Source organism: Lonchura striata, chromosome Z, assembly GCF_050655825.1.
Source record: "Lonchura striata isolate lonStrDom1 chromosome Z, ASM5065582v1, whole genome shotgun sequence".
In the NCBI taxonomy this organism is placed as follows: Eukaryota; Metazoa; Chordata; class Aves; order Passeriformes; family Estrildidae; genus Lonchura; species Lonchura striata.
The window spans coordinates 64,396,130-64,837,294 of record NC_140740.1 but is presented as its reverse complement, the minus strand read 5'-3'; the positions used below and the strand labels follow the sequence as shown (position 1 = coordinate 64,837,294).

At 38.7% G+C, this 441,165-nt stretch overlaps 6 protein-coding genes, 2 long non-coding RNA genes and 1 other non-coding gene across 31 annotated transcripts; 3 read left to right on the top strand and 6 right to left on the bottom strand.

Moving 5' to 3' along the window:
- Positions 1–8,251: 8,251 nt before the first annotated feature.
- Positions 8,252–24,805, bottom strand: HAUS6 (HAUS augmin like complex subunit 6). 2 transcript variants are annotated; one of them, XM_021535447.4, is made up of 17 exons: positions 24,657–24,805; positions 23,476–23,571; positions 22,694–22,766; positions 21,558–21,687; positions 20,860–21,007; positions 19,133–19,198; positions 18,959–19,010; positions 18,586–18,759; positions 17,808–17,989; positions 17,093–17,222; positions 16,446–16,521; positions 14,584–14,662; positions 13,240–13,315; positions 12,408–12,587; positions 11,437–11,572; positions 10,133–11,099; positions 8,252–9,080 (listed from the first exon to the last, which is right to left on the bottom strand). In XM_021535447.4, the coding sequence occupies exons 1-16, from the start codon at positions 24,791–24,793 to the stop codon at positions 10,165–10,167; spliced, it is 2,670 nt and encodes an 889-aa protein (XP_021391122.2). In that variant the 5' UTR covers positions 24,794–24,805; the 3' UTR covers positions 8,252–9,080; positions 10,133–10,164. The 2 variants fall into 2 exon arrangements, with proteins under 2 accessions (XP_021391122.2, XP_085424043.1); XM_085567917.1 differs by having other exon boundaries at positions 18,637–18,759.
- LOC116184652 (small Cajal body-specific RNA 8) lies at positions 13,383–13,513 on the bottom strand. Its single transcript, XR_004149403.1, has one exon.
- A 557-nt stretch (positions 24,806–25,362) lies between the features above and the next one.
- Positions 25,363–38,841, bottom strand: PLIN2 (perilipin 2). Of its 7 annotated transcripts, none has more exons than XM_021535450.4 (9): positions 38,766–38,841; positions 36,570–36,622; positions 36,293–36,488; positions 35,554–35,636; positions 34,780–35,065; positions 34,297–34,481; positions 33,418–33,552; positions 32,633–32,923; positions 25,363–26,319 (listed from the first exon to the last, which is right to left on the bottom strand). In XM_021535450.4, the coding sequence occupies exons 2-9, from the start codon at positions 36,597–36,599 to the stop codon at positions 26,185–26,187; spliced, it is 1,341 nt and encodes a 446-aa protein (XP_021391125.1). In that variant the 5' UTR covers positions 36,600–36,622; positions 38,766–38,841; the 3' UTR covers positions 25,363–26,184. The 7 variants fall into 7 exon arrangements, with proteins under 7 accessions (XP_021391125.1, XP_085424044.1, XP_085424045.1 ...); XM_085567918.1 differs by having other exon boundaries at positions 34,297–34,485; positions 34,784–35,065; XM_085567919.1 differs by lacking the exon at positions 38,766–38,841 and adding an exon at positions 37,359–37,498 and having other exon boundaries at positions 34,297–34,485; positions 34,784–35,065.
- A 25,573-nt stretch (positions 38,842–64,414) lies between these two features.
- DENND4C (DENN domain containing 4C) lies at positions 64,415–135,511 on the top strand. Of its 7 annotated transcripts, none has more exons than XM_021535452.3 (33): positions 64,415–64,599; positions 84,222–84,549; positions 90,290–90,542; positions 91,509–91,578; positions 92,372–92,541; positions 94,007–94,248; positions 95,056–95,122; positions 95,754–95,812; positions 97,138–97,282; positions 97,625–97,800; positions 101,380–101,480; positions 104,418–104,636; positions 105,638–105,783; positions 106,885–106,920; positions 107,151–107,281; positions 108,070–108,202; positions 108,657–108,863; positions 109,546–109,674; positions 110,377–110,521; positions 110,854–111,000; positions 113,181–113,306; positions 114,155–114,295; positions 115,589–116,730; positions 117,628–117,808; positions 119,439–119,548; positions 121,945–122,120; positions 123,135–123,317; positions 124,803–124,992; positions 125,994–126,239; positions 127,612–127,729; positions 129,389–129,536; positions 130,549–130,613; positions 131,275–135,511. In XM_021535452.3, exons 2-33 carry the CDS (start codon positions 84,239–84,241, stop codon positions 131,409–131,411), a joined length of 5,850 nt encoding a protein of 1,949 aa, XP_021391127.2. In that variant the 5' UTR covers positions 64,415–64,599; positions 84,222–84,238; the 3' UTR covers positions 131,412–135,511. The 7 variants fall into 7 exon arrangements, with proteins under 7 accessions (XP_021391127.2, XP_085424038.1, XP_085424037.1 ...); XM_085567912.1 differs by lacking the exon at positions 64,415–64,599 and adding an exon at positions 65,397–65,553; XM_085567911.1 differs by lacking the exon at positions 64,415–64,599 and adding an exon at positions 65,563–73,875.
- A 4,740-nt stretch (positions 135,512–140,251) lies between these two features.
- Positions 140,252–144,745, bottom strand: RPS6 (ribosomal protein S6). The gene is made up of 6 exons (XM_021535458.4): positions 144,708–144,745; positions 143,871–144,002; positions 142,798–143,008; positions 142,276–142,422; positions 141,163–141,320; positions 140,252–140,413 (listed from the first exon to the last, which is right to left on the bottom strand). The coding sequence occupies exons 1-6, from the start codon at positions 144,711–144,713 to the stop codon at positions 140,318–140,320; spliced, it is 750 nt and encodes a 249-aa protein (XP_021391133.1). The 5' UTR covers positions 144,714–144,745; the 3' UTR covers positions 140,252–140,317.
- A 1,001-nt stretch (positions 144,746–145,746) lies between these two features.
- Positions 145,747–173,481, top strand: ACER2 (alkaline ceramidase 2). Its single transcript, XM_085568033.1, is given in 7 exon segments — positions 145,747–145,869; positions 150,036–150,150; positions 151,000–151,156; positions 162,842–162,967; positions 165,985–166,122; positions 166,809–166,895; positions 166,897–173,481. Coding segments are annotated over 7 exon segments (825 nt in total). The 3' UTR covers positions 166,976–173,481.
- Positions 173,482–193,915: 20,434 nt separating this feature from the next.
- SLC24A2 (solute carrier family 24 member 2) lies at positions 193,916–306,415 on the bottom strand. Of its 9 annotated transcripts, none has more exons than XM_021535460.3 (11): positions 306,283–306,415; positions 303,368–304,442; positions 249,905–249,943; positions 248,786–248,894; positions 232,620–232,670; positions 225,232–225,327; positions 223,589–223,674; positions 209,992–210,123; positions 203,433–203,522; positions 202,882–203,048; positions 193,916–200,853 (listed from the first exon to the last, which is right to left on the bottom strand). In XM_021535460.3, the coding sequence occupies exons 2-11, from the start codon at positions 304,298–304,300 to the stop codon at positions 200,604–200,606; spliced, it is 1,953 nt and encodes a 650-aa protein (XP_021391135.1). In that variant the 5' UTR covers positions 304,301–304,442; positions 306,283–306,415; the 3' UTR covers positions 193,916–200,603. The 9 variants fall into 9 exon arrangements, with proteins under 9 accessions (XP_021391135.1, XP_021391136.1, XP_021391134.1 ...); XM_021535461.3 differs by lacking the exon at positions 306,283–306,415 and adding an exon at positions 306,107–306,257; XM_021535459.4 differs by lacking the exon at positions 306,283–306,415 and adding an exon at positions 306,064–306,224.
- On the top strand, positions 200,850–203,200 carry LOC146763868 (uncharacterized). The gene is made up of 2 exons (XR_014951475.1): positions 200,850–201,219; positions 201,941–203,200. It is a non-coding gene; the product is annotated as an uncharacterized LOC146763868 (long non-coding RNA).
- A 2,578-nt stretch (positions 306,416–308,993) lies between the features above and the next one.
- LOC110473163 (uncharacterized) lies at positions 308,994–328,271 on the bottom strand. Of its 2 annotated transcripts, none has more exons than XR_014951073.1 (4): positions 327,848–328,271; positions 326,070–327,383; positions 323,472–323,613; positions 308,994–321,486 (listed from the first exon to the last, which is right to left on the bottom strand). It is a non-coding gene; the product is annotated as an uncharacterized LOC110473163 (long non-coding RNA). The 2 variants fall into 2 exon arrangements; XR_004149328.3 differs by having other exon boundaries at positions 321,275–321,486; positions 326,070–326,158; positions 327,848–328,214.
- Between the last annotated feature and the right edge of the window lie 112,894 nt (positions 328,272–441,165).

The following is a 441,165-nucleotide window of genomic DNA, read 5'->3' as shown; positions in this document are numbered from 1 at the left end:
CCTGGTTTGGGACAGATTTGGGACAAAACTTCCTGAAGGTGTCTCCTCCAGAAAGCAAAATCCAGCAGCTTCTCTCCCAGCCAGTTCAGGAGAAAAATCTCCTTGGAGAAAACTGGAAAAAACTGTTTATTTAACAAGCAAAGTACTCACAAGCATGAAAAAATTAATCATATTAAACAATTAAAACTCTTTTTGCTCTGAAGAGGTAGCAAACTCAGAAAGTCCTTCTGTAATTCAGGGAGTCCTTCTGTGGGGTGCAGCTTGGCTTGCCCAGTCTCTCTCAGTCCCTCTGGGGCTCAAGCACGCATCCACAGAGCAGTTCAGGAGTCCCCTGGGTGATTGTCCTGGGATTCTGGACCAGAGAGAAGCTGAACAGTTTCAGCAAAAAGACACAGAAAGTCCTGGAAAATATTCCAGGACTTACCATACCTAATGAGGAAAACCAGCAAAAAAAGCAAAGAAAAACTCCCCTCTCTCTCTGCAAAAGCCAAGAACTCGGAGAACACTGGACTCCTTATCTCTCTCTGTGCTTTGAATACAAGCAGTGAGAAATTCCACCAGTTTCCCTCCAGCTCAGAAATCACATAAATTAAGATTGTCAGTAGCAGATCAGTCCAAACCTGCTGTTGGTATGGAGTATGGTATAATTTAATTTACACAACAAATACCAGATTTACCACAGATGAAGACTCACTTGAGAGCCACAGTTTAAAAGCATTTGTATCTTTTACTTTTCTTGGGTTTTTTGGAACTGCTACCATGTTTTGCTGCTAATAGGTCATTAAAGACAACTGCAGGCACATCACTATTTTGGATGTGGATTAGAAATCAGCATGTAGTAATAAATGGCAACAGCAGGCAACATTAGACTGTGGCATCTTGGACTCAATCTGTGATTTGTTAGTGGACAGGTGGGTCTGGGTAAGAGCAACGGACCTTAGGCTGGTTATCTCTTCTTACATGTCTGCCCATACTGAACATGTTAATGTAACTCAGCCTTCAGCACACAGGAAAATACAAAAGTTTGACAGTAAGTTTAATCAACCCATAGTTCAATGGATTACACTGGTTGGATTTGCTGTTTTACTCTGAAGAGAAAGACCTGCATGTGCTTACATTCTTTGATGGGATGGGTTTGCAATGGTGAATTTATTCTGCAATATTTGAATTGATTGAAAATATAATATTAATAAGTGTATCTAACTCTGGCATTTGGCTATATTAAACATATACTATGGCAAATATTCATTTATGGCTAGAGGGTAAACCCATCTTTGTTTCTATGGCTAACCTAGCTTGTTTTCCATTAAAAATAGCATAAAACATTTGCAAAAGCTGCTGAATTCCACATATTTTATCATTATTTATAATAGGCTTTTCACTGAAAACAATAATTCCTTCTGCACCATCCAGTATCAGTCCAGTCCTTTCTTCACTTTTGCTGTTTCTGTCACAGAAAACATGCATTCACATTTAACTGAAGTTTATTGCCAGAAAAATTAATTCTAGAAACAGAATGAAATCTTTTCTTGAGCTGAAATGCAATATGCAAGAATTCAAGCTTCTTAAAGCAACAGTTCTACATGCTCCGATTTTTCTTAATATAAATAAATGCTCTTGAAAAACTGTCAGCTGAAAGGACATCACTGAACAATGGCCAGGACTTCAGACCACTTGGAGACTAGCAGCCAGCCAGAGCCAGAAACCCACAAAAAGGCTTCACGTGCAACAGTTTGTCGTGCGGGGTTTCTTGGTGTCAGCTCTGATAAGCTATTTGGTTTCAAGTATCTAGCACAGTATCTCCACGTTTATCCAATAAGCATTAGAAATATTTGTGACTAACGTTAGCCTGCTGCCATCTTCTGGTGAAAAGTTCAGGATATTAAAAAACGGTAAATACCATTTTTCCCATTATCTTGGACTTTTATCCTACAGGAAAACAATTACTCGTGGAGTAATTACTTAGCGAGTAACAAGAAGGTCATTGATCTCACAGGAATTAAGGATCCTTTTTTCATTAATCCCCTTTAAGTGACCCTTTACCATACATGCAGTAACCTGGACTGCCAGAAGGACAAGGTGTATTCAGCATACCTTCTTAATCCACTTGCATTACAATTAGGTAAGTTTTAATTTTTTTATTCAGTAAATATTTTCAACATTTCTATTTTAAAATAACATGTAGAAAGGTATTAATTTAGGCCTCCTACTTATGCAGTAAGTTAAAATGTTACTGCCAGAGCATTAAACTGTAAGTCCTGGCTCACACCAATCCTTTTATCTTTATTCTTGGCTCACACCAATACTTTTATCTTTATTCTTGGCTCACACCAATACTTCTTTTATCTTTCTTTAAGATCAACAGCTTTGATTTGCAAGAACTGGCTGTTTATGCTCCCTGAGCACAGAAACTACATTGAAGAGTGGAAGTGTGACCACTGACTCTCAGTCTCAACCTTTGTCTTTACTGATATGACTAGCTTTCAGCAACCCCATGTCCCTGACATCAATGGAAAAGACTGGATCAAAGAAGAGGAACAGCTTAGGAAACACTTAAACAAATGGCATGCTGGGGTCCATGGAGTACCTATAAGCAATACAAGAGGATTGTAATTTTGAGGTGATTCTCTCTATCGTTAAAAGGTCGTGACAACCAGGAGAGGTTCCTTATGTCTGGGGGAGAAAGTAAACATCATTCCTGTCCTCAAGAAAGGCAAGAAAGATGTCAACCTCAGTCCTTGTAAAGATGGTTGAGTAAATAATCCTGGAAAATCAGTTCCAGACACTGGCTGTCAAGTCAGCTGGAGGAGATAATTTGACCAAACTGAAAACCTTCTACAAGACTGGGGTGGTAGACTCTTCTGTAGGATGAGGGACAGAGCAGTAGATACTGCATGTCTTGAGTTTGATACTGTCACCCACAACAACTTCATCAACAAACTGACAGAAATACAGGCCAGGTAAATGGAACATGAGGCAAAATAATGTTCTGAGCTGTTAGACTCAAAAGAGTTGTGATCAGTGGCACGAAGTCCGGTCAGAGGGCCACCACCAGCTGTGATGCCAATGACCGGAAAATGGGATAAAAGCTACTATATATATATATCCTTATAAATTACATATATAATGGGATACGTGGCACCATCAGCCAGTTTGTAAATGTTACAAAACTGGGAGAAGCAGTTGATACACACATTGTGTGTGTTGCCATCAAGAGGGATCTTAACAGGATGAATAAATGGGTCAATGGGATTCTTCACTAGATTTTAGTCTGAAAGCCTCTTGGAAAAATGACTGTTTCTACTTGTGTCACTACTGAACTCCTTAAAAAAAAAAAAAAAAAAAAAGACAGTGTGTAAATCAACTCTAAACAATTAATAATGTCCCAACACCAGGAAAATGATTCTGTCCCTGTCTCCTGGAGTACTTTGTAATAAATATGATAAACTTTCCTGCAGCTTTCTCTGACTGGTATTTCTACATGCAAACTAGTAAAATGTATACAGCTGTAATAGACAGACTGACAGAAATACATAAACTATGTGTGATTATGGATTAGGTTCATACCTTGGGATGATTGCCTACACATAAATGAATCAGAAACTAGCATTTGTGCCACAGAAAAACACCATCCAAAGTAAGATGTTATTTAGAAGTGATAAAATGCCCACAATATAGACAAAAAGGTGCACAACACTCTGCAGTTGTGCTTTTTGCCAGTTACACACAGAATTCCCCAAATGTAAACCAATGCACAATCCAGTAGACACAGCTGAACAGCTCCACATAGACTGAAGTGCAGGTATGTATCTCCAGGGAGGATGGTCCAAAAGCATTCCCATATAGAAGAGCTACCTCCAAATGGTGCCTCTGGAGTTAACCCAGCTGAACTTAAACACTGCAGGGGTTAAGACAGAGCTCTCCCTTCAGTGTTTTGCCATCACTACCAATAGAGTAGTTTCTGTCAAAGTTTTTCTAAATGATGCAACACAGAAGACTGAACCAAAACTATCAAGCCATTAATGTAATTCAGGCTTGATAAAAGACTCTCTGTCTGAAATTAATCTAAGTACTCATTGCTGATGGCACTTGCATGGAGACCACCAGAGGCTGATAGTGGCCAAACCCAAGGTTTCAGGGACAAGCCTTGGTTAACGGGAATACCCAGGTCCCTGGAAGGGCCAAACTGCAGAGGACAATGTCCCCAGTTCAGTTTCCATCATCCAAGGAAAATGATCGAGCCACCACTGCCCGCTCCCAGAGGGTAAGTGGGACTGGAGCAGGGAGGATCCCTGGCAGGTGGCTGGGATTCCCTTTTTCTCTTCTTTTCTGCATTTTAACCACCACCCACGCCCAGACTTGGGCTGTATTCTTGCATGTCCCTGGCGGGCGGGCGGATTTTTTCTTTTCTGAGGGGGAGCTAATCCCACTCCGTCTTTTGCGGGGGACCCACTTTTGATGGCTTCTTCTTCTTCTCGGAAGGCTGTCTTTTCTATCCTCTCCTCCCTATTCTGGGCTATGGGAGCAGGGAGGGTAGAAAGGACACAAATGGGACAGAATTGCAGATGGCGACACGTCAACTATGGGAGAGTTGTTAATATCTTATGAAGCCCTTCACATCCACACATTTCATCAGCTTCCAGCCGTGTCAGGCCCCTCTCCTGTAGATTTCCCCCTTGGCTTCTGTGAAGCCCCACCTCCCCTTTTCCCCACAAACTTCCCCAAACCTCCTCCCTTGGGGATGGCAGCAGCCAAGCCACCCCAAACGCCCTGCCGGACACTGTTATCCTCCCTTAGGGGCGGCATTGGCCGTGCCTCCCCGAGCGAGATGCAGTGCACCCAGCACCCCCTCCCAAGATGGCACTGGCCATGCCACTTGGAACCCATTTTCCTGCCATGACCCTTCTCTTCTGCCCAAGTTTTCCCACCAACCCCACCCCTTCCTCAAGGACCCTGCACCATCCTGCAGCGAGCCAGCCTCTATTGTTGGGAGGCGGGGTTGGATTAATCCCCCAGTCCTTTTTCTGGGTCCTCCTCTGGGGGAAAGGATTGCCAGAGGCACCTCTCATCAGACGACCTTTCTTCTTAGGAAATCACCCCCCTTTTGGGGGGACCTCCTTCAGAGGAAGATGAAGCCAGAGACTCAGACTGGGAATCCACCATTTTGTTTTCCCCCTAAAATGGCGGCACCCTGGTCCACCCCTTACCAATCCCCCTTTACAATCATGACAATCACTAATCAAGTGATTGTCTGATTCCTCTATCCCATCCCTTAAGTGTACCTTCCCCAAGGCTCCCTTTTTATTTCGATGCAAGCTTTCCTTTTCCTTACTACTTTTCATAATTTTGAAATAACTTATTTGATTGAGCTATATTTTATAGAAGGAAAGATCAAGCTCTTTAATTATTACCCATAATACTATGCCCACTTCACAATCAAACAATCAAATTGGAGAAACCACGTTGCTGCTCGCTGCTCCAGCTCTGCAAGAATCTAAACATCACAAGCGTTGCGACAGATCAAGTCAGGAATCCTGCTTCTACCCCTGATCTGGAAGAATTTGTTTATGACTATTTTGTGCATTTTATCTTAAGCTTTAAAGTGAAGATTTTTACCCCATGTGTTATAATTATGATTAGTTTATCTTTATCTGATGCCTTTCAATTTATTATCTTTTAGTAATTTGTAATGTTACTATATAATTTTTATGCTTTGTTAATTTGTTTAAACCTCAGAACTCTCCTTTTTGTAAAAAGAAATGGGGAGATGTTGAGGTGTGGTTTTTCTTTTTACTAATGTTTGTTCGGTGTCTGTTTGCCCCCCCCACCCAGTCCCTTTCCCCCCCGAGTTGCCGGTTTTCCCGGGCTCTTCCCTGACCCCCACCCCGTCCGGGTTGTCCGTCCTCCCTTTCCCTGCCCACATTCCCTAGCTACCTTGTGTTTCCACCTTAAACCCCTCCGCAGCTCTGCCCTCGTTGGTTACAGTTCCCGCACTGCCCCCTCCTGAGTTCTGGTATAAAAGCTGTGTCCGCCCGCCCCGAGGGTCTTGGGGCTCACGGAGTGAACCGCCCTCGTTACACCCGAGTCTCCTCGGTCTGCCCTCGCGCCGATAGCTGGGGCAGCAGAGCTCGCAGGGGGCACGGCCGAACCGAACCATCTCTCCCTTCCCTCCCGCCGCCCAGCACGCCGCCGCTCAGGGTAACGCGCGGAGGAGCGGACCACGCCACAACAACTCGTATTTTACTAGTCCCTATTCATCCCATCTTCCCCCAATCTGTTTTGGCTGGGGTAGAGTAGATTTTGTTCACAGTGGCTGGTATGGGGCTCAAACCACTAATTTTGTAGTTTTCACCCTTCAGACTCTCTCCTATTACCTGCAGAAATTAATTCACAGGACTGTACTTGCATTTTTTAATGCTCAGTGAATTAGTGACATTCAAACATTCCTTCAGCTTTACTTTTCAATAAAAAGACTGCTGTATGCTCAGTACAGACAGACCATACAAAGCACAGACTGCAAAGCTATGTGTTATCCTGTATGTAACTTCAGAGCAATTTATGTTTTGTCACAGCAACAATTTTATTATTTGATATGCTACTGCCAGACACCATAGCACTTGGTACAATTACAGAATGGGTCAGGCTGGAAGTGACCACAGGAGGTCATTTGGTCCAGCCTCCCTGCTGAGGCACAGCCATTTGCAGAGGACATTGCACAGGGTCATATCTAGATGGGTCTTGAGTATTTCCAGTGAGGGAGACTCCACAGCCTCTCTTTTCCAGTGCTCTGTCACTGCACCATAAAGAAGTTCCTCCTCATGTTCAGGTAGAACTAACTGAACATCAGTTTGTTGACCCTTGTGCTATTGCTCGGCACCACCAAGCAGATGCTGGATCCATCCACTGACACCCTCCCCTCAGACACAGACACTGAGCTCCCTTATCAATTGATTCTTCCTGAGACTGAACAGGCCCAACTCTCTCTGTGTATTGCTCATATTATAAATATTATAGTACTGAGAGGAAATATATTCCAGAAACTTCATCAAACCTTTGTGAGCAATGCATATACACTCTGGCAAGAAAACCTAAGTATAATCTTCCAGAGGAAAAAAAATAAATAAAAAGACCAAGGAATACAGAAGTTCATAAAGCTATCTTTTGGAGCTTATGTAGTAATAATAGGCAACTCTAAAGTGTGAATACTGGCTGCTCTGTAGTGCTGCACAAAATTATGGCATACTCCTCTGGAGAGGAAAGTAAGGTTCTGTACCTTGCATTGTATTTCAGCTAATTATAATACAGGGCACCTAACTTCAGAAGCCCAAATTACATACTTTTAGGAAGTCAAACAAAGGAATCTTGATTAGCAAGTTCATGAGACACTGAATTTCTCCAGGCTTAATGGGCAAGAACTTCTGATAGGTATCTTGAGATCTTTAACACTGTACATTAGGAATACTGTATTATCTTCAGCAAATATCTAGGTTTAAGTCACAGAAACACAGACAGAGCTGTATTTCTGGCTGCTCATAATACCCTGATTTCTCAATTTCCCCTTATTAATCAGTAAATTACTGCTGTGAGAATTTTACCTAGAATTTCAAATTCACTATGATGACTTTCCAATATAAGCCTAAAAATTACCTAACTGTCCAACACAAACCAGTGGGCAGAAGATCCACTACTTATAGTACAAAAATCATGTTGCATTTAACTACAAGAGGAAAGATTCTGCTTTTATACCTAACTCAATATGTGAGGCCAGGTCTTCACAGGAAACTCAAAATTTTTAAATGCCATTTTTTAATCCCAAACTGTCAATGCAGTAGCAACACAAAATGCAGTTTAACTTTTCTTAAGACAGGCCACAATCTTATCCACATCCTTACATGTAGCTAACCTACAGCCCATCTAGCTACCTGGGCAATGTTTGTGAAGTCACCAGTGCCAAGCTCTGGAGGGAATCCATGCATGGACAGAACACAGCCTGGCCTGGTTCCAGGCAGCCAGTAGCTAAGATGGTAACAGGATCACAGAATTTAGTTTGAAAAGACCTTTGGCTATTAAGCAGCACTTCCCTCTTATCTGCTAATGTACACAGCCATTATATACATTACAGCTTCTTCAACCACCCACATGCTTTTTCAAAGGCTGTCAAATTCTCTTTATAAGGAAGATGTCAAACAGAGGGTGGAGCGTTTTCTTAAAACCCAAGGTAACTGTTTTGGAAGAAGGGAGGAAGACAATCCAGAACATATAAACAACTTTATTTAACAATACCTCTAAACATATCAGGCTAGGAGTCAGTATTTTTACAACAGCAAGTTTACCTCTTGGAATCCTGAGGCGTACTTTCTCCTCTTACCACAGGCTCTATTACCTTTTACATCACAAAATAACGTGCATGTCAGTTGTTAATATCAAGTAGCATCACCACTACCACAAGCAATAAATTTTCTAAGACCAGTGTAAAGCATTTGTTTTGGTAGTATTGCTAAAGAAATTTGCACTCCAGTGAAGTTTAGAAAAAGGGAACAGCCTCTATCAACAGGTAGAATTGATGGCAATATAGACCAGAAGTCTCAGTAAGGGAATACAATATAATGTAGAACACCAGGAAAAATTTAAATCTGTTGGGATGGGGTATGAGACATGAATTAGGAGCAAATTAGCAGACTTCACTATTTCTCCTTTGACATTTGGTTTTTCCATTTTCTAGGGTAATACCATTTACTCAACATCTGCTGTTCAAAATATGCTTAAAAAATAAAGTACAGTTCTGTATGTAAATGATGTGCTGTATATAGAAAGCCACAGTGGGTGATATGAAACTGGCAGTGTCAGAGCAGGCAAGAGTCAGAGCTGGCAGTGTGAGAACAGGCCTCTTAAACAAGGAGACTATTCCAGTCTCCTTGCACACCAAAAAGAGTAAAACTTCCCAATCCAGACAATGCTTGGAGAAGATGCTACACACTCAAGTGAAACATAAATACACTGCTCTGGTTATGCTATTGCTTTACAAATTCCATCCTGATGAAGGTTCCTTCATGCCCAGCTTCCAACTCAACTGTTCTTGCCTGAAAGAGAAAACATACTATTTTGCACCCTGTAGTATTCAACTATTAGAGAGAAATACTGAAGTTGTTTCATATGTATTAATAAAGCATATACGAAATGGTAGGCTAAGTACTACTTTTAAGTGCTCCCATCATTTGCTAGCAACACAGCTACAGTTCAAAATGAAACCTTTCTGGCACAAAGAAATAAATTTCACTACTCCTTGAGACTAATTTATATTAAATTCCAAGTACTTCATTAAATCACATTAATCACAGAACAGTTAGCAATGGAAAGGACTTCTGGTGAGCAGGTGACACAGAAATGTGTCCAGGTGGGTTTTGAGTGTCTCCAGACAGGGAGACATTCCAGGCAGAGGGAGACTCTCCAGGCAGCGTTCCAGTGCTCTGCCGCCCTCCGTGTAAAAACGTTCTGCCTCAAGTTAGTGGAACTTCTTGTACTTTAGTTTGTAGCCATGGCTCCCTGCCTCTTTTTTGGGCACCACTGAAAACAGTTTGGCACCATCCTACTGACATCCACCTTTAAGATATTTCTATGTATTGTTGAGATCCCCTCTCAGTCTTCTCCAGACCAAACAGTCCCAGCTCCCAGAGTCTCTCCTCATGAGAGAGAAGCTCCAGACCCCTGATCATCCTCGTGGCTCTCCACTGGACCCTCTCCAGTAGCTCCTTGTCTCTCTCGTGCCGAGGAGCCCAGAACTGGACACAGCACTCCAGCTGTGGCCTCACCAGGGCTCAGTAGAGGGGGAGGATCACCTCCCTCGACCTGCTGGCCACACTCTTCCCAGGGCACCCCAGGATGACATTGGCCCTCCTGGCCACGGGGGCACTGATGGCTCACGGACAGCTTGTGATCCACCAGGAGTCCCTAACCCTAACCCCACCTAGAGGAAGCATGTTTTTATTTTTAATGTCTCATCCTCTATGAGAAACAAGCATACAAATAATTTGTTTCCCTCCACTTCCACAGCACAGATAACTCTCAGAGGTTATCCATGGGAGTGTACCCAGAATGGACAAAATCTTGATGCATAAAGAACACAAACACTTACTCTTCAATTTATGTAGTAAATCTAATGGGATTTTATGTACCATCCCTCTGTTGACAGGACACCAGCAAAGATGACAGGGAATGTTTGCTTTCATCAAGAGAGTTTGGCAATGGCATCTTGGTAAATCCTTCATCCATGGAAGGATCATCCTCATTTTCCTCTCCTTCTTCTGACATATTTAATTTAGCTCTAAAACTTTGAGATTTGTCTCCATTATGTGTTTGATGCAGCTCCTCTTCACTCTTAGATGCAGTCTTTTTTAGCACTTCATGTGAGTTGGACAGGGACTCTGTGTCTAGGTTTGATTTATTCATATCCTCATTATTTTCCAAGCCATCCACTGTATTTTCACTGTACATTGTAAAAAAAATGGAGTCTGAGTCTGGAGATATGTTGAGATCCATACTAGGAGATTCTGGAAGTGTCTCATCCAATATTCCCCTGTCAGCAGTTCCAAGACAGATGGAATTTAATGCAGATACTTTCCAGCACAGCTTCTCATCCACTAGAAAACTGTGGTCTGAAGGCAGTGTATTTGCTCTACTACCACTTTTCAAGCAAGTATCTGGAATATTCATGCTCTTCTCTACATTTTTCAAAGTCTGGCTTAGATCTTTTACAGAACTTCCACTCAAAGCAGAACAATTTTGTTCCTCTGATTCAGTTCTCTCCGTTTCTTGAATTCCAGATGTTTTTGAATCTGAAGATTCTAATGTATGACTTACACTCACCTGCTCCTGAGAGCTAGATTCTGTAGAATTTAACTGAAACTTCTGTTCTGATACAGGAGGACCCAAGTCAGATACAGGAGACACACGTTCTGAGCACATAGAGTCCACCTCCTCCTGCATACTGAGTGTAGCATTCACTGAAGATTCTTCTGTCACCACTTCAGTTGAGGACAGCTCTAGGTCTAATGAGTCCTCGGTCTGAATAGCTTTTCTCCGTGAACTTCTAACTTCAGTAACTAAATGGGACAAACCAAGGTAAAATTTTAGTACGTTCAATCAGTCTGGTTTTTTCTGTCCCCTCAGGAACATAAGAAATTCAAGAGGGAATATGTATAGCTGCTTTATGTTGTTTATGTTTCCTCAACACAAAGGGGATTCTACCTAAGAAAAAAAACTCTTAAATCAAATTCAAAGTATTCACATCTTATTAAATCTACTGTGTTGTGTTAGAATGAGCCATTAGAAAAACATGCAACATCACTGAAAGAATTACCTTTTTCTTCTTTTGTGATATGTCAATAAACTAACCACATTTTTTATCAATTAGCATTATAAAAACAGTTTCAAACTCACGCAGATTTTCTGGAGTTCGGGGTATTTCTTTCCTTGTTAAAAATGGGTTGAAACACAGTGAGCTAATGAGTACATCTAGTGCCATTCCTTTCTCTTCACCACTATAAGGTGACTCAGACATCACCAACTTTGCAATCTGTAGGATATTAGAGAACAGCAAATTCTAAAAAATCAAAATTTTAACATCTTCATTTCTATCAGTTATGGTTAAAAATAAATCTCATTCTCCAAATCATCTGGAGGATTTGGAATATCCTAACTTCCATTATTTATTAAGGTTCATAATGACCACAGTATCCTACAAACACAAAATAAAGACACGGAACTGAAATCAGATTCAATTTTCAGTTCACTCATCATCTATGAATCCACCTTTCAAATAAGAAACTGTGCTCAGATAGAATATATTTAAGACAGTAGCCAAGAACTGCGTAAGCTTGAAGACTAGAGATATACTTGTAAAAATTTTAGCAAATGAAAAATAACTATCATTTCAGTTAAAAATGCAATTTACTTTCCAAAATAAGAAGTAGCACATTTTATAGTAATCCCTGTAAAGGAATTCCTCAATCAAATATTAAATAGAATACCTGAAAGGAAAAATACTTACATTCCTGCTTAAAATTACCAAGTTTTGTTAAATATTTAACCTCTGTACCCTGTTCAACAGTTCTTTTTCTTTCTGAATATATGCACTGTACTTCAAAGACTTAAGTTTAATCATAATATGATTCTATTGAACATGCTATTCACTTCACCATGATTTTTAAGTATGATACCTGCACAAACTCCATGCTTTCAATGTGTATTTTATCAGTCCACACTAAAAGTCCATGACTGATAACTATCTAGCAGAAAAAAGTACCTTTTGATGTATGTGGATTACAAGAGACATTTTTTGTTATAATTAGTGATTTGTTCTCCAAACTTGTGATCATTTACTTAAAAACAAATGAAAATTACATCCTAACCTCTTCGGCCAGTTCATCTCTGGCTTTCTCAAGAAGGTCATCTTTTTTCACAACAGACTTTGGCTGGGTGACATTTTCATACGCATTCCCATCCACTTCTGAAGTAGGGATTTCTTCCTTTCCATTTTTTAAGTTTTTTTGAGGCACAGGTTTTTCATTTCCCACAAAAGTATTCAAGTTCTACAAAAATTATTAGTAGTTTTAAAATCAAGAAAGGTCATTAGCATAAACTACTGTGGAATTTCTGAACTGCAATGGCCCCAGTATTTGGTCAACAAAAACATTTCAGTCTTGAATTCTAACTAAAACAAAATACTTTTACAACTGTATTCAAAGTAGAACTTAAGTAGTGACTAGGATAAGTGGTATATACAACACAGATGACTCACTTGCAACAATTCTGATCACAGTACAGTGAACAGTTGTGCAATGGACAATTGAAATATCCAAGTTCTTTCCCAACACATTTTAACACTTAAATTTCATTTACAACTTAAAGAAACCAAGTCTGACCACTGCCCACATCAAAAAGACTGTTCAGCAAACAGGGAATCAGTTACATACTGTATGTTATACAGGAAGTCAGATACAAGAGCACCTACTTCCTACTGTTCTTTCCTAAAACTTAGCAAAGTCAGAGTTAGCTTTTGCATTTTTGCCAGACTAACTCAAGTGTGTAAAAATATTGCTCAAAAACAACAAAAAATCACCCCAAAAACCTCACAAAACAAAGTCCCAAAAACCACCCCCAAAACCCTTTTCCACAAAGTCTAAGTTTCAACCAATATAAAAAGGACATGTTGTAAGTTTAACTTGCTTCAAAGACATATACATTTTCAATTGACAGGTCTCCATTTTCAGATGCTTCTGACGACGACGGCACCAATGAGCTCCTCAAGGGAGAAAGACTAAAAAAAACCCACAACAATTTTAGAGACAAATTAAACTGGAATGCAAATCTTGAAGGCTGTTATATACTGTGTGCTCCGTATCTGTCCGTTACGATTTCCCTCAATTCGTCCCGGTCATCAGAAAGCAGTTTTACTATAGGGAGAACAGTGTGACAATTAGAGCAGCTTTAGCCCTAGTTGTGTATCAGCCTCCCAAAAACAGTAAATTAATAAACTCTGCTACTGATTAGCACACAGAAAAAAAAGGGATTTTTCAATACACTTGTAAACAAGTCTTCTACATTCTACTGTAAAAGATGACTGGAAAGTCTTCTACAAACCTGACAACATTCTTTTTCCTATGTAGTCTTTATCTGAACCATTTCTGGCATCCACAAGTCTGTTCCTATGTAAACTTGATATTTAACCATCACCTGGCTACCAAAAACTTCAGCTTTATCACTTCTAGTAAGTTTTGTTCCAATTGCATAGCTCTCAAAACTGCACTTGCTCTCAACTTGAGCTCTCAAGTCCTCACTTGCTAGGAAAAGCACACCATAAAATGTTTTTGATGTTACCTGTCTGTAGCCTCAGAAGCAAACAAACCTCCATGCTGCATGAACTTACTGGAAGAAAACCAGTATTTAATTGTTAACTACCCTGAGAGCCTCTGTGACTTATATGCAACTACATCTACTGATGTCTAAGAATGGAGAGCATTCCTTTGCTAACTCTCTTGGTCTCTTAGTAGGTAGCATTCAAACATTTGTAGAAGTCGTATTATGAAAGATAACATTATTCAAAAGGTCATGAAATATTCCTGGACAAAAGGAAATGACAAAAGGAAAAAAATTTTCTAGGACACCACTGTTCTGTGTCCTAGAACCCTTTGCTGGTACTCTAGGAAGAATAGCTAAAGAACAATGTGACAGTAACTCTCAAGAAAAGCAATGAAAAAAGCTTTGTAGAGAAGGTTTAGCCTGAGAAACAGAAGCTTCTGTTCTGTCCATGTCTCTTGAATCTTTGAATATAGTTAGAAAGCAAGAAAAAAACCTTGCAATTTGACAGCTACTCCTCCTACTCAGCAGCAACCAGTTGATCAATCTGTCATCAGCTGGAGTAAACAGCAGTTACTTTAGGACTATCTTGCTAAAGCAAGTAGTTGTGATGTAAGGAGTGGGCTACTGAATATTCCACTAAGACTCAAGACATGCAAAATATTCAGGTCCAGTAACTAAACTTGCAATTTTTCTAATGCTTTTTTATCAACTTCTCATTAGGCATACCATATTGAGGGTACTAATGTTGTATCGATCATGGTTTCATCACATTCCTCAAGGCATTCTTCATCATAGTCATCATGATCTAGAAAAGTAACCCAAAAGTTTAGTATTGCTTTCATTTTCTTCACTTAGGGTTCCCTTGTGACACAGCTCACTCACACTACTGCACACTACATACTGGATGGATTTTACACTTCAAGAAAAATAGATTAATACATAAGCACAGTAGTACTATCAATCCTTTTGCTCAGGCAGTACCTGTAGTAACAGATGCCCCTAGCAGGTAGCACCTCTTTCTGCTGCTCCTGAACACATGTTCAAGAAGCATGATTCTATCTACTGCCCTGCACATATCAATCAGATTTTCTACATTCCTCCAAACTACAGTCCCAGACACATCAATATTATCCTCTCCTCTCCACATACACTTCAACTGTATGGTACATCAATTCCACAAAGCACAACTCCACTCACCTTTTTCCCAACTGTGTTAATCAATAAATATTTCTGTGGATATACTCATCCCTCTTGCTGCCTCAGTCCAAGCAAGGCAAAGCTTTGTATAAGTAAATGTTACAGAAGTAAATGTTCTGAACATTATTGGAGGTACACATATCTCAAGCATGGACTGTCTAGAACAATGTACTAACTCTGGCACATCTTGGATACACAGCCAAAGTTGAACGTCAGTAGTTCTCTACTAATTCTAAATTTCAGCTTCTGCAGGGACAAATGGCATTTCCATGACTCATATTCAACTCAACAAATCAAAAATCCAAGCTCACTTCCACTAGTTAGGTGAGGTATTTTGCTTTTGGATTTGACCCTATTAACAGGCAGAACTTAAGTTTTCTTAATGGCTGTATTATCAGATAATGCATCTCAACCACAGAATGTCACAGAGATCAATTTGTCTCAAGCTTTCTGATCCTACTAGCACATATCATAGTACAGTGCTTCAATCTTTGAAATTTTTAAGGCAGACTATGTTCCAAATTCAATTCTGCAGCCTTTCATCTGCAGCTTCTAGCCTTATACCCACATACACTCAGATGGCTGGAGCAGTACTTTCATCTTTTGTCATCAAAAGAATCTTCGCACCATTTTTTTGCACCTTGAAATTCCAATACACATCTGTTATGCCATTTTTCGTAGCAGGAAGTGCAAATGACATGATCCAAGCAGTCTTCCTCCTTGCTTTGTAGCTTTTTACTTTTAACTCTGTTACTAGTGACAGTCAAGACTCAGTCAATAAGTAAAATGATGTTATGCAGTAAAATATCATCATATCATCAGCCAATTAGCATGTGCAACAACCATGCCTGATCAAAGTGAGCTGTGATTAACACTATTAACCTAATGATTGAATGCAACTAACACAAACCAAGTGAAGTTCTAACCAAATGGCAGTTACTAAGGAATAAAGTATTTCAGAGTGCATCAGGGAAAGACAGTTATGTGTGAGGCCATATTCAATTTCTTTTCCTAGATAGTCAATGGGAAAAGTTTTACCTTTCTCTATTACTGCTCCAACCCAAAGTAACCTTTACTGATATACTGAATGTACTCTCTAGAATCCATGGATAAACCTTTGTACATGGACATCTGTTTCAACATCCTTTGTGCAAGAACAACAAAATATAAACAGTTCAGCAATGGGTTTCTGCCAAGCTTCAGAGAATCTCCAAGATACTATGAAGTTGAGAAATGCAAGGCAATATTGGCAAAGAGTCATTCAGAACCAATTTCCACAGACTATCAAGGACCATCTGCAAATGCAAGAAGGGAGCCTTTTTGACTCCACATAACTTCTAACAATTGTAGTGGTGTGGAAGAAGGAAAAGAAGTTTCTCCTGTTCACTCACCTGGAAATGACTGATAAAAGACACTATCTTCCTCTTCATCGGAAGAACTAAAAGACTGACATGATGAAACAGGTTCCTTTCAAAAGGAAAATAAAAAGTTACATAAGCAGGCAGAAAAAGTCAGTTTATCAACAGCAATTAACACAGTTATTTAAAATAACTTTCCTGCAAACCAGCTGTCAGACTCAACATGAAGTTTCTCCCCTCTCTGCTGGGTAACTACATAAGGGTACACTCTGTCAGTGTGAGTGTCAAAATGGAGATTATTATTCCTTCATCAAATACATTGCTTTAAAAGGGGAAAACAGAATCAGCAAATATTCAGACTGAACATACAACATGCTTAGCTTCCACAAAGGGACAGACAGAAACAAAACAAAAACCAATCTGCTCACTCTTAAGCTAATCAATGATCTCGGCATCTCCAGTGAATACATCATTATAAGAAAGTCAAATGTATTCTCTTTAAGAAACATGTATTCTCTTTCCTCCTTAAAGCAGAATCAGATATACTGCATTACATGAGTCCCCTAACCTTACAGATAAAGCTGAAGTGTTGTAACAGAACACACCAGTTTAAAGCTACATCCTCTCTCACTTTCACCCTTTTCTCTTTCCCAGAATCAGATAAAATGAGTACTACTTACTAGATAATCTTTCCAGATTAAATTAAAAGGACACTGGCCAAGAACTGTTTTCCACTTCGATTCCCAGATTTCCTGTTTTTCGGCAATAGACTGATGCTTTGGCTCATAATGCTCTTGCTTTCTTCTTAGACTGTAACATAAAGACATGGAAAATGAAGACATCTGTTGGTAGAGATAACAATTTTACATAAAGACGGTAAGCATTACATGTTCTCCCTTATCCTGACAAACCTTTGATATATATCAATTTATTCATGCATTTCTGCATACACTAAGAACTGAAATTCACAACCAAAAAAGCTGCTTAGTAGTCTTGTTTCTTACAGCAGAATTGGAAAAACTGTACTAAAACATATACAAAATAAACACTTTAAATTTCCGTAAGCCAGTTACAGATAAACATTTTTAAAATCTCAGAATTTACTAATGCAACAAGACAAAAAAAAGCAAAAATCAGATCAGCAAGCAAATGAGATCTCCAGGAACAAACACTAAAATATTAATGAAACAAAGGCAAAAAGCTGAAACTAACTAGAGAAGAATCTCAATAAGAAGTTATATAAATAATTAAAGCAAATACTAATTTTTCCAGAGGCATAAAAAAAAGACTGAACCAACATGTTTTTGCTGTAACATTTTTCTGGAAAAAAGACTCCAGTAGACATGATCCTACCATTTAAGAAAAAGCAATTAGAGAAAATCTCCTAACAATTACCTTTCAGTTTTCAACTCCTGTAGTGCATTCTTGTAATATGTAACCATGTCCTCAATTCTGTGAAGTTCTTTTAATTCACATGGACAATGTTCATCTCTCAATGTGTTCAGGGCTTCATTTAGTAACTGAATAACTGTTAGGAAATTCAGATTTCCATCTTCATATAAATTTTCTGTAACAAACTTTAAGTAGAGCAAGCAATTAAAAAAATAATTAGTGAACAGTACCAAAATCAGAAAGTTATGTCTCCAGTAGTCAGAGCCAGGACACTGTATACATGATACTTAGATTCAGGTCCTGATAGTTTCATATTTCAAAAATACAATCTAGGTTAAAGCAATATAAGCCAAGGAAATTCCAACAATGAGGTATTCTGTTTGACCACTTCCCCAGAAGATATGGCACAAACAACACCAATGCCATAAATGAACAACACCATACACTACAGAATGGAAACAAAAGCCAATTAGTTGAAGCACCAGTTAAAACAATCAACACAACTTTAATGTCTAAACAACAAAAAAGTACTATAATCAGGCAGACTTATCAATGTATTTACTAAACTTATAAAGTTAATGCATTAGAATAACAAACACAAACCAGCACTATAATGATAGGAAATCTCTGCCCATGAATTATACATATTTCATGCATCCTTCTGCAATTATCACTAATAATCCATTAAGTACTTGTTTAATTTTTAAGGCATTTAATTACATCCCCAGTGACTAAATGAAAGCAGTTTAGCAATTCAGCAAGAAAGACAAAAACCACTTACTCCATATATGTTACTTTCAACACTGTACGTTAACAACCCTGGAACACTCACAGCAACATCAGCTCCATCTAGAACACATGGGTTAACACAGTCTTCAAGTACAGAATCCACAATTCCCTTTTCCTTTTTCAGAGATGTAAGCATTTCCACTATTAGTGTCCACATACTGTGGACCTTAATAGAAAAGGAGAAAAACACTGTGTTAAAATGTTTGTTATAATACCTATAATGACAGAGTATCAAAACAGCATGAAGACAGACGAAAGTGCTAGCATAATCATAGGTAGATAAGTGCAAATAACAGAATCTGACAGTAGGTGTTGCAGAACTGTTAAAATTCAACACACTGCCACAGCAGGAACTAAATGCTCACCTTTTGGATTCTCTCAGTTGTGTCATTTTTGTTTTGGTCATTTTGTTTCTTCCTATATGCACATGCAAAACAAAAGTTCAAGTGGACTACAGTGAAATTTCAGTTCATATTTCATAAAACTGAGCATCTAATCTATTTCATACATCCTAACTTAGGTACAAAAAAAGCACTTACGTGCGAAACTCCTCCCATACAACTGCATATTCAGACTTTGTCCGCTCTATTTCTCCAGCTAAAACCCTAGGAAAAAATTCAACAGCTAGTACAAGCTTATCATAATTGCTTAGTCACTAACCAACTGTGTCCATTCTTTCCAAATCTACATACTGAAGCAGTTGTTTGTTATACCCAACAGCAGTAAGTAAGTTACTAACTATAAGCATCTATTATCAATGTGAGCTACAGATATATTCAGCAATTCTACAGTACCCAAATCCCTCACTTTCAAAAGACTAGAGAACAGAATACTGGAGAACAAGCAGCTGGACCACACAAGATGTTTTGTTAAAGTGCTTTTTTTGAAATTTTAGCACGGTACATACTGGGTATCCCAACCTGTGAGACTTGCAACTTACATTTTGTTCAGAAGCAGATCCAGATCCTACATGCACTTTGACCTAATGGCATAATACAAGATTCTTTATTCAAGGTCTTAGCAGGCTCTTGGAGCTTTAGCTGAACTTAGGTCATCCTAGATACATCACTGCACACCTGAGAAATATTTCTGTACTTGTGCCTTAAGAGTCAGTTCCCTTTTCTATAGTCCATATGTTGCTACACTGTCTTAATCAGGTTGGTTCCTTGTTGCACCTGTTTGGTTTTTGACTTAAGATGGATCACACATGAACTTCAGCAAGGATATCTGAAAGTACCCTATCACCCATAAGCTTTCCTGCTTTCCACAAGATACCTCCTACAGTTGCCTAGGCCAGTGATATACATTCAAATTAGAAGGCCAGTGTCATCAGTTTTCCTCTGCAATCTTGGCTGCAGTGACCATCTGTAACATCTCCAAGGAAGTTGTTTCTCTCATTTACACACATTGAGTTCAAAAGAGTACCTCTCCTACTCAGCACACTTAATGATTGCATCACAAAGTCACCCTCTTAGTACTCCCGTTTCTTACATCACTAATACACCACTGAACTACTTTCCCAGTGAATACCAGGGGAAGCTGAAGTCCTCTGTAAGAATCAAGGTCAGCAGAAACCCACTACAAGGTCTCTGTGGATGCTAAATCCTCATCCAAAGGCATGAAACATGACTGGTCCTCTTGTATGGAGCATGCACATATACTACTGACACTGCTCTTTTACCTACAGTGCAACCCATTGCCCTTTTCTGACATTTACTAAACAACTCTTGACAGTGCTCCAGTCATGTAAACTATCTCACACAAATTCTATAAATTCTGCTGATACATAACTCTATGCTTGCAGAGAAAGTTCCAGCTCATGACATTTCTCGAGCTGGGAGTGTTTGTCATAAACAAGAGCTAAGAATTGAATACTTTTGGTTAAATAATTAAGGTTTAGGTAAATAAAATGTATCTCACAGTCAATAAACTAAACCAAAGGTTTCATCTTCCAAATGTTGTATTTTCAGAAGAAATCATACTGTAGATATGTAGATATACATGTAAAATTCCCTGACCACATTAATGCCCAAGCAACATATAGCATCTCCTAAATTATTCATTGCTTTAGACTATTATGCTTCACAAAAGATCTACAAGCAGTAGAACTGTTGATTAAAGAAAGTAAAGAGGGAAAATATGGGAGGAGTTCAACAGAATGAGTTCTGTGATGTAAAGCATATACAGACTTTTCAAATCCTTCTAAAAACACATACACAAGTCAGCTTTTATGAAAAGACTCACTTTCTTTTAATGCAATACTTACTGTGCCTTTCTCCAATATTCCTGAAAAACAAAGTCTTCCCTTTGAAGAATTTGCAGCAGTTTATTGTATGCAACTCTGTGTCTTGCTTTTGCTATGTATATATCCCGAGGTCTCCTCATTACAGCTTCAGCAAAAGGTATACAAGAGCCTAAATAGAAGCCAGCATTTGGATTACATTATTTGCTTTTAGTAAATGGACAACCTCCTAATCTACCTAAATCAAACGGCAAGAATCATAAATCAAGATGCTCATTTTTACTTCAACTGAAACACAGCATGCAGTGTACTGCCTCTTTTCTGTTGTATACATCTTCATTCCCTCACTCTCATTCCCTTTCTATATTCTTTAGGTTACAATAATATACCTGAAACAGACAGATCTGATCCTTCAGAATTCCTCAAGTTCCGAGAAAGAAAATAGTGTAGCCATCCAATACTTTTGGACCAAACCATTGCTTGTGTGGGTAACGGTGCAGAGCATTGCATGGGTGAACCTTGGAACAAGACCCATAAAGCAAGAGAGCAAAACCATCTGCACTGTTCTGTTAGCAGTAGCTCTATGCAAATACACAGAACCCTGTGAAAGACTGACCTGAGCATCCAACTAAGAACTTCTTAAAGCTCCTGTCATATATTAAAGACTTTACACATTTACAAACATAACATTTGAAGCATTTTTATTGTCCCATACAGCTTACCTACAGAGAGCTTTTTCATGTTCTCAGTCATTACATATCTTGCAAAACGGTAGATCACGTGAACAAGTTTAGCACCACCAGGCCAAATCAGTATGGAAGGTGTAATTTGTGGAAAACCTTTTTCCTTTTTCTGCAAGAAAAGTACAATCATTTTAAACACAAAACTAATTTGAGAAGTAAAGCATAAAAAGCAGCAATCAAAGACATGCCTGCATACCAAAATGCTGCAGATTTCCACTAGCAAGCCTGATAACAAAGCTAAATGACTTTGCCCATCACTGTTAACACCTACTGTAGTCAGGAGAAGAGTACAGAAAGCTGTTTCCAATGTTCAAAACCTTCACTCTGTTCTGTACACAAAATGGTTTCAATGCAAAGACTGAAATCACTGTTGGATAAATGTTAAAAATTGGTGCCCTCCTCATTCCTAACTGTTAACCCCTATCTTTGAAAACACATTCAAGTTTTCTTTCCTATTTTCTACTGAAGTCATGAATCAGTGCACTTTAATCATATTTAAAGATATTGCATCCTTAGTTTTCACCTTACCCACTATTACAAAAATATTGAAGTGTTAAGGAACATAAGGACAAGATTTTTAGAATAATCATTAAAACAAAGGCAACATAAGAAAGCAACATAATAACCCATGATACTTGAAGCAATCAGTTTTGCTTTGTCTTTAAAAAGCTTACCTTACATTTTAGCCCCTTTCCCATATACAAGACTAATTAAGTTTTTTTACACATGTGAATCAGCTTTCCCAATAAGAAACACCTTCCCAGGTAACTTAAGCAAACACCCCTTGAGCTGAAGGAAGTTACTCTCACCCAGGGTTAAGGGACTCTCTAGACTTCCATTTAATCAAATACTGTTACGCAAATGCAAGCCACAGCAGTTTAGGACCCAGCTGGTCCTAAAAGAGTCCTTTAGGACTCTGTCTTCTAAATTCTCCAATGCCAACATCTTTTTTTTAATGGAAGTCCAAGATAAACTATAAGAATATAAAAAGCAAAAGTGAATTCTTTGATTAAAAAATCCTTATTTAAAACTATGATATAAAACAGTTCTCTCAAAAAAAGAATAAGGTCACAGAAACCAGTAGAGCATCAACTTCCACTTTTTGTAATACTCACTGAAATTTCTCTTAGCCACAGACAGCACTGCTTCCTAAATCTAGGACTTGGTAGTTTTGTGAATCGAGAGTACCTTTTCATTTAAAAAGGAAAGGGAAGAAGGGAAAAAAAGGTCATGTCAAAATGCATTCAAATATTATTCCAAATTAACCACTGTAAAAACAAGAATAAGACACACATTTTGTATTGATGCTGAGCCAGAAAATGAGGCGCATACACCCTAGATCAAGAACAGATAAAGATTTGTCAAATGACAATGTTTTCTTTCTTTAAGTTAATAACAGATTATTTCAGAGAGAGGTTTGTCTGCAGCTCTTTCTAACTTGGGACAGGGGAAAAATAAAAAAAAAAAGGGCAAGAACCCTGACCATTTTCGTATTACTGGTCCTCCTCCTGCCATGTCTTCAAATACATAAGGTGAAACAGTTCTGTTATACAAAACAGAAACATTAAAGAACACAGGGTTCTTGCCATATTGAAGGTCCTGGAAACAATCCATAAACACCAAATGTTATTTTCTGTTTGGTCAGAAAGAATGGGACAAGTACATTATTTATCAGCTATTAAAATTTATATCAAAGTTGCCAACAGAAACAACTGATTAAGGCAAGGTTTCAGACTGATCAAAATTGACTGAGTTGTGATCAAAATGAAGCAAATTGTCTGCCTGTATGTTCTTCTTCAAGTATTCCCCAAGAAACCACTTCCCTCCCTTCTAGCGACTACATAGAACGTATTCTTAATTAGGGGCACAGCAGTAATCTCAGAAGCCAAACACTTACTTGAAAGTTTGTTTTGCACGGTGCTTATCCAGCTTACTAAACAGGAAGTAGGCAACGACAAAAATCGCTTTGCTGTTCGGTTTAGCAAACATATCCCTAATACACAAATAAACATTCACATCAGAAGCAGTTATGGTGACTAATTAACAAAGCATTTTTACTGGCTGCTAAAGACTACAAAACAGTGTTACATTACCGAATAATTAATTGAACACTATATTTCCTATGTAAAAGTTCACACTTTTCATCCTGTTTAGCACGGGTGAAATCTAGGGCTGCCACAAAAACATTGTGGCCAACAGAACAAAGGTGGTGATTCTGCCCCTCTGTTCTGTACTTGTAAGACCTCCTCCCACCTGGAGTGCTGCATTCAGCTCTGGTGCCTCCAAATTAACAAGGACATCGAACTGTTGGATCAAGTCCAGAGAAAGGGCACGAAGTTGAAAAGCAGACTGGAGCACCTCCCCTACAAAGACTGAGAGAGCTGGGGATGCTCAGGAGAAGAGATTACATGGAGACCTTATAGCAACCTTACAGTATCTGAAGGGGGCCTACGGGGAAGCTGGAGAGGGACCTTTCGTCAGGGATTGTAGTGAAAGAACAAGGAGCAATGGGTACAAGTTGAAAGAGGAAAAATTTATTTTAGGTATTTGGGAAAAAAATCTTTACTGTGACACGAGTGAGACACTGGAAAAGGCTGCCCAGAGAGGTTGCGGACGCCGCGACCTTGCAAGTGTTTAAGGCCAGGCTGGGTAAGGCCTCGAGCAACCTGGTCTGGCGCCAGATATCCTGGCCCGCGGCGGAGGGGCGGGGTCGGCTCCGTGCGATGCTTGAAGGCCCATTCGAGCCCCCCAACGGTCACGGTGCTACGAAACAATTACGGCAAGAGTGGTATCTTTCAAGGTAAGTTTTCAAAACGCGCTAGGAAGCCCCTAACCTCGCCTTCCCCACAGGACTGTGAGGGAGAGCAGGAGTTCTTACCATTCCTGGGTTTTATTTCTTCAGAAAGTCTGAGGCAATGCGGACTGCGGCGGCACTGCGGACACTCCCCGGGCGCTCTCTGTGGCATGGGCACCGGGCCCCTCGGTGGCCATGGCGAGACGCTCCCACCTCGCGCCCCCGAGAGAAACCCCGCTCGGACCCCCCGCCTCCGCTCTCCCCCGACTCTCCCTAGCACTAACCTCCCTAGTCTTACGTCCTTGTAGCGTTTCGGGTCGAAGCCCAAGGCCAGCAAATAGATCCACAGGTGCTCGCCCTCCCACTCCGGGTACGCGGCGGCTCTGGGCTTAGCGTAGCCAGACCTCCCCAACGCCGCCATCTTCCCGAGCCCGCCAAAACCTCCGCGCGAGCCCGCCCGCACCGCGCCCCTACCCTCGCGAGATCTCCCGTCCGCCACCGGCGTCCGAGGACGAGGCGAGCCGGACGCGCTGCCTCACGGGAGGTGTAGTCCCCGTGGCGGAATCCCTCCAGAGGACCCTTCGTTTTTGTCATCGGATTGCAGAATTCACGCGGGGAGGGGGAAGAAAACAAAACAAAAGCCACCAAACCAAACCAAAACCCAAGCAAACAAAAGAACCCCAAAAGCAAACGCAAACAAAACAAAAACAAACACACAAAACCCCAAAACCAAACCAAAACAAAACAAATGGAAAAAAAAAAAAAAAAAAAAAAAAAAAGCCTAACAAGAAAATCTCGCGCTGCAAGCACGCTGTGCGGTTCAAACTTTTATTCCAAGGCATGTCAGCGGCCAGCCCTGCAGGGTCACAAGGCCGGTGTGGCTCCCTCCGGTGTGGAGGAAACGCCAGCAGCTCCGGCCCCAGCCCCGCTCCCTCTCCCCAGCTCGCACAGAAGTTACTCCGAGCGAGCAAATGCAGACTCACCAGCCCGTAGCAAATAAATGATTGAGATTTTATTAAAACATTTTTTAAAAATCACTGTTGCCAGAACTCTCCTTACATTCAATTCCCAATTTTGTTCCAAATTTTCTTTTGTGCGAAGTCTTTCTCTCTTTACACTCTACCTTTTTACAGTCTCTTCCCCTTTCTTATTTAAATGCTATTCTTATACCCAAAACACTTTAATACTGAAGCATTTACTCCCTTTAGTCTCAGGCGCCACAACTGATAGCATCATGACAGCCAAAATATTTGCACACAGAAGGCATGTGGAAAGAAAGGAAGACCTTTTGTGCATAAAGCAATCTTGCCAAAGGAAAGCTCTAAGCGTCTAAGCTCTGTAGGTGCAGAGCCTAACAAAAGAACCTGAGAAAATCTGAGATAGACAAAGTGTTTTACCCCTTCCAGCAGCAAAGAGGTAGATGCAGCACTGCTTTTCACACAGACTGAAAGTGGGCAAATCCTCATCAACTCCTTTTGTTGGCAGCCCTATATGCAAAGCACTGGGGTGTTCTCATGGCTGCTACCAGCAGGAGAACAAATCATCAATAAAAATCAGATTAGTTGGATATACTGGTTAGGCTATACCTGGCTTGTAGAATTGAAGCCTAACACCCATGCTGACCAATTAATGTAGTGTGCGTTCCTTATATTGAAAAACTCAGATTTTTGATGCAGCTAACTGAAACAGTACTGATTTTTAAAAAAAGTATCCCCATAATCCCTAAACTAGGCAGGTGCATCTTTAAAAAGGAGGAATCTAAATTAAACATGGCAAAGGTACATTGTATCAAAACGACATTTTTCTGCTTCTCTATTCAGCTCTTTGCCCTGTAGTGTAAGGACCATTTGTGCGTGAAAAATCCTGTTGATCCTCTTCATCCAAATCCAAAATGTCTGGAACATCATCTGACTCTGAAGACAGGTCTGTAATAGTGAAATCTGGAACCTGTGTAGGAATGAAATTTCAATCAATTCAAAAGTAAAACTAAACAAATTTGTCCAGCACTCCTTCACTGAAGATAGGACACAAAGGTGCTCAGCACCTCTAGAAACCAGACCAAACATCCTGATTACACAGTGAAATATGCTCATGCACAAAGGAAACGGGAATGATTAAGACAAATCAAATACTACACAAGACAGAAATCAGTTGCTTAGAAGGTCTGATTTTAGAGTAGAGATAGAAAAAAGATGAATGTAGTGAACTGAGGTTAGTGAAACTGATGACAGGAAAATTATGAAAGGAGGTTTTTGAACTAATTTTGCCTTTCTTCTTTTCATTGAAGCAATGGACTATACAAAGTAATCTGCCTTGAGAAGATTGAGATGGATTGCTGTGTTACTCTGCCTACCTACCGCACCAGACCTTTTCTGATGAAACAAATACCTAGAACTGCAATCTCACTTTGGTCTCTGTTTAAACTGCATGTTTCTGTACTGTTAAGCAGCACAGGGTTTCAAGAACTGCCAGAAAGACATCAGGATACATGGATGTTACAGACTTCTAAAAATGTTGGATAAGACACTTAGAAGCTTAAGTCCCAACCCTTAAGTCCCCTTAGTAGGACTTAGATTACTTAGGCACTTCTGAAAAATGGGATAAAATTAATAAAAAAAAAGTTTTTGCCCCAAGTGAAAAACAAATCTGTAGCATGGTTTATGGTTAGTTTTAATGTTGGTGATGTGACATACTTGGAGCCAGACACAGTACCAGCAAATATCTACTACTGCATTTTGACAGGACCTTGATTCTGCATGTTCAAAGCAACAGCAGCTTGTAGGCTGCTGTAACTTAAGCTCTGCACTGACTTACTGACTTACACATTTTAATGCATTCCCTAACTGCAAAATATCTTATGACTTACTTCAATGAAAGACAGCATGCCAGAAAAATCTATGCTTTGCCTGCTATGATGACAGGTCAGAAGGGCAGACAATATATCAAATAAAGGGACTGCTGCTTCAGCTACCAGGTTGTATGCAACCAGAAGCACTGCACTGCACCAGTAATTGGGCACCAGGGATCTCTGAAATACTAATTATTAGAATAACTAAAGCAGCATGTGACTAACCAGGCACTGCTGTGCATACCATGAAATAAATGTATGTACCACTTTGGGAACTTAAACTTGATCAAAATAAGATGAGTAATTTTTGTTTCCCAAAAGATCAAAAAGCACTAGGAACGCAGGAAACACACCTTTTTACCAGCAAGAATTATCTTGCATCCTTCTGCTTATGGTGGTTTTCCTAAAATTCTCATTACCGCGCTTAGAGAAAGCAATAGGTTTCCCCATTATCATCACATTCTTGTATTTCATACTGCAGTACAAATGTAGGTATCCTAAAAAGACTAAGTAGTCTATATACAGTTTTTAGCAATGTGCCCAAATGGATAGTTTTATGTATTTTCACTGACCAGGACACAGCCATGTTTAGTAAGTGTGTCTCTGACCACTAAGAATTTTCTTAATCATACATTTAAGAGGTTTTCATTACTTACGTCCATTTTGTTCTTAGTGACAACAGAGTAATTGCTCAAACTTATGTTTCTGCTTTCTTCATCTCCTTAATGCATGCAGTAGAAGAACCTGACTCTTTTGAAGTAATAGTACAATTTCAATAGCCATGAGAGAATTTCAAATTGGAGTGTATCTCAGCATTAGTAAAATAGACTGGATGTCAACATGACTCACCTCGGTTTTGACCATCCTAAATTATATTAGACTATTATCAGTCTATTAGTATATTATTATATCAGTCTATCAGTATATTAGACTATACCAGTCTCACTAAAATAATAATAATAATCCCTTAGTGTTATGGGATTGCTTATGTAAAAGACCTTTGCTTCCACACCACTTTTCACAGTTGACTCACTGCTATCTTTCAACGTCCTATCAATTCTTGCAATAAAAGAGTAAGACCAGATATAACTCTTCTTCACGCAATTTCTCTGTATGATTCAGTAAATCATTTACAAAGATATAATACTTGCAAGATCCCTACATAGAACAGTGCAAAAAAATACTTTGGCATTTTGTTGTCTTCATATACAAATGTTGATGTCAATACTAACAACTTCAATCTGGGTTTTTTTTGCTAAGTTTTTAGAACGGAGCCACTAGCATTTTGACATAGCATTGTCATTTTGTGAGCTTTCAGAACAAGCATTTATTTTTAGTCATCAGAGACTGTATTATCCAAAATAAATAAAATTGCTATAAAATTGCAATAAATGAAAATAAAGTCATTTGACAAAATATTGTGCATAATACTTCCAGCAAGCTGCTGCATGTAAGACTCTCCGATCATGCAAATTACTAACCAAGCATGCTTAAAAATAAGTTTGGTTCTGTTCCATCTTTTTGAGGGTTTAAAAAAGTCTTTTGGTGGTAGTTACTGTTTTTTTCTTGAAATAACGAGAAATAATTAATCTGTTCTTCTCAAATCCTTTCACCTATTTTACTATCTATAAAGTATTACCCCAAGTTGAATTCTGGAAAAGATTATTGCAAAAATATTAGAAGAATAGGAGACATTTCCAAACCTTTACACCTTTCTTTAGATTGAGGCAAACTAACTGCAACTCCAGACCTTATACAAATCTTGTTGTTTGGCTTTGGGCAATGCTATAAATGTCTGCAAAACTTGCATACCATATGGAGCTATTTACAAATGCTTATACTGAAAGCTTTTCTAAAAAGCAATTATCACCAATGATAGACTAATAGCTCTCTGTTAAATCCACCTGATAACAGGAAATGTCAACTAGCATGAACAATTTTTGAGTGCTCTCTAAAAGAGAAAAAGTAATTTCCTGAATCATGAAAACCTTAAAAATGATAATACTCTTATTATCAGGTTAGTATTCTAACCTTTACCATCCCAGGTTTTGTGACACTAGAAGCCTTTGACGTTCCATTTAATCTAGTTTACCTGCCTTGTTGAAAATAGTTGAATATACTTCCTATCATTTTCAATGCATCTGGTCTTACCTTTTTTAAAAGGTTCCAAAGAAACCTCAGTTTTCTAGCCCAAGCTATATCCTCAAACATGATTTTGGACTAAGAGGAAGCAAGCCTCTGTGCAGTGTAACTGAGCTGTTTAATATATACAGTTAAAGAGAAACAGATAAGATAACAGTATCTCAGCTTTCCCTTCTTTATTTGTGAGGAAGCACCTCAGCTTCCTCACTTCAAAAACAGTAGCAGAAAGACAAGATTTTGGAAGGCATCATTCTTGCCTTCAGTGGACTTGTAATAGTCCCTTTCTTTAGCTGCACTAGCGAAAAATCCCAAATTCTGTCTGTAGAGCTGCAGTTAGACTGGAATGTGGAATACACTGTGCTAAATTACCTGCAATAAGATACCCATGCAATTACGGTTGCAAATCAGCTTAAACATTCAATGCTTTCCTTATTAGCAGAGTCTAACCATCTTAATCAGAGAACTTTATTATATTTTTAAAAAATCAGGAACATAAGAATTTGCTATTACTCAGCCATCTCTTCCACTAGGGAGTTGTTAATTCTGATGGGCAGTGGGAGGGTTGTGCATGTGTGGACAGAAACTTAAAAACATTTTGGGGGTGGGCAGCATCCAACAAAAGAAGCACTTATCACAACAGTATGACACAAGAGTTCAGCCATTAGGTAGGCATTTAACCAGGTCTTGCCCTGTTTGCAGCCACCAGTGGTAGGTCAGCTGCCATGAAGAGAAGCCACCCAACAGTGCATAGTAAGGAAGAAGTGCTTTGGAAGTCTAGGCTGGTAACAAGTTTTCTTTGCTTTCCACTTCATCTGCTTGCTGAGATTTAGTAAAGCTGGAGAGCCATGCAAGAATACAAACCAGTAACAGACGACAGAACAGACACAATGTACTGCTCCTGCACCATTTCTCAGTCCTTAAAAGACACTAAAAAGTTTGAGTATCTTATTTGATTGATCACCTCAGGATGAAGTCCTAGAGCAACTAGACTTTAAAATATACATAGAAAAATGTGAATTCCCTTCTTTAAACAGCCCACTGCTCCCACCACTAATTAGTTCCATTCAGTTCCTAAGAGTATCTACAATAGTGGATGCACTCTACAAGTATTATTGCAAGTGGAGATAAAAAGTTTATTTTTCCTGGTTCTATGCAATAGTAAAGTAAACTTAAAAATAAATTAATTCCTGACAGTGCTATGTCTCCAGAAGTCTTAACTCAGGCCCTAGCTGGAAAGGAGTTTCATCATCTCATGTTAATTTCATGTTAAGCACTGCCAGTATATAAGGTGACTATTAAAAGCTGTAAGTTACACACTCTTTACCTGCAATCCTGTTTTGCTAGTTTTGTTTAATACTGTGCTTAAAACAGTCTTCCTCACACTTACAGGACAACCCCAATCTAAATAACTAAAACTATCACATTAAAAGGCTGGACAACATGTAGTTTGCTAGTGCCTACATCAAGCCAGATGGAGGTATTTGTTCTATGTAGCAATGCGTGACTGTGTGATATGTTTTCTTTGAATTGCGTTTTTGCCTCACTATTTGGCTTCTTTGAAAGTGGTGGCTGGCATTGCTACACTAGATGATTGCAACCAGAAGCTGCATAGGGCATGCATCAGGAAAAAGGATACAACTTACCTGGACAGCCCTAACCCAAGAAAACTTATTTCTTAGTAACTACTTATTTTCAAGTAGAGGGGCTCACAGGACTTACTGAGAGTAATTCCACTGAAGTAGTTCAGTGTTAACATTCTTTTGTCACTCAGGTTCAAAAGGACAACAAAGTTAAGTTAAAACTGGTGATACAGCTGAGAAGTAAACACTGTTTATAGGGAGTCAGAAGATAAAGCAGGTAGATGACCATGTCAAGCACATACACCTACTGTGAAGGGACGAGAGAGTTCTTTTGTCCATATCCATCTCTTTTCACTATTAGAACATCCAGCAGCTGACAGTTTAGGGCATTTTTAAAAGTGACAACAGCAAGGATCAGCAAAAGCAGCAGTAAAGCTAAGACTCAATGGACTGATACATAGAAATTCAAAAGGAAGGAAATGCTGCAGCAGTATCTTATCTATTCATCAATACATACACAAACATTTTCAATGCACATCTACATCATTTGCATGTCAAACTTGCTTTCTGCTGGACCCCAGTTTGAGAGAGTCACAGAAGAGCAAGTTAGATTGTTTTGAAACAAAGGAGACAGGATTTGGCTACTAAAGCATTTATTACTAACATACAAAAATGAGTTACAAAACAATGGCTACAAAAACACACACACACACACAACACCAGGCACCTGGGTACAAACAGCATGAATCTTGCCTTTATACTGCATATTAAAAAATGTGTTAATGATAATTATTTGGTCTATCAGTGAAGAGTGTTCATGGAGCATCTAGTCGATGCTCTTAGTCATATGGTTTAGTTTTTAGGTAGTCCTGCGAGGAGCAGGAGTCAAACTTGATGATGCTTACGAGTCCATTCCAGCTTGAGATATTCTGTGATTCTGTGGTCAAGTTACTGTGTTATACAGTAATTCAATTTGTATAGTTAATGGCAACACTGTCACAGCATTTAACTCCAGCTGACTCATTCAGAAACCCCACTTTCAGCTTTGGAATTCTGCACTCAACAGAATTTTTGTCAGGAATGATGTAGCAATAGAATCTGAGATAGTCAGATGCATATTTCTCAAATGTGTGATCTGCAGCAAACATAGCATTTAAGTGTACATAGCTAGACCGTAGAGCTGTTAAATGCATTTCACAGTATGTAAGGCTTTTATATCATTCTACTAGAGATTAAGCAACAAATCAAAGGCTTTCAGCTATCGTGGCTTTCATTGTTTCATTTAGGCTAGTGGTATTAATACCACTGAAGCAGGATGAGGTGCTTGACAGACTAATAGGGCATCTTGATAACTGTCAGTTGCCCATACTTAGGCACTTGAGTCTAATTTGAATTTTTAAGAGTGGCTTAACTACACAGGACAATACAGCTCATGTGTAAGTGTCCTGGTTATAGATTCCCCTATTCCTGTATTTACAAGTTGTTCACCAAATAATGGTGAAAATGGATTTTTTTGACACTTGCACTTAGTAAGGCCACTCATTTAGTCAGTCAGCAGAGTACATGCATGCTATGCAGTTTGTTCAGTAGTGTGTTCAGGCTGTTTGTCTTTCTGGCTGGAACTTTCCTCCCCTTCACCTTTGCTTTCAGCATGCTGAATGCCAGGCAGTTGTGGGTAAAAGGGACCTACCAGCCAGTTGAGCGGTGTGTTGTTAACAAGATAATCCATCACATCATCCAGAGACTCCTTCATTTTCTTCAGCTGTCCTTTGCTAACTGCAATAAAGCTGTCTGATAATTCTTGGAAAGAAGATGCTGACCGAAAGCTCTGGTAGACATCACCTGCCATTGACCCAACACTGTAAACCTGATCCTGTACATTCTGTGGCAGCCCCTGTAGGCTTGAGACCAGTGTGAGGCAGGTGGTCTGAAGCTGCTGAGTGAGGCTCCGTGCAATAGCTAGAGTTCTTGACTCAATGTGCTAGAAAGAACAAGCACAACAGCACATTAGTGTCTTTTTATAACTGTAGCAGTTTTATGTAATTCAGGATACATAAAGAAGCAAAGTAAAGGGGAAGTAGGTGAAATAAAGCTATAGCAGACAAACCATGTTTTAAGTCTGAAGCATCAAAGATATTTCTTCAACACTCAAGTACTTTGTGACAGTAAAACAGATTCTTGTTTCAACTCTGGATAACAAGTCACAGCAGGTAAGTACACTCTAATCAATGAACAATCCTTGAAAGCTATGTATAGGACTCAGTAAGTACATCCCTAAGACTGCTGACAAATCATTATTTCTGGTCTGGATACATCACATAAATGGTTTCTAGCTAGTCTACATACAAATATCCAAACATGGTTTCATACACTAAATAGGATGAGCATTCTCAAGGTAATGGCAAATGGTTAGTTTGCGATTACCTTGATGGGATAAAATACATTTATTTCTGGTGTACATTTACATCTATTTACCTCAGCACTACGCAGATCATCACCATCATTTTGGCCTGTATTTTTCTTCCATTCTACCCAGGATTGATAAAGCTTTTCCTGAGCACCAAGAAGTTTCTTATTGGCACTATTCACGTTCTTTCTGGCATACTCGATCTGAAATACAGCCAAATAAGAGTCCAAACAGTTCCTTTAGGGTTTCTCTACCTTGACTGTTTTGTAGCCTCCTTTTAACATACTTCAGAAATTCAGTATAAAAAACTTTGGAGAGTATAAGAGTGTGTTTAGTCTCAAAGAATTGAAAACTGAAAGCAGTTTTAAGATGTTGTGTAGTGTTCCCTGCTATAGTTCCAACTATTTCCCCATACCTCACTGGCATCCTACAGGAGGAATTGAAAGTGTATAGAAGGCCATGACTCTTATGTGCAGTTTGTCATGTACATAAAGGTATTTGCTGCAAGACTACTGAAGTACCAGAAATACTCAGAGATAGAAGTAGAAAGACAGCAAGTCCCAAAAGAATTTGAAATTTGACTAATAAAAAGGATTTAAAAGACTGATGTGTTTCTAAACCTCATGACACTTTTTTCACTGAGTGAAGTATGTGTCAAAGCCAGCACTACAAAACAGGAATGAATTTAAACCTCTCACTTCTGTTTCTGCAGTGCTTGCAGTTACAGGCAATTGCTCATTAGTTCACATCTTAGCCCAATTTAGAACTCTACTGAATGGTGAAAAAAATTGCTTAATGGCAAATTCTTTGTATTTAATGTAATAATGTATTCATGGATTTAGTCAGAGAGCAATCCCAGTTTTCCTGTGACACTTTGAGCCGTTTTCTTCACTCTAAACCAAGGCCAACATATGGTTTTTATATCTCAAGTGAAAGTTTAAACTTACCAGACTAACGGTGGAGTGGAGCTGAGAGATTGTCTCCTGGCTTCTCTGTTTAGCATCTCTGACTTTGTTTAAGGCTTGTTGGTAGGCACGTGTGCGGACCTTTGAAGACAGGGATCCTAGTCTAACATAGTAGCTTGGCTTTTGGATTCCAACTTCAAAGCCTTCAACGTTTGCAGCTTCTTTCTCTAGGTATGTAGAAAGGAAGCAAACTGATCACTGGAGGAAAACTTAGGAGTTCTGAGACAATTTTATCTGCCTAGTAACAAATTATTGAGTAGTCCTTTAGCACTACGATTAGACAGAGAAATCCTTACTTTCATGCTGCTTCCTTGTGAAGATGCTGCTATTACAATCAGGAAGGCAAAAGACAATTTGCGAAACACGTGCCCCCTTCCCTGCTATGAGTAAGCAATGAATGGATGATTGCTTGCTTCTCTCCCAATATAATCATTCCAATAAAACCAAACCTTCAAGTTGTCTTACCTAGTTCTGCTTCTGTCAGTGGAAGATACTGGTCTACAAGGGCCTCTGATTTTGTGAGAGCACTGTCCACACTGCTGCTCACCATTTGCACCACACGACTTCCCAGGACAGTGTTAATGCTGCCATTGACAACTGACTTGGTCATTTCTACGCTGTCTTGCACTGCTTCTTTAGTCTTGCCCACAACTCCAGTGATCGTGTGAGCAACAGATTCCTTGGCACCAGTCACAGTGGTTGTTACAGCTTCTCTGGCTCCAACAACTACATCCTTGGCATTGGCAACAACCTGCCATAGGACATACAAGGACTTACTAAAAGTATTAACTAGTGAGAGATACATAATCCAGGAAATTATATGCTAAAGCTTGTACAAATATTGGATATCTAGCAGAAAATTTGTCCTAAAAAAATTTGTACAAGAAAAAAAAAACAATATGACTGCCACACAGTTTTTGAAGTTTTCAAAAAACTTCAGTGAATGTAATCCAGGCACTTCATGCAAGAGACAAAGACTCACATTTTAAAAGACACCCACCATGAACTGCACCTACAGAGAAATTGGTGGGCAATTTAAAATAATTAAAGAAAAAAAAAGCTTAATGGTCTCTCAAAGGCAACAAACAGGTCTACAGATAAATCTTTGACTTTCTCATTGCTTCCAAGCTCTGCTTCAGGCACAGCTTTTTGAAATGTTTCTCCCTTGGGTTTTAGTGATAACAGAAAATAAAGGTTTATGGTTCTTCTGCTTAGCATACATAAATGGAAAGAACTTACCTTGTCACTGGGTTGATTCAGTATAGGCAGTCTTTCTTCAATTTTGTCTAGACCTATACAAGCATAGTTGTTGGCAACTACAACTGAAAAAGAAATTACAAGAGTTGGTTAAAATTATTTTTCCCCTAGTAAAACAACTCAAACTGAAAATTCCTCTTTAAAAAGAACTCATGCAACACCCTTGAAGCAGTATCTTCCTCTTCTCAGTGAGTATTGAGTCAGAAAAGACAAATAAAAAGGCAGATTTACAGTGCCAGAAAAAAAAAAAAATCCTCACTTGCAGGCAAAGAAAATTCATTTGATAATTTACAAGCAACTGGCAGAAGAAGCTCAAACACCTGTCTCTGCCATTCTATGAAACCAGGCTTCTGGTTACAACAGCTTTGTGACACAGCTTCCAAATTTAACCAGTTCTTAGTGCAAGAAAGCACAACAGTAGCCTCTGAAACCGGGTGAAAGGTAAGGAAGGTGTTGAGCAAGACATTGCATAATCATCTAACATATAAAAGTCATCCATCAATTTAGTATTATGAAAGCTGGAATCTGCTTTCACTCTGGATTATCACCTTATTTTTTTAAGTCTTATCAATGTGTAATCAGTTACACAACAGGTCAGGCAACAGGTTCAGTCAGGTATGCGAAATAGCATTCAAGACCAGCATGACCATGTTAAACCATAAGTGCATCTGGATAGAAAAAGCAATTACTAAAGTTATCAACAGCTTCATCTTTGCCTTACTTTGTGGTTCCAACTTCTGAATGATAGGCATAGCACTTGTCATGGCTACTGATGTAATCGTCTTCACTCCTTTCTCCGCTATCTCACATACTGACTTCAGATAAGGATAGTTATCCTTTGTGGTGATGTAAGCTGTGGACACCATATCATAGGTGGAGCTCACCAAAGGAAGGTTGGCAACCCTCGATACAATATTCTGTTTTAAAAGAGAAAGGTGTTAGTTGACTCCTATTTTCTGACCTAGACAAAAGAAATTACGGGACTAACTCAGACATACCTGCTGTGGATCAATTGCTGCCAATGCCATTTTCTCAGGTCTTGAACCTTAGCCTGTGAAAGAAGCATATATGAGTTATAGCATCATACCTACTTTATCTAAGTACCAAACTTTGAAACCAACAACCTTCTTCTGATTCACACCATTTACTGGGATCAGGATGCTCACATTCATGCATACAGGAATTATTTCATTGTAACAATTTACAAATCCAAAACTTATTTTAGGTAATGCAAGTACAGCATATGCACGAGACAGGCTTTAACGTACAGCAGTTCACTGATGAATAACCAGGTGGTGGAGTAATTTTTTTCTAGAAGAATTAAGACAGACTTATCTGTTGAGCCAGGACAAACAAAAGCCAGCCTGCAAGTCACTGAAAATCTAGTTTAGAATATTCAAGTCAGACAAAGAACCCACCACCAATAGCTTTAATCAGATTAGATTCTAGAGAGCCCACCTAAGGCTCACTCTGTTCTGCTTGCTAAGTAGTTAGCATTCCTGTGAGAGCATCAGATTTCCATATTGCAGAAAATAAATCTCCTTTATGCTAATTCAGATTATTACACTTTCCCTACTAAAACAAATTGCAAACATTGGTCATTCAACAAATCTACAGTACTCAACATGCATTCCAACATGTATTCCCATGGAGAAAATACTAACAGATGTCTCTACAAGGACCCAATTCGAGGGGCAGGGTATTGCAGTAGTACAAAAGGACAACACTTGGAAGCACACTGTCATCCTATGTACACATGCAGGCTGAGCTAAATCTGCAAAAAGCACCTTTTCCATTAATGATTTCACATAATGCTGCAGTTCCAGAAGAATCTGCATTAATGAAGACAACAAAAAGGTAAACTAGGAGTCTGTCCTCAAAAAGATTGTGGTTTACAAGGTTTGCCAGGTTTGGTTTGCTAGGTTTGTCAAAGAGCCAACAGCAGTTTTCTGTCTCATATGTCTGACAGCAAAAGAAGGAACATGTTAATATTCCATCTGAGGCAAAATAAAACTTTTCCCCATTACATAACCGGCAACAACGACAAAGGCATCCCGTTAACATTTTGCAGGCATATTTGCACATATTAACATACTTTATGTGCCATAAAGTAATGCCGGTAATGAGATTAACCACTGTATGTGGAACACACAAGGAAGACAAGTAACAGACAATGGTTACAGCGATAACAAATAAGTTCTCATTTAATTTAACAAGATTTTAAATAGCTGCAGGAATGTGCTAGGTTTTTCACAAAGTCAGGTCACTTGAAGTACAACTGTATTTCACCATGAACTGCAAAGCATGCTACAGGAAAAGATGCTAACGGCACAGAATCTGGCCTCCAAAGGAAGAAGGGCCGTTACTTTAAGGATTATTCAATATTTGTTGTGTGTCTCATAAGATCTAACATAGGGCATGCATTTGAATTATAGTCAATAAACCAGTCAGTTAGGAAGAAGGAAGAAGGGCCGTTACTTCAAGGATTATTCAATATTTGTTGTGTGTCTCATAAGATCTAACATAGGGCATGCATTTGAATTATAGTCAAAAAAGCAGTCAGTTAGCCTGTGAAGCTATTCCTTCCTGTGAAGTGCTCGTAAAGACAAAAAAGATAACTAGAATCTTGCAATGTTTCAGAGAACCCCCTGAATAGGTTCAGCCCTAGCAAAAGTCGGATCCATTCTCTGTAGCAGACGAGTGAGACGCCTGGAATCCAAGGTCAAGCATATTTCAGAGACAGCAGGAGTTTCTGGAGAGGAAAGCACACAGGCTACATCACAAACTTCTCTCCTACTCGCCCCTCCCTATGGAAAGAAGTGCAAGAAAGCAGCGCGACGAGCCACGCACAGCAGCCGCGGCGGCTGCCCCGGCCCGCCACGGCAGCCGAAGCAGGAAAGCGCACCACTTTCCCAAGCGCCTCCGGGAGTCGCTTCCGGGATGGGGCATTCCAACGCCGCTCCCGGGGCCGGACGAGGTTTTCGGGACTCTGTGGCCCCGGGAGCGCCTCGGCCCGGGCACCGAAGCGGGCCGGGGCGCGGGGCGCGGGGGGCGAGGCCCGCGGGCGCGGCGGCAGCGCCGCACGGGGCCGCACCCGCCGCTGCGCGCCGCCATATTGCGGAGCCGGCCCGCGGGCGGGCCGCCCGGCGCTGCCGCCGAGAGCCGCGCCGGAGCACCGCGCCGGCCGTACTCACCCGGGAGGAGGAGCCGGGCCCGCCGCCGACGGGAGCACGGGCAGGGTCTCGGGCACGGGCGCCGCCGCCGCGGAGTGGGGAGCGCCGGCCTGGCCCCGCTATTTATGGGGCGTCACCGCCGCCGCGCGTCACCGCCGGCGGGGCGGGGCCGAGCGCGGTGACCGCCGCGGCCGGGCCGGCAGCGCCGGGCTGAGGGGCGCTGGTGTGCGGCCGGGCCTGCGGGAGGCCGGTTCGCTGCGGCACAGAATCTGCTGAGTTGGAAAGGACCCACAGGGGTCACCGAGTCCAGCGGCTGGCTCCAAGAGTCACACCGCGTGCCTGACAGCGCTGCCCAAACGTTTCCCGAACTCTGTCACGATGGTGCTGTGACCGCTGCCCTGGGGAGCGGGGAACTTCCCGTGTCCAGCCACCCTAGGGACAAAGAACCTTTTTATAGTATTCAACCTAAACCTCCCTGATAGCAGAGCAAAATAAGTGGAACAAACCAGAATTTTTTACTTCTTCGAAAAGATTTATTACACCTCTGCTAGCATGCGTACCAAAATTTACATATACTCTGCTCTTTTCATTACAATGTTGTCATCTGAGAGCTGTCTTTGTTTCTTTTCCCGGTCATGTGGCTTCTCAAATGTAAACCACTCAGCGTGTCCATGGCTACCACAAAATTAATTAACACCCTTTGTCATGCGTGTGTCTACTGGGAATTCTAGACCATCCCAGGGATTTAGTTACTAATAAGTAGCGCCATTATTTGTAGTACAGAAACACCCGAGACTTTCACAGCCCAGTGACATACTATGCCAGAATGCAGTAACCAGACATAGTACCAACCCCTTGGCAGTCCTTGGCAGGTTAAGAATCTAGGTTGTGGTCATGTTTTTCTTCACAACTAGGTGCCTTTCTGTATTTTATAAACTTGGAGAGGCTTTCCTGAAGTTTTGAAAATCTACAAACATGCCTCTTGAGGACATTGCCTTTCTTACACTGGCAGATGGGGAGAAGGCAGGCAGAGGAAGAGGGAGAGGATAACATTAAATCTTGGATTGACCAAATTCCTCAAATATCATAAAACAGAGAGAGCAGCAGTGTGGTCCCTGTCAAAATTGATGAAGATGAAGGCTGAAGAGCAACAAGAAAAGCAGTAGTAACAGATAACACAAAAGCATGACACACCAGCCTTTACTAAAAGACTAAGGCAATAATAGTATACCCTACCCTTCTCTTCCATGAGGCAAGGGCAGATATTTTAAGTCACATAATGTATCTAAGAAGTTTCATTATTTCAATACGTAATTCGCAGTACCTCAGCACATTCATCCATCCAAGTCCATTTAATTAACATTTTGGAAAATAAGTTCACCTATGTATCCTTAACTGCAGAAAAAAGAATTTAAGATATGAGCTAATTGATCTCAGTAAACCTCTCCTTTGTTGTGTCTCTTTTAAACTCATTATAATGATGCAGAATACCTCAGGTTTCAGCCTCCTATCTCTGTAACACAGCTCTGGCAATGGTAGCAGCAATAGATAACATGGGTCCTTCAGTTTTTCTTACCATGTTATTACAGCCAAGTGGAGGAGCTCTGGAACATCAACCTTGGGGTCCAGCAGTGCTCAGGGAAGCTAGAGAGGAGAGCCTCCCTGCTGTGGCATCACTGGGGCAGGAGCTAGCAGCCCTGGGAAGCTGAAATGGCAAGATGTGGGATGCTCTAGAGAAGGTAGGGCAGGGACAGTAAGCCCTATCCATGCCATCCATGCCCTGATCAACAGTTCCAGCAGGGGAGAGGTACTTCCACTGGTCTTGAGACCATGTTATCAGCTTCTCCCTAGCAAGGTGACAGAAAGGCCAAAGGGGAGAGCAGTGCTAAGTCTGAAGGGACCTGAGTAGCGTGCTAATATTCCTTTAGGAACATGTTAATAGTCTAATATGCTTATGTAGGGCTGACTGACAGCTAGAGTGCCAGTGTATTAACAAAACATGATACAGGGATCTTCACTTGACCTCAAGCTGGTGAATGGAGGGAAATCTTGGGAATTTAAAAAATTACTAAGAGTCCTTTCAACAGATTAAAGCTACTTTTATTTAAAAGTAGTTGTGCTTGTACATTGAGATAGCTAGCCATAGCCTCTTCTCAGTCTTTAGAATGATTGTTCAAACAGTGAAGTGGTGTCATACTCCTAGCCATGTAACGAGAAATTATTCAAAAACTAGTTTGGCCTGCAGAGAGCAGAGAAGGGTGGCCCTTTGGGTTTATCAACAAATTATGTCTGCTCACAGCCTTAGGAAGCTAGCAGGCTTTGAAGGACTGCTGCCAGACACAGTTTTTCAGGCTCTCAGTAGGAAGCTTGAACCACAAGAAAACTGACATTCCTTCTTTGCCTCAAGTTCTTGCCAGTAGCACCAACACTGAAGTATTCCCAGCAGTCAGGAATGCTGTAGGGACACAAAGGAAATGAAGGTGTTTATAGCTGTGAAGGATGGATGGTTCTGGGTCCATAACATAAATCATCAACTCAATTCATTACACCTATTCATCTGACCTCACAAATGTCTAATATTCAAAGAACATTTTTCTTTTACGTGTTTAGAGATGTCATGTGAGATTCAAGTGATTCTACTGAACTGGAAACCAACTTACTTGCATTGGACACCCTGAGACTGTTAGTTGTGAAATAACACAATTGTCGGAGACTATTTTCTCTCAGCTTTCTCATTGTTCCCCTTTCTTTCCAGTCTCACAGTAATTTGCTTCTAGTCTTTGTAATTCTGTCTTACACCATTCTGTTTTGGAACTTGCAACTAACTTCTTATTCACTCAAACTGTTTATTTGCCTTATTCCTTGGGTTTGGGATTAAGCCTTTTGTATGTTTCTATATGAAAAGCCTTCCCCTTGTATTGATTAATCATGACAACAGTTTTCCTGCCGTGACTCACTTAGTTTTCATGTCTCTAGAAGAGGATATCTAATTTGTGAGACCTGATTCTCCTTTTGTAAGTCCACACTAATTGCACATACAAAGAATAGCATCCTTATTCTGCTCTGCCCAGAAGTAAAGCACTGCACATTTTTTTTTCTGAATAACACAACCTACAGGTTTTCTCTATAACAAATTCATTTTTTCTAGAATGCATTTATCTTTCAGTGTGTCTTATGTTTTTTTAGCTGTCCATTACCTCTTTCCTCTTCAGCTGTAACAGAGTTACCCTGACATCTGACTCAAAATAAGTTAATTGGGTCAAACTTAGTTCTCCTCTGAATACTTGAAGAAAGGCAAAAGCAAGCAACAGTATGACCAATTACAGGCAGACAGGCACTATAAACCCACCCCACAGATGTTATGTGTTTAATTATGACAGAAGAAGGAGGAACGGGAGTAACTTGTGCTGGCTTGATAAGGACAGGGAGACGTTATACATATTTACATATTGTACAGGATTTTTTTTTTTTTTTTTTTTTTTTTTTTTTTTTTTTGTCTACAGTTCATCTATCACACTGCCAGATATCATCTAGGTTGCTAGGCAGCAACCTGTTGTTATGGTGTCATGCTCCACTTCAGAAAGATAACAGCAAGTCTTCATGTCTCACGTGACATGTAACTCCCATCAGCCCATATGTACCCGTTTACATAGTTAAACACACTTTACATACTAAAACACCCTTTACATAGTAAAACACACTAGATGAGACCATGACAGGGGTTATCAATAAAGCAGTCTATTTTAAAAAACAAATTACATCATAATAACTTACAATGAGAAAGAAAAATGTCCTTGTTTGGCAATTATCTAGGTACCATCAGTTAAACAATACATCAAGTATTGTATTTATGCCAACAAGATCCTGTAACTGTTTAACTGTATTTAATTAACAGTGAGGAGATGTAGCTATGGGTAATGATTTTATGAGTAGATACAAAATGCACAGGACAAAAATATCCAGGTCTGTTCTAGAACTAAGTAACAGTTCTAGGACTATTAATATAATTAATAAATCATTAAAATGTAACTATTAAACATAGCTATTAAAACTATAATGGCTCTAATATAAGACCTTCTCACCACAAAACCTGAGATACTTCATGTTTTTCTCCATCTAAACCATGTTCTTTTTTAATGTTTTATCAACGAGCCACTTATTAGCAACTAATAATTTCTTTTTATCTGATCTGAGAGTTTTCTTTTTTAAGTTCTAAAAGATCTAGTTCCTTACTAGATGTGTATTTATTCTTATATACTACATAAGAATCTAAGGTGAATGCACTACAAAACATCCAAGCTTTCTCTACTTACATTTCTTTTGACTTGATACAAAAACAGGAAAGTGGGCCAGACAGTTGCTGGAAACCATCAAGTTACTGACTTCCTGGGTTCTATTCTGATTTAGCTGCAAAAGATCCTGTGGCAAAAGCCTTTGGAGACAGAATTAAGTCTCAGGTTTGGCAGTGTGGAAGACATTCTTCTTTTGCTACCCAAAGAGGCTTCCAAGGAAGCCTTGCTGTTACTCTACCATGTTTGTGGAGGATACTCATGATACTCTAAGTTTTCCACAGGCTGCTCACCATAGTGTTTTTTTTATCTTGAACAAGGCCAAATGTCTTTCTCTTAGAAGCATTTTAGAATCCCTGGGTAGCACTGGAATTTATTCTCTTGACAAGATACTTGCTTTGAATATGTGCTACTGATACTGTGCTACTCATGCATGGAAATGTTCGCATGCCCTGGTTAAGGCCCACCTGGCTGTTTTGTCACAATCAATAAAAATGATGCATCATTTTTGCAGTACAGAGTTCATCAACCTGCTAAATCAAACACTATCTTATACTATTAAATCAGGCTACTAGGTGCTTGCTTTATTGTATTGTGCAATGTGTGTACACAAGATTATGTATTCTAGTCAGTGATTCAGGGGAATGAAAAGCAGCAGATCAAGGTTCAAAATCCAGTAGTAACAATGAGGGTCTCCTCAAGATTCCGCACTTGCTAAACACATGCTATTCATTTCAAATTCACCAGCTCCAGTAAGAAGCAGAGTTTAAGTATCCCATTTTATTAACAGGGGTACATGGCTTCCTGCTAGACTAGAGTGTAATGCTGTGAAAATGGAGCTCATCAGTGTTGACCTACCCTAAGTTACAGAATTTATAACTACTTACTTTGTTTCTCCATATAATCTCAAAAAATTCTTCACAGGGTTGCTGCTTACTTCTGTTTAATTGCTTATTTCTAAATGCTATTCTTGTAGTCAGAAACAGAGCCCCTCACCCTCAGTGCTCAAAACCAGAAGTAAAGTGAACTTAATAAACCAGAAATGTGAATGTAACTGGTTTCAGATTCATAGCCTACTATGCTTCATAATCTAGTAGTGTTGTCTTTCAAACTGGCAAGCCCAGGCTGGTAACTAACATAGCTTTGAAAAAGGGCAAATTTTCCTCAGCTCTAACAGCAGTTTCCAAATATTCAATACCTCTAAAAGGCATACCCAACTCAGATATTCAAAATCAGGTTGCCTTAGAAGCTGGATTCTAACTCTCTTGTTGCTTCAATTTTCCCAAGTGTAAAATTAAAATGATGAGTTCACGTTATTATTAACAAATAAATATGAAATGCACTCAACGACCGCCAATCTTTGGGAGAGTTTTGATCTGTAGTCCTATATCTTTGTAACTAGATGATCTTTAAGGTCCCCTCTAACCCAAACTATCCTATGATTCTGTGATTTTATACTCTGGATCTAATTAGAACTCTTACAGTTTTTCTTACAACTGTAGGGGAAAAAGTTTTCTTAATCTGAGTAAGAAAGTATTCTTCATCTAACTAACTAACCAAAAGTCCTAATGAAGGAAAAATGTAGATTTCATGTCAGTGAAATAGTGTAAGAAGTGTGATAGTTAGACTGTAAATTTGTGTGAAAATTGTACCTTCATTGACTGTTCAATCAGTAGGCAAATCTAAGAATACTTCTTTTCTTTTTAAGAGCATATGGAAAGCTCTTTCCCAATCTCTTTGTCTTTGTTTTGCTATATGAGGTTACTTCTTCCTTAGATTTATAGGCAATGGACTTTGTGAGAGTGTTTCTTAATTTAGTCCTGGCAAGATAAATCTAGCTAAACTTGCCTTGACAGGTTCAAAACAGATAAGGAGCAACTTGCATGTGGACGTGGGATGATGTTTCTCAATGTTCTGTTATCTGAAGTTCAAGGAAAGCTAGTAAAACAGGTAGATGCCGAAGGTTGTTCTTTGCCAGCTTCTGTTTCCTCTTAAAAAAACAGAAGAGCATACATCAAGTCCACAAAGGTCCAAACCTGCAACAGAAACTGAAATGGAGTCCAGAAGGAGAAAGAAAACACTTAGGATAAAAAAATAGTATCTGCATAAATGTAGTTGAATTTCTGAAAGTGATAGAAATTCAGCATTTATACTATTTTGTTACGTATATTCTGAGGGTTAAAAAATCTGCTCCTCTTTTCCATGTGTCCACCAGGGCAGGATTCTGTCACTTGTGAACCTTCAGAATTTGGATAGGTCAGCAATTACTCATCTTAAAGTATCCACTTGTATCAAGTTCACAGATCATTAATGGATAATAATGCCTCATTTATTATGGAGAGGAGCAATTATACTTGTTTGAGGGTATAATAACAATATTCTGAAATATGTACAAGGTTCACTGAAGAGGAACTGAAAGGCATTTTAATAAACTAAACTACTAAGTTCTTATTTCTCTGATGCCCTGGCAGGTTAAATGCAGAGACAAAATGGTACAAAGAAATAGAGAAGAAATTGCTACTTTAACATTTCCCACAAGTCTCCTGTTCTGTAGATAGAGATGTCAACATCTTCTCAGATCTGCCAAAGGAGAGAATTGTGTAATGCTCCCCAACCTGTGTCCATCAAATTACATCTGCTTATTTCAGATAGTTTAAATAACATTGTTAACTCATCTCACATTGCCTCACATGGGTTAATGAATGAATAATTTACACAAGAAGATCAACCTCTAGATCTGAAACCCTTGTAACTTAGGGGAGAATAACAATCTGTTCCATCAGCATTAGTGAAACAGAAAGCTGTATCTCCCCTGTACAATACTGTAACCATGCAGTAAAATCATCCCAGAAGAGAACTTTGAAGAACTACGTACTCACCAAAGTATAATTTGATACATTAATAGTCTCCCAGATTTTAATTTTGAAACAGCTGGAATGAGGGCTTGGCCAGCACCCTGATACTTTCTTTGTAAAGCCCTGTTCTGTAACCAAATGAACAATAGGTACTGAGCCTACAAAAAACTCTTCAGTAAGACAGTGAAACTGTGATCACAGAAGATCCCAGGACTAAAAGCCAGCTTGGATTATGTGTGCAGAACAAGGTCATTTTCTGGAACTTCATCTTCCATTCTAACAAGGGAACGTATAAAGAACAAAGAAGGGTAGAACACAAAAGGGAATAATGTAATGGAATGATCAAGACCATCAGGCTCTTTTGTGGAACATATTAATGGCAGGTGAAACTGAAAATGGACTATTTTGGTGGATTTTTAAAAATATATATTTTCTTAGATAATCCTGGATATTCCTGGAAGGCATATGTACCTTTGGTACATATGTACCTTTGTGTCAATTACAAACTGTTGTATTTCCTCTCTTTGAGCAACAGTTTTCTACAACCAGACTGAAATTTGGTTCCTAATTTTCTGGGTCTGGAGAGGCACCTGACTGTTAGGTATGTTCACAAGCACAGTTTTCTCCCAGGATACCTATCATTATGCCTGCTTCAAATATAAAAATAAATGTAAAATTTTTACACAGTCATTAGTATAATATGTACACTACTTACTGTGGCAAATAGATTAAAATGCAGAAGACTGGAGAGGAGGATTGTGAATTGCTCAAATGACTTTACAGCTGGGAATGACTCTGGATAGCATATGTGAAGAGCAGGCCAGTGATCCGCTAGCATGGACTGAATTTAAGAGTGCCTGCATGTCCATTTGTATACCTCTGCCCAGGTGTTGCTTTGGGGATACACCAGTTCACAAAGTAACAGAAATTCATTCACTTTTTGTGTTCAAGCCACAAGTTTGTGGTTGTTCCCTCTGCCTGCCTGTGTCAACTGACACACTAATGTATGCCAATGTAAGTACTATAAGTGCATCCCTCCTCACAAGCTGACCAGGTTGTGAGTTCAAGAAAGTCTGAGGTCACCATGCAGCACAGGCTGGCTACTCCATAAAGGAGGAGAGCTGGGAGCTGAAGGACACCCCAGAAATTTGCCAAGAGCCCAGGACATTTGGCAAGGTCAAGGTCATGAGACAGGGCTAGGGGAAGCCAGGAATACAAGCCAGCAATTCAGAATTAGGACCAGGCACTGTAAGGATAATAAATGATCACCAGACAGGACCATGGTGATGAAGAAGGTCCAAGGTCGGGATGGGACATCATCCTGTGCTCTAGGGTCTGGACCCAGATTAGAAGGCTAAAGGTCAGGCATAGACAGGATTCTGATGTAGTAGCGCCTGTAGCTCAGGTAGGATCCAATCACTTAGGTCAGTTCCCACAAGAAGGTAAGGACTTTCTGCAGTGCTGTCTGCAATGGAGGTCTCTTGGAGGGATCTTTCCAAGCTTATTAGAGAGAAGGGATAGTCCTCAATGATATTAAATTAGCCCTAAGGTAGCCAAACCCTCAGGAAGAGGGATGGTATCAGGGCCCTTCAAAAAAGTGCATTTCATAGCTCCAGTAACCAACAGTCACTGAGAGGAGAAAAAAAACTAACTCAAGGGCTGAGAGTTCTTCTTATTTCTGTAAAGCCAACTTCTTCCTCCTTCCAGATCTCTTTAGTTTTTACTTCTTCTACCAGGAAAGAAATTTAAGGTTTCTATATTTAAGTTTAAAAGCAGAAGGATGATACAAAGAGAAAACAAAAATTAATTCTCTAAGTTACTACATGCCTGCTAAAAAAGGTAAGAGTTTGTCTCTTCCTTCAAGAGATTAGGACAATAGATTTATAAGTTCACCCCAGCTGCTTAGTAAGTAAATAATGTAAAGGCTGTGACTGCTCTTTCAAACAAGAATGATGACAGATAGCCACTAACAATTATTTCATTAAAGTTCTGCTAGCATCACATAAGAATGAGCAACTAGAGACCTCTCCAAGTGATTTTTCACTCAAATCCCAGGAAGCAGGCAGTGAATCTAAAGGCATGCAAAGAGCCATTTGAATAGCCGTGCCGTTCCTACTCCAGTAGTGGGAGAGTTCCAGGGTAACTACTCTCTGAAAACCTTTTTTCTGAACACCTGCAGACATCTCCCTGTAAGGGAGGCGTCTCTAATACCTTAAGCAAGTGGAACCTACTTCAATCTTTACTTACAAAACTGTTGGGGAAGATGAAACAAGAAAGCCTTATAAATATGATTGCCTGGCAAATGATTTAGAAAATACAGAGATTGAGATGGTAACAAGTTTTGAGATACCAAACCTTAGTTACTGAACAACTAGAAAACAATAGTACAGCCAAGGTGAAGACAATCCCCACTTCTGGTTGAACAATGCCCCTACCTACAGGTAGGTGCAAAAGTCAAATGGACTGTTCTATCTCAACCCCCAAAATGTATGGTTCATCCCACACCTGTAACCCTTCCCTGAAGCATCAGGTGTCTGTGACCCCATTGGCCTAAGTCTTGTTCCAGCCCACCTTGGAGCCCCCTGATAAGGAGTTCCTGAGGAGCTCTCTTGGAACTTCCACTCTCTTGGAACTCCCCCTCTCCTGGAACACCCTCTCCCTCTTGGGATCCTCTCTTATCTCCCTCTACCCCTTGTCTCTTCCTTCCCCCACTCTCTAGGACCTGCCATGTGTCATGTCTGGTGACTCCAAGCAGGGCCTTTCACCCTCTCTAATAACCCATATATTCTAAGAGCAGCCTTCAGAGATCTCTCGTCTCCATCCATCCAAACTGTCCTGAAGTCCAGTGTCCTTGCACAAAACTATCTCTAGTCTTTTTACTGAAGCCTACCAAAAACCTGTGTTTCTTTAACTTTTCTTACTTTGTCACAATCAGGTTTTATTTGCATTAAGCAGGTATTCTTTTGGTTTAGTCAGCATTTCTGTTCTAGCTAGACTGCCTTTAAAAAAATGCCAAAACAAACTATACCATGTGGAGTTTAAACTTATTCCTTTATAATCAAAACTTCAGTGTCTTTTTCCTTTGCTTTCCTCAGAACAATTCAGCTAATTGTGAAGTCTTCCTCTCATATGGAACCACTGTTTCTTAAAGTGAACAATTGTGAGTCAGTGAGTCAGCAGACAACAAGCTTCCTAAGTGAAGTCAGCGGTCCATACTTCCCCTCTATTCTGTAATGCAGTAGGATGTGTCAGACAAAGATCGCCAGACTGCTGTATGCATGTACCAGAATTGCTAAATACATCTTCTTTGACCTTTCCTCTAGTTTCTCTTTCTTTTCTTTTTGTACGCTCACAGTCTTTTGCATTAAGGACAATGCCCCTGATTTCAAAAGTAAGGAAAAACAACAGATTCACAAATTAGGGTATCTTTTCCCTGATTTTTTTTTTTTTCTTGCTTATCCCTCTGGTCAGTAACTACATTTACACAAATAGTAAGGACAGAACTAGTCAGGTAGCAGAAATCCATTAATTTATTCCTCTAAATAATTAATGTCAGTGCTTCACTTTTTGCTAAATCCCTTTAGCATGGCTTTTTTATAAAGCTCTCATTCTGATAAAGCTGCAAACTTATGGAGCATCTGTCAGAAAACAGACATCATGGCTTCCTTTACAGACATGTAATGTTCCTTATAGCAGCTGAAACTAAGAAAAAGAAAGAAAGAAAGAAAAAAAAAAACCCACACACAAAGAAAAAAAAAAAACACCAGAAAAACCCCCAGCTCTGTGCCATTGCTTCATAAGAACTTTGAAATTTTGGAACCACTAACAATGACATGTGAAAATGTAATTCCAAACAAAGAATTATAACTTTCCAAAACCTCATGATCTTCTCAAATATATTATGCACTATTTAAAGCACAAAACATGCTGCTCCTTGTGGAAATTATGCTAATAACACTAAATAATAATGATATTCAAAATACCAATAATTAATATAGTGTATAAAAACTTAATTAGAAGGAAAAGGGTTTTTAAAAATTGTTATTATCAAACAAGCATTTCATTTCTGACAGTCCTAATTCTTAGACTTAAATACATCAGAAACTAGTTAATGTCACTAAACTTTGGATTAGAATGCAAGTGATCTGTCAAACATCCCTTAATGAGCAGAATGAGCAGACAGAGGTTCCAACAGGCACTGAATAAATCTCTCAGGGTTTGGAGGCCACTCTTCTATATCAGTCCTTTTCTGGACAAAAAAAAGTCCCTATTTTCTTAGGTTATTGGCAGATAATGGTTCATTTGGATCTGAATCAGAATACAAAAACAATCATGCTGTAAAATAGCTGGTATTTGTAAGCTCAGCATCGGTATAAACTATGAGAGTACATGCAACTTAATAGCTTTGATGCACTCTGTTCCCTCAGGTACCTCAATACAAGCCTCACAGTCTTGTAATTGCTTTCGTTGAATTGTTAGCCTTCAGTAACACATAATCATATTATATAATAATATTATAATTATATGCAGGTGCTTTTATTTGAAGAGCTCTGGAAGTCAGGGGTTTCAGCCTCAGATCTGACTCCAACATGGTTTCGAGCTGAGCATATTTTATATTCTATTGTTACATAACTACATATTAATTATTAAATGTATATTGTTTTATTGTATACATTGATTTCATCCAAGCATGGATTTCTCGTGACAACCCCCAAACCTCTGAACATAATTCTCATGATTCTTATTATGATAAAACAATAATTATATCTAATTACTAAGCATGCATTACATCTAACAATCATATCATTTTTCATATAATAATCACACAGGTACAGTGCAGTTTCACATGATCTAGCAAAGACAAGGTCTAACATTTTTCCAGGGCCTACCCGTAAAATTTTCCCAGGTCCTACCAAGCTCAACTCCCCAAATTCCCATGATTTTAGAAACCTTTTACTACCAGATTAACTTCACTTTCATACTCACTTCCTCATTCCTTTTTCAAAGACAACTCTTATGAACTTACTCAAATTGCTCAGGTTTGTTGCCTTCTAGACAAACTCTAGCGTATCTGCATTTGAATAAAAAACGGGTGAGTGTGACCTATGGACAGTTAAGGTCACTAAGTATGCAATTCTTAAGCCTGCTAACCTTCCTCCTTCTTAGCAGCTACATCTTTATCAGCTTTTCAGCATTTTTCTGTTGATACTCTTAACCCAGTACTGATCTTCCAGGCTTTTCTCACAAAGCTTCAAAGTACGTACACAATTCAATATGAATAAATTTCTTTTCTTGCTTTTAGATGGAGACTCGTAGAACCATTAAGGTTGGAAAAGACCTCCAAGATCATTGAGTCCAACCTTGACCAAACTAAACCACTGCACTAAGCATCATTCCAGTAATTTCTTGAACCCTTACAGGGATGGTGACTCCACCACCTCTCTGGGCAGCTCATTGCAATGCCTGATAACCCTTTCAGGTAGAAATTCTTTCTCATGTCTAACCTGAACCTCCTCTGGTTCAATTTAAGGCCATTTCCCCTCGTCCTGTCACTAGCTGCCCTAGGGGAAGGGGCCAATTCCCACCTTGTTACAACTTCCTTTCAGATAGTCACAGTGATAACATCTCCCTCACTAGCCTCTTTTTCTCCAGGTTTAAGAACCCCAGTTTCTGTAGCTCCTCCCCATAAAATCTGTGCTCCAGACACTTTACTGGCCTCATTGCCTCTGGACATGCTCCAGCCCCTCAATGTCTGTCCCACAGTGAGTGACAGGTCCAAACTGAGCACAGGATTTGAGATGCAGCCCCAGCAGTGCCAAGCACAGAAAGACAATCCCTGCCCTGGTCCTGCTGGCTACACTATTGCTAATTCAGGCCAGTTGACCTTTTTGTCCACTTGGGCACAGCTGGCTCATGTTCAGCTGTTGTCATTAGCACTGCCAGGTCCTTTCCCACCAGGAAGCTTTCCAGGCAAACTGACCCCTACAGCTTGTGCTGTCACATGGGATTGTTGTGCCCCAAGGGAAAGACCTAGCACCTGGTCTTGTTTAACCTCATTCAGTTGGCCTCTTAATTCTGCTTACTGTTGTAACTTCATTTGAATTTCCTCCACTAGTCATTATTTAATGTACCTGTAAGTACCACGGATAGCCAAATTGTTTAGGTAGCGGATCTATAACAAGCCAAGGCTGTTCATAAGTAAGTAATTTTAGTTTTATACATATATTTGCTAAATTCATAGTTGGATGTGAGCAATGGTTTCATTTTTTGATAAAAATATTTTTGGTATCTTCTTATGGACAAACACTCAGCTAACATATTCTTTAATAAATTCCACATTATTTATGAAAGTATTATCTCCTGCTAAATAGTTAAAAAAAAATAGATTTTGGTGTTAGATGGCATTCCATGTCTATTTAAAATAAATAGGAACTTAGTGTAAATGTTGGCCATGAATTTTGTCTCACTAAGTTACTGGTGATCTTTTCTCTTTCTCAAACCCTTGAGATGAATTTGCCAATCATAAGATCAGGAATAAATACTCTGAGGAATATAGTTTTAAAGCAGACTCTATGTTTTGGTAACTTTCATCACTATAACTTCATGTAATTTAAAATTTAACTCTATTACTGGATGCAAACAAATATTCTGAAGACCAGAAAAGCAAGTATTTACAAAATCCTTGGGAACACCAAGCTCTTCTAATTCTTTAGCAAGTTGGATAATGCATGGACAGAAAAATTCTATCACAGTTTTGAGTATTAGAAAGCATGTTGGTCACCTGGGGGACCATTCCTCCATCTGAGTTCCCTGAGAATTGAATGAAGAAAGTTTTTGTCATACACACTGATTATATATTAATTGGTTATCCTCACTTACTTGACTTTATTTGACATAATCATACCTCTTATCAGAAGTTTTCAACTGATTCTTTGGGCTCTGTCTTCAATGTCCAGTGTCCTTTCTATGTGGCTGTTCCTTGTCCTCTGCTTCTGGGTAAGTGCAATATTGTTGTTCTGTACAACTTATACTTTGCCAGCCTTGTAGAGCTGAGCTGGCATCCTGCTTGTGTTTTGCATGACTTCTGTTTGCCTAGGTTTTATTTATTTATTTATTATCCTTTACTTATTTCTCCAAAGTTGTGCTGTGGTGTTTTACTGTCCTTGGTAAGATCAAATGTTCTGTTCTACTGTTTTTCTCTAGAGACTGTTACATCTGCTCATACGTTATCACAGAGGCATTACCACCACTGTTGATGGGACTGGCCATGGCCAGTGGCAGGTTCCTCTCAGGGCCATCTGTCATTGGCTCTGTCAGACACTGAGGAAGCTTCTAGGAGCTTATCAGAGAAGCCACCCCTGCTACCAAAACCTTGCCAGACAAGCCCAGTACGGATATACAACATAAAACCTGTCACTTACATGAGTCTGATCAAAGTTTCATATGAAAGCAGGAGATCTGGTGTGTAATTCCACACACAACGTATAAACCAGATATACAAGAGTGAAACAATCATTCTAGAAGAAATTATTCAGAAGTAAGCATACCATACTGCATAAGACATATAAGAAACCCATAACCATAGTAACATGACAAAAGTGCTGGCCAGTTCCACACAAAAATAAAAATTGAAGTGAAAACTTAATTCCTGTTATACAGATCTGCTGCATAGTAAGATTAACATAAATATGAATTTTTAAAAATTATGTCATTATCTGGGTAACTATTAATTTTCATCTAAGAAACACTGTTATTCTTACTAAATACTAAAGGATGGCCAGCCCTAGACACATGGTTACTGTGAAAACCCAGTCTTAGAGGTCAAGCAACATCAGTAAAATCCCTCCTGACTTTTCAAGACTCCTCAAACATACTAGATTTTAGTGAAACAAGAGGTAGGAAGAGACTCATAGATTACAAGAGCCTTCAATGAACTGAGACAATTAACCAGGACAGTTTCACTCAGGAGAATCTGTCTCCAAAACAGTGACAACCATTAAAGCCTGCAATTATCTTCTCAGTGAAAACAGTATTAAGCCCTGCTACAGCCAGTGATGGGTTATGATTTCTGTCCCTTAAATACCACAGAAATACCACTTTATTTCCTAAAATAAATGTTTTCTCCTCCATAAAACCACTTACAAGATTTGCTTCTGCCTTGCAAGTATCATCTAGCCAATTTAACAGTATTCTATGCAGTCTACATGCTATTGAAAATGAAAACCACAAATTGAACAATATAAAAGAATACTGGCTTCTGCATTTTGTATCAGATTTGGAAAGAAACATGTCACAGCAGAAATTAGACTATTAACCACAATTTTTAAAATCTTCTTCTGAATACTACATAATTTTAAAAATTACAAAATCTTTAGAACCTTATACATAGTGTGAATGACAGTATGAAGGAACATATCTCAGTGAAATATAAACAAAATAGAATGCAAACAGCAGCTTTGTCTATTTATAATAATCACAAACTAATTTACAGATTTTCAGAAGGAGTAGCTATAATTTGGAATACTTTTCCCTCTCTTCCTACAAAAATCACACTGTCATTAAAATTTGTAGAATCTCTTGTGCTGCCTTCCCTCATTATAAAGAAGAATAAATCCTATAAACCACAAGTTGTCACCTTCCTCCCTCTGGTCAGGACAGCTGCATGCCCTGTGAATTACAAAAAAATATTAAGACATTTGCACTCCAGTTTTAACTGTATCTGTGTGTAGCAGCACTCTGTCTAAAGAAAGTCTATGCAACACCAGCAGGACACAACTTATTTGAATTATGTTTAAGTACCAGGACCTCCCAGATCATAAATTGTAGCTGGTATTAATAATTTTAAAAACTGACATCAGAAAGACAGGTAATTATGTATTTAGAGTCCATGTGATAAACAGGCTTATTTCACCTGGTATTTTAGTGCAGCAATCCAGACATATAAGGAATATGTAAGACACAACCTAGTAAAGTGCTTAAACATTTGTTTAGCTTAAAAGTTTGACAACATCATAATTAGGGAAGCCTTCATTATGACGATTTTATTGCTGAGCTTTTGAAAATTTTCAGCTTTTGAAGGAATACCAAGACCAGTGTCTGAAATTTCCTGAAAGGAGATTATACAATACTGCCACTCTCTGTCAGGGAAAACTAAAACAAAACAAAACCAAATAGACATAGGGACAATTTGATGGAAAGAAATCAAATAACTTTCCCGTATAAGATATTTTTAGCTCCACCTAATGGTCAGAAAGGAAAAGGTTTTCTGTACGCTACACAACCCCTGTTTGGAGAAACAACTGAATAGGGTGCATCCAAGTAATAAACATAATTATATCAAAATAACACTATAAGTAGAACTTACAGCAGCAATAACTAAGAAATACCAGCAATTTTACCTCATGCATTCAACAGCTAATGGATTTTTGCTACCCTTGGAACTAGATCAATGGCATCATGGTAGTTTCCAAAGAACTGAGAACACTCTGATTGTTGCTGCATTTGTACATTAAATAATGGGAAAGGTACTTTATGAGTAAAGACTGACAGCACTTGAATGAACTACCTGAAATTACACTGATGAAGATCATATGTCATTTTCTTTTTGCTGAAGCTTTGTTCCATACTGTACCAATAACTCATGTAACATGTATTCTCCAGATAAAACCAAAGCCCTTCACACATGCTCAAAGAGCTATGTGCTAAATCATTAGGTACTGGCAGGTATGGTCTTTTTTTTCACTAGGTATGAACCTGCAGCACAGCCCATCAGATCAATTCAGTGACATCCTGCAGATCAGGTTGGTGGGGGTTTTTTAATGTAGATACTGTATTTACTACAGTGGATATAATTAAAAACACCTTTCTTCCACACTTTGAGAAAAACAATGTGAAAGTACCTTAGGCTGGAAAGGAAGGATTCTTATAGCAAGTAATCCTTTTTGAATAATCCTATGAACAATGCAATACGTATTAAGAGACAAAAATTTCTCCCAAAGCACTATAAATTACTAAGGAAGGTTTCAAATAAAGGTTTCTCTTTTTCAAAAAAAATAATTCTGGTTTCAGGCTTATAATATACAAATCATGCATACTTTTACTAAGACATACACAGATTACCTCCAATAGTACACCTTTTAGTCCTATGGTATGTTCTTCTGGTTCTAGATAATGTCAGCAAGTATGGGCAGATTTGGTCTTTACTAAAAATTTTCTATGGAAGACTGGATACAGCTGAAATGGAAATTCCAAGTAATTTGTGTAAAAATAGCAATAAAAACCCCAAACAACAACAGAGATGAGAGGAAAACCAGCATTAAATATACAAGAGGAATTAGCAGACCCTAAAAAGTAGATTAACATGTCCTAACAGAATTACATTTAATAGACCAAATTCTTAGTTTGCTCAGCATTAAGGAGAAATCTTGCTGTACCTAAATAAGCTACTTCAAATAAATTTTTATTATATTTTAAAAGAAAAATATGTTATTAATTATTTTGTCGTTGTTGTTTTATCAATTTTTTTATTTTATTATAACATTGTTTTTAGAAATGGCTATTCTGCAAAATGTCATAATAGAAATACATGAAACTGTGGAATACATAATACTGACTTCATGTTAAGACACTTGTGTTCCAGTGATCCAGATTCTAATCACAGTCAAGCTCCTTCATTTTTTTAAAATATGTTACACATCCCTTTATTTCTACAGTTTTGCAAATAGGAAAGCCCGGTTTCTTTGGAAATGTATGTATTTTAGTGTATGCAGTTTAAGACTTTATGCTACAGTATGCAGCTATTCTGAAATTCACTAATATTAATATTAGTGTCCATGTACTAAATTGTTTATATATGCTTGCAAGGTAAAACACCAGAGGAACAGCTTCTGCTGCTATACAACAGTATCTAGTTATGAGCCTTTAAAGCTCTATATAAAGTATTTATCACTCTATTGTTTTAAATATAGTCAAAATAACAAAAATCATAGCCTAATTGGCCATGCTCTCAGTTACATCCAGTTGTGCTTGGGCAACATGTTAGCAAGGCTGTCTACTCTATCAGGCAACTGTTTTGGAGCTAATTCATATAAGTGTTTTTCACCCAGTTCTAACTAAGTTTCTTCTTGCTGTTACTCTTTCTGTTTGTAAAATAACTTCTGCTTTCAGACAATTTGAGGAAAATCTTGTTTTTATGTGCTTGGATTATCTCCAATTGAAACAAAATTTTCACAGGGTTTGCAATGTTCCACTATGGAATAGTAAAATGAAGTCTGAAAGCATTGTTCTAGCAGAGAAATATTTTTCTGTTTGAGTACTAGGTTTTTTTAGTTAATCAGTAGTAATATAAAAAAGTTTCATTAGTCAGTAGTAACATAAAAAGTTAACACTTTTGATGTGTTTTTATCCTGATATTGCAAAATGTTTATGTTAAATGTTTATGTTAAATGTAAATATTATTTATATAATATTTTAATTAGCATTGAGAGACTAAGTAATTCATAAAATATAGTTAAAAATCCTGGGGAAAGAAGTGGAAATACAGGGCCTGTGTGATATGTTCTGGCTACTATATTTTCCTGTTGCCTGAAAAGATATAAATGAACAGCATGCATCTGGAACATATCTGCATATTTTGCCATCAAATAGCACTGATTTGATCATACATCTAGGCTTTCTCTTTGTTATGTGATACGTTACAAATTTAGGAAACAAGTGGAGAACAAAGATTCAGGAAAAAAATGTACAAGGAGCAATTACTCTTCTGAAAAGAGTGAAGAGAAATACATGGAGCAAAGAGAATACAAACTTCTAAGGTCATGGGTGCAACCACCATCTATGGCACGCTGCAGAGAAGTCTGTTTATTTACTTTGTGATGAAAGGCTGAGTCACTCCTGAGCCAATGGGTACCGTAGCACAGGGAGATATCCAACCTAATTTTTCACTCATCTGATGCCAGAAATATGTTACAAGGTCATTCTCTCCAGCTTTCTCATGCTAGAGATAGAAAACTTGAACAGAGAGACCTCTGAGAATGCTGAAGTCTTTTATGTTCAAGTGACAACACCATTAGCTCAGGAATGAAAAGGGCTAGGCAGTATTCATGTAGCTAACTGTTTACCTGCAGGGTCCTGCAAGAGAATCACTTCTTTACTCTGGGATGCTCCAGTAGGATCAAATATTATATTTCTGTATACAAACGAGCCTCTGTACATAGTCTATTGTCCTATCTCAATTCCCATTCTTTTCCCTGTAAAGCACCTAATAAATGAAAAAGGAACTGTGAAAGGGAAAAAAACAAAACCAAAAGTACACACCCATTTGTTGTGTTTACATATGGTCTGGAAATGGGACCCAACTCCATTAGTCACACTGAGTGATTGTTTTTCCCCTTGAGATAGGGTCTCAGATAAATGCTTCCAGGATTAAAATCTTAAGAGTGGACTTAGCTTTTAAGTTCACTTACACCAAATGTAAATAGGGTCTTTTAATAGAAACCCTAACTGTCTGGATAAGGCAACTCTACCTGCTGCCCCACACATCAAACAGTACTCACCTGCTTCCACTGTGACTAGAACTACTGTGAGTCTCCAACCACTTTTCAAAGGTGTTTTCTGAAGAACTCTTTAGTAGACTGAGTGGCTTAGGAAGGGGGTGCTCTTACTAACAACCTTGCTAGGGTGCTCTCTTGTTAGGAAAACAAAGCCTTTGTTTTGATGTCTTTGTGGTATATGTGGAGCCACAAGAAAGCTAAACCTGTGCTTTTTGGCCTCCTCAATTGGCTTGAAGTTTTTGTGGAATCACAGCCTGTGGTTAACTCTCAGGAAGAAACACTCTCATGTATTCCCAAGTGAGTTAACTGATGCCATGTAGCTCCCAGACACCTGGGCTCTTTGCCAAAGACCCTCACAACAGTAGTCCCCAGCCTACATCCCTACTCTCTTTCCAGAGAGCATTTTGCTCTCCCCCAGTGTAAGAACTGTTGCTTCTTTAATTCTTTAACTAAAATAGCAATAGAATGATAATGTTTATGTTTACTTGCCTCCATCTCCTTTTCTCTTGTGTCCTGTTTCGCTTTTGTTCATCTTTGCAGGATCATGCCCATTTCCAGCAGTATCTCTGAGATTCAACAAGGAACAAGGAACATCCTATTAATATTGACAAGGTCTAACTTCTATCTTTCTGTTAAGTGTGGATAAAATGACAAATTAATTTGCTATGCATTCCCAGTCAGTGTTCAGAGGACCAGTTAAAGACCAATTGGGTGGACCTATTTTATAAAATAAATAAGCTAAACATTGGATATAATAATAGATGTTGAAGCCTAGAAAATTTATTATTGTTCATATTGCCTTCTTTAGACTACACATAAATAAACAATGCTGCCCCAAAAAGCATCTAGAAATTAAATATCTACCTTTCACATTTGAATTTCATATAAGACATCATAGGACGTCTTGGGTTGGAAGGGACCTTAAAGATCATCTATTTCCAAACACCCTGCAACAACCTCCACTAGAATAGGTTGGTCAGAGCTCCATCCAGCCTGTCCATAAACACTCCTAGGGATGGGGCATCCACAATTTCTCTGGAAAACCTGTGCCAAGTCTCTCACAGTAAAGAATTTCTTCCTAATATCTAATCTAAATCTGCTCTCAGTTTTAAGTTTCTCCCCCTTGTCCTGTCACTAGATACTCTTGTAAACAATCTCTTTCCATCTTTCTTCTAAGTTCCTTTCAGGTACAGGAAGGCCATAATTAGGTCACGCTAAAGTTTTCTCTTCTCCAGGCTGAGCAATCCAAATTCTTTCAGCCTGTTCTCTTAGGAGAGGTGCTTCATGACTCATCTGAACTCTCTCCAACATGTCCATGTCCTTCCTGTGCTGGCTGCAGCCCTGCAGGTGGGGTCTCAGCAGAGCAGAGCAGAGGGGCAGAATCCCCTCCCTGGCCCTGCTGCCCACGCTGCTTTGAATGCAGCCCCGGACGCTTTTGGATTTCTGGGCTGTGAGTGCCCATGGCTGGGTCATGTCCAGCCTCTCATCCACCTGCTCATCTGTTCATCTTCAAGTCTGTATTTATAACAGGGATTTCCCCAACCCAGGCGCAATTTGCATGACATTATATTCCAGACATTATTTTGTGTCTTCTCTCTAAATTAAAAGATCCTATTTAGTTTTTGTGAAGGTACGTATTTATTTCCATCATGTCAACCCAGATTTTTCTATAAACTGAGCAAGTTTTTGCTCAAGAAGAAGAGTTTTATCATTTCCAAGAAGTGAATTTTCTTGGAAAATGAATAAAAAATGGTTATGGTTATGTTACTAAAACCAGCCATTAAGACCTAAGGAAGTACCTACAGTTAAGAAGTCAGGTTAGGTAAGTGAGGGACAAAGTAAGTCAGCATAAACTGACCTGAACTTTAAAACAGCATTTATGTTCAGAGAAGTTCCTATTAGGACAGGATCAATTATCTCAGCAATTACAGGCGGATCAAAAATTACACAAAACACAAATCTGAGTGTACTATAAAAATTACTGTCTTTTCTGCCTTTTTGCTCACATGGGTTGATCAGTCAGGCTCAACATGGAACAGCATAGAGAATCTTCTGTGAGTATAGAGAAGTGACTGTTGTATGACAGCTAACCCAGGAACCTGCTAAAAAAATACAGAGCCAGATCTAACAGCAAAAAGCAGACAGAAGTGAGTCCTAGCAAAAACAGGCATTGCAGCAAGATTGTGCTTTCAGAACCCCCCGTTTTCTACATGCAGCCAAAACCAAGAGGTATCTTGGTCAGTAAATTTTAGCAGAAAAAACACTTTTTTCCCAACTACTGAGGACTTATGTAAGATATAATACTTGAGGGAATCATAAACATTTGTAAACAATTCTAAGACCTCTTTCCTTCTAAGCTGGACACAGAGAGACTCCAACCAAAAACTTTTACAACTAAAGGGAATGTGATATTTTTTCAGAAAAATATACTGAGAAAGCCTTTGGAAGATAAATATCTCAAAAAATCCTGCCACATTTCATGCAGAAAAGATCAAGATAACCAGATTTTTAAAAGTGATTAATTCCAAAGTAGTCTCAAATTTAGGCCAGTATTTTAAGTAGCATACATTATTAATTTAAAAATAATTAATATAAAGAAAGGTATCCTTACCCTCCCCTGCTGGTATTCATGAAGACCTTTCAGCAAGAACTGCCTAACTTAGGTTTTGATCTCATTACAGTGACAACTAGCAAAAATTTATAATTTATAATACCGGATTGAAACCCTGACACTTTCAGACAATATGATGGTTTTTAAACAGACAGGTTTGCTGAAATACAGTTGCCAATTACAGGATACATGTTTTAAGCTGAAGCTATATATGACAATGATTTTATGTTTATCCCATCTCTATATGTCACTGATTAAATGACTAAAGCCAAAGAGAGCTTGTGAATCTTCAACTGCCACCCATACCATATAGTCTGAGCAAATAAATTGTGAAACCATAACCAGCTACACAAAAAGACGAAACACTCGCATTCAGTGTTTTCTGTCTTACATGGAGTTGCAGAACACAGCTATAGCTGTTCAAAAGTAAAGTGATCAGATCTTCCATGTATTACAGTGATAGCATTACCTCACACAGTCTTTAACAGATTGCAATCAGCAGAACTCCCTGGGGCAGTAGACAACCATCCCTTTATTCTTTTTCACTACCCCCTTTACAGACCCAACTCCTACTCCATCTGTCAGTTCCAAAAGCCAGAGAAGATGAAGTGGTCTCTGATGTAATTTCCATAATTCATAAGAGTGGAGGCAACCACAAGATTAAGGAATTAAATCTTCCAGCAGTTATGAAGAAATTTTCAATTGTTCTGTCAGAAATCTGAAAAGGCAAGGCATTTTTATTTCCAAGCACTCAAAATAAACAAATTATTTGCTTCAATGAGTTTGAATGATCAGGCCTACCTGGAGTATAAATTTGGCAATTGGTGATTAATCACAGTCAAGGCAATTTTTGAAAACTATCCAAAATTACATTGAACAGAGGGAGATTTTTTGCTACTCAGATATAAATTAAACAGAATAAATAACATAAAATTATTAAAATATTGGTTTTCAGGGTCAGTAACAAGCTGCCTGACACATGCATGATTTAGAGGATTATTTTAAAAAAACACTGATCATCTGCTTTGGTTAAAAGACAAAAAGGGCAGAAGGGATCCAGAAATTCATGGTATTCCAGGAAAAGAACCACAACCCAGTACTTCTTTAGATGCACGGATGAGAACTAACCTCCCTTGGGTGAAATAGGATCAGGACGGCATAAATTAACTGCCTTTCTCTTTGCCTCATTCTTTCCTTTGGGTAGGTGGAATTTAAGGATGGCACGAATAATACCATGACTAAGTGCTACCAAAAGGATATTCATCTCAATTTTTATGGCAGATCTACTACACAGTGACTTTTTAGGATACTTTTTGCAATCAAGAATTCAGGAAAAAAAAAATGAACACATTAAAACACCCCTTCAGCTTCCTAATCAGTGATTGAATAAAACCAGAATAGTGGAACACCTGATGGATGTCAGAGTTGCTGAGAGGTGGTAGAAATCTGCAGCCAGAAAGGAAGACACCTTAGGGTAGAACCAAATAGAGTCCTATAGTATAGTTTCTCTTGGAAGGGACCTACAACAATCATTTAGTCCAACTGCCTGACCACTCCCAGGCTGACTAAAAGCTTAAGTCCTTTTTTGATGCCAACATCCTAAACCCTCTCAAAGAGTGACAGGGCATTGACCACTTCTTTAAGACGTGTTTGACCACCCTCTTTGTAAAGAAAGTTTCCAGTGACCAGTCTAAACCTTCCCTAGTGCTGCCTTGAGTCATTCCCATACATCCTGTTGCTGGGTCCCAGGGAGAAAAAAACAGCACCTCCCTCCCCACATCCCCTCCTCAGGCAGCTGTTCAAGGCAATAAAGTCACCCCTCAGCCTCCTCTCCTCCAAACTAGACAAACCCAGAGTCCTCAGCTGCTCCTCATAGGACATTCCTTCCAGCCCTTTCAACAGCTTTTTTCCTCTCCTCTGGACCATTCCAGGACCTTCCCACCCTTCTCAGACAGCAAGGCCCAGCACTATGCACAGCAGGGCGAGGCTGCAGCAGGGCTGAATCCAGCAGGATGATCCCAATCCCAGCTGGTGATGCTGTGTCTGATGCACTCTGGGATGGGGTTTGCCCTCCTGGGTGCCCGGACACACACTGCTGGTTCAGCCTGAGCTGCTGCCGACCAGCACCCCTAGATCCCTTTTGCAGGGCTGCTCTACACACACGCCTCTCCCAGTCTGTACTTGCGTCCAGTCTTCCTCCAGCCCAGGTGCTGAATCTGGTATTTGTTCTTGTTAGACATCATGACACTGATTATTTTCCAATGCTCTGATATATCCAGATTGCTCTGCATCCAAAGAGTCCCCCAAGACAGTCAATAGTAGCCCCCAATTTAGTATCATCAGCAAATATACTAAATGCACTTTCAACTCCTGCCTCCTGATCACAGATAAAAACGTCAAACAGGACTAGCCCTAGAATTGAACCCTGAGGAACACCACTTATGAGTTGCTGTCAGCCAGATGTAGCCATGTTGACTGCCACACTTTGAGCTCTGCCCTTCAGCCAATTCTTCACTCACTGCACTGTGAACCTGCTCCTCTCACTGCTGGACAACTTGTCCAGAAGGATGCTTCAAATACAAAAAGCCTCATTAAAATACAGAAAAACTGCGTCTACCATCTTCATTCAAGGTAAGCTTCTCTTACCCTGTCTATACCACTACACTTTTTTTATCTCTCAGAAAATGTGACGAATATTATTTGGTTAAATGAGTCACCTATGAAGTGCATAGCTTCATCAGGGTAGGTAGCTGAAATGATCATGGCCAAACAAGGATAAGCGGAGGTCATTTGGTCTGTTCAGCCTGGAGGAGGCTGAGGACAGTCCTCATCATAGTCCATCGGTTCCTCATGAAAGGAAGTGGACGGGCAGGTGCTGATCTCCTCTCTGGTGAACAGTGACAGGACCTGAGGGAATTATAAGATACTGCATCAAAGGATATTTAGATTGGATATTAGGAAAAGGTTCCTCCCCCCCAGAGTAGCTGGACACTGGTACAGGCTCCCCAAGCCTGTACCGAGCCTGACAGAGTTCAAGAAGCATTTGGACAATGCTCGCAGTTTGATTCTTGGGGGTGCCCTGTATAGGACTAAGAACTGAACCACGATGATCCTTGTGGGTCTCTTCCAAGTCCGAATGTTCAGTGATTCGCCAAGTTTCCTTTCTCACTACTTTTTTCCTGGTACAGCCCAGCAGCTCACCGAAGCCGGGGCGGGGACAGGAGCCGCAGCCCGGCTGCCCGCCTGAGGGGCCGGGCCCGGTCCCCGGGCGCCGCAGGTGCCGCGCCGCGGGCTGCGGCCGCTCCCGCCGGCGCCCCCTGGCCGCCGCAGCGCCGCTCCCGGCCCCGCCGCCACCGCCTCCTTTCGGGGCGGGCCCTGGGCCGCCTGTAGGCGTCGGAGGGGGAGAAAGTAACATGGTGGCCGCTTCCTCCCCAAACGGGAGCGGTGACGGGTGCGGCGGCTCCTGAGGCAGCGGCGAGCGCAGGGCGAGGCGGCGGGGCGGGGGCAGCGCGGCCGGCGGCGCGCTCGAGGTGCCGGCGCCGGCGGCAGGTGAGCGGCCGAGGGAGGCAGGCAGGGAGGGAGGCAGGGAGGCAGGGAGGGAGGGAGGCAGGCAGGCAGGCAGGGAGGGAGGGAGGGAGGGAGGGAGGCAGGCAGGCAGGGAGGGAGGGAGGGAGGCAGGCAGGGAGGGAGGGAGGCAGGGAGGGAGGCAGGCAGGCAGGCAGGCAGGGAGGGAGGCAGGCAGGCAGGGAGGGAGGCAGGCAGGGAGGGAGGCAGGCAGGGAGGGAGGCAGGCAGGGAGGGAGGGAGGGAGGCAGGCAGGGAGGGAGGCAGGCAGGGAGGGAGGGAGGCAGGCAGGGAGGGAGGCAGGGAGGCAGGCAGGCAGGGAGGCAGGCAGGCAGGGAGGGAGGCAGGCAGGGAGGCAGGCAGGGAGGGAGGGAGGCAGGCAGGGAGGCAGGCAGGCAGGGAGGGAGGGAGGCAGGCAGGGAGGCAGGCAGGGAGGGAGGCAGGGAGGCAAGCAGGGAGGGAGGCAGGCAGGGAGGGAGGCAGACAGGGAGGCAGGGAGGAGGCAGGCAGGGAGGAGGCGGCCTGACAGGCGGGAGCGGGGGAGGCGGACCGAGCCGCCGGCTCCGGCGCCCGCTCCCGCCTCGGGGCGCGGCGCTCGGCGGGGAGCCCCTCTCCTACCCCCGGCTACACGGCTCCTTCCTTCCCCTCTAATGTGTCCGGAGGAAACTCCCCTCCTCGCCGGACAGGCGGGGAAGTTTGGTGTGTTCCCTCTTGCCTACTCGGTCCCTGGGAAGGGCTCCTGCCCTGACCTGCCCCGGCAGAGCTTCTGCGCCGGGGCTCGTTCTTAACCCGCTCTGCGCGGCCGGGAGGGCGGAGGCACTTTCTGGACTTTTTCACTGTAGTTATTACCATGATAATTGTTACTTTCCCTGCTCCCTCGGGCGTGGCCGCCCCACGGGAGCGCGGGGCTCTCCAGCGGCGCAGGTGGCAGGTGCTGCAGGTGAGTCCCGGGGCAGCTCCCTCCCGTATTTCTCCATTTTCTTCTCCCTTTCCATGCCCCGGCTCCTCCCCTAAACTCGGCGTCAGCGAGTTTAACCCTTGCGGAGGTCTGTGCCGAACTGGAGGTCGTCACCGGCTGTAGGAAGGCTGTTAGGATAACAGGGATCGTCCTGAGTCACACTGGTGTTTTGGAAGTTGGTCGTATGAGTGAGAAACTTAAAGTACTGAAGATGTGAGAACAAGGAAAAGCTAAATCCATAACTTTTCATCAATCTGTAATTTCATCTGAGGGTACCTCGTGCGTTTTTGCTGCGCAGCCAGATAGCCTATGGAGTGGAAAGATCTGGTGATATGCTGGGGCTTTCATGTGTCAAATAGTGAAAAAATATTCACAGATGCTTCAAATATGATGTAAGCTGATTAACTGTGCTGTTAATGCCAAACACAGTCCTCAAAAGTGTTGGTTCTGCAGTCTCAGAAGGGATGCAAAAACTGAACAACATTACTTTAATTCTAAGCAATGTCAATTCTGTACCAATCTTTTTAATGTTTTTAAGATCAAACACTTTGCAGACACGGACTGTTGTGCTGCTGTCAAACAGTACCTGTGGCTAACCTTTTTTACCTGCATGAGGGCAAGACAAATGACAAACAGGCTATTCCATTTGACTTTTTTCTTTTTTTTTTTTCCTCTAATTTACGTTAGTGCAACTTCTCAAATATTTTCTTGGCTTTAAACTTAATAGTAGTTTAAAGTTTAAGTAAATTTGAGCCTGCACATGGGCATATTTATACAGAAAGGAATTATTTGCTGTTAATTCTGTTGGCTTCATGTGGACCAAACCAATGTTAAAAGTTTTTGCATCACTCTTTTTAAGGTGGTATGTTAGGAATTAGGGCAGTAAATATTTTGTTCCTGTGGAAAAATAATGGTGGAATGCAAACTACTTCATATCTGTTTGGAATGTGAAAGAATTTTTATTTTGTTTTGAAAAGCAGTCATGACCAGGCTTAAGTGATTAAGTTGACTACTAACCAGCCATACTAGCATATATATTTCAAATCCTTTGCACAAAGGACACCAACTGAAAACCATAACTGTTAGATAGTTTGTGAATGTTCACATTATAAATGTGACAGTAAGTGGTTTTTAAGATTTTTAAAACATATTTCAAGAATTGGCTGAATACTCTGCTTTTTACTATTCCAGTGGATATGAAATGCTGATAGTGCATGTCTGTCTTGAGCAGTGCAACAAAGTTTATTAGTAACCAGAAATATAAATATAGCTTGCCTACATGAGTTCTGACTTCTGTATTAAAACAGTTACTAGCAGTTACAACTTGACACTGATTACTGCTTAAATATCAATGTTTGAATCTTTAAAAAAAAAAAGAAATCTTACAAGTTAAGATGGGTATTTTCATAAATACGTATAGATAAGTATAATGTTACATTTAGCTGTTTATTATTCAGTTAAGATTGGTCCGTTCATAGCCCAGAGTAAAGTAATGACATCTTTTTAGATCATGTCTTACATATTTGTTTTCTTGTTTGAAAACTGTGTGTATAATTTCTTTCTGATCAACTTTATATAGTTTTCATTAAAAACCAATTTGAGCAAAATTGGAATATTGAATGTTGGTATGTATAGTATTCCTCTGACTCAACATATATTTAGCTCTCATTTGGAGTGATGCATATTCTTGAAATACAGTTCTAGAAGTGGTATCTTTTTAAGCTTAGTTCTTCTTTAGGTCTGCATTTCACCAGTGTAGAATTGATTTTGGAATTCAACCTTGATATTAAGGTTGTTCAGGTGTTAATTTTGATGTTCAGGTGTTTAGATGTTCAGGTGTTTAGATGTTCAGGTGTTAATTTTGACATGCCATCTAGTTTTGCTTAAAAATACAGGAGAAAAGTCTCAGTAGAATTTGGTAAAAAAGATGTATTGAAAAAGTTGTAAGAAGAAGAAAAGGTAGTATTTTGACTGTTACATCTTATTGTTAAGCTTTCAGATGAATTTCAACAGCACCTGTAGGTATAGAGCAGTGTGTATAAAGGCTAGCATGTGTGGTGGCCTTCTTACTGGTTTCATGGCCTTCTTACTGAAATAACAACAAAAAGTGCCTGTAACCTCTAAATCAGGTATATTTGTTGAAGGGTAGCTTGCACTGTCAAAGGCTATCTTCTTCCTCTGCACGCTAGTCATCCCAAGGCAAGGATTGCCTACATTTAGCATGCTGCTTTCTTGGGTGATATTCAAAATGCTCTAGATCTTGGCAGAGGTAACCTGTAAAATAGTTCTTGGGGGTCATAGTTTCCCATGTGACTTGCCTGATAGTTGTCCATACTGCTTATTCAGATCTGTAAAATTAAAATGTTTGCTGCAATTGCATCATGAGACCCATTTTCCTCTTGTAGTGCTTTAAACAGTAAACTAATGTTTTAGGGTTTTTTATCTGCTTTGGAATTCCTGGTTTGCTACAAAAATAACCCCTCTGTTAAAGTTGTTGCCCATGGTCGTACAGAAACATGATGCTACTTCTTTCCCATCTGATAAAGAGGTGGTGTTGTTGGAAATGCTACACCCCTGTAATGATAGTGAGAGTGTTTAATTTTGCAATTTTGTGTAAATAAATGTTTACAGTTCTCTGTTCTTAGAAGCAAAGTGACTTAGTTCAGGGCAGTTTCTGGGGTGTAATGTAGTTTCTGGTGTAGTGTTACTGTTTCATGTTCAGTTAATTCTTGTGCATCTGTCACAAAATGTAAGCTAGACTTACTTATTCTAAAGTTTCAGGAGTACAAGTTCACTGTGCTCTGCATTCCAAGCTCTGTTTGAGCAGAAAGTTTTGTCTTGGTTAGTATCTCACTTTATCTCTTTCCATCTGCTTACAGACTTTTTAAGGGTATGAATGTAGTCCTGGTGTTAAACTATTGATGTTTACAGTTTGCTTTGGCAGACAGGAAACTTGAAAATAGTTTTTGGAATTACTAAGATTATGATAATGGTTTTGTTTAATCATGCAACTATTTTCTATGTTTTCCTCTTTTTTTTAACAGCATCTCAGAGTTGTTGCCCAAAACAACAGTAAAAGTGTACCCACAGTTTCATGCTGAATGTTGGCTTGCTTGTCATTAAACATTCCATTTGCTTTGTTTCAGTTAAATGCAGTGGGCCAGTTTTGCCTTACTCTGCTTTCATCTTTGCATTTAGTGACACTTCAGTTCCTTTCCTTTATTCTCAAAAAGTCTGTAAAGAGACTTGATGCTTTTCAAGCAAAAACCAAGAGCCTGTGTTTCTCTGCCTAAAAGATATTAAAAATAGTGTAAATCAAGGATTGATGTGCAAATTAAGTTATTCACTACTAGCAGCAAAAGCTGAGTTTACAATTAAAAGTGTCCAAAGGCGTAGAAGCTTTCATAATTTTGAAATGAAAGTATTCTCCAGTTGTGAACAAAGGGCAGGTATACCACAAAATCTAACCATTTTTTACCAAAGAGGCAAAACCCCCAATGTTCTTGATTTTTCTCTGAACCAGCTCATTTCAGTGATAGCTTTTGTCTTTATAATTAATTTCAGCCTTTGATCAGTAATTCATAAGCTGAAGTCTCTCTCCTGATGCATTCTTCAGTGCTGCTCTTCCCTTTTGCACATCTTTGTAATGTAGAGGAGTTGACTGCTGAAAGCAAGACATTGTTTTTCTTCCCTGTTGAGCAACCCAGTGCTGCTGTTTCTGGTGTCACATAACATGGCTCCAGCCCTCGTGTCTATTCTCTAGGGAAGAAGCTATACTCTCAACCAGATAAGAAACCTGACATAGATAGAAGTCTTGTGATTAAAATATCCTTCTGCTGTGTTTACATAATGTGTATATTTTTCTGCTTCAGGAAGGGATAAAAGCATGGTTGAAGTTGGGAGAAAGAGAACGCAACTAGAGAGCAGCTACCTATAAGCAGCATATGAAGAAAAAGAAGTTCAAGGACTTAATGTTTCAGGAAATTCAAGAATTCAAGGCACCTGTAGTTGTGCTGAAGCTTCTGCAGGATATCCATCTTGGTCTAAGAGAAGGTTATAGAAAGGAAATATAAAGTAAAATCCCGAGTCACAGCAGTAGGTTATTCATTTAGTTACTCTAATCATCAAAAGGGACTATTGCAAAATATGGAAACCAGTGTGGCCAGTTCTTAACAGCTGATCAGTCAGCCATCCTTGGAAATAGCAGCAGCAGCTTGCCTACACTACAGAGTCATTTGTACTTGTGCTTTCACAGCTGGGCATGAAATTTCATAATAATATTTTAAGTAATTAATGATCCTAGTGATAAATGTAAAATTCTGGGTATCTAGTTGGAAGTGGCAGAAGATTGTTTTATTTGCAGGTAATGTGAGCTTAACTATGCTGAGGTGTATTTTTTCACAGCATAGTTAATACCTTTTGCAAGTTTCCTTGTAACAAAACCTAAAAAATAAGTTGTATCTTTGCCAGAGGAAATGCTTTCAAGGAGATGCATAACTTGAGAAATATTTAATGTATGTAAAACATGTGTCCTGTGCCTCTTAGGGTGCTAAAGTTGCCAAAGATGTGACTGAAGAGCAATATTGGCAGAAGTTGATCTTAGTCTAGCAAGACTCAAGTTTCAAGGCTTTCTTCTTCCCCTGTTATCCACCACCTTCTTTTTAGGGGGTAATTCAAAATGAAAGTCTAACTTTAGGTGCCCTCAATTACCAGCTGCAGCTCTTCTTCAGTTCCTGCAGAAAGACTATGGGAAGGCTGACCCTATGAAGTTTAGTTTTCTGAACAGGTGCTACATACATTCAAGAGTAGAATTTGGATTTAGCAGGAGAAGGAGGAGTACAAGTGCGTTTATTATAAGGTTTCAAAGTAATGAAACCACTGTGATGTGGCTTGCTAATGCTTGGAGCAGTTTGCCTCTTAATAGGTCACATCCAGGTTTGTTTTCAGTTCTGAATATTCAAATGTCAGCAGATAAAATTTTGTAACTGCATAAATGCGTTACTATTTTCTCAAAGTTTTGCTGAAAACAGAAAAAGCAAGTGTATATGTCTCCTGCACAATGTTTAATATTATTACTTTTTATTTATGACTTGCAGTTTGAATCATCAGTGAGAGACTTGAATTTTTTCTGGCCTTAAATTTTTGCTTAAGCTTGGGGATACAGCCTTCCCTTCTTTTCACTTTTTGTTATGTCTTAGTAGTAAATAAGTAAGTAGTAATTCTCCCTGTACAAGACTGTTGTTTTTTTTTGTGAATAAAGTATAGACATATCACTAAAGTTTTCCAATACTAATCAACAATGTATGCAGACCTGGAGCTGTACTGGTATAAGGAACTCTCAAGCCATAAGTAGAACAGATTTTGCAAACCAAAAATTTGTTTTGCTAGTGGTGGTGTACTTCCACAGGGGCTTATATCGTGTGTGACCCTGAAGACCAGAATTCTTTTTTGTGGACTTCTGGCTATGCTGGTACAATTCTAGGAATAAACCAGATGTACCTAACACACAATAAAGGAAGAAGTATGTAGTTCAGGATTGGATAGATGAAATAGCAAGTTCACCTTTGAAAAAAGGCATGGTACACAAACTTTTTTAAAAGAAACCCATGCTTTCTTAAAAGGCATTTCAAACTCTGATACATATACTTTGCTGCATTTTTGCTTTGAACTTTGTAGAAATCTACTCGTAAGATAATTATATGTAAATGCCTGAAGTTCTTTTGGAATATGATGACTCATTCACTGTGAATGTGTAGTGGCTAATGTGACATTTCAGTTTATTTTAAAGAAAGCAGAACAATTCCTGTTCAAACACGTTTACAGATTTTTTTTTTTTTCTTTTATGAATCCAGATACACAGTGTATGTACATCTCAAGACCTCTTCTTCTTAGGCTTTTTGATCCAGCTGATTCTGCTACAAAGAAAAGATCTTATTTACTCAGTCACTCGTCTAATCTTGAATTGTTTTTCTAGTTATATTAGTAACTGGATGAGTCACAGATCTGAGGAGGGAAACTTCTTTGATCCTCAAGTGTCTAATTGTCTGTTGTTCCTTTTTAAAGTTCTCTCCATTAACTAGCATGCTTTCTGATTTGAATGTCTGAGTTGAACTACTTTGCATTTGAGTTGTCCAGGTTGTGAAGCTTAAAAGTAATGTCACTCCATTTATAGTCTTACTCCCCTTGTCTATGTGGGGCATTGATACCGCCCTAGACCTGGCAGAGGTTAAAAAAAAGAGTGTAAAAGATTAAAGCTATCATAGAGGAAGGGGTTATGTTGTCTCTTTTGAGCAGGGACTAAAATGATGGTAGGCCATCTCTAAGGTAAATCCTGTGACTCCAGAACTGTCATCCCCGCTGTCCCTTTCAAGAGCCAGCAGTATGGTAAAGTGTACAGTGGAGCAGTATCACTGCAGGAAAATGAGGACATTCTGCTGATGAATATTTGGGAGCACATTGTGAGGGCTGGGATAGGTGTCTGGTGGTTTTTGTTAGTTGTTTTTTTGTTTGGGTTTTGGTTTGGTGGTTTTATTGTTCTGGGGCTTGGGGTTTTTTTGGTTCGTTTGTTTTTATTGCAAAGGAGGAAATTGTGAATTCCACTCCACCCTGTGCAGATAAATCAGTGTAGGATGTCTCAATTTTTTTGTGTGTGCCACAGCAAATAAGCATTGGGACTATGCTGTTCTGTAAGTTATTGGGGCCAAATCTTGGGATTTAAATAAAATTTGGATAAGTCTGAGATCGGTTCTCTAAGTAAATAAAATTTATTAATTCCTAAGTGGTTAAATTGGAAATAGAAATGTTGACAATTGCAAATTGTATTCATGATAGTCATAGCCTGCTTTAGGAAAACAGGGGTTTTTATTTTAAACATATTGCTAAATCAGTTACTAAATCCAGAAATATTGTGTGTCAAAACAGTAAAAACCCACAAAACCATAAAAACAAGCATGAAGAATATTTTAAATACAAATACAAGGACATGTGTTAAATTATGACAGAAATTAATGGTATGCTCTTGACAATGAGAAAATCAAGTTCCCTGTAACTATTTTGTCTGGGAGCTCCACAGTATGTTGAGTAATGCAGTATAGGTATTTTGAGTATCATATGATGATATTAAGAGAAGGCTCAAAATAGGTTGTCAGGTAATGTCAGACTTCACATTTATCATGCCTGGTGTGTGTTAGGACTTCGTGGCAGAGAATCTCAAGCTTGTTACCCTTGATAGCTTTTTTTGATGTTTGAGGAAAATATTTATAGACACATATGTCTGTATGAGTAGTACACTGCTGCAGCTTAAGACCGAAAGTGTGAATATTCAAACTGCTGTCAAGTGTGTGGTTTGGACTTAATTTTAAGGCATCTTGGCAAATGAGAGTTTCTTAATGAGGAGTTGGCAAGACGATTAAAAGACAGACTTCTGAAGTGTTAATAAGCTCCCACCAAGCTTGAAAAGCAGCTGAGGAAGAATGAAAATGCTGAAGCCGAGTGGTTTGAAGCTGGTTATTGTAGGCCAACCAGAAATGGGAGTAATTTCATCTTAATAGGCACAAGAAGAGTACCCCACAAAGGGTGGGGATAGGCTGTGGGGCTCAATGTATTGGTGATGCAGCCTGTGTTTGGTGTGGTGAAGCTGTCAATGAAGACCCTACAGAGAAGAAAGATTCCTTCCTGCAGTGGTGTGTTTTTTTCCCTAATGGTAAAAACAAGGAAAATTTTGTTCTTCAAAACCAGAGAGTGTTTTTTTCACTCTGGTTTTATAGAGCCCTTAGATGATGATTTCAAGTGACATATGGTTGATTGTATTGTAGGTGGTTAGCAGAAATCTAGACAAACCATGATTCTGTGGAGATTCTGGCAAAGTAATTTCAATATTAATATTTAACTATTTCAATGCTTTGTAGAGAGAGCAATAAAAAAGAGAGTATCTCTGGCTCTTACAGCTTACTTGGAGTAACTTCTCAGGTGAATTTGGAGCAACATTCTTTCTTCTCTTCTTTGTCCTCTGAAAACCAAATCCTAGTTGCTAGTCACCTCAACTAAAAAAAAGGCACCAAAATAAGTACAAAAAGCAATCTTGGAGATTTGGCTCCAAGAAGAAATTCAACCACTGGAATTTTGTCTCTTGACTTTTTCTTTGCTGTTTTGTTTTTGTTTCAGGATACTATATTTGGCTTTTTTCCAAAGGAGTTTCCAATTACAGAAAGAGTTCTCTAACAAAGAATGTTTCCAGGGCAGCAGATGTTTAACTCATTACATAATACTGAGCATGGCTAACCTTTAAAGCTTTCCACTGGGGCAGTAAGTGCATTTTATAAAGTACTTTTCTAGCTCTGAGAATGCTGTTGTTATTGTTGTTGAATTTTCTCTTTTGAGCTTTCCAGTCTTTGGAGTAGTTGCCATCTTCTGTTATGTGAAAGAACAATTTGGGTACAACACTGATGAAACAAGATTAAACTGGTTTATTAAATGAGTGTATCTGGACTGCTTGCTGATTATCATGCTTTCTGTCTCATATCTTTTCCATTTTTGTTTTCTGTCCTTGGCAGTAGAACTTAGTTTGCTATTACCAAACTTGCCTTCACTGGTTCCAGCTGCTTCTCAAGACTGTCTAGGTCAGTTCAGAATTTGAGTTTTGGCCTTGCATGTCTATAAGTGCTCAAATTTTTATACCATTGGACAATTTGAAATTACCATTCAATTGGAAAAATTAAACTGTTGAATATTAATATGACAGAAGTAGACTGGATGGTCTGGAATAGGTTGGGTATTCTTAAATTTAGGGGATTTTTTTGTTTGGTTTCATTTTCTTGGTTTGTTTTGGTTTTGTGGTAGTGGGTTTTTTGGGGTTTGTTTTTTTTTTTGTTTGTTTGCTTTTTTGTTGTTTTTTTTTTTATTTGGTTTTTGGTTGGTTTTTTTTCTCAGATTTTTTCTGAGGTGCAAATTTTCAGACCTCTGAGTGTCCTCAGATAGTGTCCATTAATTTAGTGACCTTTTCAGCCATTTTTAATTAATTAGTAGTTATTCAAGTTGCTGTCACAAAACTTTGCTTCCAAAAGTTTTGTTATGTTTGATACAGGCATTTATATCATCACATCATTGCCCCACTATTTTGTAGCAGTGGTAACTGGTTTTGCTGGCAATCAGGAAAAAATCAGACTAAAACTCTGTTCTACTTCTTTAGACAAAACCTTAAATTGTTGGTAGATTGGTTTTCTAAATAATTTTAATTTATTAAATGTAAACCTGAAAATTTGTGGCTAGTTTACTCACTTCCTTTGATAATCTTTGCATACAGAACAAAAAATCAAATGCAAAGAAATTTGAAGGTAATGGGGAACAATAATATATTTTGTTTAAGGCCAAAGTGCTCTCCACTTTTTCTAAAACATGTCTGAAAAGCTTTAAGACTTCTTAGTAACAAAATTGATGCATAAGTGGCAAACTGTATATGGTTGAGAAAACTAGATATTTATTGCTATGTCATTAGCACTTCTTACAATACTGGATTTATAGAGTCAGTTTATTTCATCTCCTTCTCTTCTTCCTGTGATCTACACTTTTTCATCATCTCCAAGCAAATTGGAAAAGAAGTCTACAATGAAGGAGCACAGGCACCTGTTTGCCATTATAAGAATGGTATATTTTTTAGTGGCTCTCATGAAAATGTTAGTAACAACCAAAAAGAGACACCAAATACCTGTCCAAGTTTTTAAAAACAATTGTTTTCTTCGGTCATTGTAGGAGTAACAGGTAAAGTGTGAAAAACATCTCTGTGTTTCTCACCTGTGGTGTTCTAGGCTTTGATGTTTGGGTTCTAACTATGGTAATTTGATGTTAAGATTTATTTATTTAATCAATTTATGTCATACAGGTTTTTTCAGTATTAACGGTATTAAATATGTTTGACATACCAAAAGCTTAATGCAGAAGTGATTTGGTTCTCAAACATTCACAGTCTGCAGAACTCTGCTGCTCTGAGAACTGTTTTCTATTCAGGTGGAGGGAAAAAAAAATCTCTGTGTCATCAGATTTTTTCTAGGCTTTGTGGCTTTGCTTCCGTGGGAGTTGCTTACCTGAGGTGATTTGCTATGATGCTTCCTACTGTAGTGGCCTGATCAGTTTGGAATGCTTTGGAAAACTTTACCATCAAGCCTAGTTATATGCATTTTATACCTGGTCTTTGTGTTCATATGCAGTCAGAAAACAATCTGCAAACAGCAACTGCAGAGTCAACATTTCTTTTTCTTTGCATATGTTCAAATTTGCAACAATTTAGCTAACTGATGCAAAAAACTACTCTAGATTATTTTCAGTGCCAGACCTTGATACAGGTTATTTGCTGGATGAAGTTAAATTATCTCAACCCTAAATCATCCTATAGGAATGCTTCATTAAAATGTAATTGACCAGCTTTTTATCTTTCACCTTGTCCTTAAAGTTTATTTTTCCAGTGTTAGAGGCTTCTGTAAGATAATCACCATGTAGGTTGTAATATATTTCAGTTGTGTAATTCCAATATTCTCCAATGTTTACTTGAAAACTGCTGGGAAGGTATGGCCCTGTATTTGCAAATTTGTGTGTTCAGACCAAAAATGCCAGTGACATCCAGCCATTCCTGTTCCACAGCTGGTTGTGTTAAAGACAGGTAGAAGGTGGGCAGTGCATAATTCTGAAGTTATTTTTGTGATTCTGGTTTTTCTAATACTCATGTAATTTAGTCAAGTGACTGTAACTGTTATTTTTTCATAATAATCTGATACGCAATCCAAAAAAGAAAGTATTTTAAAACATTTCTCATAATTTTTTTCTCTTGCTATTGACTGGCTGGCTAATAATCTGTGGACTACCTTTTGTTTTCTATTTTAATCCTGTTCAGTGCTAATGGTATGCTGGAAGTAATAATGTTGCCTTACCTCGTCTTTTGTTAAGGTGTGTATATGTGTGTATATATACGGATGCACTTTCTGTTCTTACACATTGTGAAACATGCTTCAGAGAATTTGATGTGTCCCTGTGACTTCCGTGTGTGCTGCAAGTGCTATTTTGAGTCCTTGCTCACTAATTCCTCCTGAACTCACTTAACTTTGTGGGATAGTCTAGTTTATAATGTTCCATTCTGTTATAATATTATGTTATCTGTAATGTGCATGCAAGGGCTGATTTCTGCTGTGAAAATGAAACGCATAAACTGGAATTGCACACTTGTCTGACTAGAAATGGGTTTGCTTAGAAGTGAGTGTGATATGGACAGGCACAGTGATGTGAGCAGTAGCAGTGAAGAGTATGCTGGAGCGGACAAGCAACTGGAGTGCTTGTTAAGGGGTAATAGTGGGGAGTGTTTGCACTTGCTGTGTTCTTTTAAGCCTGTGTGGGTACATGAGTATATTAGAATCATAATATTTTGTGTCTAGGAAAAAAACACACCAAACAAAACAGTGTATAAAGTTTTGATTGCCAAGTATAGTCTATAGTTGCATTCCTTACTGCTTTTCAGAGTGAACTCAACTATTTGCTTCCTGATCCTGAAAACTAGTTAAACAGAAACCAAAACTGTGGCAACTAGAATAAGAACAACCATGCACATTTATTGAATACAGTTAACATTGACAACCACCTTCATGTGTTCTGTCTGTTGCAGTGGAATACAACCAAGAAAAGTGGGAAAAGAAAAAGCCAAAGGAACGACTATCGTTGATATATTTCACTAATGTGAAGTTTTAAAAAACCAAATTCATGGTATTAGTGGTAACCACTATATCCAGTAATACAGCCCTTTAGCATTTGTATTTAGATTTGATTTTTATGAGCAGTCCTAGACACAAAACTTTTTAGTGTCTAAATTCTCACTGCTGATCAAACTTGCTATCTTCAGGCCTTCAGGTTCTACTTTATCTTGCCCTAGGTGATTAAACATAATTGTTCTGATGTAGGATCACCTGCTTTTTGACCATCTGTTTCTTGCCACCGGCTTTGTTACTCTGTTGCCTTTACCACTGTTGTGAAATGCTACATGGAGATTTTTTAAGAAGGCCTGTAGATCACAGAATAAGGGGCAACAATTTTAAAGAAGAGTTTAGATTGCACGTAGGATGCAATGAGGCTGGTGGCGTGCAGCTTGCCCAGAGAATCAGGGTATGCAGACTATGGATGCCTCATCCCTGGAGGTGTTCAAGGCCATGCTGGATGAGGCTGTGAGCAGCCTGGCCTAATGGAAGGTGCTCCTTTGCATGGCAAGGGAGGTTGGAACTGGATGATGCATCAAGTCACTCTGCTCCCAAACCAAATCATTTTGTGATTCTGGTACTTCAAATGTGTGCATAAGAAAAGAGTGACAAGCTGAAGGCTTAATGCGGCTCAGCTGTATCTCTTTGCTGGGTATGACAGTGGTTAACTTCTTCAAGCATGTATTTAAAGGCAATTATAAATCTTGTTTAATTTGTTTTCTCCTTTCAGGTTGAATGGAAAGCTGATACTGTTTATCTCAATAAGTATCTCTTTCTTGTTTCTTAATGTCCCTGTCCAAGGTGTATGTGCATACTATGTAATAATTTTTATGTGTTTTAAGGCACACTTCCAAATTCACTGATTAAAATAAATTCTGCACTGGTTGTTTTGTTATAAAATAAGTATTTAGCTGGCATCAATGAAGATTCTTTTATACAAAGGGAAAACGCACTGTTCTTCCCATTTCTTCACAAATAGTGCTATTTAATCTCAGTACAAGATAAACAATGGTCTGTGTGAATAAAAAATGAGATATCTCCCTTCTTTAGCACTCCAGGGAAAGTTTCTGTATTTTCAGAATCTGTACACCCTTTTTGTCTTCTGATTAATTAATTGGAAATAATACTTACTTGGGCACATACCTGTATTTCTGTATTGAGGAGTGAGATGCCCGTGGTAGTCATTGTGTTCTCTACAAAGTTTAGCCTAGGGCAGTGGTTGAGAAACACAGTGATGCTTCACTCTTACTTAGATGGTAGCCAATACATTTTCCAAGTCTTGCAGATGACCTCCTAATGCACTTCTATCTAGTAATGTCTTTCTCTCTTAAATTAGTGTAGTAAATTCAGTGTTTTCAGTGACCTTTAGGTCAGTTCATTTTAAAAGTAAATGTCAGATAAGACTACACATGCATTTTTTAAACTTCTTTCCTACCAACAGCCAAGTATAATTCACTTACTAAGTTAAAGAATTGTACAGAAGTCCTGAGTTAATTTTAACATCTACCTTGCTTAAAATTCTAACTGTAGAGGCTGTTGACAAAATAGATGTTTCAACTCCAGTGAATAAAAAATACCAAATTTATTCTTCAGTCGGGAATAAAACTTCCACACAGCAATAAGGCTTCCACACAGCAAGTACTTTGTAACTAGTAGTTTCCACACACCTAGTATTTTGTGGGTGATGTCAGTTTGTGAAAGAAGATGCAAGTTTAATAAATTGCAATGCCATGTGTTAGCCATTAATCACTTACAGACATTACTACCTTTTCAGGTAGTAGAGTGCTTACTGAAGTGGAATTACATGACTTTAAAGACCAACTTGATTTTTCTGAGATTTTTCTATGATAGTTGGCCTGAGCTTTGTGCTGGGTTTTCTTGAGAACACATAAGGTTAGGACTCCAGTCAGAAGTGAAATGAAAAAATACCCCTTCATATCCACACGTACTCTAGATATAAGTTTATTTTGTTGGTTTTGTGCATTGAGCATTTGCAACACTTCTTTCCAGGAGCTGAAAGGAATAAGCAGTACTCAAAGATTTGTCTGAACATAAGCTTTAAAACCAGATATTTCTGAATCCAGGTCTTATTTAATCTGGGGTGAGAATATACATAGAGTTTTCTAAGAATGCCACCTTTATGTTAGTTGAAGGTGTTATTGTTTCTATGCAAATTATCAGATTGGTGTAACAAACCCTTTCCCTTGATGGCTTCTGTATGCTGTTTTGCAAAGCTTATGCTTCCTTTTCTTCAGGACACATGTCAAAAACTGTGTTTAACTGTACCATTTTTTTGTAGACTTATGCTGACTTTCTAGCCTAATTTTGGAGGATAATTCGACACTAAATACATTTTTGGAATTTAACTGAAGCTTTAGAGACTAGAAAAGAACCGAAGCAAATTCTAATGTAGTAATTTTTTTCAAAAATCATAAAAATTATTTTTATATAAATGGAATCCTTTTCACTAAGGCAATTTCCCTGTGAAACCTCTCCCTAAGAAAGGTCAGTGACCTTTGTAAAGATAATAGCTACTTAACTATATTTTTGCTAGAACTTTATGAAGATTTATAAAATTGCATTTGATTGTGAGAAAGACAATGTTCTTAAAGCAGCCAACCTTAAGTGAACTGTGGGAGAGAACACTTTGTCATGTTTCTGGCATTTAGCACTGAAAATATGTTATTTTGTTTAGTGCTGTATATTTTTGCTAGGCAAATCTTGTCTTAGGCTAGATGTACTAAGTGCCTTAAAGTGTGCTCTGTGCTGACTGGTTTTGTTTTCCTTCTACAAAAGTAATTACTGCCCATGGGAATTCCTTTTAGAAGAACAGGTGGGGAGTAGTGGGTTAAAAGTGCATCTTTTATTCTGAATACATTTTCCTTTTTTTTCCCCTTCCTTTATTTAAAAAATATTTTTGTTCCTAAACTGCTCACAGCAAACTTTCCTTATGTGGACTATGAATGAATTGGAAAACAAACTTCACTTAAAATAGCTTTTAATAACCTGTGTTGGTCCATATGGACGTTGGAGTTTGCAATTCCTTGAACACTAGTGCTCATATTCTTAAAATGCAGTTTCCAATTTTTCTTTTTGGTTTATTTAGCTTAAAATAAGGTATCTGTGTAGACTTCAAAAACAAGATATTTCATGGGACTTGTATGTTGAGTTTTTCCAATACATCCTGAATTGTCATTAACCAACCTGAAGACAGCAGTTTTTAATTTTAGAATTGTTTTTGTATTTAGGTTTTTTCCTGCAAGGAAACACACTATCCTATATCCTAATATTTTCTAAATGTTGAGGCTTTCTCATAGACTTGTGATATACAGAGCTGTGCTCATAGATGGATGGAGGACACTAGCTTTTGAAGTTCTTCTTGGGAGAAGTTGCTTTGATAAAATTTAGAATAGATGGGCTCTTAGAAGAATGTTTGTTCCCCTGTCTATTAAGAGGAGCAGTGTTCATACTTATTCTTGTGTGAATCATCACAAAAATAATGGAAAATATTAGTGGACTCCCCACAAATCCTATGGGATTTTTTTTCCTGCAGTTCAGAAGGCAGAGTATTCTTGAACTTGATTAATTCTGTTGTTTCTATTTGTATTGGTGGCTGTCTGCTAATTCTTTGTCTATTTATGTTTCTAGAACTGTTGCATGAGTGAAGATCACTATGGCTTAATTCAGAGCTATTACTTTCAGGTCTCTTTTGAGTGATCCTGTTTCTTTAAGTCTTTTTGAAACTGGAGAAAAGCCCCTTGAAAAGCTGACTTGTAGTGCTTATTTGAAACCTTACTTATCCTTGTGGAAGAGGAACTGTTCTGAGAGACTCAGAACATTTTCAAAAACTCAATAAATGTTGTGCTGACATACAAAGCTTTTTTGCCAAGAATCTCAGCTGAATTGTCTGGTGACTCTAACTTTTGCCTGCCACATATTACACAGAGTTTCTGTGAGGTAAAGCATAGACATGGCTAAGAGAAAAATGTAATGTACACAAGGAGATACAAGTGTGTGTTCCTTAGAAACTAATTTCTACAGTTTTATTGATCCCCACTGATGAAAATTTAGCAATGGATTCTCTTAATTTGCATTCTAACTTTCCAAATCTTAGTATTTACTTTTTCAGGTGCTTTTAGGTTTTCCTCCCTCTGTTTTCCCTGGAAAACTGAGTTCTCCCTTTAAAGCATATTTGATGATAACATTAGTGAAATTCCAGGAACTTGAGCTGTGATAAAATTATAAACTCTGATGAGGTTTTTGATATATGCTGTTATTGTTACTGTTTGGTTTTTTCCTGCTCTGTGTGTAAAAGTAAATATAGACCATGATTTTAATGTTACATTGAGAGAACATGATACTGAGCTGTGCGAACGTGACCCAGTTAATAAAAGGCTGGAACATTTAAAAAAGGTTTTGGGTAAAAAAAACCCCAAACTGATAGGATGCCAACCATTTTGCTGATTTTAATCAGCTTTTTCCAGTAATTTGATTTCAATTAAAATGGTATTTTACCGATTGCAAGATATTCTAGCTCAAGACTTTCTTTTAAAAGGGGCAGAGAGTGGATGGTTTATTTATTTATTTATTTATTTATTTTTATTATTCTGCAAACAATTTCAGGCATCTCAGAGACAAACTGAAACATTTTAGACTTCACAGTTTTATGATTAATCCAGTGTAAGTAAGTCAGTGCTGCTGCCGAAAGAGTCATACTGTTACTGCTTTTGTGCTGACACAGGCAGTTGCTGGAGAGCTGTTCTGGTTGAACACTAAGTCTCTGCCAGGTTAGCATTCAGTCAGAGCAATTTCTTGTTCCAGTTTATTATGCGGGTGCACAAACTATACTTCTGTACAGAAGTGAGGTGGAAACGAGCAGTGGCAGTGTGAGAAGGGACCTTTTAACTGAAGACCAGTATATAGAGATGAAGTTCAGCCCACTCCCCCTGCATTTCTTGCTGACTTGCTTAGCTGTAAGGCACTTCATTGCGGATTTCATGCTTTTTGTGACAGCAAAAGTAAACTGAGGCAAGTGTTGTATCTAAAGGTGATAGGAACTTCACAGGTATCTATGGCTCTGGGGTAATTTCCTTGTTCTTCAGGAGATGTAGGCACTTGAAGAACAAGGAAATGATGACCTGACAAATTGAATAAACCTTTTATTGTTCCTTTTGATATGACATCCATATGTTTTAGACATAAATACAGTCACGTAAATAACTTTCCCTTTGCCTTCTCCTTTGCAAGGCAGTCAGACTCTGTCTCTGTATGGATTGCCCTACAAAGCTGTTGGCCAAAGTGTTCAGAGAACATTGTAGTGACAGTGTGAAAAATATTATGGAAAAATATTTTAAAGGATGCAGGTACATCTCCTTTCAAGCTTGAAGGGATTTGAAAAGTTGTTATTTCAGTGTAAGGAAAAAAAACTGTAGTCAGAATATAGAGAGATAACAAATTTACATGTAGTTATTTCCCTTCCTCTCCCTGTTTTCATCTCATACTACAATAGCAGCTTGCAATATAGTGTTGGGCACAAGTTGCATAATCTTATGCTAAAAATTCTTAGTAAATATGCAGGATAGATAACTGATTTTTGCCTCATGAGTATTTTAGTACACTTATTATCAAAACTCTTAGAAGTCTTGTGTGCTGTGAAGATTGAAAATAACTTTTGAATATAATGTTAGTAAGAAAGAGCAGGATAAGAACAGGAGCACAAATAAGATTGCAGGTAACAAGACTATATTGCGTTCACCACACCACCTTTCTTTCAGCAGAGGCCAATGTTTCTGCAGTTGTCAGACTTGAGCATTCTGAACAGAAGAAACTTCCCAGTATTGGTATACTAATTATTTTCGTGGTAATACCCATGGACCACTGCTCCTTAGTAGGTAGGACCTTGGTAGCAGTCTTGTTTTCAGAGATGGGAATCAGACTTCCATTACTCATTTTTTATATGGGATTCCCAGAAATCAGGTGATGGAAACAAGGAGATCTAGAAGAATGTCATACTTCGCTTCCTGAAGAGGTATAACAGTATTCAGGCTCATTGTTTGACTGCTACTGTTTTTAAATATGTCTTACTCATCTTGTGAAAATAAAAGATTTAATGAGATTTGGGTACTTGAAATTGTACTTGAGGTAGTTGAGCATAGGCTGTCAGCTAGGTTTGTTCTTAATAGAAACTTACATTTCACTGCTTTAACATCATATGCCTAGTGAACATCAGTGGTGTTGAGAGAACAGCTCTTTCCAGATCTGGAATGTGCAGCTGAGCATTGATGTGTACTGCCTGATCAGCTGATGAAATGTGGGTTTGGTTGTGTGATTTTTGTAAATGACTTCCAGATGTTACAGTTGCCAGTTGAGTGTCTCAAGACTGCACTGTTAGGTCTATGTTATAAAACAAAATGGATTAATTTTTCAGTAGATAAAGTGGTGAGCCTGTACTTGCAATTGTTCTCTCTCTGTCAAAAAAAAAAAGAGAGTGATTTTGGGGTTGTAGTGCTCATAAGCAATGGCAGAAAAAAATTGGTACTTTTAGACTGGGATACCTACATCAACATATAGCCTGTGAAGAGCTTGGACAATCTAATAGATAACACAAAGGGATTTTCTGTGTAGCTGCTGTGTTAAGAGCTTTGAGTTACCCTATATCTCACTTAAACTTCCTTGTGCTAAAACATTACTGTTGTGGTGCTAGAACTGAAATCTGATTAGCCACAATATTTTTCTGTATCTTTTTTTGCAGCAAAAGTCAGTTTGTTTGGCAGTTTCTGTAGAATTTTCATGAACTCTGTATATAACTCTATTTTTCTGTTTTCACAATTTTTTTTCAGAAGTTCTAAATCCTCATAGTTGTTGAGAGAAGGGTTTGAGTTTAAAAGCAGAGTGTTTGATTTCTCTCTTTCTTTTACCCAGGAAATATTGACGTAACCATGATAGAAGACAAAGGTCCACGAGTGGCTGACTATTTTGTGGTGGCAGGGCTCACTGATACAGACACAGCAACACTCCTGGACCAAGAAATCAGCCGACATGAAACAAAGTCAACTGGTCCCAAGGCTCCAATTACTGACATTGCTGTGATAATTAAATCTGCTGGTGAAACTGTCCCAGAAGGTTATACCTGTGTTGAGGCCACCCCTACAGCCCTCCAAGCCAACTTAAACTATGGAAGTCTAAAGAGTCCTGAACTTTTTCTTTGCTACAAGAGAGGCCGGGACAAACCACCTCTTACTGACATCGGGTGAGATTTCTATTGCAGTTTAGTTCCTCCTTCAATGATAAAATCTTACTCTTCGTAGATGATGGTGAAAAGAGATGTGAGAATACTCCTTTAAAAAGTCCTGTATGAATCTGTATTGCTTACTGTTTGTTTCTGTGTCAAATACATCAAACAATGTGTCAGTCTTATAGTGAACTTGTCTTTTTAAAATTAATGATAATGCTTTAGTTTTAAAGATGGAGGATAGAGAGATGAAGTTGATAAAATATGAGAAATTAAGTTCTCTGCTGCAGTTTTATGAAAGATGATTGAAAAACACAGAATTAATTTATAATAGTCCAAGTCTAGAAACATTAACATGCTTAATCTGAAAATTATTAGTTCAGAAGTCAAAAATCATCACTTTGGAATTCACTTTAATGCTTATGGTGAAAGATACAACTTAAATATATATGAGGACATTGTAGAACTACTGGGAATATAATGAGAAAGAAAATAGAGCCTGGTTGTGGGACGCTGTTACAATTATGGCAAAATAAAGAATGCATACTTTTATCTCCACTTAGTAAATAAATAGTAGGGAATAAAAATCATGCATCTATATATATGCCATAATACTTTTAGTTATTTTCATTTATAAGCTTAATTGCTTTGGCTTGAAGCCTACATACCCTGGTTTTGACCTACAATTTGTATGCTTACTGACAAAGTGTCCAGGGAGGAGACTGATAGTGAAATCTGAATAATGAAAGAAGCTTCATGGTGAGACAGTTCACTCCTAAGGATTATATTTCAAGTTGTATAATTAAGCTGGTACATTCTAACTTGTGTTCATCTTGATCATCTAACCTGCGTTCCAATAGGTGATTTCTAACATAATCTTTTCCCATGTGTATGACTGGCACTGCAAGAAGGGACACTACAGTGTGAACTTACATTTTGACTGCTCTTTTTAAACTTCATTAAGTTCTTACAGAAGGAAGAATTTCTACAGGGATTGTTTCCTCAAAGGAAGTAATGAAAAATCAGTCTGCAGCATGTGTCTTTAAGGAAGCAGCTTGGCTAGCATAAGTGTACGTGATGTCTCCCATGACCTTAGGAGTTTGAATGCTTGGGGAGATTTTGTAAACAAAGTAGGCAAGTAGTTGGCTAAGATGATGGCATTTGGCAAATAGTATTTAATCTGTATTTTGTTGTAGACAGATCTAGTTAGGGTGTCACACCTAACACATCATGGCAGTCTTTTCTCTCTGAGCAACGGTGCATATTCTCCCCCTGCTGTTCCTCCTGCTTTGCATCTATATGCAAGAGATGGGTAGAGCAATCTTTTTTTCTTTTTTTTTTTCCTTTTCTTCTGTGAATTCCATTATGTTCAGATAAAAGCAGAGTTCAGGCAAGAGGTGCATGTACAATCTGAAGGATAATTTATGCTGTTTTGTATTATTTTATTAAAGAACCAGTGTGAAGTAATATTTTACCTTTGAACCAGTCTGACACTCTGAGTGAACTCAGTATGTACAAGGAGTATACATCCTTTGAAAGGGTAAAATGTGTACTCTTACATTAATGTATGTATAAAATTAAGTTATATCATAGTTGAAGCATTCAAGTGATTCTTGATGTATGTTTTTGTCTGTGTATTTCTTTCAGTGTTATTTTTAGGGAAAGTAGTGAAACAAATGCATTTTGGTGAGAAGGGAGATAGGGATATGCTCTACTGTTTGTCTGCCACTGTCCTTGTGTTTGGTATTTCTGTGCCCTCCATCCTCATTCCTTTCTATTTGTCCACTGCTTGTTGAATCAAAGTGTCTATAAGTTGCTAGAGCGAATTCCTGCTGCAATTACTTACTTGCACACAGTTAGGCCGTGTGCCATTCCTTTGGTTGTTACATTTCCCAGAATTAATCAGATTAATTAATTGAAAAAATAAAGGTTCATTCCTAAGATAAAAGATCTCTAAGATCCACTTCCTAAATGTAGCTATAAAATTTAGTATCTTAAGCCTGTGTGTCTGTGAAATAATTCAGTTGTTGTCATTCTGTTGTTTTCTTCACCAGTTTTTTTGCTGATGTTCCTGAAACAGACAAGAACTGAGATTTGAGATCTGTTTTGGTTTAGGTAGAATGAGACTTGCAAACAAAAGCTCACTTATTTGTTTTACATTCCAGTTAGGAATCTGTTAGTGCTCCAGCATATGTTTCTTACATGGAAGAAAAACCAGACAGAAAAATGTTTTTTTTAAGTACAAGTGGTTTTGCAATTCATAACACTTAGCACAGAAAAGAAAGAATATCAGACTTCCTGTCCGAAGCAGAGGTTCTTGTAATACCAAGTAATGCTAAAGTTAGGTAACTTGCATTAGGTAAGTAAAGGAATTCTGATTTTTAAATTTTTAAAGTGGTATGGGAGGCTTTGATTTGCTTAGGGTTTCTGTGCTAAGGGTTAGCTTAGGATTTCTGTGTGATTGTATATGCCTGATTTCTAAAAATGTCTGCAGGCATATAAATTGAACAAATTGGTGATGATGATCCTCTCCATCAGAGATATATTTCAAAAAAGAAAATGAACCCAAATTGCAAGAAGTGTAATAGACACTGGAGAATGTTCTTAGCAGCCAGCATCTTCAATTGCTCCTTAATCCCACCACTGTGACAACTGCAGCTGGATGTTTAGAACAGTGTTGAGTAATAGTGATGGAACTAGTAACTTATTTGTTCAGACAAATAATACTAGAGATGGCAGTAGAAATGTTTTTAAATAATAAAAGTATGTTAGTCTTTTCCCTTTTATTGATCCACCACTTTTTGACCTTACAATATTTATGTAAGTTCCTTTATTATTCAATACTTGAAAAATAAGAGAGGAAGAGAAGTTATGAAGGTGTGTTTTGCCTAAGAACTGCGAGAGACAGGATTATGTTTGGACTTGGAGAAGGAGGAGTCAAACTGGACAGCAGTCTTAGACAAATGCAATTCACAAAAGTCTGACTATTTTGAAATGGTTTTCTAGAAGCAAAGTTTTTTTATGGTTTATGGTTTTTAGCTCAACAGCCACAAGGTTTTATTTCTCCTTTCTAAACTCTGTTACCTGATGCACTGAAGTACACTTTTAATCAGTAAAACTGATGAGAGAATTTCCAGGTACAATGCAAACAGTCTAACAATGAGATGATAAGATTCTTTTCGTCCTTCTTGCAAAGGACCTAACATCTAGAGGAAACTGGTTTACATTTTGCTTGAAGTGAAACTGTATTGAAATGGATAGAATAATGTAGCAAATAATGTGTACTTAGGATTGAGACCAAACTATAAATGTAAAAAGGCAGGAAACAAGTCTAACAGTGATCAGTAATAATTAATTAATGACAGACCTGTCGGGGAGGATACTGTATACACAGGGTGTCATGTGCACTATTTCATGCATCACTTCTGCGTGTTTTCTCTGAATCATTAAAACCATTGTTTCATTTGAGTGATTCGTGGGTGGTGGCTTTCTTCTGTTTGCTTGAGATATATATCATACTGTAAGTTGAGAACTATGCATGAGGTTAGGAAATGGTGTGGGTTTAATAATACTTCTCTAGTGTACATGTAGAGGTGTGTGTTGTTTCATTTTTTTTTCTTTTGGTGAGAGGTGACCCCACTGATAAAATCTTGAACACTTAAAGTATTTTTTGTAGAATACTTGAAAACAAATTAAATTGGATTGCTAGAACAGTCTGATTAATGCTGTACTCCTTCTCATGAGCTGACAGCTGACATGTTTCTGGAATAAATTTATAATTTTTATTTTATTTAAAATACACGAAACTGAAGTGAAACTGAACTGAAAGTTTTATTGGAGACTGCTCTGTTAGTATTTTTTCTGATGATGTAAGACAGTGATGTGAAGAATTCATGTAAACTCCTTATGCACAGTGGATGTGGCCTGAGAGCTGCTGCCAATATAGTTTTTTGTTTGAGGTTCTTTAACTTTATGGAGGAGTTAATCCAATAAAAAGAGCAAAATAAATGTTCTTCTGGAATGTTACTTAGTTTACAATCAGTTCAGGTGCATGTACTTTTTCTATAAATATCTTAAACCAGTAGGTAGTATATTAACACTAATGCGACTTGGAAATGCTGGTAGTGGGCTGGATCTGAGAGTGCACATTGTTTAAAATGTATGAAGTCTGATGGTCAGAGTCTTTACAACTGAAACCATTGTTGAATATTGTTGTCCTTCATGAACTACTTGAAGAAATTGGCAGCCTGGAAGCTACATCAATATAATCTAAACTCTGTGATTTCTTTGCTTTTTTTAAGTATTCTAGGACTGTAATTTATGTCTGTCATCAATGCTATGACAAGATGTGTTTTTTCTGTTAAATCATAATAAACAGTAATATTTACATATTCCATTTTAATGATGGAAATAGTCTTGAGGTTATTTTTGAAGTTTAATACTATTTTTTTTAAGTTCTGAGGATAGTTGGGTATGAAAAAAGATTCTTATTTTAGCTTAGACACAACTTTTTGAAGTTGTCAAATATGTACTTAGTACTAGTCTGTCAAACATTTAACCAGATGTATTTGGGGACAGTAAATATGTATTGCCTGGTTATTTCTTATTTTAATGTTCTGTGGGGCTATGAGTGAGAAGCTGGAGACCGCAAAGAAAAAAGGTTTAATGTGTTACCTTTATCCTAAGTCTTGTTATGATAAAAAAATGATTTGAAGTTGACAACTACCCTGTACATACTGCAGAGAACCAAGCAAATGGAGCCATTGCTTTTTTGGGTGTGGAATGGGAGAGAAGGCTTGCCCTGTAATAGCATCTGTGCATTAAAAATGTTCAAATGTGTGTTTTTACTTCTGCATTTTTTCTCACAGTGGCTTTGTAATAGCTTTATAAATATTATAGCTTATTTAGCTACTGTGAAGCTGTTAAGGATCTTTCATTTTTTACTAAAAATATTGTTATCTAAGTTAGTGATCTTGCAAAAAGAAAAAAAGTCATGCACCACAAGAATGTTGCTGTACAGCCATGTATAAGATATACAAGATATATAAGATATATTCTGCTTTCTAGGTGTACAGTCAATTGCACTTACTATTTCTTCCTTTACTGTGGAACAAAGTATTAGTTTGTCTTCCTGCCTCATTGTCTTAAGCTTTGTTATTCAAACTGTGAATGTTAGTTATTAATGGCCTTGGACTGTTTTTTTCTGTAGAAATTCATCTGGGAAGCATACTTCTGTCCTCTGTTGTGCTTTTCCAAAAATATTTATTTAAAAAAAAAAAAAAAGACAACCCCCCCCCCCCCCAAAACAAAACAAAACAAAAAAAAAAACAACAAAAAAACCCCCCAAAAACAACAACAAAAAAGTTTTAAAAGACTTAAAAAGACTTAGCAGTAATTTTAGTGATTAAGTTATCCACTGTGATGTGTGCAAGAAATTTAAACTGGAATTTGTATTTATTTTTCATTGATAGTACAGCATTCCAACTAGTTCTATAACTAAATCCTTTTCAATGCACCTTGATTTTATTTTTCTGCAAATGTGGTTTGTCCCCACAGAAAGTTCATTATGGTTTTAAATATTTCTGTGCAGTTTCTTTAACCTCAGGTGCTGCATGATGAAAGAGAATGTATAAGATTAATGTTAAAATGTTGCAGTTATGACATAGGTTGCTAATAGATGGGCCGTTTCTCCAAATTCACTCAAGTAACTTCGTATCTATTTGAGTACACATGATAGTGTTTCTGTTCCTGTTCGCAGAGTTCTCTACGAGGGGAAGGAACGCATAATTTCGGGCTGTGAGGTGATTCAAGCTACTCCGTATGGTCGCTGCGCTAATGTTAACAACAGCTCGGCTTCTTCACAGCGCATCTTCATCACCTACCGAAGGGCGCCTGCAGTGCGACCCCAGAATTCACTGGCAGTGACAGATATCTGTGTTATTGTTACCAGCAAAGGGGAAACCCCTCCTCACACATTCTGTAAAGTAGATAAGAATTTAAATTGTGGTATGGTGAGTATCTGTAAGCTTATTTTTTTTTCTTTTTTAGCCCAACACGTATATTTGAAGGAGGATCTCCTTAAACTCTTCTTAGCACTATTGTAATTGTCTTCTATCACTACATCAGAATTCTTTCATTCTTTATACCATGTGTGAGATGTCAGTTTTATAGGTTTTGTTGCTTTGATTTCCTGTTATGTTGGAAATTACTGTTTCATACTGATTACTTGCTACTTCAGTTTGCATGTTCATGTCTAGGTGCTATTTAGGGGTAGTGCAATGAAGTTTTAAATTTATTTTTTTTTAATTATCTCTCCCACACCCTTTAGGGATGCTGACACTTGGGATGAAGCAGAAGTGCTTTTTTCTTAATTATTCATAATGCCTGTGTTACTAAGGCATTGTAAGGATGATAACTGCTGCTTAGAGTTTCTCAGTGTGCTTGCTTTATTGGTTCTCTTTTATTTAGTCTGTTTTGCGTTTAGTTTACTTGCAGTGGAATATGTGAGTTTTTTTGAATAGTAGAGTATATGTAGCTGAACTGCAAAAACACTATGTCAATAACCAGTTTATAAAAGTACAATAAAAGCTTCAAATTGAGTTATGATGATTAGAACTTGACTTCCGGTAATGAGGTCCCCATAAGAGTCTACTTTTAGAAAGGAAGGAAACTTGAAGCTGGAAATTAATCTGCTCACTTTTGCCTGTTCTTTCATTGAAATGGGTCAGAGAGTAGTGTAGTTGTGTGTGTGGTGTGGTTTGGTTATTTTCTGTAAATCCTGTAATCTGTAAAAATGAGAGAAGGGTGAATTCTCATTTTTGTTATTTACATGCACTCAGCAGCCAGCTAGTAATTTTATTCTGTAATATTTTTTGTTAAAATACCAGATTTGTTTTAAAGGGAGTATATTTAAATGCTTAATTTCTGTTGCTTGTTGTCAGTTTTGCTGATTCTGAGATGAAACTTGTGTCTTTCAGTGGGGTTCCAGTGTATACCTTTGTTACAAGAAGTCTGTGCCAGCTTCTAACTCTTTAGCATATAAAGCTGGTAAGTAATTTTAGAAGCTGTCTTAACACATTAACAAAAGAATTCAAATGCCTTGTTAAAGTGAAATATTAATTTAAAAAATTTAAGTGTTGTCTGTCAGAATATTGGTCCTGGAGGATGCCAGTTGAAATCAGCTTCTATAATGCCTTCTTTGTTCACCTTATTTTTTCCTAGGGACAAAAAAGGCATTTTTCTGTATTATTTTAGTTCTTATCATGACAGGCTTGCTAACTGAGGAGCTTTAGCAAACTTATCTTTGCAAACATTACACATGTAAGAAAGGACTTCATATTTTTCTGTGTTGGTGATAATGGAGAAAGAGTTATTAAAATCCTGTTCAGGTTTACTTGTATTTCATTCTATGCATAAACATCTTCTGTTTAATTTGAAAGTTTAATGTGTTTCTTCCCTTCAATTCTGTCACTATTTTCTTTGTTCTTATTTCAAGAGAGTGAAAAATACTCTGAACAATAAATGATAAGTCTGACTTTTAAAAATTTTTATTGCATTGCTACAGATTATTTTTTGCTTCTGAAGAAGCCAAAAAAAAAACTTTGAGACGTGTTTCTGCTGAGCAGTAAGCACACCAAATTCCTTTGAAAGGAATAAATTACCAAATAGAAGTTGAAAGGATAGATAACGAAGTTGTGTACCACAGAACAAGCAAGATGAGCAGCAGTAGTAAACCCATGGTTGTTATATGTGTTGCTATATTTTGTGGAAGATATATTGTTTGAAATATTTAGGGCCTACAGAGCAAATGTACTTACTTTTCTTTTATTCTGTTTTTGAGGCTTACTTTTTAGATATCCTCAAGAGAACTATGAATCATTTCCACTGTCAGACTCTGTACCTCTCTTCTGCCTTCCTATGGGAGCTACTATTGAGTGCTGGGACCCTCAAACCAAATATCCACTACCCGTGTTCTCAACGTTTGTACTCACCTGCTCTTCAGCAGAAAAGGTATGGCTCCACACAGTGTTTTTGCTTCTATTTCAGATGGCTGTTATGGATCTAGGTAGGGATTGTTTCTTCTGTGTTTGAGAAATACACTAATACTTCCCTTATAAAATTATATTTCTTAAGCTTTCATGTAAGATGAAACTGAACCAAAACAGGAAGCAGCTGGAAGAGTATGTGCTGTTTACTCCTATGTAGGATGAACCATACACTTAACAAAACCAAAGCTCACAGCACAAGGATTTCCCCTTTCTTTCCCATGTAATGGGAGTGGAAGTATACTCTATATATTAAAGAGAACTTAATACATGTGTTAGTGATGTAGCAAATTGTTACAATTTTCACGTGGTTACCTTAAAGGACACTTATATGTGACTTTATGTAACAGGGTGTGTGACTTTCTGTAATAGGGCTCTGTAGCTATCTCTGCACGTGAATTGAAAACTGGTTACCAGAAGGCAAGGAGAAGAAAAGGGTGTACTGAGAGTAGGGTGTGAAAGATTCTGATTTGCATGAAGGGATATATTCAGAACATCTCAATTCTAACATTCAGGTTTGTCTGCTGAATCGGCAAAAGGCCATCAGCACACAAAGGCACCAAAAATGTGTGGTATGACTTAGGTTACAGGTGGGAAGGTAGTAGAGGGACACCTGATGAAGCAAGGGGGCCTTTCCTTGGGGTTGGTCTCCAGCTGTTGTTTCAGCTTGCCAACTGGTGTGTGTGTGTGTGTGTGTGTGAACTGTATGAGCGAGTAAGTGATTGTAATGTGTGATTGGCTCTCTGTATCAATGTGTGATTAGCTCTTTAGTAAACAGCCATTTGGCTCTGTTGGTGATAACAGCTCAACCTCCACTCTGTCTCACTCCCCTAACAGAAAAATTTACATACTTCTTCATTTCCAAATGAAGAAAAACCCACATTGCTTCAAAATATTAATATCTCTTTTGAGAAGAGGAATGCGGTAGCTGCTACAGTTTTTCTTTCCTTATTAATTTTTGCTAAGCTTACCAGATAAATTCAGTTATGAAACACACACAAATAGGGAAGGAATATTAGAAAATATCTTTTTAATTTGATAAAATGAAGGAAGTCAAAACTAAAACAGTTTTGGGAATTTACTGAACAGAAACATTTCATGAGGGTTTGGATTTGAGATTTTGGGAATGTTTTTGACCTAGATGATTAATAGATAAGATTTTGTCACAAAATGAAGGTTTGGTTCCTTCCCTTTGAATTGAATATGAATATTTTGTTGAGGAAGGTGCAATGAAAATGAGGAAGACAATTCAAGGGTTTTTGTTTATAGGGTTGCTTTGTGCATGTTACATAAATAAAGTAATTTCATAAGGTACCAGCAAAAGCACTATACTGTTTGCAAACTCCAAAGACTTAAAGATGCATCAAAAGTTGTAGCCCATATTCTTGTTAAAAACTGGGCTTCCTTAGCTGTTTTTCTTCATCTTGTAGGTTTATGGTGCTGCTATCCAGTTTTATGAGCCTTATCCCCGGGAGCTGCTAACAGAAAAACAACAATCACAGCTGGGTCTTCTGACAACTGTAGAGAGAAAAGTGATTACTTCCAAGTCCATCAATTCAAACAAATGCATCTGTCTTCTCTCCCACTGGCCTTTCTTTGAAGCATTTAGAAAATTTCTGATGTTCATCTACAAACTCTCTGTCTCTGGACCTCATCCTCTTCCCATTGAAAAGTATGTAAAACATTTTCATGTTGCTGTGGGAATGTAGTTATAACCTCAAGAAATCATGTGATTTGTGCATGTCAAGGTTGCTTAGTTGCTATAGTTGATCTACCATTTTGTGCTGTTTAGCTTATGTTGTACTGGTAGAAATTATTGCTTCTTCTGTTTAATAGTACTGGCTTTTGCAATGCCAGCAAAGCTAACTGAATTTTAGTCTGGGTCTTTTTTAGAATATGTCAAGCCTGTTTACCTTTCTTTTAGCTACATCAAACACAGAACAGGCTGTGCTGTGATACATGCTACATTTCCAGTCCTGTGTTTTTAGCTTAATAAATATAAGCTCAGGAATGCTGTACATTAGCAGTGCAGCTAACTCATGTCTATGAATATGTGTGCAAACTCTGCAGAGGATGCTTGCTGTGGTCCTGAAGGTTTGCTGGAAAATGATGTTGACTTCAAACTGTTAAGAAATCTGGCAAAATACTTCCTCTTAGCAGAAACTCTTTAGAAACTGGAGAACAGGGTTAGGCTGCCTGCCTGGGATTTGAAGTGGCTTGCCTAAATGCCTGTATGTTCTTATCTTTTGCTTACATATCTGAAGTCGCCAGTATTAATTTTCAGGCATGCAATTGAGTGAATGAAACTTCTTCATTTTGGCTTGCATAAATAGGCTCTTAGACTTATCAAAACAGTAAAGAAATCATAATGGTCTTTCTAAAAAATGCTACCATATTAATTCTAAAATGTGCTTAACATTGCTTTCAGCACTTCATTACACACTGGTGCTGTTTTTCTAATATCTTGTCTTCTTTGCAGGCACATATCTCATTTTATGCACAATATACCTTTCCCTTCACCACAAAGGCCAAGGATTCTTGTGCAGGTAAGAAAAATTTTCATTCATTTTAAACTATAGCAACAGCAAATCCTCTCTTGCCTTTGGTGTCTTCCTTTATTTTTTTACTTGGGTTTGAATACACACTTCCTGGAAGGGAGAGGGGAAGAGGTGGATGGGCTGGCCTTCTCTCTCATTGATACAATCCTGGGACAACTCAGCAAAGGAAATAAATTATTTCATACTTCAGGTAGTGTGGATGGCAGAAGTGTCCTATTTGCACTTTTGAAATATCTGCCATTTATTATGCTTTCATTTTATAGGCACCATTTGTATTACCTCAGTGGTAGGGTTGTTTTCTGTCTTCCCCTCACTTGTCCACCCACTGCTGTGGGGCAGAGGTTAGTTCCCTAGGGCACTGTCTCTTGTGCTTCTCTGTTTAATCACCTAGCAGCAGTTACATGCTGAGCACTGAGTCATGGGCTATTTCCTGTAATTCTTGGAAGTGTTTTGGTGACTAATATGAGCTCTGTTCACTTAGTGAACTCAAGTCCCAAAGTCACTGTGTCTGAATGCCAGGCAGTTTATGAGACTATGGATATATATTTATATTGGAATGTTATACTGTATTAACTTTGGGGTTGTTCTTGTCAATCACATATTACTTTATGTGTTTCAGCTTTCTGCCCATGATGCATTAATATTGTCACAGCCAGTTTCTACACCATTGCCATTAAGGTATCATTATTAATGCTTTAGATGTATGCTACTTGAAAAAAATCAGAGGCCAGCAGGAGTCAGTCATAGAAGAAGGTCAAGTATTAGTGCAATATCATGAGGTATTATAAACAGGAAGTTCAATTTGCATTTATAATGTTACACAGTCTTGTCTTGACATACATGTGCCCCTTGTGGAAGTATAATATAACTGATTATCCTGTAATAAAGATGGATCACCAGATTATTGCAGGAACTCTAAAGCAATCATAAGACATTTGTGAGGAGAAAAAAAAATACCCATATTTAAAGATCTTGTGCTTTCAGAACCAGTGTAGTAAGCAAAATTTAATGGCATAGAGACTGCTGTCTTGCTTTTTCCTCCTTTTGGATCCAAGAGAGACAATAACATCAAGCAGTTAGGTGAAATCCATGAATACACAAGTCTGCAAACATTTCAGGAATTCAAAGGTATACCTCCAAATTAGTATTTGTGCTTGAAGGTTGATGCAGTCTCTGTGAATACTTCCTGCATCTTCTGGGTTAGACCTCCCTATGATTGTGACTTGTGGTTTTATTTCAACATTTCTGTTCACCCTTAGTTTCAAGTTAAACACCAAAATCATCTCCTTTTTTAGTCTCTTCACCCAAAACATTATCCTATAATATTCTTTATGCAGAATCCCATCTTTAATCACATTTGTTACACAAGCATTTGGGTGAAAAATTTCAGCCAGGCACTAAATTGTAAAACTACATGTAAGAACTTTTTTAAGGACAGATTTTGCACCCTTGTTCTTGTAGATGTCATTACAATTCCTAAATGCATGCAGTCCCAACAAATTGAATGGAGGCTAAACAACAGAAACTGATGGACAGCATGTTGCCATCAGAATTGTGCATTAAGCTCACACATGAATTTGATGCTGTGATTCTAAGGTCAAATGGATACTCTAGTTCATGATTCTTGTGTGAGGTAACTCATCATATGAAACTGCTGGTGTTATTTTTGTTTGAATTAGCAATTAGGTTTGCTTTACTGTTATGAAGACAAGATACCAGTGCATTTCTGAGAGAGAGTGCCGTAAACAAAACAATTTTAGCAGTAGCATGGCTTAGTGTATGTTTCTTTATCAATAAAATTCAAAATTAGGTTTCTTTGGGGTAGTACAAGACTTAAAATTACATGATACCTATTAGTTAGATAGGTAGGTATTTGATGTATATTAGCACCATTCAAGTAGTTGATCCCAAAGAATGACAGTTGTCAGAAGTTTGATGGTAGTGATTTTTTTTTAAACCCTATAACATTTTTCTTTTCTTCTCCTTTCACATCCACTCATTAGTGGAGCAAACTTTAGCACTCTGCTCATGAATCTTGGACCAGAAAACTGTGCCACTCTGTTACTGTTTGTATTATTAGAGGGCAAGATCCTCCTCCATTCCCTTAGACCTGCTGTGTTGACAGGAGTTGCTGAAGCTGTAGTAGCTGTAAGTACAAAGTGTTCTGTACGGCAGTGAGAGAAATTGATTTAAGCGTCACAGTTGTAACAAGGCTTTAAGTTAAAATTCCTGATGTACTAAATGGTCATTTTCCCCAGCAAGAGCATTTAATTCAATTGCCCTATCTAGTAACTCTTAGAAAGATCATTATTTTTGCATAGCTGAGAGTTAAACTGTATTAAAGTGACAAACTTGGGGACTTTTTTCTGATAGTGTTACAAAGCTTTTAGTAATTTCATTTCAATGTGTTACATGTAACTTCTTATTTTTTCTTGTACAGCATCTGTTGTCTTGTTTTAATGCATTTATTTAATTTAATTTTTCCTTCAGATGATATTTCCATTTCAGTGGCAATGTCCATATATCCCCCTCTGTCCTTTGTCTCTGGCCACCGTACTCAGTGCACCTCTTCCATTTATTGTTGGAGTTGATTCACGATACTTTGATCTGTATGATCCACCACAGGATATTGTGTGCATTGACTTAGACACAAACATGGTCTACATGTAAGTTCTATGGAGATTTTACATTTTTCTGTAGATGAAGAGATTGCTGAAATGCTCTGAAGACAAAATTGTTAAAAACTGTTTGATCCAATGTGGTTTGTTTCTTACTTCCCCTTTTTCCCCCCTCATTTCTAAAGCTTTAAAGGAAATTAAAACTTAGTAGTCAAGAATCAACACTTTACACTTCCTATAAAAATGTGGTGCAGATCTTGATATAAATGTAGTAAAATGGTAAGTAACTAGGGAAAAGATTGTCCCCCTGTACTGGGCGCTGGTAAGGCGATATCTCAAATTCAATGTTTGGTTCTGGGCAAGAAAGACACTGAGGTGCTGGAGCATGTCCAGAGAAGATGGTGAAGGTTGGACACACAGGTGTTGTGAGGAGCAGCTGAGGGAGCTGGGGGTGTGTAGTGTGTAGAAAATGACCCTGAGGAAGACCTTATCACTCCCTACAACTGCCTGAAAGAAGGAAGCTGTAGCCAGGTGGAGGTTGGTCTCTTCTCCCAGGTAACAAGCAGCAAGATGAAAGGAAATGGCCTCAAGTTGCACCAGAGGAACTTTAGATTAGATAGTAGGAAAATTTTCTTCACTCATGGTCAGGTATTGGAATTGACTGCTCAGAGAAGTGGCTGAATCACCATCCCTAGAGGGTATTTAAAAGCTGTGTAGATGCAGTGCTCGTTTTAGTGGTGGACATGGTTTTGTGATGTAAGTGGTTGGACTTGATCATCTTAAAGTATCCTACATGAACAAGAATGCTTCAGGGTCTTTCATAATAACTCTTGACACTGTCTTGCACTTGGGCTACTTTGTGTTAATAAAGAAATTTTTCTGGAGTTACAAGGACTTTTTTTTTTTTTTTGTGAGACCAATCAAGCAAAATTTGGTGCCTTTGCTACATTAATTCTAAAATATTTAAATTAATTATTGTGTTGTTATATAGTACTTTTCTTAAATTGAACTGTTCCTTGAACAGTTTCTTTGTATCTTCTCAAGGAGAGGCTAATTCAGAATAATTATTCTGGGTTTCTATAATGTGAGCAGAAATAACAGAAATGAAAAATCAGGTTTTTCACTATTTAGGGACTACTTTTCATTTTCAGCTAGAACATCAATAGAAAGATGGATCTGAGCTAGTTCAAGATGAGGCTGATCACCACTAAATCAAATGCACATCTTTCCTCTGTGAAAATTTAGTTTCACTTACCATGTCATTTTTTAACTCTTCACTTTTGTTTTTACTCACTTGAGTTAGAGTTAGTAATTTGACCTGTGGATCAATTATATGCTTAGTTGATTTTTACTGCCTCAGAAGGACCCTTCCTCTACTGATGCCAATGTTTCCTTTACATTACTGATATGCTAGTAGCATCACAGGAAATGGTAAACAATGAAAGAAATTTTGTTTGTTTTCTGTCTGGATTTTTTTTCTCCTTCCCCTAACTCTTCACAAAAAACACTTCAAAAATCATTTTCATCAGTTTATAAAAAAGTATTATACCACCAAGAGAATAATTGTAGGTGTTGTGAAAGAAGAATGGATTGAGAAAGTCATGATAGATAAGTTAATCATTTGAAGATACTTGCAGGGAAAAAATACCTCAGTATTTTTGTTTGTAAGTAGAATGGAAGTGGCGGATTGTGTTACAGAAAAATAGAGATAAACCCAGGAGATTTTGCAGGGCAGGGAGATAAGGATTTCAAGATGTTTTAGGACTGTTAGAAAGACCAAGTACCAACATTACTTGGATTGGTTGTTGAAGTAAAAATCTGCTAGTGACTGACGTCTTGGCAGGCTGTCAGCTTTCCTACCCTTTCTTTTACAGTCTTATAAGCACATTTCTCTTTCAATAGTGAATTGATCTCATCTGGTTTTGCTGCCCATTTTGCATTTATCATATCTATGCAACATATTTGACTTCCAGAGAAGTTCAGCATTTGTAACTTTTGACTTTGGTAAATGTGAGATAATGGTATCTGCGTTATAAAGCATTTTTAACCTGGCAAAGAGTATATGTTTCAGTTTTGGAGGTGTGTAGGTAAACCCAAATCTCCATAAAGCACTTTGTGTTGAAGATAATATAGAATTATAAAAATAGTCTATTATTAATGAATAAAGATTTTTTCCATTTAATTTTATCCACCTTGGTTTCTGCCCCTTTTTAATCCTACGTCAATGCAGTAGTGCTGGATTTATTTTATATATATAAATTATATTTATTATTTGCTTGCTTGTTTAGGTGTAAAAGCATTTAACAGCATTGTTGCTGACTTGGAAAGACTGCTTAATAGGAAAATCCATTTCTAGAGCAAGTATGCTGCTTTCCTAAGCTATAACAAAAATACTAAATACCTTTTATTAAAAATAAATAATAAATAAAATACATAAAATAAAATAATTTTTAAAAATTAATAAATGTAGCTTTTATTAATTCAGCATCTTCCTTATTACTTGTTAATTTTTTTAAACTCTCTCTGTGATACTTAATGAGCTTTCAATGTTAGCTAGCCTTTTTAGGGCAAATATTTGAGAGTTTGTTTTATTTTCAAAGCAGGACATTTTCCTGTCACTTTTGGAATGGTACTACTTATATTGTATATAGGCATGCCATTATTGTGGGGAAGGAATGGGTAAAGGCATCCATAAATATGGAATTTTTCTTTACATCCATGAACTTTGGCTTCCTTCCTAAGATATTTCTGTGTTCATGCCAATAAAGCAAATAATGGAACAAGTATTTCACAGATGCAAAGTGCAAAAACAAATAGTGCCAGTATCAGCTTGGGTTGACAATAACTGATTAGGTTTCATGGCAAAGAGGTTTGTTATAGTCTCTGTAAGAGCAATTCTCTTCCATCTTCTGCCTTCCAGAAAGAGGCATAGGAGTTCTTGGGATTTATTCCCTTCTCTTTATTTATATCCATCTGCTAAAGAAGGTCTATTGTATCTGGTGTTGTCCTTAAAGAAGATGAGCATCCCTTTAGGCAGCTTACCCCACTGCTTAATCAACCACATAATTTTCCAACTATGAACTGAATTCCCAATCTTTCTAGTACCTGTTATACTGTGAAGATGGGACTGGGTTGCCATAGACATATAGCAAAGTACCGTATGACCATCAAGTTCTCAGACTGATCTGGCCTCTTCCATTAGCATATTGTACTCAGAACTACTTTTATTTGTAGGAGCAGTGGTATGGCAGGTTTATGCTAGAATAGACTTCGTACAATAATCATATACAGAAGAGTGTGCTTAAATCATATTGGCAAGGCTGATAAAAAAATCTGAAAGAGAAATAGTCTATAAAGTCTACATTAAATCTGAAGACAGATCTTCTTGCAGAGTGGGGGAAATGCTACTCATTACTCACTTTATACTGTTGTGTATCTGAATAAATGAAATTCTGAGCTATGTCATTCCCATTTTTTAAATTTTTGACAAATAGGTACAGTGACAGGATTTCAAAATAATTTGAAGGTACTGTCTTCTGTAAATGAAGCAACTTAAGGCTGTTGACATTATTCTTTTTTATACTGTCTCTATTTTACATGTCCTTTTTTGTCTCTCCTGTGTTTTAGATCAGATGATAAGAAGAGCACCAGCTGGAAGCAGTTTCCTAAAAAGCCATGTAAAAGTCTTCTCAGCACCTTAAAGAAACTGCACCCACAGCTCGCAGCAGGTGAAACAGATAAAATAAGAAGTTTTAATTAGTATATAACTGTAATGATTTCCTCCTATCACATGTAGTGTGATTGTTTGTAGACTTTTTAAATGTAAATTTGTAGAATTTAATCTGGTTTTTATCCTTTACTCATGGTCATGTTCAGCCTCTCATCCAACAGTTCCCCCAAGTCCTTGACAGAGATCTGTTCATCCCCCAGCCTGTGTTGATACTGGGGGTCTCCCCACCTCAGAGTGCAGCACCTTGCACTTGGTCTTGTTAAGTCTCATGAGATTTCCATGGGCCCAGTTCCTGAATTTATCCAAGTCCCTCTGGATGGTATCCCATTCCTCAGGTGTGTCAACAGCATCACTAAGCTTGGTGTCATCTTCAAACTTGCTGAGGGTGCACTCAATCCCTTTATCTGTGTTATTGATGAAGATATTAAATAACACAGACCCCAGTACAGACCCGAGGGATGCCACTTGTCACTGATATCCATCAGGGCTCTAAACCATTCACCACTACCCTCTGGATGGGACTAACCAATTTCTTATCCCCTCGAGCAGTCCCTCTCTCAAATCCATCTGTCTCCAGTTTGGAGAGAAGATGTTGTGGGGGTGTGTGTCAAAGGCTTTACACAGTTCTGGAGATCTGTAGCCCTTCCCTCTGATGTAGTCACTCCATCACAGAAGGTCACTGGGTTGGTCAGGCAGGACTTGCTTTTAGTGAAGCTGTTCCATGATCTTGCCAGGCATAGAGGGGAGGCTGATGGGTTGGTAGTTCCCAGGGTCCAGTACTAGCAAATATCTTAGATAATAACTTTTCTACCACAATAATGGAGTAGCTAATTTTTGACAAACTGTTTTGTCAGAAGGAAAATAAAAACTGGCTGTATTCAGCCTAATATCTTTGACAGATAGGAGCAGAATTCTAACTCCCCTAACAGTTTTCAGGTATTGTTTGTTTCTAACTGAAAACAGCTTCTTTCAGGTAAGATGATTCAGGGTATGTAAGGTTATATTATTTTAGGGAAGGAAACTGTGATGACTTCATAAGTGTAGCTAAGATACAGAAAATTCATAAGTGAGAAAAGTAAAAAATGGTATTAAGAGGTGGTCCTGCCTTAGTTTTCTATGATTTTTTTTTAAGTAGCCTTTATTTCATCTTTTAGAAAATTTTGACTTTTACTTTTATCAACAGGGTATATAATTAATTAGAAACTACTTCCTAATTCTATCTTGAGCACAGCCAGTGATCACTCTTAAATAATTTTTCTATTTTGGCAATATTATAATAGCTATGTTGTAATATTTATTTATATTTATGTAGAGGTGTGGAACTATCATTTTCAGCAATTCAGTTGGAGTTTTAAGAATGCAAGAATAAACTCTAAATTAGTCACTTACTTGTTTCTACCATTTGGTGCACTAAAATGTTAGGATTGGTGTTAGAAAAGTAGTTTTAGATGTGTATTCTTCAGAACAGGGAAAACATAATGTAACAAACTAGTGGTTTAGGTCACTTAAAGAATCAGTGGCAAGGCTAACAGCAAAAGCAGGTTTCGTATGAATTTGTAAAAGCACAACAAAGTTCAATAGCAACATTCATTCTAACACTGATGAAGAACAAAAGGAAAATCAGACTATAATCAAAGTAGAATGATTTTAACAAAGTCTGGGAATGCTAAGGGGCAAGAGTATAAAGAGCTAGGGGAGACCCTTCTGTAGATTCAAGAGTTTCAGAGAGGACCCACTTGCTTTCTAAATTTTTAATGGAGCCTAGGTGCAACTGAATCCAAACTCAGCCTTAGACCACGGGGCCAAGTCCAAACTAAGCTCCAGGTTTGTCTAAAGGATTTAGCAGCACGCAGTCGTTGACTGATAAAACATTTACAAAGTGATTTAATAAGATTTACTGCAAGCACCACAGTAACTTCCTACAGATCTGAGATAGAACTATTCATGCTATACTTGCCACTGGGTGTTTAAATCCATTGACACATACATGCACACAGACCCAAAGAATTGTATGCAAAGGTCTAGGTACATGTTTAAAATTCACTTTGAGTTCTGTGAGATACTCCCAAACCTTGACAACGCTCAAGGGATGACAGGTTGAGCTGTGAGGATTGGGTGGTACCCAGTACTGGGGGGATAGCCCAGACCTTGTCAGCAGGTTTCAGCAATGATCTGAGTATAGCATGACAAACTAGAGAGCTGATGGGCCCCGAGAGGTCCCACTGAAAATGAGGCACTGGGGGAGTCACAGCTGCCTCGGAGAGCTCAGAGGGCCTGGCTTAGGACTAATCTTCATAGTGTCACAAAACTATTATCTTCAGTTATCTATCAGTCTTCATCCTGTGGACTGAAAACTACTGGAATTTTCCTCAAAAGTCTAGTTATTATAATAATATCAGTTATTTTTATAATAATACAGTTATTTAATTATTGTAATAATGCAGTTATTTTTAATGATTCAGTCAGATAGTGTTCCAAGCCTACCCTTAGGCAAGAACTGTTCTTTAGGCAGCAGCAGTTCCTGAGAACAGCCAATGTTTCTGATAAGCTTGAAAGGGACCTTAACTGCTCAGGACAAGACCTAGAGAGAATGCCTGAGGAGACTGGAGATTGTATAGTAACCCAAAAGGAGTTTGGTTGGGGCAGGGAGTGTAAAAAATTACCACACATGGTTGCTTTGTGTTTGTGTTGTTTTATTTCTTAAAGACTATATTTTGTTGAGTATGAAGTAACATTAACTGAGCTGACATCCTTGTTTTGTGTCACAGACTGCTGCCTCAATTAGAAAAATACACTTTTGAGGTAACCTTTTATGCCAACCAATTCAGTTGGAAAATAATTTCTAGTGCTTATCACTTATGAACATGGGCAAATAGAAAAATTTTTGAATGCACTGAATTTTTATTAAAGGCTTGTATGTGTTGCTCATTGCTAGTTCACAGGAAAACTCAAGAAGGCTGTGCAGTGGAAATGACTCCTATAGAGGCAGATTTCTCCTGGCAGAAGAAGATGATAGAACTTGAGATGGAGATCCAGGAAGCTTTTCTCCGTTTCATGGCATCTATTTTGAAGGGTTACAGAACATTCCTCAAGCCAATCACACAGGCACCTTCAAATAAAGCAACTGCTGCCGATTCATTGTTTGATCATCAAGGTGAGGGTGTGGCAAACAAGCTGCTGATAGCATTGGCAGTGTTGCAACTTCAGAGCTGAAGAGCTTCCTAACTTTAAAAGGTCAAAGTTCTCTTTGGTTTTACAGCTCTTGGCTGTATTTAAAATTGCAGTTATCTTAAGTCAAGCTATTCAAAGTTAGTTGGAACACAGATACATACACATAGAACTGCAGATTTGCACTAGCTCCAGTATTAGAAAAAGGGTTTTTTTAGTAGCATGATGCCCTCTCATCATGGCATATTCTGCAAGGGCATCTCTTGGGAATTAAAAAATATTTCTCAGTTTGTATGTTGCAAAAATTCTAAAAACCCAGTAATGAGGAATGAAGTAATGGCCTTGATATAAATGGAAAAATAGTAGAGAATGGGGCAGAAATCAGAAATATGGCAAGCAAGAAACAATAGTCACCAAATGTTACTTCCCTCATCACTGTTAACTATTCTGACCTGTTCGTGAGTTGGATGCTACATAAAATGTCACAGGGGTTTTGTCTGTGGTGGTGTTTTGGGTTTTGTTTCTTCTTTTGGAGTTGTTGATTTTTTTTTAAATTAGTCGAGAAGATATTTGAGAAGAGATTTTTAGGTAATCATTTGTAGAGTTTTCAATTTTATCAATTCCATCACCTTTTAGAATAACGTAATTTTAATTTTAGTATGGTTTTAGCTATTGGATGCTTTTGTACAAGGTTATCTTTTTCTTGCACAATGACTCAACAGAGTGACAAGGGATTAGGTGGGTGTGATTGGTTGCCAAGGATGTAAAAAAAAATAACTATTAAAAATGCTGTTATTTTAATCGTCCAAATGCAAGTATATTTAAGTAGTTGTTATTGATAAAGCAAGTACTTTATGTATTAGCATCTTAAGTAATTTATATTGATTATGTGATTTCTGTGATTTCTGTTTATTAACACACTTCTTGTGATAATTTCTTATGGAACTTTTAACTGGTATTTAGTTGTGTGTTCCCTTTTATAACCAGGATTTTTAAAAAGCAGAGACCGGGCCTATACAAAGTTCTACACGCATCTCACCAAAACTCAGATATTCAGCCGCTTTATTGAAGAGTGCAGCTTTGTGAGTGACAAGGATACTGGCTTGGCATTTTTTGATGACTGCATAGAAAAGGTGAAAAATATGCTACTAAATAATATTCTTCTGTTCACTTTGTGTTACTGTCCCGTCCTTTAGTTGGGAAGGTGCATAATTTCTGCAGGAAGTATTCAAAAGGATTGGAATTCTTGGTGGTTATTGCTGAGTCATTTTCCTTTCTTCATTTTCTTGCATGGTCATAATTTCTGCATTATTGGAGGAAATTTTAATTGAAGGCCTGTAGGATTTCAATATATAAGATAATGTGAGATTTATCAGTAGCTGACACTTAACAAAATACCATCCATGTCTTCCCATTAAATGTTCATTTCTTCCCTCTAATGTAGAATTGCTACCAGTGGTCATCTGCCATGACCAAAAACATTGTTGTAGTTTTTTCCACAATTTCAACTTTAAACATGCCTAGTGTTTCAGATGTGGTTTATGTAGCTTAGTTCCCATTTCATGACATGCATGTTTTAGGAGAAAGATTACACCTTTTTCTTTTCTTTTTTCTTTTTTTTTTAATATAGTCACATCAGTATGATTCTGGTCTAGATAGGTCATGGAGTTTATAGCATCATCTTTAAAATTCCAAGTTCACAATATTAAAGTTAGGAGCTAAAGAATTATATTTGCTTTTTAAGGCATATATATGTGATTTATTCTGGGAGAACCTTTATTTTAAAAAAAAGTTTCTATAGACTGTGAGTCTTTGATTCAGTATTGATCCTAATCAGATTAATTTGTGAATGGACAAAAATTTGCCTTCATTTTTTTCTGCTAAATGTGGGGTATGCAGCTAGAGAATACTTTGTTAATAGATTGTTATTACTGCAGGTTTTCATACAGGAAAAGCTGCAGAACAGGAGTTTCTCTCAACTAAACAAATTGAAAGCACTTACCCTTTGATAGATTAAGGATTTTCTATTTAGTAGATAATGTCAGCAGAGAGAAAGCATGCTGATTACTGAATTCTTCACTGAAGTATTTGAAAAAGAGCTTAATCGCTTCTACAGTAATATGGAAAATTGACAGTTCTTTAATATTTCAGCAAGTGGCACAGCTTTAATATAAATATTTAGGGTTTTGATTTTGAGTTGAGAAGAAACTCTTAATTTTTTTTTCTTTTCCCAGCTCTTTCCAGATAAAGGAACAGAAAAAGGAGAGAAGGTACTTCTGCCTTTGAAAATGTTTAGGAATATCTGATCATGAAATAAAAATGGAACTACAAGAATGTGGACTTTATATTTGAGTAATTAGAACAAGTATAATTTATATACATCCAATCAAATATAGTGTATATTAAATATTTTTTTACATATTCCAACATAATTGACACTGAAAAGGACATTTTGTTACAAAGACAAACTCTGTACTTAATGTACAAACTCTGTTTTCAGGTTGATGTTGATTCTGTGGAAGATGCACGCTTGATTGAGCTTGATGAGTCACAAAAAAGTGAACATACAGTGTTCATAATGCCACCAGAGCCACCTGCTGATGATGGACAGGACCGAGTGCCAAAATACAGGTACAAGTTTCATAGGGTGAAACTAGAGTGCCTATGATGGTTAGCAGGGCAGATGTTCCATGCTGGTGCAAGACTTGCCTTAGTTCAGTATTCAGGAGAACTCTTTGAAAGATATGAACTGCCCAAATTCTGATAAGTGTCTGAACCTCTAGAAGTTAGTGTTTTGGGTGTGTATATGTGAGGGCATGTGGATTATGGTATTAATTTTTCAACAACTTCTTGCCAACTTTATAGTAATACTTTTCTGCATGTATTCAGTGTCCTGGCTCCTGTTTGAGCCATTTGTGTGTATTTTGTAGCAAGTGTAGTGCTCTTTGTTACATGTTGGGAATGATTAAGGGTGCATTATGAGTCTATCCAGTACTACTGATCTGCAGATGATGAACCAGAAGAACAAAACATGCACTCCACTTTTCAGGTTTCTTGCATTCAGTATTTTTCAGCCCTGTGCAAGAAGTGTGGAGTTTCCGACACTCTGGGTACGACTTGTTTCTTCCTGTCTCTCTTGGAGATCATGAGTGTTCTGTTTTTTGCTGTTGTCCTTTTTAATCATAATCTGAGCTCCCCTGACCTTCATGACATGGTTAGCAGTCTGGTTCTTATTTCTATAGTCTTTGGAGGTTTAATGTCCAAGCTATCTTCTTGTACTATCCTTGTGAATAGTACACAAACAGGATCTTCTCCTGTTTGTCATTTTTTCCCATATCAATTGTTTTCATGTGGCTTTCCTGCTATGACCTGCTATGTGAAAAGTTTTTATTTTCTGTTTTTTCAAATCATCTGTATAGCTATAAAAACTTCCCGCGACTAGATTTCAAGCTCTTTGACAGGCCACAGGAGCTCAAGCTTTCCTTCAGCAGACACCCAGCTGGAAGCAGCATTTCAAATAGTCCAGCACTCATGGCAAAGAGGACAAAACAGGTCAGATGAGTCTCACCGTAATCACTGTGTGATTGTTAAAAGATATGCATTTTCTTGGTAAAAGTGCCACTGCCTGTTTATACTATAAGTTAATGTTGTTAGAGTTTTGGTCTCTGTAACTATTCAGACTGAACACTTAAAAACAAAAGAAACAGAAGAGGTTAAAAAATATCATCTAAGGTTTCAGTTTATTGTCAAATGCGTTTTTAAGCTTTTGGCCATAATGTAAAATTAAATTGAAATTTATGCTTAGTGTGGGAAAAAATGATTGATCCTGATCTAGTTTTTGCTTGCGGATTATCTTAATAAGAGAATGGTAAAAGGGGATCTTCAGCTGAATGTTTGTCTATTATTATTAAATGCTTACTCTTAAGAAACCAATGTCTGAGTTAGATTTCTAGATTCAAATTGTTATGTCTTTTATCTGCTTTTGTGTTTTGTTTCACCCTTACAGGAGATAAAAACAGCTCATAAATTAGCCAAGAAGTATTATGTAAGCCCCTCCCAGTGGGCTAAATGTCTCTTCAGTCATAGTTATAGCCTATGGTTTATTTGTCTGCCAGCCTATGTCAGAGTTGCACATCCCAAGGTCAAAGCACTGCAACAGGCATATGATGTTCTGATTAAAATGAGGAAAACCGATGTGGAACCACTAGATGAGGCAAGTGGAAATCAAAAAAAAGTTACCATGACTGAAATAGAAGATAAGGTGCAAATACAGTGTGTTTTACTGATACCACCCCATTAAGCATACTTATGGCTAGACCTGTGTTTAAAGCCACCTTAAAATAATCTCAAGTCAGCTTAACTATAGCAACTGGAAATTATTTGCCTTTTTATCCTCAGCATAGTGTGTGCTGGGTCAACCATTCCAACTCAGTGTTGCTAATCCTCTTACAGATGACTTTCAGAAGAGTTCTTGAATATCCCTGGTTTTTATTGCACTTTAATTAGTTCTTTGCAGCCTTACTGGACTGAAGAGATGATGGGTTTGTGTGCAGCACACTATTCTTTCAGTAGTATCCACAGGTGCACAGCAGCAAGTTGTCCTGCTTTTCACATGGGCACCTTACCTCCTTTATTAGAAAAATAGAAAGAAGACCTGAGTGGAAAAAAAAAAAAAAATTTGGCATGGTCAACATTGTGACTGCTGGTGTTATTTTATTCATTATTTGTTTCTGTGACTTGCTCTTTAATTTTTGCTCCCTCTTCTGGCTGTAGTGTGTTATGGACTAAGTAGTTCTCACAGTTTTCCCTTTTACATGTGTAAAATCAGGAAAAAACCTCAAGATACTACAAAATTCCTGTCTTTAGTCCATTTACACATTTCTGTATCTTGTCAGGTCTGTTACAGAGTAGTAATGCAGCTCTGCGGATTGTGGGGTCAACCTGTTCAGGCTGTGAGAGTCCTTTTTGAAATGAAAAATGCTGGAATACAGCCAAATGCCATCACCTATGGTTATTACAATAAGGTAAGGGTCCAGTGTCTTTTGCAGTTGTATGGTAGTATGTTTTTAAGGTTGTTTCTTGCAGCTCTTCTCTTGGATTTGCTAGTTCTTTTAGTCAAGCAATTCTTTTGGACGTGTTTACAGAATGACTGAATCTGCACTAAATGGTTCTAAACTGTTAAATTTATATTCCCATGCTGTTTGGCTAACCAAAAATACTATTGAAATGCGGATTTGCGCAGTTTCCATTTACAAATTTTGGAACCATCTAGTGCTTCCATGTCAAATAAATCTATTCTAAGGTGTATTCTTTAAGATAGGAAGATCCAAGATGGATGAAGGCTGGAATTAGGCTAGTTGGAGTAGCCTCCCCCTCTTTCCTTGCTATCCTAATGAAACTTGATGGTAAACTATATAAAGGAAAAAGAAAAGAGATGTTAGCATGGTCTTCTGTTGCTATCAAAATATATAGATAAGAATAATTCCCACCTTGTTAATCAAAGTAATTTTGATCCATTGTCTGGTTTTACTCAACTATTTTGTATTGAGCTGTGGAATAAAAGGGAAGAGCTCATAAAAATTCAAGTATTTGTCCTACTTCACATGGTTGGCAGTAAATGCTTTTTTTTTTATTGTGGGGAGGAGGGGAAGCTTCTCACTGTACTATGTTTTTTTAATGTAACTTCCTTACTGTTTTTATTATTGCAAAAATGTCTCTTTCTGCAGGCAGTTTTAGAGTCTTCTTGGCCTAGTGGTAACCGCAGTGGCATATTCCTGTGGACAAAGGTACGAAATGTAGTTCGTGGCACAGCGCAGTTTAGGCAGTGCCTGAAGAAATCCACGCAGAACCCACGAGTGCCTGTGATACTAGGTAACAAGTTAGTTGAAATAGATTTATTTCTGGTGAACAGAAATGATATACTTTCAGAGGGATTGCAGCTGACATTGTGGCTTTTGAAAGTGGAAAAATCTGTCCTTAAATGTATAAAAATTGATATTTGCCAACTTGATGCTTGTAACAGGATTAGAATGTCATTTGCATACTGAAGAATTAATTATCATGATTTGTTTAGCCAGAATTTCATACTCTTATTTTATATGTGCAAGCAGAAGTATTTACTGTTGTCTGAACAGGTTAGATTTATTTAAAAACCTGAACAATTAAATCCTCTCTTACTAACCAGCTCTCGTTCATGTCTTTAGCTCTTCGGAGTCCCACGGGTGGAAGTGATGGGGACATGGTGAGCCATGGTAGCGTGGATAGTTCTAATGATGCTAACAGTGGGGAGCACACCCTCTTCGTCAGTGACTTAGTCAGGCTTGATTCCGTTGATAATCACTCTAGCACAGGTACTAGATTCTGCTGGGTTTACTACTAACAGTTCCCCAAAAGACTAAAACTTCTAGTCTCCTGTTGATTTCCCTATTCACAACTACTGCTTTCCCTTCTTTAACCTGTAGAGAAGTGTGGAGTTAATTTGTGCAGAAAAAGAAGTACAATATTGTTGAACATTTCTCCTTCACTGCACATCATGCTTTAATTCAGAATGTACCATAGGAGAAATAGTTATATTAAAATAAATGTTTTGCTGTGGTCTCACGTACCCTACTTTTTGTGTTAACCTTCAGAAAAGATACGAAGCCCCTGACATACGAGGCTGTTTAATTTTTGCATGTTGTCATTTATTCACAGAAGAAGTAGTCTATGTCAGTAAGATCTTTCTGTGAAAGGAAAGGAGTGATATTTAGTGAGTTGATTAGAAGGTAACACTTGAAAATGTTTTTCCTTGATAATATCTCAGGAAGTTCTAATTAGCATTCATGGAATTAGTAGGTTATGGTAAACTGTGCTTTTAAACGCCGTATTCAAATGTCTTAATAATAGTAGTTGCTAAACTTTGAAGTAAATACAGAAATTGTTAGAACCTTGTCATACGGTTTTTAGGAGACACCTTGGGGAATGGAAAGGCAAGTGATAAGCTGGAGAAAAACTCCAGGTTGAACATAGTGTGCACTCCTCCTGACAAACTGAAGTAAAAAGAGTGCACAGGAAGTTAGTAGTTCAAGATGGCAAGACAAAATGCATGGTTCTTCTTATCTGCTCTAGCACTGATCACATCCTACCTGTGTAGTTTAAACTAAACTTCCTTCCTGTGTGTACCTCAAAACTTAATGCATAAAATGATTCTTGCACACTCTTCATGTTTTTAATATCTTGAGCCCTTCTGTAAAGAGAACTTTGAGTCTGATTCCTGTGCTTCATCTGATACGTCTGCCTAGATTACTGAACTTCCCTTCTCTCTGCTCTTTGTTGCTCTGCTTTTTGCTCTTTGCTGTCTCTTGGGTGCCGCATTTGTCCTTGGCTATCACGGTGTGGGGTGCAGACTTATGGTGTGAAGCCTTGGATGCACGTGTGCATTATTTCTACCCTTGAATGTTTCTCCTGCAGGTAATTCACCCATTTATTGATGGGGTATTGGCACTTCTGTTCAAGGCAGGGATACTAACACTATTGAAAATCTGGCAGAGAGAAAATAAGCACCTAAGAATGTCAGAACTTAATTTTCTATAAAAAAGTATTTTAATATAGTAGCCAAATGTATGAATTCATGGCTGCTCAAATTTTTAATTCTTTTTAATACAGTTGTTATTTGTTGGTAAAATAAACAGCAGTGATATATATGGTAGATGAATTGTATCTGTCACCCAAGTTTTATGAAGCTTCCTAGCACCTTTCACACTCAATAACTTACTTTTATCTTTATTATTGCAGTAGGAATGCTAATTGGTACTCTGAAGTATATGAAATCCAATTTAGCGTTGCTGAGAAATGTGTCCATTTAGTATTTTTGTCTTTTTGCACATGCAACAGCACTTCAGATAAAAAAATAACAGAGGGAAGAGACTTTCTGTATTTTTTCATGTAACAGATTTTTATGATTACAGTAAACTTTCGGTTTTTTAGTGAGTTACAGCTGGCAAGTTAAACTGGTATAGCAGAGAAACAGACTTTTTAAAAAACGTTTGTAGTTTTACTTTTTTCTTCTATTTCAATTTATACTTCGGCATACAATGCAAAGATATAGCACAGTTTATAGTACAGGTTTGTTCCAGGGCTGTATTCACTGTTAGAATCTTGCTCAATTATTTCTGTGGTTGTCTAAATTTCTTTTGTTAATGCATTTGAGAATTTAGCTTACCCAGCAGTTAAATATTTCATTCTAATGTGATAGAAAAGGAATGAGAGCAGATATAGTGCAATAAAAATACTTAGTCACCATAGTGTTTCTAGGGGAATAACACATACTTAGTATAATTAGAATAGTTAATTTGGATTGGTATAGCCAAACTATCTCTGGTGTTATCATCATTGAATAGGTCTTTCCACAAATTAGACATTTTGGAGATCTTAATATCAACTTTCCTGGAGAGATAACATATGAAACAATATGATCCTGTGTTTTCTTATTGAAAACAAATTTAGGAAGGGAAAATGAACTTTAAGCATGTGTTTGTATTTCTTCCAACAGGTGGTCAGTCAGACCAGGGTTACAGCTCCAAGGATGAACTCTTGCGAGATGGTGAGCATAGACTTCCTGCAACTGAAACACAAGTAGAGAAAGATATTTCTTCTAACCTTGAAGACTTAATAGGAGGTTAAGTATGCATGTTTATGTTGGCAAAGGCTTTTGGTAATACATGTGTTTCATGCATTAGAATACCATAGATACCCAGTGTATTGAATTAATAATGTTCCACGGCTCAGAATATGATAGATTTCATATAGTTATTTTACTTCTGTGCCCAAAATTATAGCAGTGGAATGTGTATAGGTAAAAAGAGCCTTTTACTATATTAACTTAATATAGATGGAAAAAATGGACAAATGTTGTGGTACACATTAATTTACATTCCATTTCCCTCATTTGTCTGTTTGAAATCTTGACAATTTTTTAGCTGTACCTGTTGACCTAATAAAAGGCTCTACTTTTTCTTACAAACTCTTCCCAGCTATAGACAGCCTTAGGGTCATCTCCTGTCTTCTGTTCAAATTTTGCCCTTAGTTTTTCTGTATGTTGTTTTTTTTAATTATTGAATTTGTTTCATATCAGGGTTATGAGATCCTTTATGTGAGTTAGGGCTTTTAATGCTCTCATTAAACAAATTGCATGAAAATCTGTGAACTTAGAGGTTTCTTCTATGTTACCTGATCTTACTCTGCTTTGTTGAAAAAATACCACGGGGAGAAACTGGCAAATGCTATAACCCTGTGAACAGCTAAGCACTCTGAATAATGCTGGAAGCTGTAACCTTTCTGGGTATTGATTCCAGGAAATGCTTAGTACCTAGAATGACTGATCCTTTAGTTTGTTATTACATAAGGTGACTGTGGAGTTTATATTTTACGTACCAGTGCAAATAATGACGAAGTTAAATCTTAACTCCTAATATCTATGTATCTATATCTATCTATCTACTAATGTTCACATTCTCTTTCTTGCAGAGATTTCTACAGAAAAATCTTATGAAAAGCAACAGCTGAATATAGAAACTCCGAGTCCAGCTGATCCACCTTATTGGAGTAACAGTATTGTGAAAGTTCCATCAGGCATTTTTGATAGCAGTGGAAGGCACAGCAGTGATGGTGAGTCACTGGGTGAAACAGTGCTTATTAAAGTCCTGATCTTGTTGTGCTGTAGTGTTTTTCAATCTGTTTCATGTTATGAAAAGAAACAAAACTTCTGTTCAAGGTGCAGATGTCTTGCACAATGTTTGCTTTCCACCATTATCCTGTGCAGGTAACATAGAAGGAACCTCTAGATTCTAAGGTTGAAAATCACTGTTCTGTAGACTGAAATCAAGGGGTTTTTCCCTGACCTGCACTGAGAGTGTTTCAGTAGTATATTAGGAAACAAAGAGAAATAGTGTCTCCAGTCTTGATTTTGTCATCTAAACCTTGCTGATCTTGGACAAGTCTGTCTCCATTCCTGCAGCTTGTATTGCCAATCTATAATGCAGGAACCATGTGTCTTGCCTTTGTGCTGTACAAAATTTATTTACTTCTCTCAAAATTTGTGATGAGGAAGATTTTTGGATATATAAGAGCCAAATCTTGGGGATAATTTTTTTTTCTGCCTTTATGTCTGTCCTTTACTAAGGCAAGGTAGTCCAGCTTCTGTGTAGCTTGATAGCACAAAATGGTGTCTCAGGTAAGAAGTTGCTTGGAACATTTTGGCAATTATGAGAACTGTTGGCCAGCCAAGAAGCAGCATTGATGTGAGACTCAAACATCCTCCACCAGGTGGATATGGTACAAGAGGTCTTCTCTTGAGGTTCTAATATAGTAGGATTTCCATACTTATGAAGGTTTTAACTTTGCTAACACAGCTGTCTAGGTAGTACATATTCCAAATTACCCATAAGAAATAGGAATATTTATAAAATTAGTTTATGGCTTCCTAAACTTAATTAGCATTTTCTATATACACATGTGTGTCATAAATGAAATAATGCATCTGTATTGGGCAGACACACATTATAGGGGTTTTTTTTCAGAACCAGAATGAACTATGCAGTTTGATGTTTAAATCTTGAATGTAGCTGTTGGAGGGAAAAAAACCAAAATCAGCCAAAGCACCTTTTACTTAAATTGTAGTTTGCTTTAGTTCATGGATGTAGTACTTACTCTTTGAGTGTTGGCACAGGGAAAGGAGGTAGAAGCCATAAACAGCTTTGATTCCAAGGAGTAGTTGGCTTTTGATCTGCAGGATGTCTTTGCAGTGAAATAAAGTGTTCATGCTAGTGTAACTTCTTAATGGATATCTTGGGACTGTAGTACTCCCAGTCTTCTCTATGTAAGGAGATTTCACATGGTTTCAGGAAGTAAACATTTTAGGTGGCTATGGACACCATGTTATTAATGCATTTTCTTTTTTAGAAACTGTTTCTAGCCCAGTGTTCATCACTCAGGATTCAGTTGAAGATACAGTCTTTGGTAATGTTTCTCCTAAGAAAACAAGTGAAAAAAGACAGAAGAGGCAAAAACTGTTTTCAGAGAGAAGCTGCAGTTTCAGCAGTGAAAGCAGAGCTGGAATGCTGCTGAAAAAAGGCAGCTTGGACTTGCATTCTAAAGAAATAGCAATAATGATGGGAGCAGATGCCAAGATCCTAACAGCTGCTTTATCTGGGGCCAAAACTTCACCTTCTCATGTGAATAAATCCCACAGCTTTGAAAATATCACTGACCAGCAGGTTTCTAATATAAGTGGCACTTGGAGTGGTGTGACTGAGAGTGATTGGGACCTAGAACATAGGTCTTCACCAGTGCTGGAAGAGCCTGAGGTAGGACAGGAGGATCTTGAGAATGGAAGAGATGGAAACATGACCACAGTGGAAGATATGAACGAACAATCAACTGAGTCTAAAAACCAGAAACCTGAATCCAAAGATGCAACTGCTAAAAGAAATAGCTTTTATGGAGTGGTTAAGCCTATTGAAAGGGAAGATGTTGAAGTAGGCTTGGACCCTCTGTCTTTGCTAGCTACTGACAGCACTCAACCAGGTTATCCAGAACCTGGGGAAAAGCTGATATCACCAGTTGCTGCACGTAATTTGGCAGATGAAATAGAGAGCTATATGAATTTGAAGAGCCCGTTGGGTAGTAAGTTTCCCAGCATGGAACTGCACAAGCCAGATAAGGATGCAGAAGCTTCTGGTTTACTTGGTCACTCCCAAGAAAGAAGGTCAAGCCTGCCTTTGGATCCCATCCTGCCATCCTCCAAGCGTTTTGAAAATCGAAGAAGTCCTGTCTCCAGATCCAAAACATTCACTGTACGATCAAAGCAACAAACTCACCCACAAGTTCAAAAGGAGCGGTCTTCATCTTTGACAGGACTGGGTCGTTCTTCTCCACATGGCTCATTGGGAACTGTTGTAACAACTTTATCCAATCTGAAATTAGACAATATACTGTCTGGACCAAAAATAGATGTTTTGAAATCAGGCATGAAGCAGGCTGCCAATGTGGCCAGTAAGATGTGGGGAGTGGTAACATCAGCATATAGTTACTCAGATGATGAGGTAAGTGTTTTTCAGTATGAAAAATTTGGGGGCACAAAGTTAGAGGGCTAATTTCTATGTCCAGAAGATTGCTTCTCTAGGTGGTGTTTTTTATTAAGTATTGACATTTATTACTAATAAAAATTACACTTTATCTATGATGTTTTTCCTCACCATTAAAAAACCCCTCATTCTTCAGACAAAAGGAAATGAGATGGTCTCAGTGCAGTAAGTTTCAGCTTTTTGTTCTCAACAAAAATCTCCCATTTGTTTATTAATCCTTTTATTTATATGTAAAGAAACTGAACCAAGAAACCCTGATAAGTGCAAATGTCTATCACCTTAAATGATGCCATACTGCCCTGTCTTACTTTAGAAAACTAGGTTGTGAAAATAAATTACAAACCTGGGAAGTCAGGTTGGTGGGGGTCAAAGTTAAAAGTAATAAGGTACAATCTGAGATCTAGTAAATTTACATATCAGGAATTTGGAAACTAAATGTTATGGTTCTTCTGTAACTAACTGTGTTTTTCAGAGTAAAACATTTCACATACTAATGACAAGATTGAAAAAGGATATAGAGGGATGAATATTGTAACTTCCTCTTTTTTTGTGATATCTTGTTATTGTGCCTTCAAATGATGTGTATGCATAATTTTTCCTGTTTTTTCTGTAATGAACAAACTTACATCACTATAGTTTTGACACTCAGTTTGTCAGTTTTTCAATATCCTCCTGCTTTGTCCAGTATCTGCACTTTTTGGGGCTACATAGATTTGTCTTACATTCGATATATTTTTTACATCAGGATTTATCTTAATCTGCTAGTCTAATTATTTTTTATTTAGGATAAAGATAGAAGACAAATAATGGATGTGGAGGTACTCAAAAAAGCTACTTTTTCTTCTTGCATTAAAGGAAGAAAGCCATCGACCAGACTATAACTTCCCTGTGGGCTTTGAAGATAGTAGTTTAGGAGATAATTTGTCATCAAGAACTGGAGTCCCAGGCCTGCTTACAAATGAGCTTGCACAAAGCACTACTAGTCTTGGTAGTAGCAGCAGTGGTGGAGATGTGGGAAGACAGCATTACAGTGCAGGTGAGATGATTTGGTTTAATTTTCCTCTGATAACTTGATTATTATACAACAAACAGGGAAAACTATTTCATGTGAAATCACTCAAAACAATGGAAGCTATGGTAATGTGAGATTATTTCAAGCCCTTAAGAGTATTACAAGCAAATTTTTACTTCCATTCTATACTCTTCTCTTGCAGTAGCAAGTAGTTAATGCTTCTCTCTTTGTTGAATGCATTAAAAGCTGATACAATATGCAGGAGTGTAACCATAAAAATACTTCCTGTATATGTTATAGGAAGATTTTGAACTAGTTACAGCATGAAACACCTCCTCATTCGTGTAAAGTCATAAGACCCTTGGAAGTATTAATAGTGAAATATTAATACAGAAAAGCTGAGCAGTTTGATAACTGCAAATAGTTGCATAACTAAGAGAAACAGATCATCTGAGGGAGGAAAGAAACAAACCAACCAAAACCAAATCAACAGAACAATCCTGTAGTTCCATGTGCACAAAAAACATAAAGCAATACACACTTGAAGTTATCCATCTTTACCATTGGAATAGGAAGAGTTGGATACATACTTGATTTGAACTTATGTAGGTAAATAGTTGAGGACTGGGAGCGTATTGCAGAGTTTCCTTTCCTCCTCCCTGCCAGATGTAAAACTGGATTAAATAAATATAGTAATTTTCAGTTCAGATGTAATTCAGTTAGATTTGATTCTTACTTTGAGAAAAAAATATGTGTTTCTGAGCCTGCTGTGGGGTTGGTTTAGGTCTCTTTGCAATACAGTACTTCAGTGCTGCAAATATTGTAAAGTTGTCTGCATTACAGAGAGAGAAATACCCAAAGAGGAAGAACTTATCTTGCACAGTGGAGATGAAGTGCCCCTGTATCACAAAATCTTGTAAAGATTATCTTCTAGTTCCAGTTACTTAGGAGGGTTATAAGAGCTAACTATAAAGACTGGCAGCCAACAGGGTGTGCAAAATTTGTTCATAAACATAATATTGAACTGAAAAAACAGAGGAGCCTTCTTTATGATTAGGGGATACTGATGGTGATTCTTTTAATAGAAAAACTTGGGCTTGTAAAAAATAATTCTGATAATTTTGCCTTGTTGGATTGATTCCATCCATTTCTTTCTGGAGAATGTATTCCAACTCCTTTTCCCCTTTTCCTGGACAAGGCTCATAACTATAAAATCTAGCATTGCCAAAGAAAAAGTATTTGGTTTAGTGCAGTGTTAAGCAGGGAAAATCTAAGTGCAGTAATAGCATTTTTGGTGTGATACACCTCACCTGATGCTGTCATTACATTTGCTGTTTACTTAGAGATGTATTATTCAAGAAATCATGACTAGTCAACTTTTTAGAGTTGGTCAATATACATTGAGTAATCTTACTGCTCTTTATTAGACTATTTTTCGTTTGTGTTTTTCTTTTACTAATCTGTGATCTTTTGTGTTAGAAAAATAGCCTTGAAATGTTAATCACAAGCTGTCTATATTGTGATGTCAGTAAGATATCTTTGGAGATCTTTTAGTACAATTTTCTTGCCTTGGTTGAACAGAAGTTATTATCTTTGGGAATGGATTAATTATTCTTTGCTTGAATACAAAACTCAAATTACTCTTTCTGTACAGGTGAAGTTTCATTCCCAAAAAGTATGAAAGTTCTAGATTCTGAGAAATCAGAGCACAGCTCTTCACATAATACTAGCTTATCCAGCATTTTCCAGAACTATGCAATGGAGGTAAGATTAATAAACTCATAGATGAAAGCTATAATGAGTCAATAGTACTATATGCATTAATTGCCTGTTTAGTTGCATTGTGTTTGGTTTTTCCAAAACAATTTTTTCCTTGTCACTACTGCAGAGATGCTTAATACTTGTAGCTTGGGGTGCAACAGCAGCTTTAAAAATGAAGTGTCTTAAATACGTTTATGCATCCATTATATATATAGAGAAAAAGTTGTTGAGGGTTGGGGAAGGGTCAAAACTTGAAGTGAAAGAGAAATTAGAGATGAAACAGGAGAAACATTTTTTTGTGGGGTTTTAGATTTTATTTTCCTTATGAAAATTGTGTTGTTACTAAATAATTGTGATGAGTTGACCACAGCCAGCACCAAAGCCCTCACACAGGTATTTGATTAATCCCCTTCAAATGGGGGACAGAACTGAAAAAGCAAACAAAGAAAGCCTGAGAGCTGAGATAAAGACAATACATGAATTTTGGGGGAAAGATGAAAAAGAGGGAGACACAACCAAAAGAAAATAGCAATACAGAGATCAGTCAGCACTCTGACACCTCAAGGAAGAGCTACCTTGGAAAAACACAAAGTTTTATCTCTGGACTTGATGTTACACAGTGTCATTTGGTCAGCTGAGGCCAGCTGTCCTAGCTGTGTCCTGTCACAGCCTGCTGGCTGAGTTGTGCACATAATTGAAAAGTCCATGATGATGTATAAAGCCCTGTGCAGCAATAACTAAAATATTGGAGTGTCATTAACATGGAGCTGGTTACCAGACTAAAACACAGGACTATAAAGAATACTAACAAGATAATTAACTCTATCCCAGATAAACGAAATGAAATAGTGTTTTAGTATGGTTCTTTGTTTCAGATACTACTTGTAGATAGATGATTTCAGATACACAGGCAATGGTCACTGCATTTGCCTTGCTTGCTTTTCTTTCAGCTGCAGTGGTTTTTTTTTGCTAGATCCTATATAATTTTCATTTATGCTTGGTGTTCTGGACATCTAGGCTTGTCAAGCTTCTGCACTGCATTATATAAAGGGTTTAGCATAGCAAAAAATGGCATTTTAATGAATATCTGAATTAGCTTTAAAAATTATTAGAAACTGTGTTTGATGCTGTTTTTTTGGGATTTTTCACCCATCTGACTGAAACAATGAAGTAAGAGAATAGAGTAAGGTATGTAGTCCATTCTTCAGTTAGTACAGGATTAATTTTAACATTTTTCTCCAGTTCTCTATCTAGCTTAGTGGTGAGACTTCTATTAGGTAAAGACACAACATTCTGATTTTCCACTTGTACTGGGTTTGCATGGCAAGGATTGGGTTGCAGAAGAGCTCCCAGAACTTTCCCATGCATCCGACAGAGCCAATGCCAGCCAGCTCTACACTGGACCCCGCATTTGCTGAGGCCAAGCCCATTAGTGACAGTGGCAGCAATGCTGGGATGGTGTATTTGAGAAGGGGAAGAGAATGCTGTACAACAGCAGCTGCAGGCGAGGAGTGAAAACACGTGACAGAAAATCTCTGCAAATACCCAGGTCAGTGCAGAAGGAGGGACAGGAGGTGCTTCAGGCACCTGAGCAGAGATTTTCTTGCAGCCTGTGGTGCAGACCCAGCAAGACAGCTGTGCCCCTACAGCTGTCTATGCTGTGCTAGAGCAGGTGGATGCTCAAAGGAAGCTAACCCTATAGACAGGAGCCAGTGCTCCTGGCAGGACCTTTATCCCATGGGGAGAGGAGCCCTGGCTGGAGCAGGACTTGTGACCCTGCAGGAGATCCATGCTGGAACAACTAATAAAGAATTGAAGCCCAGGGAAAGGGCTTACCCTGAAGAAGTTTGTGTAGGACTATGTCCTGTGGGAGGGACCCCATGCTGGAGTAGGGGAAGAGTGTGAGGAGAAAGGAGTGTCAGAAAAACATGGAATGAATTGACTGCAATCCCCTTTCCCCATTTCCATATGCCATTTCAGGGAAGAAGGTGGAGAAGTCAGAAATTAAAGTGAAGCCTGGGAAGAAGGGAGGAACAAGGGGAAGGTGTTTTAAAATTTGGGGTAATTTCTCACTAACCTACTTGAATTCTTAATTGTCAGAAAATTAAATTTATTTCCCCTAGTCAAGTTTTTGCCTTTTTGTCACAGTAATTGCCGAGTGATCTTCTTGTCCCTACCTTTTGGGGTAATGTTTCTTCCATGACAGAAATAAATTACCTATGTCTTCATTTCATAGGTAAGTTAGTGTGGATGAGATAATTCTTAGTATGGTGAGAAAGAAATAGTGAATTCATTTCTCCCCACTGGCCTTCTGGTACCTATTAAACTTCTATGGGTACTGAGCCTATAAAAAATAATTGTAAAAGAGCCAAAATAATAATAATACTTTGCTGTTCTAGGTCTTGATGTCAAGCTGCTCTCAGTGTAGAGCTTGTGATGCTTTGGTTTATGATGAAGAAATCATGGCTGGGTGGACAGCAGATGACTCAAACCTGAACACTACCTGCCCTTTCTGTAAAAGTACCTTCCTACCTTTGCTTAATGTTGAATTTAAAGACCTTCGTGGTTCTGCAAGGTCAGTACATTTTATAGATACTCCATTTCTGACTTTGTACCTGTGTATGGTTATATTTTTTCACAAGAGGATCTTCAATATCTTTTCCCATCCAGATGTTAGCAAGACTGTTACTTCCTACTCGATGGTCATGATTGTACTGGAGGAAATTATAAGTTGTGTAAACTATTGAGTTGCATTGTAAAACAGCAAAAACCCAAAGAACTGGTTGCCTTTTTATCACTTTTTTGTTTCTTATTTTCTTTTTAAGTGTAACTGTATGAAGGTGTAAGTCAGTTTTCAAGTTGTTTCGATGTTAAAACAAAGCCTATGGACTTTAAACTTTATAAAAGCTTATGAAGAGGTTTTTAAATCTGTCAGCAAAGAATTTTTTCCAGACCAAATTTGTCAGCAGCTTTTAGTTCCTGATGCTCCACCTTATTGTTTCTATAGTTTAAGCTACTCTGCTTACTGTTTTTAACCTCTTTTAGTTGCACTGAAAAATGGAACTTAATGTTAAGTTCCAGTTCTCACTATAGTGGTTATTGTTGTGAAACAGAGGTTCCACTAGTTCTCTAATGTAGAAATTGAACATCTGTATTAACTGTAGAGTATGTACTTTAGAGACTTAGCAAAGCAAGACACATTTGTATTGTCATGTGCTTATAATGGTGTATGATCATGTAGTCTGTAATGTCACATTATAATAACAACCATTTTCAGTGATGTGTCATCTATTAATATACTGTTCTGATTTGAAACCATGACAAACTAAGGTCACTTGTAATGATTTATGTCCAGTGTAGGATATCTTATTTTGCATATAAAATCTCTCTGTGTTAATTTACTCTGCCTGTTTAAATTGCAGAGGTAAGAGCAGGATGAAATTTATGTCCTGTTGTCAAGCTTTTTAATGTTGTATTTCCTTCTTTTGCTGCTTCTGAAAAGTAAATGTAGAAAATAATAACTTTATTATTTTATGCCTATATCTTTACCTTTGTATTTTTCTCCCTCCCATACATGTTGTAACTTCAGCTTTTTCCTGAAGCAAAGTACCTCAGGAGATAGTTTACAGAGTGGCACCCTTCCATTAACCACAGATCCTCTGGAGCAGAAACTGTTGACCAGTCCAGCCGTTGCTGACTTGATCAGTTTTTCAGATCACCTCCAGTCCAGCCACACCATAGCTGAAGAAAACAGCTCTGCAGCTGAGCAGGGGTAGGTAAAACAGGATTGTTAGAAATGCATCAGTACTTCCACACTTACACAGGTAAGGTTGGCTTTTATACCAAATATGGTGAAGTACAATTGTAACTTGAAGATCATCTCTTTCCTTTTTCACCTTTTGCATGTTTTAAGCATGCTTTTATCATTTTGAAGTCAATTCATTCCACCAAGTGAATAGGTTCTAGAGATACATGTATAGAAATGAAACTTCATGTCCATTTGTTACTGATCAATAGGTAAAACCTACTCAATGTGGTTAAAACCCAATCACCATTTAAACTCACACAGAAATTCAAGCATTGCTTCTCCTTTCCTTGAATATATGATTTTACAAGAAGAACACAACACTGTGGGAAACAGTAAGTCCATTTGCTGGAACACTTTGCTTGAGAGAAAGTTGTGGGAGCACTCAAGTCTTGTATTGAGCTTGTGTTCTATAAGAAACCTATGTAAAACTGAAACTCTAAAAAACAGTATCACTTCTGAAACAGTTTGAGGAAAAAAAAGCATTAAGGGGAAGGTATCATGTTGGATGAGGGAAAAACTAAAATAATTCTGCTATGAATTGTGACCTTTTTGTGAGGATGATTAAATTTTGTTGTAATTGTTTGGAATTTTTTAAAATCATCATTCAGTTTGAAATTCTGGAGTATTCGTGCCTCAGAGTAATGAGCTAATTGCTGTGTCAGACAACTAAAACTTTAATCAATGCAATAGTAGTTACTCTTAATACACTAAACATTAAAGGTGGTACTGTGCTTATGTTAACATCTTTATTTTATGACAATATATTTTTAACAAAAGTAAAATTTAGAACCAAAAGCCACCTGTAAATAATCCTTCTCCCTCTACAGATTATCTGGAAGCAGACACTTTCTGTTTCACTTTTTTTGCTCTTCTGTACTGTAGTTTTATCCATTATAATTATAAGGAGGACAGAACAAATATTCCCAGATCTGCAAATGTCTTGATTGCATGTGTTAAATCTGACAAGCCTGACTTCACTTAAATTAGCTTGCTGGATGAGTTTGACACAATATTTTTATTATTACTTTGGCATGCAATTTTTAAATTGCTTTCTGGTATTGTTCTCTTTATGACACTTAGAACATAAAGGGAAAAGGAAGTAAAGGTGAGCACAGTCAAAAGAAGATAATCTTCATAGATTGGCAGAACTGTGGATTGCTGTTTTTTTAAGCTCTTTTAACAAGAGCAGTGATTTCTGTACAGAACTGCAGTGCTTTCAGATTCATATCTTAAGTTATACCTAGTTGCTTTTCTGAAGGGATGTTTATACTGGTTTGAGGCATGTTTTGTTCTGTGTTCCTTAAACAATGGAGCTAACTGGGAAAATACAATTTCATATTAATAGAGAAAATTGTTTTGGGATCTTCACTTGGCAGCCTTCCTCTGCTTCCTTCCTGTTGTCATAGAAATGCTGAAATATTAGCATATTTTCTTCTAAAATTCATACAGTGATTTGGCAGAAGAACAGACTACAGATCCCACCACCATGAAGATATATGCCAATAATCCACCAAAAAGGGGCGTGTCCTTGACTCGGAGCCACAGCGTGGGGGGTCCACTGCAAAACATTGATCTCTCCCAGAGACCATCTCATGGCGTTTCAACAGTTAGTCTTCCAAATAGTTTGCAGGAAGCTGTGGTAAGTCTAGAAGCTGCATATTCAATTGAGAAAAAAATATTGAAGACAATGAATTTAAAAATATTTTACTAGTAGCATTCTTGTCCATTTGCAGAATGGGAATGGCCAAGCATATTTTCACCTTTTTACTACTGAAAAAAAAAAGATCTTAGTTCAGTTTAATCTAAAATTGCTTTTCCAATATTTTGTCAAATGAACAGTTCTACTTGATTTGAAATGTTCTCTCTTAACAGAATGAAGCTAGTCTTTGTCTTTCTAAAACTGGAAGTTCGATAATAAATCAATACCAACAGCTGACTAAACACAATAGTGCAACACATTGCAAGATTGGAAGTTTGTTCCATTTCTGTGCATTTACTTACACTCATACTGTATATTCTGTTAGGCTTACCTGTGGAGTGGATGGGAGAAGGTGAGAGGCAGTATTGAGACTCTTACCTTTCTTGTGGAAAAAAAAGTGTTTCTCCTCTCTCTTGGTACTTGTTAAGGCAGCCTCTGGAAAATAACATGTGAAGCCATGATTCAGTTCCACAGCTCATATAATTACTGACATTTTCACTTTCCATTGCTGCAGGCTTTGTACTGGCTACTAGTTTAGATAGCTTAAAACTGTGCAATTAGGAACAAGTTCTAACAAATGAGCTTTCTTTTTTTTTCTTGTTCGCATAATAGAGAAAGCCTAGGTGATTGAGCTTTAAAATTAAGAAATCCCCAACAGTCAAAACTGGTGATGCTGTTGAAGTTATTGTGTGTTCAGTGGTTCCAGAGTTTCTTCCAAGCATTACAAGAAACTCTGCAATGGAGATTTCTGGGGAAAGTAATCCTGAAAAGTATTTCTGGAAGGAATATCTTCTTTGATTTAGTAAAAAAGAAACTCAAAAGCAAAAGCGAACAAAAAACTTCCCACAACAAACAAACAAACAAACAAAAATATCACCCCAAAACAAATGAAACCAGAAAACCAAAACAATTTTTTTTTTTTGTGCATATTCTGTGTTTAGGATCCTTTAATAAAACAACGGAACCCTGCCCCTGTATCTGTACCCTACCTGAGCCCTTTGGTACTGCATAAGGAACTTGAATCACTCTTGGAAAATGAGGGAGAGCAAGTAATTCATACATCCAAATTCATCAATCAACACCCCATAATCTTCTGGAACCTAGTCTGGTATTTCCAGCGGTTGGATCTGCCCAGCAATTTACCTGGACTCATTCTGACATCTGAGCACTGCAATGAGGGAGTGCAGGTAAATGGCATCCTCACGTTACGTCAGCAGGTATTACTCAGGCTTACTGAGTAAAGCTGGAGGGCTTGGTTCAAAACAACTGGGTAAATAATTCCTGAACAGCTGAATATAAGTTCTTGGGTTTTTATCATACAAGCAGATAGGTTTGTTTCCCACAAGGATTCTTGAGGGGAGATGTGTGAAAACAGTCAAACAGTCTTCAAATTCTAGTCAAGGTGGTCTGTACTGAAAAGCCAGAGAGTAAGATTCATTGAAGAATAGGAAACAAGATATGTCTGCAAAGAACTCAAAAACTCTAATATATTGCAATACACAGAGTGAGTTATACATTTGAGTTTATAATCTTTAAAGTTACTGGACAGTACTTCTTGTTCTCTATCAATAATAGGTTTTGCTGTTCAAATTCCACCAAGTTTTGTTACTACATGACTAGAACCAAAGAATCTAGAACAGATCTATCTTTTGAGTATTTTGCCTTTCTAATTTAAAGGAGTATATTGAAACCTATATCATTTTTATGTGTAGGTACAAATTGAAATAAAATATGTATTTGTACCTGATGCTTGCCAAAAATTTAGTATTTTCCTATAAATTTGTACACACGTCAACTTTAAATTCTTTCTGTCAATTTTAAAAAAACCACCCACCTAGAACTGTTAAAAAATTTATTTTTCCAAGAAATGAAAATAATGCTAATGAAATCTAAAGCATCTTGGAAAACCACAATACATTAACAGAGAAAACAGCAAGATGGGACATAATATCATGTAATTATTATTTAAATAGATGCACTAAGTGATAAGTTTTTCTTGCCTGGTGATTCTTACTGTATTAGTGATTCCAGAGGCATCACTTTTACAAATTTTATAAAATATGTTATAAAATAATTACATAAGTGTTGTTTTAATCACCATATATTTTTAATGAAAATAAATAGTTCATATTTGCATACATATGAAGATTCTTTCTGCTTTTTGGGAAGGCCAATACATAGGCATGCATACCAAAATGTTCATTGGGTCAGAAAATACTGCAATATGGTATGATTAGTAGTACAGATCAAGTGTCTGATGTTCAAAAGGTATTTCCAGATACATACTCAAAAATATTTTCTTCAGATGCCTGTAGAAAATTAAATGCTCTTCATACGTTAGGATAAACTATAAAAGACAATTAAATGCTGCAGTATTTGTGACTACTCTGGTTGTGTGCAGTTTACTTTAGAGGATAACATCTGCTCCTGTTTGTTAGATTCAAGTTAAATAAAATTTACCTTCTTTGTTCGCAAAAATAGTAGAAGGGCAGGAGTATTAAATAAAGTAACACTGTACTGGTGTTTTTAAAATGTATTCCCTTTCCTCATGTGTTTTAGCTTCCTTTGACATCTCTTGCTCAAGATAGCAAGCTAGTATACATCCATCTTCTATGGGACAATATCAACCTTCACCAAGAGCCAGGGGAGCCCCTATATATGTCTTGGAGAAATCTCAGTAAGTAAAACAAATGCTACAGAAAACAGAGGGAGAAGAGACTATGGAAAGCAACCGTTGGTTTATAGTGGCTGAAGTGTACACAGCCCATCAATTTGCAGTACTTGTTTTAGTATCTGAAGCATCTGCAATCCCTTAGGTACTTAACGCAGTCTGGGCATCAAATTAGTTGTGAAAATAAGTTTGATCTACTAATCACATGTCATACACTTACAAGATGGGAGGAATTGCTGGTTGCTCTAGACCAGCAATTAGACCAGCTCTAGACGTGGTGCTAAATAACCCTCACTTGATTTGAATGCATTAAGTTTCACTTGAGTTTCACTGCATTATCTGGTAATAGCTATGCAGGCATGTACAAGAAGGCTGTGTTAAAAAAAAGTATCTTTTACTTCTGTAAATGAATGAAACATCACCAGTCCCTTTGATAGGTACATTTGGCACCCCTCTTGACTGTCAAAAAGTAAGATCAGAGAAAGTCTTGTCTAGTATAAGAACTTAAGGATTTCCTTACTTCTGATCATCAGAAAAATTTTCTTAACCTAATCTTCTAAGCCCATGTTTTAACTTTTAAAAACTATGCTAAAAACTATGCCATATGCTAATTTTAGTTCTAAAGAATTAAAAGGCGCTTGTTGAAAAATGTCCTTAAAATAATAAGGCTGATCAGAAACTTACAGTCAAGAGCACAGAAAACGTATTTCATTTCCCTCAGATTCTACAAAGCATACTGATGTAACTACACTAGATGAAAAGCATCCCCAAATCATCTAGCCATGAATGAAGATATAAAAATATATATTGGGTAAACAAAGGAGCAAAGGGCCCGTTTTAGATGTGGAAGAAAAATAGATAGGCCATATAGCAGTGTCAGAAAATATTCTGAAAACTACATATATTCTGAAAATTACATTTGTAAAGTATCATGTATGTCAATTTGATGAAAACATCATGTCGATGTAGTGAAGATTACTAGGCTTGGTCTGCAATTCATTTATACACTGTGTACTCACTGCCGAATCTGTAAAGTTACTTCTTTGCCGGTACATGGATTTACTATTCCCTCATTAGTCACTGTCTTCCAGAAAATAATAGTTCAGTGTTATTCTGAGCATGTCATTTTAAGTAACAAATCAGGATGGTGAATGTCTTGGTCATTTTCTTTCCTGTTTAATTCAACTGTGCCTTATCTATTTCAATATATATCCCAAAGTTATCAATTAATTGTAGGTGGCTTTTAAGAAGGGCTTTGATAAGAAAAGTTACTTTGCTAAGAAAAGTGACACTTGCATTTTATTTCTTTTCCTTCGTGTAACAATGATCTTGCAGTGAACCTAATTTTTAAGTACAGCAATAAAACTGAGCTAACCAACCATCACAGGCAACATCTGATGCTGGGTACTCTTCAGTCTCGTGTATTTCTCTGTCATGTGGGACCTCTTGCACATGGATACTTGGTGTATCCTGTAACTTCTGGGTATAGTTACTTTTGAGTGAAGACTATAAGCAGACAAGGTCCTTCCATTATAACAAATTTCTCTAGCTTGAGTAGAGGTTCTCTATGTGTATCTCACTTTTAGAATACTTCTAAATACTTCTGCTTAATAAAGTGAAAAAAAAATCTTCACTGCTAATAGTCTGTACGGTGCCACTTTCCAGGTTCTTCTGAAAAGAAAGCCTCCACACTGGCAGAAGATCAGCAGGCAACTTTGTTAGAGAACATCAAACTAAGTATTCAACACAACGATGTTATGAAGCCGATCAACCTTCTCCTAGAGAAAGTTAAGCCAGATGTGAAACGACAGAGGTAAAGGCATAATCTCTTCTTGGTTTCTTCCCGCTAAAGATTAAATAAAATCAGATTGTGTATGTTTCATAGTGATAATTTCATAAAAACCTCTGGGGAAGATTCAGCTTTATTTGTGTCCACCAAAACCCATGCAAATTTTTTTACTCCTGTGTTTACAAACGGAATGCACTCTATGTTCAGATGCATAGTTCATCCACATAAAATGGATGAATGTGATTCTTTAATAAAAATGGACATTCTACAATGAGTAAGAAAAATGCAGGTACTAATTACACAGATTTTGATGTTGCTCCAGATCTAGAAAATTGATAAATACGACTGTCCTGTTACAGTGTGTGGAATACTCTCCCTAGATGTGTAAATAATTCTTGTATTTTGTAACCTGCACTGCAGTTCAGGAAAGCTTTGTAGAAAAGCACTGACTCTGAAGTAAATTACAGCAGATACAAGATGTGTTAGAAGTTTGTCATGCTAAGTCATCTTTGTTTCTGTGTTTTGTAGTTACTAAAAAGAAACAGAAACTGCTCTCCCTAGAGAAGTATCTTTATGACTTCCACAAGGGAAAAAATAGTATCTGATTATTTAATGATACCTACTTCTGATACTGACCATGACATTCTGAAACAAAAAACCAAAAGTATGGGTGATTTGAAAGAAAGCCATACCCATGCATTGTTTCATGGTCAGGCAGGAATGAATTAATAATAAATAAAAAAAAAAGTGGCAGCTAATTTAATATTTCTTGTTTTTTAGTAATTTCTATGGCAGAGGAATTTTTCATAGAAAATGTAACTATTAGGATTTTGCAATAATCTGGCTTTCTGCATCAAGTAAAAGTATTCAGGCATTAAAAAACTTTAAGCTAGTAGTCATGTAGATTGGTTATTTTTTTCACAAGCAAGGTTAACAGAACAGTTGTAGAAACTACATAAAGGAAGTCTTCAATACTGACTTTGGAAACAGGGTAGTTGATGCTTCCATTAACTCACCTTTCAAAACATTCCCCTAGGAGTTTTTACAGAGAAATTCTTTTCCTGTCTCTGGTGTCTCTTGGGAGAGAAAACATTGACATTGGTAAGTAAAAAAATACCATGAAACACATAGTCCCTGTGGATATTTTACATGAAAGCTAGTGTATAAAATCTGTTTCTAAGATTCAGTTGTGTTTTAGTGAAAATTACTGCACTGTCAGTCTTCAGGTGTTGCTTTTATGTAATTATAATTCAGATGGACCGTTAATTTTTACTTTATTTGAAACCAGTAATGAGTTACTTTAAACAAAGAATATTTGAAGAGCTTGAAGTTTTAATTCATGTCTGAAAGCTTGTTTCCAGTCTTGTCCATCTTTCTCTGACCCACATATGAGATGTATGTTATCTAAACACCTGATTTCTCACCCTGTACTGATTTCTTCTATCCTGTCTTCTATATGGTACTATGCAATCAAAGTGACTCCCTTATGGAATGTGATAGGGGAACTGCACTGGGAACAGGCAAATGGAACTGTGAAAGAATCAATGGGCATCCACTGTCATGTGTTGTGGTGCCACACCATCTTATGGGGATGCTTTTCAGATCCTCTGAGAAGGTTCGTTTTGAAAAAGAAAAATCGGCTTGTAGTTAATGAAGATAATTTTGTTACTATATAAAAATCACCAAAAGCATTTTGTAGGTATAGTAGTGTTCATTGTACAGTGTTTCTTAAATAACCTCAACTGTGCTTTTTCTATTTCAGAGGTCTTTGATAGTGAATACAGACTTGCACTTAAAAAACTACCAACAGAAATTCTTGAAAAGATGCAGAAAATAGACATTCCACCAAGCAGCAGGGTTGAGTGTTGCAGGAAATGCTTTGGAGCACCTTTAATATAGAAACAATGAAGACACACACCAAACTTCACAGAGACAAAAGCAGAGCTGAACAAACCCAAGAGCATGATGGCATACACACTTTTGAGTCTCAAAAGGTGTTAACTGAGCAATTTGTCAAACCAATTCTGTTGAACTGCAACATATATGCTTCACATTCATCTCATAGGCACATTGTAAAGTTTGTCAAAATGTTTTAAAAATTATGAGTTTGTTTCAGTGGTTGACCTGCTTTTCCCCCATATATATTCTTTAATTTCCTCAAAATTTTCCTTCACAATATCGAGTTGTTCAAAAAGCTGATGACAAAACAGCAGTCACTAGTTGGTGACTTTCTTAAGGGCCACCAATATTGGTGTATTTTAATAAAGTACTTTTCTAGTGCTCAGATTCTTCAATGCTTCTTTAAAATGACCTTTACCTAGAGAGGGGTCCTTTTATTAGTTTGTGGTATGGCTGTACGAATGTAAATGTTTGAAACCTTGGATTGGAAGCTGCAATGCAGTTGCTTTTATCAGATAGTACATTAATTTTTTTCAAATAGTACATTAAATTGCTACCCTTCTCCTGACTCTTGACCCCAATCAGTATTCTGAATTACCTTTGCTGACCTTTTCAAAATGTGTATCTACAGCTGTGAGAAAACAGAGACTTATATTGAACTTTCCTGTATTCTCTATCTGATAACTATAAGGTTCTGTAAACATACTGGCTGCTTTCTCCAAAGAAGGATAAGGTTCTACACAAAGCAGCTCGGAAATGGATGGCTTTCTAAAAATTATGTAGGAAACTCAAATGGTATTAGAATTTCAACCTAAACTGCCTGAAAAAAAAATTATGCTTTATACTATTTGCATGTGTGTTTAAGAGGTATCCTCCTCAAATTCTTTTATCACCCTCTCCCTTGGTTTTATACTAGCCTGTGGGTTAATTATTTTGCACTGATAGTCCAGATTCAATATTTCAATTAAGATGTATTTATAAATGTGGTATTCAAGGTGTATATTAGCAGAAATGAAGTGCTTATGTGTATGATCTGCAAAGATGTATCCATCTTTTGTATTGCTTCTAGTAGATAAAACACTTCCTCACCTCATGTATTAAATTGACTACAGTAGTTACAGTCTTGGCAGGGAGAGCCTGGATACTGGTCATCAGTTTAAGTGTTTCTGTTACTTGAAGAATATGATAAGATTTATTCCAGGTTTTTGCTGAAAGTTAGTGGTATGGCTTTTACGGTATGGTATGACAATGGAATAATTAATAGAGAAAAAAAGATATTTGTAGCGTGTAGAAGGCACATAGCTTAAAATATTAATTACATCTGGGTATGAATGTATTTACTTGATACTATTTTTAAAACATTTCATTCTTCAAAATGATGAGGGATGAAGATCTGTCTGGAACAATTTTTTACATGAAACAATAAAACCAATTTTTTTTTTTTTATGAGTTGAAAACAAGGGAGTTGCACTATATATGACAAAATATATTTACATCATAGACTGATGCCTTGTATTTTGTCTAAAAGTGCTGATCCTAAGTTAATATGGGGATATTACCTGGACAGATTCTCTCCTGATAGAACTGGTGTGCTTTCTCAACAAATAAAAGCAAGAAAGCACACCATCTTTTTTATTATTATTATTATTATTCTTTATTCTTTGGGTTTATGCATAGTTGCTTGCTGATATCTGACCTACATCACAATTAAAGAACAGTCCTTGATTCTTCATCTTTTCCTCTCTTCTCCAGTTACATAACTGACATGATTTCATCCTTCTCAAATTGAAGTCTATCAAAAGCATTGGTCCAAACAACTTAGTATTTCTACAAATCAAAGCCAGCAAATTTTTCTATGTAACTCTAGACATTATTTTTCAACAGACTGCTACACAAAGACCATTATTTTTGAGTATTAAATGGATAAACCATGTGATTATGTGATGCAACTTGCAAGGAATCAACTTTTAGTTACCCTTAAATTCTCTCAGCTCATTAAATGGCAAGGAAAATCTGTCTAGTGAGTGGTGTTTTAGATGACATCCAAGCAGTTTTAAAACATAGTAAATAATATTATTATGAACTAGTTGATGTGAACACATCATCTTAATTTCCAAACCACTTTCTCATCTGTTGCTGAAAATATAGATTATTAAGGGAGCAGTGTTGTAAAGACAGCAAAACAGATTGTATCACAACAGCTAGTGTTAATTGTTAAACCTTTCCCAGCTATATACACTAAACAAACAAACAAACAACAACAACAAAAAAAAACCAGCAAAAGTAAAGTCAGAGGAGAAAAGGACAGCTGCAGTATTGGACTTGCTTTGATTTGCTTTTGCATATTGGCATTTTTGTACACTACAAATGCTATTCCTGGTGTATGCACCTGGATTTTGGAGTGGTAGAAGTCCTGCATGTAGCTACTTGAAGTCTTGAATCTGCATATTGGAATTGATTCTTTAATACACAATAAAAAAGGAAGACCTTATCCTTTTTATTGGGAGTTTTTAATGCTTAGGTTTTAGAATAGCTAACTAATAAATTGATTTTAAAATGTAATCCATAGCTCAGATGAAAAGGGAGATCTCTGAAAACAATTTGTTTTCATCTCAGATGCTTTTTTTTGAGGGGGAAATCAAGAGTTTCACCAAATCTGGCCAAAAATAACCAGGGAAGAGTTTTTTGTGAGCGCATTGCAAACACTTTTATTTTTCTGAAAATTAGGCGCTAATGGCACACTTCTGCAATTTAGTTGACAGCGTGAATATGGGGATGACTTAGTAACATACAAATGCTTGTAACTTGTTTGACAACCAACTCCTAGGAATCCAAATTTATCTGAATTCATAATACATTACTGATCTGAAGAAATCTGAAGGAGGTATGAGGATAAGCTAGATTTTGGTTCTGTTTTTCTGTCAATATAAACAGAAGAAGTAGCATTTTGCTCACTTGTAAAACTCCTGCCTCCACATACTCTTTCTAGTATCTCAACAACCAGTGTTCAGATTTTTCTTTTGTGTATATTTTGTAACTCCCACATACAACCTGAGGAAAACATTTGCAGATCAGCATTATGCACACATGACATGTTTTGAAGTTAAAATGAGGGTATAGAGCAACCTGATAACAGAAGTGGATACAAGCAATGAATTTCGGGTACACCCAAGAACTTAGAAAGTTTGTATTGGAAGAACAATTATCAAAGAGAAGCTTCCTGGAATTGTTTCCATAAGGATGTGGAACTTCAGCCAGTTGTGCTAAGATACTATCTTGCACCTTTTACCCAGCTATAAATCAGTTACATAAACAGCTTGTGTGCTCACATGAGAAGAGCTGGGGATTTTTGTGGAATTAAAGCAACAAATGAGGTCTTAAATGTTTAAAATCAGGATTGTTAAGTTACAAAGCTTCTCTTTATTAATTATATTCCAGCACATCACCAATACCTGATAACTTTGAAAACCTTTTAGGCCTAGGAAACTGATGTGGCTGCAGTGCTGGTGCAGTAATTGGCACGAGCTTTTACATGTTACTAGAAGCATCTGTATGTTACTTATAATCATATCCTGTCTTCAAATTTTATGTAACTTAGGTTTAGACAATACAATTGCAATGGAAAATATTTTATTTACTATATGTGTTTCAAACTAAATCAATTTTGCAAGTAACTTTGTCTTGTTCCTGGTGGAATTTCACATTGGTTAAGCTCAAGCTACATTGCACTTGTGAATGAGTAATATTCTATTTTAACTGTGAATTAATGGCTTTTTGTATTGCTGCAGCTAAAAGAATATACCTTTAATTGAGTTTACTGCTTTCCTTGAATAACTGCAACATAGGGGATATTTTAAAAATGTATATTAAATTAGATAATAGAAATTATATTTTTTAAAACAAATTGTTATAATGTAAGGAACTGAAGAATCCACTCAGTAGTTTTCTCTTTTTAAAACTTAATTCAACAATTATTTCAATGCAGATAACTCCTATTTTATTGACAGTAAGCAGGTAATCTTATTCACATAACTGTATATTTTCAACAAATGGGTTCTTTTTTTCTTTCAACTAATAAAAATCTTAAAATGCATTCTGTATATCCACTTTTCACTGTGTATCTTTTTAAAAACAAATACCCTTTTAACTTGTAAGTGTTGAAACTGAATGATCGAATTGGATTCTAGTTCTGTAGTCTCATGTGCTGTATATTGTGATGCATACATGAGAGGATTGGATGGCGTTTTTATTTGTTCTTTCAGTCTGCATCAACCAATGGTGCAAATATAAGGGATTGTTTGCTGTTGTTTAGAAGCACATTAAACTCCTGTTAGGAGCTTAAAATAATCTATATTGTAACAAGGATGAAATTATGTAGTGTGAATAAATTATGACTCTATTAAGTGAGCTGGGAAGCTTAATGCAATAAAATTTGCACTGGTTTAGAGACTGTTTTGAACTGTTGAAAAATGGCATCCATTTACTGTGCTTTGATTAACAATTGTTTCTCTGTAATATTTTTTGTACATTTGACAAAGAAATTTGAGTTTAAAAGGGCACTCTATATCCTGAATTCTGTATAGATACTCTAGACTAAGAAACAATTTTTAATGTTGCTCCCAAAATAAAATATATATGCATCCTGGGTAAAAATGTGCCATTGTTCAGCTTTTTTCACCACTGGAATTTAAATGACTGACAGAATTTAATTTTAAGTGCAAATTCAGCCTATAGTTAGGTAAAAGACTTTTGATTGTCATTTTGCATAATTATTTCACAGTACCTCAGTGGCTTCTGAATGATGGGAAAGAGCAGAGGCAGGGGGAGATGGAAATAAAAAATGGGAGTCACTTGTGGAGATGTGGCTTCTAGAGAGTGTGGATGGCTCTGTGGCACCCTCGGCAAGCACTGGGCATCAGTAGAGGTAAGAAAGAACAGGTGAAAAACAGGCTCAGTGTGACAGAATCTGTAAAGCTCTTGTTTATAAGAAAAGCATGGCTCCTGGCTTCCTGAGGATAGCTGGTGCTCTCTGCAGTGTATTTGTGACTTTACTTGGGAGAACAATTCCCAGGAGTTGTGGTTTTTCCGTGGCTTCGTAATGCGACCACGGAGTGGTGCTTTCACCTGATGCATCCCAGCTCGTCACAACCTTGGTGGACCTCTTGACTCATAAGGTAGTTGCAGGTTACATAATTGCAGTTTTCAGGGGTATTTTTGAGGGGTTGCAGTTTCCAGGGTTTTTTTACTTCACAACTGCGTATCTTTCAAACCCCCTCATGTACAGTAGTCAGTTCATGACTCCGACAGTAAGAATAACAATATGAGACCCTAAAGACCTTTCTTGGCTGATGAGACTGATGTGCATAGCACAGATTGATATCTTGTGGAGAAGATTCATAAATAAATAATAATTAATAAACCTGTATTTCCAGACTTATTATTAGAGAGCTGAGGAACAGTTAGTCTTTTGGACTTGTGTACCTTTGAGGAATCACACTGACTTTCCTTATTTTCCTTTGACTGCTTTTGTCACTGCTGTCTTTTCAGTAATCTTTCTTGCTAAGAATGTTACTCTGTCTTTGCACTTCCTGCCTTTCATGTGGCCTATTGAGGGAGGAGACAGAGAAGAGAGAGAATGCTGTGCAGAAACATGCTTCCATTGAGGAATCCCCAAAAAAGTATGAACACAGGCTTTGAGTTTGTAGCTATAGAGATGAGGGAACTGCTACTTCCTGTGCCAGAATCTGGTAGGAAATTTGAAGGAATGTGGTGATAAAATAGTCAAAGGTAATTGCTTAAGGAAGCTCTGATTCTTCACGTGTTCAGAACCACCTTGAGTGGTAGTTCCCTAATAATAGTGATAGTTACTCCTATCTCTGTAAAGACAAACTTCTACTGTCTACAAAGAAAAGGAAGAGCCAATTTGCCAGGCTGGAGAACTGATGGGGTCCACAAGTAACCTGAAAGGCTTTGCCTCTCTGTAGGAATAATAGCATGTGCCAGAGCAGCTGAGCAGGAAAGGCCTTGTGCTACTGGTGGGCACCAACCTGACCCTGAGACAGCCCATAAAAAACGCTCAGACTTGTCCAGCCACTGCCCTGCTTCAGCAGGTGTTTGCACATTACTGCTCTTCCTGGAGGAGTCTCAGTGGCTCCATGGAGTTGGGTGGCAGACAGAAATTGCCGGGAAGAATGGGGGCTCACTTCACCTAGTTATGAGGGTAGTTCAGAGGGATGTTCCAACATTTTTGTTTAGGTTTCTTCAAGATGCATTCCTTTGGCATTCTTTCCTCATTTATTTTCTGTTTCCTGTTTGTTTTCTGTCTAAATTCAGACCTTGCTGGTTAAAAGTGATTATGTATGTCAATGTTATGTGTATTCTGTTTCCTTTGGTTTCAAAGAGAAGAAATGGCAATCTCTCAGGTTCTGACCAGGGCCCATTACTTGCCCTAAAGCTTAAGGTGCCTCTGAGTTTGCAGTCAAGCTGCAAACTTTCTGCTAAAGTCAAACCTGTCAAAACTGCTGAGACATGCAAGGAAAAGCTGCTGTTGGCAGATAGGATTGTGTTTAGTATCACAGGTTTTGAACTGCCATTAAGCTGCTTAGGGACTTCAGCACCTACTGGCCTTGTGGTTTTATTGCAGTTTCTACTGCACAGGGGTAGAGAAAACATGGTCTTTCTTCACTAGCCTCTTTCAGGTTGGGGATTTGAGTTATCCATGTCCTAAAGCCATGGTGAAAGTAGGTGAATGGGAAAATTCAGTGTGAGTTTATCAAAGGAAAATCATGCTGAGGTAAATTGGTTAATGCTACAGAAAAATAGCACATCAAGAGAGAGGAGTATTGTTTAGCCGGACCCTGGCAAAGCATTTGATGTGGTTTCACATAGCCTCCTCCTAGAAAAATATCAAATATAGACTGGATGGGAGTGATCTGTGAGATGGGCACTCACAGTTGGGCACAGTCATCCCACAGGTGATCAACATGTTTTACTGAACCTGTCCCAGGTGGGTCCCCCAGGGATCAGTACTGGGCTCCACATTGTAACATCTCCATGAGTGATCTGGACTATGAAACCAAAAGCACCCTCACCACATTTGCTGTGGCACTAAACTGATGTCAGTTGAGGGAAACACTGGGGCAAGAAGAACCACCTTTCACAGACCTGAACAGGCCAGACTAGATCTTTCATGGTCCCCTCAAGTCAGGACTGTTCTTTGAGTCTACAAGTCATGATATGTCTAATTTGCACTTGGAAAACCTAGGACTGCAGGAGGAAGCAGGAAATGATCTACTAAGGCAGCTCCAGGAAACAAGTGAGGGAGAACAGTGCAGAAAGGATTTTTTTGCTGCTGGTAATAAGGCCATGTATTTCCTGGCTCTGACAAGGCCACACATCCTCAAAACTTGATAAAAATAACCGGGACTCCACTCCAGGACTCACACAATCATACAACTGGGTATTAGCTGCACTGCTTCAGAGAAAGTCACAATCAGCCTGTACAGCAGAACAGGTCCTACAGAATAGCCTGTATCACTCTTGTTCAGAACATTCCTGTTCCTGTCCAGGACACACCTCAGTTCCCAAAGTACCTCTTAACCATCTGCAAGTACAGCTTACTAGGATTAAAAAGCTAGACAGTGTTATTTCCCTTCTGCATATTACAAAATTCTGAATTGTGAATTGAGTGTTACTCTCTTATCTACATTTTCTCCGTATTAATTTTTGCTGCTGAGAGACTAGTGTGGAGTAAAAAGGGACCTTTTTATTTAGCGAAGCTTAGGTTTAACAGGGCCTAAGGATCTTCACTGTTAAAACTGTATGCAATGAACATGTTCTCCATAAAAAAATACATTGTAAAATGGTACCACAATTATCAGCACTCTTAAACTTTTCTGATTAGTTAAGCTGTGAAAAACGGCTTAAAGCTTGGTAACTGCTATAGCCAAGTCTCTTGACCCAAAGTTCCACTGCACCTAAGTGCTTCTTGGCAAATTCTGTCCTTGTCAGAGTTGGTAACCCACTATCCTAATACAAACCTACGTTCAAGGACTGCAGGTTTGATCCTTCCACGTTCCTCACGTACAGGCAGCAGACCTTGTCTTCTTCAACACATACAGTATCTGCTTCTAGCCAGGTGAGACCCTAACTTAGAAGAGCCTTGCCACACACACAGGAATTAAAACCTTCTCAACTTACGTTGTAATGAAGCTTCATTTACTAGAAGCTTCTGTCTCAACAAAAATAGAAATGGATCCAAATTGCTATTTAAGAACTAAGACAACTTATTTAGCTGCAGACCATGTTAAAGTCCAACACATGTGTTTTTGAGTCCAATTCCCATTACCCTCATCCAGTATATACTGAATCCATTAAGGCCACTGAAGTTTCTAATTGCCAAGTCAAATTTTCAAGTCAAACCTTTAAAAGGTGCCTTCTCATCTCAGTACCAATTTCAAGAGCAGAATGCTGCAATACCTACAGACTCACGTTTGCAGTAACCCAAGAGGATCATCAAGAGGAACACCAGGGCTTGAGACACTACCACCACTAAAGCTTTGGAATAAAGAGTATGACCCGGACATTCCCAGAACTCTGGCAGGTTTGTGGCCACTTTCCTGGGGAACCAGCTCCAGTGAGCATCTGAACTGCACTTAATTCTGCCAAGAATCAGTTGAAGGTTATACTAAGTATCAAAGAGAGTGACACAGTATTTTCATAAGAGAACTGCATCAAGAGTAGGGTTTGTGGTTCTACTCTGGTGTACATGATGCAGTACTCTGAACTCCTGTTTAAAAATTTGCCAGTAACAACATGCATTACAAAGTCTCATACTGAAATTAGCCACCAAAGGAGTTTATTGGTAATCAATGTACAATATCTTTTAAGTATTGTGCACAACATCTTTACTTCTGACTTGATTCAGACTTGGATGTAGAAGCTCTCAAAGAAGAAAGCCGGCGCCTCTTGGCAATCTGCTCCTGGCGTTTCTCCTTGGCTTCCTGAAAGTCAAGAAGTATAGAGATGTTACATATCACTGAGCACTTTGAAACATCTACCAAGAAACAAACTAGGCTAAATGCAACTTGAATGAATTCTGTAAGTCAATAGCGCAGAATTTCCCTTCTACAGCTCAGAACAATACTGCAAGTATCCAAACCTGTGTCCTTGCACAGTATGCATCCAAAACTTTAGTTACGGAACTCATGTAGAGTTTTCAACACACCTAAGGTGAAGCTCTGTTTCTATCTGAAGTATTGGAATTCAGGATGCACTGTGCTAAATATTGCAACTGTACTGCTTTCAGTACTGCTTCAACAGTCAGTGCAGTTTTAGGAGCACAGGCAAACACATGCTAACAAATACCTTCTTGCCAACCTAACCTCCATCAAGATCAAATGCTCAATCTCATTTCTCCACACAATTACTCAAATGCTTCAGCATCTTGAAGTTAAACCAAAATTCATTTGAACTAAAATAGCTATGGAAAAAATATCCTTGGAGTCCATAATGGTTTATTTCCTTCAAAAAAAAAGGCTCTCAAATTAGTGGCCTTAATTTCTGTTCTCTGTGACAGTAACAGAATAAATATCCAAAAACCCCAACTGATCAGCTATCTTTATACTCATATTTGGGCACTTATATTCAAAATGAGCAGGTACAGAGCAGCAGTAGGAATACAGTCCAGTTTACCAAATCCCTTCATTCTGGAGCTATCTTCCATACAGCTGAGTTAAAATGGCAAACGTACCTTCATTCTCTTGGCCAACAGCTTTGCATACTCTGCAGCTTCCTCCTTGTTCTTCTGAGTGCGCTGCTTCTTCAGGGCGATACGCCTGCGCTTATGCTGCAGCACTCTAGGAGTCACCAGTCGTTGGATCTTGGGAGCTTTCGTTCTGGGCTTCTTGCCTAAAAATCATTACACATCAGTGGAAGTGGCAGAGTACCTGCATGAGAGGCTGCAGGCCTCATCCAGCCAACTTTAGAGTAAGTTTGATTTACCATTACATTATTTAGAATACTTCATATTACAAACTACAGAGTTCAATACCTTCACAGATTTTACAGGAACAATTATCAATGATCACCAGATGCAGCATTAACAATATACTATCTTAATGCTTGTGATTTGTTATTAGAAATATAGTGTGAATTCTAGCTTCTCAGCAGGCCTCTCTTTTAACTCCTCTCTAGACCTATATTTTTTAGTACTAAAGGAATCCACTATATAGCTTCCAGAACAAGCCATTGTTTCAGCATTAAAAAGACTTCTACATTTTTCTACTTCTACATTGTTTCAGCATTAAAAAGACTTCTAGGTTTGACACTGCTTATCCCAAAACACAAGGTTGACTGTCCACAATGGGCAAGCAAAACACACTACCACACACATCTGTAAAATAAAGCAAAAAACCCCAAAATTAAAATCTTAACACTGCAATAGAGAGGTAGTAAGGAAAGCAGTGTCCTGCCACTAAGACCTCTATTCAGACTGCCTGCTATAAACAAGGAGGGAAAAAAAATCTTAGCGTTTTCTCTCTATACTGCCTTTCCCCCCCACACCATGTAAATTTTAACAACATTCCACCTTGTATTTAATTTTCTTTCATCAGCAACTACTTCTGAGTTATTCTTAGAAACACTAGTAAAAATTACTCCAGATTCTATCAAACATCTAAGAACAAACGGTAACAAAACATGGCAGAGAGGTGAAGGAAATGAGGGAACCAAGAAACTCTACTTTTTTCCACAAATTATGACTGACAAAGCTTAAACACAGTGAGTGTCAACTTCCCAGATGCACTGTACACTGTGCAGCAGGCTTAAAAGAAACCCGCAGAGCTGTACCATTGGGAGCTCTTACCCTCCTTGTTCAGAGGCTTCCTCACAACATACTGGCGAACGTCGTCTTCCTTGGACAGGTTGAAGAGCTTGCGGATCCTGCTGGCCCTCTTGGGACCAAGACGACGGGGCACAGTTGTGTCAGTCAGCCCAGGAATGTCTTTCTCACCTTTGGGAATTTAAGTTTAAACACATCAATTACTGCACTATCGAGCACCAGGTTCAGCAGCAAAACAGTAAGTTTAAAATACATAAGAATGCAAGGTGATGCTAGGTCATCTTTGGGGTTCACCTGTCAATAGCACTACCCTAGCCACCCTTGGCTACTTTGACATGCTCAGATTGCTGGCAGCAACAGTAAGTGTTCTAGTGACCGGTTTTAGCATTACAAGAATGCAATGCTCAGAGGACTGCTAAGATGCATTCACACTCTGAAACTGGGACTGCCATTTCCATTCTACACAACTTACCAACCACAGTCAAGCAGGCTCCTTTCAGGTACCTACATCTATTTATTTATTAGCTGTTTCATTCAGACTCTTACCCTTTTTCACTATGACCAAGTTCAGGACACTCAAGTTTGCATCAACAATGCAGCCACGGACAGACTTGCGCTTTCTCTCTCCAGTTCTCCTGGGGCGATAGCAGGAATGGCCCTTGCTGAGCAGAAGGCGGACACGTCCGTGAGTCAGGACACCCTGCTTCATGGGGAAGCCTTGCTTGTCATTGCCACCGCTTATCCGCACAACATATCCCTACAAAACAGAAACACTCGAGTTACCCATTCTTTATTTCCTCAAGAAGCAGATACCACGAGAGACTGCACAGAACAAGGGAGCAGCATGTCCACGATTTAGCTTAAGTCACTGTGACTGCTAGTGCAAACAACTTTAACCAACACCTTTGGAACAGTTCTGCAATTTTACTCAAGATGTGTACAAATTACCTCCGTATACCAGAATTTACATTTAGCATGATTCACATCCATTTCAAGTTTTGTTGGAAAGTAATAGTAATAGTGCAAAATCTTTTACCATTATTGTCTACCTTTTCTGCAATTTTAAGCTTAATTAAAGCCAGTTATCTTGACAAACTGGGAATCTGCACAGAACACAGGAGTGTTTAGAGTAGTGACACACAGGAAAAAAAGGTTTGATCACTTCTGAGGATGGCAGCAGAAAAGATCACATTCCTCAAATTCAGCTGCACTGTCCATATTAACACTACTCCAAGCCCATCCACCAGGCCAAACATGTTTTTTTTTCATACATCAGCAGCAGTTTAAACAAAGTCAATTTTAAACCAGCAGTTTTATATTTCAGATTTAACTTGTTCTGCATACCAAGAGACAGCATTCAAATGAAGAGCAAAAAGCTACTGTGAAGGGGAGCAAGAAACTCTAAACACAAGGCTTTAAAAACAAACCCCCCCACTCAGAAAAAGCACCCAAAGAAGCTAGCCTAACCAGTAATTTCAGTACTTACACTGCAAGAGAACCTTCCACCCTGACCACTTACACACCATAGAAACACTAGAGCGTGACAAGTGCACACTGGAGAAATTTTGTATTTTATACTCCTAAAATACAACTCTTACACATTCTTCTGTACTGCTTACCTTCCACTCCTCACCAAGGGAATCAGCCAGCACCTCCGTGGCCATTCGTTTTTCATAAAATGTCCTGAGCTTACGCTCATCGTCTACTTCAATGAGCTTCTGGCAGCCAGTAGCCGGAAAAGAGATGTTGAGCTAACAAAGAAAGAAACAAAACCAAAAAAATTCCGGTTGAAACTTCTGATGAAGGATTTTAACGAAAAATTAGAATTTACACGATGGTTTGAGCTTGGCACTTCAAAGCTGGAATTCCCCAGGTGCTTACACAAATGCCCATCAGGAAAAGCTGTCACCACTACACTTGGTAGAGCCAAGTCAGGGAGAGCTATGTTTGGCTGCACTGGGCTGTACAACTCCTTCAGTCGCAAAAACTGATTTTATTGCAGTCAGAAATCAATCACCGAATGCGAGAAGCAGAAGCCTGTGCTCTCCTCTTCCTACAAATCCCTCACAGCGCACGGCGCACAAGTCACTGCAAGGGACCAACACCTGCTGTGGGACATCACTCACACTTCCTGGGCCCGCTGCAAAGCCTGCCCCACTGCCTCGGGCACTGCGCACACGGGACATCCCCACCGGGCCCTACAGGCGGCCGAACGCCCCTCCGAGCCAAGCGCCCGCTCCGCCAGCCCGGTGCTCCGCACCCCCGCGGCAGCAGAGCCCGACCGAGGAGATGGGGCCCGCAAGCAATCCGCTCCCATCCGGCCCGCGGCTGCGCTCCAGCCCCGCCGCCGGGCACCATCGGCCAGCAAGGACGGCTCTGCGGGCAGCGCCGCCACCATTGACGGCGGAGCAGCCCGAGCCCCCCGCCCCGAGCGCGGCCCGGCCGCGCGGCCTCACCTTCATCCTGCCCTGCCTCGGCGCCGCGGGAAAAGGCCGCGCTTCCGCCCGCACTTCTTACATACACCCAGCAACTCTCGCGAGAGCAGTGCCACGCGCGCCCCGCGTGACCGGAGCTGCCCAATGCCGAGCGAGGCTTCCAGGGCGGGGGGCGGGGCCGGGGAGAGGCCGGGGGCGGGGCCTCGTGCGCCAGGCCCCGCCCCTCCCGCGCGCCCCTGCGGGCGGGGGCGGGCCCGGGCCCGGGCCGCCAGGCACAGAGTGCGCCTTAGGAACGGCCGGGGGGACGGCACGCAGGAGCTCCGGCTGTGGGCACGGACACCTGCGGAAAGAAGCGCCATCAACACGCGACGCAGCGGCTCTCAGGGGAAGGCGCGTTGTTTACGCAGCTCCCGCCGCGACGGGCGTCCCAGTTCCCTGCTGCGCCGTGTCCATCTGCGCGGGGAGCGGGGAGCGGCGAGCGGGGAGCGGGGAGCGGGGAGCGGCGCTCCTCTCCGTCGCGCGGCTGGAACTGACGCTGACACTGCCCCCTGCCCCCTGCCCAGTTCTGACCTCCGCAGCACGAAAGGGACAAGGAGCTACTGGGGCGCCACAAGGATGATCAGGGCTCTGGAGCTTCTCTCGTGCGCAGAGAGACGCTGGGAGCTGGGACTGTTTGGTCTGGAGAAGACAATTAGAGGGGATCTAATCAATACATAGAAATATCTCAGAGGTGGGTGCCAAGGGGATGGCGCCAGACAAATTCCAGTGGTGTCCGGTAGCACAGCATAATGTCCCTAAACTAAAACACAGGAAGTTTCACCTTAACACAGAGAATTTCTTTACACTGAGGGTGGCAGAGCACTGGAACAGCTGCCTGGGGAGGTTGTGGAGTCTCCCTCTCTCGAGACACTCAAAACTCACCTGGGCATGTTCCTGTGTCACCTGCTTTACGTGACCCTGCCTTGGCAGAGAGGTTGGACTGGATCCTCTCCAGAGGTCCGTTCCACACATAACAATTCTGTCATTCTGTGAGATCCCTAAGCGTACAAGGGAGGCGGGCATGCTGCCCATGCCTGTGGAGCAGCTGGTGCTCAAAGCCGCCGGGGAGCGGGGAACTGGCGCTCTGCACCTTGGGGACAGGCTCAGGAGAGCCAGGCGGTGCGGGAGCCCGCTGCCTCCGCTCGTACTCTAGTACCCATTTACACAAACAGGTGTCAGCGCCTTGAGGAGCATGCACGGCAGTGATGGGTCAAGATTGAAAAGTACCTTGGTGTTTGGATGCAAGGTTTTTCTGGTTTCTCCCAGATGTGTTTGGCTCCAAGAAGGCAAAGCTTTCATGGAGAGTTTGCCTTTAGGTAGCAGGATGAAGTAAGGAGTGTGTTTTTGGAAGAGGAGGAGATACCTGTTTAAGAAAGCAACTGAAGTATGGAGGAGAGGGAAGAGGAATAATGTAATTGTTGCTTCCTTCCAGTTAGTCATGGTTTACCCCCGTGTCCTCTTGTAGCTTTCCAATACCACTCAGCTGCTGGAGAGAGCTTACAAGAACAGTCACAGCAGCAGAGCCAGACTGCCGTGTATGACATACCTTGGAAAGGGAGTAATGCTCCTGACATCCTGTTGATGTAAAGAATAGCAGTGACAGATCCACTAGAATAAGATCATCCACTGGGCTTTTGGGTAGTTTACCCTTCCTTGAAAATCACCTGTCCAGGAGCAAACCTGCAGGGCAGGTGTTTTCTGTTTTCTGGTCTGTAGGAGGTGGTTTGTGCACAAATGAGGAGCTGGAGTTTCTGCTTTGTCTCTTTTATACTTTAGAGTGGGCAGATTTTTTTTTTTCCCCCAAATTCCATCCTTGTCTGTGTTTCCCTTTCAAGCCATGTTTCTTTGACTGCCAACATGTAGTGGAAGAAGAAGTGTCTGGCTTCCCTGGCTGGAGTTTGTATCATGGGAGGTTCTGCACATACAGAGTAAGTAGTTCCATGGTGCACTGCCGTACATTGCTAACTTGTTTTCTTCTTGTACTTAGCTGCCAAAGTCCTAAAGATGGCAGCTGGTCTATGCAACTGAAGAATTTTGAGAGTGTGTGAGGGAAACTGTTGGGTTTTTTTGTGTGTCTGATGTCACTGTGCACGAACCAAAAAAGGGAGGAAAATGTCAGGATAAACAAGTTATTGAAGACAGCAAATGTGTTTTGTAGCCAGCTATGCAGGGGGATGGGTATCCTTCGACTGTATGTGCTGGTTGAGTCTGGGGTAGAGTGAATTTTCCTTATAGGCACTGGTATGGGGGGTTTTGTGCTGGAAACAATCTTGCTAACTCAGGCATGTTTTATTTACTCCTGAGCAGACCTTACTCAGACCTTTTCTGCTCCTCGCCTCACCCAACTACCAAGTGGGCTGGGTGTGCAGAAAGCTTCTGGAGGGGACACAGCTGGGATAGCTGATTCCAACTGACTCAGTGGATTTCCCAATCCATATGGTGTAATGATCAGCCCGTAGAGCTGGAAGAAGGAGAAGGAAGCAGTTTGAGCCTTTAGGGTGGTGGCATTTGTCTTCTCAAGTCACTGTTACATGTAATGGGACCCTGCTTCTCTGGGGATGGAGAACACCTGCCTATCCATGAGGAGTGCTGAATGAATTCCTTATTTCACTTTGTGTGAAGAGCTTATGTTTTCCCTATTGGACTGTTCTTATCTCAACCCCCACAAGTTTTCTCACATTTACCCTTCTGATTTTCTCCACCATCCTGCTCTGAAGGGAGCGAGCAAGCATCTGGACATAGTTGCTGGGTGGGATTAAATCACAACACTGTACTGAGCTGATTAGTGGTGGTATAGAAACTTGTGAAAACGCTAGAAGCTGCATTTGTGTCCAGATCAATAACTGAGGCTTCAGATAGTTGGATAGACACAGAAGAAAGTTTGCCCCAAAGCCTGCTGTGTTGTGGCAGCTGTGTACAAATCAGCTGTATGCTGAAAGGGGAGGAGAAAAAAGGCAGTGTTGAGGATAGTCATGTTTAGGCTCTCTTCAGTAATTCCAAGTCATTGTTAGGGCTTGATTTCTCTTTTAGCAACATCTGAAAATTAAAACAGTGAGTTGCAGTGAATTGATGGGATTGTGCAACTGTGTCCTCAAAAAAACAGATGCTCACAGGACAGTTATGAAGTTTTGGCCCTACTCTATAAAGTACCATATCTGGCATCTAAATTATATTCCTTCTAGGGGGAGTTTGTTCTGACTGATTCAAACTCCCTCAAAGTTCCAGGAAGTACTCTTCAGCAGACCTGAATCTGGCATCTGGGTCATTAAACTTTAGATTAAAGCCTTGCTAATCCACATTTTAAATTGCCGTGGCGGAGCTCAGAGTTGTGGTTGAGGTCTCATGCAATATTCATGTAAGCACAAAACTGGAGCAGCTTATCTGAAATGTATTTTTAAAAATTATTTATTCTGTGGGATTTAAACAGAAAAAAAAATTAAACAGAATCAAATCTGTAGGATAAATCTCCTTGTAAGTTTTGTATAAATTGATCAAACTAATTTTTTAAAGCATACACAGGTTGGACTTAGCATGATTTTTGCCTAGCTAAAGTGATTAGGGTCTCACACTTTTTCAGTACAGAGGTCACAAAACACTCCATAGCTCAAACTGAAGGAATAGGTATAAAAACAATATATTTTTTCTTTTTTTTCCTTCTGAAATGAATAATCTGTTCTAATGCAGTGTACCCTACTCCACCCCATAACAAATGCCTCCAAATGTTCAAAAAATTTTTCTCTGTGAAGAGGTACTTACAAAATAAAAGATATTACTTATTTTTTAAATAAGCAACAATACCTGAAAACAGTATTTTTTCCTGTTAACTGGGAAAGTCAATATCTAGCAATTCAATATGTTGCATTTAGTTGTGCTTGTAATTTCTATTTACTCAGGGAATTGCCAGGGTTTTATTCTTCCTTTGCCCCCTAGTGGCATGGAAATAAAAGTTTTAAAAAGTTATAAGGTAGTCTTAAGAATACTTGTACTCTCCCTATAGCATCCTTTTTTTACCACAGAAGTGTTTTAGTATACATGAATGTCATGTTTAGGTACCAGGATATGGAGGATACACACCCTCTGATGTTACTGGGAGATACTTTAGTCCAGTTTTGCTTTCTGCACAGACAAACATGGTGCAATAAGTTTTTCTGTAGTAATTGAATGCTGCAGCTGCTCTTTGGAAGATGTAATCAATAGTGATGAATACCTGAGCTTTGGTAGGACTGCAGGAAACATCTGTGTCAAGACAGTGGCCAGATGTGACTGAAGTTGCATGATCATGATCGAAGCAAGCCCATTCTCTCTGTCCTATAGGCCTATGTCCTGAATAGCTACAATATAATTAATTAGTTGAAAATTAAAACTAAAGGTCCAGAATTATATTAAGCCAAAATAATGGACTGTTACTGAAGGGGTGCTTGCCTGTTTTCCAGAACTGTAACTATCATTGCCTTTTGCAGATGCCAAAGGAAATCTTCTGTACTACTGATGTAAATTTTGCACTTACTATAATTATCAAAGTATTTGAATTGTTCATTACCAAATCATGGAGGCCAGTTATGTATTAATATAAAAAAAGCACATGCAATGTACTTTCCGAAGCCATACTTTAGTAGTTTTTAGTACTACAATTATTTCAGCTTCTGAGATGTTAACAAATCCTCCTGATGACCACTGCGAAGAGTACAAGTCATGCTCAGGCTACAGTTTGCAAGGGGTTTTTTACATTTGCAGGCAGGACCTTAGAATGGGTAGGAGTTCATGCCCAGAGGAGTGCTACTATAGCACAGAACTGCTCCCATGTTGGCTAATAACTTGTATAAATCTACATTGCTACAGCTGTGGTACATAGATCTAGTGTGTCCTTTATCACCTTGTTCCTAGGTGGAATAAGGACTTTCTAGCCAAATTTTGATAAACTGTGATTGCCTGTTCTGATTTTCTTCATTGGTCAGTTTCAGGTCACTGGTCTTCAATAGCTTGATCTTGTACACTTTCTGAATTGCCACAATCTTGAACATAGATTCTCATTAAAACTCCTTTGGGAATTGACTTGAATTGTGACTAGCCACATTTTCCATTGCAGAAAGTTTTTATGCAGTTACTAATTTAATGATGTTAAAACAAGTTGATGCTTTTGCAAAAACAGCTCAGCATAGGCAGAAATAGGGGTTATAACTTGTTGAACTGGGGCTTCACTGAATGACAAAATGTTATTATAGAAAAATGTTATAATAAAATTGTTATTATATTGTTCATTTAAGATCTGTTTATTTTCTGTCTTTGTGAGACTGTTTGGTTTTTTCCTAGATAAGCAACGTCTTGTTTTTCATTTTACCACCCATATGTACGTGCTTGTTCCATCAATAGGCAATCTGCTTCACCAGTGGAATATATTTAATATGGATTCTGTTAATTGTGGTTGGTAAATTGATTATTCTGTATTTGCCAAATCATGTGTGAAGTGAGAGAGAACCTAAGTTTTTCCTGCTTGTACTTGACTGTTTTTTAAAACAAAGCAATCCTGACATCTATGGAAGAATTTGCTTGTATTTGCTTAAAGCCAAAGCATAATTTCTGGAGGGAAAATGCCTTTTGCAAACTGAGGTTGGTGGAAAATTTGACCATAGTTCTGTTCCTTTCCAATCCTTCCTTGCATATTTTTTTTTCCTTGTGTTTGGGTTTACTCTACAGCAGTGCTGACCCTCATTGCTTAAATAAAAGCTGAAGTGCCAGTGCAACTTAGGAGAGGAATAGGGTTTATACTGAGAAGGCCCAGAGGTGTAGATGTGAGATTCTGAAGTTTGTTCATTCTTGGAGGCACTTCAAGGGGATAATCAGAGCCCTCTGGGGTAGTGTGACACTTTCCACATGTAAATCTGTATCATGGAGTAGTCATTGGATGCTGCTTTTTCTCTTTTCTTACCCATTCTTGTGCTATTGAGGAAATTCTGAAGCAATATTTGGCATTTATTTCTTAATTGGTTTTGCTTTTTATTTTCTACCTGGTATTTCTTCAGGCACATCTTTTATAGTAGGAGCTGATATTTTTAGCTGCTACTTTTGTAATCTACTTTTGTGATGTACTTCTTTTCATGATTAGGGAGAGTATGATAACTTTATTGCCCCTAAGTAAAGTTGGTGGTTTTTATGATCTTTTCTAGACCATTTCCTGTAGCTACCATTTTCTGTGAAGTTCTGAGCATGAACAGAATGTTTCAGTCTATTATGGTACTGCAGCTGTTCGTAATACTGTCTCAATTCATTCTTCCAGGAATTGGATCTGTTTATTTTCATGCTACCCTCAGTTTCTTGGGCCAGATGCTGGATGAGCTGGCTATTCTCTGGGTTCTGATGTGTGCTCTTGCCATTACAAACCCCACAATGAGGTTCCCTAGGAGATACCTGCCTAGAATTTTTCGAAATGACAGGTAATCATACAATGATACATGTACACTTTCATGTTTTCTGAAACTTCTTGTGCTAACACCTAAGCCTGCACATAATGGCATCAGATTATCAGCCCACTATCACTGCTATTTTTTCTCTACTCCATTGTCTTCCAGTTGCTTTTATCTCATTCAGCCCATTTTGTTCAAAATTCCCAAGTCAGCAGTTGCTGGTAGTGGGATTTGTGTCCTGTAACTTCAGGTGAGATATTAGATGAGATGTTCTTGTTGATTCTAGGGAGACTTTTATGATGAGTAGTTTATACAACTTAAAGCTAATGTAGAAGAAGCCATATTTCACTCTTCCTTTTGTATATCCTGAAGGGTATATACAAGTGAACCTATGGAAGTCAGCTGACTGTTCATGTGAATTTTTAAAACAGTGTTTAAGGATGGTGTTTAGGCATTAAAAGGCAAAGTATTTATTTAGAAAACTATTGTTGTAAAGGTATTTTTGTTCTTTTTCTTGCAGGTTAAAAAAAAATACAGCCAGTGTAAGCCATCTGATTGTGGTTTGCACCTCCCCCCTCCCCCCAGTAAAAACATAATGTTGTTCTTTAACGCAGTAAAGAAGTTAAGGTAATGGAGAGGCTTGAATTGCAACATCAGTGTTATTCTCTCTGGAGATTGCTAAGATTTTTGCCCTCTTACACTGTTACTCTCTGCAGGAGTTTTTTGGGTTTATTTATTTGTTTGATTGTTGGGGGTTTTGTTTGGGTGGCTGGTTTATTATTGATAATATGCCAGATTATAAGTTGCTAATGCATGGAGAGAAGTTTGGTGGCTAGACTGACCATACCTCAAAATAGTTTGCACTGGGTAGGGTGTACATATAATTACTGTATGCAGCCTATGTGCATGGACCACTCCTCTTCAACATCAAGACTGGAAGGAATACTTACAAGATAACCACGCTAAATTGGGAGTAGCTGTTAAATCCCTTGAGGGCAGAGAGGCCTCTACAAATGACAGCAAGTCACCAGTCAGGTGGACTTCAACAAGGGAAAGTGCTGGAGATGGGGCAAAATAGGAATGAGATACTGTAAGCAGGGCCATGGAAACAAACCTGGGGGTTCTGGCAAGCTGAACATGGGTCCGCAGTGCCCTGGCAGCCAGGAGGGCCAACCCTGTCCTGGGGGGCATCAGGCACAGCTCCACCAGCCAGGCAAGGGAGGGGATTGTCCTGCTCTGCTCTGAGCTGGGGCAGCCTCACCTCGAGTGCTGGGGGCTGTTTGGGCACTGCAATATAAGAAAGATACTGTGGAGTTGCGTTATTTGTATGTTTTATTATCCCTGTATTATGTATCGGGTTATTCCTTTGTACCCCCATGTACAACTTGGTTTGTCCCCAGTTTTCCCGCCTTGTCCTCCCTTCCCGCCTCTCCAGTGGCTGTCCATCGCCCTGGAAGGGGCGCAGTCTTTCCCTTTACCCCCCCCCCGGGTGCCTTGTCTATCACTCGGTGCCCCTTCCCATCCATCCAGAAGCTTCTACTCAGGGCACCGGGTGATTGGGCGAGGGCCTGGGGCTCCCCCCATATCCTTCCCCCATTGGACCACATCATATCCCCCCATCCCGGAGCCACTCCCTATCCCTATCCCCATTGGTCGTTGGATACCCCTCCCTTACAGTTTATAAGCCGGTGCAAGCACCTTGTACTTGTTCCTGTTGGCTGGCACCATTCTAGGATATTTGGCCCCGTTGGGCTACAATAAACTCGGACTTAGCCCCCAGCAGGATCCGCTCTTCATTTACCACCGCGAGGCTTGCCAGCGCTGCCCGGAACCCACAAAGGCACTCTCCAAACCCCAGCTGGGAGCGGCGGAGGGTGCCTCCATCGCCCGCCCTCGCCCCAGGACGAGAGCTAGCCGGGGCTGAGATCAGGGATCTGGGGTGGGAGCGTGGCAGCTGGCGCCCAACGTGGGGCCCTTTCCATGGCGTTGGACCCCTCGTCTGAGGATTTTTAGGGTCGCGCAGACCCGAAGACTCGTCCTCCTGGCCGTCAGCTACCCCGGAGGGAGCAGACCCACATTTTAGTGGGTGGCGCTCCCGGGGACAGGACCGGCAGCTCCGGAACGCACCGCCGGAATCGGTCCTCTCGCGGAGGAGTCCTACGATTGGATTTTCGTTTCCACCCTTCCCTCTCGGACCCCTTTGGTTTGTGAGTATAGGGGCCCCTGGGGCTTTCCCGGTCCTTTTTTGGTTGGTTCCTTTCCCCTAGGGTTTAGGGAAAGGATCCCTTTTTGGTGGGTTTCTTTTTCCCCGGGGTTCGGGGAAAAAATTCCTGGTTTTGGTGCTTCCCTTCCCGGGCAGGAAGCTTAAGGACTGCGGTAAAGCCGGAAGCGTGGTCTTTTGTTTTTCGTTCGTGTTTTCCCAATCGTAGGCGCTGCAGCACGATTTAACATCTAACAGCATGGGTGCAAGGCTGTCCATGCCGCAGAAGAGCATTTATTCCCAAGTTGTGGGTATCCTTTTAGTGGGGGGAATTAAGGTTAAAAAATCTGAAGTTAAGAAGTTTGTTCAGTGGTTGTCACAGACCTTCCCTGACATTTCGGCAGCTAAATTATACCAAGTGCCCTTTTGGGACCAGGTAGGGAAAAAGATCCTGCGGCAGTCTGATCTCTCTCTCTCCAAATTCACCCATTTGGCTCTCCAAATTCGCAATATAATTAAAAATCGCTACGAAAGTCTGCCACAGCCAGCCGCAAACAAACCGATCCCCAGTTCGGCTGTTAGTTCTAATAACCCTACTCCGCTTTCCTCTCCCTCTCTCCCGAAGTCGGGTATTATCAGACAGGCATCCCGGCATTGCCCGCAGGCAGATTCTGGCCCCTCTGAGAATATCCTTGACTCCCCGCAGGACGGTGCAGGCACTGTCTCTGCTTCTACCCGTTCCCCTTCTTCCCCGCGCTGTACAGCCCCGTCCCGTGGAAACTCTGTTCGTTTTAAATTGTTCCAGACCCCCGAAGATCCCTCATCCCCCACCCTCCATCCCCAAACCCCCCAAAATGGCTCCCCTTCTCCCCCCTTCCCCAGGACACAAGATGGAGGTGACCGCGTGGCTTTTCCCGCCACTTGTGCTCCTTCTTCCCATGATCCCTGTCCTCCCTCCTCCCAAAACCCCTTCTGGCAGACCAACCCTTTCCGGTCCCACGACTTCTCCGCCCATCTTCCTCCTCCACCCCCTGCAGACTCCTCCTTCCTTGAATTATTCAACACCCCACCCCTCAGCTCCACCCCCGGGGAGGGGAGTCCCCACCATACCACTCCCCCTGCTCCAGACCACGCCTCGTCCCCTGGTTCCCACGACCCCACTTCCAGTTCCCACGCCATCGGTTCCGGGGGGAGGGAGAGTGGGAACCCCGATCCACCCCAATCCCTGCCTGCCTTCTCGGCCGCACCTGTCACCTGTACCCCGCGGTGGGGGGGTAGGCCCCTTGCACAGTGGTCCCCCATCCCCCAGCAGACCATCAAGGAGCTCTGCAAGGCCCAGAAAGAATTCGGTAGGGAAAGCGAATATTTTAGAGGCTTATAGAAGGCAATCCTCTCCTCCAAAAAATATGTCCCCGCGGACATTCGGACTCTCCTCTCCTGTTTAATTACCCACGGAGAATTTTTAATCTGGGAATCCGAGTGGAAGCGGGAGATACAGGAGGTGTTGCCTGACCTCTGGGCCAATGCAGATAGCTCTAGGGATGAGGATGGGGCTGTAATATCGCTAGACCACTTGTGCGGGGAGGGGGATTGGAAAATGGGGACCAAGCAGGCAGAAAAAATACCTCGAGAGGCGCTGCAGGTCGGCACCAGGGTGGCAGAAAAGGCGTTTTTTAAGTTAAGACCCAGCGGTACGGCTATTAACTTCTTGTCCCTAAATCAGGAACCCCTAGAACCTTTTGTCGCGTTCGTGGACCGATTACACTACGCGATGGAGGCTCAGGTCCCGGACGAGAGGCTGCGAGAGGGGATGCTTGCCACAGTTGCGAGGCAGAACGCTAACGACGCGTGCCGGCAAGCAATCCTCAGTCTGCCCCTGGATCCTGAGCCTACCCTTCAAAGTATGCTTCAGGTCTGCGCGCGAAAGGTGACGGTTCCTGCTGGGGACACTCCATGGACTCCTAAACCACCTACTAGGAGAGTAGCCTTCGTTGAAGCCGTGACACCGCCAGCCACCCCTTCTCCAGACCGCCGCCCCACAGGAGCACCCCCGAGGAGTAACCCGCAACATCAGGCCTGCAATTTGTGTAGGCAGAAGGGATATTGGGCTTCCCAATGCCCGCTGAGGGATGAGTTTTTTAAGTTTAAGCAGCAACATCAGGGGAGGAGTGCCCCCAACCCTGGGGGAAAACAAAAAAACTGTGTCATCAGCGCAGTCCCTCCCTTCGCGAGGACATAAATATGGTGGGCTCTATAACATCAGAGGAGGGGAGGGACGACTACCTGCAACGCCCACCTGAGGACATTTCACTGGACTTGACACACCGGACTATGGCTGACAAACCAGCCTATATGAGGGAGGATGTGGATTTCATTCCCACTGCCTGGCTGGGTCGAGACCCGAACCAGCCCAAGCCGATACTTAACATCGTATCTGATTTCTCCCCATATAGGTTGGCCCTGACTGAGGCTCTGCACCTAAGGGACAGCAATTGGCATTCCATCGCCATCGACACAGAGGACCCAGGAACCTGGAGGAACCTCCACAGTAAGTACATCGTTCTTGGGGACACAAAATTCACGCCTCTCGAAGTCACTATTGCACCATCCCTAACATCTAGGAACACCGAGCAATTAGTGGTGTGGCTGCACTGCCCCCATCCTCCAGTCTTCCTTCCCAAGGGCCAAATCATCGCCCAGGCCATTCCAGCATCTGGGCCTCCGGCACACCCTGAGGATCTATGGAAGAAGTCAGCGAAGAAAAGCTACCAGGTGTGCCAGGCCCAGGTCATAGGGAAGGAAAGACCAAAGCTCTCCTGCTATATGCGGAAGGATGGGGAGTACAAACACCTAAGTGGTCTCCTGGACACAGGGGCAGACGTGACGGTCATCCCCGCACGGGATTGGCCGTCACACTGGGAGCTGCAAAATGTGGCGGGAAAAATTCAAGGTGTAGGGGGTTCTCAATTGGCAAAACAGTCAAAAAACGTCGTAAAATTTGAGGGGCCGAACGGACAATCGGCCTATTTACGCCCGTTTGTATTAGATTACACGGAACCCTTGTGGGGGAGAGACCTGATGGCCCAATGGGGGGTCACAATTGACATCCCGACCCCTCAGGTTTTTCGGGCAGCAGTCACTGAGGAGCGTCCTACCCGGAAACTTAATTGGCTTACAGACACACCAGTGTGGGTAGAGCAGTGGCTGCTCAATAAACAAAAATTAAAAGCGCTTCGAGAGCTCGTGAAGGAGCAACTCGCCAAAGGGAATATCCAGGAAACAACATCCCCCTGGAATTCTCCCGTCTTTGTCCTGAAAAAACCTGGCAAAGACGAGTGGCGCCTCCTCCACGACCTTCGTGCCATCAACAACGTAATAGAAGATATGGGTCCTCTCCAGCCAGGGATGCCGTCCCCCACGATGTTACCGGAAAATTGGGAATTGGCTGTGATTGATATCAAGAATTGTTTTTTCCAAATTCCCCTACACCTGATGACGCGCCACGGTTCGCCTTCTCAGTTCCTTCCATCAACCGAGAAGCCCCAATGGAGAGATACCACTGGAAAGTTCTTCCCCAAGGCATGAAAGTCAGCCCAACCATCTGCCAGTGGTACGTCTCTTCATTGCTGTCCCCTGTGCGTGCAGCCACCAAAGGCGTGATCATTCAGCATTACATGGATGATATCCTTATTTGTGCTCCCAACAGCGATCTACTTACACATGCGCTTGAACTGACAACCAGTGCGTTGGTTGCTGTAGGGTTCGAGCTGTGAGAAGATAAGATTCAAAGAATGCCACCTTGGAAGTACCTGGGTTTGGAGATTAACAAGCGGACCATTGTTCCGCAAAAATTGGCCATAAAAAATTCAATTAGGACTCTAGCTGACGTGCAGCAGCTGTGTGGGTCTTTAAATTGGGTGAGACCCTGGTTAGGTATTAACAACGAAGACCTAGCCCCTCTTCTAAATTTATTGAAAGCAGGGGAAGAGCCTAGTTCTCCCAGGGAACTCACTCCAGAGGCCAAAGCTGCTTTGCAGAAGGTTCAGGAGGCAATGTCTGCCAGGCAGGCCCACAGGTACGATCCGGGCCTGCCCTTCAGATTCATCATATTGGGCAGACTGCCACACCTCCACGGTATCATCTTCCAATGGGCAGACACCCTAGGAAAGGGCAAGGATCAGGACAAAAGGGACCCACTCTCCATCATAGAGTGGGTATTCCTGAGTCATTCACAAACCAAAAGGTTGACACGGCCACAAAAGCTGGTGGCAGAACTAATCCGCAAAGCGAGAACGCAAATTCGGGAGCTGGCGGGGTGTGACTTTGATCACATCCACATTCCTTTGAAATTGAAATCGGGCCAATTCACAAAGGCAATGTTGGAACACCTGCTGCAAGAAAACGAATCATTGCAGTTTGCACTGGACAGCTACACCGGAAAAATTTCTGTTTTGAGACCGGCCCACAAAATTTTCAATTCGGAAATCCAATTCACTCTGTCAACAAAACAAATTCAGAGCAAAAAACCCTTAAAGGCTCTAACAGTTTTTACGGACACGTCCGGAGGGTCCCACAAGTCAGTAGTGACTTGGAAAGATCCTCAAACTCAGCAGTGGGAGGCAGATGTTGTTGAGGTGGAAGGATCCCCTCAAGTAGCTGAGTTGGCCGCAGTCGTTAGAGCTTTTGAGCGGTTCTCTGAACCTTTCAATTTGGTCACCGATTCAGCCTATGTAGCGGGTGTAGTGTCCAGAGCACAGGATGCAATCCTGCAAGGTGTCTCCAACGATGCCCTTAACAGGTTGCTCTCAAAGCTGATAAGGCTAGTCTCCCACCGGGAGCAACCATTTTATGTGATGCATATCAGGTCACACACCGACCTACCGGGGTTCTTGGCCGAGGGCAATCGGCGTGCCGACTCCCTCGCTGCCGCCCCCGCACAGCTGGCGCCGCTCCCGGACAAGTTCCAGTAGGCCAAAATAAGCCACCAGCTTTATCATCAAAATGCGCCTGGTCTGGTCCAGCAATTCCATCTAACCCGGGACCAGGCCAAGGCCATTGTGGCCACATGCCCGTCCTGTAAGTCGCTCCCACTACCATCGGTGAGCGCAGGGGCTAATCCTAGGGGTCTGAAGTCCTGTGAGGTGTGGCAGATGGACGTTACTCATGTCCCCTCCTTCGGGAGGATGAAGTACGTCCATGTCTCCGTGGACACCTTCTCCGGAGCAGTTTTTGCCTCTGCCCACACAGGGGAGAAGGTCAAGGACGTGGAGAAACACCTGATACAAGCCTTCTCCATGCTGAGCGTCCCAAAATTGATAAAAACAGACAACGCCCCCGGGTACAAGTCCAAGGAATTCACAGGCTTCCTACAGCAATGGGGAATAGAACATAAAACTGGCATCGCCTATTCCCCGACAGGTCAAGCCGTGGTGGAGAGGACTCATCAAAGCATCAAAAGGATGCTTAAACAACAACAGTCGTCAGCTAAAAATGAGTCCCCCCAGGTTCAGTTGGCACGGGCCCTTTTTACCATCAATTTCTTAAACTGTTCCTTCGAGTGCCTCAACCCCCCCATCGCGAGGCACTTTAATTCCTACGAGCAGAGCAAGGTCAGGGAGAAGCCACCAGTTCTCATTAAAGACCCTGAGACCTGGCGGCAGGAAGGACCCTATGACTTGGTCACCTGGGGACGGGGGGTACGCTTGCGTATCCACGCCCTCAGGCCTGAGATGGGTCCCTTCCAAATTCATCAGACCATATGTCCCTAAGACCCAAAAGAGAAAACCGGACAGTCCTCAAGTTGGGTACGCCGCCCTCCGACGGCGGAAAAGGTCCCCCTCACCTGATCCCCCCTCTTCCCTCTCTGGCTCCTGGGGTTCTCTGTTCCCCTTTGAGTTAGACCTCCCCTACCTCGATTATTAACTTACATTTCAGTTATTTTCCAGACACGCACTCCACCCTGAAACCACCCAGGATGCTGTCATCTATGAGCCTCATCCTTCTGGGCATCACCATCGCCCTAAGACCCCAGCATGCGTGGATCGTTCCTCAGCCTCCAGCAAAAGTTCCAGGGCTGAGGACGTCCTCACTTCCATCGCTGCAGGATGGCTGGGGTCACTGTTTGAAGGATGAGGACTCTCTGGGTGGGTTCAATCAATTTTAAAAACAGGACTTCTACTGCTGCTGGGACACATTGTGTTTATCATAGGCTTCAGCGTGGTGAAGAGTTTAATTTTAAAAGCAATTAACTCCACCATCAGTGTCAACCACGCTGCATTGACAGCGCCTTACGAACTGGAACCATTAAATCAGGAAGGGTTCCAAGAAGAAGAACTTCCTGAAGAAGACAACATCTAGTTTCAAGATGAGCCCAGAGACTGTGCAGCCCCCGTTTAAAGACTCATTTTGCCCATTTCCCCTTTCTTTTTAAACAAAAAAAGGAGGAGATGTGGAGTTGCGTTATTTGTATGTTTTATTATCCCTGTATTATGTATCGGGTTATTCCTTTGTACCCCCATGTACAACTTGGTTTGTCCCCAGTTTTCCCGCCTTGTCCTCCCTTCCCGCCTCTCCAGTGGCTGTCCATTGCCCTGGAAGGGGCGCAGTCTTTCCCTTTACCCCCCACCGGGTGCCTTGTCTATCACTCGGTGCCCCTTCCCATCCATCCAGAAGCTTCTACTCAGGGCACCGGGTGATTGGGCGAGAACCTGGGGCTCCCCCCATATCCTTCCCCCATTGGACCACATCATATCCCCCCATCCCGGAGCCACTCCCTATCCCTATCCCCATCAGTCGTCGGTTACCCCTCCCTTACAATTTATAAGCCGGTGCAAGCACCTTGTACTTGTTCCTGTTGGCAGGCACTGTTCTAGGATATTTGGCCCCGTTGGGCTACAATAAACTCGGACTTAGCCCCCAGCAGGATCCGCTCTTCATTTACCACCGCGAGGCTTGCTAGCGCTGCCCGGAACCCACAAAGGCACTCTCCAAACCCCAGCTGGGAGCGGCGGAGGGTGCCTCCATCGCCCGCCCTCGCCCCAGGACGAGAGCTAGCCAGGGCTGAGATCAGGGATCTGGGGCGGGAGCGCGGCAAGATACTAAACTGTTAGAGAGGATCCAAAGAAGGGTAACGAGGTTGGTGAGAGGGGAAGCTGTATAAGAAGTAGCTGAGGTCACTTGGTTCATTCAGTTTGGTGAAGACAAGACTGAGATGAGACCACATTGTTGTCTTCAACATCCTAATGAGGGGAGGAGAAGGGGCAGGAGCTAGTCTCTTTTCTGTGGTGACCAGTGACAGGACCTGAGGGAATGGCCTGAAGCTGAGTCAGGGGAGGTTTAGGTGGGATATCAGGAAAAAGTTTTTCACACCAGTGGGTGGTTGGGCACTGGAACAGCTCCCTAGAGAAGTGGTCACAGCACCAGCCTGACAGTTCCAGAAGCATTTGGGCAGTGCTCTCAGGCACATGGTATGACTCTTGGGGATGGTGTTGTGCAGGGCTAGGGAAGGAATTGGAATTGGAAGTGTTGATCCTGCTGGGTGCCTTCCAACTCAGCATGTTCTATGATTCTATGTGGTTTAATGGCTTTGTTGCATTGGTGTAAATTTAGTACTTTTGCTTATTACAGTATAGTATTATTGCAGAACATCTTCAACTTCTCAAACTTTACTGGTGTCTTTGTTTATGGTGTGACTCTTAGAAGTTCAGTTCAAATGAAGAATTCAGAGTCCTAAATCTATGTGTAATTTATGTAAACTGTAAATGAGGTCCCAGATGCCGAGAGGTTACATTTTGTCAATTAGTGTCTTCTGATATTGCAGGGAAGGTTCATAGTATGGACCAGGATGTTACACTAGTGGTTTGTAAAGGAACAACACCACTTTTGGGGTTAAATACTGTTTCTGTTTAACTTTGTGTTAAAACTGTCAATACTGAGATGAAAATTCCTATCATATCCTTCCACTTCTCAGAGAATGTGTCAAAACAGTTACTTTTTAGGGAAGGTCTTGATTTCTTTATGAAGTATGCAGACACTCTGGGCAACAAACCTGTGCTAGATTGAAGGCAAACCAGCAGAAGGAATTAACTCCACACAGACATGTTGTGAGGGATTCCAAGTAAGAATTACAATTTAATAGGAAAAATTTGCAATAAAGGCACTAGTACAAAGACAGTGGCTTAAACTGACAAAATCAGAATATGACCCTGTTGGTCAGGGTGGTGGCAGCTGTCCCATTGGAGTGAGGGATGTGGTCTTGTTGAAGCAGTGATCCTGTAGAAATGTTGGTCCTTCTTTGGAGGTCCAGTGGTGATTATTGAGAGCTCTTTCCTCTGGGAGTCCAGTGGTGATATAATGGTGTCCCAAGTGCTAGATTATACAGAGGTAGAAATGTTAGTTACATCCTCCTAGACATCTCAAAATGGGACAATGTAATTCTGTGACTCATTCTGGGGAGTCCTTGATGGCCCTGCTTTAGGCTGTGTGCGCATTGGGCAGCTATTGCAAACAACTGACCATTAACAGCTCATCAGAAGGTGCCATAGGTGGTGATAAAATGCATACCTTACATTGTAACCCAAGACAAAGCCCTAACCTAGAACAGGTTTCATTAATATTTTTAAGTTTTTTGCTTTGCCTGACTAATCCTCTAGTATTATGCCTATCGTGTGCTCACAGCTGTACTGTTCACTTTCATCATCCTCATCACACTTTGAATTTGCAATGATGAAAACGTTGTTATCTATCATGACCAATTATTTATGTTATTCATTAATATTATTCATTAAGACATTCATGTCAGATCAGAACTTCCTACATAAGCAACTTGTTGCTTTCCAGCAGAAAGAAAAACTTTAAAGCAAAAGGCAAATGAAATGAGCCTAGGTGAAGCTCATGACACTTGTGGCCATGGAATGGTACCGTAAAATACACTGAGAGCCTACTTCAAACATAGAAGGCCATCCTTGGACAACAATTTTAAAAGGACAGTAGTTAAAAAGTAGTGTGGTGATCCTCTTCCTCAGCCATAGAGTGGATGTGAGTTGTCTGAAGTGCAGACCTGGAGTTTAAAAAAGTTAACATATATTTAATTTAAAAGTTGTCACACTGTCTACAAAGGGCACAATAGTGATTTCGTATTTGCTAAGAAATACCAAATCTTGGTTTTATAAAAAGTCTGGGCATTTCTCACTTACTGTTGAATTTGATTAAGGAAATGTTCCAACTTAGCATGTAAGTTTCAGTATCTTTGAAGGCTCTAAAGAGATAAAGAAAAGTTAAGCATACTGTTACATAGCTGTAGAAGTTGAGGCATCAACAATAAGAAAATATCCTAAAAATCCATGTTAAAAGCATGAACAATGATGGGACAGAACATTTTTGAAGACATACAATGCTGTGTGCAGAGGTAAACCTAGATTTTGTTACATTGTTGAAATAATGTTGAAATTTCTCAGTTTAGTAATTAAAACTTTTGAATTTAAAGACGTTTTTCTGCCTGTATAAACTCTACTCAGGAGTTGATTTAAAGCTGCTGTGGGTGTCTTGTCTGGAGTTACACCTGCCTGGTCTGCCATTAACAACATCTCACTAATGATGCTGGGAGTTCCCTGCACTGCTTTGCTCATTGCTGAGTTGAAGAGGTAAGTACAATTCTCCAGAATGCAGGCAGCGTTGCCTCTCAGATCCTTAGGACACCATGAGATGATACACTATATTTGGCTTCAGTGCACATGACAGCAAATCAGAAATGCTTCTACCACAAGCAAGAGCAAATCTAGTATATATTTTCTTGGCAGTTGAGGCATTTTTTGACAAGGATTTCTTTTCCCTAGGACTTTTTAGTAGGTCAGATATTTTCTGTGTTCTTGCAATATACCTCTTGCTGCATTTAACTCAAATTTGTTTATTTATTGTGAAATTAGGGCCCGGGTTTCACTTTATGAACAGCATTTTTACTGTATAGTGTGCATAAGGGTGAGGTGATGGCATGGTTGCAGTCTGGATGCTAGTGGGAGCAAGGCCCAAGCACATGTGGAAGATGTTCCAACTCCCAGAGTTGTACTGTGAGTCTTGCATGACTTTGTCATCTAGTATGAATAATATGATGGAGTCAGAGTGACAAAGATAAGGTTGATCACTACATTTTGGGGGATAGGTGTCAGTCACGGCTGTAAAAATAATAAAATCAGAATGCAAATAGAGAACAACCTGAGACTGATTTCCATATTTTAGAGAGTGTTCTGTTATAGTGATACCAGCAGCTGTCCAGAGATTTTTTTTTCCCATCTCTTCACCCACAGCAAAAAGGATCAGAGGAGTACTAGGATTTGACCTTGTCTTTTTTCACCTCTTCTCCACTCTCTGAGAAAGATTACACTTTCTGTTATATGTTGCATATGTCAAAACGAGTTAGAAGAAAATGTCTTCATTCTAATTGCATATGTTAGAATAGAGACTTTTCTCTTTGCTACATTACCCTGATCTGCCACTGCTATACAATGGAAGCCTCTCCAAACAATGTTTTCTAAAGGGAGGGGGAAAAGTTGCTTTTGTTTCATGCTGAAGTTTTTGATATTTTAGACCAAAACTCCTTGTTGTTATTTCTATTCTAGGCTGTGTCAATTTTTTATGGAATTTTGGAGAATCAAAACCACTGTGTTTTAAAACCAAAATTTTCTGCTTTATGTTTGTCTTTAATGAGGAAATAATATTGTCACAAAAGAGGATTAAGATCTTAGATGTGGACCTAGTAAGGTAGAGTGTATGGCTGGGAAGTATTGTGGGTAGGAGGTGATCAAAAGAGCAAAAGGTAGTCATGTCCTTGAAAGACAAAGAAATTGTACAACTTTATTGTCATTTCTGTCACAAAAAATTCCTTCCTATGTTTCTTAAAAGAAAAAGCTCTACTAGAAGATGGTATCAATGGGAAGGTGGATGTGTATCCTTTGATTGTCTTAGTCCAAGCCATTGAGATTATAATGTCATCAAATTAGTACCTATTTAGGGAGGCAACTTCCTCCATGTGCAGATAGATGCTAGAATATTGTTGCTCAGCTGACTTCTGAGCCTTGAATAGTGAATATTTACCTTAGTTTCTGGTCTGACCATTAGTATTTGATTCTTCTATTAGAAATCTCACTGTGGTGGGAGCCTTGCTTCATTATTGCTTCTTCTTTTATTCCCTTGCCTAAAAGGTTAAGCTAGTTAAAAATATTCCTTAGGATTTAAAGGGAGATATCTGTGTAAAATTCAATCAGCCAACATTGCACTGGTTTGAAGAAAAGCTGGAATGCTTTTTTGGGGGTTTCAAGACATTAGAAGACAATGCTGCTGGAAGTGTGTATGTAAGTGTCCCTTAAATATCATATGATTGGATGTCACAAGTGTTTGCAGAAATGCCAACATTTGAATAAGTATATTTTGTTAAACAGAGAACATTGTGCATTGTGTAGATGAAAGGGGAAATGGAAGTGCAAGATTTGTGGGATCCATTATCTTTCAGAATAGAGTAGGATAGGATTAGGACAGCATGACTGTGTCTTTTAGACCTGCAGCTAACAAGTCCTATTTTAGTTCTTATCAGTGTCTATGTCTGTTGAGAAATAAAAGAAAGGCTACATGTCTAGGTGGTATTTGCATTACTCTTCATTGTAGTACTGTGGCTTTGCAGTCTCCAGCTTCCTCAGCAAGCATGTCCTCACCTCATCTGGAGCAGTTACTGCAGAAACTGAAGACTCCATGATGGGTGATCTCAGAAAACCCAGGAGTATTACAGAAATCAGCAGGCTGTGCTCCTCTTGAGATCTTTCCACCTTAAAGTAATCCTTTGCAGAACACTCTACAATGTAGTCTTAAGTTTATAAAAGTAATTTGCAGTATGTGATGGTGGTACTGAGCAAACCTCTCTTTACAGTCTGTACCATTGCTATGGCTGATGTTGTACTGGGTAAGTAAGCTTTCAGTTTTCCTTTGCAGTCTTGAATTCTTTGAACCATGCAGGTTACTTGCCTTTTCCATTTGGAATTCAGGTAGTCAGGTCCTGACTAAAAGACCTTAAGTTTGAGGCCAAACCTCTTATCTTAAATGAGACGCAGTTGCATGTGTTTATCTCCTTCAGATATGTCCAGGAAACCCTAATTTTCTCAATACACACACCCTTTCCTTTGTCAGAATACACAAGTATTCCATCTCAATAGTCTAGTTTTATCCATCGGATAAACAAAATTTATTCATGTGCCCTTCTTAGGAGCCTGGATTAGTGCTGTTAGGAACAGTAGTACCTCTCACTGAGGAATATAAATGCCTTACCATTAACAGAAGTCTTTATAGAGTAACAGATATAAGCAAATCTGAATATTTGCTGCATGGCTGGTTGTTAATGAACAGCACGTGTAACTAATCACTAGTTACACCTCTTCCTAGATATAGGAATAGTTTGATGTTTGCCCACCATTGGTACACTGGTATTCAAGACAATACCCAAAACACAGGGTACTTTTTACTGATAAAAATTTTTGTGTTGTTACCTCAGCTCTGCCTTGCCTCAGAGCCAGACTGTAAGTGAAGTTAATCTGTTAAGTACATTTGTGGTGGAGTCATTTTAATGATGCATGTCTGGCATTGTTTTATAACTATTTATTTATGTTTTTCTCCTTAGGTGTGAAAACCTGCGTGTACACAAACTGTGTTTCTTTTCAGGTCTTTGGTGGATGTTAGCTCTTTTCTGATGGATCAGTGACAAAGCTTTTTGTGAGATCTGGTCCTCATTCAACTTTCCCTATTTGCACTGTGTATGGTAAATGCTGTGTATAAAGTCCAGAGTTTGATTCAAATGTGATCCATTCTCCCCACATTACCCTTCTGTGCTACTTGGTGGCTATTTCTGTTTAATTATAAACAGAATATATAAGCCCAGAACAAGTCTTGTGCTATTCAGGCTGGCAGATTTACTCCGGATTGTATTCTTAAGTCACTAGGTTCATTAATTATAACTGAATTCCTTGCCGTACTGGTCACTAAAAACATAGCTGTGACTATGAAAACTTAAAGTGCCATTGAAAATGATGGTATGAAGATCAGTGATGAATGAAGATTAGTGATTAATTAATGATGGTGAAATGGAGAAGCAGTAAAGGGCTTTGATGCCTTTCCTCTTTTACCACCCAACAAATCAGTTACTTACTTGAGGTGCCATATCTCAGCATTTCTGCACAAATCTGACAGGTGCAGAGAAGCCAAAAAAAGCCTGGAGCCTATTTAGACCAGAGATAAACTACAGTTTTGTAGTTGTCCTTTACAAATATTCTTTGCCCCCATGCAAAGGACAGACAGCAATCTTACGGGGGGCTTGTGAGAAGATGGTGAAGGACAGACTGATTTTAAAGTATGGTGGTACAGTTGATTGCTTTATTGAATTTATGTTACTGATGCTTTTTTTCTTTCCTTTTTTTCCTATCTTGGTGTGTGGGTGGCTATTCTCAGGCACATTTTGATTTGCCTTGCGGCATATCTAGGATCTGTCTGCTTTGCTTACTTTGATGCTACCTCTGAGATCCCTGAGCAGAGCCCTGTTCTGGCCTAGTGAAAGGTGGGCATTCATTGGAGTTCCCTATGTCATCTCTCTCTGTGCACACAAAAAACATCTGTGAAGATTACATGAACTTGGAAGCCATGGAATGGGGATGGATTTTCAACTTATATTCCAGCACAGACAATATTTACATAATATAAATGACTAGTGCTGTATTTTCTTTTCTTCCTAAGACAGCCATCACTTCAAGTGTCACAGAAAGAGGAGGGAAGTGTGTTCATTCCTCTCTGAAGAAGAGAGAGGAAGCAGGAACATGGGGGCATTGAACTCTAAAAGTAACAAAATGGCTTCTTTGTTTTTTGCACTGTGTTTTTGATGTAGCATTTCTCTTGATAAAAGCTCTTTTCAAATAACAGGGTCAAGGAATGGTCTTTTTGTAGAAAGTCGTCTTTGGTGCTTGATCCACTTCTTTTGTAACTTTCTTTCTGAAAGAAGACAGTCCAAGATGCCTACATGCTATCCTGTGTCCTTCTTAGCTCTGATTTTACTGCACTTACACATGGCCACAAGAGTGTGCTCGATGCCCATGCTGTTCCCAGCCTGGTATGGCACCCAGGCTGTGCATCGCTTTGGATCACAGAATATATGGTTGCTTCCCCAAGTACAACCGGAAATGAGTGTTTGCAGCTGGATTACTCTGTAAGTGCAATTAGGCAGTGTAAATGCAGAGGGAGCTGACAGAAGTCCCTAAAACTAGGTAGGAGTTTGAGGATTTTACTCTATTTCCACTGTCCTGTGAATACTTGCATGCTGCATATTTCCTTCTTTGCAGAAATGTCACAGAATCAACCCCTCTCTACCTCTTGAGACATGTTTGATGTATTTGGCATTGAAGTGCTCACAGAAGTGTGAACATTACTTTCAGTAAGATCTCAGGTCAGCATTGATTGACAGTGTGATTAAACTATAAAATCTCATAGATGCCTAGCAGCACTCTAATTTGAGAGCTGACTTTGCACCAATGCATTGCAAGTGATCTCAAAAATAGTCCAGAGCTCTGCTGGTTATACTTAGGAAAAAAGTAGTTAACTGCTTAAAAACCAAGCTAAAGACCTAGATTTCAGTGAGCAGTGAGATGTAATATCGAATCTTGCATTCTTGCAAAAGATTCTTATTTTCTGTGTTTTTTCAGTCCATTTTGTAAAGATAAGGGATGTCTAGGTCCATTTAGTTTTAACATTATTGGGGTTGAAGTTCAGGAATTGCTATAGTTCTTGCAAGCAATTAATACAAGGCCAGTTTTAAAAAATGGTGCAAAGTTAGGCATGTTTTTCAAGTATGAGCAATTGTAGCTTCTAATCTCTGCAGTTTTGGAGAAAAAAGGGTCTACTCACATTCCTCAGAACTCTAATATCAGAACTCCAAGCAGGCTAAGGCTTTGAACATAAACTTTTATTAGTAAGTGTTATTTCCTTTTTTTGTATTAGACTATGAAATATGATTTTCTCTTTGGTTTACATGTCTTATGTTGTACTTGTTTTTTATCAATGCAAAAATGTTCTCTATACTGTATCTTCTTTATGGAAGTTGCTTTTAGCAAGAACTTTTGGCTGAATTAATTTTCAAGGATTTTGAAACCTTTAAAACTTTTGTATTAAAATTTATGCATAGAGAGCAAGAAGTAAGGTGTATGCTGATACTCTTGAAGCAAATTGTTAGTGGGAGATACAATTTTTTCACGAAACCTTCAAAATAGGTGAGTAGGCTACTGTCACATGACTGCCAAATAATAAAATCAGCATAAAACCTTTCCAGTGGAATAATACCTATTTATACCACTTGCTAGTAGGTTTGAAACATCTTTTTTTTTTGACACACAGTGATAAAATTTTTGTTAGAAACCTGTTTATAAAAATGTACATACTGATGTTTGTTATTCTTTGAAACACAGCTATGTTTTTCCTTTGCTTTCCTCTCCCCTGGTTTTGTAATGCTCAGCTTCAAGCACTTCTCAGGAATTAAAAGTTCTATTGTTAGATCCTTATACAGATAGACTGCTGGCTGGAACCCAGATAAGTTTTCTGATGCCTAACATGGCCTTACTTGGAGTAAGACTTTTTGATAGTGTTTGCTAAATTATTATGTGATGGTAAGTAAGTTATTTTCAGTATTTCTTGGGAATCTAATAACGGCATACATAGTGTGCTGTTCAAAAAGACTGGAGCCTTTCTACTTAATATTTTGCTTGAAAGTAACCTCTGAATCAAAAGGTTCTACTTAATCTGCTGTCAGTTGCTGTCTTCTACTCTGCAGAGTCTGACTGCTCACAAAGAAGTAATTTTGTAATAAAAAAAAAAAATCTCAGTAGGGCATTCAGCTATTGAAGAAGTAAATAAATGCAGATAACAGGCCAAGAATCATCTCCTGTATTTTTATTATCTAGCCTTTTTACCCTTTATGGGAGATTTTGTGAACAAAAGTCACTATTTCTTGCTCAAATCTTCAATGTAGAAATGCTTGGAGTATTCCTCTGTAGCAGCAGCATACCACTTTTAGATTTAGCTATTGCACTTTACATTAAATTAGCATATATAAAACTGAAACTGTATAACTACACTTATTTAAAAAAATAAAAAACCTGCAATTTTTCAAGATCTGCAGTTTTACAGATTGCACCTACACAATAAGATTAGTACCCAAAGAAGTATATGATTGACATACAGAAGGGTTTGTGCACTGGATCATACAGATTGATAGAGTATGCACAAGGAGCTGTATTACATTGCAGTATAAAGTGATTTATATGCACCTGCAGGTTATAAAGCCCCAGATGTTTTCTTTCCCTGCTGGCAGGAAGTGGGTTAGTTCCTAGAGTTTAGGTTCAATTAGTATTTTAGTCTATTTAGTGGGATGCAATACTGTATTGAGGGTATTGTAAATATTGACATGTAATATCTATCATTCCTTTCATGTTAAATTTAAAGGTTTTTTTTGAAAGGATGGTTAGTTTTCAGTGGTAGCAAATGCCCAATTCGCAGTAATTTACAGCGCAATAAATACTCCGTAAGGAGTGACATAGGGTTGGGGGTTTCTTCCATCTCCATTTAAGTCTGTATACTAAATGTTTGTGGAAAACATGTAATACTTTGCAGTATTAAACTGTATTTGGAGTAAATATTGTTTGCTTTTTAATGTATGATGTTTGTGGAGAAGAATGCAGCTGCCAGTATAATGCATGAACTATAAGGATAATTGTTTCTTTACACAGTCATCAGCAATTCTGAATCAGTGAGAAAGAGGGAGACTGCATTAGATAGATGATCATTAATTAGTAAGATAGTGATTACTTTGTGTATCAAACTGGTTTTTGCAACTAGAACAAATATTTGAAAACTGCAAGCCTGTGAATCAGCAAAGACAAGTAGCAAGAAATGGTTAAAAATGAGTGGCCTGTATTTCCACAAATAGACAAAACTGGGTCAGAGCATGTACATCTGGGAGAACAAAGTGAGGATCTTTATCTTCATATATGTTGCCTAGGACTGTGCTTGGAACTTAAGGAAATAGAGATTGTGACTCCATAGTAGCCTGCCCTTCCCCTCCTGCTTCCCTTTTAACATGGTTCTCTCACTTCATGTAAAAGACTATTTTTGAGACATTCATGAATCCTCATAAGCAATTATAATCAAGCTAGAAATAGTTGTTGCATGAAAGCATAGCTGTAATTCAAGAATGTTACTCACTCAGAATTAATGTCTGTAGCAGTAGCAGCTAAAAATTCAAAAACAGCTGGTGGTTTGGTTCATACATTGTGTCATTCAGTCTGTGGAATTTACAGACATGGTTTCCCATGGAGATGAGAGGAGCATCATCATATCACTGGACTTCCCTGATAGTTTCAGCGCTCCATGCTTATTTTGTCCAAATCTGACAAAGGCAAGAGCCTTGGAGGTGATTTTCTACAAGCTGTGTAAAAGATGGTCAGGTAGAAAAGCCAGGCCTATAAGACAACCTATGTTAAAATAATAGAAACTTACCCAGGAAGGAAATCAAAGTTGTGCTCAGGTTCTGGATTATGTTTTCCTGTGGTTTGTACTAGCTACAGCATCTGGAGCTCCTTACACATGGAAGGAATTTCACATGCTTCTGTTCCAGAGATAGAGGAATTACTTTCTTGTGTAACTCACAAAGATCAACATTTTGCTCAAAGCTTACAAGGCAGAAACTCCCCCAAGAGGTTGGCTGACAAATGTCTTGTATTGCTATGCTCCAGGCTGTCAGTTAAGCACAGTGCAAGCTGAGAAAGACTGCAGTTTGAAGGAGGTGACTTCCATGTCACAAACTCAGGAATCATAAAAACCTGTTTGTAAACTTCCAGCATGTAGTGAGGAGGTGAGTAGGTGTTGGTTAAAAACAAGTCGTGTCTACCTAATTTAGTTTTCTTCTACAGGGTATTTTCTGTCCATGTGGCTATAGAAGAAACTGTACTGTTAGATTTTGACACATAATCATTTTAGCATGGTTTGACAGGACATTATTATAAAAGTGCTGGGAAATCTGTTTTGATAGAAGTTCTGTCTGTGGATTTGTGTAAAATTGTTTGAAAAGCTGTTCCTGAGATGTCCTAGATGATCCATTATAAAATCAGAAAAAGGTGTAGAGTGTACATAAGCAGAGTCCTTCTTGGGTCACTTTCTGTTTAATTGCTCAGCAGTGCATACATAAAAGTTACTGATAAAGTCTTGGAAGATCTGTGAATACCTGGAAAAAGAAGTCTAAAATTCAAAGGTTGGCTGAATTGTGAAAAAAAACAACAAAAAAACAAGAACAATGTCTTAAATCTATATAGTTATTTTTGACAATGCCAAATGCAGAATAACTAGAAAAGATGTTCTTAGTACAAGAACTGAAGGATTAGCATGGATCAGGAGCCAAATATAATACAATAATACATCACCTTATTAAAAAGAAAAACTCAAAACCATTCTGAAAAAAATCTTGTAAGAGAGGAAGAAATACTTTCCTTTAGAGAGTACCAATGAGGATTACCAGCAGTTGGAAAAAACAAAAGGCATGTATGGAGAAAGAACCTTAGTCTTAAAAACCAGTGTGAGATAGATATGAATATGATGCAAGTATGTAGAAGGAAGTGTGCAAAGATTTGTGGTATTTGGAGAGGGTAGGTGCAGGAAACACGGGAGTAGACTGTGGAGGGTCAGTATCTTAATGAAAATAGGTATTTCAGGAGCAATTGGAGAAGCTGTAGGTATTTGTATAGGACACGGACACTGCTGATCTTGCCTTGTGAAATGGATATGAAGTGGCTGGTTGTAGCAATGTGGGGGTTTAGATGGTGGGTGCTGCTACCTGTTTCCCAATAAGCATCTCCTGTGGAAAAACTGTTTGGGTAAGCATTCAGACAAAGAAGTCAAATCCACATACCACACTCACAAAGTAGTATGGCTCTGTCTGTATCCCCATTATTTTAAGTATTTTTATGTCAAGGTTCCTACATCAATGCCAAAGTATAGCACTTTATTGTGTTGCAAGGGTTCTGTTAAGTCAGTGTTGTGGTTTGATATTGGCCAAACATGAGGTACCTATGAAAGTCATTCACTCACCTTCTTTTACTATAGTTGAGCAGAAGAGAGGGAAAAAAGATTAATGAAAGGCTCAGAAGTTATGATAAGGATTGGAAGAAAAACTACTCTAAGAACAAAACAGGTTCAAATTTAAAGGTATAAAGTATATTTATTATTAGCAGTCAGAGAAGGATAATGAGAAGTAAAATAAGCCTTTAAAACACCTTTTTTTCCCCCAGCCCATCCCTCTTTCCTACAGACAGCACAGGGTGGTTTTGGGCAATTTGTCACTCAAGATCTTTTTCTGTTCGCTCACGGAGACAAGCCATTTCTCTGCTATGCTGTGCGGTTCCTCCCACTGGCAAACAGTCTTCTCAAAATTGTTGTGGTATGGATCGCATATCCACAGGGTGCAGTCCTCAAAGAATAGGCTGCTCTAGTTTGGAAGCAAAGGCCTTCTCTCTCTCTCTCTTTGGGTCTCCCACTAGACCACAGCTTTCTCTAATATCTACCTTCTTCAGCATGAGCACTTTTCTCATTGGCTGTGGGTGGATCTCTGCATCCCTCATGGACTTTGTGCGTTGCAAGGGGACAGGTTGTTTTACCATGCTCCTCACCACGGCTTGCAAAAGAATCTTGGCCCTGGCGCTTGAAGCACCTCCTCCTCCTCTTTCTTTTCCACTGACCTTGGTGTCAGCATGTTGTCTTCCCTCACACGTCCTCACTTCCTCCTCTGCTCTGACTAGAAGAAAAACTGCTGCTTATAGGCACCATTGTCAGCAAGTTTCACTAATTCAAAGATTCTTGCAAGATCCTTCAGTGCCAAGAAGTTGATTTTGTCTAGGTTCTGTGTCAGGGAATCACTTGTTATGCGTCTGCTGTCAGCCAGGCAACCCCACTGCCATTGCAGAGGCAGTGGTTGCTGCCATGGTGCTGGTGCTGTTTAACACCTCTCTTCATGCGGGGCGCCGGGACGGGGAAGCTGCTGCCACTGCTGCTGCTGCCCTTTCACTGCAGCGTGCTGGCTAGGGCAGCCAGGCAGGCAAGGAGAAGCCACGGGCTGCACCGAGGTGGTGGTGGCTGTGGCAGTGCATTGCCAAGCACTGCGGCAAGGATGGCTCCCAGTGGTGGTGCTTGGCCACCCCTGGAATAAAACTCCGCCTGTGCTGTTTTGATTGTCTTCTTAAATATGTCATCACAGAGGCATTACCAACCTTTCTAATTGGGCCATCGGAGATTGGCTCTGTCAGATATGGTGGAAGATTCTAACATCTTTTCACAGTGGTCTTCTCGCCACCAAAAACCAGGCTGTGCTGAACCAATACAGTCAGTTAACTGTAAAACTTGTTTTTCATGTAGCTCTTATGAAACATTCTTAGAATTAGGAAGTGATCCATTTAATAAATACTAAAAAGGAAAATATCAACAACCTAAAAAGAAAAAAATTCTAAGGGAGTTGTTTTGATTCTCATATTCTCATATTCTCATATAACCTTGGTATCAATGAGGAATGTGGAGAGTTCAAAAATATAAAAGATCTGGAAGTTTTCTCTGGATTACTTTCTCTGGGACTGGATGAAAGGTAAAACATATTTTGATCAATAAAGAATGGTGCAACATGGTCACAGCATGAACAATTCAAGTATTGAAAGACACATCATCAGCAACCACACAGGTACAAAATGAAAGCAAAAGCACTTGGATAGAAAAAATATATATTTAATGAAAAAAGATAAAAGTAATTTGAAAACTCTACATTCACTCAATATTTACGTAATTTGCTGTGGGTCTTTACTCTGTTTGTAATGTATCATTTGTGACCATTTTTTGTTGGTACTCTTTCTCCATGAAAAAGGAAGTTACAAGCCCTTGCAGATGCAAGTTTACAGTGATGAGTGAAGTGATCTTGAAAAAAACCCGTTTTCTGAGAGAAAGAAAAAAAGAGTACCTATTTGAACAATGAACCAGAGGGCAAATGTTGCAGATGATAGATAAATATGATTGTTCATAAATAATACATCGGGATGAGAACAGTCCTCCCAGCTAGCCGAGCAATGCCCCTGCCTTTGGATGGGTCCTGGGGTGAAATGGACTGTTCCATCCCACCCTCCAAAAGATGTATGGTTCACCTCACACCTCTGTACCCTCCCCTAAAACATTAGTGCATGTAACCCCATTGGCCCATACCTTATCCCAACCCACCTAGAAGCCCCCCTGATAAGAAGGCTTCGGGGGGCCACGCGCCCTCTTGGAACCTCTTCCCCCCTCTTGGAACTTCCTCCTCTCCTGGGGCTTCCCCTCTCCTAGACCCTCCTTTTGTCTCTCCCCTCCCCCACCCTCTCATCCCGCCCACGTGCTGGGAGCACGAGGCAGGACCCTCCTGCACCCCCAATAAACCTCTTTCCCCAAGAGCAAACTTCAGAGATCTCTGCCTCCATTCATCAACACTGTGCAAGGAGCATGCTATTTTCCTCAGGCAAAATCTGCATGAGGCTGGATATTGTGTTGGTATAGAAGTGATACCTCTTATTGACGTTACTGACTAGTTGGAGAAATTATTTAACAGCTAGAATGCAAAACAAATGCCTTACTCTAGACATATGTGGGGGAAAGAGGGCTGTGATGGAGGTGACTGTTCAGGGAAGATGTTCCCTGAACGCTGACAAGAGGTAACTGCTAAGTTTTCCATGAGAGATGTGGGAAGGAAACTGAATTATGTCCTTACTGGTAGGCAGGAGGGGAAAAGTCACAAGCAGACAGCTGCCTAGGGAGAGACTATGAAGGGAAAAACCTAAAACAAAATGTGGGTGTTGTAAGAGGACTGCAGAGGAGGGAAGATGACCTATTTTTTTTGTAGAAACACATGCAGCACTGCAACGTGATTCTCCTCATGAACAGATTTTGGAGTGATGCACTCCTTATAAGGAGTCTACAGAACTGTGGTCTGCTTCTCTGCTGGCTGTGCACCAAGCAAGGATTGCAGTGTACTAGGCAAACAGACAACTCAGTGTTTCAATACTGTGCTGTCATAGCTGCACGTGATATCTCCACAGAGAAATGGTGTGGTTCTGTCTCACTGACCACAGTATCTGGACCACCTTTGTCAATTGCTAAGCTGCTTTGCTAAAAGGAGAGAAGTTGATCAATATAGCAAAACCCATGTGTAAATTCTGCTGCCACGAAGTGATGGCAAAATAGGGCTAGAAATCATCTCAGGAAGTCACATAAATCAACAGCAGCTTAAAAGGCTCAGCCCTTCAAAAATGCCTCGGGAAGGTTTTTGCCTAGCCTGTTCAAAAATTCCAGTGCTGCAGTAGCTACACTTTCCCTTTGTTCCAGTCATACAGTCAGAAGGGACCAGTGGACAAGCAGAGTGCAAGACTTACTACCAGTACATTTGTGCAGTATGAGGAAGAAGGCTATCGTAGGGGAAGGTTTCCTGCTGCTCCTGCACTCACATGTCTGGCTGAGTCAGGACTTCGATGGTGCCAAAGTCCCCTGAGTAACATGCTGGCTAGTTTGCCACCTTTGTGAAGTGTAGTGAAAGGGCTGGATCAGGCTAAGGGTGAGAAGATGCTAACCTAGGCTTGCCTTCTGAATTTAGCTGTAAAAGAAACCATAAAATCAGCCAACCAAAAAATATAAACCAAAAAGGAAGAAAACAAAAAAGAACAAAACAAAACAAAAAGACAAAAAAGCCATGGCAGAAGTCACTCAATATATTAGTGATGCCTATTATGTCTTCCTGTAGAAATAGAGAGGTGTAATCACAATATGACTTTTACTAATCCACTTCCATAATCTGAGTAAATCCTGATCCTGAAAAATGGAGTACGTAATTTGGACTATCTTTGTAGTACTATTACGGTATTTGAAATAAATAAAGAGGCAGTGATGTGAAGAAAAGTTTAATTTGAAAGTTGGACTGAAGCAATCTGGTTCCAGAGCCTACATTAGTTTTATAAATGCTTGGTTACTGTAAACTCTTGGCAATTATTAGGGCCACTGGAAGAATTAAATGTTAAACCTGTAAGCAGGATTCTCTCTCTCTAGATGCCCTAACTTACGGTTTTCCTGGTAGTCATGAAGCTGCAGTGTTATGAAGAGCTGCTCAATTGATTTTTTTGTCTATGCTAAGGTGCTTTACCTTTGAAAATAAATCCTTCCTCTGGAAGCGCATAATCAGTTTTCCAATACCTTTGAAAACATATCACAGTAGGACTGCCCTGGCATATTCATATATATGTTTGTGTGAATCCTATTAAATGCTACTACAACCATATCCCATACCTGCAGAGACTTGCTGATATGCTGCTGTCCAACTCTGTTTGCAGGTGATTAGGTAAATTCCTGTTCAAGCCAGTGACACTCTCCTGTATCTTAGGCATCTGAAGGTCAGGTATAAAGTCAAGCCAATCAGGCTCTATGTAGAGTATTGTGAGTCTTTCACCAAAATCATGAAGATTGTGTCACAAACTGCGCTGTTTTACACTTAGGCAAACAAGACTTGTTTCTAGTATTAGGTTATATACTCATGCAATGTTTCCATTTCTTGTTTTAAGAGCTATATCTTTGAGCCTAAAGTCAACAGTTCATGTTGCTTCTGTGGAGCCAGACATCATAATCCATATGCAGAACTGAGGCCTACCATCAAGAAATCAATTGTGTACCACAGGGAAACCTAGTCTTAAGTGAGAGCAGTGTGTAAGGTTTCATTGTGATATAGATGGAGATAGAATAAGGGGTGAATAATGCCCCAGGTTGCAAGGCAAGACATATTCTATTTGTCATCTCTATGGCAGATGTTAAGTGGGCAGTTTTCCTTATCTCTTCCACAACCAATCCTCCTTCCAGGGAAACATCTGCTGATAATGGGCTGTTGAATGTTACTGCATGACTGATAAGAACTGTAACGTCCCATGGTGAGATGCTCTGCCCAGTGGAAGGAGCCAAGCATTCCAAACTGGATATAATCTGAGTTTTTGGGACACCAGACTCAGCCTTTTTTCCCACTGGATCTTTCTACAGGATCACTGCTCCCACAGAACCACATCTGCCACTCCAGGAGGATTGCAGCCATTCCAATTTGGACTGCTACCAACACACTGACCAAAAGAGTGTCAGGTTGTATTCTGACTTTGTCAGTGGTTTTCCTTTTGTATTATTGCATGTATTTTGTTTCTTTTCCCTTTTCCTAATAAATTGTATTGCTGACTTAGAGTCTCTCACTAGCTTTGCTTTCAAACTAGAACACCTGTCCTTCACCCATTCAGGAGAATGAATGAAGAAGCCGGAGCTTCTCTTGCTTGGGTCTCCTGGTCTCTGAACTGTAACATGACATCAATTCACGTATCTTTTCACACTGTAGTGCTGTACCCATGTCAAACTAAGGTGTCTTTATAAAGGGTCTTCTCTTGAAGACAAAAATCCTTGCACTGGGAGTGTGTCACAGGAAGCCTGTTCAGTTAAGATTGTGTGGAGCAAACTGGGTAAGTGGCTCATATCTTCACAGGCACAAAGGAGGGGGAGAGGGTTAATGGCACTGCAACACCTTGTAGAGCATGACATGAGGCAGCCACCAAAGGCAAGGCTGCATCTGTTGTCTGTCTAACAAACACTTGTTTCTTACTCTCTGAACTGTGATGGATAGCACTATGTCATACCACTGAGGGAAAGGAATAAATAACCTGGAGAGAGAAGAAGCCTAGTGTGCCAGAAAAGGGCTGCAATATGCATTGCCAATACCAGTTTTAGCTCGACTGCAGAAACAGAGAAACACTAAAAGGAATAAAATGCATAGGAAAGGAAAACAACTCGCGGTATCATAAGTGATGCTGGTGAACACTTTCATGGTGTTTTTCTTTTCCTCTCTCTCTTATTCACCACAGCAAATAAAACTGCTGTGTCCTGGGTTTCAAACTCATAGCTCTCCTAGACTGTGTTCTTAAATCTTTAATTCTTTGTGCAACCACTGCCAGTGATTGCAGCATTGAGACCTAATACAGAGAGCAGAGCTGTTAGATACCTTCTAACTTGCTGATACTGGTGGTGGTTTGTGGCTGCAGTGTTCAGCAGCATTGAAATGTCTAAATAGATAATATGCATCGGACCTGAGCATGCAAAATAAATTTTAATATAAGTCACAATATGAAGACCTTTCCACAAGCAGTGCTCTGCCTAAAATGAAAGGTGATGCATCACTTGCAAAGGGGGAGATCAGCTGCTCTCTAAGGACTATGTTATCTTAATACTGCACATTTCTGTAAATCATATGAAAGGCCAGTCCTCCACTGAACTGTGATGAATGCCTGACCTCATATATACCTTTTAACTATGAATATCAGAATTTAATTGTAAAGTGTGAGAGTTTATTCATTTTTACAAGTACTAAATTATTTTTTGATTTGATATTTTTATACCTGTGTCATGGAGTGAAATCTTTTCCCAAACCAGTGCAGGGGCTACTTGAATCTGCTTTCTAGAGGGATGCCTTTGGAAGTTTACTCCCAAATTTTCCCTAAACCAAGACAACTTAGAAAACTAGGGGTAAAGATCTGTCAGTCCTCAGACTGTAGCATGCTGTTTTATAGCTGACAATTATATGCAGTATGAATATTAATAAAGATAACTTAAAAATGCATGTCTTATCCTGGTCAACAATTGAATGCAAGTGTTAGTTTTTGCTGTAAAGCTCTATGACTTTTTCTAATAAAGCTGAGCATTTAGATAAGCAAATAATTCTTACTATTTTAATTTACCACATCTTATTTACATATTTACACTAGAGAAGAGTATAATCTGCTGTTATTACTATTTTCTTTTGGGAAGGTTAGAGGTGGTGTAAGTAATACAAGTTACTCTGTGATCTCACTGATTACTGCAGCAATCAAACCTATAGCATAGGCAGGACATTGGCAAATGTAACAGAGTGAAAGACATACCAGGAAAAATCACAGAAGTCCTTTTCCCTGGTGGCATTTGTGGCAGACAAAGTATTGCATCATAGAAAAGACTCTGTATGCAGTATTAGTGAAGTTATTTCTTGAACCTAAACAGCATTTAGGAAGTAATTGTAACTTGTAATTGTCAGCCCATTTAGTATCTCAGCTGTAATCAGAAATGGAATGGGCAGAGCTGCAGTATGAGCTGTCATTTTTTTATATCATTCAACTGGAATTTGTGGGTGATAGCATCTTGATAGTGTGAAGAAAATGCATAGAAAAGAATGCTTTGACTGTGTTAACAGCTTTGAAATCACTGACAGGTTTGCATCTGAATGACGGCTTAGGTACACCGGGATACTTCATGTCAGACTCTTTCTGCAAGAAACCAGTTCTTTGCTCCTTCATTCATAATGAAATATATGATTGACCCTTAAACTGTTCCTAGCAATAACCACAGTCAGGAAAAAATGGGTATTCTAACAGAAAAAAAAAATTGGAAATATTCTGCAGTGGTCTTATTTTTTTCTCTGTTCCAATTGCTCCTCCCTTCTCTGACCTCAAATGTTCATTTTAGGAAAAGGATGGTTCATACAATAGAAAAGTGTAAATGTAAAGCATATACTGTATGGGTAAAGCATAGGTAAATATAAGCATATATGCCATTGTTTGTGACTGTATAACCAGCCATGCTGCGAGCAGAAGGGCAGAAGCAGTGGCAGCAGCTTCTCCTTTTCGGCGCCCTGCATGAGGAGAGGCGCTGGATGGTGGCAGTACTGCGGTGTCTGACACTGCCCATGTGGTGCTGGCAGGGACCACATGGCCAACAGCAAGGGGCATGCTGAGCAATTCCCTGATATGCAGCCCAGAGGAGATCAACCTTTCAACACTGGAAAACCCTATAAGAAATTTTCAATTCAATTCAACAGAACTTGAGGATGAACAAACCTTCAGACAATTTTCTCCCGAGTCAGAGAATATAAATAGTAGAAATCTGTGAGGAGAACAACATAGTGATATGAAGTGAGGGAAAGGAGGGAGAGGAGGTGCTCCAAACTTTGGAAGTGAGAGTCTTCTGCAAACTGTGGTGAGGACTATAATACTATAAAACAAACTGTTCCCCTGTAATTCATGAAGTGCATGGTGTGATGCAGAATTCACCTTCAGCCCGTGAGTAATGGTGCTTACACTGGAGCGAGTAGATGCTGAAAAGCTCTGTTCTCTCAAACAAAGAGAGAAAATAAAGAAAGAGGACCCTTGCTTCCAAATTAGAACTGCTCACCCTTAAAACACCATGAAAAACACCATTAGTTCATCCCCATGAACTAATGACCCATGCAAAACAGCTGTGGGAGGACTGTATGCCCATGGGGGGAAATTGTGTTGCAGGTTGGGTGGGACTGCTACTTGTGAAAATTAAAACCATGCTGGAGAAACTCACAGAACTGTCTTCCATGGGAAGGACCCCACAGCACAACAGAACAACCCCTCCTTTCCTTAAATGAACTGAAGAAAGATTTGTAGAAATAACAAGCTGACTAAAAGCCCCATACTTTGTCTCTCTATGTTGTTAGTGAAAAAGAGGTAGAGATTGGGAGAAAAAAGCTGTTCTAAAGGTTTAATTTAGTTGTCATTATCCTCTTTTAATTTTATTAATAAATTTTCCCTAAACCATTTAAATTTGAACCTATTTTGCCATTCTTCCTGATTTTTACCTCAACTCAGGAGCCCTTTGGTTTTTCTTTCCCCCTCCACTGCTCAACTGTAGCAGCAGACAAGAAGTGAATAATTTATTTGTAGGTGCCTGGCTTTTGGCCAGTGTCAAACCACAATACCTTGCTTGAAGAAGGAAGGCTTTAAAAGCAAATAAAACCTCGGTGGGTAAGGATTATGATGTAAATTCATTAGGCCATTACTAACTGGATACTAAGAGGAAGACAGGTTGCAAGGATTCTCCTGTTTTCAGTCAGCATTGGTGAAAGGCCACTGGAAATGTCTTCTCAGTGTAATTCTCTGCCACTAGAGATCCATGATAAAACCATGAAAAGTGGCAGATTACCACACATTTTTGTTGAAATTTATCACTAGAGAAAGAAAATTAATATATTTTGTCCACCAAAACTTGTTAATTGAACTTTAATCAGAAGACTAGGAGTTAATCCAATAGGCAACCATTTGAGAAAGAAGACTACAAAAATGTTACCCTCCATTGTTATTAGTCTACAATTCAAATATAAAGGTCAGATGTCTTTCTGTACATTTTTTTCCAGATTTCCTCAACAGGAGAAAACAGATGTTATATTCCTTCTTGTTATAATACCTTTTTAATAACAATTGTGGAAAAACTTCCTAAAATGTAAGATGTTTCTCATCTGTTGGATATCTGAAGTTGCTTAGTACCCAGATGAAAAACCCTAACATGTTACGCAATTTAAAGTCTCTGAAAAGTGTAAGCCTTTGATGGTGTTTAAAATCTCCCCAACATATCCATCCAGGATACACCTCAGAGATATATGTAGTGTAATACACACAGAGGAATAGATAAAATATTAGAATCATCATAGAGTCATAGTATGGTTTGAATTGGAAACAACCTTAAAGATCTTCTAGTTAGAACCCTCCCCCTTCCACAAGATCAGGTTGCTCAGAGCCCCATCCAACCTGGTCTTGAACACTTTCAGGGCTGGGCCATCCACAGCTTCTCTGGATAACCCATTCCAGTGCCTCACAACCCTCACAGTAAAGAATTTCTTCCTAATATCTAATCTAAACTGACACTCCTTCAGTTTGAGGTCATTTCCCCTTGTCCTATCACCTATCACTACATGTCCTTGTGAACAGCCTCTCTTCAGCCTTCTTGTATGCCCCTTTAGGTACTAGAAGGCCACAATTAGGTCACCCTGCAGCCTTCTCTTTTCCAGGCTGAACAGCCCCAACTCTCTCAGCCTGTCTTCACGGGAGAGGTGCTCCAGCCCCATGATTATGGCTCCAGCCCCTCCTATGGCCTTGCTACTGTAGGTCCATGTCCTTTTTAAGTACGTGTCCAGCACTCCAGGTGGGCTGCCACAGAGCAAAGCAGAGGGGCAGAATCCTCTCCCTCACCCTACTGGCCACATTGCTGTAGATGCAGCCCAGGATGCAGATGTGTTTCTGTGCTGCAACTACTGTAGTATACAGTAGTGTAGTGTACAGTAGTGCCAGGTCATACTGAGCTTCTCATCCACCACCAGCCCCAAATCCTTTTCCACCCCACCTGTGTTTGTACTTGGTATCGCACTGACCCCGATGTGGAACCTTGCACTTTGCTTGGTTGAACTTCATGAAGTTCACACAGGCCCACTTCTCAGGCCTGTCAAGTTCTCTCTGGATGGGATCCCTTCCCTCCGGTGTGTTAACTGCACCACACAGCTTGGTGTCAGCAGCCTTGCTGGGAGTGCACTCAATAGCACTGTCCATGACACTGATAAAGATGTTAAACAGGTCTGCTACAAATACTGACACCTGAGGAACACCATTCATCCCTGGTCTCTACTTGGACATCAAACCATTGACTGCAACTCTAGAAAATTCCTTATCCACTGAGTAGTAGATACGTCAGATCCATGTCTTTCCAATTGAGAGAAAGGATGTAATGTTTGACTATTTACCCTTTTAAAAAGGACGTGCTTTTTCCCCCTTTTCCCCCTTTTCCATTCAGTGGGAACCTGAATGGAACCAGACTGCCATGGCGCCAGACTGCCATGACTTCTTAAATATGATGGATAGTGGCTTAGCTACTTCCTTGGCCAGTTCCATCAAGACCTGTAGATGTATCTTCCTAGGTACCATCAACTTGTGAGCCTTCATTTGTCATAAATGGTCTCAAACCTAGTTGTCTAGAGCAGACAGTTCTTCATTGTCCCAATCTCTGATCTTATCTTACACAACTGAAGCATTTGCTGGTGAAGATGGAGGCAAAAAAGCTGTTGGGTACCTTGGCCCTCTCCATGTCCTGTGTAATCAAGTCTTCTTCTGACAGATGTCAGGGTGTTGAAGTTCTCCATGAGGACCAGGGTTTGTGAATGTGATTATGTGTGTTTGTTTCTCTCTGTCTTAGAGGGCCTCATTGGCTCAGTCTTCCTGGTCAAGTGATCTGTATCAGACTTCCACTATGAAGTCATCTGTCCCTGCCTATTGCTGACCCATAAGCTCTAAGCTCTTTATCCAGCTCCTGGTGGAGCTCCATGCATTCCAGATGGTCACTAACATAGAAGGCGACTGCCTCCCTGCCTCCCCTGCCCATCTTTCCTAAAGAGCCTATTCCTTCCATTCCAACACTCCAGACATAGGAGTCATCTCACCATGTTTGTGTGATGCCAGTAAAATCATAGCCTTGCAGGTGGTACACATTTCTTGTCTCTCCTATTTATTCCCCCATGTTGTTGTCAGCATTAGCATAGAGGCATTAAAATTGGGCCCCCAATGAGTCTTACTTTCTGTCTGGAGTGGCTGGAATTCCTTAAAGCTGTCCTTCAGGTACTCTCCTGCTGACCTCTGTATCCTCTGAAGGCTCTGGGCATGCCTTGCTGGCTCGGGCTTCTACTTAACCCATTGCAATGGAGCATGACACAGAGGTTGGGCTTTTCTTGTTAAAAATTCATATAGTTCTTCCATTCAGGAGACTGACTGTATATGCAGCACTGCTAGACTGTTAGCCCTGCTGGGGAACAGTCACCCGGGATAAAAATCAGTCCTCCACCCCTTGCTACCTGCCTAAAGCTGGCACTACCACTGGACTGGTGCCTACCTTAGCCCCAGCCTGGGGCCTCTGGGTTAAAGCTTGTAGCAGGCAATATGTGTCTTCAGAGCTGCTATAAATGAATCAATAAATTTAATAATTAAGGGATTTTATTAAAACAAATAAAAGTAAAATTGGAAAAGCCACAAGCAAATCAGCACTGAGCCAGGCAATCGGTGCTGGGTGAACTAGGTCCGGACTGTGCAGCTCCATACCCATTGCACCTCAGAAGGTACTGATTTCACAGAGTCCTTTTTATACTATTTCCAGACTTAGTGGAATTCTAGTGGAGTCCTCCTGTTTCCTTTTGTGCTTTTTTGCAAATTAATGCATGTTCTTTTCTTGTGGTGCTTCTAAACAGAAGTTTTCCTGGAATACTCTGATTGCTGAAATCCTGTTAGACAGTAATCCCCTCGAATATCTTGTTCTGGTGAATATTCATCTTATTGTTCAAGGAATATCTTCTAGACAGAATAATTCTTCAGAATAACCATCTTTTGAGACAGGAATTCATCCAGTGTATATTGCTCTTTCCTGTCACTTGGTTCCATTTAAAAGGATACTGTATTTTTTAGTCCTGAGCACGAATTTATTCAAAATAATATATTACAAGAACCATACCCTCCAACACTCCATGGTTTTTCTAACACCAACACTTGTATGACTGCTGCTACAGAAAAGGCTTTAGTTCCTGTAAAAACCAGCCAGCCAGCAAGGCAGGAAAATCAAACATGGGGAGCTCTACAAGCTGAAGAAATTGAACTTAGAACAGTCCTCTGCCTTACAAATTGAAAGCCTTCATGTTGTTAATGTATTTATATGTATTTTTTAATGTATTTATAATGTCTCTGCCTCACCCTCCCATGAATTCTCTATGCATAAAAGTTCAGAAGGTCATTGACCTCTTTTTAAACAGAGGCACTTGATAGCAGCAATTTGCACTAAGGTAACTACTTCCATGTAGCTCATGGAAACAGGATTGCCTTTGGGATCTTCACCTTTCTGTCAAATCTGAGTGAAACTAGCCAATCAGTAAAATAAAAGAATATGTAGTCACTGGAAGAGGCAGGCATCCTGTCATATTTTCTAAGGAAATCATATCAGACTTTTAAAGGAAAGAGATAACTGAGATACTGGGAAATCTGTCTCTGTTGGTCTCCTTTTGTTTTGACTGCAACAGACTTCATACCTTCTGGATATTTCTTCATTACACTTTGGAAGATTGAGGTAATTGCATAAAATCAGCAATTACCATTCCACAGGATGCATTTTGTCTTTTTTTTTTTCCCTACAGCAATACAATGAATTTGAACTTCTGTACTGTCTCCCTAGCCCTTTTGTTCATGAAGAAGTACTGCACAAATTATACCCATCTGATTGTAGTTTTAATCTTTTGTTGGCACTAATGGATTTATCTTGCTTTTAGTTCTCCTTATGCAATCTCTGAAAGCAATAGTCCAGAAAGTAAGACACGAAGTCACTCTTTTAGGCTCGCTCTTCATGCCTCTACTTCATCTCCCACTGTGAAGCGCATGGTAATTTTGCTATCACTGAAGGCAAGGCCAGTCTTGTAGACACTGTTCATACTGTGAAATAAGCTGGCTTGGTTAACTCAGGCTGCACTACAAAATTAAGGGAATGCAGACTCCAGCAGGAGTAATGCAGACCAGTTTAAAGGAATAAAGAACTGTAGGCCTGACAGAAGCAAGACAGGGGACTGTGTCAGAAAGAAAACTCGTTTTTGTATTTTCTCCCAGACCTGTTTGCAACTACAAGATGATCATCATGCAGGCAGCACAGCTGTAATGTCTGTGGCTTTGATCTGAGGGCTTTAGAGTGCTCTGTCATTGAAGTCTCCTGACTGAACTTTCCCCAGCTGTCCTCCTGACAAAGGCACTGCAGGTAAAGTGAATAGATTGTTCCTTGCAGCTGCTCAAGCAGCATTTTCCCCTCCTTTCTGTGAATCTTATGATTCCCAGTATTGCCCTTGGCCCAAATAACATCCTACAGTTAGGAGAACTCACAGCAATTCTTCAGCTTCAAGGACTGAATACTGTTTAAACACAGCAGAAATACTTTTGTTCAGACAGTCATTGTCAATTACAAAAATGCACTATGTATTGCTTCAGATAGGTGTCTTAGATGGTTCTCAGTCATGCTGCTGTGGGCAGCAATCTGAAATGTGTGTTAGAGCTTGTGATATCAGATTAAAGAAAAGTCAGAAGCAGAAATGCTATCAGTCAAGTTGTCACTATAATAAGAAAATTGGCCCAGCCGAATTAAAAATTAAAAAAAAAAAATATTATAGCAATCAAATTCCATCTGAGCCAGCTACAAAGAAAAGGAAGTGCCAAGCCCGGGATCGGCACTGGGTGAGATACAGGTCTGACCACTACAGCAGAGAGTCTCCTATGCCACACCCCAAACTCTCAGCACAAATGGTTCTTATAGGGATTATTTTGCTTGAGGCTGGGATTTCAGCTATCAGCCTTTTCTTTCCATTCAAAATCCCACATATTCATAAAGTCTCTTTTTCTGTGTTGAGCTGAACAGTCCAGTGTCCAGGAAGCGATGGGTCCTCCTGATGTGTTTACAGGAATATGGTATTCAGATGTATCACCCTGGAGGGTTCCAGGGATCCCAGTCTTGGGTCTTGCCAGGATGATCATTGCTTGGGAGATCCTGGATCACCTTGAGAAGCGACCCATCTCTAGACTGGCTACATGTATTAACTTGTAAATGAGGTTTTACTGGGGACCAGTTTCCACATATGTGAGACAGCCCCCAGTGCCGACTTGTGCATTTTTTTAATAACATCAAATATTACATACATATCACTCTACCGGCGCGAATTACCTGTATTACATATAATATCACCAAAACTGTGGGGAAACAGAAACTCTCCAACAACATCTTTTTGGTGTTAGAGAATAAAGACGTTATTTTATTCTGGCCAGGATGTGCAACTGAAATCATTCCATGCTTCTTTACCAGACTTTTCACATACCTATACAGACAAAACCCAAAGAAATTCTCATACATGGATCTTAAATTACACAGTTATTAATATTGGCTATCATTCCCTTCACCTTCAATGCAACTTTGGTCCTCATTGTTTGGTTCTCTCATAATCTTTTCCCAGGCCAGATGTCTCTGACCTCTCCAGTGGGTGATGTTCATTAGTGCTCATTTCTGTCTTATGTATCTTCTGGCTACTCTCAATCCATAGATCTTGAGCTCATCAGGCCTCTCCCTGTGAACAGTCTTTTGTAGAGAAACTTAAATTCCTATTCAATTCAACTTAAACTCAACAGAACCTACTTAGCTTGACTTCTGAACTTTAGGCAAATGGGTCTGCCCAAAGTCTACTGCAGAACCCAGATAGGCTGGATTTTAAACATTGGAGGAAAATGAGATGTTCAAGCAGGGAATATGTGCTGGGTGGTTTGGGAAGGCTGTACCTTCCTAGTACCTCAGCCAATGTGGAAAGGAGTGCACAACATGTGGCTGAGAGTTGAGGATAAAAGGAAACTGAAAACTAAAGAGAGGGAAATCCCACAGGACTAAGCCCCAGTGGACGGGGACTCTCCCTTTATACAAATAAAGTTGCAGGACTCCTCTGTCTCCATTATAGACTGGCTTTTCACAGTGTGTTTTCTCACACACTTCCTTTGCATTACCTTCATTAGATTGCTGTAGTTAATGTTTTCCTGGTGTAACTGTCTTGCCTGCCTATTTTTTGACATATAGACAGTGGCACAGTGAGTTCCTGACATTACAGCTCCTCATCTTCCTCTGGCTTATGCAATGGTTAATCTCTTGTTCTGCTCTATTGAAAGTTATCTTCCAAGGATTCTCATTTTTATGTTTGTGAACATTTACTTTAAATAAAATGCTATCCTGGCATAAGGTATCTGTTCTCTGTGGACTATGATAAGAACAGATGCAGAAACCTATAGGAGATAAACATTTGGATCCCTTGCATTGACAGGCCCTTTTGACATCTTCCTGCCCTTACACGTCTCCAACTGGGATGTGATAGCACAGGATGAAAATCTAGCAGAACAATCATGTTTTTATTAGGCTGATAGCACTTCTTGGCCATAAAAATAAAATGCTGCTGGAAACCACTATACATTTTATTTTTCAGGGCAACATATGGTAAATAGCAGAGCTTCCACTGCTAAAATAGGTGGGCGACTTTGTTGGAAGTCATACAACTTTTAATATTCTTTAATGTAACTTTAGTAAAGGTTTTGTTCTCTTTTGCCCATGGGCAGGGGACTTTAAGTTTTTCTACAAAAGACTCTGTTCACAGGGAGAGGCCTGATGAGCTCAAGATCTATGGATTTGGAATAGCCAGAAGATACATAAGACAGAAATGAGCACTAATGAACATCACCCACTGGAGAGGTCAGAGACACCTGGTCTGGGAAAAGATTATGAGAGAACCAAAGAATGAGGACCAAGTTAGCATCAGAGGTGAAGGGATCAATAGCAAATAGGAGATTGAATATTAATAACTGTGTAATTTAAGATCCATGTATGAGAATTTCTTTGGGTTTTGTCTGTATAGGTATGTGAAAAGTCTGGTAAAGAAGCATGGAATGATTTCAGTTGCACATCCTGGCCAGAATAAAATAACGTCTTTATTCTCTAACACCGAAAAGATGTTGTTGGAGAGTTTCAGTTTTGGTGACAATATCTACACTTAGCATGCAAAGCCAAATTTTCAAGAACAAATTCATGCCCAGATATTGTCTCCAAATTCCACAGAAAGGCCTGTTGAAATACACTCACTTGATTTTACCTAGTTATGGTTAAACTGCTTTTTCTGGTGCCAAAGAAAGGTGTTGCCTTCTCAGACTAACTGTGCCCCAAATAAATGTGAAATTGAGGAAGAAGTACAGTTTAGGGCAATAAAATTACTTTTCCTATATGAATTTGACTTTCCTGGTTTTTATTTCTTTCAATTTAGCTGCATATGAACTGAGATTAAAACCACACAGCACTGTAGGAGAAAGAGAGAGGTTCACTGACCCTCTTTCCTTTGCAGTTCTGTGTAGCTTGACAAACTTCTCAAAGACATCAAATTTTTACTCTGCTGCTGACTCATTGGTCAGAACACAGATCAAAATCAGCAAGGCCTTCAGATGCAACCAGTCTGGACAAGTTGTTCCCTGCAGCCTGCTGGCAGGCTGCATGTTGCACAGTGGTTTTGTGTAGCTGGGAATGTTGAGCAGATGTGTGCTTTTGCCTGGAGCCCGCCTGGAGGTGCAGAGACTTTCACCATCCCTTCCCCAGGAAATGATGGGATTCACTCAATTACTTGGCATGGCAACCAGAACACATAGTGAACAGAAATAAATCTGTTGAATCTCAATCTAGAAGGAAAATACAATCCGCAGCTCTTGAGGGGGGTATGGTGGGGCTGAGGAAATTCACTCCATGTGAGTGTTAAGTCCCTGAGATGAAAGACAAAGCTCCATCCAAGCCCATCTTCTCTTTATCGTATCTTGGGCTGGTGCAGGAGCCTAGAGAAACCTAGAGATTTGTTTAGGTACCAGCCATGTATTGGAAAATGTAATAATTACTTACTGCACTCTTTATGATCTCTATCACTGCCCTTATTCTTTAACATTCAGCATTGAAATCAGCCAGGAGAGGATGGTTTTGTTGCAATGAAGGCCAGCAGGGGTTTTGACTAGAGAACAGCTGCTGTAATGCTAAATATATATTTGGAACAAGGACATGATGAGATGTACTGCCCTGTTTAATGTCCTTGTCTGGCTGTGCCTTGCTCTCTTCCTGCATTAAGGGTTTTATTCTATCTCCTTGTCAGCAGAGATAATTGCCTGCAAATGTCCGCAAGCACACCTGCTACCAGACACTTTGCTATTAAGGTAATTCCAAGAAAATGAAAGCTTCAGCAACCATGCCAGCACAAGTTATTAATCCAGATAAGCCACCTTCCAGGCACTGAGAACATGACCTGTTTGCGTTTCAGTCCACCTACCTCCCCTGACATTCTAGAATATTAATATTTCTTTGGGAGATCACTGTGCTCACCTCTTCCTGATTTTGTGGCAGACCTGGTGATTATGAGATTTTTCTTTTGCTCTTTCCCAGAAGTGTTCACTCACAAGGCATGCATGCATGCATGTTAAGGTCTGTTACTTTAGCAGCTCCAGACAAGTTGGTACAGGTGCCAAAGTACCTTCATGCCAGAAAGCTTATTTCTGTGGGGCAGGAATGGTAGAGCTCACCAGGGCAGGTGAAGCAGTAGGTGCATGGTACATGGCATCACCTTTCTGTTGGCACCCAGACTTTGCACAAACCCACTGTGAAACAACTGAGGGTGCCCTGCTTCTGCCAGTTGCTCTCTGCTCCTTCCACAGTGCCTGCTGGTGCCTGCAGAGCTGACATTGCCACTCTATGTTTAGCTCCCAAGTGATACCACCAACAACTAGAAGTGTTGTCAGCTGTGGTGCCAGCTGGGACAAACTGGTCTTGCCTGGCCTGAGACCTTCTCACTCTGAGTATCACCTGCCTCCACTTGCTGGGGCACCATTTGTGACAAGAATTCTTTTGGATGCTGAGCAATGTGATGAACAGAGAGGATAGGAATATAGAGGGAGCCAGAACAGTAAAAACAGGCCTCAGGACAGGGAAAATTTGGCTCCACTGTGCTTATACCAGCTCTTCTCAAGACAACAACCTGGCATGTTTTAAATAGGATTTTAGCAGGACAGGCAGTAGGGAAAAGCTATCCAGGAATTTTATTTTTGGAAAAATTGCATATTAACAATCATGAACCTTTAGCAATTTCTGCTTCCAGTCAATTTCTGGTAAAAGCTTAGTTGAAAAATACTCTTCTGAGTGGAAAGTAAAGTGAATTTTAGGGGATAATTTTTCAAAAGTTCATTATATAATATAACAGAAAATGGGTTTACTGATACTTTTGACTGAGGCACAAATGCTGAATCCTACAGCATGTTAGCCTGGAACAAGCTAAATTTTCCAACACTCAAACTGATTTTTCTTCAACAGTCTTGTATTTTGTGAACTTCAGTGAAACTCTTTAGAGATAGTTTTGGCCAGCAGTATATTCTAGTTCCAGAGGATCAGACTACATCTGACTATCTCTTAGTCTTGAAAATCCAGCTATCAAATTGGCAAGAGTTGGTTGCTGCTGTGAGAGGCAAATTCTGACCAGCACTATGGCATGGTATCAAGGCAGGCAGGCAGTACATGACAAGAGCAGGTCCAGATCTTCACAGGGAATTTGACAATTCTGGGAATCGTTTCCCCTTTCTCTCATACTAGTTAGTAACAAAGAATAGGAAATAAGTTGGGGTGAGGAATGGGCAGTGGGAGCATTTTTTTCACTAAACCATTCACAGAATTACTGACTTTGGTTGGAAGACATCACTGGTGGGCTCATCGAGTCCAACCTCCCTGCTTACACAGTGTCTCCTAGAGGATGTTACTCAGGGTTGTATTCTTTCATTTTACAGGAAAATTAAACTGGGCTGCAGAGAGGCAGGAGGGAAAACGATCTGTTATATGTCCTTTTAGACAAATTAAAACTGATTTTTATGTCAGTTTTTCTCAGTCTTCCCTCCTGCCCTACTCTCTGGATCACAGTGTCAAATGCAGGGTCCACTAAAATGTCGTGTTTTCCTATGTGGACAATGCCCACAAACCCTCCCACCCACCTCCTCCTCTGCCTCCTCGGCCTCAGTCAGCAAGCCCAAGCCAGGTCTTCGCTCTGACACAACCCCACTGCAGGAAGTCCTCCAACACAGCAGAGACAGCACATGCAGTTTCACATTTTTAGCAGCAGTTAGTGGAAAGTTGTAGCTGAGAGCCAGCATTGGCTCATCATTGCTGATGGACAGGCAAAAAGTGTTTGCAAGCAAAACCAAAAGGTTTGTGGGACACATTTTCATTTGAAATTTCATTCATTATAAAAGTGTTGTTCAAACATACTATTTGGAGTGTTTTAAACTTACAGGATGCTGGTAGCTCCTCTGACTATCCTTATATTTAGCTAACAAGAAATTGCTCAGAAATGGGTTTGATGCCTCAGAAGCAATACTGTAGATTTACAACTAATTGTTAGTACTTCATCATCCTGCCAAAAAACGCCCCCCTTGTCCACAAAATATATGTGTTGTTCAAACCATGATGTGAAAATTTGCATAAATTAGAGATGAAGGGATGAAAAAACATCTCTTCAGGGCTAAAATCTGTACTCTTTGCAAGTTTCTGGCACAAATATTTACTTCTCTGAGGTATGTGTTGACAGCAAAGGAATTCTTTGTTTTAAAGGGAAATTCTGAAGTCTTTCCAGGGAAGGAAAGTTTGAACTCAGTGTTAACATGCACATTGCTTTTCTCCTTGTCAATTAACACTCCAAATGTGACTACCTGTACAGGAAAAAAGTAATAGTAAATGTTTTTTTCAGCACTACAGGTAAGGCAGTGAAGTACTTGCTTGTAGACGCATAATAAGGCAACTTCCCCCAGGCAGGATTATGGTGGATATATAATATGTTTTTCTTTTCTTCCTGCTCAACCCAGTCATATAGCATCAAGGCCTGCTGTTCCACTGAAGGATTTGAAATCCTCCATTTTACAAGAGTCACTGCAGTTGAGGAGAGATCAAATGTTAGCAAGCAGTAGGGTAAGAACACCCATAGAGCAAAGCCATTAACACCTCTGTGTGTATGTTTGCATGTTCACTTCTCACATAAAGACTAAATGTCTTTTTACAAATTCTCTATCTCCAATCTAAATTTCAAAACATCCCACACATGCCTCTGTGACTTAGAGCCTACACCAGTTTTAGTTTTTGTAGGTTGTGTTTGACTTGTCGGTTTTTGTTGTTTGGCAGGCATGGATATCTCAGGGCAATCATCATTCTCAACTCCTAAGCTATCTGCAAATTTATTTTGTTTCCAATCTAAATTTTTAAGGCTCTAGTAAGGTTAAAGATGAAAGAAAAAACACTCTCCTGAGCTCACACCTTCAGCATTGGCATGATGGCTCACAAAAACCACCTTAATTCATTGTGTAGAGTGACTTCCTGGGGCTACTGTGGGAGATAGAGCAAGTAATAATGTCCATGTGCAATGTTTTGCAACTTGTGAAGATGGAAATTTTGGTTGATTGTGAGAAAATGTTAGTATTATTGACTTTATTTTACTGTAATTAATTGAATGTCATTCTTTTATTTAAATGCATCTTTCACCCAAGGACAGACTAAAAAAAAGAAAAAAAACAAAACAAAACAAAACAAAAAAACCAAAAAAAACCCAAACAACATGAAAAAAGCCCAGTTGGCAAGGACAATAGACTGGAGATTAAACAAGGTGTCAAAAAAGAAAAGAATGGCATTCAAAGTATCTTGTGATCAAATGTATCAGTAAAGAAATGTAAGGGAACTTTATCCTGAACAGAACAACAGGGCTCCAGACATGCACAGCTCCAGGCAGTTTGGATTCACATTGGGCTGTAGATGAGAAATTCTTGGCTAACAAAATTTCAAGCTCACTGAAAGACATGCAATTTCCTTACTCTGTGTATATACAGAAGGTGACACTGGGACATGGCAATAGGCAAGCAGTGCAGCTTGAACACCAGTAATGATGAGTAGCACTGCAGATCATCACTGAACCTGGAGAAGGCAGTTAAAAGACTATTTTCAGAGTAACAGCAAACCCAAGACCATTAAGACAAAAGACACTGAGCAAATTGACACACTCTTCATTCTTTTTATTAGTATTTATTGTTGTTATTGTTATTCACACTTAGACAACTCCGTTACATTAAGTGATTTATATGAAGAACTCTGTATTAATATGATAAGGTGAGAAAGTGTGCACGCCACAGTGAAATATTCTGTAGATAGTGAAGTAGGACCTTGATAGAAGGGATTATTTCCAAGAGCCTATATACAAATAAAGGTAACTTTCATACTATATACAAACTTGTATTCACAGAAAATATACTGATTCAGAGATACGAGAGTATCATCTAGTGAATAATGATCCATACACTTAAACACATGAAAAAAATTTGAATTTTTGGGGGGTTGCCTGGACTTGCAAAATAAAAAATACATGGAAATGTATTTTTACTTTTAAAGTTTGAAATTAATAAAGATGGGGGACTTCAGATTTTTTCAGGCTGAAAATGATGGATGATAAGAGAATGAAAACTACGAAGTGAAACAAACATGCTAGAAACACTTTATTACAAAAATAGCCTCAGTTATAATACTACTATTTTCACATCACAATACCATGTCCTGATCTTGCCATCTTAAGTGACAGAAATAATTTTAATTTATGTAAGTCAACTCCCCAGAATCAGGGTTGCAAAATTAAAACTGCAAGAGAGATCTTGATAATGGAAATTAACACAAAACCAAGTGAAATCCTTTGGCGTTACTTAATTTTTATGAGGGAGTAAAATAAATGATTGATTTATATTGGATAACCTGACCCTGAAAATTTTTTAAAAACTGACAGAAGCAATGCATCTCTTATAAACTTACTAAAACATAAGGAGCTTCCTTTACTGTGATCTCAGTGGGAGAAAACATCAGAGTAGCAGAATTATTTAATTGCCTCATTGGGCCTGATTCTGCAAGCGTTTTATTCCTTCTCCTGGGGTGAACAAGGGTAGCAGGATTGAGTCCCTGCTGCAAAGGTAGTGTGCAGCATTTTGTACAGCCCCACAGGAAAACTCAAGAGTATAAGTAAATTCCCCCAACTTACTCACAGCATCACTAAGGCAAAACCAGATCCTTCTTTACTGTACATTTATTTGTCAGTATTTGACATTATACCTTAAACAGAGACATGGAATTATTTTTTACTTTGAAATTAATGATCCCCTTACTTAGAAACCCCATACTAGTCTTCTGGGTTCTTTTATGGCTTCTTTTTGCATTAAGACAACTATGTGACACAAAGTAAAAATAAAAATAAAATAGTAAAGTGCACAATCTTTAAAAATGTGTACAAATTTCATTGTTTAGATTGGTTTTATGTTTAATGGGTGGAGAATTTACAATAAATCGACATGAATGTACAGTTCATTTACCAATCTTGAATTACTCTTTCTTGTCCTGGGTTGTTTCACTTATGGCTCATGTAGGAATTATATGGCCAATTCTGTGCCTGGTCTACACACACTCAAAGGGATTGCATGGCTTCTAGGCTGGGGCTGACCTGTGTCTGGCTGGCTGGAGCATGGGCTCAGCCCATGCTAATGTGGTGACATGGAGAAGACGCGGCTTGCACGCGGTCACGCAGGAGCATAGGCAGGGGAAGGACCAAACTATCTGCACCCATCCAGGCAGACAAGTCCTGGGATGCTGCACAGACACCCAGCACACACTGCAGGATGGCCCGTCTGAGCTACCCAGCTGTGAGCCATATGTGACTGCTGCATCTGATGGGTGCACTGAACTGCAGAACTTCAGTTTGGAGGTGACTCTCTCCAGTTCCAATGGAAATGGCAGATATCTCAACACCAATATTCCTGTAACTGATGGCAACAGACCCAAGAAGAATTTTAACATCAACCAAGAATGAAACCTGTGGCTTTTGGAGGACTGGAGCAGGATTCTTCTCCACACTGTTGAGTACAAACTATCCCATTTGATACTCAAATTCACTTTCTGCAAAGTATTTTTCCAGGTGCAAATTCTTCAGTTTGCAAACAATGCCTCTTTCTCAGTTAGTTGTGTCATTGTTGTTTACAAGAGGTAAAATTTTGTCCAAGAATATAAGTAAATGTAATTTATCTCTTTGTACATAGCTCCCAGGACAATTAGGTTTGTTATGTAACTTCATGAACTACACATTTATATGGGAATCTAAGATAAAAGTTTCCATCTTGTCCAGATTAATGGCTGAATTCTTCTGTATTTCATTGGGCCAGTTCTTAGAGAGGGATTATTTCCTTGTTAGAAATAAAGAAACCATCAGATACAGACTCATACTTGACTCAGAACATAAGTATTATGGACCACAAGATGCTATTTTAAGAAATTACTGCTGAAAGAATAATAATTAAAAAACATTGAATATCCCCTTTTTTGCAAAATATGTAATGAAGTAAAAGACAACCAGAGAAATAATCCCTTAAAAAACACCCAAACATTAATAATATTTCTAAGCATCTATTTTTTTCACTGTACTTGGATTAACTACATGTTTAATTTACCACTTTGTGGACCTTCATATCCACACACAACAGTACCATGAGTGACAGTGACCATAAACTACTTCAGAGTAGTATATGTGGAAATTATATGCTAGGTTCATTGCCATTACAAACAAATGACACCTAGATAAGGTTGCTTGTCGCCCACTGTGCTTTATGCTTCATGAAGTTTATGCAGTCAGCCACATCAACTGGATACATAAGCAGAAGCATACAGACACAAGAGCCTGTCTGCACTATTAGAAAGCACTAGCTTTCAGTAAAATAGTTAATTTAAAATACATAGAGCTTTGCTGAAAGACTTTTCCATGTCTATATGTAGTTCTTAAGGAGAGAATCTTCACACCACACTTTTAATCACACTTCTATAGCTTTTACCAAGTTGTGACCAGGGTGGCTTATGCAGAGGGAAAACAGAAAATAGTTGTAGAATTCTAGTGGTATTTTGCAGCTTTGGGGCCCGTTCTCATATTTAATTCCAATGAAGTTAGTGCAGAAGACCTTTTAAACTGGCTACAATCTGAACCATTATTCTGTTCAAATGCCACCAGAAATCCCTTAATAAAATTGTGTTCAACATTGATTCCATTCAGAGATGATGGTGCCACAGAGGATTAGTTAATCTGAAGTTGCATACTTATCTTAATTCTGTGTTTCTAAGCTGGTGTCCTGAAAGTGCTAAGCTAGAACAGGCCAATTTTTCCATTAATTCATTTATACTTCATAAGGATTATGCAGACAGCAGGATCAGTTGAGTAAGTGAGCACAGGCAGACAAGCAGGTGGAAGAGGCTTCAACACCAACCAGCTTGCTGTAGAATTTGGGCGGTGTGAAGGACCAAATCCCTAGTGAAGTCATGCAGAACTTTGGCTGAAGAAAATAGAACTTTGACTTCTAGGTGTGCAATGTTGAGAAGAGTTCATGATCCCACACTGAAATAATTATGAACAATGATAAACTCTTTATGCTGGAAAATTTGCTGAAATTGCAAAATAGGAATATTGCAACAAGTGTGTGTGTTTCTGGCAGCATTAAGCCTGGACAACTCACTGAGATCCAGTCACTGAGTATGAGCTGCTTTTGACTATTTTCTCAGCATTCTAGTTTAAGACTGAATTCCTTCTGTACAGGATAAGGGACTAAGCTTCTCCCTCCATACCACTCCTCTTTTTCTCTACTAGCCAGCAGAGCTGTTATCTTGTAATCAAAGAGTATATCAGCATCCAAGAATCCACAAACAGGTTACACCTGCAGTAGAAAGGTGCCTGGGCAAGTATAAACACTGCTCACAGACAGCCTTTGCAGAAAGGACCACACAACTGAAATATGTCCTATTACCTCTGGATCTGAGGTACCACTGGCACAGTTTTTCAGCCATTTGAAAAAAATGATCTGCCCAACAGCTACAAGGCAGTGGGAGCCATGAGGTGTCTTATTCTGGAGGAGGAAGAGTTGTTTTTAATACCTTCTTATATAAAGATGTGATAGAGACAAACAGACATGGGAAAGAAATGAGACACATTTTAAGACAGTATAGAAATGCTATCACAGGATGCCAGTCCTTAATGGTATACATAAAGGTCTTCTATTCCTATAAGCTGTTGATGCCAGTTACTCTCTACTCCCTACCCGCCCTCAGTGGGGCAGCAGCCTCTGCTGCTGATGCTCTGAGTGCACCAGAATGCCCTTAGAGCTCTGAAGGTCAGGTAGGAGTTTTCTTTTTTTAGTGTGGGAGTTGTTACACGAAGATGGTATGAAGTTAAAAAAAAAAAAAAAAAGAAAAAGAAAAAAGTAGTGTACTAAATAGAGACTGGACTTTGGTCTGATTCTTGTTTTGAAATGTCAGATCAGTGAATCTGGGCATTGCAGTATTTTCCAAGTGCCTGCATACATAGCCCTTCCCTTAGATCACTCCTATGTATGATTGTGCTTACTTGGGAAAGAATTGCCTGTTTTGAGCACTGTCATCAGAAACAAAAGCATTTGGTGACTCCTCTGGAATAGATTGTACTGTGGAGTCAGCTCTGTATTTTGGAGCACACGTTTTGATTGAGGTCAGAATTTGGGTTACAAATTTGCTTTAGGTTGCCGTTCTGTCAGTAGAGGGCACCACAGTTATGTATACACACCCACCTTCCACCAGAGGAACCAATGTTAGAGATGGGCAGCACTATCGTTAAGACAGGTAAGGATTCTACACCAGTAAAGGATCTTGAATACATAGACAAGTTTTTGCTCTCAGTGTGAGAAGCTCACTCTAAAAATCGCTAAGAGATGTTGCTTGCTGTATGGTTAAGATCAAATACTGCATGTAGCTAGGACTTAGGACAATACATGAGTAGCAGACATTGCAACTCCTAGTATCCTTCGTTTATTTCATTAACACCTCACTTTTTTCTTCATGATATCACATAATATTAACATTCCTAATATGAATTTTGTACTGTTTTCTCTACCATTGTTTTATGTCAAGTCCTTACTTTCTAATCATACACTGTTACATACAAACACATATAACAGGAAAATAGTAAAGGACAAAAGGGGATGAGTGAGAAACAAACAGTGCGGAGCAGAGAAAAACAGACAAGACAAAATGTGCTGAGACTTCTGTTACACAGATGTGAGAATGGCATTGCCATTGTGAGCACAAGATACATATAAAACAATGCTGAAATAGGTCACAAAAATGCACTGAAACTTCATGAACTCTTAATTGCACAAAAAACTTGAACAAACAAATGATGATTATCTGAAATAATTTCTTAACATTCATTCCAGTCCTCTAAAAAAAAAAAAACAACTCAGCCAAACTACAGAAAGTTGGTTGCTTTCTCCCTTCTTGTTTTTTTTTCTGCTCTAGGTTTGGACCTTCTCTCTCTCAGTATCTCAGAAAAAGGATGTTGCATTTTCACTCCTTCCTTTCTTTAGACATGTACACTTCCAGCAACACTGAAGAATTTTCATGTAAGTTTCCTGCAGCTCCACTGTATTTAAATTGTGTTTCTCCTAACTAGTTTCAAGATTTCTAACAGCAAATGTGAGCTTCCCAGCTTTATATAACAGCTAGAGATCTCTTCCAGCAATAACTATATGTAGCTGTGAAGGTCCTTACACTCCAAGTAATAGTGAAAGCCTATAAAGTATATATTCACTTAGCAATTAGGCTGACACTTTATAACTACTTCTATTTTCTGTATGAAATACTATGCATAAGCAAATTAGCCTTTTTATTCTGGCATGAAAAGGCAAACTCATAACAGCATCTGAAAGCCATTGGTACTGTTGATATTGCTGCATTAGAAAAAATAGTGTGTTCACATAGCTGTATGATGTCACTGCATGCTGCGTTGCTATTAGAGAAGAAAGATTATCCCCATTCTGGTCTTTGCATGAGAATGCAATGAAAATCTGCACCAGTTACAAAATGGTCAGGCATCATGGCTCCTTCAGTGCCAGAGTTTCTGGAACCTGAAGAGTTTTGCAAGATGTAAAAACACACCATTAACATCCTGCTGATTGCCTTTACGGACCTGTGATGCAGATGATCAAAACACTGATGAATTCCCTGGCTTTGTTGAAATCACATAAATCAGATAAATCCACTCCCATGAAGAGACATACAAGCCCTTCCCTGTTTGTGACTCATTGCTTGGTGTATGCTTTCCACTCAGGAGTTTCAGCAGGTTATTGGAAAAATCCTGTACCAGGGTGTGTGGGGGGTGGTGCCTCCACAAAGTTAATATTAGCATTCCTCTTGGAAGAGGAGAGCTTTAAGAACTGAGCACACTGTGTCTGTGTATACTACTACAGAGAGCACGAAGTCAGTGGGCAGGTACCGTAGGCAGAGGAGAAGCAGGACTGTCACTGTTGCGCACGTCGCGTGCCCAGCGCTGAGCGGCGAGGATGCTCTGCAGCAGAGGAACCTTCGGTGCACTCAGCCCTCCAGGAGTGACTGCACTGTCCAGCAGCAGCCATTATTCAGCTCTGAGACTGACCCTTTGTATCCCATTCTTTCTTTTACTCTTTTAAAATTGAGGAAGAGAAAATTTACAGATCCATGGGTTATTCCGGCTGCAATTTTCCACTGTGTTTTCTTTTTTTCGCTGTTTTGTTTTGACATATGTATCTTTTTAAATAAATATATATGTTTTGGTTTTTCTTTTTTCTTTTTTTTTTTTCTTCTGTCGAGAAACATCACTTTCCACTAGATGGAGACAGGACACTGGATCACTTTGTCCTCCAGAAGGACACTGACAATCAGGAACACAAAATAAAGCCCAAACATGAGGAAACCCAGGATTTTATTCATCTTCCACTTGCAGGAAGCAATGGAGAGGATGACAAAGAGCAGCATGATGAAGAGGAGGACAATTGCACAGAACAGACCATTGCTGCTGACTGTCACTGGCGCAAAGCTGTTAACCACAGCAAAGAGGAGCCATGGAAGAGGAAGGCTGTTAAGAAACAGAAAAATTAATTTAAAACATTGCAGAAGTCCAGAAGGAAGGACTAGGAAGTTTCTAGTGACAAATCAAAACACAACCAAAGGCTTCCTGCATAAAGTGAGGCAGGAAGAGGTTCAGCTCTTCTAATAATTGCATAAATGTAAATTGTAAGCTTTCTCATAGTTCTTGGGGAGAACACATGGGATTTTTTACTCCCCACTCTTCCACCAATTATACTGGTGAATTATCTTTCCCTTGGCTGTCAAATCACGTGGCATCCTGTCTGTGAAGAGGAAAACCCCTTTTGTTTGTTTTTAGATTTCACACTATCTGCAGAAGCTATTTGCACACTGTTTCCAAGAGCCTGCCTGACAGGTGAGTGGAAAGAAACATGTCCTTGCCATGAAGAGCCAGCACTCTGCAAGGCACTGCCTGCAAAATTTCACCCTTAAATATCTTTGTCCACATTTACTGTATAAACCTCTGTTAAACTGTGAACTTCAATTGAACTTGAGCTTAACTTCTATTTCTGTGTCTGCTGTCATTTTATTTCTCATCTCTCACGCCACAGAAGGAGACAATATCCCTCTGCAAGATGTCAAGCTGAAATAAATATTTAAGACACTGATTGGAGCTTAGCAGGCTTAGAAAGCATGAAGTGAGTTGTCAGAAGCTCACAAATTAAAACTTTGAATAAGCAGCTCAGGAAAGAATAATTTATTACAGCTGCAGTACTAACTACACCAGTCTACAGCTCAACTATGCCATTTCTGTTGTAAATGTAGCAGACTGGTGCTGGACAAAACCATGTCCATTGGCAGGAAGATTAAATATTTTTTAAAAAGTAAGAAAGCACTGTAACAGAGAAATAATTTTGTAATATATCCACTGTACTCCAAGCAGGAGGACATGGTTTTCATGTATTTTATTGGTTTGCTGCATATAGATATTCAAAGACTTAATGCTCCTGGATTAATAGAAAATTGGCCAAGTTTTCCTACTATGTCTAAAGTACTGTGATTAGCTAACAGATAAAGTAAAAAATATAGTTACTATACATTCTAACTTCAGAATCCTTTTTTGCACGTTTGTGCAGTTGCTTGTGTATTTTCAGCTGTGAAAACCAGGATCTCTTCTACAACCAGGCTGCCTGGAACTGCAACTATGACTAGACCTGTTCTTCTGTTTATGTGTGATAGCAAGAAATAACCAAATATGGTTGAAAGTATGGACATGATTCTCAGTACCTCCATCCTGTGTTGAAGATGGGAATGTGGGAGCAAATACAGAATTTATCTGTGTATTTCCTGCACAGTTTTAAAACACCAAGGCACAGATTACTCTGTTTCTGAACCTGATCTACCTTGGTCTCAAAAGTTCAAAAAAGAATTTGAATTACAATATTATGCCACAAATCATTACCCTAGAGATGTCATGAAGCAGTGAAGTGTAAATAAAAAACTTCTGCACAATCTCATTGTAGTTTCACATTGTCAGAGCTATAAGAATGGTCCTTTTTGTTAAAAGAGAATTGGTTTGTAATTTGGGACTTGTCAGGTTTAGAGAAAAAAATTAATCACATGCCAACAGCAGCCTAAACCAGTTACACAAGACAATGACTTTCTGTTGCTATTACAGCAAATATGTTGAATACCACAGAGGCAATGAATTGTTCCTGATCATCATTTATAAAGAAAGCTCTAGTACAAGCACAATGAGTGGTAACAGAAAGCAAACAGCAACCTCACAAGAGTACAAAAAGCTTTGAAATTCCTTTTCAGTACAATGCCCTTATACAATTTTAAAGTGCAATTCCCTTGCCTAAGCCTCTCTGTAACAAAACAAAGATTAGGCAACAAATTTATAACATTTCTTCATGCAGATATCTATAAACTTTAGAGCACTTGCCATACCTTCGCTTCATATTTGCATTACTCTCCTTTTTAAAGATTGCTGCTTGTGGGCAGTACCACAGCAATGTACTGAGAACAAAAGATTTGTTTAAAAAATACACAATTTTCTTGGTGTAGAACTTACCCCACTGTGATGTCAAATATGTTGCTTCCAACAGAACTGGATACAGCCATGTCCCCCAGACCTTTGCGTGCTACAATAACACTGGTAATAAGGTCAGGAATGGATGTGCCAGCAGCCAGAATAGTCAATCCCATGATTTCTTCAGTAATACCAATGGTCTCTCCAACCTAGAAGGGTTTAAATAAAACCATAAAAAAGTGTCCTGCAGTTTTAAACTGTCCTGGACTTTCCCACTAGCTTGGAGAATACCAGGCAAGATAGAGAAATTACTATCTTCATGGATTTCCCCATGTATCAGGAGAAAGGTAAGGCTTTCAAATAGGAGTATAAGGTATTGACTGGCAGTTGCTCAAGTCCTGTGGTCAGGCCAACCTGACCAACACCTCTCTGAACTATCCATTTAATGAGTACTGATTTACTTAATCCATGGTTACAGATCCCAAAATAAAGTAGCACTCAGAATGAGATAGATGGACTCTGATTAGAAATGATCTTTTACAGCGCAAAACATAATACAGGGCTTTTATTTTGTACCAGTGTCACCTCCTTACCTGGTGTGCCCACCAGACCATCAAGTAAGAAAAGAAGGCAATCCAGCTGATAGAGCCAAAAAATGTGATAGGAAAAAATTTTCTTGATGTCTGAAACAGAAACAAGGAGAAACAGTGAAAACCTATATTGAGGAGTGACATGCCATACTCTTAATTTCTTCTCAATATGAGAGTGGCTTCTCATTTTTTTTCTGATGGCCTGTTCTAATCAACTGTTATCATCATCATCAGATGATCAAGATACCTGTCAAGAAATGTAAGAAACAGATGCCCTGACATTGGTATATGAGTACCTATGCCTCATTCTTCCAATTGCTTCAGTTATCAAATAAGATTTCCTAAGAACTTGTATGATGAATGGGAAGTTCTTGGTTTCATTTTTATCATAATTTGTTACGATGCTGTTTGCATGTCTTTAGCTCAATAGTGGTTTGACTTCTAAATTTATTATTAATTTCATGTTTCTTCAGAATGAATGTTTTCAAATTGCTTCAACAGGTGCCCATGTCTTTCCTTCCTGCATTAGTAACTTTTTCAATAAATTTCACAGTCAGTATAAAAAAGACTGTCATATGGCAGAGCTAAAAACTTATACACCTAAAATTTATTATGGCACTTACTCTGCTAGTGAAAACTACTCACTTTCTCAATAGAAGATATGTTAAGCACATATTTTCCATGCTTCATTTAGTAGAGAAATTTAATGTTACAATGTTATAAAAAATATACAAAACATACTAGCAGAGTCCTAAAAATTTGCATGAATAACCAATAGGACTGCCTGTGGAAGTAAGTTATACCATTCTGAATGGCTCTTGCAGCTGCTTCTCAGTCCTGCAGTACTTCTCATTTGGTCCTAAATCCACTTCCATTCCAGAATTTCCCCCCCACCTTTCATTGCAGATCATGCCCCTACTGCACCAGGAGGCTCATTAAGATTGTGGATCATTCCTAGGTGTTGTGGAAGTGTATGGGATTGCAGGGCTTTCCCTCAGTATGACTTTTGGAGAGAAAATACCATTTGTTCTGATTCAGATTCTTCAAGGCATAATAAACACTTATTTTTTTAGGCAGTTTACAGAGCTGCACAGTCAGCTTTCCTTATATAACAAACTCAACAGGCATTTGTATGAAACAGCTTCACATTTAGGAACTGAGCAGCACGGAATCACAGGGTGGCTGTAGACCAAAAGATGAACAGTGTATTGGGACGGCCATTAGAGCTGGTCAAGCAGGAAATGTCACTATGTTTTGCCAGTTGAACCTGAAAACAATGAGGTTTGTAGCTCAATGAGACTGTAGACTTTGTGCAGATATAATGGGAATCAGCTTGGGACATTAACTGATACAAAAAGGTAAAGTCAGCAATGCCAACTGTGCACACTCATCCACAGCATGGGACAAATAGTAGGTCCATATCTGCTCCAGCAGCAGGTGCAGCTGCTGGCTGTGCTACAGAGCACTCACTCACTCCCTGTGTATACTTTGCATAATGCTAAATGTCCTCCTGAAAACTAAGCATGGTGACTAACATGACATACAATTTCACAACTGAATATATACAGGAACACAGGAAAAAAATGGTACAGATTTAACACTACCAGAGGGATGGAACACATCTTCTGTGAGGAAAGGCTAAGAGAATTTAGATTGTAGAGCCTGCAGAAGAGAAGACTTTGGGTGACCTAATTGCACTCTTCCAGTACCCAAAAGGTGCCTCTAAGAAAGATGGAGAGAGACTATTCACAAGAGTATGTAGTGACAGGACAAGAGGACTATAAAAGTATAAAGAAAGAAGGTTTAGATTGGACATTAGGAAGAAGTCTTTACTATGAGGATGGTGAGGCACTGGAACAGGCTGCCCAGAGAAGATGCAAAAGCCCCATCCCTGGCAGTGTTGAAGGCCAGGTTGGACTGGGCTCTGAGCAACCTGGCCTAGTGAAATGTGTCCCTGCACACGTCATGGGGGTTGGAACCAGATGATTTCTAAGATTCCCATCCAACCCAAACAATTTTATGAATCTATGATTCTAAACTCCCTCATAATATAAATAACTGTTCATCTGTTGGAGTAAAAGTGGTCCAGTAGGTGTTTTATACCTTAAATAACCACAATATGGAAACATCCTTTTCATATAAATTCCACTACTGTCACAAGCATTGTTTTTAGAACTACTCACAGTACTTTGGTTGCTCTATTTCTTTCTTGCTTCTCAACACATTACAGAGTTACTTTTCCAGAAAATATGATAATGAGCTTATGATTTTTAAAACCTACTCAGATAGAATTTTAAGTTTAAACCAAAAATTTTATATGCATTGGTGAGAGAAGACCTTAATGCAATTTGAAAGAAACATATCAATGACTGTTATAATGATCTAACATCATGGGAGCAGAATTAAGAGTGGTAGAAATAAATTAATCTAAATACCAATTTCTCTTTTAAAACTAAGAAGTTAGCACTATTTTTTCACCATTCCTGGTAGTCAACTTTTCCAACTTCCAACATTTTTCATCTTCCTTGAAAAAGCTCCAATCTTTTGGCAAGACATATGGTTAATGAGACACTGAAGCAATGAACTTGCTAGAACTGGTCACAAAATCTGTGAAGAGCACCTCACAGCAATGCAATTTGAATGATCACTGCACAATACTCAAGATTTAAGCATACACTGGCTTAAGCAAAACTAATACAACCAGAGCCATGCTGGTCAGTAATAGCTCTCTGATGGTGCAATTATATACATCAAATGGTTCTTGCAAAACAAGGAGATACTGCCTGAGTCAGACACCCACTGAATTTGGATGGCTAAGAATTACGAATCAGTAACTTTGCAGCATGTGTACTCCTCGCCTGTTTTAGCTAATCCTCTCCCACTAAAATTAACTGATAAGCAGCACTCCAAGATACTTTAATAGGCTTAACACTTAAATTACCTATTTTAAAATGGGGAACATTTAAATTCAGAAAGGGCAAAATTTAAAGCCTGTACATTTTACAGGAGATTAAATAAAAATGGACTCTATAGATGCTGATATATAATATGCATATAGATGAAAATCTGAAAAAGCCATAACCAGAATGCTGATTCTTTTTTGTATGCTGGATTTTATTCCAGACTGTAACAATAATATCCATGCTTGTTTTGTAAATAGTTTCAGCATTCTTTTGAGATTTATGTAATTTCTACTCCCTAGCTCTTTGAAAAACAGACAGCTGCCAATTCTATGTATTTTCCTAGAAGAATTAGTCAGAGACAGCAGACAGCAATACTTCTTTCAGTCTTTCTTCAGTAGTTGTTGTGGTGTTTGCTTTGTAAAGACTGAGTTCAGAGTTTATTAGCAATTGGCTCTTTTGTGGTCCTAGTAACAGATAAATGAGAGAAGCCATGGCTCATTCAGTTCATATGCTATTTTCCTTTAACAAAAGCAAAAGGATTTTGTAGTTCCACTGTAGATTGGATGGATTGATTATGTTCCTGTCTATCAGAAAGAACATTCCTGTCTATCTTAAGAACATTTTTCTTGATACATTTCTATATATTTATTTAATGACAGGGTCTGAAAAACAGGGTTATAAGTAGTAAAAAATAATCCAGGTATGAGGGCTTTTCTTCTGAGAGTTTGATCCTGGAAGGTGCTGAATAATTTGGAAGGTAACTATTTTAATTTTAGTCAGCATTATTACCAACATCTTTAATCTAAATGATTCACATATTTGTCTTGTTCATAAATGTATCTGCATTGCAAAGTTTGATCTTTCTTTCACACTTAACAGTGCTTAACTCTGATTACTCAGAATCTGCTCTTCTAACTGGATCTGTACAGGAACATGTTGTCCTTGTCCCCTTGGTAACAGTGCATCTCTGTATGGCAACAAGAGTTCATGGAAGTTGTAGCTCTTCATTTGTAATGGGAATTTGCAGAGATAGAAGGAACTCCCCTATATGGGTCCAGTGATGGCAGAACCCCAAGAGCCATCTTTCTGGCCTGTAATGGACAGGGATGGACAGTGGAGTAAGGTTATAATAAAAGAGGAGATGGTTAATATCTGCTCCTGACCTACTGGGGCACCTTGGTCACATATTTTTTCTTTCAGTCTTTTAATATCTGTTACTCCAGGAGATGGGCAGTTACATAATGTGACCTTTACAGAGCCATTGGGGAAAGAAGCCATTAGCACAGGAAAAATAGCCATTATTGTTCAAAACACCTGAGCAAAAGCTCAGGAAAAAAAATTCCCTAAGGGCACACATATACCTCTGGGATATGTCAACAACATTATTGATGTTATAGTAAGGATTTTAATATATACTGGCTTAATGTGAGCAGGTGTTATTGAGGCAATAAACACATTAAAACATCTCAGCTAGTCAATCAGCTGAAAGCTGAACTAATGCATAATCTACTTTTAGTATATAAAAATCTGCATATGTGTGCACCAGAGCATAATAAGGCAGCAGGATTTTGCCAACTTTAGAACCAGATACCTTGTCTACAAAATTATTTTTCTAGAGCTTCTGGGTTTCATGGAACTAAAAGTATCTCGGAATAGTACAAATAAATGCAGGGAAACCATCTTCTTTTTGTGTAGACAAAATATACACTAGAAAAATAACTCTAGATAGAAATAAGAACTTACTGAAAAGTGGACACCCACAGAGGATGCCAGGGGCTCCATATGGTCTTTCAAATCACTATATAGCACACAAGCATTCACTTTATATATGCATATGCTAATCTGAGCATCCTGATGCAGAATTTGGGTTTCTGACTAAAATTAACACACTTGCAAATCAAGCCCCTGATGGTAGACCTATCTAAAAAGTCTAGTTGAGTGTTATTTTAGGTTTGCTTTAACCTTTATCTCACAATTTTCATTGAAAATTGTTTTCTGATGGGCATGCGGAGTTGTGATAGCAGACATAATTTTTGTTAGGAAGGGATTAGTGGGGATGGTACACAGAAATAAGTGAGAATATTTTGAAGATACATTAATGAAGCATACTTAATGTTAGATAGTTTATGCAACCATCCAGTTAATTTTTTAACAGCAATGTTCAAAGTAAGCAGCTTGTCATACTGATACAGCCCATTACCTCTTCTGTTAATCTACATGTAATTACAAACTACCTTTTTTTTTTTTTTTCCTGTATAAACTTTCAGTGAATGGAGTTTTAAAGCTCTGTTTGTAAAACTTCCCAATCTGGAACATACATCCATGTTTATCTTTTGTGGTATGGCAGTATGCTCTAGCTGCTGGATGTCAGCATGGAGTTCTGTTGTGAATGGTACTAGTGTTAATAATCATATAGTTGCAGGCAACTTGTCAAGATACTCACTTTACAGAACTATTATTTAAAAAATTTGCCCAGTACAGAATATTGGATAAAGCTACAGGTCTACTCATATCAGCTTCAGATGTTCAAAATTCAAAATAATGCTCATAAATATTTCTTGCTCATTTTATATCAAATTCTGAAAAAAAAATCACAAGGATTGTTTTGAATGATGAAAGGAGAGCAAAAATTCAGAAATAAACAATCTTGACATTCATGTAGTATTTTCTGTGTGTTATGTAACAAAAGTGATTTCCAGAGTTTTCTGGAATCTTTATGAAAAAGAAAGCTTAAAAACTGGGAAGGGAAAAAGCGTCAGAAGGGAAAGAAGGGAAAACGTCACTTTATAGCCTTTGGAACCTTTTATCTAAAAACATGCCAGAGATCTTATTTTAGCTTCCTTCTTGCACTGAACTGCAGTTTTTCAGTGTGTGGGATGATAAGGTTTTTCACTGTGTGTGGGGAGAAAAGATGGATTCAGGGTGTTGATTTATAAACCTACATGCTATGCATGCCTCTCTTGCAGCAGTTTTAGACCCACTTTTGATCCAGAAAGGAAGAGAGATTAAAACACCACTAATTTTTTTTTTTCAGGTCTTGATGCTCTCTCTTTTACTTTCCATGAGCTTTCCCAGTCAGGTCTATTTGTATATATAAGTATAAAAGTGGTAAGCCTAGATAACATGTCAGTCTTACCTTACTGTGTTTAGAACAAAACTAGCAAGTATTTTATACATGAAAGGACTTACAGATCTCATCCTAGTATGAAAATTACAAGATTATGGATGGAATACAAAGGTCTAATAGAACATAAATCTAAGAGAAATGCATATCATTATGTTTGAACTACAGTAAAAATTTAGACAGTCTAAAATCCTTCCAGTCATACCCTATAGGGCACTGCAGATAGACAGATACTCATCACTCATGTGTTCAGTAGAGATCCAAAAATACAAATGTGAAGGCCCCAAAGAATTTTTCAGACCATTCACTTTATATCACGAAGTATAAGTTATAAAATTATAATCCTTATAGAGCTCTTACCAGCCAGTTTCTCACAAACACCCATTTGCCATTAGAAGAATTGAACACTAATGTTGTGACCTCTTTTTCAAAGAAACAATTAGAAAAACCTAATAGCTCTAGTTCTTTTTTGACATTTAACTAGAGAGCCACCCTTTTGTGCAGAACACACTGACTTACAACAACAATTACTTACAGGTTTTCTGACATCTGGCAGGGTAGCCCACAGTGGAAAAACAATGGGCAACACAAGAAGATAGGTGACCTGCTTGCGTGGGGTTTCAGGCCAGGCCAGGCTGAGAGGCTGCTCCTCCTCATCCTCTTCGCTCTGTAAGAAAAGCTCCAGTGAGCAGATTATCAAAGTGGATGAATGAAATTGGGGATTCTTTCAAAAGGAATTGAATGACAGCATTTCAGGGAGAACTATGACATCTGAAAACATTGCATTAACACTACACCTACATAACAATGTTAGCCAGGACACACCAAAAAAGACTTTGGCCTGACTACAAGGTATCCCTACAGCACAGGCTGCCTGAGGATGTCCATTTGTTGACAATATGGGTGGTGCCTTGGGATGCACAGGGTGTCTCTCACAAGTGTTCCTATGACTCTGTCTTGGCATGTGGGCTAGTCTAGTCAGGGGTTAAGACTTGTCTGGGCTGCATCAAGCCTGGCCACACAGACAAGAGACAGAGAACATGTGCAGAGATGTGCCAGTGTGTGCACACAGACACACACGCCCACATCTTTATGCGTGCATATAGAGGTATACGCATATCTAACTTCTTAAGCTTTTGCAAGTAACTTGAAACCTTACTATTAAATATCTATGCATACATATGTTGGTATATATGGTCTTCTCCACAGGAAGATAAGGTAATTCAGGCACTGTGAAGCTCTAGTGCTAAGCTGCTGGGGTAAGACTGGGCTCTGCCCATTCAAACTGTGAAAACAATAAGGACGGAGATGGCCCAACAAGGACAGCCCAGGGATGGCCCAGCTTTTCTGGGCCCCAGCACTGTTGCCAGATTGTCCACATAAGGGAAGGGCTTCTCCTTGTGTCTACTGTGTTCAGACCAGTCACAACTGCAAGTGTTCCTAACAGCTTGGTGCTAAAACTGAAGACACTCTTCTCCAATTTGTGTCACTGATTTTCACATCAGTCCCTAGTCTCCATTTATGTGCTGCCCACCTGTCATCCCTGCTATAGAGTAGGCGTATAGGAACCCCCTCCTATGACAGCAAACATTTGGCTTCCACACACTTCTATTTCCTTAGACTGCTTCTGCTAACAAAATGGAGCAAGTATAGTGGGCATGACTCAGTCCTTTGCATACAGGTATGAAAATAACTTTTAAATTGTTACCATAGGTAGGTGATGTCTCCAGAACTAAACATAAATTACAGAATCAGACAACTGAAAAAATGGCCTGAATAATACTTTTACATAGATGTGTATAAGGCAACAGCTGTTGAAACTTGGAAAGATTTCTAGAGAGCATAATGAAAGCTAAAAAAGTCTGAAAAAAGAGCACCCAGTGAAAACTGTTTGACCTAGTGAATCATATATGATGTCTTCTTCAGACAGTGTTTTTGGGTTTTATTTTTGGAAAAAAATATAATAATTAAGACATCTCCACAATATGCATATTATTCCTCCTATAGATTTATAACTGGTTTCTTTTCAGTTATTGTCCTGTATTAAGATTGCTTACATAAACCTTATGACAATGCTATATAAAGCATTCATTTAAACAGCAGTTGTTCTTTTCTAAGCAAAAGAGTTATTAATGAAATGTCACCATATGTTGATAATGTTAATAACGTTCTATTTACTGCTAATTTTGAAGAACTAGTCTTGATTATTCCACTATTGTGAATTTCTGAATTATTTAACTACCTGAACTGATCAGTACTTACAAAAGCAAACTCAACTCTTAGCTTGGGAAGAAGGTATCACCTGACATCAATGGAATGGAAAAAAATTCCTATTTACCTCTTGACACACTGACAAGTTTCAGCTACTTTTGGGTTGCGTGTTAATGTTAACAGAGGACATTTTGCTAACAGAGGATATTTTGCTAACCCCTATACTTTGTGAAACTCCCAAGTTGCACAGCTGTATGAAAACAGTAAAGTGAAGATGTCATAATGGTTATAATAATTAAAAACATTTAAAAATATATAGCCACAATTTGTAGCACTCAACACAGTACTTCAGAGGCTCTTGAGCCGCTTAAGAGGCTAGCTTTTTCCTTTAGCTTTCAGCTCTTCACTGAAATATGCTTCATTGCTGGAAATCTACTGAAGCCTGATTTTAGAGGAACTGTGCTGGAGGAGAAGTTTATGAGGGTACTTCCCAAACCCAAATCCATTCTTTTTCCATTCTGGTAGATGCTTTTGCGGTGGGAAAAATCAGCCTGAGACACAGGCTCAGCTTTGAAATATGATGACTGAGATAAAATTTGAACACAAAAGGACCAATTGAAGGGTTGCCTAGGTAACTCTTTCTGAATGGCCACTGTGTAATTTAATCAGCCAACTCAGCTGGAATAAAGCTTTCTAAGTTACTGCTGCATAAACAGCGCTGAGTAGCAAAGTACTTCCTGAATTGCCATCTTTAGAGATTAGCCATGATTAACAATTATATTTAATCACAACAAAACTTTACATTAGTCTGAGTTTGCACATGAATCTTAAAAATATCTAGACAGTAATGCGTATGTTGGTTCCTGCAATACTGTACCAGTACACACTCTAGCTCAACATGAGGCCTTGTTCTATTTCATATCTGCATCAAACACCTCTGGGTGTGCATGAGCACAGAGGCAACATGAGTGGCTGTAGCAAAGAACCATAAATAATTGCTTTTGGAGATTGCCAGATGTCTCCTGAGAAACCTTAATCTATCTGTTCCAGATCTTTTCTCCTTCCTGTTGTCTTACATCATCCCTTTCCCCAAGACAGCTATCCCCTAAATATAAGGTCAAACACAGAGTGCAGGCAAACACTTTTTCTTGCTAGTTTAACTCCAGAATACATTACAGATGTTGCAGAATGGATCATGGATCGTCTTTTCCTATTTTGTAAATTGGATTTAGCATCTGATTTTCAATGCTGGCCTTCCAAAAATCAGTGGAAGTAATGAAGTTTAAAGTATTTGTAGATCTAGCTTCCATGAATTTCAAAGCAATACTAAATTATCCAGTGATGCTGAAGAAAATAATGGGAAATCATTTCAGCAGCTCTAAAACCACACAAATGAGAGTGTCATGCTGTGGACTAAGCGGCAGTGACAGAAAATGACTCAGCACAGATTTATGGCAGAGATTCCATGCACTGTCTGTGGCTCCAGCTGCGTACATACTGAATATGCACTATCACAGTTTGTAGAAACTAATTCTGAAAATATAGTTTTATTTCAGTCTCTTCTTTTTCTATAGAAAAATCTGTACTTGCAATGTTCAGTATGATTTTATTCTGCAACACTAAGAAGAAAAGGCAATCATAACATGATATATACCCAGGAATTCAATTGCGTAAACACATTGGATGGTACCATTTTAAGATACTTTCTGGTATCTGCCTTGACCTCCACATGCTCTAACAGAAGTGAAGAATATTCTGCTCTCTTTATGATACAATGCCACTGCTGTGAAAAGATCTCAGTTTCTTTAGGGCAGCTGAAGTGCTACTACCTACCCATCTCCACTCCAAAACTCATTCCTTGCTATGACTCAGCAGCTAATTAACTTCAACAGTACTGGACTGGGTATATGGGACATCTGCATCACCTGATATGATGAACTCTGATGAGAACCCATTAGAAAGAAATTGCCACATTAAGTCAAAACAAAAGCCAGTTTACACTAGTACCTTGCAATGGTCAGACACTGGCATTCAGAGACTAAGTATTGGAATATGGCATATTTTTTCATCTTCCACAAATTCATAGAAGCATAGCAATATTTAAGCTGGAAAAGACACTTTAGATCATCAAGTCCAACCATAAGCCTAACACTTCCAGCTCCATCACTAAATCACGTCCCCAAGCACCATACCTACCCAAATTCTAAATATTTCTATGAATGGTGACTTTTATGCTTGATAATTGATCCAATTCTTGATAACCCTTCACATGAAGAAACTTTTGTAATATCTGATCTAACCGACTCTGACACATCTTGAGGTAACTTCCTCTTGTCCTGTCACTTGCTACTTGGGACAAAAGGCTGACCCCTACCTGGCTACACCCTCCTGTCAGCCAGCTGTAGAGAGCAATAAGGTCTCTGTTAAGACCTTTTCTCCAGGCTGAAACACCCACCTCCCTCAACTGCTTCCTGCAGGACTTGTGCTCCAGATCCATCACCAGCTCCATTGTCCTTCTTGGACATACTCCAGCAATTCAATGTCTTTCTCGTAGTGAGGGGCACAAAAGTGAACACAGGAATTGCGATGTGGCCTTACCAGTGCCAGGGGTATAGTGGAAAAATCACTGCCCTGGTCCTCCTGGATGCACTATACAAGCCAGAATGCCACTGGACTTCTTGGCCACCTGGGCACATAGTTGGCATGTGATTAATTGCTGTAGGCCAGCACAGAATCACAGAACCATAGAATAGTCAGGAAGAGACCTCTGGAGATCTAGACTAAATGACCCCCAGGTCCTTTCTCGTCATGAAGTTTTTCATTCCCCAGCCTGTAGCATTGTTGCATGAGGTTGTTGTGACCCAATGGCAGCCCACAGCATTTGGCCTTACTGAACCTCATACCACTGGCCTTAGCCCATGCATCCAGCCTATCTGACCCCTCTGAAAAGCCTTCCTACCTTCCAGAAGATCAACACTCCAACCCAACTAGCATCATCTGCAAAATGACAGGGTGTACTTGATCCCCTCATCCAAATTATCAATAAAGACATTAAGCAGGACTGGCCCCAGTAGAGAGTCCTGGAGAATACCACCAGTGACTGACAGCTGGATTTACCTTCATTCACCACCACTCTTTGAGCTCTGCCATCCACTACTGAGTAGTGGAGAACTGCCATCACGCAGTCCACCCATCCACACCATGGAAAACTATGTGGGAAATGGTGTCAAATGCTTTACTAAGGTCCAGGTAGACAACATCCATAGCCTGTCCCACATTTACTACATGAGTCAATTCGTCATAGAAGGAGACCAGATTGATCAAGCAAGACCTGTGTTTAACAAACCCAGGCTGGCGGGGCACGACCCCTTTGATGGGGGGGTCACACATGCTGTGTGATGGCACTCAGGGTGATCTGCTTCATGACCATCCCTGGCATCAAGGTCAGACTGACAGGCCTGTAGTTCTCTAGATCCTCCTTCGCACCCTTCCTGTAGCTGGGCATCATGTTTGCCAGCTCTGGTCAACTAGGACCTCCCTAGTTAGCCAGGACTGCTAGTAAATGATGCAAAGTGGCTTGTGAGCACTTCCTCAGTACTCTTGAGTGGATCCCATCCAGCCTCAGAGATTTGTGTGTGTTAAGTAGTACAGCAAGTCACTGACCACTTCCCCGTTGATTATGGGGGCTTCATTCTACTCCCCATCCTTGTCTTCCAGCCCAGGGATCTGATTGACCCTGACTACAGACAATCTTGCTGTTAAAGAATAAAGCAAAAAAAGGCATTCCATACCTCTGCTTTTCCCTTATTCCTTGTTGCAACGTTTCCTGTTGTATCCAAGAAAGGATGGAGATTGTCCTTAACCTTCTTTCTGTTGCTGATGTCTTTCTAGAACACCTTTCATTTCCAGTAACACCTTTCACTGTCTTTAACTGCAGAAGCCAAATTAAGTTCTAGATGGCCTTTGGCCCATCTAGTTTTGTCCCTGCACTACCTCACAATATCCTGTAGTCCTCCTGAGCTGCCTGTGCCTTCTTCCAAAGGTCAAAAACTCTCCTTTTCCTCCTGAATTCAGCCTAAGCTCTGTTCAGCCAGGCCAGTCTTCTTCCAAGACAGATTCTCTTTCAGCATATAAGTGCTTCTGCACTTTTAAGATTGTTTTCTCAAACAATGTTCAGCCTTCCTACACTTCCTTGTCCCCTTGAGACCACACCCCAAGGAACGCTATCAGCCACTCGTGTAAACAGTCTGCCCTCTGAAAGTCCCAGATAGTTCTGGCAGTTCTGCTGACCCCTTTCTTACAGCTATGAGAATAGAAAGAAGCTCTCCTTTAGTGGTCTTGTGTCTCTGACCACCACATCTCCCACTAAATCTCTGTTCACAAGCATCAGGTTCAGCTGGGCACCTTCCCTGGCTGGCTTCCTCATCCATTGCAAGAGAAGTATCAAGGCATGTTTCACACAGTTCAGAAACCTCCTGGCCGTTCCCTTTCTGCTATGTTGCATTTCCAGCAGATATCCTGAATGTTGAAGTGTCCCAGAAGAAAAAGGTCCAGCAATTGTAAGACTTCCTCCACTGCTTATAGCATATCTTTTCTTCCTCTTTGAACTGGTTGGATGGTATATCTATCTCCCACCAAGATAATGATTTTGTTGGTTTTACCCATAATTACTCAACCCTTCCTTCTATCACCATAATATCAAGCTCTAGAAAGTCAAACAATCCATAACATACAGGGTTACCACACCACCTCTCCTTCTTTGCTTATCCCTTCTAAAGAGTTTATAACCATCTATTGCATGACTCCAGTTGTGTAAGTAATCCCACCATGTTTATGTTACTGCAATTACATCATAGTTTTCCATTTGCACAATGGCTCCCAGTCCCTCCTGTTTATTGTACATGCTGCATGCATTAGTGTAGAGGCACTTTAGTTGGGCTATCAGCCCTGTCATATATTGGGTGGGCAGGAGCCTTAATTACCATGTGACTCTTCTCAGGTGCTTCTGTTGTTTCTAATGGATTGATGATGATTAGGTCTTTGAAGCTGTATATGGATCTTGACCCACCACCTCCACTGAGATGGTGAAGGTGTTATGTGAAGTAGTACTGGGACATTTCAAATGTGCTTTGGTGTACTCCACACACAGCAGAGCAGACTGAAGGACTGCAATAGCACACTGCTCCTCAAACATTGATGTGCCACTCCTAGGCTTATCTCTAGCATGCCTGGTTTCATCCCTTTCTTCTTTCAAATCTAGTTTAAGGGTCTTTCACTGAGCCTTGCTAACCCTTTGCCCCTTTGAGACAGGTGTACCCTGTCTGTCATCAGCAGGCCCAGACTTGTTTAAGCCAAGCCACAATTAAACCCCCTAAAATTCTGCTGTTGATAGTACTCTTGGAGCAAGTTATTGACCTTCTGAGTCCTTCTATTTTCTTCCAGCATCATGTCCTGCAACTGGAAGAATACAGAATTACATACTTGTGCCCCTCATCCCTTAACCAGTCATTAAAGGTGTAGCTGCATTAGATCTTCACATATAATAGTCATTACTGTGTTTCTATGAAATCCTTACTAATTCTGTTGTAATTCTTTTTACTCTTTATGCATAGGATCCTCATTTCTTCTTGCTGATGTTTGTGACTGTCTTTTTGTTACAGAGACATCCGCAGTGCTGAATATCAAATGCATACAAATGCCTAGATGAGATAATTGTGGTACCCTGGCATACATTTTATTGTTGTTATTATTATTATTAATGACAATAAGGAAATGAATCCTCTATTAGGAAAATTCCCTCTTTGCATCTTAAGAAATGAGATTAGAAGTGTTATTCTGCTTGGTGTTCTCTTTCATACATTCATAACAAATATTCTTTTAAACCAATCTACATACATTCAAAACAAATATTCTTGCTACTTCAGCTCTTCTTTTATTTAAATCATTACAAACAATTAAAAGGGTACAAAATCTATGGATGTTCCATATTTCACAGTTCTTTATGCAAGAGCATCTATCAAATGCTTATCTGTAATCCCAGGGAAGAAAGCACTTACTGGTTTGCTCAAGACCATTGTAGAAACATGAGGTGATGTGTGTTGGAAGGGACCTTAAAAATCACCTAGCTCCAGCCCCCCTGCCATGGACAGAGATATTTCCACTAGACCAGATTGCTCAAAGCCCCACCCATCCTGGCCTTGACCGCTTCCACAGCTCCAGCTGGGGCATTCACAACTTCTCTGAACAACCTATTCCAGTACCTCACCACCCTCACAGCAAACAATTTATTCTTATTATCTAATCCAAACCTATCAGATTTTCCCAGTAAAATTTTTTCAACCAGAGGAAATTATTATATGTTCACTTTATGTAAACAATGCAAGCATATGGTGACTTTTCATCCACAATTATTTTGTTTATAAAAAACAGCTTATAGCAAACTCCATCTGCCAAAGTCACAAGTAGTCCTTCTAGCAAACATCACAAAATCACTATCTCAATAGAGGCTTACAATCATATTACATTAGGAAAACCAGTTTCTTTTCTGGCACAATATGAAACAGAATTTTACACTTTTTTTCCACACATTAGGAGAAAATGGAAAACAAGTAAAAAGAACCATCTCAAACTTACCAGAAATACTGTTCACCATTTACTAATATTGTGTAACAGCTATAAATATGAACTATAAATACCATATTCTGAGGATTAATCTTAGTCCACCTAAAACGAAGAGCTAAGCTATAAATTCTCATGCTTGTACATTTCTTGTGCATTATGACTGCTGATACAATTAATCAATAAACAATTAGCATGAGAGCTCCAGAAGAAAGGAAACTTAAGACAGGAATTATGCACATTTCCATTTGCTTATGCTACAGTACCACCTTTGCTTATGCTATTGTACCACCTATAAAGAGGCAACTCCTTTGCTGCAAAGGACTGCTCAGGTCTTCTTTTGTTTTGGGGTGGGTTTTTGTTTGTTTGTTAGCTTGTTTTTGTGGGTTTTTTTGGAAATGAGTTCTGTACAATCCAAATTTTCACAATGAGTAAGTCAAGAAAAACAGACGTGATTGTGATCTCAAATGTACTCTGTCCCAGAGGTGTATAGTGATTTTCAAAATCAAGGTTTATTGTTTTCTTTAGAAGGGCACATCTCACATTAATCTATTTTACTAGAAAGGCAGAGAATATAGACAATACTCTATGAACAGCCTCAAGTCTCTGCTTTCTGCTTATCTGTAAGCCACATCACTCATTTATCTTCTCCTACATGTCATTAAAAGAAAAAAAGTGAAACAAGGTGAGAGAGTAAGCTAGTACAAGAGTACGCAATTTCTGTAGGGTGACTAAGAAAGGAACATCTTTCCTTACAAATTCTTGAATAAAATTCAAGCAGGCAATAATATTAAATCCATTAGCTTTCAGAATGCATTCTGTATATGTGGACACTCTTCTTAGGATGGCTAATTTGTGCTAATCCTTGCTTCACCATGACTGAAAAGAACTGAAAAGAGCTACCTTTAGAGTGGACCCTACAGGAAGGAGTAAGGTCAAATAGGTGTTTGGTTCAGATTCTCCTCTTGCTGCTTGTGTCCTCTTATTTCTGCACTCGAAGAAATAGGTAAAATTACAGCTCCCAAAACTTTTATGCTAGTTTTTATGCTATGTTATAGCACTCTTTAGGGAATTTGAGTAGAAATTCTCAGAATGTAACACAAAAAACTGCAGTCAATTCACCTGGAGAAATAACGGCTATGGTATCATGGAGATACTTCTAACATCTCCATCCTCATGCCATTTTTCACAGTCCTAATTTTTAAGTAAGTCAAACTGGTATACAGCAGCAAAAAATGTGGAGCAGGCAACTAGGCAGAATTGTGAAAATAAAGATCAACTCCATTTGATAGCAGTACCTTCTCTTTAAGTTACAATGAACAAACAAAATCCAGGCATTTACTTTAGTCCAAGTGTGGCAGCTGAAAAAGTATTTGGGATTTGGAAAATAACCTTTTTATGATGAATCAAACAACTACCAGGGATGCTGGAATATGTCACAGCCTTACAACAAAGGCTGCTGTAATCTTCTCTATGCTCTCTCTCTATGAAATAGTAAAGTTCAACATAGCTCAGATTAATACCCTAAGACAGAGAATGCAGTGCTACTCACATTCTCACCAAGCTAATTTGATGTGAATAGAATGAGTATTCCAGGGCAGGGGAGATATGTCCCAGTCAATGCTCTGTCCTGAAGTGGTGCTCCTGCTCTTCAGTGGGGAAGGCAAAACATGCTTTGCCAGACTGTTGCTCAGGTAAGCGGATTAAATCCAATGGAAGCAATGAAGCTTTTGCACCACTCTCCTGTGACATAAAAATTGCCTTAGATTTTCATGGAACACTTATCTCAGTCATAGTTGGCATGTAAATACTTTCCAGCAGGGTTTCCACGGAAACAGGAAAACCCGTGCGCATGTGTACATGTGTATGTATGTATGTGCGTGCATGTGTGCGTGCGTGTGTGGGTGGGAGGAAAAGGTGTTCAGATTGGAAACTGAGTATCTTCAGATTGGAAACTATTTTTAGGTAAGCCACAGGTTAAAACAGCTACCAAATGCTAGTTAAGAAGATGTCAGGGGGTGGAACTGAACTTCTCAGAAGGATCACATTCTGAAGGGCACTTTATAAAACATTTAATGAGCTAGTAATTGTCCTTTCAGTCTTCTTTTATTTTCTTGTGCATGCTTGGTACCACTCTATGAAGTGTTATATAACAGAATCTTCTCCTCTGTGTCAACCTGCTAAAGGTTAAGAGACAGACTGCTGTAAGTAGAACAAAATCCCCAAGGAAGTGCAATATCCAGGAGAAAGGAAGGCAATTTCTGACTTCAAATAAAGCAGTAATGTCTTACAGATGGTATGGTGGGAGGAGGTATTGTTCCCTCCTGCGCTGCCTAAAAAGTAGGAAAGAGACCACAGCCGTCTGTCCTTCTTAGCTGATGATCCCAGTTTTGTCAAAGAGTAGGATATCAGCTGCTACTTATAGTAAAGTGGGGCAACAAGAGTTTCACTATCAGACACAAATATTGCTGGGTACATTTTCTGGACACCCTTTTCTGAATTTCTGCAAGCAGCATTGAGAGAGTTTTTCTTGTTGCTCAAGGGCTTGAGCTAGAAAGAGAACAGTTGAATTTCCCTGGAGGACAGTGGAGTAAGAAAAATTGAGTTAAAGTCCTAGGAAAAAGGGAAAGAGAAGAGCAAGACAGTGGACTTTGGAAGAGCGAAATGAAGAAATTGAAAACAAAACAAAAAATAACCCAAATGAATTAGGTGAACTCCACATAGTCATGACACCTTTCAGGAGTCATTAACTTGACAGTGTCCTGTCTTATGTGGCATTTCAGCTCTGTGTAAGCCTTTCCTTCTTTCTTGAAAGAGAAGGAAAGGAGGAAAGAAAAATAATTTGGGAAAAAATATAAAGAGGTTCCTAAAAAGCCCCTAAAGAAACCAGGGGAGCTAAGTGGAAAACTAGATCATGGCAATTGGGAGTATTATCCTTTTAAAAAATTATTTTACAAGTATATGAAAATTAAAATACAATATGAAAGCTGTTTTTTCTCCTTTGCAGTCTTAGCCTGAGACCATCTTTTTTCACAAGGGTATTTTCCTCAACGTTGTAATTTTAAAATAATAGGGAATTTATATGTTAAATGGATTTATGTGCATATTTGGATTTTACTAGAGGAACATAGAACATTTAATGTAATTATTTTCATACAATTCTAACTCCAATATAGAGATTGATATTCTAAAACTCTTGTGTCCATGGATTTAGATCCAGACACTATAATCTACATCAGTGAAAACTAAGAAAAAACTCAGAAATATGCTTGTTTTGCAAAAGGGTAAGCATGAAGACCAGAGTGGAACTTGGCAATGGAGGAGAAAGAACAAGATGCCTGTGTAGGTCTTCTCTATCATCACGGCAAACATGCTTCACAATGACCTGCTATGTGACTAGAGCCATTTCACATCCTGCAGTTTTCAGGACAGCATTTTTTTCCCCTAAAGGCATACTTGAAGCTTTGTCAGTCCAGACTGACAGTGTCTCTAGTTTTCTCAGTTCTAAATTATTATTACCACAACAGGGAGGCACTAACAGGTTTTTTTAAGGGATTTTTCTAAGCAGCGCTTACAGATTGCAAAACCTTATCGTTCGACTATACAAATTGAAAACCAGAGAGAAGCAATTTTATATTGTCTTTCCAAATTCTCACACTACAGAAATTTCTTTTCCATTAAAGTAAGGAAAAACAATCTAAATTTCAAGCTACTTGATTGAATTCTACTTAGAAACAGAAGCAAATTGTATCAATATACAATGGAGCACACTTGGTTACAAAAAGATCAAAATTGAAGACCATTTGTAGGTCAAGTTTTGAAAAGCTAAAAAAAAGGCTTAAGAGGGCAATGACCAAGTTCCCTTCTTCCAATTTTAATATTCATCAATGGAAAGGGTCACAGAAATATTGTGAATGGCCTTCTGTTGTTGCCTGCAAATTTTGTTGTCTTCTATAAATGGAGAGTAATCTTATTAGTAACCTTATCTCAATATACAGAGCAGAAGGAAACTCAATCACCCAGTGTTAGCTTCAGAGTGATGCTAGAGTTTGGAAAGGCGATTAAGGAAGCTATGCATAAAAGCCAGGCAATACATTAAGGAGAGCCTCTGGTACACTACAGAGCTGGCAGAGACCCTGAAGTAGGGTCCTAAGTATTATGGAAGCCTATTTACTTGTTCCATGGATGAGTAAATTATTTGTATTACAACTTCTCAAAAATTTCAGTATGTACTTTTAAATTATAAAATATGTTTCAGCAATACTCAAGCAGCCTAAGAAAGCTGCCAGGTTACCACTGAAAGAAGACAAAATTGGAAAGGCCACTGGGGACGAATCCAGCATGGACCATCTCAAAATGCTGTTAGGAGACTGCTAGATTTTATTTTGACAGCAGATAAATCCTTCCATTTAGATTGATGGAGCTAAATCTGCAGACTCATTCCTCCACTAGTTACAAACTGCCCTGCTTTGCTCTATTGTGCCATTTGGATAAGGATAAATAATGTATCCCACATCTAATACATTAGAATCATTGTTCAGAATGTCCTAATACTTGCTGAAATAAACATAAAAGTTCCAAAGCCTGCATCACTGCAAATTTAAACTGTCCAAAGGGAGGTGAAAGGAATTGCACATTGTTGAGTAATGTACTCTTGCAATAATTTTCCCTTCTTCCCCTGCAGTGGCTTGAAATTGAAACCATTATCTCAAATGATAAAGCTCCTTGACCTTGTAGATTTCTGAACAAGCCAAGGAAATGTTTTATTACAATGTAAATTAAAAGCATGTGAACATTGCTGTGATATGGGATTGCTTTTTCTTCATTGTTTTCACTGAATATACTCAGTGGGAAAAAAATCTTATGAAGCAAGATAACAGAAGGCAGGATACAGAAGTTTGTGTACAGGTCCTCTTTCATAATGAATTTTGACTATTTCATGATGCACATCATGACAGGTTCTCTTAAGAGAACAGGTTTTGTGCAATGTGACAAGCAATTTCTATTAGCTATATTTATGGCTTCAAACATCTTATCTGTACAGTAAAAAAACATTTCCCAAAAGAATAGATTCTAGACTCCAACCTTACCTTACACTAAAGGGCAGGAACAGAAGGTAAGATCTTTTACATATGGCAAACTATGCACTGGGTTCAGCTGTAAATGAAAACTAAATATTATGTAGACAGTTCATACTGTCAGCTTCTTTCTATGAAGATGCTTACTCTCAGTGAAAAGCACAATCAAATACGTAATATATTTGCTAACACAAGACTAAAAAGAAGAATAAAAAAGTCTTTAACCTCTTCAACATTATGGGCGATTCCATTCTGCACTGGTCCTGAATCACTCGGTGGTGTTACTGCAACTTCCACTTTTGCACCTTTCTCTGTGGCATCATCCATAGATAAGAGAGGGAAAACAACAGATAGAACATTAAATTACAAATACATTAGTGAAATAGCTGTTATATATTAAGTCTGAGCAAACTAATGTTGAACCAACATATGTGTTAAAAGAGAAAAAAAAAATTGTCTACTACACATTTTCAATAAAAATCTTATAAGAAGTGAGCTAGCAATTTGATAAATATTTAGGTTCATTGCAATATTTAGTGCTCTTTGTTTATGTGAAATGCACTGAGCCTAATATTTTAGGTAAAAAGTGACATACAGCATTTACCCCTGACATTACAGAATGCACTATGCTGAATACAGCTGAGGGGATGCGTTCAGCGATAGAAGTTTTATAACACACTAACCCCTGCAATTACTAAAGTTACTTACAAGCTGTAATCCTGCTATCTTCCATGCAAAAATATGGGGAAAAAATAAACATATGGTGTAATAACACCTTAGAGGATGATCTTTAAATCAGAATCCTGTAGTCCTTGTGCTAAACTTTCACAGGAGTTAAAGAGATAAAGTTAGGCCTTTGGTTTCTGATGCCAAATTTATTAAAATTTATTCTTACTTTTACTATCTTGGAATACTCTAAGTGGTAACTACCTCTATAAGTATGTAGTACATAAATGTGTCAATGGCACAAAATCCCTTGGACAATACAAAATAATGGGAATGGCAATATGAAATGCCTTACTCAAGTTCAACATGCCTTATGGTATGCTCTTGTGCATAGAAGTAAATACAGCTGTCTAGTTACATTACTGCTATCCTGAGATTCTTCTAAATTAAAAATCTGAGATCACAGCCATAGCAGAGTGCCAGACTATCTGTAATTATTTCAGAATGTGTGTTGTCTCTTAACCCCGCAGTCAGCATTATAGTTTATTAACAGACCATCCCAACCAACTGCCTGATTTTGGAAACAAATACTATGTAAACATAACACAAGGTCAGAAAAAGTGTCAAGTAATAAAATAATTCAGATTTTATTGGACACATTTCATGGTACAGATTTTTCTTTAGCATAGGAATTTTGGAACTAAAATAAAAACTCTTGCCTTAATGGCAAACTCTAGTAAGTTAATTTTCCACAATTAGCATAGATGAGCCTTAATGACTCCCAGAAAGTAGTATACAGACAAATCAAATCTTAAATATGAAGGTGATATTTCTTGTGAGAAGGATGGTACCATATAAAACACATTCTACTAGAACATTTCAACAAATTAATTATATTTTCCCATATATATTGCAAGGAAGTTTTGCCTTCTGTCATTTCAACACATAACCAAAATCAGCTTTACTTTTTCTTTTCAACCTGCCTAGAAGACTTTCTATATGCCTTGACTGGCTTTCTATTCTTGCATTTAGCTTCTGTCCCATCCATAAATTTCATATTCTTTAGTGCATATAATCAGAGTATTTTTACTAAAATAGCACATGTAATGTAGGAGAAAGTAATGATTAACAATTTTCAAACAAAATAAACAGTGAAAGAGACTCTCAGGCACAGGTGATAAAATCTGCAATGCTGCACTCACCATGATTAGCAGCTCCATTCTGCCTTTCACTGTCTTCTACCTGGCACTTTTTTTTGGCAATCTTATGCAGAATTGAGGCCCTTTCTTTGAATTTTCCTAAAAGAAAACATTGTAATTATTACAATGCAGCCATTTTGAGATGCAAAATTTATTTGACATAGCTTAGTCTCTATAGATCACTGCTGATAATCCATTTCAATTCTTCCCCAAACAGCAAATATGCTATTAAACACTATCTCATGTTCCTGTATACACGGTTGGGGTTTTTTTATTTCTTTTTTATAGAATTGAAAATGTATTTTTTTTTTTTTTTGAGAACTCAGCAATGAATAGAACAAGAAATTGAAGCCAAAAGCTATTATTTTTCTTTGGAAGAAGTCAGTAAAGTTTCACCTATAAATGTGCTGGTGTAAGATTTCAGCTGAAGCAGAAGATCAATACAATGGATCAAGATATCATAAATAAACACAAACAGTTTCAGTTCTCAGTTAGTAGTACTGCAGAACAGAATTTCATATTAACAAATACATTGCATTATAGTGAGTGTTGTCAGTTTTGTCACTTTGGACTTATCTATTTGTCTTGACTTCTACTCACTTCAGTGCTTGGTAAAATTATGAAGATTATTCTGGGAGTTACTGAAAAACACCTGAAAGACAACACTATCACTTATCACAATCAGCATGTGGGGAAAGTCCTGCTTATCAAAGCATATTTCCTTTTATGATAAGGTAACACACCCTGTTGATAAACAGCAACTAATTTATGTAATATTTTTGCATTTCAGTAAATCTTCCAATACTGTCTCTCACAGGATCCTTCTGGAAAAAATGTGCAGCCCACAGCTGGATAAACACATCATGGGATGGGTGAGCAACCAGGTCACAGGACAGACACAAAGGGTTACAGTGAGTGGGGTGACATCAGACTGGGAAGCTGTCACTGGAGGGGCTCCACAGGACTCCATTCTCGGCCCTCTGCTCTTCAACATCTTCATAGATTACCTGGAGGCAGGACTGGAAGGAATACTCAGCAAGTTCCCAAAAAGGGAGGACCTGCTGACTCCCTCAAAAGACAGGGACACCCTGTAGAGAGGCCTTGACTAATCAGGGGTCTGGGCAAGCACCAGCCACATTAAGTTCAACAGGGGAAAGTGCCGGATCCTCAATCTGGGATGGGGCAACCCTGGATGTATGGGCAAAACGGGAATGAGATGCTGTAAGCAGGGCCATGGAAACAAACCTGGCAAGCTGAACATGGGTCAGCAGTGCCCTGGCAGCCAGGAGGGCCAACCCTGTCCTGGGGGGCATCAGGCACAGCTTCACCAGCCAGGCAAGGGAGGGGATTGTCCTGCTCTGCTCTGAGCTGGGGCAGCCTCACCTCGAGTGCTGGGGGCTGGTTTGGAGTGTCATGATATGAGAAAGACATTAAACTGATAGAGAGTGTCCAAAGGAGGACTATAAATATGGTGAAGGGCCTTGAGGGGAAGCTGTATGAGGAGTGGCTGAGTGGTCTGTTCTGCCTAGTGGAGACTGAGGGCAGCCCTCATTGCAGTCTACAACTTACTCGTGAGGGGAAGAGGAGGGGCAGGCACTGATCTCTTCTCTGGTGACTAGCAGGACCCAAGGGAATGGCCTGAAGCTGTGTCAGGGGGGTTTATGTTGGATATTAGGAAAAAGGTTCTTCACCCAGAGGGTGGCTGGGCAATGGAACAGCTCCCCAGGGCAGAGGTCACAGCACCAGCCTGAGAGAGTTCAAGACACATTTGGACAGTGCTGCAAAGCACATTGTGTGACTCTTGGGGCTGTTCAGTGGGGAAGCAGGAGTTGAACTTGATGATCCTTGTGGGTGCCTTCCAACTCAGCATATTCTGTGATTCTGTGATTCAGAAGGGGAAGAAGAACTCTCCAGAATTTCATATCAGATTCTTAGAGGTATGTTTTCTTCTAAACCTGCCAGGTTGGGCTTTTTTTGTCTCACATGAAGTTAACAATGCAACTCAACCTCTACACTCTCTAGGGCAACAGACTCTCCAGAGATCCCATATTTTGTCACTCTTCATTGACCACTGTGTCCAAATGATACATTAAAACAAGATAATTTCAAAGATGTCCATATTAGGTAAAATGAAACCTTTTTCTGCCTTCATAGATCTTTCTATGTAAGGACTCTTTGAACATCTTATGACAACCTATGATGTGTAGAAAGCTGATGTATCTGCCTTTACTAATTTATCCTGATTGTTATGGACTTAAAGCATTTTAAAATATTTTTAAGAAGTTTAACTGGTGGCTATTTTACAGCACATTTTCTAACTAAAAATACCATTATGATACAGGGCCTGTAGCTCTTTTAATTCTTCATCTCCCGTAAAAAATTCTATTGAAAACTGTTGGTGTCCCTGCAGCAAAACTAGCATAGGCTTAACACCAGAAGATATTTCACTGGAATGATATAAAAGACTAACAGTGGAAAGTAAAAGTAATAAGTCCTGAAGTAATTCAGTTATTTGGATAGCAACACTTGTTGCTAAGCTAAAAACTTGGAGAAATTCCAAGCATACAAGGGTAAATCATTAGTCAGGAAAGAAATCCTCTCTTTCCTTAAAACAGAAGCTTCACAGCCCTGTACCCACACTTTTTTACGTGGAGAAGCATATGACCAGTTCACAGGGACTAGCAACTATCATTTGTTGGGAAGTGGAACTAGTTTCTCAACAGAAAACTAGTTGGAAAGTAATAAAAATACTACAAATATTTAATAAGCCATACTATCCTTTCTGCAGTCCCTATCTTTTCACAAACACATCATGCTCCAAAAAAAAAATCAAAATTAGCAATTCACAATATTTTGCAAACATTATCTTTTTTGGCACACAGAGTTAAACGCCTGCAGAATAGTATTTAAGCATAGAATACAATCATAAATAACAAGGCATCTCATTATTTCACTGCAGAGGGTAAGAGGTACAGATTCTAGTTAGAAGGGAAGAAGTAACAAAGAATTAGAGAGAGTGAGAGAAAGAACAGGAATTTTTTGGGATAGCAGTTAAAAGAGAAAAAAAATTAGGAAAAATACTAATCATATCCCCAAATATTTCAGGCTGAAATGCTGAGTCATGGTGGTTCCTAACTTCTTTTGAAAGAGTAGGGGCATTTAAAACTGCTTACCCAGAAGAGTAAGTAGATAATAAAATATGCCTGATATAATTTCAGTTTCCTAAAGGATTGTGCTATCTTTCAGATTCCAAGTCATCTTCATATGTTTGAGAATTCAGGTTGCAATGCCACATATAGAAAGGCATTTTATGCAAGCCATGAAAATGATGCAGCTGACATTTCTGAAAAATATATGTGGAGCCATCCATGTCTCCACCTATTACAAGATGTCATAAGACCTTTCAATTAAAGATCCAGTTTTAGAGATTAATTAAAATTATGAAGAACCTAAGGATATTCTAGTATTTTATTTGAGACAGACTGAAACTGTGTAGGTTTTCTTAACAGAGAAGCATGACCACTATAGAACTGAAAAGAAAATGTCTTCGCAGAGATTTACACTGGTTTAGATTATTAAATGGAATGTGTCCTTCATTTTTTTCACATTTACAAAAACCTCCCAGCATCTTTTGAAAGAATTTCTGAAATTGACTTTTAACAATTTTAAGTTACACCATTTCATTCAGGAGACTGTTCCACAGTTGTAAGTCACTGTCATGGAAGTTAAAATCAACATTTGAAATGGAAAATGTATTTTGATTTATTTTTATTTCTCAGCAGATGCACGATTCAGTTTACATTGTTTTACATCATTACCTTTGATTAGATTCACTCAATGTAGGTAACAAAAGTGCAAAGAAATTATTAAAAAACATTATTAACTATCAAAAACATGAAACCAACAAAAGCAGTAGCACTTGCCTGCATGAAGACACTGAAATGTAGAAAAGACAGCAGAGCAATGCTCCCTCCCTCTCTCCCATCCTCCCTCCCTTTCTCTACCCTTTTCCTCCTTTAAACCAAACCAAAACTTGTTCACTGAAGGGAAAGCACAGAGCCACCAAGAAAAAGGACCAGCTGAGGACGTATCTAAGTCATTCCAATTTTCAGAAAGCCACTAAGGTCAATCTTAGGCACAGATCTTCTCTTATGTCTTTTTTCTTATCTTTAGGTGGAGTCACTAAATAAAGCAAGCATAGGAATCTTATGTCACCATTCTTATTTCTAGGAGGTAGGTGCCTCTGTTTCCTCTGGAACAGTCCTATGTACTATGGTTTGACTACGCAACAGAGCTTTTCACAACAGGTGGTATAATGAGAGTTCAGACGAATGACAGTGCTTGCTTCCATGGACCTAAAATAGGACAGATCGCTATAGAAAATTCTTAGTTAATCTAGGTTCACTAAACTCCAACAGATTTGGCAGCTTATTTGAGTTTGCAAAGAATGAATTGGAAGGAAGAGCTGATCAAGGCCAGATGATTACCAAGGTAGCTTAAAACGACATTGGTTTTTGTTTGAATAGATACAAACAAATCAGTATTGTATAATGTAGATATGTGTTTATCTGCATGAGTAACTCCAGCTGGCATTACCTGGCAGACATTCTCCTCCTGATAAAGGATGTATTAAAAAGACAATCCTTTATCAACAAACTCAATTGCAGTGTACAGGCTACCTGGCTCAGAAAAACATCTGATTTGATGTGAAAACAGTTATTCAGAAATTCACTAATTTAAAAAAATTAAGACTACCACTTGTCTTGTTTTCAGTCTGAGATCAAAGGAACATTACTGCATCTATGTAGCTATAGCCAAGCTTTCACGAGTCTGAACATGTCAAATCTGTGGCTGTTGAGCACTCTGAACTGTACTTACAAATTCTGCTCATGACCTGATGTGGAAGATAATTAGTGAGCTACGACCCATCTAAATCCAGAAATCCACCTTACATGCTTCCTTCTTTAAGATCAAGCAGAAGTATCAAATGAAAACACATGCAATTTAGTAATGTTGTAGACTATTGGTGGAACACAAGATTACAGCGAGGGTTTCTTCTCATCTTGTGGGTCACATTTACTCTCTCAGTTTGACCTGATAAATCTAAAATTAATTTAAAGTAACTTTCAGACCAAAGAGAATTGATCAAAACAATAGAAATCAGTTTCCAATATATGGAGCACAATGGCTCTCTGGCCATTAGGCTAAATCTGATTGTGTATTATAGCTTAACCATTAATTCTTGTCCCTGACTGTTCTGATGCAGCAGGAAGAATAAATGCACCTGAGTTTCTTCACTGGAGAACTGAAAAAATATTCTGTATCTACACTCCAGGCTTAAGGACTGGACATAAAGATGTTACAAAAATTCAATGGTTTTGTAACTGGATTTATGTATTCCTGTGACTAAGTTGCTGTGCAAAAGGTACAAAAATATCAGTCATAAAAAGAAAGTGAAAGAAATGAATGGTTAATGCAAGTAAGTGTGATAGCAGCTAAACTTCTGAAAATCCAAACACAAAGCTGAAAATATAGTATACTTTGATCAAAATACAACTTCTGAGATACACTAATCATTACTTGCCTTGTGAAAGACAAGTGAAAATGATGATGGTTCTATTTGAGAAGGCAAACTGCACCATAGACTCTTGTCAGTGTTAGTGCTTCTAAAGACAAAGAACTTCCTTCTTATTTCTGCTACTGAATTTTTCCTATTGTTATGGTATGGTCCTGAATTATTGATTCATGAGAAATGCATTCTGAGGTGACATTGAATATTAAAAGCATTAATTCTGAATAGGCACTGGAATAATATATATATATGTATGTGTTGTATTGCAACAGGTGTTTCCCTACAAGTAACTACATTTAGATGTCAATAGGGTATTTATGAATCTCAGAAGGCTACTTTTGAAGTAATAGATATTTATTTTTTATTTATAATAAAAATAAAACCCTTAACATACCCAGGTTTAAGGCTACAATGAGAAAATCCTTTTTTATCTTGATTGTAATGAAGACTGCAAAAGCTTTATGTCTGGTAGCCATAGCTGAGTGGCCCAGGTTAATGGCTCCTTACAGGCTCTTGGTGTCTATTTAAACAACACAGACACCACTATTTGCCTCTTAAAATCTACTTTCAGACACCTTTTCCAATATTGGTACCACCCTTGTGAAGCAGATGCTTAATCTGGGCAATGGAGAGCAGTGAGGCAAGACCATTCTACAAGTTCAGGCCTGCCACAGAGGAAAAGAGCATCCTCCAACGCCTGGTGCAAAGGTGCATGGAACCACCTCCCACAGCCAGCTCCAGAACTGGATGGTTATATTGGTGTATCAACAGCAGATACAGAAAGAGGGAAACAGGCATTATCACTTTCTGTCCTCCCTGAGGAATGATCATGAGTAAGTAATGCAATGAAGATTCTCTTAAAATCTTCAAGATTACTCAACACTAGAAAGCAATTGTGTTTTTAAAAAGAGAGAATTATAGTATTTGTCTTAAATTCCCACGATTAAAACCAAGTAGGAATAGGCAGCTAACTTTTCTAGAGTCCTCAAGATTTACCCCATCCCCAAACATGCTGCTAATCTCTAAACTTAACATAATGAAAACACCTATCTGGCATTATAATCAGAGGGATAGACAAGAGGCCTCAATCCTACAGACAATCAGGTCTCAGTTCAGGGATAATTCCAACTTGTAGAAATGTTGACCGCACTAGGACAAAAAGCATGTGCTGGAAATTTAGTACAGAGTTAACTGCTTTCCTGAATTAGTATGATAGAACTGCAGTGCTTTTGAATCAGCAGAAAAATTTCCTGAGATTTCACTGAGCCCTGATTCAGGCCCTAATTACTTCCTTCTTGTATTGCTAGAATGTGGGTTTCAAACTGCAAATTTTTTGCACTGCAATCAAGCATACAATTAATACTCCAGGAATAAACATGTCTAGTTTTAAAGGTTATTAATTGCTTTTCAAAAATGCAGTAAACTCAAGTTATTTATCAATTGTTCTAAGTGATTTGAAAATCCATAAATTAATTTCTCTTCTTGAATGCATTGTAAAACATGGCATCAAATAAGCACCTACAAGCTATGTTATACTGTGCCATAAAATTTGCAAGTATGGTTTTCCATATGTTCTTTGCTAAAAGCATCCCATTGTATTTTCTTACCTGAAATAGCAGAACTGAAATGTTGAAAACAAAGACTTGAAAAAAGAGTTGTAACTGATTGAGCCACCAATAAACACATGCAAAAATGAGTTATTCAAAAATGGAGAAAATGAAAATAGGACCAAGAAAAACAAAGGAAAATGAAAACACAAAAAAGGCACTCAGAGGGCTTCAAAAAAAGCTCATACAAACAATTCTAAAATATTTCTTACCTTCTTCAGTCATTGTGTCATAATATTTTAGGTTTCCATATGATCCAAGCTCTATAACATCACAGTAAAAGACACAGAGATAAGGAACCAGTAGACATTCAAGAAATGTACATGTTTTTGCATGTGCTTCATAAACTGGAACAGTGATTATGCAAAACATTTTCCAGGACAACGAAACACAGATACAGAAATGGCACTGCTTTCCCCCTCCAAAATTTCACAAGTCATTGACTTTAGCTAAAGTGTTAAACTTGCTGAAGTGAGATGTAGGAGAAGTACTGAAATACAAAATTTAGCCTTTTCAAGTTTCTTGCCAATTTAGTGCCTTTACATTTAGGAAAAGATAATAAACCTCAGAGTACCTAAACAGTGGTAGTTTTGCAAACTAAGCTCATTTCTCATTCCCCAGGTCAGACATTCAAATACTTCTGCATCCAAATTAAACAAAATAGTCTCAAAACACTTAATTTTAGGAACTGTTCATAGTAATGTCTCCCAAACACTGTTTTGATACCAGTGCTGTTGTTGACTGGCTTTAGAGGGGCTACATAATTTATCCACTCTCTTGTCACTTGTGAAAACATAAAAAAAGTTACTTGCTTCATCAGGTGATATGACACCTACATTAATTAGATCATTAAATCTATAGTATTGCATTTTTATATTCTATCAAGGCAGCAAAAAGAATGGAATGAAGAGGTCTCCAGGTCTGTAGCGCTATTACTATTTGTTTCTGTGTGATAAAATCTTGCATGAAATCACTGTTTTACTCCAGATGTGGCTTTACACTACTTTTCTTGAAGTGATTTTTCCTAAACATTTGGCATATATCTTATTGTACGAATAAATACAATAATTAAAATAAACCTACAAAACAGGACAATGAAAAATTAAGCCTAAGGACAAACTTATAAATGTTCTAGCTGAGGAATTTGTGGATAACCACTCATCACTTTTATGAAAAGTATTGCAACTGAGTTTCTGAGCATCCAATCTCTGACAGAATGTAACTATTAAAAAATGGATACTTAACAGTTTGATGATGCTTTTTTCTTTGCAAATATTCTTTTTCACATTTACAAAACAGTTTAAGCAATTAAATGCAAAAATGATATTGTTTTGGTTTTTGATGATATGTGATGATTTTTCAACAATTTTTCACAAAGGTGAATTTCAGTAGAGACATGGCTATTAGTTTTAACTGTAATATACTGTGATGATATCAAATCTGACACTTTGAAAGATGCATTTTAAAAATAAAAAAAAGGAACCTTACATCATTTTCAGAGACGGAGAATGTCTTACGCCATGCAACCAAAATATACAGGATATTATAATTGGCGTTTTTTAGTAAGTATGATTAGATTGTACTGATTTTTCATAGGCATATTATAAAGAAACTTACAAGCATTGATATATTCTTGCTAGTACAATGCAGTGCCTTACTTGCCCATAAGTAAGCCAAATAGAATAGGACATTAAGTCTCTCTCAAAGCAAAGAAAAATGTATTTTAAAAAAAGAATTTAATATATTGCTTTACAGCAAGAAAGAATGCATATACAGTTTTGTAAAAATCTTCTTAGTCTTTCAACAAAACCTTTGTAACTGCTAGTACATATAAGAAGCTATTGTCCTAGCATCCTAATTTTAGTTCTAAAGATTTTTTCCTTACTTGGAAAGAGCTCCCAAAAACTTCAATATAGATGCCCCTTTATACAGCATTTGGAACTACCCGTCTTATTTAATTAGGGTTAATATTTGCTGATTCTATGGGCAGATTCTACAAGCCTTTGCTTGTACTTATTCTCACTGATCTTTGCCTTCATGTGTCTGGGGTCTGCTTTGCTAGTTAGGCATTCACTGGAGATTGAGGACAATACTGGAACACACATGCCAGAAAGAGCCTGCCAAAAGGAGTATAAGAGTAAATAAGGAAACGGAGGCACATGGAGAGCAAAACATTGGTAGAGAGGGACTGCATAAATGAAGCTGAGAAGAACATTGCACCATAGCAACAAACTTCAGAATTAACAGAATAGCATGAGGCTTCTGACTCAGCAGATGAAACAGAAGAGATTTCAGAGGAAACCAGCAACTGTGAATCCTAAATCTCAAAACAAAAAACCAAAAAAATGGGGTGGCAGCAAGGCAGGACATTTCATACACTGGCAATCCCATTTAAAGCTATTTACTTCCCATCTGAAGTGAGAGATAAAAGAAAAATAGTAAAGAATAAAAGGGTCAATCTGACCTTACAGAAACCAAAAAAGAGGAGAAACAAGGTGATGCATGACAGTGCATGACGCTGATAATAATCATGTTCTGGGAACTTCCAGCAATTCAACACACCATGGATTATACTAGGTTAATTCCCTCAGTTAGCAAAATTATTTCCAGGAAAACTTCAATCTTGCTGGTGAGATTATGTTCTCCAAAGCTTATAGTCCTATACCCAGGGTGGAACACTTTATCCAGTCATCAACCCACTGACTGCAATGCACTTCAATGATCCCAATGATCACCAGCTGCATGTATTCACATGAATTATATTTGAGGGCTTTAAGATTACTTAGGTCAGTGCTGCTTAGCAGCATGACAGATCTGTCTCTACATAGTCTGCCTCCAATATATGGTACTTCTGCTGTAAAATTTGGACTAAATCTGCTCTTTGAGTTTGTTTTTGAGTTCTCAGTTATACCAAGATATACCCTGTTTAATATAACTTTGAGTAAACAAAATGAAGTACTTTCCAGAAAAAAAAAAATTGTATTGGAAAAATTTCACAGCTTTAGAAGTAAACTTGTTTGAAATGGAATTGAAAGGAGTACTTGAAAAATAATCCCCAAATTCAATAAATTAAAATTTGACAATTCCATTTTTGTGAACATGCTATGCAATTCCCATAGTGAGGTCACAGTATATAGACTGGATGGCAGCCAGTACCTGCATCCCTGCTGGTCACATGAAACAAAGAGGATACAGAAATGCAGCTTAACAGCTGATCCCCAACAGTTACACTGAATTAATTTGTTCCCTTCTGCATATTTTTACAACAGAAAAGAACAGAAGGTTCCTAGTATCCTGACTGACATTCCTGACGGATTACAGCAACATTTGTCTTACTATGTACTGTTCTCTATTGTGTTTGTAGGTGTCACACCACATCAAAGCAAAAAAAAAAAAAAAAAAAAAAAATACTGTTGGTTAACGGGACTATGATATTTGTGATTTCAAATTACATTCAAGACACCAAGCATAGCTCCACCAAAAGAAAAGTCCTGCCTGACAAACTGAGTGGCCTTCTGTGATGAAGTGACTACATCAGTGGATAAGGGAAGAGCTACAAATGTCATTTATCTGGACTTCTGTAAGATCCCCTCATGCTCCCTCTCACTGAATTGGAGAGATGTATCTGTGTTAGTGGAAAGAAATTGACTAGATGGTTGCCTTCAGAGGGTAGTGGTCAACTGCTCAGAGTCCTGATGGATGCTGGCAATTGAATGGTGTCCCTCTGAAATCAATCTTATTTAATATCTTCATCAACTATATTGACAGGGTAGATCAAGAACATTCTCAGAAAGTTTGAAGATAACAAGCTAAGTGATGCAGTTGCCACATAAAAAGGACAGGATCAGGATGTCCTTCAAAGGAACCTGGACAAATAGGAATGAGAATTTCATAAGGTTTAACAAGACCAAATGCAAAGTGCTGCACCTGTGTTGGAGCAGCCTCTGGTTTCAACACAGCCCTGCCCATAAGGATTTGAAGGTGCTGGTGGATGAGAGGCTGGACCATACATGGCCATAAGCACTCAGAAAGCCAAACGTGTCCGGGGCTGCATCCAGAGCAGTGTGGGCAGCAGGGCCAGGGAGGGGATTCTGCCCCTCTGCTCTGCTCTACTGAGACCCCACCTGCAGGGCTGCATCAGCTCTGGGTCCCAGCACAGGAAGGACATGGACCTGTGAGAGAGAATCCACAGAAGGGCCACCAAGATGATTAGAGAGATGGAACATCACTCCTATGAAAAGAGAACATTTGGGCTGTTCAGAATATAGAAGAAAAGGCTCTGAGAAGATCACAGAGCAGCCCATCACTTTAAGGAGAACGGCAAAAAAAAAAAAAAAAACAAAAAAAACCACCAAAAAAACGGGGACAAACTTTATAGTAGGAGTTACTGTGGTAGAAAGAAAGTAGATTCACACTAGACATAAGAAAGGTATTTCTTATATGGAGGATGTTGAAACAATGGTCCAAGTTGTTCAGAGAGATGAGGTAAATGCCCCATGCCTGGATATATTCAAAGTCAAGATGTACAGGGCTCTGTACAGAGCAACCTGACTAGTTGAACACGTCCCTGCTTGTCACAGGGACATTGTACTAGATGATCTTTAAATGTCCACAGCAACCAAACTCTTCTATTATTCTATTAAATAAGATAGCCAATAACTCAGTTTATTTTACACTCACCAAGTATAGTACATACTGTCTGTGATGAAATATTCATTTCTGTCTTATAAGTATATAACCCCAGGTTGCCATAGAAGAAAAGCAGAACCAGTATTTCTCTTCACTCTCCTGTGACTAAGATCTCAGATACAGACTGCAGCTGACCCAAGACCAGAAATGAGCCTGTCTCAGAGTTTCTAGAACTACTCATAAGTCATACAGCTATTTTGGAGACAGCAACCTGCATTACTGAAGGTATGTATCCCTTCATGGAAAAGTCAGACTCTGACTTTTACCAGAAATGTATCCCTTCATGTAAGGTCAGCTCTCAAATGAAAGAAACTCACTGCAGATTTCTTCAACAAGCATGAGACTTTCACTTTGCATAAAAAATGCGTGTGTATGAGAATTCACATCACACTCCTCCAAGATCATTAAAAGCTTCAAAGTTGATATATCTATTATCTAAATCAAAACTGGTAAAGAGAAATTACTGATGGCAACCCCATAATTTTTAGTACAATTACACAATTATAATTACTAGACACATCTGTTTTTTGACTTCTACAGTCATGAAGGTGTCAAGGCTTTTTTTATTTGCATTTTTTAAAAAGAAGACCAAAAAATGGGTCAAAGGAATAAGAGGAATTAATATGATAGCATCAAGGAACACAAGGATGTCTTTACTGTTTTTTCTGCTAGAAGTCAAGGTTTTGAGAAAATGTAATTAGATGATCAATCTCATCCAAAAACAGAAAAAGGAGGCCACTTTAAAACTTTTCTAGATAAGTTGTAGTGACTATCCAAATTAAACTGGAATCAAAGTTGGATTTAGTTTCAGCAATGATGATTAGGAACAAAGATCTCTTGATGCTAAGAACTTGTGAAAGATCAAGTGAAGATTAACATTACAGTTTCAAAATTAGTTATAACCTCTAAGAGATCCTTAAAAAACGAAAATGCCTTTTCACTTACACTATTAGAGGAAAAACACACAAAAATCCCATCAACTGAATGTTACTATGATTGTAAATTTTAGAAAGAAAGAATTATTTGAAATAATTTTTTTCAGTGAATCTCATCTTCAGACTCCTATCATTATAAACTTCCGAAACCTCTTAGCTTTCTTACTGAGTAATTATATCCCATCTGGGATAGACTGGGACTGCTGTGGGAGTATGTAGTATCATTGCAGAATGCAGAGGAGAGAAAACAAATATCCTTTTAAAAAGCAAAATACTTATTCTCCTACTATATCTGGATAATCAGATGCTATACACTACATATTCACTTGTGGGCTTTCCAGCTGCCAGTCCTTCAAAAATTGAGGTTTTTCCATTGAGCTGTTTCTATGGAAAATACAAAAAGACCCCTTTTGGATATAAGTAATGCAGTTTAAAATTGCACTGAATTTTAGAATTACATATTTTTTGCTTATACTACTAACAGTACTGCTTTATTAATGGTCCTAAACATATACAGAAAATAATATAAATTAAGTCTTTCAGGTACTTGTCAATTGGGCAGTACATTGAGAGTAACTAAATAATTTATTAATTTGTACATCTGACCTCTAGTAAAATGTGGCCATCTTTCATCTCTTTAAATAGCAAGTCTTCTATTCCTGTTCTCTCTCCTCATGTGTCCACACCCTGATTTTTTTATTTTAGGTGGTTTTGCCCTGAAAGTAATTTTATTAGAGTTGTCTGCTTTTATATAATTGGTTTATTGCAATTTTATCAAGCTGGAATGTGAATAGAAATATAACTAAATTTTTTTACAATCATATCAGCAGAGTTCTGGGCAGCTTAAGGTAGTGACAACATCCAAAATTTAGATCTACATATTACTTTGCTCTTACTGCAACATTTAAAATTAAGAGTGAAATCCACTGGTTTTAGTCCATACCATCTAACAAATCTCCTTGTGGTGATAAATGAAAATTTGTCAGGGTTTTAACTGATATGGGCTGAAGAGCAAAAGTTTTTAAGGGGACAGTCAATCACATGTACAATGGAGTAGAAAGTAAATTAAATTACTACTGCATGTCAGACACAGATTTTGATATTTTTAGGCACTTTTATTGTACTTAAATTAAAGAAAAGCATGAAATGGCTCATTCCTGAGAGCTTTGTTTCTTCTTCTGTCATAAGATAACATTTTCCATCTGCCATCAACTCTTGAAGACAAGTGCCAAGCATTCTCTGTAGTGTAGTAACACCAAAAGACAACCAATACAAAAGAATTTACTTATCCTGGATCAAACACAATTCCTGCTGACATTAAAGAAGGTATTTGTCCTCAAACCATTTCCAAATATTAATGAAAATAGGAATTTCAAGGTGTAGAAGTGAAAACCTCATTCTGTTGATAATATTGGGAGTTCAGCAACTGATTCTAGTGGGATCAGGATTTCCTTGAGTGTCTGTTGGGCTAGACATTGTAGAGTCTGAAAACCTACAACTCCAACTGAAAAAAATTTCAGCTATTTTGCCTTCCACCATATCTAAGGAGAATAACAGAAGACAGCATGCCTTTCTTTCACTAGCCAGTCACAAAATCCAACAAACCCGTGGGTGATGAAATTATGTGCAAACCATACTAAAGGAAATCTCCCACTTTTCAGCTTCAGTGGAAAGCCCCTCACAGACTCTACAATTCCCTGACCTGTACAGGTTTATACATTGCTTATGTTCTTTGTTGTTCCTGTTTTTAACAAAGAAATACTGAGTTAAGAAGAAAGTTAAAATGAAGCTAAAGCCATTAAGCATGTAAATACATAGTTAGGACAGCTGTGCCCTGTGCTGGGGTCATGCTTTTACTTAGATATTCATGTCTTCCTTGCCTTCTTGGTAGGGAATACCAAGAAGAATACACTGTCTGAAGAACAGGGCAACACTGGAAAAAATTACGGAGAAGAGAAACAAGAATTCTGCCTGCAATGTACAGCTTGAGTAGATTACAGTTAAAAAAACAAAACAGGCCACGCAGAAGTAAATTGTTGTGGAAAATGACAGAAAAACCAACACAAGGAATACATTTCAGATTCAAAACTAAATTAAAGAGACATCAGAGAATTTACTTTATTTAACATTTTCCACCTACAAAGATCAATATGGATTTTAAAGGGAAACCTATGATTCAATTTTATGTAAGTAGCAATCCTCTCAATGAAAATAACACCACTATGAGTTGTGCCTTTTCTCTGAGTTTTGGGAACCTCTGAAGATAAGCAGATCTGACACTTACTGCTACAGAGTTGGAAAGCATTAACAAAGAGCTGAATTTTCTCACTGAACTGTCCTTTCTGAGAGAAATCTGCAAGGCTTTCATTGCCCACAAAGTTATGTATAACAAAAACACAGGGAGTTTTTAATATCTGTGGATAGGATAAAAGTTGCAAGCTCACTCACCCTTATAGTCATGGAAGTGCAGCCTCTGTTACCTAGAAAAAGCAAGACCTACATCCCCAAAGTATGACAAGAATGAAATGGTTACTGTATGTACGCTAAATAGATCCACTCAGTAAAATAATTTAGACTTTGAATGTCTACTTCTTTGATTGTCACTATATATTTGTGATTGACATATAAAAAATCAGTGGAACAAAAAACTCACAATAAAATTCTCTTCACTAGTCCAAGACATCATTTTTCTCTATGCCAAAATCACACATTTTTATAGACAGCTCAGGTTCCACAGTTGTTCCAGTGACATTTATATCTTCAGTGTGTAACATGGAAGTTTGTAAATACAACTGCTATCCATTCTTGTCTATGAAGTCCTAAGTAATACTGGGGAAACAACCATATAATTTCTCTTTTTCTGACAGATATGAACCAGGCTATCTAAAATACTGTCTCTGCCTATTTAAATAGACATGCCCTTAGCTGCATGTAACCCATATGGGTTTCTACTCTACCTATGCTGTTGTTTACTCTGACATTATAGGGTTTGATGTTAGAGATACTTTTAAAATGCTCATTTAATCTACATTATCATGGAAACTCAGGTATTTAAATTAGGAACACAATTCTGGTGGTCTCTACTGTAGTTGAAATGTAGCAAAAGGTGAAAGAAGACCTTGCTGGAAAATGATGTGCCTCACTGCTTCACCTGTCTCATTTAGCTGTTTGAAAATTTACCCAGGAAAAAGCTTTCTTCTTGCAAATGACTGCGTACAGAGTCATGGCACCAAAAGCAAGAAAAGTGCCACTGCAGTGAAGGTGACCAACAGCACCTTTAGGAGGCTCCAGTAGGGAGAGCACTGCCACCAGGTAAAGGAGGTGATATTTTGTTTCTGCCAGTGCTCATGAGACATAAGTGGGTGCTGGGACTAGTCCCAGGCTCATCAGTATGGGGCAGTCGTAGACATGGAACCAGTCCAGCATTGGGCCATAGAGATTGTGAGGGGACTGGAACACCTCTCATCAGAGGAGAGGCTGAGAGCTAGGACTGTTCAGCCTCAAGGAAAGAAGGTTCAGGAAGATCTTATGCCCATATATAAGCACTTGATGGGACAGAAAGAACAAAAGGGAACAACACTTCCTTCAGAAGTGCCCACTGATAGGGGGAGAATGAATGGAGACCACCTAAAATGGTCATCCAGCAAATTCTATCCAGACACTAGGATGATGAACAAATACTGATATGTGTCTCCCAAAAAGACTGTGGAGTCTCCATTTATGAACATTTTAAAATCATGACTGGAAGCTGTCATAATCAACCTGCTGAAGCTGATCCTGCTTGAACAGGGGATTAGACTAGCTGGATTCTATAATATAAAGAGGTCCTTTTCAACCTAAATGAGAAAAATCACATCACTTTTGTGAAAGCTAGACACATAAGAAGAGTATGACTATCTGCCTGACACTACGCTACACTTTGAAGGTTAGCCTAATTGTCCTTTTCATTGGTTTCCCACCATCAGACTCAAATACCATGGGAAGGAATTAAAGAGAAAACACTGTATTATAATTAATAGCGACTAATATGTATGCAAGCCTGCAGGGAGCCTCCATCTTCTCTGGCAGAAATCCCTTGCAACATTTTCATCTGCAGCTGAGAGGACAGCAAGAACAGTCTGAGCATTGTGCTCAGATGACTGTGTTTCATTGATGGGACAGAAGAGGAACCAAGGACAAGCTGAATAAGAACAAGGGTGCAAGAAGAAGGATGTTCAGCTTCTTTGAAGGCCTATGGGCATCCTAAAGGATGCTCAAGAATGATGAAGGATTTAAAGCAGAGACAGTTAGTGACATACAAAAGTACTTTTATAAATTTTTTTGCATATTTCTTCATGTTAAATGAAATACTTTCGGGCCTAATACGTATTTCTTTCTTCTCTGGCATGGTGCTAGGAAGTGGTGAGGCCACACTTTGAGTGCTGTGTCCAGTTCTGGGCCCCTCAGTTTGGGAAGGATGCTGAGATGCTTGAGCATGACCAGAGGAAGGCAATGAGGGGCTTGGAACACAAGCCCTATAAAGAACAATTGAGAGAGCTGGGGTTGTTTAGCCTAGCGAGAAGGAGACTCAAAGGTGACCTTATCATTCTATGAGGGTTGGTCTCTTCTCCCAGGCAACCACAGACAGAATGAGAGGTCACAGTCTTAAGCTGCACCAGAAGATTAGGCTAGACTTTAGGAAAAATTTCTTCACTGAAAGAATCATTGGGCACTGGAATCCAATCCAATCCACTGCCCAGGGAGGTGGTGGAGTCACTGTCCATAGAGGTATTTAAAAAAAGGCTGGATGTGGCACTCAGTGCCATGGTTTAGTTGATGAGGAGGTCACAGGTTGGACTCTATGATCTCAAAGGTCTTTTCCAACCTAGTTCATTCTGTGATTTTCTGATTCTGTACTTCTGTGAAGTGCACTCAAGTCCTGCTGCATAACAGAGTCAAAGAATGGTTAAGGTTGAAAAAAGATTTTTGAGATCCATATTCTGAAGATGAGGAAAGTGGAAGTGCTGAGGCTACTTCAGCCATGCAGGAGCTGAGAATTACCCATGAGTTGGTGTAAGCTGAGCTGCCTGGCCTTACTTCTCTGAGGATATAGCTTCAGGTAAACAAGGTTTGCAATAGCACTAATGGCAGTGAGCACAGACATGATGGTGCATCTCACCTAGGCCATGAGAAGAGTAAGAACATGAGTTTTTTGCAAAATGAGACAAAAGCTGGGAGGTTGCTGAGTAACTGTCCAGGCAAAGGCTACCCAACCTCTGTCAAATGTCCTTTGTGTGAGCTGACAGTTTCCATGACATCTAAGAAAAGTCCCTAAGCAGCAGGAGCAAATGAAGCAGAACAGTTCGTGGTGAATGGAAAATTTGGAAAATTTTAAAGACCAGTATATAGGAGCACAACAGCATCTACCAAGCCATTATAAATAATTCACTAATTTGTCAAAAACTTCGAGTATTGTTCTTTATTTTCCTGAGAAGTATGAATGCAGGTTTTCTTTGTTTTGGCAGAAGAGTGACAGTACTGTATTTTTCTGTGTTCATTGAAGGAAGTGTCAGAATTGTAAGCTCAGCTTTATGTAACAGAAGGTTACTTCTTTCACCAATAACATGAACCATATTTATATCTTTTAAAAAAAGTACAGCTTATAAGATAAACAATTCATTTTCTGCAGACGTATGTCCTGTAGTTTTCCATTTTGGAAATAGGACTAGAGATGGGAATAGGAGAAAATTGCCAAAGAGACCTACTTCTCACTGGGGACTAAGACATGACAGAGATTTATATCACACCCATTTTCATGCAGAGGATGTCATTTGCGTATGAGTTATAGCCTTGTCACACAGAGTAAGACAGTCAGCAACTAGCTAAATTCTCACTTGTGGGAGATGTTTTGCTGGCCTGTGGCACCTTATCAGCAGGCAGAAAAGGGGTGCTATGACAATGAAAATATCTCATTCTTCCTATATCTTGATAAAGTTGGGCAAGAAAAACAATGCAGCCTCAGATTGCAGTGATGCTGTAAATCCTCACTTCAGTGCTGATATCTTCCCTGTCCAACAGAGAAAAAATGCTCCCTCCATACTTCTGAAGGAATCATCTTTACAGCAACCTACAGCTTGTAGGGAGAAGGTAGGATGACTATTCATGGCACACTTTCATAAGAAGTACTTACCATCTTATTCTTGCCCTGCTCCCACTGCAAAACAACAGCCACCTTCTATTAAAAAATTTAAAGAGATCTTTGTAAAACCTACGTTTTCATAACCCAGGAATCCCTTTCAAAAATAGGACAAAGGTATCAGTACATGGACTCAGAAGTCCATGGACTGAAGTACAGGACTCAGAAGAAAACAGTTACAGATGTTCAATGATTGTCATGATTTATGTTCAGATTGCTTGGATTTTGGATTGGGACCTGAACAACACAGCAGGTGGGATGATGCCATCCTTATTCATACAGGTAATGTTGTTATGAACAGACCAGCTGGATTGCAAGACTAGCACTTAAGCAGAAGCAAATATGGCATAGGATTTCCTGGGGATTAATGACTGGCTGAGAGTTGATGATAGCCAGAAACACAGGCAGTCATTAATCTTAATCTTCAAGAAATTATGTCTATCAAGGTCATTATTTCTGTAATAAGATAAAAGCAAACAAATACCTAATGTCATACAGATATTTATATTTTTAATGACGTCTCAGCTGAAATGTAAAGTTCATGTCTTATTAACAAACATCCTATACATTCACCTGCTAGAGTGGCTGAACTCTTATCTTCTTAGAAGCTTTATGCTGAGACCAAGATTTTGAAGGGGAGAAGCCTTCTTTGTCTAGACTGTTAAATCCACAGCATGACTGCACACCTGCCTGAATATAAAGAGTCAAATATTCATCAGCTCCCACTTATCTCAGATATTACTCATCTGTCAGAGGTGGGCTGAACACCTTGCAAGCCTACTGATTCTGGAGAGTTTGCAAGTTGGCTTTTACAAGACAGCCACAAGCCATACAAAGCCAAATTAATGTGAAAAGGGAAAAGGAAGGACAGGTTCACAAGTGTGTAATAATATACTGGGACTACTCTGTTTATCCACATCTTTGGGAAGTAAATCTTACCGTCTCATTTCGTGTTATACTACTTGCAATCAAGTGCATTTTTAATATGCCTTCAATTGCAGTAGAGGTTGGTTCTGACTTCACAAATGAATTATTCAGAAGTAAATTTGATGAGCTGGTTTTCTATAAATACACTGAATGTTAATGCAGTAATAATGGTGTGTAGGTCAAGCTGATCTTTAACAGTCACATGGCCTGTTTATACACTCTATACAGCTTTTGCTACCAAGAGGATACAGATGGGACTTCTTCTCTGTCCCCTTGCAAAATCCACACAACTCCAAATGACAGTGCAATGTGCTTTCTGATGCCCCCATTTCCTTTGCAGTTGTTCAAGGGAATGTAACAGTGAATTTTATTACTGATTTAAAGAGAAAGAAAAGCTGGATCTCTCAGCAGCAGTGCAAAAATTAGAAATGAACCTTCTAAAGGCAGTATTAAATCTAGAAGCCCTCAAGAATTAAGCACAGAGCTCACAGACTTTAGCCACGCTCTTCCAGCCACCAAAACCACTTGGCAGTAACAGCTGCAATGTTGCTGGTGTCTCACTGGGAAGTGATCAGACTAATGGACCCAGCAGTCCAGAAAGACAGCAGGCAGTGAAGAAGCCATATTCTGGAAGAAGACTGAAAGAAGGTCGGTGCTGGTGAGTGAGATCTAGTATGAGAAAGGCCAAGAAGTAAATGCTAGATAAATGCTGAGAAAGGGAATGTGAAAAGGAGGAGGAAGATGTAAGGGGCATGCACAAGTGCAGGTGCTGCCAGAGTCCCCATGTATATGTTAGATTTGATAGACAGCTTTCAAACTTTTTTTTTATTTCAGAGTGGCACTTTTTAATGCTTTCATAAACTGCTCTTTTTCTGCACATCCAACAAATTCAGCAAATAATGCAATGTTTTTGACCTATTGATCTAAGTCATCATCTGGCAGAAATACTGAGGAAATTTAAGCTGACTAAAGTAAGAATGAAATTTTTTATAACATCCTTCTGCTATTCCTTTGAGTCTGATCCATACTTGCATCAAATTATTTGGAAGCAACCCTTTATCCTCACAGACCATGCAGCAGGTCCATCATCATTCATTACATGAGTACAGCAGAGCTGATTTTCTTTGCTTACACAAAGATCTAAATTGTTGAGGTTTTTTTGGTAGAGGAAAGGACATGTATATTGGAGAGAGCCACATGGGTCAGAGAAGGCACCAGGTACTCCTTTACATTTCTGCATCTCTCCAGATAATGGGCTTATACAGCAAAGGACTGATTTCTCAGGCACTTTTAATAAATACTATTTCTTTCAATTTGTAATAATTAAATGCTATCAGTAAGTAAGTAAATAAAAATTACTTAGCTGGCATGGTAAAAGACTCTTAAAATAAAGATGATGCACTAATTTGGTTCTTCAATGTCATTATACACAGATTAAAACACAAAAAGATGAGGAGAATTTGGTCAGTAAAATTCATACAGATCCAAGTAGATAATTAATATTGTATATAGTAGGTACCCACATCCATTTTTACACACAGTTTTTAAGTGAATGTAAGACTAAAATACAATGACATCCACATGTATTAACTAGCATTACCTGACACAGTATTTATACAAAATGAAATTTTTCTTTCATGGAAGTTTGCAGAATAAGCTGAATACGGAATAATTAATACAGACATTCAAAAGCTTAAAATCTCCGAAAACAACATAAGTGTGTTCAGTGGAGATATCCAGTACTCCTGTTTGCCCTTCAAACTGCCTGCTGTGCAAAAGATCTTGAAAGCTAAGTCTGTGTATAAATGAGGTGGTGCCTCAGAAAAGGTTAACAATGCATGACAGAAACATGGATGCATTTTTCTCAGATTTTTCCTACAGTCTGTTTATAACAAGCTAAAACCAGAGTTCCAAATGGAAAAACAAGTGATTGAATGACTTGCACTTTCATGCTCTCATGAACTAAAATTTGAATTCCGTAAAGTCAGCAAAAGCTTGAAATATTGGCTTCTCTATATATACCAACTTATCTGCACATCATATATATAGCAAATATCTGCACATACATAGACTGTTTTCCAGCAGTTTTTTGTCCATTTCTTCGTGGAAGTTTTGCATTAAAATACAGAGTTTACTTTAAATGTAGGTAGATCTTTTCTGCTTTGTAAATTTAACTCAGTGTGCTAGTTTTAATGAAACATCTAGATAATGAAATGGCTACTGCCTTGCACTTACTTGAAGGCCACAATATATTTCTATTCCCAGTTTTTTTAAAGCCTACTACTTCCAGGACAAATGTAAGACTTTGGAAAGGAAAGAATCTGTAAGCAGTGAAGCACTACATGAGAAAAAACCCCAAAGAAAATGTTACTGGATTAATTTAAGTAAGATTTATGCCTTGCAAATATCTCTATCAATCCACAATCAAACAAACATTTCAATTGTATCAATCGTTTTACTGACATAATGAAAACCAGAATTGAGTTGCTTGACAAACTTAATTATAAGTAATACCTGTTTGTCAGAAGTGTTTGGCTTTTATCTCTCTCAAGATGAATTTCAGATTTCAAACCTCTTTTGTCCTTCATTGTTGTGAAGGGGGAAACCTCTGGATCACACTACACAGTGCAAGCTTACTACAGCAGAAAAGTAGACAGGTCTGAACACTGAACAAGCTATGTATGGGAAACAAGTGAAATAAGCTTGAGCAATGGAAAAATACGTGAGAGATGATCTTGTTCTCAATTTACATTAGGTTTAGATTGTGCTCCAGTTAACAATTCTAGCTTTCTTGTACTCTTCAATCTGTTATGTATGCTCATGTGACGTGCTATATATAGTTTTTGGTCACTAAGGTTTGAAAAGTCTGTCATTAGTATTTAGATCTCCTTAGAACATACCTACTCCTTCACAAGTGCTATTTCTCAAGACAACTATTACTGCAGCAAGAGAAGTTCTATAGACACACAGACATCAAATAACAAATAGCTTGAATTTTTTGGTTCTACTAGAATCTGAGAGTCAGATCAACCCACAATTACAAAGCAAAAATGGTTTTCCTGCCAGCTTCTCAGATCAAAGCAGTGGTCTTCTTGCTAATTTGTTAAAGAAACAATACATCACAGCACACTTCGGTAAAGCAAATAAACTGTTTACATACATGTAGCACAGAGGTATCTTGGCTGCATTTTGATTAATGTCAGCATTAAACAACCTGAAGTCAAAGAAACAGAATCTCATTTATTTCTACAGTGCATATGACAAATTATCCACCACTGTGACATTTTTTTAAAATAAAATCAAAACGAGGGAGGAAAACAAATAAAAATCTTTATGAAAGTACAGGATGATACAGTTTGTGTAGCTTTTATGTTGCTGCTGGAGTCAGAAGAGAAGAGAATCAGTAGTTATGCATCGACCAAGTGGCCAGTTTTAATTTCACTGTAATGAACACATTTCCTGAGTTGAAAGTCTTGGTGGGAGTATGTATTTCACACTGTAAAAGTGCAGAACTCTCTCACAAAATCCAGACACATTCAGAAAAGACTGATGAAAGCAAGAGAAATGCAAAAAACAGTTTCGTGGAGGAAAAGAAAAATAAAACATTTGTTTGTTTTTGCATCAGGAAAGCAAAAAAAAAATATAGACATACCTTCAGCAAGTGGGTCAAGTGTGTGAATCATGAGCTGGAAGATGCTGTTCCTCATTAGACTGTTGTGAAGAGATGCAGAGCTTCCTCCCCGCTGGAGACGTGGCTTGGTCTAGGGTAAAAAATATGGTGAAGAATTTAGGGTCTTTTTGTTGTTTGTGTGGAATATTAATTAATCTCACACCTCACTGCACAATGAAACATTTTAAACTATTGTCTATAGCAGGTTATGTTAAGCTACAAACTTTATCACCCATTGCCATAACTGTAGATAATTTCTCTGGAGGGCATGGATTGCCAGAACAGCCATTAGTCTCCCAGACTCAGGAAAAAAACATGGCAAAAGGAATCCTTCTTTGTGAAAACTCATAAAGTGTTAAGAAAATGAAAAGCTCATACTTGCATCAGGAAGAACTAATAATTTGTTTCTTTGCAGAACCTTTTGCTTGAATCCCTGAAGTAAGTTATAGCTTTTATTACTTCAGTACATTGCAAATATGTGTATGATCAAAACTATGGAGAAAAAGGGCAGACAGTAGTACTCTTTTTAAATGGCACTCAGTCAGAAAGATGCTCCTTGCTTTGGCTAGACCCACTAAAGTCTCATGGCAAAAAGAGATTGAAAGTGTGGTAAGGCAGTACAGACATCTACACTAATGAATCTAGTGTACAAGCATCTTTTGCATGCTTGTAATTGAATACAAAACATACCCTGAGATTCTGTTCCCCATACAAGTGTCTAGTACAATAATCAATGCACTGTATATATCTCACAGAGGAAGACTGTTTTGCGGCTGTTTCAATAAAAAGGATAGTGAGACCCAACAGACTACTGACTAGAAAGATCCTGAAATCCAACTAGAAAGAAAATAATATTTGGCAATAATACGTGGATTAATCTTTGGCGTCATACTCATATAAAGTGATAAATTATAGAAACCAATAAAGAAGATTAATTCACTGCTTTATGTTTGGAAATAAATTATGTCAACTCTATAGCAGTATAGGAAAAGAAAGAAATCCCAGCAATTTAGAAAAATGTTGATGCATGGCAAACTAATGTAAGGCTTGCCTCACCACCCTCCTGGGAAACAAATACTCAGATGCATAATTGCTGCCTACCGTCAATGTTTGGTCATCCTTGTCTCCAGCATTAGGTGACTGCATGAATGGGAAAAAGAACAAAAAGAAATGTCAGATGGAGCACACAGGGAGTGGAAAAGCAGTAGAACATCACACATGATCCTATGAGCTCTGTTGTGATAGATTTTTGAACCACTCAAGGCATCCTACTGATCAAGTAAATCAGAGTAAAACTGCAATGTGCAAGAGCTTTTTACTCTTGTCAGTTTCTTGGCCAGGAACTGGTGTCATTTGAGGCCTGGCATAGCAGCTGGGCTGTAGATTTGTATGTTCACGTCACACAAGTTACCCAGGAAGGCAAACTCCCTGTACAGGAAACAGTTTGAGAGAAGATAGAAGACTAGGGGCAACAAGAAACTCAGGACTGACCACCTGTTCCACAAAAAGCCTAAAAAGATTAACCTTCATATTTTGCAGGAAGAGACTAGGCAAGGAAATGAAAAAACATGTTTCAGATTACCACTCCCTACAAATTAACATTTAGGTCTGATTAAGAGCAACCAACATGGCACACACTGCCCTGCCATGAAAGAAAATGAGACTCTGAATGGGTCTTAAATTATTTTCTCAAAGACTCTTTAGTGCTATGCAATACACAGAAAACAAATTACATCACAACTGTTCTATGGAACAATCTCTCCCATTCAGTGAAACAGTTTTTAGACACACATCAACAATAATTTTTTGGACATGTCTTTTGGGTTAACTAACTTTGAAGGTTAAGTGGAAGGCAAGCAGCCATGAATAAACACTGATGACAGAGCAAATCCTCTATGTTCCATAATAAATACAAGAATAATGAGAACCAAACTCCTTGTCAAAAATGTACTGTTACTGCTCTAACTATTAACTCAAAGAAAAGATAATCAGTCAACAAAAACACCTTTGTTCTAATAAAGGAATTTTATGCTCTATTGAAGAAAACTATCACAAAAAGAACTTTGCAAGGAATAAAAAAGAAAAGGAAACAAAAAGAAAATACAAAATCTGTGTTCTAAAATGTCATTTTAAAAGTAGATGCATCTAAGAAAATATTGGCCTAATGTGTACATATATATGGTTATATATTATACATATTCATGTGTTTCAGATACAAACACACAAAAATTAGCAAATCCACAATTTATATATGAGTATTCCAAGGGACCTTCATGGAAAAAATCCATCTCACAGCAAAATTTGCAAGAAAGCAAAAAGGACAAGCTTGGAAAGGCTTTTATTGTCTCCAAAAAAAAGCAGTTTAGGGTTGAGTCCTAAGGATCAGTGGGTATAGTTATAGAAGTAAAGTCTGTGATAGGTGGATATATGTGCAAAAGTGGAACTTGATTAGAAGTTAAAAAAATGTATTATTTGGAACTTTGATTTTCTGAAGATAGGAAATCTATTTTAAAATTATTAATATTGAAAGATATGCAAATGTATAATTGATGAAACTGAGTACATTGTACTTTCTATCTGACAAAGGTCTGAAAACTATCACTTTTCAAAATTTCATGTTGAATGAAACACTTCTCATTTATTTGAAAAAGAATGAGATTAAGCTAAATGAATGTATAAAAAAAGCTAGTTGATAATTTGCACCACATAATTCAATTAGTAAAAGATAATTATATAAAAAAGAAAAGAATAATGAAACACATTTTCCATATGCATTAAGGAAACAGAAGTGTGAAATAATTTAATTATTTGCCAATACAAATTGGGGCATACACCATGAAATTGATTTTTAAAATTATTTTTCCACACATGATTAGCCATGCAATTGTTTCTGAGTTTAACTTGCCAGTCAAGTTATATTCTAGCAGAAATATTCAGAACAATTTCAAAAACAGGAATGTAAACAATATTTTGACAGTCTGGTCATACTAAATACTTCTATTTCCTGGATTATATCCTGGAGAAATAATTAAAAAAATCCACCTTTCAATAGTCTCTTAAACTATGGCAATGAAAAATTCAGCTGTGTTTCTGTTTACAGTATTGGATGGCCTTTGGTCTCAGCTAGGATGGAAAATTAAACTATTTTACCATTGGCAAAAAGAATCCTTCTTTGAACTTTGAGGTTTTGAACATGGTCTTTGTTATTTAACTTGGGTATCATACACTGCATGGGAAAGTATCTTAAAGTATCATTTTTCCCTTGCAGAAATATTGAGTATTTAGGCATTTTATGCCATCTGCCTTTGAGGCAACACCTAAAAACTGTTGTTGCTTTGCACTGGGAGTGAGTGCTGCATTTATGGACACACTCAACAATGCTTTTTAAAAGAAAATACACGGTTTCTGTAGAGATAGGTTTGTTCTTAAATCATGGCAACTGTTGCATATTAGTTCCATTAGGATCATAAAGAGATTAAGGTTCCATATTTTATACATTACAAATATTTCTGAAGATTTTACTAGTAAAAATTAACTTTTGCAATTAATTGTTTTAATTTCTTTGAAACCATTAATTCATTATGATTCTGCAAAGTGAAAAAAAAAGTTTTCCAGCATATCTTCTTATTCAAAATATTTGGGGAACAATCTATTATCCTGTTTTTATCAGAATTATAAAATGATTAATCATTAGACAGATCACTAATTTTTTTAGATAATTCAATGGAGTATTTGTTGGTTTTCCCATACCCCATGGCAGGACATAAGAATTTGTCCATCCTCCTGACGCCATCAATGATGATGTATTCAAGCTTGCTTCAGGTGAGCTTAAAGTCTTAAAACATTTTGTTTCAGGAAGGATACATTAAAAATGTCTACTTGCTATGGAGAAATGGTTTCTGGTATTTTTTATATGTCTCTCTTCCTCAGTGAACTATGTTCATCAGTGATTGAGCCTGAAAACTTGCCTTGTTTGGGAACATATGTTGCTGAAAACCAGGCTTCTGAGTAATTCATGCAAGAGGTGATGGCTCACTAAGTGACTGGTGAGTCTCCCAGCCCTTTCCTTTGATATAAAGGGCATCATGACTGTCAAAGGAGGAGCAGACTCTATAAAAAGCTATAGGTATTTGACATAGAGCATCCCTGTTAACAAAAGATGGCTACTAACTTAAATTATCTGTTAGAGTGTGAAGTCCACAACCAGAATCAGAAACACAACCAGACTGTCTGCAGCTTGAGCAGCTGTTGCCCTAATTGAAGCTTCCACGTTAAAGTACCCAGAAACAAGCAGTGAACTGGACTGCCCATTCTCTTCTCCTAACATGAGAAAAGCAAGTTGTCCAACAAAAGCAAGTAAAAATGTAATGGGATTTCAACACCCTTTCTGCAGTGTGGGTTCACATCTCTTTTCTGCTTGATAAATATTTTCCAAATATAATAATGAAAAGCTGTTAAAAATCAACCAATCAATCAGCTTTTCTGTGAATAATGGCATTTAATGACATTTGTCAGTTTGCAGTGTGGTGTGAATACAATATGGTGTCTCCAATTATTGTATTATATGAGCCCAGACAGAAATTTGCATAATTGCCTCAAGATGCTTTCTAGCCCAGGACTTCTGCTGCTCTCTCTTATGCCTGCTTTAATGAGTGGCATCTGGACACAGCAACTTTACAGCTGGCAGTGAGTCACCACTTGTAAGATCTCAAGTAATTTATAGAAGATAAGTTTTCTTGAAGCATTTGTCTAGGATTGTCTAATCTTATACTTAAGGTCTGTAGGGTATTTTGTTATACTGAAATGCAGAAAAATGAGATATATTTAAAAGCCAGCCACTGAAGTCAATCTAGTTAACCTAAGACAGTTTAGTTAATTTCTAAAAACCAGTATCCTAAGGAGTGCTAGTAATGCACTTGGAATAGAACTGTTCTGCATTTCTTTGAAATTATATGGTAAGTCAAGTTAAAACATAACTAAAATTCTAGCAACAAATTCAGCTAGGCAGATTTCAAAAATCAGCCCAATAAGCTTAGTGAGGGAACAAAAAAACAAAGGTAAACTTTATCTAGTTCTCTTAATACATGGATCTTTGAATTTTACCGAATTAGAATCCCTTAGAGCTTCTTTCTTTGAATACTCCAAAACAATCCAAAGTTATAACCTTTTACCTTTTTGATGGCTGGCTCAAAAGATCAAATCCTAGTGGTCTCAATATACTTATTCTAAAATTCTAGGCATCCATGGAAATAAAAGTTGACCATCACGACCTGTAGAATCTCTGGGAGGTGCTGCAGTAGGGCCAGTACAACTAAAGTGAAGGTGACACGCCTCATTACCCCACTCTCTAGATTATTTCTGTAGAAAGGTTGTAAGTAGCTGCAAAGGAATACCTCTGTATTCAAGCTATAGTAAATTGATGGCAAGGATTTTAACTTTTATGTTACTGTTTAGACATCAGTATCTGAATCCAGACTGTGAATTAACACTCCATACAGGACCCTGGATCTTTAAAATATATATAATATATATATATATTATAATATATATATATAATATATATATTATATATATATAATATATATATTATATATATATAATATAATTATATATATATAATATAAAATAAAAATATTTAAAATAGAGGCAGAAAATGCTTTAGCAACTACACTGTACAAAAATATGCTAAAGTTGTTCTTAACTTTGCCTTCTTTCTTTCTTCTTTTCACCTAAAAGTAAAATAAAACAGGGAGTTTTGCCTAAATAAGCAGATTTCTGTATAGTTGAAGAAAGTTATATGATTCACAAAACCACAAACAAAATTAACATGAGGTTGGGAAGTTGCTTTACTCATCAAACTGAAGATTTTATTAAATTAGAGGTTGAACTTCCAAAGACATTAACCTGGACCACCAAAATGGAGTATCTGGCTACATTTATAACTGCTTGTTTAGAGGCACCAAGTGTGAAAGCTGTAGCTCTGGAACAAGCAAAATGGCTTTGTTACTTCAGATCAGTTGTCTCTTTTATGCCAGTCTATTCATGCAATTACCCAATGTGCATACACATAGTGAATCCTCATAAATGTTCAGGAGAGATGCATCTTAGGTGATTCAAGCAGTGACAAATAGATGGTGTAAGCCATCAGTTGGTAAATCACATGCTAAAGTTAGGTCAACTGATTTAATTCCAGATATCTGTGCATCCCACTGTATGAAATAAGACTCTTCTAGTCAGACCAATTATATAGTATTTAGTTACTCATCATGTGTAAGGAAGAGTCTGCCCCATGTCTCTTACCTTCTCTGAACTTGCTTTAAGTCAGGTATCTTTGGCTTAGGGTGGCAATGTAATAGCTCAAGCTTAAAGACTTCATGAGTTTTTAATCACCTTAGTGTCAAAAGTAATTATGCAGTTTTAAGTTGTCCCTCTTATCCTCATTTTAAGACTTACTAATGAAGTCACTTTTTACTATTTTTTGAGTCAAATAATTTAACACCACAGTTCTGTATGTCTATGTAACTTTCAGGAGGGCAAGAGAATCAATAAGCACACAAACTAACAAATAATTAAATAAATAAACAAATCCAAGTTCTTAGCAGTCATTAGATACATATGCATAAAACATGTGTTCACAAGTGACAGTTTAAGTACTTCAGTATGGATTTATGTGGATAACTTTAAAACACGTGGATTTAAAGTCTTTAATATGCTGCTACTTCATCAACAACATTACATGAGAAAGCATAAGTGAGTGCATTAGTATAAGTTCTCGAAACTTCAGAAATTTTGGAAGTAAAATCACCTAAAAAACAAGAAGCAAAATGTAGGAGGGGACTGGGAAGGTTTCAACTTGAACTGCAACTACACCACTGAGACTACTGACAAGAAACACTTGCTCTTCATTTCTTGTAAATCAATCAAACATAAGTGGCTTAGTAAGAGGCCAGCAAATAAAGCATTTCCTGGTACTTCTCTTTGCCTAAATGCACAAAGGATCTGCTACAGATATTGGAGGTTTCAGAGTTTGCCTTAGAAGTGGTCACAATAATTCCCAGAAGGGAAATTGTTTGACAAATCTCAACTGTGGCTGTTGCTATGCTGATTTGCAGCTCCTTAATAAATTTCCCTGCAGTCAGTTGGCCGTTTACTGCAGAGGATTCATCACATGGGCAAAAAGGCTGCAGTTCCACTGCCTTTCCACCTCCAGCACCCTGGAGATCCTGAAGGACAGCTCCAGCTGCAGAGAAGAAACGAGCCTGCGCAGCCCATAGGGAAGATATGCTGAATCAATACATCCTCAGCTGCCCTCATCAAGTCCCTGTTCCACCAAGATCTGCTCACTTCTCTCATCTTATTTCACAGCTGTCTTTCCCCTCCAGGTAACATTTTTCTTACCACAATCTCCACCGACTTTATTGTCAGCTGGCAGAAAGCTCTCTGGATAGTGGCTGCAGGAAGAATATAAGCAAATGTGTGAGGGACAATGTACAATAATGAATAATATTGGGAAAACTAGCTGAGTATTGCTGACAGTGGATGTTTCCCACCGTGCTAGAAAGGGACAGAGAATAGAATGTAGAACGCTGGCCAAAGGGAAAGTCTTGGCTAACCTGTGGGACTGCCTTTTCCATGAAACAGTAATAACATTAAAAGTGGCCTAATTCACACACTAAAAAAAAAAAAACCAAACCCCCCCCCAAAAAAAAAAACCCAAAAAAAAAAAAAAAAAACCAGTGAGTCTAAAGGAAATCATCACTAACACAGTTGGTATTGAGGTACAAACATTCCAAATAACTGTTTCAAAATGTGAAATCATCATTCCTGGGAGCATGATGGCAGCTATGGGCTCCAGGAACATGGGTATCAGTTTTACACCAGTGTAACAAGCAAAATCTAGCAGTCAGCTTCTGTTCCTCCATTTCCCCATTTGTTAACTAGGAATAGAGACGCATTTTGTAAATAACTTTTTTCTTATGAAGAGGGCTGATTGCTTTAGGGGAAGGTTACTGGGTATGACTGCCCTCTCTACAGAAATTAACTGTGCTCATTTGGGTTTTGCATCTCCTGCTGAGCACAACATAGAAATTAATTTCAATAAGCTACAAAGCAAATCTTCTTTGAGAGCAGCATCTCCAGCATCTATAGGTAAAGGATCAATATGTACCTCCAACAACGTTTTGTTAGCTAACAAACATCTAAAATATTTTGTACTATTTGTGTCTCTAACAAGTCTGAACCTATGGGTTTACAAGATTATATGAGAATTCATATAATCAAAGCACACATAACACTTGCACATACCACAGGATGCACAAGTGCTTTTTACATCCCATATGATGTTAGACTAAATTCCTCAATGCTGTAAGAGGGAAACAAATGAAAATATGATGGTTTATTTTTTTTATTCATCCACTAACTGGATTATGTTACAGTTCTTGGTTTTACAATGTGAAACTAGACATCATGCCTAAGACAACGTATTACTAAAAGAAAGTATCTTTATTTTACCTTAATTTTACTCAACAGTATTTCAGGCTCACTGCCTTCCTAACTGACATTGAATACCATCTGCCTCTATATTAGTCCTTCAGATAATAATTTTCAGCTTTTCCATCGCTGCCTCTTAGGTCTTTCTATCAAATGAAACATGGAAATGCCATCTAAGGGTTTGTCTCATACTTGGTGCAGGGGTAAGAAATGGTAGGGAAAAATCTTTTATGAAGAAATTAAGAAGAAATCTTACAAAAGAACATGCAGACAAGAAACCAGCACTGTACTGCAAATGTGCATGATGGAGCTGTGGACAGAAAAGGAAGTCAGATTTCCAAAATTCATCTAGAACCATAAAATAGAACAAAAGAGTTTTCTTCAGATTAGGAGAAGAAAAAATCAGACTACATTAGCTTCTGTCTCATTCTGATTACATATGCTCTTAACTATTTTTCTACAGTGTTCTGCTTGGCATTAAGATGGAAGAGATCTAAGATTTGTGACTCTGAAATCAAGAGCATCCCTGTGTGCTGGGATTCTAGAGACCAACAGACATGTTCCGGAAAAATCTGCAGAATGCATGTGCCAGGTTACTTTTAACTCTTTTAGAGCTAAGAGATGAAACTGAGACAGAAAGACCTAAATGGCACTGTTCTTCCTAAATGAAGGGATACAACATTCAGACCTTAAATCAGACCTCCCCAGTTTTGGCTCTCAGTGTCTGGGAAATTAGAGAAATTGTGTCCTTTATGACATAACCAAGGATAGATAGAAAATCTTTGTGCTCACCATCCTTCATCAGTGCTATTTCACACTGCCTTTCACACTACTGATTTGTCCCTGTAACTATGAACCAGATGCCTGCAGGGAAATCATTGCCAGCATCTCTGTTGATCTTCCCTGCAAAGTCTGGTCCTCCCAAAACAGCTTCCAATTAATATTTAAGCTAAACATACAGTTCCAAGGATAATTCCCCTTGTGATGGAAGAGAATAAGGCACTGGGGGAAAGCAGATGTGCTGGAGTTAGGAAGAACTTAAATGGATGTAATAGGAGACCATAGCTAAAGGAAAGCAAGAGAGGGCTCAAGGCAAGGTAGTGAGCATGGTAGTACTCATGCTACTGAGGTACAGCTCTTAGCTGTGTTTCACCTCTTTATCCCATTTACAGCCTATGGCAAAAGTATTTCTTCACCTGTAAGCTGCCAGATGAGCTTCACTGCAAAACATGGAGTTTCTCTGAGACTTTTGCTGAGAAATGCTGTTTTGGACACCAGCCAAAATCAGTCTGAAATGTCTTTCAATTAGCAAGAGAAGAGAAACTCACAGTAACTCCATCCATCATTTATGTAATTCCATTCCACTACAATAAAAATTAAAGTCTGGTATCTCTAAGTCTGCAGTCTCTAACTGCAGCAGCCACAAGCACAAGGCCATGCCATTATGCCTAGCTGTAAGCATCCTTTTAGCCATCAGTTACTCCCCAAATGCACAGTCTGTCTCTATCTGAACCAGAGAATATGCTGAGTCAGAAGGCACCCACAAGGATCATCAAGTCCAGCTTCTGGCCCTACACAAGACATCTCCAAGAGTCCCACCGTGTGCTGAGAGCATTATCCAAATGCTTCTTGAGCTCCGTCAGGCTGGGCTGTGACCACTTCCCTGAGGAGCTGTTCCAGTGCCCAACCACCCCCTGGGTGAAGAATTTCTTCCAAACTAAACCTTCCCTGGCACAATTTCATGACATTCCCTAAATCCTGTCACTGGTCACCAGAGAGATGAGATTGCTGCCTGAACCTCTGTTTCCTCTTGAGAGGAAGTAATAGACAGTGATGAGGAGGTCTTTTCCTCTCATGACTTTTCCTAAAGAACCTGTGCTTCTTTCATTGTATCTTAGACTTTCCTGGTGCCTTTTCTCCTATCTCATTGGCAGGCACACCACACAATGCTCATGGAAACCCAGCCTATCAGGAACATTTCTGTTTCAGGGACTGGCACACCTCTTTATCTGAGAGGGATGTTCCCACTGTTTCAGATATCTGCTTTCAACAAGAAGTGTGGTCATAGCTATTTGTACTTAACAACAAGAGGGCTATTACATCCCACTACTTTCAATATTGCCCAGCCCAAACAGTCCTTCTTCAGTGTGGAGAATGGAAGGATCAAGGAGAGTTTTTAACAAAAAACTACGCCCTTGCATTGAGTGAAGCCACCCAAGACAGAGGAGATTTGAAACTAAGAGCTGAACTTGTACAGTGAAGCTGGACCCTCATAACAAAATATGCTGGAAATTAATTCTATTATGGCAAATAAAAACACATTCTAAGCCTTAGAATATACATTTGTGGATTATTTAATAGCCAGCTCCTGTGGCTGTGTTCTAGGTTGGCATATTTTTGGTTTTAACATCCCAAAACAAATCTGTTTCCAGGTAGTGCACATATTGTTGGATCTACAAAAATCTGGTTACTCCAGGAGGGAACAACCTAGTTCCCTAGGATATGATTTTAATACAATTAAATTAGTAATAAAAAACCCCCTCTTTTATTTAAGTAGAACAGAAATCACTATATGCTTAGCAGTGCTAATCCATCTGGAAGTAATTCATAAACTGGAAAACTCCCATTGCTATGAATCTACGTGTTTCTAGTTCAACATCATTTTGCAATCACTCTGCAAGCATATAAAAACTTCAGTGAGCAATGCATTCATGATTATTTTCACAATAGTCACCTGAGATTTGGACAATTGCAGGCTATTTCAAGTTAAATTGTCAGTAAACATGGTTCTTTCATGTAGGGGTTCGTGAATATCCAATCAGGATTTTATGAATTTAAGTTATTTTTTTATTATATGGTCTTTTATTTATTATATGTCTTCATATTTTTTATATACATGGTCTTTTACGTTAACCTTTTGTGCTTGTAATGCTGACTAAGATACTCAAATGAATAAAAGTATTTGCATCTTGTACAGTCATCTTTCCATTTGTAAAACAGTGTGTGGACAGAATGAGGATGAACACAAATTAGAACTCCCTAAGTCTGTCTGCCTCCTGTTTGCTTTACAGCAGCTTTGCTGGCAATTTTATAGTAGACATCTCTGTGTATATACACTTTTAATATGCTTCATAAATAGTATGCAGTTAGTGTGCTGTGTGCTGTGGATATCAATGTTGATACCTGAAGTGTGCTTGTTTTATTAAAATATTTTTTTTTCTTTTGGTTCAAAGCCATTCTTATTGAAAGGGACAGAATCATCAGATCTGTCACTGTTCAAATCCTGCTAACAGTGTTTTGCTTGCAAACTGTATTTTCCTATTTACAATCACAGAAATCTTTTCTCAAACAATCATGATTTTCAATAGTTTTCCATATTCTAGTTAAATCTGAATTATCAAAACATCTGCATTTTGGTTCACAGAGATTACATGACAAAAATTAAGAAGATCAGGTAAAATCATAATCTTAAAAAAAAACCCCAACAAGTACAAGGGACACTGCCATATGCCCAACAGATCAAAATAACAGCAAAAAAAAAACTGGCTCAAAGTCTGATTTCACACCACTTGGAATTAATTTCATGGCATTAGCATAAAACTAAATTAATTGAGACCAGGATCTGATTGTGCATGCAAGAAAAGAGGTGATAGTTACTCCACAACATGCTGAAAGAAGGTGTCCATCTAATGTTATAGTTTCTGCTTTGTTAGATATAAAGCAAAACCACAGTGATTGCAAAATAATGTTGAACTAGAAACATGTGGATTTATAGCAATGGGAGCTTTCCAGTTTATGAATTACTTCCAGATGGATTAACACTGCTAAGCATATAGTGATTTCTGTTCTACCTTAGCTAAAAGTTTTCTTTTTTATTTTTATTTTTGAAAATAGGAACACATTTTGCAATGCAAATTATGGTTTTATTATGGTTATAATAAAGTTTATCTGTAGGATGTGCTCCTATTTCAAACTTTTCCCAGACTTTTCCTGACAAGGGCTTTTGAAACCATACAGTCAGGCTCTACTTTCACCCTGCAGATTGTCAGGATTTTGTCAGCTCAACCTGGAGCCTCTCCCAGAAAACAGCCAGATACAAAAATTTGAGGACTTGGTGTAGTTTAAAGTCATACGTGTCTGATACAAAACACTGAGAGCTGGGAAAACAGATGGCTCAAGGTTGAGTTACTTACCCGACAAGCCAGATCAAACTGCATTGATGATCTGGAGAGTTCAGCTGTTCTAACAAGACCAATTGCCTAAATATTTCTGCAAAAAACATTTAAGTCTCTTCATATACTACCTATGCTAGTCAGCTCTCGCAGCAATGGCTGTTTAAAAAAACAATGCACAATTAAAATTGCTCTCCTAAGGCTATAGCAAATTGCTTTGTGCTGGTGTTTCTCCCAGATAAAGGAATGCCCAGCCACTCCCAACCACAGCATCCAAAGCAGCTTCACATAGCACCAAGCAGTCACGCTGTGGCTCAGCCACGTGCCACACCACTCACTGCTTTCACTCCTGGCCTCCACCACAGTCAGTCACAGGCAAGTAAGGACAACCTTATAAACTACTCTCTGAGCTCATTAAAGGATGGCAAAGCAGGAACTGTAACAGGATTCCAACCTTTTCATGTCTCATTTCTAGCTGAAGGCTTGTTCAGTTTGGGTATAAACAAGAGCTGCTCCTGTCTGATGGATTAGTAATGCCATCTGTGAAAAAAGAACTGGAGAACCAACCTGAGTGGTTTTGTTGTATTAACAGAATCTATCACAGCATTTCCAATCCCTACGAATCTTTTGGGCATAGCTAGAGAACAGCAAAATACATATTTGCATAGGGATGGACTGGTCATTTCACCAAAGACTTTGGACCTAAAAGCCAATATATAACTGAAGTGTTGGTACACCCTTTGAAAAAACTGCTCTTCAGATTCCTATTAGTTCTGTGGAGAAGCTACATATATTAATTGCTACATATGTATATGTATATGTATATGTATATGTATATGTATATGTATATTACAGATGTATATAGTAGTATATTACAGATGTATATTATATCATATTATATTATATTATATTATATTATATTATATTATATTATATTATATTATATTATATTATATTATATTATATTATATTATATTATATTATATTATATTATATTATATTATATTATATTATATTATATTTTTTCTATTATTTTCTATTATATTAATTTATAATATTTTAATTTATATTAATGTATATTATATCAATTTATATTTTACATATATTAATATGTATATTAGAGATCAATATATGTAGCTATTAATATATATATATATTGCTACACATATTAATTGCTACATATATTAATATTCCACTGATGGAAATAAATTGGCTAATGCAACTATGCCACCTTAATTTGCAATTGTATATAATTGTATATAATTGTATATAATACAGAACACATTCTTTGGTTTAGGCCACATGATATGGTATCTTGGATGAAAACAAGTTAAGAGATGGAAAACTAAAACAGACAAAAGTGCTTCCAAGACACAGAAAGTACAAATTTTTGTGTGCCTGAAGAAAATGTGACAGCCACAGAATCAGTGGTGATTTTCTCTTACCTATCTTCTTATTAAATAAAAGATCAAATTACTTACTTTATTTTTTTTTTTGTCTATAAAGTGTTATTTTCTGCCTGAGAAGCAATCACAGACCCAGGGGCAGGCTAAATTCTAACCACTGATTTTCTGGGGGAAGGAACTGATCTATGTTATTTACATCTCAGAAACACAGGACAGAAATCTTCCAGAGAAATGTTGGCTAGATCTTTCCAACCATGACTTCCCAAGGAAGAAGATCTATGATTGCACCTTTTTCTATGAAAACCATAGTGATTGTGAAACATTTTCTGCACAAGTTAATTATAATTATGCCTTCTGGGACCATGAAAGAATACCCAGCAAAGAGGCCTGTGTATGTCTCTGATGAAGGTACTGTGAAAACCTAGTAAGAAAGACAAACTGCATATATTGTAGCTAAAGACAATTAAGTAGAACCAGAAGTAGAAATGCTCCAATCAAACAATTCTAATCATTTTCATCACAATTCTGCAGAAAAGAAGTCATGTTACACACAGAGTTGTAAAAATTTGATGCGGCAGAGTAGATTATACTTACATAAAGTGTATTTAGAAAGAAGTTTTTTTTTCCACTGGCATCACAGCACTATGAATTTCCTATAATCATACTTGCTATTAAATTGAAATAGAGAGATGTAAAGCCTTTGCAGAAATTTTTTAATTATCAATTTTCATGTGATGCTTCCAACAGATAATTGGAGCACTATTTTGTTTAATTACTTCAGGCATTTTGTCTCTCAGAATGTGTAGCCCTCTACAGAAAGGAGAATTAGATAATTTCTGCACTTTGCTTTTGTCATGTAGGACCTCACAATTTATTGTGGTGTCTGCATGCCTCAGTTTTGTAGAAAAAAATACATTAGATTTTCTTAATTTATTTACTCCCTTCTTTCCTTAGCTGAAGAGAAATCTTGCTCTGTGATCTAAATTTTATGAACTGTTTTCTCCTGGTGAGAAAAAAAATATTTAATCTTCTAGGTCATTTACTTCCTCTAAATTTGCCTTTATTGCTTATTCAAATTCATGCCTAGTGTCTAACACCTACAATGTCTTCTGATTTCAGAAACTATGAAGATGATACTCAGTTTCATTTATAAAATCCTATTTTTGCTACTTTATCCTTGTGAGGATAACCTTGTAAATGTAGATAGCCATAAACTACTTATTAGGATTAAACAAGTTAAAGCAAGCAAGTCATTTATTCATTACAGGGCGGAGCATGGTGACATGGCAGTATGCAAGATAATAGTCTAGTATACCCTGAGAAGGAAACCTTCTTCTTATATATTATATCCCATATTTTTGTATTTATCTCCCCCAAGGTACCATCAAAACTTTTCAGCAATAACTGTGCCAAGAGCAATGGCTCCTTATAGGGTTATGAATTAAAGGTATTGGCTTCTTCATAGCTGCTTTTTCTTAGTTTCTTATGTTCTTCCAAGGGAAACTTTAGCTTTAAGTAGTACATAATTCACTCTTGCACATGAACAAAAAACGTAACTTTTCTTACGCCTTTTTAAAGTTCTTTAAAGAGAATTACAATTTTAGAGTCTTAAACATAAATAATCCCATTCCACATGCTTAATGAAAAAGGTTTCAGAATCTCCTGCAGAAAAGGCTTGATTTAGGATTTGTAGTCTAGTTCTGTTTTGATCTTCAGTCTGATACTCTCAAAAGAAGGACCAACTAATTGTGTTATCTTTTTTCCCTCAATACTTTCTGAATCAATCTTACTTCTTTCCTACTTTTTCATTTCTAAGTTTTATAGAACTAAGATATTCACTGTCTTGTCTTGCATTTCTCTGTAAAATTGCCAGATTTTCTGCAAGGTCTGTCACTGATTTTAGGACTAAAAGTTATGTGATCATTGTTGTGGTCAGAAATATGTGAAGGAATTTTAAATACCTGTGTGGGAAAAGCCACACAGTGCAAATCTCACTTATTCAAAAAACTAATCTGCTGGCAGTATAAATTTGTCTGCTGAATTTGCTTTCAGTAAGTGTCATGGAGAGATGCAATTATGACCCTTGTTAGTTTCTAAAATGTACACATTCAGGCTACTTGAGCCAGAACATCCTGCAGCAATGGTTGATCATTCTCTTCTCACTGAACTACACCATTGAATGAAAGAAACATATGGGGGAAAAAACCCTATAAAAATATCCAAAGAAAAAACACTTGCCAGTGTTAAACCAAAAAAGCAGCCTGTTAACTAGAGAGCCCTGAACACTGAAGAATCATCAAGTTTCATAACTAGTTTTCATTACTAACTCTTCATTACACCTTTTGAAGTAGCTCCACTGCAAGATGTTTTAAGGCTTTTGCCATAGTAGCTCCAGCCAGAAGTGTAGTAATATGGAACTCTCATGAACATCAATTTTGAACCAAGGATGACAATATAAGGGACTTAATATCAACTTCAAGGTCAAGGGGATTTAGTATAGTATAAAAAATATCAACATTATAAAACAAAACAAAAAGCAAGTCTAGAATACACAAACGGAAGGTCACCCAGCAGTTTAGGGGATAACAGCAGTGTAACTTTATCCCTGGGAAAACCATGGCAAACTAGGGGAGATGTGTTGTAGAGTAGATTTGTATCTGCATGTGAAGAGCTGGATTTCAGAATTCAGCAGTTGAACAGACTTTGTAGCCTGATAGTCCTGATAGTCCTACTCTAGGTGATGACTTCTCTTCCTCATCTGTGTCACCAAAACCCACAGTTTTGATTAACATCTACCACACAAATTCATTTGTTTTTTGATTAGCATGAATGTAAATGGAGCAAAAATCCTTAGCAAGGGACTGAGTGGAGTGGAATAAGGTAGTTTTATAGGCTCGCTAGCTCCCCTTGGGAATTTCTTGCACTTCCCATCATCTGCAGTATTTTTGTAACCACAAAATGGCCATTTTGCAGACCCATAAAGATCAGACGAGTCACCAAGGGGTTCATACAAGTAAGAGTTTTCAGGACTGAGCTCATAATTTCTGATAGCAAATACATTAGGATTTTATAAGCTCAAAAAGGCTTCTGAGACTAATAATCCATAAAGCCTATTAAGCTATTAAGGTAACCAAATAAAGCATCTGCATTTTGATCTGTCTCCAATCTAAATACTCAGCATGAAGTCTCCTTAGTGATAGAAAGAAGACTGAAGAAATCATTCACTGTAAGACAATTTTTCATGTTTCAGCTTCTGTTAGAAAAGAATATAAATCCCAGAAACTTCTTCCGTTCTCACATTTTATACCAGTATCATGATTTAAATATTTGAAAATGCCTTCCCTGTTAAAATTGTTTTTCATTCACTAAGACAGAGGATAAAATACACTGCTTCCCTTAGCCTATTTATATTTTTACTTGTTTGCACTATTTCACCTGCTGCAAAATGCATCAGACACACTACTCCCATGGCCATCTCTGCTGCACTTACTACTTGTGACTACTGCTCCACACTCTTTTCTGGATGTTCTCCACAAGCATTTGCTTCCTTTTTATTCTTCCGAATTTCATTCAGAATCTGCTTAAAGACAATTTTCTGTTCTTATCATAACCAGCAAGCTCAACAAAACTAAATTAAAAGGAACTTTTTTAGCTAATGTTTTTGGAGGTTGCCATTTTGCATCCTAGCTATTTTGTTTTAACTCAGTGAAGTGTTAATGTCTTCTTTTGGTACATCAAGTAGGGCCAATCAGAGAGGTATGGCGAGCTTAGAATACATTTCTTACAATTTTTTATTGAATGTCATGTGCTAACATCACAAGCAATAATCCTCACTTTTCTGTCATAAGCAAATAGGTGGACATTTGGTACCCTCAATGGCAGTCAATTTATGTTGAAAACTTAACTTTCATGCCTCTGAATGAAAATGGTTTACAAATTCACATTTATAAATGTGAAATTATATTCTCGGACTTGAGATTTCATCACATATCTCAAAATAATCATAATCAAATGACAGGAAAAATGGTAATGTATTCATCACTGCAATGCCACTCATTAATTTCTGCAGCATTCATGTCAGAAATATGTTTGGTATTTCTCATCTCTAGAACTTTACTATTCCAGAGTCACAGAAATGCCATTCTTTTGTCCTTTTAGTAAATGTGGTTAAAATGAAGCCATTCAGTAAAATTATGTACTGTTTCTCACTTAATTGTGAAGTGCCCATTTTGACAAACTATTTCCTTACATTTTCTTTAATTTTAACTGCCTTTCCTTTCCCAGCTCTGGGAAAGTTTAACTTTCAAGACCATGTGCAATTATAATCCAAAAATAACAATTAGAAATGCTTTACAGATAAGCCAACCAAACAATACCATACTGATTATGACTGGAAATAAAAAGATGAATCTGTTTCCATGGTAAATGTAACTACCATATTAAACATGGGTACCACAGCAATTAACAAAACCTGCACTAAAGTAATCTTTTGCCTGACTCCAACAACAGGCCAGAGCTGATCTCCTCAAGTACCATTGATTTTATTATTTTTCCTCTTTACTTTTTTCATGCTAGCTGATATTGTAACAACACATCATATCAAATGACACTATGTGTCAGAAAGTGTTAGAGGACAAAGACTAGTGGTTCAGACTGTTTGTTTGGAGGATGAACTTAGCAGACACAAAAATAATTTGTTCACCATATTTATAAATTTTATTGTCACTAAATAATGTTCACCATCTGCACATTTGAGCAGTATTCAGAAAAACTGATTATGGTGAGTTTGGATTTCTAGAGAATATATTATAAGCACTTGTTAAGTGTACTCTTAGATGGTTTTTATATTTTTCAGATATAGATATTCCAGGTTTGGTCTCAACCACACAAAATTAATAAAAATATTTTTACAGTGCAAGGTAAAATAACGTACCCATATGCCAACACTGAGCCTTTGATTTGTTCACTCAGAGAGCTTGCAGGAGAAGAGATTGTAACATTCAGATTTCAGTAATTTTTGTTCATTTTAAGCCTTATGTAAGTAATGTAATGATTGTGTTTATTTTACAAAGCATTTTTGAAAGAGCAGACTGAAAACCACTAAGCCTGCTCCTGAAGTTAAACTTCTACTGACTTTAACATCTTTACTTCTCTCTGTCTATCAAAGAAAATCCCTTTATTTCTGTCTGAATGACAGATACAATTCACTGTAAAACAACACAGTAATTTCAGACAGAGAGAGCATGAAAAAAACCTCTTGAGAAAACCAGGGCTGTTTGGTCTATATTAAATATTTATTGAAGAGTGTGACAGTTTTCTCCATTTTCATTTACTTTTTCAGACACTGCTGTAGTATGTTGTCACATGGCTTCTGTGTTTCACCTGAATTTTGCCCACCTATCAAGTGGCTTGTGAGGTACTCTACATCTATTTTACAGTGTTCTTCATACTGAATCTTCTTCTGGATAACATGAATTGCTCCTTCCAATATCTTATTATTAAAAGACTTTTATATAAGTCTCAGGAAGACTAAACCAAATCTCAGTGGAAGCCCACATCCACACTGTGATTAATGAGGCTTCTTTCCTTGCTCTGTACTGATTCTCATAGCACCCCCGATACAGCTACACACAATCAAAGGCAGGAGTCACATAACTCTCCCTGTTGTGTTCCCTCCTACATCTAGATACAATGACTGCACATGTAGATCACCAGATTAGACCAACATGCCAGAAATTTGGCTAAGGCTCTTTTCCTGTAGCTGACTATAAACCACTGAAGTGAGAACAAGGGTACTCCTCTATGGACTTGTGGCAGACACTGATCTGCTGCTTCTCCCACACAGATGACAAGCACTGAAGGGCAATAGCAGGGTTAGTGAAGAAAACTGCAAACTGTTTCTACAGTCTTTTGAAGGAATCAGAGAAACAATGATGAAATCTCACTTGCATCTGTATGTGGATTTTGCTGTGCTGAACAAGTTAGATAAGTTCTAAGTAATTTTGCATAAATATCTTTCCTTCAAACGGAATAAAATTAGTAGTGGACTTAAGTCGCATTTAAATATAAGATCCTTAGGCCATCCAAATCACTCTTACCAGAGGTGCTTTACAGTCAGCTTAGATCAGCTGTGCTGTCCCTTATGCAAATGGAAAGGATAATCAGGATCTGGCATTTGACCAGACACATTTGTGATATCGCTTTCCTCCCTGAGATTTGCTGGGACAGAGTTGGGGCATAATTTTGCCTGGCAGACAAGGAGAGAACAAGACCTTGCTTTTATTTCCTCTAATAGAACAGGAATTTATTTATACCTGGACATCTGAGTGTACCAGCACAGGCCTGTGGGTACTACAGCACTTTTCTCTTAAAAGCCTCAAAATTCATTCACATACTTTTTAAAGACAAAAATTATTCCCACACTGTGTGAGAACATCCACTTCTTGTAGCCTTATGTATCTACATTTCTGTCTGCTGGGAGATAAGAGAGCTTAATACTAGCTCCGTAATAAGAAAGATGTCTTCCCCGCAATATACCCACATTTTTATTTAAACAATATTAATTCACAATTTTATGTAGATGTCAGACAATTGTGCACAGAGGAACCCCATTCACCTCAGTAAAGCAGCTTCAGATTTCCCATGGTAGTTACAGAATTCAGCTCAGTACACCATCTCTTACTAACATTTTCTTTAAAAAGCGGGTACTCTCCTGCCAGACTATACATTTTGGTCAGAGCTGTTTACAAGTGAAGGCAGAGCCACAGATTTGTCAGCTGGGGGAGTGGTCAGACAAAGCCCTAAAGCGGCTGCAAGAAGTGCAGCAACAGCATTTCATACTAGTGCTTTACAGGTTTGCATTTTAGCATTTCCTTCATTTTGGGCAGGTAAATGGTCTCAATTATGCACAATAAGGAAGAGCTAGAAAGAAAAATGAAACCTAATGAAGAATGTGTCAACTTCTTGATCTGGATTTAGATCTTATTTTCCTGTTTCTAGACAGGAAGTGGAATTACATTCTTTATGCTGTGGCTAAATTCTTGGTTCAAATGGAACAGATCCACACAGCACCAGTTAGTGCTGCTGAATCTTGTATGCCCTATCCTTTCTCAACCTTTATAAGCAAAAGCAAGGACAGAATTTCTACAATTCTGAGGACAGAAAATGGTCATTTTAAAGTTTGAAAGTATCCACTTATGTATAATTTGTATATGAATTTATTTAATTCATTAAAATGCAAAATGAAAATCACTACTGATTCAATGATAAGCATTAATGTATGAGGAAATACAGTTATACTCCTCTAAGGCAGGAGCTGATCTAAGCTCTTCTTCATTTGCTAACAAATGGAAGGTTTAAAAATATCCTCTAGCCACCGTTTCATGTCTTGCAAGGACAGTGGTGACCTAAAGTAGAAGAATCTTAGCTTTTTTGAGAGCTTTATTGTTTATTAAGACAGGTAAGAATTGGATGACCTTGGCAGTCCTAGCAGAGGTGCAGAAGAGGTATTTACAAGTGCTTCTTGTGATATATCTAAAAGAATACAGTAAAACATCGAGGTCATACAATGTTAGTTGAACTCTAAAACCAAATCTGCCTTCTTCCTATAGCTGGCAAATTCTGTTTCCTGTGTGCAGGCTCTGCAGCCCTGCAGAATGCTTGCTGAAAATGCTGGAAACTGAGGGGCCTGCTCTGAAACTTAAAATCTTACTAAGTGTATCTTTGATCCCACTAAAATGTGTGTTTAAGAATCTTTGTGAAGCATGTCCCCAGTGAATACGAGCTTTTTTATTAGCCACAGAAAATAGTACAAGAAAAAGAGCAACCTGCCAAGAGATAAAATTGTCTCCTCAGGAATGATTTTCCTTCTAGAGAGTGTTGCGCCATTGCTGCACATTTAGAACAAACTACAGAGTTTTACATTTCTACAAAACTTACTGACACCAAAGGACTACCCCCTTTTGATGTACTGTATTGCTGTTTGTTTCCCCATCTGCAAATTTAAGATAATAATATGGACTTTTTGCGAAGAGCTTTGCCAATCACACACAAAAAATGCAAAGAATGAACTAAATATTGGATTAATCATCCAACACCTTCACTACTCCCCTGTTAATAGCTATTTCTAATTCCATCTGCTTCTAGTTCAATCCCATGCATCTTGTGCAGTGTTTTTTGGTCAGTGATGAAAGCAAATATTTGAAGAACTGCTGTTTCTGTGTGATGCGAAAATTTTTTTTATTGCTGTAATGTATGTACAAATTTGAAGAAGAGATTCAATGCATCTTATAAATATTTTCAAAACTATTTCTTTTTCACGCTATGAAATTTACAAAACAAACATTCCTTTCAATACTGTAACATAAGTCAGACCAGCAGCAAGCATGTACCAACATCCTAACCTGTTTTAAGCAAAGACCAAATCAATGTAAACAGAATCATCATCAGACCGGTGAAATAAATACATATAACATTCTTTTCACATTTTCCAGAAGTTTATAGGTATAGTTTTCAATTATTAAAATGTATATGCATGGTCAGAGCTGTTTCTTGCTCTGAACAAATTACTATATTCACAGGTGTATGAATAGTGCATCTTCCAATTATTTGAGTGGTTTTTTTGGCCTTACTTACTGATTTAAAGCTAAGAAAACTCAAAACTGGGAGGTTCTTTATTTCTGTTTTGGTTTGTTTTGTTTGAGTAGGCATTTTATTCATTCTCCCAAAACAATATTACAGCTTTTTTCTGATAAAATTGTCTTTTATCATCTTCTGGTTTGTTTCACTTCATGAAGAATACTGAAGCCTAAATAGTGCATTTGCTAGTATCAGTAATTTGATGAGTTCTTTGTATCAATGATGTGCTGGAAATCAGTCCATGCTGTTTCCTGCATGTGTTATAATATGGCTCTTGCTGTGAAATAAGGCTGACAACACTGACTAAAGTCTGTCCTTGTTTGATTAAAGCAGTGCAGATTTTCCCCAATGGACAGGAAAAAGTCAAAGAGACTGAATATTGCCTTGAAATACTCAGTTATGCTCAGATATTACTGGTTTTCACTTGAATTGTTTTGTGACACTGAAAAAGGGAGTGCATGAGTTAATAGGTGAGTTAGATTTTTTTATTATTTGTAAAGCTTTCAATAATTTCACAGAACCTAATTTACAACCTTATAGAAAGTAAACATTGATTACAAAATACACAGCAGCAATATGTTGCCTGTCCTTAGACACTTACTGGGGCAGAAAGTTGCAAATCAAGATATATTGTCCCTGTCTCACTGCCTAAGCATTTTCATGCCCTTCAGTACTGATGAAGCCAAATCTGATTCTAATCAGATCTGTGAACTCAGTATTCTTGGTTTTTTTAAACACTTAAAATTCAGCAAAACTATAATGGAATGCTTTAGCATGTTTTCTAATAATGTCTTGGTGCACAAAAGAACTTCATTGGCTTCAGCAGCTTGCTGTTAAAATAAGGAATGCCATCTAATTTTGGAATTCACCTACAGTAAGTGAACAGTGAAAAATCACTGAAATTAAATTGATAAGTAAATAACAGATTGCATATTTTGGATAGGTCTCTAAAATTATGTCCATATAGAGAAAGAGTTTTATAAAGACATTCCATTACCTCAATTAGGCAAAACTGATCAAAATCTAGAGAAACACAGTTCATGAAGTAGCAACATAACCATTGCAAGGAACTATCAGTAAGAAATTACAGAAAAGGAGAAAGGTCATATTCTGTCACAGTCCGATGATGAGCCATGCACATTTTCACTGTAGAAAAGCTAAATGCTAGGCTGTGCCAATAAAGGTGTTTCCAGTAGAGACTAGCAGCCCTTCAAAAAGGCACTGACAAAGGCCCAACTGCAAGATGGTAAAAAGCTCTAGTCTTATGCCTAGAGGAATTATGGGTTCTGACTAGGACACATGCTGGGAAGGGTGCCAGTGAACAGGAGAAAAGAGGAGACATCAAAGCTTTATTTCTCTATATAGCAAAAATGGGAGAATGAGAACACAAAGGCATTTTCAAAACTTATCAGTGAAACAAGGACAGAACAAAAGGTTACAAGCTGGTTGTAGAAACAATTAATCTTGAAAGAAGAAGGGGTTTGGCATATGGGAACAGTCAAATTCTGAGTACCCACACTTGAATCTGCCTTTTTCCTGTGGCTTTGAGAAGTGTTTACAAAGGAGAGCATAAAATATCTGCCTCTGATTGCACCTTGCCTGCACTTGCAGGGCAAGTAAATCCACACCAGTGCTATGTTGCCAGTGCTAGGTTCTGCAATGAATACTTGCAGCATATCCTGATGAGAAAACAAAAGGAGATTTGAATTTCACTAGGACATATCAAAAAAACATTTCATCTACTTGGTATAGTAACAGCATGCAAGTAATAGAATTCTCCTTAATTTTAACAGCTGATATTCATAACAGCAAATTCAGAACATGAAAGTAGACACTCCCCCTCCAACTTCCAAAACATGACATTTTGAATGAAGCAGAATCTGTGGTTTTGATTTGGAGGTTGTTATTGCTGTTGTTATTTTTCTTGTTATTATTGTAATATTTTATTTTAATAAGCAAAACCTACTTTTTCTAGATTGCCTTCTAGTCAACACAATTCACTGATGATTCATCACTTCAACAGTTGCTAGACTTCTGCAGATTCCTGGTAGGATAGGATCTTGTCACTGTTCCCCACTTAAAGTATGGTAATGGGGAAGAGAAGCTTGAAAAACTGGGGTAAATTATTTCTCAGGAAGGAACTCTGGACAGAAAAGATATTTTAGAAAGCTTTGCAGTCATCTACAAAAATAAATCTCAGTGACAGAAAGTGTGTACATTTTTGCATCTCAGTGATGCTCATGTGTCACTTTGAGAAATCTGTTTATTTTCATGATGGAAGAGCAAGAAGGTTCATATATTTGCTTTCTATGTGTACACTAAATTACAATTTGGAAACAAAAACTTCTGCAGGTTTTTACTATAGTTAGAATTACTATGAGCAAACTAGAATTAGATGTGAAGTGACAATCAGTATTAATTCGAGATTATATGAAATTTAGTGTCTACCATGATGGGATATTTTGTGCTTAAGCCATGGAAGACAGTGACTATTTCAAGGACTCAGCAGGGAACTATACTCATATTGCCTTTTAAATCCTTCCATCATAGCAATTGTAAAAGGCCGTCTTTACTGTGTTATACTAGCACTTAAAATTAAGGGCAGTATATATGTATATATGTTGCAACAGCAATAATTTCCTTGGAAATAATTTGGTTGACTAAGTCAAGTGTACAAATGCAACATTATATTTAATTTATCACAACGTATGTCCATTAAAACATTCAGATATATTGATAAAATATTAAAAAGTCACCAGAAAAATTAAAATACAAATATTATTTTCTTAAAAATGTGTACATTGACAATATACTTTGAATTGTTGTGTTCAAAGAGAAGTCCACCTAATACATTTTGTGAAATAAATCCACATGGCCAAACTAAAAATTATGACAAGAAGCCCAAAAAAATATTACTTAAATGCTTCAATATAAAATCAGATTACTTAATTTGGGTTTTATAAAGAAATTTAGCTGGTATGATACTGAAGAAGAATGAAGTTATTAACTGGAATACAAAGTGGCCATATTGATATGAAATGCTTTCATATGAAACAATGACCTTCAAATACAAATAAGAAATAAAACATTGTACAACAGGAGTATTCAACTGCCTTGAATACTCTTATTTGAACATGAGAATGTTTAGGTAACCCTTCAGCTGAAAGTCTTATGTTGCAACCCCTTATTCCTGGTGTAATACACAGGCAGTGGTGCACTGCTGTCTATGGTTTTAAAGAGTTAGCAAAGCCAAAAAACCCCAACTCATAAACTCCCATTTAGGTCTAAAGAGTTATTTTTATCTAATTTTATGTAATATCAAAACCACTAAAGCATGCAAGCACCTAATGCTTAGATACTTAGATTTAAGTTCAAGTGATGTTGAGAAAATGTACCTTAAAAGAGTGCTAAAAGATGAAGATGTCACCATTTCTTCATTTTTTTTTCCATTTAAAAATCCAGCCACCACCCCCAACTTCAATTTCCTATTTTAAAGCAAGCATTCAGTGTGCTATTCTGAGTCATACCACTGGGGTCTGGCAGGCATCAAACTGTGGAAACCAGATGACATTAAAAACTACAAAAGCTCAGGCTCCCCAAGGAGCCTGGATGACTGAAGACACCTTTAAGATACTGTTCCATTTTGTCCCATTTAAGGTACACTGCAGGTACCTTAAACTCTTTCACAAACAATTTTGCAGTCTAATCCATGAATGCTAATGACTTAAGAAATAGACAGGCGAGGAAACTGACTCAGAAACCTTCCTATCTCTGCCACTTCCTCCAAAAACCCTCATTTACTTTTCCCTAAAATTTCTGATAAGGCAGAATTTTAAACCTTTAGAAATGGGATTAGTGAAAGTTCAAGCAGATGCGTCTTTGGGAAAAACTGCACATGTGATATGAAATTCCAGAAGAGAATATTACTTTTTCCAGTGGCCAGATGTTCTTTTTTTCCCAATCCACTTCTTCAGAGACTGTGAGAGACTTCAGAGACAGAATTCTCTCAGGTTTTATTCTCAGGCAAAAAAGTAAGGGTTAAGTTTCATCATGAAAAACATTAACTATGACTAAAATTTTCCTCCTCCCATTCCCCCTTTTTCTATTCCTCCCCTCTTCAGAATGGAGCAAAAGTTCAGAGATTACTTGCTGCAAGGCTTCACTGTGTAGCACTGTCTATCCCTTATTCCAATTGTTTTGTCTGTCTGTTGTTTAAAGAGGGAGTTACTGCAAAAAAAGCCCTTTTGCTGATGGCATTTACTCACTTTTCCATAGCATTCCTACAGAGTTATTTCAATGTATAATTTATTTCTTTGTAATCCTTGACTGAAAATCAATTTAAGTAAATAGAGCATTTAATCTCTGTTTAAAATGTACATATATAGTCCTGGGAAAAATGCATAGTCAATCTACTTCTTTCATTACTTCTGCCTTTATATTCTTCTGCCAGCAATATTATTGCAATGTGATCATGTGACATGCCAGTAAGTTTTTGGCTAAGACAAAAACATGGACTTCAAGAAAATGGCGACCTTTGCTTTAATATTTCAAAATTTCAAAAAGCTTATATAAAGCTGTCACAGAGATTGGGAGGGGGGACAAGCTAGAATAGATTGTAGCAGTGAATATTTATGTCTCTGGAGCAAGGAGAAGGAAGGAATTAAATCACCACATCAGAAATTATGTCCTATGAATGTTTCTTTAGAAAAATAATGGTTTAGAATGCCTATTTTTCTTTTTCAGGGTCTAGTGAGAGAGCCTGATTTATATTTCATGACTTTTACAATGAGCTTCAGACACAATTTAAATTAGTCATTGTGCAACAGCTTTCTGATGATGCCTGCTCTGTGCCCTTCCCCAGGACCTCCCACTGGATCAAGCAGAGACATTTTGCTGACACGGTATCATGTGTAGCAACCTCCTAATATTATTAAACCCCTAGAACATTGCATCACCGGAACAAATAATTCATTCGAGTTATTTTAAAAAATGGGATATAACATGTGCTAATGCAAACTTCTGCACGTTATTGCACCTGAATGTAAGAATGCATGAAGTGAGATAAAATACAACCACTTCCAAGCACTATCTGATACTGCACAGACACAGCTTAGTCACACTGTAAGTCATTTCCCCTCCTGTGGTTTTAACATCAATAGCATCAATATTTTATAAACTTATAGATATCACAAAAAGAGGGAGATGGACTTTTCACACAGACAAAGAGCAATAGGACATGGGGCAATGATTTTAAACTAAAAAAAGGAGAGATTTTGATAGCATGTTAGGAAGTAATTATTTAATAACAGGTCAGTAAGACAGTGGAACAGGTTGCCCAGAGAAACTGTGGATGCCCCATCCTGGAGGTGTTAAAGGTCAGATTGGATGGGGCCCTGAGCAGCATGAGTGAGTGAGTGAGTGAGTGAGTGAGTGAGTGAGTGAGTGAGTGAGTAGTATCCCTGCCCATTTCAGAGTGGTTGGAACACCATGATCTTAAGGTTCCATCCAAACTAAACCATTCTGTGATTTTAGTTTTTCTGCAATACCTGAGGTCTAAAAATCTAAGCAGAGAGGGGAAAGATGTGGATACTCAAAAATTCAGTTTCTGGCAAAAATGGGATTTCACATTTCAAGAATAGATGAATCAGCGCAACATCAGAGCTGGTAAAGGGGAGCTCTGTAGGGAACTGTAGCTCAGTACTTCCACAGGTGCACTGTGGTGCCACAAAGAGCACTGGCACAAGGAATTACATGCTGTTCAGCAATTATTTACGGTAACACATCAGAATGCACAAGCTGTATGAAACAGACATTGTAAAAAGCAATGGTTTAATACTCCAGGCTGAAGAAACCTGATGTGAAGTCTTTCCTGAGAAAATCTTTCTCCTCTTTTCCTGAGAACAGAAGAGACACTGACAATATTTGTGTGAATTAGAAATATGTCAATTATTATGGGTCTGCTGTATTACCATTTCAAAGAAATCTTTTACATGTTAATTCTTTTTAAACTAATTCCATTGTTAACAGATCCCAAAGAACATTTAATTAAAAAAATAATTTTTAACAATTAAATATTTCCACAACAACTAACTTAGAATCAGTTTTATATAATGATATTAAAATATTTTGTTGAATATGTAATTTATAAAACAGTCAAACTCTAATCAACTGTATTATTGCAGCCTATTATCTAGTAAAATAAACTGTAGGCTTACTAATAGAAGAATATTTTATGGCCAATGTTTCAATAGGAGCACCTAGTTAATTATTTGCATAAATCCACTACAGCAATTAATATAAATTGGAAAATCATGTGAAGCAATGTGTCATATTACGAAAAAATTATTTTACCATGAAATAATTTTACTTAACATCTACAAAATTCTCTATATAGGAAGTGAACATTCAAACAATAACATTAAATAACAGAAAATTTTCATTTGCAAACTGAGTTAATGAATTATAAGTGAAAACTTAAAAGACCCAGGAAATAAAATAAGTATCATAAATTCAGATAAACTGTAACAATAAATGCAATATAAGCATAGCTCTTTTTTTCACATTTACAAAGAGTCATGCTTATACTCTCGACATACAGGAGTTACTCATAAAGATGCATACCAATAATTCTTTGCAGAATTTGGAAAATTCTCAGTTAAAAATATCATCTCCAAGTGAGCCAAGAACTTCTGGAGTTAAACATCTCATTTTCCTGGAACTGAAGTATTCATTTAAACTATCTTGCAAGTCACGCTGTAGCAAAAACTGCCATTGTGAGCTATTTGAGGTCTGATTAAACCATACTATTTTAAATGAATAAGGAAAAAAAAAATCTGTTTGGTTCTTCCTCTGCAGGATTATCAGTTCCTGAAAGTAATGTCACCTTCAATAATCTCTCTTTCCACATCTTCCCTTACTAACATGCAGAGCACAGCAAATAAGCTGTATTGCAATAAACACTGAGCAAAAGCATACTTGAGACTACACAGACTTGTGGATATCCCCTAAAGTCTTCAGGCATGTGAACATATTTTAGAATTATCAAACGGTCATAGAGTTGAATGCTCCTGCAACAAGCAGGGACATCTTCCACTATGCTACATTGCTCAGAGCCCCATCCAATCTGGCCTTGAACGTTTCCAGGGATGGGGCATCCAAGATTTTTCTGGGCATCCTGTTCAAGGGTTTCACCACTCTCACTGTAAAAAAACTTTCTACTACCTAATTCAACTCTACCCTCTTTTAGTTTAAAACCATTACCCCTTGTTCTATTACAGCAGGCCCTGCCTGCTAAAAAATCTCTCCTCATTCTTCTTACAGGCTCCCTTCAGGTACTGGCAGGATACAGCTAGGTCTTCCCATACTGTTCCCATATCCAGGACGAACAATCCCAGCTCTCTCAGCCATTCCTCAAGGAAGAGGTGGTCCAGCCCTCTGAGCATCCTGGTGGTTTCCTCTGGGTTCTCTCCAACAGGTCCATATCCTCCCTGTGCTGAGGACTGCAGAGCTCAACACAATACTCCAAGTCGGGTCTTACAAGAGTAGAGGATCTTAGGGACAGAAACTTGGAACCAAATTCCTAACTGAGACCTACTGGCTTCACATTCGGTGCATGGAATAAGCATATCAAAATTAAGTCCTGCTCAGCCCATGTTCATGAGCAGGGAACCTACTGGGACAGACAGTAGGACATGGTGAGTGTGATGACACAGACAGAAGGAAGTTCTGGTACCTCACCCTTCCTGCCAGGTGGCAGGAAGATGCACATTTCTGCTTCTGTGCCCCAGCTTATGACTGGATCATGAATGTCAGCCCAGGCTCTGAGAAAGCTCCTGCCTGCTGAAGAGCCACTTCTGTTACTGCTGCCCACATTTCAGAAGCACCCAGAAGCACTATGGTGCAGCAATCCACTTCAGAGTTTGCAGGCACTATGCAACCACTGCTGCCACGGTCCCCAGGAAAGCAGCAGTACAGCCCCCTGTGTTCACTTCACTGGTCCTCAGCATGCTCTGCCTCTCCCTTGCCCATGGACAGAGCAACCCAGGTCCATGAAAATGAAGGGTTAAAAAATGATGGGTGCAGACACTTCTACATAAAAAACCCGCTGAACAGTATTCACTGTAATTCAGAAATTTGCTCTTGGCTAACATCGCTCATCTACAAGTGACCAAATAACATTGAAGTATCCATAAAAATCAGTTAATGAATATAAGGAATCATAGTGCTGTCATTGGCTTATCTGATGGTTAGAATCAGCAGAATACCTGAATGAGATAACAGAAACTGTAATGCAGCAATTTAGTAATTTAAGATTTCATTCTTTATATCGAGAGACTCTGTAGTTTCTATTGCTTCTATTGAGAGACTCAAACAGCTGTTTGACTTTGTGAAAGAATCAGCCTTCCCAACTGACAGTGCTGACAAATATATATAGACTTTAATTAAAAAACAAGTAACCACTCCTCAAAGTGTCAACAATTCCATTCCAAGCTAAGCCTACAGAATGCAGTGTTTGTTCAGGTACCAGGAACTGTGGCTGCAAGCTGCTTTACTGAGTGCCACTCAACAAAGTGGTGTATAATTCAGTTTACATAACAGTGCTGATGAATGCTAAGTCTGTGTAAGGTGCAGAACAGTGTCTAAAGTAGGAAAAGATTAAAATTATACTAAATCAAGTATTTCTGCTTCCTGCTGGACGGCTGGAATAAATTATATTTCTACAGAAAGGCAAAAGCATGTTAAAAGACAACTTTGCTTTGAATCAGCAGGACATACTGACCTCTTCAGAACTGAATAGTCTGTGAAATGTGACTTTCCCTCCCTTCCTGGTTTTGTTAACCACCATAGGTTAACGTGATAGGTATGTGGATATCTGCTGGTTAATAAAGTAAATCAGATTTGAATTTCTAGATGTCATGTAGATACGCCCTTGAAGTAATTACTAGGCTTTCTATGACTTTAATATGACAGAGGGATCATGATCCTTGCTGGCTAGCTTCCTTAAAACTAATTACTTCTTATTCACCAATGTTCCACAGATTTTTTGCAAAGAATATGATGATGTACGGTATGAGGATTCCTTTCCTGTACCAAGAGGTGAGGACTCCTTAAGGACCTTTATAATAAAGTTGTCTTCACCTCTATATTCTCCTCATTCTATGCCTCAGCTATCATACATAGGTGTTAATAACCTCCTATAAGAACCTAGAAAGATTAAGTCTAGTAGGGGTCACAAATGGAAGGTAGTATTGCTTTGAAAGTCTTTGTTTTCACACTGTGTTATTTATACAGGGTGAAACACCACTCTGCACCTGTGAGGACAGAAAGATTATCTTCTACCCAGAGAACAACCATATACCTATTTGTACTTGTAAGAACTTACTTCACAGATATTTTGCACGTTTCCATGAAAGAAGAAATAAACATAGGATCCAGAAGTACTTAGGTCTTGTCCAAAAATTAATTTTCCCCAAACATTTTAAGTCAGGTCATCATAGACATCATATATATCATACAGTCTTAGCTCACCATTACACTAATCCATTGCATTTATCTTATAGTAAGACATAAAGATAAAATGCCAAAGCATCCTCAGATACACAGCTGCTTTTCAGCAGACTTTTACAACAATACTCCCATTTACATCAAGTTTGAGTGACTGCACACCGCCCATCAGCATGAGGCATCCTGCCACTGGCTGCTCAAGCTACCAGAGAAGGATCTGGTCTTAGAAACAGCAAGTATGACTTGTCACAAAGTGTTCTTGCTTCACAGAACTATAACAGTGCATGGTGAAACAGATATGTTTCTGCCACCCTTGCTGAATTACAGCCCCACAGAGCCCTTTACTAAATAACTTGGTCCCACCGTGATTTATGCAGCATGCCTAGTTAGCTCTAATTCAGTGAGGCCTCCTACACAGAGAAATCTCCCTGCTAGAATAATTTAAATTTTACCACATTTAAACAAGGCAACTGCTTTAAAATTGCCCCTTGATTACTGAATGCAAAGAACACTGCTAGGCCACAGCAAGCTGTTGCAGACAGCTGAAACCACTACAGTGCACTGAATATCTGTGAGATAGACATAAGCAAACCACTGCTCTCAGCATCCTGTTCTAGTGCTTATAGCATGCTGTCATATCGATGGAAGTGTATCTACAGAGGATTTCTTATAAATACTTCTGTATTTAGGACTTAGTCATAAAGCTGTGAGTATAAAAACCTGAAATAAGTAAACAACTGTGTGTGTCTATTTCAGCCAAGGTCACAACAGCCACTGCCTCTTCCTGCCCAGTCCTAAGTAACTTATTAGAACTGAAATTAACCCTTTTGCTTGACAGATAGTCTTCATCTTGTGTAACTCTTCAGTAAACTACTTCCATTTTCACAAAGATTGAGGATATTTTTCTATCATCAGCATACAGAAAATAAAAAATAGCAATTCTACAACAATCTACCAGCTGATTTTTCTACTCCCTCTTACACCTCTTGATAATTTACAATTTGCAATCAACAGTCACTCATTGCAAGTCAATTATTTTAATCCTTTCTACTCCTCCTGATGTGGTGATGTGCTTTCTGCTGGGAAACAAAGGGGATGGTAAATTTTTGTGAATTCTTGAAATCCTTGTGGCTCTGTGATTTAGATACTGAAGGTACTCACCACTTTCTTGCAATAACTGAAATTCAGTCTGATTTTAGGGTTCATGGCAATGTGATACTAATACCTGCCACACATTAGCCAGAAAACCATGTCCTACCTGCTCATCATGGTTGCTAGCTAAAAGGATCCCAGACATAGGTCAATCCTGTATTAGCAACCTTGATCACTCCTCTGGGGACTGTTTCTGAAGCCATGTCTGAAGAGTCTTCCTGGGAAATAAGGTGGACCTTAAAAACGTGGGGTGCAGCACCTCACCTCATGTCTCACATACCTGAATGATTATTTGTCTCTTTCAAAGGATGTTCACATTTAGGGACTGTCAGATATGGTCCAGTAACTGGAAGGAAATCAGCTAATACTAGGGCAATTCAACAGATTGATGTTAGACCTGAAATTGATTGACATTTCATTCCTTGCAGAGAGTACATAATTAAAGATAAACTTCGCTCAGGTCACTCAGATAGTTTAAATGTAGTAATATAACTCTGATGGGCCTTTATAGTTTCCTTGTACATCACAAAATATAAAAACACTTCCTTGGTGCAACACAGGATTTTTTTTTTTTTTGTCTTAGATATGTACTGCAGATGCATTTACTTCTATTTGTGGACTATAACAAGAGTCAGGTCATAATATCCATACTAGAAAAATCTTATTCCAGATAAATCTCATTTTAGTGTACATGAAAACAAGCACATGTGGCTTTCTATGTATTTTTATTTCCTTCCAAAATTAAATGCTGCTGTTACTGCAAGTAAATGTAATGGTGGGTATTTAAATCTGTGAGGTTTAGAGGATAAATATGCTGAGAATGAAACAGTTGATAAAATAAAGGTGATAATAAACTTATTTTCATATAATAACAAAAATATCAGCTTCTCAGGAATAAGCTCTGTTATAAGTAATTTCCACAAAAAAAAAAAAAAAAAAAAAAAAAAAAAAAAAAAGGGGAGGTTGGGCAGACCCCTGAATTTAATGCTGTTTAGAGCTACTTGGAAGTCCAAGTTTTCAATGAGATGTCACGTCTATGGAAAACAGACACATTGAGTTTAGACCTAGTTAATACTTCAGATTGCTCACAGAGAATGCATTTGGTTTTCACTATCATGACAGTGCAAAGTAATCAAACAATTCACTAAGTTCTTCTTTATGTTGTGCCTGAAGAAATGTTCATCAGAACTTGCTACATTTTTCTATAAGATTTGAGAGTGGGTAAAAAAATTGCTTACAGAACACAGTCACATAATTGTTTCATCTGTTTTCTCCTATGGTACCAAGGTATGATTCTGCAGGCAAAATGTTAACTGTTGCCATTTCATATAAGTGTCGACAATTTAAAAAGGCAAAATTTCACAGTGTCTACAGTTTAAAAAGGCAAAATTTCACAATGCTTCCATTAGGCTGACTGGTTTAAAATATAACCACACACACACACACACAAAAAAAAAAAAAAAAAGTAGGCTTAGTCTCAGTTAAACTTGTTTTGTCATAATTGCAAGGATATCTCATACCAGGCTTATGGAACTACAGAAATCAGAGATTTAAAAAGGCTTTCTATAATGGACACCAGCTATTCTAGAATTTGGCATTAGTGGTGCTTTAGGGCACCTTGGTTTTTGTTCAAAAATCAATCTCTCAATGTCTAATGCTTCTCTTTCAGCAACTCATCTCTGCACTACTGAAGTTTTCTTCAGCAAGAGAAAGCCATGAGGCTCTCCCAGGGAAGACAGCCAAAGTGACCTGCAGGAATAGGTTTGTGCTATTAAAAAGTAGCATATCTTAAGTATTTCAACAAACATCTTTTACTTATTGGCCCTGTAAGAAAAGCACTGCATTCCCTACTCATCCACATTCCATCTGCACCAGAAGGACAACCTGTTCAGCTCTGGCTTATGCCATGTTCTTCATGGACATCAGTTAATGAGTTCTTTTATCTCCTCTCCATAGACTCATTTTTTGATGCTTTTGCCACAATAGCAAATAGGCAGCAAGAAGTCCAGAGCAACATTAAAGTAACTCTTAATATCATTCCTCCAAACCTCATGCTGTGCAGGGCAAGTTAGCCCTTTCCAAACAGTAATTTAAGCTGAAACACACTGGAATTAATTTATTCTACAAAATCTAAAACATTGATCTGGGGCAAGAGCATCTAGAACACTTAATATACAATATGCAAACACAGGTTGCTCTGGTTAACAAGGCAGAGGTTAGTTGTAGGTTACCAACAAGAATTCTGCTCAATACATAGTTACTTCAAGGCAGTGTATGTAACTCAGCCTAAGCACCTTTCTTGCTTCCTTTTAATTTCAAATATAAAACAAACGTGAGTGCATTCTGTATCAAATTAATGATGGGATCAAAAAACCACAGAAAATTAATACCCAGACATTAAAATAACTCCTTAAAATACTGACAGCTTTTAGCATCTGGAAAGAGGCTGAACTCTTGAATTTCCCCATAGGAAAGAAAAAATAATTGCCTGCTTCCATTTTAGATGTTCAGGGTAGTAGGCAGAACAGATCATGCCATAGGAAGAGCCGCTGAGTGAGCTGGGCCTGGTCTGTCTGGATCAGAGCAGGTTCAGGACAGCTTTCACATGTGCATAAGTACATGACAGGAGGGTGTAAAGGGGTCAGACCCCCTCAGCAGTGCCCAGGGGAAGTACAGGAAGCAATGGCACAGATTGAAATAAAATAAACTTTTTTTCACCTTTGGAATAAAATTATTTTGAACTACAAGGGTGGTCATATTGGGGTACAGATTTCCTATGGCAGTGTGGATCCTCTCTCCTTTGAGGTTCTTAAGTCCAACCAGGTATGTCCCTGACATGACCCATAGTAACTGAGCTGCCTGAGGTGGGCTGAGTCTGGACGATCTCCAGAGGTTGGTAAGCCTCAACCAGGTGTGATTCTAAATGGAGAACCTCATTAGAGATACTTTAATGAAAGCTGTTTATTTCAATAAGCTTGCTTACAGTCTCTGTGCTCAGAATGGCAATATAGTCAATCAGACTCCTTCAATAATAAAAGAAAGCTAAAAACAGAACTTACATTCATCTTGTCTTTCAGGCTTACAAAATTTAACAAAGGCGTCTGACTTCCAGAATTTAAGGATTTGAAGGACAAAATACTTTTGCTGGTGTGTACCTTGAAGTACTTTTTTTTTACCACTGCCATTAAAAAAAAATCATAGTGTTTGTGAGTATAGTCTTGCCTGTTAAAAGTTCTTATTTATTTATTTAAAAGTTCTTATTTCTTATTTATTTATTAAATCACTCCACATACATCTGGGCCTTTATGTGAACTTACATGCTGTACACAATATACCTAATGACTGATCTGAGATGGGACCCAGTGCTTTCTGGCCTAAAGCATGGATAACTAATTATCTATATAGACAGGTGAATGACATTTCCTATTACAAATGACTAATTACAGAGCAGGAAATGTGATACCATATTTTATTGTAATAATTTCAGGTCTCAACCATGTCTCCTTTACCTCTGCCCTGCTTCAGAAACAAGAAGGTGGAGAAAATGGGGAACATATTTAGGAAAAAGTTTAAGATGATCTTTTGTTTTCCAACTGCTGCTGAGCAATTACCTGATGCATTATCAGATTTCTTGTCTTGTCTCTAAGTAGGCCCAGCAGGGGTACAAAGATCTCCAGGCAATCCATCTGCAAAGCTAGGGCGCTACTTTTTTTTTTTTTTTTTGTGGCTCTTTGCAGCTGAGAAGTTGAAAAGGATCTTCAGCCTTATTATCTCAGGATCAGGCAAGAGACAGAGCCACGGCTTGCAGCAGTGTGGAGAAACTGCTGCTCCCACAGGAGATTAAGCCCTATGACAAATGCCGTGACAGATCAGCTCTAATCAGCAATGGCAAGGCTGGCCTGTACAGGAGGTGTCATTTGACTTGCTGAAGAAACAGTGCATTAAGAATAATCTGGATTCCTCATCAAACTGAATGGGTAGCACAGCTCTCAGCTGAAGCAAGAAGACACATACGTCTATCGGGATATGTAAAAATTGTATTTTTTTCAATATCAGTATTATTAGAGAAACAAACACTCCAATATTTTATACACATGCTTAAACAGTATACCCTCATTTATCTCTAAAGGGGTGATAAAATATCCTCTCTTGAAACCTCTGAATTTCTAAGGAATTTAAATTAAAAATAAATCTAAAGGCTTGTTGTGTTTCTAAGCAGAGTATCTTACGTTGAATCACATCTTTTCACTGCACAATTTGAAAGAAGGTCACCAGATGGCACTATTATACATTATCATCCTGATTTCAGTCTCTTAATACACACAGAAAGTCTTTAATTGTGGAAGAACTGGTGTTATTATTACTGTAGCATTACATCTATTTGGGGCAAGTGTGATGAGTAGCATCTCTTTTTTAATCTCTGCAGCTGTAACAAGTTCTTCCAGAGCAACTGTCCTCTGAGAACTAGATGTTCTCTTGCAGGTTTAAATAGAGACATAAAAAGAGAAAAGGTACGGACTGTTCTGTTATTTATGTATTTCTCTGCTCAAGGACTAGCATGTAATGGGAGCACATCACAGCAGGAATGCACACACATTTGCCTATGCTGATTTTTCCTCTTTGGTAAGCAGAAACCCTCTGTTGTCATTACAGAGAGATTAAAAGCCCTAGGCGTACTTGCAATACCTACTTTTCTCCGTTTCTCTATTATACTAACAGACAGCCAGAATATCCAAGGTGCATCTTGGACCCAATTAAAATGCATCTGAGCACCTACCAGAAAAATACTGCACACAATGAAAGCTGGCATTTGAACTTCTCTTGATTGTCCTCAGCTCATCTTTTAATGACATGAGCAAAAATATTAACCTTAACACTCCTAACTGCCACAGCATGTACAAATGTTCTGAACAACTCCTGATAAGTGTATTTTACAACAGAAAACCATTGCTCATTTCTATGGCTACTAATCTGTAATCCCCTGACATGTGTGTCATTACTTCTATAGCTTGTTTGAAGCATAATTTAGAATAGTAATTTAGACTTGCTAATGCTTCAAGGTTGTAGATGTTTTTTAGCTTCATTCAGATACAAATTTGTTGAAAGCTTTTACAAGCTCCCTAACAGTTCTTTCCTGACTCACAGGATAAAGAAATAGACTCAGTAAATTATTATTATTATTATTATATTTTATTATATAATAATAATTTATATAAAATATATAAATTTATAAAATATATATGAAAATATATTTATATTTATATATATTAATATATATTTATAAAATATATATATAAAATATATATTATAAAATATATTATATATAATATAATATATTATATATTATAAAAGATATATTATAAAATAAAATATATAAATTTATATAAAAATAATAATTTATATTATATTATTATTATAAATTTGCTTTCACATATCCCATTCATAAAACAGTTTGGTTTTGGAGTTTTTTTTCTGTTGTTAACTATATCTTATACTTCAACAAACTCAGAAGTTGTGAAACAGGAAAAAAACAGGCCATGAACTTTGGATGGAAATGGCCAACTGTTACAAGAAGTCCTGACCCGCACAAGGTTGACTGAATTTTTTTATGAAAAAATGCAGTTTTCTGAAAAATTGCAGATTATGCAGTATCATAATTTGAATGGGATAAATGTGATAGCAGAATTAATGAAAGAAGTTTACTGCGTGACAAGTGTGTTATTGACATACATGCTGCACTGGAGAAGCTAGCAACCTTGCTGAAGAAAAACACTGGATAACATCAGAAGCACAACTATTAGTACTGATAAGGAGCCTAGCTTTTCAGTATTGTATCTAATATTACTGGTCATCTGAACAAAAGGCTTTCATCTGAATTCCAGTTTGGACAGTTCATGATTCTCTGGACACTCAGTACCCAAGTGGAATTAACCAAAAGCAACAAATGAGCCATCACAGGCCTGGGAGAGCCCTGCCAGAAGTCCCCACACATAGTTCAATAGGATAGAAAACATTTCTCCTGTATTTCTTTTATAAGCTTTCATGCATTTTACAAGGAATAAATTCACCCAGAAAACAATATAGCAGCATCATATTTTGGAAGTAAACTGAAAAAGGCAGCAGCATTTTTCACAGGAAATGTTGCTGCATTTTATCAAAAGTAAAATTCATAAACACAGATATATTCCATAGTTATTTCTGATCATATAAATTAGCAGTTCTTCTCAACACTCAGCTTTATATTCATCCCACATATTTTCATGAACTTAAGTAAGCTTCCTCTATCAGGAGCACTGCAAATTATAGTAATAGTTCAAGCCTAGAAAAAGTGTATTTCTATTAAAATTCCCCTTGCTGGAAGGGTTAATATTGGGCAGTATAGCTCCCTTCCAACACTCGGAAGAACTTGGAAAGGTACAGGACATCATTATGAGTTAGAAAATACTGCTTTCTTTTTCTGCAACGTTTGATGCCAAACAACATCATAATGGTCAGCAATTTCTGCACAGAAAATGCTGCAATTACACAAAGTCCTTCTAGCATTTTGAATCTATCCAAAACCTATTAAACTCAACAATGCTGATACCCATCTACTGTGAGCAGAAAGCCAGGCCCATGCAGCTGTTCAGCTCTCTGCAGTGCACAATCCCTGGCTGACATTTGGATTTGAAAGAACACATCCTTTTGCACTTGATGTGAAGATGCACTTTGCTATGTGGTCTTTCACAGGCTGCCAGAAAGCATTTCTTGGCCCACACTTTGGGAAACAGTGATGCAACAATCTCAGTCCCTGATAGCACCTGACAAAGCTGACACATTGGAGCAGAAATGTCAACATATTAGGAAATCAGGTAAGTAATGGCTCCTTGACCAGAACCTGATGATTTTCTTTATTTTTTCCTTGCTCTAAGAGACTTGGTGAACCAACTGAAACCAGCATTGGCCCTAGAAGAGGTCATGGAGCAGGGACTGAGGCTTACAAATGGCCAATCACCCCCACCCCCCATCTTCTACATTTAGAAAGAAAATACTCAAAAATGTCTCAAACAGGTGATCAGCAAAGGGAAGACAGTAAATTTAGGTTTTCCATGACAAATGGACACTGATATGTATGTTACAGTATCAGTGGATGAAGTAATACAGGCATAACAATTAAATGTGGCATGAAATCCTTATTGTAATGGAAGGAATTTTGCCTTTTAAAAATACCCATTTCTTAATACGAATCTCCTACACTTATGCCTTATTCTTTTACCCTTACACTGATATAACAGGGTAATCATTACTTTGACGATTCATTCATAATGTCAAAACAGGGTGATGGTCAGAACCACTGCAACAGGAAGAAATAGATGATGCTCTATATTTCATCAGTGAAATGCCACTGTCTTCTTGTTTCACACAGATGTTGTAACACTGATTATTTTAATGAGATGACATCCAAGGACACTCAGGGTTTGGGTTCTTTTTCACAAATGAATAAGGCAGGCATAGATTTTACAACTGCAAGGAGATCTGAGACATTGTGAAATCAATTACTTGCTGAAATTCAACAAACAAGCTTGAAAGATCCATGACTGAAAACTGATTTCTTTTGTTAAGGACTGTATGTACACACCTCCTTGCAGCAGTCTCTGTTCCCTCACTAAATTGTGAAATAATTGAAAACAACAATTACAATTTAATTGTGAATAAAAAACACCCAAAACCAGTTATAAGCAGATGGAGCAAGAACAATGTAATCTGAGTTTTCAGAATTAACCACTCTTTTTTCCATTGGAAGCTGGAGTTGCTGGATCCTAACAAGGCTTTCCTTGCTATTTTAGGAGCTCTATGCAATTTCATTAATTTGTTGCAAATGTTCAGTCATCCACATGGAAGGTTAGAAATTTGATTAACTAAAGAATGGATTAAGTAGTTAACCAATACTGTAATCCTGAAAGTTAAAAGGATGCCTCTTTTCATAAAAAAGATAATCCAGAATAATCTGCTATGAAACATGTACATTAACAATGTCTGTGGCTGCAGTGCCAACAAGTTTTCTATAAATAACAGTAAGACTCAATAGTTTATTTGCCTCAAGTACCTGTTTGGAATCCTATGTAACATCTACATACTGATCTGAATAGAAAGAGAGCAAATTAAATGTTCACAGACTAGATTAACACTTAAATGTAAGTTTGTTTTTTTGGGGTTTTTTTGCTTGATGACATAGAAAAACATTAGCTTTAGATTATCTCTATTTAAAGGTGACCCTGTGCTAAATGACATCAGGCTATCACCCTCACACAACCTGACGTAATTCCAGGTTTTAGAAAAGGCAGCACCATGCCTTTTCTAATTACTCATGGTGTAAATTACTCATTGCGCTAAAAGCACAGGAGACAGCTTTTCAGGTTTTACCAATCTATTTCTGCAGGTGATAGCCCAGATTTTTGCCCAGTTCCAGGTGAGGAGAGGATCAAACATTACAGTAAAGATGCTGTTGGTGGAGTATTGGTCCACAGCTAGTGGAACATGAGCCAGCTGTGTCTGGGTGGCCAAGAAGGCCCCTGGCATTCTGGCCTGTACCAACAGTAGTGTGACCAGCAGGACTGGGGCAGGGATTGTTCCCCTGTACTCAGCACTGCTGAGCCCACACCTCAAGTCCTGTGCTCAGTTCTGTGCCCCTCACTGCAGGACAGACATTGAGGTGCTGGAAGGTGTCCACAGCAGGGCAACAGAGCTGGGGAAGGCTCTGGAGCACAAGTCCTGTGAGGAGTGGCTGGGGGAGCTGGGGTTGTTCAGCCTGGAGAAAAGGAGGATCAGGGGTGACCTTACCACTCACTACACTAGCACCACTAGCCTGAAAGGAGGGTGTAGCCAGGTGCAGACCATTTTATTCTCCCAAATAGCAGTGGATAGGCCAATAGGAAATGGCCTCCAGTTGCACCTGGGTACTAAGAAAAATTTCTTCACTGAAAGGGTGGTCAGACATTGGAAGAGGATGCCCAGGAAAGTCTCCATTGTCCCTGGAGATATTTGAAAACAGTGTAAATGTGGTGCTTAGGGACATGGTTTAATGGTAGATCTGGCAATGTTATGTTAACAGCTGGACTCAGTAATCTTAAGTGCTTTTTCCAACCTCAATGAATCAATTAAATGCCCATTTCTCTGTAGTGATTACATAAGTAATCATAAGGAGACTATATTCATAGGTCAGGCAGCACAGCTAAGCCAGGTGAATCTGCAGCCACGAGCTGGGACCTGCAATTGTCTACATCTTGAGCTTCTCATTGGTAATTTTCAATGTACATCAACTAAATCTGAAAATTAGTCTTTGTATTTTTGCAAAGTAGTTTTCTATATGAAGAGCACATAGTTCACAGAGAAAAGTTTTCTTCCACTTGATCACTCACAAAAATGTGCCTGTATTTGTGCCTAATTAACAAAATAGCTAATAGATTTTCCTACCTTTCAGAAAGGAATTAACGGATTTTTCCCATGCCCACTCTTTCCCTTAAGAGACAGACCCCTTAAAAAGGATGAAACCAGCAATGGTTTTTAGCAGTGCTCTGGGAAAAGACAATTATGATCCCACCACATAATAATTGCTTCGATATTTATCAATAATCCACATGACAGGACAGATTATGCTGTGAAACACTGCCTGCCCTTTTCCAGTTTGAGTCCAAGGGCAAAGAAAGCTGATGAAGCCTCTTTTGCTTACTGCAAGTGCAAAAGAAACTGCTTTCTTTGTTTGCTAGGGGTGATTTAATTTGGAAGGAGAGCAGCTCAGAGGCTTGGAATCATACATGGCACATAGAGATCAGAGAAGCATCCAAATCGTAAATCTCAATGTCCTGACTTTTGGGCTTAATTTCACTTTCATCAAAATCAACAGGAAAACTTGTCAACAACTTCAAATCTACCTTTCATTGAATTTAAACCTTTCCCTCATAAAATAAGAAACCAAAATAATTACTGAAATTGTAAAAATCTGCACATATAGGATTTAGTCAAGTTTCATCTGACTTTTTTCCCTACTATCCTTCTTAACATTTTGAGGGGCAATAATATTAATGATGGGAAGAATTCTTAAGCAGAAAATGTACTAACGTTTAAAGCTTTGGCAAAGAGGATATGCCTACCAAGGTGCTTCAAAGCCAGCATGATACAAAATGAGAGCCTCATGTATGCTATGTGGTTTCTTTCAGTCAAGCCTGACCACTTTTTTCACAGATGCCACCATCTTCTTGCTTTGCCTCAAGACCATTCTGCCATCAATACGCTGACCTTTTTGTTTTCTTTCATACAGTAATCCAATCACATAAGTAGAAATAAAACTTACCTACAGCACACTGTACAATGTTCTATGATGCTTGAAAACCACAAGTTTCTAAGACAATTAAATGACAGAGAGAACCGCATCTTGACCCTTAAATCCAAAGCTAAGGCATGAGTTTGCAATTCAGTCAAGCCTCTTACTAAGCCTATTGCTGTTATTTTGAGAGTCTGTATTTCTTCACACGTGTCTATGTATGAAATCATAAATCAACTTTTATTTCCCACAGTCCTAAAAAGAAGATTCTGCATGTTTTGTTTTGGGTTTGTTTTTGGTTTTTTAATATAAAAATATATATGCTAAATATATAAACACTATATTTTATGGAAACATGGTGTTTCTTGCAAGTAAAAAATGGACACAGGAAATTGTCCAAATAATTCAGTAAGTAATTTCAATACTAATATATTTGAAAACACCCATTTTTAAGATTGATAATTGTAAATAATTACGAATATATTTGTAAATATATTGTAAGAGATAATTAAGGAATGAGTGCAGAAACATTTCTATTACTTTGCTTAAAAGGACTTATACTTTACAGGCACCTTTAAATGAAGAAATTAATAATTTCTCACCCCAACTTTCTGCACAGTTTCTTACTTATGTAACAAATTTTAGTTATTGTAATTACAGTTGTTGGCCTTTCACCTGAATAAGAAATGCCTTTTCTCTGCATGAAATGTCATGTAGCAAAGAATAGCACCATAGGCCATTCCCATGATAGAATCAAATCATTATTACCTCACTGTAAAGCAAGAAATCATCCCAGTACATTGATGTAGACCTCCTGTTTCTCTGTCTGTAGAGGTACAGAATAAAGAATCAATAATGTAATACATTAGGTACTGTAAAATATATCCATCGTTCAGTACATAGTGTCCTCAGCCTCAGGCAGGATTGTTGTTTGTTGCTTGGAAGGACTCCATATTTAAGAAGAAAACAGACATTTTTCTCTGAATAACTAATCTGGAAAAATCCTATGAGGAATGTGCTGCTCACAGCATATTTAAACATTTGAATGAGTCTTATGGAAAAAGGTTACTAGGCAGAAGACAGTGAAATGGTGTAGGAAGCACGCAAATTACTATCCTAGAGAAGTGTGCCGTTTCTGATTTACCTCCTGTGTGGCACACACGGCACCTTTTAGACTGACAGTGTGTGCACACATGCACACGTATATGTAGGTATGCCCACACACACATACAGACAGGAAAATGCTCCAGTGCAGCCTGACAATGAGACAACCAAAAGGTTACAAAATCACTTCATTATAATGTCCAGAGAAAGGTTTGGAGCAGCAGCAAGTACTGATTTCATTTCAGAAATGGAACAAAAAAATCAATGGTGATATTCCTCTTCCAATGTAGTCCCAGGATCATTCTCTGACTAAATTTCAAAGAAATTTTCAGAGGATACTCAAGTATTCTGCCTGTGACTTCTGGAGAGAAACTACTATTGCTGTATCTGTTTCCAAAAAACTCATTCAGATCTGGAAAACTTAACAGCTTTCCAGGATTTGCAATATAGAGAGGAAACACTAACTAGTTCTTAACTTAGACTTTGCAGAACATTTAATAATATTATTATCACCGCAGCACTTAAAAATCCAGCCAAGATGAAGACTTCAAACAGAGTATGCTTATACCCAGAAACAGTCTAAATGCAAAGAAAATGTAGCAAATAAATGCAATTAATACTAGGAATAAAGCAGAAAACCAGGAATATTTAAATAAAAATTTATGGAAGCAAAATTAGCAGTAAGACAGCATGATGCTTTCAAATTATTTCAGTTGACTTTAAAAATCCATAAGTATAAAAGTATTAATTATTTCAAACAACTTCTGGACAAAGAAATTGTTGGAGTTCTAAAATCTGGTAGTTTTTCACTCCAACATTTGGTTGTTATAAATTTTAGTTAAATAATAACTTTGTGATTGTGCCTGGTAGCAATAGAAGGACTTCAATTAGTAATTTGATAAATGCTTACAGCACAAATTTAAAATAAAAACTAAACAACAAAAGGAACATCTGATTAATCCCAAAAGAGGTGCTCATCCTCTAATGTTACAAACCATGTAAACTTCAACCTTCTTCCTTGAGCAAAAGTCTACATAACTAGACAGGGCTCAAATGATGCCCTGAAGGTCACCAAACACAGGCTGTGACCGCAGACGTGCCTTTTCCTCAGTGATCTATATCAGTTAGAGCTGTTTTACAGCAATGTGAGAGGGTGAAGAGTTTACATTAGCTGGTTATGCAATAAATGTCCCTGGTATTACTGCTGACTTCAGACTAGACTCACAGCATTAAGCAGTTAAGAAGTGATAAAGCAGGATTAATTCCTGAGGAAATTTTTTTGTTATTTGTCAGCATAGTTTGTAGTACAAATTCCCTGATACCTTTATTCTTCCTCATACAGGAAAATATTTTGCACTGATCTATTATTCCGTAAGAGTAGGACTTCATAGCAGTTTTAATATCGTTGCACAGACACAACTTTAAGCCTGTTTTTGCACACTTACCTTAAAGGAAGTCATCCAAGATCACAGCTATTTATGGCTGTTCATGTAAATCACAATATGGACACCAATGGAATGGTTATGGAGTAGTGCAAAACACAGTAACTTCACAGCAATTGTTCTTTGAGCTGCCCTGGTGAAATTGTACCTGACAGGGACAGTAAAATCACCCAAAGTGAGTGAGTGGTTAGGGCAGGGCAGTAGCTATACCTCTAGATAAAGCTGCTTTGGAAACAACATGAGCTCTCAACCCTCCACCTGCTGTAGAAACAAATACATGATCAACACACTGAATTCTCATTACTCTTCCCAGCCCTGAGGCCCACATCTGTTACCAGCAAGGCAGTGGCTGCTTTTCAACACAGCTTTTTTTTCATTTCCTTTTTTCAGATCGGAACACAGGTACATGAACAAACCACCAATGACAGAAAATAACTAATTTCCTCAGAAATACAGGTATTGCCTGCAAAATAACAAAACTTGGTAATGTATTACTATACATATTCTGTCAGATGCAATTTGTTTGCCAAAAGTATACCCTAAGGCTGCTCTAACCTAGGATTTTCAGTTTGCCTCTGATACTGACCTGCACTTAATACAATTGCAAGAATTTCAAATACACAAATTTACAACAAGACCAAAGTTAACCCAAACCATCTGATCTGACTATCCCCAAAAGCAAACTAGAACATCAACAGTACTGTTTTGACTTAGGTCCTGTAATAAAAAAAGGTGCTGTCTTCTACCAGATATTTCATTGATGACACCTGTGAAGATTTATTGCAAGACCACATATAGAAATAAGCTACTTCTTTTAATCACCTCTTGGACATCTATGTTTAATAAATAATCAGCAACTCAATGATAGCTTGGGTGAGGAGGAAAAGACTGATGCTATGCTAACTGAACATAAAGTTGTATACATGACCAATCATATTCTTCTTATCAGGTACTGTGAATCACATTTATCTTTTTCCCATGACAAATTTCTTTCTACTGAGAAGGGAAACTGATTTCATACAGGTATCCAAGCACCTAGTCTAGGAGAGACCATGTTATCATCTCATTATTTTGGTAGGAAAATTAAAAATAGTTTAAAAATATTTGTCTGTCTTAGAACATTAAAGTGTCAGGAGCATTCTACTTGAGAGACCAAATTTCCAGCATTTTGAAATGCACAGCTAAGTATTATTAGGGCATTTGGTTTCCACTGAGAAGACAGATTTTCAGGAGTATTTAATGATCACTTTTGAATTAAAAAAAAGAAAATCACAAAAGCAGTCACCTTTATTTTTTAAGCCACCTATATCTCACATCTGTGCATGATAAATTAATTATAATTACCCAGTATTTGGTCTATCTTGTCATTGTACGTTCCAAAAAACTTGTCAGTGCCAAGAAAGCATTTGAATCTCTGGTTTGCACCCATACCACAGGTACAGCTGCAAAGATTAATGGAAGCAGCCATTAAGTTAAATAATAAAAAGTGATGTTTAAATAAGAGCTGGCTGAAAAATAACAGAACGTGGCTGATCTAAGGTGAAGGAAATGGTATTTACAGACTTACTAACATCACACTAGTCACTGTTTGCAGGTTAGACAAAACTTAGTACATGACTGGGGAGAAATAAGGAAGTCTTATTCTTTATACTGAAGTTTATTTTATAAACAGTAAAAAAGAGGTTTCTAGATAGAATGTCTTGAAAGTTACAGGTTTTACAGCTGTTCATTTACACTCATCTCCAATACATCTTCCCATCTGTTGTATATGCCATGTATAAAACACTTTTAATACTCATTCATCCCACACAGATCTTTTCAAGAGAAGCATGGGCACATACCTTATTTTTAAGATTTTTCCTGATCTCCACTTCTTTATCTCTTTTGTTGCAGGGCTCTCTCTTTGTTGTGAACTGACTATCCACTACACACTAAAAACATCAAATTGGTTATAATCTCATTCCATAGTTACAAAAGAATAATCCATGAATTCTTGGGGAAAAAATCAGAGGAGAAAGGACACACTAGAGCCTCTTTTCACACCTCTACAGCTGGCTGTGGAGAACTGACCCCTGCTAATAAAACCAACAAAACCACAGATCATTAGCAGGAAAGAAGCACTTCATCAAACCTAATTTTTTGGCCTGTGGCCCTGGCAGCATAGTACTGGCTGCCTGGGGAATGTCACCACTCAGAAAGGCCAAGGTCACTCTAAAGTCAGCAGTGCTCAGAGCATCACACACTCCAGATGTGGAGCCTTCAACACTGCAACAAGCACTGCCCAAAGGTAGCTTCTGCTACCCACATCCCACATCCACAGTCTAAAACATATATTGTGGAGTGGTCACTAATGCCTTTTAAAACAAGACCAGAAAAGTAGAGGAATCAGCTGTGCCTTGCATCTCAAAAATTCTACATGATGAATGTGGCACCAACTTAAAATGGGCAGTGAATGTGGGAGATCTGTAGGTAATTTCATAAAAGTTGAGCACTCTCATCTCCAGAATCTCAAGACCCTGTAAAAGCCTTTGGATTTTGTTAAATATTTATCTGAGAGGTACATCAGAAGAACTATCTTGGGGGGAAAAGTAGAGGAATATGGGTCAGATGGAAAAGCAGTACCATATTGTGGCACCCATGTCTGGCATTTCTGAACAAGCCTCTAAGCAAAAAACAGATTTCTGAACTTCTTTTTGATTTTAAAGTAAAGCTCCTCCAGAGATTAAGCACCCCAAAGCTGGCAGATATTTTGAGGTCTGATATACCGATTTGGGGTAAAATTCCACCTACAGTCTCCCATAGCTCTCACATTCTGTGAAGGATCTGGAACAAAGTAAACAAAACTGAGATGACAGAGGGAAAAACATTTATAAAGTTCCCTGATTTCCTCCTCTTGTACAGCTTCTGGTACAAAAAATTTAACCATATCTGGAGTTCTTCTCACAGCATGGTGAACATTTGCCAACACAGCTGGTTTTGCACAACCTCTAAGATGTATCATTTGACTTATTTTTAATTACATATGCTTTTTATTTTTAAATAGATTGATGGATATTTTGTCCCCTTGCTATTAATTAATGGTGGCACAGTTCTAGATTTCCTTTTCCCATCATACTTAACAAGGGTGGCATCTTAGTGGATGGCCATGTGTTAAGAACATTTAAACTACACTATATTTGTAGGCTGTCACTTTTTGCTTGTTACCAAAGTACATACATTAAAAAACCAAGGGACTCCAGTGGTAAAAACTATAATCATTGCTTTGTGGTTAATAAATTACTGAGAAGTGCTAAAAGAAACTGAGAATAGTATCCATTTCACTGTACTAATGGTTCCATATATAAAGTATCAGCCTATGCTTATGTCAGTTAATAGTCCTAAATTGAAAGAACAACGCTAAAAACTCAAGGCATATTAACTCATAGTTACTGCTAATGGAGTAACATTAAATTAAAACAGAAGTAGATTGAAAATTTTCTGAGAGAATAAAAGCAGATAAAACATGACACAAAGTCAGACATTTATCTAAACAAGAGATGGTTCTATGTCAGTGCTGAGGCTTATGTTTCGAATATGTCCTTAAAACAATGCAGCTATCTTGCGAGATCCAGACACTCATAGCTCTGTATTCATATTCACACAGATGCTTGCACAAGTACATAACTGAGAAAAGTCTCTAGAATAAAAGTCAAATCCTTCTAAAACAGTGAAACACTATGAACTATGAAAACATTAAAAAAATATTTTCTTGGTAGTGAGAAAAGGAAGGTTATTCTGTGGATAGTGTTATAGGTACTGGGTGTGTGGATTCAAAATGAAGAAGTTCTGAAAAAGGAAGTTTCTGTTTTTCTTGTATGCATGCAGGTAATTGGTGTTTTACCTTGAATACATATTAGATCAGACATTGTAACAATGAATGTGCATGTGCAACGCTAATACAACCAACAAGCAGAGAAGTACCTAAAATACTGTTACTTTCCTTTAGAATGCAAATACTGCCATGAAGTGCACTGTGGCAACACTTGAGATCAATGTGGTCTTAAAATATCACACACAAGCTATCCAAGTTTCTTAAGACAACAAAATTGGCAATAAAATAATAGTTACGCTGTGTTGGTAAAAATAACTCATTTTCCAAATGCAGTTCTCTGTAAGTAGAAAAACTGCAACTGTCTTGTACATACCATAAGCTATTTATCTAAAATGGCACTGTCAGTGAAACAGATGTCATTGCACAATATCCCTGCACCACCCACATTCTGTTCTCCTAGTTGCCAAACAGAACTGTTTTGAATTATTTACTGAACAATCAGATTCAAGCATTTCTGCAATGAAAAAAAGTATTTAAAACTGAAATGTAGTTCCACATGATGTTTTAACGTGACTCAATACATTCAACATATTTTCACCAAAACAGATGATGAAGAATAGACTGAAATCTTAGCAGCAAGTTAAAGAAAGTCTTATTTTTAAGACATTTGTCCATCAGATTTTTCTATTTTCCTCTTCCTCTCTATTATAATCAATTTCAAGCTTATGTTTTTAAATATCTTTGTTCAGCTAAGGAGGATACCAGATTAATACCAAAGTCTCTACCTCAGTCCTTACTTATCTGTTCTTTGCAGGACAGCTACATAAAACCTAAAAATCATACCACAGAATAAGTTAAGCTGGAAGGGACTTCTGGGGATATCCAGTGGTGGGATGGCACTTACTACTGCAGGGCCCGTTCAGTGTCACTCCTTAGGGACCCATCTTGATCTGCATATTCCATATGCCCTCCTACACTGTAGAACTCAGCCATCTGGTTCTTATCTTGTCTTTTCATGCTGTCTTGCTTTTTCATCTATCCTCCTTTTTTCATCCTTTTCACAGTGATCTCTGGAGTTCATCAGTATCAGACTGTCACCAGGCTTCCTAGGGGCGGCATGAGGCACAGAACTTTCCACAGTTCAAACAGAGCCCTGCCAGTGAACTCTATGAACTCTAAATGCAAAAAGATTTGTAGTCTGTTCTCATCAGTGACACAAAATTGTTCTGAAAATTAAAGCTACTATATTTTCTCAACCTGACACTTTAATTATCCAGACTGGATATGTTTGAAAGCATGTGAAAGAAAATAGTGAGTACGATGAAATTCATGTAGAGTACTCTTTCTGCATTTACATTTATACAAGCAACCAACACACTAAAGAAAGTAAGATCAGAAGTTCAAATAGTCACAGTCTTCTAGTACAAAAAGATGTGCTTTAATTTTTAAGAATGAGGATAGGAATCTAAAAGGCATCAACAGAGATATACATGCATTCCAGCAACCTGATGAATACAACTAGAGCAAATGAAAGCTAGACAAAAAAATCAGTTCATATCTAAAGCCTTTCCTCACAGGAAATAATCTCCCTGAGACAAAAGGACAAAAAAAAAACCCCAAAAGAAACCTTTCTTCAACATCTTCTCAAGACAACTGAGAATAAAAGCACTGAAATTAATATTAAAATACATTTTAGTATTTCAAGAGGTTTCTCATCTGAGCAGTTTTTTACTCTTTTGTACTTGTTTGCTAATAAGCCACCTAACCCTTCACTATCCAGATTTATGATGCCTTATTTAGACTTTGCAAATTTGTTAAGCTGCTTTCAGATTACAACAGCCTTAAAGGGAAATACGACACACATGTTTTTTTAGCAGAATACTTGCCAGTTTGGCAGCAGCAGAATCAACAACAGATAGGTAGAGGGAGTTTTGCTTAGAGGAAAGAATTTTCTCTCCTGAAATTAAAATATTTCAAGAGACTTTAACACACCCAGTTCCAGATAGTTGCCTAGAAATTCTCTCGCTCAATGGAGGAAAAGAAAGTGAAAATCTTTCCATCAGAAACAACTGAGATTGCAAATTCTGTGTTCAGTATACTAATTCAATACATACAATTGTACATATACACTGTTGGTGAGTGGAAGCAATTTAGGCTAACAGTTGATACTGTAGGAATGAAATATTTCTTGCCACCAAAAGCCAAGATAATCACTTCTGTGATAATTATAAACCTCATTGTTTAGGAAATAAACATCCATGTGCATTGAATTCACTACAAGGCATCAGACCTCAGACTATAAAAGCACTTTATTCTTTGCTTTAGACAATAACTTCAAGGTGAAAGTACTAAGCATCTCTATCATGCTTAGGTCTACATGTAATGGCTTTTGGGGTTTTTAGCAATTTTGTAATTTAAAGAGCAATCTAATAATAGCAAATAAATTAAGAGAGAACTTAACTGAGCTTTTATCCAACAAACATAATCTGTGACATCCTTGCTATAAGAAAATAATTTCATTCATCCTGCTTAATGCTGTTCAACTGAAGAATAAAATAATTCATAATGATATAATTTCAAAGCGTAAGCGGAATATTCAAAAATACGTCTTTACAGCATGGCTCACAGAGTAAAAACATGGTCTGACACCTTGAGAAACTATTTTTCCCAGGAAGCAGAAAATATGTATTTGCTAAATTGCAACCAAATTAGAACATCTTTCATCTTCCTTCACCCCTCAATGATTCATGAATGCATTATTTTATAATTTTAATTAAATTTAATTCAGGAAAAATGTTTTCATGAAACATATTATGCAAAGCTTGTGGTTTTAGGAAAAGTAGCCAATTTTTAATTTTTTTTTCTGTGTACCTGTATTATAAATAAACTCTAAGTAATTAAAATGTTAAACAATAAATGAGCGGTTCTAAAGGTATCCTTGTAAAATCTAGTCCATCTAGAGTACTTCAAATATAAATAATGTTCAATATGGCTCACAAATTATTTTTTCTTCTATTCAGCAGAAAATAATTAAACACTTTGATATACAGGTACTCTCCCTTACCTTGTAGCCTGGACAACATAAGGCAGTTGCTTTCCATATTGAAAATTGCTTCAGACCCATTACAGGTTTATATTTTCTGTCCAGTTTTGGACAGATGAAGTTTGCTTTCTACACTATAGTCTTTCTATCATCACACATTTTTAGCACTACGTCTCAAAGGATTTACAGTGCACTATGAACTCTAAGATTATTTAGAAACCCACTAATGTAGTTAAAGAAACCCCTTGCTAATTACTGTAAGTATTTTGTTGGTGTTGACCCTTCTTTTCATTTACTTATAAAATCCCAATAATGCATTTTGAGAAAGATGAAGATGAACATGCTGATTTGGGGAAAAAAAAAAAAAAAAAACAAAAGGAAAAGATAAAGTTACAAGTAAGTGTACAGCTGTTAAACCTAGTAAGAGAATACAAGCAAAAAAATTAGACTTTTTTGGGTTTTAATTTTGGTGGTTTGTGGCTTGCTCTAAAACCGAACGTGTCTGTCACAACTTTTAAAATATCCAGCTTTGGTGTGTCTCTCTCCTCCTGTTTATGTGCCTGTGCACTTATATTGGTGGATTCTGCCTCTTCTGAACCACTTCATATATGACTGCTAAACAAAAGAAACAGAACAGTGAGCAGCTACGTCCCTGTTAGTTTGAATAATTACTGCATAATAAAACCTTATCTGATGAATATACTCAAAGTTATATAAAACCAGACATTCCAACCAACATATTGCTACATGCATAAGTATTAACCAGCTCAGCTTCATTGCTCCCTTAAATATTGCTTGATTTAAGAAGAAAGCAGTTTAAAAGATTATTGTAATTGCTAAAGACTCAACAAACCCTCTATGCACAAATTTCATTATCTACTTGTGGACAAAACTTAGTTTGCATAGTTGCCAATAGCATATGGGAAACCATCCTCCTTAAACAAAGAACCTATGAGTTTTGCCATTGTGATCACGCCTTTCATCTGTTTTTTCCATGTAATTGTCACTGATTACAACAGGAAGTTAATGTTGTATTATCAGCATCAGTAGATGAAAAACACGTATAAAAATACTTTTGTATACTATTCTTAATTATTTGTGCCTTCTCTAAGGATGAAAGTGCATTGAAAGTTTTTAGAAAGCCAAATTTTGTCACAGGATCCTCCCCAGATATTGTCACTGCTTAATCCAAAAGCTTAGGGAAAAAATAGCTCAGACCTCATCAATGTGCCAAAATGCTGAGTAAAGGTTTATGTCCTTTTGCTGGCATTTTATTTCTTGCTTCCTATGTGATCAGGATAATTCTGGAGTTAAAAGCTATTGATTTACTGGAAGGCTACTTGTTTTTTTATTTTCAATAATATAAGTTTGATTAAACAAAAAGACATTTGTGCAAAACTTTTCTGTATTGACTACTGTACTGTATTACAACCCTTATGCTATAGAAGGATTTAGCACTTATAAGGACAACAGTATATATAGTGCAACTAAAAATTGACCAACCTTTCCTTCAGCATCTGTTGTTACCTTCTCAACCTTGTTCCTGTTTAAAAATTTCTTCACCAATTCTTCTACTTGGACATTGAACTTCATAAATGTCACATAGAAAAAATATGCTGTCAGGAGTGTTATGCTTTCCCACCACATTATGAAGTTATCCAGAAAAAAGATGATTAGCAAGATCAAGTCAATGATGTAAAAGGACATATCTCGAAAGAGTGGCCACCAAGTAAGGTTCAAGATCTCTTTAGAAAATAAAGCACACATTCCAATAACAAATAGGATATTGAACACAGCAGATCCCACTATTGTACCAATGCCAACGTTGCTGTGGGATATAAACACTCCTATCAAAGAAGTGAAGAGTTCTGGGGCTGACCCACCAGCAGCCATGAAGGTTGCCCCTGCCACATCATCAGAAATGGCCAGTTTTTCAGTGATGACAGTCAAGGAAGGAACAAAGAACTCATCACAGACTATGGCTAAGGCTATAAACATGTAAATCATTCCAATTATATGGAGGATCACTGCTCCCTGTCTTCTCTCTTCAAGAGAGAAAAGGTCCTCAGGGTACTCTCCCTTTGCATGATCATCTGTTTCATTGTTGTGTCCAGCTTCATATTTCATAGAAGCATGTGGATCTGGAGTGCCGTTTTCATTCTGTTCTGTGAAATCCAAGAGAGTTCTTTGGTGCCCATGCACCAGCTTTTGGCTATCTAGGCTGCTGACCAGCGCCATGCTATGTGGTTCCATCTTGAAAAAGGCACTCATTGAAAGTGAGAAAGTACTAATGGCCACTACACTGACAAGGAGCCCTACAATTCGTATCAGTCTCAGTTTTTTCCTGACATTCTGGTGCCACCTGCAACTGAACAGTGGTTCCGCCAAACACCACTCCTCCAAGACACCAACAACAGTTTTTTTCTGAAGAGCCATTTTGTCTTCTGTGTGAGATGCTGAGGGAGTCAGATGGACTGTTCCTGCATACTTTTCTCCAGCTTTGAAGTTAGAAGTGCTGTAAGAGTCTTCCCAGAATCAAGTACTTTTACTCTTCACAGGACGTATTTTCTTCATTCGTCTTAAAAGGACAAACATTGATATTAGTGAAACAGGAAGTGATTAGAAACTTATGATAGCATGTTACAGACTGGGTTACATTTAAAATTTGAAGCAGAATATATAAGATAAACCTCTGTCACATCCCACCAGACACAGCAATTATATGTTTGTTTAAGCAGTAACCCTGTGGATAACAATTCACCAATACTCATTTTACGCCTCTCATATGCCTCTCTGCTCTCCTCAGTTGCTGACAAAAAAAATCCTAGTGGAAGGTAAAAACTGTCCCCAGATGTTGTACAAAAATGAAGAAACTATTATTTTAATGGATACACCAAAGATTATTACCTGCTGTAATTACTTTCCGCTATGAACATGTAACATCCAAATCCCAAATGCAGGGACAATAGTGCCAGGAAAAGCAATCAAAGCGCTAACAAGCATCTCATCAGACCTTTAGACAGCTGAGGCAGCATTAATTGAAATGTGACATGTGCATAGAGCAACAGACATTGATGTGCAAGTAGAACACTGATGCTGGAACAGGACTGAAATTGGAGTTTCTTTAGCTCCTCTGTAAAATCGACTCAGCTTTACAGAGAGAACTTGGTTTCCTTCTGATCAGAGGTAGGACAGTGTCTTGGATAAGTCAAGAGAAAATTTCCAGTCTCTCTCATTTTGTTTTCACTTATGCCATGCATTCAGAAATAAATGTAGGATGCTACTAAGAATACCTATTAAAAGTGCATCTCTTACTAACATTTAAGAAAATTATTTAAATTTACACAAGATTTGATCCTGAAACAAATGAAATGGTAAGAGATTATGCAAGAATGACTATTCATGTATGCCAGAGATGAGCGTTCTTGACTAACAGCACTTCTAATGCAAGAAAAAAAAAATCTGTAGATAATAACAGGTGTTTGGGTTAAGGAGTTTGAAGAACATTTGTAATGTACAAGTTAGCTACATATATGTCTTTCACAGTTAGTTGTATTTTATATGAAACAAAATATAAGCTACCGTTTCAATAAAACTGAGTCTTTAGAATTAATGCCCCAAAATACTTTGTTACATCTCTTATTCGAGTCATTTGTAGCAGTAGCTGAATTCTGAACATTCTATCAATCAGCAGAACAACTGATTTTGCATTCTCAAATACAGGATTACAGCTACTATATGCCGTTATCTCCCTAGAAGTTATTAAGTCATTCTCAGTTTCTCCTGATTTTTTCAAACAGTTTCCACACTAAGATGTCATAGAGACATACTTCATCCGCGAGATGCAGTAGCACAGCAGAGATATATATTTTCCACCCAAGAGTTAACACTCGACGGACTGCCACAAAAACATTTAGCAGGAAAGATACCGGAACGGCACCACCACCGCTGCCGCGCACAGCCGGCGGCGACGGGCCGGTGTCGGCGCTCCCTTGACCATTACGCGAACGGGATACAGGAGAAGCGCTCGGTCTGTCCCCTGCCCCGGCACTCGCACGGCCGAGCTCAGCCAGACCGCTCCCGACACGGCGGACCCCAGACCCCGCCGGAGCGCAGCGCAGCCCCCCGCCGCCCCGCCTTCTTCCCCGTCCCCCACGGAGATGCCGCAGAGCCTCGCCTAACTCAGCCCAAGTTCGCACCGCTCCGCCGCGCTCCGCTCCACGCCGCACAAACTTTTTGCACCTCCGGAAGGGGAGCGGGTCCAGCCGCGAGAGCGGAGAGCCGCGGAGGCACCGAGCGGGGCTCGGGGCAGCGGTCGCGCCTCGGCAGCCGGTACCGCCCATGGAGGCGGGATTTGCGGATGGGAGTCCCCGCACCGCCGCAGCCCAACCCCCGCCCGCGGCTCCGCCGGCGCTCACCCGGAGCTGCGCTGCGCTGCGCTGCGCGCCGGCCCGCGGCCGCTCGGCAGGGCCACGGGAGGAGCGGACGGGACGGGCGGGGACGGGCGGGGACGGGCGGGCCGCGCACAGCCCCGCCGGCACCGACTGCGGCGGGCGGCGGCGGCGGACCCGCCCCGCGCAGGCGGGGCAGCGGCGCCCCGCCCCGCCCGCCGCGCTCCCGCGGGACTCGGGTCGCCGGCCAGGCAAGGGGGCCAGGGAATTTATTTTTTGTTTCTTTCCCCTCTTCATCCTGGGCTAGCTGGCGCGGTTTTAAGCGAGATAAAATTCAGCGCTTCTATTAAAGGTAATATGCCTCGAAGAGCAGGGCTGTTTTTAAAAGGTGAGGCCTTCTGATCAAAATGTCCTTTATGTCAAATGAAGGGAAATTAGGAAATGAAAGATAAGGACGTTTCATTTTGGTTTTGATTTAAGGAAGACAACATATCCATGACAAAATTATTTGTCATGATTAATTTACTGCTGAACAGAAATTTCTTCAAACTGCATTTCAAAGTTGCCAAAGAGAACAATAAAGATGCACTTTAAAAAACACGAGAAACAGGAGAATTCCTTAGCCAGAGCTGTCCCCTTCTATTTTGATCTTCTGTTTTCAACGTCAGTATTTCCACAATAAGCTGTGCTTCATTAAGTAAATGCTTCAAAATTCACAAAACATTGAAACAGTCACAATGCAGCTCTGCCGTAGGTAATTTTCTGCAACATATGCTGGAGATCTATTAGAGTACACAGTTGACACTCTTTTGAAATACTAGTTACATTCCTCCTCTATGCCATTGTTAAAAAACTTCCTTGGTAATCCATGGATAAACCAAAGTAATCCAGTGTAGGCGGGCCAACACCCCACGAAGACCCTGATTGGTTCAGGGCAGTTTAAGAACTTCATGTGGAAGACCCTGAAAAATGCAGCGCCCAGGATACTCGAGTCTGTTGGGTAAGAACAGCTGTGGAGATCTGGGAAAAGTATGGTAAACAGCTCATTAACACTTCTCTGCTTGCAGTGACATGCTTTGCACATTCTGAAAAGTCCTACTATAAGAGGTGAACTCTTAGTCTTTTTGGGGTAAACAACAACCTCTTACAGTTTCTACTTTCTTCATTTTGAACTCTGATTTCATCCTCTGGCAAACAGAAAATAACTGTTAATTCGTGCTTCACAAAGAATACAAAAATGTAAGAGTTTATATTAAGTGATAATACAGAGATATTATAAGAATTATTAGGCAATCACATGAAAAATAAGGACTGTTAGGGTAAGCCTGGCATGCACAGTCTGTTTCTCTTTCCACACTGGCATTTTGTAGGACCTGGGCTGTTTGGTTTGCCTTTGGCATTAATGGGAAACTCATAAGTTCTAAAGACTTAGGAGATGCCCAAATGAGATACACCAAAGTACAGCAGGCATCTTAGAAACTGTGTGACCACAAAGGAGATGTAAAAGGTTACAAAGATATTTCCAAAATTTCAGTGGTTTCCAGTGAGAGCCACAGCTGAATCACACACACAAAGTGTGCTTTAAGGCCAGAGTCTGCTTGTGTGGTGTACATTTATTTCATGTTTAATATTGGGAGGTTAGTGGCTGACAGCTGATGGAGGATGCCTGTGCATTATCACAATTTGCCTTTGTTCAGTCTCAGGATGATGCAAGGAAACACGTGGAGATTGCTTATAACACTTCTAGAGACCCCACATAGATGAGAATTAGTTGAAATGTGGATTTACTTCTGTATCCACGTATGCAAGACCTAAATGAAGTAGCTACATCTCAAACATTCAACCTGTGCCTGCTATACAGTGTGACAGGAATTAAGAGTAGGTATGCTTATAAAATTTCTTGTGACTGCTGAATTGTTAGTTTGCAGTCTATGAAAAGTGGCCACTTGAAAAAATATCAAAAATGGTTTTACAGATTCACAGATGGCCCAGAGGTAGGCTGAGGTATGTGCAGTATCCCAATTTTATCAATTTATGAATTAAAATTGGAAGTAGGTGACTTTTACAAATAACCACAGGGAGAATATGTAGAAAATCCCCTATAATTATGTGATTATATTCCCTGTAATGATATTATCTACTATCTGAAAGTGTATGTATCTGAATTCTAATATCCATCTATTCTCTGTAGATGCAAAGATTTTTCTCCCAACAATAAAAATGTGTTCCAAGCCAGGGACAATAATATCTGTAACAAAAATTATGTGACTCACAGATGGGTATCTCTACCAATGACTTAAGCATTTTGAATCAGCTGACCCATCCTCATATAAACACTGCCTACTAATCAGAGAGTATTAAATAAGCACAGTTACATTAGTAGAAGAAGGATAATAACAATAAAAGAATTTCCTTTTTTTTTTTCCTCATAAAATTAAACACCGGACTGTATCCTGGTTAAATACAGAGTAACTAAATCATTTGAGTGAAACAATACTTGCCTCACAGGTGTTCAATGTTTCTCCTTTAAAGGGAGGAGAGAAGGCACCTCTGCTAGCTATTTGGATTGTACTCTTACACATTTGTAAGTATAACTAGGTTTTTATTTTTATTTTTATTTATGCTGAATATATACTTTTTAATACCTTATCTGTAGTTAACTGTATCATGTGAGCTGAATTCAGAAGCCACTCTTCTTCACCAATTCATATTTCCAGGAAGATGCAAGAAGTAAAACCTTTTTCTTTTCTTTTCTTTTCTTTTCTTTTCTTTTCTTTTCTTTTCTTTTCTTTTCTTTTCTTTTCTTTTCTTTTCTTTTCTTTTCTTTTCTTTTCTTTTCTTTTCTTTTCTTTTTTTCTTTTCTAACAGTATATTTGTTTTGTCTATTTTCTTGCTGTTGTAAACCTTAAACTTGGTAAAAGCAAGCACAGAGTGTCTTTTTGTAATCGAGAGGGAAGGAGGAGGGAGTCAAAAGAAAAATCCTAAATAACAACATCTCTAAGTACCCTAGCAGTACCTTCTAAAGCTGATGAGGAGGTTACCATGACTACAGAGGCGGTATATTTGAATGAAAATGGATGTTAAGCTTTTAAATGCTAATTGCAGTTGGGAACAGGTGACATTTGAAATATCAAAATTATTTCATACTTTGTCATTTTTAACAAGTAAAACAGGATAGAAAAGATGTCAATATAGAGTTAAATTAAAACACTAGTTCTGGTTTCAGCTGAGATAGAGTTAATTTTCTTTGTAACAATCACTATGGGGTTATATTTTGGATTTGTGGTGGAAACAGTGTTGATAAGTCAAGGATGCTTTATTACTGGTTTTACTACACAGCATCAAGGCCTTTACTGTTCCTCACCCCACCCCATGGGCAAGAAGGCTGAGGGTGCACAAGGAGCTGGAAGGTAAAATATCCAGCCAGCTGAATCCCATTGACCCAAAAGATATCCCAGATCATGTGGTGTCATGCTTAGCATACAGAGCTGGTGGAGTGAACAAACAAGAAATGTCTTGGTGATTGTCTTTGCTTTCCCCAGTCACCACCACATATGATGGAAGCCTGCTTTCTTGGGGATGGATGAGCTATTTCCTACCCATGGGAGGTGACAACTGAATTCATTGTTTTGCTTTGCTTGCATGTGCAGCTTCTGCTTTATTGTTTAAATCATTGCTATTGCAAACCCACGAGTTTTCTCACTTTTATCATTCTGATTCTGTCCCCTATCCTGATGTAGAGAAGTAAGCCAGTAGCTGTGTGGGGCCTAGTTGGTGGCTGGGGTTAAACCACAACAGTCCTTTTATGTTATGAGTATTCCATCATGAGTATTAAAAGGTGCAAGATAATGTTTGATTGAAAAATGCTAGATTGAATTTATAGCAGTTATACTACTTAGCTATTAATCAACAGGCTCCTGTGCTTGCCATGGGGCTGACTTGCCTGGCTATATATTAGAGTCTAGTGCTTGTTAGTGACTGCTTTTTGCTTTCACTGCTTGCCATCGGGCTGTGCTGCTGATCATGTTATTCTGCTGGGCCTGGGATTCTGATAACAGCGGTGGTGATGCCTGTGGGCTGGCAGATGGCCAGGGCATCACTGCTCATTCTGTGCTACTGTACTGGGCAGGCTGGAACTCCACTGCAAAATCAACTGAGAGACACCATGACCTGTGAGTAGGTACACACAGGAGGGAGCAGGGTACCCCAAAGCATCTACAGCCATGGATATGCCTGTGCCACAGCATGAAGTATCTGTGGCTTTGGTTATGTGTGTACCACTGCAGGTACACCTCTGAGAGGACTGTGGCCCAGGGATTAATCCATGCTGCTGCAAGAACACCTTGAAGCATGCATGAGGTCATGCTGGAGCACCTCAGTGTGCGTAGCCAGGGAGAGTAGGTATGCCCCATGAGGGAGTATGCAGCCATGGGTAAGGCTATGTTGGAGCAGGTTTGCTCCTGAAAGAATGGTAGCTGTGGGTGAGGAACACTTCCTTCTTCTTCTCCCACCTCTGTATGCTGAGCATGATGCCATATGGTCTGGAATATGGCTGTCCCAGCTGTGTCCTCTCCCAGCTCCTTGTTCATCCCCAGCCCACTCACTGGTAGGGTGCTGTGAGGAGCAGAAAAACCCTGACACTGCTTAAGCTCTGCTCAGCAGTCATGAAAGCATCCCTGTGTCATCAACACTGTTTCCAGCACAAATTTGAAAGATAGCCCTTATAGATAACTTTATCTCAGACAAAAACTGGAACAGTATGGATATTCTTACCCTCTTTGGATTTATTTCAGGGAAGTAAATATGAAGTAAAAATGGTACTCAAATAGTGAGGCTGGAAACTGTGAGAATTAACTATGCTTAACTATGCACAGAATTGTAGTACAGAGGAAGCAAACTGAAAGAGGTAAGAAAATCTTTTTATGACTGAAGCCAATGCTAACCCCCAGACATTGCCAATGAAAAGAAAAGAAATTCATGAGTCATTTCCCTCTTACATTGCTAGGTGCTTGTGTGCATAGTACCAATTAGTATTGCTCAGTTAAAGAGTCCCGCACACATACACTGAAAGTGTTTATATCATGGACTAATACATGCCCAGGTCAATAGACAAGAGACCCCATCTATCGACAGAATGTCAAAATTCACAGTGGTTGCAAAAGGAACAAAAATATTTCAAAGAACAACTGACATAACAGGCTTTGTATTTGGTAGCGGTCAAAGCAATGAATTGAACTATATTGAATTTTAGAGTAAGGTGAAAGAATGATTTAAAGTAGCATGAAGGAATTAGTGCCATGAAAAGAAAAAAACAGACCTGTCAAACTAACAATGGGATGTGGAACCAGAATATAAAATAGTAGGTGGAACCAAAATAAATTTGTGATTTGAGAAATTTTCAGAAGACACACATTTATTTTTAAATGGACGACTCTCTGTCATGACTTTAGTAATTCAAATGTGTGTAATCTTCCTACATTCATTAAGAGCTTTTTAGAGAAATACATCCCAAAATATATTTAAATTTCTGAAGCTTACAATCCTGTATTGTGTAGAATGATTCTGATCACAAATGAAGAGCGGTATCTTTTTTATGTAGTATAGTAGCTTTTTTAAGAATTAGAAAAACAGACCAAACCAACATAGTAGTCCAAGAGAAACTGCATAGAATTGTTTCTATAGTTGAGATTTAAGACAAAATACAAAAATGAGATATGAAAATATTTGTATAAAGTGGCTAAGTTGTTTTTTAATCCATCTTGGCTATGATGCAGTCTAGTGCACAGACTAAGGTAGAAATAAACAAGTGAAACATAACTTGAAGGTGGCTTAAATATTCAAAAAGCTTAAATGCATCACCCATTAGACATTCTAAAGGTCACTGTAATATGTTCATTACATTAAGAACAATTTAAGAAGACAGATGCAATTACTTAATCTGGGTTTGTTGGGTTTTTTTTTCCTCCCAGATATGTGATCTTTAGTGTTAGGAACCTCTGTTCTGTGTCATATCTAAGAGATGTTGACTTTTGCAACTTTCCAGCTGGGCCACCTACATCAGTTCCTGCAGAACCTGAAAGTCTCCCTCCAAATACCAAATATCCAGTGCTACCTTGCATGCAGTCTCCAGTGATAAGTATTTTTTGCCAAAAGATCTGAGAAGGTGCTGCTCCAATCTTGTTTTACTACTGCTTTCAGGCAGTTTTGGACTGTCTCATTGACATTCAAATGGCTTGAGCCATCTTGGTTTATTTCTGCTTAAAAGACATGAAATTTACATATAAGTGGAAAATGTATTCAATTAAACTCCATTTTAATGCCAAGAAGGAGTAAACATCTTTACTGAATTTTGTAATAATTGGGAAAGAGTAGCCTTTTTATGATCTCTTGTCATTTAATAATAAATGGTATGCACCATGTCCCAGGTCAGTGGAGACTTAACCTTTACACACACAGTTAAAATTAAGTTGAGCATTATAAGTGTAGTATAAAATGCACATTTATTCCCTTATCATCTTGGTACTTCAGATTTGTATTTCTCAGCACTAGCTAGGGAAAGTAAGCTAATCTTTATCACACACATCCATGATCATTTCTGCAGGTGAAAGTCTGTACCTGTAAGTAACAGGTATGCCATTGACTATGTAATGTTTTGGCAGGTAAGTCAACAGTTTTACACTTGGTATTTGAGAATAACAACATCAGCATTAGATCCATTAGTTTAGCTAAACTTTAAGTGTTCTGAGAAGTGGGTCTAATCAATGTAGTTGCTGAACTAAGGTTGACTACTCCTGAGTGGGTAAAAGGAGAGTGACTTTACAGACTTTTTGTCAGTGATAATATTATAGCTGAAGCTATGGGGGCAAATTTTCAACAAAGTATGAGAAACATGATACTCTTCACAAAACCAACTGGCAACCTTTTGCACACAGGCTCTGTCTTAGGGTTTGAAACAGCAACTTTTCTTAATATGGGCTGTATAGAGAGTTTGAGACACTTAGCACTAAGGGCACTCTTCACTTGCAAAAGGAGAAAGAAGTCTACTTCTGTATACTGTGCCTGTAGGGAAACAAGGAGGCAAGAAAGCAAAGCAGTGCCTTGTGGTACTCTCCATGCACCTGGGAATTGCTGCAGCAGAGCCCAGGTAATGAAAGTCGATTAAACTTGTCCTCTCTCTCTAAACATGTAGAGCAAATGATTGACAACCCTTGCTGAACTAAAGATTTTTTGAATCATCCTGCTGGCATAGAGCAAGAGAAGAACAACCTAAAATCTGAAAGAACATGTTTAGATCTACTGCAGGATGTCTTGAGTTGAAAGCTTTAGCTCTTTCTTGATGTTTTCTTACCTTTTGTAAGCACACTTCTGTCATTTCTTTAGGGAGAACAGGCTTAGAAATGAACATGGTGGTACACAACTATTTCAGAACAGTGTGGCTGATTCCCATGCATCTACTGAATACAGCAGGCCAGTATGATTTTTCATATGACAGTATGATTTTTTTTCCAACAATAAGTTTATTTCCTTCTTGGAAAAGCAGCAAATGGACAGAATATCATGTTAAGTGGCAATTTTGCATGAAAAAGGGTGGCTGTGTGCTGGGATTTTGTGTGCTCAAGCAAAAGAGTAGAAATTCCTCCCAGCAAAAGATGGCCAAATTGCTAATCCACAAATTTTTGGACAAATTTGTCTTTTCTTTGGTCTTTTAAGGGGACATTATCACTCCTCAAGTGCAAGAACTTGTAGGGTCAAGCAGTGCCATCAGTGGTGTTCAGGCACAAAAGGGCTGGGTCTCATTACTCATAGATGCCCTACATGTGTACCAGAGATCTGTGTGCCCTTTGCTAGCATGAGCTTTGATGCTTCATGGTTTCCACGTAAACTTACTTTTTCAAATCTTATCCTTTGCATGCAGGCTGATTGATTTATTGCATCAAAGTACAGATGCACCAATGCAAAAGGTTTGGGATAGACAAAAATCATTGTCTGGCAGAGGCTGCACCTTGCTGGAGGGACATTTTGGGGAGGAATGCTAGGTGTGGGAAGCAAGATTGGAATAGACACATGCAGATTTGAAAGTAATTTGGGTCAGCATAGAGTTAACATAGTAAATAAAGCATTTGCTGTTTAGGTGCCTTGAGAATGGAACTAGCTCCATTCTGTGGCCTGTGTGGGCTTGCCTGCAAACTGTAAGAGCCAAACCTACTTCTGCAAAATTGTTCCATCTGCGAGTAATTTCTGTCCTTTCTAAGAGGTCCAGGAACTATGTTTTGTTTAATTTAAGCTAGTCTAAGATTTCAAAATGGATGAATCATTTGTGGGATTTACCTGAATTGCCAGGGGTTTGTGTGGTGCTTAACTCCTGTCAATCTAGTTGGTACTCAGTTTTATCCCAGTTTGACGTTTTATTCTGGGGGAGTGACAGGGAAAAATCTGGCTTCTTTGAAACAAAGGACTTTGCTGGCAACAGAATCTGGAAGTGCAATTATTTCTGGATTTATTCTCTGATCAGTCACCTTCTGTCTGTAATTTTTTTGGACGGATGATTAATACATTTTAAAAACCAAAATTAAACTTCTTATGTAGGCATACTAAACTCAGATTCTATAGAGTCAATTTGCTGAAACTTTACTTGGAACACAAATTAATGTGTTCTCTTAATAAATCAACATACTTGAGAGCCAAACAGTATCAATCTGCTCTTCAGCAAACTTAGATTTCCCACAAGTAAGCAGAGAGCATGTGCCATGAGTTTCAGAGGGGCGTAAAAAAAGACGTGAGAAATGTGAGAAAGGGACTGCAGGGAGAGAGGTGATGACCAGGGTGCTTCTGCTTTCATGCAGTACCACTTGCCTATGGATGTATGTACATATGTATATTTTCTTCTCTGTATGAAGAATGAAATGGAGACATTAGGAGGAAAGGACCCATAGAAAATTAGCCTGAGATGCCAAGTGGTGTTACACAGCTGGTGTTGGGACAGCCCTGTCAGACATTGCCTCTGGGGCAGTCCTGGGGGTCTGTGGGCAGGTGAGCTGCCTGCAGGCACAGGTCCTGAGGAGGGGAGCCATGAGGCAGGGACCAGTCCTGCTTCCTTGTTGCTCCTCACAGGTGTCCTGGCCCATGGATACTGCATGGTACATTGGAGACCACCACAGAGGGAACCAGCTCTAGGCATTCCTTGGGCTGCTGTGAATTCCCAGAGGAGGGCTGCACTCTTGCAAACACCAGCAAGCACAGATTGCTGTAGGTCCCAAAGGTCTGGAAGTATGCATGCTTTTCTGCACTATAGTTCAACCACTACAGCAGACCTCCAAGAGATTTCCAAATTTTCCTAAAGCTTCAGCTCCAATAGCATACCTGTTTATTCCAAAGCATATTACTACTTTAACATTTTATGATGTGCACTGTCAAATACAATTAGGTTTTCTAGCTCTTTATATTTGGTCTCTAAGTATCTTATCCAGTTGCTGGGAATTTCAGGAGGTAGTAATTTAGTCTTTTCCTATAGTAGTTGGTATCCTGAGTTATGCTGATGTCCATGTTGCCAAATTTGGACACTCCCATATGCTATAGCTTGTCTGTTCCCCTTTCTTCTGAATAAAATGGTATCAGCTATAAGTCTGTATGACACTCCTATGATTTCAAATAATGAGTTTCTAACACAGGTTTATAAATATGTGGCAGCTCCCATAATTTCAAATAGTTTGTTTTTTCTTGGGTACAGCTTTGCTCATTTCATCATAATTTTTCTAACTGTCAGGTTTCACTTTAACAACATATTCCCATTTTCAAATTGATGTTACCAAAAACCTCTGTAGGGGCAATCTGTGATTTAATGGTGTTGTCTTGCCATTTAACAGTACTAACTACCTTCACACTCTGACATCAAATATCATTTGAGCTGGCTGATTTATTATTCCTATATGACTTTCCACCAACTTTTTTGAACCAGTTTCAGCAGGGTCTGTTAATTATGAAATCTACCTTCCCAGCAATTACTTAAACTGAGGACTATTATACAACATCCATGGTCAGACATCATCAGTTCTATAGTATCTGGCCAGAAAAACTTTGGTAAACAATCACATATTGGTCTGTGATCTATTTTCCCAAAAGGTGTTTCTGAGGTGTTAGAATACTAATGCAATTCCCAGTCAACAATGCCAAAGTTTTACAAAGGGATCAAGTTTTTCCTCATATGCAATGTAAGCATTTTTGGTGCTGGCTTGGCTAGAACCTCTGATGCACAGGAAAAATGTAAACTTATTTCATTGAAAACAGAGTTACAAATGAGACCTTTCACTTCAGTTGTAATTGTGCAACACCATTGGTATGGCAATTCTTGCTTTTACAAAATAAAATTGTCCTTCTGTACATATGGGGAAAAATGGGAACATATTTACCAAGTTAGAAGAGCAGGATGATTATGTTTTCTAAACATAGCAAAAAAACTGCATTGCTTTTCCTAGCATACAGGAAGCAACCAAGAATGGTTGCTTAAGAAATTATTTCAGAGGGAATGTACAACACAGAATTCATTTTCAACTCCTGATTATAAAGGTTATTACTGCTTTAGCTTTAAAATATTACTTCCCCTATACACACATGCAGCTTCAATGCTCATGTGCTCTTCTGGCTTCATTATGGAGAAATTAAACTTACACCTACATGAGAAATGCAGACAACAGTAAGATGAATTGTAGAGTATCTGGCAAGAAAGAGTTTGTTAAACAATCATGTAGCAGCCTAAGCTCTATTTTCCAGATATGCAATAATGCTGGGTTTTTTTTACATTCCTGTTTTCACATAGTTGCATACTCTTACTTATAAACTATGAGTTTGCTGATCAGATTAAAAATCTGAACCTTTATGGAATAATACTGATACCATCATACATTCTCATTTAGGGAGATACATGTTGCTTTCAATTGCTACTCTCTTCTCTTAAAGTAAAATGCATATGTGAGTTCATCCCATACAGTTAAGAAAGTGTAATTAACACAGATCATAAAAGGTATCTTCTCTTGCTCCCACTAAGAACTTTTTAAGAACTCAAGCAACTCTTTAGTATTCACTTCTGTCATTTAACAGGGTTTTCCTTCACTCAGACACCCAAGCAGGGCAAAAACTTTACTGTTAGAGAAGGTAGGGACCAAACCTTGGTGGCAGAATGTTCTCAGATTACTATTAAGAAGTAACATCCCCCAAAAGATAACACCCTGCACCAGTGAAGTAAAATGGCCAAGGATCATACCTTGAAAAATCCTGAAATCAATTAGTGTCATTGCTAGTTTGGATAGTAGTATTGCAACCAGGGCAAAAATACCATGTTTTCTTCTTGGTTGTTCTTGTTCTACACCTCAGTAGAGTTATTCCAGGTTTATACTGAGTTGGTCAGATTGACCTTGCTAAATACTTTAGCCACAGCATGACCTCCAACTAGAGCAGGCTGAAATCTAGGACAGCAGCCAAGCAGCCTGTCTGTGCAAAAATAACATTTTCAGAACTCTCTCCCTGCTGATCTTTTCTCTGCATGCTACCTGTGATATTTTATATAATCCTAATCATTGACAGTTATATTTTTTTGCATTTCTTAGAATCTGAATAATGAGAACACATTGATCCAATAATTTTGCTCTTTTTACTTTTGCTTTACTTTATGGTCACATCAAATTCCTATTCTTTAATATAAAATTTTCTGTGTCAACATTGAAAATACTGCAGAAGAATGGCTTTACTGAACATACTGTGGGGGAGGTGGGAACCCACAGAAAAGTATTATTAGTTTAATTTTTTTGACAATCCTTATGCTTGGCTTTATCACCCATGAAGTTAGGATAATATCTTTTGGATAACATAGACCTGGTTTTTTCTGTGATTATGCATAATGTAAATGTTGAAGCAAGATGAAGTGAAAACATCTTAGTTCTTCACAGTTATTACTTGCATGTGTTTCAAAAAGAAAAAACATGTAAAATGCAAACTTGTTAATAAAATAAGTGAAAATTTAAACTTTATTAAATGTACCTCATGAAGTTTCTATTAATTCATTTAAATTTGTTTTAGTTTTACTGCTGTAGTGAAAATGCATTGAGATGAATGAGAAAATTATCCATTCTGAAATCCATAATCATGAATTCTGTGTGCATAGTAACAACTAGATCTGACTTTGGGAAATAATAAGTCTGGTTTCAAAACTATCACAGGGACAAATGTAAAACAACCAAATGTCTTATGTCTATTGAAATATAGAAACTATGGCCATTGCAAGACAGTGTTGTGATTTTTTCAAAAGAACAGTAGAAGAGTTCATCTGCAGAGGTTATTCTCCCGATCAGATGAGCTCTAATCCTATTTTAATCTCAGTGAGCTATATTAAACAAAAGCAGAAGGTCTCGATGTTAGAACAGATTAGCCTTGACCTCACTGAGATCAGACTTAATAAGGAATCAGGTGTACATAAATTGCCATCAACCAGGACCTCTAATGTTGCATTGTGGGTAGTGATAGAGGAACAAAGTAAAACATCCTTGTACAGCAGAGCAAGTGAAAAATCCAGCAGCCACTGAACTGTGAAACTGGGCTGGAAGGCATACAGTTTACAGTAAGATACCTCTCCCTATCAAATATTTTACTGTTCCTTAGGGATGAAAATTTACTTCCTGTGAATATTAAGAAAGAGTAAGAATTAAAAGCTCAGGTGAGAGCTGCAAAGGACTAAGTGTTTAGAGTGTGTAAAAACAATACCATCAGTAAAGGACATAAACTGTATAAGGGGATGATACTTTTTAAAATTTAATAGACTTACCATGATTTTCAGCAGAAATTTTCTCAAGCAGTCAATCATCACCAGATTATCATTAATATTTTTATTGCTGCAAAACCTGTTACATGTGACTATGAATAATCTTCAGTCCAACACCCTGCTATATCACCTAATTTTGCATATGACAGTATATTAAAAGGGCAGTGTATTAAAAGCTTGTTAAAAGTCCACTCAAAGAGTTCTGTGAGATTTTACTCACCTAAGAAAATTCAGGTACACTGTTAAATAAAGATACTAAGCATTTCATTTGCATATTGTACAACTAGCCTCTGTTTTGTCCCATTTGCAACCAATTTTTTAACTATTTTCTTGCTAAAAATTTTGATATTAAGGGGTTTCTTTAGGCAGTGGTCATGTTGCAGTTTAATCCAGTCCAAAACCTTAAAGCAAAGCACGGAATTGGTCTCTCCACCTGAGCTGTTTTCAGTAGTCTTTTACAGACAGTGTCACACATGCTGACTAATTCTACAGAAATGGGAATCATGCATTGCCTTTGGTCAGCTTTCCTCTGTCAGATGATCTGCTATTGTGACCTTAATCATCATATAACTTCAGCCTAGTGACAGGATCTGCATTTTCCCTTTTTTTTTCTATAGCGGTATTATTTATACTGTTTTCTAGTTGCATAGTATAAACCTCAAAAAGCATGCTTTGTAAATAAATAATAGATACCTTCAAAATTATATTTATTAAATACTCTGTAATTTGGCCAAATCTTAGTACTTGGGATATAGTTTCCCTTCCCATATTTTTATTTGCATTCTCTGTTTACATGTTCAACATCGTATTAAAAAAAAAATGTTAATTTTATTTTAGAACATAGGTAGAATCACATTAATCTTCAGTTCAGCTTCACAGAGAGATAGATCATGTCTTTTGTTGTAGTTGTTTTCCTTCTAAATATAGCACTGATGACTAGAAAATTCAATTTCCTTTGAAAGTTCAAACTTACTTCAAATTTTGGCAATACTGATTTTATTACTAACTGCACCGTTTTCTCCTTTTCCTTGTTCTCCTTTCCTTTCCCCTCCCCCTTTGTTTTTATTTTTATTTTTCCTTCCCTTGCATGTTCTGTTACACTTACAGAATTTTTCCATACATCTATCTCTTCAGTAAGGAGGAGATTGTTACATTCCTAGAAGATTAAGCATAAGAAAATGCCAGGCCTGCTATGTGTTCAAGTCCTTCAGTGCTACTAATTTGACTAACAAATCTCTTATCCTTGTCTTAATGAGGATATCTTGGCACATGCAAATTTGTTAGCCAGTTTACAGCATTAGCAGCTTTGAGAAACATATTACTGTTAGAAAAACAACACAGAGACAGATAGTATTACTAAATTGACTGGAAAAATAAAATAGCTTTGATATCTGTAAACAAGAATATGGTTTCCCATTTGTCTCATTAACCTAGTACATTAAAAAAAAATTCTTAGCCTCCTATCTCTGAAGACAATCACCCAAGACATCTACCCATTTCATCTACCTGTCTGCTCATATGCTTGTCTGATCCCTTTTTCAACAAGCTGCAGCCACACTGCCTTTCAATTTTATGCCAGAGAACTCCTGCTTAACTGCTAGCCTCAGCCTATCTGCTCTGGAGTGGTGGGGTAAGTTACAGTATACAACTACTATCCGAAGATCTAGTTCTTCTCTGACTCCTTCAGAAGCTTAGAGTTTATAACAGTTCCTTGTTATTCCAGATGACTTCTCCAGAATGTTATTTCATCATTGACAGCTGTGTTTTTTCAGACTGAGCTGTGCCCTGGATACTCAGCCTTGTTCCTACCCTGAGAGATGCCACCTCCTCAAGGGTGAGCAGCAGAAGCCCACTGCTGTGCAAGCAACAGCTGTGGTGAGAGAGCTCTGCTGACTGCAAGTCTGTCAGCACTGCAGTGGGCAGAGAGCTCTGCAGGTCAGAGTCCCCTGCGTCAATGACTGCAGAGAAAAAATGAGGAGAAAGAGAAGCAACACAAAAATGTTTCTCTGTTCCCTCCAGAGAATTAGAAATCTGTAAAGCAATCAATAAAGTGCCTAGTAGTGACTGGATTCCTATTGCTCCCTGTGAAGGTAGATTCTTATTGTATTCAGATACTGTGTTTTGATAATGATTGTAAAGTTAATAAGACAAATATATTAAAAAAAAGAAAGCCAGAGGAACTTGAGACGGAAAGAAAAGTGTGAGACAGAGGTAGAGAGATTACATAACTTTTTTTTTTTTAATAGGCTTCTGGTCCATACTAGGTTATTTTTGTTACTGTTATTGCTGGGGTTGGCTCATTCTTTCTAAGCTACAAATACACAGGGAGAAAGCTGCATCCTTCTGTTTGTAAAATATGAACAGACTTCTTTACAATCCACATCTACAGCTCCACTGGCTTCTGATCAGTGGCTGGAGCCCATCTGCAGCAAGACACAGGCAATAGAGATGTCTCTAGTGAATCTCTTATTTTTAAATAACACTGGAAATAAACATTGAAATCTGGTTTCTCGCCAGCTTGATTCAGAAAAGAGTAGAAGTTACAGCAGGTTAAAACAGGCATTCAGCTATAGAATAGGGTCAGAACAAAGGTTCTAAATCAGTAAAAGCAGTAGCAATCACAGAGGTTTTATGTAGAAAAGTTCTCCTTAGTACCCAGAACACTCAGGGGTCATGAATTCTTTTGTCGCACAGATGTTACAAAAAGAGCATAAGTATGCACGCACACACACACACATACACACACACAGAGAGAGAAGAAGAGAAACTACTTTTTAACTGCACATTAGCTTTGGGAAACACAAAGTTATTTCCTAAATCAAGACATCAAAAGTAGCTGAGTTAAGGGAATTGTCTGTGTTGGTACTTATAATCCACTTCAGAGGTGAGGGGGAAAATGCCTTCCACTGGGCTAGCATGCTTTGCAGCACATTTTCTTCTAATAAACAGCATGTAGTTATTGCAGTTCAGTGTGTGCACAGCTACTCTTCTTCACTTGGAGATAAAACTGTTCCCACTAGCATTTCTGAGAGAGGCATCTTCTCCTCCAAACACTAAGCAGAAGTCTTGAGACATCTCCCAGTTCTCTGTCCATCTGTTGATGGTTTCTTAAAGCAATTTTTAAAGAAGTCTGCCTCAGCTACCAGCCATGAGATACCACTAACTGCTCTGTACACTGCACAGTAGTCACGTGTCTGCAAACTATCAGACAAGTTTTGCTTTGTTTGTGAAAGCAGGAAATTCTGTGGGAAGCTCTACCCAGAAAGGGTACACTGCCTGCCAGAGTGGAAATTATGTTAATATGGAATATGGGCTCTGTAAGTGTACATGTCCATTTTTTAGGCTTTCTTTTTTGCAAAATGGTCTAGGACTGCACAACCTGCAGGAGACCTGCAGCTGCAATGCTTTCAAAGTTTTGCCTGTGCCTGTTGAGATCCTTGGCTTAAAAGCTGTTTTGCTCAAGCTTTCCATAGGCTCTAGGATTTGGCCCTCCTAAGAAATTTTTGAGAATTGTAGAGGAAACTGTCACCTTATTTTCTGTGTCTAAGAGTTTGTCAGTACTCTCCTGTGCAGAACCTGTCCCTGGATGAACTGTGCTGAAGAAAGGCACTTTCCCCTTCACCAGGAAGAGGAGCCTTATGTAACTCCTCCTCACTGATTGCACAGATGCATTCAAAAAGTGCTGTATAATTTATTCACTCTCTCTTATGCATAGCTCCAACAGCAATGACATGATGTGGCTTTTTTGCAAGTGGTGTGGAAGTTACAATGAATTAATTGTCCAGGTGGTCAGGCTGGATTTTGAGCTGCCAGCAACTTTCACCTGGTTGCAGATCAGCACAGCAAGCAGAGGTGGGAAATAGCTGTGCTTTTTAAGGTCCTTCATTGCTCCTCCTAAGCAGATTCATTGCTCTTTTTGCTGCTGTTAGCTGAACGGTAACCATTTATAAAGATGTGCACTGTGGTGTTTGAATCACTTTTAAAGTGATGTTTCAGATTTTCCCTTCACATGGTAGGAGAGAGAGGTACCTCTCTCTTTCAGTGCTCCACCACTTCCTGCCATTCTCCTTGAGGAGTTGCTCTTGGAGCTCCCAAGAGCTTTGAAGCCCTTATTATGGCAGAGCAGATGCTATACTCTAAGTGTGGCTCTTTATGGTGGGTACACCTGCACTAGCTGTGCCACGGAGTACACTCATGGGCATACATCTCAGTGTGTTTTTCCTTTTCTTAGTCCAGTATGATTAAAGATCAGTAGCTCACTAACACCACTAGTGATAGTGTATGCAGAGATGGTTTTATCTAGCTGGTTTATCTAGATGTAGATTTACTGAATATTTTGCAGACTAGCAGCTCCTGAGTACTCACTGGATGTATCTCATCTTGCTCTGCGGTAGCTTTACTGCCTTACCTGTGAGATGGATACTTCCACGAACAGCAGTCATTCCTTGGATTTGCACTGCAGGCATACCTCTGCTGGGAGAGGTATTAGACTTGTTAGGAAGTGCATGAATTAACATCACATTTTGGAAGATCCACCTGGATAAAGAGACCTTAACAACAAGAAAAAAATGTTATTTCACAGCATTTGCGATTCCCATAATGATTCTACCTATAATGAAAACTGGATACTCATAGGATGAAAAAGAGCTTTTAGTTTTAAAATTATGATTTACCTGCTTTATACATAAAGAAAAACTCAAACAAGCAACAAAAAAATAACAAAACTAAAACAACAACAACAAAAACCAACAAGACAAAAATACTTTGTTTTTTTGTAACAAATATCCTATTCTTCTATGCATGCAAGTCTTTTTCTTAACCACTTTTTCCCTTGGTTAATAGCCTGGTACATAGTATGTTCAATAATTCAAGACTGAGCTAAAAATGGGTTTGGTCTACTTTCTTGGAATATCCTCTGGGAGTATAGAGAAGAGAACTGGAGAAGCAATTATTTCATGCTGCAGCTGTATATTAACTGCTTTCTTTCTCACTCAAGTGGCATCTGCATTCTCACAGCTGAGGTAATGGAGGAAGTTAGGACTCTTAAGTGCATCTGTGAGTCATGGGAGGTGATTATCGCAGCAACCAGAAATTTACCTCCTTTGCACCAGGCAGTTCTTTGTATGGACTACTTCTGATTAAAGTGTCCACTCTTCAACATACATCATCATCTGTTTGCTAAGGTCTTGATTAAAAAGTTAATTGACTAATCAACTGATGAAGGTCTTTATGTGTCTGAGGGAATGGAGGTTCCTATATGATTTGCTTTATTTCTGCAGGCTGAAGACAGCACAAGCATTGTGACAAGAGGCTACTTCCAGCTGATCAGTTTTCCAGTGGTAACATTATACTTGGGGAATCAATAAATGACTCATTTCTTTTAGAAAATCTCCTTGGAATCAGCCTTTTCCTTCAACTGATTATGGGCTGGCTTAGTGGCAATCACAGGGTAAAACAACCCCAGCAGCACGAGGAAAGTATTAAAATGCAGGATGCAAAAGGAAATAAAGATCAAGACTCTAGTCTAAACTGATGAGTACCTTGCATGTGAAAGACTGTCCTACTTCCTTGACAGGGCATTTGGGCGACTTACCTCTGCATACCATGACAAGAGAAAATGGAGTTCAGCTCTCTAATGTAGCATGTAAACTTGCAGAACACTTTATCAGTAGATAAATCAGTTACTGAAAGCAAAGTTACAGGGGCCCATGATGTATTACACTGAGGTTCTGACTCCTGGGACTTACATATTCAGTGCAGAAAAGACTCATGTCAGTGACAGCTAAAGAGTTGTGCCAAACCAGCTCAACTCTCTTCAAGCTTTTAGAGCTTACAGCACATGCGTATATAACATTTTTGTAAGGCCTGAAGCTTTTCATTATAGAGGAAATATGAAGAGCAGGTACAGGTACAATGCAGATGTATGACCTTTGGCAATGTGACTGCTGAGCACAGTTTCAAGGTAAAAATCCAAAATACACAAATGGCTTCCAAAATCACAAGGTTAAAGAAATGCAGAAAAATGCACATATTTTTAGTATACTTTTCCCCCAAATGACCCAAAATCCTTGTAGAAATGCAAGTAGGTTAAATATTTGCAGGTGGAATGTTGATAGTTACAGCCCTTTCCTCTTCAAAGGTTGCCAGCAGAGCACTGGCAGAAAAAGCAGTTTGCAATGCTAAGAAGCTGAACTCAGAAGGCCTAGTTCTTTTCCACCAGTAGGAAATGTGATGCCTTAAAGTTTGCCAATTACTTTTTTATGATCATTGTTAATAAGTAATACTACAAAGACATGATTGAGGGTGACATACGCTGCATCTAAGCTTTTAAACTATTATGAATGCTACAGAGACTCCATCTTCTATATCTTATTCAGCACCTTAGGTTAGCCTGATGAAGCCTCATTCTATTTTGTCTGTCTTTTCCTACTCCTTCAAGCTTCAGAAACCTTACCAAGTATGTCTGCCTTTCACCAGTGGCAATAAATGCCAGAAAGGTGTTAACAGAATATAGTAAGATTAATAACCATGCCAATTTGCCAGAGAGGCAACTAAGAAGTCTGCAAAGACAGTCCAATGTAAATTCCTTCATGACACAGGAAGGAAACAACCGCCTCAGAGTGAGAAATCAAAGGTTCCTCACAGCAGCGAAGAGTGCTGTCTGAGGGAGAGCCAGCTCACAGCAGCACTTCCCAGTGTGCTCTCCCAGACAGCAGTGTTTTCATGCTCAAGGACGTAATCAGAGGTTCTTTTTTTTTTTCCTTCCCATTTAAGAGTCTTGCTGATTTTGTTTTTCATTAACTTCCCTCTTCCCCTAAGCCCACTAAAATTACCTCATGGCTGTGAGCTCCACAGCTTTATTCATGAAGGGGGTAAAAAAAGTTGCTAGGTGGGGTTTCAGTTTTATGCCTTCTGTTTCACATCTTCTTTTGACAGAAGAGATGTAGATTCCTGCCTTTCATATCTCTCACAAGAATGCAGACCCTGTCATAATGTCCCCACTTACCTCTTTTTCAGGTTGAAGTGCACAATATGTCCTAGTTCTTCAACAGCCTCCAAGAAGGAAGTTTTTCCTTATGCAATAACAGGAGAAAACTGAAAATGCAGACAAAGTTGTCTTCAGCATTTCCTCAGTCTTGTTTCAAAAGGACAAACTCCAGAAGGCAGTTTCTTTCCTGTAAAGCTTTAGCTAAACAGTGCCAGATGGGATTGCACTTGCTGAGGTGTTAACAAGGACATGGCCTGTCCTCTCCCGCAGCACAGGCCCCGCTGCCTTCAGACAGCAACAGCTCAGTCTGTGCTATTGATCTGGAAGTGTCATTTACCACATGGGGACACACATCCCGTTTTATCCAGGGATATAAATAACAATATGAGCATATGGAGAAGAGAAGGCTCTTGGTCTAGAAACAGCTTCATATTTACAAGTTTAGTTTTTAACATCTGGTCTAGCTCACAAGGACTGCGAGCATGTCCTGACACTGAGATTGTTCCTTCTTATGTTCTTCACTCTTCTGGTAATTAGCTCTTGTAGGTTTCAGCACTGACCTTGTACTCCTACTCAAAGTGAAGGCCACTCTCATACAGGTGTTGCTGCTACAAAACATGCTTCTCTACAAAACATGACTAAAGGCAGAAAAAATTTGGCCTACAGGCCCAATTGAAACCATAGATATGATGATTTGAAAGTGCTTATCTGGCAAATAAATTATCAGCTACAAGCCAGGGAAAAAAAAAAGGCAGCTAACAAATTTTGCCATCAACATTCAGCTGCATTGCAACTTGTGAGGGGGAATAAACTGTGACCTTCTGAAAGTCTGCAACTAAACCAGGAAAAATTCAGACACAAAAACCTTAGTGCATTTCCCAAAAACTTCAGTAAAAGAACTTTGTGTTTCATAAGAAAATTAATGTGTAACATAAGTGTTGGCCACACATTCATTGTTCTCTTCTGTGTCTGTACATTTACATGTTTTATGCTTTTAACATAATTTCTTGGGACAAATGATAACTTTGAGAGAGGCAATACTGCAATACACTCTATCAGTCTCTCTCGAACTTCAGGAAACTTTTATTTGTGTTTCTATTTTTAAGCCTGAAAGTTAAAGATTTACAAAAGGGCCACCCTACCCTGCCATAGCTGGAAATTGCTTTTGCACTAGTCACTCTTAATTTTCACCAGGGACTTGGGAGTGCTGTTGGAGGCAATGTGCACTTGCAGCCCAGAAGCACACCATATCCTGGGTTTGATCAAAGCAGTGTGGCCAGCAGGACCCATTTGCTCTGGTCTGGAGTGGTGCGTTCAGAGAATGGCTTCAGGCTGAAAGAGAGTACGTTTACACTAGATAGTAGGAAGAAATTCTTGACTGTGAGGCTGATGAGGCTCTGGAACCAAATGCCCAGACAAGTTGTGAACACCAGGTCAGTGGAAGTATTTAAGGTGGTTCGATGGGGCTCTGACCAGCCTGGTGTATCCCTTTCCACCACAGGGGATTTGGAATTAGACATTTAAGGTCACTTCCAACTCAGGCCATTCTGTGATTCTATGGGACAGTGTGTATGCGTCCAGAAAGTCCTCATCACTGGGCTTTCTCTGGGTACAGCATTGTACTGTATTGTAGTCAGTTATTTCTTCCATGAAAAAGTACATAAAAACCCCTAACTGACAGATGAACCAACCAACCAATCAACCCATCCCCACCCCAATAAAATTCCAGAACTCAATCCCACCCAACTCAACCCCAAAACCCCACAAGCAACAAAATCAAAGCAAAAAATACCCACCTCAAACCTCAAAGTTATTGTAGTATTGACTGCTATTGTAGATATTAAGGTCCTTCAGTCAGCGGGCAGATAAGAAGATCAAGGCTGGTACTGCAGGCAGTAAAGATGTACTGATCCCTCAGAATTTGTATACGCCTGAAAGGTTTTTGCTTTTGAGCTACTTTTTGTGCAGCCCACCGCGCTTCCGTGACTGCAGGGAGATCATCTGCAGCGTTTTACCACCACCCAGTGGGAACCGCGGGGACAGCCCGGGCCCGGGAGCATCCCTGCGGAAGCACATCCCACTGGCCCGGGAGATTCCTGCAGAGCCCCTTTTCCCACGGCCGCAGGGGCGTTTGTTCGCCCGCCGTGGGCACGCGTAGCTCCCGTCAGCATCCGCTGGGTGTTCATACCCGCGCTCAGGGAACACGGGGAAGAGCTTTGGAAAGGGTACTACTACTACTACTATTACTACTACTACTACTACTACTACTACTACTACTACTACTACTACTATTATTATTATTATTATTATTATTATTATTATTATTATTATTATTATTATTATTATTATTATTATTATTATTATTGATATTGATATTGATATTAATAATAATAACTTTCATTATCATTGTTATTATCATTATCAAGAATAATAGTACTACTAATAATAGTAACCACCTTAATAATAACATTAACAACAACAACAACAACAACAACAACAACAACAACAACAACAACAACAATAACAATAACAACAACAATAACAATAACAATAACAATAATAATAATGGCACCACCAACAGCAACAAAACCAACAATAATGTTTGGGGTTTGAGGTGGGTATTTTTTGCTTTGATTTTGTTGCTTGTGGGGTTTTGGGGTTGAGTTGGGTGGGATTGAGTTCTGGAATTTTATTGGGGTGGGGATGGGTTGATTGGTTGGTTGGTTCATCTGTCAGTCAGGGGTTTTTATGTACTTTTTCATGGAAGAAATAACTGACCTTTGGAATTTCATGTGGTGTATTGGACTACTGATACATTTTTGAAATTTTTTGTTATGACCATATTTTCATTCTCTAGTCACTACTTAGCCTAAGCTGTAAAAATGGCTACTTTGACAGACCCACCTGAAAGCCGTGTGTAATGAAACAAACACAGAACCATATTTTCTTGTTGGTTCCTGTCATTCTCTAATGGTTAACACACACAACAGCTAGATGGTTGCTTTTTTGACCCAGTAAACTGAAAATCTAAACTTAGGGCATCCTGCACACAGCTCCCACAATGTTATGTATGCGCAAAACAATGCCCTTTCTCTTGAAACCAGGAGATGTATTGCCTTGCAGTAGGCTGCACCAAAGACATTGTGCTGGTCTGCAGGGAAAGTTTGGTAGCCACAGTAATAAAAGGATTTATTAGATTTCTTCTGGCTTATTGAGACAAAGCTAACAGAAATGGCCAGATGTTGTAGCAGCATATGGAGACCATAAGAATGATCATATCACATCAGATCAAAGGTCTGTCCTGTTTAGTGGTTCTGTTTCCAAGTGTAACCAATAGCAGATGCCTCAGGAAGACTGTAACAACACAGGCGAGTACTGCAGCTTTTACAGACTGCACACTTGTATTCCACAGATCTTACAGATCTCTGAACCTGACTGAGCACACTAGCATTTTGTAGCTCTCTGTACTTCAGCTTCTCTTCCCTGCCACAGGCTAACTTTTAATGCCCACTACGCCAGAGATACAGAGTTCCAGTTTGTATTCATTTTGCTTTGAAGCCCTTAGTTCTTTTTTACATTTGATGCTTTTATGGAAGAGACAGTAAACAAGCTCCTTTTCTGGCTGCAGATGATGTAACAGATTTCTTTTACCTTCCCTTATTCATTCCTTTATGAAGTAAAGCATCTAACCAAAGAGTTTTCCACACATGAAAGCCATCATATCTAGGATCACGCTGGCTACACTTTTGCTTTTCCTAGCATTCCTGTGCCTTTATTTTGAGCAGGGGAACTCTGAAATATCATTGGAATTGTGTCTGAACAAATGAACTGCATGCAACAAATGGAAGCCATTCCTTTGTGGAAAGATGTGCTGGGTGAAAAACAATGAAAAAAAGAGGCATGTAGGACACAATCCAGTATTGCAGATATTGAACCACAACCTAAGTTTAGAAGGCAGCAAAAGTGGATTAAAGCCACCCATTCACAGGTAAGCGTAGGAAAAACACAAAATACAGGTGGGTTTTTATAGTGAATTCTCTGCTGAAATAAAAAAAATACACAAGGAAACTATTTTCTGGGATGATGTCTTTATACCTCAAGCCTGCATTGTGACATCTCTTCAGGTTTAGCAAGTTAACACATCTACAAATTCACAGGCCTAATACATCTGATAAAATGTAGTTGCACACAATAAAGCACACAGGAATTACTTATTTGTTATGCAGATAACTAAAAAACTGCTTTCTTGTAATGGAATATTTTTGGCTTTAAATGGGACACCATGGTTCTTGAAATACGTATTTCTATGTACAAATCAAAAGCATTTCCCCTTAAGTGCCCTTTTTTTCCAAAGATATTTCTTTTTCTTCTTGACAGCCACTGTGGCACCTAGGAATATCACACTTCAAAAATTGGAGCTACTGGAATAGTCACATTTACTCATTTGCTTTCTTTTATTTATTAAAGAAATGCCAGCTAAAACAGGAATACACTATTCTGAAAAAGTAAACCTCTACCATGTAAGGAAAAAAAATTCCTTTGGACTGTAACTGAAGAGAGGCACCTTCTACCTCTTACTTTTGGCTTCAGGAACCTTCTTTATACTGTCAACATATGAGTGCTGTACTGTCAGGGTCAGTTGATGAGACCCCAACAGTGTGAAAGTCCATGAGATTGTGAGAGTCCTCATTCCCTAGCCCATGCAGCCAAAGAAGGAGCCTGGAATGTGTCTGATTGCATTTTCAAGGCTGTTTATTTCTTCTTATCTATAACATTCTTTCTCTGACCTGTTGAGCTCTGGCTAGCAAGGAAGCCATGACCATCTGCCACAAGGCCTGGGTGGCTCCCACCTTATATACTCAAAACTAGGTATCATATGTTTATAATTTCTTTACCAATACCTATGACCTGTGTTAGACTGTGAGTCATTGAACCAATAGAAAAATGTCACCATCATACCAAGATGGAGGACAAGAAGAAAGGAAAGAAGGCCAGGACACGCCCAGATTCCTCCATCTTGACCCCCTAAATTATATTCTAGAAAACCCCAAATTTCTACTTTTCCACCCTATGTTTATTCAAATATCACACTACTCAAACCCTCATGGCTTGTAATACTTCATACAAAGTTGGCAGCTTTTTCCACTGGCTAAAATCAAAGCCACAGCTGTTTTTGACTTCTTGCCAAAGTCTCCAAGACCCCTGCCAGGGTCTCGAGACAGCCGGGGCAGCCAGAGGGATGTTCTGGACTCTGACATTGTACTACATGATGGAGTCTTTTGGAAGGAACATGTAGTCTCTAGCCTGTGAACAGCTGAAAAGGAAAGTCCTACTTCCTGCAGTCATATGTTAAACTCAGGTACTTTAAGGAAGGCCATTATAAAAATATCAAATAACGGTAAGTAATTATAAAAAATACCCAAATATCAAGATCACCTTCTTCTCTACCCTTGAGAAACACTAATACTAGAAACTGTTTCCTGCACAATTAGGTAAAACATTCCACCACAAACTACCACTCAAAATGAGAATATCTGAGCTCAAAAAGCTAATAAAGCATGTATTGGAAGCAGGGCATTAGAGACTTGAGGGAGCAGACATGATTCTCTTAACTATGGGGATTTGAGGCAGGAAGAAAACAGACATCTAACATCATTGGGAAAGCAGATAAACTAGACAACAGATCAAAACTGCCACAGACAAGAATCATGGTACCTTCCAGAAAAAACTGTTTCATAGAAGTAGATTGGCGAGACACGTTGGACAATAAAATTACTTTAATATCATGTGGAAGGTCAATACTATCTCACATCTAATATCCAGGGTCAAAATTTCAACTACCTCCATGTTGCAGAGAGGATGATAAATTCTCAGTGTTCTCATTCTGGAAAAAAAAAAAAAAGTTCAATGTAATTTACAATAAAAAATAATTTTAAAAAGGTAGAGGAGTGAAAGAAAGGGTAGCTTTCTTTGCCAAACACAATATAAAAAAACCTAAAGGAATATGAACGGACAAGTTATACTTCTGTGTATATCTGGCTCAGTCTTTTCACCATTTTCCCTCAGATTGTATTTGTATATTTGAAGGAAGTCCATACTGCCCAAGAGATATGGACTCTAGTGTGGCCAGGAGGAGCACAAGCCAAGAACAGAAGGTACACTCTATGTGGGGTGAACCAGAAGGGGTAGTTCTTCCAGTTTTTGTAACATTTGTGATTGGAGGTGGGCCTGGCAATTGAGAGATTTATTTTGCAAGCTCTGTGGTACAGGGAAAAAATAGGGGGTTGAAACTACAAGTTATTATCTCATGTTCATTATCAAAATTATTAACTCCAAAATGCACTTGTCTTAGTCACATGGAAAGGTGGGAGACTTGCTAGAGTAAAAATTATCTAAGGCTTATACAACAATAAAATATACATACTGTGTCAAGTCTTCAAGTTGTTAGAATTCTGATCTTTAGTCCAGTACCCATCTAAATGTATTCAATCAAATTGATAAATAAGTTAGATATATTATGGCTAATATCACTGGCATATTTAACTTAGTAATTCTCTGTTTTACACAATGGTTTTCAAACAGTTTAACATCATATACCAAAGTGTCAGTTCAGGCAAGGCATATCCTTCACCTTTTTTGATTCATGAGGAATGGTGTTAAGACAGTTATTTCTCAAGCTCCAGATAAAAGGAATGTCAAAACAAGCATGTATTTGCAATCACACTGTGTGACTTTCCTGATCATTTCTTATCTGGTGTTTAGAGAAGACTCAGAGCATTTGTGGTGGGAGGAGGATGGCGGGGGAAGAAGCTTTATAATATCTGGGAGTCTGCAGCCAAACAAACTTACATTCCAACTGATTTAAAAGGTAATTTAGTTTAGAGCTTTTCACTGAGCACCTGGTAAAAGATAAACCAGCATAAGACATTAAAGAAAGTTCATTATGAGCAACCCAAATTCCTGTCTCTCCTGAGGTGCTGTATTCCTCTAGGAATTTTTTGTAATAAATGTCCACATCTTTGTCTTCAAGGCTCTCCTGAAATGTGGTTCTGCTTGTCTAAAACACAAACAAAATCTCCAGGTGTCTGTACATGGCAGGCTGAAGTTTTAGAGTTGCAAGCCAGGGATTAAAAAATTAACTCCACTGTAAGGCAAAGACTCACCTCTACAGATCTATTAGCTGTTGTTTCATCAAGACTCAAGGTAGTGTGTAACATGCGCACACAGCGATTACTGGAAGGAAGGTGAACCCAGTTGCTCAGTGCCACCCACTGCTCAGGGATTATGTGGATTTTTAGCAAGTTCATCTCCGAGTGCAAGATATTTATTGATTTTGATCTTGATAGCTCAGAAACTGCACAGTAGAGGCAAAAGGCATGTTATGTGTGTTATTCATGTTTCTCAGTGCACCCTACCAGGTAGCACCGTGTAGCACAGAGGAGACCCAAGAAGTGACACAGTCCCATAGCGGCTTTGCAAGTCAATCAGCACTAGAGCAGGCTATTCTGAACGGAAGGAGAAGGCAGGATAAGAAAGCTGAGCTGTTAATGCCTGCTAAGAAGCTCCAGTGCTATGCTTGCTGCGTGAGAACAGAGCACGACAGAGGCGCCTGTCACCAGAATAGCTGGGAGCTGGGGCCCACTGCCACAGCTGTCCTGGCTTCTCCCACGCAGCGTAGGCTGTGTAGGCACACTGATTACAACGTGTTGCTTTTGGAAAGCCTCAAGGAGCAGGTCTGCACTGCCCAAGGGCATTCAGGCCAGGCCAGAATAAAGTGCAAAGGTTAATGGCTTTGCTGATTAGAGCAGCTGTAATCGAGTTAAGGACCACGCTTGTTATTCACTTAAAGTTGTGCTTGACTTATATCACAATGTAGTCAGTGTGTGGCTCTCCCCTTATCTCTGCCAGAGGAAGGGTAAAAGGCGCCTGTTACCTTAAGAGCACTTGTGAATCTTCGCGTATGAGCCACCCGAGTAATAAGGCCACCAGACCCTGTCTGCCAGAGCACCTTCAGATAACTCTCTTCAGATGTCTGCAGGGAAAGTGTCAAGGCTACCACAAAAACACATAAAATGGGTTTTCACAGGAGATGTGGGATCCTGCAGTGGGGAGAGGTCAGGGTGTCTGGACAAAGGGCTGTAAAAATCTTTAATGAGCAATGGCTTCTTCAGGGAAGAAGACGGACAGAAGAAAAGCCACAGGCAGCTGCAAAATCCTTTGATGTGGTTACAGCCATGAACCCAAAACTGAGTTTGTTTTTTTTATGGTGGTTATGAAAGAAGGAGATACAGCACATTTTGCACACACATTATGTCTACCTACTACTGTCAGTTTCTGAATATTTCACTGTTTATAAAAGTGGGAACAAATCACAAGATTTTATTTATTGCTGATATAGTTTACCAATAATGCTTTCAATTTTGGAATTTGAAGAAAGACTACAGATCTGCTACATTTTAGAATTTACACTTTAGAATTTATAATTTAGAAATTTTGCTGTAATTTTGCCATATTTTGGCAGCTGTTGAAAAAAATCATGTTTATAAAATAGAAGTGTCAGTTTTAAAATTATTTCACTACTTGCTTACATATCAGTTTCCATTTTGTGCATACCTATGCTTTATATATAAGGAAGGAGAGGTAATTAAGCTTCTTCTATCTGTACTGAAAAAAACCATCCCTGAAGATACTGAAAGATGGGATCTGACATTTCCCCATCAGTTTTAAGATATTCTAAAACCAGATATTTAAGAGACATTTTGGAGCTAAAAAAAATATTGTAAACAGACATCTACATACATACATACATACGGGTGCAGAAATACATGCACACAAATCTCTGCCCACAAATACACATCATATGTTAATAAGACACTAAAATATTTATATTTCACTTGCCATGCTAATGGTGTCTCAGCAGCTTCACTGGAAACCTCATCCTTTGTAACCTGGTATGACAAAACTTATTTCAGTGATATTGATTTTTTTCATGCTTATATATAGTCCTTACACTCTCACACTCTTTCACATTTATACACTCCTTACATTTTTATATGTTTCCTAATGATTATTCCCACCCTTGCAAGTGCTGCTTTGAAATCAAAGCACTCATGCCAGCTTTCTGTTACGCTATCAAATAAATTCTTAAATTTTTCCCGTATTACCTTATGAATAGTCTGTTCATGGCGAATTTATCTCCATTCTTTCATGCCAATTGCTTAGAAAACCCTGCATGCATTTCACTACTACACCTACCTATGCTGTCTTTTTTTCTTACTACTGATTTCTTGAACAAACACTGAAACTGACTGAGAGCTGTTCCTTGAAGACCCCAGGTGGTGACAGGTCTGAGGGATGTACATGAATCCTTGGAAAAGAAAATCAAGCCATGAGATAACATTGTCATGTTGGTTCTAAAAGCACATGTGTGACTCCATCTATTTCAAAAGTGGTTCAGAAAACCTTCACAGTAAATCTCACCTTGCAAAGGGCTGGTTTGCTGATCAGGACATTAGCACTACCTACAATGGTTTTATGATGTGGCCTATCCTTCATGAACACTGTTCACTGTTGTAATGGCTAGTAGACTGCCAGTAGTAGATCTTCAGGAAGGTAATGACCATCTAATCAGTGAGTTCAAAGTGTTCCTTTATGAGTATATCGATCCCTTACCTTCTCTTCTTGCAGAGTGCAGCAGTGCAAGGGAAACTCCTGGTTTTATTGTGATCCTGGTCATTCTAAGAGTAATTTCCTTGTCTTTCAGGGAGATAAAGAGCCATACATTGTGTGGGCAGAAGAATCTGTGTTATTGTCAATGACATAGGCCACAGAGGTCAATGGCATTCGGGCAAGCTGGCCTGAAAGCCCCTGTAAATTTTCAAAGGTGAATGCGACAGATTAAAAGACTGGATGTATTCTGGCTGTGCAGGAGGAAATATAAAAATGCCACTTACTAAGGGGAAACAGAATATTAAGTCTCATAAAAACCTTTAAGAGACTATATTGTCTCCCCAGTGGAAGAAGAATTCTGACCACCCAGATTTTGTTTGACTGGAAGGACACATAAAGGGCACTTGATATTAATGCATAGAACACAAGTGAGCCACCAAGGCAAAAGTTAAGCTTTTTTTTTTATACTGCTCTTCTTCCCCCATTCCTCTTTCGTCACCACCTATTTAGATGCAACTCCTTTACCAGAAGCATTTTGTCACTGGTATGATGATGAAAACTTCCACCATATCTCCTTTCCAGATGTTTCTCACCCTCTGTTTCAAAATAAAAGTGGACACAGGCCTAAAGAAATATATATAGTCTCACTCTGTTTAAGAATAGAAGTACAGTTTCATGAACTATGAATCCAGATTAGGTTATGCTCTATGTTTCATAAAAAACTGTTCTTGACAGAAAACACTTTGGGACTCTTTTTCTAGAGTAACACACTGAGGGAGGTCTTAAAAATGCCTTGACTAGCTTCTCTGGATATACAAGGAATAAAATATTCCTCTCGTTTTTTTCTAAAAATGGAATAATACTGGATATTTAAAATCAATTTTCATATGAATATATAATAATATATACATTGGAGAGGCGCAGTGAAAACATAAATGTTTGGTATGCAAGGAGATGGGGACCCTTTTTTACCTTACTGTCTTTGGAGTGTGCCCAATTCAGTTTTCAGCCATACATTGTGAAGTGTTAGCCAGCAGCATAGTTTTGTTGTCATTTTTCACAGTGAGAGTGAATATGAAAGACAAATGTGAGCTTATTCAAAAACTGACTCAAAAAGATAGAAAATAGGAAATTGAATGTGGGTTTTTCAGATTCTCAAAATATTTAATCCCATCAGACATGTCCCTATATTTTGATAATTTTGATTTTTCTGGAATATATGTGATCAGCTTAAAAACACATGTAAGTCAGCATCAGCTCATAAGCCAGTTCTACAATCTAATACAAAACCCCCTTTAAAAAAGTAACAGTCAAAGAAGGATACCACAAATCTTGGGACCTTCTCAGGATCTCCTCTAGTCTCAGCATTCTGAGAAATTGTACTACTTAATCTGTATTTTCTATATTTATTTCAGTTTTTTAGAAACTGGGATCTGCAAAATTTCCTTCATCTTCAGTGATAACAAAAGCATATTCCTACAAGACAGCATTCCAGTAATTTCATATTTGCAAAAGCTATTGGCTTATAATTTTGGTTTGCTTCTTCTGTTCATTTCTTGATGTATACAAGGGTCAGTGTTGCTTCCTCCTGATCAGTCACATACTTTTAAAAATATTTCACATGGCTCTCTGGCAAGGTCAAGTGTGATCTGAAAAGATGCAGCTAGACTGAGGAAATTATGAGAGAGAAAGCTTAAACCACAGAATAGCGTATGGAAAATTTGGGACACATTTTAAAAAACTGGTAGTTCCCAGGAAACTCAGTTGGACACCAAACTGAAAAATTTCCAAGCAAAAAGGTAGTGCATATGCACATGGTACTCATCTACTGTAGTTTCAGAGAGTTGTCACAGATTTTTCTGGGGGTAGGTGAGGGCTATTTGGAAGTGGACAATTTGCCCAGCCCCTGTAACTCCAGAGACTATTAAGAGATTGGATAACACAGGCTCAGACTACAACTTTGAACCTTCTTTACAGCACTGATGGAAGATTTGTTAAAACTGAAAGTGTTTTCTGTCTTACCAAACTTTCTCATTTTAAGTTGAGAGAAAAGTAGGTATGCAGACCAAAAGAAGGCGTATTTTTCCCAGCATGGTGAACATGGTTGATGTACATACCACATATATGCCCAACTAGAGTAAATAAGAGTAAATAATCAGTGGGTTCTGTTGGGAGGCCATTACATGTCTGGGATGTCAACAGAGGGTTTGAACCAAGAAAAAGAAGAAGTGAATCAGGGTTGAAGGGAGCAGTAATGTAAGTAATAGATTGTCACATTTATTAAATCTTATTAATAAGTTATTTTAGAATTATATATACATATTTTCTCTGTGATATATGTACATATGTCGCAGAGAAAATAGAGACAGAATGGCACAGCATATCTAAGTCTGGTTTCCTCTGAGCTCTTGCAATATCATTTACAGATGTGAATTTGAGACCAATATTTAAGATGTAAAAAAGAATCACATTTTGAAGAAAAAGAGACATGCAGCTGAATGACCTTTCCCCCAGCTGCTTTTCTTTGACTTCAGGAGTCAGAATACCACAGAATAAATAATTTGTTCTATAGAGTTACCATTTGTCAGAAACAAGCAGGACGGACAATAAATTACAAAGCAAGGTCAGAGCAATTTTGTTTCCAGTTTCTCTGATTCACTGACAATATGTTTTCTTTTGTCAAAGGAAAGAGGGAAGGAAATTTTCTTCAAAAATTATTTTAAAAACCCAGCAAAAATCCAGCAGTGTTTCTGTGAGGGTGAATTATCAGATATTAAGCAGAATGATCCTTTCATATTGCTTTTTGAAGACACGATCTATCTGCATCCCCCTCAATTAAAGGGATTGTGTTGCAAGAAGATTCTTAGATCTCTGACTTCTAGAGGCCTACATTTTTCTTCTGTTCAAGTTGTACAATATAACCTTGTTTCTCTAAGTGGTATCAATCAATTAGCATGCATTTCTATTTAAAATAATTCATGCTGCCTGATTTGAAAATATAGGAAAATCGAAAAAAGCACCCTTGCAGACAATGCATTATTTTTTTATTTATTATTTTGCTATAACTATTCTGATAGGTGATAAATAATGCCTTAATGGTATTTGCTTCTCTGAAGTCCATGAAGTGAATATGGGGTGACATACTAGAAAGTAGATACCCAAGATCTGAGCTATATGGAAAGAAATTTGTTCTCACTGGTCCCAGGCCCTTGTACAGTGTCAAGGGCTTCAGCAATTTTAGAACAGCTTTGCTACATAGCTCAATAATCAGCTTCATGAATGTTAAGTTTTTCCAGAGTCTTGTAACTGTTTTATGAAATTTCTCATTTAAAGGATTTTGTGTCTGTAAAGGAGCTTATGTTAGTCATACCTGTAGTGTTGGTGAGTCATTTCAGCTTGTGCTGTCCATTTCATAGAATTGATTTCCTAATCTAACATAGTTATAAATTCTAAAATTAACCTAAATTTTATAATGAATCCAAATTTACCCCAATGACAACTTCTGGTGATCCATGCATCCTATGTCTAAGATATGTTTTATCACACTTCCTCAACTCAAAAAAAAAGTGTTTTCAAACCTGCTACAAGCAACTTGGACATTGAAAAATTAAATATTAAAAGGGATTTTTTTCTTCAACACATATTTTTACACTGTTATTACAGAACACACTGAAAAATATAATTTTCCAGAACAGCATAATTATATCAATTTTTGAGGCTTGGTAGTAGTGACATCTTTACAGAAAATAACTTTGGACACTGGAGAAAATCATCCAGAAGTGAACTGTTTACCCACTCTCTGGAAAACATGATAGTAATCTGTGTAATAGACAGAATTTAATTTAATGATCTATTGTAGCATACATATATTTAATGTGTTCTATATTACTTTTTTTGTTTGCTCCTCTTCCACCATAATTCAGCATAAAATTAATTTCAAATGAGTGTTTCAAGTTCATAGATAGAAACAGCTAAGCCTAATTTCCAAGGCAAGTCTGGAAAGAAGGTGAAAGTCAAGAGGATCAAAGGCTGTATGTATCTACCTGTGACTGTGGCCCAAGAGCATCAAAATGCATGATCATTTTTCCACAGCTAGTGAAGCTAAATATGTTATGAGACGGCAACAGTGAACAATTTTTTTCAGTCTGAACAATACCAATATCAGGATTTGTAGCTATAGCCATAAGGAATGCAAAAATCAATTCTACAGCCCTATGCAATCCTGAACCAATGTGTGCAATGCTTGCTCAGGATTTTGTTCTGCATCACAGGGTCTGAATGCTCCATCATCTGACCCTGATAAAGGGTCTCCTGAAGTTGGGACCTGAACTTGTTTTCTTGTAATAGGGCTGGTTCTGAATACTTCAAGCATGATCATAAGGCATTATATTAAACAATGCCACAGCTTTATTTTTTTGGCAAATTGTTTTGTATTATTTGTTAAAAAAAGCCCATGAGGCTACCTTTCAAACACTTCACTATGAGAACTGAATGCATACCATACTACATTCACTTACACATGACAAGAATTGACTTTGCCAATAAACACATAAACTCTAATACAGACACAATATTTTCTGCCAAAATAAGCCCAAGCAAATACTTGTCTCTTGCTGAATTTCAGCAGGGGAGAAATTCAAGCCAGGGTGACTTAACAGTTGAACAAATGCAAACAACACTTGGGGGTCTAAGAGCCTGATTCATGATTTTGGACAAAAAACAGCAAAAAGCAGTACCCCACCCATCTATGCACCATTGTGCAGTGGCAGAAAAAAATCCAGATCCCCAGTTGCCCAGCAGATGCTGTGGCTTGGTGTGGCATGGCAACAAAGCAAGGCCTAATACAAGCCTTCTTTATCAAGGAGGTAGGTGTTAGATGTCTCAAACTCCTACGTACCATTCTATCTTTAAACAATGCAAATGCACAATCAAAACAATCTAGTAGTGTCATGATGCACAGAGATAACTGTATCACCAATCTCAGTCCCATTTCATTTCCCCCATGGAAAAAATATTTTAACTATTGAAAAAAAACCAACCAAACAAAAAACCAACCAACCAACCAGAAGAAAAACAGAAAAACAAACAAAGAAACAAAGCCTCAAATAAAATAAAACCCCACTAAAATTATCACTAATTGGCGATGTTGCTGCTAGTTTCTAGAGACTAAAAAAAAACATAAGAGACCTAGGCATTCTCCCTAGATCAACACTGAAGTGAAATTAAACTCCGGAAACCATTACATTCTCCTGTATCCTTGCATTTGGACTTCTCTTTTGTCCTCCAGCCCACTGAGACTTGCATTTTCTTTCAAATTAGGTCTAGAAAGTGTCTCTCTCTGGCAGCCTCACCATGAGATTATCTATATGCAGAAACAGACTCAGGGAGACAAGGTTCCCACAGTTTCCAGGCTCTTCATTGCATTGTTGCACACAAAGCCAGCCCATATTGCTTTCTTTTGCCAGCAGAGGACGGTACGTCCTCTGCTCAAGGGAGACCTGCCGCCTTCGCGGCAGCCGCTGAGGCATCCCCTGCAAAACGGTGATAATTGCTCTGCTTTCTAGAATTTAAGGACAAAGAAATGCTGCGAGGTTATCTTGTACTGCTTTGACTTGGTCTGTAAGCTTATTTACTTTATTTACTTTCACAGGGTCTTTTTTACTCCAGGGAAGGTTTTTCCTCTGTGCATTTATTGCACAAAATGATAGCAGACACTGTGGAGACTGATCTCTCTCTCTGCAGTACAGTGATGGCACAGATCATAAGGACTGTGGTAAAGGGTCCAGTTCCGAGGAAGTACTTGCATGAGCTGCCATGGGGGCTGGGATCTCAACAGCATTAGTACCAATTATGTTCCATGAACAGTTTTTGGGCAGTGTTATATACTGTGCATGTATGCATCATTCTGTCTGGTGTTTTGCAATCAGATGATCATTCTCAGCCTGCCGTAGCAGAGACTCATATATATATCTGTTTGATACTCTTCTTAGCACACATCTGTGACAAATGTGTTCTTATCCTAATATGGAAGGTGACTCAAGCAGAACTTAGAGTAGTATTCACTTCAAAAAAGCTGTTCAAAAATTAGCGTTGTCCTATTTCAATGAAAATAACACTGGCATTTTCAGGTTTCAGCTCAGCCTCCTGATACTAGCATTTCTACTGTACAAGTAATTACTCTTTGAAACTGTTTCTCAGTCTCTCCTCATCAAAAATTATACCAAGAGAGCTCACTCAAACCATGCATTTTACTTTCAAACAAATAAAATAGGCAATATTGGTCCTACCATAACTGGCTATTCCAGCAGCTCACAGGAGGTCTGTGATGCTGCCAACAGTCACCCTGAGGTTTCTTGAGGCCTACACTAGAGATTTAACAGCTGAGCTACCAACTTTTCTTTAGTAATTGTCTAATACATACAAATTGCCTTGGAAAATCAAACTAAATGATGTAGTGGGGCAATATATCACAGGTCATGTACTAGGAAAGCTATTGAGATAGATTCATTATAAATAGTTGTACAAACTCACAGTTCCATGGAATTCATTCTTTCCTCTTAAGTCCTATCAGTAGCACTATGGAAAATTTCTGAATGAAGAATACAGGCTGGGCCTCCGCAAGAGCATAGAATTAAAATCACATTTTCTTCCCATTTATATGTATTTTCAGTGTACAAAAAAGCTACATAAAAACTACTGAATTTATAGGCCCAGAGTTTCAAATTACAAAATATCAAATACACAGGGAAATAATGGCTTTGTTCCTGCGGTTTTGACTTTCTTCAGTGCTGGTCTAGGGAGAAACAGTTTTTGTATAAGGAATTTTATAGGCATTAAAACATGGAAACTCTTTTGGACTGAATTCAGACCTACAAATAAAAACATACACGGCACTATTTCCAATCTCTTTAGCTTGTAATGTCTTTCTATAATACAGTTCAAACTAATACCCATCAATATTTGTTGTGGGTATCTTTTCTTTTCATAATACAATTGCCAAAAATCAGAGCTCTAAGATGTATAAGATTTGACAAGTAGTATTTCAATTATTAAAAGTGGAAATTATTTTAATGAGCACAGTTAAAATAATATTAAACTAGGCAGTAATCAGTTTCGTCCTAAACCTCTGTCATCACAGATTATTTGGTAGTCAAGTATTGACAGAATCCTTCCTTAGAGAGATCTAATACCCTCATAATAAATTTGTGAGAGTACAAATCCCTTTTCTTTAATAAAATCAAATTTAAAAAGTCACTAATAGATTCTAGGGTGAAAAATTATAATAAAAAAACAGGAAAAATTAAGTACTTTAGTGAGGACAGATAAAAGTCCAGATCATTAAACACTCCACAGAACTAGGTGCCTCACAGTGATATCATGATATAATGAGAGATTATGTCACTGTTTGTGAGGCACTTACTTCTGCCACGATTGTTCAAAATTGAAATAGAGAAGTCTCAGTATTTCTCATATTTGGAATTATCAAATAAACTTTAGATTAAAAAATGAAGAACATTCCAGCTGTGACCGAGCTGTCAGTCATAGTTGAACTGTATTTGTGAAACTCAAAGTGAATTGAATACTTAGCATTGCTGAAAGGGTACTGTGTGAGTTGTGTTCAGCTTGACAAATAGAGGCCATATAGAAGGTAAGAGGTCATTTGTAGGATTGAATAAAATTACAAAGCAACTCCTCTTTACAACTGTAAGAAATGCTACATTTGGGTAATAGAAAATCAGGCCACTGAAGAAATCAGGCTACTCCAGGCTTCTTAGAAATGTAGAAAACTTAATTTAACTACTTAATAAATTTGCCTATGTATACTCAATTGGGAGAAGCTGTTGAATCCCTCAGAAGGAGTAAGGACATGCAGAGGAACCTCAACAAATTGAAGAACTGGCCAATCATCAACCATATGAAATTTAACAAAGGAAAGCGCCAGATTCTGCCGCTGGGATGAGGCAACACTGGAGGTGTGTATAGACTGGAGAAGGAGCAGTTGGAAAGCAGTGCCATGGAAAGGGACCTGGGGGTCCTGGCAAGTTGAACATGAGTCAGCAGTGCCCTGGCAGCCAGGAGGGCCAACCCTGTCCTGGGGTGCATCAGGCACAGCTTCACCAGCCAGGCAAGGGAGGGGATTGTCCTGCTCTGCTCTGAGCTGGGGCAGCCTCACCTCGAGTGCTGGGGGCTGTTTGGGCACTGCAATATAAGAAAGACATTGAACTGTTAGAGAGGATCCAAAGAAGGGCTGTGAAGATGGTGAAGACAGACCTTATTGTAGCCTGCAACTTCCTCCCGAGTGGAAGCAGAGGTGCAGGCACCAATTTCTTCACTCTCATGACCAGTGAAAGGTCCTGAGGACATGGCATGAAACTGAGTCAGGGCAGGTTTAAGTTGTACATCAGGAAAAGGTTCTTCCCCCAGAGGGTGGTTGGGCACTGGAACAGCTCCTCAAGGAAGTGGTTACAGCCCAGCCTGAGAGAGTTCAAGAAGTGGTTGGACAATGCTCTCAGGCACATGTGGTGCTCCTTGGGCTGTCTTATGCAGATCGTGATAGGTCCTTCCAACTCAGCATTTCTATGATTCTGTGATCGAGCCCAGAATGAAAGGCAGGCACATTGCTGACATGGGAAAGAAAGGTACAGATAAGAGAAAGAGACAGGAGAGAGATAAGAGCTGTTGGAGGCTGGAGTGACTACACTGGTGCTTGGAAGACAGCTAACCCTATAAGGCAGAGACAGTTTTACATCAGGCAGTTTCTTGCTGTGGACAGCATCCCTTTTTAATCGTCCTGTTGCAAGGGTTGAACATTACCTAAGAGAAATATATAAATATCCATCTTCTTTATAATCAATTAAAAGTTTTGTCATTTTGGTTATAGCTCTGTTTCAATAAGCCTTGACTCTCTGGTGTTAGTTGAGATATTTGAATACCTCATGAAAAACAAACTCACAAATCTCTGTGTTTTACACTTCTGAAGTACTTCCAAGTGCAGCAAGTAGCAGTGGATTTTGCTGCAAAAATTGCAAAGCAGAAAAACCTTTCATGATTTTGGGGTGGTTTTCTTGTTTTGGTTTGGGTTTTCATTTGGGCCTTTTTTGTTTTGGGGTTGTTTTGTTTTGTATTTGTTAGTTTGTTTGGGGTTTTTGTTAATTTTTTTGGATTTGGATTTTGTCTCCCTTTTATTCTCAAAAATCCAACAGCTTATATATCCAACACCTTTTCTGCTCTAGGGTCCTCTCATGTCAGCTTCCTCCATCTGTAGCTTCATAACACAAATGCGATATTAATGTAGATGCTCAGAAGGCAAGAGGAACAGGTAAGGGTTATGAAATACTCAAAAATAAATTAGTATGGCACTTCTCCAACCTGACTCAGCACAGTATTTATATTTGTGTTCTATTTAGGAAAGTTGCATGCTTATAAGGAGAACCCTATCCTTGTCCTATAGTCCTTAAGTACCTTTAGTTGCATTAATAAAATTACCAAAGAGAAAAAAACAGGCCAATGATGTATTTGGCTTTGAAGTATATTGTATTATTTCTTCTCTGTCAGTAAAGATTCTTGTTCAAAAAGAATGTTGCCATCACAAACAGGTGATATTTAGAATTTAAAAAATAAAAATTAATATTATAAATAAATTATTTCCAGCAAGTTCAAGGTGTGAGGATGAAGTTTCTTGCCTTCGATTGGAATAAGTCAGTATTGACAACATGTTAAATTGATGAAAAGTTATTTGGGAATCAAAATTAGTACAACCTGAACCCACACTTTAAAAGAGCAAGGACAATATCTATCCTTTATGTCTAAGGAAAGTATTTAACTCAATGGTACATTCAAATCTGAATTTTCCCAGATAATGACATCACAAATACTAGATACAGGAGCCAAAACACTAAAGTTCTTTGTAATTTTACCAAGAATGCCTTTCTGTCCAAATTTTAGAAGGAGCATTGGTCAGCACAGTGACTATAATTATACAAAGAAGAATCCTGAAAGTGAAACAAGAGTCTCAAAATTGTATTGTCTGTTCCTTAATGCACAAACTCATAATTCTGTTTTGCTGCAGGGAAGCACTTTCCTATTATCCAGGTGCACATTTGTCTGTGGGGAAGCCTGCCAGCCAGCTGGCATACCTGACGTGATCTGTCCTGCCCTCCACACCTGAGAAGTGCTAGTGGGATACACATTAACATAACTGGGGAGGAAACAAGTCTCTTCTCTGATTGAGCTTTCTAAACAGTTCCCTCTCAGAGGTGGCCCTCTTTCCCCCCAGGCCATTTGTTCTTCACTCCACACTCTGCAATATGACTGTAGTCTCAGACTGATACAAAATCCTGCAAGCTTGTTTTGCTGTGAACGTAATAATTTGTGTAGTGAATGCTTTCCTTGCAAACCCTGCAGGCACATTGCTGAAGCCAACTGTTTATTAAAATTGGACTGATTATTCTGGCTGGTACTTGAGGATAGATGAATTTACTGTGTCTAATTTTGAAAACTATCTTACAAATCAAAGATTTGAAAGATGGACTTAAGTTTAAATGTTTCTGAGTTCCTCTTCTTTTGATCAGTTTTAGTAAAACATGACAGAAAAGGTAAAAAATATTATAATGAAACACAGCAGACATGGTGAAAAATACAGAAGGATGCTGTGAAAACTGAAACAGAGATGAAGAGAGGTTTTGATTTTAATGTCAAGCATAAGTGGTATAGTTAGTGAAGGATTTTACATCAATAAGAAGTGCATGAAACCCAGACTGTACTTCACTGGAAGAGTGGCAGAGAGAAGGTGGAGGAAAATAAGTGTAATGCAAAGGCTTTTACTACAGAGCATGCTTTACAAACTCTAAAAATATCCATTTAAAAACATAGGTCTATTTAAAAACATACATCCAACATACATCCACTGTTGTTCTAAGCAAAAACAAATACCTACAAGGAATTGACAATTATCAGCCTCTGAGCACATGCCTATTTTGGTCAAGGTGAGTCTACCCTTGAAATACTTCAAGGAAGGGCTACACCAGCTGGTGCACCTCCTGTTTTCCCCAGACTAGCCTCTTCTGCTTCTGCACCTGAAGGCTGTGTCTGCTCCCTGAGCCTCTACACTACTTTTCTTCATCACATGCCAACAACCTCTTAGTCCTCCAGCATTCACTCCTGACTTCTGTAACAAAATACCTTGCTCTTTGGTGCTTTGCTATGTGTTGCAGCATACATTGTTCATGACAGACAATTTTCAGTGGTAGCCACCAGTAAATCCTCATCTAGAATTTCATAGGCAGGATCTGCTGAGGGAAATTCAGACTGAAAAATTTTCAGAGAGAAAAGCTCTAGTAGAGCTAGACATGAATATCAGAACAAGGCTGAGAGGGATGCATAATCTGTGGAGAAGTGTTATTTCTAAAGTTCAGCTCAGGGGAAAAAATGCTTTCAACTAGTAATTTCCCTCATGTCATCTGGGCATTACAGTAGTTCTCATAATCAGAGTAACAAGACTCTGGAAACAGCCTACCCAAACAACTGTGAAGATACTAAAACCCTAACTAATCTACATCTGCACCTTGATAAATCTATGAAGAAGAATAAGAAACAGCAGTTGCAGGGAATTGCTTGATTACAGCGATCTGTATGTTGGTGAGATCATACAAATTAAAAAGTGACCTTTTTCTCATTTTCTTCCATAGGAAGAATAACAACTAACATCTTCAAATGATTTTTGAAATTTATCAATTTATTTCTTTTTAATATAACTAACACACTACATTAATTTGGCATATTTCTTTGTTTTGAAAAATGTAATATAATGTGACTTTATCCTCTGTATGCATTAGAGTTTATTTTTGTAACCAAGCAACCATTAGAGCTTATTTTTGAAACATTTTTTGCACTCTCATCTAAAATTTCAAGTTCACCAGACAATACCTACTTTTCATAGAATTATTTTATTGTCTTTAGTAATTGCACAAAATGAAAACTAGGTACTGACAGACCCCTTCTGAGGTTCATTATAACTTCATGCAAGACTATAAAACCTATTTTATATACTGGTACAACATTGTCTGTTTTCCCCCACACTCTCTGAATCTTCCCTAATGACTGAAGATGTATTACATTGCACCTTCAGTAGATTAGACAACTCGTCAGCAACATTCCTTTGAAACTCATGGGAGTAAACAAGTTAGTTCCTGCAGATATAAATTGTTTAACTTCAGAAGTTGCTGTAGAATATCCTCTTGGATTAGTGCTGAAAATGGAAGTCATTTATTGTCACTTGAAGAATCAAATACATCCCCCAGCTGGTTTCCAAATGCAGAACCCAGAATTCCATGTGGATTGAAAGCCAAGTGTCTCAGCTAACCCATCCTGTGAATCTGCCATTGTTCTCTGATAGATACCAGACCAGAAAAAACTATTGTTATCAAATGATGACCCAATACTTCCTCAGTGTTAGAGTTTGCCAGGGGTTCAGGAAGACATATTGAACCTGTTGTGTTTTTACTACCTTCTCTTTGTAGGCATATCTTTTCTTGACATCATTGCCATTGGGAAGTGCTTTAAAATAGAGAATCAATTAGAAAGGAAAGAAGGGGCACATTCACAGTTAAATGGATATTTGTTTACAGGTGGAAATGCAGTTCTGCTAGTGTTGTTATTTTTCACTATTCTGAAATGTATATGCACCACTTTTACTGCTTAATGAAGTTCATTGGACAGCAGCCTCTGAGAAATTTTTCCTTTTTCTAATTTAATTACTTTTTCCTGTTCTCCTTTTTGTCTTTGTAGTTGATTTAGTGCCATGCAGTGTCCCAGATGGTCAGTCTGGGAAACAGACACTGACATTTTCAAAGAGACAATGTTGATTCCCTTTGGACTGAGAATGACCTCCTCCTCCCACCGCCCCCATCACCACTCATTCACAGATTTTAATCCCCAATAAACACAGGATTTAAATATGGGAAGAAAGGTGGGCCACAACTTGAAACCATCTAAGGACACAGGGAACCATGGCTGGCATTGGCAGAATATCATTTATTGGAGTCTGGTACCATTGTTTGCAGCACAGATAAAACCAGCTGGCCATGTTATGCTTGACAAGAACTAGACAAGGGAGGGAGGATCATATGTGAATAGGAAGTGGTGTGAAAGGAGATGAAGGAAGAAAGCTGACATGCTCAAGACAAGGTCTGAGAAAGAGAAAAGTGATTAAAGCCTTCCTGGGTATGCCAAGAACAGCAAAATTCATCAAAACTTTCTGCCTTGGGCAAAATATAGAAATAAAGGAAGCTTTGGCATAAACTTGCCACAGAGGAAACAAAGGTACTGTATGCTGCAAGGTAGTAACTTGCTTGACTGTGAACAACTGTCTTATGAATATTTCTTTAAAACCAGATATACAACAGAAGACAGACTACTCTCATTATTTTATCACTCATTCTGAAATTGTAATTTTAGTATTACATAAGAGAATAGAGATCTGCCTTTACTTTTTGCTCTTGAAGTTGAGAAAAGAGAAAGATTTGATCTTGAAACCACATAGTTTTGCATCAATATCAAAGCTGAAGTGTTGTTAGTCCTGAAACTGTAGTTAGTTTTCTGTACCTTCTAGTCATTCTTCTTACCACTGAATAAAATTTTTAAAAAATTACATACGTTTGAAATTCTTCAATCACTTATGGAAATTAACCACTAAATAACTCTACCTGAGGGCTGCAATTACAGGCATATGCAATGATACTACAGAGGTAGAGGTTGGATTGTTCTTTCTAGTATATTGAAAAAATTAATACTGTGCTTTAAATTAACAGCAGAAGATTTTCACTATATGTGTCATGTCAAGCCATAATTTCTTCTTCATATACATTGCCTCTACTATGGGATGAAGGGGTAATCACAAAATATAATGGTGAAAAAATTAAAAGTATCAATACCTATTCCTTTGTTTCAAGAATGAAGCATTTTTACAGCAATGTAATGTTACAATTAAAATAGGTGCCATAATAGGGAGTGTGTAGAAACAACAGAATTCAGCAGAAGTACTTGGTAAGAAATTAGGATATATAGCACCAAGAAATCTTCTAAACTGCAATTCAACATTTTTTTTTATGTGAAGCATGGTTTTTCAAACACATTACCTTAGAAAATAAGATATGCACAGATATGTTTTTTCCTTATTACAAGTCCATTGGCCAGCATGATAGGCGTATATCAATTATTTACCAGCACTGTGAAGATCAGTGGCTGGTAAAATTAGAAAGAATCTATAAATTCTTCTACTGAGGGAGCATAACCTGTAGTGCTGTTGCACTGGCCCCATTTGTTAGCGCCTTTACTCAGATTTCAATGCAGAGGACATGGGTGGAGGAACTGGCTGTAGCAGGAGCAGCAGAATCCATGAGGCTGAAAAAAACTTGCAGAGGAATTAATGTTATTGTATCATGGTGTAGGAGTGTAGGATATCAATCCACTAAAAAAACAGGGTTCATTACTTCCAACATTTACTGAACAAGTTGCTTTGATTAGCAGTCTTGATCAGAAAATCTCCAATGAGGATTTAATTATAGTAGTAAAATGCTGATTTACAGTTCAATAGTTGATTGTTCTCCCCCTTCAGATAAACATCAGTCTACACTCTTTTCTGTTGCTCACACAGTATTAGTATGCAGAGGACAACAGTCAAATAGTGTTCCTCCATGTGCAGAAAAACCTTAAGGAATTTCCTGCAGTCAGTGAGATATCTATTGTTCTAATACATAGCACAAAATGTCACTATGCCTTAATGCAGTTTTCCTGGTCTGACAAACTCACTTGAAATCCAAAGCTCATCTGATTTTTCTTTAGAGTGCCATGCAGCTTAAATGGGACCAGAACTGCTCCACTAACTCCTATGCACAACAGATGTCAGGTGCATATCATGCATACATGATGTGTATATGATGAGCTGTACATAAATATAAGCCATGCCTGTTTCAGCATCTTCCTCCTCAGATGCCAAACATGCCTCTTTCAAATTTAGTGATCTCATCTGAAAGGTTATAAAAAATGTGTAGATATTAAATCTGCATAGAGGAAACAAACAAGATTACTGCCTTATACAAACTGCATAAGGAGAACTGGCAATAGGTAGAAAAGACTTCTCTTTTTTGATGGAGGGGCTGGTTTTCACAAACCTGATTTTTTCTGCTGTGATTGCAGAAGAGAGACAATTAGTGGTACAAGAAAACAACATTCCTCCTCAGCTGGCTCCACAGTAGAGCTGGAACTCCTCTATTTCTCCCTGTAATTCTTGGACATGGTGAGCTCTTGTTGCTTTCTCTGAGATTCAGTGACAGTTTGTTTTCATTTAAATAATCCCTTTCACTTCTTGTTCAGTCCCCTACAAAAATTATTAATAGGTTTTTATTTGCTCATTTAGTGGATGAGAAGAGTTAGGTAGATAGCAGAAGGCTTTGATGATACTAAAAGGGTTTTGAGTTTTCATTAAAAGTGAACCCAAGCTGATTCCCCAGAGTGACCCTTCACCCACTGAATTCTGGCAAGGTTTCAAAATGTTGACCATCTTTCTAATCCTGATTCTCAAGAAGATCTGATTTTCACTGTAGGCAAAAATACAAACTCCAGATTATACTTGGCACAGAACAGGTATGGGCCACATTTTATTCAAGACTGGAGCCTGGAATGCGGAAGAAAATAACTTAATGAAGGATTTAATAGTGGTAGGTACCACTAATGTACCACTAGTGTCAGGTAGGTTCCTGACAACAACTTTTTGCAAGACACAGGATAACCTCTTTAACACCAGTAAGGTTCTGTTGGAAAATATGGGGGAAATGGGAATGAAATAGCATATTTTGTTTCGAGATCCTCTGGCCCAATGTATTCACATTTTGCTGAGATGGTTTAACACAAAGATGGCTAAACAGATTTGACTGAGAAAATCAGGGCATTTGGTTACCCACAGGAGATTTAAAGATGAAATTTGGGTATTCTAATAGACTGAAATTTTCTATATTTGGAACAAAAAGGAGATCAGGCACTGCTTGTGTGAAATTATCCAATTTTGCATTTTCAGCAGAAACATTTTCTTCACTTTGCAGCTGTGACTGTACTGAAACAAAAACATCACTGGTACATCTCAAGTTAGGAGACCATATTCTCTGCTACTAGGATGTAAGCAATTTTGACCAAGTTGACCAATCCAGAAATCTGTCTTGATATTGAGTGCTTAAGGAGAGCCAGAGCAAAACTCACCAACGACATGCTGGAACTGGAGAGACAAGACCAGCATTCTTTGGAACTGAGCTTGTAAGTCCCACTGAAATCCAGAGCTGGGCTCTGGATGCATTTTCTGAATGCAATGTTTTGACCAAGGAGAAAGCAGGTATAGAATCCTCACCAATGCCCTGGTCACTTGACAATCCTTTTCTGCTCCTTGGGAACTCAGTTATCTGGGACATCACCTCTATCCAACACCTTTAGGTCACAGCTATCAATAGGCCTTCAGCAAGGAAAGCCATGTGGAAACAGCGAATATCAGTAAAGCCATTGGGACCAGAAATAGTTTTCAATCAGTCAAATTGCCTGGGTTCTCTGGATTAAGTTTAATTATCTTCATCTCAAATTTCCCATTGAAAAAATGTTCAGCATTTTTCTATGCAGCTGTGAAATACGCATCTGGTTTCCAAGGCAGCAGATAATCATTAGAAGAAATTGATAGGAATGCAAAATGAAATTATGTTTACAAACTGGCCTTAGGACTCAGCTTTCAAAGGCACTGAAGAAATAGATGCCAAGCTTATGCTGAGAAGCGGTTCCTGTTTCTATGGATCCTAGGCAAAAATCTCACCAGCCTCCATGGATGCAGGTTAGCACATGGCATTTTTACATCCCATCTCATTCCAGTTTCTGCATCAATGTTCCCTGTACATGTATGTAGACTTCTGTGAAGAATGTTTCACTGATCTGCTTAGCTGGTGGGCCAAAAGTGGCAAAAATTCAGTTATATTTAGGCTACTTAATCATGGACTATCTTTCCTTGTGTGTTGAAAAGTACAGAACAAGATATCTCATGCAGGAGAAGTTATTATAAAGCAGATTGTACAACCTATAGTAAAAACATAATGCCTATGTTAAAAACATCTGTGCCGAATTTAAAAGAAAGTTTACCGTTATTTCCTCATTTCCACTCTTATTTTTCTGCCCCCAAGCCCTTCAAATCAGTTACTTTTATCAGTTACTTTCAAAATTCATGTTTCATGTTCTTGAACTTCATTGGTGACAAGCTAAAGGCATTTTCTTTCTAATAGTGGCTCTCATTTTTGTTTAACAGTAATGATACTGCTCTTCCATGATATCAGAAATTACATTTGTAGCATATAGCCAGCTATGTAACCTATTGTCAGCAACAGAGGGACTCAGCTAACTACAACAGGGCTAAGAGCTTGCCTTTCAGAAAATTGAAGATAAAAAAAAGAAACAAAAAAATGTCCAAAAAATAGTAACGTAAATCTCTACCTCCTTTTCCTAAATCAAGGTATTTTTACTATCTTTAGATGTTCCTCTACCCTTAGGTAAGTATCCCTTATCACTATGGACCCAGAGGTTTTTAGGTAACATGAATATACCTGTAAACTCAAAATCAGTCCATAATCAGTTTGTGATTTTCATGTGAAATGTTATTGTCAATCTTTGGTCTGTTGGCTGATTGTCTATGGTCTTAGGGATGTTTTTTTGTTTTTTTAATCCATTAAAAACACAAGCAAGATAATTCAGTAGCAATTGCATTCTTAGGCAATTGGTATGAGATGATAAAATGTCTAATGCTTTACAATAAGTATTTCAGAGAAGAAAAGTCAGGGTAGACTACACCTATCACTTTACTGGCAGCAATCTACAAAAGGCTAAATCATCTGGATATGAGAAGGAGGTAGTCTGAACTGGTTTGTTTCTCTGAGGAATTTCTTTTAATAAAAAAAGTTCTTAGTTTTCTTAGCACTCTATATGTAATATTAAACCAGTGGTAATATTGACTGACCCATGGCTGCTGCACAAAAGCTTCCAAACTAAGAAACTGTGAGCAGGAATTCCTAGAGAAACTTTATTCAGACACTTAAAGACCACTTATGAGATGCTTTGTTGAGCCTTTTTAAGAGAGGAACAAAGCTTTGTCCCACCTTGATGAGCAGAGAATCTATCATCATACAGCTGTACCTAATAGACATCTTGGCAGTCCAGTTACGTAGGGAGAACTTCCATGGCAGTGGCCGGATGTTGTAAAACTGGTGCAAAGATATTTTTATTTCTGATGTTTGACAAGAGGAAATAAAATTCTCTGAGCTTGCTTTAGTATGCTTGTCTTGTTTATACCATCTGAGGTGAAGGAGTTTCTCCTTCAAAAGCTTAATGTGAAGACATTTATCACGTACAGCTCAAGAGATCGAGTAAAGCTCGTGTGAGTCAGTGATAAGGCAATCCCAGATGAACTCCACAATGATAAATAGAATTTAACAAAACTGAGCCAAAGCAGACCATGTGCAGAATTGTACATGTACATGTACAATATGGCTATTTCTACCTTTTTTCCCCCAGAATGTCCCTCCCACTAAAGGATATGATTTAAAAGGGAGAAAAAGGAAGGGGAAAATCTGAGCTGCCATCAACTGCTATTTCCACAGAAATGAAAGTGAAGTCTGTATGACTACAGCCTTCTGTCAAGCCCATGTATATTGCAATGGCAGAGGTGGCTCAAAAGTACAGAGAGTGTGAAGGGTAAGAAATGACTTTGAATTGAGGTTCAGTGTTTAACATTCAGGAGAAACTCAGTTCTCAGCTTCACTCTTCCTTGGATCAGCCTGCATCCTCACATCCTCCAGCTCCATGCACACGGTCATTATATGCAATTCCTGCCATGGTGAAACTTGCACCATCTTCACTTCCCCTCCATTTTACTGTCCTCTCCTTCAGTGTCCACTGCCTCAATTTCTTGTTTAATTCTATCAGTCTGTAAAACTGTGTGTAACTTACCCACATACTGGATGAAAAGCAATTTCTTGAAATTATATGCTCTCTCCAGAGACTTGGGTTGATTGGACTGTTATTCTAACTGTTTTTTTGTCTTCTTTGTGATTTTCTATAAGAAGATTATCTAAGCCAGCTGTACATTAAGTGTGTTTAATTTAGCCCACAATTAACATATTTATAGTGCTAAACAGTACTATAAATACTTACTCATAGCACATTTTTTCTGGGCATATTTTATTAGGATAATTGTTTTTTTCTCATTTCTCTTGTTTAACATAATAAAGAGAACTATACCATACATTCTGTCTCCTGTATATTATTTCTGATTGCAGGTGGCAGTGACTATCCTGGACGCAGACAAAAATAGTTTTGGAGCATAATGTACTCATGGTAAGATTTTCTGTTAAAAAACAAGGAAAGTAGGGCGAGTTGTCCTAACACATATATAGATGCATTAATTTCCTGTATTTTGAAACTAGAAACTTTCTCATGGTTCACTTAATCCTACTAAAGTGTTTGCTCTTAGTGGTATCTAGCTGCAGTGAGTATCACAAGCTAATTATACCTTATCAGCAGTGGTGGAAATAAAGCCCTCCTTTTTCAGAGATTAAGTTGTGCTATTGGGACAGAAATTGCACAGATACCTGAGTCTTTCACAAGCACAGAGGAAGACATTTTTTGCTCTTGTTTTTCTCTGCTATTGTCTTGCACACGTACAGGTGTAGGAGGAATACTGTACCATTCTGATAATTGCCAGGAACTCTCACACAGAGACAGATGCAGTTGGTCTGATGACTACAGTGAAACAGCATTTGGTTTTAATTAAACTCAGTGGCAATGTGTCACTATTGAAGAAGAGCACTGAACATCTTTTCTCAAGAATGCCCCACAAAGATGAGTTATTTCATGTCTGTAAGCCTTGGAGAAAAACTTCAAGACAAAACTTAAATCACTGTTTATTTTAAGTAGGCCCAATAGGGTGATGTAATAAAATGTGCTCACCTCTGTCCTCCATGCAACGTAAAAGCAATGGAAAACTGTAGGGTCTGAATCAGCCACAAGCAGCTCCTACTTCATTCTCTAAATGAAGCAATAAGATGTATATTGCCATAGTAAATAAACATCGCTGTAGTGTTGATGCTATCTGTCAGACACAAACTCTACTCTTCAATATTCTCCTACCTGTTCTGATAAAACAAGTGAGAGATGCATGTATAGTAGCTTAATATTCCCCTGTTGCCTGCTGCAATTTGTTGCCCTGGAAATCACTGGGAGGTTTTCCTGTCAATTTCTAGCTGGTTTGTGATAAGATGTGCTACACCAGAGCACATACTGGAGTGGCTGTCTCTGACCGAGAGAATACTGCTACAGCAGGAAGCTATGTACTGAGTCTGCTTATGGTGCAGGAAACATCGCCACCTTCAGTGACACATCATCTCTCTTTGCTTCAGTTTTCTTTTTTAGGTAGTCATCCCCGTCTTTTGCGGTCATCTACTTTGTCACACACAGGTGGAAAACAGTTTAGACATGAACTATAATTGACATTAGCCTGGGAAATTCAAACAGAAAGAGAATCTGCTACAGTTAAAGATTTCCTCATATGCCATCACAATCAATTCCTGTGCCGCGTGAGATGGGAATAGATCTGGTCTCAGAGTCAGAGGAGACATTTCCTGAGGAATCATATATACAAATACAGGCCTGGACAATTTTCATCATTGAAATGCTTCTGTGTGAACCAGCTGCAGCACGGGTGGAGTCACTGCATAGGAATATCAGTGCTGGTCCTTGACTTAGCCAGTGTGGATTTGGGAACAGAGTAACCTTGAAATTATGTGTACTCCCAAACGTGTTTACTTTACCTGCTTTTGGATAATCCATTTAATGAAAGACCAGGTAAGGAAACATCTACACAGGACCCTGGAAAACAGGTTGTGAAAGGCCAGCCCTGTATTATCACAGCAACAAAGCTGTATTGCAGCTCAGCCTATTTGATCCTCTTTGCACTGAGGGTAATGAGGAAAAGGAGGGCCATGAAGATGATGAAGGGCCTTGAGAGGAAGCTCTATGAAGACTGCCTTAAGTTGCTTGATTTTTCCAGCCTGGAGAAGAGGAGACTGAAGGGAGACCTCATCACAGTCCACAACTTCCTCACAAGGGGAAGCAGAGGGGCAGTATTAATCTCTTCTCTGTGGTGACCAGGACCTTAGGGAATGGCCTGAAGCTGTGTCAGGCGAGGTTTTAGTTTAATATCAAGAAAAGGCTCTTCACCAAAGGGTGGTTAGACACTGGAACAGGCTCCCCAGGGAAGTAACCACAGTATTAAGCCTGACAGAGCTCCAGAAGCATTTGGACAATAGTCTTGGGCACATGGTGTGACTCTTGAGGCTGCCCTGTGCAGCTGCCCTGTGCAGTACAAGGGAATTGTATTTGATGATCCCTGTCAGTCCCTTCTAACTCAGGGTATTCTATGGTTTGTATTAAATGTTTGTAAAAGTTTTTATAGACATTGCTGTCTTTACATGTTTCTAAGAAGCATGAATAATACTATGAAGAGGAAAAATTCTGATCCAGAGACAACTTGTAACAAGCTTGTATGAACCAAAGTTCATAGCTATTCAAGAAATCATAGGAGGGAGAGAATATCAGGAGACTAGAGGGTACAAAGTTATAACTTAGATAAATATTTTGATTGCTTCTCATATCTTAGAGCATCTCCACACTTACAGCCACTTTTGGATCACCTTTGACTGCAGCTGCTCTGCGGTTGCCCTTGAAGCAAGGTCGCGGTCACAGAGATGGCAAAGAGTTCATAATCTGCCAGATGATTTTTGCAGCGCTAGAAGAATCCTTTAGCAGAAGGGTAGAATATCATCAGTTGCCTGGTACTGGGTTGATACCACTGTCTAAGGAAAAGCAACTTTTTCATGGAATATTGACAAAAGTGATTGGGAGCTCTATTGCTGAGCCTTCCTTTGCAGTGCTCAAACAAAACTCCAGGTCTTGTCTAGTAGACTCCAGAGAGGTCAATACAAACAATTTCTTTTGGGACTGACACCTTGAATTTGCCAATTTATTTTTTAAAACCACTCAGTTTAATCTTCTTAAAAACTTGGCTTCTCAGACACCTTACATTCTGCCAAGGACAACTTAACAGAAATTCCAGGCCTTCTGAGAAATAGCTGCAAAGTATATGCTGGAGATCCTTGGCAAGATCTTCCTCTGAGTAAAGCCACTGCTAAACTATTTCAGTACAATCACTGCTTTGACATTGTCAATAGATGTTCTATGTTTTCTCTTGATTGCATCAAAGCCAGGACTGAGTTCAATGTCTCAGCTATTGTAGTTTTTGAGTAAGGAGTTTATTCAGAGAAAGCACTGAGAGAAAACATTATAGGACACACTACAACAGTGAGCACAAAAAAAAAAAAAAAAAAAGGGCAAAAGCAGTTTCTCGTTTACAGCAGTTTTCTTACACTGCAAAAGAAGGGAAATATCCATCAGACAAAACAAAGTCAAATGATTGGTATTTTTATTTGTTGCACATCACAATGGCACTCTGTACCTGATTCTCCAAACTCTGAAAAGGAAGGCACATCGATGTAAGGAAGAGATTAAGGGCTTAGAAATCAATCCATTTGATAATACTGGTGGTCCTACAGGGAACAAAAAGTCAAATACAGCATCATTTGATGGCATAGTAAAGACATGAAGTATAATTTTTTCTTCTTTTATTTTCCCTGCCTTTTCCATCTCTTGGAATTCCTTTGCCTCTCTAGAGAACAGCTTATTGGGAACTGAAGAGGTACAGTAAATGTGAGGTGGGCTGCTGAGCTGATGGTAGGTAATAACAATCAGGATGATAAAAATTAGTAGTTTTTTTCTTTCAAATTATGTTTCCCTGAAAGGACACAATGAAGCCTTTTTTTGGCTTATTTTATTTAAAATCATTAGCAGCACTGCACATAGTACAGACTACCAAAAGTAGAAACATCAAGGAAAAACAGTTAATTTAATCTGTAAACATAGTAAGGTATTAATACTGAGAATAATATAATGATGTACCATGCTGAACAACATGGTTCTACATGAAGCACCAAAGATGATACACAGAAACCAGAGAAAAACAGATATCACAGATTCAAATGGTGCATAGAGAAAACATCAATGGACAGCTAGTATTACAAATAAATAACACTTGAAGGTAATATAATTAAAATGTAAGGATTACCATGTGTTGTGGTCTAAGAATGGTACTGCCCTATCCAGTGCCCCCACTAGGACTGCTCAAAACCACACAGCACGCTATTATTCATCCCTCCCTCTTCCTACTGTGGTGTGATGGAGTTGAGAATTGGAGGCAAAAAAGGCAAAGGATTAAGATAAGAACAATTTCCTGAAAACAGCAATGAACAGTAACAGCAAATATATTGATATCAGAGGATATAAGAAAAAAAAAGCTTCACATGAAAAAATAATAGACAGTACAAGACAACTGCCTTCCCCACTTATTCTTGAGAGGGAGGAACACCTTCTACTCAGAAAAAAGTCCCTTTCCCCCACCCCTGGCAATGACATGAAGTGATACAGAATAAATTCCATGTCCTGGCCACCCTATGTGGCAGCTACTGCAAAAAATTAATCTGGTTCCGACTAAAACCAGAACATAATGGACTTTTTGCTATTGCACATCTGCTTGGTTTTCTGTCTCTGTCTCTGTCTCTATGTCTCTGTCTCTGTTCTCTCTCCTTTTTCATTTTTTAAAAATTTATTTATTTGTATATTGAAACTTTTAATTTATTTTTCTGCTTCTGTTTGCATGGATTTGTGATAGGGATTACAGTAAACACTAGAGGAATATTACATTAGTGGACTCTACTCCTCTTCAGTCATAGAGACCAAAGAATTCTCAGCACTGCCCACACTGTGTTGTGGTACTTTTATGGAGAAATAACCTGTGGCTAAATTAATCAGGTAACTTACTCATACATCACTAGGCAAAGAAATCAGGATTTTTGTTCCGCACTAAGGTGCAATCCCTTGCAATGATGATAAAGCTGAACTCAAACCTTTTGAGAAGGCTATTAGGGATAGCAATTGTTTCAAGATTTTTGTTTCCCTCCTTAAGTTTCTTTCTGTTCTTTTAATCAGAAAGATTGTTCCATGTCATACTTGCACTTCATACAGTGCTGAATGGAGCAGTACATGTAATTCTAGGCTTTATGTATTTTGCTAAACTGCTGGCAACCACAGAAGAGGAGCAGAAAGAATGTATGCAGAAACTAAAATAGTGAAAAAATGGCAGGGATTGCACATGAACATACCAATGGTGAACATTCTATTTTTATGGTGGAAGTTTGGCTCCCATGATCAGGACAGATATTCTACACTAGAACAATGAACAGCAAATGGACAGGCCATTTTAGTTCCAGCAAATGGCATTAGTAGTATAGCAAAATAATATCCTATTTGTGCTTGTGATCCAGTCACTAGTTTATTGTCTTGATGGTATTTGCTGTAACATGCATTGGGAATTTTCTTACAATAATTTTCTTACAATCTTGGCAAACCTCACTGTGCAATTAGCATTGCTTGCTTTTACAGTCAGTTTTTAAACATTGCCATCTAAATACACCTCAGACTGCTCCAGCACATAAGGTAGGCACCTTTCTTTCAGCAGTTCGGGGCTTGTGCCAGAGGGATTCACTTAAAACAACTTGAGAACACAGAACTTGTTAACAGTAAAAGTTGAAAGGCTGCACCTCCTCATATTTCATTCTTCACTAATGAATTCAGACATCTGCAAAGAAAAACTTCTATTTTTAGCTTTGATTTTAATTACCTGCAGGAGGAGAACAACCACCAACTCTGAACTCTTATGTATTCCTAAAAAATGTGAAATAGTGAAGAGATTTTCTAGGCACTGCCATCTTGCAATATAATGGTCACCCAGGTGCTAGACACTTGCTTTTCTTTGAGGAAGTCAATAAAAATGTGTTTGTAAAAAAACATTATCACATCCAAATTTCATACTTGTCCTAGATATCCTAGGAACATAGATTTTAGAGCAACTTGTGTTACACATAAAGTACTGATCAATGATAACTTTGCAATCAGTAATTTTCATGCTGAAATAATGTAATTCAGTAAAGTAATTCTGAATCAGCTGCCACTATCAGTTACATAGAGCAAGCTGTGATCCAGTCTGCCTCCTGAAAAGTATTAGTAAATAATTGACAAAAAAAGTTTGCAAATAATTTGTTTCTCTGTTATTTATTTTATGTCCAAAAGGTATTTCAATGCAGAGATTCACAGACTACAATCCTTTCCTGTTCAACAATTCCACTAAAACATTGGTCTAAGGTCATGGTGAGCTGTTTGCAGAAATACATTAAAAGGTTTTCAATTTAAAATTTGTAAGAACTGTGTTGGAAACCAGAAAAACACTGAGGTCTGGCAGCAGCCCAGTGGTTTAAAATGTTTGGAAACAGCTGTTCCAGAGACACAAAGAAAGTCTATGGTTTCAAGTCTGAACAAAGCTTTTAGACAAGTATTGCGTTTCACCCATTAGGAAAAGATAGCACTGCCATTACCACAGGTAAGTGGAAAAAGAAAACAATCTGTATGAAAATATTTTATCTATTTCTTTTGTAGTTATTACTATTTTATTTATTTGTTTATTGTCTGGTGCTAGAAATCAAGTTATCAGTTTTCTTCTAACAGCACCTTCTTCAGTGCTCCTAGGCCTTCTGCAGCCCACGGGGTAGGCTAAGTCTGAGAAAAGTTTGGCAGAACTTCAGATATCACTGAATCCAAGTACTATGCAAGACAGAAATATAGGTTTGCAGGCTCTAGATCTGTGATTACCTCTGTAGATTGCTGGGGACCCTTGGAAATTTGGAACACTAAATCAATTAGGAATCCCAATATAGCTCTTCTGAAGAAAAAAGATGTGTCTTTATTACATTCTCTATGTGGAAAGGATTGATGTATTTGAATTTTCACCCAGTCAACTCAGAATACCAAGCGAAAACAGAACAAGAGTAGGAAAATGCAAAAATTTCCTCATTCATTGAGAGGGCACCTCCACTGACTGATCTTAAGGGACATTTCCAGTCTAAAATATTCTGTGATTCCATGCTAAAATCCATTTCTATCCCTGAAAAAACAATTCTACTGCAATGTGCTTCAGCAGGGAAATGCTTGTCCCCATGTGCCATTTTCCAGTACCCGACACATTGCATGGCAGCACACAACTAGCAATTGGTAAGTGGAGCTTGCTAACTCTGGCTGTGCTACCATAACTTGCTTCTTCACTGGGGCCACATACAGGTAATGGGATTAGGATAAAAGCTCCCCATGTGATGCATATTTCTTTTCCAGGCACGTTGCACTACTTGGTTGGCACAACAGAAAATCTGGGTTTACATAAAGAAAGGTAAATAGAAATAGAAAAATTGTGTGAGAACAATGTAGCTCTGTTAAAATTCTATGAATTGTAACTTTTATATTGTGTTAACTTCTGGACATTGGACAAAAGTTTAAGTGCATGGATTGTTTTTCATTTCTTATTGTGGGAGAAGGTTTCCCATTATTTTCTTGACTCTTAAACAGCAAGAGTAGAAAGAGTCACACACTGCATTTTCTGACTGCAATGAAGTTGTATCTCTGAAGTGAAAGCTGATTTGTGTATTGAAAGAAGAAAATGAACATGTAAGCAATTCTGCCTTCTTTCCTTCAATATCAGTAGGAAATAAACCCAGTTTCAGTTTCAAAAAAATTATGTTTTAAATTAAAAAAATTATAAATTATGAAATCTATATGAAAATCTATAATGAAATTTATAAGAACTGTGTGTGAGAGGAGATCAAGCAAACAATGTTTTTTTTTTCCTTTTATTTAAACACCTACAAAAGTGATATCCATTTACTGAATATTGACAAAGTGTTTAATGAAAAACTGAGACTAAGACAGCTGTTAACTTTATAGGATTTTTTTCAAAATTTCTCCACACGTTATTGCAAATTTTCAGCCCAAGCTTTAGTTAAAAGAAAAACTTCAATAACTTGAAATAAAAATGAAGAGTGGAATTTATTAGATAGCTCTTCAGGAAAAATGAGAAATTATTAAAAGAAAAACAAAAGAGAAACAGTTTGCTGATTAGACAAGACTAAAGAAAGAAGTAGATAGTTTCTGTGAAGGTTTGCCAGTGCAATTCCAAAAAGTAGGAACTGGCCTTCCTGCACTTATCCATGGAACTGCAGACAAAACCCAAGCCAAGGTTGACCTCAACAATAAGTATATCTTTCCAAAGAAATGAGAGGAAAAGCTTTTTTCATTGCTTTAAAGACAATAAGAAGCCCACCAGATCTGTGTAGTTCTGCTTCTAAGCAAAAGCCACAGTGAGCTCTCATAACTAAGATCACATTGCACCGCATCTCAGAGGTACCGGGATGCCATGACCAAAAATAAGTGTACCTAAAGTTCTAAACTGATTTGGAAATGATCTGTCCAACCAAACCATAGCTTTATGCAAAATTCTATCTTTGTAAAGTACTCTGCTTTCACCTGACTTGGGTGATATTTGTGACACATTTGAGCACCTCCTCAATATCTGGGAGAGGTAGAGAGAGAGAAAGTGGGCATGATGCTCAGGGATCAGCCTGAACACTGCAACTTGTTGTCCCTTCCCTAACATAAGTTAAACCCAACACATATGTGACATCTCATCTTGGCTCCCTGTTGTAAGTTTGTTGATAAATACAGGGCAAAAATCCTTCTTGGAATTAACACCTTACTCCCAGAAAAGCAGGAGGAGAAAGAAAAACAACATCTCATCACAGGTAGTCTTGACAACAAGGACTGCTTTGGCTTTTGAGAATCTGGTTGATGGCTTTAGCAAGTGAGAAGGTGAGGAATGCTGCAGAGTCTCTCAGGCTGCTTTTCACATCTGGTGAACATTAGAGAGGAAGAAACGTGGGGGATGTATTCTTGAAGAAAAGGGAAATAAATAAACCTGTGTACAGTGAGAAATAAATCATGACTCACAGCTGGAAATACTGTGATCTCCTGGAGAAAAAACGGATGTTTTTGACTTTGCCCAAGCAAGTTTTAAAGAAAAGATAACCTTAGATTAAATTGTTTCTAGGTTTCCAGCAGTTTCCATTGATATATTCTTGGAATTTCTCAGCTCCTATTTCAGAGCTACAGTGCTGACAGCTCTAAGAATAACTACCTGCTTTCCAATGAGTCTTTATAAGGAGGGTTTTTTCTAGGAAATGAATAAGGAGTTTTGCAAGACAAGGAGGAAAGAATACATAAAAGGAGTAGAAAACTTTGTTTAAGATGCATAAATATTTCTTCTGAAGTATTCCATTGCTAAACGGCTGAGAGATTTGCTGTGACATTTGATCTTCCAACTATTCTTTACTCTACAATCATATATTTTAGAAAAATGTAGTTTGAGGGAATTACATCAACCTATCTATATTTTCCTTTCTCCTCAGAGAAAGAGGCATCACTGATATCTCCAATGTTATTTCAAAACCAGTTAGCTTTTGGCTTTTGAAAAAATAATTTTGAGAGTGTCAGAGATGAAATTCATTGAATCTTTGTGCTCTGTCAAAAACACACATACACACAGACACACAGACATACACATGCTTTACCTTGCAGAAATACATAACATGGGACAAAAAGAAGCAAAAAATAAAAGGTGAATTGTATTCCATTTATATTGTTGTTCATATTTAACACTAACTATGTAAGAAGAAAGTCTGTTAGGTTTATTCCACCAAAATTGAGTCTAGTATAATACAACCTAAGTTTCAGGAAAGTTCATGTCTGGTTGGTATAGGATGTGAGACTACACATGAGTATGTTCAGAGTTTCAGAATTACATTTAAAAAATCATTAAGGAACATATGACCTGAACAAGAACAGGAAAAATACTGACAATTATGTAACAACAAAGGCAATTAAAATACCTGGCAAGTACAAGGAAAATCCCTGTAAAGAAGATAAGATTGTTATCTGAATGGGGCTATTGCTGATGACATTCCCAAAGAGACAGACTTTCGGCTCACAAAAATGTTAATATTTCATTCTGGTTTGTGTAGATACCACTAAACTGAAGGATTTCTATGTTGAATGATATCCATGGAGCTGCTCTATGGCAGGATTGGACAGTTTTGCCTTCTAAAGCACTTCAGAAATTTAAGAACCATAGATCACTTCTATGCCTACATCTGTGGTGGAGCATCTGACATTTTTTTTTTTTATATAAGAAAGTTTGTTGGAGAAATAAAGCAGAGGGCTTTTGGATCCAAACACAGACTATAAGAACAAAGGGACAAACAGGATGTAAATTTTGTACTTTCACTCAAAGTATATATGGTTACTTAGATGACATTTTGATCTGCCTTATCTTGGTGTATCTCAGTATACTACAAAAAAAGAAATTATGTTTACATGCCAGAAATTGTAGATAGATTTTATTTCTTTTATTTTGGCAACAAGCCCCTAAGTAAATGATCTCACAAAATGGGTTTTGATCATTTTTGAAAATGAACTAATTGAATTAAGTTTAGTTCAGCATGCCACACTGGTATTAAAATATATCAATATAAATTGTAAAAAAACTCCAGATGGATAGAAGCGTGAAAAAGGAAGTACAAGTTTTAGTGGGGAAGGAGAAAATATCTCTGAGAAGCCAAACTGAAATAAACCTTTCTGTTCATTCATATGATTTCATAGGCACATGGGTAGCAGCATGCAAATATTCAGCACAACAATTGTATTCAATTAAAAGAGATTTGACTACATTACTCAAATGTAATTATTTTTGAGAGGAGTCAACAGCAACATTTAAGTATGTATATACCATACCGCACAAGTGCAGTTATGTACTGAGATCTAACATTTTTCTTGAAAATGCTGTGGAAAGACACTCATACTTTGCCTTTAAAAGAGCACTTGCTCTGCTCCACAGCTGCTAGAAGAAAGGATCACTTCAGAAGGCTCTAAACCCACAGGCTTTTATCATCCTCAGAGTTTTATTTTATATAAAGGAAAGAGCATACATCATTGTGTCAGACAACATGAATTTTTATCAGTCTGCATCTATAGACAGACTGTGGATATGTCCAAATCCTATACCTGTATTGCTTTCTTCCAGCGGAACTGGTGTCAGGGTGTCAGCTGCTTAAAAATAGTAGTATAAAATTGATAGGTAAATGGGAACGATAACTTAGGCTAAGTATTAAGAGGACAGGGAGATAAGAAATGTCAGAAGTGCCAAAAGACATCAGAGAAATATCCAGAGGCATATAATTTCATTATTGTGTTATATAATCTTTGATGTTATGTTTTATCATAGCCTTTCTATGGAGAAAAATTGTAAAACTTGTTACTACTTCCATAAAAAATCTGGTTTTGGTATCAAATAATTATAGCACTTGAGGTCATCATGCCTAAGATCCTTGTGTATCCTTTCTAACTCAGAACAGCTTGTCTTTGATTCTGTAAACTGGAATTGCTTTACAACCTCCTGTGTTTGGTCTTGTGATCTTTGACTTGCCAGCTTCTTTTTTGTTTAAGCTGGCCTCTGCAATGGGAGGCAATTTCCATCCTGAAAGGACAGGCTTGTTTTCAAAAGAGTGTGCAACTGTTTAGGTGCTGCCCCTTAGGTTCTGACTTACTTTGTCCTGAAAGGATCCATCCCAATGAAGGATTGTTGCTCCCTCAGCAGTCTGCTGCATTATGTTTCAAGTGATTCATGCTCCAGGTCAGAACTGGGATATTCCAGTTTTTAAATATTTTCCTAAAGAAAGACCCATAATGCTATTGCACACAGAGTGGTACAGCATTATTCACAAGAGTTCTTACAGCAGGTGGTTACCTGCACTTGCTCAGTACCACACAAAAAACCAAGACAGTTGTGGTAATTAACATTGCCTTGTAATGAACTTAATAATTGTGGTTTAATTAATAATGAGAATAAACCTCAATTGCAATTGTTCTAATTGTTCTGCTATCTTGTGACTCTTTAGGCAGCTTTAAGGTGCCTTTTTTTTTTTTTTTTTTTTTTTGTGTGTGTTTGTCTGTGTATGTGTGTGTGTGTAATGACCATGGAGTTACTAATTCTAATAAAACACCTCGCCACCACCCACAGTTTGTCTTGGGAAAGAATTTTGTGCAATATTCTTGCTCATGAGCACCCTCATCCTTAATTCTTCCAAATATTCTAATACTGGAGTCTCTTTTGGTTTTTACTAAAATAGTATGCTATGACCTAGCAAGGAATGGTTTACAGACAAAAAGTAGCTTATTTTATTGGATGGATGAAGGTAACTGAGGAATAATAGAAGCTACAGAGAAGTTTTTTGGCAAATATACATTGCTCAAGGTGTCTATTCTGATAAATCAGATACAAAATGATCCTTCTACTTAGAAATGCAGAAATTGTGCATTCAGAAATACTTCTGAATGCACAATCAAAGCAGGTGTCAATTAATTCAGCTATATCAACTTCCCTCAATAGTGCTTGGACTGACTCTGTGTCATTGTTTTGGTGCTTATCTTATAGGAAATTTTATCTAGAGCTCTCATTTCCATACTACTATGCTATCACATAATATGTGTTTTATTTATATGTACCCTCAAACCTTTTTCTGAGCATCTGGCCAGCACTTACCTTACAGCATTCTGGAGACTCAGGAAAGTAATTATAGTATTCTCTTAATCACAGAAGAAAAGACATTGAGATAGAGGATGTGTCCCAGGTCACTATATAAAACCATGGCAAAGCCAAAAACAAAACATGTACTCTCCTGGCTGGCCCTGCAGTCCCTAGAGACATATTGTTAAGGCTGCTTTACAATCAAAGGTATGACTACAGCAGGGATAGAAGCAGTATATGGACTCATTTAAATGTGGTTAAGAGATCTAGGAAGACTAGTATGAACTTCAGCAGAGGCTGAAGTCAGCTCTATACTGTGAGGGGTGATTTATGCTGCTAGCTTGCACTGACGTTGCTGGTGCTGTACAATCAATGCTGCCCATAGAAAACCAAAGACAGCTAGGCTTGTAAGGACTGAATTTGTCCTTCTGACTGCAGTTATACATAGCTGAAGTCCACTGCCACATATTTGATTTGAACCTTACAAACTGAGCTTGAGTCCGCCTTCCCCTCAAGACTACTACCTTTTCCATCCTCCTCTTAACAGGAAAGAGGAATGAATCCATCAAGTATCTTCTTCAAACACTGTTGATTTTTCAAGCACTGCTGTTCCTGTCACCTCCGAATCAGCATTATAACAACCAACTATATGATTATGGATTAGCTGTGAATGGGTGTTATTCAGTATCAGAGGGAGTCCACTGGCAAATCCACTTAGGGAACATGTCATACAGGATGAGAATGCACCAACTGTTTGCAGTTTCTCTTGGTAGCATTGCATGTAAAACTAGTTGTAAATAACTGCTTGGAAGGACCAAGTCAGACCTTTTCTGACTTAGAGAGAGAGCCCTAGACAGGACAGAAAGTCACACTCAGTAGTTGAAAGCAAGAAAGAGTTAGACTGACCAGAACACAATGCATTGGGCTTGCCCTCCTCTTTCACAGTGTTCCTTCAGATTTTCACCACTCATCTTCTTATTGTGGTTTCTCTGGAGTTGTGGAGCCAGGAACACATTCTAGGCAAAATGCTGCAGGCTTCCTTTTGTCAGCACTGAAAGCACCACTGACAACATAATTTAGGTTACAGCACACATGCCTCTGTTGCTTTCACTTCACTTTTCATCAGGAAGCATAAACCAAGAAAGGGGATGGGTGTTAGCTATTTTCCTTTCACATTGCCCTCATCTACAATATCAAACCCTTTAATGGATAGCTACTCAGAGCTGAAGGGTTTGCCTTTGAACTGTTGTCATGCCAAAGGATTTCTTAGATATTCAGGTGATTTAGAGACTTTCTGGAGACGGCACATGCTGCTCCTAACTGGAATAGAAACATTTGACCTCTGTGGCTTCTCTAGTGTCCCTGGTATGTAGAGATAATGGGGAAAAGAAAAAAAAAAAAAAAGGAAGAAAGGAAGAAAATGAGGCTGAGATCAACTGTAAAGCAACTTTTCATTTTACCCACCCAGTTATCTTGCACATTTTTATCTCTTCTGATAATGTAAAGAGTAGAATTCACTATTAGTATGTAGAATCAAAAAGAAACCATTAAGTCAAATCAGTCTTGCTAATGTAAGCAAAACTGTGGTGAAGTGACACAGAGGAAAATATTCTAAAAAGCAGCTTCTTCTGGATTTCAGAGTTTTGAAACAAAGGTACCTGCCACTGTACCTCCCAATACTTTCATGTAGCATCCTCAGCTACAACTTAGGCAGGACCAGAAAACACAATATGAGCACTCAGGCTGCAGCTAAGAACTCATAGGAAAAGAGGTTCCAATAGCGGGGGTAAGCCAGAGGCAGCCACCCCACAGTTAATGACAATTTACTTACAGATAAGAATTTCATCCAAGAGACACAAAGCATAAATCATAAATCACAGAATAATAGAAACATAGAATGGTTTGTGCTGGAAGACACCTTAAAGACCACCTAGTTCCAACCTTCTTGTCACAGACAGGGAAACCTTCCACTAGACCAGGTTGCTCAGAGCCTCATCCAACCTGGTCTTAAGCACTGCCCTCCTGAGAAATGACAGCATAAAGAACAGGGTAGAAACTTATTGTTTCTTACCAGAATACTTTGCTCTACATTTCTTTTGTTATTATTCCTTCTCTAGTGTAGAATTACAGATGCATTATGCGATTGCATATCAATTGCAAATGTGCAATTGATTCAAGCATCCCATTTCCTAGATAGATTTTGGGAATATAATTATTTGGGAATATAAATATTGGCAGTATAATTTGGGAATATGTTGATCACTTGATGATATTATGTATCATAATATTTAAAGTATCATTAAACTTGTAGTCACAGAGTGAAGAAAGAATAGTAATCTGCAAAAGATGGTGATTGTGACTGTTCCTTTAGTAATTATTCATTTAGGAGCAAATTTCTATGCACTAAGGCATAAAAAAAATTGATGCACACTAACTTGAACATGATGGAAAACACTGAGTAGTTCAGACTATCATTATGCCCTCTTTGATTGAGAAGGTTTTTGTTCACATATGACAAGGTTGTATTCCTTAAGAAGAGTGACATAATTCAAATATTTGATGTTATATAGAGGTAATTTCCTTTCTTTCTCAGTTACCTTTTAATTCTCTTAGAATGAATCTCAATTTATTTTTCTTGATAATGAGAAAAGGCATCCAATAACCCTTCTGGTAGAAATGATATTTGATGGGAAGCAAGACCTCAGGTTTATCAAAATGTCAGGATCATATCATAGTGTATGGATTCCCAAACCTGTATAAATGGCACTCCTAAGACCCACAATGGATAACCCCATGTCCAGCTATGGTAATTCTTAATTTCATCACAAAGATGACACTGTGGTCTAGTTCACCAGCCAGTGGAGAGCTTTTATGACCAGGTTTGTATGATTGTTGGCTGCCCCAGACTTCCAGAAGATATGCTGGGCTGCAGACTGAGTGCACACAGGGATGGCACTTATGCTAAGATACTTGAGATCTTCAAGTGAGATCTTCATTCATATGCCTCCTTTTGGCTAAGAAGATGTGCTTATGTCTGCTACTCTTTCAGCAGAGTTTTTCTCATAAAGGGGGAAGAGGAAGGAAAAACAATTTATGCCTAGAAGCAATGCTCTAGCCATCAGCCTTCCATCTCATCCCTACATCCCCATGAGATGGGAAGGGCAAAAGCAGGAATGGCAATTGCATAAGCTTCAGTACCACATTCAACCAAGACAGGCTTGTGCCAATCCCTGATGTAGGCCATGCCTGCTTCTCCACTACCTTCTCACTCTTTCCTGTCTATCTCAGCCCAGCCTCTAAGTCTTCACGGCCTTCCTGAGACAAAGGACATGGTCTTTTCCCTCTCATTTCTAAGACTTGCCAACAAAGATATCTGCCTGCACAACCAGGAAGTCAGCCGAGATGCATGTCCCTATTAGTATTTGTTTTCCCACCTCTTCTTCACATTCTTCCTTGGAGTGCAAACTCCTTGGGTTGCTTGGAGCCTGCCCACTCTGTTTGAAAGATGTTTCTCACTACACAGCATTAAGAACAGCCAAAGCAACTAGACTGAGGGAAAGATGGACTTATTATCCTTTTTATCTCTGCGTATTTTTACTTTGTTTCTATTTATTTATTATTCATTTCCACTGGAATTTTATAGCTGCCAGCTGGCTCCCAGACTGAGAATCAGCAAACATCCTGGGGAGTTTCCAGTTGCACTTCTCTGAGTGTATATCCCACACTGTACTTCAGGAAATTTCTGAACGAGGTTTGTTTCAGTGCATAGACCACAGATAGACTTGGGAAAGCACATGGCTAACAAATCTCTCTCTCCTAAAACGATTAGTAACAATCTGAGTTTGTTCCAAAGAGTAGCATAACTTCATGTTAATACTTTTAAGGCCACTCCCTTCATTGTATGGAAGTGTGAATGTGGTAGCCTCCTTCATGGAGGCTACCTGACTGGCAAGTGAGTATCATCTTGCTATTTCTGTGCAAATGGATATAATTTTATTATTATAATCTATCATTAGTAAAAGTCCTCAGCAGAAAAGCCTGACAATTCCTTAAGTTTTACTCCAACAGCAAAACTGCTCTTCTAAGTCTAAAACTAGAGACAATAGGAATTTCCCATGTCTAAGCTATGCAAGAATTTTACAAGTGGAGAGTTTCATAATTCAGCACCCATCCATAATGCAATAAGATAGGTTTGAAGTATGGTTCTAAGTAACATTAGACAGCAATTTTTGTCAAAAAATTGAGACCGGCAATTCAATCAGTTTTCCATTGAAGCTGTTCACAGAAAACACACTCAAAAGTTATTAGGACAATTTTGTCAGGAATGCACAGTTTAAATTGTCACACATATTCTGCATTCAACAGTGAGACAATAAGGGCACTTGGTAGGAGCTATCCTGTATAAAAGAGCTATATAAAGAGAATTAGAGTTATATATAGATGAGCTGAGTTCAATTTATGATTTTGAACAATTGGAAGAGTTTGTGGAAAGCCAGGTGCTTTAACTATTCCAGGTTATGTTTAGGCACTAAGAAAAAGAAAAGTGAACTGAATTTTAAACATGCTGCACAAAGAACCTCCAACTGCCATCATTTAGTGGCACATATAATTTAAAAGCATATCCTGACCACACACAAACACAAAAATTGCAGTTGGCCAGATTGCAAGCTATCACATAAGTTTTATAATAGTTGAGAGCCCACACTGATATTTAAAGAGATTTTGCAGCAATGATTTTCTTCAGGTGGATCTCAAGTCCATCATCTAAAGAAGCTACTTGTCCATTTTTCAGCCATAGCTTTGTTTTTAGGCAGTTCAAATGTTTCAGATATTCAACATCCCTGAATACAAACTGATAGAAGTGTTTTCACACACATAGTGTGGGTATTGTCATTCAATTAGTTGAAAATAATATCATTAAGAAAAAAAAGAAAGTATTTTTGCCTGATCTAAAAGCACTATGGCATGCATATGACCTTCATTGGGCATTTCAGAAACACAGGCAAATATGATCCTTTCAAGAAATTAGTACACCTGTCGTCAGGAAAATAGAAATACCACAGATGTCATCCTAAAACAAATATGTGTATGTGTGCATGCCATTTTGTTCTTTATCTGGAGATCAGAAATATGGATAAAATTCATAGATGATATTTCAGTAGCCACCTTTGGAAAATATTTTCTAAAAACGAAGTGAGATAAAAAGTCCTGAAAACACATTCCACTATGGATAGTCCAGGACAAATTTTGCTTTTTTCCCTGTTCAGTAGAAGCTTCTGAGAAAGAAAACCCTCTACCACCCAAATCAGGTTTTGAAAGTCATAGCTACATTTCAGTCGTTTTCAGCTAAATGGACAGGGTATGAGAGAAAGAATCTATCACTATCAGTGCTTCTCCATCTTCATGTAGACATTCATCTGTACTACATCTACTAAAGAAGGCACAGAGATTGCCTGTCTATCCTGCAGAGACACTTAGAGGAAAACTCCTAGCAGGCTTTCTCTCATAAGACTCTAATAGAATATCAGAAGGAATTAGCACTACATACCGCATAATGCCATCTTTTCTTCAAATTTGAAACATAAACCATATGTGGCTTGTATTGCTTCCTCTTCCTTTGCATTCTTTACAGATGTTGCATTTCTAGAAATACTCCTCTCAAAATAGTCACTCAGTTTTGATTTTTTTTTTCAGAAATGTGTTTTTAATTTTTATCTCATATTTTCTGGTGTTTAAAGGGAAGCATTAAAGGGAAGCATTTAAAGGGAAGTATTAACACACATGACTGTGTGTTTTGTAAACATACAAAGAGAAATTTTTAAGTATTGGCAAATAACAGTGAAGACTAAAACACAGAAGTAATTTTAAAACCAGTATAAATATATAGTTACCATCTTAACAGAAAATCAGTCAGGTTTAAACACAACTTCTCTTCAAAGACTGTAAAAATTTTTAGTTTTATAATAGTACTATCCTCCTACCAATATCCTCCACATGTACAGCAGAAGTATATTTCCAAATATTTTCAGTCATATTAAATGATCTAACTCCTAAAGTAATGTGAAATTTCAAGGAAATGGTATTATTGGAAGAGATATGGAAATGGTCACGTCAATTTATTTTAATCTGGATTATGGTGAAGGACAGGGACTGTTTTAGGAAACAGAGCTCCCATTCAAGAATATGAAGACAGACTGAGTGGGAAAAACACTGTATTAAGAATGGGTTAGAGGATGAGAATTTTGATCTGTGCAGTCATGTTCTTTCAAAAAATATTATTCTTAATTGACCCAAAATTAAAGCTTTCAAAGGCATTTGTGAAATGCAGCGGCCAAGAAAGCTGCATTTTCACATGGAAAACATCAAGTGTTTAGTTTAGATGCTTTGCTTCTTTTTCTCTCATTACAAAGTACTGATACTTTAAAATTTTTTCTGTTGAACAGTTGATCATAAATAAGGGGTATAAATAATAGTGTTTTGGAAAAAAATCAGCTTTTTTGAAAAAGAGTAATATCCTGTTGAGAATACAGTCTGCAATCCATTTATGGAATGGAAGTAAGGAACAGAAAAGGTAAGTGGCTGCTCAAGGTCACAGAGAATGTTTCTGAATCCAGAACTCCAAACAATGCAGTTACAAGAACAAACATCCTCCCACTGTATCCAAAACTAATGAAGGAGCTGGAAGCAGAAAGCACACATAATTTTTCTCAAAAGCTGCCAACTAATATAAGAATTATCACTTGCTGTTAAAGTGTTTCAGATCTCTCTTTAAGATATGTATTACTTATGCTCCACAAGAGAATTTATTGTTAACAAGGTCAGCACCAAAACTGCACACCATCAAAATGCCTTTGTGAGTGTGAGGAGAAATTCCACCATATATATTTCTTAAGGGTACAATGACACAAAGGTAGAACTTGACCTCGGCAGTGATAATAGATGAGAAACTTGAAATAGAAATGTTTTCTTACCAGGCTTTCTAATGCCTTGCTGAGACAGTCTGATCTTAAAGTATGCTAACTTCTTAAGATGAAAAGTACAAAGTGTTCCAGATACAGATATCTTTAACACATCACCTGTCTGTCTCTTAAAGCAAAGCCTAGTAAGATTTTTCCTGACAGGAATAAGAAGGAACTTTTCAGCCAGCTAAGCTGGAGGAAGAAACAACTTTCTTCTGTCTCACATGAACATGGTGGATTTTACACAGTACAGGGTGCAGAAGGCAAACCCCAGCTAAGGGCTGGCAAACCCCATTTAAGGGCTGCCCCTTGCTTCTGTGTGGCTGCACTATGGTTTCTCCCTCTGGGATATGCACAGCAGACTTGCCAAACAGCCACCCTTACAGGTCAGCCTGCATTGTAGGAGGTATAAAGTCAAAGCAGCCATCTGTGGGCAGAACATGGAAAACCCAGGACCCTAGGTCAAACCCATATCACCACACCAGATGTTTCCAAGTGACCGACCAGAGTCTGGACCGGTGTCTCAACAGAAGTCACACTTAAACCAGGGATTTGTTAATTGACTTCCCAAACTGAACAATATTCCCAGACTCCTGGTAATTAGTCCTCTCCTCTCTGCTCCCTGGCCATGGAGTCCTCTCTCCCTTATCCACTTCAAAACATGCATATTTAGTTAGGAGAAATATTGCTAACCAAATTTCATTCCTAGAAGTTTGTTTGCTAAGTGGCAAAGACTCTTTCCTCATCCCCAAGAGACCACCTTTGTTTCAGAGGGTGAAAAAGATGTACCCTGCTCATCCACAGGAGATATGAAGTCTTGTCAGCATGGATTAGAGCAATAGTATTGACATATTGAAAGAGCATCAGTCCCTAGGACTGCCACTGAAACCTCTGTTTTACATCTTATCCATGTATTTGGTCAACCTGAGGTAAGTACGACTTTGTCGGTTTTAGGTGTACTAAATTGAAATAATTTTAAATGCCTGCCAGATGCAAGAGATCTAACTGTATCTACTCTTTGTAGACATCTTTCAACTTCCTGTAAATAATGCTACATACACAAACCCCACTGAGGGCATGTGAAAAAGCACATGGTTCACTGTAACAGTCCCATGCACTAGGTTTTTTCCCCAGCCAGAGCACCATGAGAGTATTCCACAACTATAGTCTTCAGTTATGGAAGTCCACTTTCATCCCAAATCTTGCTGTTCAAACTCAATCAAATCTCCCACTGAAATCCAAACTCACTCAAATCTCCCAGTGGTCTGAAATGTTAGGAAGTTTGGTCAAAATTTACAAAATCATTAATGGTTTATATCTGAATTATATATATGAATTAATAACGAGGGGGGAGGGTATTTTAAATTGCCCCTTATGTTACATCTCCTCCAAAGCGTCTACCTGTTTGAAACACATGTGCTTTTATGTTTCTGTGTACTAAAGGATCTGTTCGGCAGCTGGGATTGTGAAACTGGGTTAATGCAATCAGCTACAAAAAAAGGATGCTGAACTCGTTGTGGAAACTTATTTTAGATTAAAAGAAAAGGAATGGCCTTTAAAAGGCCATTCAGAGGCGCATGGGGGAGGAAAGCAGAAGACTTTTTGTATGCAGGAAAACCTGATTCTATTTTTTTTTAATTTCCATGAACAACACATCATTTAAGCTTTTTTATCTCTTGTCAGCTCTGTGGAAGAGCAGAGCTAGGAAAGAAATCCAGGCCAGCAGGCAGAACATAATTTTGATTGCACAAATCTGATTAAAAGCAGAAAAATTAAAAGGTTCTAAAATCAGAGAGAATCACAAAGATTAAAACAAAAGAGAAAATAATTTTGCAAGGTCTTGGCAGTGAATAAAGTTGAGATTCAGGATCAGCAGATGTTAGGGTTTTAAAAGTGGAAAAAAACTATAGAATTTGATATTTGTTGGAGATAAGGAGATATACAGAAAGACAATAAACTATGTTAAAACTGGACAGACATGCATTTCTGTCATGAGACAGTTGCACAAAACAAATATGTTGTGAGATTGCACTAGGTTTTGGATTGAAATAACAGAACAACTGCTGTTTTATACTGATGTTGCCTGGTTTGACAATCTGAAAATCTGAGCAAGCAGAGCTCAGACAGGGATATGGGAGCTGGGATTCTCTCTGTCTCAGCTCAAAGCTTCAGAGGCTCTGGCTGCCAGACAGCTGCAGCCCTGGCAGATATGGGGCACTTGGAGACTTAATTTTTAAGCCTTTCTTGCCTTCCTTGCTCCAGTGGCACTTGCTGCTTATTACCAATTCATACAACCTCATGTTTATGGCTGTGAACAGTGCATCACAAGCTTTCTTAGATTAGAAAGAAATGACTGAGTTGAAGCAATGGCTTGCTTTCATGACAATACCAGAGAGACACTGTCAGTCCTCCAAGTCTTGCCCTTTGCAAAACAAAGCATTGTGTTAGCAAAAATCACGTTGCTAGAAGTGTTCTTGTTAATTTCAGCCATGAAGCCAAAATCACTGTAAGGAAAAGATTCTCACCATTCCACCAGCATTCCAGAGAAACAGTGAGCAAAAAAACAAAGCCTTATGTGCTTCCACTCATAAAGGCAGAATGACTTGAGTTGTCCTCTGAAATTCATAATGGAAATCACCCTGATTTTGCAAGCCAAAATTTGTCAAAATGGCAAAAGAGGCACTGCACTCCAGTCACCAGAGAGAGGTGGAGGGTTTTTTGTAGGGTTGTTTTTTTGTTGTTTTTCTTTGGTTGGCTGGTTTGTTGGCTGTTTTTGTTTTGTTTTGTTTTGGCTTGGTTTGTTTTGGTTTGTTTTGGTTTGGTTTGGTTTGGTTTTTTTTGTTTGGTTTTTTTTAATGTGTGTGTCTGTGTGTCTTGTGTGTGTGTATACCTGACACTCACACGTGTAGATTGGAGGATGGCTGGCTTGGTGCTACCATATGCTGTTTACCTGTACAGTGTACAGGGGCTCACACTAGACAATAGGAAGGAGAAAAGGTAGTTTTGTCTAGAGAATGAAATATATTGGTGAAGCTGAGCAGACACATAGCAGATTTCACTAACTCTGATAATCAAGTTCATAATGCTGAGTTATCAGCTCTTCTGAATTTACTCTCCCTTGGCCTTTACCCAGAAGAAAAGACCAGGTATTCAATTCATGCTCATTAAAACAATTGCTTCCAAGTTCAAGAAAGCCCACATGACTAAGTTGTTTTTGCAATAGCAGTGCTTTCAGCTTAGGTCCCCCATGCTATGATACTAAAATTACTCTGGACCTCTAAACACAGAGCAGACATTGACACTAAAGCAAGCCTGGAGTTTGCTGGTTTGCTTCTGAGCAGTGAGCAGCTGTGCCGATGCAGAACACCAATACTGAAGTCTGAAGACACTGGAATAAGGCCAGGGACAACCTTACAGCTCTGACACACACATGCCTGCTAACAAGCAATGGATTCAGCTTCTTTGATGTCAGCAAAGGTTTGATAGGGCCCAACTCAGCTGGTCAGACAGAGTCACCATGTGTATACAAGATAAAATGTGCATTTGTAGGGGATGGGTGTCAGCTCACTTGTAAAATTCTGAGTAAGCTTTTCTGAAGAAAAAAACCAAACATTTTCCCCTCAAATAAATATTATCGTGTGTCTTGCTTAGCAATACAATATTAATTCTGAATTACACTTTTCTTCATGTATCAGATGAAATGAATCTGCACATAAGGCTTTTTCAGATAAGTTTACTTTTTCATAGTTACAGAAATGCAGTTTACAAGTTTTAGACTTTCCCCTCACTACTCACAAGAGGGTTGTGTTTTTTTCACACTAATTGTATACAATAAAAGAGAGGCAAATGTGATCTCATAGGACACTGTAAATACACAGTTAATAAAAGCACCTACTTCCTTGAAATGCCTGCTTCTCAGTAGAAGTTGAGTGTTGTGCCAATACAGATAATCCGGAATGTTTCCAAGAAGGGGTCTAGAAGAGATAGTCTAACGCACAGGAACTCACACTAGGATAATTTTCCCATATTTGACACAATCAAGAGAGCCCCATAACCCAAAACTGTAGTGACTGGTGTCTGATATACTGTGACTAAGGAAACAATTCTAGGTATTGATGCCAACCGTTGTTTACTCAGACATTGCATTGCCAGCCCTGAGGGGCTGATTTTAAGGCTGGAGGGATCATTGCTGCCTCCAGTAAAACCCATTGCAAATCTCATGTATCATAGGCATATTCTGTATCAAGGTACCCATCTTTAGACAGGATCTTAATCCACTGGGCTTTTATGATGGAAAAGCAGCCTTGTCTGATGCTGTTACAACTGAGCAAAAGACCATTTGCCATGCATGACATGCAGTTAGAATGGCATTTTGTTCATGTAACAAATGTTTTAAGGCCAGATTTTGACAGTCACACAGAAAGTGACAAATGCTCATTCAGAAGCCTGAAATAAATTTTAAAATTGTTATTGCTTGCCAATATGTGAAAAAGAGCTGACTATATTTGTGTGGCAAAGAAGAAGCTGAGAGGTGAAATTTCATAAAGCTGACTGTTAACCAATTAAATAATGATTGTGAGATTTAATGACATTAAAACTGCCTGGACTCAAGGGTGCCCAGTCACTCAAAGGTGACTGGTCTAGGCTAATACCTAGGTCTACCCTTATTTGCAAATAAATACAGGTTTTATTCAGGAAAGATCAGCCATAAAAATATGTATACTCATGATTAGAATCAGGACACTGATGCCATTTATTCATGTTACACCAGCTGAATGAGCTGATATTCTGGGCTTGTTCTGTGTTCCATGTTTTCCTCCCATTCACAAATAGCTTTTCAAGGCAGTTATAAAACAGATACCTTTTTTCCCCCTAAGCATTCCTTCTTCTAATTAAACTGGGCCTTAAGGTAGGAGAAAAAAGAAAAGGGAGAAAAATAATCTTTCTTGGTGTTCCTGCCTGCAAGGTACAACATGTTTTCAGAATTTAGGATATAGGAAAATCATGCTGGGTTGACTCCAGTTACTTGACTTATAGAAGGAATGTCCATCCCCAAAATAGCTTTCATGGTTCTTACTTGCCAATTGACACAAACAGAGAACAGATCATTTTTCATTCAATTTCTTCTCTTCTCAGGTCTTTAATTTCATATTTCTGTTACAGCTTCCACATCTTATTCTCAACCTCCCTCACTTGCACGCTGCTATATAAAGAAGCATTTTTCCTTCTTCAGAGCTGAGAAGCTCTATTCAGAACTTGAGTATGACTAATGGAAAGCAATGTTTTCTAATATAACTGAATGAAGAAAGGTTTGGAAAAGATTTTCCGTATGTATCCTTACAGTTTTTTAATGTACCTCCATGTGATTCATAGGCAATGTTTGGTTAATTCTGCAGAAAAATAAAAATTGACTTTCTGTTGCATTCTCTTTACTAAGAATATAAAAGGAGTTTACTCAGATCAAAATATTCATTTATCACAACTACTAATGGCAAGTATGAAGAAGGAAATTACTTGGTAGATCTACAAAAAACAGGGGAGTTAAGGCAGACTGAGATGAAATTAGCCTACCACCAAGTAAGAGGATTTGTTTTTAAAAACAGGTACCAGGACTGGAAATAAAACTACTTTTGTTTCATCTTTTCTGGTATGTAAAATTTAAAAAAAAAACACCTCATCACTTTGATGGTTACTTTATCTCATATGCCAGGAGGCCTTTCTCTTCATTGCTCTTGTCCTGGCAATCAGAGAGGTGGACTGTAAGAGGGCATAGATTTACAGAGAAAGGAACACATGATGGGGAGCTGAGATCAGTTAATATAGCTGAGAGAATAAAAGGACCATTACAATCATTAGCATGTCACTTCCTATTTCTTAGCAGCAAGTGCACCTCTCTGTACTCAAGCATCTTTTATTGTACTTTAACCAGGTTTTCAACATGGAGCTAGAACAAAGAGCAGCACACATATTAGAACTTGCACTACAGGAGCTCTAAAATTCTCATATGCACTGTTAAGTATCACCTTGTAAAAGAACAGCCCAACTAATTCTTCTCTATTTCCTGACACTTTAAAGAACCCCACAAAAATAAGACTGGGAATCTTCAGTGCCAGTGAACAGCCCAAGAGTGATCTAGGACAGAGGAATGCTGCAGGCCTATTTCTGTTGATGAGTAACTTGAAAAGTTATTCTGAAAAAGTATGTATATATTAAAATAAATTAGTCAAGGTAATGATCAGTTATTTTCTGAAGTGTTGCTAAAAATATAGGATGAAGGGGGGAATGTTGTTGACTTTCACTAAACAATAGCAGAAAGAAATTAAAACTGAACTTTTGTGGATTTAGCAAAACCCTGTGGAATGGTTTAAAATGTTTTGTGTCTTTTTAGGAATGAACAGTACAGATCTTCACAGGCCATTAAGTTAACATAAGCCATAAAGTCAAGAAGCCTACAGCAGTTTCATAACAATGACCAGACATTGTTTGTATTAAGCCATGCTTGTATTATTGCCTATTAATACTCAATTAGTTACAGCATAATGTGACAAGTATGCTTTTACTCCAGATCAAGCCGCCAGCTTCTTTCATTTTATTTTCCCCATTACAATTGATGAAGAAATAAGAGAAGAATTACAATGCAAAAGGACAATCTAGGTACAATTGCCATGTCTGCTCCATGCTGGGCTGAAATTCCTCAGTGGACTGTCTTGCATCATACAAGGTACTTGCATGCCCCTGGGGTGTCATTTATTTTTTATTCCTTTATGTAAATTGATGCAGTTATCTGCTTTGTGAGCAGCATGGTGTTAGTTTTTACAGCTGATTGCAGAGTTAAGGAGTGTTTTGTTTAGAAATACACTATCTCAACAGAAATATTCTGTAGCTATGTCCTCAGCTAAAATACTTACATGAAGAAGAAGGGGCCTGGAAAAGCCAGCCCTTTATGACAATGTGTAGGGCAGGGTCAATTTGTTGTAGAAAAGATCCTAGTTGGGGCTATTTATATCAGCATTCAATTTTTGTTGAACAACTCCCTCATAAAATTGTCCTATCTCTGCATATTAATAAAGCTTTTTGTTTCTCTGTGCTCCTCATTAAGAGAGAAGCAACTGATTGAGAAGCAAATGCCCATGACTAGTATTATCCTGCTATTCAGCTCCCACCTCTCCTATTAAGTACTCTCAGGACATTATTGTGGTTTTAGCAACATTACCATACATTTTCCAGGAGAAAGACTACTGCACAAACAGACTCCTGGAGAGAAAAAATAGCCAATGCCTAGGCTTACACACAGTGTCCTGCAGCTCTTCCCATATTCAGGGGACATCACCAGCTGCTGAAAACATTTTTGTCTTGGGGCTTGAAAAGAATCTGCAAAGCAAGTGCCACAGCACCTTTTGGCACAGGTAGGGCTGGGAAACAATGTAAGACTAACATAGATCAATAGATCTGACTGTACTGAACAGAACTGGTAAAATAATTACAACCACTTATTCAGGTATTTGTGAACCTGCTGATGGAACTGAATGTTTAAAATGGTCATAGAACACATTTAACAGCTCAGTCTATCTTGTCTGCCTCCTACATAATAACCAGATTTTGCTTCAGTGTGGCTTCTTTCTCAGTCACAAAATAAGACATTAGTTTTTCCTATATGTGTTTTCACAGTGACATTCCGTGCACTACCTATATGCAGTTTTGAACACACACTGCCCAGTGTCCATGGACAGTGTGTCCATGGTGGGACAGTGACCAGGCAAACCCCCACATTAACTCAGTTTTCATTCTCTTGGGACCCAGACAAGCATCTCTGCAGCACATCACTACACCAGTTCCCTTACAGCCTTGTTGAACTCTGGTGACTCATAGATGTCCTCTGTGGACAATCCTCATGTCACCTATATGTCGTAGGCTATTGGTGTGGTGAGGGGGCAGAGGGGGGTTTGCCTTTTGCACCCCCGAGAAATTGAGAACACTTAAAATCTTTGATGTCTTACAGGATTACAGTAAATAACTGCAAAAAAGCATAACACATGTCAATGAGGCAATGTTTTCTAGTTGTAGGAAGTATTGGGAAAGCAATGTGAAAATAAAAGTGTGCATTTGCACCAAACATTATAAAAATGATAAGTAGATTTTGGGTTTTTTTGTATTTATAAAAAAATATTTTTAAAAGTTATGGCTATGTAGTCTACCAAGCACTAGACAAAAATATACAATTAATGTGACCAATAAAAGATAACGCCTTTCCCCTTCATTCAAGGGTAATAATTCTTTAAATAATTTTCAAAAACTGTTGAAGATCTCTTATAAGAGGTGAGGAGAGAACAAGATGAGAAGCAATTATTTCTTTTCACTAAACACATTGCCATGCAAATGACTGAGCTCCAAAATTTTCAGATGGGTTTTCCCTGTGATGGAAAGAGTCTGTGTGTGTTTGACATTCCTCCTGGGCCAGGCCACCAGTAAGCCAGTCCTTTGCAGGGCAGAGTATAGAAGCAGCTGCTTCTGCTACAGTGGCATCCAGAACAGTGAATGAACTCACGTCAAATTTCTGTTGTGGAAAGCCCCTTCATTTTCTTAACACAACATAGTTTTGCAGCTTAACTATGCTGCCCATAGATATATATCTCTTTGTATAGTAATTTACTTAACACAATTGAAGCTTAAGACTCCCTAAATTTCAGCTTATCAATGCATCAAATGCATGGTTTTCTTGTGTTTATAGGCAGCAAGTAGAAGTAGTAGAAGTGCCAAGTGTAGAAAAGCTTACATGACACTCTTCCTGATGTGAAAAGAAGTAACTGAAAAGCTGACCAGTTGTACTGACCATATTAAACAGTGGCAAATTCTGTTTATCTGTGAGATTGCCCTTGTCGAAAACTACCATATTAAAAAAATGTTAAAATTAAAGGAAAAATGTCAAAGCTACCACACTGGATGAATGCCAATGTACAGACTTACACACATGCAAAACCAGTTTATTCAGAATTTCTTTCCTCTCAGTGCAGAGGCCCCATGGCACTGATGAGATCTCTGTGCAGTTGCATACACTGTACTTCAGGGACTGAGATATTTTTGTGTCTATGTTATTAATGATAAGTAGTTGGTAAATGTTTAAATCATGGCACATGATTTAATGCACATGATAATACAGAACAGTCCTCTCTGTGGTATTATAAATCTCTAAAACTGATTATTAAACTAGTTAAGATGTAGTTTAGGGTTGCTTGTTCAGGCTTAATTTGACTTATCAGCTATGATACCATGTGTATTTGAAGAGAAACAGCTGCACTTCAGCTACTAAAGCTGACTTGGGGACTTTTATATAAAGACCAGTTGAATCAACACAGATACAGTCTCTTTCATATTCATTAACTGTCCCATGTGAAAAATGTTTGAAAGCAAATAAATTCAGCAAACCCAAGCAATAATAGCAGTATAACATTTCAGCGAATGGAAAATTTCTCTTTCTGAAACTAGTGAGACCCTTCCCCACCCAAGTGACAGAAAATTTTTATCCTGTCATGCAAGTGACTAATGAGCTCCTAAAGGTCTTCTAAAGAACAACACTCTCCCTGTGTCTTAAGGTTACATACCAGTACCCCTCAGAGAGGGCAATAAAAATCCAGGCCAAGAAGAGGCATTTTTTCCTGCTGCTGTTTTGATTTTTTCCCCACTGGAAACTGGGAACCACCAAGCTGGAGTCTCATATATGCCAGAGGCAAACTACTCCACTCCCTCATTACTGGTAACCATGAATGCCAGGGGATGATTTGCAGGATCTCATGCAGAACTCCATCTAAGGGAGAGTAAAATCGACTGGAATTTGTATATTCTGGAGGCTGGTAGTATTCCCACCCTGGAGATTCCAAAGAGCTTTTTTTTTTTTTTCCAAGCAAGACACTTGTCACAAGCTTAAATCAAAAAATAAGAGATCAATAAATATTATTGTTGTCTTCAGCCTAATGCACATTAGCCAAAACTAACCATTATATCAAAATGAGAAGTAAGTGCAAAATTATGCCTGGGTACATGCTTGGAAATCACACCATTATCTACCAAGAGAAATGCAGGTATTTGGAAAGTGCAGAGGAAAGAAATCCTATTTATTACTGTATTTCAATCTCATTATTACTAGTTTTGCCTGTGCTGAAGAGAGATGAGGGAGACGAGTAGTCTCTGAACAGCAGAGGTCCCTGAATGCAGCCAGCCAACAGCTTCTCAAGGCTTTATTTGTGGCACTGACATCGGGCACGAGGAAGCTGAATCCATCTTCCCATAAAATATGCTGAAATAATGCAAACCTTCCACAGGCCTTTTCCAAACCTGGACAATGTTTTAGTACTGCCATTTTAATCAGCCCTCCTCACCATAGGACAGAATCCAAATAAAGTGGGAGAGGAATACTTCAGTTTTCCTTCTAAATACACATTTCATCAAATGCCAAATCTGCTTCCTACAAACACCTTCAGAGAATAAACATATCCAGTTCTCAAAGGAATTAAAACTTCCAGTAATACTTTTGTATTTTATTATGCAGAACAGAAATGCTAAATAGGATGGTGTTGCACTGCATCAATTTATTAAGTTGAATGCTCTGTTACATGTTGTTTTATAATGGTATGTTCCAGTGTCCTCTGAGTTATTACAGTTGGTTGTTCCCCTTGTTCTGATTTGTTGTAGCCCTAAAAGCCACACCTTGAAGATAGATCACTGGTTGTCTTGTTGTGTCCACCCTCTGTTTTGCAAGATTTTAAAAACACGTGCACAGGTGTGCTTGGGGCTTTTTCTGCTTGTGTTCCACTCTGGGGCTTCTGTCCTGTGGACCCTACCCTTGTCATTCCCAATAAACCTGCTGGACTTTACACTGCAGAGGAGCCTCTCCTGTCTCCTTCGTCTGGTCTCCGTCACACCTCCATGGGTCTCCAGCACTGGGCATTTGGCTCAGAGGTTTTGGCTTGGGCAAAGCCCCAGCCCAGCCAGTTCCCCACTCTTCACACAGAATAATGAGGGTGTAAGACACCTATAAGATCATCAAGTCCAACCTATGCTGTAACACCTCAACTAGACAATAGCACCAAGTGCCATGTCCAGTATTTTTTTAAACACATCCAGAGATGATGATTCTACACCTCCCTGGGAAAACAATTCCAGTACTTTATTATTCTTTTGGTGAATTTTTTTTCCCCAATATCCAACCTGTACCTTCCCTGACGTACCTTGAGACTGTGAACTCTTGTTCTGTCAGTTACTGCCTGATGGAAGAGACCGACCCCCACCTGTCTGCAGCCTCCCTTCAGGAACTTGTAGAGAGCAATAAGGTCACCTCTAAGCCCTCTCTTCTCCAGGCTGAGCAACCCCAGCTCCTTGAAGTGTTCCCCATAGGGCTTATGTTCCAAGCCCCTCACCAGCCTTATTGCCCTCCTCTGGACATCCTCAAGCATCTCAATGTCCTTCCTAAACTGAGGGCCCAGAACTGGACACAGCACTCAAGGTGTGGCCTCACCAGTGCCGAGTTCAGGGGGAGAATGACCTCCCTGCTCCTGCTGGTCACACCATTCCTAATGCAGGCCAGGATGCCCTTGGCCTCCTTGGCCCCCAAGGCACATGGCTGGCTCATATCCAACCAGCTGTCAACCAGCACCCCCAGATCCCTTTCTGCCTGAACACTGTCCAGCCACACTGTCCCCAGCCTGCAATGTTGTAGGGGATTTTTGTGGCCAAAATGTAGAACTTGGCACTTAGACTTATTAAACTTCATGCCCTTGGACTCTGCCCATCCATCCATCCATCCATCCATCCATCCATCCATCTGATCTAAGTCTCTCTGCAGAGCCCTCCTTCCTTCCAATAGATGAACACAAGCTCCCAGCTCAGTGTCGTCTGCAAATTTACTAATGAAGAATTCAATCCCCTCATCCATGTCATCAATAAAGCCATTGAACAGAGCTGGTCCCAGCACAGAGCCCTGAGGGACACCACTGGTGCCTGGCCCCAGCTGGATGCAGCACTGCTCACCAGCACTCTCTGGCCCGGCCATCCAGCCAGTTCCTAACCCAGCACAGAGTGCTCCTGTCCCTGCAGCTTTTCCAGGAGTGTGCTGTAGGACACAGTGTCAAAGCCTTGCTGAAGTCCAAATAGACAACATCCACAGCCTTTCCTGTGTCCACCAGTCGGGTCTCCTGGTCATAGAAGGAGACCAGGTTGGTCAGACATGACCTACCCTTCGTAAACCCATGCTGGCTGGGTGTGATACCCTGTCCATTCTGTAAGTGCTGTGTGATAGCACTCAGTATGAACTGTTCCATTATCTTACCTGGTACTGAGGTCAGGCTAACTGGCCTGTAATTGCCAGGATCCTCTTTCCCACCTTTTTTATAAATGGGTGTCACATTGGGCAGTTTTCAGTCCTCTGGAACCTCACCAATGAGCCAGGACTCTTGATAAATGATGGAGAGAGTCTTTGCAAGCTTATTGCCAGCTCCCTCATCACCCTAGCATGGATCCCATCTGGTCCCATTGATTTATAAATATCCAAGTGTCCCAGCAGTTCTCCGACTGCCTCTTCTCAGATAACAAGAGGACCATTCTGCTCCCTGGCACTACCTACCAGCCCCTGAGGGTGGTTGTCTTGAGGACAAGCTCTCTTATCACTAAAGACTGAGGTGAAGAAGGCACTAAGTATTTCTGCCTTTTCCTCATCTTTAGGTATTAGGTTGCCTGCCTCATCCAATAAGGCACGGAGGTCAGTTATACCCTTCCTTTATATTTACAAATATTAATATATTTGTAAAAACTTTTTTTATTATTTTTAACAGAAGTTGCCAGGTTAAGTTCAAACTGAGCTTTGGCCTCCCTAATTTTTTTTCTACATGCCCTAGCAGCTCCTTAAATACTTCCTGAGAAATGTGATCCTCCTCAAAAAGATGAGACATCTTTTTTTATTTCTAAGTTCCTTCAAAACTTAATTTCTCATTCAGACTGGATGTTTCCCTTGTCAACTCTTTTGGCACACAGGGACAGTCTGTTCTTGCGCCCTCAAGATCTCTGCTTTGAAGCACACCCATCTCTCCTGGACTCCTTTGTTTTCAAGGGCTGTTTCCGAAGGAACTCTCTGAATATGTCTCTTAAATAGGCCAAAGTCTGCCCTCCAGAAGTCCAACGTAGAGATCTTATTAATATTACTTCTTTAGCTCACCAATTATTGAGAATTCTATAATTTCATGATCACTGTGCCCCAAGCCTCCAACCTCCATATCACCCACCAGTCCATTTCTATTTGTGAACAACAGGTCCAACATAGTCCCTCTCCTGGTGGGCTGGCCCACCAGTTGTAACAAAAAGTTATCCTCCACACACTCTAAAAACTTTCTAGACTGCTGTTTTTGTGCTGTATTAAGTTCCCAGCTGATGTCTGGTAGGTTGAAGTTGCCTACAAGAACAATGGCTGATGATCCTGAAACATTGTTCGGTTGCTTATAGAATAAGTTGTCCACCTCTTCATCCTGGCTGGGGGACGACAGCAGACTCCCAGTAGGATTTCAGCATTGTTGGCATCCCCCTTAATTCCTACCCATAGGGACTCAACTTCATCGTCACTAGTTTCAATACCTGTGACATTCAAAACCCCCCTAATATAAAGGGCCACCCCTCCACCTCTTCTGCCTTTTCTGTCTCTTCTGAAGAGCTTGTCCAGTGCAGTGCTCCAACTGTGTGAGTCTTGCCACCACATTTCTGTGATGGCGACTACATCACAGCTCTGCTGCTGCACCATGGCCTCCAGCTCTTCCTGTTGCCTATGCTGCGTGCACTGGTATACATGCACCTCAGCTGGGCTGCTGAATTCTCCCCGAACACAGTCTTACCATCCTTGGGCCTGCTTCCGACAGCCCAGATGCATCCCCTTCCCCCTTCAGACCTAGTTTAAAGACCTCTCAACAAGGTCTGCTAGTTCATGAGCTAAAAACCTTCTGCCCTTAACAGAGAGATGGAGCCCATCTGATTCCAGTACAGCAGATTTTGAAAACGTTGCCCCATGATGAAAGAATCCAAAATTTTGCCTATGACAATGGCAATCTTGCCATTGCCCCTGGAATACCATGGAGCTAGCCTGGGCTCTGGAGGACAGTGGCAGGTTGGCAGAATGGTGCCCCAAAAAGCAGGTGTGTTGGCAGGTTGGAGACCTCAGACTCCTTCCACACAGGACCCTACAGGAATTACATGAAACATACTGGCAAAGGCAAATGATGTCTTTACTGAGCATTTTAATTCAGTATTCTCATTTTAGTGAGGCACAGTAGACAAACCTGACATGTTATTTAATTTACAATGCAAGACAAAATAGAAGATAGGTATTTACCCTTGAAACTCAGATAAGCAGTAAAGTGTGTAAATAGCTGGAAAGCCAAGATTTCTAAGAAAGAAAAATAAACAGTTGTTCTGCATATATTATATCTGTTTTACATAATACATGGCAGACCATTTTAAAGAAAATTGGAATAATCAATTGTGCCTTTGTTTATACAAGCAATGTGAGACAGAAATCTATTTTTCATTATGACAGTCCAATTGTGTAAGCTGGCTTGTGAGCTATTGAGAATCTTGTGGGCTTTTAAGTCAGGTAGAAAATGTTTCCCAATAACATCTGTGACATTTCCTAAATAGAAAATAAACAGAGGCGAATTTAAGCATGCAGGTAATTGGAAAGAAAACAATGCTTACAATAACTGGATTTGAACTGAAAAGAAATGCTTCTCATCTTTTGGCTAAAGCATTTTTAAATCTCTGTTGCTATGTTATTACAGAGCAAGCATAATTAAGCCTAGTAAAGAGAAATTCCAATGGCTTACTACACAACTGTTTCTCTTTTCTGCTAACTTCTGGAACAACAGAAGTGACATCTCACTCCATTGCTCTCAGACCTGAGATGATGTAAGTCATCATCTCAGCAGGGAATTCATTATGGGCATTTGAGAATTCCCCCTACCAAAAAAGCCAGTATCATATGTTGGCCCCTTCAGTAACAAGACAATTCCACTCTGGGTAAAAGGGTGTGGACAGGAAGGAAATATAAGGGTAAAGAAAAGGCTGTAAGAAAATTATTTTGTGCTGTGACAGAGTTGCAGACAAGAAATGGATTCTCAGGTTAAACCTTGATGTTGTAGGGACACCAACGTCCATAGGAGTCAGTATACCAGGCAGAATAGCAATGATTATCAAGTTATGTTGATGTAGAAAGACACACAGGGTTTTCCCATGTCTGTTGACAGACAAAGGATGTCTCTTCGTTACTGCTTGATCACCTTCAGAAAGTTATCATCCATGAATTCTGGAGACTTCACAGATTGCTTCTGTCCTATTGGCCTTCTTCTCCAGCGTTTACCAGGGTGGCTACAGTCCTCCATGAGGACCAGACCTGTGAGTTTGAGACTTCTTGCAGGTGCTTCTGAAAGCCTCATCTACTTACACTTCCTGATTAGGTGATCTGCAGCAGACACCCCTCACAACACAGCTCATATGCTGGTGCTCATTAATCTTCAATCACAAGCTCTCAACAGGCTCACTGTCCACGTGCTGCCCATCTGCCAAGGCAGACCTCCTTTCTTTCCTGCTACTCTCTGACACAGGGGCTTAAACAAACTCCTTACTATCATGTTTCTGGCTTGTCCCTCAAAAAGCTCGTATTTATCCATGGCAATGATCCTGTTGTGTGGACTACACCATCACATCTCTGGGATTTCTTTAAAACCATAAACCTGCAGAGGCAGATAGACCTCTAATTCCACTGTGTCCCCCAGCCTGGGGAGGAACAGACACTCCTGACAAGCAGTATATCAATCATGCTGGTTTCCAACAAAAGATGTAGTAGCTTTGCCTTGCCATGATGTTTAGTCTGAATATGGTGCTATGTTGTTAAGACTGAAAACCTAACATGCAAAGGACTTGTTGATTCAACACAGGCTGTACAAGTCATTCAAATCAGATTATTCACATTTTCCATTTCAGTAATGGAATATTACCATGGTTCTCTCTAGCAAACTGAAGTATATATGCACGCACCTATAAAAACAACAAAAAAAATCACATACTAGCAAGAAATGCCAATTCATAATAATGACAGGCAGCACACTCACAAAGAGCTAAGTTAGCTCCTTTAGAAAGATTCACTACATCTGCCTGAACAATAAATTACTGCTCCTTTAGTGGGTGTTTGTGAGAAATGCAATGCCATTTACTCCCCACATGTAATAATTTTGGGTATTTGTTATGGTTTCATGTTATGAGAACGGCTGCTCTGAAATAACCAACTGATGTATTTTACAAATCCCCAGTGAAACCAATGGTGCACACAAGAAATAAATCTCCTTTTGTATTTTTAAGGGGAATAATTTAATTTGTTTTGTTCTTTTGCTTTCTTCAGGATGGCTGAACACCTGTGTACCTACAGAAACTAGTGAAAGAATTCCCTATTTTGCTTTGCTTACACATGCATCTTTTGCTTTCTCTATTAGACTCTCTTTTTCTCAATCCATGAGCTTTCCCACTTCTATCTTTTCAATTCTCTTCCCCATTAGATGGCAGAGGAGGAAGCAAATTGCTGTATGGGGCTCTGCTCTCTGCTGGAGTTAGGAGAGACAAACATAACAAATATAACAGAATCGTTCTCTGTAATGGGTATTCCCTCACCTGATCCAACAAGAGCTGATATATATGAACACAGTTAATGTAATGTGGTCATTAAATTGCCTGACTCCACCTTTAATTCAGGTACATCGATGTCTGGAGCCTGGTGATGCAATTGCTTTGCACCTGCACCTATTTTCTTTGGCAGCTTGACAGCACACACCAGAAAAGATAACAATTCAGCTCCTAAAATATGTCTCTAAAAGAAACACAAAACAATTAGAGAAGGGTCAAAAAAGATGGAATGGTAAGACAGAAATGGGGTGACATCAGGCTGGTATACAGTCACCAGTGGGATTCTATAGGGTTTCATCTTTGGCACAGTTCTCTTCAATGTCTTCATAAATTACTTGGATACAGGATTTGAAGGAGTACTAAGTACATCTGCTGGCAACACTAAATTGGGAGTAGCTGTTAACTCCCTTGAGAGCAGGGAGGACCTCAACAAATTAGAGGCAGGGCAATCACCAACTGTATAAAGTTTAACAAGGGAAAGTGCCATATACTGCACCTGGGATGAGGCAACCCTGGATGTACAGACAAACTGGGGAATGAGAAGCTGGGCCTGGGGATCCTGGTCAGTGGCAAGTTGAACATAGGTCAGCAGTGCCCTGGCAGCCAGGAGGGCCAACCCTGTCCTGGGGGGCATCCTGCACAGCTTCACCAGCCAGGCAAGGGAGGGGATTGTCCTGCTCTGCTCTGAGCTGGGGCAGCCTCACCTCGAGTGCTGGGGGCTGGTTTGGAGTGTCATGATATGAGAAAGACATTAAACTGATAGAGAGAGTCCAAAGCAGGGCAACAGGATTACAAAGGACCTTGAGGGAAGCTGTGTGAGGAGCAGCTGAGGTCACTTGTTCTATTCTGTCTGGAGAAGAGTAGACTGAGGACAGACCTCATTGCAGTCTACAACTTACTCATGAGGGGCAGAGGAGGGGCATGCACTGATTTCTTAACTTTCATGACCAGTGGCAGGACCAGAGGGAATGGCCTGAAGCTGTGTCAAGGGAGGTTTAGGTTGGGTATCAGCAAAAGATTCTTCACTGGGTGGGTGACTGGGCACTGGACAGCTCCCCAGAGAAGTGGTCACAGCACCAGCCTGACAGAGTTCAAGAAGTGTTCAGGAGTGTCAATCATGGTGTGATTTTTGGGTCTGTGCTGAGCCAGGAGTTGGACTTCGATGATCCTGATGGGCTACTTCCAACTCAGCAAACTCTATGATATGGTGATTCTATGACTCTGACTATTTCTGTTGTACCTCCAGAATGCGGGGAGCAGATTTTTACTAATTTCACTAGCCATCAACACTAACTTCAAAAAGTATAAATAGAAAAATCAAGACTCTAGTAAATTGCAGTTTTGCTCAGGAAGGGTATTTATCTTTGCTTTTCCAGGACCATCACCAAATGAGACTAGCTACACTGAACTAATGTAAGGATCATTTGTCCCTGAAATAACGCAGTAGGAAAGATGTAGACAGAAAAAGCTGTATTTGCCAGAGGAAATATAAAATATAAGAATTCTGGGGAAAAAAAGAGATCAGTAGTATGGAATTAGTAAGCTAAAGGACTCTGTCCCCAAATTGCTGACACTGGCTATAATGTAACACCAGTCTGCAAGACAGTAAAACGCAGTACATCTGGCACAGTTTAAACTATAAAATATGTCTAGTTATTCATGAGTCCCTATATAAGGCATATGAAGATTTCTGTGTTACTACTTTATAGAAAACTTGGAGTTATTAAGTTCTTAGTGTTTTTATTCTCTCATATGAGTGTTTGGTTTACATGGGTATGCAAAGAAAGACAAATAATTAAATCAAAAGACAAAGAAAGACAAATTATTCAATCAAAAGCATAGACATAGGATTCCCTAAACCCTATATTCTCTGTATCAGGTTCATTTATTTCCATGGTAAATGCAACAAAGGTTTCTCCATAATCCTTCATTGGCTTTATCTTCTTGTCTGCTAATCCAAGCCTTCATTTATGGCAATGAAAGTCATTGAGGAGACTTTGTGTGAATTGCTCTTACTGCCTCAAAAGTCAAATGCTGGTCCTTACAGAACTTCTAGCTTCTAAAAAGCATCCTGCCTAGAAGATACAAATTGTTATTTGGAAAATTAAATTATCCAATTTTCATCTGAATAGGAATTGGAAGAAAAACAACAAATAAGTGTTATTGACAATGCTTGATAAAACTCAGTATATAATCATCCTAATTGGATATACACGTAGATCAAGAAGTCAGAGAATTGAAGATTGCCTTCTGAAAATGTGTTCTGGAACAACTCAAAGCAGCCTGCAGAAAATTTATTTTTAATTTTAGGCCCTGTCCAGTGACCAATGCCATAATAAATTCTCATATCCTCACAAGGATATCGCCAAGGCATGCTCCCTTCTAGATTTACATGTGGTAGACCCTGTGTGCTGACACAGTTTTCTTTACAGGAAGTCCATTCACAGAATAAAATTGATATAGCTGACAACATGCAAATCTTTCTATCTTTACAGTATTCCATCACGGAAAGGCAAGAAGGTTTTTTCCTGATTATTCTTGAAAGAGGGAAGAATTCTACTGCCTTTATCTCCAGCACAATATCTGGGGTAGGACTACAGCATAAAACTTCAGGGTAGTGTTGCAAAAAACATAGTTATCTCAGTATTTTCCATAAAAGTAACATATTTCTTTTTCAGCTCCTGTCATCACCAGGTGTTTTCACAGAATAGAAGCTTTACAGAAGCTGGGCTTCCGTACACTTCTCTGATCTCTCAATTGCTTTCTGTAGTCCCTGAACACCAAAGATCTTTCTGTTTTCTTCTCTAGTCTTTCCAATGAATCTGTAGATTTATGCTAATTATTGTCAGAAAGACATGAGACTGCCTTTCTCCTCTTCTGCCCACTCTCCAAATGTTTTCTTTGTATCTAAAACAGTCACAACCTTTTTATATCCAGCTGAAATTTCCACTTCACTGAAACCTTGAAAATATGTCAAATACTTTCAAGAAATTAATGTATGTGTCTGTATCATTGCAAAAAAACTTTTTTATAGCAAATACGCAGGCAGAAATTTCAGCAAATCATTGATTATATTTTGGTAACCAGTTAACACAGAATTACATGAACAAAGTGAGATATGAGCAATATTTATCATGGATAAACTTCTCTGTTAAACCTAGGCAATTATGGTTAGTACAACATAAATTCTCTTCTTTCCTCATTTGTCCATTACTTGGGATGCAATGTTTTAGAGAACCTGGACAAGGCTTCACCCTACTTTGAACATTATTACCTTGGTGATTGGGAAAGATTGCAGTTTACCTTATTGTCCTTCCAGCTTATTACAAGGCTCCCAGCATCAATTGAGACTGTTTGACTCCCAGCACTTGGAAAGAGTTTAAAGAGGCAAACAATCACAAGTTATAACCCAAGTACAACTTTCAATATATAGTTGCACAAATTTGACAGCACAAGCTTACATATGTGGCTTGCCCTGGGCAGAGTAATCTTTCTGACGGCTAGTTAAATAGCTCATGTCCTCTGTAATTCTATGCCAGAGTCCTGAACACACTGAAGAAGACTTCTCATTACCAGCAGAGCAATAAACCATCTATTTGTCTGTACATGAAAATTAGTTGATCTATTAAGTGGTACTGGAAGGTAAAATCAGGTGATATTTCAAGAGCAGACTAATGTCCAGATTCAAGCCACTGCAAATAACTATGCTTACTATACCAGGGCAAACATTTTTCTCTTCGGGAAATTATATGACAAACGATCACCAAGCCTGGATTTAATCCTTTAGTCTGGACTATTGCAGTGAGAAACATCAGCTTCTTACCAACAGATGTCTGAATTTAGGTACCATTTGCAGTGAACCATGCTACTGGTAATCCTCCACTTCAGTAAACAAGCTGCTGTCTTCAAACCTGTTACAGGAAGCGCTAAGGATTAGTTCTTGGATTAGGACTTCTGTATGCTCATTTTTTTAACAACAGAAAAAAGGACCACAAATTGCTACCTGTTGAAATTCATAAATGCATGCAGCTACTCAATTATATCCTGGATGAAAATCAAAATAAATAATAAGATATCAGACTCTAATGATCATTTGATCTGCTCATGAAGAAAAACAAGGAGCTTTCCTGGGTGATAACAGCAATGCAACTGTGCTAACACAGAGCAGAGATCTGGTCAAAGAAGTGATGTCATATCTTAAGCTGTTTCTTACATGGGGGGCTTGGCACACTGACACAGTTGGCACTGCAGATTTCCTACTCCCTTACACATTTTACACTTTTTACCAGCATATTGCAGAATATGAACCAAATCTGAGTTCTAAGAAAAACTTCTACTGCACAGAGAAGCAAAAATATCTCAGAGATCTATTATTTTATTAGTAACAGTAAGAGCTATTTTTTACACATTTTTAAGAGCAAATGCTGAGCCATCACAGAATCTGCAGTAACCTACATTCAGAATTTTGAGCAGCCTATCATGGAAGTGGTATTGTGATGTGGAGATTCATATGGATTTGCTGGACCAAAAAATCAAAAGCATAATAATTAAAAAGAAGTAAAATTCTGTTCAGTCACATTTTTCAAGTTATCTATAATTACATTGTAGGGGTGCCTTTAGAAGAGAAGAACCTCCAGCTGGCATGTTGGGCTAATCTTTTTTGCCTTTATCTGAAATGTATGGTCCATAGTGCCATAAATAAATGAGAAATAAATAAGTACCTAAAGAAATGGAAAGAGAACTCAGACAGAGAGAGTAGAAAATAAAATATATGAGTTTCAGAAATTATGCCTATTGATAAAACTTCAAAGATTCAAGATTACTTGACAGATATGATAAGAGAGGAAAATCTGAATATTTTATCCTTTAAGTTCTTAAACAAGAAGATTTTTGTAATGCGTAGACCAATTATTCTAAACCTTATTGTTGGTTCTTTTTTAGAATAGCATTTTTATTTGGGGCTTGCTTATCCTTTTCAATGTAATCTTTGTACTCTCAGACTCTGTCTATTCTGTGAAGGCCAGAACTCCCATACCAACAGTGAAGATGTCATCTATTGTAATGAAGTTAATCAGCAGTTTCAGGCTTCTGAATCTTGGCAACGAGACTAATCAGTCATAGCAATCCAAGGGAAAATAATCCAAAGGCAAAAATGTTTGAAAAAAATATCACTTTCAATGAAAAAAAAAAAAAACAACAAAAGTCAGTGCCCTCCCATGAGAACTTCAGAACTTTTCAGTAGTGTTGTTTTATGGGGAAGTCTTAAAAAGCAATGTTAGATCTATCTCTACCATGAAATTAATTTGACATTATGAATCTTACAGATTGTTTGACCTATCCATTTTGAAAGATCTCATCAAAAGAAAAGCTTTTAAAGGTTTTACATTTACCATAGATGGTACTTCCTTTAGACAGCCAACAATGAGCTTGACCAGAATGCTGGGGTTTGAATACTTCATATTCTCCTTTGCATCTAAAGCTAAACCCTCTTTTATCTTTCCAAGTAAAGCTGCTACACAATTCAGCTTTTCATGCAAGTGACGTACTCTTAAAAACTCGTCTTCATTTTTCAATGCAAATGCCTGTACTCAGTTCACCCCTACATTTGTGTCCCAAGAAGAACAGATTGACCAAGAAAAGAAGAAAGTCTTAGCTGTCAAATATGAATGTCCTACTCAGTGGAGTCATTGTGGGTCTAGAGAGGGTTGAAGTCAGAAGAACAGTGTTTTAGAATTAGTGATGGTTGCAAAAGGAGAACTGTGAAACTCTTTGGGGAAAATTACAGCTTAATCATAGCCCCTGCTGTGCAGCAGTGGTACAGGTGAGGTCATTTCACAGCCACACAGCTTTCGTGAGAGCTGATGTCTCCCAGCTGTACTATGCCACAGTATATTCAGCACCAGATCTCATGTAGGGAATGAAATTAACTTATGTGTTTTTCAGGACTGTATGCACATCATCTCACACCACTCCAATTCCAATTTTCAAATGCGATTACTCCACTTAAATGAAATCAGAATCATACCTCACCTTTCTCAGAATCAATCTCATCCACACGCAGGGATATTATCAGAGGAATGGAGCAGCTCTCTTTCGAGGGGAGACTTGCAATTGTGCAGCTTGGAGAAGAGAAGACTTTAGGGTGACTTCATTGCAGCCTTCCAGTGCCTAAAAAGAGCCTACAAGAAAGATGGACAGAGACTATTTACAAGAGCATGTAGGGACAGGACAAGGGGGAATGGCTTCAAACTGAAAGAGGATAGTTTTGATTACATATGAGGAAGAAGTTCTTTACTGTGAGGGTGGTAATGCACCTGAAGAAGCCAGAGATGCTGTGGATGGCATATCCCTGTCAGTGCTGAGGGTCAGGCTGGATGCAACCTGGTCTAGTGGAAGGTGTCCCTGCCCATGGCACAGGCTCTTGAACAAATTATCTTTAAGTTTGGTTCTATGATAACATACAGGAGAAGCAAGACTAGGAGGAACTCCTAGAGCCATCTCTCTTGAATCATAGAGTGGTGGCCACTAAATGCAGCAGGCATTTAGTTTAGAAAAACTTACGGAAAATCCAATTCTTTCACTTCTGGTGCATGGTTTTGATCAAAACTTTTCATCAGCCTAATGATACCATTCAGAGATCACACACACAGAAGCACCACACAATGCTCATAAATAGTTTCCCTCCCTCTAGTTTTCTGAACCTGTGTGCCTTATAAGTTCTACAAATGTTGTAACAAGATCATACAGCCAGAGAGAGAAGGGCTGGAATACACTTTTGCTGATCTAGAAAAATCACCATACAACCGATCTCCCAGCAGTGTATACACTTGACAATGCTGGTGCAGAGAGACAGTGTAGACCGCAGTGTCCAAATGCAGTGGGCTACCATCTTCTGCCTCTCTAGCCTGCTGAGCCACCTCCATTGAAGGAAGAAATCCTGGTAACACAAAAACAACCAAAAATCTTGCAGGAGGATGAAAAAATATTTTACTGGTGTTTCCTGGTAAACAGAAGAATAAATTTTTTTAAAAACCCTAAGAAACATAGCAATGAATAATAGCCAGATAGGAACTCAAAGATATTTTCAGAAATAAAATGCTGCTTGCTATCTTGTGATTTATGGATTTTGTGTGAGACTATACTCTGTTACATTGCCTACTATACTCTGTTTTGCTATGAAAAAAAATTACACTTCAGTGAAGACTACAGCATAATCTAGTGCACAAATCAGCCCTAAAATTGTGGGCTTGGCTCACAAATTCTCATGAGATACATTAATATTTATAAATATTTTTGTTTCACGTTATTGTGCATATCAAGACAGCATCATACCCCTTGAGGAAAGAACAGTACTTCAAGCTTTTAAGCAAATCAGAATAATTTATTTTCATATTTTTTCCGAAAGTGTTCTTGCAATTCAAAATATAGGTCCTGGAAATAGACTATATTATATATACACTTATCTAGCTTCTCTTTGCAGGCCTTTCTTCTTGGCAGAGATCGTATTCAGAATATGTGTTTGCCATATAGTTGATTAACACTATTTTCTCTATTAGGCTTGTATAACATATAGCAAATTTCTGATAGAGTCCAGTAAAATTTTTGCTGAGGAAATAACATTGAAGTTCACTTCAGAACTTTGTATTCAATTATAGAAAATATAATTAATTCTATATCCTTTTCCATTTAAGGAAAAAACCCCAAGACCCCTGTGTTTCTCACTTCCACTCTCATCTTAGATCACAAATAACTCACTCACAGCTGTCTCAGTTTGTGATAAGGCACGCATCTGCAAGTGGTCTATGTATCTCATCTGTTCCTCCCAGAAAGCAGAGTGTATTTACAGTGTATGATACATGTTTCTTATACTGAATCTAAAATCGCAGCTGGAAACCTACAGACACACCAGAAGGCAGGTTTTTTGTAACAATGCTGTGAGTAGAAATGAAATTTCAACTGACCAGAATGAAATTTCAACTGAGCTACTGTAGGCAAATATGCATATTAGCATGGAAGTAATTCCTATTCTTCTTGATAAACACTAACATGTCTGACTGACAATTCTAGTAGAAGCTAGCCATTTTCACCTAAAAATTATTTAAACTGAGGTCTTAGCCCTTTTCCTCTTTGACAAGGCTATGACAATGTTTTGGCAAAGCTATGAGAGCAAATGTCAAGTAAATGTCACAATAACATTGCACACTTCCCCAAGATGTACTGTATATGTAGAAGTAAAATCATGGAACTTGCATTTGTAAATAAGAAACAGATCACACCCAGTGATTATTTGTGTTTGTGTATGAATTTCTGACACTGCAAAGAGATACACACCTTAATTAGATGTAGCAACTGTAACCTTACCCTTGCTTCTATTTTGTTTAGAAAATCCTAGAAATCTAAGGCAAAGCAGAAAAATTTTCTATGGAAATTACTGTTAATTTTAACACTTCCAAGGTCAATTCTGTTCTGCTGAATTCCACTCAAACATTATACATAGCTATCTCTCATCTTGACAAACATCTCAGAATTTTATATAAATAATTTAGAAATAGTTGGAAAACAGATGATGCTCTTGGTGTTGATTTTTTTTTATTTATTTTTTAATGAGGCATCATCTTTTTTTCCTGATAACTATAGTAATTACAAATGGGTAAGATTAAGATACATTTATTCCAGACTTAAATTTTTGGCTTTTGGGCCTTCAGCTGCATTCATGAATTCTTCATTTCCCCACCTGAATGACTTGGATCTATGTGTGGAGAGCAGTAAGTAGTTTCTTAGATAGCACAAAGTCAGTGAAGTCTGTTGATGTCCAAGTTCAGGGCTGTGAGCAAAAATGCAGCAAATCCTGTGCTCACATTTCACTTTCACTCTTTGTAAGCAGAGATAGCTGTAGAGATTTTGGGTTGAGCTCATTCTTGTTTCTGCTTTTTTTTCCAGTGGTAAAACAGAGGGTCCATGATATAGGAAATGATGGAGAACATCTTCCATGAGCAAATCTTAATGTGATCATTTTCATTCTCCATCCAGCATTTGAAACAAATTCCATCCTCCCAAATTGAAGCCCCCTTTCTCCATTTAAATTGACAGATTTTGGATATTAAGGAGGCACAAAGTTACCAAGTATTCTGCCTTCAGTTTATTGTTTATCTCACTTATTTTTAGTGTTGATTTTTCATTCATCTGAAATGCACAAAATACAGATCTTTGAAAAGATAGGAACAGGGAAGTAGGGAGGCATTCATAGCTAAATACAGTGACAAATGTGAAAATATTTAAAAGCTTATTTGCAAAAAGACTTCCAAAAGCTTAATTTCCCTGGAAGATAGCAGCACATGTACCAAAACAAATGGAGAGGAAAAAGCCAGTAGTGTGTTTCATTCCTAAGCTTCTTCCACAGCTTTATGTGTCTTTTTATTCACTTCTATATTTTCAGGTCAGTTCCTACTCCTCCACTTTTTAGTATCTGTGTCAGCTGTGAGCTTATAACCTGCTTATCACAAGAGGTGTTTTCCTGGAACTCTCGAAATCTCCTCAATTCCTCAAATCCTGGCACCAAATCCATTCTCACATACTATAAAGACAAACATCTAGCAGGTAGAGGACATAGTATGCTTTCTAGCTGCATGTTAGCAAGATGCAAAACACAAGCAGCTTTTAAATTTGCCACATGGCTTCTCACTTTCCCTCTCTTTTTCTTGTCTTGCAGTAAAGTTTGATTCAGCAAAGCACCAAAATTTACCATTGACTTTAAGGAGTTGTTATAATCTTCACCCAAGTAGACTCTTCTCTACCATGAAGCACGTGTGTGTAAGCACACAGCAAAACACATTTTGCTGAATTGGGACCTTGTATTGCAAGTTTCCTGGGAGGCACCACTCCTTCTATGCATTTGCAAAGTACTTGGCATCAAGACTTAAGACTGTATGGACACCTGGAGGTGCTCCTCAGTGAACAACAATCACAGTGATGGCAGTTACCAAAATTCATTTTTTGGCAGTTACATAGAACTAAGTGAGAATCCAATGATGTCCTTATACATCAAAGAGATTTTCTGAGAAGTCATAAAGAATAATATGACACATGTAAATATATATTGCTATATAGTAGAGAGAAGGTCTCCTGAAATCTACCATGCTTCCAGTACCAGAGATGCTATTGTCCTACCTCATTCCAAGCATCTGGAACTTCATGTCTAGGGAATAAGAGACATTGCAACCTGGAGTACATTGCTGGATTTGAAAATTTGCCTCCGAAGAAAGGCAAGGGTCACATTTGCAAGGTTAACAGCACCTTGTACATTGCTTGAAGATATGTAGATTCATTATCAAGAGCCCAGAGTCTTGTGTAGGGAAGGATAGATGAGTCCAGTAGAGATGGTGGTTTTACCTCGCTAATTGACAGACCCCATATCATTGTGATTGTCTGCAGAGATTACACAAGTACATAAAACTAAGATGGTTACAGCTAGCTGTCGGTAAAATTTGCCTAATGAGGCAAGAGTTCCTGAATTATCTGTGTCAATGTACCCTTCTTAGTTCCCGCTAAGCTAATGGATTTTTATGTGCTTGCCACTGTGAGCAAAAGCTAAGGTTTGTTTTTTAAGGCCATCATTACATATTTTTGAGGCAGCATGGTCCACATGTTTCCCATCCTAGGTACAAATACATAGATGGTACCAGATGTTGTCCATTGGACAGAAAGAAGCTAATCTCCAAGTTGACAGCTGTAGCTGATGAGGTCATCAATACAGTTTAGAGATGGAAAGAGTTCAGTGGAAAAAAACATGTCACTTCTTCTTTTTCTCTTGTTTGAAGTCACTGAGCTTCAGGGTTCAGGGGAATTGTTGCTTTGACTTTATTCTTCTGTAGATGAGTGGCTGCCTGCCAGTGGCAGCTGCATGTGGGATCATTTGCATTGCATGAGGAGTCTCTTGTTTAAAGGGAAGCTCTTCCTTCCCTTAGATCATCTGCTTCTTTAGAGTCAGGGCCACTGTTTCACACAGATTGTAGTCTTCCTTTAATCTTTTCTCTCTACTTACTCTGTACCCATTAACAAGTATCCAAAGCCAGGTTTAGCAGACTCATCTGGGATAGCTGAAAAAGGCAGTCAATACACAAAGAGGGAATTATTTGATATTCCTGTGGTTGCATTCTTCTATGAGAGGATTTTTGCAGTGGACATATGCTCTCTTACATCACCATGTTACAAGCAGGAGTCTGAAAAACTTCTATTTTTTGCATGCAGAATGGATATTTAACCTGTCTTGGGAACAATGTTCTGTGTTTGCACCTCATGTAGACAGTGGGGTACCCCTCCCAGAGCCCCACATCAAACAACTGAGTGCCTTTCATCTCCAGGAGCAATGCAACTCATTTCTTTTGCACCTGACAAGTCAGGGACAATCAACTATTTTAATGGGTTTTGTGGGGGAAGTAAAGAGTGAGGGATAGAGAAAAAAGTTCCCCTAGAATGATATTATAAAAGCTGTGACTAACATATTAGCAATTTGGCTTCATACCCTACACGCAGGAGAGTGCCTAAAAGTAAAATAAGATTAAGTGACTGTGATATAGCTCAGGCACTCAAGTCCAAACTTGCTGGATAGTTGCCTTTTCAGATCTAAGGCATACACTGTAAACAGTCCTTTCCATACCTTAGGATATAAGTTGTCTTTTTATCCCCTTTTGCTTCCTGCTCTTAATTCCCTCCCAGAACTTTCAGTAAGCAAGAGTAGGTGCATTCCTGTTGTATGATGCAGGTTTACGATTTGCTGTGGATAGCCTCTTTGGTTAAAGACTGACAGCAAATCCCACCTACAAATAAGGGCTGTTTCTGAATTCCAATCAAGTAAGTAATTTTGCCTTCAAAAGGTAAGAATCTTATAAATTATAATAAAACCTACAAGTGAATAGACCTAACTAATGTAGCAATAACATTTTAATACATGCCATGCCATAAAGGAGGGCAGATACGGTTTTAATAAGATCTTTTTTTTGTGTAATCAGCTAAGCTGATAAGAAAAAAAAAAGAGGAAAAATAGACTGTTTAAAAGTCTTGTTAACCTCCTCTCTGTTTTGAAACTCTTTTGCACTTTCTCAAAAGAAAGGAAGAGAAAGAAACAAGGAGAACAAGCATAAGAACATGCAAGACAGTTTGTGAGTTCACCGTGTCTTTAGTAGATATACACACATCAGTGACTGACTAGAAAGGGGAAAGGGAAAGAAAAAAGGACAAAAAAAACCCAAAAACAGAAAGAGGAAGCATGTCCAGGCACCTAATCTTTGGGAAGCTAGCCAGATTTCATCTATAACCAGCCAAGTCAGATTTGCCAGCTGAGACTCTGTGTCTGTAGACTGGTACAGACATGGTGAGTCAGGGAGTCACAGTGAATTACTGTGGAATACCAGGAAGAACAAAGTGCTGTTAGCAATGGTTGCAATCCAAACATCAAAGATCAATCAAAGCTCTACTTTTTTATTGTAATTTGTTCTAAAAGCAGTTCAAGCAATTCTGAAGTATCACATTAAAAAAGGCAGGTCTGATTATTGCTTGTTTTATTGGTGGTTTTTGTTTTTGTTAATATGGAGTCTGTTAAACCCCTTGTGCATAGTAACTTTAGATTCCACTTCGTTCATTCCCTTTGAAGTCACTTTGCTTTTGTTTGTTACCTAACTTGATGCAATTTTCTACAAGCTAATTTGTATGCAGCCCTGGTCAGAACCTGCCACCCAGAATTCCGTATGTGAATTTACCATCAGGGAGGATACTGTAGGAATCAAGATTGATTTCGTGGTGGGAAAGTTGGAGATAGAAGAAAAAGAAAATAAAATAAAATAAGGGAAAGGGAAAGGGAAAGGGAAAGGGAAAGGGAAAGGGAAAAAGGAAGAGGGAGAGGGAGAGGAAAAAAGGAAGAGGGAGAGGGAGAGGGAGAGGGAGGGGAGGGGAGGGGAGAGGAGGGGAGGGGAGGGGAGGGGAGGGGAGGGGAGGGGAGGGGAGGGGAGGGGAGGGGAGGGGAGGGGAGGGGAGGGGAGGGGAGGGGAGGGGAGGGGAGGGGAGGGGAGGGGAGGGGAGGGGAGGGGAGGGGAGGGGAGGAAGGAAGGAAGGAAGGAAGGAAGGAAGGAAGGAAGGAAGGAAGGAAGGAAGGAAGGAAGGAAGGAAGGAAGGAAGGAAGGAAGGAAGGAAGGAAGGAAGGAAGGAAGGAAGGAAGGAAGGAAGGAAGGAAGGAAGGAAGGAAGGAAGGAAGGAAGGAAGGAAGGAAATGTTACTGCAATCACAAATAACAAATATGGGAAAGCAGAAAATACTTGGGGAAAGACTGACAATAGCATACCTCTAATATGATGGTAGATCAGAGGGAGGGGTAAAGCAGCAAAGAACAATTAAAAATCCTGCTTTCTTCAAATGCTGTGCATCTTTTAAACTATTCTATACTTTTCACATTATGATACCCAGCAACTGAAAGCAAAACCCTGAAATACTCAGGGACTCAGAAAAGCAGAACAACAAAATTACAGGCTATGTCCAGTGAGTAGGAAAAAAAGCTACCTAGAATTCTCTCTGCAGTACAGAGTTAGAGAAAATTGTGTTCCTTCTGCTTTGTTGCCACTTTTTTCTATTATCTATCATTCATAATTTGTATTCAAAACTAATTTAATAAATTAAATATTAAAAAAAATTGTGTGTACTAGCTACTGCTCCTATACCAAGGCCACTTATGGGCTTTTTGTGAAAATTTTGAAAAAAACCCATGAAATTACTTCTAGAATGAACATGGTGAATTTTGTTTTGAAATCACCTAGAAGAATCACACTGGGCCTTAAAAAGCAGGCTGAAATTTTATAAAGAAATAGTAACAACAGCCAGAGTTACAATCAGTGGAAAGTATTTTGGAAGGTCTATTAAAACTCATACTTTAGGGTTCAAGCCAATATTTATTATGGGCCAAAGTGAGACTTAATACAGTGTCAGTGAAGGAACAGGGCAGCTTAATCCACATCTGCTTGCTGTTATTTTCCACCACTGTCTTTGAATGGTCTCATCAATCTGAGACAGAGGAGTCTGGAATAGGCAGACCTGAAGTCTGATCTACTCAGACAATGCCTGTGTTTTATTAGGTTTATTTTGTTTAGCAGCAGCACTGTTTCTGGCATTGCACTATTCCCAAATACAGTGAGCCCTGGCTTAGCTGAATCATCATGAGATTGAACTGATGCTGATGGGAAAGCACAGTACTCTGCAAAGCTCATCACTTCTCATGAAACTGTGCCATGAAAGCTTCTGCCCTCAGCTAGCCCAGTGCTTCATATTCACATGGACTTCTCACAGCTCCTCTGAGTGAGAAGCATCTTTCCTGAGATTGCCCTTGAGAACACCCCACCTCTTCTTGCTGAACTTTCCATCCCTGCCAGGAGAGGTGTTACGCAATTTCAGCATTGGTTGCTGCATTTCCTCATATGTTGGTGAAGAATCTTCCAAGGGTTCAAATGGTTGTAAGGTTTCTGCTGTCTAGTATGACCATGCAGAGACCTTCCCCACAACTCACACCTTTCCCCAACATCTCAAGCTCAGAGACCTGCCTGTAAACAGCCCAGCTGACCAGCTGGCTCCCCTCAGCCTGCACCTCCCATGGTGGCTGTGCTCCATATGCAGCCACAGCTCATGTCCAGCCTTACCAAGACTTCCATACATGTCACCGAGCTCTCACAATCAGCCCTGCTGATTATGAGATTATACACCTGCCGCTCATATCTGGATAATACGGCTGAAAAGGAGAGTACAAGCTCTGAAGCAGCTTCATTGCATCTGAGCCTATAACCATCCAAAACCAGACACTGACTGTAGAAGCAATACTCTCCAAGGATACCATTTCCTGGTGGGTATCTGTCCCCAAAAATTCACCCAGAAATTTGAGACCTGCTTGGAGCTAAGTTCTTGGACTTCAGGATGAGGTGTGTTGGCTGAGAGGGTGAGTTTCTCCCTTTTTCTGAGGTGTTGGCTAGGAGGTCAGCCATGCCTTTCTAATTTAGAAACTCAGTGGTCATGGTCTTCCTTCTGCTTGGCCTCGGTATTCTCTGTATAAGGCCTGGCTTAAGGACTAGTTTTGACTTAGTGGCAAAGACAGCAACAGTGGCAGACAGATTTCCTTCAAATTGTGAAAATGGTAAATGAAAATAGTGGTTTCAATGGTTATGTTTATCTTTTAAACAGACGATGCAAAGTAACATAGAATCATAGTATTATTTAGATAGAACCATAGGTTTAGAAAGAAAGCATCATTTAGACTGGAAAAGACCTTCAAGATGATCAGGTGTAACTGCTAACATAGCACTGCCAGTCCTGTCAAGCTTCCCAGAGGCCAAAAGCCTTCTCCATTTTTCCTTTATTAAATGATTTCACTAAACCATGAAGCCATGAGTGCCAGGTGTCATGCTTCACTGCGAATTTGGTGTTTCCTTCTAGCTTCACACAGTGAATTTTAATGCTATTACTGGAGGGAGCAACCTGCTTATCACCCATGAAAGAGAATATTTGCTTAATCACAGTTTTTACATGCTTCTCATCTGACTGACCAGCTACTGTTACACAGGCTAACATAAAAACATCAGCCTCTTTGGTTAAATGAAGTGTAAGAATCAATGTGCAAGCAGTCTTAAACCAGACAAGAATAAATATAAGACACTTTACTTTTTTCCATTAAATAAGCGATTTTCTCATTTAATACTCTATGTAATATTAGTGGCTTGCTTGACAGGCTGGACTCTGGTAACTCAAGAGATTTAGCTTTTAATTTGTTTAAATTGAGATTGTCATAAGTGTTACTTGAGCCCCAAAACCTTGATAGTGTTTCAGAAGTTCTCATTAGCAGTTGAGTAACAAGTATTTCTGCTAATGACCAAATTTGTTTTACCTAGGCCTACAATTTTTTAAACTACTTTTGTTTATTCGGGTACCATTCAAAGCATTAAAGGAACAAGTGAGAACAGATTTTTTTCTGCATCTGTCTTCATTTCTTTACACTCCAGGAATCACAAGATACACATACAAAAAAATTGTTGTTGAACTCTTTTATTTGTCAGATATTGAAAGACTGAGTACAGCTAGCCTATTAAGTTCCCAATGGTGCTTTTTCAAAAGCACTGTTGATAGTGCTTTCCAGGCCTGAGTGAGAGGAAGAACTATTTTAAAACAGAATTTGCTGTTGTCATGGTTTGACACTGGACAAATACCAGGCACCCATGGAAGCAGCTCATTCACCCTGCCCTGCCACAGCTGGGCAGAAGAAAGAAAAAAATCAACAAAGGGTTCATGAGTTGAGATAAGAGCTGGGAGAAAACACTCCAAGGACAAATCAAGCTCAACCTAAAGGTAAAATGTGAATTTATTACTAACAGAGTTAGGGGAGGATAATGAAAAATAAATGAAGCCCTTACAGAGCCCCTGTCTACCCCTAACCCCTCCCTTCTTCCCAAAGCACAGGGAGACAGGGCATGGGGGTTTGGTCAGTTTGTCACCCAGGATCTTCCACTGCTGAGGGAGAGCAGTCCTTCCCTTGCTGCACCATGCAGTTCTTCCTACAGGAGAAAGTTCTCCATGAACTTCTGCAACATGACTCCAGCCTCACAAGCAGCAGCTTTTCCAAAGCTGCTCTAACATGAGTACCTCCCACAAGTACACATTCCTCCCAAAACTGCTGTGGCATGCACCATTCACAGGTGTAATCCTGCTAGGACAGGCTGCTCCAGCCTGGAAGCAGGGCCCTCCCTCTCCTCCAGGTCTCCCACTGGCTCACAGCCTCCTCCAGACATCCACTCACTCCAGCATGGGCACCTCTCCTATGGGCTGTGGGTGGATCTCTGCATCTCCCATGGATCCCCGTGGGCTGTGGGTGGATCTCTGCATCTCCCATGGATCCCCGTGGGCTGTGGGTGGATCTCTGCATCCCCTGTGGATCCCCGTGGGCTGTGGGTGGATCTCTGCATCTCCCATGGATCCCCACGGGCTGTGGGTGGATCTCTGCATCTCCCATGGATCCCCGTGGGCTGTGGGTGGATCTCTGCATCTCCCATGGATCCCCACAGGCTGTAGGGGCAGAGCTGCTGCACGATGGTCTCACCACGGCCTGATAAGGAATCTCAGCTCTGGTGCCTGAGCACTTCCTCCCCTCCTTCTGCTCTGACCTTGGTGTCACCATGTTGTTTCCCTCACATGTTCTCATCTTCTCTTCTTCTCTGACTAGAAATAAACTGTGCACACTTTGTTTTGATTTTCTTCTTAAATAAGTTATCACAGAGGTGTTACCAACCTTTCCCATTGGCCCAGCTTTGGCCAGCAGCATGTCCATCTTCAGAGCCATCAGGGATTGGCTCTTCTGGAAATGGTGGCAGCTTCCAGAAGCTTCTAACAGAAGCCACCTCTGTGGCCCCCCTGCATCCCTGGTAGAGAGAATTCATGGGCCCCCTCTATATACACTTTTTTTTTTTTAAATAAGAATCAATTTGAGAATATTTGTGACAATCTCTACAAAAGATGCTACAAAGTACCACTGTTCAGGATTCAGCTTCTGTTGGAACCTCAGACCAGGGACCAATCAACACTGACAGCATAAAATTTTGTAAGATTACTGCTTTGTGTTTAGGTCAGCTTTTCCTCCTGAGCTGGTTTTGGCTGAGATGGCATTAATATTTTATATTTGTGCTGGATGTTTTCATTATTGCTGAGAAGTGTCAGGGCCTTTTCTGGCCCTCACACCACCCCATCAGAATGGGCCGAGGGTACACTAGGAGTTGGGAGGGAACACAGCTGGAACATCTGACCCCAGCTGACATAAGGGATATCGCAGATCTCATGGTGCTGTGCTCAGCATATAGAGAGGGGAAGAAGTTTGATGCTTGTCTTCCCCAGTTACACATGATGGAGCCCTGCTTTACTGGGGATTGTTGGACACCTGCCTGCCCATCAGAATTAACAATTGAATTCCTCATTTTGCTTTGCTTGGCTGAGCAGCTTTTGCCTTATCTATTCAATTTTTCATAATTCATAATTTTTTTACTTCTACCATTCTGATTCTTTTCCCCATTCCACCAGGGAAGAGTGAGCAAGTGCCTATATGGTGTTTACTTGCTATCTAGGGTGACAACCCCTAATATACAAACAAAAGGCTGCACCCTGACTCAGTGCAGCAGGAGAGGGCAGGGAAATGCATGCTTTCACTGCACTTCAGGTGGTCTTTCTACCCTTATGTAAGGCTTCAGAAAGGTTGTTTATATGCTGATACATGAAGCTGACAGACAGGGCATGTAGAAATAGCACTATGAGTCATCCCCATTTCTTCAATAAATGTCATGAAGACTCTCTAAACCATGATAAAATTACCCTTGATACCTATAATATTTATTAAAATTGTGTTATATAGCTTACATAAACAAGGTTATGCACTGTCCAGTATTTAAGAAATGAGCTGGAGTTCTCTCATATTGACAGCATCAAGGCTAAAGTGTTGTTTTGAGAGTTATTTCAAGATGCTGCCTCCATGTGTTTCATGCCACATGCTTCTATTTCTGACACTACATGTATCTGCAATAAAATGAAATTATTAATGCATAACAATATTCATTCACTCTCTCCCTGTTTTGAATTTTTATCTTTAAGACAACAGTTTCCCCATTGTATTTGGTATGTGATATGAAGTTGTTTCATAAAGTTACACTTATTTATATGGAGGTTTAAATTGCAGCCAATTTACAAGAGTTTTGTTTCAGATATTTAAAAAACTTTTTTTGAGCCTGGACCTGCAGACCATTTGACAATACAACATACAATACAGTGCAAAAAAAGCAGCTCTTGATACCACATACAGAAAGTGTGTTACATGGCTGAATTCAGCAGAATGGACTGTCTTGGTGGTGAGTCCAGCCACGTGCCACATGCACCAGACCTTAAAGGCAGGCCCAGCAGCAGCACATGTCCTGAAAGATAAGATGAGTGTAAGTGGAAGACTGAAAGGATATTCCTGAATTTGTTTGCAGTTTTTTCACCTGGTTCATCAGCAGAGAAGTAGCATCACTAAACTGATTTGCACATTGTCTCCTATCCTTTGCAAGCCCATGCTGAACAGCGCAGCTTGGGATATGCCACAGACCCACTACCCCACTACAGTAGCTGGCATGGCAGCAATGATGTAGTTGTGCTCATGGTTGAAGCTCTCCTTTGTGCTTCCTCCTGCCCTAGCGGCATCCTTGCAGAGACACATTTGCAGGTAAATCCAGTATTAGCAAACTGGATCAGGGAGGGATGGTTTGCAATAAAACCTTAACCTTTTTTTTTTTTTATTTCAAATACACTGCAGGTGCTTTGTTACACTGGTAGAGCCTGAAGGGGCAGTCACTAGAACAAGGAAGGAATTATTTATGTTAATATCACCCCTTTCTATGATCAAACAATTGTGCTCTTTCCCTGGAGAGCATGCAGATGTCCAGTAATGTGGAGGGACCAGTGTCTGGGCAAGTCCTGAGCACACCCATAGCATCTGGAGAACTTTGCTGCTCATAAGTGACTGGACAGAAAACCACAAGAGGTCAAAGCTGGAAGAAATTGTGTGTTGGAATCAATTCAGATTGTTTATATAGACGTTCAAAATGCATCCCTGAAGTACTCTTTCAGAGACCACTGCTACTATCAAGCATTTGATGATTATAGAGTAGTGAAAATTGTCAGGAATATTTATTTAATCTCCTTCATCTTTTATTCCTCCATATCCAGGCTAAAGCTGGAGGTAGATCACAGCAGTAGTAGATGGTTTTATTTCATTTCCTTCATCTTTTATTCCTCTATATCCAGGCTAAATCTAGAGGTAGCTCACAGCAGTAGCTGATGGATTACCTAACAAATTGTTCAAGACATTTGGAAGAGGTATATTAGTCCAAAGCCAGTGTACACTAGAACTAGACAAATGATCCAACATTCTTATTCCTTTCCAAAAGCCAATGAGTTTGTTATGGAGGTGAGCCGAGAACTATCCTGAACAGTGCCAAATATTTTCCAGAGTCAGGAACTACTGAGAAGAAAGCTCCTTTTTACTGCCAATTTCCTGAGGCTGAAAGAGAACACTGTTAAATTTCGCTGTAAGAAAAGCTGAATCCAGCAGATGTGGAAGAGAGACCAGAGATGCTAGGTGGGTACATGTGCCAGGTGGGTACATGATGCCATGTAGAACAGTAATACCTGTTTCTTCAGGCAAAATATTTGTTTAAAACTACAGGAAAAGAAAGAGTACAACTCCTAATTGCCACCTTCTTAGCCAGCACTCAGGGAGAAGGGTGGGGGAAAAAGAATAGTTGAGAAGACAGAGCTCCTCCAAATTTCAGATGGCACAAGGAGGAAGGACATAAATTATACATTTTTTAGATTCCAACATACATCAGCACTATTTATTTGCAGTAGTGGGGAGATCACACAAATTCACAGGCTTCCCCTTTGGTGGTCTCTCTGCAGAAGTTAAGATCTCAGAAGAAGTCATTCAAAGATGGCCTGCTTTTTCCACCACCACCATAGTTCCCAAGCACTCTCACAATCACTTTTGGTCACCTCAGCCTGCCCTCTCCCGGAGTTTAGATTGGTCACTGTAGCCCACCATACCTCCTGATGCCCATTAACCTGATCTGGTGTCAGACCATGGTATGCCACTATTGGCCCCTCTGTCCTGAGGCCCTGAGAATGCAGTGTTTCTGTGACTTTTATCCCAGCAAGCACCCCTTCCTCAGCATTCTTCCTTCCAGTTGGCCACAGTATTACAGCCCCAGTAGGCAAGCTTCATGCATGCCCCTAAAATGCATGGTCACCTGGTGACCCAATCTGATACCCAAGGCTGTTTATCACAGATTATCTGCATAAGGCTGTTCAGTAAAATGCTTTGCCTTCTTATTAAAAATACCTGAATTAGAAGTTGCATTATAAATTTAATACTTAATTCTCTTAGAAAGGGAAATGTTTGTACACATTTTCATGGTCCATCTGATGACAGAAAATCTGTTATAAAGAAGTGAAGTTATAGATGATTGTGGGTGTTATCAGACCACCAGGATATTCATGGCTCTTTCTACTGACTATTGGCATTTCTCCTCATAAAAACTAATAAACAATAATTCATTACAACAGAAAGATAATTACAAGTCAAAGTACTGTGCAGGTAAAATACACCTGAAGGAAAGCACTGTCAATATGGTGAGAGCAGTTAGAACAATTTAGCCATCAATAATTTTGTGCTTGTATCCTTTAAGGATGACTAGTTACAACACAAGGTAGCAGCCCCCTATGTAATCAGTCATAGACTTGCATAGCAAGCAATTAATAGGGACCAGATTTTTAAGCACAGAGGCACAACCTTGCAAGACATTTGGAAACATCTAGACAACATATATGAAAAATTATTCACTTGGACAATAAGGAAAGATGTACTTAGGCACCCTAGTCTAGCACATAATAATTCTTTAAGTCATATATACACTAGTGTGCTATTCTAACCTTCTCAGACATCTGTTGGTGAAGGTCACTGTTTCATGCAATGTAATGAATGCTAGAATTAAATCCAATTTCACTTTACATGCCCTGACTTTAGAGGCTCTTAGACTAGCCTTGCAGGAGGTCCTGAAAAGAACATTTTTACTTGTCTGAGCCAACTCTCTTCTAGTGGTAACTGCAGACCAAAAGTGCTACACAAACCAGAAAGGTACTATTTCCAACTATTTCTTTTGAAGCAGGTTTTCACAATACTGTATTGCTTTGTCAGCTTTGAAGAATAAGGGAATTCTTTGAGTATAAAAGGCTGACAGCCAAAAGCATCTGCAACAAATAACAATACTAGAAGTTGCTTTTCTTTGAAGAACAACCAGAATCAATAGGAATTTAGCACTAAATGGAAATTTCCAGTAAACAGAGCAAAAAGAGCAGAGAGAAAGCACAGGTTTTCTCTCCAGAAAGGACACTAGGAAAAAGAAGGAAAGAGAAAAACAGAAACAGATCTAACTCATAGTGGTAAGAAATGAGACCTTTCACTTACAGCAGCTATTACTGGCACTTCTCACTGCACAGGCAGAATGGCAGCAGTTGCTCTTTCGTGAAGAACACTTAGCATAAGGAAAACACAAGCCTTGCTTTTAACTAGTGCAAGTAGAGATATTCCCCACAAAGAGACTTTGTAGTCACTTATTCAGAAAACACTTTACTGGGATGTGTAAACTGTGTCCTGAAGTGTTCTGGGCACCCTGCAGCCTGGAGCTGTTTGGCCTCAGAAACCTGGGCTGAACTTTCTCCCCTAACATTTAATTTTGAATACAGATATAGATCATAGAATCATAGAATGGTCTGGATTTGAATAATCCAATTTAATTTTATTAAAAATCATCTAGTTCAAAACCCTTTCTCCATCCCGCTAATCATTTAGTTGGACCTCCTCTGGACTCTCTCTCACAGTTCCATGTCCTTCCTGTGCTGGGACCCCAGAGGTGATGCAGCCCTGCAGGTGGGGTCTCAGCAGAGCAGAGCAGAGGGGCAGAATCCCCTCCCTGGCCCTGCTGCCCACACTGCTCTGGATGCAGCCCAGGACACGTTTGGCTTTCTGGGCTGTGAGTCCCATGGCTGGGTCATGTCCAGCCTCTCACCCACTATCACCCCCAAGTCCTTCTCCCCAGGTTACTGTGATCTGTTCATCCCCAGTCTGATTTGATACAGGTGTTTGCCCCCCATGAGATTTTCATGGGCCCACTTCTTGGACTTGTCCAAGTTCCTCATCATGGCATCCTGTCCTTCAGATGTGTCAACTTCATCTTGGTGTTATCATTTTGTCTGTGTCATTGATGAAGACATTGAGCAACACTGGTCCCAGTACGGACTTGTGAGGGACTCCATTCATCACTGATGTCCAGCATGATCCTGAGCCACCAGTACCCTCTGGCCACCAGTATCTATCCAATTCCTTATCCACCAAACAGTCCACCTCTCCAATTTAGAGAGAAGGATGTTGGGGAGGACTTTACAGAAGTCCAGGAAATTGACATCTGTAGTTCCTCCCTGGTCCAGTGATTTGAGGCAGGACCTGCCCTTGGTGCAGCCATGCTGGCTGTCTTGGATCACCTCTCTGTTCTCCCTGTGCCTTAGTAGAGCTTCTAGGAGGATCTGTTCCAGGATCTTCCCAGGCACAGAGGGGAGGCTGGCAGGGTGGTACTTACCAGGGTTCTAATTTCTACCCCTTATAAAGATGGGTACAATGTTTCCCCTTTTCCAGTCCTCTGGGACCTTGCAAAACTGTCATGACTTTTTCAAATATCCTTGAGAATGGTGAAATTGCTCAGTATTCTGGAATGTATCTCATCAGCTTCCATGGATTTATATACATTCAGGTTCCTCAGATGCCTGATCTTTACTTACAGTGGGAGAGGCTGCTCCCTCAGTCCTCATCCTGCAGTACATCTACTTGAGAGATGAGAAGAGAGGTGGTCATTGAAGACTAAGGCAAAATGTTGATTACTTCAGTCTTCTCCTCATTCATTGTTTATCATTGTTTACACCTTCTTTGTCTTTCTTTTTCTGTTAATGTACTTGTAGAATCCTCACTCCAGCCTTCTTCATCCCATCCATGCATAACAAAACTGATAAATATCTTTTAAAAAATCACAAAACCTTAAGTATATACACAGAAAGGGATTTTTTAAAGGCAAAACAGGATAGTGTCACACATATTTTACTTTACTCTTATCGCCTTATCTATCTTCCATTAAGAGCCAACAGAGATGCCACAACCAAGGCAAACTGTGTTCCTTCCCTTATTTGCTGTTTGAAAACCCCTTTTCTCATTGGTTCTTTTAGTGCTGGCTCAAAGGGGCAGGAGAAGAGCAGAATAAAAAGGACCTGGGAAAGAATGAACAGATGGCCCTGGAGAGCAATGGAGAAGGAAGAAAAATTCTTCTGACTCAGTAAGATAGTTTGAGCAAGGTTAGGGAGTGAGAAAACATGGCAAGCCAAGAAAGAAGTAGCTGTAGCAAGGGGATAAGCATATACTCTGCAGTCTTCTGTTTCCTACCAAACAGAAAGGCTGGGCAGCTATTTCTTCCTCCACCTGTCTCTACCCTCTTCATTTATTTCATGTTTCTCCATTGCTCCATTTATTTCATGTTTCTCCATATTTAATCTCCTGCTTCAGTGTTTTTAAACTGCCTTACAAGGGCATCTGGGCTGCTGATGTTAAAATTGCAATGTTTTCAGTTCTTTCTGATAGTTAAGGCCAAACAAAATTGATCCCAAAATATACAACAGAACAAACCAAACAAGATTGTTTAACATGGAAAAAGTTGAGCTTCATAAATGGAAATATTTTGTGGCCATGCTGCGATTTTTAAAAACTTTCCTGTTGAAGACTTTCCCTATCCAAGGCAAATTTTTGAGCAGAAGCTTGAGGAATAACTTTAAGGATAGAGCATGATTTTATAAAGCTGTGTCTGTGGTTAGCACGTTGAGCACATCTATATACTGCAAACATGACCTTGGCCCCTTAGTGTTCTCTCTAGCATTTTTTCCAGGAAAGTTTCATTATGATTCCAGTTAACATTTCTAAAGAAAGGGAATTGCAGTTCTCTTGATAGTCATCATCAAGGACACTTGCACATTCTCATCTGCACGTATGAGTTGCCCATCAGATAGGCATGTCATAGTTCACTGTTCTGAAGAAAGAGGCCACTCATGGGGAGTACTGGTCTGAGCAGAAGAAAGTAGGCATTAGAAGTTGACTACCTTAGACTAAAGATAACTGGGAGAAAAACATGGCTAATTCCTCAGTCTCCGGTCCATGTTGCCCTACAAGAACACTAAAGCTGTTGTGCTGATGCCACACCCGATACTAGATTGCCTGCTTACATTTGCCTGACTGAATACAGTCCTGTGCACTTGCCTAGTGTTAGATGAAACTACACTAATCTGTGAGGACCTTGACCTAACCTTATCTCAAAGCTGTAAAGACAAGGAAAGTGTCAATAGAAAGGAGTGGCTACCAGTGCTCATTTTGATGGAAGCTATGGAGGTTTTGGAAGGAGGGATGCATTGAGACACCTGCTCCTTAAGCAGCACATACAGGAGTCAATGTTTTTTGTAATTAGGCAGCATCCAATAGTTATAGTTTTAATCACATGTGCTGTATGTCCTACCTGGGAGACACTCACACTACGTCTTTCCACACCCACAGAATTCAGGCTTCGACCATTGCAGTAGAAAACCTCTTATGTTACTGTACATAGAAATAAAAATCTGACATAAGCTCTCTTTGCTGTTGATCCTCAGAGGGACAGATCTGCTGAAGTAACACAAAAACTGAGATGACACAATCTTTAAATATTGAATAATATGTGCACACAATGATGTGTGCTGCCATGCCATCACTTATAGACTTCCAGTGTTCCAACCATCATATTCCCCAGATACAAGTTAACTCTTGCCTGCCAAACCCCCATTTTTCCCAGAAGCTATTTCCAAGAACAACCACTTATTTTCTGTGCAACAGCTGAACAGAATCTGGCTGAGCTTTCTTCCAGAAACTTGTGAAAACCAAAATTGATGAAAGCATTTCACTTGAGAGACAAAGCTAAATGGCAGTAGTTTGTGAGTGGACACCATTTCTAGTTGTCCATGTAAATGCAATAAATTTATAATGAGAAATTTACCTACAAGTATCTAAAATGTAGGCCTGCAAATCCTCTTGGACATTGTATTGGGTTTGCATGGCCAGGGTTTTTGGTAGCAGGGGGACTTACAGGAGTGGTTTCTGTGACAAGCTGCCTGAAGCTTCCACAATGTCTGGCAGAGCCAATTCCACCTGGCTTCCGAAAAATATGCCACTGGCCAAGATCAGGTCAATCAGAAATGGTGGTAACACCTCTGTGGTAACATACTTAAGAAGTGTCCTGGTTTGTGAGATAAGCTTGTATTCTATTTGCCATCTGTTGGAGGTTGGGCAGGTTTGTTATCTCTTCCAAGAACAATGGTTTGCTCCGAAGAGGTAATGGTTTGTTAATGGGTCATTGACTGATTCAATGCAGGGTTGGAAACGTAACACCATCCCGTTGTGAGATGCTCCACCCAGAGGGGGAAGCCAAGCACTCTTTTATTGTATAAAGGGGTACCTTTTGGGGGACAGAGCAGCTCTCTCTTTGCGGGATTCCGAGAGAAGCAGCTCCTTTGGCAGGACTCCCGAGAGAAGCAGCCGGAGCGCGCTGAGGCGGCGGCGGCGGAGCTCAGAGGCAGCCCCAGCGCAGAGGAAGTCCGGCCCCACTGCCACCAGATCTTCAGAGAAAACTATACCCTTCTAAAGATCACCACTTCAGCTGCAATTCATCAACCACTGCAAGAGGAGCAGCTATCATTTCAACCGGACTGCTACCAACACCCCGAATCCTCAGGTTGTGGACTTTATCACTAGTTTTGTTTGTACCGATTGCATTTGCCTTTTTAAATTGTTATCTAGTTTTCTCCTAGTAAAGAATTGTTACTCCCATTCCCATATCTTTGCCTGAGAGCCTTTTAATTTAAAAATCCTAGTAATTCGGAGGGAGGGGGGTTTACCTTCTCCATTGCACAGGAGGCTTTTGCCCTCCTTCACGGACCCCTGTCTTGTCAAACCAAGACAGAAGGAAAACAAAAAGTGATTGGGCAGACATAACTGTGGCCAGAGAAGAGCAGAAAGAGAATATGTGAGAGGAACAACTCTGCAGACACACCAAGATCAGTGCAGAAGGAGGGACAGGAGGTTCTCCAGCAGTGCTGGAGCTGAGATTCCCTCTGAGATTCCCCTGCAGCCCGTGGTGCAGCCCATGGTGAAGCAGCTGCAGCCCATGGAGGATCACAGGATGCAGAGATCCACCTAAAGCCTGTGGAGGAGACCCACACTGGAGCAGGGGGATGCCTGAGAGGAGCTGGGACCCCGTGGGAGGCCTGTGCTGGAGCAGGCTCCTGGCAGGGACCTGCAGACCTGGGGAGAGAGGAGCCCACACCAGATCAGGTTTCCTGGGAGGATTTGTGATGGATCCCATGGGGGACCCAGGCCGGAGCAGCCTGTCCTTGAAGGAGTGCACCCCATGGAAGAGTGACCCACTCTTCCAGCAGCAGCTTGTGGAGGACTTAGCCATGGGATGGACTCACACTGGAGAAGTCCATGGAGAGCTGTCTCCTGTGGGAGGGACCCCACACTGGAGCAGGGGAAGGAGTCTCCTTCCTGAGCAGTGGGACAAACAACACGTGGTGATTTGACCATAACCCCCATTCCCTGTCCCCATGCACTGCTGGGGGGAAGGAGGTAGAGCTGGGAAGGAGAGAGGCATGAGGAGATGGTGTTTTCAAGGTCTGTTTTTACTTCAGAGTTTTATCCTACTAATTTTGTTAGGAAAAAAGTTATTGATATCCCCAGTCTGAGTCTGTTTTGCCCATGACAGTACTTGGTGAGTGATGTCTCTCTGTCCTTATCTCAACTCATGAACCTTTCCCTATATTTTATCTCCCCTGTCCAGCTGTGGAGGGGAATGATAGAAAGGGTTTGGTGGATCCTGTGTTAAGGAATGCTGCACTCAACTACAAATCTTAACTGAAAGGTGGTGTTTGGGTGCTCAGTTGCAAGCTCTGTACTTCTATCTTTTCTGGGAGATTTAAACACCTCTTTAAAAGCCTGTTGTGGACCAAAGTCTCAGCAGCATTGCTCTCTAGCTGTAGTTAAAGTTGGTACGTTCAGTAGGACAGTAACATTTTGGAAAACGTGCTCTGTAAGATCACCTGTCTGCAAGAAACACCACAACTCTGCTTTCTCACATGAACTTTTGTCTACAACATGCACCTCTGCTCTTTTGCAATGTCAATAGCCTTACTTTTCCCTTATTTTTATGACTTAAGTACCTTACAATGTCCAGAAATTATTAAAAATACCAAAACTGCCGGAACAATTACAAAATACACAAAATGGCTGCAAGCAATAGGAGATCAGTTTGAAAGTGCAGTGAAGGCACAAAAGGAGCTCTCTGAGCCCCGGCTGTAGCCACACAGTGACCCTACTTGCTGCCAAAAAGTCATAGGTGTATAGCACACCAACAGGTGGGTAAATGTGAGTGGACAAGGAGGGGAGAAAATTGTGTGAATCGTAAATTGTGTGTCTGTAGTACATTTACTCAAATACATTTTCATTCACATCATACACAATTCAGCTAATGACCTTACATAAGCTGTATTTTGAGAGGTTTAATTAGGAAAGCATTTATTACTAAATTACTATATGAAGGACTCTGAAGGGGAAGAAGTGAACATGAAACAAACCACAGAGCTGATATGAAGCAGATTTGAAAAGTTTCTCCTGCGAATGTAGTAATGCAGTAAGTAAAAAGGCACTGTATTCAAATATGCTGTTGTCTTTCAAATGGTTCAACTTGGTATTGCCCTTTAGCTTAAGCTAAAGTTTCTGTGACTCAATAAGCAAATGCACTAAAAACAAGGATTCTGTGCAGAGGCAGATTTGGGTTGCAAAGTGGACCTTGCATAAAACCTCAGCTACAGTGAAGTATGCTTTATAAAACCCTATGACCACAGGAGGTGCTTTAGGTACACACCTACAGTCAGCAGCAGTTGTTTTCCCGTTATGCAGAAAGTCCTCCCTGGACACCACACACTCACAAACACACATACCCTCCACTCTCCCTCAACACTTCAGGCTCTGCATGCAAAATAGAGACACTCTCAAAGAGCTCAAGATTTTGCTGCACAAATAGGTGCTCCTTATCTGTTCGGAAGACCTACCAGATTGTCATAAACAATGTGACTGTGCCAGCCAGATGAAGACTACTCTCAGAAGGTATTTTTAGATGCAATATAATACTTTTGATCAGTCACACCCTCAGTTTCCTCTCCTCCTGAAGAGTGTTTCCTTTTGGGCCATATGTTAGGATATGTCTCAAGTTGCATCTTTCCTCCACAATGTCAAGTGATGACAGGTGAATTGCCACCCTAAGTGCTGTGTTGTATCAAAAGAGCAATTCCAAAGCTGCACTCCAAAAGGCCACAGAAGAAGGACCCTGGTGCTAACTAAAACCAGTATTTAGGAAAAGTAAACACTATCTATCCTTTCTCTTTGTTATCTGCCAAAACATTAATTACTTGCTTCATTAATTTTGCTTGTTAGGCCCCCACTGTCGAGCTATTACTGTTATGTGGTCTAATTATGGTTACAATATATATACGCAAGTCACTTCTTTTGCTAAACAGACTGGGTTGGTTTTGTTTGGTTGGTTGGTTGGCTGGTTTTTGAGTCACACACCACACAAGCCACTGTTCTGGACAATTTTTCTGTGTTGTCTATGACAACAAAGCTTTTTTGAATGCAGGTTTTAACATCTGCTAACACTTTTTTAATCTTATGAAATGAAATCTTAATTACTGTAGCTTACCTTTCCATTTTCCAGTAGACACTAATTATTTACAGCTCAACATCACTATTTCCATAGCATTTATATTCTTCTGAATTAAAAAATCTTATTAAAGAACAGACTCTCAAATAGAATAAATAAACCTAGCTTCACTCTCTTCTGTGTATTGACATCAATTCCACCAGCAGGAATCCAGCATTCAAATGGTAAAAAATGTCACTCTTCCCTTTCCTCACTATATTCTGAAAAAGAACAAATCATTCTGCAACTGTAAGAGTATCATCACAAAGATTCTTACAAGACTCTTGCTTAAAAACTTTTCCGTTCATTCTGCAAAAAACTCACAGTCTAGTCATTATTCATCATTATTATTTTTTGAGTAAGAAAGACAAGTTATGCAAAAGTTTGTAAAAAATCACCAAAACAAAAGAGCAACAGCAGCATCACTGGGGCAATAGAAATGAACGGATTTTGACGTCCATTACAGCCTGGAGGAAAGTTTTGTATTGAATTAATTCTTAAAAAAAAAAAAACAAAAAAACAACAAAACAAAATAAAACAAAACAAAATGAAACAAAGCAAAACAAAAAAAACCAAACAAAAAACTCCCTAAAAACCACAACCAAACCAAAACAAAACACAACAACAAAAAAGCGCCAACAATAAACAAAGAGGGGGGCAAACAAGGAGAAAGGAAGACTGAACAAGTGAGAGTTTTGTTGATGGTGGTAGTTTAATGACCTCCATTTTCAGTGCTCTTTGACTGCTTTCCAGCCGCTCCCCTCCTGGGCCCATTTCTGTGGCACACTGGGCTTGGCTGGGTGCCAGGGTGACAATCAATGTCTAAGCAGCCTCTTCGGCCAGATTATTCTTTGAGTCCCTTTGTTTTATTAGTGAGGAGGTAGGGGGGCCACAGGGGTGATTTCTAAACTGAAACAGGATGTCCCGCTGCTGTCCCAGGCTGTGAAAGTCTCCATTTCACTGGCTGTACCGGTGATGCAAGATGGCTTAAGTTAATCCAGTGAGTCTATGCTGCAGATTTCTTCTTTAGCTTTTTTCCTTAAGGACACAAAAACCTCAGAGGGATGCCGCCTTAACAGACAGCTCTAGGGAGGCTGTTGCTCAGGATAATAAGCCAACTAGAAGCTATCATGTTAAAACATGTGTCTGAGCATGCCTATTATCCACAGACAGAGCTTTCCAAACTAACTGTGATTCAGTCTCACAGACAATTATACAAAATGCTTCAAGGAAATAAGTGATTTTGCAGCTATGCAAAAGAATACACAAACAGGTATTAGTCAAATTGTTCTCTAATTCAGGCTTTTAGTTTTTTAATGCCTTGTTTAGTAAATGACGTAATCACCTTAAAAATCAGAAAATAGTAATTTCATCAGATTTTAGTTCAGTATCTATTTCTTCTGAACAATAAAATCTCAAAAATTTTATGTTTTTTATGCATGAACAATGTTTTCTGAGTATATTTGTATTGTCCACATTTTTTATTAAAGAAAATAAGTACAGAGCAATGCATTAGAAAGTCTTCTAAATATAACATTGTTAAGGTTTTACACAAAAAGCCTTCTCTAAAAAATAAGTAAAGTTTTTTTTTTTTTGTGTATGCTACTGGTATACCAAAATCTGATTCATACTACTACTATTTTTGTCTAGTTTAGGTAAAATATGGCACTCTCCTTATTATGAAAATAGTTTCTTTATTGTTGTCATCAGAAATTATTTGCAAACCTAGTGTAATATTTTACAGGTTACTTTTGCTTACTGAACTACATTATTATATGCATACTAAAAGCTGACAAAATTTAGAATATTCAGCCTTCGTGGTTTCCCAGCCATTCTGCAATTCCTCGCTAGGATAGAGAGCATCACACCAGACAGAACTTCAACCACTTGCACAAAATTAGTCTTACTCAGTTCATAGCAAACTTGTTGTTGAACAACAGTCTTCCTCAGATCCAAACCAGCAGGCTGGTGCCTCACTCTGAGCTACTCTGGATATCTACCATGACATTGATACTTGGTTTCCTACATAGCCCAATGGATTTCAAACTGATTGCAACAGGGAAAAGAAAAATGAATGTGCAATTTATGTCCATACTTTGTGGATATTAAATGCAGTAACATGGATGAATGTAGAATTACCAGAGAAAACACCACCACCACCACCACCACAACAACAACAACAACAGGTAAACAATGATCCCTCTACCCTTACATTCTTAAAAGTTTAAAAAGCAAAAATTGGAATAAAAGAGAAGGTTCATCAGCCCAGAGAGGCTAAATGAGCAGACACGTGCAAAACACAGTATGAAGATCTCAGTTTCTGGCTTGAAACCTTGGGTGCTGCTTTCAGGCAATATAAGATTACCCATTTCCCGTGTTGACACGTGAAGAACAGCTGTATTTCAGAGCTGTCTTTCACAGCCACAGCTAGGTGCCTGGACAGGAACAGTGAATTCAAAGAAAAAGAAACTTCTATCAGTCATGAGTTTCTCCCATCCACAGAAAAGACTCAGAACAGTTTGAAGACACTTGTCTGTCCTTGTGATACTAACCGTCTTGGATTTTCCTGTTTCAGCACAAACACCACTGGAAACACTTTAACGGGAATAATGTTTTACATTATTCACAATGTTTACATACAGCCACTGTAGTTGTCATGGAGACCTTGTAAAACTGGAATGGAGAAAGGAAAGCAGCATTATCAGTACAAATGATGTGAGATGTGACCCAAGAGGCAGTGTCCTTAGTTCAGTCATACCGCTCTCTCCAATCCAGGCCACCTTAGCATCATCACACCCTGTAATAAGTATTTCACACTGAACAACTTGGTGAAGAAGAGAAAAGCAAAACAGAATCAACATGAAAATCTACATGTTTGAGTCACTCTGAGATTTTCTTATTGCTGGACAAGGAGAAGCCGTACCTGCCAGGCAGACACTTCAGGAACTGCCTACAGCTGGATTTCATACCAGGAGGAGCCCAGATTGAGGCAGCTTCCATCTTTCTTCTGGTTTCTTTGCTGTCTTCTTTCCATACACCATCAGTATGCCTTTCTGACGTTCATTTTTATTTTTTATTTTTAATTTTACATTTTTATTTTTATTTTTATTTTTATTTTTATTTTTATTTTTATTTTGAGCACTAAAGTCATTAGATGCAATGGCTATAGTCAAGAAAAAACTTGGAAACCTACATATATTACCTTTTCTGCTTGGAAAGGAATAAGGATTTAAGGCAGCACAGAAGACAGCCACTCTCATTTCACAGTCAGGGTGAAATATATGTGCACATATCATAGGTGTCTGTTCACACTATGCTTGCTGAGGATGAAAACATTCCTGAAGAAGGAATAATGAAAGATGTCAAAATTTCCCAAGAGATAGACACACAACTGAAAATTGCAAATATCTTTCACCTTTGTTGCTATGCAACACATACATTATTAATTTCCAGAAATTAAACAATATTAACTGATAGACATATTTTGATTTTATAACCATATAAATATGGTGACAAGCACCCCTCTGAGCTGTGGCTAGACTCAGAGCTGAAAAGAAAACTTGTAAGTGTCCATAGCTCCCCATTCAGCATTGTTCCCTATATCCCTTGACTTCTTTAGAGACTACTTTTTCAGTTCAAGAGCTGAAAAAGTGTTCATATGAGCATAGATGCTTATATGAGCATGAATTTTAATGGCTCTGGTAATGTAACTGCATGCACAAAGCACCTGAGCAAGAGCACACTGACAATTCACACTGAATTAATGCAGTACAGATTATTCCTTTCCTTATGATCAACCTGTTTGAAGAATTATTTAAATTCCTAGATCTCAACAGCTAACAACAGAGAACTCTACTGTGTAAAGGAAATTCTTTTTCACTATTTTGTGATTATACCAGAACAAATTGTGATCTATAGGTGCACATAGGATTGTTCTGGCTATTAAAAAGGGAGTAAAAGTTACTGTGCATGTCAACTTACTAAAGAAAATTTTGTGTGACTAATTGGGTTCAAAAGCAGACAGTTAGGTTATGTGTTATGATTTTTTTTATTTATAATATGTTTTAATAAGTCACTGTGATTCTGACATGTAGGAAGCCTTTACCATAAATTGTATGCATATATTTGTGTATGCCTGAAGATAACTTCAAGAACATTTTTGCTGTCTAGGTCAAGATTCAAAGACCTTCAGAGTAGAGGTTATTATTGATCTCTGACTTAATCTCTGATGAAACCCAGCCATGCCAGCAAGTAATTTGTAAGGATCTCCTCAATTCTTTGGACTACTTTCTCTCTTGAATTTGAGAAAGCTTCTGGCAAACTCCTTTTTCAGCTAGCCCATGCATTTTTTTTCAAGCCTCTGTTCCTGAGAGCAGAACCAAACCACAGTAAGCGCTCAGAGCTTCAAGCTCAGTTTTAGAATTACAGCTGATTCTGCAGATGATGCAGAACTTGTGTGCAGTGAAAGTAGCGTGGAGATTGTTTCCACACCTCAGGTCCTTTCACAGTGTGCTGGCATGCTGGTCCTTGCCTCCACTTCTTTACAATTTCAGACAGCTGCAGCGGTAACACATTACAACCAACACAGGATGGATTCCCCCACTAGTTTTTCATGGCTTTGTAGTAGCCTTTATAGGCAACAGACTGTGTGTGTGATGAGACGAAGGGAAAAAGTGAAACAAAATGTGAAGCGTTATCTTTTTTCTTTCAGGATCAGAAAGATCAGATAAGGCAGCATTTGGCTTGCAAAGACACCACTGCCAGAGAGCTGTGTTCAAAAAAGTACTTTCACATCACAGGGTGGAAGGACTGCTACTCAGTGTGGTTTCCCAAAGGCTACAAAAATCACTTTTACATTCTCTCTTACCTGTTCCCCCACCAGAAGGCATGGAGTCCACCACATCTGAACCAGCTACTTCCCAGGCTCCCTAGAATAAAAGCTAACTGCACAGGGTGACAAGACCTGCTCATGGTGGGGGGTGGTTGTCATGTTGGCTTTCTTTTCTCTTTTGGATTCATACTCAGAGCTTCTAATATTTTCCAGTGATGGAGCATAACTCCTGGCTGCCTGTTCTGTAGGGAACCACAGCATGTCTTCCACTAAGCAGTCACTGTGCTGTGCTACAAAACAAGGTTAGAAACACAAATGATGCTTTGAATATTTAATATCACTGAAGATCCAGTGCAGAATATTGGTCTGCTAAAGGTGTAGAGAAGTCACAATCAAATTATCTTTTACTTTCTAGAAAAAATGCTGTGAAAAATCTGCAAGCACTCAACTATTCAGAGTTTACATTGATTATAAGAACATCTTTCTTCTTCTAGAAACATTATTTTCTATTGTTAATATTTCTGCTCCTTAGTTTATAAAATCACAGAACCATAGAATATGCTGAGTTGGATGGGATCATTAGTATAATCAAAGTCCAGCTCCTGCTCCTGGTCCTGGTCACCCAAGAGTCACACCATGCACCTGAGAGCGTGATGTCCAAACACTTCTTGAACTCTGAAGGTTGGTGCTCTGCCCACTGCCCTGGGAAATCTGTTCCAGTGCCCACCCACCATCTAGGGGAAGAGCCTTTGCCTAATACACATCCTAACCCATGACACAGTTTCAGACCATTCCCTTAGGTCCTGTCACTGGTCATTACAGAGAAGAGATCAGTGCCTGCCCCTCCTCTTCCTCTCACAAGGAAGTAATTGCAGTGAGGTCTCCCCTCAGCCTCCTCTTCCCCAGGCTGAGCAGACCAAGTGACCTCAGCCATTCCTCATACAGCCTCACCTCAAAGCTCTTCACAGTCCTCATGGCTGTCCTTTGAGCAGTCTGATACTTCACTACCTTTCTTATATTGCAGTGCCCAAACTGCCCCCAGCACTCAAGGTGAGGCTGTCCCAGCTCAGAGCAGAGCAGGACAATCCCCTCCCCTGCCTGGCTGGTGAAGCTGTGCCTGATGCCCCCCAGGACAGGGTTGGCCCTCCTGGCTGCCAGGGCACTGCTGACCCATGTTCAGCTTGCCATCAACCAGGACCTCCAGGTCCCTTTTACCAGGCTGCTTTGTCAGATCTTGCTCCCCAGTCTGTCTGTACATCTGGGCTTGCTCCATCCCAGCTGGTAATATCCCAAACATCTACTGTTGAAATGTTGAGACTTTTCTTTTCTGTTTTTATTGGTTTTGTTGTTTGGGGTTTTTTTTAGGGTTTTTGGTTTGGTTGGTTAGGAGTTATTTTGTTTGTTTTGCCTAAGACATTCCTCTAATTTCCCAGCAACATTACTTCAGACATGCTGTTTGAGAAATCTTAGAAAGTGCCTTTTTAAAGCATTATTCCTACATTCTTCACAATGTGTTTCCATTATATTCATTAATATACAGGTTGTATTTACCTAATTCTATGTGTGTGTACGGTTTCTGAGATTGGCACAATGTGGGCGCTCTGCCTTTGCCACATGCAGCTGCAGCAAGTCTGCTGAGAGGTAGAACACTAGTAGCTGCAGATGAAAAGAAAGGAACCCATATATTGTCAAAGACTCAAAATCATAATCTTTCAAGCATCCAGTGGCTGAATACAAAATTGGTACTTTGGGATAATACTTTGTGGTACATAAAAAGATGCAGACAGAGAAAAGGAATTGTTACCAGGACAATGAGTTTCTCTATTCAAGGCACTGAAAAAGAAGAAGGGAATAACAAGCCTCTGCAACTATTTAAAATGCAAAACACTTCAGGTCAGTGTTTCCAGGGTCTGTAAATTCTGGATCTTGGTTTTAGTTTGGTTTTGGTTTGGTTTTTTGCTTTTATATGGTGACTCTCCTTAATTTCTTTGGTTTTGGAAAGTAGTATTGATGGCACTGAAAAAGTCTTGGCCATGAAATCTGTGTTCTGATTCCTTGTCTGCCACTGACATTTCACATGACCTGAAGCAAATAATTCTAATAACTTTTTTTTTTCTGTACTTTTGGTAGGTGGTTGCCAGTCTACTTTCACAGAAAATAACTGACTTTAGGGAGTCTAATTTCACAGAAAAAAACTGACTTTAGGGAGTTCTCTTAATGTTTGAAAATGTTCCTCTGTAATGCTATAAAGACCAGCATTACGAAGACAAAGTCAGCCTTCTGTGAGGTGGCTGTCTAAGAGGTGAGTCTCAGTGGATGAGGGGCATCAGTACATCTTGTTTACTGTTGACTTTAGCAGCACTTTTGAGACAGTCTCTTATAACTACTCAAGCTGAAGTCAGATAAATGGACAGCGAGACATTATTTAAAACTGGCTTAACTGCCAGGCTTAAAGAGTTGTGTTCAGTAGCATAAAGGCCAGCTGTAGGTCAGTTGGCAGCAATGTGCCCTGTGGGTGGATCCCAGGGCCAGTAAGATTTCATTCCCTCATGAATGTCCAGAAGACCTAACAGAGTTTCCAGGTGACACAAATCTGGGAGGGGTGGTTGCTAGGCCAGCTGGGTTGTTCAGCCATTCAGAGGTAACTGGACAAGCTGGAGAAATGAGCTGACTGAAATTTCACGAAGACTGACAAAAGGAAATGTCAAGCCCTGAATCCAGACAGTAGTCAGCCCATGCACCAGCACATGCCTGGATGTTGACTGACTGGAAAGTAGCTTTTCAGAGGAAGTCCTGAAGAGAGTCCTTGTGGACAGCATTTGACTATGACTCAGCAACATGCTCTTGCAGCAAAGAAGGCCAACATTTTGTGCTCCATTAGGAAAGTGCCAGGAGGTGCAGGGCAGTGATCCTTACCCTCTGCTCAGCCCTGCTGAGACACATCTTTGTGCTGGACAAGTTCTGCTCTCTGCACAAAAAGGGTTGTGTGGACATAATGGAGAAAGCACAGTAAGGGCCAGGAAAATGGTTAAGAAACCAGAGCATCTCTTATACAAGGAAAGGCTGAGAGAGAGCTGCGGCTACAAAGTCTGGGGAAGAGCAAGCTGAGAGGCATGTGTATAATTATCTGATAGAAGGGTGTAAAGAGGACTGAGACAGATTTCTCAGTGATACCCTGTTAAAGACCACCAGATAATGGACACAAACTGGGAAATACTATCCAAACACCAGAAAAGCCTGGGTTGTGTTGAGGTTGGTCATGCACTGGATTAGGATGCCCAGTGAGGTTGTGAAGTCTCCACCCCTGGAAAATCTAAAACACTTACTCAACCATGACCCAAGCAATCTGCAGTGGTTAAGCCTGTTCTGAGCAAGGTGTGATGGTCTAGATGATCTTCCATCTTAAACTGTTCTGTATGTGTTGGGATTAGCTTTGCAAGCTAGTGACAGACATATCCTCTGGTGGTTAGCTAGCAGTAATTTTTTGCAAAATTTGTAACAGAAAACTTTCAGAAGCAAAAATCTTTGTCGTTGTTTTTGTTGGAATAGATATTGTGGTCAGTGGTTTGGTGGTTGACAATCTTCCCCAGGTGATTTTAAATGGACAAAAAATCTTTTTCATCAGCTTGAATGAAACAAAAAGAAATTGCTAAACTTCAGTTCAATTACATTCTTTCTATCACAGATCTGCTCATATCATGCCCATGCTCTTTGTTCACCAGTTGTTGCTTCCTGAGCCTGACTTACCTGCCTGATCATGGTTCTGCCACCTTCAGCCTCCAAGGATGTGAGATGATTCTGCCCCTTGGTCAGGAATATGCCCATGTTTTCTCTCCTACATAAACCCTACACTGATACAGCCTTGTGTTTGAGACAATGAAAAAAGATTACACTGCAAGGATTGTTACTAAGGATGTGGATGAAGTAGCCCATATGGATTACAAAGAGTCATCTTTCTTTTCCAGTTGGAAAAATACCTAGAAATCCACATAATGAAGCAAAGGGATTTCCAGCTGTGGCTTATTTCTTTAACTATACTATGTCAATAAGATATCATGGAAGGGATGAAAAAAATGTTGAGATAGTACACTTTCTTTATTTCTTGCTGTTCTATGGCTTAATCAGTCAAAAGTTAGAGACAGCAATGCTGCACTGAACTTTGGTCAGGGAAAGCATTTCAATCAAGCCTGTGAGAGAAGCTCTAAATTCACCCTGAGAGAGAAAACTGTACCCTATTTCTTCATGGACTTTTAAATTTATTGGTATTATATACATGGTATTGTGTTTGGCTAACCACAAAAAAAAAAAAAAATCCACATTGCAATTGCCATATTTTCAAGGATCATATATCTATTTTCCTCTGCTATATGTAGTGAAGAAGAATATAATATAATGCATTCTCTGTCATCTTATCAAGAGCAGAAACTTGGGCTATGACAATCAACTTAGGGTTTCCAGCCTTGTTGCAATTGGAGCTTAATGTAGCTTCATTCAGAAATAAAAGGCTGAGATGAATTTCTTTTCTTGGCACTTTTGACAGTGACACAGGACAAGACTAATCTCTGACATGCAAAATTTTATCATTTATAACTGGTATCAATACTCTGATGGGCCCATTTTGAAAACAAGCACAATAAATGTAATTTCATCTAGGCAACATCCAAACATACCCATCTGCTGCTGAGGCACACAGCTGTGTCTCTTTCTTAAGTAATGCTTCTTGCCAGTTATTTTGAAAAGAGGACTTAGAATATATTTTGCACTTCATTTTAGTCTGATCATAGCAAAGGTTTAGCCCAAAAGGCACCTGAAATTTTACAACAGTTTGGACATATTTGCATATGGTTCAACACTGTTCCAGAGGAGGGAACTAGTAAGAGCAACTTACCATGCCCAAGACAAAATGAAGACCCAGGTTCTCAAGGCTGTCATAACATTTTCTACTGAGATTTACCATGGCTTTTCCACAGATTAAGGAGATAGTACATAATAAAAAGGTCAAGACCTATTCTCCCCACATGAGGAGGCTGGACTGCACAAATACTGGCAACAAAGCAGAAGAAAATTCATCAGCTAAGTTAAAAAATGTGATGTATCAAATTATTTTCATTTATTAGCTTACAGTGTGAAGACAAGCATGCTATCAGGGCTTCTTTTTCAAAAGCAAGACGCTGCTGGCTAATAGTATTAAGATGTTTAGTGTTTAAGTAAGGAATCTGGGCATTTTGCTGTCTGCTCCACATGAATATTCTACCATGAGAGCTGCAGTTGTTTCAGATTTCCTACTTACACCAAGTAAAATTGATGCCAGACAGCAGGTTTGCTTGTACAGCTGAGCTAAGTTTACAGCCCCTCTCACTTTTATGGACCCAGAGAGCTGACTGGTTTGCATGCTTCATCCACTTGAAATACAATCAGGGCACAGCGTGGAGAGGAAGACTTGCTGAAGTCAGAAATTATTAGATTTTCATCAGTTTGTTTCCATAAAGCAAATAGTGTTCCCCGTGCCCCCAGTGTTTTCAATGTGTGCTCTTCAAAACTTTCCTTCAGTTCATCATGCTTATTACGCATAAGGTCATGAATGTTACTGAGTGTTACTGAGTGCAATCTTTATACCTAGGTAGCTTAAGTCAATGCAGTGTCTTTAACAAACTGCTGAATTTCTGCATCTCCTGTTAGCACAGTAATTACAGGAGGCAAATAATAGGGGGGAAGAGGTTACCTTTAATTATACGTCTACTTTTTAAGAAGGAGTTGTAATATAGGAAAAAGCTTATCAAATGTAAATCAATGTGAGTCATGAGGAGTGCTTCAGATACCATGAGTTTAAGTCTGACCTCTTCAATTTTTCATCTTATTTTAAGAAATAAACACCAATTGTCATCAACTTTTCTTAAAGTAACAAAGAAAACAAAGGTGATGCTTCTTTTTTTGTTTAATATGAGTAATACTCATGCACTGTGAATTGTAATGTCCTTACTTTTAACAGATTAGCCCTAGATTGCAATTTTTAATTGAAAAATATCAGCTTCTGAAACCAGAAATTATATCAAAATATATTATAAAAAATTTGCTATTTATTAAATTCCAGTTTGAACACAACTGGCCAACATAGTTGTTCTGTAATGTAACATTTTCTTCACTGAAGTTCCATTGAAATCTTAGAAGTCACCCTGTATAAGCTCTAGGAAAATCATAAGTGGCTTATCCAGTATGACAAGGAGATATCCCAAACCAGAACTCTGGTAACTTAGAGTAGAGTGGTAGCAAGAAGTCTCACAAGGCTGGATGCAGTTCATGAGCAAGTTGTACTAATTCTACCCATGTCTTTCTCAGATGCATACTAATACCAGTTGTTAGGCAATTTAATCAGTCTGGTCTGCTAGCTTCAAAATGTCTCCCCTTTCCCATGGCACAGGAGATGTCTGAAAAAGTGTTAGTAAGGATTTCAATCTTTTGTCATTGTCTGGATACCAGCCACATTAGTGTGCTTTGACTTTGAGGTCATTACATCCAGCATTCAAATGTCACAAAGTCTGGGATACAAGATTTCAGCAGCTGGACTGTGCATAGATCCACAGAAAAGCACAGCATATCATTTCCCTTTAAAGTATGACAGGAAATTGTATAGGCAGAACACAGATTATCTGAAAGTGGTGCTTGACAGAAAGATCCAAAAGCAGCCTTCATTTATCACAGATGTCCATGACTAGGATTCACTGCATATCTCAGCAATGGGAAAAATATGTTTACACAGACTGTATACAATGAGAAACCAATAAGTAAATCAAGCAGCATTTGATTTCAGACTCTAGCTGAACTAAGATATTATGTCCATTTTAAGGAATATTGCTGCATGATAGTTATGCTTTGCAGATGCAAGGGAGGATGTCCTATACACTGCTGGGCTGTATTCTCAAGGTATTAGAGGTAAAGGTTTTGATTTGGAGGATGCATGATGGGTAGGTGGGCAGCAGAAGCATGACCAAGTGAAGACTTGCTCTTTCCAGGAAGTGATGCTATCCAGCATCAGTAAGGGTCAAAAATGTTGCAGAATGGAGACAGTGCAAGCTGGACATAAATACAGACCTTTACAGTATGTCTAGAGATACCCATTCTGAATTGTCATGTGGAAAAGCAGAAGTTTGCAAATTATTTTTGCAGGAAAATAAGTTCAGAGACAACCAAATGTATGGTTTCTTTTCTAGTCTATCCATTTCCACATGTTGTTTGTTGGTGTCTGACAGGGTGGCAGCAGCACCATGCACTACCAGCCCTATTAAAGGTGTATGGACAGAAGTTCACAGAGTACAATGTATTTTGCCAGTTACTGCAATCTTGTAACTGTGCTAAAGGAAGTACTGCATGGGCATTTAAGAAAATAACATGGAGTGCACTCATTCATATGTTAATATGTTCATATATTTTCAGCCAACACAGTCTGCACCTTAGCAGGGCAGAAATTTCACAAGTTACTTTCAAAAGAGGCAAGATTTCAGAAACTACATTCTCAAGGATTTAGAAATAATCAAAGACATTTTGGAAAATCACCAAGTTAGCACTTGTATTTGTTTCATCAATAAGCTTGTGCTAGTGTTTAAAACAGATTGTGCTTATATAAGCTAGGAAAGTATTCATAAGGTAATATCATTTCACTGTGTCATTTCTGTATTATGTAAAGTTCGCTGCTGTATTTTGTAATACAGCACATCTGTATTTTGTAAAGTTCACTGATACTATTGTTTCTTATTTTCATCTTTGTGGGAGACCACTCGGGAAAAACAGGGCTGGAAAGTGATGGGATGCATCTCTATCTAGCACAGGGTGAGAAACTGGAACACCCTCCCATGATTCCCCACTCCCCATGCAAACATGGTCCTGTCTGTTAACAGATGTTCACTCCCCCATTCTGGAACATTCTGTGTTCTCAGTTTCCCCATTGGCCCTCCTCAGATCACCACTCCCTCTTCATTCTCTCATTGGCTCTGATCATATCACCCCACCCTATCTCCTCCCCTGATCCACAACACTATTGGTGCATTTGTGTCCCAACTCCTCCCACCTCTTCTCTGTGATATACCCTGGGCCCGCCCCTGCTCCTGGCTCTTTGTCCCTGGTTCACTTCTGCTGTGGTTGATCCCCTACCCTACACCCAGTCCCAGACTCTCACTTCATCCTTCAATAAACCCAGTTGGATCTCCCACACAAGAGTCCCCTCGCTTTCCTGGTTTGGCACTTACTATGCTATCTGGCACTGACTGGTAGGCCGCAGGAAGTGCTCATCCGGAGCAAAGCGGAGACGCTATTGGGAAGGCAGGAGCCCTAACAGTCCCTGGACAGATCTTCTGAAACAGATCAACACAAGAAATAGAAAACAAGAACTAGAAAGATAGGTCAGTGCTTTGCCAGGCAGAGACAAAATTTTGTGTTCCCTGCTACATTCAATTCAGGAATAACTGGATGAAATTTTCATCTCCATTCAGAAAGGGGACCCCTGTTTCAATAGCTCCTTCTGGTTCTACAAAATGGTTGACAGACCTCTGCTGAAGATAGGGTACTAATTAAAATACAGAGAGTAATTTCTAGATATCACATGCTGTTGCCATGGGGAAGAAATAAGAAAATCACACAGAATCAATTAGATTGGAACAAACCTCTGACTGAACACATTATGTCAACCTGACCATGGCACTAAATGCCACACCCAGTCTTTCTTTAAATGCCCCCAGAGACAGGAACTCCATCATCTCCCTGGGCAGCCCATTCCAATGCCCAATCACTCTTTCTGGGAAGAAATTCTTCCTAATGTCCAATCTACATCTCTCCTGGAACAGCTTAAGACTGTGGCCTCCTGTCGTGAATAAATATAAAATGTGAAATTTGTCTATCTGTACTACAGCCACAAATTATTATTTAGAAAGCTTTATGCAAAGTAGCTTACTACATATAGAACATTTAAAAAAATATAAATCTTTAATAATGATGAAAAGGCTCCATCCCAAAACTTTTAATTCATATTCTCAAATAAAAGTAATTGTTAAACAGGGCTGTAGATGCTTTAAGGCCAAGGCATAATTATCATGTTTGCATTCCAGATCAAAGGCGGAAAAATGTGGATTAAGATACATTTTTTAAACCAGAGTTTGGGTACAATGCCTGCAAGGTACTTAGGATAATATCACAAAAGAAAGAGTATTCATTTATATTCATTCCTTTGGATAATAAGTAAAACTTCAAAGAATGGGTTTTATGATAGCAGAAAAAAAAAAAAAAAAGACTGAATGAATACTTTTTCTCATTTCCAAACTTTGATCTACATTTTGATTACTGACCATAACATCTGCTGGGCCTGCTGAGTCCTTACTTAAGGCTTGCCACAAGGTAGCACGCAGTGAATGAATGTCTTAAGTGAAAAGGTAAACATTCTTTCAAGACTGTCCTTGAAGTATTTACAATTAGAAGCTACCGACTACTTTCCTCGATTTACTGTGTGCTATTCCCTAGAATGAAATGATAAACCATTCAGACTGTTCCTACACTTCAGTTAACATTTATGGGTATTTTATTTGCAAATAGAAGAAGTTAGGGTGTGGATCTATCAGAAGGCGGTTAGGTTATCAGCCAAGTTTTGAAGAAACTGCTTATAGCAGACAATCTTCATATTGTGATCTGGTGGAGATATTCCATGATGTCCAAGTCCATTACTTTGCTCCTTTTTGTCAGTGTTTGTGGGAGGGGGCTTGGGAGATAGTCCCCCTGAATTGCCATGGGAGATGACCAATGTGTAACTTCCCGCCCCCCCTGTCGTCAATCTTTTGTTATACCTTCCCCTTGTTCCTGTCCATCATTATGTAAGCCATCCCCCAGTTCTGGAAAGTTCTTCATTCTCCGTACCCCCATTGTTTCCTTCCCGGTAACCACTCCTTCCCCTCGTCCCCATTGGTTGTAATCCTATCATTCATCCTCTACTCCACCCCTGAACCCTTCCCTCATTGGATGTTTCCTACCCTGACCCTCCTCCGCTATTGCGGTTATATTCCTTACCCCGCCCTTGTCTCCCCTTGCTCCCCAATCCATCTTTCCCTACAATAAACCTTTGTGGAAACAACGCCGCCTGAGTGTCATCCTGCCGTCAGTGGAAGCATTCTTAGTGCTATCCGGCTCCTGAGGACCTGACCCTGTGGCGTGCCCGGAGGTCACAGGACCCAGGTGCCTCAAGTGTTACCTCTCCACATGATCTTTGGTGTGCTGTTTTTACAGATCCATTGCCTGTGTAAGGTTTGATTTTCAGAAAGGCTGAAAATGGACTGCATCAACAAAAATCAAATATTATCTAAATTAATGAAAAATATTGAAAGATATTTCTCTAACACCTTATATAATGGCTTGTACCTATTTAAAACTGAGGTAATGAAACCTAACCCTTGAGTGCAATAGTACTTCATATCCCACTCAAAAATGGTGGAAAGCCACGAAAATGCTGTAACTAATTTCTCTGAGCTTATGGCCAAATGCTTTGAGCCTATTATTTATAGCAGAACTACTAAAATTATTCATAGGGAGTTTATAACATAATTCTATGCTACTTTGGTAATCATTTTCTGTGGTGTTTCTAGGTGGGTTTTACACAGGGTTTTGTATTGTTTTTGTGGGCTGGGGGTGGTAACTGCCAAGCAATTGTCTATCTTGCATGCTTTTCCATGTGCACTGATTTCAAAAGGCATGCGAGATGTAGATCATAACCACTAACACTAGAAACATTTGCTTTTGACTCTGAAACAAGAACTTCTCTTTATATGTGAGATTTAAAATTCAAGACACACAATTCTCATACATTTGTCTCAATGGCTCCTCTTTGACTGTTTTACTACCAAGAAAAAGGTGACATCTTGAAAAGGCAGATCAACTGTATAGTCCTTTGGGGGAAAAAAAAAACCCAACCAAACAGAAACAAACTGTCTCCAGTCTTCTCCTCCATTTTCATAAAATATGAGGTGGCCGAGAACAAGTCAAGAGGAATTTAAGACCTGAGTACTCCTTTTCACTGTATAGATGTTTATTTTGTTCATTTTTTTTCATTATGATCCATAGCAAATGACATTCCTTTGTCTTTAAAAGCAGAAGAAAATCAGATGTGAAGCTAGATGATGAAGACAACTAACAACAGCACATACACATCTAACGAGGAATACTGCCAAGAACTTAAGAACTCTGACATTTGGTTTTACAGGAATGATGCAAATAGATCATTGTCATGATCCCTTCATCAAAGAGGAGGGCCCACTGGCTCCCAGACATGACATTGGCATGTGACAGACACTTTGCATTAGGATGCTTTATGTATTTCACTGCTCCTCAGAGTATTTTCAATAAAGAAAAGCAGAAAAACAGAAGTTCCCTGTTCATTTTATTCACTCCGTCTTTTTCACTAAATACAACAGGAAAATAAATATACTTACTTTCTTTTCATTTCCTCCTTTTAGTCTTATTCCCTATCCCTAAATTTGCCAAGAAGACACATTTCCTGTGTGTTGTTGGTGGTTGAAGACAGCAACCACCTTGTCTAAAGAAAATCATGTCCTGAGGTCTGATGTTCATAAGACAACAGACTTTCAGTAAAAACTAGTTAATACTTGTTTGTCAGCTGTTCACTTTACCTTCCTCTCAAGGATTTTCTCTGGCTCCTGTGAGAAACAAGGCCTCAGACTACAAACACCTCAGTCTGACAAGGATTTCTGCATGATTAACAGTAAAAAGTATAATTATGGAATCCCCATGTTCTCACATATTATAATCTCCTAGTTCCCTCTAAGCAAGAAAAGGGAGACCCTTTCACCCTACATTATTTTTAGGAGATTGCAGTGAAAATTAGTAGTCAAGCAAAATATAGTGGGCTCTTGAACATGTATATATGTATATATATTTTTAAGTTTATGTTTATCCTTTAAATATGTTTATATATTTTACATAATTATATATAACTATAACTATAACTAAACTATAACTATAACTAACTATAACTAAACTATAACTATAACTATAACTATAACTAAACTATAACTATAACTATAACTATAACTATACTATAAATATAAATATAAATATAAATATAAATATAAATATAAATATAAATATAAATATAAATATAAATATAAATATAAATATAAATATAAATATATACACACATATATATATGCACAAAGAACCTGTGGTGCTATCTTGCCTTTAATATTGCCAGGGAGGGAACATTCAAATATATTTTTCTTATTTTAGCATTTATACACCAGAGTGTATTCAGTGCAGGGCTGAATCTAATTAGCATAAATGCAGCTATGTGAAGATCAAAACCCATGAAGATGTTTTGAAGATTGCAAAGGCTGGGAAAAAAGGCTTAATTGAATACAACCACAATGTGCCATTAATTTGAAGGGAAACATAAACAAACTGCAGGCTTCTAGGTATATAATTCCATTTTAGGAAGCCTAGGATGGTGAATACTTGTTTTCTCTAAAGCGACTAGGACAGCGACATATGACACTTGCTGGCATAGAATTACTCACATGATTCAAAGAGTAATTCTTAGAATTACTCACATGATAGATTACTGTCTTTTGTGCCATAAACTTCAAATATGCTGATTCTCCATATCTATCTTCCATTAAAATATTAATATAATATTCATAAAAAGATTGTCCAGTAAAGGAAAACAAAAGGAAAAAAAAAACACACAAAAACAAACAAACAAAAAAAAACCCAAAAAAAACCCCAAAAAAACCCAACCAAAAAACAGCTTTCTCTTCTGTTCTGCATATTTATGCATCATTTGCTTAAAATGAAATTTCACTCAACCAACCACCCACTTAGTTTTCTACTGCATATTTTACTGCTCTCTGAAAGAGTGGAGGTTTAATTATCAGCCATTAGTACATTTCTACATCCTCACCAAAGTCATTGGCAGAGTAGGAGACACTTTTCTTCCACAGTGAAGTTACTGTATCTCATATAGTTTTAAACCTGGTGTCTGTATATTTTGCCATATTTTCATCCAGGCTTTAGTTTTGTCTAGATATATGGGACAGCATGGAGAAAACACAAGCCTTCAAGGTGTGAGGGTGGGAGGCTGGGAGAAGCATGGGAGCACTCCTCAGATGACAATGTGGGACACAGCAAAGCTAGCTGCGGGGTGTCTGGAGCTGCAGACCTGAGGACACCAGGGCGAGACGGAAGGTGATGCTTGTTCTCCAAACAGTTCTTTGGATGTCTGCTGCCAGGGGATGGTTATGGACAGCTGGGGCCTCTCCGGCACAAGCAGAGGACCTCTACACAGAAGAGAGAGCCAGCTGGAAGTCTCAGTATCAAGGATAGAGCGTTGAAAGTCTGAACAGACTTCAGCTCTGCCCTTGATATTAAGCCCCTTGAGATTTGAACCCCTCAAGATTTGAGCCTAGCAAATAGAGGTTTGAGTACTAATTAATACAAAAGTTATGTAACGTTATGTAATTCATAATCAATGAATGTTGATGCCTTTGTTTAATGAAATGTATAAATAGTGTAAAGTTCTGATAACTGGTTAGCCAGGCTCTTTATGGGTTACCATCCAGCTCCTTACTTCGTGCAACCTAGAATGAAAATTGAAAGGGTATATTAATTGGTGTTATGGACCTGGTAATGATCCTGTGCTCACGACAGCACACTCAATACATTCAGCAGTGTCTAGAGAGAGCAGTTGCATTTGTTTCATTCAATCTCGCTCTCTGGGACAATGCAGCGCAGTTTTATCAGTTTCCTGTAGGCAAGAATTTTCTTTAAACAGTGATTATAAAAAAACACTATGTTGAAAATAAAAGCCTTAAAGTTAATTTTTTGCCCACTGCCCGCTGCTGCTGAAGGAACATTGCTAATGCCAAGCTGACCTAGAGAGCCACATATCCTGTTCCACCTCATATTACTCTGCTCCTTGTCAGCCTCCATCACAGTCTTTGAACATAAGACATAACAGTAAAGACAAAGGAAAAGGGAAGAGAAAGGAATCAAAACTGGAAAACAAAGAACGCTAGAAAAAAGAACCATATTTTTAAAAGCCACTACATAATTACAGTTTCAAAGAAGTTTTAGTGAAAGACAAAAATCTTGAAACTATTTAATGTTCCAAATCAGTTATAGACTCATATTTTTGCATGTATCTGTATAAACAGTATACACATTTAGTCATGCGCTTTCACAAAGACACTTAAATACAGTTTAATTGTCCCTTTTTCCTCCTTTTTATTTCTTTTTAACTACTGAAATCATCTTCTTTAATTGCATGCCAAAGTCTGAGAGTGTTTAGTGGCACTTGAAAACATTGACCAAATAAGCAAACCAATTAGATTAATTGGCACCAGAGGTACTGTGTGCTTTTGGATAATACACAGATGGAAAAAAAAACCCTCAACATTTACTAGTCCTAAAACTCTCTTTGCAAAGCTTTGTTTGTTTTAAGGATTATGTCTATGTATCCTGCTACTCTTGATTTCCACAGAACAGGAATGGGATGTACACATCCTGTCACAATGTGAATCCACAAAATATCTTCCAGACTGACATACAGACTCAAAACACAGGCTCGAAAAATATTTATTACTTCTCATTTTCAGTCACAAAGCAATTCAGAAAAATATACTGTGCATGCCTCTGAGCAAGAGAGGGCGGGCAGAGGACAGGATCACAAAAGAACTCCTCAAAAAATTAGTGAATTTTATTTCAGCAGCACCATGAACAGATAATGCTTAGGCTTACACACAGGTTCTAACTTTTCTACTCTACTTTTGAAAAAGTTCTCTACTTTTAAAATCCTTTTTTGTTTTCTTTAGTCTTCTCTTTTCCATATCATAGCAAGATCAGTAGGATTTTTTTGGGGGGGGCTGGCATATAATCTTTAACATTACTCAACACTTTAAAGCACTACATGTCTTTTTAATTCCTATATTGCTCTTTAGTAGTTCAGACTCTGCATATTATGCAACAGACACAGTAGGTAGTTGCAAATTCTCTAAAGACTCACATGCTGCAATAAGTGCTGGATAATTCATGGGTTCAAACAGCTAGCCCAACATCTATTGCAGATTTGGTGGCATATTTGAGAAGTTATACAGCTCTTTTGAGCACACCTAATAGCTCTGATCTCTATTTAACTGAAAAGCAATGAAAGAGAGTGACTGTAAATATATTTTTTTCTTATTTAAATTCATTGATAATAAAAAGAGCTTCAGAAGTCACCTGAGAGATGAAGGAATTCTCCTGTGTTACCATACTAAAATGAGAACTGAAAAACAGAGTTTGATGACAGTCAGAGGGACACTGCTTGTAGAAGAAGCATTAAGTACCAACAATCATTACTACACAGTGCTGCTCTGCATAAATCTATGTCTCCATCAAAACTTGTAGCAAACTGGGAATATATTGTCAGCTTAGCAGAACTGGTAACTTACTGCAAAGCAGTTAACAAGGACAGAGTAGTTGCAGTCCTAGGGCTTCAAAATCCTTAAAAAACCTGCAACCTAAGTTGACTACAGAAACAATCCATGACTTCAGTTCCATATGGCACCATAAGCAGCAGAGACAAAAAATGCATAAATCTTTCCATGACAGCTGCTTCTTGCTGTAGCACAGGCTTGAGCACCATGCTTGTAGTAACTGGAAGATGAGATGACTGAGCAGGGACCCTGCATACTTCAAAATCCAGTCAGATCTCCTACTTTGATGAGGACTGGCATCAGGCATGAGAACAGTCTATGGCCCATGTACAAAGGGG

What these genes read in the sequence shown, in the direction of transcription:
- RPS6 (XM_021535458.4), bottom strand. An exon ending in CTTGGTCATAGTGAAAAAGG is followed by an intron (nt 142,423 to 142,797) that starts GTAAGAGTCTGA and finishes AAATTCCCAAAG; the next exon opens with GTGAGAAAGACATTCCTGGG. An exon ending in TGTTGGCCAAGAGAATGAAG is followed by an intron (nt 140,414 to 141,162) that starts GTACGTTTGCCA and finishes CTTGACTTTCAG; the next exon opens with GAAGCCAAGGAGAAACGCCA.
- DENND4C (XM_021535452.3), top strand. Translation starts at nt 84,239, where the DNA reads ATGATAGAAGACAAAGGTCCACGAGTGGCTGACTATTTTGTGGTGGCA. An exon ending in CCACCTCTTACTGACATCGG is followed by an intron (nt 84,550 to 90,289) that starts GTGAGATTTCTA and finishes TCCTGTTCGCAG; the next exon opens with AGTTCTCTACGAGGGGAAGG. An exon ending in ACGAGTGCCTGTGATACTAG is followed by an intron (nt 110,522 to 110,853) that starts GTAACAAGTTAG and finishes TCATGTCTTTAG; the next exon opens with CTCTTCGGAGTCCCACGGGT.
- PLIN2 (XM_021535450.4), bottom strand. Translation starts at nt 36,599, where the DNA reads ATGGCATTGGCAGCAATTGATCCACAGCAG. An exon ending in TCCACTCCACCGTTAGTCTG is followed by an intron (nt 33,553 to 34,296) that starts GTAAGTTTAAAC and finishes GCTGTATTTCAG; the next exon opens with ATCGAGTATGCCAGAAAGAA. An exon ending in ACACACCGCTCAACTGGCTG is followed by an intron (nt 26,320 to 32,632) that starts GTAGGTCCCTTT and finishes ATTCCTACACAG; the next exon opens with GTTCCAGATTTCACTATTAC.
- SLC24A2 (XM_021535460.3), bottom strand. Translation starts at nt 304,300, where the DNA reads ATGGCTCTTCAGAAAAAAACTGTTGTTGGTGTCTTGGAGGAGTGGTGT. An exon ending in AGGATGACCAAACATTGACG is followed by an intron (nt 248,895 to 249,904) that starts GTAGGCAGCAAT and finishes TTTTTACCCTAG; the next exon opens with ACCAAGCCACGTCTCCAGCG. An exon ending in TCGCCCATAATGTTGAAGAG is followed by an intron (nt 210,124 to 223,588) that starts GTTAAAGACTTT and finishes CTTTTCTTACAG; the next exon opens with AGCGAAGAGGATGAGGAGGA.
- HAUS6 (XM_021535447.4), bottom strand. Translation starts at nt 24,793, where the DNA reads ATGGCGGCGTTGGGGAGGTCTGGCTACGCTAAGCCCAGAGCCGCCGCG. An exon ending in ACATTAGTACCCTCAATATG is followed by an intron (nt 13,316 to 14,583) that starts GTATGCCTAATG and finishes GGTTTTTTTTAG; the next exon opens with TCTTTCTCCCTTGAGGAGCT. An exon ending in GAGACCTGTCAATTGAAAAT is followed by an intron (nt 12,588 to 13,239) that starts GTATATGTCTTT and finishes TAATTTTTGTAG; the next exon opens with AACTTGAATACTTTTGTGGG.